The sequence below is a fragment of the Lepeophtheirus salmonis genome, chromosome 9 (assembly GCF_016086655.4).
Source record: "Lepeophtheirus salmonis chromosome 9, UVic_Lsal_1.4, whole genome shotgun sequence".
Classification (NCBI taxonomy): domain Eukaryota; kingdom Metazoa; phylum Arthropoda; class Copepoda; order Siphonostomatoida; family Caligidae; genus Lepeophtheirus; species Lepeophtheirus salmonis.
In genome coordinates this window covers 26,665,862-27,139,020 of record NC_052139.2, presented here as the reverse complement: position 1 = coordinate 27,139,020, position 473,159 = coordinate 26,665,862, and the positions used below count along the sequence as shown (strand labels likewise).

The 473,159-nt window shown below is 31.7% G+C and overlaps 2 protein-coding genes and 1 long non-coding RNA gene across 6 annotated transcripts; 1 reads left to right on the top strand and 2 right to left on the bottom strand.

Annotated features, from left to right (window-relative positions):
• Nucleotides 1–5,039: 5,039 nt before the first annotated feature.
• Nucleotides 5,040–358,225, bottom strand: LOC121124510 (band 7 protein AGAP004871). Of its 4 annotated transcripts, none has more exons than XM_071890909.1 (10): nt 357,949–358,225; nt 303,100–303,320; nt 300,160–300,316; nt 299,100–299,372; nt 77,976–78,076; nt 24,517–24,672; nt 23,240–23,337; nt 7,184–7,345; nt 6,960–7,125; nt 5,040–5,451 (listed from the first exon to the last, which is right to left on the bottom strand). In XM_071890909.1, the coding sequence occupies exons 2-10, from the start codon at nt 303,298–303,300 to the stop codon at nt 5,341–5,343; spliced, it is 1,425 nt and encodes a 474-aa protein (XP_071747010.1). In that variant the 5' UTR covers nt 303,301–303,320; nt 357,949–358,225; the 3' UTR covers nt 5,040–5,340. The 4 variants fall into 4 exon arrangements, with proteins under 4 accessions (XP_071747010.1, XP_071747011.1, XP_040575609.1 ...); XM_071890910.1 differs by lacking the exon at nt 23,240–23,337 and adding an exon at nt 22,419–22,516 and having other exon boundaries at nt 357,949–358,170; XM_040719675.2 differs by lacking the exons at nt 299,100–299,372; nt 300,160–300,316; nt 303,100–303,320; nt 357,949–358,225 and adding exons at nt 116,755–117,372; nt 189,314–189,665.
• Nucleotides 358,226–410,468: 52,243 nt separating this feature from the next.
• On the top strand, nt 410,469–416,212 carry LOC121124743 (uncharacterized). Its single transcript, XR_011781805.1, has 3 exons — nt 410,469–411,176; nt 411,245–411,393; nt 415,853–416,212. It is a non-coding gene; the product is annotated as an uncharacterized lncRNA (long non-coding RNA).
• A 15,081-nt stretch (nt 416,213–431,293) lies between these two features.
• Nucleotides 431,294–444,089, bottom strand: Phyhd1 (Phytanoyl-CoA dioxygenase domain containing 1). Its single transcript, XM_040719506.2, has 4 exons — nt 443,909–444,089; nt 433,700–433,999; nt 433,253–433,375; nt 431,294–431,806 (listed from the first exon to the last, which is right to left on the bottom strand). The coding sequence occupies exons 1-4, from the start codon at nt 443,945–443,947 to the stop codon at nt 431,402–431,404; spliced, it is 867 nt and encodes a 288-aa protein (XP_040575440.1). The 5' UTR covers nt 443,948–444,089; the 3' UTR covers nt 431,294–431,401.
• Nucleotides 444,090–473,159: the final 29,070 nt, after the last annotated feature.

Genomic DNA, 473,159 nt, shown 5'->3' with positions numbered 1-473,159 from the left:
GCCCATGCTAGAGATCTCGGGATTCAAAAAAGACTGTCAAGAAAGATATATCAAACACTGATTGAAAAAACCTTGTGAGGGCAGAGAGGCCACTTTTGACACCAGCAATGAAAGGAACCTATTTCATCCCTCGCAAGCCTCTTTTGAATGAGTCTTTGAGTTCTTTTAAACTTTTTAATACACTTCTGGCACCCCTATAGCCCTGATGCCAACCCCATCTACTACAACTTATGGATTCATGTAAAGGGGAATATCTGCAGTGTCTGTCATCCAGCCAGCACTGGGACGCCATGTTTGAGGACTTCATCTGCAGAGGGTGCCAGTCCTTCGTCTGCCACCTGGAAGTCATCATTGCCGCTAAAAGGGGATCCATTTACGATTAAGAGAGCTCAGACACACATCTATTTTTACTAGTGATTTTGTTGAAATTCTATTGTAAATTAGTAAATGATGGAATCGCTGTAACTCATGTACAACTCACTCTGTAGATGTTATTATCTTGAATTCAATGTGTGTACGTTTGCACCCAGGTGATTTATATAGAAAGAAATATACTTGATCTATATGGATTTCAGGAAAATATTCCTAGTTTAGATGGAGGTAATGTAATACATTTGTGCGCGTCTATAACTGAACACTCTGAAATTTTAAAAAATAGTAAAATAATTCTGTCATTTTTAAAGTGGTCGACGAAATAATTTATTTAACAAGAAAGATGGGAGTCTGAGACACATGTCTATTCACTATGACCACCCATGTTCTTCATTACCAACTCAGCCTGGACCAGAACTTACTGCATGACTTGGCGATGAAGCTCTGGTGGAAGTTGGCTCACACATTCTTGAGGGCAGACTTCAGCTGGAACTTGGACTTGTATTAGACTCCCGACAGCATCCCCTTTAAACACCCAAACACTGCGAAGTCAAGCGGCAAACATTCATGCAAGTGAGGCCTTTTTCTTAAGCTTGTTGAGGAGAATCTTCGATCTTGCGAGGCGTTTTTCCTTGTCTACAGCCTTGAGGGCTTGACAAGGGGTTCTCTTGTAGCCCTCAAGGCCAAGATCTTTCTTAAATAGCCGATCCATGGTTCTTCTGCTGACGTTGAACTCCCTGGAGAGGCCACTGACGGTGACCTTGCCTCTCTTGTCCTCGACGGACTTTTTCATGGCAGCAACCATTTCGTCCAACCTTCGACTTAGATCTTGTGGTTGCCTCAGGAGTCCCCTTGGCTACCACGTCGCAAACAGTGGCGCAGCTGCAGTCAGAGCCTTGGCAATTTCAGTGGGAGTTTTTCCTAGGGCGGAAAGGTCCAAAATTGCGACTCGCTGTCTCTCCATATTATCGGCTGTTGTTTCACTGTAGCTATTTAGATTTTGCTGTTTCTAACTAGTCAAAGCCCCTGCCTCGAAGTATTAACCGTTTTCAACTAAATAAAATCACGAATATGTGCATGCCGTAAAATTTAAAGGAGTTTTCAGTTTTAGACGCGCACACCTGTACTAAGATCTTTACTTATACTTAATCACTGCAACTCCATCTAACCAATTAAAGCAACATTGAAATAATAATAAAATATCTTGTTGAAGATTAAAATTCAAAGTGCTCATATTTTAATGGACTGCTCGGTACGTCATTATGAGAGCTGGAAATAAAAACTTGGTAATGCTTTGTATAAAATTTATGTGTCTTTCTGTATATACTCGTACATAATCCTTACATATAACCTAGTCAAAGTCAAAGCTTAAAACGTATGAAATTTGAAGATCGTGCTATCTTTGATATTGTTACCGTAAAATATTTTTTTATTTAGCAAAGCTTGGACTATTATTATTAAATTCTTGAAGAGCGATCACTAGTGAGTGAAGGATGAAGAGTAACCTGTGGATTTGTTGTGGATTAATAAATTTATGTCCTTGTTTGGCTCGGAGCAGAATTGAGGATCGACATTTCTCTAATCCCTGTGGAGTGGGATTTGTGTTTATTTCCGTCATCTCATAGCTGATCATAGCTAGTTTAATGAAAATTCCCGACAACAAAAATATTCTTAAATGGTCAGGGTTACCATATTCATTTTCTTTTCATTTTTCTTGTTAACATACAGGCGTTTTATATTATTTAAATCTCTGGTCCTATTAATAGAATCTTTCTGGCATTTTACATATATCAGGTAGCGTGCCGTTTTGTCCAGAAAGAAAATAAGTGTATGTAGGACAGAGTTGTATAAAATACGAGTTGAGCTCTGAAAGAAACCCATCCCTTCCATTGAAAGACTCTTTTGAATGAGTTTTGAATAAATGCTATGAACTTTTTTTTGACATTTTTATTCCCCTACAGGGGACCTCTGACGTAACCCATCTCGAAAGGAAGGCCTACAGTGTCCGTTATCCAAATACATGGTAACCATAATTGCAGCTACTGCATCTCAAAATGCAAGGGAGCTCAGGCACACATACATTTATATTATTAGTTTTATTGAAATTGGACTGTTAACAGATAGGAACAATTAGGGGAGTTTGGAAATTTTTGCACAAATGAATTAATGACAATAATCGAATTTATTTACTAAGTGCAGAATCCAAAACTCATCTCATTTTTTTCACAGTCATCTTAATTTTGAAGTCTCGTGTACTATAGTAATTCGGGACTATTATCATTGTGAATTATTTTTTTACCTTCAAAACAATCCCCAAATTAAAAATGTTTCCATGACAGTTCAGTCTCTGAGGAATAATTTGTGGACGTTGGCTAGAGAAGAAATAAAGTACCGTCCGTCAACTTCGGAACACCATTTAAAGGCTTTAAAAAGGATTATTAGCCAATATAAATTTAAATTTGAGGCTTGTTCTTAGCATTTTCAATAATTATCTTTGTTTTATTGTGAAGGCAGTATTTTTTAACCTCCGATATTTTTAATTCTATCAGTTTCATACGCGTATCTTTGGTAAATTTTAGTAACATTGCGATGTACTCTTACCCCAAAGCTCTAATTTTAAACTAAATTTATGTATAGATTTTAAGTAACTGCATAGTAAAATAAATAATACTTATGTAAAAGTGTTTTTTGTAGGATTTTAAAGTGTTCCTGTTGATTCTGTATCTTTTTCTGAACTCGATATATTTCCATTTTAAGGCTGACAAATAATGACAAATGATACACTCTTCTTTAGACCCTTATGACTTATTAATAATACATAGTGATGAGGAAATTATTTACTTATATTATAGAAAAATATTCGATGTATAATTTAAAGAAAAGATCTATTTAAAAATATGTATTTCCAAGGAATTTGGTTCCATATTGTATTTTTTAAGGGATCATTGGTTATAATACTACTTAATGCAAAAGACAAACTGTGATATTTCAATTAAATCAAAGTAATGGCATTGAAAATGGTTCATGTAAATACCTTTGGGGTTAAACTTTCAATTCAATAGATTTTAAAGGCAAATAATCATATTAAATTGATATGGAATCTTTTACGCAATAAATATCCCGACGAGTAACAATTATTATATGAGCAAATAAATGCAAAATAACAATCCTCAATTATTTCCTCTGCATAACCACATTTAACCCAACACATAATTTACAAAAATTGATTTATTGCCTAACCTCTCTTCTCCCCCCTTCCCCCTACTGAAAATGTATCGATATTCTATAAAAATAAAATCAACAAAATATTTCACGTTGTGCTTACGAATATTATGCATAGATTGAAAAATTAGGCTGTTTTTTTTTTGTTTTTTGAATAATATGATCATGGGACTGAGGTGAAAGCCAAACAGATTTCGGCCTACCTGCTTCTTGATGCTAGATGGTTATTGTAAGCCGCACAAACAGTGCCCAACCTTTGTGCACTAAATGGAGAAGCTAAAAAATACAAATGGGGAGAACGTATTTAACAAGACCTGGTGTAAAGATAGACGGATCTTGGAGGCAGATCCGATGTATCTAGGTAAAAGTAAACTTGCATTACCCAAAAAAGTTAAAGACTCAAACTGAATTTGAGTACATGAGCTTTTACAGGTGATAAAAAGGATCTGAGGGATTTCCCAGCTCTTAAATCTACTTAATTCAGAAAAAAGAAAAATATTAATATCTACTACGAATGTCAAATCTCTATTAGTGCTTGGAGCAAAATCTACATAAACAGTTGCATTGTATGATGTAGGCCCCCATACATCCCTAATGTTAACCCCTCTCCCTGAACTACTTATTTTGTGTGCATGTTCGCCATCCAAACACACAGGCCCTCAAAACCACTATTAGCCAGCATTAGGAAGCAATGATAGAGGGTAATATTTGCAGTGGGTGCCAGGATTTCCGCTGTTTCGAAGCCAACATTGGCTACATTAATGATTAAGAGAGTTCAGAGATATTTATAGTATTAATTTTGTTAATTAATGAATTATATCTTGATGAGTTAAAATGTTAAGTAGTCATATTTTAGTGGACCACTCGGTAATCAGTGTTTTGAAAATTGATTGGTTCGGCACGAATTTGTTTTTTGTTGAGCTGTGAATAATTATCAACGCTTATTATTAATAATCAATCCATAGTTAAAATAATAGACTAGCTATTAAATGTTTTTGGGTATTTCTTCTGTTTCTTTTATAATGATAATTTACAAGATCCTATAATAGTAATGATATGGACTATTCATTGTTTCGGTATCAATGATCAATTAAGATATAACCTTGGTCCAGATCCTACTTATTTTAAGTCCGAACTTTGGGTAAAATGCATATTTTGTTCAAGAGATTATCTGTCTAATTTTGGTTTTGGATCTGAATCCCATTGGTCGGGTATCCGATGTTTAATTGAATATTTACGTCTACAGTTTCGAATCTACCAGGATCCAAAAATATAGATATGTTTTTCCATTAGTTACAGCCCTTTCCTCGAAATAGTTATAACGTAGGCGGAAACATATTCCGGCTTTATGGGCCGGAGCATAAATCGTATTTATTTTTTATTTTTGCGACTTTTGAACATAAATCCTGTTTTGCTATCAAATATCAAATAAGAAACAGAGAATCTCAGTTTTAAAATAAAGGCAGTTTATTGTTTCTTTGATTTAATACAACATCATTTTTTTTCATGTTTTTCCATCATATAGCTGGGTATAAGCTTAATGTAGGTAATGAGACTATGAAACACATTTATGAGATAAACATACTATTTTGCATCCTAACAAATATCCTAAAGTATGCCTCTACTCCTTTTAAGAGAAATATTCTGCAAGAATAGTGAATTTGTTTATTTTGAAGTTATGTAATTAACGAGTTTGTGATACAATCATCAACATATGGTATGCAATTCAGTTGTCCAAGTACGTAATTAGTCAACCTTCTTATTGAGAAAATGTGAAATAACGTCCATAGGAACTGGGAAAATGATAGTGGAGTTCTTCTCTGCTGAGATGGTGTTGAGGGTCTGTAAATACCTTAGCTGAAATGAAATTTTATCATGTTAGATATATTATGTAGCTCAAAACACAGACTAAAGATACTCGTAGGAAAAAGGCGGCAAATTAGACAAAGGAATAATGAAAAATCTAGATAAATTGCGTTTATCAATCCAAGTGATATCTGATAAAATGATTGCCATAAATAAGTTAGGGGCAAAATTTTGAGGTAATATCGTTTCGTGATAAAATTGTGATTGTCAGGGTTTCCGTTGGGTTGGAGGGGCTAAAATGACCGTTGTGTGGAAAACAAATTAAATTGAAAAATAGAAGACATTTTTTTAAAACCATATCCTTTCTTTATAAAATAGTCCTTAAGTCAAATTCAGCCTGTCTTAAAATTAAAAAAAAATTAATAGCCCACTCGAACAAAAAAAAAATGTCCTTCCCATGACCACTGTTGTATCATTATTTTATATTATTAATATGGGTAATATATTTGTGAAGTAGCATGATTGTGAGTCATTTCACTGCACGAGAATATTGATGTTTGTAATTGAATTGGAAATGGAATATACATATTTGGTCAATCAAACTATAGAATCTTAAAAAAATCTTCTGCCCCCACTTTTCTGACACCTTTTAATACCACAAAGTATAGCTCGGCCCACGTATATTATGGTATAGTACCCCTTATAATATCCTAAAATACCACCCAGCCAACATCAGTTGACTTGCACAAGCGGTGGGCTGGGACTTGCTATCGGATATTAGAGTGGTTCCTTGATACTCAGAGAAGTGGCGAGAAAGAAAAAGTTAAATTTGCTTGGGTATTACATGAATTTCTCCATAATAACCTCTGTGATGTCAATCTTTTAATTGAATTAACAAGCTGAATTTTGCAATGGGTGGAAAAAATTAAATACGTCACGTACAGTAATGTAACTTTACTTGTCAAGAGAGTTTACTGAAGTTGCCTGGACGGCCTCTAAATCTCCCCATCCCAATTCAGTAGATTTTGTACGTTATGACAAAAAAAAGTATCAAGGATATAATTTTTATAATTTCAAGATTTATTTAAAAAAAAAAAAAAGATTATTTGGTTCCCTCTAATCAAATCCTACAAACGACCCGTTGTTATCCCTAAAGGAATCGCAAAAGTGACATCTTTTTTCGGGAAAGGGTTTTCATGTAGCCATTAAAATCAGCTAAAGCTGATTGAAATTGCAAAATCTCTTTTTGAGATGAATATAATTACAATTTATTCCTTTCTCAGCTGTTTTTGGTAAATCAAATTTCCCTTTTTCCTGTGTAAAAATTGAGTTAGTTAGTGACCAGAAAAAGATCATATATTGTAAGGCACGAGGAGATTCTAACTATAACTTTTATCTGCTTAAAAATACGTCATCCTTAAAAATGACGCGTGCAAAATATGAACTCAATGAGTTTAACAATTTTAAACCTGTTAGAATCGATGAATATGATCCCCACCCCCTTATTTTCCTGTCGCCACTTCTTTACAACGAGTTTCTTTACACATTAGACAGCATACCTGAAGAGCAGATGGACTTTGAGAAATAACATCCGAGGCTTCACGAAGTGCTCTTGACGCCTTTTGTTCTCCTTCTGCTGCGATCACCTTTGCTCTAGCCTCTCTTGCAGCCTCTGCTTCCGCTGCCATAGCTCTTTGTAGTTGGACAGGAAGTCGAACGTCTTTTCTGTAAATAACCAGAAAATATGAATGAATGTTTCATAAAAAAATAAAGGTGTCCCTACATTTCCACTCTCTCTACTTTTACTCCCCAGGGATCTGTTGCCTCATCCAATGTCGTTTCCATAACGTGAGATATGGTTTCTCTCTCTGACAATATCTCAGCCAAATGCTTTGTTCCCAGTACGTTACGTAGTGTCGTAGCAGCCAGCAAATGCGTTGAATGGCTGTTGGGTTATATAATTAATTAGATATTTAAAGGCACATGAAAAAAAAGACAATAGAATAATAAGTAGATCAATAAAAAGCTAAGCTTTTAATTCATGCAAAAAAACAAACATACATGCAACAGCAAGCTAACACATGCAAAAAATAGATTTATTAAAGAGTCAGACATGTATATTGAGCGCCATTTTTCCAATCCGTTCACTTCTTCGATTAGTAGAGAATATATGTTATTCTCTAAAAACATCTTTTAAAACAATCACATGATCAATTTTTATTTACATAGTCGACTTACAATGATATCTCCACCACAAATCATCAGAGTTACACTCCTTTATGAGCACAAATGACTCTTCAATCAGGGTTTGAATATTATTGACCTTATTTAGGAACGTATGTTCACTACTCAAGAATAAAACGGATATTATTTTTCTTATCGAAGTAAATTTGAACAAAAATTGATCACTTAAAAAAATGAAGTAAATTAAAATTATTCAGAAATGAAGGGATGAATGGAAAAAGGTAGAACGTACCCAAGTCTGTAAAGGGATCATCAATAAACCCCTTGATTCCTATTCAATAGCATTTCAAACCTCATTCCTACCATTTGGACTTATGTGTGTGTTTTTTGGTTTTTACCTGGTCATAAAACCATATATATATTTTTTTTGTCCTCCCATCACCAAAAAAATATATAGAAAAGAAAGTTTTTAATTAATTTAAAATTTTTTTTTAAATTGTTTGTGAACTGGGATTTTCTGTTATTAGTATTACTTTTTAATATGCTCATCAAACACCCTTTATAATACAGACAACTTTCTAGTCGTTGTAAAAATGTCGTTTCTTACATTTATTTGTAAATTTTACAACTTTTAATAAAGTTGTGATAAATTATTTTAATTTATTTGCTTGAAAGTCGTTCTTTTGATCCTCCATTTCCATTTTTTTCAATTTATTTTATTCTATATGTTACACTCAACCTCATTAAAATTAATGAGTATATTTTTTTGTATTCTAAAATTCAAAAAACGTATTAAATATAAGATTTAGTAATAAGAAATCCATTATTTTTTCTTTAATTTCAATGTTTTATGTTGTCTAATAATGATTATTCCATTTAGGTAAAATATGGACAGTTTTGTTCGATAACTTGTTGCCATTTTTAAAATAATTTCATAAGTCCTCTTTCATAGAAACCCTTATCCCATTTGACAAAAAACTGGGAGAGTCGGGTTTTCACCAAGAAAATCTTTCGCCATAGAGACAAACAGGTAGTGATCACTTGGTGCCAGGTCTGAACTATAAAGTGGATGCATAATAACCTCCCAACCAAGCTCAATATCGATGTGTGTAGGCTGGCGTTTTGCTGATGGTACATAATTCTTCCCCTATTAGACAAAGATAGTAAAGGCTTCCTTCAGACGGTCTAATTGTTGACATTGCAATTCCAAATTTAGAGCTTGGCTATGGGGAAGCAGTTCATAGTATATGATTCCCTTCTAATCCCACCAAACAGATAGAATAATCTTCATAGGCATTAATCCTGGGCTTTCCACCGTTTGCACTAGCTCATCCTTATTGGACCACGACCATTTTCTTTGATGTAATTGAAAGTGCCTTCTTTTTATTTCCAGTAACAATTCCCTTAAGAAATGGATCGATTTTGTTGCAATTATGTAAGGATTTGCAGATGGAAATTCGTTTCATGGGATTGTTTGAGTTAGCTCGTGTGGCACCCATAGATTAAGCTTCTTTTTGAATCCAGCTTTATTTAAGTGGTTCCAAGGGCGTTGGCCATAGACAGGAACAGGTGGTTGCCACTTGATGTCAGGTCCGGACTATAAGGAGGATGTATAATAACCTCCCAACCAATCTCTTGGAGCTTCCCGCGAGTTAATATCGATGTATATGGCATGGCGTAGTCCAGATGGAACTCAATTCCACTCAAATTGGCTTCAAGCATTTTGAACATCAAAATTACTGAAACAGAATCTACGAAACCCAAATTGCGCTTGATTAGCTGTTGACAGTATACTCACCATAAGCATCAATTACATTTTAGACGCCAGGCTTTCATTTTTGCCTTTATCAAAGAAAAACTAGGATTTTTCCGTATGATTCTGTCCATCTTCGATGCTCGATTAAACAATACTGAGAAATCATTAATAAAATTGTGTTAGAAATACTTTCAATTCGAAGTCTTATCTTTCTAAAGTGATAATTTATTCGGCTCATACAACGTGAGATCAAGATTACTAAAGCTATCTATCAGAAAAGTAATGGATTCCTTTTAAAATACCTATTATTTCGGAAAAAACTTTATAGTAAAATGAATTTTAATGTTTTAACTTTAGTAATAACAAATACTATCTTCTTGATACACCAATTTAAACTTGTTCAGATTCATTTTGAGTGAAAAGGTTTTTTAACATATCAAATACGATCTTTACGTATTTCAAAATGCATGAAATTTAAAAAAAAGTATTACAGTCTGAATACCGTTAATTTTGAGTATAAATGGACGGTGTATCATGTAGTGATGGGAAGATTAATCGGAATTTTTCTGGAGTCGTGATCAGCATCATGAAAATAATGTGCAATTTGCGATTCCCATTCTTATTTATTACATTTTTAAGTTATGAGGAAAATAAATTGCCCCTCCCCCAAATTAAGGTATTTTTACTTTTACTAGAAAATTTAATACTAGTAATATACTTTTTCAAATTTCTTTTTACAAAAAATTCCAAAAAAAAAGCCCTTCCTATTTTTAATCTTGTGGACTCTCCTGACAGCAAAATGGTATTATTTAAACTTTCAAAGAATTGTCATCGTGAATCTTGAATATAATTGTATCGGGATCGGCACCAGGATTATTAATTGTCCCATCAATACTAATTAAACATTATAATATTACAATTACTCCTTCTCTTTGACGTCACTATGTATAAATTAAGTTTCTTTCTTTTTCTAGACCAAGTATACAACCTACACAAATTGAGTTGAATAGAATAATTTATCCCGAGCGCGTTTTCTATAGAGCTAGACGTCTTTACATTTTTAAATCATGACATATTATTCAGATCTATGTAGTTTTAAATTTACTCCCCTCTCCCCAACAAAGATAGCTGTGGTTTAAGGCCTTACATCCCCTCCTCCGAAGTGCCCACATGGTTTGTGAATGTCCCCAAAGAACATCATGCAAGGATTTCAATGAGTGGAAATGTTTTACCTGTACTGCGACTATTTACATAGAAGCAAGCAAATATGTATAGAAAATGAAAAAAAAACCAAAAAGACATAACTTATTAATGAGGTATTCTAAATAGAAATTGGAAAAACAAGAGCTTATAAATATTACAGTAGGTAAACTACCAAAGTAACAACACATTTAAAATGGATAAGATTCTTTACAATTATTTGTTTTTATGTACATATGCTAGATGTAAGGTATATATTGTTACAATATTATGAGCTGGAGTAAATTACACTGTTGCAACTAGGTCCTCTCCTAATTTAAAAAAAATCTCTTGAGACTAAACTGTAATCTTACTCCGATTTTTTTCTAGAACGATTTTGAAGGATATTTGATTGGTTCAGACCAAAATCTGTAGGTCCTAGACCTACTTTTAGGTCTTAATATTTAAATCGATTTTTTCCTGTCTGAATCTATAAATCGATTTTCTCTAGTATATATATATTAAATGTGAATGTCTGTCTGTATTTGGTTGTCCTTCAATCACGGCCAAACCAATCAATGGATTTTGTTAATTTTTTTTATGAAGCTTCTTATAGTTGCAGAAACAGTTCTAGTAACATGATTTTGGTCTTCAAGATCATGGGGAGCTTAAAATAACATTTTTTACTATTTCACCTTTACCCGGAAAGATGAGGTATATTTAAGATATTAGAAAGGTTCTTTGATGATCAGGAAAGTGGAGGTGGAAGAATTTAACTTGAATCAGGGACCAGCAAGTCATATACACAACCTGTGTGATGGGCTGTATTCTAGTATATTAGAAGGAGTACTTGGTGCTTAAAAATATGGTAAAAAATAAAGTTCTGCCTTTTGGTACATTACTTCCCATGTACAACCGGAGAGCCGGGGTGTATTTTGGTAGATAAAAAGGGTTCCTTCATTATCAAGGAAGGGGTGGCAGAGAAATTGAAATTGCGTTTGGCCCAACACTTCACCTGAAAAGCCCATAGGCTGGAGTATACTATTGATTATTGAAGGGTTCCTACGTGCCAAGGAACACGGCGGTGTCGGAGTGTAAACAGTATTTTGACACAGCACTGAACATGTACAACGTGAGAACCAGGGTGTGTTTTTGGAAATTATGAAGGTTTTTTTGGTGCTCAGGGAAACGGGGGTGAATAAATTTAACTTGGCTTGGGCACATCTGCACAACCCTGGGGATGAGTTGTATTATAGATTATGTATATATGTGTATTATAGACTAAGTTCAGACATTCAGAAATGAAAGAAAAAGAGAGACCATAAAATTTTAAAAATTATTATACGATGTGGATCTATTTTCTCTGGTATCCATTTGATATATGAGTTGTACTAATATGTTTAGTGCGACACGTTCAACTTGATATGACGTCATTGTAAGTCGATGCTCACAATTTAAAAACATAACTGACATCCTCAACAGTTCATTTACAGAATTGTTCCAAAACAAATTTTAAATAAGACCAATCCCGACCGATTTGACGGATTTCTTCTTTGGGACCAATCTAGACTGATTTTTCTTTGAGACCAGTACGTAGAGAACTTAGGTAACAAGCAGAAATTTGTAACGTTCTTTAAAAGTCAAAATGTTCTCAGACTGATGACCAAAAATTTAATCGTTTTCAAATCGGTATTTTCCGTCTCAATCTATGTACAGGTATTCTCCTCACTCCTGATTTATGACAAATATGATTTTTGTTATATATTTAACTTTGTATGACGTTTTTTTTTTCATAGTATCACATAATCTTTCATTTGGAAAGTCCCAGAATAAGTGGCTCAAAAAGTTTGTAGACAATTGGAATTGCACTTTTATTTCTAACTACTTATGACTTTATCATCAGATATAGGCTATTAAAATGAAGAAAAAATAAGGTTTAATATGGGTATACACACTTATTTGTTAAATCTCAAAGTATCTTTGTTTAAAATTTAGCCTTATCAAAAAAATCCTTCTTTTGAAGCTATAACTGTTTTACAGACTTTTGGCATTCTTGAAATTATTTTTCCAACCAGAGACCGACCCAAAACATAAATCCAATCTCAGCAAAAACTTATTAGAAAAGAAAGAAACCTGTCACATCTTAACAATGGCCAGCTCTATCTCCTGATTTGAGCACAATAGAGCTATTGTGGGAACACTTAGACAGAAAAGTTCGGGAAAAGTGCCCTATAAGTAAAAATGAGTTGTGGAACATTTTAAAGAATGTTTGGAATCCCTGTCTATCTAGAAAAACTAACAGCAAGAAAGTTAAAAGTCTATAAAACACTAGCGCCAAGGGGGAAGATTTTTCGATGAATCTAAAATTTAAAAGAAAAAACTTTAATTTGGTACAAATAAATGTTTAAATCCATATTGAGCCTTAATTTTCCTACATTTTAATAGCCTAATTACTATGTTACCTGATCATAAAGTCATTGGCAGATAGATTTGTAAAATTAATTTTTTACAGACCTTTTCTTGCCAGTGTTTAGTAAATATGATAGTTTGTACATAATTTATTAATAAGTTGAAGTATTGTTGTACAGAAACGAACTTTCACTCGGATCAAGAAGGGATTACAGGATTTGCATAGGAACCAAGTAGAAAAGGCCTACTCGTATCGGAAGAAAATTGACGATGGAGGTGGTTTTAATGAATAAAAAAATCTGAATCTGTTAGTCTAACTATATTTTTTTAAATATAATAAATTATTTGTCAACTTGACCGTCATTTGTAGCAATAACAACCTTCAAGCAAGGTTGCACACATTTGAGGTATAGCTGCGGCTCATAATCCTTCACTTCTTATTTTTGCAGAATACAAGGTCTGCAATGTTGGACTGCTGAACTCGTTAGGCTTTTGACTCTACTGTCTATATGTTGTAGTCCTACGGGTAGAGATACTGTTATTGGAAGGGCAAAAAATAACTAAGACGACTCCTACAACACCAATACAGATTTGTTAATGCTTTTGTGTCAAGAATGACCCTATCTCAAAGATTTTTGACATTTCAGCAGTCTTGATTACTATTAATACAATAGACGGGTCAAAGGATTTCTTTTTTGAGAATTCAGCCATGGACAAATCTGGGTTGGACTCAAAAGAGTATTTGACTGCCTTGGGGGTTAATTTGACTGGTCTACTGCTTGAGGACCCATCTTCCAAGCATTTGGAAACGTGGCAGATGGTGTGGCAGTTAAACATGAGATACTTTATTATGCCCCAGGTGTTATGGGCGGCATGGATCAAAGTTTCAATCTACAACCCTTTTTATTCAGAAATTATATATATTTATTTGCAATATTTCATTTAAAAGGTGACAACAACAGCTTTATCTTAATGTGTCCAACTTTATGAATAAAACTCTCTGCACCTCTCAATAATAGAATGAAAAGAGGTGCTGCAAGATTTATTTGCTACCCAGTACTCGTTAAATTGTCATTCAAAAAGGTTGCTTCTTTTACAAAATTAAAAGCTACCACTTTAGAATCTCAGTTTACAGTTAGAGTTTTGTAGAATAGTAAAATATATTTAAGAGAGAATTGGTACTGTATATCTTTCCTTTTATTCATACAAAAAAAAACGTTCTGAGTGGTTTTTTTTTCAATTTATTTTGACAATAAAATTAACATAGTTGATCATTTGCTTCAATTTGGTCAGTTGTTTACAATATAAGTCCACATTGAGTGTCTTGCCTGAGAGGAGCACCCTATAGTGAATGATTCCTTTTCAATCCAACCAAACGCAAAGGATAACCTTCTAAGCCGCTTCAACCACGATCCTTTGCTGTTACTGCTCTCTTATGTGACCCATTTTTTCATTACCAGCCACAAATTGCTTCAAAAATGGATTGATTTTGTTGCGTTTCAGCAAAGAGTTGCAAACACCATTTCAATCCAAAAGGTTCTTTTGCGTCAATTCGTGTGGTATACATCCATTGAGCTTCTTTTTAAGAACAGCCTTATGAAAATGGTTCCAAACGGTTTTATTCTATTAAATTCAGTTCCTGGCAATTCAATAAATGATCACGTGCCGGTACAACTCGATTATTTTGCAGGATTTTATCGACATTTTTGATCATATGCCTTCCAGAGATGTCCTCATCCTTGACTTCTATATTACCAAAATAAAATTGTTGGTACAACCACTTTACTTTTGGATTTTATATTGGGATCGTAGAACATTGTAATATATAACTGGTTTCACCAAAACACAAAACTGTAAATGCAGTTTTTTAAGCTGTACGCTTAAACTTTAAGCATAATATCAGATACTTTTTTGATGCAATGAATTAATCGTGACATATAGCACATTTAAGATATCTAGTAAAAAACGCTAGTTTATACTTAAACTAATATTTAGAAATGAATCAGTTTGATACGCCAAAGTTTTGTAAAAGACTGAATGAATTCCGTTCGGAGTTTTGAAGCCAAACCCTACGCTGATAGGTTCACAAAATGGGTGATACTCTCAAATTCTTTTATGATGGTTAGATATTAAAATAAGCCATAATTTAATTCATTTTTTTAAATTCCATTTTTGTATGAATTATTATTCTTAGGCTTTATACATACATATATAGCCCAAAAATAATACTATATACAAAATACATACACATGTTATGATGATCAAAAAATTATAATAATTTTTCAAACTCCTTCAAGAAGTGTTTGCACAAAATAACGATTAAACGCTTTTTCGTAAAGAAAATTGATGAATTTGGGTTTCTATGCTAGGGTAGACGTTATAGTTAAAAAAAGAATATTAAAGGCAAATACGATGGAGGTTGAATCACTCAAACTGGTAGAAACTTTCTTTAAATGGACAGATGTATTTGCACTGAGTAAGTTTACGTAAGAATTATTCAGAATGCCCAATTCTGTTTCCAGCATGACTAAATTACAAAAAAACTTGATTTTAATTCTGTCAAGAACCAGAGCTCAGAATCATCTTATGACTTTTTTCAATGCCAATTTTTAGATATATTTTTTATCCAGTATTTCCTACTTTACAAGAAATAACAGCCTCCACTGGTAGGCAAATAAGTTGGGAGCTCTTGATGATGAAAGCAGTTTCCATGGTATACCATACTGCCTCAATGGCAGCTCGGAGCGAATCCAAATTTGGATGAGAGGCGTAGCAAACATTTTTGTCCAAGATGTACCAAACTGCTAAGTTTAGGGGGTTGAGGTCAGGATTGGGGGAGAGTCACATAGAGGCAGGCCAGACGACCACCATATTGTTGCAGCATAAGTTTGGATTCTTTTACACTACATGTGGTTAAAATGGACATTTTTATGCTGAAGGCAGTTGGGATAGAGATGCAAACGGTCTCTGTGTACTTTTTTGGCACAAACACAGGTGTGGAGGAGATCGCACAGCGTGTTGCCTTTTTGTTGTTGCTCCGACGTTTTTACCAAATAGAGATACGGAACTTGTTTATTTTTGTTTCTACTGTCGTTTAGTGGCGTAAGGAAACCTTGTAATTAAATACAAGGGTGATGAAGTGTTAAATAAAGGATATTGCAAGGTTTGGGTACACACTCTGTTGGATGTTAAGTCCTTCATTTGGTCTTTAATTGTCTTTGAAGTCAATGTACATTTCCCTCTCCAGAACAGTACCAAAAAACAATTGATAGATAAACAATTCTTCCTAACTGCGTAATTATTTTGCAATAACAGTTGTGAATAATTCATAAATAACAAAAGGAAATTATAATTACACCAATCAACGTTCAGAACATCCATAATAGTACCTAATAACCATTGATTTATAAGATATGTCCTCCTGGAATGTAAAAACAAAAGAAACCAGACATGAAGGAGGTAAAAAACTGCCATTACTTTTTATTAGATCAGCTACAAGCAGCTTTGAGCGGAAGGAAACAAACAAAATCCCGCTCCGTTTACAGCTTGAATATGGGCAGGAAATACTTTTATGTCGATCCTCAATTATACTCCTTCTTTAACAAGGACTTACAGGGACAATCAGGACAAGGAGCTCATCGAAACTTGTTTACTTCGAGACCAACAACCTTTCCCAAACAATCCTTAGTATTATTGTTCGTCTTTCACGCACTTGTACTTATACATGGCCAACCCTAACTATTTACCCATTTTAACACACAAAGTATTGAAGTCCATGGCAAGACCTTGTTCCAATTGGGAAACAAGCTTATTTATAATAATTGAAAGCCAAAGAACATGTTTTAGTCAATGCATTCACCCTCAGAATTGATGGTGAGCTCCGGAGGGATGAAGGGAGCTGCTGTAGACCCACTGGATGTACTTGGCACTCATGGATACCCAGTCCTAGTTGAAGGAGGTTTTCAGGGCCCGCATCATATTGTGGAGTCTCCTGGATACCTTGGATTCCACGTGGGCTCTGGGGTCCCCAGAATTAATTCGTTCAAAAGTACATGTTGATCTGGAGCCACAGATGGGATTTCTATGCGGTGTACAGAGGTGCTCCATCTTGTCAATGATGGATTTGATCTATTAGATAACTTTGGTATCCAGAACTTTGACATACTCCACATCTTTCAATCTGTTTCGTAAAGGGAACCTCACGGGTTTCATGACCTTCCTGTTGGATGCAAAAAGGCTTAACATCAGAACTGATGCAGGGTGGAGGCATTTCGGTCCTCCTCTGCTACTTCCCCAAATGTGAGTAATCGATTATTCTTCCTATTGAAAACAAGGCCAACAGTAAAGGTATTCTCATTAGAAAACATCACAATGAGTTCACAGGTTCCTTTGAGATGGCTCAGTATTTCTTTTGCGCTCAATCCTCTTCTCGTAGTGTGTACTCCTGGTTGTAACTAAGACCCTGTTTTTCTTAGCAATCAACAGTTAATTTTATGTTCTACAAAATTTTTCATTTGCATAATGGAGATGAGTAGATAATAACAGTTGCTTCCGTAACACTGACCGCACGGCCTTTTATTCCGAGACAAGGAAGTGAATTTTCATTTTATTATTTTGACCGAAGAACATAAATCGTATTCAGTTTGTTAATGGAGGTTTTACAGTATTTAAACTATTATTTTCTTCCATCTATCTATTTTCATTTTTTTTCTCTAGCTTTTCTTAAAAAACATTCTAGCCTATGAATAATATATACGGTTAAATTATAAAAAAATATTATAGTTACGAGCTGTGCTTTCTCCTTCCTCCTTAGAGAGTGTTGTTTTTTTACTACAAAAATAATATTATGATAATGAAAAAAATATCTTATTATTGTAATCCTCAGAGATTGTTCGATTACTACTACACCAGGATCTGGCGCCTAAATTAAGTATATACTTTATTCAAGATAGAAAAAAGTAAATATCTGATTAATGGAAATAGGAAAATTGGCCGTGGGTGATTGCCATGGAGGAAAATTGCCCGTATTTTGTTCTAACTTCAAATAAATAATGACACATAATAAATTCGCTTGATATTATTTGCGACAAACAGGAGGGGAGTAAATAGCTTAGGGCCTCCTCAAATTGGCCAGGGAGTATTGTGGGACTGCTGAAAACCACCACCATTGCATCTAAGGAACACCTCTAATAGCAAAATTAGTACCCGTAGGTATCCTTGTATCCTTAAAAACCACCAACAATTAATCCAATATTCCAAAGAACCCCTCCAATGACAAAAAAATAGTTTCAAGTACTCAGATTGTGCGTTGGTACATGGGGTGAACCACTGTAAATGCATCTAGCATTAAATCATATCTTTAAAAACCCTAAGCTATTATTCACCCCTCTCCTCCTCCTAAATTACAATAATATTACTCAAACTTGAAAGTACTTTCTTGAGGGATAGAACAAACAAATATGAATCATATAGCGTTTGTCATATCAAGCAAATTTTTAGTGTGTTATTACTCATCGTGAGGTTTGAAAAAAAAAGTATGTGCAATTTTCTACCGAGCATTCTTCCACAAGCTATTTTCTCCTGGGCAGTTTTCCGCCCACGCTGATTAATATTCCTTTAAAAGTCGTTTTTTCTTAACTTTATACGAATAATAACGGCATTGCCAAGGGACCAAATCTACTTCCAGCAGGATTGAGTGCTAGCTCATTCCTATTGTAACAAAAATTTGATCACTTTACCTCAAATGAAATGTGCATCCCTTTTTCTCTTGATCTCAACCACCTAAACTTTGCAATTTAGAGTATGATGGGGAGGGAAGTTAATGTCACTTCCAAGCAGAACAAAGACTATATGACGGCTACTATTTGTCAAAGTATGCATCAATTCAATTCAAGATGACAATGTTACAGCCCACTATGAGGCAGTATCAGTTTGTTTTCAATGACTCCATCATATTTCTTTGTTCCCCAGACAATTCCTCCTTAAAACACTAGGTCCACATAAGAAATATATCCAGAGTAAGTGGTTATTAACTTACAGACAAATTTTGCTTTCACAGTGTAGAAAATAACTCCCAAAGAAATTTTCAGTGATACTCTCCATATAAACCCACTTCGACCTAGTTACTACTTGGATGTACATTGAAATCTAAGCACATAATAATTCAATCATTAATGTAGTTGAAGTGGTTGAAAAAAATTCATATTTGAATATATTTAAGTATAAACAATTAGTTACAAAACAAACCAAACGTGAGTCGAGTAAATTACACTTGAACATAATCGACAAATTTCCATTTGTGTAATCCTAGCATTCTCCAAGATCACTGTCTACTCCATCAGCAATTCCAATTCCTTAGAAAAAGGGCTTTGTCAAAAATGCCAAACTGGATCTAGAGGATTAACGAAAACAGCCCAGACATATCCCCTCAAGTCCATGAGTGTCCATGCAAGAGATATCTGAGAAATGAATGAAAAAAGTTGGTAGGGGGTTCACACAAGACTATATTTTAGTTTTTAGCCCTGATGCTATCTGTATCAGCCGGATCTGTATCTACTCGTTGGGAAGGAGAAATGACCTCCCAATTTGTCTCAAGGCGTCAAGCTCCTAATTAAATGGACAATTTGCGTACGTCAAATTAGAATACCATACCAAAAGTCTTCCTCATACCTCTGAGGCCTCTCTGGAAAACTTAATCAAGGAAGAGATTGAAAAATGGACAGAATTCTAGTAAAGAAGGTCCTTGAGAAGCAGATTTGATATGGTATTTGAGATTGTACAACAATTATTTAGAATAACGGGCTGTGGGGTATACGCTTGGGACAACGAGGCAGATTTAATACAAATACTGCCAGTTTAAAAACCATAAAGGATCCCTCTTAACTTCTCAAATTGTGACTAAAGCACTAGGGATATAAGTAAGATAACCGTAGGACCTCGAGACAGGCTAAAAATCACCATCTCAAGTAATCTGCTATAGAGTCGTAATTTCTCCAGGTCAACGGGTTGTGCAGATAAAACTTTTTTTGCAATAGACAGCTGCTACTTATGTTCAAGAGTTTGTTTGCAGATAGGAAAACTATTTACAGATTCTCAGACCTGTCAGTTCCATCTGTAGATGGGAGAGATTGGTAAATGAGTCATTCGATGTATGGTTAAAAATGCAGGGAATTTTTTTTTTGATGGTAGTTTTTTGGATGACAATATTCCTGCAGACAATTTTTTTATAAACATTTGTACATATTATTAAAAATATTTGGCATATTTACATAATATAAAAAATGACAATGCTTTTTTCATTTTTATTTTTTAACTTCAGGAGAATTTAATGTTCTTTTTTTATGATTATATATTTTAACTCTCATCAAAACTATAGTAGCAAAATAGTGATGTTGTTATAATAATTAAAATACAAAGAAAAAATACTGACAATAAATATCCACAAAAGAAAGCAGTCCTAATTTATGCTTTTTTACTTCATACAAAAAAAAATATTTCATAGTCATATTTGAGTTAATTATACACTTATTATTTGGATTTCTGGGATAAATTCCAATAGCCAAGAATTTTGGCTATAGTTGTTTATTTTTATTTCATAAATAATACTTATATTAGCCTCGATATGGCTTTTTTTCAAATGTAACGTCTCAATTTCTTATTCTTTTATTCTGAATATCAGTTTTGGCTACTTTAAGTACAATTAGCGGAAAATACAACAAGTTAATAGTAAAAATTAGAGGGGAAAAATTGAAGATAATTCTGAGAAAAATCCTTCTAGCTTGCTTTTGTGTTTTCCTTTGGTATACATACAGCTCAATATTTCATGGACATATTTGAGTCAACTACAAGCCTGTTATTCAAAAAAAAATAGGGTGAGTTGAGATAGCCAAAAAAAAAAATAGCTACATTTCAGAAACTCCCTTTGATTTATGATACTTATATTGATCCCAATATTGCCTCTTTTAAAAAGAAAGATACATATATCAAATTCACATTCTTTTAATGTGATAATCCATTTCAGCGTATTTTAGTGCAATTTGCGGGTAAATAAAATTTATTTGTAGATATAATTTGAGGATTTGCGTAAACTCATGTAAATTTTTTATGTCAACATAAAACCAATCTTTAATAAAAAACAGGAGAAAATCTTGATTTATATTTTTTTATTTCATATCGAAAACATTAAGACCAATATTTCATAGGCCTATTTGAGTCAATAATAGACCTTTTATTTTCAAATCACTGGAATCAGATAAGATAACCAAGAATTTTTGTTATAGTTTTTAACTTTTATTCTATTCAAAATACTTATATTGACCTCGATATGACCCTTTTGATATAAGTATGTCAATTTCTTAATTTTTTTATTGTGACGATCAGTTTCGCCAATTAAAATAAAAAAAAAAAAAATCTTTTCAACACACCAAAAATAATTTATCCTTCTAAATTGAAGATAAAGAGGTCAGAGAATACAAATGTAATCCACACTGAATTTTGACAAAAATCATTTTGGCTTATTTTGTGTACTCTTAATAACAAAGATTTTAAAAAATAATGTTCATTTATTTGCAAATAAAACCTTATTCCAATAGCATCACTGTGGTATAAAGTTTATATAAAATATTGCAAAATACTGATAGGGTATGTTTTAAACAAAGTGGTCTTTGTGGTATATAAATATTTTTAAAGCAATTTATATCCTAAGAACACTAAACATTTAATATTTAGAAAGTTCGTTTTCTTCGATTTCTTATAATATTGGGCCACATGTTGGCCACAAGATTGAAGTATGTATGTAGGAATGCCCCAATTTCAGAATAGTATTTATTTTCCTTGTACTTACGATACAATTCTACAGAGGAGAATCAAAAACCTAATTTAACAAAGTTACATAATTCTCAGGGCATTTTTTACTAATTAAAAAAAAAAGGAGCTTATGTGTCGAAATTGGCCAATGTTAGTATTCTACGATTGAATAACTGCACTTTTTTTTTTTTTGTATTCAATTTATCGAAAAAAATAAATAATTGTTTTTTATAATATAAAGGGTCTTACAGAACCACAATGATTTTTGGTTTCCTGTTTTATCAAAGATAATGTCCTTTTTTTTAAAAACAATTATCAATTTACTTTGTAACTAATTTTCCAATCATATGACAAATTTTGACCACAAAAGTTACATTAACAAAGGGGGACTAAGAATAATTTGTCGATAGAAGTTGACAATAATTCGTCGAAAAATACAAATGCAATCCAGGCTCAATTTTTAAATGAATAATTTTCTGTTGATAGGTCACATATAAGAATTGTTTTTCTTTAATGATTTTTAACCCAGAATATAAGATATGCTTTGACTAAAAGTCCAGTCGCAACTTGGAGTAGTCTTTTTCAAAAATCTCTTTCTCTTGAGAGAATTGTATTTTTTAAATAAAAATGAATGGATGGATGAACTTTTTTTGGTAATAAATTTAGTGAGAAATAAATTCAAAACCTATGGTTCTCCAATTTGTTAACAACTGCTGAAGCATCACTGATTCGATAATATATGACAGCTTCCACGGAAACCGTGACTGCATCCTTCGTAAGAATCTATAAAAATATAAACGTGATAAAATAAAACAAACTTAGTGCAAAACACTAATTTCCAAATATTATAAATTTACAACAAACACGTTTAGGCTAAATTAGGGAGGCTACAGCGGCAGTGGTGCTATGGCAGAGATTCAAAGAAAAGGCGGTATTTTGAACATTTGTCGTAAAATAATGATAAAAAATGGTTGTTACAATTGTTTAAAAGTATAATATTTATCTCTTTTTGATTAATGATATATAAATTTTTTTTGTAAGATAAAATTTAGAATAAGGAAAATTCCTACATTCACAGTTCTGCCAATAGAAAACGGGCCTTAAACAATTTTTCCCCCACAAATTTGAGACAATCAAAATGCCTTATAATATTTAATCATGACCACCTGTGAAAGTTAAGCCAGTACACTACTCCCGCTGTAGAAGAACCATACAATATAAATAGTTATGCTTATATACAAATAATTTTGTGGTGGATTGAAGACTCTTCATGCAGTACCTAGGTTCATATGTAGAATGACATGTAGGTTCATAGATGGGGCATTGTACGAGGACAACAGAACCTTCATTAAATTAATTTACATATATATACATTATGTAGTTATCACTTTGTACAAAAAATCAAATAGAGAGGGAAAGAAACGCACATCTATTTATTACAAAAGTAAGCCAGAAGAGGACTCTGCTGTGAAAGAAGAAGGGGAAAAATGCCGGATGTGCCTTTACCTAAAATCCTCGACATTATTCGTAGCCATTGTTGGATTTGAGACTCTGTAGTATACCACTGCGTCTACGGTCACGGTTACAGAGTCACGTGACAGCACCTGGGATGATGGATGAGTAAGGATGTAAATGAGGAAGCACACACGTCATATATAATGAGTAGAGATGGGGAAAAATAATGAATAAGTGTGTGTGTGTGTAAAATAAAAGAATGGATATCAATTGACAATCTCCTTATTCCTCAGAATAATTATATTACTTTCTTGTTCTTATTTGCCGTTCCTCTCATATTATTGGGCTACTTTCAGCCAATCAATAAAGAAAAATATTGAAAAAAATGTTATAGTAGGAGTAAGAATGGGCATTTTGTAGAGTAGAAAGATGGAGAAGACATAAAGTACTATTAAATTGAGACTCTTGTTAGCATTAGTTAGACAGGGCTGTCCGCAAGGGATGGGGCAAGGGGTGTGCTAGAGGCGGTACACCCCCTCCTCTAATTAAGGAACTTTTGCTTTTTATTAGAAAATTTTAACATTTGATATTTAATTGAAATTTTCAAAAAAAAAAATTACGAAAAATTTAATTTTTTGAAAAACATCTTTGAAATATTTTTATAAAAAATGTAGTACTATAAATTTTTTTGCACAAAATTTTTTGTCAACAGCAGAGGACAAGTAAAATTTTCCATCGTATTAAAATTAGTGGAGAAATAATTTGAGAGTGATAGTCTGGGAGTTAATAAGATATCAATGGCAGTTGGTGTGTTTCACTTATTTGGCTAACTACCATTTGGCCCTTTTTTACTTTTCTTTTTTTGAGGAAAGATTGCAATAGAGTCACGGGTTTTATTATGGTGAAATAAATTACTTATGATAAGAAGATCTTGTTGGTCAACTCATATAAACATTGTAGAAATATATTTTATATCAACATTGCAAAATTACCAGCAGGAAAAATGTATGGTGCAAAATTACCCCCAAAATTATAATATATTCTTGCCAGGATTTTGACACTTTACAAACAATAGTAGCATAAGTTTTCTCTCTCGTCTTTTACTCGCGCTCTAGTAGCATAAGTTTTCTCTCTTGTCTTTTACTCACACTCTACAAAAGATGCACTCCTAAGTATGGAGATTGTCAATTCAAAGTGTTGTATTTATTTTACACGCACATTTATCTATAATTTTTACAACTCCAATAATAAGCTTATATAATGGTTGACAAGAATAACTTTTTTTTTTCATCAAACGTATATAAAGAAAAAAAGAGGGCACTACTCACCTCTTGAGGGGGGACGTCGAAAGAAACGGTCCGCAAGTCTACTTTTCGATACGTGTCAATACATGGTATGACAAAGAATATTCCAGGGCCTTTTGCTCCACCTTTTCGCAGTCGGCCAAGTCGAAATATGACGGAGCGCTCATACTCTTGAACTACCTGTAATGAAAAAAAGGTTTTTACACAGCTGTCTCGGTAAAAATGTGGCAAATATAAATATTGGTATACATGAAATTTATGGTGTAAAATTATTTTTTTACTTTGAATTGTATCGCCCTTCCATTTACTCCCTTCATAATAAAACTTGTCTCTCCGAAATAACTTAAGTTACTTTAAACTAATATTAGCCCTCAATCCTGAATTAGCCAAAAAAAAGCATATCTCCAATTTTTTAAACCCATAAAATTAAAATCATATTAATAAAACAAAGTTTATCGGCCTGTTTGAATGAATGTAGGAAAATCAATCACAGGTTGCACTGTATATAGATCCCTGATGTAAATCATAAACATATTTTTACCATAGAAATAGTAATGTAGTCGTATGAATTAGTGAAGATACGATTAATCGGAATCAGATTCGGTTATTTTTTCTGAAATCGTCATCGGGAAAATAATATTTCATTTACGATTCCAATTCCTATTTATTACTTTTCTAAGTTATTAAAAATAATTATTAAATATATCCGTCAAGATATAAAAAAACGACCGTCTGAATTTGTTACTTGAGTCTATTAATTTTAAAAATATTAAAATAAATGATAAATAATTTTTGAGTAATGATGAAATGGTTGATAATAATTACTGACTTAGCTTGTATCTCCGAGTATGGGGAGGTATTTTGAATAAGAAAATAGAAAACATGTAAAATTCTTGATAACGCAGAAGAAATAAATTAAATACAAACTGAACATGAACAAAAGTGTTCTTAACATATGCTGTGGGTACAAATATTGTTATTCTTAGAAATTTATAGCAAAAGGGTATTTTTTTAAATATTAAAGAATCAGTGCATCGAACGAGTATACAGGGTAAACTGGATATATCTCTCTTGGATGTAAATGGTATAGCATATTTTTGCTTTAAAAAATAACAATCTAGTCTTGAATAAAATATTGCAGGCGTATGGTATATAAAGATAACTGTTGTGTATTGTTAAAAGTCTCGTAAGGATATCATAATATATCCATTTTCCGTATATGTTGAGATTTGAATAAAATATAAACTCTACTTTGTAAAAATGAATAAATCTAGCGCGTGTTTTTGTTTGTAGCATACGGGAAGGAGTGGTTTGTATGTTTTTGTTACTGAGTGTTCTAAATGCTAAAGCACTCATCAGTCCTTCAGTAGTTAAGTGTGTGCTCAAGAGAAACGGAGAGTAATCCTGAGGATTTCTAGAGGGAGATATCTTGTATATTATTAAAGAAAAATGTGTCTTTCAGTCGATGGGTAATTACTCAAGGGCCTACTTATTGGTCCTTCGGATATACGGATAAATATATAAAAAAACTGGACCAATTAGAAAAAAAAAAAACTTAAGGGGGAAAAAAAAATATTCAATGGGAATGTAGATCTAGGCCCGATACAAGACTTATTTCATTGTAAAAATGGTGGTCCAGATAAATGTGGGAAATCTTTTAAAGTTTATAACGAAGAAGTAACCCCATATTTTTAATTATTTGATAGCTACATTAAATGAAATTCAAATATTCCTAATGAGATTCGCCTGTCTTGATAACATCGGCCACAAGAGACACTGGAAGGTTTAGCAGGGCAATGTGACCTCCTGAGGATCCATCTTTGCATTTGTTCAGATAATGGACTCCTACCAGCCCCTCCGCAGACGAAAAAACCTTGAAATAGGCCTCGTGCTCGAACCTACCCATGCGATATAAAAATCAGGTCTGTACTGTTTGCAAGGCAAAAATACAGGCTGCAAAAGTGATAACATTTTGTGGATGAGACATTCTGCACTTTTTTGGCCTATTGGGCCGGTGCACTTATGAAGGTATAATTTATTGCTTGGGCTGCTCCATCCATCCAGGTAATGTAAATTAAAAGGGGAACACAAGAACCAAGACAATGGCAATACTAAATCTGCATTAGATCGCCCGGGTTGCCAAATCTTCTGGTGCTGTTTGGTTGAGTTTATTAAGAGTGGCGGATCTCATTATGAATAATTGAATTTCATTTAATATAGCTTTCAAATAATTAAAAAAAATATGGTTATACTTCATTTAGTTAGTTCAAATATGCCTTTAAGGATTGTTTCCCATTTTATCTGGAGCACCCTTTACATGATTTGAAAAGACCAAATTTGGGATTTTTTTTTCTACATTTAAAAAAAAAAATTGCTAAGTGCCACACCAATATATTTAAGTACTTTATGCGAAGACTAAGTATGATGAATGGAATACGGCTAGGAAGACGGGAAGGACATTCTACTATAAATATTTACTTATATAAGAGAATAAAGTGCCTTGTTTGAATAAACGATTTGATTGATCAATGATTATAAATGGGTATTTTTAGTGGGGGTACAATGAACAAATAACAATTTACGTCATAAATAGATCCCAAAATTTCAATATTATTTCTTATATCCCCTCCTCACAATTTATCTTCAATGTAAATAAAAAAGAAAATAAAAGATTTATCATCTCCACACTGAATGGTTCCCAAAGTTATTCATGCCTAAAGCACCCGCTCAATTAGAATTAGAAAAAAAAAACTAAGACTAGAATTGAGTATGCATTGTGTTAGTAGTGATTTCTAAATAATGCAAAAAAAGTGAGCAAAGGATATAGTAAGAATCGGGGATACCAATAAATATGCGGAAAAATGTTCGATAGCCAATACCAAAAACTGTATACTTCAACAAAGAATTTTTTACAATTGAACACATACATAATAATGATGATTCTAGAACCCTTTGACGAAAACTTTCTGCTGTATGCTGCTTTTAGCCAATTTTAATCAAATAGGTGTATTAAAAATATATTCATTATTTTTCCAATTGCTAGCTTTAATAGTATGTATCTCCTGTATAGGGGAAATTGGTTTAACTTAGATAATGTTATAAAGATAAGATTCCGTATTAAAAAAAACTTTTTGCAATGTTTTTTTTTGTATCATATTCTTTTCCGATTGAAATAACTTCCAATCAAAAGTAACTATAAAATAAAGGATCATATCAACGCTAATACTTCAATAATATCAATGGTATTGAACAATAATGTATAAAATATGTCATGTGGCTATCTAGAAATAAAATAAATCAAAATGAACATTATGTCAAGAAATTGATGTTCTCTTTTTTAAGCACAAATAAATGAAAGTAAATTTAGTAGATATCCCCTCATAAGTTTTATTTATTTTTTAATGCGTTTTGGTATACGAGCAATTAAATAATTCAAAGTCTCATCTGAAATTTGCGATCAGGGAAATTATACATTTTGGACAAGAGTTTCTTCATTGGTTGCAGGCCGTAACTTATTGATCTTATTTTGTGACAATGACTCATAGATTGTTTATTAGAGACAAGTCGGAACTGTTGCCAAGCTATTTTACCCTTTGCCCCAAATGAGTCCAAGTTAGCCTGAAGCCAGGCGTGGGCCCCGTGAGAGCTATGAGAAGAAGCACCGCCTTGCTGGAAAATGGTGCTTGACATGTCTGGTAATATTTTCTGTGTCAGAAGCGATCTTTTTTTCTTGGCTTATTTTCACTTCTTTAGTATGGTCTCAACATATTATGAAGACGTCACAGTTTGTTCTCGAGGTAAAAAATGAAACTAACCAAGAGTCTGGTAGTTAATAAGACCCCAAACGGGGAATTTTCAAGGGAAACTTTGCACAATATCTCCCTTCTTGCGAGTCCAAACACAATCAGTTTGACGATTACGATGGCGATAGTTAAGAAGTGGACTTCTCAAAGAAAAGAACTCTTCTCCAGTCATTTATTGGCCAATTTTTCCCCTCACAACAAAAAATAAGTTGGTTTTTCTTCTGAATATCCGTGAGTTTCGGCTGCATTTCAGACCTGTACGGCAAGACCGTCAGCAATTTCTTCATGTGCTTGCAGACAGTCTCGTGTGAAGCTGGACTACCATTTGACGTCAATTTGTTATTCATTTTTGATAAATGTTTTTGCAACTCTCGAAAGTATTTTTTTTCCTTCATGTCCACCCTTGTTCCCGAGGCTCTCCCCGAAAAAGTGGCAGTTACACCACCTTTAAATGGTTTGGAACTGTGCACCAAGCTTCCAATCAACATTAACCAGCCTTTTCTGGCCTCAACTGTGTCTACGGCCCTGCTTCGGTTGCTTAAGGAGTGCTCTTTCACCATTCTGTGGCGACCTATTTTTTAACAGTCATGTGTAAATTTCAATTGGGGAAAAAATACATAAAGGTTGCTTTTCTACCTTAAATTTGAGTCAATACAGATTTTTAAGAGTCTCTAATCCTAAATGTTTCCCCCTCCCCTTTCATTTAGGAATTTCTTTTTGAGAAGCTGAAAATTAAAAAAGAGGACATCAATATCTTAACATACTGTAGTAATCCTGACAATTTGAAGAAAGTTTGGAAGGAGGGTAGCGTAGCTTAGCTTTGGGGACCTTGGTGTGTGAATGACAGACACTGTAGGCCTTTTTATGGACATGCAACCAAAAGGTGCATGTCGAGGAGGGTTGACATCAATACTGTAGAAGGACCAATATTGTCAAAATAGTGTTGAAAAGAACTCAAAAGACTCATTCAAAAGATTTTTGCAATGGAGGAAATGTTTTTTTTTTTTCATTGTTGGCGTCAAAAGTGACCTCCCCACCCGAAAAAGGCTCTTTCCAATCAATTTTTTGATATTTCTTTAGACATTCTGGTGTGAAACCCTGATATCTCTTGTACGTTAGCCAGATAGCTCAGTTTTGTTTTATGCGGTAGTAATTCATTAATTATTGAATAAGTAATGTTTATATTTCAATGGACCACCCCGTAACTCTGAGCAAATCCTTAAACCGACAAATGGGACCACAATGAACTGGACACGTTCCTGAATAAGGACCTACACTAAACTATTTTGGAGTACTTGAGAATTAAATAGAGTTATTTGGCTAACTACAAAATAATTTTGGGAGTTTTTATTTATGGAAGTAAGGTTGTGTGATACAATAAAGGTAAAGAATGAAAATGTGCACCCATAAATTTACGAATCAAACAATAGTTGAATCAGGAAAGAGATAATAACGGTGTTTTTTTGATCATACCTCATATATAAATAGACAATAAAACAAACTTGAAAACTCATGAAAAAATAAACCCAAATAACGATATATAAATATTTATTACTTAAAGTATAATAAACATAAATTTCCTTGTAAATAAAGAAAGTAACAGAGACTTTTATTTTACAAAAATAAAATAATAACCCAGTCTCATTGTATATGATATACATAAAATTATGTATGAAATATTAATACATGCTTGAAACACACACGAACCACCAACAAACATTATCATGATTTCAATTTTTATATTTGTATTTCTAAATAATATATAGTCAACTGTCAAAAAATTCCATAGACTATATCAAAATAAGTAGAATATATATTTAATTATCAAACTTATCTCGTAAAGTTTTAAATTAAAAACAAATCATTTGTTATTTAAGGATAATAAAAATGGAGTATATTATTAGTCTTGGATCATAGGGATGTAAACAAGGGGCCTTGGTAATGTTGCCTCCGAACATTTTTGCCACTAGTAATTTTGCATCCTGGAGATTTTACCGCATGACATATTTGCTACCTATTATTTTTTAAGGGATCTCATTTTCTAAAGGGGGATGTACTAACAAATAATCAAGATGATCCTATCTTTTTTTACTTCTTAAATGTCAAATTTATGACATCATTTGTGTATCTATCAGACCTCGAAAGGGAGTCGAGGGGACTCTTCCCTTCAGAATGAGATACCAGGATTGTAAAAGTAAAACGATCCATTCACGATGAGTAAATATTTTTAATATTTTAAAACGGGATCACTTAAAAAACAAAAAATGGAACAAAAATCATTGAAGACGTTTTTTTTTTTTAAATTACACTTATGAATATCATAGATTATATTAAAAAAAATATTCAAACTCTATGTATTATGATTAAATTATAAGGTTTTAAAGAAGAGTGTCGTTTTTTTTAATTCTAAAAATGGAAATATATTGAGTTCAGAACGAGATACAAAATCAATAAAAATACTTTTCCATAAATTTTATTAATCCTACTTTTAATTTGGGGATTGTTTGATGGGTAGAAAAGGACTCTGACGAGAATATTCCCAGACATTTCAGAATTTGGAAGACTCTGAGAAAAACAGAGTTTTGGATTCTGCGCTCAAAAATAATTTCATTTTTTGGTTGGAATTCAATTTTACAAAATGAATTTTACTCTGTGCTATCAGTGATGTAAATCCTGTGTATTTTGTAGCTTGCTCTTTTTTTTAAATTGGTAATCTGAAGAAAGAATTTTCTTTTCCTTAGCAGTTATCATTATTTTTTCATTCTTGAGTAGTGAACTCCCTTTTTTACTATATTCAATAATATTAGATTAAGTAAAAAGTTCTCAGCATTTTTTGCTAGATGTCTTTAGTAAGCTAATTCCCAAGATTAATACATTGCATAAACAGAAAAGATTGAAGTATGATGAAAGGTTAAGTGTACACTTAAAAAAAGTTTATTTATGGTTTTGTGTTTCGTGAAGGGAGTTTGTTTACAGCAACAAGTTGATGCATTTTAATTATCACTACGAACAAGATAAAAAGGTGGAGAATGCAGCCATTTTTTTTGTTTTTTTGTTTTGTACCGAATGCAACAGTAAATCCAACGATTACGTTCTGGTATGAGGCATGATTTGGTAGGCAAATAATTAAAAATGTAAATGAAACAATGAAAATTGTTTATTTGGAGTGGTTGGTTAATTTTATTGTCATAACAAAGCGAAAAATGTTTAGATCTTTCTACTTCACCTATTATTCAAAACCTAATAGAACATTCGCGTGTGGTCATATAAGACATAGAATAATCTTGAGGAATAACTCCACAGATAATAATGTTGTTGGAATCGCCAAAAACTGTTTTTTAATAAATTTTTTTCAAATGATGAAATTTAACAAAAAAAAAAAAAAATTTTTATTACTTATAAATTGAAGCAAGTCACGGGCTTACATAAATTGCACAAATAAAAACCCAAGAATATATTTACAATTTGTTATACTTTCTAACCAATTTTTCGCCATTATATATTTTCGACGGCAATATCAGTTCCTCACTACTGTAGTACCATTTCTATTCTGATACTACTTTATGCAACATGAAGAAATTATTTATTTTGAAACACCTAGTACCTCAATATTTGCAACAACTTCTATTGATTAGTTTACAAAGGGATGCAATATTGAATTTGGTTTTGTTTTAAATTTGAAAACTTAAAAATCAAGATAAATATATATTGTTTCTTTGTTTGATACTAACACAAAGGACATCATACTCTTTAATGTATTTTGGATGCAATTGGAATATAAGCGTCTAAACATTAATATGAGCTTAATTGGCATATACACTCACTAGAAAAAGTTTGGAAAAAAAAAACAAACTTTTTGTCATTTTCATTAATAATTGTGACTTTATCAATGTTTTTTTATTTTATTTGTATGAAACACAATTACTCTCTTGTTCAAACATGCAGGACACTTTTGTTCGATCACCAGCTTCAAACAGTCATTTTGTTCACAGTAGAGCGCTGAAATGTTGCAAAAATGTATTTTTAAATGTGTTATAAAATTCAAAAGCTCTGTTCTGCAACACGAAGTAAAAAAGTCCTGTATACATCGCAAATTTTCTTTTTCATTTTTGACGTGTTAAATCCAATTCAATTATAAAAAATGCAAAATATGGAACATTTATTCCTGTGAAACTTTCATACTCAACGCATGATAATTCCAGACTCAACTAGTCAAGCGCAATACTGTCCAAAAAGCGTTTGTTGTATACACTCGAACCTTTATGGTGCAACGCCTTATCATCGTATGATCCAATGTAAACAATCATGAACTTAAATACGAAATTACTTTTTCCCCCAAAACCTAAAATTTTAAATAACGCCATTTCAAACATTGTTATCGATATTTGAATCATCTATATAAACGTTGAAAAATGTTGAACTGAGCGATATGAGTGTTAATTTGTAAACGTTGAAAATTGTTGAACTGAGCGTTCCACTTTGAGATATGAGTCTTAATTGGCCTTTGTTTTTCTTTAATATTGCAATATATATCCTACATATATCAAACTCGATTAGTCCTTTGATTATAAATGAATCAAATAAATGCTTGACGAGATACTCTCTAGAGATATTAGGCAAAACATTTGTATGTATCTAGAGATGATAATGAATCCAACATTCATTAAGGGCTTACCTTATTAATATAGTTATTTTATCCCATATGCAGTACGTCAATATATAATCAATCTTGAGCAAAAATTTTAAAAAAGGAGAAAATCACAATTAATTTTTTTATTACCTATACAGGTTGCCAATATATATATATTTTTTTAATTGTTCTGAAAAGTATTTTTTCCATACGTACAATCAGCATTATTAATTTATGTTAAGAATAAAAAAGTTCTGAGCGTTTTTTGCCAGAAGTATTAAAGCTTTTTTTAATACAATGCATTGATTGTGATATATAGCTCACTAAAGTATGATTAAAGGTTTCATTTACATTTTTGCAGCCAGGCATGTAATGAAATTCACACGCATTCATTCTAGCTTCCTCTTGTGTTTATGGCCAACATATAATAGAGGCTTAAATATTTTATATAATTATTTAAGTAAAATTTTAGCACATCCAATATTATTTTTTTCCTTAAAAAAACATTAAAATTCAAATTGAAATATGAAATTTGATGAAAATAATTTGACAAATCCACAGTTATCTACAAAAAGTTAAATTTTTTGAAAAACATTTTTCAAATATTAAATTAAATGTATAGATTTTTACAGAAAATTAATTCTTTTGAAAACATTTCGAAATAGCAATTTCAAATATTAAATTTTTTGGAAATAAAAAATGTAAAAATTCAAAATAACTTAAAAAAAAAAAAATTTAATTTTTTGTAATTTTTTGGATAAAAAATTACCAATATTGAATGTTAAATTTTTATTTTTAAATCCACATCTATTCAGAAAGAAATTAAATTTTCTGGAAAAAAAATTTAGTTATAAATTTTTTTATTCTGCTGCATAATTTGTCCATTGACGTTATTTGAAAAAAACGAAATTTTTCAAAAAAACTTATTTTGGCGTAAAATTTTTTCATCCTGTTCAAAAAAAATTCTAGTAATAAGCAAAAATTCCTTTTTTTGGGAGGTTTCTAAAGCCTACCCCTTAAACACGCCCTCGTGAATTAGTCTACGAACTGTAATTCATTCTTAGTGAGGATTCTTTTCTAATATTTGTTCGATATTGTTTGTATGTTAATTTACCACAAATGTCAAATTATTTAAACATATGTTAGACATTAGTAACACAGCAACAACAATTAATTTCTTAGATACAAAAGTACATAACAATATTATATAAAAATGCAATTTTGAATCGTGATGTACAACTATGCAGAAACATTATTTATTTATTTAGATAAGTAATGCAGCTACAGGGTGTAAACTAAAAATTTATGCAGCCCAACGGTTCAAAATGAGTAGGTTGTGTGTGACTGAATCTCTAATATTTATGAAATTTGAGCTGTGAGTAAATATTTTTTTTTGATAATTGAGCTAAAGAATGGTTATTGGACTCTTTGGAGAAAAACTTATTGGCAAATCAGCAATTATTTAATATAATTATTTAAAATAATTAGAGCACCCAGGAAGACAAATAATAATTTTAAAAAGCAGGCCAAAGTAGAGGAAAAGGGGGATAGTTGTGGCATTAAACTCATTTACATGCTGTTAATCTCAAAAACTTTGTGAGATAAATCCAATCGTAGTGAAATCACAATAAACATTTAGTAGTCCCTCACACTCCAGTCAACAAAACAGTCACAATGTATGCTTATAATTGTTTAAACTGCATAAAACAAACGCACCTTCAACATTACTCATAACTCATGAAGTATTCTTAAATTTGCAAGAAATGGAAGAGTAATCCTTTTTGCAGAAGAAAAAACATTGTATATTCACCCCGTTTCTAGTTGCATGTTGAGAACATCATGACGTTGTAAAGTAAATTAAGGCAGGCGGTATGGAAACAGATACAGACTACATCCGTCAGTCCGACATCCCTTTCCGTGACATAATAAATGTCATTGTAGACGCTGATTGTGACATAATTGATTAGAGAAAATGTCGTGAGTATTTAGAGCATCAATGATATTTTTTCAACATAATAGATGACTTTAGTAATGTGTGTCTAAGAGTTGTATCAGTGAAATAAGTTAACGTTAATTGTCGTCAAAAAGATAAGATTTTATATTATAAACACTTTTCAGATAGTTTTTGACTATTATACTCAGATTTGTTTGAGTGGTCGTCAAAATACGACATATTTCATATTTTTTCTTCGATAAAGGCGAACACAAAAGCCACATGGATGAAAATGTGAGTAGTGTTAATGGTTTTGATACTGTTACAGCCAATCATGCAGTATTTTTGTTTGGTGGATTCCATTTCGGCAATTTTTATGTTTAAGGGCACCACGCTCTAGAAGGCGATTTGTCAAAAATGTGGATAAAATACTTAAGGAGAAAAAAATTAATAAATTGAGGAAAAAGTAATTTCGGATTTCCCGCTCTTTTTTTTAACAAAGTATAACTGGTTCATTATTGGTGCCATGGATCATTCGATAAGGAGTTGTAAAGGTGTGAGGGTATACTACAAACGCTTTTTGCACAGTATATCGCTTGGCTGGTTCAGGTGTGAATTGCCGTGCGTCAAGTATGGAGGTCTCAAAGGAAGAAATTTGCAATATTTTATGTGCTGATACTCTTTTGCGTTATGTTGCACACAAGTGGTTCAATCGATATTTTTTTTATTTTTTTTCACGCTTACCTCTGACCTGTGAACAAATCGGTCCTTTAAAACCGGCGTTTGAACATAAGTGGCCAGCATTGGTGGAACGGAGACAATAAGAAATCATCAAGACAACGGTAGGTGTTTCAAAAGCTCGATTGGGTTCCTATGCATCTATTGTTCGGTCCTTACCTTGCACCAAGTGACTACCACCTGTTCCATCTATGACCAACGCCCTTGGTGATACACATTTGGCCTCAATAGAAGCCTGTGAAAATTGGTTGTCCGAGTTTTTTGTGAATAGAGACAAGGGCTTCGATGAGAAGGGCATTATGAAGTTGAATTCTCATTGTCAACAATTTTTTTTAATTTTTTTTTTTAATTGCTTTGATAGAGTTGTGCAGATTAAGTATAAGCAAACATTATAGCAATACATTTACTCAATCTAACCAAGGAATCTTTTGGTGAAATCCATATACGTATAGTTTATTTCTTTCTCTAGGAATCACCTGGGTGCGAACGTACACCCATAAGTTCAAGAGAATAACTTCTCCCGAGAGCGTTATCCATGATCTACGGCAAGTTATGGAACAGAACGGGGTATATTTGGCTTAAATTGGATGATTATACCTCATCTTAATAAGCATTGAAATAAAGAGAAAAAAGAAATTATATTTTCTTCAAATTATTATTTTGGTATATAAATTGAGTATTCAAGAACAGCGTAATTATTTAGTATCCACCTGGTATATACATTCGACTGCCTATAGTACTTAGTGTACATAGTTTCCTTGTAATATTCTTATCGTTTTTGCACCGTATCAATGGTATTGGAGTAAGGGGTAGACAGAATCTAAATTATGCATTATTACATATTGCAAAAACTTCGTCCTTCAAACAAAGAACAAAAAAAAACTTTCTAATCAGATGGTCTACATATATTTCAGTCCTTTGCATTCATTTAATAAAGGAACACCTACATTTTTCTTTAGAAATATATATAAGCCAATTTGATCAATTTGCCCACTGATGAAGATTTGCTATGGGAGTAACGTCCAAAGACTGGATATAATCTGTTTTTCTTAAGTCACTCCCTTTTTTTTATGATATATATTTTGGTCCATGGTCGTGCTAAATATTCCATTAGACAACACATGTTCAATGCCCCAAAAACTAGGGCTGTAGAGGTAGGGAATAAAATGCCCGACTCCAACACATAATTTTTTGATTATATATTTGAAAGCCTATCAAAGTGCTATGAATCATTTGAGACTAGGAACTATAAATTATATAAATCTAGTTTATAGCTATAGATATTAGTATATATAATACATAATTGTGTCTGGTATATATAAAATGTTTGGAATATAAGATATTTAACTAGATGAACAAGAAATATAAACGATCAAAATCTATCTATTGCTAATACATTCATAAGTTTTTGAGCATAATTTATATACTCATAATCGAGAAACAAGAGTACTTACAACCTCTACTTCAACGTTACACTTTACTCTGATATTATTAACTATTCACAAGACTATAAGTAATGCTCTAACATGTTTAATGGCTATGCTCTTCCCACCATAATAATTTAGACTTTAGAAATATTGGAGAACTGTTATTGTATTGATTTTAAAGCACGTTTTGAAATTTTTAAAAGTAAACTTATAAATGAGTCAATTTTCAAGTTTAATAAATCAATAGTACTTAAGACCTATAATTTATTACCATTCATTGAGGAAACAACTTTAGTAAAACTCGATGTAAGCCAAAGATATCAATAAGTTAATTTACATAAATTATAACAATTTTTTGTAAAAGGAGTCGGAATTGGTACAAATTTTACAACTTTGTAGTTCTGTCCAAAACCTAATGCTTGAGGGTGGGAAAGTTGTTCTTGGAAGTGATAAATATATCATTTTTCTTCTTCCAAACACTTTTTAAATCTTTCTATGGTGCATCTTACTCTTTATGTGAGTTGATGTGTTTTTTTTTGTAAAATAAAAATTCAGAATTTTTATTTTATTTTTCAAAATAGTGTCCTTGAACTCTACTTACTTCTTCCAGGAATGATCTCATCTCTATAACCTGTCCCGTCTGTAATTTTGCTAATTTGAGTGTGTAAAGTTACAAAGGGACTCTTTTGAAAAAATAAAAATTCTGATTTAAAAAAATAATAATACTCGCACGAACTCACTCAAATGATTCTTGAATAATAATTGCCCTTTCCAAAATGGCCGAAACTATGGTGAGTAACTCTCAAGAGATGCTATAAGGATGCAACTAGCTTAGATTCACGAATGATTCCATGTTCACATTCAGGTCGGTAATATTGTTGCTCAAGTACAATTGGCAGAATTATATTTCGCCCAAGGGCAAATTGCCAAACAGATATTTGGCTAAATGGTCATTTGGGATATTTTGCCGAAAATGATATACAATTTCATATATTTAAATTCAATTTAAAAGATAATATGATGAATTAGTTTAATTACGAAAGTAACAATTGTCAAAAAATATATACGACACTTCATGTAGTCATCTTATATGGTTTATCGGGGTACTTATGATTGAAGATAACTCTATGAGAAGGACATTGTTTCTTTCGAATATTAGGCTTGTTCGTCAATCCATTAGTATTTTCCAATATGAACAATTCATCATGTGAAATGATTAATAGTTGATAGCGGAGAAGTGATGACCATTTCTTCCAATGGAATCGCTGTTGTATTTTTTTATTATTTAATTTATTTAAAATATTACAACCTTAAAGATCCATCTACATTCAACCACATAATACTGTGGGTGAATATCATTACTAAAACAATTCTTTTTTTGCTAACAAAAACTCATTCATTTATCTAGGTGACATAGATATTTAGCATATGAAAAATACCTATTTGTCATACCTTCATTTTAAATTGAATATAAAATATTTATGTATCATTAAGTTAAATATCATTTTTTGGCCAAATGTCCTAATTGATCCTTTGGCAAAATAGCCTATCGGCAAATTGTCCTTCAGTAAAATATATATTCGGACAATAGTCCTTCGGGATAATGGCCGTTTGGAAAATTGTTCTGTGGTAAAATATAGATTAGGCAATATTTGCAAAAATGAAATAGTATACACATTTTTCTACATAACTTTTTTTTTTTTGCAAATACGAAAAAAAAGTATAAGTAGGTTTGTATTTCTCTTTACAATGCAAATAAATACTATTTACTACTCTTTTCTCAAAATTATTGCAAATCCGATTTTTGCAATTTTTTAACAAAATTGGATTTGCTATGTTTTTGTCAAAAAAAAAAAAAAAAAAATATGGGCTTACCATCTTAACAATTTTTAAATGCCTTTATTTTGGCATCCTACTTGAGGCTAAAATCATAACTCTTTTTCTAAATTCATAACAATTTATTTCATTTAGTATGCAGGTGCTATATTATAATGCTCGCCCGTACCAAAGAGGTCTATACATGAATAATAAATAAGATTCTCATTGTGATTTCTGGCTTCATCCTTGGATCGAGCAACACGGGGTAATCCTTTGCCAGTAATTTATATTTCCTTCTTTGTAAAAAACTGTGAATCAAATCTGCACACATTGAGTTCTAAAGAGGTAATTCTCCGACGCCATATACACTAAACTTCTTTTTTCCATGAACAGTATGCAGGATAAGGACTCAAAAAATAGGATGTCTAATTTCATTTCTAGAAGTCTGAAAATTTTGTACCAGGTGCCATTCGAAAGAACGGACAAAGAGCTACTATTTGATGTTTTTTTTTTTGGTTTTGTGCTTTGAAACATGTCCGACCAACCAGCAAAATGGCAGAGTGTGTGCAATCATACGGACAAGTGGATGCTGTTCAGAACTAAAAAATGACCAGTTCTTGGCTGAATCAAAAGCAACGTTTGAGGGAACCTTCCGGACCAAACATCCAGCCTAGGTCATGGTACTCGACGTCGTGCTGTCCGACAACAGTAAGATGCTTCCCTACTTTTCCAAGACCAACGAGAATGTCAACACGGAAGTCTACTACAAAGTCCTCAAGTACCATGTCTAGGCATGGTTGAAAAGCACGTTCCCAAGGGACAATTAAGTGTTTATACAAGACAACGGCCCAGCTCGTATGTCCAATAAGGTACAGCATTTCTGCAGGGAGAGCATTACTGCCTTCTGGCCCGCAGATTCCTGGCCTTCGTCCTCCTCACCCGACGTTAACCCCTGGACTTTGCTGTTTGGTGTGTCTTTGAGTGTAAGACGAACCAGATTTCTCACCCCAATGTCGATGCCCTGAAGGCTGTGATCACAGACGAATAGAACAACTTCTCCTCAGACTTCATCAAGGCCAGCTAAGCTTCTGTTCGACCCCGTATTGAAGACATGGCACAAAATAAAAATATGGTTTGAACTCTCAAAATTTAATGTGAGTTATATATATGGTTCAAAAGTCATTTTTTACATGTTTTAAGGCCTTCAACTCTCAACATTCAATGGCCTCTTAGGGTTAACATTTATAATTTTAATATTAGTTATATATACATATCTCCATTAGTTCGGAAATTATGCCAATTTTGTATTTTTTACTTATCTATGAACTTGACCTTTGGCATTGACCTCTCAATAATTCAATGGCCTGTTACTTTTTTCTTATATAATCTTCCTACAAAGTTCCTACTGAAGTTGTAAGCCCGTTATAAAAATAAGTTTGTGTGTGACCCTAAATTTGGTCCATGACCTTTCAAAATTAAATGGTATGGTAATGCTCACAAATATTAGTTTGCAACAATGTTTCATCAAAATCCACTAGTAACTTAATAGGCTTTAGAAAAACACACAAATAAGAAATGAGTAACGTTGACCTCTCAAAATTTAATGGTTTAATATTTAACTTTCCTACAAAGTTTCACCAAATTTTATCTCAGTTTATTCAGTAATATTGTGATATTGAACAAACTCATGTTATTCAATTATATTCCGTTCAACTTTTTAAAAAACTTGTTAATTCCTTTTTTACTCCTCTAATATTGAATCATTTATTGTTACAATTTATTGTATAAATTTCCTATTTATTTCGACAAATTGATTACATTTCAGTCTGTTTTTCCCTTTCAAGAAAAAAAAAGTACCTTGAATGACCATACATTCTATTTATTTTCCTTTTTTGTATATACCAGTACATACTCGTGTATCTATTTTTAAGCAGAGCGTGCTTAAAATCTTTCCCAGTAGTTTTCTGTATATTTACATAAGAAAATTAATTAAAAATACAAGAAGTGTACAAACAAGTAACATATACCTGGTGAACACCAAGAAATTAAACACTAAATCAATCAGAAATTCTTAGGCTGCTAGCAGAGGCATTCACAAGAGGTGGTCTAGAAAAAAAAATTAAATTTTCTATAAATAAGTATCGATTTTTCGAATTTTTTTTCCCGAAAAAATTAAAATTATTATGAGCATATTTGGATTTTGTTATTTTTTTTTTCCAAAAAAATTCAATTTTTGGTAAATAGCTATACATTTTTGGAAACTTTTTTCTGAAATTTTAATATTTGAAATTTTTATTATTGAAATTTATTTCCAAAAAAGTGTCATACTTATTTGTTTTAGGAATAAAATTATAATTTGAAATTTTATTCTGAAATTTCAAAATGAAATAAATTTATAATTTGAAATGTATTTCCAAAAAGTGTCACATTTTTTTAGGAAATAACTTAAAATTTGAAATTTCATTTATAATTTTTTTTCCCAAAATAGTTACGGTTTGAAATTTTTTGTGAGCAGCTTTGGATTTTTGAAATTTTATTCTACAAAAATCAAATCTTTTGTAAATAGATTTTTTGATTTTTTTTCAAAAAAATGTAATTTTTAAATTTTTTTTGCAAATAGCAGTGGATTTTTCATTTTCTTTTCAAAATTTCAATTTTTAAATTTAAAAAAAAATCCAAGCCTCTGGTTAATGACCGGTCTCTGGACTTATGCTTTTAATAATTTTGCCTTAAACCAATGAATGTTTCATTTGAATTGTTTATTATTATATAATACAATAAATGTTGGTCTTCTGTTGGAACAATGATGGAACTATTTCGCTTATTATTCTTGTTTGTCAATCCATAAGTAATTTACAATATGAATCATTCATCACTTTATATGATAATAACTAATGGAGAAGTAATTTGCACATATTCTCTTTGCACTTATTTTGTCCATGGTTCGAATTCACAACATATATAGAGATTTGGTTGGTGTATGCATTAAAATTTCGGGACATGGTTCCATCATTTTTTCAAGCAGAAAACAACCATTTAATGCGGTTTTATATTCATACACCTTACACTCTTTGATTTTATAATTCAATAGGAACATCAATTTTAACAGAAAATTAACAATTAAGACTATAATATATATTAGAAAGTATGGGAGACGGAGGGTGTCTCTGACAAACACTCATGTCGCTCGAAAAATATTCAGTGTACAAATACGCACTAAGTGGATAATACAATTTCCAATCTTTTTCCACTACAAGATTTTTTAATAATCTCAATTGAGAGAGTATCAAAGACCTTGGTCAAAGATTTATAAAATAAATCTTTAAAGTATAAAAGTAAAGCTATGTTCTCGAAAGAATATTATTTATCCCACTCTCGAAAAATTCTCCTTGAAATGCTCAAAAATACCAAAGCCCAGAGGGAACAGATGGGGCTGAATGGAGGCTGAGCATCTTGCTTTAAATCTTATTCAGGAGGATTTGGAGTCACACACTTTACTCTAACCAAAGGCTTCAAACCCTGACAAGGAGTTCTCTTGTAGATATTTAGGCTTAAATCTCACTTCACCAAGCGGTGAACCGTGGGTTGGTTGCTCTCAATTTCACAAACAAGGGCATTGAATGTATTTTTGACACTTTTGCCTTCAATGGTGCCAATTATTTTAGCCTTTATCTGTATCTTGTGGAAGCTTATAGTGTTCCTCTTCCAGTCACCCAGTACACAGTGGAGTAGTTACATCCAAGCACTTCAGAGATTTCTAATTGGTATTTCCCACTAGCTGATAACTACAGAATTGCAACTCTACGTTGCTCCATACTTTTGGTTATGACGTTTTTATTTCTTGGTTGAATTTGTTTACTTTTTGTAGATAGTTTCTTTTAAAAAATTGCATACAATAAATTATATGGATTAAACATCGAAATATAAAGGACAAAAGGTACACCATTTAAGAAAACTATTGCATTTACTAGATTTGTTTGAAAAATCTGTGCAGAGTCCAAGAGATCACTTATAGTGTAAGGTGAATCAATGTGTAACAGGGAAAATTTTCTCTTCTTATTTTATTAATATATAATTAAGGTTTTAGGTGATATCTGAAGTAGTAATTTGATTTATGAGTTGTTTTTCTGCGCATTATTTTGATTTGATGAAAATTGAACAAAAAATGAGTCAACAAGAATAAAAAAGGCAAAGCCTTTTGGATCTTCTCAACGGGGATCCAGAAAGAATTTTTGATATTGTCCGTGTGACCGTGCAGACATTCTGGAACATTAGGATGGGCAAGAAGAATTGGAAATGAGTCAAAAGGAAGGCAAGAAGTGGAAGAAATGGTTTCAAGCAAGGTGAAACATTTCTCAAGTCCCTGAAGGCCAAGATACAGTAGAAGTTCCAACTGCATCAATGCACCACTTGGCTGACGAGTTCAACGTGGATTAAATCACGATCAGGTGGGCAGTTCATGATGATCTTGGTCTTGAAAGCTTTGGCAGGACTCCAAGACATCCCTCACAGACAAGATGAATGCTTAAAGGCTTAATGGTAAAAAGTCTTTAATTACTTAAAGAGTGTCCGGTCGAGTGTAGATATCTTCTTAAGCAAAAATATCTTCATATAATGCAGCATCACCCGAGGAAGTCCAGGGCACCTTCAGGACAAAACAATGTGTTTGGGAGTCGTGGCCTCTGATGGGAAGAAAATGGTCTCTTGTTCTTCAAGCCCATTGAGAAAATCGGGCAGAGTTATATTATTAGGTCCTCAGGTGGAAAATTTTGGCTTGGCTCAAGGCTAACTTTCCTGAGAACAACTATAAGTGGACCCAAGACTGTGCCCCCAGCCATACAGTCATGAAGACACAACACTTCTGCTGGAGCGCTTTCCTGACTTCTGGGACAGGACCATTTGTCCCCCTTCCAGTCCTGATCTCAATCCCCTCGACATTGGTGAGTGGAACGTCTTAGAGACCAAATTTGTGAAAACATCACACATAAATGTGCAGCTACTCAAGGTCAGTATCAAGAAGCAATGGGCCAACATGTCACCGATTATATTATGACAATCTGCACCAAGTTCCAACCTCGCATGATGAAGGTTATGATAAATGCTGGAGGAGGCAATACTGAATAATTTTGCCCAAGATTGATTGCTAACAGTTTTTTTTTTTTCAATAACGTATTTCATTATATTTTGCTAATAAAAAGTCATTAAGGGTTAGGTTTTGCTTCATGATCACGGAAAATTTCCATGTCGCACTCTGTATTTGGTTTGTAGTATTTCTTGAAAGAAAACCCTTCAACTTTGAGTCAGATCGGTCTATTTTATTCTGTTAAACATTACTTAATGAAAGCCAAGACGCCTCAAGATTAAAAATAAGGTTTATAAACATTATGGGGACCTTCGATTAGAACAGTCTATGAGTGATTTCAAAGTTTTCGAATGGGACATATGGGCACAAATGACGCTGAAAGTTCTGGACGCCATGTTGAGGCTACTACTCTAGAAATCATTGATAAAATCTATGATATCGTAATGGAGGTATAAAGAATGAATGGGTGTGAGATTGATAATGCTCTTGGCATCTCGAGTAGGAACACTTTTTTCCATAAATTTTGCAACCACAGATTCTGAAGTGGTTTATTTTGATTATTATGATGGAAAATGACTTTTTTTTGTTTGATGAATAATATACTGTTGTAATAGTATTACCCATTTCTAGATAGTCAATGGGATTATTCCTTACAAATCCAAAAGACAGTCTCCATAATCTTTCAGACCGTGTTTTCGATTCAAACGAATGTCAAACAGAAATAAATAAACAGATCTGGCTTAAAGTTGGTGTGTGTTCTTTCAAGAGATGCTACTAACTAAACATAGCCTCGATACACACCAGTAGGGACATCTCTCCGACTTTGCACATAATTTGCAAAAAACCATCGTAAACATCGAATAATAACAAATAAGACAAAGGCATGTTATTTTTCAAAATGCTGTATTTTAGACTTTTGTGACTGTATAAACACAAGAAATGTGGATACCTCAAATCCGTAATCTCATATTATTCGTCTAGGCCCTATTCATATTTGCTAAAGATTGAATGCTCTTGCAATATGATGCATAAACAAAGAATAATCATAACAATAAAAATATTCTACATACATTCATATTATTTTCTTTCATGTAGGAATTAATATATGTATATTCTACATATTTTTAATATCATCTATGTAATATTTACAACTCCTTTGAATAAATGCTTGTACGTTAGGGTGAAGCTGATGTCAAAAGGTGCTTTAAATATATCCTAGAAAGCGGGATCTACTGTTTTTTAACGTAATTTTATATTTTCTAAATCTGTTATAATCAGAGCAGCTCAAGAAATCCTGAGATCGCTCTCTCTATGTAATATTCCCTCCTCGTAATTAGTTTTGTAAGCGCTCTCTCGCTCATTTTTTTTTTAAAGGAAGGAGCCTGGCTTCACCTCAATTAAAAATGAGAGGCTCATTTTTTCGCTCGTATATGTGTAATTAAATTTGGCAACTCTTTATGATTGCACATCAATTCAATATGTTTCAAGTTCAAGTGTACTCAGGCTGGAGGGGCTGTACCCCCCCCCCCAAAAAAAAAAAAAAAAAAATCCAAATTTTCAGTAAATTTATATTTGATTTTTTTTTCAAGAAATTTAATTTTAAAATTTATTTTGAATAGCTATAGATTTTTGAAATTTTTTCCACAAGTAAACCAATATTTCTTATATTTTTCGTCAAACATCGTGAAACCACGAGGTGAGCAATTGAATTTAATTTTGATATAATTGGAATGTATGGACCTAATATTGATGAATCAATTTTGTCTGCGAGGAGATTTTAACATCAACTCAAATTAGGCCGTGATTCCAAAAATAACTCAGCTATTTCCAAGTCTCGAGCTATAATAGCTCTTTTCTCTATTATGCCCTCCTTTAAATTTATTGATTCTTGGGAAGCAGAAGGATATTTTTCTTGTTTGTTCACAAATAAATTAGACCTGTATCTTCAAGGATCGATCCGGGTCTGGCCAAAGGAGTTCATAAAGAGCTACTCTAGCTTTACAAAGTAACAGACAATAGGATATCAGACTACCCAGGCCTGATTGTATATCCGAAATCCAAATCAAAAGTACCAGTATATAAATCATCTTGGAAACTCAACCCCACCTTAATTGATGATCCCGAGGTTAATATTAGGATCATTTCAGTTATTGAGACTGCAATATCTGAAAAAAAAATGGTGATGACGTTATTGCTTGTGTTAAGAAGATATTGAAGTCAATCAAAAAAGTTTATCGTAGAGCTTGATTAAGAAAAGCCAAAATTAGACGTAAACGTCTTAGTCAAATTGGAAACAACAATGAAGATGTCCTCAAAAAATATTACAAAATAGATCAAATGTGTTGTGAATCTGATCTTCTTCCTCGTGGTAAGCTCAAAATAGACCATATTGATAAACTATCCAACTTCAAGTTTCATTGTTAAAAACAAACGATTTAAAGAAACTAAAACAATAATTTTTTTTTTACAGACGGAATATGCTGTAAGATCCAGTACTCCAGTATTGAGAATATTACTCTCTACATATGATGTGAAATGCCCAATACCGATGCACAAATCTGCAAAATAATTATTTAACGAGGCTTGTCAATAAAAAAACAAAAAAATCTTGCAAACATTCTGCAATCTCATAAAAAATAATTTTTCGGATAGCTTATATCAGTTACGAGCTATATCAATTTAAAAAAGTGCCAAGCTATGTTTATTAGGTATACAGGGTGATCCGAATAAATTGGATTTTTTTAAAATGCTTATAACGAGCAAACTAAATGGAGTAAACTATAACTATTTATTAATTGAAAGCTACATTTAACGACATTCAATTATTTATTATGAAATTGCCTGAACCTTTGTCTGACCTGGACGATCCAGCATTGCCATTCTACTGGTTCTGGTTTTGTAGTTTTATTTTGTAATCCCTAGATGGATGGATAGATGAAAAAGCCAAATTGAGAAATATCACCTTCCACCAAGACAATGGACTAGGCCAAAAAAGTGTAGGATGTCTTAGCCACAAAATTACCTCACATTTGGAGACTCAATTTTTGGCCTGCAAATAGCACAAATCTGAATCTATACGATTTCCATCTCTGTGGGAGGGTCAATCATGAGGCTATACCAAGTATCATTCGTTTGTTGAGGCCCTGGTAAAAGTCCAATACCTGTAAAATCGCAAAGCTGGATTTGCACGAGGTCGCACGGGCCTGTCAAAGCTTTTGGTGCCGTGTGGCCAAGGTTATCAAGACAAGCAGATCTAATTATGAATTATTGAAAGTCATTAAATGTAGCTATCAAATATATAAAAATATGGTTTTACCCCAAAGCTTTCAAAGATTTCCCCCAATTTATCTGGACCACCAAGTATATATTGAGCTAGTCTTGTATCGGTCCTAGAACTACATACCCGTTGAATATTTTTTTCTCCCTTAAGTCTTTTTTTCTAATTAGTCCAGTCTTTTTTACCCTTTATCTGTCCTAAGGTACGATAAATCAGTCCTTCAGTCTTGAATCTAGTTGAAGCTGGTTCGCCACCCACCCTAATGTATATCATGCATATATATATATATATATCAAAATAATTGTAAATGTCTGCCTGTGTATTAAATACTTAAATTATTGTTATGATTTGGCATTGATTGAACATTGTATTTTTTACGTAGATCTCTAAATTATACTGTTTGCAAATTGAACTACATTACTACAAAATTGTTTCGATCCTAACTTATGACCTACTATGATTCACTCCGGTCCAGACCATTTCCGTCCCGTATATCAGTCCTAGAAACTTATTAAGCTTGGTCCTTGATGACAGCACTCAACTATATTTATATATAAACTCTGAAAGACCAACACTCTAAGGCATAGTTTACTAAACATCTATTTAACATCTACAAGACAAACAAATATTAAATTGTATATATAAACGCTCATTAGATATTAGCAGAATAAATAAACAGTATTTTTTACTAGAATTATCTAATAAATTTGTTTTAGCTGATTTTGATTTATTAAAAATTGCCATGTTGATGTTGGGAGTTTATGCAGATAAGTTAATATTTTGTTATGTTTGAGCTTTCGACCAGGTAATTTACTTATGCGGTAACAAGGAATTATGTAAGTTAAAGGCATATTTTACGTCCACAAAGAATACTCCCTTTCTATACAAATTATATATTTATTTTTAACTAATTGACGATACAATAGTATAATTTATTGAATCAAATCGGTAATGCTTATTATAAAGAAGTTGCGTGATTTTACAAATGAATGGCATGTCCAGATATTAAGTAAACTATGTGTAGGGTGCTTTCTATTTCCGTTTTTTTTTAAATACAGCAAATGAAAGCCCTTAAGTTTGAGGAAAAATTGTATTCAAATGTCATAAGTGATCTCATTTTTTAAATATATAAAAAGCTTAACCCCGTTTCTCAAGATTTTTAAAATTATTTTTCATAAAATAGTTATATTAGTTGCCAAGGCGGTGTTTGTATGTACTATAGTACTTAATTTAGACTTTTAAAAGAGACCAAATAGTTTTGTGAAGAATGATTCAAGAATGATAATAACAGCTAAATAATTATTTTTTTAAATATTAAGCGCAGAGCGTCATAAATATACGTGTTTTTTTTAGAGTCTTACTCAGACAGATAACTTTTTTCTTTAAATATAAAAGTATAAACTATTAACAACTTATTTAATATAAAGTCTCTTTAACAAATTTATATTCTCTAACGATGTATTTAGTGATTATTTAAAATGAACTTGGCCGAATGACGCAACCTTGCCATTGTTTTGAAATTAACCATTAAAAAAAGCTATGATGCAAGAATGAATTTTATTTATTTTTTTAAATTTTCAATGTGTACAATGAGTAGAGGTTATAAAAATATTAGCATTGTGTAACCTGTGAAATTTCAACCTGAAAATATTATGTCAAGCATTTTCTATGTCCGTATACAGGGTGCACAACATCACTCCCATTTTTAAAATGGGCGGAAATCAGGCTGTAGAAGTAGAATTTTTTTTAAATAACTCTGAGTATCATATTCACTGGAGAATTATAAGTGTAAGTTCTTGATGGACTCGGAATATAATTGACATCAGGGTCTGTCCTGCTCTGAATCCTTGTCTGATAAGGAGTGGGGATTTGTATCATTTCCCTTTATCTTATAGCTGTTTGCATCTAAATTAATGAAACGTCATCTCGGCTGATATCCTTCCAAGCCTTCTTCATATTGTCAGGATACCATGTTAAATTTTGGAAGCCTATTTTAACATACCGACATCAAATATTACTTGAATCTCAGATAATATATACACTGTTAGATGCAAAGCGTGGACTTTCAAGTCTCCGGGCATTCATGACCTCTTCTAAAAGTTAGCGTGGGGTCCTTATGTATGAAGAAAATACCAAGACGTCCTTCACAGCCCTCCTGATGGAAAATCATTTGAATGGCAATTCATCGATTTGATGGGGGTACTCCTTGATATTATTTTCCAAGCTGAACAGGACTTCTGGATCCCTATTTAGATGTTGCTCTCCAATTCGTTCGTTCCTGGAGAGGTCTTTTCCATCATTCTTTATCTTGGCTAACTTGAAAAACAGGTTACTGGAGTACTTTACAATGTACATACATAATCCTTGCTACATCAACCTCAGCATGTATGGGATCTGAAATACGCTGCCTTTTGGTATTTTTCCTCACTCATGATGAGGAGATGAGAAAATGTTTAGGCAAACATTATCATTGTACCAGAAAGTCCAAAAATATCACTATACGCTCCTACATTAAATAGAAAATTAACGTTTACATTTTTCTGCCAAAGCAAATGTCATTTCGTAATAGTAATAAAAAGAGCTGCTCAGGTGATTCACTAGCTTACTTTTTCAAAATCTGGATTTATATCGTCACTATATGAATAAATAAAGAGACAAAAAGTAAGTACCTATCTTTGAAAAATATACAAAAGCTCTTTATTTTAAGCACTTTGTGCTTAAAATAAAGAGCTTTGCCTGTTTATTTTATTCTCCTCAACTTTCGCATTTAAATTGAATAGGGATTCACTTTATTCCTTTCGTTCTTTCTTGGATGAATGAACGAAAGTTTAATAAGATTATAAATAATTTCTTATTCAAACTGCTCCTTTAATAAAAGCTGAGGAAATGTGTAAATCAATGTTCACAAAAATAATAAGAAGAGAAAAAGATAAAAATCAAATTTTCTATGTACTTTTTTCTTCTTCCAAAATACATCTTACTCATATTCTACATCCATGTAACTAAATTTTGGCCAAAATGAGCATGACTTTCCTCAGAAGTTCTTTAGAAAGCTTGGCTCTAGTTTAGATCAAACAGTGAGGATGGAAGACTTCAGTTGGTCCTTTGATGTGTGTCAGACTCCACAAAGCTTCCACTTGAGGTGTCTAAAAATGCCAAAGACCAGCCGGAAACAGTTGGGGGTGTGTGGGGAGGTCACGAGTCTTCTTTTTCACCTTGTTGAGGAGGATTTTGTACTAGATCACATGATTTACTCGATCCAAAAGTTTCAAAAGTGGGCGAGGAGTTCTCTTGTCGGTATTAAGGTTTATGTCTCACTGCACCATACGGTGCATGGTGGTACGGCGGATTTCACATTCAAGGCCATTGACTACCTATAACACAAAACGCCTGAAACGCATAATTGACGGTCACTTTGATGTGTGGCATAGAGTGTATCTTCCCGTAAGAACTTGTGAATGTTTTTGTATTGAATGCTATCCATTTTGCCATTGATGTTATACTGTTTTTCATCAATTATGATTGGAAATTACTCCTAACTGTATGCTCACTAAGGTACTTTTACCTTCTCATACATCTGGTACATGGAAACACATCCTTGTGATTTCTGGTCAAGTACCTGCTGCTCCAGAAATTGCTCACGGAGTCGACAGTAAATATTTTATAAAAATAATAAACAGTATTAATCTGCGCGTAGACTTTCTTCTGTAGCCCAGTCATTTTGAGAACAACTTGGACGTTTATTGACATTGGATAACAGTTAAAGGAAATTATTAAGGTTCTTGAGTCAACAAAAAATCATCAAACGTTTTATTCAAAATAAATGATTAAACAATAATAAAGTTACATTTGCTTCAAAAAGTCTCCGAGTGATATTGGGACATGCTTTATCAGTTATATTATCTAGGAAATAAAATACATATATATAACATTGATTCCCCTCCCCCCTTCCACTTTTTACTCAAAATCCCGGGGGAGGGATCATGTATAGCAATGCTAATTGGTAGTATTTTGGGCATGTTAATAACTAAAACCCAAAATCAACATGGTAAATCGACAATAATAATAATGTTTGACAGGTGAACAGCTTAGCTCTCATAACATTTTATTAGATCAGATGCCAGAGCCTTAAAAGGAAGGAAATAAACAGAAATCACATTCCGAATTAAGCAAGGTCATAATTAATCAAATGTTTATTTAGAATTATAAAGAATAAAGATGACAACTTTGGAAAATAAAAGAAACACTTTTTTGGTTGCTGAGAAAAATCCTCATGACTACTCTTCGTTTTTCATGTTCTGGTCATTACTTCACACTTATATGTTCTCTCCTCTAGAATAAAAAAGTAATCCTAATACCCTTGAAAAATAAAAATATAACCTGTTCAGATTGTCGACTAGAAAAATTATCTTGCTCGTCTAACTTAATATTTTATAACAATCTAGTTATATCTTAAAAAAATAAGATCTTAGACGAGTTCTAAAACTTTTGTAGATGCAACCTACACATAGTTTTTTTTTTTCAAAGCTGTTATCGTTGTTCTTTTATTCTTAAAGTAAGGCATATTAGCATTACATCTGCTTCTTTAGATTTCATTGCATGGGTTGTTCATCCATGGTGGTAAGATTATATTTTATACATCACCAAACTTGGTTTTAAATGATAAGCAAACAACATTTAAATATTATACGAAATAATGCTTCCGATTATTGTGGAAAAAAAGTTAGGTCTTGTATGAACAGCTGAACCTATCCTGTTCGATTGTCATATATTATTTTATTAGACAGATTAAAAATAAAATTTTAATTATATCAAATTTGTTTAAATAAAATAATTTAATTATTTTGTATGATTGGTTTATAATTTTTACTGATGCTTATCCAACATAGACCACTTTATGTACAGCATAAAAAACCTCAAAATAAGTGTTTTCCAAGGTTAATTGAAATACCAAGTTAGACTATCATGTAATTGGTAGTTGCTAGAATTTTCAATTTGATGTATTGGACCGACTGTTGGGCAAGACACACAGATTCCGAAACAACACGCTACCAATCATAGTCTATGATATTACTATTGCAAAAAACTAATACACTATTATGTCAATATTAAAAAGCGTTGTGGAAGTCAAATATCAGTCGTACACGCGTTATGGTATAACTCTGTATTTCAATTAACCTTGGTATTTTTCCATAAATATTGACTTTATAGACGCCCTGACAATTAAAAGATTATAATTATTTAATACTATAGACTGGACAACTTTTTATCATATTAAAATCCTTCATACTGCTCTGTTTTTACCTTGAATACGTAACGCAAAAAGGACAGAGTATATATAGTCTCTTCCGAGAGAGTTATTTTATTTTCTAAACTATTCATTTCAAGTATAGGACAGGGCTTATGCTATAAAAACTATTTAATAGACTTTTACAAATGTTGCAAAGTTGAAAATTTTATTTATTTAACCATGCCCCAAATACTCCTTTGCACCTATGTTCAGTGCAATGTCGTAAGGTGTTGGATATCAAAAATCAATTTAGTTTTTTTTGGTTCTAAAGAATAAAAATCGATAGAAGTCTTCAAATATAAATAAGATGTTATACTGATTGTGAATTTAATTAGTACTCATATAAGATATAAATAAGTATATTTTTGTCCTTATTTCTTGTTAAATATTGATTACTAGGACCTTAATACAAGCCCTACATGTGGTTAGACAACACAAAAACAAGGTAAAATGATTTTTCACAAAATTGAGGTTTTACTATATTTGTATTCTTTGGCGAATTTTCCCTCATTTTCAACAACTGATAATTCTTAATAACCCACTCATAGTACACAAAATTGAAGGTCAAAATAGAAGAAGGAGATAGAATTGACATATTTAATTTGTATTTAGGTCATATCCACGTTAATACAAGTCTCTTAAATTGAATAAAAGTTCTAAACTAATTTAATTAATTAAAAAATTAGGTATCAACAGTTTTACTTACAAAAAAACAAACATATCGGGTCGGTAATATAAGTCCCTTAAATTAAACAAAGGTTCCTAACCTTAACTAAAATTCTCAAGTCTTTTAGCTCATACCAGTTATTTGAATACAAAGTCTATAATTGGATCTAATAGTTTTATAGAATATTTAGCTGTATGTATTTACCAAGTGGTCCATTAAAATCGGAACTCTTTGAATTTTAAAATTTAATGTACGTTAATTCAGTGATTAACAATATAATTTAACAAAATATATGGATGTGTGTCTGAGCTCTCTTAATCATTTATGTAGCTATCCTTAACGGCAATGATGGCTTCCAGGTAGAAGTCATCATGGCGTCCAAGTGATGGCTGGGTGTGGCTTTGAGGGCCTTGGTGTTTTGGACACTGCAAGCCTTCCCCTCGGCAAGCTGACAATAGGTGTAGTCGAGTGTGGTGGCATCAGGGCTGTAGTGGGGACAAACGTGTCAACAAATGAACACACAGGGCTGTAGTGGGGACAAACGTGTCAACAAATGATTCTAAGAACACACAAGACTCATTCAAAAGAGTCTGGCAATGGAAGAGAAAGGTATATTCATTGCATGTGTCAAAAATGGCCTCTTTGCCCTTATAAGGCTCTTTCCACCCACTTTTTTTTGACAGCTTTCTGGTTATTTTGGTGTGAACCCCCCAGATCTCTTGCATAGGCACTCATTGACTGGAGGGGATTGGGCTTGGCTATTTTCTTTAACTCCTCCGTATATACTTTGGATATTTAACGGAGATTTTCTTTCTCTCCAACGTTTCAGACTTGCTGACGGTGTAGATAGTGGCCTTGAAGAGGACCACCTGCTTGGAGTCGATCCCGTTCAAGAGTAATTTTTGCGTCTTAACGTAAACAAGAGAGCTGAAGTGTGTTGTTCTATTGTGTAAAAAATTGTTTATGCGTTAATATATCAGAATATATGTATATTAATTGCAATAACTCAACCTCTTTTTTGTTCAATATTGATTTATGTTGACATACCACATACTATATCCAAACTTAGATGTTAAGCGGGGGAAAAAGTGCTTTACATACTTTTATGCAATTTTGAGAGCCTGAACGGGGAAAAATAAAAAAATTAATGGGACAACTCTTTGAAAGGTGTTGATTTTTCTCTCAAGTCTACATTTTTTACTCTTGGGATTTTCTAAGCCCAAGTGGAGAAACAAAGACTATTTTTATCATATTAAATACATTAATAGTTATGTTCACCCAAACTGTATCATTTCATATTCCATCTCTTACTTTAAGAGGGTCACTGCATTGAATATTATGACTTATTACGCATATTGTATCCATTATAACTGACTAAGACGTGACAATAAGAGTTTATTTGATAGATCATGCAGAAGTATTTCCATATGTTTATATTCTAGGGACATAAAAACTTCCCTCCCTCCTTCACTCAAATCCCCTATAAAGATAGCAACTACATCAACAATAAAAAACAAAAAAAAGCAGAGACACTCCATGATTGCTCACATATCAAGAGCAGATACAAATAATTTATGGATATCTTATAAAATAACAATATCCAATCAAATGTACAGGGTGCAGCAGAACACTTGTACTCCTACAACAGCAGAGTGAACTAGATATGTTATGGTCTAGGCCCGAGCCCAAAATCCCACCATCCGAAACTAATTTTGCCAAGCCCGAAAGCCCCGTGGCCTGAACCTTCCAGCCCGAGATTTATTTCTAAATTAAAACAACTTTTTTTACACGTAATCAATGACGTAATCTGCAATTGGATACCTTATGAAAATAAGCAGAAGATGACGTGTTACACTTACAAAATGAATTAAAAAATTCTTTACTGTCCTACAGAAATGACTAAGAATTATAAAGATAAAAAATGGTAAAGCAGTATCCTAAATTATATATAGTACAATGGATCTAGAGGACTCTTATTCTCTTCTGGACGTCACAAATTATACAGAAATTTCATCTAAGAGTAAAAATTTGGAAAATTCTATAGAACTGGCTGGATTTCAAAAAAATAAGTGAACTCTCCTCATCATCGAAAAATAAAAATTAGTTATTACATGCTCATGCTTTAAAAATATTTGGTACACATGAGCATATATAATGGATTACCTATATTGTATAAATTATCATATTTTGGCACAAATTCCCTCAGGTTAGCCCAAACCCCACAACTCTAAATTAGATACAAGATTAATAACCCATCACATCATTTTTTTATGTATGCAGGTTGAAATAAATACATATCATAGTACGCCATGACGGCTATGCTTCAAATTGATTTTTGGTTTAAATTGATGAGGGACATTGCCATTGTCTTCAACTGTTCTAAAATGCTGATCAAGATGTGTGTTGTAGATTATTTGCAATTTAAATCATATAAGAACCGAAGAGCTTAATGTTGACCTGGTTGTCATAATTTTTGTGGACTCTTCTGGACCCAATGTTTGACCTCGAAGCTCACCTGACCACAGCTCCATGTACTTCTTTTTGCGGGAAGACAGCTGAGCAACACACCCATGGATCCTTCTGCAATACAAAATCCGAATTGTCCAGAATTCGGATACAATTGAGAATCTGTCAATGTAGACTGTCATCAAGACTTTATTTAATTATAGTTTTTTATTCAGCTTTCCTTTAGCATTAATTTTATACAAATTGGATATTTAGTTAAGAAGGATTTTTTTCAAATTCTGGCTATGAATAGTCGAAATATATGTTCTTCAAGATAACCAAAATGATATCTGCAGCACCCAGTAGTTGTGATTATAGAGGGAGATGTAGAATCCTTCATCTCTGAAAATACTCTCAAATATGGTTACATACTTTCTTATTTTTCTTCTTTTGGCTATGAAGATGAATAAATTATGAATGATGCATGATATTCAATCGGCAGAGACATATATGTTTGGGGAGTTTGCCAGTTCAATAACAATATCAATAATATTGTCATAATACAACTACAACAACATATGAAGGCTATGAACTATAGCAACTGTATCAATATAATCATGATTCATTAACCACATAATAATTATTCTCAAAGGCAGCAAAGTATTGTCACACACGACCGACATTCAAATGAACAATACGATCAGAATTAATAGATGAATGTAGTTTTGTATGTCGAGGGTTTTGATCTGAAAATCACTGACCACTCGAAGACTGCCATCATTTTTAGTGAATCAAACTAATTCGGGTCTTTACAAAAGTTCAATTTTGACCTGGGATGTCTTATCCTTGTCCCACGGACCACATTATGGGTCCTAATCCTTAGATACAACCCAAAACTCATTTCCACTTCAAGTATTATTTTTGAGCAAATTTGTCACAAGACATCTCTATATATTTTTTTAAACAACACTTGCATGCTTAATTTAAATAAGGTTAACGACACAACCAGAAATAAAAAGAAAAGAAAAACAACCAAATGAAGAGCAAGAATCTCAAGTCAGTTCCGACAAATAATCGTTAATAAACCCTCAATTTTTTTTATTTACAAAATTGGGATTTTATTATCAAAACGCGAAGAATGTTCATCCAATATTTAAAGTCATTTTTTATTTTCTAAGACTCTGTCGTTGTTGCAAGATTTACCTTTGTTGTAGAAGTTTACCATGATAAATTATATTAAGACTTTTTTTATATTTGACCTAAAGCTTAAATAAATTTATATTTAGTAGTTTTGCTTTATGCAGCCATTTTTCATGAAATTTAATATAATAGGTTCTGCAACTAATCAAAATATTGCAAAAAAATTGGTTCTGATCGGTTTTCATGTAAAATGTATTACAAGCCGATTCTATGTAGAGTGGATACCCAAAACTTGGTGAGGGATTTATCTACAGTTTTATCTTCGCTAATTTTTTACTATGAAGTTTACCTACGCAACTAAATGACAGCTGAAACCAGAATAAACTAGTTTAGTCTGTATTCCATGTTTCTAAGTGTAAGAATGTCGAAGCAACAACACAACATGTCTGTGATCTCTTCCCCAATGGTGTCAGAGCCGAGAAGGCTGCAGAGGTTGTTTGTAGCTCCAACTGGACTTCTTACAATATCAAGAAGTCCATTGTAGCCACATATACAAAAAAAACAACCAACACTTTTGCATGAACAATATGCCTGACTTCTGCCCTGCTTCCAACTGGCTCTCCTCCAGCCCTTACCTCAAGCCCCTGCACTTTGTAGTTTGAGGCGTTTTTGAGTATAATATCTGTTGCACCTTTCATCCAAATTTGGATTGTCTTCGTGATGCCATTATGACGGAGTGGTACGCCATTGTCACGCTTTCTAAGACATATTTTATAAACTTCAAATCATTCTTCAAATTGTCATAATCACTTTGTTGATATGTGATTTATTTGTATACATTCCGAAAATGCTAACGATTTACAACATTATACAGAATGATTATTGGATACCCAAAACTTGTCAAAGTGTTCTTAGATTAAAAAAAAATACAATCTGCAGTATAAATTTATCTAGGAAAACAATTTACGATCTAGGCCATAATTATTTGATCAATAATGTAAACTTTTTCTTTCCACTCAACAGATTGGCAAATATCCATCCACTTCCATGGCATATAAGAATTAATTTTCCCTCTAAATCTGAAGAAGAGATGGATAAAATTTGTGATGGATATATAAATTTGTTGGATTTACCTAGAAGATAGAGGAAGAGGATCATGAGTTCCATATTCAAAAATAAGGATGGGAAGAGATTTACTGTCGATAAAAAAAAAAAAAAAAAAGTGTGAAGTTTACTTATAACTGTAAAAGCAGACAAGTTATCTGTAGTGGAGCTTATCAGAGCGTAAGAAGTCAGAGGCTGTTATGGTCATACTCGGAGCAACAGCTATATTCTGCCTCTTCCGTTAAGATTCCACGGGTGTATCAGTTTTTGTGGAACTATACTGGGAACAATATATATTATTTTGGAAAAAAACTTTAAATTCTTGTGCCAATTATTACAAATTTAAAGCTATTTCGGATCTAAAGAATAATTATCGTCTTTTATTTATAGTTTTATTTAAATATTATGAAACTAATGCTTACTTTCTTTTTTTGTTGCTAATTTTGCCTTTGTTTTGTTTATTAAATTATCTGTCGATTGTATAGGAAGGAAAGTTTTATAAGGAATGAATTGATAAATACCATCATCATCTTTAGAAAGCTATTTTTAGATGTTTTACTTTTGTTAAGATTCTTTTTTCTTGGCCAGTAAGTGGATCCATATTTCAAATTTTAAAATCAGAGCTTCACAAACAGCCACAATAAAAATATTTAACAAGAGTTGCACTGCCAAATAATTCCATTTTTAACTAGGGTCACACATAAACAGATTTATACTTATAGAAGAGTGTAAAAAGAAAAAGAAAATATTGTCATATAAAAATCCGTTCAACAAAAATATAAAAGCAAATACAAAGGCTAGAAATACCTTTAAATAAAAGCAAATAAAAACACAATATAATTTTTAAAATATTTAATACAGATAATACCCCAGAAAAATAATTGCTTGAAAAGCTCCGCTTTTACGTATAAAATCTGATGAACCTTAATGATTAATGCGTTAAAAAGTTTTTTTTTTTTCATTTTTACTGTTAAATGCTATAAAATAGTTTGTTTTCAAATTATAAGTGTTGTAATGTTCATCTACAAGATTTTCAACGGCTTTGTAAAAAGGTCCATGTTTGATGCAATCAAATAAAAAAAATGGTTACTTGATTCATCATTCATTTGACATAAATAATTTTTTTGTTTTTCACCAAAAAAAATGTGCCTTTCACCTCTAGGGTACCAGAATGAATCTGTTACTTAGGCCATTTCTCTGCTGAACACTAAATAGCTGATGAAATGTGTCAACGTTGGTATCTCATTGTTTTTCTTCAGTGCAGAAGCAGTTGTAGAAGTTAATTGCAATCGATAAGGCACTGCAGTTCTGGGAACCTGTACAAACTTTGTTAAAAATTACTCTAGAACTTTTAAAAACCATTTTTTTAGTTAGGCTACTTGAGCCACAAGTTTCAGTTGAAAAAATCGACACCAATGGTCGCACCTTCGATGTCGCAAATGTAATCTTTGGTTGGACATTCTTACTTCAGAGTCTTTTTTGATGTGATATAAATATTTCCCAAACACTCTTAGGCAGTGCTTGCATCATATCTGAATATTTGTACAACTTATGGGGTGCTACTTTGAGCCAGCTGTGAGGTCATCACAGTCTTTCCTTCCATGGAATCCTAAAAGTTGGTCGTTCCATTAATAATTTTCCGTCTCAGAATTCAAGTACTTAAATAGGTCACAGAAAAATATAAAATATTTTTGCTTAATACGGCATTACTCATAATATATGGGAACTCTAATGATAATATAGATATTCCAATGCTTGAATTTTATCCCACATATTCAGTTTGAAATATGAAAGGAACTCGCAAGCTCCTTTAATATTGAAAGTTAGATCTTCAAAGCTTTTTGACAAAAGTAATTTCCTATCCATGCCCCCGATACCCTTATTTTTTTCGCTGTGTGAAAAGCTGGCCTTATTTATTAATAAGGCTATCATATTGGCCGAGCTCATCATTCTTTTCTTGGTTCATCTGGAGGCCAGATTGGTTCAAAAATCATCTTATAACTAATGACAGGGACTTTATTGTTTGCAGTCGTCTGCCTGTAAAAGTCGTCAGGCTCAAAAAAGACATTTTTGATGAGATAGAAGGTAAGAGAAACCAACAATATTATCTTCCGTGTGTATTTTTCGAATTAAAAAGTCAACACATATGTATAATGAAATGTAAGACTGACGATGGGTCTCCTTGGCGAACACCTCTTTTGTTGGGCAGCTTTGAACTTTGACTTCGATATAGAATTATCGTCTGAGAGTTTGCTAGCAGAATTCCAACCATTCGAACAATGTACCCGTCAAAGCCTTTTCGATATTATGTTTGGATTATAAATTTGTGGCATAGCTTAATATACGCTATGGTAAAATCAACTGGCATCAAGGAAACATCAAAACACGATTTTAAAACGGTATGTAACATAAAAGGAACGCCATCCAGGCACTAGTCCTTTATAAAACCATACTGAGTCGGGTAAATAATTTATTTTAAAACTCCAAAAAGTCGATTGGCTGAAACATATGAAGATATTTTATAAATATAGTTCTGCATGATCAAGGGCCTTTAATTTTTGAAGAAAACAAAGATCATTTTGGGCTTCTGTTAAAGTACAAAACGTCCATTCGATAAAAAGTCAGGAAAATGGCCATAAAGATAACTTATTCGTAAAAATGAAGTACAATAGGTTTTAAAAGGTAAGCATATTTTTTATCAAACTCAAAGTAAAACTCAATGGCTCAGGACTTTTGTTCAATTTTTATATTTTGGTCTATAGCGATTTTTATCTCACCTTCGCTGATATGCCACTCTTGTAAATTATTTTCACCGTCATTTACTTTTATGTCTTCAGCTCTTAAATCTTCACAGAAGTATTTTCCAATATTCTTACGTCTTACACATATGGACTTTTCTTCACAGCCAAAACAGTTGTAAAATTGGTGTAGTATTTTTTTACTTTTATTTAGATAATAAATTTTAAACTATAATGTTTATATATATATGTATATTTGGTATTTTATTTCTCTAAATGAATAAAGTCAGTAAAAAAAAATCGCTGTTCACTGCTTCTAGAAGAACAAGGTTATACCATAACTCTTTTCCCATTGATACTTGACTTCCATCACGCTTTTTTATAGTGATATTGATGAGTATAACTATTAGCCTGAGTAGCTATATATCGCCTTCCTTAACTATTACTTTTAGAGAAACGCTATTATCCTCAATGACGTCAAAATCATCTAACAATTGGTCTACTAAAAAGAAATCCATAATTTTTCCAATAGATAGCTTTAGTTATCTTGTATATGTCAGATTGGATTAAGCTAGATGTCATTAGAAAGATAAGATTGTGCATTAAAAATACTTCTTACATAATTTTATTAGTGCCGTACTCCGTATTGTTTAATCGTGCATCAAGGATAAACACAAGCTATGTTTTACAGTTTTTCTTTTATTAATGCGAAAACATAAGCCAGGCGTCTACAAATGTGAATGATGTTCATGGTCCATATACAGAATCAGTCAATCATGGACAATTTTGTTTTTTTTCAATTACGCTCCTGGTTATTTTTATGTCAAAAATACAACACGCTCTTTCAATAAAATTTTGGAAATAGTCGAAGCTGACTGTCATGTAAGCACTGTTTCAATTGACCAAGAGCTAAACTTTGCATAAAAACCGTTTGGAACCCCTTAAATAAATCGATTCATTTATAAAGTGGATGGTTATTAGTGGTGAAAAGTGGATCATTTACGACAACATCAATCCAAAAGGGTCGTGTTCCCATCACGTTGAGCAGGCACAAACTATGTCCAAGGCGAAATTAACCACCAAGGAGATTTTGCTGTGTATTTGGCAGGGAAACATCAGCTATGAGTTGCGCCCATATCGCCAAACTCTTACTTTGGAGTTGTACTTTCATTAATTGGACCGTCTGAAGGAAGCCATCGCCCAAAAGTGACAATCTTCCATTTTTCCCCTGATGGGACAAGGGCTTCTATGAAATAGGCGTCATGAACTAAACTTCAAAATGGCAACAAGTTATAGAGCAGAACAGTGAATATTTTACCTAAATCAGATAATTCATAGTTTGACATTATAAACATTGAAGGAAATATGATGGATTACTTTTTACAAGACCGTTGATAATTTTTGGGGGTAAGGTTCCACCCCAATGATGATCTCCCTTGTTAATAACATTATTTATTTACCAAAATCCTTCCAAGTGTCTTTTGAAGGAATAACTTTTCTAAAGTCTTCCCCTAGTTAAATACACAATATTTAAGAAGGGTCGGTTTTTTTAAATGGAGGAAAACAGTGCACAATATATGTGAGAGTTTTTTTGTTTTTTTAAGCCTTAATTCTTCTTTTTCTCTATAAAATATACCATGATATGTTTTCTGCTGTTTTGTTTCTATATACATACATTATATAGATTCGTGCTTGTAGTCCCTTACTTCTCTTCTATCAAAAGAACCATACAACTTTTTTTCCTTTTCCCCACTTACCAAACGAAATTTCCTTTCATTTTCAATAAAAATTAATTATTTTCTACTTCCTCTGTATATATTACAACTTACCAGCTTTAATGAACTACGCGTTATGGACAAGTTATTCTCTTGAACTTAATTTGCGTAGGCTTGCACCTCGGTTGTTCCTTAGAGAAGTCCATATACACTATGTACATGAACTTCTAAGATGATTCCTCTGTCAGATAGAATAAAGAAGGGAACCATGTAAAGAATAAAGCTAAGTATAGCGTTCAGAAAGGAAAACCAGTTATTGCATGTACTTTTTCTTCTTGTTATTGAATCAGTCGTGTGGATGTGAACTTTTTCCTCGAAAGTAAGAATTTTTGCCCAACTTTAGTGTAAATTGATTTAAAAATTTATATACATGAGTTTAAATATAATTATAATATTGTCCCTGGACTAATCCTATTTTAAATGTAGGAGATTCTCCTTTTTATACTAGTAGTTCATTGTCTCCCACAAAAAAATATATCAGACACGTATGTAAGGAAAGGCCTTAACGCCTTAAGTCTTAAAAAAGAGTAGCTCACGAAACTTTTCCTTTTTGATATTGCTATAAAAAAAAACAAATGAATATTTTCTAATAGTTTTTATTTTATTTGAAAGCCTTGACATTCCGGTTAATAATGAAACACCATTTTATTCATATGGCCGCCGTCGCTGGCCTTATAGTAGCCCATTCTGTCGACCCAATTTTTCATTACATTTTCGATTGTGTGAGCTTCAATAGCTGCAATGGCGACTCCAATTTCGTGTTTCAAATCGGCAATTGTCTCTGGATGGTTGGCGTAACATTTATCCTTCACGGTTTCCCACAAAAAAATAGTCTGACGGAGTCAAATCGCAGCTATGAAGTGGCCAGTTGACGTTGCCGTTTCGGCTTATGATGCGATTGTCGAAGACAGTGTGCAAAATATCAACTGTAAGTTTGGCTGTGTGGCACGTTGCGCCATCTTGTTGGAATCAAATGTTGTCGATGTCTTCCTTTTCCATTTGAGGAGACAAAAAATCTTCCAACATGGCCGGATAGCGCTCACCATAGACTGTAACGGCAGCTCCTTGCTCGTTTTTTCGCTTTCGGTAACAGCAGCAATGTTTTCGATTGAGCGCACTGGAAGAACACGGGAACGCGTTGTTTTATCCATTAACAAACCAGTTTCCCGCACACGCTTCACCAATTTGTCCACAGCCTGCTTGGAAGGCGCTTTATTTCGACCGACGTAATTTTCTTGCAGTTTCGTTTGAAGACTCTCCATTTTGGAAGACTGTCTTCAGTATTTCCCACTTTTGTTCGAGCGTAAACTTAACTATTTCATACACCGGAGACCTTTTACAGAATATTAAACACAATGAGAATGTTACTACGTCAAAAAAGTGGTAGTTCATAATGCAACCGCCAGATGGGCCACCCGTTATATTAAGAAACTTAAACTTAATATGTCTCCCTTCCCCCTTCTTCTTGCGCTCTTACAGAAATCCCGTCTTGAGTATAACTATACAGTTTAATTACCACGTGGTCCATTCAAATCGGAACACTTTGAATTTTAAACTTCAAGAGGATATAATTTATTAATTACCAATAGAATTTCAACAAAATTAAATCTATAAGTAGATGTGTCTCTGAGCTCTCTTAATGATTAATTGGACCACTTTTGCGGCAGTGATGGCTTCCAGGCGTTGGTGGAAGGCCTGGCACTCTATGCAGATGTATTCCACTGGCATGACGTCCCAATGCTGGCTGACAGTCGCTTTTAGGGCCTAGGTGTTTGGATGACGGACACTCCAGGTCTATCTAATGACATCTAGCTGAATCTAATTGGACATATACAAGATAACTAAAGCTATCTATTAGAAAAATGAAGGATTTCTTTTTACTAGACAATTTATTAGAATATATTTACGTCGACTTTGCCTTTTTGGGTGCCTGTCGAGGGGTGGCATCAGGGCTGTATGGGGCAAAAGTATTACAAAAAATTTAAGAGAACTCAAAAGACTCATTCAAAAGAATATTGCTTGCTGGGTTTCTGACGTTGCTGGTGCCAAAAGTTACCTTTCCAACCCCACAAAGCTCTTTACGCCTACATGTTCTCTGGACAATCTGGTATGAAAGCCCGAGATCTCTTGCTTGACCCTTATGGACTCGAGAGGATTGCCCTGGGATGTATCCTTTAACTTTTCCGGCTCCAGTTTTTGTTAGAGCCCTTCTTCTTCTCCAACGTTTTGGACTTGATAACGGGGTAGATGGGGATACTGGAGATGCCCAAACACTAGCAGTCCATCCCGTTCAAGTGCCATTTTCACGTAAGCTAGAGAGCTCAAGTTTATTTTCTTTACAACTAATTGTTTATACTTTAATATATCAGTATATGAATTAATTTCAATCACTCAAACATAATTAATTATTGAATTAGTAAATATTCAGATTTCAATAGACAACTAGGTATACTTCATGACCGGGCTGTAAGTGAGTAATAAAGGCATATATTTGGTATGTTCCATATTTATGCAATCAAAGAAAGTGTTACTAATATTAAAACATTTGTTTGTTTGTGATTTAAGTCATGGTTAAGACTTTAAATAGGGGTTTAAGATGAAGACAGTTTATCTGAAATGCAGAGTGTATAACTAAGAATAAATTGCTTTTTACCTAAAAATAAAGTCATTGCGTGACAAATAAATAAATACATTTTCATTTACACTTACATAAATTTATATCTAAAGAGCCACCCAAAAGAAGTATTTAAATAAATAATGGATCTTCAATAATAAAAGGGAAAGCGATTTGGATTTCTCCTTTTCTTTAGTCTTAACATATCTAAACTCATATTGAAGATAATTTCTTTTGAAATTTTACAAAGTTTACCAAAGGGAACTTGTTTCTATTAATATATTGTGTATATCTTTTTAATGTATAGTATAGCGATCTATAGGTACTCATAGATTAAAAATCATTTCAAAAGTAATGAGCGTAAATATGCAGGTATGTAATGGAAGAAAACATATCCCCGTTTTCTTGATACGCTATATCAGTGGTTCTCAAACTGCATACTGTTTAGGACCTTTACAATACTACAGGTCAGGTGAATGGCTAGCTTTTATCATTTTATTATAAACAATGGTATATATTCTTTTTTTTTTTTTGAAATAGCTTTATTTTTTGAAATATATATATACTACGAGAGGGTACCCGCGTTGTAGAAGGGAATAGAAACAAAGAATGAAGGTGGAAGAAAAGAGAGAGATTCAGACTCAGTATGATTGGAGGAGAAGAGAAGAGGGCAGAAAAGGAGATATATATTTATAGAAAAATGAAAAGAAGGTCTTATATCGGTCAATAACAGACTGATAATGACTTTGGAGGACCAAAAATATATCATACGAACATATTTGATTATTTTATACCTCTACTCGCTAAATTTTAGACTCATTTGTTCCACCATTTTGGATTCCAGTTCTGATAACGCCAAAAACAGACTTATAAATATATTTAAGATATAATAAAAAAGGGGAGGGGCCTCATAAACTTTTAAGGGGACCTCAAACCGCCGTAATTGCTACATATAATTGCCAGGGCACTGTATACAAAAGAGATTAATATCTATAGCACATACTTAATGATACAACAACATCCGGCTTATATAAGGACGTTTAGAGAGGTTTTGAAAAATTCAATTCAAATTTTTCCATTTATATCAGTTGAAACTGGATTTCAAGGCTAACAAAAAAGTGGTGTAACCTTTTCATAGGCTAATAATTAATAAAAATGGAAACAAAAGGGTTGAACATTGTCACATTCGTCCATGCACATTCTAACAAGGTAAACAGGCTGAAGAATAATCTTCAGATTGTTTACACAGTGAGAAAACTTGTGGAGTATAGATGAAACCAAAAAACGTGGAATATAATTTGTTTGTTTTCATTGTAGGCACCTAGAGGTTGGTGCTATTGTATTGGAAATGATACTAAATAAACAAAATAAAATTCTCTAGAATTTGAATTAAAACAAATCAATATTTAGTGAATTTTTAATAACAAATCTGATGGCACAAATATAGAATATTTAGTGAAATTTTGTAACTGGTAATTAGATTGCAAATATAAATAAATATTTTTTTTAAACAGCAACTTATCAGATAGTATGTCACTAACTATATATTGTCACTTGTTCAATTTGGCCCTTTTTAGACAGTCAAATTTGTTCCTGTGGTACTCTAAAAGTTTAGTAAGCCACTTATCTGCTCTAGCACAGCTGTGATTCGAGTCACAAAGTCACTCACCAGTTTCATACCCCTCTCAGCAATATCTTTGGTAACTTTTCATATCTTACAATGTATGTACATTCCTGTAGTTGTCATTATCATCCCAGGTATCAGTAGGAGTAGTGAGTCGGTCACATTTTCCTCACAGTCCAGCAAACAGAAAGTGATACTTTAGTCTTACAAGGATTGGGATAACCAGACCTGCGTTAATGAAGGAAATACTGGCTTTCTTTTCTGTTGATCTTGTCATTTATAGACTTGTTCATGCCGTCATCTAAAATGAACAAGATGAAGTGCACCAATTTTTTGTTCATATACCCGCGGTTGTTATTTATTTTCTTGAGAACAGAGGTTGCTAGTTTGAAGACATACTCCTTGACTTATGGCATGTTGTTTATAAGCTGGAGGTCATGTATACGTGCATTTGCAGCAGATGTAGGGCTCACTAAATAAGGGAATGAACTTGTTCATCCTTTCCAGCTTGAATGTCACTACCTTCAAGCTGGAAAGGATGAACAAGGCCTTGCTGTATTTTGATTTCTTGGAAAACATGATCCTCTTAATGCAGTAAATGTTCATCCTACGTTCTTGTTGAATGTCATCTGGTGTGGCTCAATGAATACTTTGAAGGTTTTCCTCAACAAGTAGAATCATACATGATTCTGCCATCTCTTTGTAATATACCTTTAGGAATTGTTTTCTCAAGGAAATTGGTTACGTTGCAATTGTGCTTCATATTTTCTATTTTATGTATTTATGAATTTGGTTGAGAACCTTTGGTGAGTAATTATTCAATTTGTCCAACATTACATTGAAATTTCTGAACATTGGATTGTCAGGACTATCAAATATGCAAAAAAAAAAAAAAAAGAAGCCTGCCATGCTATTGCCTCCGAATTCTGATATGTGATGACGATAATTGAACATGACACCTTTCCCTTTATTTTTTCTCCGTAGCTTCGTTACACCAATATGGATGACGCTGTTGTTTGCTGTGATATCAAATACTATGACCACAATGTTGTCTGTGATATCCTATATTTCTATCAGCTTTAATTTAGCATTGTACTGTTGGGTTCTAGTATAATTTTCTATGAAGAGTACACGAGAAAATTGGAAAATATGGAGAGTGTTTATTATATTTTGTATTCTAGCGGAGTCTAATATAACAAAATCATTAACATCTGTGCCTCCTTTTTTCAACAAAGGAGACATCTTGACTGTAGCCTGGTTGTCAAAGAGTGACAAGTCCTACAAATATTTTCACTTGTAAAAACGGATCGTAGAAACTGGGTGCCGACAGGTACTCTGATCACCTGTTTGACGTTGAATGAAATCTGAGACTAATAGTCTTGAGTTCCTGTTTCAAAAAACTCGGCCCCCTCTTACAAGACCCAAAACTTATTAAAAGAAGAGAAGATTCTTTTTTTGGATCCATAGACTTGGCTCTCTAACTTCCCCCTATATGGATCACATAGAATACTTCTTTATGGGGAGTTAAAGAATAAGGTGTTTGCCTATTCCCATAACAGCATTGACTCCTTGAAGGTTTCCTTCATCAAGTACTGGAACAAAGTCTCCCGTTGGGACGTTGTCAATGTCTGCTAATCCTTTAGGCCTCGTGTCGATAGAATGATTGGGGAAAATGGCAAACGCGCTCAATAAATATTTTATTTCGTATTATTAGAACTGTAATTAAAATTTCAAGCCTTCACTTGCTTACTTTCCTGATGAGGATGCAGTTAAAGTTAGTTTGGATTTACCTGAACGACTCTGTAACTCAAATAAAATGATCATAGAGTATTTAATTTTTAGGATTATATTAAACAATTCAGTTTAAATTCTATGGTTCTAATATTTTTGAAGTTAATTAAAAGAGTCATAAAGCTAATGTACCGGGCCACCCTAACTTTATATATATTAAAAAAAATCGAATTTATATTTAATTCCCTTTATTCGAAAGGTATGCAATGATTAGAAGAATATTTCAAAGGTATGTGAGGACAATTTACACATATAAATGTATATTTTAAATAGTTTAAAAAAAAAGAAGCAAAACACAATCCCAATGAGGGTATTTGTAAATTGGCTCAATACACATTAAACACCGTTACTATCATTAAATATGACTTCACACATGTGAAACCCGTCACAAGATAGGGTGGGTCATGGAACCGGATTCGAAGTACCCGGGTAAAAAATTTGTAAACTTGTATTATCCCAAAAGATCCGAAAAGACTTTGGGTACTCCAACTTTTAAGTGTCTGAACAAGATGATAATATTTCTAAATATGATTAGACAGGTCTTGTATCCGGATCCAGTGTACACAAGTGCGATATAAGTAAACTTGTATTATACGATAGGATCCGAGAAGGCTTTGGGCGCTCGAACTTTTAAGGATCTGGAAAAAGATCCAAGCTATTTTTAGATCTTAAAAGCTTTATAGTATTCATTAATATAGATTGGATATTTTACAGATTTTAAAAAAGATATGAGGGATTTGTAGGACCTTAAAAAGATTATGGTATTCCTAAATGGTCAATCCTAGTTTAACAAAAAAAAAAATAGATTTTTTCTCTATCAAATAATAAAGCCAACTGAAGCAGCAAAATGAATCATATATATATATACAAAACGGTGAGTAAACCTGCAGCAGGTTTATTTATAATAAATAAAAAAAACTACACCATCTGCTTCTAGTGAATGTATCATCAGGCTTGCCGAACAATCAAAGAGGTAGACAAAAATTGAATTCTCTTTCTTTTCACTATATACTACATATACATATTTTTTTAAATAGTTTATTGTGTGTATTACACAATATTTTATTTTATATAACATTAGTTAGGATTACACCTTTGTATATCATCCTTTTATGCACTGAATAATTATAGGTCATCACTGAAATTGTCTACCGGGTGAGCAATTGAATCCGTACTTACATTTAAATACTTAATTGGAGAAGAGGAAATAAGTTACTTTGCTAATATAAAAGTACCCTATATATGTTGTTAGCAGTTGTCAATTCCCTTGTCTCATTTGATATACCCATGGACCGTGACTCATGGCTATTTTATAACTTATTCTTTTTGATGAATAAAGGATGTAATATGTTATAAACAGTAATGTAAATCCCATGAATTTTTAGCTGGCCTGTTCTTTTGGAATTGATAATGAATCTGAAGATTGAATTTTATTTTGCTAGCAGTTGTCATGGTTATTTAATTCCTGAGTAGTCAACTTCCTTTTTTAACCCCAAGAATACCATCCTTACTAGTGATGTTTTGGTCATTATTAGTGATATGCCATGAGCAAAACTCGTAAATTGGTATTCGAGTTTTACAAAGTAATTAAAAAGATACAAAAAACTCGGCTGTTGGGCATAAAAGGCAGAGTATTACTCCAAATTTGTCAAAACTTGGGATTATTTTTTTTTTTCTTTTTCGAGCCCATTATAAGTTGTAAATCTTTTTATAGTTACTTCCTTTCTATGCAAAATTAAGAATTTATGTTTTCCCACAAGTAGAAATGTATTAATTTTTTTTTGGAATGTGTACACATACTCCCAGTTCGTTTTAAAAATAATTTTTGTTTAATTTTCTACAGACTAGCGGAGTAATTGTGATTGGAATTACTTAGCCGTCTAAAAATATCAATTTTTCTATACAGGGAGCGGGGATCAAATTGTCGCCAAAATATTTTTTACAAAAAACAACACAAAATATACATTTTTTAACTTTTTTATTGAAAATCAAAACTATGACGAGTATATAGGTATAGAGTAGCCATTCATTTGATGGTATCACCGTTGGCATCAATAACGGCCTCAATACGGCCTCTGAACCGGCCGCAGGATCTTCTGACCATCTCATTGTCCATGTTGCCGAATACCTCCTTGATGGAGTCCATCAGGCTGGCCTTGGTGCTATGGGGATATCTGTTGGTATGTCTCTCGACATAGCCCCAGACAAAATAGTACAAAGGATTAAGGTCGGGAGAGTTAGGAGGCCACAAATCCTTGGTTACGACGTCATAACAGCTCTCGGTTAACCACTGCATGGAGATTTTGGACACATGGCAGGGTGCTGAGTTCTGTTTCCACACCCAGGGCCTGCCTCCAGCCTTCATGGACCTGGTAGGGTCATTCTCAACCACCTTCTTCACCTTGTCGACAAAGTCGGTGTCCCTGACCTTCCTGTCGGCTTCCTCCTCCTTGGGTGCCCTCTTTATGGTGGCATCAACATCCCAGGTGTCCTCTAGCTTCTTACGGATACGCTGAACAGTCCGTAAATTTACTCCTAAGGTTGAAACAATCGTTGAATTGGAGATTTCACCTCCATTATTAACCAATGGCATGACTACGGCGGACCTCCAAAGCTGCTCGTTCCACTTATAGCTCTTTATCTCCTCATATGATGACGGCATGATGCTAACTGAACTACATATCGTCAGATGACGAGAATAGCTTTCCTATTTGGTAACCGGTTTTTTATTTGATAATGTCGTCTTCATGTTATCAAGGTTTAAAGTAGGCGACAATCTGATCCCCGCTCATTAATACTCATTCATATTAATTAGTATCGTTGCCACTAGAACATATTTGTTACAAGTTATAGCTAGACTATAGTAAATATTGATTTATTGACTATATAAACTCAATGCTGAATTAAACTTATTACTATGATTCAAATAACGCTCGTTCAAGGGAATATCTTTGATGCTCCGACCCATTACCCTGTTATTGTGAATACTGTAGGCCAGCTCGACGGGGAAGATCTTATCGTCAGTCCTAATGATTGAAACGTGGGTACAACAAATTGAGGAATTTCCAAGGTACCTTCCTTCTTTTTCCTGGACCGCTCCTTTTAGGATAGATCTTCGACTTTGTTGCCTCGATCAACCTAAGTGGCCTCATGAGCCTCGGATGACTACACCTGGGCCTGCCATCGACACTCCCAGTCTCCATGTACTGCTTGATACGGTAGTGGACTGATGACTTAGATAAATTTAGCTCTTTCAGGCCCTTGGTAATGCCATACAGCTCTTCCCTTCCAAATGATACGAGATGACGGGGTACATCGGGTTAATAATATCGTTGTAAGAGGCTCAAGAATATTTAGGGGATAAAAACGCTTAATAACTAACAAAGAGAGAGGTTGCATGAAACATATGCAACACACATAATTAAAAAAAGCTGTCTTAGAGTAATTTTAAGTTGAAGTTGCGTCACTCTGTATAATATTAGATCTGTAAAAGTTGAACGAAAAAAATGAGAAGTCAAATTTTTTTCACAAAAATGTTTGACAAAAGTTTTTTGTCTTTACTAAACATGAAATTTATTTGTCATTTTTCTATAATTATATTTCTTAAATTTGGTTTTTCTATAAAAAAAGACAACAACATTCTATTAAAAGTTTCTCAAAAAACCTCTTCTCAAATAAAAATCCTATTCACGGTCCTAATTGTCGATGTTTCTTCTCATTTTTGCCTTATCAGTATTTTGAACGTTGATTGGTGGGGTTAGAAATGGGTTTTGTTAGGCTGCGAATAATTTATTATACAAGTGTCAAGGTTGAGAAGAATTGCCTTAATACTAACTGATTTGCAGCCTTTTTTTATTAGTCAGAACAATTTGTGGGTATAAATGGATCCTACTAATTGCAATAGATTTATTTTGTTTGAACGAGCTACTCATGTATTAATTCCATTGTTGTTAGTGTAACTATTATAGATTTATTGTTGAAGTCTTCTTTTTTAGAAGCAAGAGAGATTAATCTCTTCTATTCAATAAAAAAGATTTAAACGAATATAAATCCCCATTCAAAGTTACATATTACGTTATATAATATTCAATCATAAGTTAGTTATTCTAATAGCAAATATGTATCATTTGAATAACAAATTCGAACTCTTTCAAAATATCAAAATATATTTATAAAGGACCATTTAAGTCAATATTGCATATTAAATGAGAAAAATATTATACGGGTACATTATGCTTTATTTCAAAAGGAATGTTTTATATTCAAATTGTAATACATTCTTGAAATAATGTGACAATCCAGAAAGAATTAAGGAGATTCAACTACGCACTTGTAAAGGGTGCAATTTCTAATAACGTAAGTAAAAAAGAAAGATGACCGGGCGGTCCATTGAAATCGGAACATTTATTAATTCAATAAATAATGAATGTGGAGGGCTTGAAATTAATTCATATTTCGATATATTAAGGCATGCAAAATTTGCTACAAATAGCTTTTGTGCAAGTGGAGAAAATGACACTTGAACGAGATCGATGAATTTCCATTCGCGTACTCCAAGTAACTGGGTGTCTTCAGGACCAGCGTCAACGCCGTATGCAAGCTCTAAACGTTGGAGATTTCACCTCCATTATTAACCAATGCCATGACTACAGCGGACCTCGAAAGCTCCTCGTTCCACTTATAGCTCTTTATCTCCTCATATGATGACGGCATGATGCTAACTGAACTACGTATCGTCAGCTGATAAGAATAGCTTTCCTATTTGGTAACCGGTTTTTTATTTGATAATGTCGTCTTCAAGTTATCAAGGTTTAAAGTAGGCGAAAATTTGATCCCCGCTCTCTGTATCATACAATTAATATATTTTTTTATTGTGTAGAATGAAAGTCAATTCAGCGTTTAACTGCTTAGTTACGTGTGGCAATAATTAAATATACGAATTGAGCAAGTAATCTGGTCTGCGAATAGTAATATTTTTAATTGCTATTTTCTCTCCAACCAACAATCAGATTCAGAAAATTAAAACCAGATTCTGAAAGCTGCATGGATTCCGATTTGTTTTATTCAATAAAATCACATCCAGCCTCCATTAAAGTTTCTAAACGAATATAAAAGATGCTGCAACGTCAACTACTATACACACATGGAATAAAAATGCAATTATGTTTTAATGGGACTAGATTGGATCTCTCAATTCGCTTATCATCATACAGTTGATTCTCTTTCAACAAGGTATGTTCCAAAATATGATATTTTTTTTTCAAAGGGTTAGATAAAGAAATACATCCAGAAATACGTAGATTTCGTTTGGCAGTTTCACATAGTAAGGCAGTTGTAGATTAAAATCCTTATTCTGAAGTAAAGCATTTGAATAAAGTAACGAAAATGCCACTTTTAGCTTGAGGAGATACAATGGTGTAGCGTTTTAACATTTTTTCACAAGATGTCGCTTATCATATGGTGTCACTTTATTTGAGTATTTATCTCAGTGACTGGGACTGGGATAAAGGAGGTATGATCAAAAAGTAAAGGGACTTTTCAAATTTTGTGGGCAACGTACATTTGATATGCTCAATATTTTTATGTTAGTATATTTACCACGAAAATATACCTACTGATTCAGCTTTATAATATGTTTAGTTTGTTTGTGAGAGGCATAACGGCTAGAATATTTTGCGGGTTGGCATTTTTTATATATTGAAAAACATGATCAGAGATTTTGTATGAAATTATGTATTTCAAATCAAATTATGTACTCCAAAACACTTGAAATGTTTACAATGGCATAATGTAAAGCTGTTTTTATATAAAGATGGCCAACAAGATTTGATTAAATATCAAAGTATTGTTCACTCCTTTTTTTTCGACTACCGTGGCTATGTGCATCAAGAGTTCTAACCACATTGTCGTACGATCATTAACGAGTATTATTTTGAAGTTATGGACCGCTTGTAAGAAAAAAAAAACGAAGAAAAACGTTCAAAATGGTCAAAAAAAATTCCTAGCTGTAAAAAAACTAAAAATATTTTATCCTTGATCCGTCTGTTCAGTTCCTACTTGCTGTAGCAGGGGTTTCTCTTGCCTTTGAGGCCGAAAATCCGGTGTGATAAATTCGTCAAAATTGTTTTGGAGCCATTTGATACTTTTTTTTCCGAGTTGTAGCTGAGAGCCTTGTCCTCCTTCCACAGATAAGGTATTACCTTGACAATCATGTCGATCCAGAGCTCACCTCGGTCTCCTACATGTCTAGGTAGGCATCAGTTTTGTTTTTGATGCATTGCAAGGAACATGTGAGGATACATGATGTGGCCTTTGGAGATAACCAGATCTCAACCCGTATTTCTGTTCTGAAATGAACATTCACTGAGATCGAGGAGTTGTTACGTTGTTACTCCCGGCAGTGGTTCCAGGAGGGCTCCGTGCCTTTTCCAAATATCTGGTAGAATTAATTCTATTTTCCCCAACTACTGGTGTTTTTACAAGAAAGCGTTCCAAAGTGGTTGTATAGATATTTTTCGCAGTATGTAAATTGCTATAAAAAGACAAATCCTTTTTATCATGATTGTTAAATATGCTTGAATGATGAAACGTCACTTATAAAGAAGATTTAAGAAAATGCTTTTAAATAAAATAAATAAATAAGAGATATCATATTGTACGCACAAAACGAAACTACTCACAATTTAACGTTAAACAAAGTTTGTGGAAAGTTATTCACTTAGTATTTTTATTTCTATTTGAGATAACTCCTTATTTGAAAAAACGTATCCATATTAGAAGAAGTATTTAAATAAACATCTTATACGTCATCTTTTTTTCTTCAAATAATTCTACCTTAAGGGAATCTGATATTTGTAGATGATGGAAGGAAGAGATAGAAGTTCTTTGTATATATATAGCTCCGAAATGAAGATATAAAACGAGATATAGAGGCAGTAAAAATAAATGAAATGAAAGGAATTATAAATTAATAATGAAAAATACTTTTGAAATTTGTTCAAAAATTATGTTTCATTAGATAAAGAATATCATATATGTTTTCTTATCCTTAGATATACTTTATATTTTCAACATCAAAACAATCATCAACAAAAATCCAGAAGAGGAGAAAATTCCTGCTTCCACAGGGGGCGTCCCCCCCCCCAAATTTCATTTTAATTCTGTACTATTTTTTTCTAAAGAATTTAATTCTTCATATTTGTCAAAAAAATGTGTTTTCTGTGTTAATTATATATTTTTTTTCCCCTCAAAATTTCCTACTTTAAATAAAAAATTTCTGAAATAACTAAATTTTACCATTCCAAAACTATAGAAGCCTCTAAATCCTAAATCGGAGGGCTAAAAAGGCTGAAATTTTGGATTTTAACTAATATTAAAATATGTGGCAAATTTGAAAAAAATGTCCTTTTTTTATTGATTTAGCTTTTTTATTATTAGTTATAACTTATTTCTATTACATTTTTTTAATGAATCTAATTGAGATATAACAGAAAAATTTGAATCAATAGTGGCACCATCTGTGAGAAGCCTCGTGACTTATTGAACGATATTAAATAATGTTATATCTTATTTATAAATATGCATATAATGTTTCCCCAATTCACCCTTTCTACACGTTTGATGCCATGTCACCAAACCATTAAAAGTTCATTAATACGACTATATTGTTATTTCTTCGATTAAAATCTGTTTATGATGCATATAAAAAACGAGGCACTAACAAATGGGCTGAAAAGTTCCCGGGCTTAACTAAGAAAACACATTATTTGTCCTTAAAATTGAGTTTTTTTAAATAATTAATTTTTCTATTCACTTAATAGAGAAGAGTCCTCATAACACTTTCAAGCCATTGTTTAGTTGAAGTGGTATTTATTACCTTCAAAAAGCAGTGTAACACATAGGTGTATAAGTTCCAGGCCTACATAGGGAAAACAACCTTTTTTTGGCCAAAGTTCATTTTTATAATTAATATAAACTTCTTTTTGAACGATACAATTATTTCGACGTTTCTGTAACTTTTTGATACCACGGGTGTCAAAATATGCTTCAGTTTTGAGAATCACATCCTCATTTGAGCCAGATCTCTTTCTACGGATCATCTTTTTGAGTTTTGAAGAGTCAGTAGTCGCTTGGGACTGATCTGGAAGATACGGTGTGTGCGGTATCAATTCGAAACACAATTTGACCAATCTTGCAGCTGTTTTATTGACTTGTGAGAGGGACTTTCTGGGTAATTTTGGCCTTCAAACGATGCAACAAACTGATAAAATACTCGCTGTTGATTGTTTTTCCATGTTCCAAGTGTTCAATGAATAAAACTCCATCTGAATCCCAAAATACAGAGGCCATGACCTTCCCCCCCGATGTTTGAGTCTTTGGACAGCTTTCTTTGTCTGCAAAACCACTCAGCAGAGTATTGTTTTGCTTCTGGAGTAAAGTAGTGAATCCATGTTTAATTCATTTTGATGTACCGACGCAAAAACTCCTTCTTATTTCGCGTGAACATATACAAACAGCTCTTTTAATCATATTCTCGTTGTTGGTTTTGCTCTTGTGCGAGCAAACGCGGCACCCATTTGAAAAACAGCTTTTTCATACCCAAATGTTCATGAATGATGGTGTAGACACTACCTTTTGATAACTTCAGAGTGGCAGCTATCTCTTGCAACTTCGCTTTGCGATTGCCCATGATTATTTGATGGGTTTTTTCAATGTTTTCTGGAATAACCACCTCATTTGGCCGACCAGGGCATTCAGCATCATGGGTGTCCCTGCGACCACGTTTGAAATAGGTAAACCCTCGTTTGATGGTTATTTTCGATCGGGCAGAGTCTGGATAACATTTTTCAAATCAAGCCTGGGCTGGAACAGTTTATTTTTTGTCAACGAAAAACAATGATAAATCAACACACGAAATTGCTTTGATACCATCCTTTTAAGAAGTACAAAAGAAGTATCACTTAAGGCATAGTAACTCGATAAACAATAAACCAAACGTCATAAAATCTTGACAGTAATCTTTTGAATGCTTATACTTACAATTTTGTTTGTCATTCTGTCTGTGGCGTCATCTGGTAGTCTGACCCAGAACTTATTGACCGAAACTTAGCAAAAAAATCACAAATTAAAAAATTGATTGTCATTAAATTTTGACAGCTGTCTTTTGAACGTTGGTTGTGACTAAAAATGAGATGAATATAAAAAAATAGCTATGTGTGAAGCACAGGACTTTTGTCCCCTTGTGTTAAATACACTATACTGTGAACCCCGACACTATTTTTCGTACAGACAGACAAACATATGACATTCTCTTTATTAATATAAATTATACATTCCGTTTCTGTTCAAAAATAAAAATGTCATCAGGAAATGTCAATTTTATTCATAAGTAAATGAGTTTTGAATGAGTCTCCAATGCTACAATTTTAGTATAGGAAGACATTTTTACATTAAGAACCATTTGAGAGTTTGATAGTATGAAAATAGAAATGTTGATTTTCTAAGTACAGAATTAGAGCCACCCTTATATGTATTGAATAGAATGGAATGCAATGAACATGTGGATTAAAATTAGGGAAGAGCTTACCTTAATACACATACACAGGGACAATGGTAATGTGGCTATGATGAGAAGAACGGAGACTAGGGCCAAGAGAAGAGCACAACATCCTGGGCCTTCAGGATCCGCTGTAAAAAGAAAATTACATCATTAATTATTTATTATTAGGTAATAAATAATGTTTTTAATAGTAATAAAATGAAAAAAAAATGTATCTCATGAGTATAAAAAAGATGTTATGAAAGAGTCTTAACAACTCCAAGGTCGTTTGACTCAGACCTCCCAAAATGTAACTCAGTATATAAATAAATTCAATGAGGAGAGATGTATAAAATATGTCCACCCGGTATGCGATAAAAAAAATCAACGGGAAATTGATCGGAGTTACACAGTCATTGATGATAAATAAAGAGTTGAGCGAAACATGGAATTGCGTGTGTATAAATGCAGAAAATTACCTACCCACGAAAATTGGGCAATTTATACCTAATATAAAGGCGTTAATTAGATCTTTCAAATTATATCAATTGGGATGGGGACCTTTCAGTTGGCTTTCAAGATCAGAATTAAACTGATATGTTATCATAAACAGGTCCAAAATTCACTTGCATACTGTGACCAGGGATGTCCGCAGGATAATATCTTAAGGGCTTGATTGTTGGAATTTTTAAAAATTAAAATCCAAAAATTATTATTTTTTTCTAAAAAAAAATACAAAAATTTTTTGGAAAAAAATTGAAAATAAATTTTTCAAATATTAAATTTTTTGGTACCAATTTCAAAAATCGACAGCTATAGATAAAAAAATTAAATTTGATTTATTAATTCTCCTTTCCAAAAAATTGGCAGCTATTAAAAAAAAATCCAAATATTATTTTTTTCTCTGCTTCATAATTTTCCCAAGTGATGAAAATATAAAATCCTTTTGTTTTTTTGGGGGTTCAGGGTCTTCAAAACGACAACGACAATGTGTTTCTTAGCAATCCAGAGCTAATTATGCTTTTTACCACATTACTTAAAGGAAAGTTGTGGTCCTGTACTTATGGCCTCGATAAAACCTATAATGACTTTGTGTTTTAAGAGCATGCTATAATTTGAATATGGCTGCGATTTTCATTACTTCTCTGTTCAATGTGGTGATCCACAGTGATTTCTTCCGTGATTTGTAGCTCATAAAATTTTATTTGTATGCAGAATGGTTAATGTCAGATAAATGTACTAACAAACAAAGGGTAATATTCGTCTAAAAATACTAACGTAGGTAATCTCAAATTGCTTTTGTGTCGACAGGCCACATATTAACATGAACAACTTATAATATTTATATATATATATATATTCAAGGGCTTAAAAGTCATTGTACTTCATGTTTCTACGTGAATTTCTAACGTTACACATATAATATAATGAACCCATAATCCACACTTTCAAGAAAACAATTTGATTTTCGTATTTATTCCTGTACATTAACTCCTTCAAGGCAGTAAGTAACAACAAATATTACTTAGACTGTCGGTGGTAAAAGGTACTACCAGTAAGTAGATTATGCAAAAAAACAACAACAAAAAACTAAAGGCTGTTAAGTGACATGTTTTTGTCAATTAGTGCTGAGACCCAATCATAGACCGATTTTTTTTCCGTCCGTTTTTTTATGTTTTTTCTTTAATTTCGGTCCAGACAATGATTTCAAACCGCAAGGCTTTGCATTCACAGTAGTCCAATCGTCCAAGATATGCATATCGTTCTGTCGGACAAGCTAATACTGTATATGTATGGCGATAACATTAAAGCAACTTGGAATTTTTTTGATGAATCACAGAAAAGCAAATTTTAAGTTTGTTACTTCAATGGAAAATCAAACAGGATATTTAAAGAATCAAGTACAATATTAAACCACTGAAAAAATGTTCAAAATTTTATAGATATGATTAATATTTGTTTAAATTTTTACAAGAACATATTATTTACAAGTTATTTACATTTTGATCGTGCGGTATTTGAACTGAAAATCCCATTTTGAAATCATCAATGTAATCAAATTCAGTTGATAAGGCATGTTTTTGACCAGATAATTTATTTCTTCCTTTCGTTATTCTTGCAATGTGAATACTTATGTACTTGTCTTTAAAGATAAGTTTCACAGCATGACGGGTTAGTATCTTTTATGATCAGTCTTACCAAATAACAAATTATTATGAGGTTATGTTAGACTTAAAAACCAAGGCTCCATAGGACTTCACTTAACATATCACTTTTTTGAATTAGTATAATTTAGAGTACTTATATCGATGGATACGTTTATAATATAGTTGTAATATTGAAATAATGTAACTAAGCTTGATTTTATGTTATCACCACAAATATATGCTTTTCAAAGGGACATGTGGTCCCTATTCATACAAAGTAAGCTTGTTTTGTCATGTGATACACTTTTATTATCGTAAAAGGATTGGATTTGGACTAATTTTAGCAAATTTACATCGACATCCACTATTACCTACTTACAACTCTGGTGAAAAAAAAATGCAGGAAAACATGAACTTGAGACATGGATTTCGAAATTCATGAATAATTTTATACTTTTAATAATAGGGAAAAAAATAATACAAACAAAACATGTAGACTAGGTTTTTGCAAAACTTTTTTTACTCAATATGGCCCCCTTTCATTATCTATCATTTCCTTTATACGTTGCCTGAAGGCCATGAAGGAGTCGATGAAAAACACTCATCTAACAAGTTATCCCATAGAGGTACTACTTCTGTGGGTCGACATTTGGATTTGAGGTCCTGTCAGTTTCCCTCTCGAAAGTGACCCATATAAAAAAAGTTCAGTGGGTTATAATCTGTTGATTAAGGGAGCCATATCCCTTTGGACCAGAATAAAGCGATGTTGTTTGCAAATAACTTTTGCCACTTGGCAGATGTTGGAAAGGGGACATAGTCCTGAGTCCACACGTAGTTATTGTTCGGGTAGTTGGTCTTCAACTATAGTAAGATGGTGTACCTAAACACATTAGGATAGGAACATTGTTTTGGGCAGATATTTGGCGAGGTACACCCCTTGGACCTCATATTTTTTTTTCTGTCAGCCAGCGGTCGTTCTGGCAGTTATTGAATTTATAATGTAAAATTTCCACAAATGACCCATTTCTCATGATCCATGTGAGGTTTTTTCTTTTGCACCTCTCGAGCCTCGTGGCTTTCATGCCTTCTTTCAGATGGGAAAGTGGAGTCCTTGGAAGGAAACTAAATCCAAGTTGTACCCTCCTTATTGCCTTAGGATCCACAGAGAAGTCGTTGGCGTGGCGATTCATCGACTTAGTGGGATCCTTCGTTATACTCTTCTCAAAACTAAATAAGAACTTTGTATTCCTCATTCAATTATGCCCTCCACTTTTTGACATTCTGGGGAGGTCTTGTCCATTTTTTCCGTCTTGGCCATCTTAAAAACCAGGCTCCTACAACACTTAACAATGTCCGTCATCTTCATTACATCAATTCCATGATGAAATGACTTAAGGATTAGTTTAGTTTGTTTATTCAAAAAAAGACAGTGGAAAGAGACTATCAAAAAATAATCACTAAACCTTTTTATTGTAATGAGAAAATAAGCATAAACTTACATACCACACTTTCTTTCCCTACCCTCTACATCCTGCTCATTTCCAAGCTCAACAGAAGTGTATTCAAATTAATGTAAATCCCTGTTTGTAGATCGACACTGAATCGTTTCCAAATTGTGGGCCGATTTTTTCTGTCTCAATCTATGGATTACAAACCACATATAGAACGATATCTTCCCTATCTGCCAAATTAGTTAGCTGTACAAATATGATGCAACACATTTTTACTTCATACGACGCTTTTGTAGCTCAATCTTCACAATTTCCAAACGCAACTGACGTCTTGAATAATTCGTCTATAGAATCGGTCTGTACTGAATTTTACATTCGTTCATTCGGATTATTTTATTGTATGACTGATCCAGAGAGAATGTATCTTTGAAATGTTCCATACCAAACTTCTTAATAATTTCAAGGATCAATAACAGGGCCAAGACAGGACTGACTGCCCGTTTTTTAAGTCCCATTTATAGGATTTTTCCAACTCAAACAAATACGTTATATAAAAAAAATAAAAGGTTTATTTTTCCTACAACTTTTTTTTAATGTTCCTTTAATTCGTTAGACTGAGTTCTGCTGATTAAGTATGACTAACCATTATAGTATTACATTTACACCATCTAAACTAGAAATCTCGTGTGAAGTTAATATACATAAAGTAGATTTCTTTTTCTAGGAATGACAAGGGCGCAAACCTTTATACATTAACTTCAAGAGAATAATATCTCCCAAGGGCATTGTTCATGAGCTACGTCGATTACTTTGATTTTTTTTTTCTGTTAGGGATTAAATGATTTTTCTAGCCCGACTTGGACCGACACTTTAGTCCAAATCGCAATTGAAGACTGTTGATTTAAATTTAATTATTTACAAATCATAGATCTTTTCTAAAAATGTCTCCATGCCAAAATTGAGCTACGTCAACTATTCCCAGATCTTCCATCATCAGTTTCAAAACCTTTCTAGATTTTAAGTTATATTCACCTTCCTAATTAAATGAATCTGTTGTTTTGTCAAAGATTCTTCATTTAATTCCGCTCTATCTGCATTTGGTCCATAAGTGTTAACTACCATAACTTTCCAAGCTTGTAGCTTAATTTCAATCATGTCATACAAACCATCAAACTAAATTTTTCGTTGGAGTCTTTTAGTTTGGATTACAGGCCATTTTCTGATCAACGTCCACGTCCCTTTTTTGTTATCCAGGCTGTTCCGATAATTAATGAATTCTTTAGGGTCACATTTTGTACAGTCTTCTCTACAATTATGATTTTCTTCATCGATTTTATGGTCTTGACTACAAAAAAATGTATTCCTTTCTAGAGGGAAGGTAGTTAATATAATCGTCTCTTCTTTGATAAGCTTTAATGGATCGTACATTTGGTGAAAAGTTTCTCAAATTGGATTTTTTATTAAATAGGTTATAATCTCTTGATATGATTGAGGTTTTTTTGTTTTTGCAGAGCATCCTTACTCCTATTATTCTTATTTGTATTCGTCAATTTAAATTTCAATTAACAGGCTGGAAAATCTTTTGATGTTTCTATATCTATTTATTATTTTTCTCCCTCTTTCCCTTGAGATCTTATCTTCCAGGACTTGTCAATAATCTTTTGTGTATGCCATTAGTCTTTTTCCAATCTCGGGATTCTTTTTGCTTGTTTCTTAAGAACATTTGCTAGTCTTCTCTATATCCTTTGCCTTGGTTCGATTTTTACTATTGTCCCGCGGGTTATTCTTCGCTACATCCTCAACGAGCACTCCAACTCTCGTTCTATCCTCATTATTATTCATCAAACGTTCCTCGGCTTCCTCCCGTGAACCTATTACATCTTTCATTGTGACATATTCCTCTTGAATAAAAGATTAGCCATGTGTGATGAAACAACAACCTCTTCCAATGGCACTGCATCCTCAATTAGTTTTGTATCGTCTTGTCCATTGTTTGGATTATAACCATGTATTATAGACTCCTCTTCTATATCGTCAAGTTCTTCCTCCACAAAGTTTGATGTTGATAATTGTCCCCCTCTAGCGATAGGTGCCAATTTTTTTCCTTTCTATTATAAACCTTTTTGAGGTTGTCTAAATATTTTTCAAGGGAAACTCCAGGGAGTCCATCTTTTTTACATCTGTATTCATTAAAATTATGGTCAATTTCTGTACAATAAGAGCATTGCTTTTTAATTAGACTACGTTCTACCTTCGCTAATTGGCAGAAATTGAGGAATTTCAATTATAGTTTTAATTTCGCAATTATGTTCATCGATCTAACCGGCTCTTTAAATACTTTTGTTGCGAATTCCCCTTCATACTGTTCGCGTCTCGGTGTTTGATAATATGTCTTAACCTCTTCACTTAAACAGTCCACCATTGCTTTGACCTCTTCTGGGTTTGTGACCCTGGCTGCATTCGGAGTTATAAAAGTATTTTTCTTCAATCCTGTCCTAGATTTAATAAGCTCATAATCTTTCACTCTGGCCACCACAAGTGCCTTTCATTCTTTCTCTTGTCAAAACATTTAATCTTGAAGCCTCTTCCCTTGTCATCCATCTATTCAATTGTTTCTTTTATATTTTTAACTTCAATTGCAATTTCTCCATAATTCCAAAATTTAGAATATCATATCATATCTTCTGATTCTATCTTGATGAGGATTTGAGCTATTATCTGCATATTCATAGAACTATTATGTCTCCTATTTTTATCTCTGAACTCAACAACAAAAATGCCTTAACTCAATCGCTCTTTCACTTCTCTTGCCCGCGTATTAATCCGTCTTCTTCTCCATTCCTGATTATTCTTTTTCGTAAAAGTATCTTGATCCTTCTTTGTTACCTAAGCTTTTGATGACTTCTTATCATTTCGGTCGTTTTCCATGTCCAAAAAATCGATTTAGGGCCACCATTTTGACACTAGATATTCAATGCATGGTATGCACTATTATTGCCAACCTTCAGGGCAAATTAACTGTTGTAAAACCACTTAAATTGAAATAAGGAATCAACTTCTCTTTGACTGAAGGATCAACTTATTTGTGAACAAAGAAGTTTAACAAAATCCTTTTGTTTTGGAGTGAATGAATTATTTTTTTATTCAAAAACATTCTTAGATCAATATTGCTGATTATATCTTCTCTACTTTTATTTTATTTTTTGGTTATAAGATTAGTTACCACTGTTTCATAATTGGAAGAACTATTAGGACCATAAGGAATGTGGGATGAGGTTCAAGTTAGACTGATCTATTTGTTGGATTAAATCAAAACCTCCTTGTTCATATTGATATAATGTGTTTTTTTTCCATAATATAAATTGCATTTTCTTTTTTTTTAAGGGTTAAATATATTTGTTTTTTTTTAAACAATTCATTTATAAAACAATTGAAACAATATTATGATATTCTGAGTTTAAAAAAAAAAACATAAAAAGAAGAAACGACAACTACATGTTTAATTAATATTAGGTCAACGACACAAGGATAAAAAAAAAAGACTGGCAGAGGTCAGACCTGTGTTAATATAAAATATATCCTTCTTATTAATCTTTCCATACAATTCAAAGTTTTGTTGGATTTGAAATGAGGGATAATTCCATTCAATTTAGTTAACCTTATAGTTACTCTCTGTCTTTCTTGAGCATGCACACGAGTTATTACTTGGTGCGTTATAGAGGTTAATTCGTAATAAACTTATCCTTTAATAGTGAAAACTGCGTGACATCATTTTTAACAGGAAATAATCAATGTATTTTCTTGGCTGTTCAATACACAACGCTTTTTAATATTGACGCCATAGTGTGTGAGTGGTTGTATTTTTTTTTTCTTCAAAACTGTTTTTCTTCCCCAGCAGTCCATATGACACATTAGATCGAAAATTCTAGCAATAGTGACGTCATAGACTATTAGTAGTTGTTAAATTTGTCAAAATCTGCCTATCTTCCCCAGCAGTTGGTACGATACATGAAATTAAAAATTCTAGCAAGCCCAAATAAATGATAATTTAACCTTGTATTACTATTAACCTTGCCTGTCCTGAAGTTTGATTTTATCAGCTGAAAGAAGCTATTCAATGAACCATCATTTTCAAAAGTTTAAAACCACCTCTTATATTTCAACTGATGCAATAATAATCGTTTTCTTGACCTGTATGAATGCCTATTATAAAAGTGATAAAACGTATTATGGTCCACTGGGTCAAGTGAGTGTATTTATCAACTTGTTGTCTAATGGCGTTCGTAGGGGAAGGTTTTCCTCGCATATGAGCTGTACTTAATATTCTTCAAAAATGGGCAAAAATAGTGACATTACTCGGGAAAGGATATTCCGAGTGCAAATTGCCGTAAATATGCTCTGTATCAAGGCCGTGGGTCACATTACCGTCAGTAATTTTGCAAAATTTGGGATTTACACGGACAAAAAGAGCTCTCGAAGACAATATCCACCCAGAGATGATACCATGATAAAGTTAACTGTTTCAAGAACTCCCACCAATAGTTTCTTTAAAAAAGAATCAGTCTAATTTGATTCAAAAAGGCTATAAAGTCAGTCTGATCACTATTTCTTGCCGTTATAGCAAATTTTAAACTTAAAAACATATTTATTCTGCTAAAAATACAAAAATATCCCAGGTTCTGTAAAACTTTTGCAAATGATAGTAAATGACTAAAGGAAAAAATTTATTAGCAAATCATAAAAAAAAATTAATTTACTTTCATAGTCAATAAGTTTTACGAGGCGTCCTTCCCTTCATTCCCAAAGTTGCCAAAAAAAAAAAAAAAAAAAATGAATCACATCTTTGACAAGGAAAAGGGTAAATTAAAAAAGTCGTAAAAATCTTTCTAAAAAAATTGCAAGGTTGGTATAAAAAAAAATGAATACACCAATCAGTATTATTTGAGAAAATATATAATAGAGATTTCCTTTATAAAGTTGACATATTTCCCATAAATTATTCTCATACATAATCAGATATTGAATCTTGTCAAAATGAGATGGTATGCGTTAGTAGATTCCTTCATCTTTAGGATTATAATAAAGTAATGATTAGTAATGGTTTTTGTTTTAAAAAGCAGCACATAGATAGGAAGGTCCACTGATGTCTATCCTTTATTCAACTCTCTGAGTCCCACAAGGACTTTTATTTATAACTAACAGACAAATCTTTAGTCCTACTCTTCATCTTTCATGACACACACACACTAGTGGTTACTGTATACTTAAATGCTCCCTATTTAATAATTAGATAGTAATATAGCTTTGAAAAATAAAAAAAACTGTTCAGATTGCAAATTAAAAAAATAGTTTTGTTCCAAGAATTCTAAACAGGTCCGAGACTCCGGGTACTTATAAAAGTCCATTATGATAGTTTGGTTTTTAAGAAAAATTCGGTCTAAGTCGGTCTCAAAATATTTTTTCCATGAATAATGGTTGGAAATAGAAGCCACAACGCCTTCATAACGTTGTATTTGATTAGCTCCAAGAATGGAGAATAGATGGATGAAAAATACACAAATCCTACTCCCTATCTAGAAAGGACATTAACAGGATTTACCCCGAGGTCGACCCTCAATTTTAGTCTGAGACCAACAAGGACTTGAATTTAAAACTTGCGACAAATCTTCATTGCTTGTCTTCCATGCAGTAGTGAATACTTTTTAAAGCTGACCCATTTTTGTACCTACTAGAAGCCCTAATAAATAATGACTGATGATTTAAAATTCTTGAAGGAGGGAGTTATGCAGAATGCCAACTGAAATTAATACTATCATATAAGGTGCACCATCATTTAATTATTATTTACAGCTTTAGACATTATAATCCCGAGTGATTTATAATAAAAATAAGTTCCGCCAGCATTTAAAAATAAAAGAAACAAAAAATGAACCTATTAATTTTGACATTTTAACAATATTTGAGAGGTAATAAACTTAGCTGTCATAACGTTAAATTAGATCACCAACAAGTACCCCTGACCACCATATGTATCTTGTTGAAGCAAGACTTAAGGCTTAATGCTTACAAAATAGCTCTTTGTCAGAGTTTGAAGCCGTCAGAACGAGTGAAGGATGTGACCCAGAATAAAGTCTCAAGAAGTAACCTATTGGCCTCCCTACAATCCCGACTATTCCCCCCTGGACCTTAATATTTTTAACCACCTCAAGGGGAAGCTTTGGGAAGTCCGATACCTAACAAAGGGCTAACTAAAGCTTGGCATCATTACTGCCTGAGCCACCCTAGAGACGAGCTTTGTAAATCAGTACTTAGAACCTTTTATCAAGGCAAAAGGTAGGTAGTAGGTATATTGATTCCAAATATAAATAACCCATCTTTTGATCTGAGTTCAATTTTCCGAATTTGATGATATTTTTTTGATATATAACAATTTTTGTAATTTTCCAAAAGTGTTGCATTTGAGACGAAGGAGTCTGTACACGGAGTAAAAAACAAAATTTCAAGCCTGAGATTTATTGTATTTTTCCAGCATGTGATGAAGAAATTTGGCAAGGATTATTTGTTGAGAAATATACATATGAATGTTTGACTTATTAGGCAAATAGCTATTGTGATGATTTTGGTGAGCATTAATCTATGTCAGTGGTTCTCAAATGGGGGTACGCGTACCCCTTGGAGTACTTGAAGGTACTCCAGGGGGTATTTAAGATATTTAAATAATATTTCTACAAGTGGTAAATAACTCAAGGGCGTGCACAGAGGGTAGGCTGGAGGGGATGTAGCCCCTCAAATAAAGGCTTTTTTTTTCAATTGAATATTAGAAATATTTTGAAGAAAAATTTAATATTTTCAAACAGCTATGGAGTTTGATTTTTTTTCTAAAGTTATTGAGATTTAATATCAATGTTTCAAATTTTTTGAGAATACGTAGGACTGTTTCAACTTTTTGAGAATAGTTATAGATTTTTGAATTTTTTTTTTTGAAAATTGTAGTATTTTTTTTATTTTTGAACTTCAAAAAATTTAATTTTTGAAATTTTTTCGAAAAATTTTAAATTTTTGGATTTTTGAAAAAGATTCCAAAAACCAAGACCCCTCCCCCCAAAAAAAAAGTTCCTTTGTTTAAAAATATATTAATTTAGGTCGATAGTCTGAGATCGTCGTTTAAGGCTGAAATATTTTTTCAAATTGATCAAGAAAAGATCATTAAAAACAAAGAACTTTGCCCACAATTTAAATGCGTTGATTCCTGGTCCATTGTGATCTCTACCAAAATATAGGTCTAAATAAATCTAGATAAAATCAATAAAGTCCGAACTGAAAGATAAACTCCGAAAAAGGCTGTGTCTCAAAACTAGTAGGCACCTAGTTTAAGGATAATACATTGAGTGTATTCATACATTAATTCAACTAAATATTACATTATAAATATATAGATTTTCGCATCCCTTTACAAAATAAATAAATAATAAAACGAAAAAAAAAAAAAAAAATGTGTTAAAATAAGAGGTCTCAGTGTGTCTAAAAGATTTATTTATTATTTTTATGGTTGAACAATGCCATTTCTTCCTTTTTTTTGTTTTTATATATTTTATATTTGGCTTTCTTATTAGTTAATGGATTTGTACGTTTGTATATCCTTATATATAAGTTGTCAAAGTCGAAGATAGTTTTCCGAATTCAAGACAAATTAAGCAAGAAATTCACTTTTATTTTCATTGTAAAAAAGAAAAAAACAACTAGAGTTTGAATTCGGGGAGCGCAAAACTCTTTTTAAAATTATTTCCCCTAAAAATTTATTACAAGGAGCACTAATTTGTGTAATGATTCTTAATATAGTTTGTCTGACCTTAACCTCTCATAATACGGTTTGAGATATGTATCTAAATTTATGCAACAGTCACGGTTAATTTTGCATTTTTAACATTTTGTGAAATCTTCACCTCTCAAAAATTAAGGGCATCTTACTATAAGCATATATAACTTTCCCTACAAATTTAGGCTAAATTTGAGTAGTATTTTGTATGTAATCCTTTTTTCAAAATAACGTTATGTGTGACTAGGGCCCTTGACTTCTCAAAGATTAAATGCCTCTTACTGTAATAATATTTAATCTTCCTACAAAGATTCACAAAACAGTTTCGACTACGAATAACATCAAAACCATACGAGAGACGATTCAATGAGATCCAACGAGGTGCCTCCGTAAATGACCATAGACCTAAAGATATTCCCTTACTGTTTTATCAATAGTAAATAGAGTCAACAAAAGCAAGAAACTCCTCAGTAGAAACCGGGAGTGGGCCCAAACATTATGTTTAGTGATGATAATATTTTTTATTGTAAGGCTAAATGGAGCATTCAAAATGATCATTTTTTGGCAATAAAATGATTTAATACGCCTGGAGAATCGATTAGACACAAAAATCACGGTCCTTGATGGTCTGAGGAACCGTCAGCAGATTTTTAAAGGCCCCTCTAGTCTTTGTACACTTTGGAGTTAAAATTGACAGCTTTATGTGCGTATACACCATCCAGAAGAAAGGTTTTCTTCTATGAGAAAATGACACATTAAGAAGATACTTAGACTTTCAACAAGAGGGTACTCACATATACGCAAGAGTAGTGCAAGCCTCATCTGCCTGGCTGTTAGTGACAAGTTGACCTGTTGGATTTCGATCGAAATCTGGTCCAATTTGGAGGAAAATGCCTCTAAAAAACTTTATCCAAATTTTGACATACTGATAGCCTCACTTATCCGAGAATGGGACAACCTTTCCCTGGAGAGTTTCTGTTCCTGCAGCCTTCCCTAATCAATGTTGTAATTTTGACAAAGTAACTAAGTTTTGATTAATATTTTGTAACTTATTTTTAAGATAGTCAGTAATACTCGTATACAATTTTAGATGTATAGTAGTATAGTAGTTTAATAACAATTATTCCTATTACCGTCTTAAAAGGCCACTTTGTCAACATATATGTATATTATGTAGAGAAAAAGAGACAAAATCCTTTTATCTACATAGTATAAATACACAGATCGACATACACATCATTGACAATCATTTAATGAAAAAAATTGAAGCGTAAAAAGTCAAATTAAATTCACAATGGAGTCATATAATAATAATTTATTCATATTAAATATGTTTTTTGGCAAATTTAATCAGTATATTAAAATAAGTACGTGCATAAAAGGAGCAAATTCATATATCTATACCAAGTTAAATAGAAATACAAGGTTAGACCGTCATGTAATTGCCCTTACTAGAATTTTGAATCTGATGTATTGTACCGACTGTTGGGTAAAACAGGGAGATTATTGACAAAATATTCAATCACTCATCGTGTATGACGTCATTATTGCTAGAATTTTCAATTTGATGCACCATACCGACTGTTGGACAAGAAAAACAGATTTTGACAAAACATGCAACCATTGGTACACCATGACGTCACTAATAAAAGAGTGGTAGAAGTCAAACATCGGTCCTGCACGTATAATTGTATGACCTTGCATTTCTACTAACCTTGATCTATACTACATATGTACGTCAAGTGAGGTGATGGGACAATTAATCGGGAATCGACATTTTTTATTATATTGATATTTAATAATCATCGTCCATTTACATTTAAAGAAATATTCTTATCAACGTCTTTGGGTTTACCACAAATTGAACTAAGAATATTTAAAATTCATCGTCAAAATAAAATAATGAGATATTGATATGTATTTGATTTTGAAACAGCCTATATCGGAGAACAAAAATTTGAGAAGTTAATATTTTAAATTTTTTTCAAAAAATATAATTTTGTGAATAGCTGTGAATTTTTGAATTTTTTTTTAAAACTTTTATTTTTAGATTTGATTTTTTTAAATTCAAAAACCATATATTAATTATAACTTAATAAAAATAGCAAGTATACTTTTTAAATTTAAAAGTACGAGGACCCCCTTTTCAAGTGCCATTTTAGATTTTGTTTAGAAGGCCTACAATTAACTGGTCTTTAAAAAGTTAATACATTAATATAAGAAGAATTAAGTTGTTATTTTGCAAAAGATATATTGTTTTTATGTTGACACGGCATTTAGATCATAAATAAACGCTAACACAAAAATCAGTGATTCGTATACTTTTATGAAAAAATATGTATTTAAATTGAATATATGTACGTAAAGATAAAAAACTAACAAGGTATGACGAAGCATGAATACAAACCTAAATGATAATTAAATAAGGCATGAATACTACAATTTGATTGAATAGATTATACATTCAAAGAGTAAGCGATTGAGCATCTATTGAAAGAACAAAGTTAGACACCCGTTCACGGACTGAAAGAGATCCCTAGAGTTGTGTCAAATATGACTTGCTGGTATGAAAAAAAGAAATTTTAAATCAATATGGTAATCCTGACAATTTGAAAAATCTTTCAAGAGGTGATCAGGTTATGACGTTTTACTAGATATGCTGAAAGCAGCCGTCAACAAAAGGAAATTAACACAAATCCCTCTCCAAATACCGGGTGGTAAATTAAAATCTGAAGACTTATTATCTCAATAATTAATGAAAGTTGAGTGATTTACATTAATTCATACTTGAATTTATTAAAGCATAAGCAATTATTTTCAAAATAATACAAACATGCGTTCTCTACATTACGTAATCATCGAGAAAATGCAAATTTCTTTTAATTTAATCGATTACATTATTCCATCTTATAATTAGTTATCGACAACTGATATTGTTTTAACATACCCCATCAATTTATTTGCGTTCGTCTTATTATTGCACTCTTCATTTGATGTAGTTTGGAGTGTACTCTTAAAAATAAATGATTGCTCAGATAAATATATTAGAATATGGTCAAAGTTCAGCAGTTTACTAGTATACTAATACTGATTGACAATTCCAGCTATGTTCCACCTGTACATACAGAGTGAGCAAGGTATCTATGCTGGCACTTTGGCACACACTTAAGGGGCAACACTGGGACTTATGCAACTGATAATTCATGCTGCAATACTATGTAATTATAATTCCCCTTCATGTTACATCAATACAAGAGGTTTGATTTATTTCCATTAATTGTAATAACTAAGTGTTCATTAATTACAGAGTTCACCAGCAATCTAAGCCGATATTTTTTTGTGCTCTTTAGGGAAAACACGTGTATATTGAGGAAGTTGTTTTTTTTCGTTATGTTTTGATAGATAGCTTCCTCAAACCTGCACCAGTTACAAAAATGAATCAATTGACGAATTCGTTGTCCCAAATATTTGGAAAAGGCAAGGAGCCCTCCTTGGAATCTGTGCCAGGTGCGACGGCCTAACAAGTTATCCGACTCCCATACTCAGTTAGGTGTTTGTTCACAAGGGTAGGAGGGGATTCAAGGCCTCTGCTCCCTGTCACACCTCAATAAAAAAATTAAAAGAAGTCTCAAATGGCTCCTAAACAATTTTTACGCCTTAATTTTACTGAATTATAGCCTCCAAACTTACCTTATCTTAATTTGATGGGTTTTTTTTATGTGTGTGGTGCGATCGAATAGCAAATCACCGAACCCTCTGCGACATAAAAGACAAACTTAACAGTCGGATCAATAAATAATTCTAGGATTTGCTAAGGGACCGAGTGGAGAAGCAATCTCTGTAAGAGACTGTAATTTAGGCTGAATTTAATAATTCAAAATCACATAGATAGCTTGTGTTCCCTCTATGTAAAATAAATTTATACCAATTTATATCTCCCCACTCGAAAAGATCCATGAGAAAGGCCTTTCTACTACACCTGTCTTACATATATATAATATATTCATATTTTATTTAAGAATTAGCCAAATGCATTCCTTCAATCAATTTTTAATCAGTTGATTACTCTAAAGAAGAAGAAAAAAATCCTTGGGAAGAAAAGGTAGCAAGAGTTATTAACAATTAATCAAAGAATGAAAAATACAAACATGTAAGAAGGATGAATTATTTATGAGCACTTAAAGAAAGAACTAAGTTGCTAACTTTATCCAATGTTTTGTCGCTTTAGAAAAAGTATAAAGAAAAATATATATGGAAGTGGCTCGTCAACACAAACGCAAATTAGAATTATATTTTCTCAAAATTGACTGTGCTTTCTTTATATTTGTATTTTTCGACAAATTACCCTTCATTACTAAGAGCAAATTCTTCTAAGTAAGCCCTTGGGTGTGCACCAAATTGCTCATAAATCAGTCAAAATGGATGTTGAAAGGAATGAAAAACGACCAAACTTTATTTGAAATAGCATATCGGGGCCAATAAGGGTCATATAAATTATTTTAAGGTTTTAAACTAAAGCTATTAGCTTTGAATATTTGAACTCATCCCAGAAATTGAAATACAGAATCTTTAGTTATCGCTTTTTTTTTCAACCAACAATTAATTTAAAGTAGAAATACATATATAAATAGTCAATGCGCTTTTATAATATATATATGTTTTCCAATCATCCATTGATCATTTTCTATACACATCCGTCCGTCCATTCTCCCGATCCTAGATAGGATCCCCTATCTATGAAGTATCAAAGAATACGGATCGATTGTTACATACATTTCTTGAAAACAACTGGGATCCCCATCCCTCTGAACTGGATTGTATAGAAGATTAAGAGGACTCTCACAACCAAACTCTCTATTTTTCTGCAGTTGGCTGCCGGTTGACAACGTTATGATCCAGTCTAGGATATCTAGCTTAACTCCGTACTCTTCAAGAATATTCCTCTCTACGGACTTCCTTATACCTTGAATCCTGAGGACTTGTTGAACATGTATCTGCTTTTCTTGGTTTCTAATCCCCCAATAATGAGGAGGCTGACATTCGATAGCAGGAACATTTTAAGGTGGAGTCCATGAATGGATTCATCATAGTTATCCTGAGTGCGTATTTTCCTAGAAGATTTGACAAGTTTTTGTTTATTTGCAGCGCAACTATCGTGTGAGAGCTTGTAGATTTTGTCCTTGAAAAAATGGAATGGAAAAAGATAATGCTGGAAAAAACAAATGGATCGTATGGGAGTGGTTGTATTGTTTTAGACTGTGATAATACTCTTCTGAGAGTTAGAAACTCTCTCGCACTAGGGGTGAAATCCCTGCTCCATAGCTGTCTCAATGAGGTCAATCTGGTGAATTTATAGATGTCTTCGGCACTGATGAAACGTGTGTTATAGAAAGCGTTTAGTTGAAACATATATGTCTGTGAAATATTAGGCTTTGTGTAAAGAGTGGTCCCCATAAATGGGGAACAATTTCAAACGCTTATATCTTGGCTTTTAAATTGCTGTAGTTCCAAATAGCCATGTGGAATGTTAGCAAACAAACTTATTGGGAAAAAATCAGACGACAGTTAAAAATGGAGTCGAAAAAAAAGATCTGCCATGCAAATAGTGTTGCTCGGGATTTACTCTGCATGATCATTAAGTATCTCAAGTACTCGAAAAGTAAAGATTCCAGGATTTGTCATGTATAAAGGAGTAGCCCAAGACAGAAATTACACCTTCCAACCAGACATTGTTCTACCCCAAAAGATTAAAAAAGTGCAGAATGTCTTGGCTGCAAAATGTACTCACTATGAGAGCCCGGAATTTTGGCCTGCAAATACCCAGGACCTAAACCCATGCGATGTATATCTCCGGAGAGCGTGGAACATGAGACCAGTTCCAAATATTATTCGTCGATGGAGGTCCTGAATTAGTCCATTACCCGTACAATATCAAAGTTGGATCTGCACGATATTTCCTAGCCTGGCAAGGCTACTGGCACTGTGTGGCAGCTGTTATTAAGAGAGACAGATTTAATTATAAATAATTTAATATCACTAAATGAAGCTTTCAAATAATAAGTAATGTATGGTTTGACCCAGTTTATTTCATTCGTTGTAAGCCTTTAAAGATTTTCTCAAATTATCCGAACCACCCTCTCTATATTTGAAGTTAAACATAACATGGGGTTTTCTACTTTTCTTGATTTTTTAGATTCTTGATTTATTTTAAATCATCTTAGTAATTCGCATGTAAATCCAAAAATAGAACAAATATATCCATTAAACATTACACTCTATATATGTAGGGATAAAAAATATAAATTTGGAATAATTATGAAGCGTCTTAACTCAAAAGGTAACCCAATATAGAGAAATTACTCTTTTGAACTGAATATGTGTTGGTTCAATTCATAGTCGCAGACAAAACAATTCCCAGATCAGATGGTGAAATTGTAATACTGTAATATTTAGTTATTTTCAGTGCCTTCTTTTTTTTTTTTTTTTTGGGGGTAGGGAGGGGGATGAAGCATTTTTATCATATATATATATATAATAAAGCAATTTACAAAAATGATTGCATTACAGAGTCTACTTATAATGAATCGGTGCAATTCCATCTGATCTATTGAAGGAACAATTAACAAATTTGGACTTTTTTCTTTTTCGTATTTTATGCTCAAGACGGTATTTTTATTGACGCTACACATGGATTATATAATCAGAGTAGATACGTATTCATATCCCCTTTTCAATTTTTTATATGTGAATAAAGCAGGGTGGAAAAGGATGCCAAAATAAATACCAAAAAAGATTGGACTACATTAATGAAAAGAATCATATTGAGGATTTGGATGTAAACTTATCAAAGGAGCCTTTAACGAATAAGTAGGTTATTTGCATAGATAAAAATAATATTATCCACTGTTATGTAGAAATAAATGAAAAGCAAAATATATGTACTAATCCCAACAATTTGAAGAACCTTTTGAAGGATAATAATGTAGCTGTAATGAGGTTTCATTAAATTAGCTCAAAGCAGCCCTGATATAAAGGAAATAAATACAAATCAAACTGCGTTTCAAGCAATGATATGGCCAGTAATTAATACGATTAGGCATGTTAAAAAAAGAAATCGAAAATCAACAGGGTAATCATAAAAATTTGAACAATGATTTGAAGAAGAATAAATTAGCTGCTATGACGTTATAAGCTGTATATATAAGCTGCAAGGAGCCTTGATATGAAATAAATAAATAATAATCTCACTTCCTATCCTTCTCCGATAGGGCATGCAATAAAAACCAAATCAAACATGATAATCCTGACAATTTCAATAATTTTTTGGAAAAGAACACATTATCTGTCATGACATTATCTTAAAAAAACTGCATACAGCTATTATGATATTTGTGAAATTTACTCAAATCCCACTTCCTATCTTGAAATGATATTGGAAGGAATGACTCAGATTCAATAGAATAATCCATCAAATTTTCAACATTGTTTTGGAAAAGACCAGCTTAGCTGTACCGACATTTGATTAGATAAGGTGCAAGATTAAGAAAATAAACACTAACCCATCACCCTTCCCTAATCCCAACTGATGTTGAGCCTGAATTCTACTCCGAGTCAGGACTTTCATTTATACCCTGCAGTAAATCCTCAATCTTATTTTGCGCCTTTTATGCAATACTGATTACTTTATATTTATTCTCTCTTTTACAATAACAAATATGGATAACAGCTTTGGAAAATAAATGAAACATAAATTCAGGCAACTACTACAAAAAGCCTCTCTTATGACAATATTCTTTATGTTCATAAGTTTGAATTCGTACTTAGAAATAGTGTTAGTTTTTGATCTGACAATGATCAGCTGATCTAAAATCCTTTTAATTGTTGCAGAATCCCCAAAAATATTTCTTTTACCCTATGACGCTTACAAAAGACGTGCAAGGCTATACTTTTTTCTTAGATATGGAAAGCAATTTGAAAATTCTTTTTCATTTCATGTTATTATATTGTTTTTTTAAATCGGTCAAAATAAAAGTCTTTTGATTTTTAACCTTTCCTTTGGGATGAAAGATTTTTTGTTTTGCAAAACAACTGACGTACAAAAAGAATCTGAAACACAAATAAAGCAAATGAGAAATAGTGTAGCATTGGTATTTTTTAAATCAATTGTTATATATAGTGTGTCAACATAAAAACCATCTTGACCAAAACCCTATTAAGAAAAAAATTTCAATTTAATATATTCGTTCATACGAGGTGCTTCAAGTAAATCAGTACAATCTTTAACTACATCCTGGACAATAAGGACATACTTATTTCAAATTTTAAAGTGAGAAGTTGATCGTTAGCTTACAGAGAGTTGCACAATTTTTAATTCAGAACAAGTATTTAATATGGCGAAGACTCGGAGATGCACCATTATCAAGTTGGCTTACGCGGGACACAGCCCAGTGTACATCAAGAAGATATTTGGGTATCCAAAGAGCACAGTCTATGACATCCTCAACTACACTGGATGAAGGAAGGCATATGGATAAAAAGTCTACAAGTCACGATGGGATAAAAAATCAATCCACGATTCCTCGTAGGCCTGAGACGATATATGAAGGCATCTCCGAGGACTCCACTTAACAGTCTTACCAAAAAGTGCTAAGTAACCCGTTCCACAATCTCCAGGGCCATCAACTATGAACTGAGGATGAAGTCATACTCCCAATACAAAATATCCTTACAGTTAAGGCAACCTTGGCTACCAACGGAAGAAAATTGCTGAACGATTTGTAGTCACATGGTTCATCTTTTATTTGATTGAGAAATAATGGACTGTCAACAGATCCCACAGCATCCAGAACAACCAATGGATATCCAGAGAGATATCTAATGCTCGCCACGTCTTTCAAACCAAATATCCGGTCAGCAACGACTTCTTAAAGGCATTCATCATCAAGTACTCTGCCAAAATATTTCCCGTAGATGTGGTCATGGCCTCCAAATCCTTTAGGCCCTGTATCGAGCGAATGATTGGAAAAAATGGCATACAGATTCAATGAATAATTTCTTTTGTATTATTAGAACTTAATAATAATATTCCAAAACTTTACTTTCTTCTCATATTGATAAGAATGTCTCAATTTATAACTAAAACTTATAAAGTTTTCAAAATATCATTATACAAATTTCCGTTGTAAGTAAATGATAAATTGTCATAAAAGTTTGTCAGAAACATTTGATATACGGGTATTGAAGGGAAAAGGGAAGCTGTTGTCAAGCTTCACTTTTTGGGGAAGATCAATCTAGAGTTTGTTAAGGGTTTAAGGTCATGCAGATTAACAGAACCCTCGTTTAACGCACCGTAGATCTAATCTTGGTCCACAAAATAATGAACAAACTTATGAGTAAGGAATTGAAGATGTTCCCTTACTGTTATCTGAAGGTTAAGGGTTCAGTCAAAGCCATTAAAAAAGGAGTAACTAATGCAAGAAACTCCTCAGTCTGTTGAAGTCCGACATGGCTTCTAACGTAATTTTTATCGATAAGAAAGTTTTTTATGTTGAGATTAAATGGAACCCTCAAACTTATAGGATATTGGCCATAGAATGATCTTATACGCATATAGAGTCTATCAGACTAAAAAATCAACAAACACTGATAGTCTGGGGTGCCGTCAGCTGATCAAGTAAGCTACCCCTAAACTTTCAATTATCTGTAGTTAAAATAAAACAGATTGGAGTATGTAAGCATCATCCTGGAGAAAGGCTCTCTTCCATGGGCAAATTCTCACTTCAAACAAGATTTTTAATCCTTTTTGACAAGATGGTGCTCCTTTCATACGCCTAATATGAAATCGAACTGTAGATTTAGCCTTTGCCCCACCTCTAATAGGTATATGCACATATATAAATGATATTCGGAGAGGAATTGCTCCCAGGAAAAACTTTTAATCAACTAACAAAAGTTAATTTAACTATAGGTCCATTAAAAATAAATCTTTTTTTTTCAATAGATTCTTTAGTAATCTGGATCTCGCGTTGTATAAGTCTGATCTAGTTAAGCTAGATGACATTAGAAGGATAAGATTTGGTATTAAAAGTACTTTTTAATAAAATTTTATTATTGCTTGATTCATTAATAATTTAATCGAGCATCAAAGATGGATACAAGCAAAGTGAAAATCTCCTAAATATCATAATTTTTCTTTGATAAAGGTGAAAACGCAAGCCAGGCGTCTAAAAATGTAAATGTATAGTTTGTAGACTTTAACAGCCAATCATACTCAATTTTGATTTAATCCATTCTGTTCTGTTAATTTTGATCTCAAAGATGCACCACGCATTGGATGACCAATTATCGAAAACATGGATAAAATTATGGAAATAGCTGGCATTTACCATCATGTAGGGACTGTTTCAATTTCTGAGGAGCTAAACTTTGTTCAAAAACTGTTTGAAATCATTTAAATAGAGCTGGAATCAGAAAGAAGTTCAATGTCCCAGCGAATCCATGCTTAATAGCAACAAAATCGATCCATTTCTGAAGCGGATAGTTACTCGTGATGAAAAGTAGTTCATGCACGAAACCATAAGGAAAAATAGCGCAAGTCCCATCGCAGTAAGCCAGTGTTAACGTTGGTCAAGTCAGGATTGACAGCCAGGAAAATTTTTCTATGTGTTTGGTGGGATTCGTAGCGAATCATGTACTATGAGCTGCTCCCCATATGCCAAACACTTAATTCGAAGTTCAACAATTAATATGAACAATTTGAGAATAGAAATTGAGGATAAATTGTCAAATGTTATCCAGGCTCTATTTTTATGCAAGCTGTTCTAGCTTGAATATGTGTTGAAGAACCACATGTAAGGAAATGCTAATCGTGACTGCATAGAAAAGAGAGAATAAAAAAATAAGATATAATTAACATAATTTAATTTAATTTAATTCTTTTTAGTTAAATCAAATAATAATGTATAGCTGTATACTTTATTAATGATAATCTAATTAAGAAAGAGAGAGAAGTTGTATGTTGAATAATGGATATAGGTACATATATTATTAATATTACATATATTGCAGAGAAGATGTTAATGAAGTTAGAACGGTAGACATAAATATATTCAAGATGGAACAGAATCAAATTTGTACGCATCTATATTTATGTTTGTAGCTGTAAAAATATTAACTGTGGGTATGCGGGGGCGTCGAAAAGGGGTGGGATGAAGGGGTTGTAGCCCCCTCAAGCCACAAAAAAAAGGACACTTTCTTTTTTATTAAACAAATTAATATTTGAAATTTAAGTTTTGAAACTTTTAATTTTTTTGTAAACAGATATAGATTTTTGAATTTGTTTTCCAAAATAAATAAATGAAAATTTTCAGACCGCTCTCGTATATATTAATATGCATAGGTCTACGCATAACGTGCTTTCATACACAGCCGATTTTGCAAAAACGCAGTGTTTGGAATTATTTTGATTCCCGGTATAGTGCAATATATTCTATTTTTTTATATAATGATATTAAATTATAAAAAACTGAGTATATATTGAAGAAAATGATAATTTATGTAGTTGATGATAAAAATTTGTAAAGGGGAGGGTTTTGTAGCTGCAACTGTTAACAAAAAATGAAACAAAAAAAAATCAAAAATCGATAGCTATTCTTAAAAAATTAAACTTCTTGGAAAAAATTGCAAAAGTCCAAAGCTGTTGACAAAATTAATTTGTTGGAAAAAAATTTCAAAAATATACAGGTATTATCAAAAAATTTAATCTTGTGGAAAAAAAAAACTTAGAAATCGACAGTTGTCAACAAAATTAAAATTTATTTCAAAAAAAATTTCAAAATCTACATCTCTTCAAATAAAAATTAGTATTTAAAATATAATTTTTGAAATTTTGGACCACAAAATTAAAATTAATAGATATTTTTTCAAAAAAAATTCCAAATATCAAAACAAAATAAAAAAATCCATGACAGTCCAATATATATTCATTAAGAATATACAATTTGATGAGTAACAGTAAGTCTGACTTCTGCCTTCCTTCCATGTGTCGCCCCTGCAGCCCTAACCTAAGCCCCCTGGACTTGATAGTTTAATGTGTCGTGGGCAAGAATAAAACTTTTTCCTCTCATACCAATTTAGGTTCTCTCCGAGCTGTCTTCATAATGGCGTGGTACACCATTGACATAGCTTTCTTTGTAAAAAGCTGCCAATCTGTGAACCGGTGTATTTGGGTTGTTATTGCTTGTTAAGGAGGTTATTGAATGATAAATATGGATAAATAAAGTAATCCATTTTGGTACTGAGTTGTATTCTTTTCATTGAATAAAAATCATGTTTTTGTAACTTAGTGATGCTATTGCAAATTTTGAGTCTCCAATTTGTATCATAAATAAAGAATTAGAATAATATCAAGATTGTTTTTATTTTGGGGCCACTATATTTCTTTACTCAATGTGAGCCTAAAGTTAATGGTCCTTTATTTTCCCACCCAAAATAGTATATATATGTATATACAAATACGTATATAGCTTTCCACAATAGTTGTTGGCTACAAAACTAGAGTAACGAAGCAGCCTACACTTAAAGCCATGAGGGAATACATTATTTTGACAAATGTGTCAATTTGTATCCTATTTATATTTAATTGATAAAAGCTCAATTTATCATAATCCTATATGAGAATATGTTCATAGAATCCCATTTTCTTCCTTTCTAAAAACAGAATAAAACAAACTAATTGGAAGAATATAATGTGAATTGTCAATAAAAACGATCTCCTATTGTGATGAAAATCGAATCATAAAAATATTTCCTCAAAATTAACCAAAGAAAACTTCTATGAAAAAGTTTGTAGAGAGGAGGAGAGTAGGATTATTTACAGGTTTGATTTAATTTGGTGCTACACATTTTATTAGTTTCAATCCAGAATGACATTGATACAAAATCATGGAGGAGGACCACAAGAAGTCTTATCTTTGATCAACGAAAGCTGAGATGGATGGATTGGCCAACAAAAAATCATGAACAGTTTTGCTCATTTCAATTTAAAAAAATTCACCCCTGATGCCAGAAGCAGAACAGAACAGACACTACATCATATTTAAACCTTCTGACAAAATCTTTGCTTTAGTGAGACATGCTATCTAAGACCAGAGAAAAATTTATTGTCAATTTTTTTTTCACTCGAGACGGAGCTCCGTGTCATCGTACCACAAAGACCCATATCAGACACTTCTTTTGTTAGCTAATTATGTGGCTGTCCTCCTCTCCAGACTCGAACTCATGGGCTTCTCTAACTAGGTGCATCTGGAGAAGAGAGGGTGTGCTACTCCTTACAGGAATTTACAGTCTCTTAAGGCTTCTATCAATAAGAAGTAGACCGAGATCGAGTCTGACTACATGTCAAGGTCTGCAGGGGATATAAGCGATTAATTAAAGCTAAGGGGTCACATGTTGAATAAAAGTTGTGCCGATCACTATTTCTAGATGATTTTGTCTAAATTATCCATTCAATCAAGTTTTAATATTCATGCCTTATTAAATTATAACTTCAACGTGACTATTTATGGATTTACAGTTGCTTTTTTGGGCTTATTTATAGGTAATATTTGAATGAGTAAATGTATAAGTAAGTTTGCTTAATCAATGGGCACTCAATCTTTGACTCTTTGATTGTATAATGATAATTTAAACGTGACCACGTCGATTTCACTTTAACAACTACATATATTCAGATTTGATTATGTTCAGTTACCATGCCACTATTGGTCATTAGGATTGTCAGTTCTTGAGACCAGTTCTTGGATTTTTTGCAAAAACTGTCGATCTTTAATTAAATAAGCCAAATAGGAGATATTAAATCTGAATAATATGATCATTTGGCATATCTAACAAAATATATTCATGTTCTACTTATAATGGAATTAGAGGCGTGCACAGTATTATATTTTGAGAGAGTGAGGTTTTTGGAATTAAAAAAAAAGTACAAAAATTTATTTTCCAAATAAATTTTTTGAAAAAACATGTCTTAAATCTACAGTTATTCAGAAAAAAATCAATTTAAAAAAAAAAAAGTTTCAAAAATCTACAGCTGTTCACAAAAAATTAAATTTTTGGGGGAAAAAGTCCTAAACCCAAAGGTATTTACAAAAAATTAAAAAGTTTTTGCTGTTTACAAAAAATTTAATTGAAAAAAAAAAAAAAATAATGTTTTAAATATGAAATATTTCCAACAAATTGAATTTTTCAATTTGTTGGAAAAAAAAATTGAACAATTAAATTAAATGTCAAATATTAAACATTGTAGTACAAACAGAAATTCCTTAATTTCAGGGAAGGAAGGGAACTACAACCCCCCTACCCACCTATTGCGACACCCTTGACAATATCAAACGAACCAATATTATTTTTATATGGTGAAATCATATATTTTATTTCATAACAGAATAATTAAAAAAAAACTCTTTCATTGACGTCACGAGGGATCAATTCTACCTTCTTTAAGGACTGACAATCGAGACTAAACTGGATATTTTTATTTAAACTATATACAACGGATCCTAAAGTCCATTCAGTCCTTCCTTCCTACAACACTTTATTGAGACGTGAATTTGATTTTTTTTTTCCAAAGTTACAAATAGTATAGAATTCTGCTTCTTATATGTTTTTTTTTTTTTTTTTGTTCTTAACTTCCCTCATCGATGCAGAAGGGGAGTTATAATATTAGCAAGTGTCGATTCCTAATTAAATTTAAGAGTATAGGGTTTTCTATTTATTTGAAAGAACATTGCATTTTACCAAAAAATACATATTTATTGGTTTATAAAATGATAGATTTTGTGGACGAAACGGTTTTGACTAAAATTTGACATGCGGTATGTATTGACAATAGTCATACTCAGAAATGAAATATTGGATATGCAACTCAATCCAACCCTAAGTTTTTAGAAGCTGTTAAACATGAAGAAATCCGCATTTTGGGATTAGAATGAGTGATACATCTTACATCAAAGCAATGAACAAGAAGTATGAACATTCTTAAAATAAATTAATTCATTATTTATGTAATAGTAATAATATCCAATCATACTGTTTATTAGTTAACTCCCAAATTGTTAAATTTTTTTTCTACTAAATTAAAATATATTCTACATCTAATTGAACATTTCTGTGTACTGATAAAAGACAGAGATCCCCCTGATGATTTGCTACAGAGTTTTTAATTGTTGTAAGAGCTTGTTGGAGTCAGAGCTCATTAGAGTAATATGCAATTGTCTTTATTTATTTCCTCTTCCTTTACCACAGCTATTTATAGCTGATTTAATGAAACGTCAAGTTTTACAATAAAACAATCTTTAAATTTTAATGATATATTATTTTTGTCTATCATTTGTTTGCTTTAAAATTGTATCAAAAATCAAAATCCTAACTTTTTCATCGTCATGCTCTGGAAGAGAAGCAGACTACTTTTGATTTATAAATATAGAATATTTATTCAGCTCTTATTTGTTAAAACTTAATTAGTTATATGTTTAGTTTGAATGCCAAAAGATATATTATAAAAAAAATTATATATCTGGGGAGAAATAATATTTAGAAATTTATTTTTTGAAGGGAAATCAACAATAAGTATATATTAATTAAGGGAAATATAGCAAATATACCCACAAAAAATATACAAACACAAAGCCTTTATTTGGATGAGGTGCTTTGATTATTTACTTGAGACTTTTTTTTCATATAATCTAGTGAGCTGTCCATTAAAAATGGAAAACTAATTAACTCAATTATTAATGAAAGTTAAGTGATTGAAATTAATTCATATTTCGATATATAAAAGCTTGAAAAATTAAATACCAAAAAGAAAAAAAACAAAACCAAAGCCTTCTAGCTTACTTACAAGTCGAGAAAATACCACTATAATGTGATCAGCAAATTTCCATCAGCAAGCCGGAAATATTGAAGAGTGTTTCTGTCTAAAAGGCCAAACTAGACCTTGGAGGAGTTAAAGAAAACAGCCCAGGCCAATCTCCTGACGTCTATGAAGGTACATACAAGAGATCAGTCACCAGACAGGTCAAGAGTTATCAAAAAAGTTTGTGGAAAGAGCTTTGTGAGGCTGGAGAAGCCACTTCTGAAAAAAAAAAAATAATAACAACCATTTCCTTTGTTGCAAGACCCTTTTGAATGAGTTTAGAATGAGTCTTTGAGTTCTTTTGTATCATTTTTTGCCTGTTTTAGACCACTATAGCCCTGATTTCAACCCTCTGGACTACCCCTTTCGGGTGCATGTATACGGGAATGCCTACAATATCCTTACACCAAGGTCCTCAAAGTCACTGTCAGCCAGCACTGGGACGCCATAACATGCCACGGGTGCCGGGCCTGTCACCATTGCCTGAAAGTCATCCTTTCCTTTAAGGACAGCTACATTAATAGTACTAATTTTATTGAAATTTTTTCTTAATTAATAAATTATATCTTTTTGAAGTTAAAATTCAAAGTGTTCAGATTTTAATGGAACACTCGGTAATGTAAAATATACTGACTTATACAGTGTGTAAGATCAAAACTTTTTTATATCAGACTTTGTGTATACACCGAACTTTGGTATTTGAATACACGCTGAATTTTTCACATTTAATTCTTTTTCAATTACTTTTCATTGAGATGTTTTAGTGAAGGGATGTCCAACTTTTAATATAATGGGCTCCATTGCCACTTGAAATATCCTGATGGCCACAAATCTTATTAGGTTAAACTAAATGAAAGATGGCTTCATAAAACAAAACTATAATATACAAATTTATTTCAAATTTAGGGCACATATAAAAAAAGGCCGAATCAAATTTTTATGGGCCTATCTGCGGGGAGGGGTGTTGGTTTTTTTACTCCGCTGCGTAATTTTATCGAATGATCTATTTGTAGATTTTTCTTCTTCCCGGTTTTAATTAAAGTTTATCCCTATAGAGTGAGATTTTTTTAAAAACTCCTTTATTTAGGAAATACTTTTAATATTTATACGTGTTGTGAGCGTTTTTATGATATTGTGACAATTTTAGTAAAAAAATAAAATAACTTCAAGTCTGAATGAGTGGTGGACCCCAGTTAACTATAAATAAGACTCCAATGTGTCCCTTGGGCCATGAGTTGAAAATCCCTGTTTTTGAAGGATAGTTATCTATACAAAAATATATATATAATTTATCGGGTTATAGATTGTATTCATTATCGATATGTATAATTAGTTGTTGACGATTCGATAAAGGTCTTAAAAATATAGTTTTTATAAATAAATAAATGGATACATTGGTTCCAATTACCCGATTGAAACAAACAACACTAACTTAGAATCCTTGCACGACACCAAAAGTAGTTTTAAAAGATTTCTCAAGGTATTTGTTTGTAATATACACATAAATAATATTTTCAATGTACTTTTATCCTTAAAAATACTGCCAATTCATCCATTACATCCAAGTACCGCGCGCATCCCCAGGTGATTGAAACTATTTTTTGGTATTACAGGGATTCCTTGGATGTATTAGGCGAATTAGCGGTTGTTTTTAGCCAGCCCACTCTACCCCCGAGGCGATCCGGAAGAAGAGATTAGAAGAGAGGATTGAATTTAAAAAAATACAAGGAAATTGTAGTGCAATGATATGACTCACACTTGAATATACTCAATTTTTTCTTAGTCTAGAATATACTTTTACGTCAATATTAATATTAAAAAAATATTGCAAAAAGCAAGAACGGTAAAAAATTCCTATTCTTTACTTTTCTTCATAATATAGGACATACAACCAAAAATATTTCATAGACACATTTTGTTCATTATAGGCTTATTATTCAGACTACTGGGATGAGTTAAGATACCTTATAATTTTAAGTATAGTTTAGGATCATTAATAGATTTAAGAGAGTTAAATTGGTCCTGATACGACGCTTTTCCAATAAAATATATAAATTTATCATTAGTTGATTGTGACGATGAATTTTGGACGCTATAAGTGCTATTTGCAACACACCCAATGGGTAAAAAAGAATAATTTGTCACTAGACATTTATGATAAATGTCACTTTATGTGAATAGACAAAAAAAAAAAAGTATGTCTATTGTTGAACTTTTCAACGTCAAAAAAGAAGCTGTGCAAAAAATTATTTTAAAGAAACAAAATTCGAAATTAAATTGAAATTTAGTACAAGGAAAGGAATTACGTCTGGTGAAGTTTGTCAAATAATCTTCTACAAAGATGTTTTCAATCCTATATTTATTTCAGAATTGTACATTCGGACAACATTTATACGAAGAGATAACATAGGCGCACTCAACAGTGGTTTATATGTATACTGGATGACCAATTGCTGTCTGAACACATACTAATTTAATAATTCATTAAAGTTGGGGGACTGAAATTAATTCATATTCTGATATTTTAAATCATAAGCAATTAATTACAAAAAAACAACAACTTAGCTCTCTACCTTACATACAGTTGGGCGTCTCTAGGATCCCCATTTACTCCGTCAGCAAGTCCGAAAAGTTGGACAGGAAAAAGGGCTCTGTCAATAAGGTTCAACTGGACCAATAGGGCCAATACAATAAATCTTGGGGATTCAATTCAGAATGTCCAGAGAGCTACCAAAAAGTTTGTAGAATGAGCTTTGTAAGAATGGAAATACCACTTTCCATTACAAGACTCTTTTGAATGAATTTGGAATGAGTCTCTGAGTTCTTTGGAACTCTTTTTTTTTCTCACTTTTGGCCACCTCACAGCCCTAATGCCAACCCTCTCGAGTACACCTTTTGGGTGCATTTTGAAGGAAATCTCTCCAGTACATTGTCTGTCGCCCAAATACTGAGGCTCTCAAAGCTATTATCATCTAGTACTTGGACGCCATGACAAAAACACTACATCTGCAGTAGGTGCCACGTCTTCTGACGTTGCCTAAAAGTCATCATTGCCGCTAAGGGCGGCCCCATTAATGATTACGAGAGCTCAAACACACATCTATTTATAGTATTAATTTTGTTGGTATTTTATTGTTAGTTAATCAAATCTGAAAATGTGTTATTTTTTTATATATTAACGATCGAGTTTCATTACTTTAAGTTGAATACATCCAAGTTGTTAATAAGAATAGTTTGTTGATAGAAATTGACGATTATTCGTCGAAGAATAAAGAATATAATCCATACTTAATTTTGAGAAACATCATTGCAGCTTGCTTCTGTGTTGAGGAGCCAAATATATAAAAAGACTTTTAAAATAATATATATATGTTCCTTAATATAAATTTGCTCTATTTTCGATATATAATATCAAGATATATTTTTTAATTAAATTTCCTTTTAGGGACACTTTTTATTTGATATATTTCATGTTGTGATTAATATTTAGTTAAGTGTTTCTCATCACCATTTTGAAAAATAAAATAAAAATAGTTTGACATTGATGTCTAAGCAAATAGAACAATAACCTTTTTATGAATCTGATTTTTACTGTATATTTAATACATATATGTACAGTAAAAACCATATATATAGGACGTACCATGGACAATTGCAACCCTGCGAGGATGGTTGTCCTCTAGAAAATTGCCCTCCAGAATATTGCCATCAACATAGACCACAATTATGCTCCATTTGTAGTAATTTATTTAACCGATCTGGTCCATTTGAGGTTCCATGGGTAATTTCCAATCTTCCTTATTCCCTAAATCGCACCCTAGGGCTACATAATTAGTATAGGATAACCGCAGGACCTCAAGTTGGGGTTAAAAATCACAACCATCACTTTAAAGAATGCTCCAGGTCAATAATAGGTTGTGAAGTATAAACTTTGGACAGCCTTGAAGCAGATTAAAAATCCGCACCACAGCACGACAGATGATTGGCTACAGAGAGAGCAAATGAACCCATGGTCTTTAAAACCAAGTTTTTGGTCAGCATACTGCCCATTGGGAGCGGCAGCGGTGCCATGCCTCCATTTCCTTTGAGCCTAAAGAGAGGGGGGGGTACTAATAGGTACTCTGAACTCCTGTCTGAATAAAAGATACCTTTGATGAAAGCTAGGGCCAATGGGGTCGACTTCCTGTTTCAACAAAACTTGTCTTCCTCTCACAAGGCCCACAATACCCAAGAATAAGATGCCTTTTGGACACCAACACTCCCCTGATATAAATGCTATGGATTACTTGTTTTAGGGGGGGAGTTAGAATGGAAGTTGTCTGAAAATTCACAGATCAACATCAACTCTTTGAAGGTCTCCATCATCAAGTAATGGAACAACGTCTCCCCCGGGGACGTGGTCAAGGCCTGCAAATACTATCGGCCTGTTATCGAGGGAACAATTGGCGAATATGGCAGACACATTGAATGAATTTTTTATTTTATATTATTAGAACTTGTAAATAAAATTTCAAACCTCTACTTGCTTCATTCATTGATCAGGATACAGATAAATGTGGTCCAAATTTACCTGAGCAACTATGTATTTTTAAATTCTTGGACGTGCCAGTCTTATCTCTTGGTTAAAAAAAATTACATCTACTTCAAGCAACTACCTATAGAATCAACTATGCTCCATGTGAATTGGTTGCGTACTAAAAACTGTTACCTCGAGTAAAACTAAAAATTCCAATCAAGGCCACTTCTACACAATTAAGGACCCCTTTTAATTTCCTAATATTTTTTTTAAATGGTAGCTTAGACGGGGGTCTATATATGTTAAACTGTTATTCAGCATACATGAAACAATATAAAAGGATAATAAGTTGAGCCACTCTATTGGTTAAAAAATACCCAATACACTTCAAATAACAGTGGTCCGGGAACAGGGGTAAATGGGTGATTTAGACATTTTGTTGGTAATTGGAGTACTTTTACCTACTTTTATATGAAATACAAAAAAAATAAATAACATCCCACTAAAGGAGAATCCACAGGTGGAAAATTTAATATTTTAAAATTCAAAAATGAATTTAAAAATATTAAATTTTCCGAAAAATATTTCAGAAATCCAAAGCTTTTCACAAAAACATAGATTTTTTGAGAGAAAAATATTTAAATTTTAAATATTAATTATTTTTTGAAAAAATTTCAAAATCTATAATTATTACAGAAAATAGAATTAAAAACATTTCAAAAATGTAATTTAAAATATTATTTTTTTGGAAACATTTCAAAAAGTCATAGCAATTTACAAAAAAACATAATTTTTAGGGAAAAAAATGAAACTGAAATAACTAACTTTTTGGAATTTTTTTTCCAAAATCCATAGCTATTCAGAAGAAATAAAAATTTTTGAGAAAAAAGCTTCAAAAATGCGATTCTAAATATCAAACTTTTATGAAGTTTTATCAAAAAAAAATCTTTGAGATAAAAATGTCTAATGTTTATTTCAAATTATTAAATTTCTTTTCAAAAATCCACAACTGTTTGAACAATTGTAGATTTTTTAAATTTCAGTGTAATTCCATGCAAATGTTACAAATTATAACATTTATAAAACTGTGCATTTTGTCACTTCTCTCAACATTCAAAGGGTAAACATATTTAACATTTCACACTTATCTTTATCCTAGTCAATGTAACTAAATATGTATATTCAATCTTTGTAATACAAATCCATGCCTTGTTAATATAAGCTTAGTTTTCTGGCTTAGTTTTGAATGTAACGTCCGTAATGATGGCATTGCCATCACAAAAATTGATTTTTTTTGAGAAAAAAAATTCAAAAGGAACAATTAAATTATTTTAAAAATCACATTCAAAAACTATTAAAGACCCCTTCTAATTTTCCAATACTAGAAAAATAACATTTCTTATTAAAATTGCAGCCGGAATATTACCATCAGCGGGAATTTACACTTCAGATAATTAATAGTGATCCATCTACTACTTTGTCGCATCAACAAATGGGTCTTACCTAGTGGTGCCGTTTAATAGGCGCCAAGGTGTCAATGGCCCCTCCACTTTCAAGGATTTTTTATGGTTATAAGTAAAAAAATAAACCATCTTACCTAAAAAATAATAAAAGTATTCATTTTTCGTAAAAATAAATCAATTTGTCATCAAAAAATAGTCTTATTCTTTACAATATTATCACTTCAAAAAAATTCAACATTGAATTATTACAAAATGTCTTGTTACTCTTTCAATTTTTGTCTTTGACCAACAATTTGAACTCTAAAATGTATATGGATTAACTCTTCTTAAATGGCTTCTTGTCAGATTAGGCATTTATAAATAAACAGAAACATTCTCTCAAAATTGGTATAAAAGTCTAGCGGCACTACCGCCCCTGATAAAGCCACCATAATATGAATTGACCCCTTTACTTGAAAATACATACTGGCCCTGGTGGTCATACCTAAAGAGACTAAAATCGAAAGGAGATACAAGATGGTTGAAATATAAAGAAAGCAAAAACTGTGTATATCAATTATGTTCAGGATTCATGTAACCTCGCTCAAAAAAGTATGAAATATAAAGAGACTTTGTACATGATTTGGGGTATGCACTTTTGTTTTAATATAGCTGTTATAATTTATTAGAACATAATTATCATTCAAATACTATGAACTATGGTTTGGTTTATTTGAAAGAAAAATTCATAACACTGTCTGAAACGTTGACGTCTATTAAATTACATTGACGTGATGTAACAATGAACTGCACAATGAAGAAAAAACGCATATACAGAACTTTAGTTGTAGAATCAGAATTAAAGATAAGAAAAAAATATTCTCCATATATGTACATGACGCCCTTTCTCTGATAGTCTCTTTAGATTTACCCATCTAAGGGTATGTTGATTGCTTTCCCATCTTCTCATGAGCGACAATAAAATATCCTTTAGCATTTTTTTTAATGTTTCCCCAGGAACACGGTATTTGTGAAGTGTAGACTGAGTAACTAAAGATAGTTTAAAAACCCTTACTTCACACATACTCCAAAAAAATGGATCCTGCTGAATAGATTGTACAGTGAGTATTTGGTGCACGAGACAGATGGAAAACCACATCCATAGATCCTAAAGTGGGAAAACATGACAAAATAATTCTCAAGCTTTCTTATGTAATAATTCCTCGGCCCAAAAACTTTAAATTTTTGCAATGAACTAAGAACCATCCTCCCCCTTCCCACCCAAAAAATCCCGCTGATTCCCTTGCAAAGGGCTATGCAGTCTATAATTGGCTATTTATAGCAGATTAAAGACCACCGCTGCTGCATTACAAACCATTACAGACCCATCTTGATATCCCAAAAATTTTTTTTTTGCATTGGCTGCTTCTACGGCCGCTATCTATGTTCAACTGTTTTTCTGTGGACAGGAAAACTATCTACGGATCTGTAAATGGTACTGAGCTGTAAATGGATCACTACATCCACGGTATCATTCGAGGGTTTTTTGGATCATAAAACATGTTAAAAAGTATTTCTGAATACTTCATCCTAGTTATAAAAAAAAAGATATTATTCATATCAAACGTACACTCCATTTATCTTGATTAGTGATTGGGGCGATATCTATCTTTCATACGGCGTTAATGAGCTTTTGCACATATTGAGTAGACTATATTTAGTTAATAGCTGTCGAAGTTTCTGTTTCTTTTCCTATAACCAATGTTCTTAAGATTGATTGATAGGATACGAATTAGTTCTTGTTTTGTTGTGAACAGTTGTTAATTATTTTGAATAATAATTCCACAAGTGGAAGAAATGGCCAATTATCAACTGACTTTGGGCGTTTTTTTCTTTTTTTTAATTATTTTATTTACGGAAGAGGTTCTGAGATACAATAAAGGTAACGTTGTGTTCATTTTTTTACAATAATAATTCTTGAAATAATTAATAATTATGTTTGGATAGAAATAACATTGGGACATTTATTGTTTCGGCATCAATAAGCAACAAAAATGTTACTTTCATGACAATCCTATTCTATTTATATCCAAACTTTGGGTAAAATGCTTTTAAACTCGTAAGAAATATATGTCTTATTTTGGTTTCAGATCTGGATCCGAAAGTTGAGATACCTGCATTTTATTCGAATAGTTACCACTCAAGATCCGAACCACCCTAAATTGCTGGACTATTGTTACTAATGGATCTTTAATTAGCTTTAAAAAATTAAATAATTTTATATTTTTCTTATTCCGGATATAAATTTGGGTGTTTTTTTTTAATATTTATTCTCTTAAAAAAAGGTCATTCGGTAAAATTATGAAGCAGAGTATTAAGCTTATATTTTAGTGGAATAAATTTAATTAGTTTTAATTTTTATCCAATAAATATAATTTTTTTGTGAATAGCTAAAGATTTTTATTTAATTATTTTGTTGCAAAAGTTTAATATTTTAAATTGTTTTCCGAAACATGTAATATTTTGTGAACAACTGCGGTTATTATCATATTTTCTATTAAATTGAATAATATTTTGATGTTTTCCTTCCAAAAACAAAAATAATAATAATTTTTGAAATTCTATGGATTTTTAAATTTTTTTGAAAAAAAATTAATTATTGAAACTACGAATGTTTGAATTTTTTTTCCAAGAAATTTAATTTTAATTTTCCAAATCCATTATGATCAACGTGTCTGATGTTAACGGTCCAAAGAATTTTTTAAATGACCTTGGTATGAAACCTTAAACATAGGGGGAAAAAAACATTAGTCGTATACAACCAAGATCAAAAGGACGGAAAGATGTTGAGCTCTGTTCAAGTGCTAAGCAGCTCATGTTGAAGCTTTGGTTTGTGATGCATCGGTCCTTGTTTAGGACTGTATACTCCATTCCAGTCCAGCTCAGATCTACATATCAGTCATTTAAACTTTATAAAGTTCAGTCCTTGATTAAGTCACTCAACTTTGTTTATTTGTTTTTAAATATCTTATACTTATAGACGTATAGGAACGGTTCGAAGACTAGACTGGAATATCAAAATAAATACCTGTGGTTATTTAAAAATAAAAAAACATTTGAAGCCAACAAATAGTACAACCCTCAAAATGACCAGAAGGAATTTAATGAGGTTTCCATTTGCTTTTCAGCAGCAGATAATGCCTCCAATACACATAGCTAACATAATTCAATTGTGGTGTTCAGCCAATTTTTTATTGCTTCTACATAAATGACTCTTGGCCTCTTTCCTCGCCATACTGCAATCCTTTGGATTTTGCAATGTAGATCAAGGTGCAAAGGGATACGAATACCATTATTAGAGACAATGATGATCTGTTGAAGATTGCTGTATTTTGAAAGGATATCCCGGAAGAAACGTTGAGTGGCTAATAAGAGGATTTAGAAGTATAAGTGGTTCAGGACTACAGTTTGGGCAAAACACGGTAATATTTAATATTTTAAAATTTCTACAGTATAGGGTATATTTTATTAATTCCATGATTCATTAATTTAACAGCACCTTGTAATATTGATTCTCTAGTCATTTTGATTTAACCTTCCGTTACTTAACTTCAAATAATTAAGGGAGTATATCCTTGGTGTGTAAAGTTACCCTGAAAATAAAGTGGATATTCTTGCAATTATATTGCAACCCTACTTATTTTCAAAACGATAGAATAAATTTTTCTTCATTAACATAATTGATCAATTATGAAGTTATTCAAATTTAAAAATTTCATTGTTTCTTACAATCTAATGTTTATATATTGAGGATTTAAGTGTCAGTTCTTGAAATTTTGCTTCGAAAGTTCGACTGTATATTAAGCCAAACTAGATATCTGAGAGATGTATTTAAAAACTTTGCATATGTGCATAAAAAAATATTCATATTGCAATAAAAGACGAACATACATTATATAAATATACTTGTATAATTTATTATATTATCAACATAATAATTAAATGAAGAAAAAACCTTTTCATTGACGTCACGAACGATCGATTTAACCTTTTTTAAGGACTGACAAGTAGGACTGAATCACAGTACTTGGTTCTAAATAAGGAATAAGACGACACTATCAATTACTACAAAAGATAGAAAGGATACACATTTTCTCGGATCCGGGTCAGTTAAATCTTTAGACGTACATATTTGATGTAATTGTGGTTACCCTAACTTTGGATCCAGTTACAAAAACGGATACTTGGTTCGAAGTATGTTAATATTTTACAAAAAGTTCGGACCTAAACACTAAAGGATGAGGATTAAAGTTATATTTTTACTGATTATTGATTCCAAAACTATGTTTATTTAGTTGTGTGTCTGTTCTTATTTAGAACCGAGGATCGCGGTCCAGTCCAGTCCCACTTGTCAGTCATTAAAAAAAGGTAAATCGATCCCTTGTGACGCCAATGAGGATGTTTTTCCTCCTTTTAATTATTCTGTTATATAATAAAATAAATTATGCAATCAAGTAACAATATAATATGTTCTTATTATATTTTATAATAATGAAAAATATAATTTTTTTTGTAAGATATGTATCTTAATACATATTTCATATATTAGGCTCAATAAACCATCCACATTTTTATGAAAAATTCCAAGAACTGACAGTTCAGAACCGGTCTATAGGACCAATGGTCTTAAGGAGGTCCTGAGGACCAATAGAACCGGTTCTAATACCTTTTCTTTTCGTAAAAAAAGTAAGGACAAATTAAGTAACGTTATGCAACTGTATATGAAGATGTCGCTTCATGCACTACTCAAGTGTACGTTCGCGAATGATTATATCTTTTTTTTTACTACGATAAAGTATTTAGCAATATTATGAGCTTTATGTAATCCAGAAAATCCCTTGAATCTTTTTATATGATTCGTAATAGTTTAAGTACCCAAAGCTGGTTTGGGTCTCAGATCTTTTTTGCATAACACAAGTTCAATATTTCCCAGACCCATCCTGTTTCTAATTACTACTTATCTGATCTGAATCGTAAAGGATTCATAATGGATTAGCAAATAAATTATTGAGTGAACTATGAAGGATAAAACATTGAAACTAAAATAATTAATGAACATTCTCATTATTGGTTGAGGTTGAGCGATTATAAATGATGGAAATACGTAGTTGAATGAACAACGTGCACTGGTGATTATTTTTTCTTCAACTCAGTGTATTTGAGGTCGTACCTTGGTCGTTGTTAGAGAAAGAAATATACATTATGAATATGGAACACAAAGAAGATTCTTTGGTCACATGTAGTAAATATAATGTTTACTTATACATAAATAGTGTAACTGCATTTGACCAAATTAAGTAAGGATATAACAGAAAAAAATATGGATCGATGTAAAAAATTAGAGTCGAAAAAGGGTATTCTTAAAATAATAAAAAGAGACTCACAATTTAATTCGGGTTGAAAAACTAAATGCTCAAGTTTAGTTGACCAGAGTAGATAATTTCTCAAAACGATTAAACACTATATAGTATCGTAAAATAATTACCGTTTTCCGCAAATTCCAATGTGTTCCTCACCCTTTCTCGAAGAGCCAAATACCGTTTCTTAATATCAGACCAATAACATATCTGGGGTCTATTACAACGACAACAATGAGTCCTTTTCCCATTGACCCCAGATCCACTTCCACCTGTTGAATCATCATCGTCCTCTGTCTCGAAAGAGGACTCAGAGAGAGATCCCTCTTCCAATGATTTATTTTTCCGTTTCTTTCTCTTCCGGGATAAAGATCCTTCTTCACCAATATCATCCGAATGATCAGACCGTGGATACTCCCCATCTTCTTCCTCCTCCTCTTCGGAGTACCAGGACTCGGAATTATCCGTGATTGTTAGAGATGAAGATGAGGATGGGCTATTTGTGCAGGCTGTTCTTTGAACATAACAATATGTGCTATTAATACTACTAATATTACGAGGTTGTGTGGATGGCTGTATATCGTCCCGGAGTTCACCGGGGAAAAAGAGAGATGGAGTCTCTTCCTCGAATGTATATTGTGACTGATAGGATTTGGCAATTGAGACACGAAAGGAAGCTCGTGGTCGTTCTATTTCTTCCGTGGAGCTTGTGCCGGAAGAGGATCGTGTTTCCATTTGGAAAGTGACTGAGAAAAATGAAAGAGTTGTTACATCGCATAAAGCATTCCTGTTTATATATTTATATTGTTGTAGTGTACAAAATTAGGATTTTGTACAAGATCTAACAATTAAAGTCTATTTTATTCTTGACACGACCTGTATAAGTCTTCAAATTTATGTATATCAACAAGTCTTAATATAATTTGTATTTTTAACATGTCATAACTGTCCATTCTATTAATATGAAGTTATCATTTAAATACTATGAGACAATTAAAGTTGTATTTAAATGTTGCATAAATTCCCGGTCATACTTAAAAATTTAGGGAGAAAAATGGCTCCCTGTGAAGAAAAAACTTCCTCCTTAAATCATTTCCCTTAACAATTAACAGCCATTTCTGCTCTTTTTTATTAGTAAAATGTCTTCAATTTAAATTTTTTTATGACGTTGATCTTGTTTATATAAAAAAAAGAAGATATTTAGTGGCTCTACAACATCTACAAAATATGGCTGGGACAGCATGAACCGCAACGGTACGCGGTTCAGGTGAGTAGAAACCAAAAAATGTTGGTTTTTTTTAGTAGTTTTCAATATTATTTTATATGATAATTATTCTTTAATAATTTTCTTATTGTCCAAATAATGATTATTAAATATTTAAATTATAAATTGGTGTTATACTATATGATACAATTATTCATTAATTTATAAGTTTTTTGCAAAATAATATAATAACATAAGCCGATAAGCAGTTCGCTGTCTGTCAAAAAAAATATTTTGCTTGATACATTTGTTCTTCTGGTTGCAAGTTATTTTGAAGCTAACTTGGAAACATTAGTAAATTTGTCTAATCTATCCCTCTACCCCTGTTTTTTTATTGTTGAAATAATTATGGAATAAAGATATTGCCTCAAATAATGTTTGTTTGTCAATCCATGAGTATTTACTTGTATGAGAAATCTATCATGTCTATTGTCATTAATAATGGGGAAGTGATTAGCAATTAACCTATTACAATCGTTCCCCCGTATATTTATTATGTTTTTTAATATAATGATTTTATTACATATTTTGAATTACATAGTTAAATTTAGTTGATGTTCTTTTTACAAGAGAAACAACCTATATTAGTAAAAACTATATTATAGTAATATGTATTACATATTTTGATTAAAGAATTCAAAATGAAGATACATTTTAACCAAAAATAACAAAAACGAAGTATGAATCTCGTTTATTTGTATATTCAGGTGAAATATTATTGTTGCAAAATGGTTTAAAGCAAAAATGCCTAAAAGTGAAATGGGTTGAGGCTCAATGTCTTTAGGCAAAATAGTTTAAAGCGAAATTACATATTACCATATGTTAGACTACTACCGATAACAGAAGATTGAAAACATAGTTTCCGATTCTTCATCCGTTTAACTAGCAAAAAATGGGAAATATCAAGTTTTGAATTCTTATCAATTTACCTGATTTCTAAACAATTATTTTGTGTAGAATTCAAATTTGAAGTCAAAAATACAAATATATGCAATAGTTTTTTTAAATATATTTATTTTGTAATGGTATGTCTAATAAAAGGGATATAAAAATAACTTAGTTGGCTTAGCCCCAACAAATTATAAACACATTTATATAATTTCTTATATAAATAGGTTTATTTTATATACATACTAGCAGAGGCTACCCGTGTTGTCAGGGTGAATAGGGGCAGTGGAATGGAAACAAAGAATGAAGGTAGAAGAAAAGAAACTGAGAGGGGGATGTAGAAAGAAACAAAGGGTGATGAAAAGATGGCAGAAAGGATATAAATATAGAAACAGAGATGGAATAGGAAGTTTTATTTTGGTTAAAAATATGGTAAAAATTTTTAGATGGATCATACTTGGTTATTTTATACGTCTGCTCGCTTATTTCAAAAATGATCTCTTTCAACATTTCTGATTCCATGTGTGATACAAGCAAATAAAGACTTATAACTATACAAAAGACTAGGACGTAGCCCTATAAAATATTTGTTTTAACTATTTTATTAATGCTTTAAATAACTCCAAAGTTTAGTAAAACTTGTCAATTAGAAATATGGTCCTTTAACCATAATGACGAAAAATTATAAGACTCACTCGCTAATCCTCCTTTTTCTTCATTTAACTAATTCCCTTCGTATTCAATATAAGTTTTTCTGTTTTTTTTCTGTTGTACAATAATTATTTTACTGGATTTTAATTCTTTTGGTGCATTTTTGAAACGACAACGCATACATTAAAAAAAACTTTGAGGTAAGTTGAATACATTTTCTCTGATGAAAAAACTTTTTGAGAAAAAACAAACTTGCCCTCCATATCCCAGTAAACTGATCTGATCAGAATATAACATGGCCTTACGTACGTATCTCCCAATTTTAAACAACTTTTACTGTATATCTAAAGCCTGTATCTGTCTCCTTTTTGTAAAAAAAATATCCAATCTTTTTTATCAGAGGACATCTTCTATAATATAATATAATAGTTTGTGTATCTATATAGGTATGTTACGAAGAATAGAAATTTAGTCTTAGTAGTATGAAATATAAAATATGGTTACATTCTATAATATTCTATTTTACTATAAGATGTATGTGTGTATACAAATAAAGAATTGAATTTTGAGGATGATTAACTACTTTGTTTGGGTATTATTAAAATAATTTAATATAAAATCGATTATACGGGTAATCTTAGTACAACTATGATATTATATTATAGTAAATATAAAATATATACACCATTAAATTTATATGAATAAAGCTAATTTGATCTGTTCGAATGTGTGTACTGTATACATTCATTTTTGAGTATAATAATGACTGCGTAGATACTTCATCTAATAGTGTGTCTTTAGCACACTCAAGAAGAAAAGAAAAACGTAAAAGAACGCTATAAAAAACAAACAAAAAAAAAACACGTGGTTTATGTCAACTCATATGTTATACAACTTTATACCCAAAACATATGAGTTGATTACTCACATTTTTAACAACAAGCATATGCAGCTTCATTTCAAATTAAAAAGAAAAGATCAGTGCATAATATATATTAGATTGTTCCGAAAGGATTAAGACTGCCTCAGTCACACAAGAAATAAGATTCAAAAGTTTAAAAATGCTCAATCATGTCACATAGTCTCCTCCGGCACGGATAATGTCGTGGCATTGGTTTTCCAACTCCCACAACTGCTTGGAGAGCTCCTCTTCGTTCACTAACTTCACCCACAGCTGAACGCTGCTTGTGAGGTGTTCATGGCTATCAAAATCATAAGCCTGTAACTGGTACTTCAGCTTACGGAAGATAAATCGGTAACAGAGATTGGTTGGATTGGGTTAATTTATATTAAATTGGTTGCGTCAATCATATTTATATAACTCATAAATCAGGCAGATAGTGGAGAAAATCCGTAAAATAGAGACCGAAAAAAGTAAGTCTAAATATTAGACCATTACTTTGCTAAAACAAAAATAGACTGTGTATTTATTTGTCAGCTATCAATGTTTCTGCTTTTTTTTTTCATAATGAGTGTTAAACATGTTGATTAGTAAAGTTAAAATTTCCTTCTTTGAAGATATAAATATTTTTGTAACCATCCTTGTTAAAAAGTTCTATAATATATGTTCTGAAGGTTGATTGGGTGAATTATAATTAACTCCTTTTAAAAATATGAACAATAATCATTAAACAATAGTTTCATAGTTTGGCCGAATACTAAGAGATTTTAGTACTTTTATCTGTTTCTTTTCGAAGGAAAAGTTACGTGATACTATATATATATATTGAGAATTTTTTCCATGATTTAAAAACGATTTTTGATATTGATATTGGTTCTGTAATCACGGTTTGGACTAAAATAAAAGTCCTAATCGGTGGTCTGGAAAAGATAACTTAAAAAAAAAAGTCGGTCCATGATTTGGAAGGGATTCATGTTTTGCATAAAAAATAACCTAAATTCGAATCAAAAACTATGTTCTTAGACTGAGAAGGTAAAAAAAAGTTATCCTAAAAAAATAATTGGAAAGTTTAGTATGCGAATTTAACTAATGCAGAAAAAAGATATGGATATGAATGACGGATGTATCAAGGAAGGATATATGAGGTACAAAAACTCATTAGTATTGCCACTTCAAAACCTATCATCAAAGGAAACATTTAGAGAAGGAAAATAAGAAAGATAACTCAAAGGCTTATTTTTTTATAGTAGGAGGGAAATATTATTTGATATTTTATGTACAGTATACTACATGGCGGTACAGATAATTTGGAAAAAACATTTAAGCCTTATAACGAACAAAGTAGATGCGGTAGAACCATAATTTTTTTATTATTTGAAAGCAACATTTAACAAGATTCAATTATTTATAATGAAATCCACCTTTCCTATTGGTGCAGGAAGCTTTAGTAGGGCCAGGGTACCTCATACATATCCTGCATTGTCATTGTACTTGTTTTGGTTATGTACTTTTAATTTATATTCCCTGGATAGATTGATTATCCCGAGGAAAAATTTTACCTAATAACAAAACAAAAAAACAACAACATATCCCTTCAAAAATTCTCCCCATCTCCGGATTCGGGTCGTGCATGAAGGTGCCCCAATTATCATTCGTCTGTGAAACCCCTGAAGAAGTGTTTAACTCATACGATGACAAAGCTGAATTGCACGAGGTTGCCTGGGCCTGTTAAACCTTCTGGTAATATGTGGCTGATGTCATCAAGAAAGGCGGATCTCATTAAAAATAATTAAATATCATTTAAAGAAGTTTTCAAATAAAAAAAAGATATGGCTTTATCACATTTAGTTCGTTCGTTATAAGACTTAAACGATTTCTCCAATTTTTCTGGACCATCCTGTACATTGTCAAATAAAAATATTTTTATAAATTTTTGATATCTTATTAATAAAGCAACTTTATATATATTTACTGAGTGCACAAGCTGTCAATTCGTCAATTTGGCGCACTCTCAGAAGCGAACACGTTGACTTGGGTAGAGGATTTTTTTTTTGTTAAGGAGTTGTTCAAATTTACATAAGAAGCCCTGCTTGGCCTGTTGGCCTCGTATTGAGTCTGTAATTGACTCATGATGCCACATGCAAGGTCTTTCTTTTGCCGCCATGTTGATTAAGGGTTTAATTTTGGCCTCTCTAACATTCAGGTTGGTGCTACCATTATGGATTTTGCACCCCACACAATAAAAAATCAATTGGATTAAGATCTGGTGAGATTGGAGGGCAAAATTATGGCAAGGTGAAGTTGTCCAAATTGTCTTGGAGCCATTTGAGACTTCCTTCGATGTGTGGCATGGAGCTGAGTGATTTAATTGAGTAAAACAAATGACAATTAGTCAAGCTTTAAGAATGTAGTTTTATTTTGTATTCAGACACCTAGTTAGAGAGATAATTTTGTGCGAAAAAAGTCATTTTAACGGCACAGTTAGCTTGCCCATTTAAATATATTTAACTAAGTGTCTATCTTTGAACCTAATTAAGTCATTCAGATCTAATACGTAACAATATAATTAATGTAAATGTTGCAGTCGTTTAGCAAATAGCACTGTTTAAAGTGCTCCCTCATGTATATCATACACATATTTTTTATCAAAGAAATAACAATGATTACAAATACATGCATTGAACATTTATACAGGGTGCTCTATATTTACAGCTCCTTGGGGTATATCAGATACAGTGTCTGCAAGCTATCTCTGCCACTAAAAATGATTTTTTTTTAAACCCAAGAAATAATTAGAAAAAAAACTCCATCTAACCAATGAAAATAACATAAAAAAAAATCAGATTTTGTTAGCTTGATAGATTCTGATTTTTTAAATCAATAGAAATACCTAGAACCTCAATTTTACCCTCTATACAAGGCCAAAAGTGCATGCAGGCCTTTGTCATGCCTAGTCCCTTCAAATATCATGAAATTCATTTTGGAGAAGACTAATAAGTTTGTCTTCGGTTTGGCAGGAGTTTGGGATGTCTTGCTACTTAAATAATAAAACAATAAACTTTTTCATCTCGTTATGAAGGGCATATTTGTTGTTTTATCACTATAATAGTCATTTTAGGAGATAATCATAGTTATTTTGACAAGGTTAATCATTCATTTAAAATAGTAATTAATAAAAAAAGATACTTTTATTTTAAATTTATATTTTCCACAAAAATTGTTAAAGTTAGAACTTCGAGGACAATGCCTGGAATCTTTAAACATTATTAAATATTGGGTTATACTTGTAATTTCTTCACTTTTTATCGAAAAGGATATTTTTGAACATTATTCCCTCCATATTTGGAAAAAAAAGTAAGAAATAATTTAATATTAGTTGTGACACTCGGTGTCAAAAGTGGGCACTCCACACTTACATGGGTCTTTCGCCAACTTTTTTGATAGCTCTCTAGACAGTCTGGTGTCAAAACACGAGATCTCAACTATTTGTCCATCATGGACTTGAATTGATTGTCTTGAGCTATTTTTTTAACACCTCCAGGTCCAGTATGGCCTCTTTGATATAACATTTTTTCCTCTCAAACATTTTAGACCGGCTGACGGTGTAGTGGATGTTCCTAGAGATCCCCAACTGGTTGGAGTGTGCGAATAGAAATTCGTGGATCACGTTCAAGAGTCATATTTTCGACTTGTTCCTAAGATAGAAAGCTAAGGTATTTTTTGTGTTTTAGCTAATAGGTTATACTTTAGTATCACAGAATGTAAATTAATTTCAATCACTCCATCTTCATTTATTATTGAACTACTAAGTGCTTAGATTTCAATAACCACCCAGTACATAGCAGGGTACTTACACATTTCAGGGAATTGTATTATTTTGCCGCAAGACGGCATCACACTCGATCGTTTTCTAAAGAAACTAAAATAAGTAGACGACGCTCATGCCCCTTGATGTAAAAAAGATTGAATATTGAAGCATCCAAAACTAGTAAATCATGTGAGGAAATTTTTTTTCTACTTTCGGAGAAAGTTCATAATAAACATCAGTTTACGTTATTAGAAAAAATTCGAGATATCTAATATTTTTTGCCTAAACTTTTAAAGGAGGCCAAAAATTAAATATTAATTAAAGTCAAAAACTTTTGTCACCGCCAAGTTTTATTATGAGAGGAACAAAATGGAGGGGGGAAGACTGGTCAAAGTAAAGGGAGCGGGGATCAAATTGTCGCCAAAATATTTTTCTACAAAAACAACACAAAATATACATTTTTTAACTTTTTTATTGAAAATCAAAACTGCGACGAGGATATAGGTATAGAGTAGCCATTCATTCAATATAATCACCGTTGGAATCAATAACGGCCTCAATACGGCCTCTGAACCGGTCGCAGGATCTTCTGACCATCTCATTGTCCATGTTGCCGAATACCTCCTTGATGGAGTCCATCAGGCTGGCCTTGGTGCTATGGGGATGTCTGTTGGTATGTCTCTCGACATAGCCCAGACAAAATAGTCCAAAGGATTAAGGTCGGGAGAGTTAGGAGGCCACAAATCCTTGGTTACGACGTCATAACAGTTCTCGGTTAACCACCGAATGGAGATTAAATCCTTAGATACACAGTCCCTTATTGTTTTCTCATGGCAGCCCAGATCATTCTCAACCATCTTCTTCACCTTGTCGACAAAGTTGGTGTCCCTGACCTTCCTGTTGGGGCCCTCCTCCTTGGGTGCCCTCTTTATGGTGGCATCACATCCCAGGTGTCCTCTAGCTTCTTATGGATACGCTGAACAGTCCGCAAATTCACTCCTAAGGTTGAAGCAATCGTTGAATTGGAGATTTCACCTCCATTATTAACCAATGCCATGACTACGGCGGACCTCGAAAGCTCCTCGTTCCACTTATATCTCTTTATCTCCTCATATGATGACGGCATGATGCTAACTGAACTACGTATCGTCAGCTGACAAGAATAGCTTTCCTATTTGGTAACCGGTTTTTATTTGATAATGTCGTCTTCAAGTTATCAAGGTTTAAAGTAGGTGACAATTTGATCCCCGCTCCCTGTATAACATCGATTTTTAAGGGCCACTCTATTATAGATCTAACTATTTTCCAATCAAGAAACCAAAGAGACTTTCCTTTATTTCTTTGATAGGAAATGAATATTTAATAACTTTGCATATCAGCCCTTAAAAGTTTTCATTCTTTCTTGTTTGTTGAATGAAAAATAATAGATGTACGAATTTAAAGCATCAGCATCAAAACAATCTTGAACAAAAATCAAGAAAAGGGGAAAATCCTAATCGATTGTTTACTTCATATATATTAGTTTGGCGAAAATGTCATTTCTTATTTTTTGCTTTATTTCGATGCTTAATAAGAAGTATTACAATCATTGCTTGTATGCACATTACATTAAAATGCGTTTGTTGTTCAATGACGTATACAAAAAAAAGATAAAAAATAAATAAATTCATTTGAGTAATGGGTGAAAATCCATATTTCTGAGTTTTCCATCAGAAAAAAATCATTTAAATCATCCATAAACCAGAACTACAAAGTATCTTAATCAAAACTTATCCCTTCCGTTACAACGTAGTATTACCCTACGAGATAACAGATAAAATTCCCTACTATTGTATTGTCAAAATTTTCATAAAAGCAAAGTTTTCTTTAATTTTTTTGTAACAAATTTCTAATTTTCTACAACAAAGTTATTAAAAAAATTATGTAAAAAATTCTCCCTTCCCCTCCGCTTCCCCCCGAAATAAGTAACACTTTGAGGATTTGTTCTAAATGGGGACACCAAAATGCAAGTTTCAAATAAATATATTTATACACCTGTAACGTTGCCTCGGTAATGTTGCCGTAATCTCTATTCCCCTCCTTAAATATTCGTAATTCCTCCTTGCTCAAAACCTCTGACCTGGACAGATTCCTTTGTAATCCCCGGTTGATTTGATACATTTTTGCATCAAAATAATTTATTTCAATAATGAACAAGATTTAGGAGCTTCAAAAAAGGAAAAGAAATAGGAAAGTGTTTCTCCAACCTATTAAATACACTCGAATATTTTGTAAGTATATTTGATTCAATTATTTGCTGAGTATTCAAATTACCAGCATAAATTAATTTACTCAAGACTTTAAACTATAGTTTAGAACTATTATTTGTTTCGAGAGACTTATATAAGCCCAAATATAACCAGTTTCCAATAAAATCTGATAGTGCATCCTTTTTTTTTCTGTGACAATCTGTTTTGGATACTTTAAGTAGTCCCATTTGTAACACACCCCAAGGGTAGATAACAATAATTTAATAAAAAAGACATAGGATCTTTCCTTGGAAAATAAAATAGGAATTCACAATCAATTTTTAGAGCATCGTTATTACTTGCTTTTGTATTGATGCATCCCAGATATGCTTCATCTTGTACAGAAAAATACATATTTTATAAATAAAGCCACAAAATAATTACTAATGAGTCTAATTATGGAGTTATTTCTTGATATTCCCGGAAAACCCAAAGGGGTAATTAGAATAATTTGTTATAATAATTTACAAATTTTCGTCTAATACTACAAATGTACTCCAACCTCATTTTTGAGTGAATGAGTTTAGCTTGGTTATGTGTTGACGAGGCACATATATACGGTATGGAAACTTGAAACTTACACACTTGGGTGGAAAAAAAGTATGCCATTGTTTAATTATACATTTAATAAAAATCTTTGTAAATCTCCAAACAAGAAAGCAATGGGAAAATTTTATTTAAGGATTTCTTTTACAAAAAGAACTGGGGTATTCACTCAAATTATGCAGTGGAACAAAAAAAAAATTAAATCACACAGACCAAGCCCACGATACCAAAAAGAATCATAATCTAACAGACGCCCCTGAACAGGGCAGGCAGATTTTTTTAAAAGCATTTTTGTATTGAAAAATTTAATTTTGCCTAAAGTTAAAATAAATATGTAATTAATGGTTTTGTATGAAGCCATTTTTCTTGAAATTTAATTTAAAAGATTATGTGGCCCATTTAAATATTTCAATTGTCAATGCATCCCATAATGTTAAAAGGTTGGGCATCCCTGTTTTACACCAAACTTAAAAAGTTATGAGATCACAGTCTCACCTATGCAATATTATTGAACAGTTATTTTAGAGGTTTTTTGGTAATTTTGAAATTATTTTATGACTCAATTTAATTTATCTTTTAGAAAACTGTAAAAAAATAAAAAGTCTATAAATGCCCAACTATTTCATTTCAGAAGTAGTAAGCGTTCATTTATTTTCTTTACATTACTAAAGATAAGTAAATATAGATACTACCTATATCAATTGTAAATCAATGGAGAAACAGCTACTAGAGACAGAAAAGGCAGAAATCAACGTCAACGAATAAATTGGATTTAAATTGGATGGATTTCATTTTTTTTTTATATCATTTATAGATTCCATTCTATGGAGAATAAAATTATTGGGAGTTGTGATAAATAATAATTGATTTCTTTCATTTGAGGTGGAGGAGATGAATATACTTTTCAATTTGAGAGGGAAGAGAAAGTTGGCCCGTCAACACAGAAGCAAGCTAGAATTATTTGTCTCAAACAATAATCAAAATTAAGTTTGTATTCTTTGACGAACTATGTTTATATTAAGAAAAAAGTATTATTATCAACCCTCTGGTGGCCAAAATATACAAAATAAAGTTGGTGTACGTGTGTCCTTTGTTATTACCAGAAACTAAAGCCTTTTTAACCTGGCAATTCAAATTTTTTTGGGGAAAAATTATTTTCCGCTTTGCACTTTATTTGAATGTTTTATAAGAAGTGAAATAATTAGTCAATTGAAATCAAAAAACATATCAGTCTATAATTCCCGAGCCTAACTACCAGATGGCGCCACTAACAAACAAAAATTGGAAGTACAAACATTCAAAAGGTTACTGTCAAAAATTCATGATGTATGGTTTTATTTATCGAGTTACAGTGGTTTAAGTGACCCTATTGTTGTGATTCTTAAGAACAATTGATTCAAATAAATTTCGTTGTTGAATTATCATTGCTTTTTGATGGGACAAAACACAATTCAAGCCCAAGCTTGGCTTGAAAAATGCTATCCAGACTATGCCCATCAAAAGCAACCATCGAAAAATGGTTTGCCGATTTCAAACGTGGTCGTACGGAGACTGATGATGCTGAACACCCTGGTCGGCCAAATGAGGCGGTAATTCCGGAAAACATTCATACAGCCCTGAAAGTCATCATGGTTAATTGGCAAAGTAAAGTTGCAAGAGATAGCTGACGCACAAAAGGTAATTTTTTGACACTATCATACACGAACATTTGGGTGTGAAAAAGCTGTTTTCCAAACCAGAGCAAAAGCAACAACGAGAAGCGTCGGTGCATCCCAATGGAGGAAACTGGGATTCACCACTTCACTCAAAAATCAATACAACATTCTGCTGATTGGTCTGCAGACGGAGAAAGCCGTCCAAAGACTTAAACATTGGTTGGGAAGGTCATGGCCTCTATATTTTGGATTCGGATGGAATTTTATTCATTGACAACTTGAAACATACAAAAACAATCAACGGTGAGTATTATATCGGTTTTTTGGATTGTTTGAAGGCCGAAATTCCCAGAAAATACCTCGTTTGAAGAAGAAAAATGTGTTCCTTTACTAAGACAATGCACCATGTCACAAGTCATAAAACAGCCGCCAAATTGGTCAAATTGGGGTTCGAATTGCTACTACACCCACCTTATTCTCCAGATCTGAGCCCATGCGACAATTGGCTATTCGCAGAACTCAAAAAGTTGCTCCGTGGAAAGAGATTTGGCTCAGATGAGGAAGTTATTGTCGAAACTGAAGCATATTTTGAAGGTTTCGATAAAATGTTCTACCCCATGGCATCGAAAAGCTAGAAAAATGTTGGAATGATTACATTGTTCTAAAAGAAGATCATATTGATCAATAAAAATGAATTTTTTTGGCAAGAAAATGTTTTTTTCAAATCTAGGCCCGAGTCTTATGTGTTATACCCCTTTCTGTTTGATAACTTGTTGCCAAGGAGAATCCCATTTCATAATGATCTCCTTGTGTTATCCCTTGTCATTTGCAAAAAAAAAATCAGACAAACTATGTTCAAAGTACTCTATTAAGGCCAAATTTGTAACCCTGTGCACGTTGGCTATAGACAATAATAAGTGGTAGTTACATGGTGCCAGATCCAGACCGTGGGTTAATGCATAAGACCTTTCTATCCAAGCTCCCAGAGCTTCTAGTGCGTCATCAAAGATGTGTTCGGCCTAGTGTTGTCTTGGTAATGTCTTGTCGTCTTCAATTCTCAATACTGGCTGCTTCTCTTCGATCACCAGCTTCAAAAAGTTAAGATGGTCGCATTATTAGGAAGAATTGAGTGGGGGGGCAGAGCAAATTTCATCTTTTGAGACCTCCATACTTGATGCACCATAATTAACGACTGAACTGGCTAGGCTCAATGCTGCCCTGAAAGCAAGTGTAGTATACACGCACACCTTTGCAACACCTTGTCGTATGATACGATGGTCTCATGATCAATAGTAAATACCATGGTCTCATGACCAATAGTAAACACCATCTACTCATGAAAAAAAGGGGGCGGAAAATAGAAATTTTCTTTTTCAACAACTTAATATATTAAAAAAATAGCATACATATGAATAGGCAAGTCAGAGCAAATTATTTTCAAGGGTTCTCTGTTTCCCCTATACAAGTCGTCTGTATATATAGTACTTATTGATTAAATAAGTTCATTAATTTCCCTTTTAAAAAAATAATATATATACGCGTATATTTATATAAAACGACAGCCTCTAAGGGTCTCTAAATTATAATGAACACTGGTGTAATTATGTCAATTTTTTTAATCAATAGTTTTTTCCTTCCCATTCAGTAATTTATGGGTCTTTTCTATTTATTTATCAATTAATTTGATGATATGGCTTATGCGTCTATGTACGTAAAGGAAAATAACTTGCTGTTGTTTTTTATGTTCCTTCATTTGTATAACAAGAAATGAAGTTATTTATGTTATTTTCATGATGCTTGTTTAGTTTGTGTACAAGATGCAGCAATAAAACTCTTGGACTCGAAAAGTTGCTTTATATATACTTAAATATTTTCAATATAAAAATACAAATTAAAACTTGTAAACAAGGCCTTTCTAATTTGGTCACTCAACATGACCACCTTTCGCATCCATCACAGCCTTTACCCGTCGTCTGATGGCCTTGTAGGAGTTGTAGCAAATTGCTCTCCCTTATAACTATCGAGTATTCTGCCCTACAGGATCTATTCAGAAGGTAGATAGGAGTCATTGTGTATCGTAAGTCGCCTTTAACAGCGCTCCTGATTATACTACTAACCACCAAAAAGTTCTTGGCGATTCAATCCATCAACTTGGTGGTCTCCTCCTGAATTTTCTTCTTCTACTTGAACAGGAACTCCAAATCCCTCTTTAAATTGTATCTTCCTTTACCTTTTTTTCCGCAGAGGCCTCTTCCATCATTCTTCAATTTGAACATCTAGAAAACCAGGCTCCTATAGCATTTCACCTTAATAATATCCCTTCCCACCTCAATTTCAGGAGGAATAAAATAAAGATTACAAAACAATGGTCGGGTTGCATGGGCATGGGCATGGGCATGGGAGCATGGGGAAGGAGTAAAAAGACAGCAGGAAGTGAAAGAAATGGTTTGAAGCGAGATCAAACACTTTTGAAGCCCCTGGAGGCCAAGATCAAGGAAGATCCAACAGCGTCAATGTACCCACTTGTCTGACGAGTATAACGTGGATGAGATCACTATAAGGAGGCCAGTTCATAATGACCTCGGTCATAAGAGCTTTTTCAGCAATCCAAGACATCTCCTTGCCAACAGGATGAGGGGTTTAAGGCTCTAGAGATGCAAAAATGTCCTTAATTACTTCCAAATTCATCGGTCGAGTGTAGAGATCTTATCAAACAAGAAGATCTTAACAGCCAACCAGGTTTTGAACTGTTTATTTATTTATTTGTAGCTTTAACTGAGGAAGTCCAGTGTACCTTGCGGATAAAACATTTGGCCCAAACAATGTGCTTGGGAGTCGAGGCCTCTAATGGGATGAAAATGGATCCATTCTTCTTAAATTGCAAATTGGAGCTAATACGTACCATAAGGTTCTGAGTTGGAAAATCTTGTCGTGGTAGAAGGCTAACTATCTTGAGAGCAACTTTGTTTCGACCTGAGACTCTTTGCGCTTTACTGACTTTTGGGACAAGATTTCCTAGCCTTCTTCTATTTTAATTAGTCGAAAATAGAAATGGCAATGAGTTGTACAGCATAAACTTAAGACCTAAAGTTAGATGAAAAAATATAATATAATAACCTTTGTTCAATCTCAAGCTCATTCAATGGTTTAACTGGCTTAAAGTGTAGAAAACCTAGTATATGCATGCCCTCTATAATAGTAGATCCCAAACTTTTTGTTCCCAAGTCGCACTAAAAGCCAGATAAAATTTTTGTTTCACACCGATTTTAATCAAACCAATCATTTAGATTAATATAAGCTATTGCAAATATTGTATGGTTGTTATATATTCTACGGCACTGTTTAAACTTGCAATATGTGTAATTTAAATGCAATCATACCTACAGAGTTGTCAAGTTCAAATACACCTATACGAGTGACAAAATGAACACCTCTCATTTTTAATTGAGTAAAAGGGTGATCATTCCTTAAAAAACACGTGGGAGTGGTCTCAGGATTTCTTGACATGAATTGGTCCAATCTGTCCAAACTGAAGAGTTTTTCCTAGACATAAACAAATAGTGTAGTAGACAGGGTTGACATCAAGTCTGTAGGGGAGACAAAAGTGTAAAGAAAGAGTTTAAAAGATTCTTGCAAAGAAGGAGATGGGTTAATTTTATTTCTGTCAAATTTAAACTCTCCATACCGCCAAAACTCTTTCCACCCCCTTTTTTAATAACTTTCTCAACAATATAGTGTGAAACTCTGAGATCTTTTGTATGGGCCCTCATGGACTTGAGGGTATTGGTCCCAGCCATTTAGTTGAATTCTTCCAGGCCCAGTTTGATCTTTTTATATGAGCTCTTCTTTTTCTCCAAGGTTCCAGACTTGCTGACTGTTAGATGATGGTCCTGGAGACAACCAACTCCTTGGATCGCCCGAACGGGAATTCGTTGATCACTTTCCATTTTCTCGACTTATACGTTAGCTAGAGGGCTCAGGTTTTTTTCGTTTTTTTGTAACTAATTATTACGCTTTCATATATCAAAATATGATTTAATTTCGATTATGAAAACTTCATTTATTATTGAATTAGTAAGGGTTCAAATTTCAATTAAAGAACCGGTACATTGCAAAAGTAGTAACACAGTTCTTTAATCTGAATAAAAAATGTTTTTTTATTATTTTAATAAAGTTTGATTGTTTTGGCTTCCAAGATTTCTGGCAGTAATAATGCTGACGTTACATGAAAACGCTATAATAATATCAAACAGTTAACAAACGTTTTAGTCTTTTGATTTGCTTTTTTATTCTACCTCTCGCTTTTTTTCGTTTTGATGAAAGTTGCTAAGAATTTAGTCTTCTTGATGAATATATAGTTACAATACTTCTTTCTTATTCTCTAATTTATTCCTCTTCTTTTTATATACCTTAGACTCTAGTTCAGATTTGAAAATCCGTAAAATGTCAAAACAAAAAAATAAAATAAAATATGATGTTGTTTCTTCAAAATTATGGATTCAACTCAAGTTACAGAATTTTAGAATTTTTAGTCTAGCTATTCATAGGATGTACCCGTATTTTACAATTGATTACAAATTATTTTATTTATTATTCACATACTAAGAATATTAAGACCAATTCACTTATCGCGTCTTTCCTTCTAATATGAATAATTTTAAATACAATATTTTAGCTACCTGTATTCAACTTGTGCCATGGTATGAGATTTTTTAGTTCCAAAGGTACTGCCAATTAATGATTATTTTAGATAAAATAAGTGTTAATGGGCGTTTTATTTGGCATACATGAACAATGAAAGTATATTTGATGATCATTTATTTAAAATTATGAATAAAAAAACGAGATATAAGTTGTAAAAATGAAGAAATATACATCAAAATGAATGCACGAATTACGCGGTACCTAAAGAGGACATTTATGTTTTGGTAGCATTTTTTGAACTAAAATGCCATGAAACATGTTATAAAAATAACATTTTGTACAAGGATATATTCCGTGTTTTTTTTAACCAGGTTAGGCTCAGATGGAGGTGACAATTTTTTTTCATTTTTGAGGGCGTTTAATATAATGGCCCAAAACATGCCCAAATGCCCAAAACACCAAAAAAAAATTGAACCTCAAGGAAATTAAGAAAGTGATTGTGTTATAAAGCAAAAGCGACTGCTTTCTAAAAAACAACAATAAAACAATGTACGTTGTCTAAATTTATACAAAATTAAAAAAAATATAGGCAAAAATGAAATCAGTGAATATTGCAGTTTTTTTAATTTTTACAAAACCAAAAAAATGCTAGAAGACGACAGAATATGGACTTGCCAATAAAATAAAGTTTCAGATAATTTGTTTGGAGATTTGTTTGCATATATATTTAACAAAATATTAATTGATGTTGAACTGAAATATATGTCATTTTATGAATAATTATTTTTTTTTTGCCTTTTTTTTCATCAAACATTTCCTTTCAATTTTTATGAAGAAATGCCACAAAATAAAAATTTTGGTGAACAAACTATAGACCTTTTCAAAATAACATGAAATTATTTCAATTCCAGAAAATTCATTTTATATTTTTTGCAATGTTTGCAAAAATGAGCCAGTTATCGAGAGAATTTGTTCAACAACATTTTTCTACATAAGTTTGTTTTTGTTTTGTAAGTAAGAAAACCATGTCAATAAATGCTTTTATCTACGTATTTTTGAAATAATAATGCAAAACAGTTTTTTGTAATTTTCTTCTCGAATTTTGATTTGTCTATTTTTTGAAAAAATAAGGAATTGACTTTTCATGTACACATTTTCTGTATGCATTGGAATGTTATTTGAAGTATATTACACAATTTCAGTTTTTTTCAAATTCATAATAATACAAAAATAATTTTATAATGTATACAGACACTATATTATAATGTTTGCCCGCACCAAAGAAGTATAAACATTTAAGAATAAATAGTATTGACTATTAAAAATATGATTTCTTGCTCTCTCCTGGGCCCTAACAACACCGGGTAACCCAAAGGAAGTTCTTCATAAAACAAAATCCTGTAACTTGATCAAAAACTATAGTTGTAATGAAACACCATCAAAATTTTATATCTTACGACATTTGAAAGATATATTTTTTTACATTTGATGGTTGTTTTTTTGTTTAGAGGAATAAAAATGCAAAATAAAATATACTTTGCGATACCAAATTTCCAACTTTTGTTATTTTGCTACACTCTACTAAAAAAAATATATATATTTCTTCCTCCTTAAATAGAAGAAAAGAAAGAACAAAGTAAACTCATAATCATACAAACCAATGAGAGAAGAGGCCAAATACCCTGGGAAAAATCCCTTTTTTTTCTTTAAAAACTTTCCAATCAGAAACATACTAAAAAGTTATCATCGCTCCAACAATCATACTTTTCCATTTAGAAATGGAAAAAAATTAAACTTTCCACATAATATCTCAACTCAAATTAGTGGAGTGCAAACATAATAACAATTTTGAACAGCAATCAAGAATAGGACGAAATTCCATTACACATTTTTCACTTTATATGTACCGGGTGGTCCATTAGATTCTGAACACTTACTTATTGAATAATTAGTGAATTTTGAGTGATTCAAAATAATGAATATTTCGATATGTTAAAGCATAAGCATAAAAGTCGAACAAATGTAACTTGAACGTGATCCTCGAATTTTCATTCGAGCACTCCGAGTAGCTAGGCGTCTCCAAGATCACCGTCTTCACTGTCAGCAAGCCCTAAACGTTTTGGAGGAAGAAGGTGTCTATCACAAAAGCAAAAGTGGACCTAGGATAGTTATCGAAATACCCCTTGGTAACCATGAGGGGCCATGTAAATGTAATAGATCTCGGGGTTCCACATATCACTTTCTAGAGAGTTATTAAAAAATTCGATGGAAATAGCCTTGTCAGATTTTTTCAAATGAGTCTTTTCAACTTTTTTTTTAACCCCCTCCCCTCCCCCAAACCCTTCAACTCCTTCATTAAAACTGTTAGGTGCGTGTCGAGGGGAAGGTCTGCAGTCTGCATCATCCATACATCGAAACCCTCAAAGCCACTGTCAGCCAGTACTCGGACGTCATGGCAGAGGTCTCTGCAGTGACCTTCCTCCAGTGAGAAGCTATCATTGCAGTTAAGGACCCTTTTTTTGCCCATTTTTGTAGGTAAATTACTCATTTTTCTAGTCCGGTATGAAAAAAAAAAAAAAAAAAAATTGGATTCTAGTTCGATTACACAACTGCTTGGGTGATCTCTCTGATGATATTTTTGAAGGAAAAATCCAGTTGCAAAAATCCTCTCTGTTTATGGAGGGAAAACTATGTATATGATACAATCAGCTTTATGATTAAAAGATCGAATATGTGAGGAAGCCCGAATCTGGCAACATCTAATTTGGTGAAAAATTACTATTGAATAATCCCCTTTGCATCTTGCAAAAAATGAAAATACTACGTTTACACCAAATTTTTTCTATTAGGAGTCATGGTTCAATGCTACCATGGACTACCCAAAGTATTCTGAAGAATAAAATAAAATTGTATGTGAGTTGAATTAAAAAGATGTACTCGCCTTTGAAAATTGCCATCAAGTTCTTGAAGATCCAGCCCTTGATAGCCTCTCATCAAAGCTAATTTGGCATGTTTACCGGATAACAAATATTGAAACAAAAGTAAAACATATATAAGGTTCTCTGAATATATTTTCTGAATACGCAAAAAAACAAAAAAACTATACAATTTATGAAAAAAAAAGGAAAACACTTTAGGGAAAAATAATTTCATTCATTCACAGAAATTCTGATCATCCATTAAGGCATAAGTTTGGATGTATAATCAGGGGTTGTCATGATAAAATGCCTCCCTTTAATAAGATTCTTGAATATCTAACCAACTTTAAATTTGCTCATTGTACTATTATGGACATTAATGGTCTTCTAATATGTTTATAACTACCATTACGGAAGGAATACAAAAACTAAAAGAAGGAAATCTTTCTCAAATATCGATTTATCGATATAATATCGCGAAATAAGTTAGGGTAAATTTAAAACGATATTAATAACTTAAAGTTATTCCAATGAAATTAAATTTTTCTCTAAATACAATTTGCTCAATTTTGATATTTTCGGTGCTCATTTTGGCAAAAAAATAAAGAAAATCGCACTAAAATCCAAAGTCCAATTATTACCACATCAATGATACGACTCGATCATCAAATAAAAAAAAAGGAAATAATTTTATTTCCATAAAATAAGCTGATATTTTTAATATAGTTTTATAGCCACCCCTAGAAAGTTTTTTTTTTTTTTTTGTAGTAATAGAGATAGATAAATAAATATATAGAGATGACAAGTTGATAATAAGTTTGACCTAAATAGCAGCTGTTAACTAAAAGTTTGAGGAAAAGACCAGATCATTCTAAAAAGGTATTATTTTTTTCTTTCTTTTAGGATAATATTCTATCCAATCATTTAGTCAATTCAATTAACTCAGCTCATGTAAAGGAAACTAACAATCGTTGAATATCCATTCCAAATCTCTTTTTTAACCAGATGCATTTCTCAGAGGAACACTTATTTTGTACAAATGAATACAAGCCAAGAAAGGTGTAGAATCCAAAACTGATCTCAGTTTTTCTCCAGGTCATCTGAATTCTGAAATAGCTGGAGTTGTAGTCATTTTTAGATACCTTTTGTACCCTTAAAACAATCTACAAATTAAAAGTAGGATTACTATCATTTATTTAATTGTTCTTTTTATGATGATTTTGTGTTTTTATTAACTCTGTGTCTTTTTCTGAACTTGATGTATTTCCACTTTTAGGTTGAAAAATGATGAAAAACGACACTTTTTTTTTTTTTTTTTTTTTTACTCCAATAACTTATTCATTAGAAGGAGGAATATCATAGCTATTATTATAGAAAAATATTTAATGGGTATTTTAAAATAATCTATTCCATCTTCAAGGATTTTTGTTCATTCTATAATTTTTTTAAATACCCGTTTAAATATTACAATTATCTATTCATTGTAAATGCTTAAATATTTTATTTCGATCCTGGTATCTCATTCCTAGGAAAGTAGTCTACCCTACTCCTTGATGAGGTCTGAAAGTTTTCCTCTTATGCATTCTCCCCCCTCCCCCAATCGTCTCTCATGGAATTCAGAATCTGAATTCGAACATCTTTTGAGATGGATGATCAAGTTAGAAGTATCTTCCTTCGATTGCCTCAATTTTCCTACTATTAGGTATGATGCCTTGAAATTGGCAAAATAATGCGAATAAAACATGATGATATTGTTTACTATGGGCTAGTGCACCCCCATAAAAATTGGATCACTACAAAATGGAACAAAAATCATTTAAGATGCATATTTTTTATGTTGATCTTTTTTTTAATTTTGATGAATCTTTAACTTCAACTGAGGAGTCACTCTATAGGTTTAAATCATATATATATAAAAATCAAATGATTGGAGATATAAATTTATTGAAAATAAAGTATTTTTTTAGTTATTAAATATCATGCATTGATGATAAATGATTATAAAATACATTCATATTTATTATTATTATTATTTGATTTTATGAATGTTTTGATTTTGACTCCTTTAGTATCAACGATATATGTAGGCCGTCAATTCGAAAGCAACCATGAATTATTTTTGAGTGTGCATTAAATTTGTATTCTTTGACGAATTACTGCCAATTTCTAGCAACAAATTATTCATATGAACCCTTTGGCTATTTTGAAATTTCACATAAAGTAGCCCAAATTCTTCTTTACAAATAAAGGATGGTAAATTGAAGGATTTTTTAAAGAACATCAGACAAATGATACCTGGCATAGGCTTCATGCTTGATCCTCCTCCGGAGATAAAAATTACATGGGCTCATGTCCGGATTCCGAAAGGGATCACATTTAGTGAAAAAGAGGGTGTGCACTTTTTTACCCTTGTTGGCCGTTGTACTGTCATTTTGGAAGGATACATTTCTTCCTTGGGCTAATTCATTCATCCAGAGAAAATAAATATATAGTGAAAAACAGAAAAAAACCTGTGCCAAGTATCATTCGTCTAAAACTGGAAATACCTGAGCTAGCCCAGGCCTGCCAAAGCTTCCAGCTCCTTGTGGCTAAGGTTATCAAGAGAGGAGGATATCTATATGAATAAGTAAATGTCAGTAAATGTAGTTTTTAAATAGATAAAAATTATGGCTCTACTTCATCTAGTCCGTTCGTTATAAGCCTTTAAAGATTTTCCCAACTTATTGGACCACCCTGTACAGTAGAAAAAATTAGTATTACATTCCTATTCTTATTTCGCAAATTTGCCCACCGACAAACATAAGAACAGTCTATAGTCTTAATCGTAGGTTTATTCTAACAGATAGGAAATATTTCTAAAAATGCAAAGTATAACCCAAAGAACCCCATCCAACCCACATACTTTGGGATGGAAACATTCTTTTCAAAGGGGTACTTTTCTAATAAGGAGAAAGGGGGACTTCAACCCAGCAAAGAAAAGATAAACGGGGCCATGTACCCTTGAAATCTTGGGCGACAACTCCCTTCACAGGGTACTAAAGGTGGGTAGTCGTATGTGTCTTCCTGTACGACAATGATCCAAAACAGCCGGCAATGGCAGCAACAGAGTTGATCCAGAATAAGGAATTTATGGTCATGGGGTGGCAAATCAAATCTCCAGATCTCAGACCCATAGAAAGTTTTAATCAGGAGGCAAATATAGAAAAAGCGGATTTTTTATTTTTTTGTTCACGATTGCTTTTATGTTGATGCATCACACATACTTTTATATATAACAGTATTTATGCTCCTCGAACAAACATATATTTGTAAGCAAGTATTTTCCTGTTCACCACCCATGCAATCAATTACAAAGTGCATAGGTATGGCTGTGACATGGTATATGCGTTTTTGAGTAATTTTACAAATATCTCCAGAATTACATTCCAAGAAATTACTTCCTTTCAGTACATCCTTGAATAGATACATGTATAAATGAATTGAACTTCTAAGTTAGGTACTTCTTCTAATGTTCATTGGATCGGAAAGAACAATCATAATAAAAATCATATCGCTCTCAAGGTTATCTCTTTTTGTTTACAGGGTGTAGTTATTAATTTCCCCCCTTTAATGATCAAACAACTAATTGAAATTGATGTAATGAAATAGCTGAAACTTTAGGCTTTTAATGAAGGTTTAAATTGCTTTTTTCGCCTCGAGATGAAGAGATAAAACTTTTCTACGAATAAACATTGACATACAGGGTGCACAAGCTTTTTGTGCCACGAAAATGATTTTTTTAAACACAGTTTTCTCTCCTACCAATTATCCAAATCCAAAAATAGATTTAATTTTATAAAATCCCGCCCAGTCTCAATTAAAGTCCCCATATCAGACCGAATGCACGTGCATGACTTCGTCACTTGGCCCCTTGGAATATCCTCCAAACTCGCCAGATCTGACTCCAATGAATTTTCTTAGGTGTTGCATGGGGTTTGGTTGGTTTGTAGTTTGATCGTGCCTCACACAAAAAAATCCATTGGAGCCAGATCGGGCGAGTTTGGAGGCCAAAGTGTCTTTCGAGATAATGTCGTCAAAATTGTATTAGTGCCATTTGAGATTCTTTTTATTATATTCAAAGTTGTGGTAGAAAGCCGAGTACGGAGGCCACATGTAAGTCCTCTCATTGGCAACCATGTTGATCGACTCCCTACTCTTGGTATTCTAGAACGTCCTGTAGAGTGAGTCTAATGAAATCAATTTTTACCAATCCAAAATCTGTTTCCACTATGAGTTGAGTTTTATTATGGGCTAAGAATTTCTTGTCATATTGTTTAAAATGCATCGAACGGGAGATTGCGTTGACATCCAAATAAAAAGTGCTCTTGAATTCTTCTGGTTCCTGAAGCCACGCTGATCTTTGTTTGTAGCTCGATAACTTATAGAATAAAAAGATTGATTTTATCAAACAACGAATATGGTCATAACTATCCAATGCGTAGTTATGTTCTTTGTTCTTCGAAGCATGCAGAAATTAATGATGATACTGGCAAGACTAAATAGTCCTCAGTGCAATAACTTTCTTTAAAGTTAACGCTGCAATGATTTCAAAAGCAATACACATTTAACACCAATGCCCATTTCGAGTGCCTAAGAAACGCAAATTCTGTTGTGTCTTACCCAATGCCATGGCATCAACTACAAGCACAAATTGATATTTGTTAAAAAACAAAGCGTTTCTAAATTTTCACAAATTAGACTCCCCAATACCTAACTTACCATAATTTATAATCATTTTTTTTTCTATATGAAAATAGTTTAATGTACTATGAAGAAGTATAAAATGTATATAACAAATGTTCATATATGTGTATTGTACATAGTTTAGTTTACTATTATTGTTAAAAATAAGTTAACGAAGAAAGAAAAATTGCAAGGTACTTTATATTACTCTACACTATGTTTCTTTAATAAGGTCCACCAGTATAATGAAAAAACTGTTTTTTGATACACAATTCAATTTTTGCACAAAATAAAAAATATTTTTTAACCCATATAAAATGAGCAAAAAAAATAATTATGCATGTTAAATCAATTCTGGAGAATTTTTATAATTAACAGGAAGTATGGACCAGAAGTAGCCCCTTTAATTTTTTGCTGCAGGAAATTCTTATCCATACTAAACCTCAAATTATGGTAAAAAACGGATTTTTGATTAATTAGTTTCATAATACATACTCTAACATCCAGGTTCTTGCTCAAATTGTAGCTTCCTATGAGGGCTCCGTGCCTCTACCAAATGTTTGGGACGAATAATGCATGATTTGAACAGGCTTGATAACAAAGAAAGCAGCTGTCTAAGTTCCCTTGTTTATTTGAGAGAGAGAGTTTTTTAAGAGGCAACATGGATAGCTTGTGCACCCTTTATCCATTTGCCAAAATTCGATTCGAGTATTGAGTTTCAATGCAATACCAAATCTACAATGGATTATCCGAAAGAGTTGGCAGATATTATATGGGAGGTCCCTGGGTGAAAAGAAAGGTTTGGAATCTTCTGGACGGGATTATGTAAATGAAATAATTGCTGAAACGGTGGATGTGCTAAAAGTTTATTCAGATTTCTACATTAAGTCCTCCTGGAAGATGTCTTAAACTGGATTAAACAAAATGATCCAAATGCAGGGTATTCTTGGCAGCTGTAAGACATCTGCCCACATTCCAGAAAAGACAAAATTCTCATTTGAAAACTTTCAAAAATAATGGGACAAATAGATTTTGCCGATGTCATTGCATGATCTAAATTTTTTCTTTTATTAGCTTTGGGTAGTGTTGGATCGGGTTAAAAACATGAAAAGACAGCAGTCCTTTCAGTTTGGTCTGAAAAGAAATTGTTAGTCCTAGAACATGTCCGTATCGGTCTTGTAAAAAAAATCTTTATCATTGGACGGAAAGTGAAATATGAGCTCACAGTATGCTAAAAAACATTTTTTATAAGATTAACACTTATTACAATACAAAATTGCGCGTGTTTTTCAATCTTTTTCATGAAAAAAAATTTGTCTCTGATACAACTTATCTCTAGATATCTTGATTTACTGATGGGTAGAACTTATTTTTATAGCCTATGCACACACACCTACAATATTTTATTAATAGGACGACTATATTATCACTTCTTGGATCAAAATAGGCTCTTTGATTTACAATATCGAGCCTATATGTAGTGTACCTTCTGACTCATTTACCTATATTCATACATTTATGCAGACAAACTTTGTTTCATTAATATAGATTCTGATATTTTGATTATATGGACCGAGTAAATTGACTATTTCTTATAAATGAAATGGGACAATTTCGAAGCATTACCCTGTATGTGAAATACATATTATACCTTTTACGCACTTGTGTGCTTCAAGAAACCTCAAGTATACAATTTGCCTCAAGACATATACAAACAAATATATGTCAAAAGAACAAAAAGTTTTTTCATTTTTAATAATAATAAAAAATCATTATGCCCCCAAACAAGAAAAACTAAAAACTCTAGTAGGATGCGTATTTTTTCATTTATTGTACTGGTCTTGTTAAATATACATACAATATATGGTTGAGATACGGTTAGAGATCAAATGAGTCTTGGACCCGGATCCGAAGTACTTGGGTACGTTAATAGATTTTCCGGATCTTAAAAAGCAATTTACAAGTATTGCTTAGTACTTATTCCTAGTTATAAAAAAAAAGACTTTGTCGATAATGAAAATACACAATAGTTATCTTGATTAGTGGTTAGAGCTACATCAAAAACAACATTTGCATCATATGGTTATCTCATACGTCATTGCTTTTATTGCATCACACAACTTTTCCCCGAAAAAGAAACAGAAAAATTAGTTCAAAGTATGTCGGTAGTTGTCTAATTTTTCTTAACTATTGAGCTATTCTTCAATTATTGTTCAGAGTTGTACACAGTTTAAAATAATATATTAATATTCAACCAATCAACGTTCTGAACACTGACTAAAAGAAAGCAAAAACATCGACTGCTGACGACAAAACAAACACTACATTTTTGTGTTAGCAAGATAACGCCATGAGCATAAATACTAAAAAGTACAAAGTATTTGGTTGTCAACTGTCGAAGTTTCTCCATCTTTTCTTGTAATCACTATTCTTAATATTGATTATTTGGATGCAAATTAGTTCTTATTAAGCTGTGACAAATTATAAACTATTATTAATTAATTGTTCCATTGTTTGAATTGGCCAACTACCAAGTAATATTACTCCTTTTTCTGTGTCTTTTCGAACGAAAGGTTGTGTGAAACAATATTATTTTATAAAAGTTGCGATAATAATGACTAATAAGTATTTTCTAGTATCATTTGTTTTTTTTGTTTCGTCATTTCTATTTTATTTAAGTCTGAACTTTGGATAAAATGTTTATTAGATTCGAGATAAGCATTTGTTTAATTTTAAATCCAGATTTAGAACTAAACTTTTGGTTACCCAAAATTTGCCCAAGTATCTAGGCCCAAAATCCAAACCGACCCGGATCAAAAAAAAAAACGAGAATTTGTTCTATTTTTATAATCTGTCCAAGACTAACTTTATTTCGGTTGCGTCTAAAGTGATTTTTCTAGACAGATTTGGACAGATATTTTGGTCCAGACCTCACTCTCTGACTGTAGATTAGAATTTAATCATTTTTCAATCGTGGACAGATTTTTTATTTGTCCCTATATATTGACCGATTTCTCGGTCTCTATCTACGAACCAATTTTCTCCCATATCTGCCTGACTTATGAGTTGTAAATATATGATTTATGTAACACATTTCCCTTCATATGAGGTTATTGTGTCCAATATCCTTAGAAACAAGGTTTATCACAAATATTTATTCCACTCCAGGACATGGAAGAAAAACACTTGAACTTTATTTTTTCATCAATTTCCTGGAGTAGAATATGTCTTTGGCTACATCCCTCATCATTTTTTCAAACATGCAAGACATAATTCACGTAAGGAAGATAAATAACATTATCGTTATCCTTGCACAGGAAGTGAAATGTGACCTTAAAGTATGCTAACGAAACTTTACTTGTAAGATTTACACTTATTACGATATAAAATAGGGCGAGTTTTTCAATCTTTTTCATGATGAAAGTATCTCTATTAAAACTTATCTCAGGATATCTTGATTTGCTCATATTTATAATTTTTAAAAACAACTCATTTCATCAACAATTCCCACATAAAATCGGCATATAGTAAATTTAAAATGAGGCTGTTTCTTTTGGTTAGACCGATTCATACCGACTTTATCATTGGCACCAATCTAGGCCTAATTATACATCAGGCCGAATTAGTTTGGTCTACTAAATATAAAGGTCTCAGACCAGCTTAGGATTTTGGAGACAAACCACAACACTAAAACAACACACAGGACACACCTGTTGTCTCTTATTAATTGAATTTGTATGAAACACATATTAAATAAGACAATAAATTTAATTTCGACGGATCCAGTCCAAATTTCCGTTTGGGACCAATCTAGCCCTAATTTATCTCTGAGACTTGTCCAGACGGAACAAGTTCGATCCACTAAAAGTCATTACGGTCTTAAACTAGTCTAGTCATAGCTAACACAAATAAATGCTGAGAAAAGGGTTGTATGAAAATTCCTATTAGCTCTTATAAATCAAAGTTATATGGACCCATTTTAACTTGTGGAATTGCGTCAGTAATAGTGGATATTTATGTTGTTTTACTGCATCGTCATTCCCTCTCAAGAAAGAGAGTTTTGGATCAATATTTCTAAGCTTCGCCGTGCGGCAATAACACTCAAGGAGATGTATCACGAGCTGAAGGTATCCAGGAATAAAGTCTACCTGGTAGAGCATCGGCTTGTCAGTACTGAGAATGAAAACGAAACTCTCCGACGCTAAGCTAAGTACTTTCAATATAAATTAATTATTACCAAAATCTATTAATTCCAGGTTCTTATATGATCAGATTCAATACTTTATTGTAGAAGGAATATTCACCAGAAAGTTTGGGCAAAGTTGGGAACAAACTATAAGAAGAAAGGCCAGGATTATGTGACGAAAACTTTGTAGAAAAATCCAGAGGAAGGAAGAAAAAACATCTTATTTGGACAGCCAGGAAGGAAAGGAATTTGTCTTGAGGTAAGCTTCTTTTGAATGTGTTCAAGAAATTGTGACCTTCCAGCTCCTCTGAGGCAAAGGTCGATGGAGCTACAAGCATCAAGCCTAAGAGGTCTGTGAGGTATTTGGAGTTAGCCATGAAGGCTGCATGGGCTGACTTGTCATAAAATTTACCCTGTAATGTTTGTCCATTCTTCAGTAAAAGAGTGGAGACCGTCAATGAGGATAAGTAAGCCATATTAAATAAATAAAAAATGTGGAATTCAGTGTTAACTCAATGAAAATAAACTTAATTGTGTTTTCACTGTCTGCACAAAAGTAGGGGAAATAATCTTCATAGTATATTAAAACATGACGCAGGGAGTAGATGTCTGTGTGAAATCATAGTTGAAATGTGGTTTAATTTCAATGTATCACCCGGTATATATGTAAAGTCCTTCCATCTCTGCTTTATATATACATAGGTACAACATTTTCCTAAAGGAATTATTAAATTTTTTGATGTTTTTACTTTGTTTGTGTAAATATTACATATTTTATTATTCAAGGCCTAAAACAAAGGGTTGAGGTATATTATTAATTACAATAAAAATAATAAGAAAAACAAAACCATTTGTTTGTTGTTCTCATATTTTTGTTTTTTTATTCATCTTCTTCAAGTATACTTTTTTTACCTTACTTTACCATCCTTTTCTTGTTCCTTCAAACCACATCATTGATTATGTATGTACGTTAGGGGGGTTTGTTTTTCAACATTTGTAGAATTTCAATTACAGTAAGTTTGGAAAAGTTGGGATTTGAAAAATAAATAGCCTTTACAAAATGTCATTTTCCTAGAATAACATCTTTAGGTAACACATTTACTTCATAGTTTGAAAGGGGGGGGGGGAATGTCTTTATTTGCCCACAAAATGATTAAAGTACAGAATCCATAATTATTTTGCATAAATTAATTATGAGAGACATGATTCTAACCTATAAAAAATATTAATTATGTTTTTTTCTAAAGCTATCCACGGAGTAAAAGAAGAAAATAATATAAGAAAAGTTATGGTTTACATAAATTTTATATGATAAAATAATTCCTTTAGAGAATTTTAAAATAAAACTTTTTAAACACTTTTTATAGATTAAAAATGCCTATTAAAATGTTTTAATGCAAAATATCTAAAAACATCTTTTTAGTATTTATTTTTGCAAAGTAAAGAGTTTGTTTATTTTTTCATAATTTGATCGAGATGTGCTTCCTAAAGGTGACGATGCAATTTTTGTCTAGGTCATTTTCAAACCATATGAATACTTTTCTGCATAATCGAAATTTGAAAATAATTGAAAATCTAACCTCTCTAATGTCACACATATGTGGTACGTCTAAATTAAAACGACCTTGCACAAAAATGGTATTATATTTTTCTACATCGTGTATACCGGGTCGTACACTACAGTTAGAAGAAGCTTTTAACTTATCGAAATCCTGCACTAATGCATTGTGACGAATTTTTAATGCTTATTTACTGGTATCGATACTACTTTCAATATGATCTTCATTGGCCTCAACCAACATATCAAATATCCCACAGAATGTTCGACAGGCTTTGATGGTGTCCAAGGAGGGGAATATTGCAATCACGCACTGGATGACGACCTTAAGATACTTTACACTGTTGTGTAAAGTTGTGCAGGAGTGCCTCTCAAAACTCCCCCAGACATAAAAGTCTAAGGGGTTCAGGTCAGGTGGAGGGCTACGTCTGGGGGTCCCAAAAGGCTGCCACATTGTCCTTCAGCCAGGCTTGCACCTTCTTTGCCTTATAAGAAGTGCATAATTATGTTGGAGCAGTAAGGCCTTTTTGTCCATCCAGGGCTTCACCACCGACCTCATGGCCTCCAAATATACCTCAGTGTTCACTTTCTTCCCATGGCTCAAGAATTTCATAAGGGTGTCGGTCTTGCTGGTAATGTTGCACAATGCCATGATGGTTGTCGTTTTTCATTTTGAAGGTGGCTATAACGTCTGCCTTCTTCTTGACTAGCAAATAGCCATAGCTGTATCGATGAAGAACATAGAAATTTTCTCATCAGAGAAGAATATGAGGACTGGCATTGACATGGACTTCAATCTTTTCAAGATCTTATAGGAACTATCCAATCTAAACTCGTTCATGGCAGATATAAATAGTTGGGTCTTGACACATCTATGTTTTTGTCAGGGATGGTGATTATGGAGGGATGCACGAAACATTAGTTTAGAAATTGGAGTCAATGAATTTGCCTTGATTGTTTTCTTCGGACTTGCATATAAGATATAAGTCACCTTCTTCACCTGAGACATGTCCAGAACTTTCTTTGAGATGATACTGGAGGTCTTCAGTTTCTTAATGACCCCCTGGCTATTTGCTTAGGTAGCCAATGAGTTAGAGGCTTGCTTTTGTTTTGTGGCCCGTTTGAAATTAAGCTGCTCCATCTCAACAACTGACTCAAACAAAGTACAAATGTAAGTTAATTTTATTAGCTACCTTACCTCTAGTATGAACAAGAACAACATGGTCGTGATGTACTCATATAAATTCTGGGCGAGTTAAAGGATTGTTAGAATTGTAGTGTACAGGCCTGCGCAGGTTATTATTTTATATACATATTCATATCTGTGCAATGAATTAAGATACCTTAGAATTTTAGATATGGTTTCAAACCTTTATTTGATTATAGAAACAACATTGGCTTTCAAATGTAATCTATTAATTTATCTTTTTTTTTGTGGTGATCAATTTTTTTGTGCCTTTAAGTGCCAAAAAAGATTGATCAGAAGTAGTTCTACCATATGGAACTGAGTTCCACTTAAGTCCTAATTGATATGGTTCTAAGGGCATAAAAAATAAATCCAAGTCTATACTCTACTCATATATTTTTTTACTTTATGATTACGGTCCCATCTAGTTCAGTCTCTGTTCTGTTCCTAGGACTGGGCTGTACCCAAGAAATAAATACTGTCTCAACACTAGACCTACTTGAGTAAATTATAGAAAAATTCTCCTAATTTGTAGGATGAAAGGCATTTTTGTCATATTCATGGAATATTAGTCAAAGATAGCTTTTATTGGTCCAACAATATCCTCCTCGATTGTAGTTTATTGAATGGGTAGAATCCTAAGAACTTTCTTGTGCATAGATGAGCTATCCACGTCTAAAAAACCAACAAATACTGCCAGTTATGGTATGATCTAATTATTCACAGATTTAAGTCCGGACTCGAGTTATTATTATAAAAAATAACTTTGCTGGAAAAAGTATCAAAATATGGCTAATAAATTTAGAATACTAACTGGTAAAAAATATAGGTAATGTTAAAATATATATATATACAATTAGGGAGTGATCTCTCTTTTTGACAGGTCTAAATTAATTAATACAAAAAGGAAAAGGAACTTCTATTGTCAAAATTGTGTAAAAAAGAAACAAGTTTGTCTTAATTTCTAGGAAAAAGGTGTATAAATATAGCTAAACCCGTCATATTGAAAAAGAAGAGAAAGGATGAGTAGACATGGAAATCAAAAATAATGAATATGAGTTTATACGAGGGTTAGCAGCGATTCTGAGTAGCTATAGCTCAGCCCGTTACATTAAAGAGGAAAAGAAAAGGTGAGTACCAAATCAAAATTATTTAGTAATAAATGTGTTTTAGATGATGTTTATCTACGAGTGTGTGGAACGAAGACTCAGGGTTTCATTAAAAAAGAAAGTGGAGCACATAATTAGATATCTATAATGATATAAATCTTGTGTGGCTTATAGCTTGCCCATTGTTTTAGAATTGGTAATCTGAAGAATCAATTCTCTTTTCCGTAGCAGTTGTCTATATTATTTAATTCCTGAGTAGTGAACTGCCTTTCCTGAATAGATTCAATTATATTCCATACCTGATTGAACGTTCTTTTGTGCTCATAAATGACTGAGAGTAACCCTGAGGAGTTGTTGCGGATTTATAATTTGTAAGTCCTTTTTTATCTGAATGATCCATGTTCACAATTCTAAAACACAGCGGACGTTCTGTCAATAGGTTAATATAGTCTTTTTGAACATGTTATTATATGAAATATTTTAATATTTAACTCCTGAATTGTCAACTTCCTTTTCTATTAGATTCAATTATCCTTAACCCCTGATTGACCATTCTTGTGTGATACAAAAAAAAAAGAGAGTAACCACATACATTTGTGTGGAGTTATAGTCGTAAATCCTTGTTAGACTTGGAGTATAATTAAGGATTGACATTGGACTAATTCTTACCTATGTCTTAGTTTATTTCCTTTTCCCCTCCTCCCTTATCACAGCTGATTTACAAAATCTCCTCTAAATATCCTTTCAATTGTCAGGGTTGTCATGTTGTTGTTTTTTTAACATGGCCATTATACACAAGATTTTCATCACTAGATATTTACATTATTAAAGCAACGTTCCTTTGTTGTTGACACCTAAAAACTCCGATCCATGCCGGGTACTCGGTATATTTTAATATCAAAAAATATTGTGCTAGGCCTAGATTTTATTGGGTAATCTATATTTAAAACTTTACGAAATACAGCTTGTTGTAAATGATTAAGTTTGAAAAATGAGCTTCTCATTTTCCCTTTGAAAGAAGAAAATAGAATGAAGGTAAATTATTTAAATTTAAATAAATATTGAAATGCTTTATTTCCTTTCTTAAAAAAAATCAAAATCTAATCAGGGAATTTGTTGAGGATATTTCTTGAATATATATTATTTAAATATTAATGTTAAACTGGGTATAAAGTATAAACTGATTCATGGAGGGATTTGTTTTAATCTTAACCACGAGGCATTCAGATATATGGATTTATATCCACCCATGTTCATTTTCCTAAGACAGGGGCGTCTGCAGGATAACATGTATAAATGTTGGTTTTTTTTGTTTTTTTTGGGGGGGAGGAGGCTGTGTTTTTGGAATTTTTAAAAAATAATCTACAAATTTTTTTTGTTTATTCTTAAAATATTGAAAATTAAATGCTATTGAAAAAAAAAAAAATTAATTTGAAATTTTTTCAGAAATTTTTTAAAATCTACAGTTTTTAAGAAATTATTACATTTTTTTTTCATTTTTTTTTTAAATATACAGTTTTTAAGAAAAAATTAAATTTTTTTGAATAAAACTTCCATATATCTGAATTTATTCTCAAAAATTGGCAATTTTGGAAATAAAAGAAGTTCATAGTTTTTTTCAAAAAAATCAATTGTTTAGGAAACAATTTTCCATAATTCAATTTTAAATATTAATATTTCTGAAAAAAAGTTAAAAAATCCACAGTTATTTACAAAAAATTTAATGTCCCAGAGAAAAAAAATCAAAAATCTATAGCTATTCCCAAAAAAAAAAAATTTTTTTTGAAACATTATTAAAAAACCAGAGCTGTTGAAATAGAAACTTAATTTTTTTGGAAAAACATTTCTAAAATTAAATTTTTTGAAGAAAACTTTCAAAAATATTTAGCTATTCAATTTTTTTTTAAAAGTCCTTATTCATTAAAAAAAGGTGTATGTTTAACTGTGTAGAAAGTATAAACTGATTTTTTGTACGATTTTCTTAAAACTTAAACACGAAGCTTTTATATATTAGTATCTGCATCCACACATACTTCATGGTCCTAAGAGTTTATATTTTTTCCAATTGGATATCATATCCATACGACGTTTCATTTCCCTTCTACTTCATGTTCTGTTCATGGGATCTCGTCTCTTTTTACCGCAGTCCTAGGATCTCAATTTGTTTAATAAAAAGATTCTACATCATGGTCTGGGTTAGTGACTTCTAATCTCGTCAATCTTTCACTTTGCCACTTGAGAAAACGGGCAAGCTACAAAATGCTAGTGATTGTCATCACTAATTAATGCACATGCTTTCAACAATCTGTTTTACTTTAAGTAACTATACAGCAAGGTAGGTTTGTTTATAATTAAAATATTATATTTACAAATTTTAAGAAAATGAAAGAAAAAAATTATCAAAGAAACAATGACGACAAAAAATGTTGCAATGCTTTTATCTCAAATTGAATTAAGATGTTTGCAAATGATTCAAGAGTCTTTCATTATAATTTTTTTATACACAATTCAGCAGTAGGTACTTTATCTTGAGATAATAATGCTTTAGAATAATAGAGATGATTATAATCTATATGTAAGTATAGATAAAGAAAATGAAGATCTTATTCTGAAGGATAAGGCATAATCATATATATATATATATATTTAACAAAGGAGATTCTTAAATCCCAAGATCTTTTGTGTTTTGACTCATTAAATGGTCTACAAAATAGGACATAACCATTTTTCAGATAATATTTAATCCTCTTTGTGTCAACAAATTTTTTGTAACGTAGTTAGGGAATTGAGGTAAAATATTGTCAAGAGAATTCGTCTTCTGACGTTTGGGCATGGAGTAATAATGGAGTTAATTATAAAATATTGGAAGATGTAGATGAAGTGTGGATCTACAAATTTTATTAAAGGACTTATAAATGCAAATCCTTATTTCTACTTCAAAATTTGTTTAAAAAATGCCAAATAAAAAGTGACTAAAAAAATTACAAAAATACTAAATTTTGACCTTTTTTTTACATTCAAACTTTGAAGAAATGGTTCAAATGTGAAAATTTTGCAAATCAACTTTAGATGGAAAAATTTAGCAAAGACATAGGGTTAACTTTTTATATTTTTTCAAATTTTCGAATTGATTTCTATACTTTTGGATTTTTTATTATTATAAGTTGTTTTTTTATTTTTAAAGGTGTCTCGGTAACCGCTAAAACAGGGATCCAGGATACAATATTTTGCAAAAAGTATTTAGTAAAAAGTGCCGGACTAAATATTCAACCAAAAAGACGCAAGAAAATTATATAATTTTTTTAAATCAGAAAATTTTAATTTTGCTTCATACTGATGGTAAAAGTTTTAGTATTTTGTTTACTCTTTCAAAAACTTTTGATAGTGATGTTCTAAGAAATTACTTAAATATTATAATAAGATTCAAAATTATATGAGCCTCATATCTTTTTAGTACAATTTTGGAAGATTTGTTCAAAAAATAATTTCATAATTATTGGACAATTTTGCAAAGGTTATAAAAATGTTAGTTTTCCAATATAAACCAAGTTTTAATTACTTAATTGGATTATATTGTCTTACATAACACCAGATCAGATGGCATCAATTTTAAATCTTTAGCACTATTAACTGTGGAGTTATTTGCATTTAAATAATTTTGCTAATTCTTCAAATATCAAATTAAATAAATAAAATATTTTTTTATATATAAAAATTAACTGATTTTCATAAAATACAGCCATACAAGCTTTGGTGCTAAATTTTAATTTGTTTAATTTGATAAAATATTCTATAAAACCTCTTTTTGTCAATATTTATTTTTGACGGCGAACTCACATTTTCCACTATTTGAATGTGTAATAGCGATTAACTATATTGTAAAAAAAAAAAAAAGAAATACCTTGAAAAAATGTTTCACAAATAAAAATATTTAAAAAAAAATTTCTTTTTTTAAAATTTTTTGAAAGGAGATTATGACGGTAAATATATATTTATATATTTTTTAATTTTTGGTTTATTTATTGGGTTGCGTACTTCTGGGATTGTTCCAATTTTAAATATCACTAATAAAGAATGGATTCGTCTTAGAATTTAAATCTTAGAGCTGTAGTATTAGAGTATTGCCTTGGACATATATGTACTCTAGTACACATCTTGGTTTTGAAAACATTAAAAGAGAATTATTATTCTTATATGGAACAAACAATTTTCTGGAAATTTTTACAATTATGTTATTAGAATGAAAATTGGTCATTTGGTATATAACTGGAAGAATATTAAAAAAAAAAAAAAGTTAATCAATTTATATTAAAATGCAACATATATGTACCGATTTGTGAAAAGATGATTAAAACAATCATTTCAAATCTATCATACATGCACCAATTAGTAGCTTAAGGTAAAGAGGTTAAATTCTATTCGACATTATAATATTTTCGCTTTTGAAGTGTTTTTTCCTTTCAAACAGTAAAAATGTAAAATATGACAAATTTATTCCTTTGCCACCTCCATACGCAACGCATGATAATTCATGACTGAATTTACCAAGCGCAATACTGCCCAAAAAGTGTTTGAAGTATACAATGCCACCTTTATAACACTATATCCTATGATTAAATTTGACGAATAATGAACACGAAATACTGACTTTAAAAAGAGGAAGGATAATACGTAAGAACATTTTCCAAAATCTTTGTTGTTCAATCGAAGGCCTTTTAAGGTTTGAACATTACATTCTATATGAAGATAATGTTCACTTGACATACAATAAGTTATATTTCTTATTTTTTGTACGTAGTTGTGACATCTCAAAGTGTTGAGTGAAGAAAAGAAATAGAGTTTTTGAGAAGGAAACGGGAGAAAAAAAGAAAAGAAAAAAGATCCATTAAAGACCATGATAGACATTTAATTAATTGAATCAAAAAGGGGAATAAAGCGGGAGGTTTTTTGTAGTGTTTTGAAGAATGTATTTTTCAGCTATGTGGAAGAGCCTAATTCGCTCCTTTAAAGAAGTTGAGTCGTGACCGGTCTCAAAGAAGAAATCAGTCTGTAGCGATCTAATTTAAAATTCGGTCTTTACCGATTCCATGATTGAATTATTGAGGACGTAAATTACATTCCTAAATTGGAAACATCGGCACAATAACATCCTATGACACAGTGTTACCTCTCGAACATAAAAATGCAGAGTATATTTTGTGATCAGCTGTTGTTGCTTCTTTTCTTCTAATCAATGTTCTAAACGTTGATTGTTTTAAACAGAATTAGCATTGGTTAAGTTGAATAATATTTGTATTGTAAATATAGCTACAAACTGGGTTTGGACCTATTTCTCTGATTCTTTCCAAGTGAAAAGTTGTGTAATACAATTTACAATGGTCATTTGAAAAGTCCTTGCAAAGACCAAGAGATACTACTATTTGCATGTATCAAGATTATGCTTAGTTAGTAGCATCTCTTGGAAGAACACACACCAGCTTATTGCCAGATTGGTCGATTTCTTTCTGTTTGGCATTTGTTTGAATCGAAGAATTGGCTGGGAAGATTATGGCAACTGTATTATAAATTTAGGTGGAATAATACTATCGATTATCTGGAAAAGGGTAAACATATTACAGGTCCATATTATTTATCGTTCTTAGACTATTAGATGCCAGAAAAACGCTCACGATTGGCCCACAAAAATTTGTTTTTCAATCACTACAATACACAAGCTTTTGCCTCAGCAGTTGTGATCATAAAATTAATGAAAATAAGGTCCTACTCGAGATGCCCACAAAACTAGCCATCTCATGCACCTCCCCTTCTCTGTTATCCATCACCATATCATGGATTTCATCAATTATTTCAATAGTAGTAATCTCAACTGGGTGTCGATAACGTTTAGTGTTATTGTGCCCATATGACCACTCTGAAAATTTAAAAACCATTTATAAACTGTTTTAATCGAAGATGCAAGTTCCCATCATATTTATCAAGCTTCTTTATAGGCGCCTTAGGTGTTTTTCTGTATATAAAGTAATGTTTCAATTCCCACAGGAAATTCTTGTATGTAAATTTTATTGAAAATAACCCCATATCCTCGATTCAAACGAATGCCAAAAAGGAAGAAATTGACAAATCACGCTGGAAGGTTATAATTCAAGTCTTGGACCTAGTTTTAATATTAGTATTTATGTTTGACGAGAAATAATCAATAGTTTTAGTGGAATTAAAATAATTATTTTTTTGTAAGAACAAAAAGCTATTTAGTAGGTGAAAATTATTAGCTGCTCTTTTGAAGTTGAAATAGAGAAATGGATACAAAGAGGGGTGAAATAAACAAACAAACATTGTCCCTGTTAAATTTCTTAAATAACAACATACTATAAAATAGGATCCAAAAAAAGAAAAAAAAAGCGCAAAGTTAGACTTCAAAGGAGAAACAGTTATAAAAAGATCATAATTCATTTTGGAATAACTTATGAATGTACATTAGATCGTCTCTAATTTGTATAAATCCATGTTATTTATTTTCTATTTTGCCACCTTCTTAATTGGTTCATATTATAAAAGTACATTCAAAGGAGGTTGGCACTTCAACTTTTGTGTAAAATGGTTAATTTATCATTATTTAAACACAAATGATACGTAGAATAAATTAAAACTGATCTACGTTCGAAAACAGAAGAGTTTATCAAATTCGTTTTGTATGTAGATAATGTGCTTTTTAATAAAAGCAATATTAAATATTCTCTTTGATATTAAAAATAATTGAATATTGAAAATACAAAACTAATAAAAATAATAATTCTTATAATGTAATACTATATCCGAGTTTTAGTTCATTTTTTCACTATTAAGACTAAAATCCAAGTAAAATTTGAAGTAACAACAACTATATGAGAGTTGAAAGACTGGAACATTAAATTCCTGAATCAAAGTAAAATTATCTCCCACAAAATATCATTCTCACTTCAAATTCCAATAAAATCCATATTTTTAAAACTGCCATCTAAAAATTTGAAATACTTTTGTAGTATTAATTAAGTAATTGATATTTTAAATTGATGAGTACTGATGTGTATGCATGCCTAAAAATGTGTGACACCACTTTTTACATGCAAACTTTGGCAATATTGTGACTGTATTAGCTAAGAAAAAAAATTGAAGCTATCCGTTTTTTTAAATAGAGCAATACATTAAAAAAACTCATGTATCATTTTTAAACTACTCAAGGTTTTACTATTGGTAAAATAAATATTTGAGTCTAAGTTTGAATAGTACATAAATTAGTAATTAAAGAAAAATAGAGTTACATAATAATTTTTTTTGCAAGTTTTTCAATATAGGCAAAAACATTATCAATCAATTTCTTTTAGGAATTTGACAGAGTGATATCTGTTTGAGAAATCGAGGAAGGAAAATTATGGGTTAACTTGGAATATAAATAAAAAAGATTATTGGTTTGTGGCAATCACATCAAATACTTGGGCCTGCTTTAAAGCAGGCGCACTCATAATACATGATACGAAGTTTATGTATGATTATATTGAAAAACCATTAAATTTTGAGAGGTCAAGTTTTCATAAAACGTTAATTAAAAAGAATTATCAACCATAACTCTTGAACATATTAAAGTATAGAACTTAAATTGCTTTCCTTATGTAGGTTTCATCAAAATGTTTCATATACCATCAAGTCTAAGGTCAAGAATAAAAGTCAAAGGTGCATAAAAGATCAAACAAAAAATATCACCCGTCACTTGAAAAAAATTTGAGATACCGATCTGAAATCATCTCTTGAATATAAAAATAGTGCAGACTTAGCATTTCTAGAGCGAACAATTTTTTTAACAAAGGGAAAAACTTCTTCATATAAGAAAGACTTTATTTTCCCATGCATGTTGGCATTTATATTTGCACACTTTTTATCTAAAGTAGATAAAAAGGTCAAGATAAGAAAAAAAAAAAAAAAGATAATTTGATAAAAGATTTTTGACCCTAACATGACAATTGAGCAAACAAATATTCTACAATATCCGCTCAACTGATCACAATTTTGATATTCAAAAGTTTCATTTTATAAATATTTTACTTTAGAAAATTTGTTACATCGTTTATGAAGAAAAACATATGATAAGGCAAAGTATTATTAACTCCCGTTCAATTAATTAAACTCCAAAGTAATAATAAAAAGGGAATGTCCAAATAAAACTTTTTTTTGAAAAGAAGTTTAATTAATTAATTAATAGATTCACAATACATATATTCCCCGGGATCTTGGGATTTATGAAAGCTTTAGACTCTTATGAAATCCTGCATTTAATTATTTTATTACTAACGACAGTATCTGACCTTTTACGGAGTTATTAGGCTTATTTAGAAGTTATTTACTGCTTTAATAATAAAGTAAGATAACACCCCAAATAGTCATTGGTGTTACTCTCAATTATTCATGAGCTGACTCAATACTTGGAACTTCTCTCTTTCAAGAATTAAAAAAAAAAATTACAGGATTGAGACAATTATTTTTAAAGGGATTTGATAGACCAGGATGACTCCAGCTCGTTTTAAAACCTTTTTTAAAGTCACTTTCTTTTTTTTTTTTCAATTTTAGATTGTATAATGTACTTCCTGTTTTCTTTTCTTTTTTAATATGGGTTGAGCTAAACCCCTGCAAGATTTCATACATTTTATACAGTCTATTATACTCTTGTTTCTTCTTCTTTATACTGTATTGCTACATGGATCAGGCAGCAATATATACAGTACACCCAGTGACGTGTTTAAATATATTAATAAATTATATATCTTGCTAGATACCTCTCAAGTGGAATCAATTAATCTTTTTAAAGACTTTAATTAGCAGGATAAAAAAGCCAATAAACCAGATACTTTGATCAATTAAGTCAAATTGTAGCAACTCATTGAATACTCAACTTGTATCTAGTGATTACGTAATGAAATGGCCTGATTTTCTTAATGGAATACTCTTCCTTATTGTAAGAGTAAGAGTTGATGTTATTATATATATATTCTGGAGTGCAACTTTTGTTAATGAATAGAGAAATTACAATGAAATTAGACGAACAAAAATAAAGGGTGAGATAAGTAAAACATTGGTTTTTAAGGGCCACCCTAACGTTGGTATGTGTGCCTTGATGGTATTTAATCAAATCCTTGCTGGGAGATAGAGGGAGAGTTGAGATATTTGTTTGGGCGGATCTCTTACTTTTATTTTGTCAAAGTATATAAAATACATTATAGGTATGTATATTGTCAACGTAAATTAAAAAGGGTTTTTTTCATGCCAAAACTTTCTAATACAAAACATATCCAATACAAAAAATTGTCAGAAAGAAACTTTTGATAAAGGAATCTCAAAATAAGGACTTTTTTGTGTGTTTCTATTTACATACCAGGGTGTACATTTATTGTTGGACCTTTATCAAGGACAAAATAACATACGTCATATATTAATTATCCTTTAGTTCCTCGCCTATAAGTACTGTTTTTTGTTTCCTTCAGTTGACAGGACGTGGACTGGAAAGAACAAAGAGCTGGTTTGGAATGAAGGCTCGTTATTAGGAATAAGGGAATGAGTTCTTGGATTCTTCAGTAAGATTGTTCGTTTTTGGATTTTAGTTTAGATAATATATATTATCAAGGTCAATTATTCTTTCACAAGCTCTTGTGAAAATATGAATATATTCTGGAAAATTCCAACGAGATACAATTTACAACCAAACAATGAGTTACGAAAATAATTTAAAAAAAAGAAACTGAAAATCAACATATACACCCTAACAATTTTAGGAATGTTTTAAAGAAGAGAAGCTTAGTTATCATGGCGTTACATTAAATCAGCTACAATTAACAGTGACGAGGGAGAAAAGGAAATAAAGAAAGACACTGGCAAGAATTACTCCAATGTGGTTCCTCAAATATAACTCTGTCTTTTATGATGAACGAACGCAATTTTCAATCAGGTTCTGAATATAATTGAATGTTATTTAAAAGGAAGTTAACTACTCAGGAGTTAAATAATAATGAAAACAGCTTAGGAAAAGAATATTCATTATTTAAATTACCTATTCTAAATAAAAGGGTGAGCTTTAAAATATAAGATGGTCTATTGAAATCTGAGCACTTTGTAAATAAATGATTAATGTAGGTTGAGTGATGAAAATCAATTCATATTTTGATATATACAATTATATCAAATAGTTACAAAACAGAACAAACCTAAGCTCTCTATTTTAAGGACTAGTCGAGAAAATGACACATGAGCATGATTGAGGAAATCCATTCGTGCTCTCCAAGCAGTTTGGCGTCTCCATAACCACTCTTCACGCCTTTTTTCAAGTCCAAAACGTTGTAAAGGAAGATGGACTTTATCAAAAAGGCCAAACTGGTCCCAGAGAAGTTCTAGAACATAGCTCAGGTCAGTCCCCTCAAATCCATGAGGGCCCATGCAAGTGATGTTGGGGTGTGAGACCCAGCTTTCTCTACAGAGCTTTTAAAAAAGGATGGAAAGACCCAAGTGAGGGTGGATAGGCTACTTTTGACACCAGCAATGAAATAAGCCCATCTTCTCCGTTGAAAGACTCTTTTAAATTAGCCTTTTGAATTCTTTTTTGACACTTTTGGTCCCCTAAAGCCCTGATGTCAAACCTCTCGACTACACCTTTTGGTGTCAGGGGGAAGGCCTGCCATGCCCTTTAACCCCATAAAGCAACTATTAGCCAGTACAGATACCCCATGAAAGAAGACTATATGTACAGTGGATGCAAGACCTTCCACCGATGCCTGAAAGCAACCATTGCCGCTGAGGACGGCTACAATAATGATTAAGCGCAGACGAACAGACAAATTTGGTTAAACGAAGATGATAGATAATTCCCTAACAAGGCATTTGTGTTAATTTCCTTTTCCATGAGCACACAGACAGGCACTTAGCTACTCAATACTTCAATAAAATAATAGTCAGAGAATAAAAATATTTTCTTCAAGTTAGCAACAACAACATACACTTGCGCGATAATAAATGCTTGGGATTTACAACTATAAATATACGTACTTTCATATATATATACATATGTTTTCTTTTTTATTATGACGCCCTTAGCTTTAACTATATATGTTCGTTGCAAATCCTCATATAAATTGACAGGTTTTAATGTTCTTTCTTTCAATGACCGAAATAATTTAGTCCCTTTTTTAAAATACGTTTATTTAAAGTTTGTTCTTGACTAAATCTGTTGATTAATTATTATGTAAGTTGTTTTTTAAAATTGTGAACATCGAGTTATAATAACGTTATTTGAAATTAAAAGTGTAGTTTAAACTATATTTGCACTACATATATATAATTAACCGAAAACCAGACGAAAGATTGAGACCAAAAATACTTTATTTGTGCTTATCAAAGTAATGAAATAACAAAGCATTGATTTGAAAGGCCATCAATAAAAAAATGATATGAAATTTAAAAGACAGAAAACTCTTAATATATATACAATCTTTATTAAATTACGTATTTATAAATATCAGTCAGTAACGTCATAATTCAAAATCTTGACCTTATGTTTATTGGACTTTTATTAAACCTCTGATAGTGTACTAAGTAGAAAGATACACCAAGAACTAAAACATATTTAGTTACATGATAAACAGATAAAGAATTACAATATATACGTCATTTTAAGTCTGTATCATATTTTCAACTATTAGATATATTAGACTCACGTAAGTATCAATTAATATGCTTTAAATATAAAATACCTAGAAAAAGTAACTCTTTATTTTAAAATAATCTTCAGACTATTAGTTTAGGGTTTAAAAAAGAATATATATATATATATTTAAATTTCTTTTAATTGTTTAGATGGAGTTGCACATATTAAGTATACGTAAACATATCTGACCCAGGAATCTTTTGGTCAAAGAAATATACATAAAGTATATTTCTTTTTCTAGGAATACCCTGGCCGCAAACACACATTGAACTCAAGAGCGCATTGTCGATAAGCCACGGAGATTCAATTATATTTTTATTCTAATAGTAAAAAATAAAATGTTCACCTATGATATAAAGTATTCATAACTCAATGCTATTTTTGAGAATCAAAGACATATTTTTTTGATTAGGCTGCGTGTATTATATAAAGTGATCACTAGGATATTAATAGTCTTTAGATACCGTTAAATGTTTCAGCCCTCACATTAACAAAAAAGAAGAAGCCATGGAATCAAAAGGAGGAACAATAGAACTACTTGTAAGCGAAATAATTTCACTAAAGCTTGATTTAATCATTTGAAAATATACGAATACATCTTAAAGAATACATGTTTCTGATAGATTTTGTCAAGAGTACAATGAAAATTATTGGTGACAAGTTGTAGATTCAAAGGAATAAGACGCATTTTTTATAAATTTTGGGGTGTATAATATCCCAGTTCACCAATAGAGGGATAAATGCGTTAATTATTCCCAAATTAAGAATAATTCCAAAATATTTCACGAGTTTAATAGATACTTTTAGTTTTGTTCAACTAATTCAATTGGATACCATAGATAAGTTACTTTTATAATATTAGGGAATATGATGCTTTGTAGAGGGCGCTTTAAACTGTTAGTCGTTTTTCAAGGAACAATAAAAAGGACAAGATATTTTATGCCCTATATTAAGGACTCATACAACGCTAGTATTGAGATATGCGAAGAAAAGAAAGAAAAAAAAACACACCCATAAACAAGCAGTAAAAAGTGAAAATTTAAGATACAAGATATAATGCCTATGAACGAACAAGGGAAAAACTTGTTTTCCCGACTTTACATATAAATAAATAAATTCCCTTTTGCTTATCTATTGATCTTAGTACATTATTATATTAAGTAAATAATGAGAGACGGAACGAAGGAAAGAAACTATGTATAAGAAACAACCATGAATAGGCCTATTTACTAGTGTTGAGTTTAGGTCCGACAAACTCTAGACCGGTCCGAATCGTTATAATTTTTATTAGATGAAATAGGACCTTTAGATAAGTTTTATCTATACTAGTCTCAAAGAAAAAGTCCGTCTAGATCGGGCTAATTTAAAATTCAGTCTAAACCGGTTATGTATATGAACTGAGAGAAGGATTTTTAGCGGACATAACTAATTCCGTCCTCTAAATAAATTTGTTCTGGACTATTCTCAAAGGAAAAATGGGTGAAGATCGTTCCCAAATAACAATTTAGTGTGGATTAGTCTACATAAAAATCGATTTGGATCGGTAAAATTTGGTATTCAAATATTCTATACTAATATAACTGAATGAATGATTTATATTGAACCGAACTAATTTGGTCCTTTGAATGAAATCTGTTTGGACGGAACTCAAAGAAAAAGTCGCAATATATAGGTACCAAAGAACAATTTGGTTTGGAATAGTATTTAAAAAATCTTAATCGTCCTAATTTAATATTTGGTATAGACGGATTGAATACCTATATGAACTAAATTTAATATTTTTTGTGGACTGAAATAATTTGGTCCTTTGAAAAATCTGGATTGCTCTCAAACATAATATCTATCTTAATTAGTGCTGACGAACTATTTCATTTGGATGGGTCTTATTCAAAATTAGGTAAAGAATGATTCTATAGATGTTATGAACTGAGTGAATGAATATTAGTGGGCCAAACTAGTTTTGGTCCTTTAAATAAGTTGTGTCCATATTGGGTTCATTGAAAAATTTGGTCAGGATCGATTTTACAAGAAAATCTGTATGGATCGTTTTTATGAAAAATTCAATCTGAATCGGTCTCAATTACATATTGAGCTTGAATGAACTCTTTATATACACCGAAATGAAGCTTTTTTGTGGACCAAAATCATTTGATCCTTTAAAGAAGCTCAACCACAACCGCTCTCATGCATTAATTTGGCTTGAATCGGTTTTGTTTCAACTTTGGTATATACCGATTCTATATATGAAGTGTAGGAATTGTTTTAAGTAGACCGAACTAATTCTGTACTTTGGTCGGGACTGGTCTCAAATAAAAAATCGTTCTGATCATAATTTTTATTTACAGTGCTGCTACTCGTAGGGAATTGTAGTTTTTGCGCCATTTTGTAGGGTGTTGTAAAAATAAATGAAAATAATTACCATGGCTTATCAATAGTGACGGATTTTTGTATGTTAATTTTTTTTCTTTTGGACCTATGAACGTAAATCACGACCAAACATCGTTGGGTAAAATACGTTATTCCCATAGGTGAGAAGATTATGAATTGTATTGCTCAGAAATTCTAGTTTACCAGCTTATTTTATTATCATTAATCTATCAATGTAAAATTTAAATATATTTTTCGTTATAAGTGTAGGGAAATGTAGGAATATTTTGTTGGATATATTTTTGCAGACGTTAAAACGCCTGCGGGGAGACTTTTGGTATTTGCATCGGCAAAGACCTTCCTTATTAACTTCCTCTAAAAGTATGGCCTTTATTTTGTCTGTAAGGATCTTTGTTTTGTATCAGCGGCATGCATTCATCCTGAGGTTAATGTTTATGACCCAGGAGACTGTTGAACGGCTTACTTGGCGCTTTTTTGTCAAGAAGGTTAATCAAAGAGCCAGGAGATGCCTTATATATATATATATGATTGGCGAAGATGGCGGATATCTTTAATGAATTTCGTCTTTTGAATGATTAGAACTTGTAAATAAAATTTCAAACCTCTACTTACTTCCCTTATTGATCAGGATGTAGTTAAAGGTGGTCCGGATTTACCTGAACGACACTGAAGATCGATTCAATATATGAACTGAATAAATTTTACATATTGAACTTTAATAATTCGGTAATTTAATGAAGTTTAGTCAGGGGACTACTCTCAAACAAAAATTCAATTCAGATCAGTCTTGTTTAAAATAAAGTTTCAACCGATTGTATATGCCGATGAACTGAGTCCCAGAGTCTTGGAACAAGTGGTTAAATCAGTTTGCCATAAGCCAATCTCAGGTACAAAATCAGTCTGGATCGGTCCCAAATAATAATTTGGCATGGATCGGCCTCACAAAAATATATGAAAAAAATCGGTCGCGGACCGAGTTGCAACACTATTTTTTATATATAAACATACGTTATTTATTAAAATTATTTGCTTTTCTTGTATGTATAAGAAAAAAAGAAAAACGGCATTTTAATCGTTGCCTTGACTCAATAATAAAATCTTATACAGAACCAATATAGTATGAAGGAATGGCGAAGCTAATTAAGCTAGTGCTTCTCAAACTTTCAAAGTTATACTACTCTAAATCATTTCCTAGTTTGTAGCTGAGACCACTGACATAAAAAACAACAACAAACAAGTCTATAATTTGATTAATAGGTTTATTTTAATTGTAGGAGACACTATAGCGAGCGAGTGGTCTATGGCTATAAATAGATGTGTGTCTGAGCTCTCTTAGTCATGAATGTAATCGCCCTTAGCAGCAATGATGCCTTCCAGACGGCGATGGAAGTCCTGGCACTCACTGCAGATGTAGTACTCTGTCATGGCGTCACTTTACTGCCTGAGAGTGGCTTTGAGAGCCTTGTTGCTTGGAAAACGGAAAATGCAGACCTACATTAAGGAGTAGTCGAGGGGCTTGGCATCAGGGATGTAGTTTGGCCAAACGTGCTAAAAAGGAGTTCAAAATAGTCTGGCAACGAAGGAGATGGGCTTAGTTGATTGCACGTAACCTCTACGCCTTCTTAAGGCTCCTTCCATCACCTTTTTGATAGCTCTCTGGACAGTCTGATGTATAACCCCAAGCCTCGTGCATGGTCCCTGATGGACTTGTGAAGATTGGCCTGGACTAATTTCTTTAACTCACCAGGATAAGGCTTGTACCCATAAACAGAACCCTTCTTTCACTTCTACGTTTCAGACTTGCTGACGGCGTAGACGGTGTCTTTGAGACCCTCAGCTGCTTAATAGCACCTCTTTCAATTAAAATACTAATTATGACGTCTCTGAAAATCTTCTATATAAATATGGTCCATATTAATGTACTTATAATGCTAAAAACTGTCGTAAAAAAAATAATGGAAGAATAATTTAGGGTTATTGTTCTACAATTTTTTCTGTATTATTTTTGCTAATTATAATAATTAGAAACCCTCTTTGTATAGAGGTACTCCAAGTCTATATTTAAATGGTCCTTTCCTAACAGTTTGAGAAACACTGCCTTGTGTCATAATAAATACACAAATCCGAGGATAAAAACAAAATGAAACTTCTAATAATATATTTATTTTGAGTTCTGTTTTTACGAGAGGATTCGATCCTTTGTGTCAATTGATGATTCTGTATGAATATATGAAAGAAAAATAAATGAAATACAATGGAATAAAAGTTGTTATGGAGGAGCTGTTATCCGTTTTTTTATAGACTATACATATGTATAATACAGTCTATATATTATCTCGTAGCTCAGGCTCTGGTCTTCTTATCAAAATACCTACACCCTTGAAATATATGTATTGAATTTGTTGTGTATAAGTTCTAACTTGTATACGCAAACTAGACAAGTTGCAATAAAAAATGATGAATGATTTTAATTGAAAAAATATTTGTTAAATTGATACTACAATATTTGTATATTAATATTGGAATTTTTGGCTATTTTAATACAATTTACAAAATATAAGTATTATATTGCTCATTATTAAGTTGGAATGTCCACTGCTATGTTACTAATTAATATATAATCACTAAACTAGGATAATTTGAGCGATACTCAATCGCTCAAAACATTGATCACTTTGACAAAAATTGCATATTTTTTAATCCATTGTGTGAAAATTACTCTTTTTTCTAAAGTGGAGTAAAATATATAAAGAACATTTGGACTCTAGTTAGATTACAAAACCGACTTTCACGATATTTTTAGATGGAAAATTTATCTCTGATAGCCCTCCTTTATTAGGCAGTCTTATTGGAGATAAAACTAGGTATAAAGTTTAGTATGGGTTGTCATTGCATGATTGGATATGTGAAGATGACAGATTCTAACAAGAGTTAATTAGAGGATTGGAAAATTTGGCGCTAAATTAAAAATCTTGCAGCGATCGAGAAATGCATTTGTGTCAAATTGTGACATCCTTATCTTCCATTTATGCAAAAGATTTCACTTATAACCAGTGGTGGTGATTGATGAGATGTTTCTATCTAACAAGACTCCTAAAGATCTCAAAAATTCTCCAATGTTATTCTCCATTTAATATTACAAAATTTATGAATAAATTAGGATAAGTATAAAACAACACTTATTGATTTGTACTATCCTTATAAAACTGTATTGTTCTCAAAATACAATGCTTTATGATATATTAGGTGCACACTTTTCAAAATTTTAGGGCTCCTACTTTTCTCATTTTGACCATAAACATCTCTTAAAAACCCTTAGTCTAATATTAACCAACAAACTTTAAAAGATCAAAATAAAATGATAGTTTCAACTAATTGTTTGACATTTGAATAAACAATTTTGTAATCAAAAAGTAATTTTTAATGCAAAGAAATTGTAACTTGACTAGTTTTCTTATACAAATCGCAACTTATATAGAATATAAATAAAATATTTATAGGACTGGCTGTTTAAAAGGAAAAAAAAGATAGGTTGAATGGAAATAGTTTCTCATAAAAGTCGAGTTTCTTAGGATTTATGTTATGTATAAAAATATCTATATAAAAAAATACATGATCTCAAAAACATGTCTAAGACGAATCTAATAGTCACAACTTTATTAAGACTGGAAAGAGAAGAAAGAACTTATTTTTCTTGAAAATTGTTTACAGGGTTGTTCTAATTTAGTGAAATAGTTATTTCAATGCATTCTAAATCATTTGCCTCATGCACAATATTTCAGTTTACACTGAAATAAATGCTCATAGATGGAGTTTTACTAAGAACTTTTACAAAAGTAAGGTTGCGTTATGTTCTAATTATGTTTTACAATTTTTTTTTTTGTTTAAGTAAGTTATTTATAAGCCTTGTATTGAAAGACAACAAAATGGTACCCAAACATGCTCCTGTTATGTCAATGCTTTTGGACCAGAAACCCCCTAACCGAGATAGCGAAAGAACCGTCTTTGAAAAGCCTGGGCAAGATTGGAAACAGTAAAAACAATGGCCATGATTACGCTTATTAACACGTTCCTTGTGATGTAGGTAATCCCCTTGTGCGCATATTATGTTTTACTAGTCTGCCATGTGCATCCTATGTGGGCCACAGTTAATTCTTTATTAGTTTCAAAAATTGAATGTTTTTGGTGCAATGTGAGTCTAAACATACATATATGTGAACCTAACGATGTAAACCTAAGCTTTTTTATTACGTCATATTATAGAGAAAATCAATGCACCTGGTCTTACAAGATAACTTAAGGCTAACTGAAGATATGCACAAAACAATGAGTCGCAATACAGGAACATACGAGTCTGATCCTATTGAATGTGAGCAAGGTTACGCTCCGCAAGTGCAAAATCGAGATCAAGGAGGAAGAAATATCTCACTACGACATGCACAAAGGAGAATAGGTTGTCTAGAACCATGCTTATTTTTATTTAAAAAACATTTGGCCTCATTTTTATAATTAGAAATTTAAAAAATTGGAAGTAAAAAACTCCACAATGATTATGACAGATTGGTACAGTTTATTCAAATTGGTACTAATCCTCCAGCTATTTTGGAGAAGAGTTTTAATGTAGTTCCACATGTATTGATAGAATTAATTTGAATTTTATTTGAGTCATAAATAGAAACACTACATTCTAGACTTTTTTACTGTTCTAAATCACTATGGCCTTTATTGGGTGAAAATGATGATCATTCTAACAACACAAAACACAAGTTCATGGCAAAAACACATCAATAATAATATGTTTCATAGTTTTATAATACAACTTCCCTTATAATTTACCTCTTAATATACTCGTACTAGAAAACGAAATGATGGCTTAAGACCTGAAATCCATTCGCTGTACTTTCTATTCTTTTTGTGTATGAACAAACATACCAGCATATGCATGACAACATCACATTCCATACTTATGAATCCTATAGGTTTATATAATACTAAGGATCCAACATACAAATATATAGTATGTATTTACTTATGGGAAAAATGTAAAATGAAGAAAATCTAGGATTGATTAATGACCTTTTGAACAAAAGGTCGGTGAATATCAGGGATTATTCTATAATCAAATGATCATGTTCTTCTCTTTCGATCAAATATCAAGTAGGTATGAGTGCAGGTCGATAAAAGTAGGATAATTAGAGAGAAAAAATATCTTATTCCTTCACTCTAATAATTAGTTTTTATCTACAATATGGAATTAAGATTGTATAACGATGTAATAACATATTCTTAGTCAAACTAGGCAATGGAGAAATATATTTTTTAATAAAGAGTAAGGTTGGAAGTCCTTTTATTTGTGTGTCCCACTTGGACATCCAATAGTTCCCTTATTCATTGTTATAAAACTTTGTGGGTTAAGTTCCAATTTGGCAGACATTAATAATGCTCACGTAACATAAAAAATTATTTAGTTTTTTATGTTCAAGAACAAGGACCTGTGTTATAACCGTCTCTGGTCTCTCTACTATTTTGTATTTTAATAACAGTCTATATTATATTGTTAAAAAAAACAGATGTGGTAAAAATATTTTTGTATAGATATTTTCTTCAAGAAAACAAATCAATGGACAACTGTCTTGAATGAAATGAAAGCAAGTGTGTATTCAATCTATAATTAGGTTTTTTTTTTCAATAAAGCTTTAAAAGTGGTGAAAAGGGATGATCACACGAACAGAGGGGGACAGGGTTTAGAAAAAGCAATATAACTTTCTTGTAGAGCTTTACTGGGTGTGCAGTTGAAAATTATACACTTTGAATCAGAAAGTTTAAGAAGTTTTATATAGGAAACTTGAAGAGATACATTAAAAAAACTTCGTCTAGATTTTGGAACATGTGTTGAACGCGTTTGTAATCTTTAATGTAGCCTCCGGTGACTTAATAAAGGATTCCATGCACCGTTGGAATCTATGACAGGCATAAATGATATAATTGGGGCTCCTGGAGTTCCGAATCTGATCAACATCAGCCTTGAGAGCTTTGATATTCGGTGCTTTTGATCCTGGCCTCGACATGCAGTCTGTAGGGAAAGTTGAGAAGATTGGTATTTGGTGAGTATTTCGTTCACATTGTTTTCGACCGGAATGTAATATTTGTGTTCAAAAAGGACTGCTACTTTTGCTCTGTGCTAACAATTGGGGCATTATCTTATTCAACCAACAAAATTCCCGTCCAGGGACTTCTCTCCGATCCAGGGAATCAACTTAGTCTTCAACACACCTTCTTCACGGGATTGCAGATAGTTCCTTCAAAAACGTATTAGTTGATTGACTTCATCCGGATTTACTTTGGGTTGGGCAACACTTTCAGGGTTCCTCCTGATGACAATACCGTCCTTAATGGTAGACATGGGCTGATATATCCGGTTGAATACAGAAAATTGACATCTCGTGCAAATAAGCAAAATATGTATATTATCGGTAAAGGAAAAATTTCATAAAAATCTCTATATTTTCCCAATATTTTAAAGGGTGTAATTAAACTAATGGAAAAATCGTAAAAAAATTGTTGTTTAATTACAGTAGGTTAAAAAAGATCCAAGATAAATTGTAAATCTCTTTTTTTAAACGGATATTGCAAATATTACTAAACCAGGATCGAATTTATAAATTTGTACTTAATAACTAAAATATTTTTATTCAAATAAACTTGTTTGTCACAAGTCAGCATTTTGATCAAATAAAGCATTAACACACAAGGTTTAAAGGAACATAAATAGGCTTAATGTTTTTAAATTATTACTACTCCAAAATGACTGTTCAGATTTCTGCGACTAACGAAAGTCTTGTTACTGAAAAACTACTTATGAATATTTAATTTTGATTTTGTGTCCTTATTATATGAGTCTCTTTCTAATAGACACAAAAAAAAAAAAAAAAAAATTTTAGGAATGAGGTACACCGAATCAGTTTAAAACATCGGATCAGATCGAAATATCTGATTAAAGTAATTTTTTATTACATCAGATCGGAAAAAGTTTCGACAACAGGGCATGTCAAACTAATAGCTTAAATGAGGTACAAAAAAGTTTGGCTGATTGTCTTAGTCAAGTTTCTAATCTCTGTTGTCTGTGAGTTCCACGCAAAGTAGATCAGCAATCCCTTCATCTATCGCAAGGCGAAGGCTCGAACAGCTTGTTCTTAGCGATATAATTGAACATGCGGATCTCAACGTCATTTAAAAAAATCTTTTCACTGATACACGTCAAAAATGGTTGAGTTATAGATTAGGAACATCTTGTATTTTTATAAAAGAGTCATAGGAAGATCTTTTAGGGAGAAATTGTTATTTTGGGGCAGGAGTTGGAGACATAAATTCATCTTTTCTACGAATGTGAAAAAATTACCGCGATCTTGAAGATGTTGGTGTAAGAGATCCGGATGAACTTTGAGACAGAACTGATCCCTTTAGATTGGCTCATTGTAACTTCCTCAAAATATAAGAATAGGTAGAAGATTGAGTGTCTCATCTCCAAAATAAAAATCATAATATACGCACTGAAACACAAGAACCAAGAACTTTCTCTATAAGTGGCTCTAATATCACATCTCTTAGGCAATTATAATTATCCATTCCCTCACTATCAATGGGAAATACCAATGCACAGTATAAAATATTTACAAATAATTATTTTTCTGACCTAGCTGAAGATTCTCTCTTTATGATATGATTCACTTATCAGATCACTGGATTAGCCCGTTTTTCTGGTTTGTTTTTATCCTTGTGTTGTTGACCTAATATTAATTGAACATGCAAATTTCGTTAGTTCCTTGTTTTGTTTTGTTTTAACTAGAAGATGATAAAAATGTTTCATTTGTTATATAAATATATTTTCTCGAATGAATAAATTTATTGAAAAAAAATACAATATCGATTATTTTGTTTCTTTGTGAGGCCGATTTTTGATTAATACTGTTATTTTTTTGTCTGAGTCGTGTATATACAATCAGTTTATCAGCTGATGGAAAGAGTTATCAGGTTTTTTTCTAATTATTTTCTATTATAAGTGATCGGATTTGAACTACACTCTCCGTATATGAACTGTTTTCTAAGAAAATAGGGGAACTGGGGTTCAAATCAGGATTGGTGTCATATTTTGTGTGGTTTTTATTAATAATTAAATTATAAATCTCCCTCTCGATATCACGACATGAGTTCAGTTGTATTCAATTTTCTTTTAAATACAACACTGAGTGTAAAAATTGTTCACAAACAATTATACATATATATATATCAATATATGTCGAATTGGAAAAACTTTGTAAACAATGTTTCCTTACACATGAAATTATAGACTTATGGAGCAAATGTTATTTTAATATTTTTCCCTTCAAACAATCATAGATTGTCTTAAATAGTAAACAAATAAATATATGTTGAATCAGACATGAGAAACTAAAAACTATATATTGTATAAATTGAAATGAAGGTGACGGGAAAAAAACTAAGTCTACAATCTAAGTAAAGTGATATTTGATATTTTAGAATATAAATAAAAAATTACCTAATATAAGTACTATAAAAAACACAACAGAACATAAAAATATTTTTGTTCCTATTCTATCAACGTCCATGGTTGAGAAAGTTTTTGTAAAAGATACAAAAAGCTAAACTAAATTTTTCATATATTAGGTGGAACAACAAAATGTTAACTGTTTATTTTCCTATTACTCTAGGAAGGTTTATTTTTATTGACATTCCGGTTCAACCATCCTTTGTGTATCAACATATTAAAATAAACATTTCGTCATCTCGGCATCATGAGTGCTCAAACCCCAAAAAGCAGCGCATTTCACATCTCCAAGATACTGAAGTTACGGTGGAAAGGATTAAGTAAATTATAAAGTGCTCCAGGAGCCTGGTTTTGACCACGGCCAAGATGAAAAATGATGAATAAGGCCTCTCCAGCAAAACAGGAATCGGAGGGCACAATTTTCAGAGGTAAACTGAGGTCTTGTCCAGCTTGGGGATGAGGATAAAGGAGGAACCCATCGAACCGATGAATGACCTTTCCAACGAATTTTTCGAGGCTGCTAGGACCATTTGAAGGGCCAAAAGGACGACTCGTGATTTTCCTTGTACACAAGGACCCTGCGCCACCTTCTGACGGATCCCATGAAAAGAAGGAGTCTGGAAAGGTAAAGAGATGTAGCCCCTTCCCTTCCAGATTTGATCTTTGTTGAGTGTGGCACCAGAGGCAGTAGAACTGTCATGAATTTTCAATTGATACACAGCCCTGGTTATAACTGTCCATATTAGATACAAAACAGGATATGTCTTAATTTACTTCCTCTCACAGAAGCTTATCTACTAAAACATCGTGAACGCTATGCTTCTTTCTTCCAAGACATTCTTTGAATGATCAGGATTGCCATGTTCATTTTGAGTTTTTTTTGTTGTTTACATAACAGTAAGAAATGTTTATACATCATTAGGAAATGCAATGGTCCCATTTAAATGGTGACCGTGGCTGGCAGAAAATAATGATAATAATAAACGTGAATCCAGTATGTCTTGATCTTTAAGTGGCGAAGCAATTTCGAAGGGATTGCCTTATTTGAGAGCCAGTCGCTGCATATTTTGCAAAGCAGGATTGGTGCGTAGTGATCAATCCATCCTTCAAGTAGAACAACTGTTCCTTTGTTCTAAAAACGTTCTTGTTCTTAGAAGTCGTAGACCAGACTTCTCTAGCGTCATTGTGATTTTTCCCTCTTTTGCAAATAAACTTATTTTGCTTGCTGTGTTAAATTTTGGGACGCAAGTGAGGAGAATACGGTCATTTCTAAATCAAAGACCATTTGACTTAAACTATAATTCCAGATGGTCCATTGTATTTTGAGCCCTTACTAATGCAATAATTAATTAATGCTGAGTGATTGAAAATAGTCCATATTTCCATATATTAAAGGTAAGTATTTGTTTACTAAACTGAACAACGAAAAATTATCTAGCTTACGTACAAGTCTAGAAAATGACTCTTGAACGTGATCGACGAATTTCCATTCACGCACTACTTGTCGTTGGGTGTCTCCAGGACCACTGTTAGTAAGTCCGAAACGTTGGAGAGGTAGAAGGGCACCTTCAAAAATGCCAAAATGGACACAGGGAGGGGGGTTAAGCATATAGCCCTTGACCAATCCTCTCAAGTCTATGAGGCCCATCCAAGAGATCTCGGGGTTTCACATCAGACTGTCCAGAATGCATTCAAAAAATGAGCGCAAAGAGTCTTGGGAGAGTGGAGAGGCCACTCTTGACGCCAGCAATGAGAGAACCCCATATCCTTCTTGTAAGACTCTTTTGAGTTCTTTAAAACTCTTGTTGTGACATTTTTGACCCCCCTCCCTGCAGCCTGTGGCCAACTCCTTCGACTACACCTTTTGGGTACATGTGGAGGGGAAGGCCTGCTGTGTCCATCATCCAAACAGCCAGCACTGGGACTCCATGAAGGAAAATACATCTGCAGTGGGTGCCATGCCTTCTGCCTCGGCATGGAAGCCATCATTGCCGCAATGGGTGCTACATAAATGATTAAGAGAGCTCAGATACAAATTTATTTATGGTATTAATATTGTTAAAATTATCTTTCCAATTAATGAAATATATCTTATTGAAGTTTTAAATTCAAAACATTTATATTTTAATGGACTCTTCGGTGGAGAGGGACTTACTATTTTATTTAGAGTTTGTAATTAAAGAAAAAAAATTAAGTATGTAAAACAAATAACGAAAAAGGCGTGGGAAACATGTTATACGCATTCAAACTTGTTTATCAAGCCAGAAATATCTAAAAAAAAAACTCACACAGTCACTTATCTTTTGTTTGGACTTAATATTTCCTTCTTCTCCTATTAACTGTCAATGAAGTAGTGAATCCTTCTTTATTATCGACTTAGATAATAACTAACGAATTAATTATTTTGCAACCCAGGGCCTGGGGGCCACCAGTCTATATGATATATCTTATAGATATTTACAAAAAATTACGTTAATTTGTAAAATAATATACATTTACTTTAGACATAATAGCTTATTATTGTGATATTGTCTAATATTTTTAGATATATGATGAAAATACTTCAAATATCAAGGTTTTCTGCCTCTCAGATGAGTAATTTATAAGCTTCAACAAAAAATAATAGTTTTTCATCATTTTGGAGGCGATGTTTGAAGTTTAGAATATGATATGATATAAAAAAGAAAATATTTTTTAAAACTGCAAACTTTTTTGTTATGATTTATAACAAATAACAAAGATTTTTTACGATATTATTTTTTTTTGTTGTTGAAAGGTTCTCAGTTACAAAATAGGCCAAGCAATTCATTTTCAAATATGTAGCTGAGATATGGGTGGGGGGGATATAATTTATTAATTATTTTGATGCATAAAAAAACATTTATTTATATATTTTTGTGTCACTGGAAGATTAGCCTAAGGATTTTTAGGCCTGGTTTACTTTAGCCGTCTTATATAAATTATTTCGTGTGCAGACTTTTAGCTAAAATTATTTTTGTGAAGGTCAATTTTCTGAATGAACATTTTGGAACATTTAGTAGAAAACTTTTAAGATATTGTCAAGATTCCTTTGTCTTATTCTCTTCCTTTTCTTTTTCTTTACCTATGTAAACCTAACAATCTTCATTTAATAAAAAACTACATAAAAAAATTCAGCAAATTTGCAGAAAGACATTTTTCTGCATGTATGTTTAGTGAAAGGTCAATAAATACTTAAATACCATTTGGGACGTCGTAGCAAAAAATGATATTTAATTTATTGATGTATACAATTGTATAGTTTTATTCAATTTAAAATGATAGAATGATAATATTTAGGTATATTACAGATTGTTCCTTTGCAGAAACATTTTTTTTTTTATTAATTTTTTTTTTTATTAACGAAGGACTTTAAAATACTTTTTCATTCAATCATTTGCATAATGTAAACTTCCATCTACAGGTTTGATCTAATTAACAAGAGTGTTCATATTTAAATGGACCACTCAAAAATAATAAAAATTAGTAGAAGGGTTTTAAACATTTTGGGGGCTGACTTCCGGCCTTCCTGCAAATTTGGCTATGACTCATGGTATAATTGAGTATCTAGGACGTAGTTGGGAAAAGTTTGCTAACTACCAGCTGATTTTGAGGTTAATTTCTGTTTTTTTTTTAAAGTAAAGTTTGCTTCATACAATCCATGTAATTAAGGACGCGAATGCTAAAAACACACAGATCATGTCCTCAAATTACACATTTGACAGTTTTCGAGCCTAAATCATCATTATGAATTAATATCTGAGGCCAAAAAGGTTCTTTGTACAATAGATTGAATGACAAGTCATTTCTGGAGGATTTATATTTTCTTTTTTTGCTCCTAAATTTGCATTAAATGTTTAACGATTAAGTTCACGTCCTTTTTTTTGTAAAAATACATTCAGACATACATCATTAATCAAAACATTTATTTGCAAAATAATAACCTTGACGTAAAATCCCTTAAAGCCCCCGTCATTTGTCATCATTCTCAAAAAAATCACGGGTCAAAACATGTAAATAAATAATTTATAGTCTATAATTTCATATATTTTATAGAAATTATACTACATTTTATTTATTTGAAAGAATTTAACAATATTTTAAAGTAATTACTAAGAATTTATGACTGTATGCCATACCTTTGAGCTCAGACCTGTTTTTAAAATAGTGTTTCCGAACCCTGCGATTTTTATTTTGGCGACCATATTATTGTTTTAAATAAAACAAATGGAAATTCCGTTTGAGTATCAGAACGACCAAGGGGAAGAAAGGGAGCAGTTTTTTTTTTGTGCAAAATTGCACTTATTAGAAAAGGAGAGAGGAAAAAAAAGAAAAGAATGAAACTACCATTGTAATGATTTAAATTTTCTTGATTTTTATACACGTTTAAAAGCTTCCCAAGTGAAAATATAAATGAATTTGTAAAAACCCCTTTCCATTATAATTTAATTTCTATGTGTATTTTATTATATATATTGACTTATTTCTTTTTAATATTTATGTTTGCCTGTTTTGTTTCAGAATAATTAATAGAAGATGAATAAATACCCAGAGACATGGCTTGAAAAGTCCAAACCTTTAGAAAGAAAATTTATTTATTTTTCGTTCAAAATTGTTTTGTTTTTTAAAATTATTATTATTAAATTATTCACTTAATGGAGTAAAGTCCCCATTCACATATTAAGGCATTGTTTAGCTTGAATTGTATTTTTGTATGGTCAAAAATTAGTGCAAAATTAAAACATGAAATGGTTTTTATCCATTATTTTGGAAAAAAAAAAGTAGAGTCAGACTTTGCAAAATAACTTACTAACAAAACAACAAATCGTTATAAAATTATACTAATTTTTGAATGTTGGTACTATCTGAAAATTGGGTGAATTAAAAAATAAATTTAGAGGGGGGAAATACATGCTCTATATAGCCCTTTTTAAAAGCATAAAAAATATATATATTTCATTATTTTATTGTGGCTTCTTTAGCACTCTGTTAGTGATCATCATTTTTTTTGGAGAACTGCTGAATTTTGAATTAATGACAGCAAAATATTAAAAAAGAATATTTTTTTAAACAAGTCAGTATAACTATTTAGTTTTTGAGATTGGCCTTGGATCCAGCAACAAAGACTCAGAACCTTGTCATGCCTCCAACTGGTGCCTGAAGTGGCTGAGTGAGCACTGCATTCCCTTTATTAGGAAGGTGATAATGACGAACGTGCCATTTTTTATATTGTATACGCTTGTTCCTCCCTCCGGGCCCAGATCCAGACTTTCATTGATGGTGGACACTAAAAACTTTGAATAAACTCATTTTGAACATTTGTATGTAGAATTTAAGGTAATTTTTTAATTTAATTTCCCTAAAAATGTGGCCTCAGTTACAATTTAAATATTTTTGAAAAAAGTACCGATTTTATTTTAACACCTCTGTGCGTACAGTCAAACATTTAAATACATATTTAAGTAAAATAAAGGGTTGTTATTCAAATTTAGTGGATGAGTTAAGATATCCTATAACTTTGAATATGATTTAGAATCTTGATTTGATTTAGGAAACTTATTATGCCCGATATGGCCTTTCAAATAAGTCTATTAATTTTTCTCTATTTGATTGGGACATTCAAATCTGGCAAATTTTATGTGCGCACTCTCTAATGGTTAATAATTTGTTGATAGAAATTGAGGATACATATTTGAAGACTTAATTTTACAAAGAATTATATTTCCTTGATTTTGTATTGACGGATCACATATGTAAATAAAAATGCATACATAATAATTTAAAAAAATAAGCAAAGCAAATTGGTCTCTCATTTCCTTTCTCAATGTCATTTTGACTTATTCACGCCCTCTCTCAAAACATATAAGCAAGTAGGTAATTTGCATATATACTTAGAGGTATATATATAAGGAAACTTTGGCCTTCTCTATCTCATTATCATCTTACATTTTATTAATTTAAAACATTACTTGGAGTCGTTAGTTAAATTATAACACAAAGTCTTTCCGCTACTTTTTTTAAAATCTTAAAATAATTATGCCCATTTTCTTATTTTAAACAATTATCATGTATTTAAAAAAAAAAATCATATAAAGTTCTAGAAATATTCAAAATTGGAAATACAGCCTTCCTTTTATCCAATAATTTAAGTACTTCTTTCTTGCGTTAAGAAGTATAAAACCCTTTTTTATTATCAACTCTTGATATCCAAGGGATAATTCACCCTGCTTTTTTATTGCGCTGATCTTTAGCTAAACACGCTTGTTGCTACAGTGTGTCCCTGTAGAGCATTTCCAATTTTTCATACTTCAACTTTATCCTGATTCTCAAAAAGTACAATAGAGTAAGAGATATTATGGAAACAGTTAAATCTGAAAGTGAACACCTATGGATTCTGTCATGTCCTCGATCCTAGCCTTTCAGATATTCTTCATGTATTGCCCTGACATGTCCGTCCACTCTTTCCATACAGCCGTCTTTGGGGAGTCCATATTGGAGGTGGCACATACCTTTCCCTCGATGGCATGCCAGATCGAATAGTTAAGAGGCTTCTAGTATTGTGAGGACCGTTGCCACATTAATCAAGCCATAAATTCGAAAAGTCGTCTTCAATAACGTTGTGGGAGTCCTCATTTATTTGTCCAGTCAATTCTAAGGACCAATCCTTATGATTGTCATTACTATAACTGATAAAAGAATAAAATTGATTGACAGCATCAAGGATATAACATTATCAGTTTTAGTATTTATATACAGGACAGAGCATCTACCAAACTGAGACTGTAATCTTCAGTTCTAAGTCAGAATCGACTCAAAACTAGTCTTTCTACCACTTTTGAGGTTTTTTTTTGTGGCTCAAGTATTTTATTGACGTGCTTCAGCTTTTTGTTTCGAGGACACTGTTTATAATTGTGTTAGGTGGTATTGATGGGAGGCAGGAAACGGTCATTCCTAACGTCCCTGGCTTGGTCCATTGTCCGGAGTTCCTTGTAAGAAAAGATCACGTTGAACCCTTTAGAAGAGGTACTGATGCTGGTTGAGGTTGGCTTCTCAATAGCCATGAGGATGTCACCCAAATCTGCTATCTTGTTCCCTTTTTTTCTCAACAGTAAAAGCTTTGTTTAAAAGCTGTTATTGTCGTCCTTCAGCTTTCTATAATACTGGATAATGGGACCATTGGACCGGGGAACTTTTTCTGGAGGCTCTCGTCTCAGCTTTCCTTCGAAAAATGAAAAACTTTGTTTCATAATAATTGTTTGTTTTTACTATACTTCCAGTTGGTTTGCCCAATAAAATTTGTAAATTATTTAGTAAGTCAATTAAACCTTTAAAATTTGCATTTGCGTTTGGCCGGGACAAGTTGTACATTGTGTTTCTTAGATCGAGTAGTCAAGCAGTTCTAGAATATAAAGTATACACTAAATGTTAAGTTATCTTAGACAGACAGACAAATTGGCTTTATAATAAATAAATAAATTATTTGAGGTACAACAGTATTGTTCAAACATAGTTTTATTGTAGAAATGTACTTGAAAGTCAAGAAGATCATTAGTTAGATTACTTTCTCTTTTATCAAAAAATATTAGTGATATTACAATACCCAAACATCTGATAGTAATTGTCAAGACATTATTTCTAAGCCCTATTATAATTAGAATCATTATTTCCAATGACCTAGAAGAACCCATTTGTATCTTACAGTGTGAAAGGTAAAATCATGGACGTGATTGTAAATAATTCCTTAGGGAGAACATCATTTAAAGTACGAAGATCCGTTAATAAAAGTAAAGATTATTTTGGTTAATAAACAATAATAAAAATGATTTGATTTGCTTCACGCCCAAACGAGTGTCGAGGAGGTCATGAAGGTAGTAGAGCATTCCTGGAGTATTTTTTATAAGATTAAAAGCATGGCAGTTTCAGATCCAAGTCTTGAAATGTTCTTTGGCAGTGGTAGACGCCGGGTAAACGGGATCATGGTGGACGTGACCATGCTACCATTTTGAGATGGCAGCATGGTAAGTCTCTGAATGTTAGTGATTGAACTGTGAGGAGATATGTTAAGAAATCCTTCTGACGTGGGACCACATCATCAACTGCTTTCAACAGCAACAAAGACCAACAGGGTCCCATTGACTCTTACATCTGTGGATGGGACTAAATTTTCCTACCTTCAGACGGGAGACAATAAATTATAATAATTTTTTTTTAAATTGCACCTTAGATACATGGGATATGGAAAATGTAACCGTAAGATTGGTTAAAAACGACTGAAGTACTTATATCATCACATATTTAGCCATTTCTTATAGTTAATGTAGCCTCCATTGACTTTAATGATAGACTTGGTGCACTGTTGGAGGAACTGACAGGTCGTAATAATGTAATTGGATTGTTCTAATGCGCATTAACATAATCCTTGATGATAAGAAAAAGTATAGCACGTTAGCATCTAGATAGTATGGTGGCCATATTGTTTTCGGAAGGAATTGAATGTTTTTTTCCGAAAGAAACTGTGTTCTTTTGCTGTTTGAAGGTCGGTACACCCTCATCTTTAAGCTGAACTCAATGCTGTTATTAATAAATAATCTGCATGTTTGCCTAAATCAAGTTTTGGATCTTTTTCGGCGTGTGGTCCACGTGGAGTAGAACTGATATATCAATTCTTTTGTCTCATTGTGAGGCCATTTTTAGATTGATTGTTTTAATTTTGTATAAGTTGGTTTCAATTTGTGAATTCCTTTCATATTTCTATCCGGTATTGATTGCAACGTTCCTGAGGGCAGTTATCAGTAGCCCAATATTCCTGCAGGCAATCTTCTTAGAGATGTTTAAAAAGCAAGCACTAAATCTAGGTTTGAATGTATACGTTTTTTCCTGATACGAATGTTTCTCGTCATTTGAAAATCTACTGTTTATATTATTTGATATTAAATGGTTTGCTCATATTGTATGTACACCCTTTTCTGATTGTAATATAAGCATAATATCTAGAAAATGTCATTATGAAACTAAGAAGAAATGCGAGAGAGGACAAGTACAAGGTTAGGACTATTTATTTAAGCATATCTATGTACTTTTTGCAAGTATTCATAAATACTCACATAAGTTCTTTTTTGGATGACATTGTACAGAAACGTTTTTATTGGTTAAAAATGAAGAAATATAAGGCATGATCCGTATATTATAGTTTTTAGAGCTGGCACAGGGGCTTTGATGTTGTTAATTTCGCAATTTTATATAAATATCAATCTTTTACAAAGAAATAAGTAAATTTATGTTGCAAAAGGAGCAAATTGTTCATGACAAAAAATCCAGCCTCCATCATAGACCGGGTAAGATATTCAAACAGGGGATGAAATGGAATACAGCACTCTACCTGGAGGTCCTGAAGGTCGTGGTGAAGTTTGGATGGACAAGAAGGCAAACAGAAGGCCCTATTTGTTCCAACAGGGGTTTGCACCCCTCACTAGGCCAATAAGATGCAAACATGGCTGAGGGACAATGTGGCAGCCTTTTGGGAACCCCAGACGTGGGCTTTCAACTCAAAGTACTGGAACTGCTTGGACTTCTAAGCCTATGGGTATTTGGGGCGGCACGCCTGTGTCATCACATGGATGCAAAGTTTTCCTTTGCAGACATAATCAAAGCTTGCAGAGCATTCTTTTGGAAAATGGAAGCAGTGATTGAGGCCCATGTAGATCATGTTGAAAATTTATATTTGATTAAAATATTTGTTACTAAATATAACTAAAAAAGGTCTCAATTCAGTAATGCCCAAGTCCCGCCCTCACCTTCTCCTTACCAAAAATCCCATACCTAGCTATAATTAAGATTACTATTTATATGTAATTTATGATTTTGTCCCCTTTCAAGCAAATCATATACAATTCTTTATTGACAGCAGGAAAAAGAATTTTTGTGGATTTCCTTATTAGGTATATTAATAAAAATATATCTATTTTTATGTATGTATGGTTTATATAATAATCAGTAGAGTCATTTCTGATCTAAAAAATAAATATGGAATCATACTTATGAAAATCACGAGGCATTTGGAATGTACCCTCAAACATGCACCACAAAATTCAAAAAGAAAAGCAGTACATTATATCAAATAAAAACTAATGAATTTGACTTTAGATGAGATTAGCAAGGAACATTTCTAGCTAAAACTCAACCAGGTAGCGTTCCTAAGTGCTTCTAGGCTAATGCCATTTAATTTTTGAAGAGATAACATCTAAGAATGAAGGCACTATGTATGAGTTAAAGTTATTCTGAAAAGTTATTGGAGAGTTATTTTCTATAATATCAAATAAAAGTATGTCTGTTTATGTACGCCTAATCACTCTGCACAATGCCGGATACAACAGCTAGTATAAAATAACTCACGGAAATTCTATATTATATTATTCGACATTTAGATTAAATAATTGATTTTTTGGGCTATTGAATAAAACATGGTTTTTTAGGCCGTCAGTAAGTCCAAAACGTTGATAATGGAGATGGGATTTGTTAAAAAGGCTTAACCGAACCCAGATGACTTCAAGAAAACAGCCATCGCCCAACTGTTCAAGTTAATGTGTGCCATGCAAGAGATCTAGGACTTCACACAAGAGTGTTCAGTCTTTTGAGTTCTTTCGAGCTTTTTTTTTACACTTTTGGCCCCGTACAGTCCCGATTCCAATTCCAATACCTCACTTTTTAGGTGCATGTCAAGGGGAAGGCCTGCAGTGTCCGTCAAACAAACACCAAGACCTTCAAAGCAATCGAGCGGATCTAATTACAGTATTAATTTTGTTGAAATTCTAATGTTCATGAGTAAGCTATATCTTGTTGAAGTTTAAATTTTTCAAGTGTTCAGATTTTGATGGATCACTCAGCATATCAAGTGCAGAGACTTAAGTATCATTCTAAAGTCTTGTCTGTAGCATATTTTGCTCCATCTCGGTTCTAATTTCTAAATTCATTCGTTGCTTCGTATGTTTACTTTTTGGAGGGAGGATATAATTTCATTAGTTTCCATGTGACTAACACATTCTATTGGGATTTAAAAAAATGTCTTGTATGGGGTTTGTATCTGCCCCAACGATGAATATAAAAAACGGATATGGAATGGGGGAGGTTTTAATCCATATCAAACATGTTATGTTTGATAATCATTAGTTGACCTCAAATTAATCTATCCTCTACCAAGCCTAATATTTATTTTCTTCAACTACTATTTAATGTTATATAATACAGCTTATTGTGTGTGTGTGTCTTTTATTTGTTTCCACACCGTACGTCCTAGAAGGCTGAAAATTTCCTTGTGTGCCTCTTTTAAACCAGGTCAAGTTAAGACGTGATTGCCAATTTTCGGGAGGGTCGGGGTCATTAAAGGAGGGCTTATACTTAAAACACACAAAATAAAAAAATATAAAATAGGAGATCAAGGAGATAGGAAAGGAGGTTGAGTTATAATGAAAAAAGTGAGTGGTGTCTCAAAAAAATAGCCATAAGAATAAATACGTTTCTAAATTTATTTAAATTATTAAGTAACGGGTAGAAAAAGAAATCGGTTATTTTTTCATTTTTTTCCATGTACAAAAAAAAAAGAAAAAAGAAAGACGATTGTCAATGGAATTTGAGATTTGTAGATAAAATAGAGTTGGTCGTATTTTGTCTAGAGATTTGTTTGTATATAAATTTTATATGTAAAAATGACTTTTAACTCAGATATCTGTTATTTTACGAACAATTATTTTTAATATAATTCTTTTTTTTTCTATCTTCTTTTCATCATACGTCCATTTTCAATTTCGTAGAAGAAATGCAACAAAAAAATGTTTTTTTGAACATAAATTTGTATACTTTCAGATTACATTATCGAGCATTTTACATTTCTAGAAAATGATATTACATTATTTTTGTAATATTTGCCCAAAAAATAATTATCGAGGGTCTTTTTTTCGACATCACTATTCTCTATAACTTTTTTGATTTTGCGAGTATAAAAAAAAATCTTGGTATGTTTCTTCTCTTGTTTAAAATGCCAATATTACTATTACCTACTTTTATCTACTTTTTTGGCAAAATTAGGGAAAAAAAGTTATATCCACTTTTCTTCAAAAATTTCAATTAGGGATTTTTTTTTCATACATAAATGTTATTTGAAGTTAATAAAACAATTGTTTTTTTTTCTTCATAATAATGCATTTTATATAACGTAAACGTGATTTATTATAATTTATTACACATTGCAAAATACTGTAACGCTTATTAGCACCAAAGTCCTCTAAAAAATAACAAAATTACATTGATCACGATAACGCCAGCTAAACTTTTTCCAGTTAATATATACATATAAAATATCAGTACTATATTATTTTTCCTCAAAATTGAATGTGGATTACATTCGTATTCTTAAACAAATTGTCGTGCATTTGAGTCAATAAATTATTTAAATAACTATTCGATTTTACTTCAAATTACACTTGAAGGAGCCGAAATTGACTGTCACCATAAAAAAAAAGATAAATTGACGGATTTTATTTAAAGGGAACATATTGGGATCAATATAAGTGCCTCATATCAAATAAAGATTTTAAACTATAAGAACAATTAACTGAATCCCCAAATTTTTAATACAAACCTTTTAATTGACTCAAAAATGCTTTTAAAATATTGGGCTATATGTATATGAAGTATAAAAATGAATGGGCATTAAAACGGACCATATCAGGACCAATATAAATCTCTTAAACTCATTAAAGTTTATAACTTCAAGCCTTACGTATCTTAACATATCACATATAATTTTGAATAATATGTTATTAATTGACTAAAATATGCCTATGAACTTTCAGGATTTTAATTTTTTTATAAGGATAAGCCCATGAGGGTCATCGTCTTTCTCGTTTAATATTTGCTCAAATATTTTATAAGGAGGGAATGGAAAATAAACTGTTGTTCAAGAATGCTTAATAAACAGATTTTCACACTTAGATGTATTAATCAATTAATGCATCTGTTATGACTTAAATACTTCTCAAAAAATTGTACGACACAAACTTTAATTCCCTAGTTATTACATTAGGTAAAAAATCAAAAAAAGAAGACTTTTTTATTACAGAGCCTTGTCAAGTTTGTCCTTCAAAAAGTTTGCTCTCATTTTTTTTTTAAACAGTCATATTACTAAATCGGGATCAAATGAATTTACTTTATAACATAAATATTTTATGTTTAAAGGAATTTGTCTCTCACACGCTATAAACTTTTTGTTAGTGAAATGGGATTTACTAAACCATAGATTCCTGATAGGTATAGTTCGTATCAGGAATTTCGGAATGACTGCAAATGTAATATAACTTGTTATCTATGACACCAAATCTTATCAAAACCCACAAGTACTTATTGTGTACTAAAAAAAATAAAATAATTAATATTTCATAAATTTATATGCCAATATTTTATTTAAATATTAGATTCCATACGTAACTCATAATTCTGAACAACTTTTATTTTATGTTTAAAGTCGGTATCCGTCTCCGTTTTTGAAATAAATGCGTTTTCATAATTGTTTTTCTAAGCGAGACGTAAATCAAACGCACATCCACATAAATTATTTTAATACCATTTATGATTATGATAATTCTTTCATTCTTGAGGAGATAATACGTCATATGAATTAATATATGTATTATTGTATTACGTAGTTACGTTGGAGTGTACTTATCTAAAACAGAGGAAAAACTGGGGATTTATTGGAGAGTTATTTTCTATAGACTTAAAGAAAAATTGCTCGTTTATCCGGTGCCTAAATACTCCGGGCCATGCCGGGTACTAATACTTGTACCATATAAAAGAAGTTTTAATTTTGATAAACACACCTTTGCTCCTAATTCCACGAATTTTTCACTCTACAGTATTTAAATAAATAAAAAAGTCAAAATCTAAGGTCATAATTTACTTTTTTTTTCCATTACAAAAATCAAAAAAGTTATAACATAACCTTTGTTAAGCCTCGGTTAGGACACAAGTGTCTTTTATTACAGTTAGTGAACTGGAATAAAAGGATGCAGAAAAATAAAAATCAATTTTTCTTACTCTATACACATTAAATTTAAGATTCAAATTAAACTATTCAAAGTATTTATATTTTTTGGAAATTATTTTATCAATTTTGTGTCAGTAAAATCAGTGCAATGTACTTAAAATACTTGTATGAGCCTTGTAAGGACTTTCTAAAAATAATATATTATTGGTTTCCTATGTTAATCCAAACAGTCTACGTTTGGTATTTCAACAATATATTTTTGTTTATATTACCGTCTAAATATTACAATTTCCTTTTCGGTAAAAATTTCTAGGAAAAGCTCCAAATTTGTAAGGAATTTTTGCAATTTTGAATTAAATAAAGATTATTTTATAATATATGAGATTTAAAAAAATCCAAGTTCATTAATGAGGGGTTATGATGTAATAAACATGGCTATCATTAAATATTTATTAAAATATTAATTTATTCTTAAGGGCTCAAAACTCAAAGTTGTATTGAGATTGAGGGACAAAATGTCACTACGGAGCTGGTCTACTGTCAAAAATACCACTTTGTACATTTTAGACAAATCTGTTTCGTTGTGAAAAATTATCATGGAATATATATAAACTCATATTTAAAATAAAAAAAACCTAGTTAGAAAGCTTTAGAACCAACTTTCCCCTCATTTGGATACCGTATGATTGCATCAAAGTTGATGTTTTCCAGTTTATATAAGGTGCTGCGTGACTAATGAACTAAATTTGGAGAAATACAATTATCTTTTAAATAGTTTTTTGGCTAATTTGAAATTTGTTATGAATATTGAATTTGTTGAACGAAAAAATAATCCAGGATGTATTCTGCTAGAGAATTATTGCCATCATATTGTTTTTACCATTCAAAAATACAGAAATGGTGCAATTGATTCAGATCAAGTAATTGGAATCAACTCCAGACAGTTTATGGAATCTTATTTTTTTAAATGGTTATAATCGTTGTTACAACACATTTTTTCATCCGAAATTCAATAAAATTTATATGGATGTCGATCCTTAATTCGAATAAAAGTCCAAGAAGGACTTACAATTAGGTATAAGTCTACAAAAAACACCAAGGTTATCCTCCATTTTTTATGAGTACACACGAATGTTCATTCAGATTTTGAAGATTTATCAAAGCTGTACATATTCGCAAATTTATAATTATATTTAAAGGAACATGATGGATCTTCTCCAACATTAAATTGTTTTCTCAATAGTTTTTTTATTATTTTTTATACTTGCTCACTCTTCGAACCCAATAATGAGATAATTAATATTTTACGTGCCAACTATTTAAAAAAGGCACTAACTACCCAATAGTCATAACCATTTAGAAAAAAAAACACACAAACATAAAAAACACAACGTTCTTCCACTTTTTTGCAAATCTATTCATCAAAGATTCTACATATATATTTAGAGAGCTTTGTTGCTAATTCAACATGTATTTTGTATATGATATGCTTAGAGATGTGAGGAATGTCGAAATCTCCATGAGTGGAAAAAAAACCATTAAAAGTATTTTTTTAACTGTACAGGGTGGACCCGAAATACCGTAAAAATCCACTTGAAATTAGACTCATAGATGCAAAGTTCGTGATAAGTTATTGATTAATTGTTAACAAATTTTGATTAAATATTTATTGCTCACTTTTCAAATAAATGAGACAAAGAAAGTTCAGAAATGCAAGAAATTTCTCAGTTTTTTAAAGTTTGGCATTCCTCCTAAAATTGTTTTAGTGATGCATAGGGTTTTTATTGATGCTCTATTCAACCTTACAAAATCATAGGGGTTTGGTGTATAAAAGGTCTGATTCACCTTATAGGAAATAATGCATGCAAAAACCAAAGTCAGTAATAGTATTTGTGGCCATCAGCCGTTCCGCTAGGTACACATTTTCTTTGTTCCCTTGGGGAAAAAAATTAAGAGCATTGAGCACGTGTGAACCATCTTGGAGATAAATCTTTAGTTATGTCCCAATTCCCACTTAAAGTAAAATATGTTTACCTTCCAACTAGATTATATTTTCACTCTTAGACCTTAATATGTCAAATAGTTGTTTATAAATGTTAATATTAAAAAGTAAATTACTCTCCCTGCTCAAGAGTCAATTAATTTCTGGTTGTCTCATACAAGAGAGTTTGACACCCTCCTTTGTTTAATATTTAAGTCAACCTCTTTACCCCTTGGCCTCTGATCAAATTTCAACTAACTCACAGCTACAAAAACAAATAAAAAAATACTTGCAACACAAACAAAGGGCTATGCTCTATTATATTACTGGTTTGGCCCACATGAGATGAAATGGTTTTGAACTGTCTCCCGATCCTAACTGAGTTTCATATGCCTGCCATAGGCATTTCAATATTTATAAAACAGTGCTTGAGTCCGGACTTGTGCACTTTTTAATTTACCCGGGACAAATAGTGATGAATCGAGCTTGACTCATAAATTATGGTCTTGACTTCAGGTACCTATGTTATAAATCATATTGTTCAACAAACATACACACAATAATTCTTTTGTGAAAAAGTTACTGAATGCTCCACTGTTCCACCCAAATTCCTACAGTTACAGATTTTTTGAATGATTCATGATACAATTTAAAGGTAGGGGGGGTGGAACTGAAAATGTGCTTACTATTAAATTGTTACTTTCAAGTAAATTTCTTGTACAAACCTATAAATTTGTAAAATATTTATAAGTCCTCCCCTTCTGCAGTTTTTTCTTTCCTTTTTTTGAATTTCTCTAAACCACATTTCCAGCTATTGTATTGATTTGTAACCATAATTTTGTCCCCAAAAATGAGCTCAAGGTATCAGAGGATTTGGGATTATTTTAGAAGATTTTGATACTGCAAAAAAAAGACCAATTTTCGCCGTTTCCGAACCATTGGTACAGTCTATTTAGTTCTTTCGTTATAAGCCCTTTAAGATTGATCTGGATCATCTTGTATATGACAGGGGTCATATTGGGATCAATATAAGCTACAAAAATAACTTATATATCCCTTCAACTATAATTAAAGTTCTTGGTTATCTTAAAGCATCCCAAAAATTGTAAGGTAAAGTGTAGAATCGACTAAAATATGTTTATGAAATAATTAGAAATAATAATTGTATATTTGAGAATTTTTCTTTTCGATTTTCTCCTCTAATTGATTTTTCTTCAAGATTGTTGGAGCACCACATGTCTCAAAATATCAAGTACCTAGTAATAGATATTTAAGAGATAAGTATATAGAATAATGTTTCATTAATCTCAAGTATGTCAGAATTAACCTTAAGCCCCTTGCTTTGTAGTTAAACTACTGCTCTTGAGGATTTAAGCACTTTTCACATCTTTAATAAGTAAATAATGTTCAATTGTTTGCTCTTAATATATAGAATTGTTTTTGCTTGGAAGTTTATGGTTATATTTATATATTAGGATCTCAAAAGAAACAGCGTTTCCTTTTGAGCAATCAAATTCTTCATCAAGGAAAATAACAGAAAAAACAACACAAAATGCCCCTAGTAATAAAAGGACTTATTTTAGGAGAACGTATGACAATATAAATATTAGGAATGCTTTATGCAATTTGGCTCTATGCTCTTATTTGATTGACCTCCTTTTGGAGCATTGGATCTCGTTTTGGATGTAAATGAAGAGGAAGGAACACCAATCATATTTCATTATTGCATATATATGATATAATAGAACGACTCACTTTGACTATGATGATATTATAATCATTGGAAGGGTATCCTTGATTGTTCTTGGCACATAATTAATTTGTAAAATCATATATATAAATATAAAACAAGGATTTTACATATTTTTAGGATTTTTAAAAGGAAGTACAACTTTGAGTGTCACAAAAACTACTTTTGTTCTATAACTACTTCACAACAAAATTAATTCCAATACTGATACAACACAATTCATGCTATTTTGAGAGATAAATTACTACTGCTTGTTAAGTATGAAATAATATATATATTTAGAAAGGGAAAAAGTGTAAGCATGTACGATGAAAAAAAAAATCGCGTAGTAAAAGGGAAAAAAAAAAAAGAGAGCACAAACGTCCTCAATCGTTATAAGCATATTCAGTGGTTAAAAAATGTTAAATTGGAAGATTGCGCTCTCCTTGATTTTGCTACCTGAAAAGAATGATTTATTTACGAGTTTGTCATCAATAATCTCATAATTCTGGCCGTGAGTAAAATCCCGGATGTTCCATTCAAATATGAACACTTACTAATTCAATAATACATAAATGAAGTTTGAATGATTGAAATAATTCATATTTCGATATATTAAAGCATAAGCTATTAGTTATAAGTCCAGTCATATATAAATGCTTTTCTTCCGAAAAGACCAAATTTGTATCATGTTCATTCTGCAATGCTTCTGTTTCAGATAATCACATCTTGGAACATCCTCGAAGCAATGTATTCAAAGAAGTTAGGAAGGTGGTATAACTAAAATAGTCACTATTTTTCCATTAACACCACCAATCTTCCCGTGTAGCAAGGTTAATAGAACTACAAGGTTATACCATAATGCATATATGACATATATTGGACTTCTGCCACGCTTCTAATATTGAGGTCATAGTAGATGAGATGCTGGGCGTTTTGTCTAAATATGTTTTTCTTTCCCAGTAGTTGGTACTATATATCAAATTGAAAATTCTGGCAATAGTTACGTCATATACTTTGAGTGGTTGCGTTTTTGTCAAAATCTCCCTATTTTCCCGAGCAGTTGGTTAAATACATCAGATTGAAAATTCTAGCATGCCCGATTACATATTGGTCTAACCTTGTATTTCTATTATCCTTGCTGTGTAGTATGAGTAGAAAAAATATTTGTTCTCCTCTTAAAAAGTTGACTATAACGTCATTTCTATTGAAATTAAAGCGGGCTCCCTTTGTATTCTTTCAAAAATACTTTAGTAAATCATTAAGATGATTAATTAACCATGCCAAACATCTGTGTTGTACCTGGTTGTGTTTTGGGTCGACTGAGGAAGAAAATCCCGCCTCCATTTTCCAGCCACCGGGTCCCGGCCAATCCCATGCTAAGACAAAAGTGGATTCCTGCCATCAAAGAAGTTTGAAACAATTAGGACTATCAAAAAGATTCAAATGCTTACTTCATTTGTCGCCCGATTGTTTCACTTATGAGTCAAAGGATAGGAATCCCACACAAAGAAAAAGCAAATACCAGATGGAAAAGTTAAGAAGGCTTGCTTAAAAGAAGATGCTGTTCCTTGTGTTTACCCCAAATTACCTAGTATGTATCCACTCCTTCAATACCAAGAAGATCATTTGCGGTCACTTAGATTTCTTGTTTATAGAAAGAAAAAGAAAGGACAAATTCAGTGTCTTAAGCTTTTTTTGAAGCTGAGAAATCCTTACATTTGAAACTGTCACCTTCTTATTGAAAGTTAATTTATGAATCTGGTTACCATCTTTGTTTTTTTTGTTTAAAATCACTTATTTATTGAAGAAAGGACAAGTTAAAAGTAACGGTTTCTATTTCCTCATTTGATAAGGGAGCATTTCTCTACTCCGTGGATTTCAAAATTACTCGGCTACTAATAGAAAAATGTATCGAACCTCCATCATTGGAGAGAACGCTTGTGCAATTGACAAATTTGGTATTCCATGACAGTCTATTTGCTGGGGTGGGTACCCTCATTTTCGACAGACCGGTCCTTTTCTGCGCCTTATTGAGAAATGGTAGAACCCTTTGAATGTGAAAGAGTTAAGTGCTGCTACAAGACTTCAAGATCCTAAGAAAGAACCAATATATGGAAATAATTCTACACGGATAATTTTTCTTAAAGATTTTTTCTACTTTCTTAAGTGATTGGGAAGAAATAGCCAAGAAAAGAGAGAAAAAGAAGGATTCATATAAATTTTCTTTGACACATCAAACTTTCTTCTCGGTGTGCCATGCAAGTAAATGAATTCTTTCCTTAGCGTTATATTTTAATAACACCTAGGGATTTGAGTCTGTACTTACTGGGAAATTCCTATCTGAACCTATAGAATAGAGATTAGGACAATATCAAATGATGGCAGAGGCAAACTTTTTCATATCAGTTAGACAATTTCTTCAAGCAGAAAAAGTACTTTGCTTGAGAATTTTTTGTTTTAAATATACCAAAGTTCCAATAACCAAGCTTTACGGAATATTTCAAGACACCAATGAATTTGAATATGAAAAAGACTTTGATTTGGCGTTTAACATCAGCATCGAACTCTGTAACACGGAAATTGGCTTTACCAATGAAAATCCACCCCTTAAAGCTACTCTTTACTAGATCAGGGGGTTCATTGCAAGGTCGGTCTCTCAAAAAATGTATTGTTGCAGCTGGAGAAATCTTTTAATTAAAGAGGGTTCCTTCGATAATATTCGAGCTACCACTGATGAAGAAGCTGAGAAAAATAGTTGAGTTGATTTTTTAAAATGGAGGATGACTTATGACCCCTTCAAATTTGATCTTTTTGTCAATTTGCTACATACTCAACTTAGTAAGAAGAACCCATATTTAATCAAAAAGTTGTTCAACACTTCATCTGCTACTAATATTTGTAGTTGTGATGCGATCCAAAGAATTAATGCCGATGAAAGTGCAACCTCACTTATAGATAAAAATGTGAATCTAAACTATATCAGGATTTATTCAGAAAGATTTCAAAGTCAATATCATGAACTTTGTAAGGTCTAGAAATTTTAGAATTCGTTCGAGTCTAAAAAAGAAAAAAGAATCAACATCGTGTCAAGAAAGAAAAGTTGCTAAATTATCCTCGGTGTATTAAAAAAAATATATTTGAATATTTGAGATAACCCCCCTTAAATCCTGGATATACATTCCACATTTTGATAAAAATTAATATTTGTTATTCATTTTTTTAATAATTGATATTGCAGAATTATATCTTATAATGTAAAAAAAAAGTCTAATTTAAGGGAATATATAAAAAAATTCTGCTCAAATATATTATACTTCATTATACATAAATTTTTGATGATATTTCCGCACGATTGAATTTATTAATCTTTTTTATTTGTGTACTACACATGAACAGGTAAAAAATTTAATTGATCACTATTGCGTGTGATCATGTGAGATTGAGATTAACACTAAGAATTAGTTTGGGAGTTGGACTTGGAGCAGAGTTGAGTGTAAACATCGGAATAATCCTTTCTTATACGTCCTAGCTATATACAAAACGGTATTTGTTAAAGAGTTATAAGGTTAAATCCTTGTTCAACTAACTAAAAAGAAGAATTGCATATAGACATCCGAGTAATTCCTGCTTAAACTCTGGCAAAATATAAAATGGGATGTGTGTGTATTTATTTCTTTTCAACTGATCTTATAGAACGAAATGTCAGATAAGCTTTTCTGTTCCAAAATATTTATAAAATTTGTAGGAATACTACATTTATTTTCATGTACTTTTTCATTCTTGAAAAACATTTTTCATTCATCAGTGATCATCAATCCTTATCTATCGTCCTTGAAGACAGATAACGTAACATCACCGTTAGCCTTATTGTATCACCCAATCTTTAATTTAAAAAGAATCAGATGGGAAGCAAAAAATCAGTTGACAATACTTCCAACTATGGGATCATTATTCAATAGTTGTTGAATAATAATCAATGCTGAAAAAGAGCTTATTTTTAAATTCAATCAATCAGCGTTTGGGACAAGGATTACTACTCAGTTTAAATAAATAACTAGTACATTTGCTCATGAAAGACGAAAATAAAATTTAAAGGTTGCTCGGGAATTCTATCTGTATGTCCTTTATGGACTTATAGTAGAATTAAGAATCGACATCGGAGAAATTCATTCGGAAATGTCCGTACTTTAAACGATGTGGTGTTTGGGAGATGTTTTTTTAAGATTTAGAAAAAGATTTATTTCTTTCACCTGCAAGATTATATTTTGGAAAGGGCTATGTTTTTTGGAAATTTTTTGATAATCCGTTCTATTCCAAGAAATTTAATTTTATTTGAATTTTAGTTTGAAAAAACTAATGCCATTAACACATAATTTAATCTTTTTTAGTAAGAAATTAAAAAAAATTAATTTAAAAGTTCATAGCTTCTCAAAGAAAATTACATTTCTGGGATACCAATTTGAAAAAATCTTAGGATTGCTTGCATTTAATTGAATAAAACGTCATTAAAGCTGAGTTGCACTCCTCCAAAATACTCCTGGAGTTGTCAAAAGGTCCACCTACACTTTCATTTCTTTTTTACATACCAGGCCCACATATTCCAAAAAGCTGTAATTAGATATCCCCAATTATTGAGCAAACGCACGAGGGACTACTTGATAGTTAAATATTATCATATTTAGAATTAATCAAAAATATTAACAGTTTTTCAAAGTTATAAATAATATACAGACTTCAAACTACGTATGTAGAAAAATAATACTCTGATTGAGTCATATTTTATACAACTGTAGTAGTATTTTGTTAACAAATCATAATGATAATTTGAATGGACGAATTCTACAGTTTCTAAATAATGATGAGGTTTTGTACCTGATGAAGCATCGACATGCAACTGGCCTAATAATGATTCATTGGCATGAAGTTAAAATATTGTAACATGGTAATTATATCAATTATACCTATGTATATGCATTAATAATTACAACTTGTGTCCTTGGGTAGTTTTTGCATAAAACAACACGTTAAAAAAATCACAGCACATTTTCTTAAAGACAAAATAAAAATCAATTAATTATTTCTTTCTGCTGTAGCATTTTTTGCAACTTAAAAACGTTATTTAAATAATAGTAGAGACGCTTCACTTTGAAGATACAATCTAATGATTATGTAAGTACATTATAGTCAAAAGTTTTAGTTGACACTCTCTTTTCTGCATAGAACTTAGCAACCACATAAAAATCCTTCGACAAGAAAGAAAATGCGACACGTCAACATAATATCATATATTGTGGAACTGATGTCAACTTCTACATTTGGAAATTTGTAGTTTTTTCAAACATTTTTTTTTAATTATGAGGAAAATATACAGGGTGGTTCAGATAAAATGATAAAAATCATTAAATGCTTTTTAACAAACAAACTAGATGGAGTAGAACCATAGTTGTTTTTTTATTATTTGAAAGCTACATTTAAAATTCAATTATTTGTTATTAAACCCACTTTTTTTAATAACCTTGGCCACACGGCACCAGTAGATTTGGCAGCCCTGGATGACCTCATTCTGTTCCATCGATGCCTTTGTACTGGTCCTGGTTTTGCACTTTTAATTAACATTCCCAGATGGTTAGAGTAGTCCAAGGAAGAATTGACACCTTCCAACAACGGCCCACAAGTCTGAAAAAGTACAAGATGTCTTGCATAAAAAATATTATCACTTTTGGTACCTAGTTTTTTGGTTTGCATACAACTTGAACCTACCTATGCAATTTCTATAATTGGGGAGGGTAAAGTATTTGGCCTGTTCCAGTTATCATCCATCTGTATAGGACTTGAAGAAGTCCACTTGCCGTACAATGGTAAAGCTGAAACCGTATGATATAATTGTGTTCCCAGAATTTTCAATTTGATGTACCGTACCGACTACTGGATAAGAAAAAAAGATTTTGACGTCATATAGTATAATAGCAGTACTCTAACAATAGCAGACAAAGAAGACGATATATAGCTACTTTGGTTAGTAGTTATACTCTTTGACGTCACGATTAAAAAGCGTTGTGGAAGTTAAACATCAGTCAGAAAAGCTTTACGGAATCAGAGAATCGTTTGTTTTTCTGGAATCGGTATCGGGGGAAATAATGTTTAATTTGCCATCCCAATTGTTATTTATTACTGGTATGTAACTACTTTCTACTTTTCTAAGCTATGCCCCCCCCACCAAAATAAAGGAATTTCTACTTTTTACTAGATAATTCAATATTTATATACAAAATTCCATGTTTTTTTTACAAAAAATTTAATTTTTTAAATTTTTTTTAGATTAACCATGAGTTTGTGAAATTATTTTCACTAATAGAAAAGTTAAACTTTTAACTATTATTTGAAATAATGAAAAATCAGATTTTGTATCGGGAATTTACTAGAATTTTATTGAAATTGGTATTTTTTTAATTTGAAATCGGCCTATAACTACTATAATCCTTTATTCAGACCACCAATAATAACAAAACTCGTGTACAAAAAGTGCTTAGGATTTGCAACCTTAATATTATGTATATAATAGTAAAAACACTATCCTGGTTACAAAAAAAACATAGCAGACTAAAAATGCTAAGGATTTACAACCAAACTGATATATATGTAATAAATTAGGGTGTTTTATATATATTAATATGACTAGCAAATCTAAGGCCTTGGTTTTCCCTCTCCAACAAAATGATGATGATGATTGATGGTCATGTAGCTTTAGCTTATTTTAAAGCAAGAAATACATTTGCATTTATCAATCCATAATAACCATTAAAAAATAGAATTCAAGTAAAAACTGTAGCACTCTATTGGCAATAAATTACTCAAAAATGATGGATTGTTTTCAATCGATAAAATCGATAAGAAACTTTGATTGCACTCTATTCAACATCTTTCTCTGTATTGTATGTATATTGTATACACATAGTGAGTGTAAGTTTAACTTTGACACCATTTAGATCAATGAAACATTTGTACGATGATCGTTTGAAAAGACCGCACAAGGTCTAAAAGATGACACTACTGGGGCGTATTAAGGTTATGTTTAGTTTGTAATATCTCTTGGAAAAACACAAACCATCTTTCCGCCCGATTGGTCGATTTCGTTCTGTTTGGTATTTGTTTGAATCGATGAATCGGTTGTAAAGATTACGGTGACTGTCTCTTTGATTCACTAGGATTAATCCTCATCGACTATGTGAAAAAGGATAAAAATATTACAGGTGCATATTGTTCATCGTTCTTGGACTATTTGAAACCCGAGATGCAAAACAAACACTTTCGATTGGCCCACAAAAAAACCATTTTCCATCACAACAATACACCAGCTTTTGCTTCAGCCGTTGTGATCACAAAATTAATAGAAATAGGGTTAATTTTGTGATGCCAACAGCACTAGCCATCTCACGCACCTTCACTCTTTTGTTATCCATCAACATATCAAGGATTTCATCAACGATTTCTAGAGTAGTAATCTCAGTTGGGTGTCGAAAATGTTTAGCGTTATTGGCCCATATGGCCACATTGAAAATTTTGAGACCACTTATAAACTATTAAAATCGAAGGTGCAGAGTCGCAATAAAGTTTATCAACATTCTTTTTAGTTTATTGAGGTGTTTTGCTTTCATTAAGTAATGTTTCATAAACGAAATAAATTCTTTTTCATCCATTTCTTTGAAAATCACTTTACTTCTCTGATTCAAACTAATGCCGAGCAGAAAGCAATAGACTAATTTTGCTAAAAATTGGTGTTTTTCTTCCAAGATATGCGGCTAACTAAGCAAGTAGTGCCCTCTATTGGCCTTTCTACGAACTTTTCGAACGGCTTTCGTATTTCTAGGTAAATAACATTCATATTTTATTCATAATGGCTCCTCCAATAGTTAAAAAAACATTTTTTTAAACTTAATAACACAGTATACGACATTTAACAATTTCATTGTTTCCCCCATCTACAGAAAGCTCGGAGTCTTCTCTTTTCAATTCAAAGCAACGAGTTATTATGTTTCAAGAACTAAAAAGGCAAAATATTGCAACTTTAATTGCCTCCAAAATGTTGCTAAAATGAGTAATTGCGGCCAAATATGGATATTTTATTCCAGGTATATATACAAAGGGTCTGGATTTGCTTTGAACGAGATGGAAACCCCTACACAGACGGTCAAGATTGTTCTTGAATGTTTGGAATACAATTGGGAGTTCTAGGACAATAAAAGTAGCTTTTCCGTTCAAATATGGCTCATAGGCAACCGGATACCATGTCAAAGAGTGCATATATAATTGTGAAGATTTTTGAGAAGACCCCAGGAAGGATCACCAACGAAAGTTTAATAGTAAAGTCGTAGTAAAATCCTTTCATCATTGTGATAAATTATGTACTTATTTTTTAGGGATATTATATATAGATATTTATAAATATAGATAATTCCAAGGTCTTTATAACCAAGTTTCTGGTCAGCATCATGATCCATTGAGTCATTGGGAGCAACGACAGTGCGATGTCCCATCTTATTTCATCCAGAAAAGGGGAGGGGGGGGGTGCACACAGGTACTATAAACTCCTGTCTAACCAAGTGATACCTTGGATGAAAGCTAATATCAATGGTGTCAAGTTCTTTTTTCAGCAAGACTCAGCCCTTCTCACAAAGCCTGCAAGTCCCAAAACTTATTGAAAGAAGAAAAGTTACCATTTTGGAACCCACAGACCTGACCCTCTAACTCCTCTGTATGAATCTTATGGATTCATAAGGAGGAGTTAGAGAGGAAGGTCTTTGACAATTCACACAACAGTATCGACTCTTTGAAGACCTTCATCATCAAGTACAGCAAAAAAGACTGAGTGGCAAACCATTGAGGAAATTTACTTCTATTAATTTAGGAAAACTTAGATTTTCAAGCCAAATTAAGGACAATTAACGTTGATACAGACTCCATACCAGTGGACTCTGGGTATAAACATTTGCCACAGCATTACTTCACTTAACAAAAGTATACATTGTATTTTGTTCTGCGTTGCTTCTTTTTTCCTAATTAGTCTTTTGTAGGTTGTTGGGTTGTATAACAATAACCTCATTCTATGTCGTGAACAACTCCCAACAGTTATATTTTTAAAGCAAGTGTGTCCTCCTTTCTTTCTGTATGAAATCCGTACATATATTTTTTGTCCAAAAAATTACAATAAGAAATATTTTTTTGAAAAACTGTAGCTTTTTGTCTTTTTCTTTTTTTTAAATAATCATATTTTAGTTAAATGTGTTTTTTAAAATTAAATTTCAGTTTTTAATAATTAATTATCCTATAAATTTAATTATTTGTACTAATATTCCCCTGAAATTCTTATCTTATATTAAAGGTTGTACCCTTAGCAGTCTTGTGGTTTAAGAACTTGAACCGACAAAGGCGAACCAAGATCGGAACCAAGACCACTATAAATTACTTGTTAGTCTCAATTTTTGTGTTTTTATTCCTATATAGAATATATACAGAAAAAATTAGATATATCATTAAAAATCCATTAGTATTAATAGACAAATCAATTTTATGAGTTTTTGATATGCAATTTCAACGTTTTCCAATGCTTTGTTTACGGCACCAGGGGGATACAGCTTTATCTGAGTTACAAAAGGCTTAGGGCTTCTTATGGATTTGGAAAAGTGGCTTTAGGGACAAAACAATTTAAATACGAGAGGGAAGGGGGTGAGGTAGATTATGTATCCAGGCCTCCTACTAAACTTGTCGGTCCCCTATAATATGATATCTATAATATTTCTAAAGCCACGGTTTCCCAAGCTTCACTATGCTCAGCTCCCCCTACACTTATACATTTTAAACTACAGCCCTCTTTATATGAGTTTTCAGGGCCTCTGCTGGAGCTTGGGCACTATGCACTCAGTGGAGAAGGTAACTACGGCCCTCGTATTTAATATCATTTATGAGGCCAAAATTTTCTAGCTTCAGCTTTTGTTTTGAGCGCTTGTGAACAAACTGAGCCTGTATGAAAAAGAATCGGGACCAAAAACTGGAACCAAGAGTGATAAAGCCGTACCAAGACTGTTGAAATAAAAAAAACTTAGACCGGGACCGATGGAACCACTAAACTTGAATCGGGCGCAACTTGCTAAGATAGTCAAAAAAAGTCCTTTAAAAAAATGTCAGACAAAGTCCTGAACTGTTGTCTAAATTTGATCAAATCTCCTTATATTCAAACAATATTTTTAAAATATTTAGAAATTGATCTACAGAGTGCCGGCTCAAATTTTTTGTAGCATTACTGTTTTACAAAAAAGTGATTTTTATTGAATCAGGAAGAGACAACTCAAAACCGATTTGTGATATGTTTAATTACTATTTTTAGCTATGTTTTTTTATTCAACATTCCTTCCCTCACAAACGATAACAACTTCGACATGCCACTGATCATATATGCAGCTCTTAACGATGATGATCATGTCCATGCAATACCATGCTGTCGTTATGAGTTAATCCAAACATGGATGAAAGGTATGGAAGATATTCATCTCTAAAACCCCCAAAACAACTAAGAAAAGAAGGTTGAAGTCAGGGATGGAAGAAGGCCACATATAGGCAAGCCAGAAGACCACACATTGTTGCTATAAAAGTTATATATACATATATCCTAAAAAAAGAAAATGATTAATTTTCTTCTGATGTTATCATTTTTATAACTGAAGGCTATTAAATCTTTGTTTTTGTGCGTTGGCGCTAATAAAATACGCTAGGGCCCGCTGACGGGGATAGGAATAATTTTCATTATTCTTCAAATAAATATAAAGATAGTAGAAGGTTATCAGCGAACAGTGTGGCTAATATTCTAGGGCTACGACTAAATTAGACTACTTTTTTGTAAATGTTGGATTTTTTGAAAATTTAGAATAAATGTTCCTTTAATTGGTCAGGTAGAATTGCTCTGATTAAGTATAAGTAGAAATTATATTATTCCATTTACTCAATCAGACCAAGTAATCTTCTTTGAAGTCCAAATGGGTGATTTATATTTCCTTCTATAGGAATCACGTGGGCGCGAACCTACGGACATTGAGTAGAAAAGAAAATTAACTCCAGAGTACGTTGTTCATTGAGCTATATCGTTCCATCAACAAAATCATTTTATACCTCATTTCTAAATGTTACATTTTTTTATATTTTGTAGTTTAATATATTTTTGTATGTACAAATATGGTGAAAAAAAAAAAATTACATATGTTATTTCTGTTTCCAGCCCCCAACATTGAAAATTTGCATTGATTCCCCCAATTCCCTTAAATTGCAATATAAAGTTTCCATGTTTGAAAATTCCCGAAATTTTGCAACCCTACTTGTCACAAATTTACGTATAAATCATGAACATAATTCCTTAAATATGAGCGCATTTTCACATCTCTAGTCACAAAAAAATAACGTTTTTAGAAGCTCTGTTTTGAACAAAATCTAATCAATTCCTTGATATCTAAATACTAATTATATCATCATCAGCATCGTTAGCAGATAAAAATTAAATAAAAGAAATGTTTTTTTGTGATATTTAATGTTAATTTTTTATTTATCATTAAAATACGTGTTAATGAATGTCTAAAGGAGTATAAATATTTATGTTTAAATTCTTTATTATCAGAATAATAAAGAATCATTCACCATAAGAGTATTGAGACTTACAGGAGTTAACTACAGAGAGTGACTCAAATTTCATACTTATTGCAGTAATAAAAGTGTAGATGATGTAACCTTTAGTTCAGAGGTTTTGAACCTGTGAGGAATTTCCCACTGGTGTTGAATGGCGGAGTTTCCAAGTCCAGAACCACCGGTTGGACCAGATCATAAAAATTTCACCAATTTCAACTATTATTTCCAAATTACAAATCACTACCCATTACATTTACTTCGCAGCTAAGGCTGTTATTGCAGATAAAATCTTAAAGGCGTCCTGGTTCCTATTCTCTAGACCATATGTCGGTGCTCAGACTACTGGTGTCATTTCCCCTCCACGTACTTTTAAGAGTTGGCGTTTCGAACATGCTTGAAATCAAAAAGCAAAAACGCCTGGGCTGAGCCATTTCAAAATTGGAGAGGAACATTCAAGCACTCGTCAAGCAAAATAAATTACAAAAGCCTCATTACCCTGTGTGCGTCAAGTGTTGCATTTTTTTATAGGCTAAATAAAATAAGTAATCTTTTATATGTATTTTATTTTCATGTAATAATTGCTAGAAATAAAAATATAATATATGCAAACAAAAATTAAGGCCAGAAAATGGCGTAAAAAAACAAAGTATACATGAGTTAAAATTGAATTTGTCAAAGACGGATGCTCGGGTCGAAAGTGTAGCGCTGGCTCACAGAGAAGAGGAAAATAGAGAAAAAAGATTAAGAACCCCTGCTCTAGTTGTTCAAAAAATATAACTGAAATAATTAAATCTTTTGACTAACCAAAAATAAATTGTAATTAAGGATGGAATAGATCATCATATCCAGCTCGGTTAAGATCTTTGGACGTATCAACTTCAGTAAATTTTAGGTACTTGAACGTGTGTATAGAGATCCTAAAACAATTGTCCTGAATTTTATAAACACTTTAATTAAGCTTTTGACCTTAATAAAATAGAATCCGGATTACGGGTACATTTGACTAATTCCTTATTCCAAAACAATAAATAATCCAATATTATTATTATTATTACATATCTATATGTTATTACATTAAAGATTGTTTCGATGAAACATTGAACACGTCGTAATCTATATTGTATCTCACAACCTATCATCATTAAAGGAAGCATAAAAAAGGTCAAATGGAACGACGTTGCCCAATGACAACTCCCTTGTGATATATTATTCTCTTAAACTAATTGTGCACAAGATTAATAATAATAAAAGTACAAGGTATCTCATAACGCGTGTACAACTGATGCTTGACTTCTACTACACTTCGTCCTAGACTATGATTGGTTGTATTTTGTCAAAATCCCTCTGGTATACTTCCCTACAATGTTTTAACCCTTGCGGTACATTGAATGCCTGCAATGGAATCTTGTTCTAGTAATCGGATGGTTAATAGAACCCAATCTTCAAGCTGCAGTGGAAATGGTTTTAGAGCAGCACACTACTATACTGCCAGAAGGGGCAGCAGTTAAGGAAAAAATACTTCTTGCCCATCGGTTAAACATAGTCAGTACAATTTCATCTGACAAATTAAAGGAATATAAAAATCTGTTTCTATCAGTTTCCAGTTCTTCCAACTAGGGAACTATTAATGAATAGTACTTGGTAATTCTTCACATCTTAATAAGAAATAGTCTAATCAATGTTAAGAACACTGATTAGAGGCAAACAAAATATAGAGTCAGCTATCGGTGTTTGTCCTTCTTTTCTACTAATCAGTGTTCTGAAGGTTGATTTGTTGAACCATAGTATGTAACTTTTAAGGTGTTACACAATTCTTAGTGTTCAATAGTTTAGAAGAATTTAATAACTACCAACTGATAATGGCCCTTTTTTCTGCTTCTTTTTTGAAAAAATGAGTTATATAAGAAAGGTAAAAATGTACGTGATACAGGTGTGCAGGTTTACAACTGAACACCCCTTTAAATTTTACGCCATGCACATATTTCTGATTTCATTGAGTTGAAACCGATTAATACTTCGAGGGTAGGGTCTTGACTAGTTATAAACAAAACTTCAGCAAAATCTAAATAGCAACGGTGAAAAACACCCGATAATATGGAGATACGTCGAGTCGCAATTTTGGAACTTTCTGCGCAGGGAAAAACTCCACTGAAATTGCCAAGGTTCTGAACTTCAGCCGCACCACCGTTTACAGCGTGGTAGCGCAAGGGACTCCTGAGGCGACCACAAGATCTAAGTCCAGGCCTCGAAGGTCGGACAGAATGGTTGCTGCCATGAAAAAGTCTGCCGAGGACAAGAAAGGGAAGATCACCGTCAGCGGCCTCTCCATGAAGTTCATCGTCAGCAGAAGAACCATGGACCTGATAGTTAAGAAAGATCTTGGCCTTATGGTCTACAAGATAACCCCTTGTCAAGCCCTCAAGCCGTAAAATTTAAAGGAGTGTTCAGTTTTAGACTTGCACACCTGTATAACTGTTTATGTAGATGCTACTTCAACCTCTAATCTAGATAAATTAAGATGCTACGTTTTATATAGATAATATCAATTTCTTAAACCTAGGATTCAGCTAAACTATCATCTTTGTAAGATTCTAAAAATGTCTCGGATATTTTTTCAGATCCGTTATAAATTTGAATACCCAATTCCGGTTCGGGTCTCGGATCTTTTCTGTAATACAAGTTTATTTATACTTTACCTGGGATTTGGTTCAACGACCCGTCTTATCTCTAATTATAAGGTTAATATTGGTGATTAGATTATGATTAAGACTTACCTGAAACGAGCAAAATAACAAAATTAAGTTACATTAAAATATTTCGTATTCAAAATATGAAAATCAATAGAGAAATCACGTTTTCATTTTATGTTCTCATAATATCTGGGTACCCATAAACTACAAGGGAATTATTATTTTTTTAATGCGTTGAAAAGGTGTTGGATATTATATTAATTAGTAAATAGTTCTATATTATGGGGCCCTTCAACACATATCTGACGCGTCAACACAAAATAGTTTTTAATAAAATACCATAAACTACCTTCATTTAATAGGATGATATAAACATTGTCCGGCCTAACAAATATAAAAGAAATTTCCTGAATTTTTATTTCTCAACAAAGTATCATTTAACATGACCATCTCTTTAACCCGTTCAAATAGTACTCGGCGTTTGTCTCTGCATAATAATTGTTCAATAGAGACTTTGGTTTTTGGGGCATGAGGTCGTTCTGGCCTGGCAAAAACTTCCAACACTGTGTGAATAGTCAAATGTCATGAAATGTAGCTTCCAAATAATAAAAAATGTGGTTTTATCCCCCATCTAGTTTGTTTGTTATCAGTCTTTAAATCCAATTTATCTAACCACCATATATGTTCAATTCCGTTTGCTTTTTCTAACATGACCAAAATGCGCACAATTTTAATCACTTATAACTCCCTAACCAATGCATTTTCTATTATTCACAAGCTCACATACATCATACATAGATGTTCTGTCCTCAATAGTCAAAAAATAATGATAACAACATTGATAAGTAAAAATAAATGTTTGAGGTTGCAACTATGGGAAGCTATGCACACGTCTAGGGTCCTTTTTTTTTTTACAACTGTGGATTCAGTCTTATGTATTCAGTATATAACTGCATATATATACATCTATAAGGTCCTGAATGCCGAGGCTTGGAACATTATAATGTCAAACATGAAAGCCTTACATCTGATGAATAATTTATTATGCATTGAATATTGTACAATACATATTAATTTGTGATCCAAAAATGACTACAACTAATTCTTGATTAGGGTCGTAGTTCACTTTGTTCTAGGGATAAAGTCACTTAAGTTGTAACATGATCCGAGTTGCATGTTACTGCCTATTAATAAATATATGTTATATCCTACTTCACAAAAAACAAAACACTCATTAATTTATAAGAAAATGACAAAAAAAAGTATTATTTTGCAAATTAATATATAAACAAAGGAAAAACAGTAGAAAGATATAATTTTTAACTGCATTAAAATATGTATATATGTGACTCGTTAACACAAAAGCCAGATATAATAATTTTTCTTAAAATTCAGTAAGGAGTACGTTTAATTTCTTTGACGAAAATTCATCCATTTCCATGAACAAAAAATTCTTATTAATCTTTTGGGTGTACTGCAAATTGCGATATTTAAAGTAGCCCCAGATCATCATATTGCCCGAGTGATCATTTAAAATCTAAACATATTGAATTGTAAAATTCAACGAGATATAATTTATTAATCAACAAAAGAATTTAAATAAAATTAATGCCACAAATAGATAGTTGTCTGGGCTCTCTTAATCATCAATGTAGCCTCTTAGCGTAAATAATGGCATCCAGGTGGCTGTGGAACGCCTGGCACCAACTGTAGATGTACTTATCTGTTATAGCGCCCTAGTTCTGACTAACAGTGGATTTAAGGTCCTCGGTGTTAGATGTTGAAAACTGCAGGCTTTCTCTTTAGGAAACTCAATTATGTATTTGTAAATACATAATAAAAAATTAATTGTGATTGTTTCCATTTATTGGATGTTTGTTAAGGATTGTTTTGATTGCTTTTCGTCACGTCTCCTTCATATGATGAGTTTTTTTAAAACAGATTATACTTTCTTGAAGGCCCAAGAGGTGCTCTACGTGTCGAAACATACAAGTGGAATTCTTCTTCTAGAATCCAAAGCTGCATGTCCAGTGTACACCTTTTTGATGAAAATCATTTTTACAAGGACATGATAAAAAAATTAATTTACATATCAAAATGGTAACCCCGACAATTTGAAGAAATTTTTGAAGGACAGAAAGAATAATGTTCATGACGTTTCATTAGATCAGCTACAAACAACTGTGATATAGGAGGAAGAAGAAAATAAAATAAACAAGGGCATTTGCTAGAACTTCTCAGATGTCGATCCCTAAGTCTAGTCGAACAAGGACTTATGATTATAAATCTACAACAAATCATCAGGGCTATGCTCTGTCTTTTATGAGCGCACCCGAAGGTTCAATAAGGTTTTTAATATAATTGAATCTATTTAGGAAACGATTTTGATACTTGGAAATTAAATAATAATAACAAGTGCTAATTTATTTTTTAGATTACCAATTCAAAAGGAATGGGATAGCTAAAAAATTCAAAATAATTACTTCGCAGATTATGGACTCCTTCTCCGAAGCACAGCAATCGTCTCATAATAATCATTAATTGTCAAATAATATCCAAAAACTTGTTTGTCAGTCTTGAACTGCTTCTCTTTTTCTGATAATTTCGGAACAAAAATTACTTGTTTTTAATCCCCTATGATTGGGTGCGATTAGAGGAAAACTAATCTGAACTTTAAAAAAAAAAGAAAAACAAGTCGTCATTGACTTTTTGTTCTAAAATCTACAAAATTATAAGTATTAATAAATGATACTAGTATGAATTTATGAAATCTAAACAGTTAATGTTTTTTATATATTCAGTATATAACTTATAACTATTACTTTTTTTTAATCCCAAATGATCAACCGGTAATACCATCCCATTTTTCAAATTTACGTGTTCGACCAAAATTCTGCAAGTAAAATAATAAATTTGGAAGTTTTTCCTTCTCCAGATTTATGATCATGATTGCTGTTATGTTGACGCAGTGGACATGCTGAAAATCTTAGAGTCATAAAAAGGTTATCGGAAAGAAGGAGTTTGAGAGAATCCATTACATAATTAGCCTATTTATAATTAGTATACTTAGAAATGATGGAAGCAAAAATTATTGTGAAAGTATAAAAATGTGCCATATGAATGTATAGATTAATTTATCATTTTCTTAATAGATCATTCACACTAATTCTAGGCTTTCACATCTTGTTTTATCTCTCATACTCAACGATCAGTAGGAATAATTATTTATTTTGCTCCAACCTTTATAACTTCAAAGTGAATAAAAGATGAATGTCTTTTTAAAAATGTAATTTATCATTTCTTTGACGTGCCACTTTTTTCACAAATTACAAATGAAGCAAGTGGAACACACGTCTGTATGTACAGTTAGATATGTTGTACATCAATCATCGAACTTGATCATTAGGCAATTATTATGCCGTATATTGGGTGCTTCATCAGTCTTTGAACCCATTTATGATAATTAATGATGTGTAAAAAATACTCATTCCACTAACGTAGTTCGTAATTGATTCGTTTGATTAAATATTCATTAGTTTCAGGGAATTAAAAAATGTTGTGTGCATTTTATTAATGGATATTACATTTTGTAGCTATTTTTGTAGGTCTCAGGGTTTATATTGAAAAAAAACAACAACAAAAAAACTTGAATAATCCAAGAAATCAAAAGTAAAAAGGAACAGAATGACTCTATATTCGGTAGTTAATTAAATTTACTAAACCTTGAATAAAAATGGCTAATTATTCGAATAAATCTGAAGCAAGGATTAAACAAAATATATTTGAGAATCGTATAAACTCACAGGTGGATACTAATGTCAACAGGTTGGTTTCCGTGGGTTCTACTTTATAAAATTGTGGCTTTATTGTTTATTTTTTTGGAAACCATTACTTAAATTTTTTTTTTTTTTTGTAAAAATTGTCGTGAAGGATTATCTGCAGGAAAATTGCGCTCCTGAAAATTGCCTTTACTCTAAAGTTACCCAAAACAATACTTTATTTAAAGCTATTCATCTACCAATTTGTCCCATCTACAAATGAGTTTGACCCGTCTAGGATCTACTGATAGTTTTTCAAAGTGCAAGGTGGCTAAAATAAAGTAAATCACATAATTTCTTCACATTATTTTTGTTTCATTACCGTGGACATTGAGAAAGGTTAAAAAACCTGAGTGCCTCATATTAAAAAAGACAGAAAAATGGAAAAACATATTTTCTATATTAATAAAATATTATTAAGGGAGACTTAATAACTTCGAGAAATGCCAGGCAGTGTAAATAATTTTTTACAGATGAAAATTTTCCTGCATGCCAAATTTGTACGTGAAATATTTCTAGAAACATTCAAAGTATGTCGAAATAATTTATATTCAAGACACATAACATATCAAGAAGTGTGACAATCCAATGTGTAATGGGCATATGGAATAAGAAGAAAAAAAAATCAAAATGGTAACCATAACATTTTGAAGAAAGTTTTGGACGAGAGAAAAAATACTGCTCATAACGTTTCATTAGATCAGCTACAATCAGCAATGACAAGAGAAGACGGAGAAAAGGATATTAACATAGACATTTGCTAGAATTACTCAAATGTCAAGGACTTACAATTATAGCTCCACAACGAATCTTCAGGGCTACACTCCTTCCTTTAGTGAGAAACCAGGAACGTTCAAACAGGTTTTGAATATATTTATGAAAGGATGTTCTCTACTTGGGAATTAAATAATAATGACAACTGCTAAGGAAAAGAAAATTCCTACTTCATACCTCCAATTATAAATTAATGAGCAAACTAAAAAATACATTTGATGGTCATCATTACATCTCAAGCACCTATAAAGAGTGTGTATGCTCTTTTAACATATGCATAATTACTCCGAATACTACAGCCTCTTTTTTACAGGTTAAAAGAAGGAAATTTAAAAATGGCACTCATTTTTAATATCTACCTGAATTTTTATTTATTCTTGGAGTTCTTAACACATTTACCACATTTGAAAAAAGAGCCTACGGCTGAATCAAAAATATCTATGAAATTTTTGACCTGAGAGGAATCCAAAACTTGGCTTAGCATGATTTGGCCGAATCAAGAAAGGCCGACTCAAAACTAATAAACTCTTTCACAAACAGTAACAGCCTAACCATGCCACCAACTATTCTGACTGCACTTGACGATGAAGGCCGTATCCATGACGTAGCATGCTGTCATCATGACATCTTGGAGATAATCCAAATTTGTAGAAGAGATGCAACAGACATTGTTCTCCAAGACACCCCAAATTGCAAAGTTAAGGTGGATGAGATAAATGCAGAAGGAAGTCCATACAGAAGATGGGCATAAATCTGCCATGTTGTTTCTGCAAAAGTGTTGGTTCTTCTAGACTGCATGGGAGAGTGCACTTCTTAATGAACTTCTTGATGAAGTAGGCAGTCTGGATGGATATGGCAGCGTTCACTTCAGCCTTCTCAACACTGACGTAGGAGATTGACAATTTTTTTTTTGTTGTTGCACCGTCATTTTTATACTTAGGGACATAAGATATATATATATATATATATTTGTTTCAGTTGTAGTTGGATTGACATTTGAAACCTTGTAATTAAAAATAACGCGGACAAAATCCTAATTAAATGTTTTTGCAAGTTTTGAGATCCTTCTCTGAATAGCCATAACTTGTTATTTAAAAGTTGTCTACGACCTATGACGCACCCTGCATATATTTGTAGATTAAGTAAGAAATGTTTGAATGTTTATATAATATGTTAAGTAGATACCTGGCCATTGGCCAATGGGCAGATAATATCCATTACTCAATTCAAACAACTTTCTTTGCATAATATCTCCTCACTACAAAATCAATTAAATATTAATGTATGTATTGAAGCTTAAATAATATAAAATCTGGCAATAAATTATATAAACGTACGAGATAGTTTAACTGTTTGTACAAATGAACATCATTTAGGTATAACATGGATGTAAGTGCATTAAAAGTCAATTTTATTTTGCTGTTACAATATAAAATTACGCGTTCTAATAAGTGCTCTCAACAAAGATGATTGATGAACTTCCATTATCAAATTATTTGCATCTATAAATGTGACTTTAGATTATGTTTACAAAGGGGTGTGGTTATAGCAGAACCATTGAGTTCTCTAAAGAAAAATATACTCATCGAATCATAGGTAAAACACATCGCCAGTATCCAACAAGATTGACCATTGTATAGAATCCTTTTTTTTCATTTTTAGAGTTAAATTTGAACAAATGATATTCAAAAAACAAAATTTTTTTTCTAGAGAGTAGACAAGGAAAAATGCTAATTATACAAATTCCGCATTAAATGGAAGGCTGATGTATCTCTGTCCTAAAAATGTATTAATTGATGACATAACTCAACTTTAATTCTCCTTTGTTTAATCAGTTCTAGTACTGACAGTCAGAAGGACTGGCACCAAAGACCAATAATATCTTTCCTAAGACTGGAATTTACCTCAGAAATAAGGAACTACACAATATCAGCAAGGAATCCCTGGGTGGGTTTGGCACACCTGTTAAGATTGCAATTACAAAAGTATAGCACTTGGCCAATGTCATATTCCTTTTTTTCCACTTTTTGTGACCAAGCTGTCAATCAAATAAGAGGGGAAACAAAAGCTTTTTAGCACTCTATTTGTAAAAACAATGTATATAATTTTACTACCCAAAAAACTATGCATTTTTTCTAGTAGTCAAAAAATATTTTTACCGGGTGGTCCATTGAAATCTGAACACCCACTAATTCAATAATAAATTAAGGTAGAGTGATTGAAGTTAATTCATTTAACGATATATTGAAGCATAAACAATTAGTCACAAAACAGAACAAATTTGAGCTCTCTAGCCTTTATACAACTCAAGAAAATGAGATTTTAACGTGATCAACGATTTTTCATGCGTAACAAGCAGTTGGGTGTCTGTAGGACCACCGTCTACGGCGTCAGCAAGTCCGAAACCTTGTGCAGGAAGAAGGCTTTTGGCAAAAGGCTTAACTGGATCCGGAGGAGTTAAAGAAAACACCTCAGGCCAATGCCCTCAAGTTCATAGGGGACCATGCAAGAGATCAGGGGGTTTAACACAAGACTGTTTGGAGAGCTATCAAAAAAATTAGGGTGAAAGAACCTTGTTAGGGTAGAGAGTCTACTTTCGACAACAGCAATTAAAGAAACCCATCTTCTCCGTTGCTAGACTCTTTATTTTGAACTATTCTTTGACAATTTTGCCCCCCCACTCATCACTGGGAAGACATAAAAGAGAATTATATCCGCAAAGGATGCCAGCAGGACTTTGACGCCACCTAAAAGCATTTAGTGCAACTATGGGAGTCTATATTAATGATTAAGAGATCTGAGTCACACATCTATTAATAATAATAATTTTGCAGAATTGAAAGTGTTCAGATTTTAATGCACCACTTGGTAAAAATATGTTTGTATATTCATTACACCAAGAAAAACTTGGTGTCAAAACGTCTTAGAAATTTATAAAAACGAACTTTTGATGGATTGACATAGATTTACTAAGCAAGGTACCTTATAGGTGCATGCATTATATTCATATCTTAATATATCAATAAGCCACTCTCAATGTCTATTAATATTAATAGACATTAAGTGTTTCCCCTCTCCTTTTGATGTATTAGAAAGAATGTAATTGACTGTTTATTTTGCTACAATAAAACAAAGTTCAAAATATAATATAACTAGGATTGTAGAAAATATGACCTGTTCCCATGCTACTAGGATTTTCCTGTAAGCGATTATATAACAAAAATTAAGATGCAACCCTTGTCAAATTAAAAAATGCTTGGGAAGAGAGTTGCTTAGTTGTAAGGACGTTTTATTAGATTAACTAATAGAAGAAAAACATTTACCTAAATCACACTCCGTATATAGCAAGAACAAAGGAAAGAAATACTCGAACTTCGATGTCGATCTTCAATAATACTCTGACTCCCAACAGAGACCAATATGCATCATTGATTACAATATACGAGGAGGAACATGGATTTTTTCGAAGGACATTTTAACATAAGAATGAGTCTTCATGCTTTGTTGTTGTTACTGATCTTGTTATACCAAATTGTTTGTCCGAAAAGGCAAACTTTGTATCATGTTAATGCACCTATGGTTTTATTTTCAGATAATTATATTTCGAAATATCTACGAAGCAAGGCATCAATAAAAATATTATTTCCATCCAAATCAAGATCAAGTCCATCCAAAAGGAAGGAAGTGATAATTCTATTGAAAACAGTAATCAAGGACGAAAACCTATGCAACTTGTTGACTCTCACCACCTACTTGAAGCATCTGAATTGACTCACTAAGTAGTCCTTAGTCCACTTTGTCTAGAAAGTGTTACTCCTAAAAATATTTTTTTCAAAGGAGATTTTCTATAAAAATAAACAGATTTACTATTTAAAAAAATATATGTATGTATACTTATATACTGGGTTGTCCATTGAAATCAACCATAACAAACCTGAGCTCTTTAGCTTATGTACAAGTCCTGAATATGGCACTTTAACGTCAACAACTAATTTCCATTCTCACACTCTAAGCAGTTGGGTGTCTTCAGGACTCTATAAGCTATCATTGCCGATAAGGCAGCCACATTAATTTATAGTCTTTATTTTGTAGAAATTCTATTTGTATTTGATTAATTATATCTTTTTGACGTTTAAAATTCAAAGTATTCAGATTTTAATGAACAAACTTGGTTGTGTATACTTCAATATTTTATCTTTAATAATGAAAAAAATTAAAAACAGCTTTGAATAATAAAAAAAACAGTGTGTAACTACAAGAAAGAATTTGAATCGTGAATCCTTGTATTTTTAACAACTTTAAGTACTGTTGGTAACTTATGTAATTATAATTTCAATTAGTTAATGCAAAAATAATTAGATTAAGTTTTATTTTAAATAAAAGGCATAGATTATATTTGTTTGACAAAAACTGCGAATATAACAATGTTTATTGTCAAAAGGAGTACATTTGGAATGATAAAAAAAGAAACTGAAAATTCACACGAGTAACTGTAGTCTAAAACTATTTTACCTCAGGACATTTTGCCTTAAATCATTTTGGGTTATCATTTTGCCTCAAACTTATTTTGCTTTAAGGAAAGTTTGTCTCAATATATAAATAAAAGAGGTTCACTCCGTTATGATTTATTTTTAATATTCCCTTACTTGGTTAGATGGAGTTGTATTGAAGTATCAGTAAACAATATAGTATAACATTTACTCGATATAACCTAGGAATTTTGTGTGAGGTTCATATAGTTCTTGGGACACGAACTTCGAGACACGAGGAATCAATCTTGTTTCTATGCTTAATTATAAGCACCCACTCTATAAATGAGTCATTTATAGATTGTGGGAGGTAGAAATTAGTTGGGCAGGCAAATTTTGAATTAAGTTGAACTATTTATTTTTCAGGACTTTTAATAAAATTATTTTGGATACTGAGAGGTGTGGTACAGAATTATTTTTCATTCAATATAATATCTACTGGTCTACATAACAGCCTCAATTATGGCTAATAAGCTGATGCAAACCTTCTTGATGTTAGGTTTAAAATAGTATGACCATTCATAATCGATGGCAGCTTTGAGGAAGTCCACATTGAGATCTAAGGAACAGGTCGGATTTTCTTGTACCTCACTAGTATCTTCTTCTATAATTCTTTACATAGGATTTTGCCTTGGTCTTCGGACAGAGAAACTGAGCCATAAATCTTTATAGATAACAACCCTGATGGTCTTGGGTTCAGCGCTGATATCTTTGGCTAGCCTCCTCATGCTGGTTATTGGATCGGCAAGTACCTGGTTCTTTAGGGTGTTGATGGAGGCATACTCTCTCTTCTTGGTTTAGTCACCACATCCGGGAGACGTCTCAGTGCCCAACCCGGCATTTTAGTATGTTGGAGACAGTGGGCTGTGTTGACATTGACGCCAAATATCCTTGGGATATTCTTTTAGCTTACTTGGACATCCTGGAGTTCTTTACCCCTTTGGCGTTTGGCCTGTTGCTCGTTCATTTTTTGTTGTAATGAGAGGTATAAAAAAAACTAATCAATTCTCTTTCAAAAGAGATCAATTTTCACAACAACTCTTAACCAAATGAATTGCATGCCCAAACGTTTAAAAATAATAACCCGCTCATCATGGACAGCCCTGATCTGTCTACTAAGTGGATTCGTACATGGAACACATAATTTAGCTAGAGTTGCATCTTAAATATCTAATAAATACTTTTAATTCACTGGAATCTGTGACAACTCTAACTTCTACTTCCTAAGTATATTTTTACGGAATTATCTGTTTTGATTTAAGAAAGCAACATTATTTCGTCTATCTACGTATGTGATCCAGTAAATCTACCAAAATCGATATCCAATATCCAATTTATTTTTCATTAATCAAGAAACAATCATTTTTACATCAAATCAGTCTTGTGTAAACTACTACAAAATGAAATTTCAATGTTAAATATAGCCATTTACATAATAAACCATAGTGTGGTAACTAATAGGTTGAGCGTTAAAGAGTGTACCATGTACAAGGGTCGTTTTGAAAAGTACATGAAGATAACAAAAATTACTTAATTTTTGGGGAAAACCTTTTCTGCATTGCACCATAGTCTTCTTTTAGGCTTATATACTTCGTCCAATGCTGTTCTAGTTCCTTCCTACAAATAAGATTTATGCTTGTCTGTAAAATAGCCATTTCTTTGTGTAATCACCTCCTTGTTTGAATAAAATCCTCCCCCCCCCCTCTCCCCACCTAGCCATTTCTCATATTGGGGAACAAATAATAGCCCGAGGCAGCCAAGTCTGGAGAATACGGGGGTTGTGAAATGAGTCAAAACCTTATTTCCATTAATTTTGCAACTACAACTCCCGAGGTGTGAAGTGGTACATTGTCCGGAATGAAAAGGACTCTTTTGTGGGCTAATTGTGCAATTATTTTCTTTGCAGCTCGGTTTTCTAAGAGGCCAATACATATGAATAATTTACACTCTTCTCTCATCCATCTCCATATAATGACTCTTATAAATAATTTATGGAATAGTCATTTCAACAGGGTGTTCTGAACCTTCAGCATACCTTGTACCAATACGGCACCTCCAAAAATTATGAAACAACTTAAAAACTGTTGTAGCCGAAGGTGCAGAGTCCCTGCAATGTCTAGCACGTTTCTTTTTGGTCTTCCGATGTGTTTCGTCTTTCATAAAGTAATGTTTAATCAACGTACGAAATTCTTCATATCCATTCTTTTTAAATCACTCTACTTCTTAGATTCAAACGAATTCCATACAGAAAGAAATATAATTATCTGGAGGAAAGTTAGTGTATTTTCTTCCAAGAGATGCTACTAACTAAATATAACCTCAGTACGCACCAATATTGTCAAATCTCGGACTTTTCAAACGACTCTCTTACATATGGTTGGGTCTAAATTGTCATCACTCAAATAGGTATAATTAAGCTGAGAAACAAGATTGATTCCTTGTGTCTGAAGTGTTTTTAAAGTAATGAGTCGTCAATTCGAAACAACATCAAATAAATAAATTATTTAACTAGTGGAACAAGGGAGAATGTCTATTCAATAATAATTGAAAAAAGGGCGACCAAGATTAGCGAGTTAGTCCTCTGATGGTGGAATGAAGAACATATTTGGAATTATAATGACCAAAGGGATGACAAAACATCTAATGTTGTCTATCGACAAGTTTCACTAAATTCTGCAATTATCTAAATAAAAAAAGAATATATAAGCCTAATTAAAATACTAATTATTTCGAACAAGTGTCTCATGAATATGACAGACCCAAAAACTTGTTTCACCAGAATACATTTTTTTCAAGGCAAATTAATAAATTTTTTGAAGGAACGGAACAATAGGATATGAAATAGTCATGCAACCTATACAAGTATAACAGAACCAAAAATGTTTTTTACCTGAAAAGATTTTATTCATAAGCAAAACAAAACATTTTTTAATTAACGGAACAATACACTATTAAATAGTCACGCAACCTTTACAAGTATTATTCATTTTGTGTGGAGTCCTTTCTCCAAGACTGTTTTTAAATAAGTATGGTAGACAGTAGGTCAAAGCCATTATTCTCTATAAATAATTTCGAGTAGCAGAGACATAAAACTTACATTTTTGTGTTACAATGATCTTTTATCCGAAAAAGAGGAATGTTATTTTCACGAGTCATTGAATCTTTTTATTGAATCAACAGAGTCTTTTTTTTCCCCTTTCAAAGAAGCAAAATGAAAATTAAAAAGTTTAAGAGCACTCGAGTCAATGGGTCCTTCAGAAATTATTATCAACATAATATTAGTGGGATTATTTTATTTAATTGCATGATTATATCATATGTATTTTGTCATGTGGTAAGTAAAGACAGAAGGCACACTTTTGATTCACAAAAAAACATTTATGAGGTATACCTTCTTAAACAAATGAATAAAAAATCTAACATGATCATACAACAAATCATCAACTTTGTTGTAAATATCTCAATGATTTATTCAACTTTACCATCGCTCCCGTATTTTAGTTTCCTTCAATAGGCTTTGGTTTGCAGCAGCTGGGATCTTAACTTGGTATGGTTTTATCTGTTCAATCTGTTCTTATAAAATTTCATGATAATCTGTTCTTCAATTTGTGACTTATTCTGGTAATGGAGCCCTTCAGGGCCACGATGCTCTTGTGGGTGACCTTGCACACCTCCCTCTCCAACTTCCCCTACCAGTAGTAATCACACAGATTGAGGTCGGGTGAGCTGGAGGGCTAGGTATTGCGATCCCAGAAAGTGATGTCGTGGGAGTTGAAGAAGTTAGTGGTCCTCATGGTGATGTGTGCGGGCTGTGAGTCTTGTTGGAATATGAGCTCCCTCCCAGCGGCCGTATCCTTCATCCAGGGGATGACGAACTCCTCCATGACTTCGCAGTAACTTATCGCATTAACCCTTCCCTTGGGATTGAAGAAGAAAGGAGTCATCACCTCACTGGTGCTGCAAATGATACCCAGGGTCATCAAGGAGGCCGGTAACTTTGTGGTGAAGACCGCAGGGACCTTTTCTCTCTCCTTGGCAAGTCACCAGTCATTCTGGTTGTTGTAGCTTCTGTCGACAGTCCAGTTCTTCTCGTTGGAGAAGAAGATGATTCTTCCTCCATGGCTCTTCAGGTCATTGAGGAGACGCTTACCGTTGGTGAGCCTGGTGGCCTTCATGGATGCCGTGAGGATGTGTTGTTTGGCCATTCGGTATGACCTGTATCCGAGGTCCTCATTCACAGCCTTGGAGACCAGCTGCTTGCTCACTCCACGGTTCTTGGCCAACATGGACAAGGAAGTCCCCGGTGAAGCCTTGATGAACTTCTGGAGGCCTTCAAGGAAGCGGGGAGTGCGAGTTTGGTCACTTGTCATGTTGTGGGCCTTGCAGCAGACCTTACCCTCAAACTCCCAGGCATTGAAGACCCGGTACACCGTGGTCTTGGGGTAGTTAGGAAGCTTGTAGATACCAGAGGGCTTGTGTCCCGCGTGAGCCAATTCGAGGATGGTGTCTCTCCTTGCTTGTTCCATGATGACTATTGTTTGTTGTAAAAACAATTGTGGTGGAAGTTATAGTTTTGTACAAGCAACCTTCTATATTAGTATGATTTGAAGCTTACTTGGGTCTTTTTGCCATTAACGTAATATGAGTACCTGAAGATGCCTTCATGGATCGTTTCAAGCTACGATAAATCTGGGATTACGCTTTTATCACTTTCAGACTTGTGGCCTTTTCTCTTATATGCCTCTTCATTCTTGTAGCGGTTAAAGACGTCGAAGACCATATTTTATGGATACTTGATATACCATGGGCTGCGTTCCGTACATGTTAATTTGATGAGGGTTGTCCTCTGTATCTTGTCTAAACTAATACTTGTTTTGAATTTAAAGTAGCACATCAAACTTAAGGCTAACGCCCATTATCTCATATTAAAATAAAAATAACAGAGATAAATATTTTCCTTATTTTTCAGGATGTAGTAAAGGTAATATGAATTAACCTCAACTCCCCTGTATATTCATCATTTTATTATGAAGAAATTTTGGCTATCTTTACAAATACAATTTGATAGAACTACTCTTTGAATAAAATATGACTAAGGAATATTATTACACAGTATTTAAGAGTATCAAACACACATGTAAATGTAACTACATTTAAAAATTGTTGAGAAATAATATGACAATGATAGTCTGGGAGTATTTAGAAAAATAAATAGCCCATTTGGCTAACTACGACATGGCTTTGTGTACTTTTTTATGATTCTTTTCTGAAGAAAGGTTACGTGATAAAATAAAGGTAAAAAATTGTCGTATGTTTGAATCTGGAAGGAAAAAATCAACCAACTAAATTGATCAGATTGTCGACAAAGCAAACGTTTTTTCTGTTTCTAATATATTTTTGAATTCATTAATGCCAAGTTATGATGATTTTTATTCTATTAGTAGTTTTAATATAGTGAATGAGAATCACAATTGCATGGAATTTCTACCATTAATAATCATCAAGTAATAGGTTAGAGACAAATTGGTTTTGTATTATTCGCTTTATTTTAATGCTTAATAAAAAGTGTTACAATCATCTGATTTAAGCTACATCAGCCGGTTCTGTTCGATAATTTGTTGCCAACGAGAATCCAATGCCCTTACCGTAGAAGTCCTTGTTTATTAAGGTTAGAAAACTTGGTCAACCAATTTTCTAAGCGCACTGTTGACACCATATTTGTACCTCCATGTGCATTGGCCATCGACAGGAACAGGTGAAACTCCCTCGATGTAGTCTGGATGTATAGAAACTTCCCCTCCAAGCTCCAGGAGCATCTGGCGCGTCATCAAAGATGTGTTGGGCTATGCAGTGTATTGATGATGCCTTGTTATCTCCTACAAACCAATGCCGGCCGCTTCTGTTCGATTGTCAGCTACAAACAATGGAATTGTCCATAGTAGAGGTAAGAATTTAGCATTTGGGTATACAAAATCAGCTCATAGCATATGATTCCCTTCAAATCCCACCAAACACACAACAACATCCTATTGGCAGTCAATCCTGGCTTGGACACAGTATAGGCAGCTTCGTTGGCATTCAATCACAATCTATGTTTATTGAGATGAACGTGAGTGATCCATTTTTCATTGCCAGTCACAGTTCACTTCAGAAATGACACGTTTCTCCTTTTTGATAGTTAAAAAAAATGGCCAATTTCTTCCGTTGAGACCTACATACATTGACACAAGATAATTCATGACTGAACCACATAACTGTACAAAAAAACAACTTTTTGCTTTATAAACTCCCACATAATAATTCCTTATTGCACCATCCGATGCAAAAAATAAAGATCAATATAGACTTAATTTAAAAAAATGGCGTAAAAAGAAACCACGTATGAACTTTTCTAATCCACGTTGCATAGTCCACAAACTGTTTATACAGCTTATTTTTAGTCGTCAACTTATGTTTTGCGTTTCATAAAGTATTGTTTAATCAACACACGAAATTGTTTTACCTCCTTTTTTTGAAAATCCCTCCCTTTCCCCCATTCAAACGAATACCAGACAAAAAGAAATATACTAATCTGGCTGAAACTTGGTTTTTGTTCTTCCAAGAGATTCTACTAACTAAAAATAGCCGGGAAATGCGTCAATAGTGTCATCTCCCGGAATTTACATGGAATTTTAAAACGACCTTCGTATTTCCACACATGGATTACATTAGAGAAGGATGAGAACAAATACTTTTCTGCGTGCTAGTGTACATTAGTCGTAATAACGAACCTTTCTTCTTTTCTTTTACTCAATACATTTACTCACTTGAATGAATAAGTTAATAAAGGGCCAATCATCAGAAATTGGATTAAAGCTTGCCCAAATCTAGATCCCAAAATTATGTATCGTAAGGATTTTTTTTTTGTTGTATTTAATCGCAAAGATGATAAAAGAATATTAATGTTCAATATCATCTCCATTGGCCTCAATTCTATCACGAAGTAACATCAATTTCAATTCCGAAGGAAAAATATTAATCTTTTATAAACCGTCCCAGGGTGGTTGATATTTATTTTTCCAATCAAATTATGATTTTAGCAGTAGGATATCTTTTGATCATTCATAGTTTTGATTTAAAAATGGTTTGCATTATCTTGCCTACCTTATAATTTTTCTCGGTGTTGCATTTTTCAAGGAATATGTGAAAATTTTGATTTCAAATGGTATTAAAAATGCGAACGTACAATACCATTTGAAACCGTTAGTATTAATGACACTTTTTCATTATTATAACTCTTACACGTCAATATTTGCATTTATATGAATTGATAAAGTAAAAACGATCGCCAAAAGTCCGGCGAGATGTGCCCGTCAAAATCTTTCTTGAAACATTCGAAACTGTGTTTCGAGGTATGAAAGGGTGCCGAGTTCTGCTTCTACAATTAAGATCTCCCATTGGGAACAATGTCGATTCAGGGATTCACCTTGGTCTCTAGCACATCTAGGTAGTGATCTTGACCCTGAGCCTTTTTTGGGAACACATGAGGAGGCACGACATGGCCGTCGGAGCTAACCAACCTCAACACCATGATGTGGGCTGGGAACTTTGTATGCATGGAGATATGCACCTCCTTGGGGTAGAAAGCTAAACACTTGTTGCTTTGTTTGTTGAGCTTCTGGTTTTGGCAAGAGTTTTCTTGTCTGTGAGAAACCAGCTTTGAATAGCTTTGAGCACATTTCCCAGACATTTTTAGTCAAGATCTGACCCTTTCTTTTCGTGAATGATTAGTAACGAAGGGTTACGTGAATGCAAAGCAGGATCAACGACATTGACCGGCCAACTTCTCGATCAATTACCATAAAGGACTTCCCTTAGTCCTCAATATCTTTAGAGGCTCAAAATTCCCTCCTAACTTTACCAACAAACGTTTCACTGAGTTCCAGAGTTCAAGTCATTGTCATATTGTAGCTCTAGGCATGGATTCCAAGGTGGAATTTGGGCCTTTTCCCAAAAATTTAGAATAAGGACATCGTCAATTCATTATATAGGTATTTTCCAACTTTTTTACAAATTTGAACAAGCTATCAGCTGCGTAAGTGCCCATGTTTGCCGAAGAGACCGTGCCAAAGTGGGGGCATAAATTGCTTGTGCACCTCGTACATAAATAGAGTATAATTAAAACCAAATAGCAATAAGAACAACAATAATAAAAATAAAATGGTTCCTTGCTTATATCTATTTTGTTTTGTTTTCCTTGCTTTTAACATCAACAACAAAAATAAAATTAGGGGTAAAAAAAAAAAAGCTTAAAAGAGTGTAAGAAAAAAAAGTAATTATCTTTTTTTTATTTTTCAAAAAAGAATGTTCATTTTGCAGGTATCCCTTATGAAAAGTAAACAGTGATGGAGTAAGGTTTGAGCATAGCTTAGCATAGTCTACATCAGTAAATAAAACATATTGTGTGAATTGTCAACATAAAAACAATCCAACTAACAAAATTAGAAGATATTTACAAATCAATATTTTGTAAATATATACAAATAAGTCAATTATTGTTGGGACTAATAGTTTTTATTAATAATAATAAAACTGATAATTTAGATGTAAGGGGATTAAAACAGGTTTATAGATGCGTCATATTCAAAATAATTAATTAATTGATAGATATAAATGCATAAAAGATTCAATTTTCCCATTTATATTCACGCAACCTAAGTAGCTTATAAATTTAAAATTCCTTAATAAATATTAAAAACTAAATTGATAAAAAATAATACAAAATCGACCTTTTTTGTAAAGCATTTTTTTTTAATTGAAACGTAAAGTCTATTCTATAACTTCAGGTAGGATATAAATCACTTGTAAAATAAATAAATATATATTTTATGCGATGTAAGGTCCTTTATTTTACCCAATTTTTGGTAGTTATTTATATTTTTATTAATTGTAATCAAGATAAACTAATAAATATTTCATTTTTCAAATGTTGAAACGACTATATCAATTAATTACTCACTTTGATTTTCATTTATATAGTTCTTTCATATCAAAATATGGTATTGAATCGTAGTTATGCAATAGATACTTGACTTTTGTGGAAAAGCTTTAAAGGCTAAACCTTTAGTGGTTTAAAGTTTTATTGGTCATTTTCGTATTCTACGTTTTAAATAACAATATATAATTAGGTTTGAGACTGTGGACCAAAATGTTGTTGCATGGTGTGAAACGTAAGTCAATCAAACATACACATCACCTCCAGCTTTAACCACAGCCTTTAACCATACTCTGAATCTGGCAAAATGAGAAAGTTAATGTCCATATTGACCAGTGCCTCAAGAATGGAAGCCTGAAAGAAGACAACATCGTCAGTTGCACTTTTATTGAACCCTCTCTATTTACTATGCTCAAAACTAAAAGGCCTTAAAAACCTTGATTTTTTCAGAATAAATCTTGTTCCAATTATCCGGTCAGATCTGAGCATAACACCAGATCTGTTACTATTAGTTAAAGCTCTCAAACATAATTTTTTATGGAATCATTAGCAACCACCACGGATGGAGACAATAGTGCCCACACGGACTCGTATTTGGAAGATATATACAGGATTTTGTACTTTTTCTAATAGAGTGTTATATGCTAAATTCGATTTATACACTTATATACATATAGATCTGAGGGTTGCTAAGATATTGAAGTCTGAGGTTATTCTTCTGCTTGTATTACCTCTATTTTGTACTATCAAAACTGATCTTTTTAATAACAAAAAGTACACCTATATTTTGTTCCAAAAAAATTAAAATTAATTTGCTTTTAAAACACTTTATTTTTATTAAAGTTTGAATTTTTTGATGTCAAAAAATTTATTTTTTCAATAAAGTTTGGAATTTTTTTTCCTACAAATTAAAAATGTGTAAGCAATGCTGAATTGTAATATTTTTTTTGTATTAATTGAATTTTTGAAAAAATTTCGGAAAAAAAAAAGTTATATTTAATGAGTCTTACGAAAAAATTATTTTTATTTGAATAACTATTGATTTTTGAAATTTTATTCTAAGGAATTTAATATTCAAAATAATCTTTTTGATAAAAAAAAAAAAAAAAATTGGAACTTTTTTTAAAATTCCAATAACCAAGCCTCCTGCTCTAACAAATATATTTATAATCATCCAGACGCTCTTGTTAACGTTCTATTTTATGACATTTTGTGTGCATTCTTCAAACTGTAATGGTACCTACATTATTTTTTTCCCAGTTTCTTCTATATTTAAATACCGGGGTTACTTACAATTTACAACTCCAGCAATGTTGCCATGTAAGTTGATTCACAATCAGAAATACCTTAAAAGGAATCATATTATTTTTTGTTAAATAATTTTTTTAATCAGTTTATATTGCTTCCTCATTATTTGGAACACCCCGTACATGTAGACACTCTAAGGAAATCCTCTTTCAAAAAAGCAAAACATAATATATATATATAAGGGGGGAGAAGGAGAAATGGAGAAAATTGAAAACCACTGCAGGTTTATGTGTTACATGCTTGATTTTTTTTATAAATCAGCATTTTTTTAATAAGAGCTAATAGACTTAAGGGCAAGATAACGAGGTGCCATGAAGTCTTGAAGGTAAATTATGACTTTATAAAACTAATTACTATTAATTATTATGAAGTATTTGTAGAGTTGTCTAAAATATGACTTTCGAGTATGTAATCAGTAATAAATTGGGTAATCCTGACAATTTGAAGTAGAATATTTGTAAGTCGTGAAATAAAGGAAATTATCAAAATCTTACTCATTATACAACAAGGATATATAAGCAGCGATGAAAATCCAGAGTAGAATGGGCCTGTTGAAAAAAAAAATAGAAACTGAAAATCAAAATATAGTAACCATGAAAATTTGAATAATATTTTGTAGAAAGAATAATTCTCATGACGTTTCAGCTGTTTTAGTGTCCAAAATCTCCATGCAGTGGTTAACTGAGAACTGTTATGACGTCGTAACCAAGTATTTGTGGCCTCCTAACTCTCCAGACCTTAATCCTTTGGACTATTTTGTCTGGGGCTATGTCTCTCGACATAGCCCCAGACATCCCCATAGCACCAAGGCCAGCCTGATGGACTCCATCAAGGAGGTATTCCGCAACATGGACAATGAGATGGTCAGAAGAGACTGCGACCGGTTCAGAGGCCGTATTGAGACCAATATTGATGCCAACGGTGATTATATCGAATGAATGGCTACTCTATACCTATATGCTCGTCATAGTTTTGATTTTCAATAAAAACGTTAAAAAATATATATTTTGTATTGTTTTTTGTAGAAAAATAGTTTGGTGACAATGTGATCCCCGCTCCCTGTATACTCGAAATCCAAATTACAATTATAACTGCGCTACAAATCCTCAATGATACGTTCCTGCTTCTTTGAGCACACACTAATATTTAATCAGGGTTTGAAGTTAGTTGAATCTATTTAGAAAAGAAATAACACTTTTAACTTGTTTCAAAATTATGCGTATATTGGGCATATGAAATAAACAACACAAAAATCATCAAAGTAACTCTTACAGTTTGAAGAAAGTTTTGGAGGAGATCAGCTTAGATGAAAAGACATTTTTATGAGATTATCTGTAAGTCGTCGTAAGAGAAAATAAATAAATACAAACTCAAATTGGTATCTTGTAATGATTTGTAGACAGGAGGTTCTTCGCATGTTCACTACACAGGAATTAAATAATGATGACTACTACTACGAAATAAAAAAATATTTTTCTGATTAGTAATTCCAAATTAGCAGTCCTATTAAAAAATATCACTGTACTTACATCAGAGCATATAAACTGTTTATACTCCGATGTGGATTCTTAATTCTACTCTCAGTACAAGAAGGATGTAAACTTATCACTTTTATTCTTGCTTTCCACAAGAAATGTTCGGTTTTCAAAAATTATATAATAATGATAATAGTATTGAAAAAAAAAAAAAAACTGTTCAGATTGTCAAAAAAAAAAAAAAAAAAATTGCTCTCACGTTCTAGGACAATCACCTTTACTCATACCTCTCTTAAGCTATCCTAAAAGTTTATTTTTGTTTTTATTGTGAACATATACCTGTGTTGACATTTTAAGCTTCGATATTATCTCCTTAAAAATGAATGAATTATGATATTGTTTTGGTTGCCAACAAAAAAAAAATGCTCTCTAAAAAATGTTAAGGATATAATGCCTAGATATAATAATATTTTTAGTAATTCACACAAAAATGCACTAAAAATTGGTTAAAAATTGAATATATTTTGGGCATATTAAAAAACTTCTAAACTCAACATGGTTAACCTGGTGTTTGAAGAATATTTTGTTGGAAAACCGCTTAGCTGTCATGATGTTTCATCAAATTAGCTGCAAGTAGCTGAGAAGTTAAAGAAATAAGCACAAACGCCACGCTGTATCTTGGCGTTTGTGCAGTAAGAATGACTCCTTCGTCAATTTTCAATTATACTTGAAATTCCAACAAAAAATTACACTTATAATTCCAACGAAAAATTTAATTTTTACTTTGCCTCTTACAATAGAACACTTACTCTTTATTAACTTATATGTTCTCTTCTTAATAATTAATTAATTTTGAAAACGTAGTGGAAAAAATAATATATACCTGCTCAGACTGCCATCCAGAAATAGCCGTTCCCGCTTTCTAAGATATATTTTAGGCAACCGTATAAATTCATTCGGTTGGTTGCGTTGAAAAAACGTCAAACGACAGAACGTCGACTGTAAAGGGAGCGGGGATTAATTTGTTGCCAAAATATTTTTCTACAAAAAACAACAGAAAATATACATTTTTTAACTTTTTTATTGAAAATCAAAACTATGATGAGCATATAGGTATAGAGTAGCCATTCATTTGATATAGTAACTGTTGGCATCAATAACGGCCTCAATACGGCCTCTGAACCGGCCGCAGGCTCTTCTGACCATCTCATTGTCCATGTTACCGAATACCTCCTTAATTGAGTCCATCAAGCTGGCCTTTTTTGCTATGGGAATGTCTGTTGGTAAGTCTCTCGACATAGCCCTAGACAAAATAGTCCAAATGATTAAGGTCGGGAGAGTTAGGAGGCCACAAATCCTTGGTTACGACGTCATAACAGTTCTCGGTTAAACACTGCATGGAGATTTGGGACACATGGCAGGTGCTGAGTCCTGTTGCCACACCCAGGGCTGTCTCCGGCCTTCATGGACCTGGTAGGGTCATCCTCAACAATCTTCTTCACCTTGTCGACAAAGTCAGTGTCCCTGACCTTCCTGTCGGCGCCCTCCTCCTTGGGTGCCCTCTTTATGGTGGCATTCACATGCCAGGTGTCCTCTAGCTTCTTACCGATACGCTGAACAGTCCATAAATTCACTCTTAAGGTTGAAACAATCGTTGAATTGGAGATTTCACCTCCATTATTAACCAATGCCATGACTACGGCGGACCTCGAAAGCTCCTCGTTCCACTGATATCTCTTTATCTCCTCATATGATGACGGCATGATGCTAACTGAACTACGTATCGTCAGCTGATGAGAATAGCTTTCCTATTTGGTAACCGGTTTTTTATTTGATAATGTCGTCTTTAAGTTTTCCCGGTTTAAAGTAGGCGACAATTTGATCCCCGCTCAATGTAGAATATGAAATAAGGGGTTCCTCCAAATGGTATTGCTATATATCCCAATCAGACATTTCCCACCTGAAAGATACTACCACTACCAATCCTATATAAATTACAAGTAAGGGTCTCTCCCAACCCCCTTATACAACTCAAATATTAGGGTTGTTTTCGGTATAGCCTGGCCCAAAAACAGGATGAATTTAAGCAACCACTAAGAGCCCTTCACAACCCAAAATTTACACCCCAATTGTTGGGACTGTTTTGGCAGCCACCAGGCCCTCAAAATGGAATGAAAACTACCGCACTATTTACGTTTATCCCCCGAAGGAGTCTTGAAATTTGAGGTTGTTTCAGATTTCCTTTTGTTTTAGGAACCGGCGGCTAAATAGCAGCAGTGGGTTTCATCTCATTTTGCTGCCTGGTGGTACCCAAAATTTCACAAAATTTTGGAGGATAAATGAGGGGTTGTGATGGTTTATTACTGTTAGTTTATGTAGGGTCGTAGGGTAAATATCTGGGGCTGGAAATGTATGGAGTGAAATGTCACTATTTTTCATATGTTGAAAAAAAATAACAGGTCGACGTTTTGTCTGTTTTGATATTTTGGCCAACTACCGTCCGTTGTTAAATTCCGCAATGTTCTGTTATGTGTATCGTAGAGCTATTTGATTTAAGGATAAAGTTTCATGAAAGCTCTGAGTTTTATTTTTCCTGATTGCAACATATTTAACCCAAATCCCACTCTGTATCTTGCAATGCCATCAAGATATAATTACACTATTGTCAATCCACAATTATATTATGAGGCCTATCAAAATGCAAATCAAAAACTTTTAAGTCCGGCGCAAATTCTTATTGTTACGCTCCGTATTTCATGAACAAATGCACTAGTTATTATTTTATCCTTGGATGTCCTCTTCTCAAGAGGTTTTATAGGTCAGCTGCATGTAGCCGTAAGAGGAAGCAAATAAACACAAATCCCACTTTTCATGAAGAAAATACAAGCGTAGGAACTACTCAAGTGTTCATCTTCAATTCTTCTCTGAATCAAACAAGGATTATATTTTGTGCCAATAAAAAAAATGTACACTTGACTTGGTAACCCTGACAATTTCAAAAATATTTGTGAGAAGAACAGTTATTCTATCATGAACATAATTTATAAACTTGTGCCTATCAAGCACATCTTCATGAGCGTAATAAAAAACGATGAAGTTTATCCTTAGAGTTGCAAGCAATTTTCAGTGTTTGGCTACAGTGTTTTTTGTACATTTTTCAAGGCTGTTATTTTAATTATTGTAGAGGCCACATTAAAAAGTTTAAAGTGAGTAAGGTTGTTGTTACTTTCTATCTTTTATGAGAATGGGTGAATAATCGATATTCTTTGTATTGTTTAACTTGCAAATTTTTTCATATAAATGTCATGTTTGGTATCAAAAGAGTGTTGGGAAGCTTCTGGGGTATATTTGACTGGCATATCGGTTCGAAAACGATCCTTGAGGGACTTGCAAACGCAGTATATGGTATGGCAGTTGATTTTAAGCTGCTTGACGATGTCCAAAGTGTTATGGGCGTCATCGATCAAAGTTACAATCTTTGTTTAGAAGTTTGCAAGATCCTGTTGAAAGATACAAACAACATCTTTTCATTAATATGCGGAACTTTATGATTGAAAACTCTCTATACCTTTTAAAAATATAGTTCAGGAGATGATGTAATAATTATTCATTATCCGAAAAATTAATTTTTCATAAATCTTGCCCTGAAGTGTCCGGCATTGTCCGAGTTATATGATAAATTATAGCACAAATTTATTTTTGTTTTTCTAATTTTTTTTTTAATATAATTTCCTTCTTTTTTTAATATGACGCAATGTCTTCACTTATGCTCGTAGCTAGTTTGTGATTTTGTAGATCAAGTAGTCATGCAGTTCTAAGATATTAAGTGCACACTCAAAAATTAATCTTCCACTGACAAAATTTGCTTTATTCATAGATATAATATCATTTTAAATGGAATAAAAGCATATTATCAAATTTTGACATAAATATTTGTAACTTTTTGAAGGCATACTGTATATTTATGGTTTTTACTACTCTTAAGATAGTCAGGAAATATATGTTCAAATTTTAAGGCATATAGATCATTAAGAAAATATCCTTTTTATGGTTATAACATTTAAAAGTTTCGTCAGGCTATAAATCAACTACTTTTCCCTCTTTAAAATTACCATTTCCACACTTATACACTTAAAAGACTCAATGACTTATTCTACAAACTTGAGAATGAATCAAGAAAAAACATTCATATCTGTCCGTGCAGTCATTAATTAGCAAAATAGAGATGATACCAAAATAGCCCCCACGCCATGAAAACCTCTGTCAACAAGGTCTGGGTCTCTATGAACGCAGGGTATATCTAGAGTGTCTGCAGCAACTTCTGTGAGTGGAGCTCACCATCAGTTCTGAGATGGATACATTGACGACTAAACCATGTTCTTTGGTGTTCAATTAATGATTAATAGTAAATAAACTTGTTTTCGGATGAACCAAGGATCCTGCAATGTATAAATTGGCGAATAATAACAGTTGGCCTGGTACTGTGTACGTCCTAGATGGACTCAGATGATAATTGAGGATCCACCTCGAGAAACTTGAGAAGCTGCTTGTAGCTGATCTTATGAAACGTGATGAGAGCTAAGCGCCTCTCTTCTAAACATTACTCTAATTGTCCGGATTACCCTTGTGACTTTTGGTTGTATTTTGACAACAGTTTCAAAATGCCACCAATTAGTATAACCTATAATGATAACAGATTAAAAGAAAGAGATTCTTGCACGCGCTCTATTAGTACTATTTTATGCTTTAAGCTCTATGCTGACGGTGCCTGGTTTTGATTTATTTTTGCTTTGCAACCTTTAAAATAATTGATAAGGGAATTGTCAAAAGACTTTTGTTAATCTACTTGGGTATTTTTTCTTCTGCTTACAAAGTGAAGCATTTATGATTTATAACATGAATCCCCTCAATCTTCTTCTCTCCTTAAAATATGTCAATTAAAAATATCTCATATGGAAATAACTATAATTTTTCTTTGTGAAATCTCAGAGAACTTTTACTTCTCCACTGGTATTTGTTCTTTTTTTTTTTTTTGCAACTATATATTTACAAAAAGTGTTGAGTGTTACAAAAATAACGTTTCTTTGTTGCTTAGAATTTATAAAGCTATGACCCTCAAGATAAAAGCAAGTCAAATTAATTTAATTGTTTTTTTCACAAAATTGAGCCTTCTTTACTTTTGTTCTCTTCGACAAATGGTACAAAATATTTATCAAGAGACAAAACGAGTTATACTCAATTTCTATCAACAAATAATTTTTATTAAACCTTTTGGTGTGTTGCTATTTGCACTATTTGAAGTAACACAAAGATCATCATCCCCTGAATGAAAAAGAAATATATATATTTTAATATGAAAATGGCCATAGGAAGGATGTAAACACAAATCAAACTCTTTATCAAGCAAGGACATTGACCATATAGGTAGAAATTACTCTGATGCCAATCTGCAATTCTACTAATAGTTAGTCCAACAAAGCCTCAGTGTTACTAACAGCAGAGATCAGTTTAGTTGTCATACCATTTTAGTTGATCAGCTGCAAACAGTCGTTAAAAGAATAATATTATAAAGAATTTACAATATTTTATTTGTATTTCAATTCGTAGAATTGAAATGGCTAGAAAATTAGTTGATGCAAATGTAATGTAAATTATTAGAAAGAGGCCGAAAAAATAGTTTCTTACATAATAACTCCAGGTACTACCTCTAGTAATTACAATAAAGTAAGAAGTCATTCAAATATAAAATTCAGGAATGATGTGCTTGTCAGCAGGTCCATTTAACATCCACTTGTTGCTTCCTTTTCCTCCCTTTCCATATCTCAGAGAGTTTTTTAAAATACACTACTGAATATAATTCATCTTTTTTTTACAGTTAGTATATTTTTTTACAATGACTTTCTCCTAGTCAAAGGTACATTTAACCCCCGTTTCGACCGACACAGTTTTTGAGGAACAAACAATGTACTTATCCATTTTGAGATTGTATCTACGCAAATCCGTTCACATAAACGACAGTTATTTTTAAACTGCTTCTAGAGTAAAATAATTTAACAACGCCATTTTTCTATAATAGCCTTTGCTACATTCTGCTTGTACAAGCTCCAACTTGTACAAATACCTAGACTGTACAAATGCAGAGGAGTAATTTACTTATACACTCCGATTGCTCTTATTTTTCCCTTCTCTAATCATAAAATTTCCATCCCTATTTGAAACACGCTTTTTTATCTTGTAGACGCAAAACTTTTTGAATCCGAATATAGGAAATACAGTATCTTTAAAAAAATACATAACTATGTGGCGAGGGCATTAGATAAACAATTCGATTATTAGAAGACATGGGATTTTTGTAGAGAGAAAGGACAAAAAGGGAGTCACACATCTGTTAACACTGAATGAAGCCCTTTTCACCATAATAATTTGAATAATTTATGGAATAACAGCAGTTTATATAAGAAATAAGTAGAATTGTAAACAGTAACATAATTGCAGTCAGCACAAATTTAATGAAAAAATACGTGTATGAATGTAATCACGACTAGTTTTACCCAAAAATGAATCGCATATTAAAATTAAAATATGAAATATGTACAAACATACATATTTTTAGACTTACATATAATTTTCAATATAACTGCAGGCTAGAATTGTTTCCATGAAAATCGATCAATATGATAAAACAATCGATTAAGTTCTGTTTTTAATTATATTACCAATATTTTTTTTTATTCCCATGGCTTCTTGATTATCAATTAAGTAATATATACATATGTATTGGTAAATAATGGATTTTTTATATAAAATTTTATTAATCTGTTATTGATTTTTCCTCAATATTATTACAAATTAACACAATTGAATTAAACCTTCTAAACAAGGATTGCAACTAGAAATATTTTAATTAGCCAAAAAACCTACTAAAATAGATTTCATGAAAAACATAAAACAAAATTATTAATTACATATTTATTTCAAATTTAGGAAAGATCTAAATATCTAAAGTTTCTAAAGAGGCCAATCCGTGAACCCATTTCAGGGAGGATTTTATCTAGAAAAAAATGAAAAATTCTTTATTTTTCATTTTTTTTTTCAAGAGCAGTAATAGTTTAAAAAAATTGAAGTGAAACGGATTAGTGAACCACACTTAAAAATGAAGCAAGCCGCAATGTGGCCCAAGGCCCATGGGTTTGAGATCCCTATTCTATAACTATATACTCTTTTGTAAATTAAACCCTATAAATAAATCTTTTTATAGAATAGAAAAATGTCTATGAAAAATATTGAATACAAAATAACAAAAAATATACTCTAAGTATTATTTACAAACTGAGGGTATTTTTTCCCCTTCATAATTGGATATGTAAAGGTTTGTGACGTAAAGAAAATGCAGCTTGGTATTTGTTTACCCGCAAGGCAACATTTCTGTTTTGCCCATAATCGAAATTCGAAAATAAGTGAAAAATCAAACTGGTCTGATGTACTGGATGGTTTATTAAATTCTGAACAATGAATTTAAAACTTTCACAAGATGTAATTTATTTATGAACAATTAAATTTCAATAAACTTGATACTATAAATAAATGTGTGCCCGTGCTATCTTATTAATTAATTTAGCTGTCCTCAGGGGCAATGATGGGTTCCAGGGGGCGGCAGAAGGTATGGCAGCCATTGCAGATGTAGTCCTCTGACATTGGATCTGATAGTTGCATTTATGGCCTCGGTGTTTGGATGACAGACACCACAGGCCTTCCCCTGGACATGCACCCCAAAGGTCTACTCAAGGGAATTGGCATCTGGGCATTCAAAAGATTCTTGCAACAAAAAAATGGGTTTCTTTTATTGGTGGTATCAAAAGTGGCCTTTCCATCATCAAAAGGCCATTTCCACCCACTTTTTATAGCTCTGTGGAGACTCTGGTGTGAACCCCAGTGGGCCCTCATGGACTTGAGGGGATTGGCCTGGGCTGCTTTCTTAAACTTCTACGGTTTCAGATTGGTCTTTTTGAAAGAGTCTTTCTTACTCTCCAACGTTTCAGACTTTTGTACGGCGTAGTAAGTAGTCCCACAGACGCCCAACTGCTTGGAATTCAAGAAGTCGATCAAGGTCAAGTAACATTTACTAGAGTTGAACGTGGGCTAAAGAGCTCATGTTTTTATTCATAACTAATTGTTAATCCTTTAACATGTATACATGAAGTAAGATAATAAAATAGACTTTTTTTCTTGACTTTTTGTACAAAATTACTTTTCTGCATACAAACTATGTAAGTGAAATGCATCATCTCCTTAATTCATAAAGTTCTTTATACTTTTAATAAATGTTAAGATATTATGTATTGAATATAATTCTAATATTAAAAGTTTTATTAATAAAGAATACTTTGTATTCAATAGGTTTCATTGACACATTCAAATGCTCCTATATAAATTTAAAATACGTCAAAATGTTTACATTTATCATAAAGAAGCAAATAGTATACCACTTACTTAATGCCTCTGCTATATTACCACAATTTGATTTTTTCTTTCCTTTAGAGTGAGCTGAACGTACCCTATTTTTTTTTTAAGCTAAATTATATATATTAGAATTTATTATCATGTCGTGAGAACAATTAAGGTAAAACAAATCTCCTGGATTATAGTAAGTAGGGGCCCGAACTCTATAGAATCAGCCACAGCAAATATATTGACTTTAAGGGGCTCTGTCAATGAGCAAAAGCTCAAGTCAGCCCGCTACAAATGGTGTAACAAATATAAGTTTCCACGCGGTATATTGATATGTAAAATAGTGAGAAATGATGTCACTAAGCAAGTCCTTTGTGTGTATAAGCTATTAAATATTGTTTCACAATGATTATATGATATTTATTTGACTTGAATAAAAGTCCAGCATGTTTTATGTATGTGGGTTCATATGTATATGTGGTCCCTCAACATAAAAAAACCCTAAACACAACTCAACAAACGAGGAAAATATATTAAAACATTTCTTTAATATTAAACGGTGATGTCAAAGGAAGTCTATTAATTTTCCAATAATTTATGTGTATCTTGTGTTGAATATGTGCAATTGGTTTACGCTAGATGATGTTAGAAAGATCAGTTTTTGTACTGAAAAGCTCGTTAGACAGTTTTGTAATTGTTTGACTCAGTACTGTTTGATCACATGTCAAGGATGGACAACAGCAAAGAGAAAATATGCCATATTTTTCAGTTTTTCTTCAAGCAGGGATAAAAAGCAAGTAAATAGTGTTTACGGTCCTGATATTGTATAGGCCAATCATGCCCAATTTTGGTTTTGTCAATTCTGTTCCAGTAATATTGATGTCAAAGATACACTACGATATGGAAAGTCAATTTTATATGAAAGTTTGAATAAAATTATGGAAACCCTCGAGTCTGACATTTATGTAAGAATTGCTTTGATTTCCAAGAAGATAAATGAAAAAAAATCAATTTAAAACAATGGATTTCTTTTTACTAAACCAATTTTATGTTATTTCAAGTTTATAACTAGACTTGGAATTTGCTGAGGACTGATAAATTGCTCAAAAGATTGCTTACTTTCACCTATTTGGAAAAACTTTCTTAATCAATTTCAATTTTGCTTTTTTTGTGTGTATAAAAATGGTTCATTCTTCTAAACTGGTAAATAGGGAACATCTGGATTCTACATCCAAAATCCCTCCTTAATCAAGTTATCTTATAAGATGTAAAGCTATGTATATGATTATGATTACATAATCGTACATCAAAGGTGTCCGTAGGATTATATTTATATATATATATATATTCTTTTTTAGGGGGATGCGGTTTGAATTTTTTGATAAATAAATTCAAAAATCTAAAGCTATTCACAAAAAATTTCAACTTTTTTTTTAAAAACCCATATTGGTAAAAACGGAAAGTTGATTTTTTTGGAAGAAAATGTTAAAAAATTAAATTTTTTTGCATTTATGATATAGCACATTAAGTTTTTAAAAATTTAAAATTAATAGTAATTTACAGAAAATTGCTATAAAAATTTCAAAAATTTATAATTAAAGTGAAAAGATTAAACTTAAAAAATAACTACAAATATTGCATTTTTTTGTAAAAAATATATTTCTAAAAAACAAAAATCACTTTATTTGGAAGGGGGTAGAACCCATCCAATTCACACCCTGCGGACGCCCCTGAATATATGTGGGAGCCATATTCTCACAACAACTACAGGAAGTGGAAATTTGGTTCAAAATTGACTCTTGAATAATTCCCATTGAATCTTGAAACAAATAATAAATTCTCTTGTACGGCATTGTGAAATCCTGATCTTCCATCTAAGCAAAAGGTTGTAGGTATAATCAGGAGTTGATAAGATGCGCCCGTCTAACAAGACATTTGAACATTTTACCGACTTCAAATTTGCTCCAACTTGTAATGTAAATGTAGAATGAAATTTCTGTATTTTTAATACTAATAATACTTATTGAAGGCCAAAATTAATAGAAAAAAGAGGATACGTAGTAACAAAATTTAACAATGTATTTTGATAAATTAAGAACACCACAAATTACATGAAATTATTTTTATAAAACTGTATTTTTCTTTAAATAAATATTGCTCAGTATTGTTATTTTGAGATCTCATTTTTTTTAAATTTTAGTGCTTTTTGGCAATAAAAACTATTAAAAATGGGGAAAATATATGTAATCCATTTTTTTATACATTTGCAAATATGCAGGTGCTAAATTATACTGTATTGTAGAATACCTTAACTCAAATGCACCGAGGGTATCTAAAAAAAAATAATCTGTGTCGTTATCACTGTGTCTTCCTGGTCCCATTTTGTCACGAGCAACACCCTGTAACCTATTGTTAGTAATTTATAATTCATAATCCCTATATATAGCAGTTTCGTTATAAACAAAATGCAATTATATGATTTTTTAAGAATGGGGTCGTTTCTTGACTGCTTCTTCTAAAAAGGGGCAGTTTTGTCTGAAAGGTTGGAAACCACAGCTCTAGAATATACCTGTACGACCTGAAATACATAAATTATAATTTTGTATACAGTACCTTCGATTTGATAATGACTAATTCTTCGTGTGAAATTTTTACGACTCAGACTATCTAAAGTCTTTGGTAAAATGGAGTCTCTACGTGACTCTCTCTTAACCATATCCGTCAGATGAGGACCCTTGGACGTAGAAGAATATGAGGTGTTAGGTCCCATGGATGGAGGTCCACCCACATTGCTCGTTTCAGTCATTCCGCTACTTAATGAGCGAAGCAACCTTTGGTTTCTCATTCTATCTCTTTTAAAGAGTACGTTTACTACTTAAACTTGATAAGTTAATACATACTTTCAACGCTAGGGTATGAAGGTAACTGATGAGGATTTCAAAGTCAGGAGGAAAGGAAGAAAATTAATTTAGTTTTAGAATTGGATTTTTTCAAGAAATTCAATGAATTGGGTGAGATTGGGAGAAAAAGTGAGTGATACTTCTTCATTTACTTTACTTTCTTCATCTCAAAGTCAACATTATGCCACATATATATTCTTTGAATGCAGTCATATTTAATTTGACAATAAAAAACTTTTCTTTAAAGAAAAAATGAAGGCCTCACTCCGCCCTTGTGTTTATTTTTTTAATAGTTTTTAATAATTGACTAATGTGTTTGACTTTCATATGTGAAAAGACATTAAACAAACAAATCATAGAAAACTCTTTCAAACCCTTTCTCAGGTCTTTTTTTACAAAGTAGATTTATTATAATTTATCACGATTATTTTTAAAATATCTGGACTTTTTATACAATATTCTAGGGGTTATTCTTTATTAGAATTGTTATGGGTATTCGCTGATTGAAATATTCTGAAAAATTTAGGGAGTAATGCAGTACCATGGAGCATTAGCCTTGTTTACATATAAGAGTTTGTTTATAATACGATCATAAGGGGTGTCATCTTTTGGAAAAATTATACAACTTCACGTATTTTCACCTTAAACCTTTTTGAATCAGGACATTTTTCCTTAAAACGTTTTGCCTTAAGATGTTTTGTCTTAAGGATATATATATAAATGGGCTTTATACATCTTTATTGCATTTTTACCTCTGTTAACGAGGGTGAACAGAGGTTAGGTTTTTGTCACTTTGTTTGTTAGTTACCAGGATTATGACAAAGATTATATATGGTCACTAGTAAGGGCATTACATTTTTAAGGACAATGTCAAAGGTCAAGGTAACATATAATATAAAAAATGCATGATTAACCATTACTTTGAAACATATTACGATACATCATTTGGACTCTACCAAGTACCCATTCCAGTTGTGGTTTTTTTCTTAAGTTAGGATCAATTATGTATTTTTTACGTTTTGTGTTAACTTAACATTGGCATTGATATATCTACATATAATAGCTTTTTACTAAGAGCATATATAATTTTTGTACCAAGTTTGATGAATATTGATTTTTAACTTTTGCCGTAATCCTGCTGAGTAACAATTAAACGGATGCAAAAACGTATATTCCGTTTAACTACGTTGGCAGAGGTCATAAGAAAAAAAAACCAACAAGACGAATGATTTGAATAGAAAATAAATGATAATCATTCCTCCGTTATCAATTATCATTAGACATAATGAATTATTCATATGGTAATAACTCATGGATTGACAAACAAGAATAATTGTATAAAAGAGCAAAATCCTATTATTACTCAAATAGATTACAACGATTTAATGTGTTTTATAGTAGCAAATATTAATGATTTTGATTTAAAAATTCAAAGGATACATCCATTTCAACCAAAATAAACAATAAGGACGTATACGATGAGGAGGAGGGGGGAATTGTTTAATTCAAATGAAAGCTTTTGAAATACTGAAACATTATTTTAAGATTGAAACAACTTCTGAATCCCTTTATAAATAGAGTACGCCGTAAAAAAAGTCATTTTAAAATGACTATTGAGGTCAAAATTTCTCTTTGAAGGCTGAAAATTTACAAACATAACTTTTTAATTAAATACAGCAAAAGATTGAATTCACATGTCTCCTTAAAGGATAAAAACTCTTAAATAATATAAATACTAAAATAAAAAATTAGAAATGGATTGCCTTCTTTGTGACATTTTATATGAACTTTAAACTTTACTTTATATACTTTAATTGTTTTATAACTATTATTTTAAGAATAAAAAGGCTTTGACATTTCGTTAGTGACCTGAAATTGTCTGCACCTCAATTTTGATAAAAATACTTTAAATCTGTTTAAAGTTGATTTTAATGCTGGAAAGAGCATTAATATGCTGTAGAAATATCTTTAAGAATAAATGAAACATTTTTTTTGTTGCAATATTGTATTTTCTTGGAATTATTTGCAAATCTAGCTAATTTTTAATCAAAGGTTGAAAAATTTGTTCACTCACTCATACGTTGTTTTTTTTTGGTTTGTCTATTTAACTTCTTTCAATTTCAGGTATACCCATGGCTACAAACATAATATCAGTTCTTACCCCATAGAACAAACTCTATCTCATCAAAGTTAATAAATATATTTTAACTACAAAAGTTCATTAAAAGTAATTAATATTTCATATCATTTTTTATCAAAAATGAAATTATAATATTTTAACTATACTAATCACAAATGATATGTTGTTGAAGTCCAAATCTAATGTTGTTATGCTTAATGAGCTTATTTTTTAGTCATTGTCAACTGTGTATAAAAGAATCCAAATTTGTATTTGGAGTAATATGGGAGATTTGACAAATTATTACCAGATTACTTTATTTATTATTTGAGGTAAAATGATGCAAAACTTCAGCAAAAAAACTGTTAAGGGGGTAGGCGGTTTTTTAAGCTCTAGTTTAAAAAAATGCAAGCCTGCATACAAAAATTGGGCATTTATTGAAAACCCCAAGACCTAAATGAATAATTTGTTCATATTTGTCCAGATAAATTGGAAAAATAATTACAAACTACAAAATAACGGGGGTTTTACGACAATTTTTGATCAAATTCATCATACAAGAAAAGAGGTCAGAACTCAGAGCTGGATCAAGTTGTAGGTTTGAAATTTATTTCCAATTACATTTGACAGCCAAAATTTTTTTTTTACAAAAAATGTAAACTAATAAGAAAAAGTCTAAATTTTCCATAGAATGATGGTTCTATCAAGTAAATGATAAACTTAAAACTGTCTTCTTTTCTTGAAATATTTACACAATTTATTTTATGCTACACCAATACCAATTGAATTTGTTCTGTTGAGTTTGCAAGTGAGACATTAATTTTTTTATCTTTTTGCAATGGACTTTGTCCTGTTAAGGTTCAGTCTTAGATAGTAATTTTTTTCAACTTTTTGAAAATGTCTTTAACCTTGTGAGTTTAACAATTTCTCAAATATATAATCAATGATTGATTTTTTTTAAATTTCGGTAGTAAATGATTTATTTTCCACCAATATGGAACAATATCTCAGTTCAGACAGCGTTGATTTATTTTTTATCATTTTTTCAATGTCCTTTTTTTAGTTTTGTAGAATAGATCAAGAGCCATTTGGTTTGTTTATAGAAATGAAAATAGAATTCCTATCAATAAATTATTTTTATTAAACCTTCATGTGTGCCTCAAGTTCCAATCACAATAATAATTAAAATGATACATTTATTGGCTTAATTTGACACTGGCTATATTGGGGGCCATAATGAGTATTCTAAATGAAATTAAGGTTTTAAACTATAGTTAAAACTCTTGATTTAAAAAAAAAGAAGGATAATGTAATCGTTTATAAACCTATTTTCTCAACCACAACTTGTAATGTTATTTGTTTGTGATTCATATTTTTGACTTTATTTATATCAGAAAATAGAATTTATAATAAAACAAAATGAACCCAACTTATACGTATATCGCTGATTTTAAATTTACAATTGTAAAGAAGATGAACTTAACTCAACCAACACAATAAAGCATAGATTTTGAGTGGACCAGTAATCTTTAATCAATTTCGTCTCCATTGGAGACCTTTTCATCAATAATAATATGAAATTTAAATGTCAACTTCCTATTTATTCGATTAATTCGTATTCAATACATATATTAAAAACATATATTTAGAATTAAATTCTATCAAAATAATAAAATATCGTATAATATAAGCATCTGGGCTTAACTTTGTAGGGTTGATATGGCTTCAAAGTCATATATCGACATAAAATACAATCAAAATTATAAATTAATCTCTCATAGAGAAAATTAGAGATCCTACTCAATAAAATTTTAGGAACCCGTACTCTAGAGTATCAAAAAACCAGGGATTTGAATACAAAGCATCAAGTTGGCTCAAATATATCTACAAAACAGTGGTATTAAATTATATATAAGGTAAAAAGTATAAATATGGATTTTCTTCTTCTAATTTTTCCCCGTAAGGGTAAATTAGAAAAAAAAATCTTCTTCTCGTATTTTTATTCCATAATGTTTTTATCTTGACACACCAAATATATGAGAGTAATAAAAAAAGAAAACATTGATTTTATGTATAGTTTTTAATTTACATTTTCCTTTTCTATTTAGATGCAATCCCCTTTAATGTCTACGGTCATGACTATATAAATGCAAAAATGCACAATTACAGGGTGTACAAGGGGAAAAAGAACAAGTCTTTGCAAATACATGAATAGATTTGAATTGAGCTTTTGTATATAAATATTTTTAAAAGTCAGTACAAACTAAAATATTCTTATGTGAAAGCTGTCTCTAATCTCTTTTAAAGAAGTGAATTTGTTCTTTAAGACAAATTTAGGAAAACATTGTACCTGTCCTACGGTTTGAGGATGCCCTAGACACTTTTGTAAGGCTTTAAAAATGTACAGCTTGTAAAGGTGATACTTTACGCAGGTGCAACACTTAAAAAGGTTCTCAATGTAAATTTGTTATACGACAACACAACTATATCCTATATCAAAACGAACTTAGTTTGGAGGGATGGGGACAACTGTCTTTTCAGCAGCATATACACTATATTAACCGGTATAAGTTGTCTTTCCCGGATGACAGGACTAGTGTTAATGTAAATACGTGTCAATTCCTTGCAAATTTTTGATATAGGGTTCGGACCTAATGGCGTATTGCTCATACAGGGCATCAATATTTGGGTAAAAAATTATAAGGATTTGTTCTGTATTTCTAGTCTAAAGGCATCACCCAATGGGTAAAGATCCGGGTTGTAGGGTGGTAAAATTGCGTCATATCAATTAAAAGTCCCGTGACACCTGATAAGGGCTTTCTCACTTTAGTTTTTCCTGTAAAGTCCTTGATGATAGTCTTGACATAGGCATCAAATATGTATAATGGAACATTGCTCATTGAACGTGGAGCACAGGGCATCAATATTTGGGTAACATAGGTATCAGGCTTTCTAACGTATTTGTATTAATAAGTGATACAGCAGAGATTTGAAATCCAGGCCGTAGGCATCAAAATTACTTCTCATCAATTAGAAGTCACTTGACACTTTGGAGATGGTTCAATTACATTTTTTTTATTTATTAAAGAGGGGTCTTCAAACCTGACAAAGGATTTTCAAGATAATTGTTATATTGTCCATGATATGGTCATCTTCGATTCAATGAATTCAACTGCAAGGGGATTTGAGTGAGCTGTTTTATTCAAATCCACCGGGTCCAGTTTGGCTTCTTTTGAAAGAGTTCTTATTCCTCTCCAACGTTACGGACTGACTGACGGCGTAGCCATAGTGAAGAAGGAACTCAACTACTTGGAATGCACGAATGAACTTTTTCAATCATATTGATATGCTATTTGCTCGACTTGTACATATGGTAAAGGGCTCAAATTTGTCCATAAAAGATGCCCTTAACTTTGGAACAATCATCTTTAGCAAATGGTCAATTTTTCTGTTACACCTGATAGATAACTATCTCTATCATTGTTAAAATATATTCACAAAAAAAAAAAAAAAGGGAACAAAAGTAAAAAAAAAAATAGAAAAGAGAGGTGGAACGAAACAACGAATGAACCACGCTTCCTTTTTTGTTTTTTTATTGATGAAGAATAAAATATCAAATTTAATTTGAGAAATATAATAAAAATCCGCAGTCTGATATCATAAAATAGTATTATTAGGGAAACCTATGTTGTTTCAATATTTAATAACTAAACATACATATATTAAGAGTATAGTACATATGTGACCCGTCAACACAAAAACAAGCTACAATGATGTTTTGCAAAGTACTAAATGAGTTAAATACATTAGTTTCCTATTAAAAAATTATTATCCCTTTTGGTGTGCAGCAAATTCGACGAGGAGTCGACAAAATTCCTACTTGCAATAAATGAATGACAATCTAATATATTTTATTTGAAAAGGGGTCATATTGGGGGCAATATAAGGTCCTTAGTTCAAATAAACATTTTAGATTATATTCAAATTCCTCGTGTATCTTTACTCATTCCAGCAATTTGAATAGTAAGCCCTTATCTTATCTATCCTATATTATCGATCGTTTTTATGTTGATACATCATATATGTTAAAAACAAAATAAGAAATAAACAAATCAAATACGTTGGTATTCCTGCAGTCAAATGAAACTCCTTTTGCCCCTCCCCTAATAATGGAATACAAATCCCTCCCACCTACATCCATGGAGTTATTATTTGTGAGGGCCTGGTGAGTCCAAAGCTTGCTGCAGCCAACATTGATAGGGATAAAGCCGCTTCAGTTCGCAAGAAGTTCAATAACAAGATTGAAAAATGTGTGAGCACATTGAATATAAATTATGTCTGATTTTTCTCCGATTTAATTCTATAGCAAAATCCAACTCCCTTTTATTAATCATTTTATTGAAGTGGAGAAATGTCTCAAATCATCGCATTGATCCTGTATATATGAGTTAAAAAAATATAGGAAGGTTTTCTCGGTTTCTGGATTTAAGTTCAAGTTTGTTTTTACATTGATACTCCGCATATGTGGTGAATCAACACAAAAACAGTCTCGAAAAAACGTCTAATATATATATTTTTTTTTTACAGCTCTAAATTTCAAAGACATTTTCGACGAGTCAGAAGTATTGTATTTAAGTTTCCTGGAATATGTTTAAGTACCAATGAAAAATATTAACTGTACTCTATGCTAACTAGAAGTGAGTGTGTGTGTGCAAAAGGTGTGCTACAATCCCCTCCCCTCCCCCCTTCCTAGACTTAAATTTGTAGAAAAGAAAAAGTTTTATATATATTATTTTTGTTTTGGTTGCAAATTTGAAATTAGCAGGTTCTGGCATTCAAAATTGTGTTTTTCTTAGAAGCTTTTGTTTATTATCTTTGACAACGGACTCAATAGAAATTTTATTCTTAAACCTATTTTGTGTTGTTTCTATATTCCGTTGTTCCTAGCGAAGTCCATATACTTAATGCATAGTGACTTCAAAGACGTTGATCAGATGGAGTAAATGTACTTTTATAGTTTTAATTTTTAATTAATTAGTGCAACTCCATTGAACAAATTAAAAGATCATTAAAAAAACCGGAAATAAAAGCGGTTTATAATGTTTGGGGAATTGAAAATTCCGGTTTACTTACAAATAGTTAAAAAAAAATTGGTTTTTGGTGTCAAGGCCACGGTATTAATTTTTGACTTTTAATGCTCAAAATCTTAACTATAATAAAGGCTTAACAGTATGTGGCTAGTAAAAACCAGTCTGTTTAATACAGGGTGACCTATATCCAACCTGTTGCCTACGTAATACCACATATATACACCGGCAATTTTGTGTTCAAATAATACGTATTAATTTGTCTCAACGCTTACAACGTCAAGTTGACATACGAAAAACAAATATTATGGATAATTTTTAAGTCAAAAATATTCTTGCTAGACATATTTTGCAATATTTCACTTTTAGTGGTGCTCAAATATGGGGTTTCTTACCAAATTTACATTTATAATTGTAAAACTCTCAGTATATTTCAATTCTAGACTTTTTAGATACATAGAAATATTAGGTTGGGCCAAAAAGTACTTAAGGTTTTTCCCATCCAATTTTCTTTCATTAAGTCTATATTGTTTGTTTTTAATGACATCGGATCATACAGTAAGGCGTGCAAAGGTGTGAGTGAATACTACAAACACTTTTTGGATGGTCCACTATATGTTACAGTCGATGGGGAACGCACTTGAGGATACAAATTAGCCCTCAATAGTGGCCTGCGAAATTGGTTGTCGGATTTTTTCCAATAGGGTTAATAGTTTTAGATTAGTGAGGTAAAAAATGACTCGTCCAATTAAATATGAAATGGTGATTAAACGAGTAATTCTTGAATCACAATTATTTTTAAGGATATGTGCAAAAAATATTAAAAACTTGTTAAACTTTTTATGTATACCTTTGTAATAATATTTTTCATTCAAAAATATAGACCTGCATGTCAAATATACAGTTAACAGATGAGACCAAATATAATACTGGGTGCAGTCAATTTTGGTAACACTTTCTTAAGCATGAAAAGAGACATGATTTACGCTAATCCACACAATTTTATTCGATTAAATAAATTAGATATTATAATAGGTACAGTGAAGATCAACCCATTATTTTAATTAATATAACATATGGGCTGAAAAGTACAGCGCATAATTCTTTTATTTTGAAATAAAAAAGTCCAAATTATCAGCTAACAATTCTACCCAAAAGAAAAATCAGACAGTTGCCATCGCATTAACAAAGGCTCAAGTATTTCTTAGAGTAAATATGTACTTGATGAAAAACATTACGGTTCTGATGCTAACTCATTAGAGTATGTCAAGGCCAGATATTGAAAGCAAGGATTACCGTGTATGACATACTTCACTTTTGTTCATCCTTTTTATAATACATTTAGTTATTGAGGTAAAAAAAAATCCCCATAAATAAAACATAATTAATTACATCATAAGTAGTTGAACAGTTATAATAATTACGTGATTAAAACTTTTTTAATTTCTTTAAATATTCCATACAGTTTTTCCTTCTAAATATTAATTAAACTCATAAGAGTATTTATAAGAGGATAAGGCATTGAAGAAAAACAAATCCTTATTGTAAAATAATCCTTAACAACATGTGTTTTGGATTTCAACAAGGTCATACTTATTATTCTTAAAGTAAAAATATTCTATTTTGCTTATTCATAGAAAATTGTATGAAATATGTATTACTTAAGCAAATTCAGGGAATCAAATTGGTAGACATAAGTTTTGACGAGGTTGCGTGTGTTATATGAAATAATAGCTCTAAACCTCCATCTTTTTAGCTACGGTTCAAGACTTGAGCCCTCACATTCAAAAAAAAAAAAAAAAATCCAAGATATCAAAAGCAACGATTTTTCATCTAAATAGTAAATTTAATTCACTAAAAATTCGATTTAAAATGTCCAAATCTATGAGTAAATTAAAATAGGACATTAAGGAAATACATAAATCATAGCATCTAATCAGATTAAGCGGTTTAAGACCATCCTTTAAATTATTTGTGATAAATTATGGGTTTGAAGGAAAAATGAGTAATTTTACCAATTTTGGGGGTGTAATATAAAGGTTTGCTAAGGGAGGGTTAATATCAACTATGTGATCCATTAAAATCTGAATACTTAGTAATGCAATAATGAGTGAAGTTGGGGTGAGAGAAATTGATTTATATTCTGAGAAATGATAGCAAACATTGAGCTTTCTAGCTTATGTAAAAGGTGAGAAAATGACACTTGAACGTACTCCGGGAATTTCCATTCGAGCACTCCTTAACACTGGATGTCTCTAGGAGCACTGTCTACGTCGTTAGCAAGTCCGAAACGTTAGAGAGGAAGAAGGGTTCTGTCAAAAAGGCCACACTGGAAACGGAAGAGTTTAAGAAAATAGCCCAAAACTCAAGTCCATGAGGGTCTATGCAAGAGATTTCATACAAGAGAGCTATCTAATATGATTTTCAAAATTGTTCGAAACAAAGGATTAAATGTGTACTATTAAAATGATACCAATAAAAAAAATTTGTTTGATTGTATTTAGAAAAATTAATTTATGCTGATGTACTATAAAGAAACTTCAAAAAAATACAGGTTGAGATAATATTTGATAAAGTTAATATCATTTCAATCTCGCTTCTTAGTCTTTATTTGAACGATTTATACAAAATTAGTTTTTTACATCAATTTTAAATATAACAAAAATGATATTTTTCATATCATTTTATCATTTAGAATATTCATAACTCTTTGAGCGCGAATAACTTTATTTATTAAAATGCAGGAGAGCCAAAATTATTGCCGTAAAGTTTCTTGACATGCAAGCATTATAAATAAGTACAATTTGTAAAGTAATTGGAACCGGATTGATTCCAGAAAAACAACGATTTTTAGGATTTTTTTCAAAATCGTCATTTACTATCTATTTACAAGTAAAAAATGAGATATTTGTGGCAATAACATAAAAACAAGCTGGGATACTTTTTTCAATATTGCAACACTAAAATAAAAGTATTCGTTGATATGAGTACTATAATTTATATGTATTCAAAAAAGTGATTAAGTCCTTAGGAGCCGCATTTTTGGAGGTCAACTGAATCTGATAACGATAAGGTATTTGGAAACACTGATCATAAGAGATACTAAGACGTCATGGTGTGAAAATTATTAATAAAGAAGAGTGTATAAGTATTCATATTACAAAGATAACTAAAAGATGAAAGGGATTAGTTGGTTAAGAACATGCCTCACGAACTGAAATTGATTAAATGATATCAAAATTCAATTTAAAGTTCAAATACCCCACAATCAAATTGACTGAACTTTTATATAATATAAAGGCTTACTTAAACAAGTATCAATCATATTTATAACTTGTTGGACAGTTTTTCAGTTGTATAATATTGTATTTGATTCGTTTAAGTATCCTTTTCGGGGTTTCATTGAAGTAAAAAACTTAAAACGCGTTTTTCTCTGTTTCATCACAAAAATACCAGCTTGCCTTAATGTTATCACCACACATATGTTACAAATTAACTTTAACCTATTTTTGTAACATATAACTATCAGCCTAAAAAAGTTATTTTAAAAGAAAAAAAAAGGATAAAAAAGTCACTTCGTATTAAAATATTTGGATTATTCAGTGTTTGGACTTTGGGAGATAGTTTTGAAAACTATGTAAAAAAAAGGATCTAAATTGTATAATTATAATAAAACAAATATATAATTTAGCTGATTGTCTTTTAAAAAGGGAAGCAATGTCCCTAGTGATGTGTCCGTTCAAATTTATTCTTTCCAGCCTAGTTTTACGACCGATCTTATTAGTCCTTGAGACCATTCCTTCAGACAGTCAGTAATAGTAATTATGGGAAAAAGTTGAGTGACGTAATCTAGCAACAAACTTGATAAGTTTTAAGCACTGAACATACCCGAACTGAAAGGGAACTGACCCGGACTGCAGTCTTCAGATATTAATAAGAACTGACGCAACACTTGTATTTTTCTGAACCCTTAATATATTTGAGCAGAATTCATTTTTTTTTTACAAAATCCCACGTCCATCTCAATTCTTCCCTCCAAACTATTAAGTATGATTAATTAGGTATGGATAAAAATATCTAAGGAACCAGGAGTATGAGGTGAACTTATCAAGTTTAAGAGTAAGAGTCAAGACTATAAATGATAAATGAAGTACTTTACATACATACGAGCTATCTGTTTATCGTTCGTAATAACTATAATTTGACTATGCAATATTCTTTCGAAAACGGCAGAAATTAAATGAACAAAGCACAAATTCACTAGATATCCTTCTTGCTATCGAAAAAGAATACTAAACACAGCATATAATTAAGTTAACTTATAATATTCAAGGAGTATAATGTTCTTTGGAAGTGAACGCGTCGACTATATAGATGAACCCAAATTTATTACTAAAGTAAAAGGTGTATAAACCTTCTTTTTTTTCTTCCTTTTTTTTCCTCCTCACAAAAAGGAAGAGAAGATTCGTTGATGAGAGGGGGGAGTGAGGGAAATCCTCTTCCCATATTTTTCCTAACAGAGTACGATTCAATTATCATGAGAGTTAAATATACTGATGATCTTGATTAAATTGACACATCAAGCGAGCAACAAATGAATATATAGCATAGGTTAATTAATGCTCATTGAGTGGAATTAGGGAAATATAATTATAAGTAATTACAAATAAAAGGTAGAAACGTATTTGAAGGGGGATGTATATATTAGGACACACGGATAAAAACAATTAAGATCCCTCTACTCAATTTATTTGTTTATTTATGGTTCATTAAAGATTTCCTGGAATTTTGAAAGATGCAGGAAGGTCCTTTTAAACCTTTTGTAATATTCTCTGGCATCATACCATTCCTCAACAAGCCGGGGTTAATAGAAACACGTACTAGTGGAGAGTAAGTCTCCTAAAAATGTCACAGTACCACATGAGTAGTATCTCATTATGGTTCCTTCCAATAACATCCCCTCTCCCCTCTTTTTAATACAGATCAAAAACGTTGTACAATTTTATGCTGTTTTGTTTTTTTGCTTTTTAAATGGTAAAATAATCAATGTTTTTTTCTCTTAAGGTTTTAAGTGCACTACTACGTTAGTCTAAACGTTGGAAAAACGGTTTGGCAGGATGGCAAGGAGAACCTGATGATGATTTTCTTGGATCCTTCACTTCTGAAAGTGGTCTAAATCCTCCAAAGATCTAATTTGATTAAAAAAATGAACAAAAATAATCATTGTCAAATGATGAATGTAGACGTGATTGTATTGACGTAGCGTCAAGCTCAACTCTTGATCATGCCATTAAATAAGACCAACTTACAGCCCTGTTAAACACAGCGATAGTAAGAACCACCTGAAGCCTTGACACCCGAAAGCGGCCTTCATCTTCCAAAGATTTACTTTGTTAAAGAAAATGAACAAAAATAATTGTTGGCAATCGATGAATGTGGTTGTTGACTGCATTGACGTAGGGTCACGCTCAATTGTCCATCATGTCATCCAAGAAGACCAACTTATAACCTGGGTCAAACATGGAGATTTCGCCCAAACCAAAGCTTCCATCAAGCTAAAATTGAAACCTCCTTTGAAAGATCGTGTCTGATTCGTATCACATTCCATTTTCAAGCAGGGCTCGAAGGTTAACAACAAGGTCCACATCAGTGTTCTGCATACAAAAGCCTTTGAATGGATCTGCACCATCATAAATAGAGACCTTGGATTAGGCAGGAAGAAAGGCATTCTCTCACATCTGCAAGAGAATACTCGATTTTTTTTTTAATTATGAGAATTTGATGTACGTCCTGCCAAGATTTTGGCCTTCAACCTCGTCAGAACTAAAGCTATTTGAAGTTTTGTTAAGGAAAATTGAAAACAGGTTTACAATGAAGGTCCATACATCAACACAGTATTCCTGAGAGATGAGATAAGAAAGGGATTCTAACCTTTAATCAATGGGACATTCAAGAAGGGAGTGAGACGCTTGAAGGAACGTTTTAATCGTGTAGTCAACGCTAACTGCGATTTCATATATTTCATGTTGAACTTATGTTATTATTAGGGTTCTTGGGAAAATTTTAATGAAATCAGAATAGAAATAAAGTTGCAGTAGTGCTTTACTTTTTTCCTTGGCTTGGGTACGCTTAGATAAAACACCCTTAACAATGTGGAGAATATAGGTATTTGATTCCTTGCGGATTTTGTAAGTTTGCAACAGGATAGTGATTTTCTATGGGGTGGAAGTCTAGAGATTATATAGGGACACCATAAACTTCATGAACTACGTCTATGACTCTTCCCACCCGAATTTTGATAACTTTCTGGACAGTCTTGTAGGAAACCACGAGATCTCCTATTTTGGCCCCATGGACTTAAGGGGATTAGCCTGGACTGTTTTCTTTAACTCCTCCGTGTCCAGATTGACTTTTTTGATAGACCCCTTCTTCTTCTCCAATGTGTGGGACATGCTGCAGGCATAGGCAGTGGTCTTAGAGATGCACAGCTGCTTAGAGTGCGCGAATGGAAATTCGCTGATCACGTTCAATTGTCATTTTCTCGACTTGTATATCAGCTTGACAGCTCAAATTTGTTTAGTTTAATAACTAATTGCTTATGCTTTAATATATCGAAATATGAAATAATTTCAATCGCTCAACCTTCATTAATTATTGAATTAGTCAATTTTCCAAGTTCATTGGACTACCCAGTAAAAGTACAAAGTCAGCAATGTGTCAGAGTTAGTTTTTTTTCTCTACTCTAAGTAGTGAGTCATCTACTGAGCAGTCACACTCGCAAGTGATAATCCCCCATTCTCAACCTCCATAGATAGTTTTTCCATGTGTAGAATATCAGTTGAATATACCAGATTCTCAAAAAGTATTTGAATGTTATTAAAACGAAGGCTTAATTTATTTCGTAGGATTTTTTTTTTTTGTATAATTCCTGTTCAAACCTTTGATTACGTCAGGTTTAGAACTGAGGTTAGATGAAATACGTTAAAGGGGAGTATGGAAGGCAAAAGAAAGGAGGTTGCCCTTATAGTCGCCGCTGGTTCCACTTCCATTATAAACATGCTCTCACTCAACAACCAGAAGGCCTGGAGAGTCAGGAAACGACTTGGAGCTGGATATAACTTACAAGACATCCTCAAAAGTGTTTGACTTCCCAAAGTAACTCAAGAACAAGTCCAAGAGAACTTTGAAGTAACAGGAACGCTTATTACTTAGCTGAGCAAGAAAAACACCCATTAGTTCGTCCACAGTCGCCAGAGGCATAAAAAATGATGGTAGAAAGATATAAAGTAACCCATATATGGGGCCTTTTATAGAAAATCGATATATTTGCCCTACTTTAAGACTTTGCAGTCCCTAATGTCTTCAAAATATAAATTCAAATAGTTTAGTTATGTAGGTCAACAATAATTTTTGAAACAACTTTTTACTTTTTTTATATTATTACAAAGTTAAACTTAAGATAAGAACTACACTTTAGGATTAAGACTGGTTATTACATTGTGAGTAAAAGTCATAATATACAGTAAAATGAATAAAAAATCTGTTAAAAAGAGATTTTATTATTTTGCATTCTATTTTATGAAATCTCTCCATCATTAACAGTTTCAACTCTTGTCCTTTTTGCTTTTGCTGCATACATGAATATATCCGTATTTTTGATATCAAAGTTTTTATTTTGAAGTTGACGCTGTTAACCCTAGCCCATCACTTTTTGTGATTTTGACGTTGCATTGATACTGTCCCACTCTGTTCAGTAACTGTTTTGGGGACGGACAAAGGAAGAAGATGTGTTCTAAATCTTCAATCCCCCGACTACAAAGAGTGCAGTATTTATTTTCATCTGATTACTTGTTTGTGTTCTCTAGTGAAGATGTAACCATTCGATATTGGAATCACTTTTGTTCGTAGGAAGTAAACGAGAACCCCTATTAAAACTCCACTATAAAACTTCTCAAGAGTGGATGCACAAACTGAATACTTTAAATAATGGTAATCAATCCGTTAGTGATCGTTGATAATAGTGTTCTTACCTCCAAAACAATTATTTTTAACCAGGACTAACATCAGAGGGCTGACTCGCAGTCAGAGGCCACATAACCCACGAAAAAGGTAGAAACAGGGGGATTTGTGGTACTAAATGTCCTCGTTGTTTCATCAATTTCTCCAAAGTTTAAGTACCTGTCATTTTGCCTGTTCCTCACACGGTCAATGGTCTAGATAAAATAATTGTAAAGTACTAAAAATTTTGTAGTGAATTTTGCATTATTTCGTTATAATTTTTCTTTTAATTTTTTGTATCTTAAACATATTGAGTGACCCACTATAGTGGACAAAACCTTGTAAGAAATTATTCTCTTGCATTGGATATGTTTTAACTTAATTCATGGTCTTTCTTCAGGGTGTTGCTTAACTAACAAACAAAAGATACCACGTATTTCAATATTGAGTGAGGATATAGTTTTTAGAAGTTTACTTCAGAACAATTCGTCGAAAATGGTCAAGTACCGAGTATGCGGAAATTTCGCAGATGTTAATTGACAGACGACTACTCATAGCTCAATTTTGAGTATGACTTGAAGCTTTGAAGTAAGTTATGTGAATGCATTTCAAATCTTACCCCGTTGAAAATTTGTCTTTATATTAATGTTAACATAGATTACCAGCCATTTGTTGAAACGAATGAAAATTGAGGCTCTTCACACGAAAATGGCAGAGTGGATTGAAGGTGGTCATAAGTTCAAAAACATTCTGGAGACGTACAGTGTGAAGACCAAATACAAGCTTAGGGTCATGTCGAGAGAGAAGGATATAAGTTTCAGAAATAAAGAGGGATCAGGAGGCCAAGAATAACCAGAACACAAGCCAAGGTCCAAACAGCCCTAGCTCTGGTTGAAGACCACCCTTTAACGCCAACCAAGAGGCTTTCGAGGTACTTGTAAGTTCCTGGGAAAACAATGGAGGAGTTTTTCTGGAAGAGAACTTATGTACCCAGATCAGCGTCTTGAGCCACAAGCTAATTTCTTGAGAAAAAAAAAAAATAGCAGAATTTACAAGAAAATGCTAAGGTATCCCTTTTTTATTTTCTTGAAAAATCTTTATAGCTTGATTTTCTGTTGACGGACCACCACAAGTATTCCATGTAAGACTATTTTTGTATTGAATAAATTTTTTAATTTGTAAGAAATTATTCTCTTACCTAGAGTGTATATGATAAAATATGTATGTAATTATAATCAGGTGTAACTCTACCTCTTTAGTAAGTTTTATTGGTGTTTGTAGAAAAGCACATAATGCGACTCATATTTAATATTAATAATGTGGTATTCTTATGCCTTTGTTTTGTTGTATATGCATCAAAGCTGATTTAGGACTACAAGTAAAAGGGCGTGTCGTCTAAAAAGTTTACAAACGGAGGAAAAGAAGGACACATTCAGCCTTTGCTTGAACATGAAGTGTGGCATACACTACTACACTTACTTCAAACAACGCCAAGAACCATAACTGTTCATCTATTATCAATCCAAATTTCAGCATACTTTATACTAAGGTCATAATTATTTCAGTTGAATTAATTTGATTTTTTCTGTTTACTACAAAGTCTGCTTTGATATAATTGAACGATGTTAGGTGCTTGTCCTTCATGATCCTAAGGACGTTATAAGGAATTTTTGCAGACCATTTATTATTCCTTGAGTTATGCTTCTGAGTTTGACATATTTTTTTCTCGTCTGAGAAAAGAGAGACACGATCTTTCACGGGAGGCTTTAGTTATAGTTTGATAAAAGCATTTGTTTGACCCTACTGTCCTTGATTGAGAGGATTAGAAGCTATCCCTTTTGACGTACTTAGGTCTGGTACCGTGGGTCTTCATTGATGACAGGATGAAGAGTTGTATGGGACACACTGTTGATGTTGTAAGCGATTGTATACATCGATTGTTTGGTATTTTTCTCAATTTTTCTCTTATTTTTCTAAACAAAGCAGGACTATGGACCATTGTGGTCGCTGCCAGGCAACAAGGTTTCTTGCAATAAATCGTCAATTAATTCTCACTATCCATCTCGACACTTTGTCCGAATTTTTGGGCGAATCAACTAGTGTACATAACCATTTTTTTCAAAAATGCGTTCTCTATTTTACCATTTAAATTCCACAAAATGCACAAAAGTCCACAATGAGTTTGTTCCTGTTTAAAAAAAACGGGTTATGCGGTCGTGAGGAAGTATAATGAGCAACTGACGTTGTAGAGTTAGTTTCTACCAGAAGTACTCTCTGTTGGTGTGTAATTCAATTGAAAGGGTTTAATGGGGGGATGGAATGAGCCTAGAGAATACTTCGAACGGGTAAAAGAGCTACTAACTAAGAAGGGATTCTCTGATAGAAATTTGGTCCATGAGGTTTTTTTAGTCAACTCGTCTTGCATCCATATATCAAGATTCTTTTTAAATCCTCCCTTATTTAAGTGGTTCCAAACAGTATTTTGTATAAGAATTAGTGTTACATGATATTCGGCTTCGACTATTTCCATAATTTCACAAAATGTTTTCGATAATTGGTCTTCCAGAGTGTAGTAGTACCTCTTTGACATCAAAATTACAGGAGAAAAATCGACAAACCAAAATTGCACTTGATTGGTCGTCACAGTTTTAGCCACGAGGTTGTGTTCTTTTTTTCGTCTTTATCAAAGAATAACTGTAATTTATAGCTAATTTTCTCTTTGCTTGTGCCCGTCGTTGATACTCAATGAAAACAATTCTGGGTCAAAATAGTATAAAATTGTTAAAAAGTGTTTTGAATACGAAATTTTGGATCAAGGCAAATAAGTTAGTTATAAAAAAATTCTTAAACTAGAAGATTTTCATAGTTGATCTATACCACACCCACGGGAACGACTGGTAGCTTCCAGAAACAAAAAAAAGATCCAAATATCCACCCAAACAATGGTCCTCTCCGTTTTTTTGTTAAGCCAGACAGAAAATTCTAGTACTGACTATCCGAAAGACCAACAGGTTTATGGAAAGGGTTCAATGACTAGTAAGATTTTTAGGAAGAAGTTCAAAGATTGGCAATTACAGATTGTACCCAGAACTGAGAGTCCTAAGTCTAGTTTTGAAGCTTATAGTTCCCAAGGATAGATAGAACCAGTCCGAACACTTAAATTGTCTGAAAAATAAGGATCGACACAACACTACCAACAACTATTGTTTTACTTTTTATCTAGGATCACTCTACTATCTATCTAAATATGAGCGTTCATGGATCATTTGACTAAAAGCTGAGTACCTATACATACTCATTGAAATTCATTCACTTTCATCTTTTTGATCCATATATAAATTCCAGCTATATCTACATAAAAAACACTCATGCCATTTCGTATAAAATATCTAAATGTATGTTTACACATATCTAAATAAGGTTTTATTACATTATCATAAGTGATACTCCTGAATATTTAATGCGACTTTGAATCCCTAACCAATTCATAAACTTCCTTGATAGATTTTTTTTCTACGCCTTAAAAGCCTGTCACCTTTGACATCCCCATAATTGAAAGTAATTATTTTAAGAGGAAGTCAAAGAAGAAGATGGAAAGATAAGCGGGGAAAACTAAGTTTTGTTCTTTCCTTCTGTTTAAAAAAAAAATATGTATAGTGATGACATTATAACAAGGATATGATTACACCTCCATATCTTAGCATCCCTGAGACTTATGTTTATGCAAGTGTGATCATCGTATTTAGCCCTTGAAACTGTAAAAGATTAGAGAGTAAAACTTGGACTCTCAAGCCTTCTTGTCTTCATAACCTCCGTTAGAAGGTGGCATCGGATCCTTGTATGTTATGATAATCCCGAGTAGTCCTGGACGGACCTCTTGAGGGTCTTAGCATCTGCAGATAAGTCATTGGTGAGGCGATTCATCGATTTCGTGGGATCTTCCTTGATCTCTTCACCATGATGGACAAGAACTCCGAATCACTCTTTAAGTTGTAACCTTCATTTCTTGCTTTATTGAAGAGTGTTTCTCTATCATACTTCATCTTGACACCTCGAAAAACAGGCTCCTGGAGCACTTTACAATGTCTGTAATCCTCGTTAACTGAACTTCAGCATCTAAAAAATCTGAAATGCGCTGCCTTTGGGATTTATTACTCATTCGTGAGATGCATATAATAGTTTTTTTATGTACAGAGATTGGTGAAGGATCAAGGTAAAAAGGCAGATCAGCAGAACAATTTTGTTTTTCTTTGATGGACCCAGTACAGTATGGAATGTAATTGCAAAGTGGGGGCTCCAACTATTCTGTTCTGTTAATATGAACGTCGAAAATGTGGATAGAACATCGTCGAGTTGGATCAGTATGTGAACACTTATTAAGATAGCTAAAAAAGCCAGGAAACTGTTTGGTGCTATACAAATCGGAAAATCCTAACTATGTATATTAATTTTATTGTCAAACTAAAGTCAAAAACGGTGAGTGCTTTTTTCTTCACCAAGTATGACCTGCTGCTATGTAACAATAAAAAGTGTAATATGACAATCCCAACGATATTAAGAATTCTTAGGAGGTAAGCAATGTTAAAATCTTGCATTAGAATAAGACTAGAACTCCAACGGCCACAGAATAGAATTTATCTGTGAAGAAATATAACTTTATGTCCACATATTTTGGGGGAATATTTTTATAGATGAAATATTTATATTGAAGGTACAAAAACCAAGTATTAGTGAGGTAGCTGCAGGTTCGTCTACAAAAATATTTGTAATTTCATCAATTAAATTAAGATATAAAAACTGTCATTTATCAACAAAAAAAGAGAATTAAAGAACTCTCCTGTGAATGAATAAATGATTATTCTTATTTTATTGTTCGTTATACATAATGCACCAATTCAAAGGAAAATACCAATAATGCAACCACTTGAAGTAAAAAAAAAAGTACCCTCTTAGACCCTTTATCAACAAATATTTATACTGACATAACAAAAGTCTTGTTGCAGTAACAATGGAGTTCAGCAAAAATAGGGGAGACTGATGTAATTTACGACAATCCCTTTGTCTCAAATATTAAAAAAAAGTTAAATCCATAATAAATTTCACGCGTAACATTTAAAAATAAATTTTTGGTAGGACACTTATTTTACAAATCATCAAAAAATAGTGTTTGTCACAACTTTTATTCAATATGTGAGCCTTCAACTCTAAAAATTGCCTCAATACATGGCCTAAATCAATTGCTGACCTGGAATATCTAGTCAGACTCGACAGTGGCACAAACCCGTCCTCCAAACACGTTTAGATAGAGTCTTACATGGAGTTTCCATAAGGAGAGAAGGGTGGCCACATATTCAGGTCCCAAAAATTAGTAAAGTTGCCTCTTAGGAGGACCTGGGGCATAGTGGCACGGTGAAACAGAGCTCTGTCTTGAGTAAAAAATAAATAATCTTTGAACTTTTTGAAGTTTGATGCGATCATCTGCATGGAATCGATTCTTCCTCTCCACAAAAGCAGGAGGTCAGGAATCACCTGTTCTGGTCACAGGATTCTTTGTTCGTAAGACATGTCCCAGTAAAGCTAAAGTATTGTCTGGATTTTTGGTGTATGAGTTGTACTGTTAATTAAAAGTGGCATGAACGGTGAAAAAATTGTCATCACAAAAGAGCGAAACTCAGCCCTACTTTTGTTGGCATTGGAAAAAATTAAAACCTTCTTTGCTCTTTTCATTGATAAGATATCTTGTTTTCCTCTTTCATGATTTTGCACAAATGTGATTCCGGATCAAATCTGACAACTAAGATCAACACTGTACAGGTTACTGGATCTAACAGTTAGATCTGAGTATAGTTTCACGTAATCAATATAAATCACAAGGCCATTGCTGTTGAGTTAACGCTCACATTTGAAAGTTTCAAAGACTAAGCAACCATTTGCTTCTCATTTTGACTCTAATAAGACCTCTTCTTTGAAAACACTTTATGTAAACCCATCTCCAATTAAGTATTCTAAAAAGCTTAGCAATTATCCCTGACTTCCTTACAAAAAGTAACAATGGAAAATGTTTTGTAAAAGGCATTTGCATTCCTTACTGTATTCATAAAACATAATGAATTTTTAGTTCAATATAATACATAATATACATAGGTAAACGATTATTACAGTTGTAATAAATATGACTTTAACGTGTGTGAGGTTTTTTTCTTCTTATTGCACTGGTGAGTGTAATTGGAGTTATTACTTTAACTCCTGGTTGGACCCGGAGACGTAGTTAGAATTGACATACAAGAAATCCCAGGTTATACGTCCTTGTTTTTTAAGAAATGAGATTTATTTTTACTACTGTTAGCAGCTGATTTAATACAATGTCATGACAACAAAGCTGTTCCTCTCCTAAATACTCTTCAAATTATTGGAATTACCCTGTTCATTTCGGTTAGTTATATTTTTAAATAGGATAATGGAAGAGGTTACGTTTTCGTAGTTGCAGGATTTTGTGTCCATGTAGGAGATTTATCATTTCGTCTAACAATGACGACGGTGTACCCCCACCCAATTCCCCAATATCCCACAAAGCCTCGAACTTCTTCCTAATTGAAGGCTTATATATCTCAAGAAGACGCCCTTTGAAGTTAAAATATTGATCTTTGATGGGATTTTCTACCATTTCGTGACAAGCAAACATAGTCATATTATGTCTCCTCTTGGGTGTATATCCTTCACCAAATCTGGAATTTAGTTTGGACAAACCAAAAGCAAGGTACTTTGGTATCGAATGTGTTAAGTTTAACAGATGATTAACATACCCATTCTTGGCTAAGGTATAGATAAGTAACTCCAAAAAAGGCTGGGTATAGAAAGGGATCCTCTAGACTGGGAGACCGTTCATGGAAGTTCAAATCCTCTTTCACAAAGCATATAAACTTAGCATCCAATGGGATGCTTGAATCCACTTGTAGTCGTGCAACACACCCTCCATCCCACATTTCTTTCTCTTGGGAAAAAAATAAAAATACTAATCTGTTCCTGAGCGCACTCAACACTCCCACTTCAAACCATCAAATTCTCCAAACACAGATTTCCTTACAGGGGAAATGAATGTCACGGATGTATTCATGGGACTCAATGTTGTAAATGGCGATGCCTATGTCAAGATGAAAGACTAAAAGATCCTTTTCAATCAAAAGGTTATCCCGGAAAAATTTCAATTTCAAAATAGAGACTTTGTATGAGGAACCTCCGTCCCTTAATCCAACAACAGGGTCAGTTTAATTACATAAACTATTAATATTGCTTTATTTAGTTTTCTTATAATAATTGTAAAGACAAATTAATATATGTTCCCAAAATTTCGTATAAACATATAAAATTAATCTTCTACAGTCCCCCAAAAAGGTCAACGTCCCTCCTGATGAAATCAACCCTACTTGTGGATAGGGGTTGCCCTTTGCACCTTGCTGCATACATCATGGAGATGGCATTGGAGAGAATGGAGTCCGCTTTTAAGAAGTGGAGACCTCTATGTGACATAGCAGTCATCCAGTCTCCCTTCGTTAGAGTTAGACCAAACACCTTTAGGATAACTTCCTCGACTTTGCTTCTCTATGGCGTTGTATTGATTTATTGCCGATATCCATGTGCAATATTCTAACGTTTGGAGTAACTAATTTAGGGTTATCCTTTTCTGCTCAAAAACCATATTCTTATAACTTTTATAATTAACATGTTCTTCATATTATATATGTATCTGTTTGATAATTCTTTATCGGTATAGAGGGCCTTCTACGTAAAGAGTTTGCAACAATAACAGCTTTGGAAACTAAAATAGTATAAGTAATTTTATAATTTTGATAGAAAGTTCTTTAAAACAATCTCAATAGTTCCTTCCCCTTGATAAAAAATCATTTAGCACTTTCAAAAATTAAGATTTTGAAGTCCACATAAGTAAGATGACATCATTTTAGAACCAAATTATTTTAACATATATTAAAAACGAGTGGAAATCCCACGATAACCCTGATAGTTTGAAGAATGTTTGGAAATAGAGCAAATTAGCTGTCATGACGTTTTATTTGATTAGTTGAAGAATCTGTGTGATGAGCAAAACAATCACAATTATCACTTTGTAACTAGTAATGATTTAGGCAGGAATGACAAGGATTTCAATCTTCAATTCTACTCTGAGTCCAACAAGGACTTAAAATTAAAACTCTTTTGCAGCTCCCTAGTGGTACACTTTGTTTTTGAAGCTTGAGTGACTACTTGAAGTAATTTTTTTTACTTAAAACTAAAAATAAAGATAGCAACTCTGGAAAGTAAAATAATAAGAATAAATTAATATCTGAAATCCATCTCAATATGTTCTTCCCCTGCATAAAAACCCCTTCAGCCCTTTCAAAAATCAAGGTTTTGAACTGTCACTAAAGTATGATGACATCATTGAAGAAACGAATCATATTAGCGTATGTTAAAAACAACCGAAAAACACAGAATAATCATGATAATTTGATTAATGTTTGAGGGAGAGAAGCTTTGTTGTCATGAGGGTTTTATTAGATTAGGGGAAAGCAGCTATGAGTTCAGAGAAAATAAAAACAAATACCATTCCGTATCTAGGAATTACTTTGATTTCGATCCTCAATTCTACTTTGCAACAAATTTTCAGTGTTATACTTCAGATTTTACGCCTTAGTGTCTACTTAAAATATATATTTGTTCTCTTTTCAAGAAAAAAAGATAATGATAATATCTCCACTATTTGGAGTTACAAAAAGACCGGGAACTTCCATTGTACTATAGTTTTAATCTATTTCTAGCAGTACTCAATTTTTTTCCCCGAGTTTTCCTTAGAGTCTCTTTAAGTGATACGAGATAAGTCTAGGTTAATTCTTACAAAAAGAAAGATAATTAAAATGATCAAACTAATAAATTTCAAATTTCTGTGTATCTAGGTTTATCCTATAATCAATATACAGTCTTTAATAAACTGCAAGGAAGAGATTGAAGCCTTTTGATAGGGATTCATAATTAATTATATGTAGTAATACATTTAATTAATAATCTACAATCAATATGTACAAAGTAGAAAAATGTATATTGGGTATGAAGCCCAGATACATATTAATATACCTACATCCTAACTTTTATTTTTGAACACATTATATTCAAATCAATCTTAAAACCCTGGTTCATTAACTGTGATAACTAGGAATGGGATTTGTGTAAGAGTATAAGGAGAAGGCAGATGTTTTACTGAATGAAAACCTAGTTAATTTCATTTGTTTGTTATATCATTTTGGTCAGTAAAAATGACTTACTGCTATAAAAAGGAAAATCTTCTACATTTAAAATACTATTAGTACAGGTATTATATTATAATTAAATTTGAATTTATATACAAGGCTCGAAGATGAAACCCGCATCTTCTCTTGTAAACAACCGGATTTTTTTGTTTTTTATCTCAAATACAAGCAAAGTAATTGTAGGTCATACCAAGGTTAATAGCAATACAAGGTTAGAACATCATGTAATCGGGCCTGCTAGAATTTTCAATCTGTTATATTGTACCGACTCTGAGCAAGACAGACAGATTTTGACAAAACACGCAACCACTTTTAGTCTATGACGTCACTATTATTAGATTTTTCAATTTAATGTATCGACTGCTGGGCAAGAAAAACAGATTTTGACAAAACACCTAAACCACTCATCTACAATGAAGTCAATATTAAAAGCGTGATGGTAGTCCAACATATGTCGTACACATGTTATGGTATAACCTTGTATTTCTATTAACCTTGGGGCATATGTCTTCAGGTATATTTTATTAATTGCCCTCAGTCTCGATCATGGTCTTGATATAGACTCTGAAGTGGGAGAAGGCCTTTATGCTGGGGTACCTGGCATTGGAGACGAAGTGATCCTTGATGGCTGCCACCAAAATTGCCTTATTTGTCAGGGGATGTCCATTAGTTTGTGAGTTAAGGTAGAACCAGACAAGAGAATCCAATGAATTAAAATGGGTGTAACTGGGAGACCACTTGTCCTTCGTCAAGATATCGTAGCTGTTCTCTTTATTGCAGGCAAGATAATTTTTAGGCACATGATAGGGTGCAAAGTATCGGTACATGACCATCAGTTAATTATGGTGTACATCTTCTAGATGGACTCCCCATCCCTGACCTTCCAGGAGTTCCTTTGACTTCTGTGACCTCAAAATAGTACTCTGGGTTTTTTTTATATCCTTTACTTTTTTTCTGGTTTTCTGGATTTAACCTACCATGTGGTGTTACACATGTCAAGATTGGTGATTTGGTCTTTATTATTAATTATTCATACAACATCTCTGTTCCTCCTCTGAGAACTCAAGCCCCAGATGCTCCAAATATAATTCTCCCATTGTGAAGAAATTTGACTGATCTGTATGTTATGAGGGATTTAAAAAAATATAAATGACTACGACATTTGGTTCCATGATGACCCATAGAGTGTATAGATTCATCTTTGATCCATGTATATTATTTTTTTTATCATTTTTAAAATAATTTAAACAACAAATCTGGGTATATTCAATATATTAGAGGGAGATGTTAACAACTCCACGATTTATTAAAAAACGAACAAAAGAGATTAATGAATAGACACATAAACCGTTCTTCTTTTTCTAATTGTTATACTGAGTTTTTTCTTTACAAAATTCCCTTTTTTAGTAATATCTATAGTCAAATTCGTAAAATATGAATTGACTGTATGTTAAAAGCAAGTAATTGAAAATTTATATGGCAATCCTGACAATATAAAGGATAATAAGGAGCTTATACGGAAAGTCCATCTGACTTTTTTCACCCAAGACAAGTTCATACCATGAAAAGTCAATTCAAGGGTGTCCACAGGCGGGGAGGGGGTACTCCAGCTGCTGACGCTATCCAAATTAAAGTATTTTGCTAGTAACTACAAAATGTTATATTCGGGATTTAAAAAAATAAATTAAATATTAAATATTTGGAACCAATTTTACAAGGCCAGACAAACCTAAGCTATGGAGCTACCATACAAATTGAAATAATCACACTGGAACAAGATCGACGAATATGCATTTTTTATGAGGTAGGCGTCTCCAGTACCACTTTATACGCCGTCAGCAAGTCCGAAACGTTGGAGTGGAAGAAGGGGTCCGTCAAAAAGGCCAAACTCGTATTTGATGAATTAATTAAAACAGGCCAAGTCAATCCACTCAAGTATATTAGGGCCCGTGGAAGAGTTATCAGACTTTCAATAGATCTATAAAAAATGGTTTAAAAGAACCTATGAGGGCGGAGAGACAGCATTTGACACCGGGAATGAAAGAAACCGATCTCCTCCGTTCTAAGTCTCTTTTGAATGAGTCTTGTAAGATTTTTTGAAACCTTTTTATAACACTTTTGCTCCTCCCACTACTGCACTGATCTCAACGCTTTCCATTATACCTTTAGGGTGCCCATCGAAGCCAAGGCTGGCATTTTCCATCATATGAACACGGAGGCCCTCAAAGTCGCTGTCAGCCGCCAATAGGGGATTTGTGACAGAGGGCTACATTTGCAGTGGGAGCCACGTATTCTGCTACTCCCTGGATTCCATTTTAGTCCTAAGGACGACTACAAATGATTAAGATAGCTCAGACACATATTTATTTATACTATTAATTTTGTGGAAATTCCATTATTAATAAATAAATTGTTTCTTTTTGAATGTCCAAATTATATCTGCTAATCTACTAAAACAAATTAATCGAAAATTAAAGTGGTCCCCCTGATGATTTAAAGAGCAAACAACGTCCTACCTACCTAACTACGCTAAAATTTCGTTATTAAATAACTGTTGCATACGGAAAATGTTTTTAAATTTCTCTACAAGATAGTAAATAAATTTAATAAGACGGAATATAAAATTATGCAAAAAGGCAATTTTTTTTTTTAGGATATTGAAAAGTTGTGTTTATTTTCGATCAATCCGCAAGGAAATTGTGGAAAAATTACAAGAACATATTTTATTCAAGAAAAATAAGACATGTGACTTGTTCCCACGAAAAAAAAAAAACAAAATTCCATCAAATCAATGTTTATCTTTCAAATAGTACATAACTATCCTTTAAATATTATATTTTTTCAATTCTTCATTAGAGTCGTCACAAATATATATATTTCTTTAAAGTTAGACTCTAAATTTATACAACTTTTAAATAAAAGCATATAATGACATTTTGGTCTGATTAATCACAAAATACCACAGCTTTTTGCCCGTCAGCTCAAGCCCATATTCAATAACTTTATTTAAGCCGTAAAATACAAAAGTGACCATATAAATCTTCAACCGAAATACATTTTACATAACCCCTTTATTTAAACTTTTATAAATTATTCATAATTGATAGTGATGAGGAATATTAAAACTTCTATTATAGAAGATATTCTATGTATAATTTTATAATAAAGATATTATTTAAAATGATGCATCTCCAAGGATTTTTGTATTTTTTAAGTCATCCCATTTTTTATGGGGGTGAACAAGCAAACATTCAAACTTAGCATAATATTTTTTGTTTAATTTGTATGCCAATTTCCTGACGTCGTGCCCTGTAAAAGGAAGATTACGGCAATCCATCTCAAGTGATATTCGAATTTCGACTTTAAATTCCGCGAGGAACGATGAGAGAAAATTCATACGAAGAAAGTTAACGAAATCTTATTAGGAAATAGAGTAGACTCCTTCCTTGAGAATGATATACCAGGATTGAAACAATAGAGGGATTTATTAGTGATGATTAGATAATTTTAATATTTCAAAATGGGATCACTTAAAAATACAAAATTAAGCAAAATTGTATATTTTTTAAATAAATATTTTTGTAACTTATACAATGAATATTTTTCTTTAATATAAAGTATGATATTTCTCATCACTATACAGGTGTGCGTGTCTAAAACTGAACACTCCTTTAAATTTTACGCCATGAACACATTTACCTCAATTCTAAACGTATGGTTTCCATTTTGAGCGGCGTAAGTATTTGTTTCCTTATTAATGTGGGCAATGAGTTCGTCTGTCATAAAAAGTTCAAATAAAGATTTATGAGACTCATTTAAACTATCAACTGGTTTAGGAAGAGACCAAGAATTGAAATTATCTTCATTTTGAATATCTTTATGCTGCCAATTGTTCACATGGGTTTCTTTAACTATTTTTGTTTTTTATTTGTCGGATTGTTTTGATTTTCCAAATTTTTTAAAGCTCTTCACTTCTTTGACAATAAGCTTGACAAATTGTACTGAGCGATATTTTTTTGATGATCTTGCTCAATATCAATGTCTCCTTTTCTTACTCCTTTCACTATTAAGGATGCGGGGACTAGGAGCTGATATCCACTTAGGCTAACAGCACTTGAATCTTCCTCATCACCAGAATGAACGTCACTGTTACATTTATTGGAGGTTCAATATAAACTTTGGTTATTTTCTGATTTTGACATCCAAATCTTCCTCATCTGATAACTCATCCAAATTCAATTTTTTCTATTAAAACTAATTTTAATTTTTTTGTATACTGAAAACAGTCTTCTTTTTTCAAGCTATATCTAAACTTAATACGATATCACGTTACTATACTTATTATTGATAAAGTACTCTTCATTTACGTTTCTTAGATGAAGGATGAACAAGAAAAGTCGGAGTTAATCATTTGTCATTTCAATTACACAAACACCTACCCCCCTGTTCCCAGCGTCAGTTTAAACTGACGTTCAAAAATTTGGATTTTTATGGAAATGTAATATGAAAATTGATATTTTTTCGTTTAATACTGATGGAATATAGTGAATTAAATGAACTTTTGGCACTATTTATAAAATATATCAACTTACAAGAGTTCTGTGGCTGTTGAAACATAGACTAAGGCACAATTCAATAAAGGATTATATAATTAGTAATTTTTAGTTATTTTTTAGATTAATTTTTGTTTTTTAATAAAAACATACATTCATATATGTTAATAGATTACATCTATCGACTAAAACAATTGATTGTACATGAAAGTTGGCCATACCACTCATAAAAAGGGATGTCAGTTTAAACTGACGTCGGGAAGATATGGGGTAATGAGGCAGAAAATTTCCTTGTCGCACTCTGTAGGAAAATTAAATTTTGCATAGGTTATTTCCTTACCAAATCCTAACTTATCTGGAATAGCTGTAATCGATATTCCAAAAAAAAGTTTTAAAAAAACTGGTCTAATTATCATATAAAGCCTATGATTAAGGATGTTTCATCTGGAAGGTCATTGATTTACAATTAATGGAGAAGTGTTTTTTGTTCTGTGGCAGCATAGAATGAATGTTCTTCTTATCACAATAGTAAATGCAATCAATTTCTTAGCCAAAATATTTTCAATCAAAGTATACTAAAACCTAAAGCATAGTATTTGTGTTTGGAAACTAAAAAGAGTTTTACAAAGAGATTAACGACACTGATATTATATGGGTACTTTTTTGAACAAAAAATAAACATGTGCCAATAACATAGATTAATAAAAAAAAGGATAGGAAATATCTAGTCATCAAAACCATAAAGAACGTTATCAAAATCTTTCAACTGTTTGTAATGTTTAATGCTTTAAGCTTTCTAAAATGACATGTAATATTAAAAGAGAGATAGTTTTTCTTTTTTTCCTTTCTATAAATTTTTGACACAATTGTGTACAAAACCAACGGACATAAAAACTTTTTTTTAATAATAACAATTATTATTTTTTTTTATCAGCAAATAATGAAAATGTCACGTTAAACATGTTTCAAATATTGTTTTTTTTTAACTATGTAGCAATAAAAATTTAGATAATAAAGCAGGATCTTGAAACAAATATATTATTTTCTTACAAAACATATAAATCTTTTTATTTTGTCACCTTCTGATTGTTCATTAGATAAATTCCAAATAGTTCTTGTTAATCTATGTTTAAACTTTCTTTGCCACACCTTCATTTTCTTGGGGTCTTTTGTCTGTTTAAAAATACCACTTGTGGTACATAATAATCAAAACGTACATCTAATATTTTAATTTACACATTTTAGATATAGTTTATAATCTTAATTAAGTTTAAGAGACATAGATATTGACCCAAAAAAGGATCCTCTTAAATAAGATATGTGCCATATATCAAAGTTGCGATTTTGGTTACCATAAGCGCGGGTAGTGACTAACGCAAATTGTGTATAAATATAATTTGTTTATAGTTAATAACAATAATTCATCCAAGAATACAAATGTAGCCATTCTAGCCTGCTTTTGTGTTGACAAGCGACATTTTTACATTAGTCTTGAAAATCCAGTAGGATATTATTGTGTTGGGGTGTTGTTAAATATTATAAATTGGCAAGTAAATTTGACAGCCACTTATATTTGTACTGAACGACATATTATATGATCATAAGATTATAATACGAACCTTTCAGTCAAGGAACATATCATAGAAACATTTGTGCGCAAATTTGCATCATCTTTTCAATACTTTTATCCTTCTACTATCATGCATTACTGAGAAAATAACCCAAAAACCTTGTCTATGGGCAAAATATGGTACATAGGAACTTTACTTACATAGTGATGAAGAAGAAGTTTATTTAAGTTCTATAAAATGCATATTCAACAAGCAAAAAAACTGCTAAAACAATCCTGACATTTTTTGATTTATTTTTGGTTAATTGACATTCAATGCGGATTATTGTTGGAGGCTGAATAGGCATCTTCCCAGACTTCAATACAGACAAAAGTACAGTCATATAAATAATATTCATGTAAATTATACTAAATATATATTAGAATTATATAGATATACAAATATTTATACACATCTAATTGAATTTCTTCAGTTTGTAAAAAATTTCATCCTAGAACTTATGCGCAATAACTTATGAGAGGGCATTCACATGACGTCAACATTGTTAATGTTAGCAATTTGGTGAGCTTAAATAACCAAGTTTTATGATTAATAATTTCATATATAATTGAAACTTTTGATTTTTAAAGCCATTTGATGAGGTTCATCGAGGTTTATTGAACAAAAATCATTATATTTAGTAAAAAGAAGTTGATATCGTAGGCTTACGTATAAGTATGAACCGTTATTAGGAAAAGAACCAACTTTACATTCAGAAAATAGATATATCATCTTACATCAGCTCAAAAACAGTGGTTTGAGCGTTTTTTTACTTCCCCCTTAATTCAGTCTTTAACTGTGAACAACTCGACTGTTTAAAGCTGGCGATCGAAAAGATGCGGCTAGTATATGTGGAATTGTGGCATCATCAAGACAACACCAGGCTTCACACTCCTTCGATGACGCTCCAGGAGCTCCGAGAGCTCGGATGGGAAGTTATTATCTATCTATCCCAGAGTCCGGACCTGACACCAATTGACTATCACCACCTCCTATCTATCGCCAACGAGATTGGGGGTACAAATTTGCCTTCATTGGAGGCCTGTGAAAATTAGACGTCCGAGCTCTCTACCAATATCGACAAGGACTTTCTACGAGAAGAGTATTATGAAGTAAGATTCTCATTGGTAATAATTAATCAAACAGAACAGGGCATATTTGGCTTATATTGGATGATTGTAACACTTCTTATAAGCATTGAAATACAGCAAAAAATACGAAAATACTTATTTTCCATCTTATTATTTGGTTAAAGTAAGAAACCATTCAATTTTGAAAGGAAAGGGTAACTTAAGCACGATTTTTAAGGCTGGACTACCAACAAGATATTTTAGTAAAACTTTGTATTCAGATTATACCTGTTATAAATATGAGACCATTAAATTTTGTAAGGTCACAGTTTCATGAAACAAGTTTTTATTTCAAGCAAAACTACCGAGAAAGTTACAAATTGATTTTCGTGAAATAATAAGTGGCCATCACATTTTGAGAGATCATTGTCAAAGTTGAAAGTCACACATAATGTTAATAATGCATCATCAACCATAGCTTTTGGAAAAATTTGAGACATCACTCAAATGATTGTTTATCTTTAGGGGAAAATATATTTTATTAGGAGATTTTGCACTCTATTCAGGCCTTATTTCAATTTATTATTTATTTTGGGGATCAAATATTGAAATACTCAATCAATAAAGGACTTGATAATTAAAATTAAAAAATATATGTATTAATTTATTTTTATATTTGTCAAATAAAGAGACAATATTTGAAAGGAAGGAAATGTACTCATTAAATTGTCAAGGAAAAAAATTGTTTATGAATAGTAATGCACTTGATTTAAGGACATATTTAGAGAAAAATGCATTGAAAAAATAAAATAATGAATTGTAAATACAATGTAATTTCATACAACATCCCATTATTGTTGAATAAAAGTTCAAAGAGAAGCTATGATTTCAAAAACACAATCAAATCATTTCTGATTGAATCAACATTCGTCGTACAATGAGTGCTGTAATGTTTATTTACGTATAATATACTAATTTGTAATAGTGTTTAAATAAACTGGGGTTGAGTACTCTATATATACGTTTGCCCACAGCACGTCACACTTTTTCCTACAACCTCAAAATTGGAACTGCGATAGTGGAAAGTTGAAATCCAATTATTGCAATCTTTAAATATTAAGGAAATAAATTTGTGAAGCGAAGAATATATTCCAGGTATTGAATTTGAAGGTGAGGGACCTCGACTTTTTCGAGATTCTGACACTTAGCACTTTGGAGGATTATGAAAGTAGAATGAATGTCTCATTTCATGTGGAGACGGTTATTGTTTCCTCTCTTATCGGGAAGGGAAAAGAAGGACTCGGAGTCGATCCATAAATATAGGAACGAGGCCAGAGGAGATCACATCCTAGAAATAGTCGTAGTACTTTACTTAAATTGATTGGATTTCTCGATCTTCATCCTCAGTCCATGGCTCAACACCGAGTCTCCCTCTTCCTACTCGAATAATATAGTTTTCGCGTTGCTTTATTTTACAAAATTATTTATTTATTACTAAAAGGTTTTGATGATTGAATTTCAGTTTCCTGCTATCACTGTCTACAAGTTTGAGATAGAAATAGAAAGTTTAACATGCGGGCAAACTTTTACAGTGTACCCCTGGGTATGAGGCGGTTTTATTTATAATTTGTCAAATAAGCTCTTTTTTATTTTAATACAATTATAACAAATCATTTGAACATAAACACAAAAAAAAAAAAAAACCTTCAAATAATTTTCAAGATGGAGAAGCGTCTACACAAAAGACAGCAAGATTATTTTTCTAAAAATTGACTGTAGATTATATTTTCTTTCTACGACAAATTATGGTCCAATTATATCAACAAGTTATTCTTATAAGCCCGCTGGTTGTTTAGCAAATTACAGTTAAAGTATCCATAATTCATCGTCAGAGTTCAAAATTGAGAAATGGATAGGTTTAATTTGAAAGGGACCCTATTGGGCTAATATACATCTCTTAAATTCAATAAAGGTTCAAAACTATAACTAAAATTCTGGAATATCTAAAAATGTTTTAAAAATGTGATTATTAAGCCGATAATTGACTCAAATATGTTTATGAAACTTACAAATAAATGGGTTAACATTGGGCATGCTTAAAAAATTTTTATCGTTAGAAAAAAACTACGACATATGTATTTTCGACGTTTGACGTTTAGAAACTTGATTAGAAAACATTTATTCCTGGAGCGATATACACTTGATCATCAATTTCAAATTATCAAAATTTATCGCAAAGCCATCTTCAGCAATGAAGCTCATTTTTGGCTCAATGACTCTCTTAATACGCAAAATTTGCGTTATCGATCAGGCAGTATGCCACAAGTGATTCAAAAGACATCAAAAAAAAAAAAATACTGTGGAGTATGAACTTCATACTGAAGGATCATTGGCCATATTTTTTTGTTGATGATGATAATCGCCACATTACCGTAAATGGAAATCCCTATCGCCCATGAGAACTATTTGTTTTACTAAATTTAAATGTCTCTACATGACAAACATGTGGTTTCGAAGACAGGCACTTGCCACATAGCAAGCGTAACAATCGATTTAATTGAAAACAAACTAGGTGAGCACGTAGTTTCTTGATTGTGGGATTTTACACGTTTGGAATATTTTTTTGTGGTAATGTGAAGTCATGGGTCTACACAAATAAGCCGGCGACGTTAGAAGATCTCTGAGCAAACGCAAAATTGTTCCAATATGGCCAAATTAATTGCAATAAGTAGTTGAAAATTTGGATCAATGGTTGATGTATTTTTTAAATCCTAAATTATTTGTTCGGTATCATTTTAACTTAAAAAACAATTAATTAGGTTATATTAATTATTATATAAAATGTATTTCAGGTAATACGTGTTTAGTCCATCTTGTGTGAAGGGATGTATTTTCTTCCCTTTGCAATTGCCCCTAGTACAGAACAAATCAAGGGGTAGAGTGTTTACAGTGATCTAAGATGTACATAATAAACAAATTTTGATTCAAAAAATGACAGTGTAGTCGTATTTATGAAATTTTTCAGGGAAATATGCAGACGCCTGCAATAATTCCGTTATTTTTTGTTATACTATATTATATGATAAATTGATGTAGCATCCAACGTGTACCTGGTGATCCATTGAAATCGGAAAAGTTACTATTTCAGTCATTATTGAAAGTTGTAATCAATTCATATTTCCATATATTAAAGCATGAATAATTAACTACAAAACCAAACAATTCTGAGCTCTCTAGTTTTTATAAAAGTCGAAAAAATGGCACTTGAATGTAATAAACTATTTCCCATTAGGGCTCTTTAAGCAGTACAGGACAACTGTCTTCGCTTCAGCAAGTCCAAAACGTTGAAAAGGAAGAAGGGATATGTCACAAATGCAAAACTGGACCTGGAGGAGAACAAAAAAACAGCCAAACTCTCTTCAAGTACTACATGAGGAACCATGCAAGATATCTTCGGGGTTTAGCATCTGACTGTCCACAGAGCTATCAAACAGTGGGTTAAAAGAGCGTTTTGAGGGTGGAGTGGCCACTTTTGATACTAGCAATGAAATAAGCCCAATTCTTTCCATGCCAGAATCTTTTCAATTTAGTTTTGAATGAGTCTTTTGATTTATTTAAACACTTTTATGACACTTTTGACCCTATTTATCCTTGATCCATCGACTGCACTGTACATCGTCCAAACACCAAAGCCCTTAAACCCACTGTCAGCAAGCAATGGGGTACAATGACAAAGGACTACATCTGCAGCGGGTACCATACCTACAACTGCTGCCTAGAAGCCAACATTGCCGATAATAATTAAGGGAGCTCAGTCACACATCTATTTATAATTTCTTCTTTTATTAATAAATAAATTACATCCTACTGAAGTTTAAAATTGAAAGTATTCAGATTTTAATTGACTACTCGTTACTTTAAATATTCTGAATTCAAAAATTAAATAATAATGATAACAGCTTCAGAAAATTAAAGCCTCTGCTCAGATTACCAAATAGTAAAATCCAATCCCGCTTTATTAGACAAATTTTATACATCTCTAGTACTAAACATTTCCAATTTCTAGAACGCAAGAGTATTATAAACTAAGAACTCGAGTCTTAGATAGTTTCAAAGTTTGGCTCTGGAAAAATAATGAACAGATTTTGAACGGTATAGATTTCAAAATTCATTTTAAAGGCACATTTCATGTTTGCAATCATGACAACTTAATTATGCATATTGTCTAGTAAGGGGGAAATGACGAAAAAACATCATCCTTCATGTATCAAACAATACAAAAACTTAATAATATATCCAATGCCAAGGAATAATTGAAACCAAATACATGTTGGCAACGTAAAGAACATACTTTTGAGGTTGTAGAATTGATACTACAGCAATCAGTAATTTTTTTGTAAATGGATATCTCATTCCTGATAAATTATACATTTTAGAATAATGAGTATTACTTTGACTTACATAAAGAAATCTCCTTTATTATACTGAATATGAGACCAGAATTGAAATTACTAATCCCAAGTACTGTAAATCCTTCATTGAAAATGATTCATCTCACAAAAAAGATAATAAATACATTTTTATATCTAATTTCATTACATGTCCTAAGACGTTCCATTACATTAGATGTAAGCATCTGTGAGAGGAACGAAATGAAGACAAATCCCTTTCCGTATCTAGCAAGGATATAGGCATAAAATGCCCTTATGTACACCATCAGTTCTACTTTGAGTTCAACAAGAACATACACTCGTAACTGCCCAATAAATAATCAGTAATACTCTTCATGTTTCATTCACTACAGGGTCATTCAAGTAAATTATGACCATCTTTTACTAGACCCTGAACAATAAGGAAATCATTTAACTCTGTTATTTTAATTGTAATGTGAGAGAAATGACTTGAATTAGCTTGAATTTAATTGCTTCTCTTTTAATTCAAAACTCCACGAGCGTGGTCAGGGCTGCAAGTACTTTAGGCCTCGTATAGAGCGAATTAAGCGATTTTTTTTTGATTATTTTACACTAAGATGTTCTCTATTCAATAACAAAATAATAATTATAATATTTTTATAAAGCTAATTTTTAGGCTGGAGGAGACCTGGACGAACACAGCGCAGTGTATATCAAGAAGGCATTCGGGTAATGAAAATCATTTGATTGCTAAAGCTGTATTGATTATTTTCTCATCCCAAACAGTCTTAAAATTGTAAGGATTATGGAGTTTAATTTTCAATTTATTTAGTTCAATTATATTTATGACTCAGTGGGCGTTGTAGATCAAAATAAAACAATCAGAATAAGTAGCTATACATTTGAGTCATCAGTTTCCATATTTTGTAAAATAATCATACATGGACTAATAAGTCCTTGGCTACACACATAGATGGCTTTATTATATTTTATTCATCTTATTTTCAGCTAGTGCCAACCTTCAAAATACGCCCATTAAAACTCCACGACTATCTCTTCTTTAGTTTAGTAGTTATTGTGATAAGTATGACACTACTCTTGTTATTTCTAAAACAATGGATCAAAAAAATTATGAGGAGAATGCTCCTTAGAAACGAATGAAAAAATAAGAAGAAAAATGAATAAAAACAAATTGATTTGGGGAAAAAAATCGGTTTTTATTTTTTTTGTGAAGACCGTAACTTTTTCACCAAATGTTTACATACTTTTAAAAAAACTCATGAGTTGACTTAGGATTTTGTGACATATAGCTCAATCCTTCAAAAATTGCTCGTTTTGACACCTTTTTTGTTTAAAAACTGCTCATTCTTTGGATTGGATTATGTTAGTTTACCCAACAGTTTTAATAATATATATATATATATTTTTCTAACTATAAAATCTCTCCTTCGTTAGGAGAGAAAACAATAGAGAAAAAAAAAATAATTGGATACAATCAAGGTTATGACTAAAGTATTGGATATTTGAGGAAGCCAGATTCCGACAACAGTTAATGAGTATTGCCAGGTTTATTTAAGTAAAATTGGCTAAATGTACTTTTAAAATTAGATATAAATCCCCTGGTTTCAACAATAAACGGCTATGAAATTCGATTTATAGCTACATGGGTTTAATTTTTTAGGGCCCATTTATATTCCATTGTTCAAAGTTTAGCAGGTCAAATGAAGCTACTCTTAGAAAAAATGTATTATCACTTAACAATATTAAAAATCTATTAGGCTGGCTACAAAAAAAAAAAAATTTTTTTGATACATTTTGTATCTGAAAAAATGGGTTATATTGTACATTCAGTTTGATTATTATAACTAAAATATATTCAAATCTAGGGGAAATTTTGATAATATAAAATTAAGAGATCAACATCATATACATCTTGAGACATTCATTAAACGTTTTTTGTATTTCACAACTAGTCTACTCTATAAATATCCCTTAGTTGGTAATCTTTGTTCACGTATGTAGCCTAGATAAGCCTTCTATAAGATTTATCTGAATCTGGCTGTACTATGAGCTATCATTTTGAAACCTTTAATTTAAATATAAAAAATTCAAACGCTGAAAATAGAATCTATAATTTTTATTAACTAACATACATAAAAATCCGCCAAAAATCATATAGTGCCGTAACACTGCGGCTAATGAAAGCAACAGGAACTTTGGGATCAAATTAACTATTGAATATTTCAACTATGGAAGAATAATTTTGTACCATATTGTAAAAAACTGATCCTTCATTTATGCTAAAGTTTAGATTGTATTACTAGTGGTGATGATGATGAGAAACCACCGTCTAACAAGATTCCTGATGATCACACCCACTTCAAATTGGCATCAACTACTAATGTGGACGTTGAAAGGTATTTTAGTACGTTTAAAATTACTGATATTGATTGAAGGTAGAAATTAATAAGAGAAAATTGTTCGAAAATCTTTATTTGTCTATATCATATATTTTTTCAAAATTTTAGAGCTCCTTTTTCCTGTAAAAATTCGCTCAATATCAAGCGTAATTGATACTTGGATACATTGCCAAAACATCACTAATTAAATAGTAGAACAGCAAAATAAAATGACTCTTTCAATTCGACGTATACGTAAGGCTAATTGAAACCCCTATTTTATTAATGAAATATTGAAATTTTGTTGTGACCATTTTTGCAATGATTTATCTTAGTTCCATACGTATGTTTATCTTTTAATTTATGACTGCAGAGCAACTCATTTCCTAAAATCTATTCAAATATGATGAAAAGATTTATTTTTAGTCTTTAATAAGTCTTTTCATTGAATGAATAGACTACTTTATAGTTGAATGCAAAAAGTATTAGAAAAAAAAAATCGCAGATACCTCTTTGAAATACAAACTTACATTTTATAAAAATTATTAGTTACTAGCGGCAGTTTCCGGCACTGTCCGGACTTATTAGGAGTGGAAGAACATATAAATTTTCTTTTAATAATCTATAAGATAACACCTAAACAAAATCTTGGTCTCAATCCTCGTGTGTCATTAAGACACTCACACGTAGCTACTCACGAAATAATTAGACATTATTTCTTCAAAAATAAATTAAGATAATATAAAAGTTTTTGAATTTTTTTATTACGATTTGACGAGCCAAGAAGTACTTTAATTCATTGCTAATCCTCATTTAAAGTCATATCATTTCCTTAAATTTTATATACTGAACATCAACTTTTTTTTTTCTTTTTTAATATGAGTAAAAACTAAATTAAACTCAAGCAAGATTTCATTCATTTTATACAGTGATTCCTGAATATTATACTCTCTTTTTTTACAATGTTACTTTTTGAATACTTTTTCATGACAATTAGGAAGATTTTTTTCCAATCAATTAAGTCATATTGTATCATTCACTAAATTCATATTATAGTCACATAATGTAATACCAATTTTTCTTAATGGTACATCCTTTTAAATTGAAGGAAGTCGCAGTTGATAATATTATAAATACCCAGGATTGTAACTTTGTTGTATTCATTACAAAGAAAGGGTTACTCGAGCAAAGAAAGAAGCAGTAAATAACGTTGACGATGATCAATTTTATTTATTAACAATATTTAAAGCCCTTCGGTACAAACTATCATTATAATAAACACCTGTTTATTATATGAAATGTAATATAATGATTATTTTTAAAGGGTTTTGAAACTTCAAATAATAAACTAACATATATGAATATAAAAATTTGCCTAGATGATATTCTGATCATTTATTTTTGTGAAGACATTGACAAGTCAAAATTTACGAAAAAGTTCCAATAAACTGTTTTGAATGAATTTGGAACAATAATTGTTGAATATAATTTATCGGCATTCTAAAGAGGACGACAAAACTACCGAGATTCTTTTGGAACTTGCAAAAGGGAGAATAATGTAGTCGATTAAGTAACCCTCAAAACCTTGTTTAATTTTGTTAATATTGCAAAAAGTATTTTTTGAAATGTTTTGCAAAATTCACAATGCTATTTTTGGAAAGTTTAAACTTTTAAGTCAAAATGCATCGCTTTGGGGCATTTCTTCTTAAACATTTGTATTTGATGTACGAAAATTTAAATATCATTCAGAGAAGGATAGATGTAACAATTAAAAATCAATATTTATGTATTTCATTTGTATGCAAACGAATTTTGAGATAAATTTCTACAAACTTCATTTTTTCGACGAATCAAATATTTCATTAAATCCCTTTTTTTTTTTACCTGAAAAAACAAAACTGCAATTTTAATCAAATTTCTACATTGCCACTAACTTTTTGATTTTTAGTAAATTTTTGAAAAAAATTTCATTTTGAATGACCGGGGGTTTTTGAAATTTAATGTAAGCAACTGTACATTTTTTAATTTTTTTCCAAAAGAAAATGAATTCTTTTGTTACAACTATAGATTTTTGAATGTTTTTTTCTATAAAAAATTATATTTTAATTTTTTGTAAATGGTTATGAACTTTTGAAATTGTTTTCTAGAAAATTAAATATTGAAATATTTCAAAAAAAAAATTATTTTTGAAATTGAATTAAATAAAGATTCTAAACTACAGCTAAGAATCTTGTGTATTTTAACTCATGCCACAATTTTGAATAAACCCCAATAATTATTTCCAATATGTCGATGCTTTATTGGTGTGCATTATCACTTGGTCAACGGATCGACTCCTCATCCCCCTGAAATACTTCCAACGGCGTCCATAGGATAATATTTGGGGGAGATACAGCCTCTCAGGCCTACTCCCTTAGGACTTTTCTGACTTAATATAAGACAAACTTACAACATCCTCCATATAATGAACTCTTACATTTAATTTTATGATCCTTCAAACTACTAAATGTCCGAATATCTCGAAAACGTGGAAATACTCCTACTAAATCAATGTATTCTTTACTTCACATAGCAAAGTTATTTTCTTCTAATATAAAGATTCTGATAATTGAATTTTCACACTTTATCTCCCTTTAATTTCGAGATAGAAAGAAAAAGTATTACTTGCTGACAAAATCCTACAATTTATATTATTCTTGTTCAAGATTTTTTTTATGTTAACGTACTACAGTATGTTCTTAAAGTTTCTTATCTCATATTTTTTTAAATATTCTCTGCGCCTGATCTTTAGTAACAAAGAGCATGAATTAAACTTACTTAGATAAAAATAATTATATGAACTATATTAATAATAATTAAAATAAAAAAAATCAAATTTTACGATCTATAAATATTCTATGAGTAATTGTAATATAATAAATTTTCAATCAAGTTCCTTGTAACCTAATTCAAAAGTAAATTACATCATTATTTGAAGTAAAATTTAATCAGTTATTAAATGATTTAGCCTTTTTGATAATAATACTTAAAAAAAGCTCACTAGGTTCTCATTTTTTTTTATTTACTTAATGACATTCAAGCAAGAAAAAAACAGATGTAACTAATCTTTTATAGTTTATTCAAAACTAAGTGTTAGCATAAACAAAAGTTCATACATACCGAAGTTGTAAAAAGTTTTAAATATCAAATGTGAAGTCACCCTTTTTACGGAAAAATATAAACATTCAAACTAAAAAAAACTTCAAAGAACTCTTTATTTAGACTTAAGGTTAATTTGTATTGTTAAACATTCAAATGAATATTAGTAGTTCATAATAATGGGCTCAATTTAATTCTACGGAACTTTGTTCCTCATATATAAACTACGAAACCTTTCCTTACCGTCATCGACATCTAATATCTGCGACACAACACCTGAGACATTTGGAGGAGGTTGATGCTTTTGTCGACGTTGATCCTCCGCATCAATTCGTATGGATACAGAGGATCCTTGGATATCCAAATTCCTCATGGCGTTCACCTCTATATATAGTATAATACACACGAAATGCTTAACTTATTTGAATAACTAAATAAATACCTTAACAAATCTTTAAAAAGTGTGTTAAAAAGCCGGACACTCCTTTTTTGTGAGCGTTTATACATTTATTATATTGAAAAGTATGAAAATAAAGCTAATTATGCTTCAATGCCTAATAATATAAGTATGTAGTCCACACAATTTATTTCTTCCCTTCATCAGAATGTTATATTCTTATTAGACTTTGACAAATATTTGTCCGTCAATATTTTCTATGTCCATGACTAGAAAATTATGAAAAAGTCAATGATGTTTCTATAATTCTTTAATTAAATATTCATAAGGGTAGGGGGACTGGGAAAAGTTACAACACGAGATAATTGCAACTACAGGGTTTCATGTGTACACATTTGATTATTTTCAATTTTTCAGAAGTAAAATTTAAATAAGAGGTTATTTTAGAACATTTATTTTACATAATTAAATTAAAACCGTGCTCAACACAACTGTATTTCATTATGTGAGCCCTCAGCTCCAATAACTGCCTGAATACAGGGCCTAAATAGACTAATTAAGACTTATCCTCCAAGGGTATCTTCACAGAAGAAGGACCTGGTGGTATATCTGGGGGAGCCTAAAACCGAGTCCTCTTAGAATGGGCAGCTACATAAGAAGCAAATTGTCAACTGAAAACACCATTTAGTCACCTATAAATCATGCTAAAGTATATTCTAGCTTATCTTGAGATAACACTTCAACTGTCCTTTCTTGAAATTTTTAAAATTAATCCTTGTCTCTCGAATTATTCGATAGTATTTCATAAGAGGTTTAAACAAATAAATGAATTCAAACTTATTTAAATCAGTACTTCGTCAAATCTTTCTCGATGGAAGACTCAGAGACTGGAAACTCCTCTGAAAATTAGCACCTACTCTCTCCTCCATATGCACCAACATATAGTAGTCCAAGGTGTTCGTGTCAGGAGAGGAGGGGGTCATATGTTGAGGTCCAAAGAGTCAACAAAGTTATCTGTCAGGAAGGCCTGGGCCTTAGTTGCGCAATCACACGAAGCACCATCTTGAGCTATGAGTAAGTTATCCCCGAACTTTTATCTGGTCCTAGGTAGCACTTTTTATCTAGAAGTTCGATGTAAGCATCTGTATTGAACCTCTCCTTCCTTTCTACAAAAATGGAAGGACAGACGTCACCTGTGCTGACCACCATATTTTTTGTTCTGAAGACATGTTTCACTGACGCTGATACATTGTCTGGATGTTCAGTTGTGATGTAATGGCTGCTCGGATCATTGTCTGTGGCATCAAGGAGGATTTAAATCATCAGGAAAGAGAAAAACTTTACCCAAATTTTTGTTGGCCTTGAGAAAATCTAAAATCTTCTTTGTTCTTTTCAAACATCTCAGCTTGCTCTGGTCAGAGATAAGATATAATTTTTTCCTCCTTTCTGATTTTGGTCCCATATAATTCCGGATTGAAAATAATAAATTGGGAAGCACTCGATAAAATTAACCATGTAGTGTTGTGTCAGTTCTTATTTAAGACTGAATATTTCAGTCCCATCTATTGTAGCCCACCTATCAGTTTTAAAACAAATAAAGTTTGGCCTTGATGATGTTACTCATATTTATTTTTTAATCAGTTCTAGTACTGTCAGTCTTAAGGACTGGTTGCAAAGTCTGATAGGACCACTCCTAAGACTACACTAGTCCCAATAAAAAAGGACTCACACTACACAATTTAAAACATATTCATATACACAAATAAAGTGAGGTTTTGATCACATTCCCGCTCAGTTACTAAATTTGTGAGCCCGTTCCCCCTCATTTATTAAAGAAATGAGCACACGTCAAATCAGTTCTCGATGATTGGCACTTTTGAATTTGAATTTTTTCAACTCTTTATGATTATAATTAAATTGAATATGTTACAAGTTAGGATTTTGGGTAAACGTAGATTATTTGCAATAACATATAATAATCCAAATTATGAAGTTAATTAAAATAGGTGTGTCAAGAGATTTCTATATATTTTTTGGTTTGCCTCTGCTACAAAAATTTTGGGATCAACTGTCTTAGGGCGTGTACATTTACAAAGTCAATTCACTACATAAAAATATATGAAAATCAGTTTTCAGTTGGGAAAAATTGTATACAAACAATAAAGATTTATCTTCTAACGGTATATCTACGGAAGAAGGACACGGCGGTATCTCTGGGGAGCCTATAACCGAGTCCTCTCAGAGTGGCCGGCTACATAAAAAGCAAACTTGTCAACTGGAAACACCATTTAGTGACAGATAAGTCATGCAAAAATAGATTCTAGCTTATCTTAAGATAAAACTTCAACCGTCCTTTCTTCCAATTTTTTAAATCATTCCTTGTCTCTCAAATTATTTGATATTGTTTCATAAGAGGTCTAAACAAATAAATGAATTCAAATTTATTTAAATCAGCGAAAATTCTCACTCGTTATCTAAAACAATGAACACACTTTAGCTAAAGAATTTTGAGTGGACCTCACAAATGCCTTGAAAACAGTTGCAGAACAAATCAATAATTCTCATGAAAAAATAGAGTTTAATGAAGATTAGAAAGGCAAAGGTATCATATTTGACATTATCCCAATTTTTAGTGTTAATTTCCTACTCAAACTCGAATCTTAAACTTGTTGCAACCATCCATGACTTCAAGGATAGTGACAACATTGGACATCCCATTCAATTGCAATTCGTAAGAAACTTCCTGACTTGTAAAATCTCTAAATAAATTATGTAGATAAACCACATATGTAGAAATCTTGTAAATCAGATGGACTTTTCCTTCTAATGGTCAATCTTTAAACCTTTTTTTATTAGTACAGCCACCAATATTTCCTTTTAAAATCTAGATCAGTTCTTCCTCCACCTTGTACTTAAGAAGATGTCTAATATAACCCACATTTACTCCTTTCATTGCAATTTAAGCCATTGCAAAATCCCAAGAACTTCTCAGTAATGCATCAAAGCTTTTAAAAATATGTATCGAACCGCTCCTGAGAAATGGTATAAATACAAAGTACTCATGGTTACTCTTAAAACGACGTAGAAATACTATAAAAACGAGCGAGCAGATTTCGAGTTTCTGCGGGTTAACAAGAGAAATAACCGACCATATCATTTGATAATGCAGCAGATTGGCGGAAGGGTCATGCAGCTGGTGTTTGGTGATTGAAAAGTAAATCTGCATTGTAATATATGATTGCTAATGTTGATTAGCATGGTCGTGGAGTGTTTGTTGTAAATGTTAATTGCTCCAATATTATATTAATGTAATCTATATTAGAAAATTGTTGAATAAAACGAAATGTTCCATTGGCCGACAAAAACAAAACATAGTGGGGCATAATTTGTGTCAAATTTTCGTGTGTCGAAGTCAAACTACATCAGAGTAATCCCAGTAATTTGGAAAAAAACAACAACAATATATATGTACAATGTACCCGGTCTCCCCTACAATTTACGTCTGCTATATATTGTACTTATAATAGCCAAAATTAAAGAATGAGAAATGGAACAACATTAATTGAAAGAGGGTACATCTGGGGAAAATACAAAGCTATTAAATTATATGAAGTTACCTAAAAATAATGAAAATTCATCGATAGTTTTGTAAAAAAGAAAACAAAAAAAAAACCAGAAGTAATTGACTTCATGAAATATTTGCTTATTATTAATGGGTGGTCCATTCAAATCTGAACACTTACTCGATCCTGGAGGAATTATAGAATCTTCAAAAAGAGACTGTCTTCAAGATCTTCTCCTTTTTCCAAAGTAGAGTCGAGGCCGATAATTTTAAGCTAAAGTAGAATATATAATATAATAATAACTTTTATATTCAGCTTTCATTTCATATATTTGCTTTCATACAAGTCGAATGAGCAGTTTAGGAGAGAATGTTTATTGTCGTTAAAAATTGTTTTTCTGCTGAAAAATTACATATGTTTGATTTTTTTGAAAATGATTTTGTTTGAATACGTCAAATTTAATTTTGTACGTATGGAGGGTTTTTTAAATAGCAAAAGTGTCAGATATGATGAATGTCGCATTTTTTAGACGTACTAAATAAATGTTCACTATAGATATATTCAGTTTATTAAATTAATTTATTTTAAATGCTTTCATTTATCCGGGGATTTTAATAGTAATTTTGCATTTTAAATATCACCTAAATCCTAATACAAATATTAGCTTGAGATAATCTCTGCCATTATTATCTATTTAAATTGTTTTAGGGATCTTACCACCTATTTGAATCTATTTGATCTGTGTAAGCTATCCAAATACTTAAAGGGTATAACAAAATTCCGTACGAAATAAAAGCAAGTATAAAGAGAAAGTCATGTATTTAATTTTTTTTAAATGACTACCTTTAGTTTTTTCAATTGTTCCTGTAGGAATTTTTCTCGAAAATTCCTCCCATTGGAGGAGTACAACCTTAATATGTTACATAAAATTGTTGCAACACGTACTTCACTATGGCTTCGGGCATGATGTTCCACTCTTTGGCCACACAGACCTTTAAGGCATCAACATGAGGGTGGTAGGCTGCACGGCCTTAAACTACACGATGAATTACATCAAGTAATCCAAGGGATTCAGGTTTAATGAATAAAGTGGTTAGTGTTTAGTTTATTAAAAAAAAATTCTGGAATTTCTCAAGTTTTTACTCGCGTTCTTTAACTGTCAGTTCTTCAACTTTGTTTACAGGGTCACTATTTGAGGTCTAGTTCCTGCCTCCCATTGCAGCTGGCTGCATTTTTATCATTTTTTCACTCCCTGGTAATCTGACGGATGTTACTAAGGGGAGCTGTTTCTATTTTGGTCATAACTGCACTGATGTTGGTTTATGTACGTGCTTAACATAGCTTCCTATTCCAATTATGAGTATAAAACTTATTTGTGGCATTGTAATTGTTCTTGGTTTGGTACACCGGCCTCATGGAGGCATAGAGAATACAGGAATGTCTTTGATTTGGTCTCCAGCGTGAATGTGGACAGCAATTTTCATGTTTCATTTCATCTCCTCCATGCTTACACAGTTTATTAGATGGGTTCACATAAGTTCTTCCCTTTGTATTATTATTGTTATTGTTTAGTCAATTTGTACAGCAATAGTTTCTTCATCTTTTGAGAACCTTTTGACAAAACCTCTTCTTTTACAATAAATTCCAGTATTTTTTTTCTGATTTCAATAAATAAAAGAAAACCATATGGTAATGAGAAAATAGAGGAGGTACAGATGAAATTGGAAATCGATAAAACTATTCCAATTTCATTCACACCTCTCTTGTCTTCTAATTTCCATAGACTTATCTTTTTATGCCTTGCTCCACCAAAAGCTCAAGGACACAAATCCTTTTATGCATTTTGCCATATTCTGTACGAACAAATGGATCTTTCAGAACCGGAGTTGAGTGAATTTGTCTTAATATTTATGAATGAATTTTGAGTTTTCTAATGAGTCATTTCTTTATGCTTCGAACTCAAATGTAGTACTGCCCAATAATACTTAAGTCCTCAATGGTTTACTAGCTGTAGTTCTCAACAATAATGCTAAAAAAGTATAGGAAGATGTATCCTGGAGGAAAAGTCCCAGAGTGCAACTGTCTGCTATCTCCTCTGCGACAGTCCCTCAGTGCCAAGAAGACTGCGGAGACAGTTGGTAACTCCATACCTACTCACGACAACATTAACGATTTTATTAAATCCCGATACAGCCAAGAATAACCAAAAACATGAGCAGGAACAATATGGATTACTTCTGGTCGTCCTAAAACGGTCCTCCTCCAGCCCTGACCTAAAACCTCTGGAATTATTCATTTTAAATGGCTTTGGAGAAAAATGTCTACCGCACCTGCAGAACTAATCGCATCAATCTAATTTTTTTGTAAATCAAACTTTTCTAAAATATATCATGAGATTCATTTTTTTCAAATCAGAAATAAAACAAAAATTGTTTTTATAAAATTGGCTTCAACGTTCTGGTGGTGGGGGTGGGGGAGGTGGGGGTTATCCAATAAAAATCTGCAACCTCTCTAACATTTACAAAAGAGCTAATAAAATACAAAAAAATTAATATTTATATTTCAAATAAGAAAAAAGGCATTCTAAGTCATATGTCCTGATGGATAATTGATGTTATTGCCCTCAGCGTCGATGTAGCATTACATCCAGGAGTATGTCTGGATGATATGGTCCCTGGGCATGGATGGGAATTACTCCTGTACGGCAGCCTCCAGATTCGTCTTAGTTGTGCGTGGACATCTATTAGTATGTGCCTGAGGGTATCTGTATATAAATTAATCCTCAGATTAATATTGAGGTTTCTTGAGGGTCATTTGTCCTTGGTCACGAGGTTGTATTAGTTTCGTCAAGCTAGGCAAGATACGTGTAGGACACATGACAAGGCGAAGAGTCACAATCAGATATTTCCCCTGGTCCATGGTGCGCACCTTCTTGATGACCTCCACGTTCCTGACATTCCTGGAGTCCTCCACTGAACTCTGCGACCTCAAAATATTTCTCCGAGAGGTTATTCGTATACTCCAGTTTCCTAATTGATTCCTATATGCAACAAATTACCATCTAGTGATGTTACATATATAGAGCAGTTACTGATTTAAACTTGTTTATTTATTAGACATACATCTTTGGCGGTTTCTTTTCTTTCTCTGTAAAATGAATCTCAAGTAGATCCCAGTATAGCTCTTCCATTGTGATGAAATAAAAGTGAATAAATGTGTTTTTTGTCTTTATATTAGAGAGGATTTTTAAAGAAAATTATATAACGACTATAGTTGGTTTCAGGGCAACCCAAAGAGGGTATCGAGGCCTGTATCTAGAGAGGAATAAATATGAATATGTTTTTCTTGTTGAACATTTGTAGAGTATATTTGAATTTTCCCAAGCTGTTACTTGGTTTTCCTTTTTTTTAATCTAGAAGATAGCCATTTGCTTTAATCAGGTCATAGTTATTATGAAATAACATATCTTTGTATGTTCCTACCATTTCAAAAAATAAATTTAAAATGGTATAATAATAAGATTCACGACTCTATAGAGTTCATGAATGGTACAATCATCTCTTCCTGTCTAACTAGAACGGTAATTTCTTTATTTCTGCCCGTGTAGATTAGTCAAAGAATCTTATCAAATCTTATCTCCAGGTTATATTCAACCTTTCCTACATTAGAGGGCGAGACTAGCCAGACTGAAGGTGAGAGTTCTTTTCTATACTTGTCTGAGATGAGATGATTAACCATTTCTATAATCTATTTCCCTTTTTGAAAATTGTAATATAGAAGATGAAATGATGTTCCTACTGGGATCTTACAAATGCGGCAGATAACGTTTTATTTTGTAGATTTGTTTGTATATACGGAGGAGTTTGCGAGTCTACATTGGAACCAATTTTGGGGTCAAGTTGTGTAGGGGTCGATAAGCAGCAATAGTTTAGAAAATATATATATTTCTTCGAATGAAGAAATCCAGTTTTTATAACTCTCCAATTAACATAAAGATAACATCTATGTATAAAGTATGTGCTCCTTTTCGACCTTCAACCGTATGGATAAATTATAAATCGTCATCCTCAATCCCCATTCTGCTCCCTCATGGCCTTCTTTGACAATCCCGCACGGAAAAGCACTGGGATTCAATCCTCCTCTCGTTCTGTTTGTTCATGGCGGAAACTAGGAGAATCTTCTTCTTAGCAATCAAATGCTAATTATGTGTTCAACGAAATTCCTCTTCAGACTCTTATTCTATCAAAATTTGCATAATAAAAATGAGTAAGTAATCACGATTGGTCCGGTATAATGGAACATTAAAAAGCTATTAGTTAGTTAATAAAAAGTATGGTATACATTTTTTGATTCTATGAAAAAAAAAAAAAAAAAGTAAATCATTACCCTAGTTTTAGACATTAAATTAGTTTTTGTTTATGGCCGTTGATTTTTTTTTTTTAATTTAACCATATAAAAGTCAATAACTTTTAATTTCAGAAAAAAAATTGTAGTATGGAAAATGTCTGGAATCAGGAGTAATTGTGTAACAATTTATAGGAAGCATCATAAAAACATTGTTAAAGTTAAAAAAAAGTTTTATTGAGGACGCACTTTTATTTAAAAATATACAAAAACTATGAGGTATCAGCTGTTAGAAGAAATTGTGAGATGTCCCAATTTGTGTGCGAAATTGTCAGTAAAAACATATTTAAAGAAAGAAACAATAAACTTTGACTCACATCATCAAAGACCAATCCGTAAAAGTCTTTAGTACTGATAACCATAACTTCAATTTCTCTTCAAAATGTCAATAGTTTATTAATTCAAATTAGATATATGAGATATTACATATAAAGAACATTGCAAATATCTTGCAAAAAATATTTATTTTTCTTTTATAATGCAATATCATACATACATATTTTGTCTTTCTTAGTCATATATTTTATTCGTTTATATATTCTGTCAAAAAATGCTAGGAATTTTTAATTTAAATTGCCTGCAGTGACGGGACTTCTAAGCTTTTTTCTTTTTTTGTACGTCTGGAGCACTGTGCTTCATAATAATGCCAAGTTCGAACGGGATTTGTAGACCAGTTTACTTGTCCCAGTTGGATATATCAGTCTACTTCACAAGTAGTGCACTATTCTTACAATAAACGAAATTGTTTAACAAAGAGGAAGCCTCATTCTTATATTTGATATCTATGGTTTGGTGCATGATGGAGTTCTAATGAGACAAACTGTCCATAAGTAGAACTACTTGGCCGTACTAAGACATTTGGGTGAGAAAATACGTCAAATTGGCTAAAATTATGGAAAAACAACTCGTGGGTTTTACACGACAATAACGCACCATCACACAAGGCCACGACAGAAAAATATAAATTGTCATATTTGTATTGCACCCAATGGAGATTATTTTCAAGGCCACAAAATCTACTTTAATATTTAAATGTGAAATTTGTATTTTATTTAACAATTCCTCGTAATTGTTTGACAGAATGTATAACACTATAGTAAAAAAAAAAAAGGAAAAACCCTTTCGAGGATTACATTTATTTCTTGATGGGCCAATAATTGGGACTGGAATAGAACATTGTCCTTGATATGGACAGACATAATTATAGTTATCTTCATTTAATTTACGACCATCAAACTGTTTCAAGTCTTTCCGTTTTTTTTATGCCATGGAGGAACCATACACAAAAACATCAGGCCTTAGCAAATGTTTAAATTAGTTAGTTAAACAATGTTTTTAGCTTAAGTAAAGATTAACAAACTCTATGTATATATTGTTAGTCAAATACATGAAAAAAGTTATTTACATAAAATTCTATAAAAAGGAATTTTATATAACGACATTATATATCACGTTATTTACCCTTTGACCTTCTTTTGTAATTGTAGTTTTTATTGACTTATTGCACATTTTATGCATGTTTGCAACCTTTTTCTATTTAAAACACAATATTTATAAAATGACATAGTGTTGTGTCGATCCGGTTCAATTCAAATATTTTCCCATAAGTGGAGTACCATTTTCATTTAAGAATGGTATAAAAACACAATATTGAGTCCTTTCAATTGTAAGTGTGTTTGTTGGGTGTACCTATAGATAAAAAACATACCTGAATATTTTTAATGCCTCAAAGCCGTTAGAGTTATTATTTTATTCTTGAAATGAGAACATTTAAGTATAAAGTAATCATGAGTACGTTACAGAAGAAGAGTTTGCTTTTATTAGTGAGCGCTCGGGAGACTAAAGTACGCATCCGTCATCACAACATTTTTTTTTCTCAAAACTATCATTATTATTATTATTTCATTCTCAAGGAGAGAACATTTCAGTATTGAGTAACTACGTGTGAGCGTTCTCATGAAAAATGAAGAATAACATTGGTAATTTGTTCAACTGAGTTATCTTGTATATTTATACAGCAAAGTATGTCTGTTCATCGACACCTAATTACTCTAGGTAATAACTGGTAGAAGCATAGATAAGTTCTAGATAAATTGGGAAATTTATTTGAAGGATAAAAACGAACAAACTAGAGTTGGGTAAACTATTATTTATTTTTAATTTGAAAGTATCATTTAATGTCATTCAATAATTCAAAATGAGATTTGCCTTTCTTCTTAGGCCAAACACCACCAGAAGCATTGGCAGGTGGGTGACCTCATGCAGATCCAGGTTTGTCATTGTATAGATTATGAACTTCCTCAAGGCCACCAGGGAAAAATGATATTTGACACAACCCATATGTTCGAACCTCCCCCAGAGATAAATATCATAGTGGTTTAGGTCAAGGCTGTTTGTGGACCAAAAAACCGGGCTCCAAAAGTGAGGATATTTTATGTTTAAGACATCCTGCACTTTTTGACCTTGTGGGGTGGTGCACTGTCTTGTTGTAAGGTGTAATTTCTACCTTGGGCTACTCCATTCATCCGGGAATGTAAATTAAAAGTACAAAACCAGAACCAGTGTAGTGGCAAAATGGATCCACACAAGGTTTTATGAAAAAATAGGATAATGAGAGACTTTTTGTAGTTGCAACCTGAATAGTAGATCTTTTTGATAATCTTTTTTTTTCAAACTTTGATTACAGATATGTCTGAAAAATTGCTTTTTTGTATGAAAATATAGTGTTCAAAATTCCACTATTCCACGATTTCATCTTCAAGTATCACATTGTGTTCAAAGCTTCTGAAAAAATTGTAATTTTCCCTTTTTGGACATGTTCTTGATTAACGTATACATCAGATTTTTTTTCATGAACAATTGTTAGTTGTTAGCAAAGTCTAAAAATACTGTTTACTAAACTTTTTCATAGAATTATAATTTATCCCATAAATAGGGAAAATTAATTTCAATTTTTTGACTACTCGCGTATAACCCACCCATTTTTAAATGCATTCCCATAAATAATTTAAATAATTATTCATTCAAAAGTTAATTTCCTTATATTCACTCATAAAATTCGAATAGAAAAATAGCAAAGTATATCATTTTTGTATATATATATTAAAGGACTAATACGTAATATGTAATAAATTTCATATAAACATGAGTTTTTATCATAATATGTAAAACAATTTAGGAACAGACAAATTGATTTAAATACTCGCTATGTAAATAAAAAATGAACATAGTTTTTAAAAAATTCAAAAATCCACTATTATACGAAAAATTTAAAAAATCTCAAAAATTCTCAAAAAGTTAAATTTTATCTAAAAAAAAAATTATAGTATAATATCAATTTATATTCTAAGATGTAAATAATCTAATCACAAGGAAATATCTGTATATTATCTATTTAAACACTACATGTTAATAATTGAATCCCTTTGTTACGTGTATACTGACGTAAACCGTCAGCATGGCAAATAGGAATAATTTATAAACTAACGTCAATACAGGTACACAATAGAACTTAATTTTTTCTCCAAAAGGAAAAAGACAAAAATTTTATAAATCAGTTAAAAAGTAAGGCCCTAAGATGGCATGTGGATCCTAAGTCTGGATATGTATAACCTCACACACACAAATTATAACCTAAGAATCAACATTCAATTCAGTGAAGGTATCTGAATTTGTTCAAAAGATATGGTCGATATAGCGTTTTTTAGCATGAAAAACATTTTGAAATTTTTTTGAAAATGGTGAAATTAATTGAGAAAATTAAAGGAAATTCTGAAAATACTTCTATATACTAATAAATATGATTTTAATTCTTCGTTGTTGTCGTAAAATATCTTGATAACTCTGATTCCATTTCTCATAGATTCTTCCGACTATATCAATCCGGTTAAGTAAGGTAATTTACAACGTCTCATCATAGCAATTTATTTTTTTGTCCATAACTTTTTTAATTTTGAACAAATTTAGAAAACGGAGTTATTCGTAGAGTTCTTATTTGAAACGCCAATGAATTTTTGATAAATATCTCAAATCCCTATCTAGTCTCCATGAGCTGAAAAAACAGTTTTTGTGTTTTGGGTATAGCATAACACCCCCAAAAATCGATACCCCCATCTTAGCACGTTCAAGCTCAAAAGAGGGAACCATGTAAAATTTCAGCCCCCTAGATTGAACGGTGTGGGAACGTATAAAGGACATCTACACACACAATTTTTCATATATAGAGAGAGATATATATATATAGATAATCATATTTCGATCTAAGAAACTACAATGTAATTGTATTAATGAACTATTGAAGGCGTTTGTAGATGGAATAAAATGTGTATTCCGTATTTATTGAGCCCTGATTTATATTATATCAATATTTTTATCTAAGAATTAACAAAGTAGTCTAATAGATGAAATATTGCAAGGGTGTGTCCGTAGATAGGGTGGTCTGGTTCAATTTGGAAAAATCTTTAAAAGCATATTTGAACGAACTAAATGAGGTATAGCCATATTTTTTATTATTATTTGAAAGCTACATCTAATAACATTCAATTATTCATAGTAAAAACCACCTCTCCTCATAACCTTGGCCACACTGTGGTGGAAGGTTTGTCTGGCCCGGGTGATTTCGTGAGATTCAACTTCGCCATTATACGGGTAACAAACTTCGTCAGGGCCTCCGAAGACGAATAATAATTTAGGCATGCCTCTTTTGCGAGTCTCTCCCAGAGATAGAAATTTCATTGGTTCAGGTCTGGACTGTACCCAGACCCACAAATCCAGACTCCAAAATCTTGCAGGGATTTAGTATTTTAAATACTGGTAGCACTGGTTTTTATTTTGTTAGAATTATTAATATTCAAATACTGACCAGTCATCATACTATTTTTTTTTCTGAGACTATTATTATTTTATTCTTGAAGAGAGAATATATATGTATTACGTAAATGTATTTTAAACAGTGCCTAATTATTGCCAGGTACTATCGCTAGTATTATAATATATATAACTAGTTTTCTATCAGTTGTTATTTATTTTCTCTAGCCAAAAAACTTAGAACCAGTCTTATCAGTCCATGAGACTAGTTTTTAAGACTCTGTATTAAAGGTCTTTCAGATCCATAAGGCTTTAAGGTCATTAAGGCTGTAAGAGGGAGACAAATTTGTCAAAAAGTAGTTCTAAAGAACTGAAAATACTTATTCCAAACTCATTCAAAAGTGGCTTTCAACGGAGGAGATGGGTTTCTTTCATTGCTGGTGTCAAAAGTGTCCTCTCTGCCCCCACAAGACCCACTTTTTTGACAGCTCTATGGACAGTCTGCTGAAAAACCCCGAGATCTCTTGCATGGTCCATCATGGGCTGTTTTATTTAACTCCTGCGGGTTGAGTGTGACCTCTTTTAAGATAGCCCATTTTCGTCTCCAACGGTTTGGAATGTCTAATGGCTGATAGTGTGTTCCTGGAGACGCCGAATTGCCAATTTGCTAGAAAGCTCAGATTTGATGTGTTTTTTAACTAATTGTTTATAGTTGAATATATCGAAATATGAATTAATTGCAATCGCTCAGCCTTCATTAATTAATGAATTCGTTAGTGTTCAGATTTCAATGGACCACCTGGTATATGTCTATAATAGATGAAAAAAATGTATGCTTGTATTATGTTCCAAGTGATAAGTACATGTTATTAAGTTAGAAAATATTTTTTACAAATAATTCCTACTTTTCTTCTATTTTTAATTTCTGATAAATTATCACAAAATTTGATTAATTCATCAAAAAAAATAATTCAAAAAAAGTTTTTATCAAACTAATTTGTCTTAAAATTTATAAATGATTTAGACAAACTATTTGTGAATATATATTAAAATAGAGTGATAGTAATTACTTCAAGTAGCTTTCCTTTTCCGTAGTTTTAGATAGCAACAGAAGCTGACTCAGTGGAGCCCTTCTCTTTAGTTAACGTAAAACAATCTAAGTTACACTTTAAAACGGGTTTCTCTCCAACAAACGGAACTACCCCCCATTTGATAGAAATGCCATATTAAAATCTCAGTTCGAATTTAAGAAATCAACATTTACAACATTATAAGTGTCAGCCAATTTATCTCTCCAATTATTAATTAATTATTCAAGTAGTGTTATTCAACTTGTTTATGGTCCAAAGTATTTAGGCGGCAACGATAATCATACGCTACTTTATTACACTCTAGATAATAACTCAAACGTGGTAACTTAATACTTTTTTTTCTTTCTATATTCAATCAGATCTAATTCTAATAATTTATAGTTTTATAAATAAAAAAAATTCATATTTGTAATTTTAAGTCGTTAAAATATTTCTTTTTTTTAAAGTACTAATGTACATATATCTAATATATACAAAAATAAACTTTTGAATCTTCCTCCTCCTCCCCGTTTTTTTTCCCTGCCTAGCAACAGTTTTTATTCTTCATTCTACTATTAAAAATTAGAAGGAAAGGGGAGATTACATTAGCCAGTTAATTCATCTTGGATGAACACTTATGAGAATTCAATCTGTTCAATAACTTTTCCGGGAGTAACATGAAGGGGAGATTGCACTAACCAGTTCATTTGTCTTGAGTATTGCAATTCAAATGAACACCTATGATAATTTAATCTGTTCAATAAAGGCAAATGGTGACATTGTACAACTAATTTGACAAATTACTTAGGTAATATTTTGATGTACCAATGGCCCATAATCATTCTATTGAAGCATTGGATATTATGTAAGATAGCAATTTGTTTGGAGGTACAGTATTTTTAAAGTTGACATGTAGTTGGTGCATGCATTATGAATAACATTTTTGACGATGAAAGAAGAGGAAACAAAGTCAGAGAGGTTTTTACTACAACTATAAATATCTTAAAATTGCCATAAATTAACAAACTTTTGAATTGGAGAAATTTAGTTTTTTTGGAAATGTATTTGATATCTTAAGGCTTAATTCACAATATTAAGCTGATTATTGCTTTATTTTTTTACTCTTATGAATAACGTTTGATTAAAAAAAAAAGGAATATTCATATTTTTTAAAACCTTTAACAAAAGCAAGCTTTATTTTGAATTCCCAAATTTATAAAGGAGACAATTTTTAGCATTATATTTTGTAACCTTCAAAGAATATGTTGAATGGCATAAAAAAAATACGTTGAATTTTCTGTTTTTCAAAAAATTTGTGAAACTATTTATTTTCATTGTTCCTCAGAACATATAGATTGAAACAAAAGGAATGCGGGCTCTTAAAACTATACCAAACTGAAAACATTTTGGGGTAGAGCAGCCCATGACGTTTCATTAGATCACATACAGGTAGCTTTGACGATTGGGAGATGGAAATAAAGAAGGTCACGGGCAAAAATTACTCCAATGTCAATCATGATTCTACTCAGAGTCGGACTTACAGTTATTTCTCCACATGAGCAAGTGCATATGTTGAATCAAGTTTGGATTATTATTGAATGTTGCAGAAAACGAAGTTCACTCTACAAAGAGCTTAGGAAAAGAAAATTTACTCTTAAGTTCCCCAACTCCAAAAAAATGAGCTGCTAAAAATGCCCCCGATCTTCATCACTACTGGTCTTACTCCATATATATATATTTCTTGATGCTTGAAGAAGTATAAACACTCCATCGAGTGAAAAAAGGAATTATTTAAGAGTACAGTTAGTTATGTATGAATTAAAGGACAATTTAAAATAAAAAGGGTTTTTGAACTTATATGGTCTATAAAAGCATCAAAAGGCGGCAAATATGTGGCTAAATCTTCAAGAGACCAAAATGTTGGCAACAACAAAATAACCTAAAAATGTTTTATTCTCAACTACTAAGTCTTCTTTGATTTTTTAAGATCTTTAATGACATTTCTTCGATATTCTTTGGAAAAATCTATTTTCTTTTATAGACACCCAATTGTCAACTATGAATCTTCAAGATGGTATCGCTTTCAGATATAATGTAAATTGTGAAGTCGACAGAAATGTTCCATATGTTCAATAATATATATGTTTTACGTCAATATAAAAGTAATCTTGAACAACAATCAAGAAAAAGAGACAAAAACCGATTTATTTTTTTAACTTCATAGATATACTAAAAATACACTCTAATATTGTATGACATTTTTCAGTATTTTTATAAGCGTTATATATTGTAATCCAATATCAATGATTTGAATTTAAAAAGAAAATGTAACAATTAGTTTACTATTTATTACAAACAACAAAATCTTTAAAGTTACTTGAAATAAATAGAAACTACATAAGAAATAATAAAATAGTGAACGAAGATAAATTTAAAAGGTTAGAGGTTACGTTGATTTTATAAAATTGTTCCGAGAGATTATGCCATTGTATGTCTATGTACATACCATGACTACTTATTGAAGGACTGTTGTCCTTGACTTATTATTTTGTGAGTGGTATTAAAAGGAAAGCAAAGTGATATAACGATTTATTTTCATTGACCCTTTGTGGTCCAACCTCCTCATTAAATTTAAACTCTGTTGGATAACAAATTCGAAGCCCATAGTAAGGCCTCCTTCTTTGCATTGAACAGAGTACACTATGTTCAAAACACATGTAATTAACAAGTCAATTTTAAAATGGGATGTATTTTGAATTGAGTTAGCGATCATCCAGTCCTGTACGGTTACATCCAAACCGTATATACCTCTAATTTCTTCTTCTAGAATTGTGCAGACCCCAAAGATCATCAAACAGTCGTAGAAAAGGTACGCTTTTCCTTCCTTACAAAGAGAACAAGTATGTCTATCCTTAACTGGATTCGATTTATTCATGAAGAGGCTCAAAGTCGCTATCCTATAGCGAAATCATTTTAGTATTGCGTTTGAAAAAGGGGTTCCACAACACAGTCCATGGATTATTTTCACTGACGTCCTCCCTGGACCCGCTGTACTGTAAGAGTCTTCTCTGAACTATTTTTTCCAATTCTATTCGGAGTACTTGCCGACAATTTTTATCAGTTTATTAGGGATTGCCGCCAGTCCCATGATTGAGGGAGCAAAGGGTCGGAATCAATTGTAATTTCTAGGTTCATTATGACTTTTTTCAGAACAGTCGTGACTTCACTTGGACCCATACATATTCTATCATAAAATGAATGATTCGTTATTACTATAAAATACATTAAATGTTTGTTGTCCGCTGGACGAATTATAAAATTATGTTCTTGCCTCATATTATGCTTTTGTGTCAATTTATGAGACTTTGCCATTATGAATAATCCATCATGTCTAATGATAATTTCTACGGAGGAGTGATTAACAATTCTTAGTTTCGAAATGATGTAGTGTTAATAATTTTTTTTTTTTATTTCACTAATTTTATAAGCTATTTTGTCTTTGTTTCGAATTCATTCATAATGAGATTTTTGTTAGTGTATGTATTGAGATTTTGGGATGTGATTCTATCATTTTTCCAACAAAAATAACATTTAATGCATTTTATAGTAAAACAAATTACATATTTTCATATCAAAATATATATATTTAGAAAGGGCAAATTATATTGCAAAGTAATTGAATTTACACATAAATGTATTTGATATTATAAAACAATTATCTTGGAATAGTTTTAATAGTATTTTCACTTTATAGCCTTGTACTGAGTCATGTTTTGTAGAAATAGCCTTCATACTCATTAGTCTTGCACTTAATTGACTTTGTTCATATCTTTTATTATTTCCTCATATTGTGTAACCAAATTATCACTGATACCAAAACGTACATTTTTTTTTGTTACTACCCATCATAGAAAAAAATAGGATTTTCTAAATTAAATGGTCTGTATTTAATTTTAATGTGATTGAGTTTTCCGTCAAAATAAAAGCAAGTTTGAATGATTTGTTACTTATTTGTTGTTGGTTCAATCCTAGAACTGATTTCCAAATCCGTCTCCCCCTCCCCTTGCATTCCTTTTGTTATCTCTCAGATTTTTTTTTTACCTTTCAACTCTTCTAAGGACCGACACATCGGTCCTTCATTCCTACGGACAAAGCTATCTTTATAGATATTCTTCATTCTTAGCTAAGATTGAATTATAAAAAAATGAAGAAAATAATAAATGATCGCTAAAACGTTTAATGATAAATTCTAGCCAAACATTTCCTACTTTAACTTTCAGGTGTCTTGCCTCATTGAAAGGTCTTATGTTAAACAGCATACAGAACATAGTTAGTAACTACGTCATTACAGCTCTTGTAGTTACCATAAATGACTGACAAGGATTGGTCCTAGGACTGACAAAAATTATTAGGACTCGACTGCAAACTTTTTAGTTTTTTAAACCGATTCAATTTTTATTTTTATGTGAATTATTCTTATTCACCTTTTAGAGTGTGCTGGAAATTGCTCTTAAAGTAGTCAAATAGTTCGTTACAATTCAAGAATGAGAAATGTATATCTTTGTTTAAAGGGGTTACGTTGGGGGCCTATATAAGTTTCTTAAATGAAATAAAGGTTTTAATGGATAGATAATATTCTTGGGTATCTTAGTTAATACTATAAATTTGAAAAACAAATCTTTAATTGATTCAAATATGTCTATTGAATATTGAACTGTATTTACCCTATATGAAGTAAAAAAAAATATATTTGAGCCTGAACATATGCCGCTAATTATACTAACAGTAGCCAAAGTTTATTGTTAAAACATAAGAACGATAAATTGATGGAGTACTCTATGCAACAAAATTAAAGTATTGGAACTCCCCCGAATAAAAATCATGTTCATTGTTGTTATTTAAGGTAAAAAAAAACATGAAAATGACTTTTAAAATTTTAATTTCTATATTTCACCCAAAAAAAAATATATAGATTATGCAGTTTTGTGTGATTAGTCTGGAAATCTGAAGCGACAGATTTCGTTTTTATACTCAGTATTCGAGGTAAAAAAATAGGATTGTATCTTTTTTTTAATTTCTGCTCAAGAATGTTTTTATGTTGAGACACCATATATATGTACAAGTAGACTTTAATAAATAAAAAGGTTTTTGTGTGAATAGTTACTCCTAGATATTTTTGTAAGCATATTTGTTTTTTTATTAATGTCAATTTTATAAAAGAGGGTGTTTCCAATGTTCATTGTGTTTACTGCTTGATGGGAGGCTTCCTGCTTTCATTGACGAGAAGAAAAGCAAATTATAATCTATAATAAACGCCACTTTGATCATATTTCAACACTTCATTGATCTTTATTGAGTCAATAATAGCTACAAAATCCTTTGTCTCATTTGTCTTCATGGCATAGTACATTTGTTAAAGGATTTGGGTACTTTTCTTCAAGAATATACTATATAAACATTTTTTTTGAGAAAGGAAGAAAGTTGATTGAGTTTTGAGAAGCTACACAGGGGCGTCCGACGGAATGTATATGTCATTATATATATATATATATTGTTGATACCATTAAAAATAGGACGCTTTTTAAGGTCCAAAAAATCCCTTGGATAATATTGTTCGAAATTCTTTCAAAATTTGAAGAAATTAGACCCATAAAACAAACAAACAAATATAAATGACTTTTAAAAAAATATAAGCATAACAACATCCGTAGGAAATATTTACTTCCTTATAATTAAACTTATTTGTAATATACTAAGTGGTCTATTCAATACTGATGTTTTTCTTTAATAAGTAGTATAACCATTGTAACCAAAGTTTTTCAACTTTTATTTGCCAAACAATATAGCTATTTTCTAAAAGAAAATTGCTCATAAACACAGAGAGCATGATATTTGTTTTGTTACAGATATCTGCATCCAAGTTCGATATGTCAGAATGTGTACCCAACATAGTGGACTCAGTTAATTACACATTTATCCATGCTATTTTTAATTGTGAGGTTTCATGACGCAATCAAACGAGACCTGAAACCAAAATATTATATGTCTTTATGTTTAAAAATATGGACGTTACAACAAATAACACATAAGGGAACGTGTGTCAGCTTCTCTATCCAGATTGCTACAACTTCCTTCATGTTGCCCTCCTGTAGCCTAGACCTCAAACCCCTCAACTTTGCAATTTGGGTAGAGAATGACTCCTCAAAATCTGGATTCGCTCTGAGCTGTCAACACTACACCCTGATACGCCATGGACACGTAAGTCATAGTCACAATCTGTGTTTGGAGCGTGTGTAGGCAGTTAATGCTTGAGAAGGAGGACATATGACATATAAAATAAAGATGAAAATAGTTTTTAACATATCATCAATTTGTTTTGAGTTATATATTTTCTTGATTCCGATGAAACACCCGTTTTTGGTAATATAATAATCCTGCTGCAAGTTTTGGGATCCTACATCGTATAATAATTACCGGACCAGTTGTTAGACTCTGGCTTATTTTTTACAAAATGTTCGGATGTCTTAGTCGCCTCTAAAAGCAAACAGAATGATAAGAGCATTGAGTTTGTCGTGCTGCTCTCTGCGGGATTATCCCAGAAGACGTTCTGGCAAAGAGACTTGAGCCTTAAGGAAGACGATCAACAATTAACTTATGGGGTTGAAGGTCGGGGAGACTACAAACACGCTCAAAAAGTACGCAGTATGTAGGCTCTTAGTGTCTGCCAGCTGTCTGAAGTCGGCCCTTGAGAAAAAGACAAATACCAAAATTGTTGTCATGGCCAGGAAGATGAAGAAGTTTCCATCAGCGGTATCCAGGGTTCTTATGGAACCTGTAGAAACCTGAGGAACCATTAGACGCATTGTGATCTTTTTTGATGAGGATACCTTTACTGTTTACTCTATCTCTAACAGCTCAAATGATGGAGTAGTCTATCTCATACTTATGTTGTTGTTTCAAAGAAATATTAGTAAATATATTTTTTGGCCTCAACTATAGCTATAATAAATGAAAACGGTTCATTTATTTAAAAAACAAATTTATCCTCCCATTCCAAATTGTATAATAAGTAGTTGACATTAAGAAGGGTCTATATTAAGTGCTACCTTACATTCTGATCCCTCCTTTTCTTCATGCTTAAGAAAAATCCTATCCTTGCCAAACATATATTGTAAAAAAAAGAAGATAAATACACTTACCTGATAAATGACGTATGGGCTGTAAATATCCCGAGTGACGCCTCATACCTGGTCGATCAGAATCTGATCCACCATCAGTATAGCCCCATCCACTGGACGCATCTAAATATGCTGGAAAGGATTTAAGTGGAGGGTTAAATGACCCTCGACGGAAATATGATATTTGTTCATCCAGATCTTTGGGCTTGGACGACGATTCAGTCAGGACAGAGATTTGTGGTACAGTAAAAGTTGAAAGAGATGGATAGGCCTCTTCAGATAATTGAAGATTTCCTGTAGGGTTAAAAAAAAAAGGACTGATAACAAAATCTTATTATCATTTATGACCTAATAAAAACCAGAGGAGTTTTACTTTTAGACCGATCAACGAGGGTGGTCTGAAAAGTTTGTCCACCTCAATTTGAAGATGTCATCACTCGTAAATAAAAACTAAACACGTGTATCTTGCATTTGTTGACAGTGACTAGCCAAAGATTCAACCGTTTCTGGACACACAGTCATTATGTTACAGTTCTTTTGAGTAAGTTGATGTTAGTTTTTGTCTGTAAATTTGTGTTGCTTGTAATTCTTAATACCTCTCCCAGAGATGCTCCCACCTATTCAACCCTGTAATTACTCCGACTTTGATTGACTTTGACATGTGCAATTTCAATTTCCCTTTGTACCTGCCATTTTTTAAATTTATTTAAAGGTTACACTTACAAACGTAATTATTCAATGACAGCCTGAACTTTGATTTTGTTCATTTTTAAACAAAACTTACATCAATTCACTCAAACGACCATTAAATAACAACTGCACGTCCAAAATGCCTGAAATTTTTATGAGTAACTTTCAACTGATGCTAGAAGGCTGTGACTACCTTTTTTTTTTTTACAAGTGCAGCCATATTCACGTTGATGTTGCAAAGTTTTCAGACCACACTTTTGGACCAAATATTTATATAAGACCGGTATAGATCCAACTTTTTGTTGGACCGAATTAATTTGGTGCAACAGAAATCATAACGGTTTCAGACCGGTCTAGGATCTTCAAACCAAAACTCAGCACTACTAAATACCTTTTGTATTTTCCACTTCCGTATTTTTAGGATCGGTTTTGGTGTTGTTGGGTGAGGAGTTGTCCTTTTCGTTACCCCCACAACCATCCTCAGCATTGGACTTTGTTACTCTTTCACTTCCTTCTAAGTCTTCAATGGGTTTTTTGCTTGACTCAGTCTAATGAAAAACAAAGGAGATATAGATATTATAATGAAATTATAAGACAACGGCACTTTTATATAATTAAGGTATGATCAATCTTATTTAAGTATATTTTATACAAAAGATGGAGAGATAGTATATAGTTTAGGACACAAAATGTATAGATTTATAATGTTATTTCTTTTTTAATTGATTTTTTGGACGTCCCAATATACAAATTTGAATAAAAATTTAAAAATATGAAATAACTAGGGGTAATATCGCTTAATTCCTTGACTTATTAGGCGTCGTCGATGAAACAAGCTTTTCATAATAATGCAGTATAAAACGAATAGATACTGAGTGATCCCTTAACATCCGAACACTTTGAATTTAAAACTTGAACAATATATAACTTATTAATTAACAATAGCATTTCAACAAAATTAATACTATAATTACATGAGTGTGTATCTGAGCTCTCTTATCCATTAATGAAGCTACCCTCAGCAGTAATTATGGCTTCCAAGTGGAAGGCCTGGCACTCACATTAGATGTAATTTTCTGTCATAGCGTCTCAATAATATCTTACAGTGGTTTTGAAGACCTCAGTGTGTGAATTACATTTGTATTCTTAGACGATTAATAATCATTGTCAGTTTATATCATCAATCTTTTCTTTTTAACGTTTTGTGTGCGTTGAAAATTACACTACTTAAAGTAGCCAAAATTGATAATTGAACGATTTTATCTGCTACGCCCAAAAATTGTAACTACAGTTTTATTTGTTGATATTGATTGAACTCATGAAATACATATGTTTATTATGTTTGTAAAAATACATTTATTCAATGAAACTGCAACTCCAAAACCGCCTGGATACGGCTGTAGAAACAGGTGCATGTATTTTTAACTTGCGCTGGCCGAAAACAGGCGAATGTACGGCAGATAGCAGGAATAAGGCTTCATTAGTTATAAGGGGGCCAATTTGTTGTTATTCTTGACGAAGGACCACACCCAGTAGGCAAGGGGGCTCAAATAAGGTGAGTAGGGGGCCAATGAAATTAATCTTATTCAGCAATCTCACAGATTTCACTAACCTGAGGCCTTTGGTTATTTTCAGTGATTGCTGGTCAGTCTGACAGTTTTAGAACATAAAAAAACGACGGATGAATTGGTTTATCCTTAGAGTTCTAATTTTAAAGTAAAACGTTTATTTGTATCATTATAATGTAATTCCTCTAGGTATTTTATTTAATTATTAAATATAATAAAAATGTAATAGTTAATCAAAAATGATCGCAAAAAAAAAACCAAAAAAACTATATATATATTAATATTGAGCTCAATTTTCGATTCACACTCACTCCTACAGAAGGAAATTCATACATTATATTAAATAATTATATGAATAATTGGCCAAAAATTAGTCAAATACCCTCCCCCATATCTCTTCCCTTCTCCTCTTTCGTACAAACTACAGTGTTGAGTTTCTTTTGCAAGGTATCATAGAAGCCACCGGTTATCATCTTGGAAATGTATCCCATTGCTTAATAGCAAAGGCTTTCGTTGTATCCAAATTAGGATCTGCCTCTTTGCATACCCTGTCTTCCAAAGTAATCCAGATTTTAAAATCCATCAGAATAAAATTCTGACCAGATAGAGTCTAAATTTCTTGCCTAAAAGCTAGGGAAATGAGTCACTTTTGCATCATATTAGAACAGAGTGAGTGAGTACCATACTGTTAAAACGAGCGTGTGTAACTCACGCTTATATTTAAAAATAAAATAAAAAGGGGGAACATTACATACAGATTTAGATGAGGCTTTTGTAGCTAAACCTCAGCGTTAAACTAGCTTAGTCTGAATACTCAATTACTCAATGGGTCATCACGACATATTAAAAATGTGTATATATATATATATTTAGCCGCTATTTTTGTTGTTTTATTCTTGAGGAGAGAACATTTAAATATTGAGTATCTGCCTGTGAGTGTGCTCATGAAAAATTGAAAGTAAAATCAGGATTTCTTACCATGTTAAATTCCTTTACAATAAAGCTATGTTTGTCTTTTTGTCGACGCTTAATAACTCTGGACAACAGGAGTGACCAGAGAGGGGGTATATTAAAGGGGCTGTAGCCCCCTCCTTATTAAGGAATTTTTGCTTTTGACTAGAAAATGGAATATTTAAAAAAAATTCCGGAAAATTACATTTTTTAAATTAAATTAAAAAATTTAATTTTTTTGAACAACTGAGGATTTTTGATTTCTTTTTTTCAAAAAAGTTATTTTTTTATGAATACCTGTGGTTTTTTGAAATTCTTTTCGAAAAAATTAATATTTTTATTTTAATTATTTAAATTTCTTTCCCAAAAAATCTAGTTTGTTGAACAACTGAGAATTTTTAAAGTATTTTGTAAAAAAAAGTTAAACATTTGTGATGCAATCGTTGTAGCTCATCGACAACGCGCTTGGGAGAGGTTATTCCCTTGAATTCAATGTGCTTTCGCGCCCAGGCGATTCCTGAAGAAAGAAATATACTTCACATATATGGATTTTACCAAAACGATTCTAGGGTCAGATGAAGTAAATGTTTACTTATACTTAATCAGTACAACTCCATCTAACAAACTAAATGAACATTAAAAAGTATATATTTTGTGAATAGTTGTGGTGTATGGACAATGACGTGAACCACCCCTAGTACTAAATAAATGCAGCTCTGACCAATTAAAAAACATATAAAATTTTATTTTAAGCTTACTTTTCTGTTGGAAGCCTAAATATATTATATCTTATCTCATAGATAATTACTCACCTCGGATAAATGAGGGGATCTGGTGCCCCGATTCTGCGTGTGCTTCCGTGTTGAGAGTTGCTTAAATCTTGAAAAAGAGGATCCTTTTGGTGGAATGGGTACAAATGGATTTTGGCATCCAGTTGTGGATTGGGATTTGATGGAGGAAGCGGAGGTTGAGTAGGGTCGGGACTCGTCCTCTTTCCTTGGCGACTCAGACATTTCGTGTCTCTATGTTGGCACTTCGGTTGTCAGAAAAAGAAACAAAAAAAAAAGATAGTGTCAATATATTATAATCAATGTATTATATAAATTCATCTATCAATAAGGATTATTTATAAATAACACGCATGATGGTTGGATTTGGATCTCTGAAATTGAATTAGAAGATGATAGATGGATTAAATATGTCGTATCCTTCTCAATGTATTTATTTTTTGAACAAGTTGTTCCTGTATTTAATTTTTATAATGTTAAATAGTATTTATTTCTTATTGAACCAGTAGCGAGAGTTAACGCTAATAACTGTCGACTTTTAAGATATTATATAAAGTAAAAGTGATATTATGAACCCTAAGTTATGGCGCTAAGTAATTTGGCCTTCAAATATTTTTCTAAAGACATTTTTCATTAAACCCTTTTGCCTCACGGATATTTCATTTTAATATAAAAATAAATTAGATTTATTTGGCATTTTTGTACTTTTTGGTTAAAATTGATGTTCTCTCGGAACTTTTTAAATAAAATATGTAATGTATATTACTTTAACAAAAAAAATTTAATTGTTCTTTTTGTTGGAAAAATTATGGAATCATTCATCAAAATGAAAAGTTTGGTACTTTCAAACTAATGACAAACATGGTTGTATATATATGTTCATAGAAAAATATACAGTATGGGATTTTGAAGACCGGAAAATTTAAAGATATAGTATTTTCAATTATTTTCCCTAAATTAATTCGGCAATTCGAAATTATTTTGCTCATACATGACGGGTTTTAAAATAAAGCCAATTACTTAAACCAACCCCTCCAGCTTCAACCAAAGTTTTCAATTATGCCCTGATCATGGCAAATGCCATGATCATGAATTATATGTCTGTTTCGGGCACTGCCTCGCATATGGAATCTGTAAGGAGTCAGCAGAATATTTGCTTGTTTATTGGAATATCTTTCTTCAAGACACGCCACATAATGTAGTCCAAGGGTTTCAGATCCGGGTAGTTAAGAGCCCACATTTCCTTTGCCCAAAACATGTCCAAATTGTCGGAACGTCAATTTGGACAAGATAGGATGCATTGGTCCGAATCTCATCTTGATGAACGTAATATGGCCAGACATTCAAGACGTACCTCTTGAACCTCAAGTCACAGTGGACAGCAGTCTTGATTGTGTGGGGCCCAGTTACTTCTGCCAGCCATGCTTTTCGTGTAGATGCTGGATTATCGTCAATTACTTCCTATAGGACCTTTAGGAATTCTTGAATGCGTTATTGCACTCAAAACGATCAAGAGTCTTACTTGCAGGTGTTCCGACCCATTAACTTTGTTTACATCGTTAACAGTTATTTGGGATGTTTTTTTAAAATTAATTAATCTCCTTGGGTGTGCGCTTGGTATGGAGGCAAACAATAATGGTACATACATTCGTTTTCGAAGGATATCTATAGGATTTTGTATTTTTTTCTCATACAATTTTGTCAGCTTAATCAGATCAACTTACTTCCATACACATAGATCTCCTAGGGTTGCCAAGATATGGAGGTCTAAACTTCTTCTTTATTTAAAATTCTACCGTGTATTATATTTATAATTTGTATGCATATAATTATTTTTAAAATACGAACAAAAATTTGAATAAAACTACAATTAAAACTAATAAAAATATTTTGTGTCTGTTACATTAATAATATTGGAGTGGGTTTCATTATGAATTCATTCATATAAAATATATAAATATATATGCCATTTATTATAAATTCATATGAACGGATGTGTCCTCATCAATGAATGAGCTATGTTATATTTTTCATCAATGTGAGTGTTGTCTTCCTTTCTGAACTTTCCATACCTTTGTCTTTTTGAAGATAATATTTTCTTGTAAATGAAAGAAGGAAGTAAGAAGTTAATCAAATATCTTCATAAAAAATGAAGAAAACTGTAAATATTAAATAAGTGTTGAGTAAACTCGGTCCTAAACCGATTTATTTTCTGTTCGGTGTTATTTTTTCTAAACTGATTAAATATGTTAGTACTAGCAATGTGTTACCCATGTCTGTAAATTATAAGAAATGTGTGATTATGATTTTTTTTTAAATACTGTGTTATAAACTTCAAATAATATAATAACATATAATTTTTTTGAAGGTTCATCTTTTATTACTGTCAAAAAATTCCAAATCGAAATTAGCAGAAAAAATTGTAAAAACTATTTTACTCTAATTTTGGAAAAAAAAAAAAAAAAAATAATATTAATTTGCAGTGTTAAAAAGACACAAATACATAAGCTAGGGTAGTAAATTTATGCCCCAAAAAGCATGCATTATGATATATTTTCTTATAAATTGATGTTTGAGGAAAAAAACCCAGATAAAAATGGTATAATAGTTCAAAAACAAGACAGATATTTGATTTATAAATCAATATTTAAGTGTCATATTTATATGCAAATGAATACATAGACAAATTTTTACAAACTTTATGTCATCTACAAATCCAATATTCCATTGAAAGTCCATTTTTTGCATTTGTAAATTTCACCGATTTTCTTATTTTGCCATTTTTTTTTTTTTTTTTGATTTTAGATAAATTTAGAAAATATTGTTATTAGCATAGTTGTTTTTGAGACGACAGTCACTTTTAGATTCATAATTCAACTCCCTATCTCGCCTCTTTGAGCTCAAAAAACAATTTTATGTATGGGCAACCCCTCTCCCCACAGTTTAAAATAGGCACCCTTAAAAATTTTCATCCCCCAAGGCCCAAAGGTGTGGGCATCCATAAAATACACAGACAAGCTATAATATATATACACCGATTATACGAGTTCATTCGTTTAAAATGACAAAAATGGCTATATTCCAAAAAAATCCTCAAATTTGGAATATTTAAATTAAAAGTATAATCAAGGGAGACTTTATTTACATTCTCAATCATTATAACTTCCTTTTCCTTTAATGACCAGTTCCACCCTGGTACGGAACATTGCACAGAAGTTTCTTCCAAAGCTCGTCTATAGGTCGGCTGAAGCAGTGATCATAGCGACCTTCAGTCGGTTCTTTGTTCTTTATCAGCCTCCTAAAAGCTTCTCCTTTAGGTCTAAAATAACAATGTACAGGGTGGAACAGTTGGGGCTGTGGGGAGGCCAAGAGTTTTGCTTTTCAAGCTTGATGAGGAGGATTTTACTCTGGGTCATATACTTGCTCTATCCAACGGCTTCAAACACGGACAAAGTATTCTCTTGTTGGTATTAAGGTGTAATCATTCATGCATTTGTGATTAATAAACGGATAAACTTCATTTGAGAAAACATAAAATAATTACTTTCTTCCTTTAAAAATCTAGTATATATTTTTTTGAAACATCAAAAATTTCTTAATATATAATATAAGAAAACTTTTCTTGTCAAAAGAGTGACGGGAATAGAAACCTCATTTTTTTTTTAAATCATCATCTTCATTAAATAATCCCCTATAATGGCCTTGCTCTACACTAATGCAGGCCAAGTAACAACTGCATTTATTTATATATGACTATTATAATACCTACATAAAATATCAATTTTCAGTGATAGAGTAGCAATTCAAAATGCAACATGCCTCATTTTAATAGCCCATAATTATGCACATAAAGCTTCATTTATATGGATGAAAATAAATAATGGAAACTTGATTTTTTTAATCACATCTACTAAATGTGCAATAATATAAAATTTATTTTTTGTGAAAATATATTAAACTGAAAACTTTTAGTAACATTAAAATACCATTTCATCTCACGTTATTTGTGGTTACAAAGTGTTTTGATGTAGGCAAACGAGAGCAAAAACAAAATCATCAAGTTTTTTTTGTAATCCAGGTCTTTAAGTGTCAAAAAATACATCAAAATCGATAGCACCTATGAGATCTCCTCCGTGACAGTGTCATTGACGAAAAACCTTATCGAGACTCTTTGCATCTCCATAGGGACTTCCCACAAGATCAAAAAAAACCTTAAAAGCCACAAGCTGCCAATAAGAACCAAAATTTATCCAGTAAAAATCTGGCTGAATTCTGACCAGCCTCCATGTGGTCTGCCTCCAACCATGACCTATAACCTATGAACTTTGTAGTTTGTAGTGTCTTAGATAAGAATGTCTGCCACACTTCTCATCCAAATTTGGATTTTATCCAAGCTACCATCACAACAACGTGGTAGCCATAGACACATCCCTCATTGTTAAGAGCTTCCAAACTGAGCTCTAGCGTGTCGAGGCTGTTATCGTTTGTGAAAGAGGAGAAAGTAAATAAAAAATTTAGTCAAATATGGTACTTAAATTGATTTTGAGTTGTTTATTCTTTTCTTAATAATAAAATACTAAAAATACTGTTACTAAAAAAAAGGAAACATATCAAGAGTGCGTCCAGGGACGTCCACAAGGATTTTTTTTAAGCTGAACCTTAAATGGATTACGAGGGGGGGAGAGGGCTACAGTAGTTGTACTTCTTTTAATGAGTGTAGCCTACTCTTTTTCTTCGAACCTTTGGACTTAACAAACATTTATTTATAATAATAAAAATAATCTATTAAATAACACATACATATTAAGGTGTTTGAAATGTAAGGAAACAGACCGTTTAAAATGTCGTAAATATTTGCAAAATATAAAATGCAAATAATGATTTAGTAGTATAAACATATACAATATAAATGTTCACATTTGGTGTTTATTGATTTGAGTATATGTATTATAGTTAATGGAACTGCTCAAATATTCATGCATTAATTATAATATTATTTAACTAGAGGGAGTATTCTTTCTCATTTCAGTAAACCCTCCAAAATGAGGACTCCAAAAACAAATCTTGCTTTCTTTTGTACTTAGTAGGGGTCTACCAATGCATTTAGATAGGCAAGAATTGGTCTTTTTTGAAGTATCGGAGCCAGTTTTTGGAATCGGATCCATACTACCGATTCTACCAATACTTATGTATAATCAGGGTTTGACAAACTTTGAGTACATGGATGTTTACTGTTTTGTTGACTAGCCAGAAGTGTGTTATGTCTCTTGAAGAAATTTGAAATGATCAACAAAGTATGAGTGTTATGATCTGCGTCAGACGCAGTAATATTGAGATTGTAAATTTGGTAAACCTCAAAAAATAATTTGTTTCGAAAGTCAAGAAGAGGCTGGAAGAGTCTACAGATAATTGCAAAACTCTCCTCCATGCCCCATGCAAATATAACTGTCTGTCACAAAAAGTGTCCAAATTTTTTGTTATTGAGTGTTTTGCATTTAAGTTCATGGTACAGAAACCTCATTTACTTGATAGTTGGAGTGCAGTTGAGTGATACGCCAACAGATCCTCCTACAATACCCAATTGTAGCTGATGTCAAGGATTTAGGAGGAATTCTGGAATCTGCCTAAGAGGACTGTCATCAAGACTTGCTCCCGTTTTCGAAGTTGAGTCGAAGTTCTTATTGACGCCAATGGCAATTAATTATATTTAATCATAATATTTGTTTTTATTTAGGTTTCATTCAGTGTCGTTTTTTTATTTATCAAAATCGGATGATTAGTTTAAGAGAATGTTTGTTTAAAAAAAGAAAGAAAACCCAAGTTGGTTGTCAAATACAGATTGTACCATATAATTGTAAGTCCTTGTTGAACTAAAGAATGATTCAGAATCGACATCTGAGTAGGTCCTGTCTATATATTTTCTAGATACGGAGTCGGGATTAGTGTACTTCCTTTAAATTATGGGTGCTTGCAGCTAATTTAATGAAACAGCATGAAAGCTAAACTGTTCTTCTCTCAAACATTCTTCAAATTGTCAGAGTGACCACGTTAATTTTAGTTTTACATTTTTGACTATATCCGTTGATTATATTATTTTTAGCTTTGTTCATAGCTATTCTATTCCAAAATAGCTTAAAGTCGCTCAAAAAAGAGCAGGAAGAAAACAAAAGAATTCAAGTGCCATGCTCATTATTAAAAAAAAACAATCCAACAAATCTTCTGTGTTACTTTTTGTATTCACACACTAATGATTATTTCTACTGATATGAAAAGTTGAGCATTTTCTATTCAAAAAAATTACCTCAAAAAATTTGAAAAGGCAAAAGAAGCTGTTGTGTCTCCTCTTTTTTGTTTGTTTGTTTGTTCTTAATTTAAAGGGCTGTTGAGGTGGGTGCTCGGTAATTTTACCTCTGGACATTTTACATTATACCATTTCGTTTCAAGGATATTTCGCCTAATATAAAAATAAATGAAGTGTATTTTTGGTTGAAAGTGATATTCCATTGCTATTTTGTAAATCAAAATAGCAATATGTATTTCTATAAAATGCATTAAATGTTTGTTTTCTGTTGGAACTATGATAAAATTATGCCCCGGCCTCAAGTTATGCTTTTTTGTCAATCCATGAGTATTTTCTAGTATGAATAATCTATTATGCCTGACGATATTTACTTATAGAGGAGTGAGTAGCCGTTTTTTTTATAAAATATATTTTAATTTTATAACCGATTTTCTCTCAGGTTCGAATTCATTATATACTGAAATTTTGTTGGTGTATTTATTGAAATTTTGCACATGCTTCTATCATTTTTTCAGCAGAAATTATGTTCCACATATTTTGATTAAAAACTCAATGGGTACATCAATCTTAACATCATCAATCATCATTTACTCATATATTAAGGCAAAATACCGCAAGGTGAAATTGTTTAATGAAAAAATAACTAGCAGGATCGAGGTGTCTGCATCTCCCTCTGAAATAAGAATTCTTCTCGTCTATTATCGGTGTACGTTGTTTTAAAAAGGTAAAATAAAATAATTAAATATACAAATACTAATACTAATTTTGATTTAGAAGCTGATATTAATAGCAGACTAAATTGAGTGGTACCATATGTCTTGCTCCTAAATTCTGACTGTGCTCTTTTTTCCTTGTAAAATTATCAACTCTATCAACAAAAAAAATATCAATAGTTATTAATAATATGTTGCTTCTGACAAACGAACACAAATAACTTTCAACCTAAGCCTACTACCAACAGTACGCAATCCAAGCCACCTTTAGGATGATTTCTTCCAAAATTAGCTCTGGATTATGTCCTATTTGTAAAACAGACTCTGCCGGCTTGGATGATATAGAGGGAGAGGAAAAGATTTTAAACATTTACAGGTCTTCAAAAATGTTGGAAATGAAGTATGTAGAAATTTGCAAACTCAACAACAAGGCTTTAATGTGCAACTATTTTATAGGGAAAACACTGGGAGGAACATTTTCCTCCTTGAAATGTGGAAAAATATATACAAACCATTGCATATTTTTACGGATTGTGTGCGAATTTTAGAAAGATTTGGAAGGATCTGTTGAGTCAAGTAAAAAAAAAATCATGATTTGCAAAATAGATAGGCAAATAAAGGCTATCGATTTTCTGAGGAGTTGTCGTATGTTTTGTCTGTTATTCATCAATTATTTTAATGAAGAACTGTATTTTTTAATGGACTCAACAATTTTACAAAGCTTTTTAATTTGCCAGTAGCATGTGGCATAAAAAGTCTCACAGTGTGATGATCATTCAAATGAGGAAGTGCAAAAGCCTTAATGAATGTATTTTCTCTGTTAATTCCTTATATCTATATTATATTTTTATTGTTTTGTTTGAAGATCATTTACATCGGGATGAAATAAAATGAACATAAAATGATAGCCTTCGTCATCCACTAAATTATTAGCCGGTTAAGACAATCTGAAACATTGTAAATGTTTTTAGAGAAGAACAGTAGCCACTTAGTAAAAATTATTTTTTATGTTCTTCAAAGTACGTCAGGCAGTAATGGGTTAAGATCAACATGAGGCCTTGTAATTTCTAGCCCTGAATAGAGAAGTATAAAGATTGCAACATACGTTTGTTTTCGCCATGGTGGACAAGAATTACGAGGTGGAAGGTTATCTTTAAGACCAGCTATGGAGGTGGCAAATTACCTACATGAAGCGCTAAAACAGAATCCAGAAGGAAAAAAGGGTTGCACTCCAAAATGGAGGTCCTGAGCTCACTTAATCATTAATGTAGTCGTCCTGAGTGGCAATTAAGGTGTTTCCAGGTGGTAGGAGGTGGTCTAGGACCCACTGCAGGTATAGTACTCTGTCATGGCGTCCCAGTGCTGAATGACATGAGCTTTGATGGAGTCCGTGCTTAGAATATAGATATAAAATGGCTTCCTTTTGACATAGACCCAAAAGGCGTAATCGAGGGTTTCGGCATCAGGACTGTAGGGGCCAAAAAGTGTTCCAAACATTAATTCAAAAGAACCTCTCATCGGAAGAGATGGAGTTCTTTCATTGATGGGGTCAAAAGTGGCCTCTCCACCATCACAAGGCTCTTTCTATCTACTTTTTTGATAGCCTTTTGGATAATCTGGTGTGAAAACACGAGATCTCTTGCGTGTACCCTCGTAGATTTAAAGGGATTGACTTATGTTGTTTTCTCTCACTTCTTTGGGTCAAGTTTGGCCTCTTTGACGGAGCTTTTCTTCCTTTCCACGTTTCTGACTTTCCAATGGCGTAGATGATGGTCCTAGAATCACCAAACTGCTTGGAGTACACGAACAGAAATTCATGGATCACGTTCATGTATCATTTTCTCTCCTTGTATGTTATCAAAAGAGTTCAAGTTTCTTTTGTTTATGCTTGAATATATCGAAATTTGAATATATTCATTAATTATTGAATTAGCAAGTGTTCAGATTTCAATGGATCACCTGGAAAGTGTATTTTGCAGCACTAACAAAAGGCTTAATATTAATAATTTGTTAATAGAAATTGACCAATATTCGTTGAAGAATACAAAGATCATTCAGACATTATCTTGATACATTATGGATATGGTCTTCCATAGTTAAACGATATAATTATTATTCTATAATGTTTACTTATACATTGATAGTGCAGCGCCATTTTATCAATTAAAAGAACATTAAAAAAAAGAAAAAGACAATTCTTCAAAGAATATAATTGTTAATTCACGCTCAATTTTGAAAAAAAATCATTCAATTTTGATTTTGTGTTGACGGACCATATATTATATATAAACTATCCAAATTAATTAAAATTTGATTTTGTCTATTAAACGAAAATCATTATTCAATAAGATTATAAAATATGCCTGTTGTAGTTTAATTTCTTATTTGTCTTATTATGGTATACACACCCTCTAGATGAACTCCACATCTGTGAATTTCCTGTAGTCCTTCTGCAAACCCAACATAGACCTCCTGGGGTTATTGGAATCCTCCAGCTTCTTCCTGGTTTCCTGGATGTAACAAATTGTCAGCACAATGGTATTACAGATCTAACAGTTCCTAATTTGTCCTTGATTATTATTTAGATACATAACTACTGTGCATCTCTAATCCTTCTCTGTGAAGTGAATCTCCGGATATAGTTCTTGTATTGTGACGGCATGTGACTGAATGAATGTATTTTGTCTGTATATTATGCGCAATTTAATAACTAAATTCATATAACCTCAACATTTGGTTCGAATAGGACTCAAAGAGACGTAGATTTCATCTTCGAGCTCTGTATAGTTATGAAAATCCCATGTATTTTGGGCATGTAAAAAAGAAAGAAACCGAAAATCAACTTGGTAGCCTGGAGAGCAGCTTCACTGTCAGGATGTTTCATTACATCACCTAAAAGCAGCCGGGACAAGGCAGGAGAGGAGAAGGAAAGGAACATGGTCTACCTCAATCAATAAATGTAATTCATTTATAAAAATTGTAGATAAATAATATGAACATGATTGTATTGGCGTAAATAAGAAGTAAGCTGTTGCTATCTTTGACTTATTTGTCAAACTACCAACTGATTTAAGGGATTTTTTCTGTTACTTTTTTGGGACAAAGGAACGTTGTACAACATTTACATATTACTTAGATAAATAGTAGTTGGTATGTCTGATTTATTTGGCTAATTGAGACCTGATAGTGGAACTTTTTTCCGTTTCTTCTTGGGGAAAGGTTAAATGATACAATTAAGAAAACAACGTAGTACAACAGTGACATATTATTTTAGGCGTATACACAGGGGCGTCTTCGTTTTTGATTATTTTTGAAAAAAATTGAGAAATTAAATTTTTTGTCGAAAAAATTTCAAAAGTTAAGCTTTGACTATTATATTTTTAAGGAGTTCATTTTTATATATTTATAAATGAAGACGTACGAGTCCTTAATGGTGTATAAATAAATCTAAAAAGTGAGGTTAGAGATTGTTTACATACTTGAAAAGTAAAAATTTGGAATTATGAAGTTTTAAGTGTTTAAATTAGTATTCAGAGATAGTGTTTATTGCTATTTGAGGCCTTTTAAAAACAGGTTTTTAACCTCTCATAAGTTTCTACTCTCTAGAAGCCTTATTCTTTCACGTATTGTCTGGAAAAGATAGTCGCCATCTTTTATGAAATCGTGTTTCTATTGTTTCATTTCAACTACTCTTCATATTTTGTTGGACTTACTAAGTTGTCTTGTAATGCAAAAAGAGTTTCGGCTTTTGCATATGAGAGTATTTTTCATGAAAAAATTGAAAAAAGTATTTTGTCAATTAATAGGCAACCTCAGGCAGAAAATTGTTAAATCACCACTAATCAATAATTATCTAGGAAGCGTTGTCAACAAAAAGCTTTCTACTGGAGATGAAGTATGCACTGTAGGTTCTACTCCCTTAAATGTTCCTCAAGAAGTAGTATTAGGAAGGACGGAAGAAGCATTAAAAAACAGTCCCCTCTCCAATGTTGTAGGGATAATACCATCAAACAAGAGTAGAAATTAAAATGGCGAAAAGACACCGTTGAGGATGTAAATGCTAAAAAAATGGAGATGATGTAAATCAAAGTGCTAAGGAAATGTCAAGTAAAGCCGACAAATCAGGGATCAGCTTGAATAAAAATCTTTGAGATGAATCAAAGAATGGAAGTCAATGGACGATTGAAACTATATGAAGAAAGAATGTTATTATATCTCCAGAACAAAAAAAGGGTAATGACCCTTTTTCTCAAAAAAGAGAACCCGATCAGTTAGTTTATTAAGGCACTCATCACCAAAGTCTCCTGGTGGAATATCAATGGGGAAGAAAAGTAAACCTGTTGGTACTAAGTATCAGCAATATACAGGATATGTGTTTTCGCTTGTTTTCTCATATTCATTCAGTTTGTATGACATTATTTATCTGTTCTTTGAATATAAATTCTCTGACGGGAGAGCCAAGGAAAAAAGAGCTGATGAAGTACTTGATATTTCTAGATTGGCCAGATATGATTGTTTTGGTGGATACGAGAAAAAGTATCAAAAGTTTTATGGAATTCCTAACTTTTATGATATCTTCGAATCGATTTCAAATGAAAATAATCGAGGAGTATCCATATTAACAAAACAACGTCCTGTTTTATAATATTATCCCTCCAGCGGTAGTTTATATTACATTCATATAAAACAAGTTGGTGCTTTTGTCGACATTTTTGAGATTTATAGACAAAATGAGGATAATCCTGTTTTTTTTAATGAACTGTATCCATTAATTGTTAATTGTTGTACTAAAGTAATCCGGGATCTGAATCTAATACTGAAAAAGTAATATTCTACTGCAACAGGAAAGGGTAATTAGAAAGCCTATAGGAGTCTGAGGATAATTATGGAGAAAAAAAATGTTGACTGTGATGAACTGTTAGGAAAGGACTCATATACCTTCTCTACTAAAACAAGGAACAATGCGGTTGTATCTTCACGTCTGGACATTTGCTTGTTTAAAACAGGGAATGCATTAATGCCTATTGAATTTACCGTAATTACAAATTACATTTCGGACCCTCAGTCTATTCTAGCTAAGTTCGAACCAATATATAACCTAAAACGGAAAGGAGATGGATATTCAATTCATCCATTCTAAACGATGAAGAATGCTCTGAAAAAATGAGAGCAATTATCTCCAATGCCAGATTTCCAAAGATTTGAGATTTTGAGAACTTTCCAGATTTCCAAAAATCCAAAGTAGTTCACAAAAAAATAATTTTTTATACTAATTTTTTGAGAAAAATTTCAAAAATAAATAGTTATTTAGAGAAAGTTATTATTTTTTTTTAAATTTCCTAAAATTAAATTTCAAATATCATTTTTTTTGGAAAAACAATTCAAAATTTACTGTGTAAACCAAAAATTACATTAAATGTGTACCTAAAGCTCCGGAAAGAGTGAAGCTCAATTAATATAAACTGCAAATGCAAAGGATAGCATGCATTTGGTAATAATTGAATCATTAATACCCATAACAAATGTGTATTAAATAATAATCCCTTCATTTCTTTTTGATTACGAAGTTTGTAAGAAGACGTATTTAATTGCAAATAATAATATTTATTACATATATATGTTTTAATCGTATTATAACAAGGACCTTTCCTTTCTTGCCTCAAGCCACGGAGTATCTATATTTACATATATCAAATGCATTAATGCCAAAACATACTATGCATTATTTATATACTTCAAATGTAAAGGGTGATTCATCTAAACGCTTGCAAGTCCAGAAAATAGAATTAAAACCTGCTGTGCTTTTAATTCTTAGAAAAAATTATTGAAATTTTCACAAAAATCAACAATATAAGAAAAATTAGACGTTAAATGAATACAATCACCGTTAGCTCGGCCACAAGTTCACAAAGTCCCTGAAATCGTTCCCCGGTTAAAGTTTGGAATGCCTTATTTTCCTTAGCTTTCAGAAATCTTGTTATGCTCTGGAATAAATTCTTTATTAGGAACTAAATATTGAAATAACGCATTCATCATTATTGTACTATTATTAATTATTGGAGACGATATTCATATCAATTAACAAATATTTTTAAAGTTTATTTCTGAGGTACCATATGGAGCAATAAGAGAAAATAATAAATGACATTTTTGATCTCTTCTTTCTGAAAGTGCGCAATAAAGGGTGCGCGCTATACGCGTATCATCAAAATTCCCTGATTTTTTTGATCACTAAGATAATTTTAGAAAAAAACTTGTATCATGCTTTTTATAGGTTAGAAAAATGCCTATCCAATTTTTTTAGACGTTTATGCTAATTTTGTCAGATAATATTCGTTAATTTGGACTTTTTGGTGCTTGTATAACGAAAAAAAAAATGAAAAAAGCAGGGATTTTTATGTCGTTTTCCTTGTTATTGTTTTTTCTTTAACCCATATCAAATATGTGAAAGAACTGTGTTGTATTCAGGTATAATTTTTGTTTGTATGAATAATAAATTAAGATATGCCAAATGGTCTTTAAAAATAAGAAAAAAAAGAAAAAGAGTTTTAGCTCTTTTCATAATTTGATCAAGATGTGCGACCTACAGATGACAATAATCGAATTTGAAAAACGTTGAAAATCAAACCGGTCTTATATACAGTATTTTATAAAAAAGGCAAATCGGAACAAGGACTCATTTTACAAAGTTTGAAAACCCATAACCCTTCCTTCGTGGTGAAACTTTATGGCCTCCCCATATTAATGTACGGATCTGGAATCTTTCCAGAAACTATTAATTTACGTCCATAGAAAAGGTACAAGTATGGTTTGTGTTGAAGTTTCTTTCATTGAGAGATATCCATAGAAACTCTACAGCTTTGGCCTCATCAGTCTATAGCATAGACGTGGCATTAAATATTTTATGAAGCTCTATAAAATTTTATGCAATAGGATAAACCATTTTTTCCCGCCATGGATACTAAACAAAGACTAGAAGTTTTAGAAAATAATTTGAAAAGAAGAAGAAATAAATCTTATCAATTGTATCATTATAAATAGAGGGAGTACTTGAGTACTAGGGTGCGCATTATTTTTGCACACCCTAATTTACAACAAGTTGTGCTACAATTTTTCAGTAGGTATAAATAATAAAACTATTTCATTTCTGTGATTATAATTCTTAATTCATTGTTTGTTTATGATAATTTAAAAAAAATCAATGACAACCTCTTCTACGAAACGAGACACTCCGATCACAATATCATCAGGGGTGTTCCGGGGGGTTGTAGAGGATGTAGATCCCCCCCAATATCCATTTTTCCAAAAAAAAAAAAAAATCTATTAAAAGGTATTCATTATTTAGATTTTTTCCTCCAAAAAGTGTAAATTATTTTGAAAAAAAAATTCCCAAAAACTAAAATTTTAGTGAACAGCTTCAGATTTTCAATTAATAAAATGTTTTTTGAACAACTGTAAATTTAAAAAAAAAAAATTTAAGTTATTTTTAAACAGCTGTGGATGCAAAAACCAATTCTTAAAGTTTTTAAAAAACAATACAAAAAAACAAGCCCCCCCAAAAAAAAAAAAAAAAAAAATCCATGTATATATTTATTTATTCCTGCTGATGGCCCAATAAAGATATTTTCAAGCACATATTTATTGAAGTCTTTGTAATTCTATAGCTCTGTACTTTGTTCTGGATGTAAGACTGATCCCCCAAAATTTCTACTCAATTATTTTTATATGACATATTTATATACGTATTATCAAATTATATATAGAAGTGGCCATTTTTTGAACAATATTAGTATTTGAAATCAAATAAAGGTTCAAAACTATAAATAAAATACTTAGGTTTTGTACCTTATCCAATAAGTTTTCATAATTAGACTATAATTTACTCAAATATGTTTTTGAAATAATGTACATTATGTATCAGAAGTAAAAAAAAATATCAATAAAAAAATTTCTTTTTATTTTGAATTTTGTTCAAGATTAGTTTTTATTTCCCATATTTCTAAATTTACAAACTGATATTGGTCAGTTACAAAAAGTATCACTCTTGTTTTAGATCATATTTTATGCAACTCTAATAGTAGAACAATTTGTTGTTTGATGATAATGGAAATTCAAATAAAAAATATGAAACGAATAAGAGATGTCGAATATCAACTCATAAACAACATATTTTAAGGCCAATAGTTATTTATTGTATCAATTTCCAAAAAATATTCCATTATTTTTTTTAATCGGAATATTTACAAATTATGTACACTTTACTCACGCAACTAATTTTCGATATATTTTTTTTCTACTAATCATTATTCTGATTCAATAAATAAATGGAGAAGCCTTTAAAAACGACAATAGTATTATGCGTATTAGTGAGCAAAGATTACTATAGTTTTTAAAGTAATTTCTGTCAGCTGATATGTCGTCTATCAAACTTGCCAATATATAGTTTTCCTTTTGGTAAATACTATCGAGGATTTAGACCATTTTTACAGCTCTTAATAGTTGCCAATTCATTTTCATAACAATAGAAATATCATTTAATTAAAATTACATGAATTATTCATTCACACATGAGCTCCTTCTAGTTCAACTAACCAAATTTTAAGAAAATTGATGAGAGAGGAAATTGCCAGTTGACACCAAAATGCAATGTTTTTTTTCTTCATAAGTTTGGGCATAGCTTAGGCTGGGGAGCAATATATATTGAAAACGTGGACTCGAAAGGTTGCTTAAATATATATTCCTGTAGATACCCCTGACATTGTACTTTTGAAATCAGAATATGATATACATCAGGGAGCACTATATCTTTATATATATAAATTGTATGTACATTCTTCAAGGCAATTTTGCTTAATTAATATTCATAAATATTCTTTACTTTTTTTCACCAAAATTTATTTCAAAGATTTTGAAATACTAATGCTACAGGATACCAACGACACTATGTTATATAAGCATTTAAAAACATTTATAAGAATATTCAAGACATAAGCTGAATGTATTTAAAATGCACATATACCTTCTTAAAATATCGATGACGCCACTATTAAGCTTGGAGATGGATCCTTTCATTGTGGTGATGCATAATTGAATTTTCACGATCACTGCGTGATGATATATTTTGTCATTGGAAGACTTTGTTACGCCAAATATGGAGGGGTTCAAAAAAATATTTATCTACGTTCATTTCCATTGTCAAGACGTAAAATTTAGCCACGGTTAAATCCTTGCTATCTCAATTTTTGTATTAAATACTCAAGATTGTTCAATCATACAGTCACTATCAAGCAAGATCCTTTTTTTTTGGAAAAATGTGTATATATGATAAGTTTTTGTTATTCTATACTCTATATTAATGATGTATCTAACTAACTTCATTAATTTTTTTTACTGCACACTTGGTTTTTCTATTCTAAAACACTTGGCATATTAATACTTTTATGTATTTAAATAATAAAAATAGTAACATTTTCATAAATTCACATATTTTTATTTAAAATTGTGTTAGAAGCTCTAAATAGCCTTTACGTTTTCATTCGATTATTATATGCTTTTGTTATATTCTGATTAGTATTACTCTTCATTATTTTTTTATGCCTGAATGATAAAATATAAACACATTTTTAAAAAATGTATACAAAAAAAATATAATTCGACAAAATTAATAATAAGGGGTTTTTGTCCGTTCTATTATCTAAATAAAGCACTGTGGGAAGGCCTTGTAGCTCCATTATATAGCTTTGATTTGTTTCTTTTCGATAAGTCAAATATTTTCTCTACATTTGTACAAATTAAAATGTCATACTCAATTTAGTATATTTGCTCAAATGGTTACAATCAATTTTAAGTGCGCAATATTAAACACTTAGTGGAGTCAATATAATACATTAATTAGATTTACTGTTGTCAAACAGTAAAGTGATCAACGTTTAATATTGTTATATTAATTGTTGTTAGATAATACCTTGTTGCCTACACAACAAAAATGTTTTCCTTCTTTTGATCTAACCTTTCAAAATTAGTTAGCAGTTAGCTTTATTATCTTATATTATTTTTTTTCAAATACTAGCCGGAGTGCAGATAGAAAAACGTTTTCTTTATTGATCTAGATATATACTACCCTTTTATTTTGTTTTTCAATATGACACACTGAGCTTTAGTTATACATACTCGTCGCTACATTGATATTTCATAAATAGTGATTTATGATATACATATATACTGCTAATATATGGGAGAAAAAAATGTAATTGGTAGTCCTGACAATTAGAAGAATGTTTGTGAGCAGAGTAAATTAGTTTGCAATGAAAAGTTGTTGATGCATGTGCTCTTTTTTTTTTTGGTTGAAGTGTTCAAAATTATCCATCTGAAGCAAGTAGTATCGTCTATATTTGACGTGAATTGTTTAATAAGACACAATAAAATAAATATATGCATAAATTTAAATATAACCAATATATTTTCAATGCATTTTTACGTTACTTTAATGTAGAAATTTATTTTTCCCCAAAATAATATAATAGGCAACTGATATCAACCAACTGTTTAAGTTTGCACGCACGTCATACTTTTTCTTTATATCTCAAAATTGGAGACAGCGACAGCTGAAAGTTGAAATTCAATTAATGAAAGTTTTTGAAGCCAAATGAAGGAACGCGAATACTTTGTTATTGGAATAGAAGGAAAGGGACTTGGATTCGATCCGTGGACTGAAGATGAGGGTGGATGAGATGACATCTCAACATGTAAAGTACTGGGACTATTTCTACTATGTGATCTCCTCCAGCCTGTTTCCTCAGTCTATGTAACAACTCCAAGGCTCCCTTTCCCCTCCCACGGCATACTCCATAAGAGACAAACTCATAATCTTCTTCACATAATGAGACCTTCCATCTACTTTCATGATCCTCCAAAGTGCTAATTGTACAAATATCTCGAAAAAGTCGAGGTCCCTCTCCTCCAAATCCAATGTCAATAATATATTATTCGCATAACAAAGTTATTTCCTTAGTATTTAAAGGTTGCAATAATTGAATTGAATGTACCCTTAACAAAAGTCTTAGTTCAGGAGTATGCCTTCTCAGTACACTCTTCCTTTTTTATTACAAACTCTAGTCATGGCGTTTAATTAAATCAGCTGCGAGTAGCAGATAGAAGAAGGAAATAAACACAAATCTCACCCCGTATATAACAAACACATATAGTCTGCAATTACTCGGATGTGGATCTTCAATTCTACTCCAAGCTCGAAAAGGATTTACACTTATAATTCCCTAGGATACATTATTATTCTCCGTCATTTGTGAGCACACATAGTAGTTAGCACACTATAATATTGTGTTCATTATTGAATCAGGTGTCGTGGGTTAACTTCTCCCACTGAAGTAAGTATGATATGCTATCTTACTGATAAACTTACTTGATAAAATAAAAATATATGAATATAGATTCAAAAATTACGATGGAAAAAAATAAATAGTGAAAGGGATTTATAGAAATACAGAGGCAGAAGAAAAGATGGAAAATACACAAAGAAAGATAGAGGCATGGAAAGATGCAAGAAATATTAGATAGGACCTGTAAAACAATTGGTGGCTATTGATTTGTCAGAAAAAAGTATAATTAAGGCTAATTGTACCAAAATCAATTCAACTTTATATTTTGTCAATTTTTTAGCTAACTCATTTAAATTTCATATATGACATAATATAGGGACCGTATAAAATGCAGACGCTGGCGAAACTTAGCTCTCAAGCCACAATTTGATAATGTTTTTATTAGAACAAATATATATAATAGTTGGAGGCCATTTTCTATAGAATGGAAATATTCAAGGTAATAACATTCTTGCGAGCAATCTTTCTAATCGTTTTTTGTAATTAATATTATGTAAAGGATAACAGGAAGAGTTTTTCAGCTCCATTACTTGGAGCTGGTTTAACTTACACATGCCAAAATTTAACAAAATATACCAACATATATTTGCAACTGTTTTATTATTCCACTATGTAGTTTTTAACGAGTTTAAATTCGAATATGACTCTTAAAATGTTACAAATTTGATCCATTTATCGATGAATATGACAGATCTAACGAATGATTTACGTAAAAAAATTGACTAATCTGGTTGAAAGTTGGTGCGTGTTCTTCCAAGAGATGCTACTAACTAAAAAATAAGCTGAATATGTACCAGTAGTGCCATCTCTGGGACTTTGCAACTAATTTTCAAACGACCCTCGAAGCTAAAATATTTAATTTAAGTTATATTTAAATCGTATATATTATTTAACGGACAAATATTGGCCCCCTTATAGACCTTTCAAACATAATAATTACTTGGCTTCTTTAAACAATGAAATTCGCGGCATACCCAAAGGGTTAATAAAAATAATTTGTTTATAGAAATTGAAGAATATTTGTCGATACTAAATTTTAAAAATATAATTCTAGTTTGCTTATTTGTTGACAGGGCACATATCTCTATTATTAAAGCATTCATCTGTTCACCGATCGGTAATCTCTTCTAGTGAAATCATTTTTCAGTCTTAATCTAAAGAGTAGTTAACACCCCACTCCGTATTTATGAAATGTACAAATATTATTTACGCTACACATTTAACTTTCTACGACGTCATTTTTGTGGAATTTGAAGCCTACCCAAAAGGTTTATAACAATAATTTGTTGATGAAAATGGACGATTGTTCTTTGAGGCATCCAAGTATAATCCGCACTCAATTTGGAGAAAAATCATTCGAACTTGATTATTATTATTATTTTTTTGAAGGACCAAAGATAAGGCGTAAGTACACAAAAATGCCTCCTTCTTTAACTCATGGTTGTAAAAAGATATACTATCCATTTTAAATACTTATTTTAAGTACATTTTTATAGACGCTAATCACCTACAATTAAAACGATAATGACATTGAGTCCAATTGCTTCTGTTCACATATTCAAAATATACTTTATTTTTATAGGGATTTTGGTTTATATAGTTTTTGTTTTTTTTCAGTTTCTTTTCATTTAATCAAACTTGATAAATCCAATGTGCAACCCTCTCCCTGTTCTAAAATACCTCCAATGCCTTCATCAGAAGCATCGACACAAATTATTAATTTTTTTCAGGTATGTAATTTGTTAATGTTATTACGTCATCTTTCCTTATCTTGAAATCTTTAGACGTATGATTTAATTTAGTAGATCAGTAAATGGGATCATTTTTTTGTATTAATAGCTTTGTAAAAAGGATATTGTAATGATCCGAGATGTGGTATGAAACGTCAATAATAATTTGCCATTCTGAGTACCTTATTCATTCTTCAAACATTCAAAGGTCTTTCAAATTGTCTTAATTCGGACATTTTTTTGTAAAATGGCTTGATCCCTTTTTTGACTTATAGTAAATAAGTCAAAAATAAATCACCTTTAAACAGAACTGGATTTTACCTATATTGTAGCTAAGACCATTTTTTTAACTGTTTTAGCATTTATGAGATGAAATTATGGTGCTCCTTCTCTGTTTTTGAAAACAATATGATGTCGTCTATATATGCAAAACAGCCATTGATATGTCCTAATACTCTATCAATCATTCGTTGAAATGAGCTGGTCGCATTCTTTAGTCCAAACGGCATGCAAATATATTGATAAAAACCACAAGGTGTGAGTATTGCAGTTTTTTCTTTGTCTTCAGACAACATTGGAATTTGATAATAAGCTTTCAACAAGTCAAGTTTACTACAATAACAGGATTTATTAATCGATTGATTGAAATATTGTACGACTGGCATAGGATATTTTTGGGCTTGGTAAAGTTGTTAAGCAATCTGTAATCACCGACTAATCGCCAATCACCATTTTGTGTTTTTACCAAGTGTATTGGAGAGGACCAACAAGATTTAGACTCTAGATTTAGATTTAATAACTGGCATGCCGATCGCCCCTATAGCATGGTGTACTCTGTGTAAGCAATGACCTTTAAAATAATTATCATGCAACGCGGGAAAATTATGAAATATTTTGTCTACTTTTGAAAATGAAAAAAATCTCGTTCATTTAATTGATCGCACTACCATTTTTAATCAATCTTTTATTTGCAACATCAACTACAATTTCGTATTTTTGAAGGAAATCGAAATCAATCACTCCTAAACTCATATCCATAACAATAAATTCCAAGATATTGGGTCCATTTCAGGTAATTGAACCTTTTGAGTTGAGCATCCAAAAAATTTCAATGCTTCGTTCTTTGCAGCCAATAACCTAACACCTGACTCCCGTAGGGATAAAAATTAATAAATAGGAAGCAATGACCGTTCTGCTCCCGTATCAATCAAACAAGTAAAAGTCTTTTAATATGATTTGTAGGATCAGTAATATGGGCTTGTACTCTAAACAAATTTGAGTTTTTTTTAATAATCGATAAATATTCTTATATAAATAGAACATGGAAATAGAAGATATATTTTTTGAGCCTTTACATTTAATATTAATATTTTTACATTGGGCGTCGGGTATCCCCGACGTCTAATTAGTTTTTTGCACTTTTATATAAAATTTCAAAGCAAACATGAGTGTACAAACCATGATAAGAATTACTTCCATATTTATAATCAAATTGACATAGGGTTTTTTGTAATGATTATAAATATTATTAGGTGTGTACTTTTGAGCAGGTAAAAATTATCTACGCTTAAAAGGCTGGCACACACTATTGTCTTTTTTATTGATATGATTAATTGCTTCGTGCGAGTGCTCCTTCTCCTCCACTAACGGATGAATATGCAAATTGTTCAACTTACACGCAATCTCTTCCGTCTTCGTACAATGAATATACTCTTCATACGGCATTCTCTCAAAACGTTGATTAAGGTGTTGACAAGAGGATAAAGGAAGGCATTCATTAACCATGTAATTGATCAATGTCTCTTTAATATCAGTTTTATCCTTACAAATCTCGTTAATCAAATCTCAACTTTTAGATTCAATTTCACTTACTTCTACATATATTATCACTGTCTCTAACTAATTTAACAAAATCACTAGTCAATTGTTTTTTAGAATCAAAACACTATTTTAAAAGTAAATATTTTAATTTTGTATAAGAAACGTCAGATTCAAGGCACTTACTCAATGAAAAATCAGGAAACTTATCTAATATATCTTCGGATATAGCACCGAGGAGATAGTTATATTTTGTTCTTTCTTGAGTTATCATTGCTAGCTTAAATTGAGTCTCCGTAAAAGAAAATATCCAGACAGAAAAAAGCCCGTGAACCTTGATAACTTGACCGAAACGTAGTTTATGTATACACTTCTATTTTTTATAACTTCGGTACAGTTGATTCTTTCTATCTGGGTCACCATTGTAGAATCCAATTTTGGATTAGACTTTAATTCAGATGTAAACATTTGTATTTATTGAAATACGTGCTTATTCTAAGAATCTAAATATCGAACGGACTCACAATATAACAATAAGGCAAACAAAAGAAGACTATATATACTCAACAACATGATCTCAACTAGTATGTTTAAATAGTTATAATTACAAGCACCACAGTCAAAGTTAATATAAGTTTTCTATGGTTAACAAATTAGTCAACATTTTTTGAATCATAGTTTTCTTTATTTTTTATTATAAGTATAGTAAATTAAAATTGAAAGTACTGAAAGTTAATTTTAAAAATCCATCCCTGCGGGAATATCTTATTTTTAAATATTCAGGAGCCTAACTTCACAATTGATATTGACAATTTGGCTTGTATTCCTAATGGAATTGCAATACCAATAAAAAGGTGTCGTTAATTGATTTATAACCAAATGTGTATATTATATACACACGCTCAAAAACATATTCGGACAGTGACATAATTTCGTACTGTGAAAGTAAATGTAACAGTATCCGAAGTCACTGAACACAATTATGAGCCAATATTGAGTATGTTTTTTTTTTTTTTTTGGTCGTGCCACCATTTAACCAGTTTTTTTTCAAATTAGCGATTTCCGGCTATAAATTGCCCAATTTGACAGCATTTAGTAGATTTTGTTTCGTTTAGGTGTTTGACTTTTTGTCAAAAAAAAAAAAATACCGCATCAATAGTAGCTAATTCTACTAGGAGGATATTAAAAAGGGTTGAGGAGAGACCATTCTTGACTCAAACCCATCAAAAATTCCGTAAAAGCGATGTACAGTCATATACAAAAGTTTTTACAACACTGGGGATATTTTCTTATTTTAAGGAATATGTTTTAAAAAATTTTTTTATGTTGAATTCTTTGCTTATCACCGTTTTCGAATACAATAAGAATGATTGTTTTTGCAGGAACTAGCGGGAGATCTTAAAGCATCAATTACATTTTCTCTTATTGTCCGTCTAGATCCCAAATTTTACAAACAAAATTGATGTCAGTGTGAACAACTGTTTGACTACAGCATATTTTTTACGGGAACTCCACGTTCATAATTGTTTTTTCATGTAACGTAACTATTTCAGTCCTTTGAATATCAGAAAAGTAAGCTTCTTTGCCCATTTTTGAAGAATATCAAGTACAGCTAATATGCTAGAACAACTTTAACCTTCAATGATAATTAGGCAACAGGCATATAAATACACTGGCCGGACCGAGTGAAACATGACACGTACCATACTTGTACAGAAGGCATTAATAAATGTCAAAAAAACGATTATTATTGTATGAGGTGCGTCTTAAACTTTTGCAAATGACCACAAACATCATAGCGACCAGATCATTTTCTTCTCCAATGAAGAATTTTTAGTTACTTCATAAATACATAATCGCAATATACGGCAGTTTTGTACAAAAAATCAAATGTATACCTTTGATATTTTAAGAATTTGAGTCGTTTCCTGATTGCTTGCTCTTAAATGGATCACCACCATATTTGTAAGGTTGGAAACCGCTGATATAGATAAACAATGATTATTTTTTCTAGTGGAGTACTATGAATTGCCAAACTCTGCGTTGTCGAAATATTTTCAAATTTAACATATAAAATGTTTAACTAAGATGGTTTTATTTGATTATGGTGATCAGAGTCCAAATCTTAAGTCCGTTTTGACTGACATTTTCTCGAATGTTTTTTTTATCTTGAGAGGTATTGAGTAGTTAGTACCTTTACATTATGGAACATCTTTAAGCATCGTCGGACGTACGAAATTGTTGGACACTTAACGTTTAAGTCGCAACTATTCTTTAGTACTTCGACCTAGGATATCTAAATTGATAATTATACCATCTTCACACATTTCTAAATAATTTTGTACATTTCAAATTCATTGGTGCTATAGTTAATGAGAAATTTGTGGAAATAACATCAAAGAAAGTTGGAATTTTATAGATACAACAGAGAAAACACAATTTAAGGATTTTACTTGAATGAAAACCCGAAGAAGAATTTTTAAAGAGTCAAATACAATATTACACCACTGAAAAACTGTCCAAAAACTTATTATTATGAATGGTATTTGTATAAATTTTTACATGAACATATTCTTTACAAATTCAGTCAATTTTGATCTTGCCGTATTTGAACTTTAAATGGAATTTTGATACCATCAATATAATCAATTTCAGTTGGTGAGACATGCTCTTAACCAGCTAATCTCTTTCTTCTTTTCATTATTATTTTCGCAACGTTAATACTTATACACTCATTTTTAAAAATAAGTTTCACGACATGACCTCTCAGTACCATTTAGAATCAGTGTTACCAAATAACTTATTTTTATGAGATGAAGTTAAACTGAAAAATAGGGGCTCTTGAGGACTTCATTACTTTTTTGAAATAGTACAAATTATAGTACTTATATCAATGGATACGCTTATCATACTGTCGCAATATTGAGAAAAAGTCACCCAGCTTGCTATTACATTATCGCCACACCAATATAAGTTTAAAGTTGGATGGTCGATGCTTCTTTATTTAATGATGCTAATTATTGATGATTTGACATGCCACCTCAAGTGGTAGCCCATCCTGCACCTGTGTTGCCTTTTTCATCTTTAGATCCGTTTGTATATTTAATTGTATCTGGGTGTTCAACATTACGGTTGCCGACCCAGATACGATTATAGGTGACATAGACATATCTTTATTCAATTCATATTGGTAAAGTATTTCATTAATATGGAAACGATGCCCACAATGCCTACTAATTATAAGAATCAAGGAATATTTTGAAGACAGTCAATGTTTAGAAATTAATAAAAGATAAATAAAAATCAAATACATGTTGTGTAAGCTCTCCGTGCCATGAAAATCAGTTTTGTTCAATGCAGTTTTCTCACCAACCTGTTATCAAATTAAAAAAAAAAAAACCAGATTATGAAAGCTTGGGGATTTTATTCAATTTATTTTTAAAATCACCTCAAGTCTTAATTAAAATCTATTTTATAGACCAAAAGGCGAGCAGGGCTTCACCACATGGTCCCTTAGCAAATACTGGAATTACTTCTAGATCTGACTTATAAGTTCGTCCTTGGTGTTGCTCAGGATTCGGTTGATTTGTTGTTTGATAGCCCCTCCCTCACAAAATCCATTAGATTCAGATCCAGTGAGTTTGGAGGCCAAAAGTTTGACAAGAAGAAGTCGTCTAACTTATTTTGGAGCCTTTAAAACTCTTTTTTTTTGTAGTATTGGAGGGAGTCGAATCTTGCTACCACATGTAATGCTTTTTTTTTGGCAACCATATAGGTCCAAAGATTCAAATTGATCTCTAATACATCCAGGTAGGCATCAGTGTTGATCCTGAGGCCTTGAGGGAAAACATAAGGAGACTTTATGTGGCCTTTAGACAAGCCACTCCAAACAACATGACTTTTAGATATTTTAAATTCCCCCTGTCGTTGCAATGGAACGTATCACTGAGTCCCAGACTTCGAGCAATCGTTATGTTGTCGCTCTTGGTGTGGAATTTCATGGAGAGCTCCTGTTTTTTCCAAAATTCGGGACACCAAATTCGTCAATTAATTTCATTTTTTTCCTACTGCTGTAGGTTTGAAAAACATAGATAGCTTTTTCATCTTGCACATTGGATACGAAGCATATTTAAAGTGGAATTAATCTTCCTGCCTTTAAAATATTTAATCGTGGTTCCATTGTTTAAAAACTTCTTTTGATTTTCTGTTTTTATATGTATATGACTATAAAAAAAAAGTCATATCCTAATAAAAAGATATTATAAGGGTATAAATCAATTTTAAGAGAAAGAAATTTAAATATGTGTATACGAGTATAAAAGTTGATTATGAAATTTTGTTGAAACTTGCGAAAGGAAATATTTAATTAATTAATCAACTTGAAATGTTATTCTTTCTGAATAAATAGGCATATATTTTGAAGTGATTAACACTCATATTCTATCTAACAATACAAAGATGTACAGATATATATATAAGAAAATATATATCCTTATATATCTCAGTTTTATATTTATAAAAACGTACCGAGTGTGAACTCAAAATTTACATAACTGGTATTTATATTCTTGAATGCTTTACGAGTGTGGTCTGAACTATTACCAAACTATCAAAGATATAAGACATTTTTTCTAAATTTTTATTTAACAACATAGTGTCTTTGTAACGCTACACACTTTTCCCATGGATTTCTAAGGTTCCAAATCAGTTGTTGAATTGTATAAATAAGTAATTTTTTAGTTTACACCTGCTACTTTTGAAAAAATAATTAAGAATATATTCATATGAGAAAAAGTTTTACAAAGAGTTCTATAAAACACTGTGTATCAAGAATATTAAGGATCTTTAGTATGAAGTAACTATGACAAGTAGGTATTTCACGCAGGAACATAGGTAAATATTTGTTTATTAGGGATAACATTAAGCTTGAAATCATTTTTTTTTTTTTTTGGTAGCTCGTTAGTGATTTTTTTTTCTACCGATTCTGACTAATATTTTGATCTAGATAGTAATTTCAGACCATATTTCGGTCTCAATTAGTATTATTCCATTCCCTATATAAGATTAACGACTGCAGGTTAATCCCACTTGTCGATTCTTAAAGAAGGTAAAATTGATCCCTTGTGAAGTCAATGACAACGTTTTCTTTTTTTATTATTATTTTGTTATACAATTTTATAAAATGTATTACAAGGTAATAGATTTAATTATGCTTCACAACAGACTGTCCGGAGAGCTATCAAAAAAGTGGGTTGAAAGAGCCTTGTGAGGTCGAAGAGGTCACTTTTGACAGCTCTTCTATTGCAAGACTCTTGAATGAGTCTTCTGAAATATTTTTTGACACTTTTGCCCCCCTACAGCCCTAATATTAACCCCCTCGCCTATATCTTTTGGATGCACGTTTAGGAGAAAGCCTGCAGTGTCTGCAGGATACCACTGCCCAGCAATGGGATGACATGACTGAAGATTATATCCACAGCAAGTGTCAGGCCTTCCGCTGCCGCCTGGAAGCCATCATTGCAGCAATAGGTGGTTAAATTAGAGATTAGGAGAGCTCATTCACACATCTATTTATGGTATAATTTTCCTTGAAATGATATTATTTAATAATAAAATAAATCTGGGTGAAGTTTAAATTGAAAGTGTTTAGATTTTAATGAACCATTTGGTATTTTTTGAGTAATATAAATCTACATGTTTTATTAGATAATATTATTATTCAGGTAGTTATATTATTGTATTGCAAGGGGACGCCACTCTCTGAAGTTTTGTTTACCAACTAATGTAAACAACGCTCATACCCTTTAGATTTTGTGCTTTTTTCTGTTTCTTTTGTGTGGGAAAGTTGAGCTATACATTAAGGTCAACTTAAAGAATACAAAATGGAACAAAAAATCCTTTGAGATTTTTTAAAACTATTTATTCAATATTTTTCTATAATATAAGTTATAAAATTCCTCATTACTTTGTATTATGAATAAGTTATAAGGATTTAATGAAATGTATCTTTTTTCATTATCTTTCAGGCTAAAAATGGCAATATATCGGGTTCAGAAAAAGATACAGAATCAATTAAAATACTTTTTAATCATAAAATATCCTTTTACATCAGTTTATTATATCTAATTTTAATTTGGGATTGTTTTAAGGGTAAAAATGAATCTGAACAAACATAGTACCGAATTACTATAATCTCATATGTTTCAAAATTCAGATGACTACGATAAAAATTTAGATTAGTTTTAGATTCAGCACTCAAAGATAAGTTCATTTTCTGACTTGAATTCATTTTTATAATTATTTGTATGATGTTAGGTTATATAAATATTGCCTAACACGGAATCATAGTTATAAAAAAAAATATTTTATCTCTAGCATACACACACTTTATTTAGATTAGTGAGTAGAGCGACATCTACATAAATAGTTACATTGCTTGTTTATTCTACACGGCGCTATCTCAGACATCGTTTCCTTCATTGACTCATGCAACTTTATACCGGAGGAGAAACAGAAATGAAGATTAAAAATCAGTTGGTAATTAGTTAATTCTTTCAAAATATGGAAATTTTGCTCAATGATTGTTCATATTTGTGCACAGTTAAAAAGAATCTAATTATAGTTACAACCATTCAACGTTCAGAAAACTGATTAGAAGAAAAGCTGACAACAAAAATCATCTATATATTTTGTGTTAGCGAGGTAATACCGTGCTCACAGACACTAAAATTTACAATTTATTTGGTTGTCAGTTTCTTCTTCTTTTTCTCTGATCAGTGTTGTTAAGATTATTTGATTATTTGTATACAAATTAGCTATTATTTAGCTGTGAAAAATAATCAACTGTTACTTAGTCATTAATCCATAGTTGGAAGAATTGTTCACCTACCAAACAATTTTGAGTATTTTTATGTTTCTTGTAAGACGAGTAACACGAGATACATTAAAGATCTTTCATTGTGACAACAATTCTAAAAGTTATATTCGAATAATATGAAAATTGGCTTATCCATTTTTTGACATGAGTGATCAGTAAAAATGTAACCTTAATCATAAACCTATTTTATTTAAGTATAAACTTCAGGTAAAATGCTTATAAACTTCAATACTTGTATCCCTGTAATTTTGGTTCGGATATGTATTCAAAAAGTTGAGGTACCCCAAATTTAGCCGAGTATATAGATTTAAAGATCCGAACCGATCTGTTACTCTCTGTTTTGTTTATTGAGCAGACTCACAATCAGATACTCACTCAATACTATGGGGTTCTTTCCTCAAAAGGAAACAGCTTATAAAAAAAATTAATATGATTGGATGAGGCAGAGAGTACTTTAGGGGCACAGTATATAAATTTCCCAAAAGATAATACCCTCTCTCTTTCTATCTCGAGACAGCAAAAGTGGATTGTTGAAATTAAATTATTAAAAGCTTTTAGTAATAATGAAATAAATTTTCTATGTCGAACGAAACGACGTTTCTCAAAACGAAAAGTATATTATTGGAATAGGAAGTGAGGGATCTCGACTTTATCGATTACAATTGACCGAATAAGTTTCCACGTAGGATGATAAAATCATTGCAGTTTGTACGGTATATTTTTATATATGTATGTATGTTTATGTAATTTTCTTTTTTAGGAGTTAATGGATTTGATAACATAGAAGTTCATCTCCATGATACCTATTACGTTCATCCTGTGATTACACTGTAATGGTTTATGGAAGATACAAGAAAAAGTCTGAGTGCTTTACTTAATTAGATGTGATCTCCTATGGAGTCATTCCTCAGAGTCCACAGATAGACTCCAAGTCTCCATCTACCCCTGGTATACTTCATAAAAATTGACAACCTCCACTACGTAATGAGACAGTCCATTTACTTTCATAAAAGTATCTATTATCTGAATATCAAGAAAAAGTTGAGATCACACTCCTTCTAATCCAACTTTATATTCTTATTGTATTGCAAATTTATTTCAAAGTTGAAAGGCTTGCAATAATTGAATTTCTAATATCTGCTGAATTTGTCTCCATTTTTGAGATAGAAAGATAAATATAACGTGCAAAAAATTTATAAAAAGTAAATAATAGTAGGGTTTTTGGGAGTCAAAATGAGTCAAATATTTAGGTATTTTATAAAAAGAAGCTATAATTTTGATTAAAAGAGCATATTTTGGGATTAAATTAAGGGAGATAACACCCTTAGGCGTTATCGCCCCTTAAACTATTAGTTGAATAATTTTTAGAGGTAGCTCAACGGCCTCCAATGACATCTTCCTCAATTTTTGGGTAAAATGTTTAGACTACAGCTTTTTTGTTAATGTTTTTATTTTATATTTGAGTTAATTTATTCTAAATATAGTCATGCAGTTCTGAGGAAAAAAATTGGCGTTTGATCACACCCCATCAGATTCAGATCCAGTGAGTTTGAAGGCCAGGCAAGATGAAGTCGTCAAAATTTTCATTAATACATTAGATACTTTTTTTTGAGATGTGGCATGGAACTCAGTCCTGCTTTCATAGTAATACTTCCAATTGTCAACCATTCGATCCAAGGCTTCACCTTGGTCAGTAGCACGCTTAGGTAGGCATCAGTGTTTATCCTGAGGCATTACGGGAACATACGAAGATTCTGGCCATGTACTCTGGTGTTCTGACACAGTCACTTCAACTTTGGATCCCTGCCTGCATTGTTGTTGCCTCGAAATCACATTTAGAAGCCTCAAATTCACTCCTAAACTTACAAAAAAACGTCTCACTGAGTCCCAGATTTCGAATAATTCTTAAAATGCCTCTCCTGGTGCGGATTCCAAGAAGGGGTCCGTGCTTTAAAAAAAAAATTGAGACAACGAATTCGTCAAGTGATTTTATTTTCTTACCAACATTTGCAGGTTTAAACAAGCTATTTAACAAAAAAAGATCAACTGCTTATTTGCTTAGGTTGTCCGAAGAAAGTTCGTCAAAGTAGCTGCATAGATAAAATACAAACTCTGTACTTATTTAATCTAAAAAATAATAATGTAGTCGTATCAACCAGTAAACCTCTTGCTCGAACGTTTGGTAGAGCACATTTGAGTCACCATATATTTGATCCATACATAAAAATATATTTTCTTTAGTTCAGTGCGTAAAAATCATGCATGTTCTTTAAAATACAATTTTATCATGAACTGACTGGTCAAAAGTTTGCTAGAGGCTTTTAAAACACCTTTGGGGTTTATTAATTTTTTTTTTTTGTGACGACGTTATTGGTTTAATGTACCTGAAGAAAAATATCTCTTATGTATATCAGGAGCATTTTAAGTATATGTACAGATTTGAATTATACATAAACGCTGAAATGTTAAAAATAATTTCGTTTGTTTTTCTTAATGAGAGCTATTAAGACTAAAGTACTCATCAGTCATCCAAAAATATTACTTTTTTTTACTCTCAAACCCTAATAATTAGTCTTTCGTATATGAAGAGAGAACACGGATGAATTGATATATAAGAGTTATGTTTGCTCTTGAAAAACGGAAAGTAACACTAAGAATCTATTGTGGAGGTTATTTACTATAATATAACATTATAGTTCTATGTTATTCAGCCAATAAAAACACATAACTTGGATTGATTTTCTTTCAAAAACAGAGACTGATACAGGCCATAGTCATAAAATCAAAGTTGTTCAGAATTTTAAGTTACGTACCTAAGGCTATGTTTCATTCTGATCAGACCAAATTTCTGGGCTGTGGAGGAAATATTTGTTTTTCACTAATAATTTGAGAAAAAGGTTTTATATTTACCAAATTCAGTATTTCCATGCAGTCAATTATACTGTGCATTTTCAAGAGTGTCAAAAGAAAGTGCTGGTTTGAGTACATTTACATTAAATGGACAGAAACAACGAAAATATTGTATAGAAGGAGGTTTTACTAAGTAAATTTACCTATTACATAATTATAGTTCATAGTAAATCGTTTTAGTTTATAACTTTAACATAAATAAGCTAGATATAAATCAAATCTTTTTCATTTTTTATAGGATCTCTTTAAGATAACGTTTTCGTGCTACTGTTGATATAGAAATAATAGGTAGAACCCCCAAAAAATAATTAATATTTTAATTTCTTATGATATTTATTAACCGATTGTTTGACTCCAATTCCCTGTTTTATTCTATAAATATTCTACTATAATAAAGAGCTCTTAGTAGGTCACAAAAGAGAAAAACTGTTCATGTGACATCAGCATGGTTGCTGTCGGCCATTTTGGGTATCTAATCAACCAAGTTTTATTACTATAAAATCCCTTTTTTCATTTATATTAAGGAAAATAGGGAACTGTTCAATGTCAAAATGAGACCAATAAATATTAGAAGGACTAAAGTCCTACTGTCCATCAAAAATCTATATCTCTATTGCAGATGTTCTTTACCTTGTCTCAATTCCTATTCCCGACATTTTAATGACCTGACTCACCAACCTGACTATGTTTTTTTTCTCGCATTCACATATCTTAACCCAGAATATACAATATCATCCCCCACATTAAATAAAATAACCAGAAGAATATACACAATTATGAATAATTACTTAATTATGGGAGCTCTGTTGTCCACCACTTACACAAAGAAGAGACAAGCAAGAGTGAGTTTGAAGGAGCCACTGATGAGATTTCTAACCTAATAGTCTCATTACTTTTAGCTATACATAACTTACAATATCTCATATATTAGATGTTAATGTTATTCAAATAGTCTGTCAATGGTGGACATTTGAAATTTGGTAGCAAAATTAGAAAAATGGGTGGAAATTGGTGAAATTTTGAAGCAAAAGTTCTCCTTACATTCCAATTTAAAAAAAAAAAAAACTTTCTTAAAAATTCAAAATTTATGATATCCAGCAAACTACATTTTTACTATCACAAAGAGTTCCTCTTGTTCCAACGGCTGTTTCATGAGTATACTAATCATTTAATTAAAACAAATACAAAACAATTTAATATAATATGGTCCCAGTTCATTAAAGTAGTGTTAATTTTGATACCAGTAGAAATCTAACAATTTTAAAGAAATTTTCAGCACTTATTGACTTGATAATATTCAAATATAACTACTTATTATTGACATCAAGTAGTATTCAATGGAGTTTTGAAGTCTGTTTTTATTCTTAAAGCTATTGAATGAAGTTTCATTTAGAATTATTGTAAATTTGTCCATTTTATGTTGTAAAAGTATCAAATTTGAGGGCCCCAAATGGTATCTACTTCAATTATGATGTAATATTGATTAAATCCGTAGCCTTGTTTTAATAAAATATTCCTTGTTAATAGTACAATTGACTATTAAATGCATAAAATACAATGTAGGATTTAAAAATTATGAAATAATATTTATTATATATTTTAAAAAATGAGGATAAATAATGTGATAATCATATTCAAAGAGTATTTAAAAGGTAAATGACAGTTACTATGACAAACTAGTATATGCTGAGACAAAATAAAGAATCGACAATAAAGTTGTTTCATACGACGTGAGCATGTTGCTCATTTTGGGGCCCCAAACCACAACTTTGTATAACAATAAAACCTTTTTTCAATAAATATTAAGATATATAAATCGCTATTGTATGTAAAAATGGGTCTAACCAATAAAAGGACTTAAACCTTACTCTTTACCTATCTTTTGCTAAGTTTTATTTTACATTTGACGCTAAAATGTGTTAAAAATATGTTATAAAGGTTAACTATTGCAATAGAAAGAATAAGATATTTTTTAATACTCTTCTTTTTTTTTGTTCTTTATCCCTCAAAAAAATAGTTTAATTGTACAAATTTAGACATTGAAACTTCATCATGACTCATCGGATGTTCCAGCCTTTATCATTACTGACACGGAGTTGGGGTTTGTGTTTATTTCACTTACATAATAGTTGCTCTCAGGTAATTTAATAAAACATCATAACAGCAAAGCAAACTCTTTTCCCAAACGTTATTCAAATTGTCAGGGTGACTACGTTAATGCCTCCAGGCTGAAACCCAGAATTATTATTATTTTTTACGTTCCTTTTATTGGTTAGATGGAGTTGCAGTGATTAAGTATAAGTAAACATTATAGTATTACAATTACTACATCTAAATTAGGAATCATTTCTTGAATCCATATACATTAAGTATATTTATTTCTCTAGAAATCACCTGGGCGCAAACATACCTACAACCATTGAATGCAAGAAAATAACTTCTCCCGAGCTTGTTGTCGAAAATGACCATGAAAACTTTCAACCTGTTAAGGTTTGGCCTTTAAAGCCTTTTCAAATTTCAAGTTTTAAGGGTATAGCTAGAATTTAGTGTCATATTTGTCCATTAAGGAACTATATATGTGAAAATCAAAGTAAATTACAAATTAATACAAACATTTAGTTTTTGAAAGGTTCATTACTTATTAGTTTATCTTGATTACAATTAATGAAAATGTATATAATGACTAAAAAATAGAGTAAAATGAAGGATCTTACTTCGAAGCGAATATCTTTTTTCTTCAATTGATTTATATACTAGCTGAAGCTATAAAATAAACGTAACATTTTAATTTTATTTAAATTGCCCTTAAAAAAGATTTGATTTCATTGATTTTTTGTGAATTTTCAACATTTATTAAGAATATTTAATTAAATATGATAATTAGGTTGTGAAAAACAATTACATTGGTTATTTCTATGAGTTAATCAGTTATTTTGAATATGAATCATCTATAAACTTGCATAAATTACTTTTTTTTTAATTAATATGTATTACTTCTTAAAAACTCAAAGAGGGTTATACTTTTTTCCCCCCGGAATATTTTTTTAATCTGTATTCAACACAACCTAACCAGCTTATTTCATGAAAAATCCTTAATAAATATTTTTTAATATTAATAATTAATATATATTTTTTGTACTAAGCTAGGTGTTTTCAGCTTAAAATCGTGTTGTGTCATCAATGTAGAATAAAGAAGATTAATTGTGAATATTATTTTTCCTCACAACGTGTTAAAAAACTTTTATTTACATATATATTATTTAAGGGCTACAAATGATACAAATACATATATTTAAAAAAAAAAAAAAACTATTCCTGTTTTTTTTTCAAATGGACTATTAAAAGGAATGACTCAAAGAAAATGCCAAGGAATGTGTGGAATTAGGGCATTCTGTTTGGACCCCTAATCATTATATACATATGTATTTAAATGATTTTAATTGGAGAAATAGAAAACACATCTTCTAGGTGGTCCAACAATTTCCCTGCATAGGTGAACACGGAAGTGTATTTATAAAATTATTAGGACGAATTTGTAGTCCATACAGAACAATAAGGCTGAATTATTAATAATTTTTGCTGACTGTTGTACTGTGGAACACTCTACAAATTACAACCAATGTCAAATTTTTATGAGTATTTGTAATTGAAGAAAGATTTAAAAACTAATTACCTCCTCTGACGAAATTGAGGTTGCTTATTATCTTAGTTTGTTTGTCTATGAATAAGCAGGATTGGAGAAAAGTTGGAGATCGATTTTGCAGAAATTTTTTAGAGCAGATAAAATCTATTAATAGTAAAACCCTTATAATTTTTTAGGAGGTCAAGATCAAAGGTCATTCAAAATATTAATATATATTCAAATATATATATATACAAAGAAGGGTAATATTTGCTTCAATCTTCAATCATCCTTGCCTCTTAAGATTGAAGCAATCATCTCAAAGTGTTTTTTCTAACGTATGGAGCAAGGTCTTCTGTGTCAGCTAGCCATAGAGGTTTGCAAGAGCTAGTGAAGATGAACATAATAATTTTTAGTATTATCACAAAAGAGGAATTTTATAGAAGAGACAATGTTTATAAGAATTCTTTTTTTAGAACTGGGTTGAGATTCTCTCTGCATCTAAAGGTTCTTTTTTTTCAATTATTTTATTTTTAATTTTAAGGTTGGTGAGGTTTGTTGAGTATTAAAAGAAGAGTTATATTTGTTTACAGTAAAAGGGCTATTTATTTTCAGAGGTCAAAGTAACCATAAAGATTACAAATTCATAATCATCTATATAACTTTAGGTAGAGTTTTCAAATGCACGTTATAACTTGTTTGGATATTAAAAATACTTTTTAAAATCAAGCATATGGAAAGATAGGTAGATATGAAAACAGAAGTCAAATTAAGCTTTTTTGTGGTTGAATAGTTGTCAATTAAAAGAAAAATAGTTAGTAATTTGATGTAAGGTGTAAATATGATAAAAAGTAAACCTGAGCAACTCATAATGTGCTTTTAAAAATTACCATAAAAATTTCCATTCATTTGAGTTATATATTTCAATTTCTTCAAAAATAATGGTCGATTATGAGTTTGTAATATTTTAGTGACCTTGACCTTTAACCTCGACCTAAAAAAAATTAATTTATTCACTGTATCCTAATTTGTTGAAAAATCATGGTCGATTTTTGTATTTGTAACATATTGATTGACCTTAACCTCTGCAAATATAATTCGATTTGTAAATATTTCTGTAATACTGCTATTCAAAAGTCAAAAAAATTAACCATTGGGAAAACAGAAACAATGGTCAATTATGGTTCCAGATGTTTTAATTATGAATTAACTTTTGGAAAGAAATCACAGCAGTTGATGCGACTGTCTCATCTGTCCTGAGCGTTAAAATATCAATATTTTTTTGAAATGATTAAAAACAAAACAATACAAAATCTTTGGAAAAAATATTACTCCTTCAAAAAATATCTATGTATACGAATGATACTTGATACAAATCTCATGTTCCATCCTACCCCAGAGATATAAATCACATTAGTTTAGATCCAAACTGTTTCCAGGCCAAAAATTGAATCCCAAAGGGAGGACATTTTGTAGCCAAGACATTTTGCACTTTTTTGGGCTGGTGGATTGTCTTGTTGGAAGTTTTAATCTCTTCTATGGATTACTCCATCCATCCAGGGAATATTAATAAAATGCAAATAAAACTAAACCAGACCAATGCCAATGCTGGATATGCGCAAGGTCGCCCTGTCCTGCCAAAACTTCTGGCGTTGTAAAACCAAGGTTATAAAGAGAGACAGATCTTATTTTAAACAATAAAACGTCTGCTAAGCAGCTTTAAAATAAAACAAAAAATATAACTAATCCCATCTAGTTCGTTTGTGACAAGCAAAGATGAAAATCGAGTGTGGAAAGATTATGTTAAAAAAAAGGAAAGCAAAAATCAAAATTGTGACGTTGACAATGTGAAAAATGTTTACAAAGAGAGAAATAATAATGCTATTGACTTTTCATTAGATCAGCTACAATCAGCTGTGACAGGGGAGGAAGGAGAAAAGGATATAAACAATGGCATTTGCTAAAATTACTCCGATATCGATTCCCAATTCTACTGTGTGTCCAACAAGGACTTACAGTTATATTTATGTAACCAACTCTCAGGATTATGCTCCGTCTTTTAAGAGCACAGACGAACGTTTAAACAGTTTTGAAAATAATTGAATCTATTTAGGAATGAAATTATAATGATAACTGCGAAGGAAAAGAAAATTCCTTCATTATATTACCAATTACAAATGAACGGGCCACTAAAAAACACAGTTGATTTACAAATATGGTTATTAGCCTTTATAGCCTTATTTCAAAATCATTTTTTTTTTGCAAATATTTTTTAAATTACATTATATTGTAGCTACAATTAAATAATAAAGTTTATCTTACAACTTAGAAAAATTTCCAGTCATAAAAAAGTTCAATTTTGGTTGATTTTTTTTTTGTTAAACTTTTTATTCTCTAATTGATTATTTAATAAATGTGGTGGAATGATAGGTTCTTGAGGTTGTGGAGTAAGAAATCTGTATAAACTTTGATGTGACACTAAGTCATTCTATATCCATTGATGGGAAATACTAATGTCCACCCCCCCCCACCCCCCGTTCCCATTATAGAATGCTTACATAAGATCATTTATCAGAACTAGCTAAAAATTCATTTTTCTTGAAATAATTTTCCATATCAAAATTCTGGATCTGCCGTTTTTTTATTGAATTTTTCATCTGTGTGTCGTTACCCATATTTTAATTAAAAATACAAGTGTCATTACCTTGTTTTTTACGACAATAACTGTATGTAGTTAAGTTAAAAGTTTATTTTGTTTAGAAATGTATTGTTTAGAATTAAGATTTGCCTTTTGGCTTTTAAAATAAGTTGGGATTATCTACTATTCTTCATTTTTGATCTTATTTTTATGTGGACGCATCACATTTTATTCCCATCTCGTTTTCATCCGGGAAAATGATCGTGGGGTGTGTCAAGTCCTTTGTATGTATGTTTTGGTTAATTTTTTTTTTTTTTTTACAATTTTTTTATGAATATCCTTCACGTTACTCTTCAAAAAATAAGAATAAAAACAATAAAAAAGGAGTTTTTCTTGATCTACGGAGGCGTAGTAGTTATTCATTAAATATAATTTTAATAGGATATCTTCAAAATTAAAGTATATTTTTAAACAATGCATATATAGCCTCTATATTATTTTGATAAAATAGATCTGAGCTATACAAATATGAGTGGAAAAAACAACCTACTTGAGAAACAGTTTATATTAGGTAGGGCAAATGTAATTTCATATTTCCCGCTCTATTTTTTAACTATGTATATCTTGTGCATGATTGGTCATATCGTATCATACGATACGATATGCTACAAACACTCTTTTTGGACGTATTCCTTCTGGGCGGTTCAGTTGTGTATGGAGGTCTCAATGGAAGAAATTCGTCATATTTTGAATTTTACTAAGCCCTTCCAAAGGGACCAAAAAAATTTACAATGTATACTGTGCAAAATAAAATCCCTTACTCATTCTTGAATAGGGTACAATCCATTTTGGCTACTTTAATTTCAATTTACAGCAAATCTAAAAGTTAATAGGAATTATCAGTAGACGATAATTCATATACTGAGTGGGGTATTCAAATCTAATCACTTTGAATTTTAAAATTCAACCAGATATGTTTTATTAATTAAAGGGGTTAATTTCAACAAAATAAATTGAATAAATAGATGTGTGTCTGAGTTCTATTAATGATTAATGTAGCTGCCCTTAGCGTCAATGATGGTTACCAGTAGGTGGATGAACTGACATTCGCTATGAATGTAGTTATTTGTTCGGGCGTCTCATTCCTGGTTTGGTTACTTTCATTGCTGCTATCAATAGTGACCTCTCAACCCTCACAAGGATCTTTCACGAATTTTATTTATAGCTCTATAGACAGTCAAGTGTAAAACGCAGTCATATTTTGCATGGACCCTAATGGATTAGAGAGTTTTTGCCTGGGATGTTTTTTAACTCCTCCGGATGTAATTAGGCATTTTTGATACAACCCTTCTTCTTTTCTAACGTTTCAGACTTGCTGACGGCCAGGAGGGTGATCCTTGAGATGCCTAAATGCTTGGAGTGTGCGTATAGACATTCTTCAATCACGTTCAAGTGCTATTTTCTCACATTGAAAGTTAGCTAGAGAGCTCAAATTTGTTCTGTTTTGTAATTAATTGTTTATACTATAATATATCGAAATATGAACGAATTTCAATGACTCACCATTAATTAGTTTTTCAGAATTGGTAAGGTTTCAGAGTTGAATATATCAACCGGTAAGAATAAAAGTATAATACAGGCTTATAAATAATTCTACCTTGTTTTTGTGTTGATGGATCACAAAAGAGTTATGTCTACTTTTATGATTTCTTTTCTCAAGGAAGTATTTTTTCTCTCTATTTTTGTTCCTACCTGAGATTAAAACGCAGTGACATCTCATTAGGTGAAAGGTAAAGAAAAACACAACTCAATGGATTCTGAGTAGTTTGAACCATCACGCTCCGTTTATCACAAACTAATAACCAAGGTAGTTATTTTCTCTACCTCATTAAGTATTTATTTATTATTTTTGGTTCCAATTAAGGGAGAGAGGACATGAGTAAAAGACGCTGGACAGTTCATTCTTACCTTCCATTTATTTATTTTTTGGACATGTTTTGAATATTTATATTAAATTCCATTGATTTTAATAGCAACTCAATATTTGATCTCTTCAATTTAAATATACAGACGTTAGCGTTGAAACTAAAGGTAGACTCGGTTAAGTCCTGATCTCAAAAGCCGTTCATCCAAAGCTCATTTTTTCAATCCCAAAGAGCCATTGTCTAATTCTTCCAGTCTCACATTTATTTATAATGAAAAATAGTTCACTACCATTAAATTGAGGACGTCATTTTAGATTTGACACCATATGAAACATATGCTGAAATTGATGTTTTTGATTATTTGTAAGTTTCACATATAAAAATATCGCTTTCAAATCGTATTTTTATAATTGATTTCGTACAAACATTCATAAAAGACTTGGAAAATTTTATCAACCAAATTTCCATATTACAAAGTGAAAAAATATGTGTTAAAATTGAATCTTAAAAATAAGTTTATCAATATATTAAGCTAGAAAGTGTATTACTTTTATTAAATGATAGGGATTCGATTGTGTAGGGGCATCTGCTGGAGGGGATTAGGGGAATACAGCCCTCTCTTACAAAAAAATCGAGAAATTTTATTTTTGTATTTGAATATTTCTTTGTTGGGAAATATAAAATTAATCAGAAATTAAAATTTATTTTAAGGACAAATTATGCCCCTATTTTGCAGTATTTGACATCATCAATTTGTTATTACATTCTGACATTTTAAATATAGTAGTTGAGAAAGGGAAGGCATTTTGAAGGTTAGTTAAATTTTGATTTACATATGTAGCTCGTCAACACAAAAACAGCTATTATGCTTTTTGAAAAATTTAGTATGAATATCAAATGTATTTTGTCACAAAGTATCATCAATTTTTATCTTTTTTTTGTTTATATCCCATTTGGAGGCACCGTTAGTTGCACTAAAAATATTCAAAATTGATTGAAAACAGAACAAAAGCGTTCACTATATTTTGGAAAAGGCTTGGTTTTCAGATTTTTTGTGAGCCATAATTCGAAATTTCAATATTATGATTTTTAATTTAAAAAAAAATTTGATTTTTTTTAATTCTACAAATATTAAATTTTTTTTATTTTTTTTAAAAATATTAAATTTGTTTGAAAAAATTTTAAAAATATTAAAAAAATTTTTAAAAATCCCCGACTGTCCTCAAAAAATTATTTTTTGGGGAAAAAAAAGTTGAATTATCAAATTTAAAAAAAAAATTACTTCAAATATTAAACTTTTAATTTAAAATTAAAAATTCCTAAATTTAAGATGAAAAATTGATACATTGTATATAAAAAAGGCCATATGTGGCCTAATATAAGTCTTTCCATTCAAAAAAAACTTTTTAACTATATTTAAAAGTCTTGGGTATATTAATTCATTTAAACAAAAAATGTGAATATTAATCCGTTAATTAACAGTTATTAAATATTGGGATTTATATAATGTGTACATATTACATGGTTGATCTTATCTACTCGTAAACATTTATCTATTACCAATTCCGCAATGAAATTGGTGCAAAATTAAGAAGGAGGACAATAAGATATTATATCTCTGAACAGAGAAGGCTGAGGTGGATCGAAAGATCAAAGAAGATTCTTAATTTTCTCAAGATCAACATAAATTTGCATAAAAATTTCACGTTTCACTATATATAGGCCACGATGAATAAGCCGAAGAACCGCTACATCACAACCAAATATCTAGATGATGTCTTAGCTTCTGTGAGACATGTCTTCAGAACAAAATCTTTGATGTTGTGGAATCAACCTACCCACTTTTATGGAGGGGAAAGAGTGGCTCCGGGCGGGTGTTTACAACAAACTTAAAAAAAGTAAGTGCACCCATAGGTCAGAGAAAACTATGGGGAGAACATTGTTTTCACTGAAGACGGAGCTCCGAGTCATTGCACCGCTATGGTGCAGTCGTTCATGAAAGACAACTTTCTTGACTTTTGGGACCTCAAAATATAGGTGCCCTCCTCTCCAGACTCGAACCCCTTGGACCAATCTATCCGGGGACGTCTGGAGGGGAGGATGTGTGCCACTTCTCATGAGAGTGTCCAGTATCTACAGGCTTCTATCAAAAAGGAGTGCACTAAGCCTGAAACTGACTACATAGTCAAGGTATACAAGGGACTTTGACTCAATATTAAGGGATTTATTAGATCTGAGGGCTCACATTTTGAATAAAATTGCGCCACGGACTATTTTCAGATGATTTTGATATATACACGTTTCCTCACAAAGCCTCGTGATTATATTTATATGAAGTTAAATAATATATTGATATTTTCTCTTCAAGGTGGTTTTTATGTTAACTCACCATATGTATATATGAATACATTATATATTATCATAAAACATGTATCATATTTGTATCTTCTTTTGGTATGAGTGAAAGGTTTCGAATTAACCCATTATTTGTTTCATAAACATACTAAGACATGATAAATCATGTGCAGTTACCAGGGGGTTATAACGTCTTGAGGGGTTGAAATCCTGAGATTTTGTATATAAACAGGAATGACTATAGATTTACATACGTCATACATAAACAATAATAAAAAGTGAAAGATTTAACGCTAAAGAAAAATGAATAGTTTAACGAATTGAACTCACGTCTGTTTATATCAAAAACATTTATTTATATTTAAAGAATACAAAAATTGTCACTGAGGGAACAGAAATTCGTTATATTCTCCTTTAAAATAATCTAATAAAAGCATATGTTGTATATACTTGGTCTATGAGTTACTTGGACTATATATAGTTGTTTTCATGTGAAGTCTGAAATTTTTGTATCCACCATGTTGGTGGCCTAAACAACCAAATTTTAAAACAAGGAAAAACTTTTTTTATTAATATTAAGATAAATGATGAACTATGAGCTATGAAAGTGGGACTAAAATATAAAATTGTTTAAATATTTACCCTCTTTCAAAAATATATCCTTCTTATGGGCAATTTTACTATATACGTGTTGATGACTTGTAATCTAGGTGGTATGAAGCAGTTTGTTAATCCTTGAGATCTACTCCATGATGTCTTTTTTGTTGAGCAGTACCATTGTAGGACAAAGCATTTGTTGACCATATGTTCAGATGGCTGCCTTACTTTATTTGCTTTGTCAATCTCGTCATCTTTGAGATGATACTTCAAAATGAAAATTTCGAAGTATCATATATAACAACTTGATGTTGGCTTCAGGGATCAACAAACCATCATATCTCTTTATCAGCTCAATATTAAGTATCAGAGTCCTTTGATAGATTGTGAATGTTTTTTTGAACAGCACAGTGTACTTTTTCGAAATGATGTAAATTTGGTGACAAAAAGTTATTTTTAAAAAGGTTAAAATATCAAGTTCTTTGATTTCCTTCCAACAAAAACAACTCTACATTCAATAAAACGTATTCATAAAAAATATATCAGATGTATGTTAATCTTTCCACTAATAAGGAGTACCAAAAGATATGTGTATAATCCTGAACAAATTTTTAAATCTCATAACTACTATTTCAACCCAGAGGGACAACAGAACCCCAATAATTTTTAAACTGCCATTACATTTCCATTTTCATCAAGTCATAGCAAAATTTAGAACATTTATATTATACTAGACAAACATTAAATAAGCAATAACAAATGTAAATTACCCATGCATGAAAAACATATGATAGGTAAAACATTATTTTATCGAATTCCAAAAAAATATATAGTTTTAAAACTTATTTAGGATGAATATAAAGTCCTATTATTAAATGTTTTTTATTAATTTTAGAAATCTACTATTACTCCTCTAATAATTTAAAAATATCTTAAATATCCTAAAAATATTGTAATGACGAATGAATGAATATATGGGTCTTGTCAATGCACAAAGAGTTTCAAAATATGTTAATACTCTTTTTGCAATCTTATGTCTATATTATCAGAAAAAATTAACTATATTGTTGATTATATCTGGTTGTACACTTAATTCAAATTTTAACAAATAGGAAATTTATTTGTCAATTGTCTTCAAACTCCATGAAAGATAGGTTATGTGACTAAAAATTCCTTATGTAATGTTTCGACTCCATTCCATACAAAACAAACAAGAATGCAGATGCTTACAACGAACTGATGTAAAAGTAAGTGATACCATATGTCAGAAAAAATATCAGGGTACAACTTTGTTTTTATTGAAAACAGTGTTCCATCTTCGTGTCACAAGATCAAGGCCTTCCTCGGAGACATATTTACGGACTTTTGGAACTCAAAATTTAGCCACCTTCCACTCCAAACACAAACCCCATGGAATACTCTATCTAAGTTCGTCTGGAGGAGAGGGTGTTCACTACTCCAGACAGGAGTGTCCAGCCTCCTGAGGCTTCCATTCAGAAGGAGTGAACCAAGTCTGAATCTGACTAGATAGTCAAGGGCTGCAAGACTGGCATTTAAGCCTTCTATTGAGGCAATTATTTGAGCTTAGGGTTCACATATTGAATAAAAGTTTTGCTGAGCACTTTTTTCAGCAGATTTTGATAAATAAATGTCATCACAAAACCTCTCGTTCAAATTTTACTCTTGAAATAATAAAAAATGTGTACTTCTAGATAATAACAATCATGTAATACAATCAAAAATATGATATATCTGTCATACTTTTCACATTTCGGATCGATCAAGAAAAATGATTAAATTGTACATATCTTTTAAGTTCATATAACAATTATTATGTTCAAATAGATCTGTTTTTTATCGGCCTCAAATAGTATTCAATGCAGATGTTAAATCTTTTTTTATTCTTTAAGTCATTAGATGGAGTTTAATCAAGTACTGATTGAAATGGATCCATTTTATATGGTCAAAATATCAACTGGAATACCCCGAAAAAATGACTTCTTTAATTATGTTGCAATTTATGACGTAAGTGAAAACTATCATAAGTGGCATTTCTATATTTTAATGCTTTCTTAAAACAGCTTAATTAAAAGTATATGTCTTTTGATGTGAATTCTTTTTTGATTAAAAGCCAACATTTTAACAAATTATCTTTTTTTTTACCCGTTTTCTTTTTTGAATTTGTTTAATAAAGAGAGACAATTTTTGATGGTAAAGACAAAAATTAATTGGGTTCGAAAGGCAATTTTGAACAAAAACCTAGAAAAAAAGAAAAATTATTTACTTGATATATTATATATATTAGGTAAGGGAAATGTAATTTCGTATTTTTCACTTTACATTAATGTTTAATAAGAAGTGTTAATGTCATCTGATATAAGCCAAGTATGCCCCATTCTGTTCGACAACATGTTGCCAACGAGTATCCAACTTCATAATGCCCTTCTCGAAAATCCCTAGTCCCAATTGGAAAAAAATTTGGGGAACTGATTATCATATACCCGTATTGAGACTAAATTTGTAGCCCCAAGCGCATTGGTCATAGACCACTACAGGTAGTATTCACTTATGACAGGTCCAGATTGTAGGATGGATACATAAGAGATTCCCTTCCGAGTTCCTGGGATATGTGGCGTGTCATAAAAGATATGTGCTGTATGGCTTTGTCTATTTGATGTCTTGTTGTCACTTATTCGGCGATGCTGACTGCATCTGTTCAATTTCCAGCTTCAAAAGGCAGAGTTGTTCAGAGTACAGGGGGAAATTAAGCGTTTGGTCACAAGGGAACAGCTCATAGGAAATTACTTCCTCCTATTTTCACAAAACATACAGCAACAACTTCCTGGCAGTCAAAACTGGCTTGGTCACTGTCTGAGCCACTTTGTTGGCTTAAGTGATGATTTGTTATTGCCAATCATAGTCCCCTTCACAAATGGATGCATTTTCTTTGAATTCAGGCGGGATTTGGAGATGGAAGTTTGGTCCGTGATATTTTTTTGTGTCTGCTCATGTGGCACCCAAAAATCAAGTTTATTTTTGTATCTGTATGTGTATTTCTATTTTTCCGCCTATGAAATGAAACTTTCGGCTATTTGTCCCTAGGTGTCGCCAGTTAGACATTATCAGCTGGCCCAAAAATGTAATTGCTTATTTGGAGATGTGTCAACAATACTTAATTCCTTGTTTATATAGTTTTTTCAACAATGCACTTTTTTCTCTCATAAAAAAGTCTAATTTTGTGCCTACAAACTACGATGTGCGGCCATCATTGACTTTCTGTTACCAATTGAAGAAAAACGCTTTTCAAGCCCATCAAATAGTTTTGGAAGCTTCAGTGGACATGTTTTAAGCAGAGCACAGTGCTTCCGGTGGGTTGAAAAATTTCAATGTGGCGATTTTGACGTGAGAAATGACGTTTCTGAAAGAAGTCAATGTTGTGTGTGTGGCAAGCTATTAATGGCGAACGCTATTAACAACAATTGACCGATTTGAACAATGCTATACGGGAAAAACGGCCAAAATATGAAGCAAGGCAACACAAGGTAATTTTCCTTGATGACAACGCACCACCGCATCGCTCAATAGTCACCCTACAGCTTGTTGTATCGTACAACTGGGAACCTCTTGCTCATGCAGCTTACTCACTGGACCTGGTGCCTTCCGAGTATTACTTGTTTGGATTGATCGCCCACGCACTCAATGATTTACACTTCGATTCTCACGCTGAATCCAAAAAATGGATCGATGGCTGGTTTGTAGCCAAAGACGAACAATAAAAATTATAGTTTTCAACCATTTGTTCCCAATAACTGTTCATTTTTTTTTAAAGTCTCATTTCATAGGCACATACCTGATAGCCTTACTATTTGTAGGATGAATTGATACACCAAGGATTTATTCCTGTAGTTGATAATTTATATTTTATTGAAGAGACCTATATATTAAGCTCTATATAAAATTCGTAAAGGAATACAAATATTATTTAGATTCACTATTAAGAAAAAAATATTCTTTTGTGTTGATGGGTAAGATATGTTACACAAAAAACATCTATTATTTTTTTTTATGAATATCAGCAAAATCAATTAACAAGTTATTTTAAATACGATAAAAAATATTTTTTCTAAAATTACAACTTAAAAAAAATCGAAAATATTTTAACAATTTTGTTGTATTTTCAGAAAAATCAGATACATTTTGTTTAAAGAAATTAATAAGGGTTATTAATGAAAAAAAAACACATGCATTTTAGTAAACGGATAAACTCCAGGTATGAAGTTTTTAATTATCATTTTTCAAATAACAATAACATATTTTCTTTGTATTAGTTGAAAACAAAAAAAAGTGTCTGTCATTTGGGAGACAAAAGATAAAAAGTTGTCAAAATATAGTTTTAAAATTTGGTAAAAATTTTAAAAAATAACTATATTATAACAAAAGCTATAGCCAATTTTTTAATTATTTTAAATAATTTAGTTTTTTGATTGAGGGAGGGTGGAAAGATTCATAAACACTACATATCTCACAAGATAGATTGACAGTTTTAAATTTTTCATTAACACTTCTTTCAACAAGGTGCTGCAACATAACTTATTTTTTACCACAGTTTTAAAAATCAAAAAAGTTTTATTTTAGTTTCATCCTAATAGTAAAAATTTATAGTTTTGATATAACAGTTTTGAAAGTTCTTTCAAATAGGTTTTAAAGGGGTAGCAATCTTATACAAAAAGATGCAACGTTTAATTAACAACATATTTTATTTTATGGGTATGGATGATTAGTTGATTAGAGAAGCAGTTATTGGCAATTAAGTAAAGGTCTTCAAAATGTTTTATTATTTTTTTTTTTTTAAATAAATCCAGTTTCTATTAGAAGGATTATTTGTGGAAAATGAAAAAAAAAAATTTAGCCCAACTTTTCGGATGCCAAAGGATCTTTCAAGTACACTGGATGAAAAGAAAAACTGGTCAAAAGTATTTTGCTGGACTAAAATTTTCTTTCTTCAAAAGGAAAAATAAGGAATATATTTTTATGCATCACTTGAGAAAAAGAACTTTAATGAAACTTTTGAAATTCAACAACATATATTTTAAATTGAAATTTTGGAATTTCTTTTCATATAGAGAATTTTGTGAAAAAAAGTCATTTTCAATTGCCTATAGAGATCAAAAACGTACTTTGAAGACTGAAACTTTACAAACATAACTTTTTCATTAAAATACACAGCCAATGATTGAATTCACAGTCAGTCCTAAAAATTGGACATACTAGTACACACTTTAATTTTTTAGATGACCTGCCTAATTTTATGTGACTTCAAAACTGTACTTTATAACTTAACATTTTGATTAACTATTGCATAAAATGGATTTAATGATCTTTACATGTGCAAGTTTGTTCTTATTACATTGTAAATCGATTAAAAAATTAATTTTCGGGGTAAGAGGGTGGGGTCTGGCTTTGTTTTATGGAGTGCTTAAAATATGTTTTTCCCTTTAAACTTTTGGGCTAAAATTAAGTTTTATTTAAAGACCTTATTTATTCACCTAATATTACTTGATTCGAAATCATTGCACCAATTTAGAATTCCTGTATGATATCAAGTCTGATTGGTAGTTCACAAAAATCAATATTAGTGGAGTTACATGTGTTCAAATAATCTTACAAATTTCAAATTATAAGAAGGAATTGAAAAACAAAAAGAATAATGGTCATTAGTTAAATCTCATTAAATATTATGTCAAATCAATTTTTATATAAATATTTTTTCGTCGGCAAACGTGCGTTCCTTACTACTCCAAAACATGGTAGTAATTGACTGTATTCCCAAAAAGCAATTAGAATCTTTGTTGTAGAATGAAACTACGCCAACCCCACCATTACTTTTAGAACCTGATTATCTACATACATTTTAAGAAAGGAAGTTATGTTGTCAAGTCCTGTAATAATTTACAATTTACTAGGTTTGTAAGCAAGTTTTGGCTTCAACATGGCTTTGTTTATGAAGGATCTTTTTGTTTTGTTTTTAATCTTCAATAACTTGGGATTTGTATTTAAGACCTAAAGGCTCGAGATTTCCAAATATTAGCTTAATTTTGAATAATGTTATTGAATAGTTATGCAACAAGGCGTGACTGTACGTGTCTCTGGAAGTATCCTCAATTTTACTGTCATGGCCAGGGCGCTAGGTCATTTTATTCTTAGTATATGCATTCTTTGTCTTTTCATTCCATGTAAATTAATTCCATTCAAAATTAATCCCTGGATATTTCATTCCCACATTGAAGAGAGATATTTAGTAACGTCATCCAGTTAGAAGAAGAAGAAGACTAATACCGGGATTTACTTCTATTTCCCAAGATATAAAGAGTATCCACGGATTGGGATTCCATATCTACTCTCTATTAAGATTTATCATAACGTTATTTCTAATCCAAAAACTCCATAAATCATTCATTTACAGGAGGTACTGTTAGTTAGATGCTTGATTTTTGGATTTTTTTGATAAAAAAAAATCCCCAAATTAAAATCTTTAGGAAAAAAGTAAAAAAGAATTCAAATAATACATTTTTTGGAAAAAAAATTCACATCTATTCAGAAAAAAAATTAAATTTTTGATACTAAAACTCAAATGTAAAATTTTATGAAAAAAACAAAACATCAATTATTAAATTTTCTTTTAGAAAGCTAAGTTTCTTAACTTGAGGAGGGCTACAACCCGCTTCAAACGGAGGCTCCTGTTATTTATCTCCCATGGTCACTAGTCATCATTCATCTCCATTCCGGGCTGGAGTGGCCTCCCTCTACAGCCCTATACAAAAAAATACTAGCTAGTTTAGAAGGATAAAACGTATGCTGTCAGTAAATATCCCTCTTTAATGTGTAAATGAAATATACGGAGATAAACTGCACACAGAATGTATTTACTAGGAATTAAATTTATAGGAACGAAAAGACAGGAAATGGATTTTCTGAGAATGAAATTATAGATAACGACTGGACAGACTTATTGATAATTCTTTTAGATAAATAACACATAATACATTAAAAATTCTTGATAGTAGTGAGTATTTATCTCTAAAACTAGTTCCGCTCTTAAGGTGAGTTAACATCTTTCATGTATGTACACGTATATAAAGGTATAAATATATATATATATAGGTATAAAGGTTACGGGGAGAAGAGTTCATCTTACAAAAACATATTTTATTTCTGTTACAGTCAATGGATTAAATCAGGCATATTACAAAATGCCCGGGCAACCTATAAAATTTCTAATAGAGTAGTCAATGATCATTTAAACTTCATTTTTATTGTCCAGAAAAATAATTGAGAGCCATTTGGTTAATAAACAATTCATTGCAAGCAAATTGATCATTAAATATTTGATTAAGATACAATTTCATTGCAAGAAATTTGATCACTACGGACTTGATTAAGATATAATTTCATTGCTAGCAATTTGATAATCTAGTGTTGGGATGTCCAATTTGTAGATCCTAGACGACATTATAGCCCATTGAATGCTTAGGTGTGGCCCGCTACTCATTCTAACTTAAAGTGGTATTTTTTAGCAAAATTATCGCAATATCATCAAAACGAGTAGAACGCTCATCATGCGTACTAACATGGAAAAATATTTAACAGCATCTCGAGTGTTCTGAGACTCTAAGAGGTTTGCTGATTGGAGCTCTTTTAAGCAGTTTCGCCTTGGAAAATTAAATATGGCTTTTATTTATATTTCCTCTAAAATTGAAATAAACTTGTTTATAATAGTTTTGCTTTACTTTTATAACCATTTTTCAAGAAATTTATATTAATATGTTCTGCACCCCATTAAAATATTTCAAGTGGCAATGCAGCCCATTAAATTAAAAGGCTTGGCATCTCTGATCTAGTACATTTTTATTAAAAGATATAATTGTATTTAGACAATCAAACTATAGTATGATAAGAAATAGTCACTAGAGAGTCTATTTTATTTTGTAAAATATACCTCGGCCAACAGGCATTGTAGGCGGATCAAAACTTATTGCTACCACTATCCTGATTATAAAAGACCCCGGCCTTCCAATATACTATAACACATCCAGGCCCTTGGGTTACGCTAGTTAACCACATGTCCACAAGGGTGATCAAAATCCATCACCACCACTGAGTATCATGGATCTGTTCTAATATCCTATAATACACCAAGGCCCACAGGTTTTGCAAGTGAACTCAATGGATGGAACTTTTTTTGGTATCATACATAGTAGGCTCTGTAAAGATATGTGTAACTTATTTGGCTAAGTATAACTTATTAACTTAATGTGAGTTATTTGAATGGACGTATTTAAATGTGTGTATATCAGAATGCCAACAGCAACAACTCAAGGTCTAATAAAAATTTACAAAAGAATTGTTGATTCTATTTACGAATATTTGAACTAATTGATTTTATATTTCGTATTAATTTCTTAAAAATAAACATAACATAAAAACTTATACTAATATACTTTTAAACATCAAATAAAATATTTCAAAAAATGATCTTTTGAAAACATACGTAAAATATCTGATATTGTCTAAATATTATTACTTAATATATCATAAGAATAAACACATAAACAAAATAAGCAAATTTTACTGCATGTTGTTCATTTCCATCCGACTGAATTGATGCGGTCAGTCACAATGTAGCTTCCTTTTTCCTAGAAACATCATCGAAACTGAGAAATGACTTTTTGCGAAGATCTGACTGCTTTCTTATATTAAGCTGTTTTAAGACATCATTTTTTGTTCCTAATCTATATTATCAGTTTTCTGCAACATGGATCACAACAGCCAAGACGTAGTGGGGATCTGTTTTTCCACGGTCGATAGTTGGAACTTTGACATTGACGCACTGTCCTAACTGTATCTCCTTAAACTGCCATGAGGAGAGTTGTATTATACTGTTTGCTTATTCTTATTGCTTGTGATTAGGCTCTTCCCTTATGCACTTGACCGACCTGAGCAGCAGATTGTCAATTTTAGCATTCTAGATATGTTTTTTCCTCTTCATTTCCCCCATGGCAACACTAGAAGGTTCTGAAGCGTAGCATTTAAGGACGCCAGTTTGAACAATTTTTATTCTCCGGATACAGATTGTTGACAGAATACCCATTTGTGTTGATCAACCGGTGTTATCACTATGCCCATCATTTCCGGCCTTTCATAGCCTATATTTCCACACATGTATATTACTCAGTGGTTATATAATATTCTGTGGATAAATTTAACCCCTCAAGTCCGACCTTTATTAAATGGTCATAATTTGCATGGTATGAAGTTACTCCGATACTAAGTAAAAAACAAGATTCTTGACATACTGAAGGAACCACTGTCCAGCAGCAAACTTACTTGTCCTGTTATCACTCTTTGTGCAATTCCTATCTAAAAAGAATGTTTAATCATCCAAAGCTGTCATCCAATAGCTTCAAATTTACTTAGAATCATGTAAAACACTTTTTCATTAGTTTATGAACTATTTTTTGACACTTTTTACAAACATCATCGAATAAACATTTTAGGTGTAAGTCGATGGGAATGTTTGCATTGTTCATCATCCGAACACAGAGGCCTTTAATACCACAGGTAGCCAGCACTTGGACGCCATACTAAAGGACTACATCTGCAGTGGGCCTTGTTCCCTACTGGTAGCCATCATAGCCTCTACGGATAGCTTCATTAAAGATTCAGAGAGCTGAGATACAGATTTATTTATAGTATTAACTTTGTTGAAATTCCATTATTAATCAATAAATTATAAAAGGCTCACAAAATTATTGACCAAAAATTGTAAAACTTTACAATGAAGGGACTTGGGAAAGGGCCAGTCGATCTCAGTGATCCAATAAGCTTTAGCTTTTAGATATGGCGTTTGTAAATAGCTGTATCGTTTATAACTTCATAAATGAAAATAAATTCTAATTTAACTCGGTTGATCCTTAAGAAGAAAAAAAATCATTTTTTTTATTTTTTTGGGAGGGGGGTGATAAATTTATAAAAATGAAAGAAATTCAGTTTTAAACCAAACTTTTTAGTCACTACATATCTTGTTAGTAATTTGATCGGCGAAAAAAACCGTTTTTGATAAATTTAAAGAAAATCAACTCTTTCAAATGACAATGCAATCAAAACTTATTCGGTCACGAAAAATGATCAAATATAACGATAAAGGTCAAAAAACAAAATCAAAACACAAAAGACAACCCCCAGCCCCCACTATTACCTATTACTCTTATTTATATGAATTGATTTCATGATTTATAATTCAAATCAGTACTAAAATATTGGTGATAAATAATTATACTGTCTTTGTTTGCTATAGTGTTGAGTCATGGCGGTTGTCAGGAACGCGATGTATATATATGTATATACATGTTGAACCCAAAATTACCCTCACAGAAATACCACAAGTTATAATTACATGTTCATTTTGGATCAACAAACACATTTAGAGTATCCCTAGTCAATCAAAAACTACTCTTAATTATAAAATTATAATATTTTATTCATTTTTTAAAGTAAATTAACATAATTCAGCCTGGTCTTTATGTACCTACTCTTGACGAGTGGAGTCTTTTTATGAATAAATCCCTGGAACCCATTCTTGTGAAAACCCCTTTGTACAGTTGATCGTCCAACCAAAGTTTATGTGGCTTTCAACCCTTGCTGGATGTATTGGAGAGTTGTTGTTGTATTATTGTCAACCTCTCGGTCTGCATATCTCACTAACGTTGAGCTCAGCTCGGACTTCCTACCATGTCCGGGAAGATTCTTGACATGGAGAGTTCTTTTGAACTTGGTGATGATGCGTTGGACAGAGGATTTGATGGAAATGTGCTTGTAGCTGTCATCTTGATTATGAAAAATTACTACGAGCTGGCAGATATTCTCATTGTACTCCTTGATCTTAGTCAATTTGAGTATTTCATAGAATAAAACTTCCAAGATAGTTCAAAGAAATTCTTGATCTCTCGAGTACTTAAGTCTCTTAATCTTTCCAGACTTCACCATGATAACAAAAAAACAACAGAAAATGCGTTTGTTATTTTTACCTTTTTGGATATGTATGAATACTTATAAAACAAGCAAAATAGAGTTCGAGGCATAAAAATATTATTTATATAAGAAGTTGGTATGTTTAGTCAAGAAATGGTAATTAGTAAAAAAACATTACTTTAAAGAAAATTAAAAACAAAGGACATCCGATATAGATATAGCAAATATTGACGGGTACGAATGCTTTTTTTTCTGTATATATATTTGGAGCCTATATCTAAGCCGAAAAATAATTAATACAATACTAATTTATGAAGTAATAATTTCTGCAAGTTTTTTAATTTATTTTGACAAATGATTAAAATAGTGAAGATAATGTGTTTTAGATGATTCCAAACGGATTAATGGCTACTGTTTAGTTCCTGAGTAATAAAATAAGTGCAACAATACTGGTCCAACTGGACAATACTTCATTTCATTGACATTTTCGAAGTTCATGCTATCGGAATGATATTTTTGAAACTATCCATTTACTGTTGCATTCGATACTATATTGGGTCAATCAACAACACAGTCTGTTTTGGCCGCCTGCTCTGCCTCTTTACCTTGTACGTAGTAATACTAAAAAATGTATCAAATTTCACTTTTTTACTTCCATTTTGAAACGCTGTAGTACACAACTGACTTCCCCAAACACAAAAACTCTATTTGAACTTTTTGAAGTGTACATTTACCCTATAAGCATACTTTAAACTTTTTTTTGATGCAGGGTATTAATCGGTAGATTTAGCTCATTAAAGACATCAAGAGAAAAATGTTCAGCACTAAAAATCATTATGGACTTTGATGAGTCTATGACTATTAGTCTGACCCTCAATAATAATATATAATGGTAATTTCAATTCGAATATTTTTTATTAATTAGTGTGGTTTATTTTATAAAATCTATTGACACTTTCTTACCCTTTGTTGATTTTTGAAGAAAAAACTTGTCAAAACAAAACACAAACACACAAAACGGTCAACAAAAAATTGTAACTTTCAACAAGAACCAAAAACTACTAAAATAACTTTAATCACAAAAGTGTAGAAAGTGTCCTTTGAAATAAATAAGAATTTGTAAAGAGTTGAATGAGATTATGCTCTAATGATTATCCTTCTCATTTCAACTTTACACAGTTTAATGAATCATGAATTTATTTCCTTCCTTTCCAGCTGCCGTGCTTTTACTTTTTTAAATGATCATAAATACAAATAAAGCGCGGAAGAGCAACAAGAAAGCGTCAGAACCGTCGGGATTCTCTTTCTTTTCCAATCATCCTTTACTAAAAATTACTTGTAATTGAATATTTGGGAGAAGGATATTTTATTTATTAATAGCACATTAATTGAGAGGGAAGAAGAAAGAAAGTGTTGTACCATGTTTACTAATTAGGACCGTCGCTACGGGTAAGAAGGTGTTAGTTATTAGTAGTGTTACGTCCCTCCTTATTTGTTCGGTCCAGTCCAATCTTGAGACTGGTCCTATCGATCCTTAAAATTTTGGAATTTTTCATCAAAATATCGATTAATATTAAAAGGAGTGTCTAAATCCAATTCAGTATTAGCCCAACTTTTTGGATGCAAAATGATTTTTTTAAATAAGGTCATAAAAAGGTCAAAGGTCACAAAAAAAATATCTTTTTCTATTTTTTTTTTGTTTTAGTAGGTTTAATTGGGTGTCGGATTTTTAGGTGATCCATTAATTCGATCTTTTATTGTATTATAACAAAAAAAAATATCTTTTGGAAGTTTCTTTCTTCAAAGGAAGTTTTCTACTTGTATAACCATTTTGAAAATGACTTTCTTTAACGACATTTTCTATTTTTAAAGGTACTCAGAAGTTTCAATTTTAAAGTAATGTGAATGAAACTTTCAATGTTTGACTTTTAAAGTTATGTAGTTGAATTTCAAAAGCTTTATTAAAGTTCCTTATTTTTAATTTTGAAGAAAAACGAATTCTAGCCTAATGGAATACTTTAGAATACTCAAACGATCAAAACTACTGTACTTTCCACCAATTAGCAACATTTACGAATGTTTGATAGAAAAAATTATCATTTAAAATCAATTTCCTATATATTTCCCAACCAGCCAGACTTTTAATTTATTCAAACATACTTGTATAAGTAAATTACTCTTCTCAAACTAACGAAATGATTCCATCGACAGAGAATATATGTCTTTGACTTTGAAGATTTTTATATGATCTGAAAGTTGTATCATATCTTACCAAAAACAGTTCAAAATTGTATTAATTGATTTCTGAGGAAAAGTAATCAGATCATTAATAAATACCCCTTTCAAAAGTGATCGCCATACGAAGTTGAAACGGTAATGAAACGGTAACTTTTGCTTGACATTATTATCTTTCTCCTGGAAATTGAAAGATGACTAAAAATCAACTGGAAGCAATCAATCAATCTGAATCATGCCCGCAGTGTTATATTTTATTAAATTGTTAATATTGAGCTATTAAACTCTAAAGGTAAATATGTCTTCTTTTAAATGAAAGATATGGATTAAATAAGTCCTTATTAATTGTATTGTACTATGAAATTGGGATTTTTAGCGTATTGTATTTGTACATTGCACATTTTCACTCATAATTAATCTGGATGCAATTTGAAAAATAAATTCATATATAGATACATCAATCAAAAAATATCAAAATATACATTACGAATATTAAAAATACTCGTAATGGTATTTGCATGAAAGTTTAATATCCTTTAACAATATTGAATTATTTTTCTATGACATTAATTTTTTATTTCTTCTCTTACTTGATAAACAGTTCAGCTTATTATCCGTTGTCCTACTATCTGTACATTTGGTTTTGGCTCTCCACTTAAGAGAAGTTTAATTGTCTTTAGTCACTTAGAATGAAATTTTGCAGTGAGATCTGATATTGATTCGATTTGGAGATGAGTAAAAAGGTTTTGATTAGTTCAGTATCCAAAGTATTTTGTTCTGTCTCTAATTTTTCCCACTCAAAATGAAAAATAAGAATTATATTTTTATAGATCACTTGTAAAAATGAACTCGAATGAAACTTTTGAAATTCAACAACATAAACTTAAAAATGAAACTTATGAATCCCTTTACAAATAGAGAATGTCGTTAAAAAAAAGTCATTTTCAGATAGCTATAGAGGTCAAAAAATGCACTTTGAAGACTAAAATTTTATAATTTTTTCGTTATAATACAACAGAAAATTGTATTAACAGGTCACACTAGAAATTGGACACCCTTGTACACACGATATAATAAAACTTTAGAAGAAGTTGACCTTTATCCTTTTTTATGACTGTAAATTTACTTAAAAGATCATTTTGCATCCGAAAAGTTAAGCTAAAATTGAGTTTGCTCATTTGCATGAATTATAACCCCCCTACTATTAAGTCTAATTAGTTGTATCGCATATGTAGTAAGATTATTGCACATATCATGCAAAAAAAATTATTTTTATAAAATACAAACATTGTTACATTGTTATTAATTTTTATAATTTATTTTTTTAGATAACAGATCAGTTACAAAAAAAAGAAAATAACAACCTCATTTGTGTCAGGAGGGATCGATTTACCTTATTTAAGGACAAATAAGTGGATTGGAATGGACTAGAATCCTGTTCTCGGTCCTAAATAAGGACCGACACAACACAACTAGTAATGAAAATCATGTGTATTTTGGGCATGCTAATATAAAGAATACGATAATCAACACATTTTTATCCTGACATTTCTAATAATGTTTTGAAGGAAGGCAGTTTAGCTGTCACGACGTTTCTTTAGATCAGCTAAAATCAGTTGTTGCAAGAGGGGGGTGATAAAGACTTAAACAAGAGCACTACCAATCCTCAATAGTATTTTGAGTTCAACAAGGACATACAAATATAAGTCTTCAACAAAGACATCAAGATTCCTCTTTGTCTTTTACGCGCACACACGAATGTTCAATCAGGTTTTGGATACATTGGGAGGTAGTAGGAAAGGATGTTCACGTCTATGGAATTAAATAATACTGACAACAGCCTAGAAAAAGAAAATTTATTCATCGGATTATCAATTCTGAAAAAAAAAAAAAATAGGCAAGCTAAAAAATACATGGTATTTCCATCACTTTGTGCTACCCTCTACGAACATAGGCTTCTAAATCCAATGTTTTTGATACCCGGCGATTTTTTATCTTTTAAGCAATCTAAACAATGTTTTTATTTTATTTTCTATAGCTGCAAGGAATATTCTTAAATTATTGAGGAGATAGGTCTAAGTATAAAGTGAATGTGGTAATGAATAATAGAGGCGTATAAATGGAGTGATACATTTTAATCGGGAATAACATTGTTGCAAAATTAAGAAAGAGGACAATAAGACGTCTTTTTACTGAACAGAGCAAGCTGAGGCGGTTGGAAAGAGATAAAAAAATTCTAATTTTCTCAAGCCACAAAAATTCAGGTAAAACTATCACATTGTCACCATTGATGTCACTAAACATTTAGACCATGTATCGGCTTCAGTGAGACATGTCTTGAGGGGAAAAGAATCAAGTGCTCAGCATAATGAAAGTCTGCCTTCCCAATTTTTGTGGTGGGAAAGGAGTGGCTCAAAGTAGATACTTATATCGAATTTTTGGATAATAAAGTGCCAACTGGGGCTACAAAAAAAAATCGGGTACAACTTTGCTTTCACTGAAGATGGAGCTCTGTGTTATTGAACCTCTTCGAACCAGGCCTTCCAAGTTCAGAAAGTTGTGAGCCCTAATCCAGACGCAAACCTCTTGGACTACTCTATCTAGGAACGTCTGAAGGAAAGTGTGTGTGCTACTTCTGGAAGGAGTGTCCAGCCTCTAGTGCAGCTACAGTGAGACATATTTTCAGAACAAAAAATCTAGTCGAAACACAGATCTTGGGTGTTATGGCCAGCTCAGGCAAAGTTTGCCCTCAAAATTTTGTTGGAAGGAGTGGCTGAACGCAGATGCTTACATTAAACTTCGGTAAAAGAAAGCACTAACTTAGGCAAGAAAAAAGTTTGGAGACTACTTTGCTTACACTCGAAACGGAGCTCCGTGTCATGGCGCCACTAAAGACAGATTTTCCTGAGAGGCAACTTTCGTTCCCACAGGTAATAAGTTGCATTGATCCAACATTGAATTTCCTTTCGAACTAATATAAAAAAGCAAAAAATAGAATGAAAAAATATATTTCTTTTCCCTTTTGAGGAAAATTTAAAAGTTTTCTTACATTTCTCATAGACTTAGATCATAAACGTCGGTGAAATTGAATGCATATTTATTATATTCAATCATATTAATTAAATATTTTTAATTAAAAAATATTGCCAATTTGAAGAAACTTAGCAATGTTGCTAATAAAGTAAAATATAACTTTCTGTTGCGTAACATAAGACTCATTCAGGGGTGTATAAAGTACCTCTTAAAAGTAGGAGTGGCTTTATTTAGTAGGCAATCTGAAAAGACTGTTAATTTTCAAAAGCTGTTTTTATTATTATTTAATTTTTGAAGACAAAACATCCAAGTATTAAGTAATAACTAGTGCGAGTACTCATGAATGACGGATAGTAACAATAAGGGTAGGTGCCAAAAGTTATGCTTAGATAACATGGCTCGATTCTGTTCCAAAGAGATATGGCCCTTCCTCACAAGAATTGAACCCACTGCTGTGAATTTTAAGAAACTTTTAAAAAAATTGACGCTCAGGAGTTGAAGGTATACATCTTTGTTGGACTCGGTCTAGAATTGCTGCATCTGGGTAATTCCATCTTATATATCCTTCCTATATTAAGAATTGGATATGTGTTTTTTACTTACTATCACGGCTGTTTCGAGCTCATTTAATAAAACGTCATGAGGGTTAAACCACTAACCTTCCAAAAATTATTCAACTTGTCAAAATAACCAAGTTCATTAATTGTTTTTTTAACATTTATACATACCGGCAGGATATATTTTTGTATCACTGGAAAGAAATAACAAAATCAAAAAAGTGTACTTAGCATAGGTTTATAAACTATGTCAAATAAAGCGGGAGCAGCTTTTTTCTGTTGGTAGTCAAACCCAGCTACCGGAACGTGCCGAATTATTGACTGATATTTGTTCAGAGCATATCGCAGACAATAATGACATTTCGAATGACTTGAGAAACAATTTATTCATACATTTTTAGAATAATAAAATAGTTTGTGATCAAACTTAATCAATATAGCCACCATTTGACTCAATGACACTGGTCAGGCGACGTCTGAAGCTGCCACAGACTTGTTGGATGTCATCGGCGTCCATGGAGGCCCAGGCCTTGTTGACAGCAATATTTAAGGCATTTATGTTCTGGTGTCGTTTTTTTGCAGGCCTTGGTCTCCACGTGCGCCTAGATAGGGAAGTCTAGTGGGTTCAAATCTGGGCTCTGAGGGGGCCAGTAGTCCTTGGCCAAAAGTTCATGTTGTCCTTGAGCCACTCCTGAGCTTTCTTGGAAGCGTGGGCGGGTGCTCCATCTTGTTGAAACCCCCAAGGAGAGTTGCCGACTATGGATTTCATCCACAGAAGGACCTTCCTTCATGGCCTTCCCGTTGGAGGCCACGAGACCCAACATCATCACCGAACCAGGGTGCTTTTTTGTTGCCACATAGCAGTGCTTATCTTGCACATCTCCAAAGCTCACAACACGGTCATTTTGCCTGGTGAAAACAGGATCGACCGTAAAAGTTTTCTCATCTGAAAAAATGATGATGCGTCCAGATAAGCTCTTGATATCATTCAAGATTTTCTGGCACACTCAAGTCTGACTTCTCGCTGATGTTCAGTAAGCAGAGGGCGATCAGTACGCCTCAGGGACTTTCCTCCAGCCCTTTTCAATGCCCTTGAAACAGTTGATCTCGACGTTCCCATCTTTCTGGCCATGTCGGCAATGGACCTGTTCAGAGTCCTCTTGAACACTGCCTTTACTTGCCTTGTTGAGACAGTGGGCTTCCTGCCAGCCAAAGGGAATGCTTGAGGTCAGCCCCAGCCTCCAAGCGCTTGGAAACGTTGTAAATTGTCTTCAACGAGGCCCCAACCGGTTCCTTAATGTTGTTATGAGGGACTCCCGCTCGGAGTAGGGCTGCAATTTCGATCCTCTTTGTTTCCTGATTGGACATGGTCTCACGTGTGGAAGTTGTTACGCTCTCACAGGAAGGATTTTTGTTTATTTTAACAGTAAAAATACGAAACAATCAGATTGGACCAGGAGTTGAATTGAGGATCGTCATCACAGTTATTCCTACCAATTGTTTCTATTTTAGATACGGAATGGGGATATGGGTTTTTTTCCTTCAGCTCATAGCAGCTTTTATTTAATTTAATAACACAACATCGGTTTTCCTCTCTAACACTTTTCTCCCAAAATTATATAACAGGCAACTGATAAAAGCAAGTGTCTTAATTCAGTTGTACCGTATGTTTATGTAAAACATTTTTTCATATTTTTTTTTTTTTTTTTTACTAGCATAGTCTTCTTGTAACCCTACAAATTTCTGCCAGCGATGCTCTGTAACCTGTGCAAGTAGGACTTGGAGTTTTTCTCTACGAAATAGTGGTTGATGTAGGTGATTGCCTCTTCATTTGATGAAAATCTTTGCAGTCCACTGATTGGGCACTAAATTTTTTTGGATGGATATTTGTGTATCCAAGTTTCTTCTAAACTAATTGGCGCCAAAACTTAGATCTATTGTATCTTAACTGTGTCAAGAGAGATATCCTCGATTTTGACCATTTTCAAAAGAACATATACAGTTTTTTACTCAAACCACTGTTACATAACTTACAGTATGCCCAAAAGGGCTTGAACATTGGTGAATAACTGTCAACAGATGCTGTATATAAGTGCGTTGAGGTCTGAAACTTTTCAAACCAATCTCATATTTAAAAATCAATGATGGTATTCTCATTCTCTTAATCGATTCTAATAATCATTATATATTCTACGACAAAAAATTGTAACAGTTGAATGACAGTCGGTCGTAGGTTACAGCCCTTGGTTTTTAATTTTTGACTACAATCATACATTTATCATTATTACCTTTATATAACGTGCTAAAGTTTATATTATCTTTAAACAAAAACTAAACGTCTAATGAATTGAAATGTGCTCACGTCCAAGGAGAGAGGCACGGAAAAAATAATGGTCCGTTTTGTAGCCTTTGTAAATCAAACAATATTTAATTTTCTAATTTATATTAAAAAGATTAACTTTTGAAACTACAAAATCTAGTAAAGTTATTGTCATGAAGTGTATTTATGTTTATGGATAAAGTTTTATAGATTGAAACTTTATAAGTTTAGAAAAAGTATAGATTAATAGAAAATAGTAGTTATTTGATGAAACGTCATAGCTCAATGGACACCTCAATTAACTTTTGTTCATTGTTTGATTATTTGTGGGGGTGTTAACATCTCCCTCTAAAAGAAGAATTATCGTTCATTTTTGGTGTAAATTAATGGATAATAATAAAAATATCTATGACTTAACATATATAATTATAATATTTTCCCTATATTAATCCTATTTTAAATGTAAAAGGTTTACTTCTTTTTAGCAGTAATTCATTTTCTTATCACAAAAAAATATACTTATATATATTTAAATAAGCTGATATTACCAAAGGTTTTAATTCAGCAAACGTTTTAGAAACTTGTAAAGTTGCTTCGTGATGAAGTTTGATATAAAGTATTGACTTGAAACTTGGTTTTGTAGGTACAATAATTCATTACGTTTCTTGTGTTGTGTTGATTGGTCCTTTAGATGGTGATTTTTTGTGTTGTTCTTATCTCATTAATTTGGAAAATGTTATCGATATTAAGTGATTTTTTTTTTTAAAAGCGTAAACACTCCTATTGTTAACTGTGATTGTGAAAGAGTTTTCATTGTGATGTCAGACATAGATATATCTAAAAGACGGAGGGGCATGTCAAGAATATATGATAGTGAAATGGAACATTGATTTATGAGGATAGGTAAATGCTATTATAAATCATACACGTATTATTATTTACTTAGTTTTTATATAATTATTTTTTTACATTTTTAGAGTGTAAATTTTTATAAACTTAACGAAATTTGGAGGATTAACGATATGGAGTAGAATAATTCAGGAAACACACATTTTGGTTATATCTTAGGTAAAATGGAACGTTCATAATTGGAATTAATTATATGACTTGCATTCAGTTTCAAATTCCTTTTGTGAATTTGGTGTTACTCTGTTGTTTACTTTGAACATCTTCTGGATTATAGTTCTATAGTTAAAATGATGACTTACCAAAAATTTAGAATCCTCGTCGTATCTCCATATATTTTAACATAAATTATCAGCGATCAAATAATATTTCTCAATTAATTTACCCTTTAAAAGCTATAATATTAATATTAAATAAAATTGAAATACAATACATATATTTTTTTTTTTATATTTATGAAAATGAATAAGTATATACATGATAATTCATTCTAAATTTGAGTCAATTAAAAAATTAAATTAAAAAGATGGACCAATTGAAATAATTTTGATTTGAACATATTTGTCCAAGTATTTGAAAGTCATAGAAAATTAAAACACAAACATGTGTATCTTCAGGACAGTAGAATGGATTACACTATATATCATAAATTCTGGGAGTTCCTAAATTTTTGAGTTTAATTAAAATCATAAATGTGTATGTTCTATCAAAATGACCAATTCATGTAAATAATATGATTTTCAAAGATTTCTTGAAAAACAAAAATGACATCAGATCCAATTAAAGCTCAAAAACGTTTATTAATGTTCAATAAAGTTTCATTTTTTGTTTTAAGGCAGTCAAGCATATTTTCAAGTTTCTTGATATGCAATTCAATTTGAAAAATTTTATTTGGAAGCATTAGGACTTCATCTTCTCTTATTAGAATAAACTTAAAACCAAATAAAAAGGATCTTCTTGAGCCGAGTCAAATTCATGAGAATTATAGCTTTCGAATGAGTATTTTCAAATTAATAGTCTTTCTCGTACAACGGGGGACGTATTGAGTTGTGAACCCCAAACACAACGGCGTACCTTCTATAACTTTAATGGCGAGTTGCTATTAAAAAGCTATCTCACTATCCAGATAAAAATCCCAGAACAGAAGGGCCAAAGAAAAAAAAATACTTCAGAAAATAAACTAAATTAATACAAAAACCAATAGTGAGCTTCCTTCACTCAAAATATATAAAATGAGAAGGGCGAATAAAAAATTATTTAAATTGAATCGGAGTCTATTAAGAGACCTCTCTAATAAGAGTAGACTGAAGAAAAAATCTTCAAAAGCACACCCTCCATTTAGACGAAAATGATCCAAAGAGATTGACTGCCTCTTAACATCTAACGATATTTAAAAAAAAAAGAATATTTATTAAGTTTTTTTCATTCCATTTTCAACAAATTATAATTATAATTTTATTTTTTTAATAGTTATTTAAAAAATACTTAAATACATGATATTAGAAAGGATATTTAAGAAGACTTATTTTTAAGGAGATCAAATCTCTCTCTATATATATGATTTAATAGGTACGCATTGGCCATTGCATATATAGGTATGTACAATATACAAACCTATAGGCGTATCTCCATCCATGTACTACTTACTACTAATCCAAACACATACTCTTAATGTTTATCAACAAATTAAATGAGTTCATTTCAAATAATAGAATTTAATAATGGCATGTAGTATTGAGACTTAAATTTTTTTTTCTAGTCCATAATCTATTACTATGAGATCATTTCGAGTAAAATAGGGACTCCATTGCAAGTAAAGTATCGAGTCTAGGTCCCCAAATCTGGATGTTAGTATGAATCGTTTATTGTACAATATCACTCTATCCCATGCTAATTCAGCAGCATCAGATCATCAAGGTGAAGTCTCATGGTTCTCTAAATCGATCTTTTACCACAACAGACATAATTTTAAATGAGAAGTAAAGTTTTCAAATAAAAAAAATAAAAAAAGGCCTGAATTAACTACTTAAACAAATGGGTTATACAAACATTTCCTGTAACATTCTTCTTCCAGAAAATATCAAAAAAATGACATAAATTTATGCTTGTATGTAAAATTTTATAACCGGATTTCCTCAATAATGATTTTTGATTGTTTATGGCATGTCTGAGAATATTATTTTTGAAACAAGTCTAAACATTGAAGGCTAATATTTATAGTGAATCAACGAAAGTTCAAATAAAAATTCTAAACAGTTCAATGAAGAACCTTGCTTCTTTTTCATTTTTTTTATTTCATAGTAATATTAAAAGCTATACGTAAAACTTTTTTGAAAGTTTAAGTAATTATGTTTTTTTTCGGGAGTATATATAATTTTAAGTCTTTTTTGCATATTGTTAGTTCAGATAATTTAAAATCACAAACCCGACATAAAAATGATTTAGAAATATCTGAACTCTTAAGTATTTGTTCATTAAAACTTCTTATATAAATAAATTTCTTAGTGATCCATTTTATATAATGTCAAAATAGTATCATTTTAGTTTTGCAAAATATCTTCAACAAATACATCTATACGTAAGTGCTCAAACAACTGATTTATATGTCGAAGGAGTGATAAAAATTATTTAACTCAGAACGCTAACTTGGCCTATTTTAAAATGCCGATGGGGAATCAAGATAAATCGTGTAATTTTTCTAAATTTTTTTGATGTCAATAGACAATGGGAAAACAAAATAAGTCTTCGTTTGGTGAGAACTAATAGATATTGTATAAAATAAAAAAAATTAATGCATATGAATTTAAGCATTCAAACTTCAATATATATATATGTGTTTAATAAAGAAAAACAATGAAATTGAGAACCCAGATAAAGTATTTTATTTACTAGAAAGTCAAAAAATTTGAAATTAGAAAACAAATATTCAGAAATCGGTAAAAAATGTCCAATTGAGACTGTGCTTTGTGCAAAAATGAACTGATCAAAACATTTTGGCATTCGTCTCTACATCATCAAATGGTGTTCCACAAAAAGTTAGCATACATTATTAAATCTTCATGGAACTTATAATCGTGAACAGATTTCATCTGTTCATTATAAAGATGAAATCATACCAAAAAGTATTATATGAGTAGAAAAGTAAAATAGGTCCTGGTTGGTCTTTTATATATAAATATATGGAATCTGTCAGATTTATACATATTTACATATTGTGTTAGGGGAAGTTAATAAGAAACAACCTCTCACTCCGAAGTTATACTTTACACTGATAACATTGACTATACACAAGACTAAGTAATGAACTAGAGACAAAATAGGTAATCAAATTAGTAAAATAAGAAAAATAAAAAGATGGCAGCAATTCGAATACAAGAATTGTCACTTCTTCGTTAGTAATTGTCATTTAACATGAAAGATTATTCATACTTGATAAGGTTCACGGATTGACAAACAAGCATAATATGAGGTAAGAGTCCAATTTTATTGGCGAAGAAGTGACCTTTAATGCATTTTATAGTAATAAATATTACATATTCTGATTTAGAAAATTCAAAGGGAACATCAATTTCAACAAAAAAAAACAAGGGCGACATAAAAAACCTCATTTATTTATATATTAAGGTAAAATACCCCCAAGGCAAAATGGTTTAGAGGCAAAATGACCGGGCGACAATATTTATATATTTAAGATAAATACTAATTAAATGTGAGTCCCACTATATACCTATTGAATTATTTTTTGAAAAACATTTGTGAAGCACTCAAATATATTTTAAATATTAAGATACACATACCTAAAAAGTGAATTCAATAGGAGGACCTCTTTGCTCGTGAATCAATACTTTTTTGATCAAAATCAACAAATCAAAAAAAGTGAAGATTCCATTTGAAATTCCAATGGGTAGAGTTAACAATGTTAACTAGTGGGCCTCCTGAATTAGGGAATGTAATTACAGTATCTTTTTGAATATATTCAGAGCCACTTTATTCTATGTACAAGCTCAATTTTTATTTCAAGGTACTAACGAGATAATTATTATAGTAGTAAAAATACAGGTGAATAAAATTGAAGTTCCAAGAACCAAGAAAGGAAATCTTGGTTCTTGTGGTTCACAGCGTTTATTATACCTTGCTCTTTATCGATTAGCCACTCAATTTCCCGCCTATCCTTATACCGTGAGGATGTTATAATGAGCGAATCCGAGTGTCTCACTCTTACATTAAAGTTTTCCCAGATTTCTTCCTCCATCATCCTGAGAATCGGGATAATTCTTTTACAATGCTTAGCAATGGAAAAAGATCTCCAATTCTTTTTGGCAAAAATAACCAATATCTATTTAAGAGATACCTGGGACTTATTTATAAAAATACAAAAGGTCCCAAGTCTGTATCTCAGCCGTTTTTGACGTTTTTCATTGAATGGGTTCTTCATAATGACGTTTGGAACTGCATGTTCCATGACATTCCCAATACCAAGATGTTCTAAATTTCACCTTGTAATTGATGAAGGGTCCTTCTCTTCATGACCAATACTAACAGTCGAAGATTGCTCTATCATTTTTTTAGGAAGAATTTCAAAAGTTATTAATGCAGGGATCGGAGGACTGAGATAAATACTTTTAAAATATTATATAATAATAGTTAATAACTTTTCACAGCTTAATAAGAACTCATTTGTATCCAACCAATCAATTTTAAGAACATTGATTAGGGGAAAAGAAGAATACACTTTTGACTCTGTACTTCACTGCCACATAAAGAGATCTGTTGAAAGGTTTGTTTAATCCTATCAAAGCTTTACTTGCTAACTGCTCTTCGATAATTTCGTTGGATGGTAGAATGAGTTCACCTATTCTATTAAGAAAAAGCTGATGACAAGGATGTCCAGTCGCTACCTTGCTATTTATATCCGCAATTGATTATCTAATAAGGACCATTGCAAAAAAGTACTTTGTATTGGGAGTTGATTTATGTGGGACTCCACATCTAATTGAACTATAGGCTCATGATGTAACATTAATGATTGAAACCCATTCAGAAAGTCAACTTTGGCATGGGATCAAAGTTTTTAATGACATTTTTCAACAAATTTAAAGTCAAATCAGGATTCGAAATGAAAAGAACGAAAACCACCATCCTTCCCTTGATCTTGGAACCAGGATAGTTTTATCGTAATCGAAACATGTAGAATTGTACAGAATGTTAACATCTTAGGTATCGAATTGACAACCAATGGATTCTCAAGAGCTAATTGGGTCTGATTAAATATGATAGTCTGCCAAAAGATCAAGAATGGTGTAACCTATCTCTTCAAAATCGTATTCTTGTATTATTCATAGCTATCTCCATTTCTTGTCTAATAGAATCTGCAATGATACAAGAAGATGCATAGTATAAGGGTATTTTTCATAAAAATTATATTTCTGCTTTAAAGCGTTCAATGCATAAATTATGCAAAGGGCTCTGCTTTTTATCTTATATATCCTAAAATAAGGTTGTGGAGGAATTAAGTGATCATCTAAATTTATTGCTCCAAGTCCACCTTTATATTTTTCTCTAAATATTTGGTCGTTTTTTGTACGTTTTTAGGACGCCCTATGTATTCATTTCCACATATTCCCGACCTATCGTAGGGTTGTAGTTTTTTACTCTGAACCAATGGTTCAGTGAGGGAATTAATATTTGATTTAACACTCTTATTCTGTCTATTAGTTTCAAATTGTGCTTTTTTGCCAGATATTATCCGTTTTCGAAGAACATTTTCCATATCAGTTTTTTCCCTTTTGTATAAACTCTTTTCTTCAAAATTCTTCCTAAAAGATCCAATCCTTCTTTGTTTTTATTTTCAAGTTATTTAAAAATATTTTTTCAATTTGTTTGCAGTCCAAATAGGCATATGTATTGACTCCTCTAATATGCTTATAAAATTATTAATAATTTTATCAATGTTAATTTTGTCAAATAGGAACGTGGCGTCGTGTGCATAAAAAAAGCTTATATACTTTATCCCATTTATGTTTGCATCATCTAGTAGGTCCTCAGTTCTTGGTTGTAGTGGTCTTATTGCCAAGTTAAATAGTACTGGGCTTAGGGGGTCTCGTTGTGGGCATCCTCTTCCGACATATATTTTTACTCCTCCAACGAGGGCAATTTCTCTTGTTGAACCTTTTAAGATAGATGTCATAAGATATATACCTATTTCCTAGTGATCCATCCGAAGTATGGAGATGATGAATTATATGATCATGCATTATTATAACCCATCCTGTTGTAAAGTCAATAAAAACTGTAGCCATTTTAAGAGTACTATAATTCCTTCCTTCATTTCTTCAGGAAGAGATTTTCGTTGTAAGATTTCGTTGAAGTAGTTTGTTTAAATAGGGATTGTATGAGGAAACATTTATTCGAGATGGGTCAGGTGATTTTCCATCCTTTAGTGTTTTGTTCATGTACTCATTTACTTCTTTAATTCCTTTTGTTAGTTATTTTTCTTTCTTTTACAAAAATTAAACTTGAAAGCAAATTTTGAATATTTAGTACAATTTTCAGATCCATCAATATTTTGTTTTAATAAGCTTGTATAATCTTCTGTATCGTATCTTCATCCTCTTTCAGTTCTTCTTCATCATCATAAAGGGATAACTTGCACTTATATCTTCCTCCGCACATTTTGATTACGTGGATATTTTTTCATTCATATTTCGATTAATTTTGCTTTCTTTTATAAATGCCTATTTTGCTTCTTTCTTTGTTATATCTCGTATTTCGATTACTGAGCTTTCATTTTCTGACTGTAGTTGTTGCATATTTTTTTCTTGTTCTATTGCCCTTCTTATTCCTTTATCCGTTAGTATATGTTATATTTGTAAGTGGATTTTTTAAATGACAATGAATATTTCATTGCCTTCATTCATTTCCTCACGTATTTCTTTCAAAACTTGCTCTATTTTTTAAAAAGACATCTCCTGATTTTAACAATGCGTTATTCATTTTCCAGTTTCACCGTTATTTTTTCACACTCGGTTCTGCAATATTTGTGAGTAGAAATTTGTGATAAGATATACCACCACTATTAATTAATTTTAAGTCTTCTATCATGAAGGATATTTCTCTGTAGCTTAGCTTGTAATCTATTTGTTCTGATGATTTTTTTTTTTTTTAGTTTCTATAGTGTAAATAAGTATGGTCTAAATAGCTTTTAACTTTTGCAATCCCGATATAAAATTGTTTTGTATCAGGGTATCAATATTTGCATGGGTTTGTTATAGCTTTTTGTTTCCTCTTTTCTCACTCTGGAATCATTAAAGTGTCCAGTAATTAAATATTTAGGAGTTAATTTTCAAAACATTTTTTAATGATTTTCCCGAGGCTGCATATATTGACTTCACAACAGTACTGCAATCAAAGATATCAATCTTAGCCTCTATCATATTTCCGTTTTCTGTTTCTTCCAACTTCCATGAAGTCAACCTTTTGTGTACGTGTAGGGTAACTCCTCGAATTGCGTGCTTCCCCATGCCTTGACATGCTTTAGTAAAATAAATATTATGTACTTGGTCACGTATGTCATAGTCTGAATTATTCATAATCCTGGTATCACAGCAGCGAGTTATATCAGGATAGTTAAGGACACTAAAATTGACATAAAATCTTTTTGGCTTACTGTAATCCAAATTTTCAAAAACCTTTGAATTCAATTTTCTTAAATTATTCACCATGAAATTTATAATTGGTGGCGCTACGATCACTACCTACTTCGGTGCAAACATTCCCCAAAGATGTTCACAGACTGTAATATTTCACCTCGTTCATCCCCTATTTGCTTTCCTTCTTACCCACAACTCTACAGCTCATTCCCTATGTTTAGTGAGGGATTGAGTTGAATCAAGTCTCCACCATTCACAGGAAGTTGCTATTCCGTTTTGTGCATCGGAGATTTCCTAATACTTGCATGTTGAAATCTCGATATTTCGTCTGATTTCCGTTTATCTTCTTCTCTGGTTATGTTTTCTATGTGTAGTTGGGCTTGTTTAATGTTTAATTACATTTTTTAATGCTGTTCTCATTTTTTGTACAAAAGTAATATCGGATTAATCCTCTTCCAGAGCATCCAAATCTTCTTTTACTTATTTCTGTTCTACACTAACAGTGTTATTTTCCTTCAAAATTACAACATCATCTGTCGTATGTGCTGTTTTCTTTGTAGCAACTGGTCGGCTTCCATCTTCATTAATTATTTGTCATCTTAGTTCCAAGCCAGCCTCTATAATATTTTGTGTTCACTTTTTGATTCTTGTAATCTCTTTTAATATGTCCAAACTGAAAGCATTTTCTGGTTGTAGGATTCCAGTGTTATATCATATTATCAAGTGGCATATTTGTTGGAAGGCTTGAAAGCTTTCCTTCAGATGTTTTTTTTTATATCCAACTTTTTACAGTAAGAAATTCTTTGTTCACAAATCTCGGAAGATCTTTATCTTCATTTATAAGTTTTTGTAAGTATTGTGATCTTGGAGTTCAATCGATTTCGATTACTTTTTCGACAATTTTTCTGGATGTATTTTGAATACTTGAAGATTAAGGAAACTAACAGCATTTTTTATTTTACTATTAAATTCTATCTATATTCTTGGTACTAGTAAACTTCTGCAATTTATGATGGGGTTTTATTTTTTACCGTTACATTCTTACAGTTTTATTTCCTTTTGTAAAGTAAATCTCTCATGTATTTTCGCTAAACTATGTGGGGTGTGTTGTTGTGAATTAGGGTCTAAATGGTATATTTTCTCCAGAGTAATTTACTTCAGACGTATCGATTCCAAATCCTTGCCGGGATATATAAAATATATTAATGGGCCGGTGCATTTTGCTTCTTTTGACTCTTCCCTTTGTCTTCTCTAATGACGTAGGGGTTAAATCTTATCCTGGGTCCGCTGGTGTTCTTTTTTTCGGATATTGTGTTAACAATCATGTTTTTTTCTCCTTGTTCCCTTTTCTTGTCCTCCTGTCTAGACCTTCGAGTACTGACTGCAGAGTTTGAGCAAATTTCCGGCTTTCTCCCCCGATATCTTCACCCCTAGAATTCCTTTAAAGTTTTTGAAAGTTCACGGTATTATCTCCTATTTCTTTAATCCTTCTTCTCACAGTTGGGTACTCTGGAGGTGACATCTAACCAATTAAAGGAACATGATGACCGGGTATAGGGTGCTTCCTTTTTTTTACATGGTCAAAAAGCAAGGATCAAAATTTTCCAATGTCATTTTCTCATTTTGGTTACATGGATAAGCTTTAGAAAAAAAACCTCAAATAATGTTTTTTAATGGTTATAATAATGCAAAATAATGGTTTATGCTATATTTTAATTATTACTGGTGAAATAAATAACTTTGTCACCTTTCAATCCAAAATCAAGATGTGCAACCTAACGATGATGACATCGTAAAAAATGAAATTTTCCAATGGGCTTTTTCTCATAGTATAACAACTTTTACATCTACTTGTAATCAAAATTCGAAAAAAGTTAAAAAACAAACCACCCTACTGAATAGTATTAATTCCTTGTAGCCAGTCTTGGGATGTAATTAAATAACTTGTCATCGATTAGGATATTACTAACCCTGCAGCAAGATTCTTGAGTACCCTTCAGAAATTATTTTCTAATAATAGTCAGCTTATTTACAAAACTTGAAAAAGATCTTCAATTATTAAAGATGGAAAACAGGGAAAGAAAAAAAAAATAGATTTTTAATCTTGGTTTTCTTGTTTTTCAATTTTGTTCATTAACCATAATTTATAATTTAGTCATTGTGTTGTATCTATATATTAAATGTGAATGTATGTTGGTGTGTGAGTATGTCCTTTCACCACGGACGAACCAATGAATGAATTTTGCTGATATTTTTCATGTAGGTTTTTATTGCTCCAGAAATGGTTCTGGTAACATTTGTTTGGGTCTTTGGGGCCATGGCGGCATTTAAATAGCATTTTTAGTACTTTGCCTATACAACCTGAGGGATGGGTTTAATTTTAGATACTAAACTGGTTCTTTGATGCTCTGGGAAGCGGCAGTGAAAGAAATTAACCTATTTCAGGGAACATCAGCCCACAGCCCATGGGCGGGGGTGTATTTTATCATATTTGAAGGGTTTTTTTGCGAGCTTATCAATGGTATGCCAGTACTGTTTAAACTGTCTTAAGGTCCATTAATTCAACTACACGACTTGAGTACCAGGGTGTATTTTGCATATTAAGAGGGGATCTTGATGCTTGAGGAAGTGTTGGTGGAGAAATTTAACTTACCTTGGGCCCAGCACTTCGTCTGCACAATGTGATGGCAGTGGTGTAGTATATATATTCAAAGGGGTTCTTGGTGGTTAGAAATGGGGTGGTGTTGCAGTTTAAACTGCCTTGATCCCCCGGTACTTCACCTGTATAGTCTGAGGGTCGGGGTATGTTTTGTAATAAAAGGAAATTCATCTGTACTCATGGAAGTGCCGGCGGAGAAATTTAACCTTCCTCAGGGACCAGCAACTCATATACAAAACTCGTAGGTGGGGTGAATTATACAATACTAGAAAGGTTCCGTAATACCTAGAAACACATTGGCGGTACATAAAGTTTAAAGGGGTATGTTTTAGCATATTTGTAGAGAATCTTGGTGTTTAGAAATGTGGCAATGATGGAATTTAAACTAACTTGAGGCCCAGTGCTTCAACCATACAACATGAAAGTTTTTTGGGATATTAGAAGTTGAATTGATGTTCAGAGAAGGGACTGGAAGGCAGTAAGTTTGGCGTACGACTCAGAATAAAGCAACTAATTATTCATTCCGTGAAAGACCAGTGCCTAAGTATTAGTATACTTATACTCATAAAAAAAATGACAATACTTTTTTTAATTTTGACAGTCTATATTTTTTGTTTTTTATCAAGCAGAATATTTCTGAATTAATTTTAATTTTGTAATGTCCCAGGCAATGCCTGGCAAACCTACTCTTGTTAAGTTGAATTTTAGTTTTATTATTGCAGAAATTTTGTTTGTTTTTGTCATGATTTAGAATCAAAATATGCATATTATGCTTTAAAAAAATTCACAAAGTATCTGTGAGAGGAAATAAATAAACATAAATACAGTTATGTATATAGTAAGGACATATAAGGTTGAATTAATGCAATGTGGATCCTCAATTCAACTCCCAATACAACATGGATGGAAACCCCTAATTGTTAAATTTCTTTCATGAGCAGCTGCACTAGTAATTATATTATACTTTGATGCTCCCTTCTCAAAAATTAAATAATTATATTAACAGCTTGACAGCTTGAGAAATCAAAAAACATACTATTCAAATGGATATTCAGAAAAAACCACTCCTTATTCATAACATTCGAAAAAACATTGAACGTGGTCACCCAAACAACTTGAAGAATGTTTAAAAGTAAAGCAGCTTAGATAACACAAATCCACCTCCTTACACCATATAGCAATGTATTCATTCCAGTCTTTGAGGGTGCTCTGAAAAGTTCCGTACCAAACCTTGATAAACGACATTTTTTCTGATTTTTTTATTATTTTTTTTTCAACATTGTCACCTTATAACACTTATAACACTTTTTTCAGCGATGTTTCAATCTCTGTAACCTGTCGAAATAGTACTCCGCGTTTTTCTTTGCAAAATAATTGTTCATGGGACACTTTTTGTTTTGGCTCAACTAATCGGAGTTGGATTGACTTGATGAATAAAATTCAAACTCAGCAAGGATTTATATGTTTACTTTTGTTTAAATCTAGTGAAATGGGAGATGATTATAAAAAAAAATTTATGATAGTTTAATAATCCATTTTTGAAAGACCATTCACATCAACTCAAAAACTCTTACGTAACAACTGCTCGTCCAAAATGGTTGAAATTTTGGCGAGTAACTGTCAGAGAAAGCTAGATAGATGTAACTAACCTTTATTTACAAGAACTGGTATCTTCACGTTGATGTCGGAAGCTTTTCAAAACACCCCTATAGACTAACATTACTCAAATGTCTATCCTCAACTCCACTTTGGGATAAAAAAAAAGAACTGACACTTATAAGCCCCAAGCAAATCCTTACTGTTACTTCTCGTCACTTATGAGCAGACACACGAGCTACATTGGTATACTGAAATGATATCCAATATCCATCCTAAATTATATTTGATTAAGCATGTACTCGAAAAAAAAATACATGCTACACATTTACAAAGCCATAGTATGAAATATAATAATTTCATAGGGACATTCCTTAGTAAGAATGATAACTACGAAAGATATTAATAATTACCAATGAATCTGAGAGGCTGATAACAAAGGTATGTCTTATTAAATTGATGTATAAAAAATGTGCCTATATTTTGTAGTGTATTACATATTAATTAATATTAATGTTAGATGTAGTAAATAGAAATCCATTATTTTCCCAACAGATGGTTTTAGTCATGTATATCTCACTTTGTATAAATGCAATCAGTTTACCTTGGATGGAATTAGAAAAATAAGATTTTGTACTAAAAGAACCATATTTTATCATTATGTAATTGTTTGACTTAGTATTGTTTAAGTTCGTGTCAAAAATGGGCACAAGCAAAGAGAAACTATGCTATATTTTACTGGTTCTCTTCAAACAATGCAAAAAGGTCAGGCAGTCGGCTGAAAATGTATATTGTGTGGATGGTTTGGATACTGTTTAAGCAAATGATGTGCAATTTTGGTTTCGTGGATTCTATTGCTGTAATTTAGGTGTCAAAGATGAACTATCGCTCTGGAAGGACAATTTATCGTAAATGTTGAAAAGATAATAGATATTTTCAAGTCCAACTTTCATGTAAGCAGTCTTTTGAAGGTCAAAAAAATTAAACATATCTGGAAATTTTGTTTTTATAAATTTATAAAAAATAATGGTTTATATTTAACTACAGCATGATACATTACTAAAATGAAATTATCGATATTGAAAGCAATAACTTACCATTTCAAAAGGTTTGGTTATTTAACCTAATTTTCCAAGCCTTCTATTAGAGAACTGGGGCATTGCATAGCCCAAGTTTGATAAAAAATTATATTGCTAATACTTTTTAGTAAGCTCCGAAAACATTTGGTTCGATTGTAGATATGTCTATAATTTGCACACCAGTGCCTTTTTTAGGATTTTTCCCGTAGATTTAGCAGTTTTCAAATTAGGTTTAGTTAATTTTATTATGTTTTTCTTTTTGATTTCTTGGAATTTTTTTGTTTTTTCAATGTGAAGCGTACTATAAATACCAAACAATAAATAGATGTGTGCCTGAGCTCTGTCAAAGATTAATCTAGACATCCTTAGCGGCAATTATGGCTTTCAGGCGTCGGTGGAATGCCTTACAACAATTACAGTCTACTGTCATTTCGTAACAGTGATGGCTGACTGTCGCCTAGAGGGCTTCTGTATTTGAATGACGGAAACAAAAGTCCTTCTCCTGAAGATGCATACAAAAGTTGTAGTCAAGGGATTGACATCAAGGCTTTATAAAGGTAAAAACGTCAAAAAAAGTTCAAAAGAGTTTTGTCACGGAAGAGATGGGTTTCTTTCAATGCTGGTATCCTGAAATTGGAACCCGAAATAACGGTTATTATTGCACTGTCGACATTGAGCATCAGTATAGTCCAAAGATCATTTTTTGGAAGAGTCTTGGAGAATAACCCAAGATATTTAATATAAAGACATGTGGATCAGTTAGGTATATCCCCTGACCACCCTATTCTAAATAATGCAGGATGCACTCTTCAAAATCTCTACACAAACTTAAAACAAAAGTGGTTTCACTATAAGTTAGCTACGTGGTCATTATTTACAAATAATAAGACTTCGAATCGAATTGCGAAATATTGTAAATTCTGTAAGCGTGAAATATAGTCCTCTCGCAATCTATTTATAGTCGCCCTAGGGTGGTCCCCTTCCGTAAGTTAGCAGACAGTTTAGTGTTATGTGCTTTTGGAGGGATGATTTCTGAGAGCGACTGGCTCATAATAATGGATCCGGTGTTGGAGGAAAATATGAAGCTGGAGTGCATCCTAACAGACTTCCTACATTTAATGTATGAATATAAACAGATAAGTAGCTTTCTCACGCCATTTAAACATGCACTAGCCTTCTAGTGTGCTACCTGTGTTATTTATGGTGGTGCTTGCTGTATCTTTGAGTTTTTTGTTAAGATAATTATGTATAAAATTATGATTCTGTTTCCAATCTTAATGTAATTAGAATTGTTCTATTCGTCCTTATGTTTTTTATTTTCCTTTATAACTGTTTTATATCAAATTAAGGAAGTACCTAAATAAATGGTACTTACCTAAAAATAAATAAATAATAATGCTGGTATCCAATGTGGCCTCTCCACTCTCACAAGTCTCTTTCCACCCATCTTTTTTAGCTCTCTAGGCAGTCTGGATGAAACCCCCGAGGTATCTTGCATAGGCCCACATGGACTTCAGGGGATTGTCCTGGGCTGTTTTCCTTAATTCCTCCCAGTCCAAGTGGACTTTTTCTCTTAGCCCTTCGTTCTCTCCATTATTTAGGTCTTGCTGACGGCATAAACGATGTTCCTGGAGAAGCCACACTGCTGTGAGTGTGACAATGAAAATTGATCGCTCACGTTCACTTGTCTTTTTCTCAACTTGTACGCCTGTTAGAAAGTTCAGGTTTGTTTTTTTTGTAACTAATTTTGTATGCTTATATATATCGAAATATGAATTATTTTCAATCAATCAGCCTTCATTAAGTATTGAATAAGTAAGTGTTTAGATTTTCATGGACCACCCCTTATAACAGCGGCTAGATTATCATAATATAGTAGCTATTATTTTATATAATACATGTAACCACATTAAAAAAAAGTTATGTTTACTAATTTGATTCACAAAATTCGCATTAGGCAATGAATATTTAATAGAAATTTTTATTAAACAAATTAATTGAATGTTTTTACTGTAAGAATAACAAATGATATGTTATTAAGTTTATTTAATATCAAATTTTTATTTTTGTTAATGTTTTATACTCATACTAGTGTTCTAAACATTTTAATTGATATTTACGAGTACAAATTAGATGGAATAGTTAAAAAAATGAACAACACATTTTAATATTTAATAATTAGTTAACTTTTTTTCATGTTTCATGTTTCATATTTTATAAAAAGTAGTCAAATAACGAATGTGAAATTAAATAAGGTTAAATAAGGAGCATTTCCAGATAAGGTTTTAGATACTGAATTACTCGATTGGTCATAACGTCATATTGACAACACCATATCCAGCAGTAATTCTTCTTCTTAGAGTCTTGGGAAGAGAACATCTAAGTATTAAGTAACTACGTATGAGTGTGTTCACAAGAAAGAGATAGTAACAATGAGGATATCTGCAGAGTTATCTTCTATATTTTTAACCCACTCTTAATGAACAAGGATTTTTTTTGTACCCAACTACTTGTAATGTTGCTTCAAATCTGTTTGAAAAAGATTTATCCAGGGGACTTTTTAGTATGCTCTCGAAACATCCTTAAAAACAGTTTTTTCCTATGGTAAAAATGTATCTATTTAGAATTGTTAGTAAATATTTCAATTTTCCTAAAGGGTTGGGTGATTTTGATTAATTTATTGTTTCTTACGTCGTTTTTTTTTTTACTATTTCAAGGCGTCGTTTCTTTTGCAATAAGATACTTGATCAAGTTGAATTGAACACAGTAGTTTTCTATATCACAGACAGTCGAATCAGGGTTGACAACCGTCAAACACCCAGATCAAATTATATATATGGACGGCCCCAAACGATGAGAAAGGCAACACAGGTACAGGAGTGGCCTTCACTCGAGGTGACATGTCCATTCATCAGCATCATTCAATAAAGAAGCATCAGTCTTCCAAGTTGACATCATTGTCATTGCAGAATCACTGGCAGCTCTTGTTAACCAAGACAAGTAATTAACAAACGTAATAATTCGATAGGAATCTCAGTTTGTAATTGTTGCTATTCTAAATCCGTTTACAAAAAGTGCTATAAGTAAGAAGTGCTACGAAATATTAAACAACAAAAAATGTGAAATAAACATATAAAGGGAGCGGGGATAAAATTGTCGCCAAAATATTTTTCTACAAAAAACAACACAAAATATACATTTTTTAACTTTTTTATTGAAAATTAAAACTATGACGAGGATATAGGTATAGAGTAGCCATTCATTCGATATCATCACTGTTGGCAGCAATAAAGGCCTCAATACGGCCTCTGAACCGGCCGCAGGCTCTTCTGACCATCTCATTGTCCATGTTGTCGAATACCTCCTTGAGGGAGTCCATCATATGGGGATGTATGTTGGTATATCTCTCGACATAACCCCAGACAAAATAGTCCAAAGGATTAAGGTCGGGAGAGTTAGGAGGCCACAAATCCTTGGTTACGACGTCATAACAGTTCTCGGTTAACCACTGCATGGAGATTTTGGACACATGGCAGGGCACTGAGATACACAGTCCCTTATTTTTTCTCATGGCAGCTCAGATCCCTCGCCATGGCCTTCATGGACCTGGTAGGGTCATCCTCAACCATCTTCTTCACCTTGTCGACAAAGTCGGTGTCCCTGACATTCCTGTCGGCACCCTCCTCCTTGGGTGCCCTCTTCATGGTGGCATCAACATCCCAGGTGTCCTCTAGCTTCTTACGGATACGCTGAACAGTCCGTAAATTCACTCCTAAGGTTGAAGCAATCGTTGAATTGGAGGTTTCACCTCCATTATTAACCAATGCCATGACTACGGCGGACCTCGAAAGCTCCTCGTTCCACTTATAGCTCTTTATCTCCTCATAGGATGACGGCATGATGCTAACTGAACTACGTATCGTCAGCTGACGAGAATAGCTTTCCTATTTGGTAACCGGTTTTTTATTTGATAATGTCCCCTTCAAGTTATCAAGGTTTAAAGTAGGCGACAATTTGATCCCATGTATCTCGATTAGTTCAATTAAGATTTTTAATATCTTCTGAAAACTATATTATTTTTTAAGTTATTTTGTGTAATTTTAAACATATTTTTGCATTTGGTTGATTGAGTTATGCAAATAGAAAGTAATGTTAATACTAATATATATATAAGGAGGTGTTGGGTCATGTTTGAGAGAAAAGCATCTTAGCTGACTTGACTTAACAAAGGCTAAAAAATATAATTATAGGTTAAAAAAGCTGTTATCCTTATTTATGAAGACATTACATCTAAATATAGTTCATTAACTAGTGCGTAAAATACTAAGAGTAGAATTGATAATATGACGGAAAATTATAAGGGTAGGTCCTTTTGGGCTTGGACTAACATTGAGGATTGACATCAGAGTAATTAATTCCTGCCTATATCAAAGAAAAGGTTCTAGATAAATTGTTGTGGAGAACATCACTACTGGAAAAATTCTATAGGGTAATTGTCAAACTGGTTACAATCATTGAAAAAGTTTTTAATTAAATTTTTCTTTCAGGTAACGTACCAGACTTTATAAGCTCTGGATCTATGCATAATATTGATTCTTAAAAAAAATAAAGTGGCAAAGTTATTAAAAATTATCTTTCCTTAATACAACTTATAAGACTTTTTACGGGCATAATTAACAAGAAAGTAGTTAGATCCTCCCTCATATTATAATATTATATCCCTATTACGGAAATACTTGCTAAAGTTACAGCAAATAGTGGATATTCGTCACTCGCTTCAGGACGCAACAGATAATGCAAAATGCACTGAAACAAAATACACAGCACTATGAGTCGATTTTGAAAAAGTATTTGACACATTATATCATAAGTTTTTACATGCAACTTTTCAGGTAGGGCTTTCCTATGGTTCTTGTAAAAATTGCCCTATAGAAAAATTGCCAGTGGAAAATCGCCATCGGGTAAATTTTGTATCATTTAATAGCAAAATCACAATATCTTGACCAAAAAATTATATTTTTTCAATGACAGGGCCCCCAAGCAGGTTAAAAACCACGGCCAGTATTTAACAATGCACTTAATCCCCTTACTTTAAATAAAACTCAGACGCATGGGTTGATTAAGAATATGGAAAATACTTAAAAAGAAGCTAAAAACCCCAATTAAATTCCTTTAATACTGGGATAACTAAATCAAAATATGGGAGAATAATTGAGAAAGTGGATAGGATTTTAGATAGCAAACTTATGGTGGGGGTTCCTTTTGTATTAAGGAAGCACCTTAAGAATCAAACTAAACATAACGACTATAGGGGCAATAGTAATTATGGCTTTATTAATAATAATATGACAAGTCCCTGAAAAAAAAAAAATATGATTCATGCTTTTACGAATATTAAACATGAGGCGAACCCGTGGGCAAAAAAATTAGTTATAGCTCTAGGAGAGGGGCACAATTATAGGGGATGCATTTGATATGTGGCCGATTCAGGAGCAAAGAATAGTATTTTTGATATCGACTTGAGTCACACAGAATATCATTGCCAATGTTGCTCCGATTGCTCAAAAACTATTGTTACAACAAATACCCTTAAAACTGGGATATATATTTTCATCTATTTAAACCACATATGTTACTACAAGAATTTAGAAAACCAAAACAAGGCCCAGAAATAGTCTTTAAAATAATACCACCGAGTTTAAAACATTATACATTATAATGGCCAGTGTTCTTAACAGCTTCCTTGAAATGTAAGAGTTGTTTTTTATACAACCATGTTTTCATTATTTCCCTTTTCAAACTCTTCAGCCTTCTCGGCGGGGTTTGAACTGCATGGCGTCCCTGCCGTATTCTTAAACGAGCCATGGCCTTAAGGTTCATTTTGAAGTATTCGGAGGTGGATTAAATACCTTGTCAAGTGGTGGTAGATGTTTCTTTACCTGCTTTTTTGCAATGTCATTGAACAAAATAAGTAAATGACAGAAAAATTTATCCAATAGTAATTTTCTGGCTACGAATTGCTAGATGCAGAATGAAATTTGCACTTAGGGTTCTCCTTTCACAAAATGTAAAATACAGAACCTTTATTTCCTTTCAATGCTTAAAAAAGATGACTTAAATAAAGATGTCATTTTTTTTCAATGTAATTTGCAATAAGTAATTTTCATTCCATATGGCAACTAAAAGCAAATTCCGAAGGAGCTTTAATCAAAATTCTTAAAAGGACAAGTATTATTTCCTTTGTAAAAGAAAGAATTAACAGACTAATTGCTGACTCCTTGGCCTATGAAAATAGGTTCATTTAAAAAAATATGTACTGAAGCCATCTCTGCTTATATATAATATCTCTGTATTCTAAATGCATCAAGCTACATGGCTTTCGATATAGTATGGATATTTTTAGGAAAACTCTATAAAATACATTCAAATTTTAGATCAAATTATCAAGATTTTCAATACTCATAAAAATAGGGAAATCCTAGTTAATTCGTTTTATATTTCTGAGTATTTTAAACTTTTTCTTTGTCGTTGGTATTTTTTTTTTTTTTACCAATTTCATGTTTATACAGTATTGTTTAGATTTTTGAGGTACTTTTATCACCAAAGAGGTCTTTATCTTTGTAATTTTAAAATCTTATGGTTATTTATATTCTTACTAAATGTAATTACCCGATTTATTATGATGTATTTTCTATTCTATATATTGTAATATAAAGACGTTTAAAAAAATATTAAATAACCCCCAACCTACTTAACATACAGTCCACCTATAATGTATGTAGGTCACTCTTACATTTAAAAAAAACATACTTACATTCATTATTATATATTATAATTCCCTTGTGGAGATCGGATGCCTTTTAGTTATTTTAATAACATACAACACTTCATATCAAATATGTGTTCTCTAGTCAGTCTGTCCCTTGATAATACTTATTACATTCTATCACGACTCTGTATTTATTATGCGTGATACTTCATTTAATTAATCCTAGTTTTATATTAAAGAAAATAGAGATAGGACTAAATGTAAAGAGATATTTCCACGTTGAAGCTTCCTTGTAGTGCTAAGAAACAATGCCTTCCTTGAAAGACGACATAATTATTGTATCCGGCTACACAAAATATAAATTTATTATTTCCTTCGTCGGGGAAGATGGGATTTATTTTGATATATCCAATAGTTGTATTTAAAGGGAAAGATTTAAATGAAAGTATAACGGGAAATATTTTTTGGTTCAACGTTAATTTCATTATAAAGCGAATTTTATTATTTGATATATAGTTAAAATAGACTAAAACTGACGTTAATTAATCATACCAGCATTAGATTTGAACATCAACAAGAAAACATTTGTGATTATTCTATTCGGAATATGTATTGTTTCATAATGATAGAACACATTTCAAGTTTTGTTTTAGACAGTTTTGGAAAATAAGTGACGTTCCTCTTATTCCAGAAACAAATTTAACTGAATTTGGGTCTTTATGTAACAGGTATTATTTTTTTCTTTATATGACTTTTCATTAATAGGTTTTAGAAAAAAAATTACTTTATACATGGAGATGCAAAATTTATTGAATAATATACCTTATGTTACAGATATGGAACGTTAATTGATGAGATACATAGTAGTAAGCAATTTTGTAGAAAACTTAAGATTGTTTTTTTCTAAATAAATCCGGTTCAAATTAAATGATTTAGACAGATTGCATCAATTTAAAATTCAAGTGTGATACCGAATTAAATATATAATTTTAACTCTCTATCCTATTCATCTTTATTTTCGTTTCACAATTTTTCAGATTTCAAATTATGAAAATTATTTGAAAGAATCGTTTTTTGTATATTCGAAATTAAAACAAGAAAATGATTTTCATTAATTCCGCCAATAAAACTTAGGAGCTAAATTTATGTAATTAGTTTAATTGAATAAAATTTTGTACTACCATTTTTCTAAATATACATTTGACAGGCAACATCGTTTTTCACTATTCCAAACCATATCAGGAGCAGATATATCGACTATCAAGCTTGCCAACATATATTTATCTTATTTATTTACACTCCCCATAATTTAAACCATTTTTACATCCCTACAAATAATACAAGCATAAGCGAGTACTCAAACTTTTATACATATGGCCATATATATATTTATTTTTTTAATTTAAGATCGGATATTGATTTGTAGTTGTCTTCTTGACGAATTCGGTGCAGTTTTCTTTTTGTTTTGTTTTTGAAATATAATGTCAAACCATTTTGTGTCAATATATATTTTCAACGGCAAACGCAGGTTCATCATAATTTTAATTCATAATAGCAACTGACTATATTTGTAAGAACACTTTAGAATATCATCTATTGAAAGGAACCATGCTTATTACGTTTCTACACCCTGTATTATAATCCTATATCTTCTACTTGAATATAATGTCGCATAAAATTATCACTTTGAAATTGCAAGCCCATATATTATGAACACAAGGAATTGCATACTTTTAGGTGGAGAATGTAATTAACAAGGTAATAATGTCTACATAATTAGCATAACTAAAGAGGATTAAGGATTAATTCACTTAGCCTATAGTTTCATTAACAAATGAAAGTATTTCGTAAGTCATAACTTATACCAACCTTGTATCGTATATAGAAGAATAAAAATACTAGTGATTCTATTGGTGCTTTAATCTAATTGACTTCACCAATCATGTATATCATTGTAGCAATAATATACACTACAACTCACTTTTTGTATTAAACAAGTATGACACAAACATTTTAAATTTTAAATGAGTAAAAGATTCAGTTCAATGGACTTGTAAATCATTCACGAGCCTTTTTTCTTCGTTGCAAACAAAAAATGTTGTGCGCACAAGTTCATTTCAATCAAAACAATACTAAAAAAAAGATGGGGGTTGAAAGTAAGCATGCGACCGTTTTATAAATGTTGGAAAAAGGCTCCTCCAAAAAAAAACCATCATCAACACCTTCAATGTGAACTAAACGTTAATCTGTAGAACTAAATAACAATTCAGACTGTCTGCATGAAAAGGCCAACCAAGTCTACAGAGGCAAAGATGAGGGAAAATCCAGAACAAGCCATGAACCAGGTGTCCAGAAGTATGTTCATGTGGGTAGTCATAGAGAACCTTTGTATAAAGCCTTACAAGCACAAAAACAGACTCTTTCCAAGGGAACTAAGGTCAAAAGGAAGGTCGTATCGAAAAATATTTTTGATTGGTTCAGAACACATGCGGACGTTATTGGCATATTCTCAGATAAGAAATTATATGAGACTGACTATGAAAAAAATCAACTCTTAATAATACAGTATCTGGGCCAGACATCCCTCCAGAAACTAGGAACGTGTACCCCGACTACAAAACCAGCCTCAAATATGTGAGTTGTAAATGGGACAAGATAACTTTTTTTCTGTGTCCAAAAATACATATCAAATTTGTGAAATAAATTTAAGAACATATTTGGACTTTTTAAAGAGGAAGGTATTCCCATGGGTCCAATAAGATTTTTATGATACCTTATCCGCCTCCAATATGATAAGTTGCCTTTCCATACTTTCAAAATTGTTCAGGAATGGGGTACCTCCAATTTTGAGGATTTTGGCCCCCTTTCTCATCTGATTGAATTACTCTAAACATTCTCATGTAGGGGATCGTGCAGAAGAGGGCCAATGCTTTCTCAAAGAACAATAAGATCCCCCTGAAATCTGCACGTAATCTTTTGTGGAAGGATATCTCGTTGGACATGGTGTGTCAAGAGTTCTCGGACTGTGTTTGAGCAAATGCCAGTCATTTTGAATATATTTATAATATGTTCCACAATTAAATATATCATATTCTTTTTTTTTGTCTTTTTTCAAGCCAAAATATAAAAATGAGCAATGTCTTATTGTAAATTATGTGTTTCACTATTTCAGAACAACTCTGAGTATGTCGACCTCGACTCACAAAAAGGAAAGGAAAAACTTGAAATAAAACTTGAAACATGTGACCAAGTTTTAATTATTATTTAAATAACAGTTATTAATTATTAAATACATTGAATGGATTTTCTTATCAGTGAATGAGTATGAAGAAACAGAAATATCAATAGTAAATGTTATTGATTTATATAAATTAATATAAAAATCATAATTATATATAATTCCCTTGTTTGAGTTCATAATACGCAAGGTCAGGTGCTTTTAATCATACAAAATAAAACTTATAAAAACTAATGGCAAACGTTTATTTTAAAATACTGATTGTGGAATTTTTTGTGAGGAGGTATTTTTATTATTGAATTCTAGAAGAGCATATTTGAAATTATTATATTTTTGCTTCAGAAAGCATTAGTCTTCTTTTGGACCATTCCAAAGTCTTGTGTAGATTTAGACTATGAAGAAAATCAACAGTTAATAAAAAAATCCAATTTTGTTTTTACAAAATGATTCCGAGAAAAAGAAATACATTTACTGTATATAGATTTCACCAAAAAGATTATAGATGGAGTAATTGTAATGCTATAAAATATACTTATACTTAATCAGTGCAACTCCTTCTAAACAACTAAAAAGAACATTTTTTCTTTTTACAAAATTTCCGGGAAGACCACTCAGAGCCCACTAATCACGGATATTCAAAAGTGAGGAATGATAATATAAAAAATACTGTGTTATTGAAGGAAAGAAAAGAAAAGAAGATGTTGGTTTTACAATTAGAAGCCAAAAGGGACTAAGAGAAATTCAAACCTCTCTAGAAGTCATTGTAAATAATGCCTCAGAAACGAATGTTGGGATTCTTAAAGAAATCTTGAGCAGATTTGGGGATTTGATTGGAGAAATAGAAAGTATCAACCATAGAAGGGAGTCTGATGATGAAAAGGGAAATAAAGTTCTTGAAAATTTTAACAAATTGCTATTTGAAAAACTGAGTATATAAATTAGAGGAAATAAAAAAACTCCCTGCATTAATTCATGTGAATCGCAGAAAAGTTGAGTTATCTTCAAAAATGCAAACGTAGAGTCCTTCCATAATTTTCTGTTAAATTAAGTATAAAGTTAATGTTAATTTCAGCAAATGTTAATTCTATTTCGGAGAAAAGTAAATGTAAAAAAAACAATTGACCATCTCTTGTTGTGTGATCCAGATGTATTGTCTGTATGCGACACTAGAATGTAGGAAATTAATTCAAGAGATTGTTTTACGCATATAATTAATATAATGGACCAAGTGATTGAGGTTTTTTTTTTTAAATTTCATCTCGTACATAAAGATTTTTCTTATTCTTATACAAGCCCATATCAAGAGGAAATTAATTACATAACTGCAACTTTTGATTTATAAATTTAGATCCACAAAAACACCATTGCCTCAGGATTTTACTGTAATATTAATGAATATCTTATTTTTTAATATTTAAGAAAATGAAAATTAATATTTAAAAAAATAATAAGTGAAAATATAATTGTACTAACGTACAAAAAAAACAAATTTATTATCAAAGTTAATGAAAACATTTTTAGTACCAAAATATGGTTGTTAAACATAATTACAATTTCAAAAACTTTTACACAAGTATGAAATTGTGGTATTTTAATTATAATAATAATAATAAAGTATATCCTGTTGATACCCAAATCTAATATTGTTAAGATTAATTAGCTTCATTTTAAGTCTATGTCAACTATGCATCACGAAATAAAATTTACTTCATATTTGGATTAACTTTGGATCCAAGTTCATTAACTACAATTGTGTATTAATTATTAAAACTCGTTGCTGTTTTGTAAACTCAATTTTGACAATTTCTTTTATTATTAAATTAGTATGTAATATGTGAAAAAATTACTATTAAATTCCATATAATAAAAAAGTTATGACCAATTGTCGATTTCTAATACTTTGATTGCAAAAAAATACCATTTTATTGACATGTGATAACTCAGTTATATTTAGCAAATATATATCGCAGGGAATGGATGTTTCACATAAGTGGTCAAATTTTTTGTAATTATAGTGAATACAAAAACAGTTTAAAAGTTATTAGAAATTTAAAAAGTCCAAATTCTTAATTTTATCTCTACTGAGGATTAAAGAGAAAATAAGTTATTACAAATCTACAAGGAAGTGACGAATATCTATAGTATAGAGAAGGAGCCTAAAATCTTATTTTTATTGATGTTAATTGCCGTATTATAACTGGAACTTTTTAGTAGTTTTACTTATGAAAGACTTAGTGTATTATTATAATTGTATATTGAACTTAAAATATTTTTGTAGCTGTAAAATTTTGATTAATGTAGATGGATGAAGGATCGTCTTTTTGCAGTTGTTTTTATCATTGTTCGATTATTCTTCAAGAGAGTACAATAGGTATAAAGTAATCACTCATGTGTGAAAAATGAAAGGTATTTATTGTATAGTTATTTGTGTAAGTCCTTGTTTGACTTGGAATAGAATTGAGGATCGACATCCCTATGATTCCAACCTTATAATTACTAGATACGGTATGGGATTGAGATTTATTTCTTTTATCTCAAAGCTGTTTGTTGCAAATATAATGAAAAGTCATGACAGCTAACCTGCTCTATTCCCAAACATTATTCAAATCGTCATGGGGGGGGGGGGAGATCTTCAAAGGTGGTTAATTTTTCTATTCTCCCTCCCCATTAATCTTCTCTCCTCTCGGCCAACCTTGTCCATCGGAACTCATTTAGTGCAGTCAATGCTAAACGACTCATGGGAAAAACCTTATGGTATTTTCCTACAGAATACAAACACTGTCATTTGATGACAGATTTTGAGACCACTCGCTCCCCCAAAACCATACAAAAGTTTGTGGTTGGATGTCTTCCTACCCAATTAGGACTCCACATCATAGCTAATTTTTTATTTTATATAATTCAGGGCACTGCAATCCCTGAAATTTAGTGTTTTTGTCATTTTTTACGATATTCCGTGCAGATTGCCCGGTCGTCCTTGAAGAGCCCTTCTGTCAAAATGATCCGAGACGAGATATGCTATTTCAAGTACATCCCTTTTGTTGTAAGGTTAGGATGTTAAACAAAGTTACAATATTTTCCTTGGTATTTAATGCTATTTTAAATGTAGAAGGTTCTTCCCTTAATAGTAGTAATTTATATTCTCCTACAAAATAATCGTATCAACAATGTTTTTAATTCAGGTGTACCATATGTATGTCTTGATCTCCCTTTCTCCTCACCGTTTTACTCAAATCCCATCTTTACTGATAGTTGCAGCAATTAATTTAATGGAATATCATGACAGCTACACTTCCCTTCTCACAAACAAATTTTTCGAATTTTCAGCATGACCAAGTTATTTTTCGATTTCTTTTTTTTTAAACATACAGGGAGGTCATTTTCTATTATAATAATCAATGTATTATGACATGCTGTAGCCAAAAATAACATTCAATCTGCAGAAAATAAGAATCAATATTAAAAGAAAAAATATCACTTTCCCATTATCAAATTTATGGCTATATTTATAAAACAATGCAATCTCATCTAAGCTATATACATATATATTGAATTGTATATGTCCCAGTAATAAATTATTTTGTAGACCTGATTGAATCTGCATCTCCTTTTCCTTCAATTTTGATACAAAGTTAGTCAGCCCATTTGCCCTTCATTTTTACTTCCCACTCAGTAGTTATTAGAAGTGGAAGAGTCATCCCAATTTGTCAAGGATTTCGGGAATGGGAGATAGGAAAATCCTTCATGGAACATATTTAACATAGTTTTATTCAAGATAAATGTGGTACGTCTACATTAAATCAATCTTGAAAAGAAATCAAAAATTTAGACAATCCCTAATTATTTTTTAACATCAATTATACAAACACTCCCAATATTTTATAACATTTCTGAGTCAATTAATAGATTATATTTCATACTACTGGGATGAGTTAAGATATTCAAAAAATTAACTCTACTTAGGCTCTTAAATGTGGCTTAAAAGACTTGTATTATATTTTAAATGCCAAATTGGGGCCAAAATATAAATTTCTTTACTTTTTTTATCGTACCCATGAATTTATCTACTTCAAGTGCAATTTCAAAAAAAAATCCCTTTTTTGAGTGTTAGTTATATTATATGAGCGTTTGGGACATACCCTGAAGACTGTTGGTATTATAGCCGATTAAGCAAATTGAAAATAAAGTTGAGTGATGTCATCAAGAAACAAGCTTTATTAAATATATAGACTGAACTGGACAGGATCCTATAGTTTAAAATCTTTATTTGATTTAAGAGACTATTATGAACCCCGATATGATCCATTTCCCATTAATTTATTGGAACAATCAAATTTAGTTGCTTTAATTAGTGCAATTTGTGACATACCCAGAGGATTAATAAAAATAATTGATTGATTGAAATTGTCAAATATAAAAAGCATTGGAATCTTCGAACAAATAACATATTCCAGTATTTTGGAGCTGGATTTTTTTTTCTGCAGTTAAACGATAGCATTTTATATAATTATTGAATTGATTTGCGATCCTTACAAAATTTGGGAGTTCAAATTTCTACCAACTCAAACACATAGGCTTGTTTGACCTTGTTTAAACACAGCTTGTATACATCACTAGGTGTAAATCTCTTCATGAAGTCTAGTCAACTGAAAAATAATATTAAAATTGATAGAGTCATTAGTGATAGAAAAAGGGGATAGAGAAAAATTATAAATTTATTTTAGAATCAACAAGAAAAACCTTTAACAGTATAATAATAGTTTTTGTATCTATGCTTGTAGCGTACCTACTATCTGAGAATGGATATATGGAGTTAGAGTGGCAAGGACTTTTAGTTAAGGGGGTGGGTCAACTGTTCTCTTCTCCCTGTACATGTTCCCTCTTCATATAATGGTTGGTTTTTTTTAATATTTATAAATGTGTGATATGTTCGGTTATAAGTGGCGCATAATGAAAATTAAATTAAACAAACATTAAATTTTACATTTAAAGTTGGATAAAAATACAAAATGGTGTGCTTATTCCACAATTAGTAAATAGAGAAAGTGTCGTTGTTGCAATCTGCCCTGGACAACACAATGTTAAAATTACAAACTTCTTAAATCTTGACAGTCCCTTTGTCTGGATTCAGGAAAATGCAGCTGGAAAGTCATTTGATTACAGCAAGACTCTTCTCCATACCAAACTGCATACCAAACGTTTGCCTGGTGGACAACATTGTTTTTATTTTCTTCGTTGTTTTGAATATATATTGACACTCTAACAAATTCTCTTTCTACACAAATTCCGATCTGATTCCCAGGATCCGGGATGAATTTTGAATATGTCAAAAGAGACTGTCCGAAAGACCTACTTCCATTTTTGATGTCGATTTGAGGGCATTATTAACGCCAAAGGCTACTCTATTGAAGAACCATATTATTTTTTTTACTATTCAGCTTTTATTCGGTAAAGGAGAATATTCATTTAAAAAAACTGTGTTTGTTGTTAAATAGAGGTCCCCGTTTATATATATGTATATATATAGAATAAACTTCAATGTCATTCTAATTGATTAAATGAATCTTTTGGGATGTTTATCTATATAGGCCATAGAATAAATGGATTTCTTATTTCAATGTCATGTACCCCTGTTTTTCTATATACAGATAAATTCATGTAACTGGTTTTTATATAACATACTGTGTGTCTCAACATCGCTTGGACACATTTATTCACTAAGTAAAAAAAGTTAATAACATTTAAAAACTCATTTTAAGTAATGGTTTATTCCTAATAAGATAAGTTACATATATGAAGCTATTAATAGTATATTTTGGACATGTTTAAAAAAATATGAATTCGAAAATCAATATGATAACTTGCTCATTTGTAAAATATTTTTGAGGAGAGGAGTTAAGCTATCATTACGTTTAATTAGACCAGCTGTGACAAGGGTGGAAGTGGAATTCTACTTTGAGGGTTATAAAGCTTTACAATTATTTAAGATATAAAGATACATTTTACATAAAAACCACATATAATATATATTTTCAATACCTATTTGACGTTGCCACAAGGTAATACTCATAATTTGAACCCAAAATTCCCTGTGTATATGTGGTATTTAAGGTACGGCATTATGTAGCCAAATGGGCTAGATACAGACCGCCTTGCACTACCGATTTTTTCCTAGCCATGATCTAGTTTGTCTGTCGAGTCCTGCATATATGTACAGTGATAAAAATCCTGTGTATAATGGACATCTTAAAAATAGAACAGACAAATCTTCATGGAACCCAAAGAATTTAAGGAATATTTTGGAGGAGATCAGCTACAATCAGCTGTTACGAAGAAGGAGGGGGAGAATGAAATAATCGAGCAACACATATAAAAGGTCATGTGGTCCCAAAATATCCTTTCCTAGATTCAGGGCAAATATGGTGAAAATTTCAGGATTTTTTTTGGAAAAAGATTATATGGCCTTCCAGGAAACCTGATGTGAATCCTATGGACTTTCAAATGTGATCTATCCCTCAGGCCAGGGCTTGTACTAACCACCACCATACCAACTCCGGAATGGGTCTTTATCCAGGAGTGGACCCATATCTCTGAGAAAACTATCCGTCCTACCTCTTCTCCATATGCCCCTTTTGTCTTCACCCTGTAAGCCGAGGAAAGGATGACTATTTGAAAAAAAAAGTATAAAAAATATATAAATTTATACTAAACTTTGATATTTTTTACTGACAGTTTATGTTCATAAATAAATTTATATTGTATTTATAAACATATCTTCTCTAACTTATTTGTGTACATTAATTATGGCAATCTATACTTATAAAGTTGGGCTTGGCCGTATGTCGATGCAAGTCGGACAATGTCTGTACTTACCACTAGTTATTGAAAGAATAAAGCAGTTTTTATTGCTGAATTAGTGCTTGAGGGATATTGATACATACTGTAGGAATAATTAATAATAGAACTGTTTTCAATGTATAAAATGTGCATTAGTTTCTAACATGCCCCATAAACTTGTTTGCCTTATCTTTCTGTTGTCTTTAAAAAATAATAGATTATAAGTAGGTATAAGAACTAACCCTGAAAGAAAAAAAAAGTTGATATTGTATACCCCACCTGAGTTTGATTCTATCAGAAGATATCCTTCAAGTCTAAAATAAAAATACATATATTGGATCCAAGTTATGGAATTTTTACTAGTTCATAAAATGTAATGGTGTTATTCTGAGGCTTTTAACCCTCCATTAGTGAAGGTCCTTTTTTATAAGACTGTTAGTGAACTGAATAAAAAAGAAACCCTAAAAATAGACGCATTTAGTTACATGATAAACACAGATAAACGATAGTACAGAGTGGTAGATTAAAATATGAACACTTTGAATTTTAAAATTCAATAACATATAATTTATTAATTAAAAATAGAATTTCAACAAAATTAGTAGACGTGTATCAGAGCTCTCTTAATCATTAACAGTACCTCATTCAGCGACAATGATGGCTTCCAGATGGCGGTCGAAGGCCTAGTATCTACTTCCATTGCGTCTCAGTGCTGCCAGTGGATTTGAGGACATTGGTGTTTGGATGACGTACAGTTTAGGCCCTCTCCTAAAGGCGTAGTCGAGAGCGTTGGCTGTAGAATTGGGGGGGGGATGACAAAAGTGTAAAAAAAGGGTTCAAAAGAACCCAAAAGAGTCTTGCAACGAAGGAGATGTGGTTTTTTCTTATTGGGTATCAAAAGTGGCCTCTCTACCTTCACAAGGCTCTTTCCACCCAATTTTTTTGGTAGAGCTCTAGACAATCTGGTGTACAACCCCTTGATTTCTTGCATTAGCCCTCATGGACTTGAGAGGATTGCTATGGGCTGTTTTCATTTTCTCCTCCTGGTACAGTTTGGTGTTTTTGATGTAGCCTTCTGTATTATTCAATACTTTCTTTTCTGTACTAATTATATAGATCCTAAATTGACATAGCTTGTCTAAAAAAAAACAAAGTTGATATAAAATAAACATGGGGTAAATATTATAATACTATTATTATTTACGAATTGATAATTGCTTTCTGCATAAAAAATTAGATTTTTTTCCTTTTCTGGTAATCTACAAGATTAATGAGGGGTCACAATATGGTTAGCTATAGAAGAAATTATTTTGCATGATACAAATGTACATGTGGAAGCAAGGTATCGTGAAGCTACCTTGGAAACATTGGGAAATTTATCAAAATATTCTCTCCCCCATACTCAGGGTTTTCGTGAAATTGAATATATTTTATCATTTTGTAAGTCATTGCCTCTTTTTCTGTGAGCAAATTGTATGCATAAATTATTTCTTACATAAAAAGAGTGCTTTTTGATTAAAATCTTTACTAAATAAATAAATCTATTTATTTAAAAAAATGTAACTAAAATTTTATACCATCAAAATATTCACTATGTGGTTATATGTATATAACTATAATTACAGCACCAAAATAAAATATACCGAACAGAAATTCAGTGCAACTCTATATTGCACCAGTCTTAATACCTAAATAAAAAAATTAGCCCTTTTTTATTCATAAATCACAATTTTAATGAATTTATTTAATTCCAATATCAAGCCTATCACAGTCCTCTTTTTAGACATGGGCTATTTGAATATAATGAAATAAAAAATGATTGACAAATGAACTTTTGAATTTATGATATGTCTTTTTAGTAATTTTCATTTCTTCTATTTTTTTTTGTGCGGACGTTCTTAAGCCTTCACTTACAGGTTTTTGACACGCCGGCGAACAGATTTGTAGCTATTGACGATGAAATCCGTTTCCATCTGGAGCATCATTGTCATTATGGCAGCTCGAAGCCAAACCAAATTTGCATGGGAGATGACGCAGAAATTATCCTCAAAGCCCCTCCAAAATACAAAGTCTAGAGGGTTGAGGTCAAGGCTGGAGGAGGGGCACATGTAGGCAAGGCAAATGTGTTATACCACGCTGTTATGCTGGTAGATATGAGAGAATATAAATTTGTATGGGAGACGCAGCAGATGTTTTTATTCAAGACACACCAAAATGTAAAGTCCAGGTGGTTGAGCTCAGGGCTCTAAGTGGATCAGACCCAAAAGTTAGCCATATTGTGAATGCAGAAGTTTTGGTTCTTCTTGGCTGTATGGGGCTACAATGGACTTCTTGATATTTTAGAGAGCCGGGTGGAGATGCTAACGGCACTGACATGAACCTGAGGAGATCGCACACGAGTTACCTTTTTGTGTTTACTCTGATATTTTTAGACATACAATATAAACATTTTTAAATTTTCGTCTCAGTTGTCAATTTATTCCGTGAAGAAACTTCGTTAAAAATACAACTAAAATAATTGGGGGTCAGTCAATAATATTTAGCTAATTTAGATTTTGTATCAATTTTTTTTTTCCAATCATTTTACGCTTGTAAATATAATTAAAAATGCTCAAAATATTTATTTAAATATAAGACATCTTGGTTAAATATCCTTGTTTTACAATAATCATAACAATAGGAGTTTGGTGTTTCAACAAAATATAATTTGTTATTCTTATACTGGGTGGTCCATTGAAATCTGACCACTTATTAAAAAAACACAAGCTAAGGTTGAGTGATTGAAATTTACCCAAATTCCTGTATATTAAAGCATGTAGAATTAGTTATCAAATAGAACAAAACATAGCTCTTTATTTTACGTACAAGTTGAGAAAATGACACTTGACCGTGATCGACTAATTTCAATTAACGTACTCTAAGAAATTGGGGTTCGCCAGGACCACAGTCTACACTGTCAGCAAGGACGAAACGTTGAAGAGAAATAAGTCTTCTTCCAATCAGCTCAAAATGGACTCGTAGGAGTTAAATAAAACAGGCCAGGTCAATCCGTTTAAGTCTAAGAGGGTCCATTCAAGAGATATTGGTGGTTCACAACAGCTATCTAAATAGTGTGTTGAAAATCCTTGTACATCATGAATGTTTTTAAAAGGTATGAACAACAGTTTATCCTCGAGTTTATACAACAGATGCGTCTATTGTATGGATTTTGAGCCGTTTTGGAACAGAATCTCAGAAAATTTGTTTTTAGGCTTCTTGAATTCACTTTCTATTCCTAAGGCAAATACCAATGTGGGGTGCTTCTTAGAGCCGATAAAGAAGGTGGCTCACGTTCCCCCACGAGTAACCAAGAGAGAAACGCTTAACAATCGGATGAGAAAGGCTGACTACGTTTTTGTCAAAATAAGCGAATCAGCGAATATTTTTATCCCACCTTCTTGGGTCCTTTTAAAATCCTGGAAAAATATGTGCTTAACTTTAAATTGGACTTGGCTCAAAAGTTGACGATTTCTAAAGAGAGGAAACGTAATACTTTTGAAAACACAAGCCTTATACACATACCTTCCAGAAACTTCAAATGTACGTAGTGAAAGATTCATTTAATAATTATCGTTGTTTATATTAATTAATTATCTTTGTTTATTTTCTTTTGTATAAGCCACAAGACAAGATAAAGGAGAAATTTTATTTTATTTTTCCCTCGTCCAGAGTAAGTAATTTTGAAGTTTCATTTGATCAAGTTGATCATTTCTACTTTTTCTTATTAATAATGTTAATTTGAAATAAAGCAAGTAATATTTGAACATCCAATAATTTAAATGTACAATTAAGTCCTCGGTTTAACACATATAAGTGAACATTGTTGATGTACTCACTTAATTTTCTGTTAGTACTAACCTTCAAACAGTCGGGGTAAAAAATTCAAAACAGTCTGACAGTTACCTTAAAAGTTACTTTTGATTTAGCTATCATAGTTTTGTAATTTTCACGACAATGGATATAAAAAGTTCCTTTGTTGAATAAATACTGTTTTTCGATTAAGAAAAATACTTTAAAATCCAAACATTGGCTTAATATGCATTATAAAGGAATTTTTACTACATAAAACAACAATTATTCGTTGGTATAATGGTTCTTTTGGAAAACATAAAAAATGTTCATGGAGTAATTTTAAAAAACTGGAGGAATGAAGTTACGTAAGATAGGTGCAATCTGAAAGATTTGAAATGGTAGTGATTTTTCATAAAAAATATGCACATGTACAAGTTGATTTCGAAGTGGATGTCTCGTTTGCTCACACCAGACCAGAATTATAAATGCATTGGCTATTCAGATCGTTGTTTGGGGCTGCTTATGGAAAAATAAAAGTAATTTTTGCGTCCTCGTGTGACAATGGATGAAACATGGATCGATCAATATCCGCTTGAATCAATAAGATCGTCTGCTGCATAGACAGCAGACGGTGAACGACGTTCAACAGAACCAAATCTCAAAAATTGTCAGATAAGATTATGGAATCTGTCTATTGAAATATGTGTAGTATTTTGTTCAAGGACTATCTTGAAAAAAAACAAACTTTCAATAGTGAATACATACATGATATTATTATATAGATTCAGTGCAGAAATTAAGAAAAACAAGCTTATATGGAAAATAGAAAAATAGTGTTGTTTCACAATGATAATTCCCCGGTGTGGCGAGTCGATGAAAACAATGGTTAAGTTAGATAAATTACTCTTTAAATAGATGTCCTTCCATCGAGAAAGTAGTGCAATTTTAAGTGGAAGGAGGGGAATAACTGTGTAAGGGTAACGTCATCAGGGGCGTTTGCAGAATTTTTTTATTGGCAGACTAGGAAGTAGAGCTTTGTTGACAACTTTGACCGAAAAGTTTTTTTTTATTTGTCAAATATTTTTCTTTTAAGGAGACAAAATAAATTTCCTTCAAATTTCAAACATTAAATTTTTCCTAAGAGAGTCAATTTGAACCCGCAATAACTTTTTGTAAGTGCTAGAACTATAAAAACCAGGGAATAACACACAAATATTTCTCTCCTAATCTCGAATAAAAAAACCCGACCAAATTGAAAGTCCTTTGAGCATTTAATATCCCTTATGACAGAAAGACAGAGTAGAGCCTTGAATACAAAAGATAACACACGCAGCATGATATCTCCTCATTAGGTTCACTAATTATTAATGAGTATTACATTGATCTAGTTCGTTTATGCAGGGATTTTAATAATGCCTAAATATGTTATAAGTGATTCGTCAACATAAAAATAATCTTGAAAAAAAAATCCCAATTTATCTTTTTTCCCTAGATATATATACCCAATCAATATAATCTTCAAAACTGTTGGATGGCCTTTTACAATTGGTGTGTGTGTGTGTATTAAAAGTTTTCTATGATTTGTCGAATAGCAGATGATGCCAGTATTATATCGTGCAGCATCCATATCTGAAAAAAAAGAAACATTCCTTCGCCACTGCTCTGTTCCAACAAGCAAGCTTGTGCCATTGAACATACTTAAATGAACAAAACACTGAAAGGGGTTCTTGCCTATGTCAAAAAGTGCGCTGACCAATATTTGTTGGTTACGTTCAGATGACATTCTCTCAGTTTCCAAGACATTGAGGAAGATTTTGTTTATTACTAAAAATTATATGATTTATAGTAATAGTATAAATTCTTTGACGTCACTTTTAAAAAGCGAGGTGGAAGTCAAACATCAGTGGGAAAAGCGTACAACCATGTATTTCTAATAACCTTGGAATATTCTTACAAGACAATTTACGTATTTATATCAAGGAACAAGAAAAAAAAATATATATATTTGATTACTTTAGACAAGGCGCATACTTTAAGAATTAAATTTGTAACCATTATTTCATAATAAATGTTCAAATTTTTTTTTTAAGTTTCATTTCATAGGAAGATACCTGGTATATTTAAAAACTAAAGTTCGTCTGTCTCTATGAATGTATGAATATATGAAAACGAGTCAGAAAGTGCACTGTATACAATGCTCCATGATGTATATCATAAATCTATTTTTATCTAAGAAATATAAATTTAGTCTTTTTAATAAAATCAATTTATGAATCTAAATTTTTGTACTTCTAACTCTAATAAGGTTTTTGTTTCCTTTTGTTCTTGTTTGATATGTATGTCATAATTAATGTGCATTTTTCAGTAAGTGTTATGATTTGAACTATTTATAAATTCTGCTATATTATTTAATGATCAGATGAAAATGAGCAGAGGCGTCATGAGCTTACAAAAAAATTCACTCTATATTGTTGTGTAGGCGAAATGACATTTTAAAGATATTATACTTCATATAGTGCTCCATATTGTATTTTAATAAAATATTTTGATCTAAGAAATAATAATATAGTCGTATAAATGAAATATCGCAAAGGCGTGGATTCATAAAATGAGCATTGTTTTTTTATTGGTCCCTTCTGTACAAAGTTGTTCATGTAAATCTGGATTATCTTTTAACCACATCCTGAAACCTAAGGAATTGATTTAACTAGGTTATTTTAATTTTAAGTGGGAGGTTAAGCATTGGCTTTTAGTTGGTTGAGCAATTTTTACTTCAGAACAAATATACCCATAGGATCACCATCATCGAATTGCCTTGTATGAAACACAGCCCAGCGTACATCTTGAAGATGCATGGATATCCTTTAAGGAAAGTCTACGACGTCTACAACCACTGGAAGGAGGAAAGGCATATAGGAGAAAAGCCCACAAGTCACGTAGTGATATAAAACACATTCCCGGATTCTACGTAGGGCTGAAACTGTCTTTGAATGCATCTCCTTGGACTATAAATTGATGTTCTTCCCTAAAAGATCCAAGTAAGCGGGTTTATACTATAGCCACAACACTGACCTGATGATGTAGTCATAACGCGTCTACAAAAGAAATATTTTAACAGACGAAATGAAGGCCACCCGGGCAACAAAATTGCTGAAGGATTGGATGAAAGCTGAGGCCAATGGCGTTGAGTTACTGTTTCCACAAAACTTGGCCTCTGCTCACAAGTCCTGTAAGACCCAAAAACTTGTTAAAAGAAGAGAAAGGGCCATTTTGGGACCCCCAGACCTGACACATAATCTCCCTGATATGCTTCCCACGGATTACTTCTTTTAATGGGAATTCGAGAGGAAGTTTTTTACCAAAATTCACATCAAAATTCATCATCAAGTCCTGGGACAAAGTCTCCTGTGCAGGCGTGAATCAATGCCTGCAATTCCTTAGGAATTCTATCAAGCGAATGATTGGCGAAGATGGTAGACACAATGAATTTTTTTTTTTTTTGTATAGTTAGAACTAGTAAATAAAATTTCAAACCTGTACTTGCTTCACTTATTGATCAATTTGTAGTTAAAGGTGGTCCGAATTTACCTCGACGATCTTGTATATCATAATTTATATGCGCTTTCAGTATATATGAATGTTTGAATAAAATATAAAGGGAACGGGGATCCAATTGTCGCCAAAATATTTTTCTACCAAAAAACAACACAAAATATACATTTTTTAACTTTTTTATTGAAAATCAAAAGTATGACGAGTATATAGATATAGAGTAGCCATTCATTCGATATAATCACCGTTGGCATCAATAACGGCCTCAATACGGCCTCTGAACCGGCCCTAGGCTCTTCTGACCATCTTATTGTCCATGTTGCCGAATACCTCCTTGATGGAGTCCATCAGGCTGGCCTTGGTACTATGGGGGTGTTTGTTGGTATGTCTCTCGAGATAGCCCGATACAAAATAATCCAAGGGATTAAGGTCGGGAGAGTTAGGAGGCAACAAATCCTTGGTTAGACGTCATAACTGTTCTCGGTTAACCACTGCATGGAGATTTTGGACACATGGCAGGGTGCTGAGTCCTGTGGCCACACCCAGGGCCTGTCTCCGGCCTTCATGGACCTGGTAGGGTCATCCTCAACCACCTTCTTCACCTTATCGACAAAGTCGGTGTCCCTGACCTTCCTGTCGGCGCCCTCCTCCTTGGGTGCCCTCTTTATGGTGGCATCCACATCCCAGGTGTCCTCTAGCTTCTTACGGATACGCTGAACAGTCCGTAAATTCACTCTTAAGGTTGAAGCAATCGTTGAATTGGAGATTTCACCTCCAGTATTAACCAATGCCATGACTACGGCGGACCTAGAAAGCTCCTCGTTCCACTTATAGCTCTTTATATCTTCATATGATGACGGCATGATGCTAACTGAACTACGTATCGTCAGCTGACAAGAATAGCTTTCCTATTTGGTAACTGGTTTTTTTATTTGATAATGTCGTCTTCAAGTTATCAAGGGTTAAAGTAGGCGACAATTTGATCCTCGTTCCCTATAAAAGGTTGAATGATTTTTATTTCTTAGTGCGTACTCTAGAGATTAAAATACTCATGAGTCATACCAATATACTATTTCTTGTCAGAAATTCTGAACATTTTTATTTCATTCTTGGGGAGGGGTTCAGTCATGTGAATTTATAAAAGTATGGAGTAGTTAAATGTGAATGTGTTCTTAAAAACGAAGCATAATACTCTGAAGACATGTTTGGGAGTTATCTTCTATTTTATTAAAAGAAAATTGGTGTTAAGTTGTCACCTAATTACGACCGGCAATACCGGGTACTAACTCTAGTAATCAATCATTCAAAGGAAATTATTTACATCAAACACAAAAAAATTTTAATAAATATTACTTCTCCAAAATTGTAATTTTGACTCATTGAAATCAGTTTTTATCTAATACATCAAACAAAAAATAGCTTAGTTTGATATTCAATAAAATACATTTTTTACAAATGTCCCCACTTCCTATAAATATAAAATGAAGCAACTACTGGAATAATAATTAGATATTGATTTGTAATAACAACAAAAATTATAATTATTGTAGGTACCTAATTTGCTACTATATAATTAATCATTCATGTTGTGTATTATAGAAGAGACATGGATAGATCTAAAAGTTCCTTACAACCAGACAAAAATAGACAACTTTTTACTCAAAAAGAAAACAGATAAATAGGCCCACTCTTAGTTTGCAGTTAGATAATTATTCCAAACTATATAACTTTTACACAATAATTGTTGAAAAATTATTCACAGCGTAACAAACGCTCATTATACTTCAACCCATCAACCTTTAGAACACTGATTTGACACAGTATATTTTTGTGTTAGTGTATGTATGTCCCTCATAAATATGCCATTATCCATTCATCACTAGCTGGGCTCTAAAACTCATTTTGGTTAGGTAGCCGAATCTAGGTTAATCTGATTTAAAGACAGTATAATCATTGTAAAATGATAAAAAAACTAATATTAAGTCTACTCTTTTGCCTTGTACTGAGGGTTTTATTAATTTCTAAACACTTTGAATTTTAAACTTTATCAAGATATAATCTATTAATTAAAGATAGAATTTCATCAAAATTAGTATAATAAATGGATGTGTGTCTCTCTTAATCATTAATGTAGCCACCCTTAGCAGCAATGACGGTTCTGGGTGGTGATGGAAGGTCTAGCACCCGCTGCAGATGTAGTCCTTTGTCATTGCATCCCAGTGCTGATTGACAGTAGCTTTGAGGACCTCGGTGTTAGGACTACGGAGACTGCAGGACTTCCTATGCACACAATATTTAGTCAAAGGGTTTGAGATCAGGGATATAAGGGGTCAAAAGTGTTTGGGCCAGGAAGGAATGTTGTTGGCAAATCAATCGTGTCCCTTTTTTTAGGTTTATATAGGCAAAACACCCTTCAGGAAAACTATATTTCTATCAGAATAGTTTGGCTGCACCCACGACAAAAGGTTCTCCTTCAAGACAGTCACATAGTCGGGCTCTGTGAGCCTGACCAGGAAACACCCCAGAGGTGCTGTCTTGTATTCAGAGCCCACAAAATCTAAGCACATGGCGGATATAGGATGCTTTGTGGTACTAATTGTCCCCATTGATTCATCAATCTCTCAGAAGCTATTTACCTGGCATTCTGACCGTCCCTCCAGGTCTTCTGGTTGCTGAAAATGATTAATCGTTTGGTTTTGGCCTTATTGACGTCATTTGAAGGAGTCTTGCAACAGATGAGATGGTATATTTTCATTGTTGGTGCTAAAAGTGGCTTTTTGTTTTATTTTCTCCACCCTCACAAGGCTCATTCTACTTACTTTTTTGACAGCTTGCTGACAATTTTTGTGTGAAACACCGAGATCATCTTGCATGATCTCTCATTGACTTGAGGGAATTGGCCTAGGCTATTTTATTAAACTCTCCCAGGTCCAGTTTGACCTTTTTGCAAGATCTCTTTCTTCTCTTCAAAGTTTCAGACTTGCTAACGGCACAGACTGTGGTCCATGCATGCTTGGAGTTGCTTGTAGTGCACGATTTGAAACTCGTAGATTATGTTCAGGTGCCATTTTCTCGACTTGTACGTAAGCCAGATATCTCGTGATTGTTATGCCATGCAACTAATTGTCTATACTTTAATATATACAAATATGAACTAATTTCTTATTATTGATTTATTAAGTGTTCAGGTTTTAAACCGGTTTTCAATAATTAAAAATATTACTTATTCTAATTAACAAGAAGCAAAGAAATGCAATGTAATTTGTGGAAAAACTGTTGAGTTTTGAAACCCTTTATTTACATTCAAACACACCACAATTATATATTTTGTCATAAAATATGGCGAGTCCAAGTCAAAACAACTTTGAGAAATTGAGCCTAAAGTAATGAAATGTTGAAACTGTACCTTGTCTTGTCTGCTTAATTACTTTGGAATAATGACTAACTATTAAGTCCCTTTTTATTACAATCCATCATTATATTCATGAAAATTAATATATCTAAATTATTACTGGATAAATATAAAACTAAGCTTTTCTTCGTATTAAAGTTTGACTATTAAATGCATGTCGACTAGTGATATGCTGCAAGCTGAACTTTACTCCTCAAGTATTTGCGAGTTTCATAAAAATAAAAAACATTGGAGGAATTACGAAATATACTCGTTACTCACTCTTGTATTTTTTGCAGGCTAAGAAACTTCTCGATTTAAAAAAATCAAACAAGGTGTAGTAAACAGATAATCCGTTAATTTATGGATTTATTTATCATAAATGTGTATCTCCTAGTCGATTTCCATTATTTTATTCACATTTTCGACTATAAGCTTTGCCTCTTTGACAGCAAAATTACCGGAACGTAAGCGAATTTGATGTAAAATTGTATGTGAATGGCTGTTACAGGACAATAAACTTGTTTTCACCCGCCTATATTGAAGAAAAACCTGTAAAATATAGTGTCTTTACTGGTGTTCATCTTTTGACATGCACTCAAAACAATACTGCATCAAATAATCACAAATCTCTTAATCATATATATTGTAGCATGGAACTTTATCTTTTAACACAAGCCTGTGAAAGCTGATTCCAATTAAAGAGTATTGTAAAAAAAGTTATATGTAACATAATATTAGTTTTGAGATCAATAGTTTTGAAGTTTCTGAAAATACACACAAATGATCTATGATGTCGTATAAAGTTTATTTTTTGAATGTTGAATGTTTGAATTAATTACAGTATTATTATTATATTAATAATCAGGGCATAGGAATTTTTAATTTTACAGCTCTAGCATAGAAACTTCCAATTAGACAAATACATCAACATGAAAACACAAGCATTTATTGCATTTTTAGAAGGTAAACTATCTTTAATCATGGTTATACTCCTCACAAATTTATTTAATTGCGACTAAAGATAATATGGTGTTTTAATTTAAGAATAAGTAAAAATGAAATATATAAATTTAATTTTTTTGCTTTCTAGTAGAATATTTAGTATTTTAAATTATTTAAAAACAAATTATTTGTTGCAAAAAACTATAAATTTTTGAAGTTTATCTCCAAAAAAATGGAATTTAAATACAAAAATTCAAAAAGTATTATAATCTTAATTTTTGTACACATGTATGAATTTTAGAGAAAATTTAATAATTAAATTTTAGATTAACAAATGTGTATTTTTGATTTTCTTTTTCAAAACTAAAATATTTGACATTTTTTGAAATTTTCTGTAGATTTTTGATTTTTTTTTTTGCAAATAATTTAATATTTGAAATTTTTTCTGAACAGATGTGGAATTTTGAATTTTCTTTTTAAAAAATTTAATTAGAAATATTGATTTTTTTAATTTTTGTGAATACTACGGATCGCTTAAATTTTTTTCAATTTTTTTTACATTTTTGGAGTTTTTTTTAATTTCAAAAGCCAAGCACCCTCCAAGCGCCCCCAAAAAAAAAAAAGAAGTTATATATACTCCTGTGGACGCCTCTGAAAGTATTGACTATATATATACTGTAGATTCAAACTAATAAGAGGCTCTTTTAAGGAAGGTTAAAAAGGGATGAAAAAAGTAATTGAAGAACCACTCTGTCGTACATTTTACAAATTATATTATGTATTCCTTATTTATCCTGAAAACAAAATATGAGTTTTTTTTCAGTTGTACGTCATAATTAATAAATATTGAGATGTTTTTGTTTTTTTCTTTTCATTTCTTGGACTTGTCAAACTTGTATCTTTATAAACTTGTAGTATGTTTGTGTACATGAAAACACCATTATCACACAAAAATAAGTATCTTGTTAAGATATTCATGCTGTCTTGAATAATAATAATACAATGTAATACAATATTAATTTTTTATTTAGTTATGAAGTTTTTTCGAAGGGATCAATTTTACCTTCTTTAAGGAGGGACAGTTGAAAGTGGACTGATCCGCAGTTCCTGGTCAAACAAAGGAAAAAAACCATACAACATTAAATTGGTAATATTGTGTTAAAATCAAAATTAATTTTTGCCAAACTTTTCGGAAGCAAAAAGATCTTTAAAACACTCAGGAAAAAATATTTGTATATTATTTAAGTATTTTGTTAGGTTACAATTTGTTTTCTTCTTAATAAAAATAAGGATTATAATTTTATGTATAACAAGTCGTCGACGCTGTGCTAGGAAATCACACTAACCTCCCTCTCCAGAATGAAAATTATGGAGGAGTCCATTATGTTGAAATTTGAGGAAGAAGAGGACCACATGTCCTTGCTCAGAAAAGTGCCTGGGTCTATCATCGGCACTCTGGTCTCCTTGTACAGCTTCATAGTGTAGTGGAACACATTGTAGTATTTCAGAGCCTTTTGAATGGCCCTACAGCTAATCTGTCGAAAGGAAGCAAAATGATTGCTCGCTTCGTCCTTATGATGTCGTCTTTAGAGGCTAAAAAAACGTTTTAGAAAAGAGTTTATTTTATAACAAACAAAAATGGAGCTTGCTTAAATCATATTCACCAAACACAATCCAAAACTATGTACCCTTCTTTGAGGAATATTAATTAAAAGTTGCTGTTCTAAAACTTATGGGTCGCCTAGTATATTAGAACCAATATTCCATTGTTAATTAAATACCTTCACACTTCCAAAATATACATTTTAGGTTAAAATTAGTTAAAAAATCGAGGTGTTACTCAATTTCAAAGAAATTTATATCTTAAAGTATACAAATATATTTATTTATTTTTGATCTTTAAGTTGTAGGATTAAAGGTCCCGTATGAAATCAAAGGACAACTTTGGAGATATCGGGTTTATTTGCATGATAATCAATTACTTTTTTACAAAAATTGAAATGCAAAATTATTTAAAATCAGATTAGATAAATAACATGAAACATTTACAGATTCGTTATTATCGTGTCAAATACAAGTAAAATTATATTTCTGGTGTGTCAGCATAGACAAAAGCAATTTTGAACAAAAATAAAGATAAGAAAACATCCCAATTGTTTATATATATATATAGGAATATACACACAAGCTAATATTTCATTGACATATTAGAAGTCAACTATAGACATGTATTCAAACTTACGGAATGAGTTAATATACTCAATAATTTAAGTCATAATTTAAATCCTTTATTTGATTTAAACAACTTATGTTGACCCTTATATGAACCCTTGAAATAAAGTCAATACATTTTGACTACTTTAATTGAAATTTATGGAAACTCCATTGAAATCTGAACACTTCCTCATTCAATAATTAATAAAGGTTAAGTAATTGAAATTATTTTACTTTTTGATATATTAAATCATAAGTTCGTGCTTATGTTTCATGAAACCGTATCAACATCTGTATCAAAATATGGGGACTCGGCTTGACAAGCGTAGAAGTCATGTGAAAGGCACTGAATCTGTCATGGCTCAAAAGATTAAAAAAATGCAACAGTTTTTTGGCTGAGATAATTCGAAATGTTTTACACATTACAACAGATCACAATTTTAATGAGAGGATCTTTGCAGGCCCACTGGAAGAGGATAAAAAGCGTACAAGGCCTCCAAATCCGGCATATATTGCACTCAAAACTGTCTCTAGTGAAAAAAAAGAGTAAATAATTTTTTTATAATTATGATTGGTTTGATAATTGTTCCGAATTTTAGAATACAAAAACATTTTTTGAAATTATTTTCATACTTTGAAAATTGAAAAGCTAGAATGCTAAAATATATGCTATGAAATCCTATGTCTAGCAAGGATTTTACAATGCTGTAGTTTCTTCAAATCAAGTATTTAAAACTCGACTATTCCGGAAAAAACAGAAAGTTTAACACTTTTGCAAAATTGCCAACTTATAATTATATAATCAACTAATCATCTCCAAAAAAAAATGATTACATCTTGCATTTTATGCACAAAAAATAATCCCTTTATAACCTCTGAATGAAAAGTTATTTAAAAGAAAAAATTACCGAGTATTAAAATATAGAAGTTGGATTGTGTATGGATAATGAGGACGTCACCTATGTATCTGACATTATAAATAGTAAAATAAATTAATCTTAAAAAACTTTTGCTCAAATAAACACCCTTTGCCAGGATTAAATGGAAAAGACAAAGAGGTAGAAGAAGCACATACAAAGTTGTTTACTGTTGACGCCATTTTCAACGTCCAAAATGACTGTGTTTTAGACAAGACTAAGGCAGCATCCCAGAGGAGCACCTCATAATTGCCATATGCCGCCAAACCCCACCCAGTTTCATGGGCTGGTGTTACGTCAGACGAAAGAAAATGGCCCTCATATTCATTGATTAGGGTGTGAGTATCAACCAAACGTCTACAAGGACATGTTGGTCCACAAAACCCTACCCTGGCTCCAGGAAAACATATTATGATGCTCCTTACCTCTTCAGCCGAAAAAACCTTTCATATTTCAAAAAAGTGTGAGTAGGAGTGGTTGAAATCAACTTTCAAATTTTTTGCAAAAATAATAATTTGTGCCTTCTTGCAGCCTTGATGTGAATCCCATGGAATTTTCTAAGTGATACAACCTTCAGCCCAGCGATTGTAGCAAGCGCCCAACCCCCACATCCAGATACACTTTGAAACAAATCTTCATCCAGGAATGGGTCAATATATTCAACGAAACTGTCCGTGCAGGTTGGTATTTCGAACAAAATGATTTAATTTTACAATTTCATCTTGTACACAAAAGTTTTTGCTCATAAATACATTTATATTGAATTAATATACTTAAACATACATATAGATTCTCTTTTCAATTTATTAACTTAGTGCAATCCCTGTATTCTTGTTCTGTTATAAGGGATTTGCCGAGTAAATCATATGGCAAAAATAAAAATAAAAATTGTTTTTTATAGTAGATATAAAGTTGATATGCATTTTATTGCTTGGATTGACTTTTTCTTCATCGTAACAGAGCTGATACATTCATGCAATATGCATACCATTATGCCAATAAGTTTTTGTTTATGTACACTTGTATGCATATAAATATACTTTAATATTTGTTTTATTTATACAAAATCAAATTGACTCTTAAAACATACTTGGAAACATTTTTGAAGTAGATACAGATTTTTTTAATTTGCAACATACAAATGGTTATATCTAAAAAATATCATATATTTGTTTGGCAGCTGGGGTTTTGTATAAAATGTTCTTCAAAAAGGATTTCATACAAATATGTCGTATTCTATAAAAAAACAACTTAATTAAGTTATATATTGACGAACTTAAGAAAAGCTGACCTAAAAACATATATCGATTAAAAATAAAACTTATTAAAATATGTTTTTATTAAGTTTTACGGAAAAATGGAAAATAAAATCACCTCCTATTAGATTCAGAAAAAGGAGATTACAGGCGGAAAATTATAAAATTTATTTAATTTTTACTTGACATTGCCTGGAGTTATTAGGAGAAAAAAAAACGACATGCTTAAACATGCTTAAAAGGTATGAAAAAACCTCCCGAACCAATCCTCAGTGTTACTCTCAGTTTTTCATGAGACCATTCATATTTAAAGTAAGGATTTTTTTAAAAAGAAAAAAGTAAGTTCACCGATGAAACAGAATATAAGTTTGATGGGTGGGCTCTTTACTCTTTTTTCTTCAAAATTTAATCTCCCATTAAAAGAAGAATTATCGACAATCTTTGGTGTAAATTGATTTAAAAATGTATAATAAAATAGATATTAATAAATTTTAACAATATCATTACAATAGGTTCCCTGCATTTATTCTATTTTAAATGTAGAAAGTTTTCCTATTAATAGCAGTAACTCATTTTCTCCATCTTTCTCCATGTGGTCTTACACAAATCCCATATCTACACGAAATATACATTTGTGTAATGTTAAAAATCTTGTGCATTTTGGGTATGTAAAGAAAAGAAACCAAAAAACATGGTAACTCTGACCCTTTGAAAAATATTTTAGAACAGAGTAGCTATAAACAGCTGTTACAACGGAAGAAGGGGGAAAGAAAAAAAATATAGACATAGGGGAAATTACTTTGACGTCGATCCTGAATTATATTCCGAGTCGATCAAGGACTTACAATTTCAACTCTACTTCAAATCCTTAAGGTTATTCTATGTCTTTACAAGCACACACAAATACGACAAGAGGTTTTGATTATATTTGAGTCTAGTTCGAATAAAGATTTCACTCCTTGAGAATTAAAAAAGAATGACAATAGTCAACGAAAATTAACTCTTCAGTTTCCAAATTCAAAGAAAGAAAAGAAAAAAGGAGTGAACTAAATAATGGACACGATTTTTATTAGTAGATATATGAAAATCAAGTATATCTTATCATTGATTTGGCTTATGATTATGTAGGGAAAGTTCACCGCTCTTTTTTCACCCTGGAATGCCCCCCTCTTTTTACTCCTACGCAAGTTAATCCCAAGACAAGCTCATTGTTGAGAACGTTCATCATGAAACAAGTTCATTGCAGAGCAATTTTATCAAGAGGAAAGTTTATCCCCAGACAAGTTTCTCCCTAGAAAAATTCAACTCCAACAAAACATATTTTTGAAATATATCTTTATGAAAGTAGTCAACTTTGATGTAGTATACTATTCAACTTATAATTCAAAAAATTATTCATGAACATAATCATTATCTTAGTAAAGAAGTTTCTAATTGAAATACAAACTTTAATTTCCTAAGTTGAAAGATATACAAAATTTAGCTCTGAACCACCGATTGCAACAAATTTGCTACGTAACTTTATACTATTTTTATTTTCCTAAAGTGAATATAGATATATTACTAATGTCGAGTACAGGCCACTCATTTTACCTTCTTTAATAATTGTAATTTTTGATTATATGAAAATTTGTTAGTTCCTGGAGATGAACTGCCATGGAATGAGTTTTCCGCGGGATGAACTTGTCTTGGGATGAACTTTCCTCCCATTGAACATGTCGGAGCATGAACTTTCCGAGGGTGAAAGAGCAAGGTGAATTTTCTTGTAACCATTCGTGATATATGTAGTGATGAATATGGGAACCATTTTTTAACTACCCTGTTTCTTTGGAGTTGACAAACTGAAGACTAAATGTTCATGACCTTAGATGTTGTCATTATTAATCAATGTCTGAGGAGTGAACTTCCTTTTCTTCCAAAACCGAAATTTGAAACCGGATTGACATTTAAAATTGCTCATAATAGACAGAGATTAATCTTAAAGCTTTGTTTAAGATTTTTATTTGAAAGTCCTAGTTGAGGATAATTGAGGATTGTCATTCGGGTAATTATTCAAAATGGCATCGTTTATTTCCTTCTCCCCTCCTCTTCCCTTGCCACAGCTGAATGTAATTGATTTAATGAAACATTAGTACAGCTAAGCTGCTCTCCCCAAAAACATTATTCAAATTACCACAAGAATTACGGATTTGGTTTAAATTTGTAATGAGCTATTATTGAGAATGAAACATTTTTGTAATGAAATATTGCATTTTGTAACTCAATCTAAATGGGAGTGATGAAGTCTTATAGATGATAAACAATTTCATTTTGATGAATACTTGATTAGTGATACATTATAAACAAAAGCCATGAAAGGCAAATAATATAATACAGTTTAAAAAGCTAACACTTAGATTAGCAAAATATTTGCTATTATTCTTATTTTTGGATTTTTGTTATATAAAACTTATTTTAGGCTTTTAAACTTAAATTATTGAAAGTATATATTCTTTGAGTATATTTTAGACATATATTGGTTGAACCCTATAATAATTTAAAAAAAGCAATAAATTGTAAAAATCAAATAATTAGGAGTAAAGGTTTGAATATAACAATCATATTTATATTCATAGTTAAAAATAGAAAATAAGGTTTTATCAAAACTCCTTTTTTTGGAAAATATTGAATAAATTTACAAAAAAATATATATATATCAAGCTAAAATTTTTATAAATCATACAATTTATTTTACATTAGGTAATTTTGTATAAACATTTTGTCACGAGATATTTTGCCATATAACAATCTTGCCTCCAGGATATTTTGTTTTAAAATATAAAAAATAATGATGAGGACGATACCCAAAATTTCAATACATACATACTATCAAAAATGTACTATTTAATGAGGTGGATCCTGAGATAAAATGGTTAATAAAATTAGTATAATAAGAATACTTAAAATATAAAAACAGGGCAACAATTCGAGCCGAAGAACTGCTTATTACTACTCTGTGATTAAGTATGCTAGATAACACTCATAGATGACAGACAATCTTAATACGAGAGTATAGCATAATTCTATCATTAGTCTATTTGTCCAACAAAAACAAAAATCATTCAATGCGTTTTACAGTAATACACATTACAGATGTTGATTAAAAAATCATTATCGATAAAATAAACAAGAATAATGTATAAAACTTATTGATTTATATTTTATGGAAAAATATCCTTTAGGAAAAAATTGAATTATGGAAAATTGTCTGGTGGCAAAATAGTTTAAATCAAAGTACTAACTCCCATTAATCAACCACTAATCAACATGAGCAAACTTTTGTTCCTCCTGAGTCTCAATAAAGTCAGACGTGATAGATTAGATAAAGCACACAATGACATATATATTTTCTGATGAATTTGACCTTCATTGCTCTCAATGACGGCCTTCAAGGAGCCACTCTAGCAATGTAGTCCCTTCTCATAAGCCTCCACTCTATCTTCACAGAGGACTCCAGATCCGTGATATTGCTGTGGCGTGATTTGAAGGCCTTGGACTTGACTTGACGCCAGATAGAGTAATCCAGAGTATTCAGATAGGGGCTCTGCGGAGGCTAGAAGTTTTTGAAGTAGAACTCCACGTTCACTTTTACCCAGGCTTGCAATACATTGGCTGTGAGGGGGCTCGAGATCTCTCAAATTATTCACTAATTATTCATTTCATTAAGTCTATTTTTTTTTTAAATTTATCAGTTGACTTTGGTTGCAATCCTAGGGAGTTACCACAGGGAAATAATCATTTTCATTTTTTATACTCAAGTTTTTTTAAATCATATCATATTCATAGTTCATATTGTCTAATAGTGTTATATATTATTAAAATATATTATCTTTGTTATTTCAAGACTACTCTCATCTCCAAAAAATGAAAGAAAATGAACATGTTAATCCTTACCTTGTGACGATTTATGGAAGGAGAGCAACTTAGAGCTGTCATAATATTTAGTTAGATCAGCTGCATCTAGCCGTGAGATTAAGGATATATACACATATTCTACTCCGTGTCCGTATACAATTGTATAGGGAGAAATTACGTCGATGTTGATCCTCAATTCTACTCCGAGTCCAACAAGGAATTAAATTTATAACTCCTGAGCCAACTTTCTTTGTTACTCGCTCTCTTTCATGAGTACACCCACTAGTTATTACTTTATATTTAGATGTTTTGTCTTCATGTATTAACTAATAATGATAACTTCTGTAAAAAATAAACCTCTTGAGACTGCTAACAAGAAAAACCTCTCCCACATTCTAGGACATATTTTATACACCTCTGCTCATCTCTCAATTCATTTACATAATAATTATGAACATGATGAAAATATTCAAGGACTCAATGTTAGACTCGTTGAATATATTTAAAAAAACTTGGATTTATGCATAAAGACGTGATATTAGACTTGGACTAGATTTATAATGACCCTTTCCAACTTTTTGCACTAATAATGCATCCATATATTATATGTGCCCCGTCAACATAATAGCAAGCTTGAACAAAAAATCTAAAAGTGAAGTGTGATTACATTTGTAGTCCTGTACGAATTGTCGTCTATTTCTACTAAAAAATTATGAGTATTAAACTTTTAGTTGTTGTGTCATAAATTGCAGAATTGTCAGAAATTGTTTGATTGAATTTGAAAAGGGCATATTAGGGCCAATAAGAGCTGTTTAAATAAATAAAAAAGTTTCTAAACTATAGCTTGAGTTCTTTTGCATCTTGATTCATGGCACAAATTTGAATAGTAAGTTTTTATGAGCTCAAATATGCTTGGAAAATATTGGGCTGAATGTATACATGAAGGAAATAAGTAGTGATGTGCTACAAGGAAAGCTCGAAAAAAGGTCTAGTTTTACTAAGTAAATAAAAAAGACACCCAAAACTCGGATCGTGTTCCTGTGATGTGAGAAATTACTCATATGAAATAATATTTCTCTCCGTTTTCTTTTTCAGACTATCAAAGCAAATAAATCCTCGAACAGTATTTTTTTATTCGGATCCAAAAAGTTTGGCGGCTACAAGAAGAAGAAAACTGCTTTATCTCAACATGTTAAGATGTAAATCTCATTATTACAAATTAGAGAAAGGAAAAACTATTTTTAAAAAACAAATTTTCAATAATCCTTTATATCAAAAAATATGATTTTTTGACTGACAAATTTTTTAACATGGAAAAAGTGTGTTAGAAAGTACCTTGGGGATCTTCAAAGGGTTGACTGGAGTGTCTGTAGTCCTCTTAAAACAATGAATATGTGTCTTTATCACTCAAAAATTATCAATTAGCCAAAAATTGTGAGTCAAATTTTCTATAATCCTATATAAAATATGACTTTTTGACTGACGAATTCATTAACTTACAAAAAGTCTTGTAACAAGTGTCTTGGACGTCTTCAAAGGGTAGACTGGAGGGTCTGTAGTCCCCTTAAATCAATGAATATTGGTCTTTATCACCCTAAAATTATCAGTTAGGCAAAAATTGTATGTTTAATGCGCAAGAGAGTAAGGCTTTTGAAAGAAGTAACAAGTATGCCAGCGAGTAACAAGTATAGAGGGTATTAATTTTTATATTTTTTAATTCCTCGAGAGTTGCTTTTTTTTATAAACTCGAAAATACTCGAGCAGCAGTATTCAGCTTGCGGCACATCACTATAAAAAAGTTTAAATTGGGATTTTATCTTTTTCTTTATTTTGGTTAGGAATTGTTTTATTGTGGAGGGACCAGATTTGTATTCTTAGAAGAACCATCGTCAATGTCTAACAACAAAATATTCTGAACAAAACTTTGGGTAATTTGGAAATGACACTCAAGTTACACAAAATTGACCACCAGAATAAAAGAATTTGTTTATTTAGTTGAAGGATTGAAGCTATAATTAAACTTCTTCTGTATCTCATTTCTTTTTCTGTCCAAAAACAATAATAATAAGCCTATAATTGAGTCAAATATATCTATATTTATATGAAGTAAAAATATTGTTAGATGTTCTACTGCTTTTGATTTATGTTCAAAATTGTTTTCATGCTGACGCACTCTATATGTACTTATCTATGTAGGAGGAACCAAAATGTTTCCTTTATTGACTAAAAAAATATACCCAAGTGAGAAGTATTAAATCATGAACCAGCTCTCATTTGAAGAATAAATAAAAAAATAATTAATTCTTTCACATACATCTGTCTGTAAACTTTATCATGAAATAGATATTTTTTTATTATATACTTCCATTTGAAGTCTCTATTCAATTATATTTCATCAAGGGCAGAATTATATTGTATCCTTTTTTTTTTTTTTTTTTTTGACAAATTATTTTTCCCCTATCATATCAATTCAAGGTACAGATTTGACCCGCAGGCTGATAATTAAAGTGGCTGGTTGTAAATATCTGTTGTGTACAAGTTTTGATTTACTTACTACAAGCTATAAGCTGTAAAGGGTGCTCAAGATATATATGCAACCACTTTGGCATGCAATCAATCGAAGAAGTTAATTGATCCAAATATTTGGAAAAGGCACGGATCCCCAATTGGAATTTGTTATACAATAGACACTACATATAACAATTGTTCGAACTGTGAGACTCAGTGAGACGTTCGATCGCAAGTTTAGAAGATAGTTTGAGGCCTCTAAAAGTTTATTTGAGGCAAAAAAAGAAATGCAGGCTGAGGTTAAAAGTCAAAGTGACTGTGTCCAGACACTTAAATTTGTAGCCAGAATTCAGCAAATTGTCAACGGGGGCCCAGTGAATTCCATAACTGCAATTGCTTGATAAATTGGTCGGTAAAAGTCACAGATTGGGCTTTGTATTAACGAAACCCTTCGTTACTGCCCATGTAAAAACAAAAAAGGCCAGATTTTGAAAAAAAAAAAAAAAAAAGCTAAAGAGAAGCGCTTTATCCCTTTTAAAAGTTCCTCAATTGCCTTTAGCACCCACTTCAACGAAACATGCTCTAGTTTTTCTCGTACGAGAAAAAGTTTTACTACAACCAGATGGTCAACGATCAGAATAACGGGTGGTTTGCCTTCTGCCCCAGGAATATGCCCGTAGTCATGCAGACAAAATTTCAAGCAAACTTTATGATGTTTGGGGTTGTAATATCCGAAGCACATCATGTCCCTCATGTACTTTAGGAACAATAATAAATTCAAAGCGACCAAATGATGAAAGCTGGATCGCACTTTGGCCTCGTTTATAGACTGATATTCTGTCTAGAGGTGATTTTGTTTAATGGAATAATTCAGAATCCATCAAACATTCATAATATAATTTTATTTTTTTAATCTCATACTGGTTGGAGTGGAAATTGCTTCTTGAAAAATAAATCATTTTCGCGGTACTGATAGCTTGCACACACTCTATTAGTAAATTGTACTAGTTGAAACCATAAAAAATGAGATGAACACCTGAAAGATTTACAGTAATTGGGATGTGAATCATATTATAATTGAATATTCCATGGAAGATCGATATATTAATGTTGTAATTTTTGTTCATTTTAATAAAAATTACAAAAGAAGAAAAAGAATGTTCAAATACCCAGGGACAAAAAACATACACTCTAAAAAAGGTTTAATCTTTACATCTCTCTTATACATATATTGAGTTATGCTTCTCTACGTTGTCAGTGAATGAATTATATTCTTATTATATTGTAAAGTAAAGTGATTTTCACCGTATTCTTTTCCTTTGAGTTCTTTGAAGAGATAAAGACGTTTTGAAATTTAAAAAAAAAACCTTTAATGTGTTTATAGGTAGATACATGATAACACATGAACAATGTGTTATTAAAATACTTTCCAAGGGTGTGGCCTCACCCTCTCCTATAACTTAAGGAGTTCCTTCCTGCTATTACTTTTCTCCTATATTGAAGTCAAGTGGTGCCTTAAGATACAAGTTAATTTGTTTCGGAACCAGCAAGCTCACAATATACACATATATTTACTATGTAAACATAATTAATCAATGTTCCCTCTTCTTTTGTTTTTAATGTTGTCTCTCGATACAAAAGAACCCTCCAATGTTGTTGTTTTTTTTGTTATATCCTCAATTTCTATCAATAAATTATACTTATTAACCCATTTGGGTGTGCCCCAAGTTGCACTTAAAGTAGCCAAAAAATAATAAAAAATCTTTTTTACACATAATGGGATGGTATGAAAATTTCCCAACTTTACAAGGGTACAAAACAATTTTTGCTAAATTCGTTTTTCAACATAGTCTCTTTGTAAATCTCCGCACTACTCCCAGCGATGGTTCAAACTCTGTAGCCCCATGTTTGCCTCTGCAAAATAATTGTTCACGAGACATTTTTTCTTTTTGGCTCAATTACTCCGAGTTGGATTGACTTAGACGCATCAAATTTAACTACGATAAAGCTTTCTATGTCTGCTATTTTATTAAATATATTTTAAGGCTACATCTACAAAAATAAATATTTAATGACAGCTCAATACTCCATTTTTTCAATTTTTACAAAAAAAACTTTGGTCATGTCACTCAAACCACTGTTACATAACAACTGTGCGTACAAAATGTCTGTAATTTTTGGGAGTAACGGTCAACAGTTGCTAGAGTGGGGCAAATTAACACAATCTAATTAAACTTTGATAAGTTAATTAACTTTTAACTTATATTGTTAATTATTCAAATAACATTACTTTAAATTTTACTTAATTACTTAATAATTTTTTATCCAAATTAACTTTTAACTAATTTTTTTTTCAATTGTATTATCTTAATTTTAACTTAACTTGATTAGGCTCATTAGTTCATGTTAAATTTATTATTAAATTCTCAGTTGAAAAACTAAAAAAAAAACACTTTTTCGAAATAACTGTTAGTTCTCCGATAACTTAGTTAAACACTGTGTCGACTCATTCTGTTTTACTAAACTTTGGACCTAGGTAACTCCAAACAAACTCGTTTTTATATTATCTCCGATATTTTTATAATTTTACATATATCATGTTTCTTTTACCTTCATTTAATTAGTTAATTTATCTTGCATTGCTTTTTTGCTTTGAAAAAGAAGGTGATGGGAGTTTGAATCTTTTTTTTTTTCTCTATTGTTCAATTGGGAGCAGATAAAATCCCAGCCTTAGAGACCGACAGAATAATCTTTATTATAAAGCCTTAATAAATCTCTCAGTGGACTAACTGAAATTCTTAATATCAAAATTAATTTTAATTTAACTAAGGTTGGGTGGGTTAATATAAATTGAAGTACTCTAAAGTTAAATAACTTAAACTGAACAATTTAATAAAATTAAACTCGAAATTAAATTTAACTTAATTAGTTAATTTTCATAGAAATCGACATTAACTTGAACTCTACTACCTTCACCAAAATGTTAGATATGCTTTAATCCAATGGATTCAGATCTGGTAATGATGTGGGCTACATGTACGCAGGCCATAAGTTACATAAATTGGACTCAAGCCAAACATGCGTCGAATCTTTCCCTAGCTGCATACACAGTGGTGTGGAAACACCCCAAAAGATTGACAATGCCCCTGGGATATATTTCTGCATAGAGCATAAAAGTCGTTAGATATTTGAAACTTGTTATTCTACTAGTTAGTCTCCATTTTAAACTTTTTATACTTTTTCAGATTTCAGTTACTTGTACTCTATTTTTTTATTTTTCTTTATTTATCTAGAAATGTTGTATCTTAATGATACGCCATATTTAAGTTTACACTAGAGATGTTTCTACAATATTTATTATGGAAAGACTTTCATACTAATAATAACACTTGAAGACACTAAGGTATAAGAAACCGTATAAAGTAACATTAATAAAGCTACAACCACTAAATTTAATTTGGCATATACCGGGAGTCCGGAAAGTCCTGACTGATTTCTAACTTCCAATTTCATTAAGATCTACCAGGACTAAAAGTAGAGATACAGAGAAATTTTTTTATAAAAAAACTTCGCTTGGTTATAATCTATAATATGTTTTTAACAATTTGGCCTTTAGCTTCCATAACAGCCACAACACGGGGACGGAAGGAGGAGCAGGTGTTCTTGATGTAGGTGGGGTCCATCTTGGCCCAGGCCTTGGTGATACTGGCTTTGAGAGCTTTGGCACTTCTGTGGCGTTTTTTGCAAGCCTGCCTCTCAATGTGCGCCCAAATGCTGAAATCCAAGGGGTTCAGGTCGGGGGAGGAGGGGGCCAGAAGTCCTTAGACCATAATTCCATATTCTCCTTCAACCACTTCTGGGTGTTCTTGGCTGTGTGTGCGGGTGCCACATCCTGCTGGAAACACACCCTCTTGCCAGGATACTTCTTCCTGATCCATGGGACCGTCTTGGTCTTGAGCACCTTGATGTAGTCCTCCGAGGTGAGCCTGTATCCCTCTTGGAAGAAGACTGGATGCATGGTTTTACCATCTGATCCAACAGCTCCAAGCATCATGATGCTGGCTGGGTGCTTGGTCATGGACACACAATGTTCAGATCCCACATAACCATTAAGGCTAATGTAGCGATCATTGGAAAAAATGAGAATTTTGTCCCCATTGCTTTTCCTGTTGTTCAAAATCTTCTTGTATCGGATGTATCTGGTCTCCATATTGACCATAAACAACATGGGACGGGTGGTGCGGACCAAGGACTTGCCCCTAATGTCCTTGACAATGTTGGCAGCAGTAGTCGTACCCATGCTGTTCTTCTTGGCAATTGTTCTGATGCTCAGAAGAGGATTTATCTTGATCTGGGCCCTGATCTTCTTCTTAGTGGCCTTGGTGGCCTTTAAGACAGATTTCCCACTTCGAAGCTTGTCTTCCAGACCTTCCCCCTTTTCCAACCTCCTCTTGATCCTGCCAATGGTGCTGGAGGACATGCTGGTGGCCTCAAAGAGTTCCATGTGGCTGATTCCTGCACGAAGCAGAGCAGCTACTTCATGTCTTTTAGCCTCCATGTCAAAACAATTATGAGTTTCGAAATGTTATTGAAACAAAACTTGTGAATCTGAAGACGGTCTTTAACTTTTATTCAAGCAACATTTACTTAAACAGTCTCTGAAACCTCGAAAAAAGCCATCGAAGGTACCGGTCAAGACTTTCGGGACACTCCGTATTTAAATAACTTTTGTTTGTTATACCGGTACTTTAATGGTACTGGGGTATCGGTAAGTTTATAAACTATACAAAAATACCTAAATGCTGATCTATACTACTTTAAAATAGAAAACTGCAGTAGCTGGCATTTTGGAATAGCAGATATATTATAGTAAACGCAACTTGCAACTGCAATCATGTGGATTTTCGAAGAATGCACTTTCGCTTTCTTAAGAACAGGAATTTGAATGGACTTGCAGGCCTTCCTGTCCCATCGTTTGGTCTTTTGCATTGGATGAGAACAGAGTTTGTGAAGACCAACGTTTATAACTCTGTTGTCCACAAAATGATTCATCCATCAGGAGATTTCTTATCCATAATCTTCCTGGATTCCAAAGTTGTTTTTCCAAGACGATCATCTCTCAACATAGAGGTACACGCTATTGATATGATATGGTGATGGAATATAGAGCTCATTCTTTCGGAAGGGCAATAGATCCAAAGTAGTCATAGAAAATCACATGCTGTCCTGCCACAAGATTTGTTTTTTGGACCATTTCCATAACAATTTTAGGACAATGACTTAGCCCATAGTCAAAAACTTTTGTATATGAGCCGCAATACCGTTCAACATAAAGTAAAGTTCTATCGGATTTAGTGGCAGTCCATAGTTTCAATTGGAATCTGACAGGTTTGCTGCGCCTACACCTTTTATCTCTGTGCCTATCGTAGTATGGAAGCATCACTTCGTCAAGTGTTCAAAGATAGGCCTTACTCTATATAATTGATCTTCACGAATGATCATACTGTTCCAAAAATGAAGCAATTGCAAGATTTGGTTAAAGCCTCTCTTCTCATTGAATTGTTGACATCAGGCTTTTGTGTCCAGTAGAGCCTTCTATTTGACAATTTATTATATCTAAAATGGATGAGAATAGCAAATAAAACTCTTAAATTATCCCAAGAAACACTATCATGCAGCCAAGACTTTTGCTCAGCGTAAAGTTAGCTTTGTTCACAGACCAATATAGTCATTCATCGGTCTAGTAATGTCCAATCAGTTTCAAAATTTCATCCAAATCCACTTCTTGTAGAGTTATTTATAACTTCATAATCCCTCAAACAATCAATAACTTGAGAACTCCCTTTACGCCAGACAAATGTTCTCTTTCGATGTATCTTTCTTGATGGCTTAGAAGGCTGATTTATTAATATACCCGGCATACATTTTTTGGACTTAGGAATAATATTTACAAGCAAGATTCTTCTCCTGATGGGATCAGGATCGCCCAAAACCTCATCATCAGACTAATCAGAGTCGTAATCAGTATTTACGTTTGCATCTTCTGGTGAAGGCTCAATTATATGAATCTCTGGTTCGTCTTCCTATTTTTCTCCAAAAATATCAAGAATTTTGTCTACTGTCAATCTGTAGGAATTAAAATAGCATACAAATAATTGTTCACCTTTTCCTACGTAAAACACTGAAAAATATTAAAAATAAATATAAGATAAAATATGCTTATTACGTACGTACACTCTACTGCCAAATGGTAATTACAGTTACAATAATTTTTATAATTATATAAATCAATATAAAAACTGGAATTTTTTACTACATAGAAGATGAAACTTACGATTTTCTGAGCGAAATTCGAGGCATGATGCAACTGGTCTATTCTTGATTATGTTTAAAATTAAATTGTGCCATATTTACAAACAAAAAACAAGAATACTCCTTTTGAACATTTACAGACCTTTTATAAAACTACTCCCACGTTAAAATTTGCAATCGATGTATGATATCGTTTTTAGAAAACTTAATTTCATATGGCAACTGTAGTTACCGATCGGCCGAAATGAGTTAATAAATTGTTAAATTATAAAGTTCCAAGTGTTCAGATTTTAATTGACCACTTGGTATTAGACACTTCCATTTAAAAAAGTCACATCAAAAGTTTGCAAGAGTTCTTTTCTTAGACGATATATTTCGACAATTTATTAAAAAAATATCAAAAAAAACAATAAGAATATGGAATTTCATAGACTTGCAAAAATAACGCAAAATTTTATTCCCACATAAGATGAATATAAAATGACTTGAAAAAAAAAAGTCAATCTCATGTTTTACTCAATTTTGTCAAGTGAGGAAACAAATGAAAATGAGCTAAGTTGCATAAGTGATTATTCGATCCATCTAGAATTCCATGAATAGGAATGTTCTTTTGTCATCTGAAAGGTGTTATTTTTTTCTCTTCATTTAGCATATAACTAAACATTTGCAAGCATGACACAAAAGTGCATAATGTTGTGTATGTACATATATATTAGAAACACAATAGTTTCAAATATTACAAACCATTGTTTGTAAATGAGCTCTTTTTTTTTGAATGGATGGCAGAATGCATGATAGTGAGGATAATAATGTCTCCATGCATATGTACTCATTCCTACTTAGGCGTGTATAGAATGTATTCCATTATATCAAGTATAAAATATTTTACTACTTTTACTTTTATGCAAAAAATGCAAATCATATTTCATCTTACTCAAGGTCAATAGAAATACAAGGTTATAACATAACATGTATACGACTGATATTTGACTTTCACCAAGGTTTTAATATTGACGTCATAGTCGATGAGGGGTTGCATGTTTTGTACAAATCTGTTTTTCCTGCCCAGCAGTTGGTAAGATACATTAAATTAAAAATTATAGCAATAACGACGTCATTAACTATGAGTTGTGTTTTTGTCAAAATCTGTCTGTCTTCCCCAAGCGTCGTTACAGTACATCAAATTGAAAATTATAGCAAGCCCGATTACATGATGGTCTAACCTCGTATTCCTATTACCCTTGATCTTGCGCATCTTTTGAAGTTGTCATATATCTAAAGCAGTGGTTCGTGACCCCTAACTGGGGTCGCCTAAATTTTAATTTTCGTTAATTTTCGTGTTAATATTATAATTCTCGGACTATAATTGTCAACTAAACAAAGAGAAGATTTGTAAATTTTCGGATTGCCTATTATGAATCTAGAGACAACTGTATTAAGGAGCAAAAATTTACCAAATCTACCAAAATGAAACGCCATTTAACGCTAAACACCCTTACTTTGTGGCAAGTATGTTCAGTATTTTAATAACAATGCTGATGGAGTTAAAAACAAAAACAGACTTCATTTTGACAGCAAATATGAACAGTAAAATATGGCACCCAGGTAAAGTTAATATTTTGTAGCGGTAGAATTGCCAAAAGTCTAAAAAAACTCACACCATTACCGAAGATTTGCTGCTGCCAGCAACCAAAGATATTGTTCGAATTATGCTTGGAGCTGGATTAACTCCGATGTACTTTTTGAAGTAGAAAAATTAAGAATAAATTAAGGACTTAGCATTCAATCGCTCAAAAAATTATTACTTTGAACTTTTGGGGGAAAATTGTTCATTTTTTTAAACTGGTATGAAATAAATATAGAAACATTTGGGTTATACGTTGATTACACAATTGCTTTTGATGGTATTTTTTGAGGGGACGCAAACCTAAAAAACCTCTCTCTTTAGGTTATCTTTTTTGTATGTCGAATTAAGTTTATGATCCAATTACATGATCTGACATTTGAGGGAGCCAGATTCGGACAACAGGCATTTAGAGAAAGGGGAAAATTGGAGCTAAATGAAATGTTGAATAATCCCCCTTAAATCTTGTAACAAAGGAGAAATACTTTTGATCAAAATTACAAAATACGGATCTTCAATGTATGTAAAAGGATGATCTTATAAACAGTGGCGTTGATGATGAGATACTCCCTTTTCACAAGGTTTATGATGATCTCCCCAACTCTAAATTTGCTTCAACTACGATTGTAAACATTGACATGTATTTTAGTATGATTAAAACACCAATATTGGTCTAATGCAAAAATTTAAGGGAAAAAATCTGTTTAAAATTTTGATTTGTTAATATAATATTTGCAAAATTTACCACTAAATTATAATATATGTAGAACATCGCTAGTTACTTTAAATTATTTTGAGAAAACTGTATTTTTAAAAAAATACAAATTGCTCAATTTTAAATATCTCTTGACTAGTATGAAGGTACTTTTGTTTTAAATCAAGTAAGTTTTGGGAGTGGAATAAGTAAGGTATATATTTTCTGTGAAACCCAATTAAGACTTTAAAAAAAGTACAACTAAAAATCTTTTTTTACGAGTCATAGACTGGCATGGTTGTCGTGCCCTGATTTTATTATTTATCGGACGCTAAAATGGTTATTGAATCGTTATATAATTTTATTTCCATACGGTAGAAAATAAATTAACTATTGCAACGGAAATAATCAAATATTCCCTTGAATTTTCCACTTGTCTCGACTTTAATTGATCAAATAAAATAAATATAACTTCAGAAGATTTTTACTACATATTACTTTGATTTAATTCAAACATCGCTATTGATCATATACATCAAGCAGTGTTAAATGCTGCTGATAATCTTTTTTTATTCTTAGAGCCATATAATGAAGTTTTTCGAAAATGTATTGGAAATTTGTCCATTTTACACGGTAAAAATATTAATTTTGAGCCCCAAAAATTATGTCTCCTTCATTATTTATAACGTCAGTGCAAATTCTCTATCTATAGCGTTACAAATTTGATGTCATCCATTTTGAGGGTCTTAACAACTAAATTTAAATCAATGAGATCCCTTTTTTTTCATTTATATGAAGGAAAGTAGTGAACTATTGGATATCAATATTGGACCAACAAATAAAATAACTTTACCTTATCATAAATCAAAATTTTATCGCTTAATTATATTATACGAGGTGTATTTAAAAATTAAGGTGACTTTTCAAATTTCATGGGCAATGTACAGTAGATTTACTAGATTTTATTATTTTGTCATGTTAATACACTCGTCACAAACATATATTTAGTACTTTACCTACATAAAATGTTTAGTTTTGTCTTTGAAAGACGGAACTAATACAAGTATTTTGTGTGTTTGGCGATTTTTTGCCATTGAAAAAAAAGGGATCAAATATTATATACAAAATGAAATTAATTGCACCAAAACACTTGAAATATTGACAAGGGTAACAACATTCCCGAGATTACCGGAAATATATTAATTACGAGCTTCGCTTTTGGACGTTTTGATCAATGTTTTTTTCGACTATCAGGGCTTAGTACATCATTAAAATATGGTGATACGGTCAATAAATAATATTATTTTAAAGTGATGTTCCACTTACAAGAACCAATACGAAGACAACGTCCAGGTGGTCAAACAATTCATGGCTTTTGCAACACGATAAGGCCTATGTCCACTCATTTTTACTTTTGAGATATTTTTTTTGGCCAAAAACAAGACCAGAGTTATATATTTAGCCCTACGTGAATTTTTCTTGTTCCTTAAGCTGAATAGATCTATGAAAAGACGAATATTTGTAATGATAAAGGAGATACAGAGTGTATCGCTAGAATAGCTCAAGGCTATACCGAAAAGTGTTTGTGGGAAGTGGTTCGAGGATTAAAAAATCGTTGGAACAAGTGTATTGTATCTGATGGAGATTATTTGTAATGAAAAACGTAAATACCGATAAATATTTTTCCCTAAAAAATTACAAAGTCCTCTTACTTTTTGAACACACCTCGCTTATATGATTCTAAAACGTATTATTAAAATGCTTGTTATTACAACGATAAATAATCTTATTTTCGTGATGTATATAAAAGTTAACTATTATAATGCAAAGAATCAGGTTTTTTTCTTTAAATATCCTACTTATTACGTCCCAAATTGATCTAAAAATTAAAATGAACAAATATACCCATTTTTAGGGATTTTAGGTACATATTACTTCCATGATTTTCAAATATTATCAGTGGAATCAAGTAGTATTTAAAATAGGGGTTCATTCTTTTTACAGCCATAAAGCCATTTGATGAAGTTTTGTTCTGGTTTATGTTGTAAATTAGCTATGGTTATGGAAGGAATAAGATATTTTTCTCAAATTGTCGTCCTTTTCTTGTTCTTAATAGATGCAAGACTAAATTTTTATGTTAGTTACTGTTCAGATCTACAAATTTTAATGACCCTCATGAAAAAACAATGAAATAAAGAAAACCGCTTCTTTCAATGTAATTATTATTAACCCATTAAGGTGATGATGTGTTTAAACGCCTCAGTATATTGTAATTTAAGGTGACGTCTTTTTTTTTTTTTGAAGTCGGCCATTTTGGAAAGAGAGGTATAAACTATCCATGTTTTATAACAATGAAAATTATTTTTCATTAATATGAAGGAAAATATTGTACCATTGGTTGTCAAAATGGGATCATCAAATAAAATAAATTAAATCATACTCATTATCAGATATCCATCCGTCCATTACTTATTTTGTTATAAATTTGGACTTAAAATGTATAAAAATATATTTTTGCATCGTATTACAATCTTATTTCTGGTGTCAGGGAAAAATGTCATGGAAAAATGGCAAGGTAGAAAAAAAAAGGGACAAACTGAAATAAATACCAAATTCTTTTAAGCTGATATAATATATAAAATTATAATTTTTTGAAATAAAAAACAACCTAGCCTCACCTTCCCCACAAAAATTTTTTTGTATAAACCTGCAGACGCCCACAATTACGAGCGCAATTGATTATAGAATGGTGAACATATTACCCTATTACATTGACACACGCTCTATTTTGCGTTTGTAATTTATCTATAATATAAGATCTTAACTCTTTTTGAAAAACTATTTTTCAAAGTGAAAGAGTTCATATATTAAATTATTATTATTATTTCTTAAACTTCTTGTCTTTATACGAATATAATATAATACAATTTGATCGATGACATACAATAAGAGGGGATGATTGGTGTTTGAGTACTACTTCTCACTATCTTGGGTAATGCTCCACCACAAAAAAATACACCTTAGTCAGCTTAGAGTAATGCACTATGCCAAGTGGATATCATATGGGATACATTTAATGATTATATTCACTTTTTCACTTTGAAAAACGGATTTGATGTTTATTGATTTGTGCTCAAGGCTGTTTTTACGTTGACATATGCACAATGTAACTTTTTTTTTAGTTACAACACCCCTAGAATTAATTATAAATCAGAAGCCGTTACTTTTTATACTGTTTTGAGATCGGCAGTGTGGGGTTGTTTATCGTTTATTTTCAAAGGTATAGGGTCGATTAAACCTTATGCACTTATTTGTCTTATGACATCGTTCGCTTTATTTTAGCTGGCAACCTTTTCTCCATAAATAAACATGAAAAAGGGTTAAAGTCAGATGGTAGTTAGCCAAATAAATCAATCTTGCCAACTGCTATTTATCTCTTAACTACTCCTAGAGAAATGATATGAATTTGACATTAGTCTAGGAATAGTTAATTTTATCAATTCATTTTGACCTATTAAAATTACATGGTTACTATGTATTTAATCAACCAAAAATTGAATTCCTATTAGTGGTGTATCGATCCTTATTTATTTGGTCCAGTCCAGTCTTAGGAAGGGTTTTGTGGGTTCATAGGACTGTGGATCATTGGGGTCGTTCCTTAAGACCGTCGGATCCTGAGACCGGCACTTACTTGTGAGTACTTGGAATTTTTTCAGAAAATATAGATGATTTATCCACCCAAAATAAAATATATAAAAGAACCATATGACTGACCTTGAATCCGATTTCACCAGCGCTATTTCAAAAGGGGAACAAAAATTGAGGCACTTGTTGAGGTAAAACAAAACTATCTTTTCATATTTATTATATTTCCGTGTGATACTTTTTAATTAAAAAATATAATATTTACAAACAAAAATTAAAGAGCGTAGAATGGTACAAAAAAAAAAGTGTATATTTACTTACAAAACACTGTAGGGGATAAATTTGAATATGTCACAGACATATGCTGCGCTGGAAAAAGGAGAGTTGGCTCCCTAATAAGTGGGGAATTAAAAATGGTGGAAAAATATATTAATCTTCATAATGATTAAATTATAAAGTATATTTGAGATTTTCCTGTAGAACCTCGTTCTGATCTGTTATGCATGGATATTTGTTACACAACTAAACTGGTCGAATTCGAAAACCTGGTATCTTGTATCTTCCCAAGCTATCAGGCAAGGGCTTTACTATATTTAAAACTTTAAATCAACTTACTTCTACACAACAATATTAATTTTGTAAACATATTAGGTTTTCAATCAGTAATTTTATTTATTAAACCACTAATGATTAATAGTAATATTAATGTATCGGACTAATTATAAATTAATAGAGCAATTACTTCATTTTATTTGCTAATAGAGTTTTGGAAAGGAGTAGGTGGACGTGGGTTGGAGCCAGTTGAGAGGTGAGTAAGTACAGCCTTCAGACTCTACCACGTGAAATGTATATGCATGACGTGGAAGGGATGAATGATTGTGTTCACTCTTATGCATGACTTGTCCATGTATAAGGACAAGAGATCCGCTCTGGACGGGTGCTGGAACCCAGTTCTTATACTCTGGGTATTTCTCTCCACGATATACGAACCTTGGGACGGAGAGTTCTCCATTGACATAATTTCGTTCGTAGGTGTATTTGACTGGGTCTTTGTGTGAGCCGGGTACATACCAAAGACATCCATTCTCGAGGGTGGCGTCGTGTAAAGGGATCCAGAATCCAATTAATTTGAGTGGATCGTTTCTAAGAAAGGTCGAGTCCTGCAGAAGAAGGTAATATATTTAGTTTTCAACTATGATAAGTAAATATTTGTTAGGGCTGGGATAGGACACATGCCTTCTGAGATGTAACAGGACTCTCTGTCTGAAACGCATCAGTTGTTGTAAATTATAAAAATTCTTATTGTTTAAAAAATGTTAGTAAATTTGGAAAATTTAATGCATAGGTACATTCAAGGCATCCCTTATTGACATTATCAATCAATATAGCCTCCATTTGCCTTAATGAACAGTTCCAGCCCGCTACAGAAATTTGTACAAGAGTTCTTTAAATACTCGTCACTACGTTTGCTCAGTTATTTATGACGGCAGCCTTTAGTTGGTCCTCTGTTGGGTATAAGACTCACAAAAGCTTCCTCTTGATGTGACCAAAAATATCAAATAGGAGGCCAAAAATCTTGTTTTTCAAGCATGTTGAGAAGGATTTTGATCCGGGTCAAGTCAATTTCAAAAATCTATATTCTGAAGACGCTAAAGAAGCATTAGATAAAGTAATTATAAATGCCAAATTTAATCACTCAAGAGAATAATCAAGAATGAACACCATTATCTGTCATTGTTGCTTATGTTGATCATATTTCAGATTCATTAACCTGACTATAATTATTAATAAAGTATAGTTTCCAGGCGTTGCCACGAGAGATTAAGAAATTAAAATTAATTAAGGGCTCTTTTGCTTAATATAAGACACAAAATAATATTTTTGTGTTGGTTTTATGAGTATGAATATACTAACATATAGGCAAAATATAGGAACTTTTCTTTCACGCAAAAACAGTTGCTATATTGTGTATTCTGCAGCTTAAACAACACTGCTACTGCATTTGTAAGCACCAAGAACTAATATGCTAGAATACACCCCCATTCAGGGGTTGCTTATATGATCTCCTGGTCCGTGAGGCTGGTTCAATTATTATACTGCCCTTACCTCAGCATCAAAGAACCCTTCTAATATTCTAAATGCACCTTGGCCTTGAAGTTGTACAAGTAAAGTGTTAAAATGGTCAACATGGCAATTAAGGCCAACAAAGTTGTTGTTACCCGAACCGTTTCTGGGGCGTTAAGAACCTACATGGAAAAATTCAGGGAAATAAATCTATTAGTTTGGTCATGATTAAATGACCAAACAACACTTAGACATAAACATTTATTATATAGATAAATTATCCAAACAAAATTGTTTGGATAATAAATGTATGCAAAATTATACATTGGTTTTTAGTTGTTCATTTTTATACTAAGAACTTTTGCAAGACTCGGTAGATGAGAAGGATTGAAAGATGAATTATTATAAGTATAGTATAATTGCGCATAATTTTCCGGCAGAAAATCCTCTTTGGACTTTGTTATATAGTTAGTATTCAAAAAATAGCAAAAAAAAAGTACCTTCTATTAGTCTAACAAAGTAGAAAAAGTAAATGGTTATACCTGATGAGGAATGACTTCTGTACCTACATGAGGCTGTTTAAATATGTACATGCTTTGAGGGATAATGGGAGAAGAGTAGGCAAAGGCCTTTGCAATTGATTTAACTTTCTCACTGAATGTATGCTGGAATAATAAATTAATTATAAGAAAGTATACAATATATTTTTTAAGAATAAATAGTGCAATATTAGGGTGTCCACAGGGGGTGGGCTGGAGAGGCTGCACTGTAGCACCCCCCCCCCCTTCCAAAATAAGTAAATTTTTTTTTCGTTATTTGAGCAAATTAGGCAGCAGACGAAGAAAAAAATTTCAAACATAATTATATATTTTTAAAATTTTCCATAACTACTTTTAAAAACATTTTTCAATTTTTTAAAAAAATACACAAAACCAAAAAGAAAAAAATATATAATCCTGTAGACACCCCTGGATATAAACTCAAATTACTTTTTGAAATGTAGGACTTAGAACGTGGAGAGCATGCCCGATTTTGTTCAGACATTCCTCTTTCTTCTTCAATAACTTTTGATCCTCGTCAAAGGAGTCCTTTTCGAAGAAGAATCGAATCTTATCGTTTGAGTTTGCAAAGTAATCATCCTTGGCTTGTGAATTGTCAAGGGTGCTAAATACACCACAATGTTCGTCAGGGTCCATTTGCTCTACAAGGTCATGGCATGTTGTCATTAATTCTTGAACGTCTTGCTTCGTCAAGAAGTTGGGAATCACGGTGAGTCCCTCTTTTTCATACTAAGATAATAGGAAAAATAAATATTAGATATATATTTAGGTACATTATATCAAGTAAAGATACTCGAAGATAAGAGGGAGTGAAAAACAAAGTTATGGGTATTAGGAAATGTACCCCAGAGAAACTTTCCCGTGCAAGATGACACTGGAGAAAATGGCCCAACAGGTCAATTTCCTTTTAGTAGAATTAACCGTATTTTGTTGAAACTCATAATGAATAATAACACATTATAAATTCGCTGAATATTATTTATAACAAATATCCAAATATATCTAAGTGTTCCATCCCTCAAGGGAGTACCTTCAAGTGTGAGTAATATTATTGCAATATAGGAGGAGGGGAAATAAATAGCTTAGGGTCTCTAAAAATATGGTTGAATACTCTCCTCCCTCAAATTGACCACTGTCCCAGTGGTATTGTGAGATTGTCAAAAACCACCGTCAATTCTTTCAATAAATCCAAGAACCCCTCTAATATTACAAACTAGTTCAATGCCCTCGTGTCGGCTGAGGTCCGGGGGTAGTGTGGGATAGTTAAAAACTGGCTTCAAAGCATTACATACATCCAAGGAACCCCTCAAGTTTTAAAAATATTTCCAAGTCCTTGGGTTGCGTGCGGTACTTGAGGATACCCCTGAATCCTTAAATACCACCGTCAAAGCATCTCAAACATCAATTTTACAGGATTAGATAAACTATTTCCAGCAGAAGTCAGTTCGATACTCTAACCCTTCCAGAGAGAAAAAAAGGTAAGTTATAATTGAGTGTACCCCTTACAAAATTAAAGAAGAAACAAATTTTGATATGAGTATTAAGCTAAAAATAATATTATTTGGATGTAACGTAGCATCCATAAAAAAGTAGAGTTAAATGACGTAAAAACACAGAAAAAATGCGGGTTTCAATAAGCAAACCCAGGTCTTAAATTATTTTTGGATGTTAGGGGTTTTTTTCAGATATTTTGGATGAATTGGGGGTGGTATTTAGCAATCTCACACTATCCTGGGCCAATCTGAGGGCAGTAAGTATTCAACCACATTTTAAGTGTCCCTAAGCTATTAGCTATTAATCCCCCCCCCCCTCCTTGCCAATTGTCTTGATCCATTTCATTAGAAGATAGGATTTAATTTCAAAGTTGCAAGGAAATTGTATTGCAATAATATTACTCACACTTTAAGGTTCTCCCTCTGGGGGATGGAACAGACAAATTCCTAAGTTATCTATTTTAACTACTGATATACTTGTTATTAGAAAAGGTGAAAATCCATTGTGGAATAGCTATGTTAAAACAAAAGAAACAGAAAATCAACATGGTAACCCTGATAATTTGAAGACTGTTTAGGATGAGAGAAGGAATAATGCTCTTGACTTTTTATTAGATCAGCTACGATCGGCCCTGACAAAAGAAGTTGTGGCCCCCTACCAATAAAAACAAATATTTCCTTTAACTAGAAAATGTAATGTTTCAAATTTTGTCGCACAAATGTAATAATTGAAACTTAATATTTTGGAAAGAAATTATTTTTCTGTAAATAGGTATAAATTATGAAAAAGTCTCCTGAAATTTAGTATTTGAAATTATTTTAGAAAATTTAATTTTAGAAAACAGCTGTGGATTTTTGAATTTTTATTCAAAAAATTTAATATTTGGAATTTAATTTTTGAACTTTTTTCCAAAAATTTTATTTTCGAAATGTTTTTCAGAAAAAAAAATATTATTTTAGGAAACAGCTGTGGGGTTCTAAAAATGTTTTCATAAAAATAATTTGTAATATTTTTTCCCCTAATATTTTAACTTTTTTTTTTCCCAAACAATTCCATAACTCCCCTGGAGTATTGGTGGAAAAATACAAGTGTAATATGCACTCAATTTTGGGGAAAATAATTCCATCTTACTTTTGTGTTGATAGGTCACACACATGAAATAATACATTATAAAAAAAATAAGTTCAGAAATGATTCATTCATCTTAAGTGTGTCGTATTTAAATTGACAGCCAGTGTACTCAAAGTGCACGTATTATATATTTTATTGCGAATTTTTTTATTATTGCTTTAAACAACTACGGAATTTAGTAAAAATTATCGACATAAGGATTAGAAATACGTACTTCCTACAACCATAATGAAGATACCTACTAAGACTAACTCGCTAATCCTCTTTCTAATTCCCTTTTTTAGTTCGTATTATTCAACACATGTTCATCCCTTTTTCGGTTAGTGCAACAATTCGTCCTAATTATTTTTGGTGCATTTTCTAAGCATCAATACATACCTTAATCAAAATGTTGAGACACGGGAAATGTTGTTTTATAAATAAAAAAATAAGTTGTTTGCAAAAAATCAAACTTGCCCTCCAGTGACCAAGAATTTGATCTGATCAAAATAAAACATGGCCTTAGGTACGTAACTTAGAACTTTGATCTACTTATATTTATTACTAAAGTATATGTATGTCTCCCTTTTTAAAATAAATACCCTACACTTTTCATAAGCGTATATCTACTATAATATAATATTATGATAAGTGTATGTTTGCCTGAATAAAAAACGTATAACCGGGGTATTTATTTCACAAACGGAGACAGATTCATACTTTAGAAATAAAATTAAAGTTGTTCAGAATTTGGAGATACGTACGTAAGGCCATATTTAATTATGATCTCACCCAATTTCTAGGGGATTTGGAGGGTAAGTTTATTTCTTCGCACATAAGTTAATTTGTTCTTAAAACAAGATCGATTCCCCGTGCCCCATAGTTTTTTAAGGTTTGCGTTATAGATTCAAAAATGCAGAAAAAAAAAAGAAAAACAAACAAAAAGGGTAAACGTAACTATATATTAAATACAAATTAAAGAAGGGAATGAGGAATAGGACTGGCGAGTTTGTATTAGTACGAGGTATGGGCTTATTAAATGTGACTTTTTTTTTTCAATAGAACCTTTATAGTAAAAAATAATTACAAATGTAATCCTCAAAGTGTGCACCTTTGCTAGACACACGTTTCCCCCATGTTTCAGGCAATTTATGAATCCCTAGTATCCTAATAATAAAGCTAGAGGTGGTTGGACTGTTCGATTGACTTCCCTATGAACCACGTCTTTTTATAATTTTTAAAAGATTAGTGAACTCATTTTGGGAAATAAATTGTAATATCCTTAAAATTTTCAAGATTTAAAATCTTCCCCTGTATTCTGGTAGTAACTACAAAAAGCCAAAAGCTCGTCCATTACCATATTTTTTAAATATAAAGATTGTACAAAAACTATAGTGATCCTTTCTCACTAATTCATTTGGATTTTTGAAATGGGGATAAATAATTAAAAAGGTAGAAAATTTGAAACTTACACACTTTAAATGTGGCCAAATAGCTATAAACTTTGCCGCATCGAACCACGACAAGGCACACCAAAAGCTGGGATTTTTCACTTGTTGTTACATATAGTTCATAAAAAACTTGACAAAAAGTAATTAGTTTCATCACAAAATTGAAAAATTACAAGAATTATCAGGGGGTATGAATAATTTTTGAGGGCAAGTGTATGTATACATATATGATCGTGAAACTATTTAATTGGTTTAAGAAAAGGATGAAGAGAAAAATTGATTTTTATCTTATACATTCACAAAACTTTTTCTTCCTTTTTTTTTTTGAAAAAGTAAGATTGAAGGACACATCTAATGATGTTTTTTTTTTTAACAAGTCTTTTAAAACATAACAGATTCGTATAAAGTATTTTATACAAATAAAAAACAATCCTTGAATTATCTATTAGCAGTAACATCTTCATGTCCTCACCAAATCTTCCATAATAGGCAATACTTTCTTTCCCTTGTTCTTACCACACATTCACTAAGTGGTTTTTTATAAAGATAAAACCAGTTCACGCAAGTATATCGTCAGCATATTATAATTAATATGAAGGATAGGGAACGTGGGGTGGATATTCATTAAAACATAGTATAAGGATGTGTATCGTTCGAAGAATTGTATAATTTCACTCGTAGGCGTGGGAGATGACAATATTTGTGACACCAAATTAGGCATTTTTTATTAAATATATGGCTCTTTAAACTTAAAGCCAATCTGAATGATTTTTCCAAAAATAATTATGAAGTATATCTATTAAAGATAATCAATATTCATTAACAAATCATTCTTATTAATCATTTGGAAGTTCAGCAAATTCACAATAATTTATAATATATGTTAATTGAGGGCGATTCAAAAATATGTCAATCAAATAACAATTTCGAACTATTGGGTATCTTAATTCATCTCATCAATTTGAATAATTACCTTATAATTGATTCAAATTGACCCATTTCATTTCTGTAAATTGGGAGTTTCTCCTTTTCTTTATTTGTACTCAAGGTTATTTTTATGTTGACTCAGTTCATTCAGTAAGCTACATTAATTTTTCTCAAAATTATTTATGTATTTTATTGATTAAGTATCGTCAAGTGTTATCCATAAATGGTTAATATTAACCGTTACGCTTTTTCGCATGTACTCTTAAAGTAGTCAAAATTGATCGGACAATAAAATTTATATATATTGATATATTTTAAATTTCAAATCGGAGTCAATATACATTTTTTAAACCGAACAGAGGTATTCTGGTACAAGAAATATTGTCAATTTATATCCACAAATTGTTCCTCTTAACCATTAGGCTGTTTTTCAAATTGCACAATAGGTAGTCAAAATTGAACACATAATAAAATAATTATATATTAATATTTTTGATTTATATGAGCACATATCGGCCCAAATATACATTCCTTTAATCAAAGAAAACATCTATACTATAGCTAAAAAGTTTTGGTACATAAACTTCTAAAGATCATTTGAATAATTATCCAGCAATTGATTAGAATATGTCTATGAAATATTGGGTATTATTTATATATAAAGTATGGAAATATATTAGGATTTTCTCATCTACTTTAATTTTTGTTCAAGATTTCTTTTTATGTTGACAATTATAATTATAGTTATTCAAAATCAAGTTAATTATGCATCAATATCAGTGTTGGGCGTCTGTTTAGACATCCTTCATTGGTATAATAAAGTTATGAATATTTTTCTATTGGGTCGAAGAAACTCTGTCTTTTAAAATATTCGTCCTATATCGGCCCATCTTTTAAAATTGATGTTAATCGATGAATATCAAACTTTTCCCTCAACAAATAATTCTTTTTAACCCTTGAGTTGAAATGCAAATTGTACTTAGAATCACCAAAATTGATTTTTACAATAAAATAATGATAAATAGATAGATTTTATATGAAACGAATTATATCCGGGACAATATATGTAAATTAAATCAAATAATGATTCCCAAGAATATTTACAATTCTGGAGTATATTAAAGCATCCAAGAAAATGGAATAAATAGACTCCAATTGAGTGAAATATGTCTAGGAATTATGGGGTTTTTTGTTCAGTGTGGTCCAGATAAATAGGAAAATTTGTAAAGGCTTATAATGAACAAGTTGGATGGAGTATAACCATAATTTTGTTATCATTTGAAAGTTAAATTGAATGATATTCAATTATGTATAATAAGCCCCACCTTCATTATTACCTCGGCCACATGACGTCAGAAGCTTTTCAGGACTGCCGACTTCGTGTGTATTTTTTTACATTCTACTGATTTTACACTTATAATTTGCATTCCCTGAATGAATGGAGTAGCCCAAGGAAGTAAGTAGATCTTTTTAGTAGGCCAAAAAAGTTTAGGAAGTCATAGACACAATACGTTTTTATTTTTAGGGCTCGGATTTTTCGCCAGCAAACAGCCCGCACCTGAATCCATGCAATTTATATCAATGGGGAAGGGTCGACCTTTCAGCCTGTGTCAGGTATTACTTGTCTGAGGAGCTCCAAATGAAGACCATTACCTGCACAATTGCAAAGCGTTATCTGCACGCGGTCCCCCGGGACTGGCAATGTTTCTGCGCCGTGTTACCGAGGTTATCAAGAGAAGTTGATATTATAATAAATAATTGAATTTATTATATGTAACTATCGAATCATAAAATAAGCATGGTTCTACTCCATCTTGTGCCTTCGCTATAAGCCTTTAACAATCTTCCTAATTTATCTGGATTACTCTGTATATGAAGTAGAAAAAAATGGAATTTTCACCTCTTCTGTATTTTATTGATTGTTTCAGGATTATTTTTATGTTGACGCAACAATTTTGTAAATAAAGCAGGTACTATGTTTTGTTTTGTTTTTCTTAAGTGGGAATTTTTATATATTTTTCAAATTTCTGTCACACATTTCCTTTTTTGGAAATCTTGTACACAATGAAGACCCTACCTTTGGACGCTATATGTAAAACCTTGTAAACAATTAATTTTTGTCAAAATTGATTGATGTTTTCATTACATTCTTTCACAAATTAATCATTGTTCATTTTTATCAACATTTTATTGCCATAAACCATTAGGAGACTACTCCAATTGCACTTTAAATTGTCGAACGAAAGCTCCAATTCCGAGTTATTATAACACATCCCTGAAATTTGAGTACAATAAATGAAGCCAAATATATTTGGATGTATGTATAAATTTATACAATATCAAAAATAAATTAGGATCTACTCCTTTTCTTGATTGCTTTTCAAGATTTTTTTAATGTTGACAGAGCATTTTTTTAATGTCCTTTTAATTGGTGGGATAGTGTTTCACGGATTAAGTATAAACAAACATTATATTACTCTATCCGACCTAGGAATCGTCTTTCAAGTCCATGTACATTAAGTATATTCCTTCTCATGGAACAATGCTGTATCGAACCTACGCAGGCTAAGATCAAGAGTATAATTTATCATGTTCTCCATTCAGCTACTTAGGGTTGTTTCCGTTCTTATTTAGGATTCCTCCATTAAGTCTACCTCCGGTCCAGATCAGACCAGCATATCAGCCCTAAAAACTTGTAAAGTTTGGTACTTTTTGACGTGACTGAAATGTCAGCCCTAAACTAATTAAACAAAGAATAAATAAAATTCAAAGAATTGGTTTTAAGACTTTGCTGTACCAGACGAAACAAATAAAAACCGTAACATCACAATTTTTTTAAGATTTCTCTTGATAATTCTGTTTTTGTTTTTATATCAATTTTTTCCCAAAATTTCTTACTTTTTTGGGAGGGGTGGGGTGGGGGGGTAACTACAGCCTCTCTTTACTGACACCCTGCTAATTACAATTACTTTATGTGACCTAGGAATTGTCTTTGAAGTCTGTCTATATCCATAATGTACACTGTCTATCGGGAGAATACTTTTTCCACAGACAATTTACCACCGGATAATTTGCCAAAAGACATTTCCTGAATTTACATTTTGTCGCAGAACAATTTTCCCAACATACATTTTGCCGAAGTAACAAGAATTTTTGTAGTAGTTCATGACTTTGTCTATAATATGTCTATATATTCATATATAGTGTGTCCTGTAAGTATTTGATTTGATTCCTAGACTTAAAACATTTTGTGATTACTTACTATATAAGCATGCAATTAAAAAAGTTCTTGAATATATTTTGGTTAATTTTCTGATAATTTAAATTTTACAGTTTTGAAACGACCGGATTAAAAATTGACTAAAACATTATTAAAATTAAAACTTACAATAATTTTATAAGTATTTTTTCTGGTATACGTTATTTTCAATAATGTATGATGAATGAAATGTTTTCATTTTCCTAATTAAACTAAATAACAATAAAAAATAGTAAAAATCCGACTTCAAAAAATAATTTATTCCATTTTACAAGTTTTGCTACAAAAATATCATATAATGGGGATGTTTCTTTTTCTCAAAAACTGCAATAGTTGATATATACAATTATATATTTTTATTAAATTTAAAATTATTTATTTGATTATTTAATCATAATTTTTTAAACACATCACAGTGGTTCGAATCTTAACCGTTGTAGTACTTTAAGTAAATCAAAAAACTGTTATAACAGCTATTCTAATGTAAGAATGGCTAATCACTTCTTCATTAATAATTAGCAATCATTCGACATGATGGACTATTCATATAAGAAAAAAATCATGGATTTACGAACTACCTTAAAAATTTCCACCATTTCAGTTATGGTCGTCTTTTTTATTATTTAATTTACTTAAAGTACGATAACAGTAAAAAGTCGAACCTCATACTAATGAGTTGTACTTATATAATGATCATTAATGAGTATTATTAACAAAATAAAAATTCTACAAAATTACATATACTAATTTACCTGTGTCTATAATAATTTACCTATATGACATTTACAGTACATGAACAATACTTATTAATCCAATTATCATTTTAAATTAAATTAGAACATGTATTCCATTAATGGATATTATGTATATTATATTTGGACAAAATGTACGTTCGACAAAGTTGTCATTCAACAAAATTTACATTTTACAAATTGTCCTTCGGCAAAAATGTTTTTGGCAATTACCCAAGAACCAATGTATACTACTCCAGGAACAACCGATCATTTAGCTTACGCACAATCAGTTAAAGAAAATAGTTTTTCCTGAAGGCGTTGTCCATTGAGTTACTTCCTTATTTAATTATAATTTTTTAACAACTCAAAGTGGTTCGAATCTTAACCGTTGTAGCCTTTTAAGTAAATCAAATAACTACTATTAAAATTGATATCTTTTTGACTCAAGTGTTTTCACTAGTGTTGAATAAATAATAGGACTGATTGACTAATCAGTCTTTTTTGTCGATCCGATCTGTTTTACCATTCAACGTTCCTTATAACTGATACCTCGTTCTTAGCTATTTGTATAGCTAGTCTAAACTGATAGCTAAGATTGAATAATATAAAAACGAAGAAAATAATAAATGATTGCAAAAATGTATAATTATAAGTTCCACCTGTTTACTTCCTACTTTAAACTTCGCTAAGGACAAATACCTTCGTCCCTATCTATCTTCATCCCTACTCGTGACTCATATCAAAGATTGTAGTTTATTAAATCGAAGAAAATAATAAAATTAGGTAGAACGTATAACAATAAGTTCTAGCCACATAATCCAACCTTAAAACTTCAACTATCCCATTTTTCGCTGAAAGAGGTTATTTAGAACAGCTGAAACGACATAGTAACGACACATTTTATAGTAAGAAACTACGTCATTTCAATTGTTATACTTAAATACTGATAAAGACCATTGTAAGACAGAAAATTTTTATTAGGACCAGACTGATAGGATTACAGTTTTGTTTTTAGACAGACCCAACATTACTTCTCATTAAAACATTGGGATTATATTACATCGCAAAGATATTAAAATAATTGATGAAATATTACAAATAAGCCTCAAATTTAGTTTTTAGAGTGTTTTTAAGTTAGGAATGAACCAACGCATCAAAATCGGCAAGAATTGGCTTTTTTTGAAGTATCGCAATGGGCTCCATAATACTGATTTCACAAAAAACAATTTACTTACTAAATTATTCAAATCATTAAGTAAAAAAACCCTATAATTTTGTTATTTCAAATGGTCAGACAATAAAAGGAAGTGAGGACCATAATTTAGACTAACCTAGGCTTAGGTAATAATCCTGACAATTTGAAATATGTTTTGGGGGAGAGAAGGAATAATGTTTTTGACGGTTCATTAAATAAGCAACAATCAGTTCTAACAAGGGAGGAAGAAGAAAAGGATAAAAACAAGGCCATTGATACATGTCAATCCGCTATCCTACTAAGAGTCAACAAAGACAACAAATCCTCAAAAAAATGGGGGAAACATTTGTTTTTTAAATCCCAAATAAATATGAATTATGTATTAATATTCGGAAAAAATGATGATAGTTTTCTCTCAAAAATATTTTTTTACCCTAAATAACGTCTATAATCTTAACAAACCCTTACCCGATCCCTTTGCTCTTGAGTAATGATGACGGACGACATGTTTATTTTGTTGTTCCAGTAAGACACTTTATGTATATTTCTCTTTTGAACTTGAAACACCAACTATTTTTTCTCTCTATACAATAGTAGTAAGCGAATGCGAAATGTTAATATACATTCCTCTGTTTGTATACTTGATAACAAAACCAGTTCTTTATGTCGACATATCATATTTTCCAACTTGTTTTGTAAATGTTCATTTCATAAAGAATATACTCATAAACAGATAATTTGGAAACATTTTGAAAGGCTTATAACGAACAAATTAGACGGGATCAAAGCATAAGGGAATTATTATTTGAACGCTATATTATACTGTCCTCTTCTACAGACGGAAATTGATACTTGTGGCACCTTATGTCTTCTTCAGACCCTCCCTACTTGGCACCTTATGCTCGATAGAAATAGCTCTAGTCTGGGCTGTTTGCAGACAAAAAATCCCATTTCCAAAAGTAAGGATATTATGTAGCACTTCCGACATTTTTTTGTCCTTGTTGGGCGGTGCACAGTCTTGTTGGAAGCTTTAATTTCTTTCTTTGGCTACTCCCTTCATCCAGAGAGTGTAAATTAAAGGTACAAAACCAGAACCAATACAGATCCAAAACTGGATCCACACAAAGTCGCCTGGGCTTGTCTAAGCTTCCGGTGCCGTGTGGCTGTGGTCATCAAAAGAGGCCGAGTTTAATATGAATAATTAGACGTCATTAAATGTAGTTTTCAAGTAATAAAAAAAATATGGTTTTACTTTATTTAGTTCGTTCGTTTTTAATCCTTTAAAGATTATCCCAAAATATATAAACAACCCTTTACATGATGTGTGCTTGAATTCTTTACTGTGTTTGCACACTGAAGGTTGATTATAATGATAGTTAATATATGGTTCTGTAGCACAAAAGTAAGGCAGAAAGATCTTTCTGAAAATTGAAAATAAAATACTTACATTTGATTTCTTATCAATGCACTGCGTGTATCCCAAATTCTACTAATAATAGCCAAAATTCATAGTCATAATAAAATTATGACAACTAGATCAAATATATATGAAAGAAGTCATATTGGGGCCAACTAAGCTTCTTAAATAAATTAAAAGTGCTAAACTAAAGTTGTAATACTTTAGTTTAGTTTAGTTGAAATATTTTATCTGAACTCTTCCTAGTACTTAAAAGAATAATAAGTCTATAATTGTCTTTTATATTTCTATATAATATTTCTTCTGTACAAGTTTTAACTTGTAATAGACCAATGAGATTTACAACTTTTTTTCAAATTTAGATTATGTACTTTGCAAAAAAGGTGTGATATAGTGAAAAAATGACTATATGCCAAATTGAATTGTCCGACAAGGACATTTTTAGGTCACACTCCTCGTTTAAAATATCAAAAACATGACAGGAATTAACAAAAATATTGAAAAAATTGACAGAAATACTAAAAAAAGCATTAAAAGTAATAATGAAAATTACAGTTATAAAAAAATTCACAGCTACAGCTTATCTGAGAGAATATGTTACTTTCAAAATATTCATAATTTCTTTTAAATTTTTAAGGAGACGTTCTGATTGAGAGGGTATGATGAACCTCACTATGTCATAAGCAAAGTCCCATAAATTTCCATTGACTCCTGGTATTTGATAGTAAAAGTATAAAAATACCTCTAAAATCTTTTAGTCTGATCGGCTGCCTCAAAATGAGTTTTTTGGCAATACATGACATAGAATTTAAAAGTTCACAATATAATGCCTTATTTGTTTGGAGACAAATTCCTTCTCACAGATAATCCAAGAATAATAATGGTCAAAAGATAACTTGATTTTGTATTTATGAGACCCTTTATATTTACAAATACAAATAGTCTAAGTATTTCCAGCAAATGCATGGAGTACTGAGTTATACATTTTCCCTAAGTCTTTACACGGTTCATAGAAGGAGATACTTCCTGCCCAGATCTTTAATTGTGCTGTAAATTTACGACTCTCCCAGATTCCACAAGTGGATTTTAGTATTCTTTTGATCCAGATTAGGGGGAGTTTTAGTAATCTTATGTATTCTTTGGCCACCCTAATTGATTCGTCTAACGTAATTTCTCTATAATTAAGTTTCACTGGGCAAGGTACAGGGGCTTGGTTCCGCCTTAAGCTTCTTATTAACGGATATACTAACTTCCCCTTTGAGAAACTATTTTCAACGAAAATCGTCATAGACTGAGATAATGTTTTTCTCCACTGCTCTCCACTCCAAAACTGCTGGGTCTTGTTGTTGCTTGAAGAAGTACTTCTTTTTATTAGTTTGGTGGCTTGTGGAATTCGAGTCGTACACTTGAGAACCTTTCCACAGAATTCTACCCGCTATGGACAATGATTCTGATAAATCGAATATGAAATTAGCTCCGCTTTAAACAAATACTTTGATATATCACTAATATGATTGTTTGATAAATTTGTACAAAACAAAATCCACTTAAGACTTCCTTTTGAAAAGACATCTCCTTTTTATTCAGCATTTTGACTTTTTGTGTGTGATGAATGATTATATTTTTAAGCATATTTGACACATCTGTTCCCTACAAGACTTGGCCTCAACCTAAATACCTCTTCAGTTGTTTGAGAGCGGGGATATACCCACGGTGAATAAGTTTGTTAACCAATACTTTTCTTCATGTAAAATAAATTCGCCCTATTTTGGATTTGATTGTCCCTACATAAAACTAAAGGAACTATCGGGATATTGTAAAGGTTAATACGTTTTTGCAGTCTTAAATGCCTCAAATCATGCATTTTTTATCAAAATGTGTACAGTCACAAATTTTTGGTTCCATTTGAATCCAAGTATTATAGTTCCTTCATTGGGTTAACCGGAAATTACACCCTTTGCAGTTTCACCCAGGGAAGTTCTGCCCTGCAGAAGTTTCACCCTCAAACATATAAAATAGGCACAATTGCATTTGAGTATTTAGTATGAAAGAATTGTTCTTTCTTATTATTACGAATTCGAAGCGTTTGATATTTTCTGTTTTAAAATATATTAAAATTGCAATCATTTTACACTATTGAATGCCAAAATGTAAAACAAATGAGTTCAATTGCAGGGAGACTAATCTTAAATTATATGTAGAAGGTACATTTATGCTATAATATGTATATGTATGAGGGTGAAACTTCCGCAGGGCGAAACTGCCAGGGGCATAACATCCTAGAACCAACAAAACAGTTCTTCTATAAAACAAACAATAGAAAAAAGTTAGTAAAATTTGATCACCTCCGTAAGTGCATTCTCAAAAAGGAAAAGAAAAACAAAAAACCCTCAACAAGGAAGCTTTTAAAAAGAAAAACAAGAAACAAAAAAAACTTTAATTATATTTTAGTTAGTTAGAATAATTCCTATCATAATACATAGACGCAAAAAAAATCATTAATGTTGCATTTAATAATTATTGACAAAATAACGAACTTTAGTCTTCAATCAATATTTGATCTAAATGTGCTAGTTTTCAAATGATTTTTTCCTTCTATGTTATAAAATTTTCGAAGTAGCGGTAATCGAATTTCAAAAAAAAGTTGAAAACAATCCACCCTATTGTACAAGTTGCAAACGGAAAATTAGATAAATAATTTTAAAATACGGATTCACGGTATATGCAGTGGAGTCCACAAGGGTAGGCTAGAGGAACTGTATCCCCCCCCAAAAAAAAAAAATAATGAATTATCACTTTTTACTAGATTTGACACATGAATTTTATTCTTTAAATATTTAATTTTTCATTTTTTTTCCCAAAAAAAACTATTTTACTGTGAATATCTAAAAAACTTAGAAAATTTTTCCCAAAAATTTATTATTTAAAATTTAATTTGGAAATTTTTGTCAATCAATTGGATATTTTGTCGAAACCTCTAAATTTTTAATTTTTTTGCCCAAAAAAATTAGTTTATTATTAAAAGTTAAAAAAAATTCGAAAAAAAAATCATATATTCATATTTGTAATTTTTATGGAATTTTAATTTTTTAAATTTTATCAAAACAAGTTAATATTTCGAGAAAAGCGTTGTTATTTAGACTAAATTATCTACTGTAAGTTTTTTAACAAAAATTCCTAGATATTTATTTTTTAAACAATATTTTGGGATTTTTAAACTTTTTTTTTTTAAGTTTTAATTTTTCTTTTTCCAATAAAATGCAAGAACTAAGCCCCCAGCAATATATAATCTTGCAGACACCCTTGATTTAGGAAGAGGATATTGCAATTACTAAATGCTCCATGAAAGATCCATATATTAATATTTTAAATATTTTGTCTATTTTAATACAAATGACTAAAATGTTAGCCTTATGAGGCACAATATCAAGTTAAAAAACCCACAGTTATAATTAAAATAAATAAATAATAACAACGCAATTTGAATAAATCGAAATAAAATGGTAGAATCGTTGTATTCTTAGTTATTAAGAATAACCAATTTTGTAAATTAAATAATACATTTTATAATTAATAATTTGCAAATCTGTAAATTGTACAAAATTTCAACTTGTACATGTAGAAGTATAAAATTATTTGGGATTTTCTTATTCTTTTTTTTTTTTTTTTAATATTTTTATAAAGAAGCACTACATGTGTTGATTATGAACTCATTTTTTAGTGTGTTATATTTCTAACATTAACGATAACAAAAATAATTTAATAAGGAAAGCTAAACATCTTAAGCAATAAGACTAACAATTTATTTATAAAATAAATAGGAAGAAAGAAATTCAGGTAAAACTTCATGTTCTTTTGTATCCATGTGTTTTTGGAAGACACAAAAAATTAAATAAAAAATAAGTTATATTAAAATATAAGAAGGTTGTTTAAGAAAAAGTCATCAAAGTAAAGACAAGGATATATTCCTCTACCATGATGTGAATGATGAACGTGTCCTGGATACCCATGCGGTACCATGCTCTGAGCATGATTACCTGGTGAACTAGAAAATGACTTTTGAGAAGTAGATTGAAGGCGGCTTCCCAATGAAGAATCTTTGTATCTTGTCATGGGAGATGAATTTCCTTTATTATAAGAGTTATCCTGGTTATCAGATGAGCCATCAAACAAAGGTAACTTTTTGCGGGATTCAGAGTCAATATTTAAGATATACGTGGGTAAGAATGATGCTGGATCATCAGAGGATGAAGAAGAGGACAATTGGATTTGAAAATCACTATTAGACTGAGAATCTGTGTTGACAATATTTTTTGGGAGATCGGGTAGGGTAGACGATTTAGATGAAGGTAATTCGTCATTTGAAGGGGAGCTTTCAGATGATATGGAAGACCCAGAATTTTGGACGTAAACATATGAAGGAAAAACTGGGGAATCATTATTAGTAGATGTCGAAAAACTTTGAGAATTTGATTTAAGATACTCTGGCATGGGTTGATTTTGACCTTTTTGAGAATCTATTGTCGTTGAAAATTCATCCAAGAGACCATACTGAGACAATTCATCTACTACTTGGTCGGGTCTTAAAACTTGGTTTTGAAAAGATCCAGAAGATTCTGAGTACAAGTTAACATCTCTTGATTTAGTTTGTCCATTACCTTGTCGATTTACTACATCATCCAACAAACCATACTGAGCTAATTCATCCACAACTTGATCAGGTCTTAAAACTTGGTTTTGAAAAGATCCAAAAGATTGTTGTTGAGTATTACCATTTTGTGATTGACTTGGTCCATTGCCTTGTTGGTTTAGCACATCGTCTAACAAACCATACTGAGCTAATTCATCCACAACTTGATCCGGTCTTAAAACTTGGTTTTGGGAAGATCCAAAAGATTGTTGTTGAGTATTAACTCTTTGTGATTGACTTGGTCCATTATGTTGTTCGTTTACCAAATCATCTAACAAACCATACTTAGATAATTCATCCACAACTTGATCAGGTCTTAAAACTTGGTTTTGGGAAGATCCAAAAGATTGGTGTTGAATATTACCACTTTGTGATTGACTTGGTCCATTATCTTGTTGGTTTAGCACATCGTCTAACAAACCATACTGAGCTAATTCATCCACAACTTGATCAGGTCTTAAAACTTGGTTTTGAGAAGATCCAAAAGATTGTTGTTGAGTATTATCACCTTGTGATTGACTTTGTCCATTATCTTGTTCGTTTACCACATCTTCTAACAAACCATACTGAGATAATTCATCCACAACTTGATCAGGTCTTAAAACTTGGTTTTGAGAAGATCCAAAAGATTGTTGTTGAGTATTACCACTTTGTGATTGACTTGGTCCATTATCTTGTTGGTTTAGCACATCTTCTAACAAACCATACTTAGATAATTCATCCACAACTTGATCAGGTCTTAAAACTTGGTTTTGAGAAGATCCAAAAGATTGTTGTTGAGTATTACCACTTTGTGATTGACTTCGTCCATTATGTTGTTCGTTTACCAAATCATCTAACAAACCATACTGAGATAATTCATCCACAACTTGATCAGGTCTTAAAACTTGGTTTTGAAAAGATCCAAAAGATTGTTGTTGAGTATTACCATTTTGTGATTGACTTGGTCCATTGCCTTGTTGGTTTAGCACATCGTCTAACAAACCATACTTAGATAATTCATCCACAACTTGATCCGGGCTTAAAACTTGGTTTTGAGAGGATCCTAAAGATTCTTGTTGAGTAATACTGCTCTGTGATTTACTTGGTCCATTACTTTGTTGGTTTACCCCTTCATTCAATAAACTATATTTAGATAGTTCATCTACAACTTGATTAGGTCTTAAAACTTGGTTTTGAGAATAAGATAGTTGATTAGTATTACCCCTATGTGATTGACTTTGTTCATTGCCTTGTTGGCTAACTACTTCATTCAAAAGACCATATTTCGATAATTCATCTATAACTTCATCAGGTCTTAGAACTTGACGTTGAGATGATCTCGATAATTGCTGAGGAGTATTCTCCATTTTAGATTGTATTGGCCCATTGCTTTGATGATTTACTACCTCATCTAACAAACCATACTGTGCTAATTCATTCACAACTTCATCAGGTCTTAAGACATGGTTTTTGGAAGATTCTAAAGATTGTTGTTGAGTATTACTGCTTTGTGATTGACTTAGTACACTACTTTGTTGATTTACCACTTCATTCAATAGACCATATTGAGACTGTTCATCTACAGGTTGATCTGGTCTTAAAACTTGGTTTCTGGATGGTGCTTTTTGGTTTAGCGGTACTTTGTTATTATATGAAGATAACGGCCTTGACTGACTTTGGGCATGATTATTCGGAGAATTGATAAAATCTTTCAATAAGCCATACTTTTCTAACTCATCGATCACTTCTTGTGGTGTAAGGACTTGACTTTTCATTTTATTCATTAACTTATTCATATTTGAAAAATTGTTTCTGTTTGATGGATTTTGCTCATTTCCTACTGAATCTTCTAACAATCCATATTTTGTTAATTCATTGATGACCATTTGAGGTTGAAGTATTTGATTTTGTTGTGAAAAATAGGATTGTTGCTGATTTACTGATGTTTTTTGAATTGCTGAGTTTAAATTTCGTGGGGAAGGGCGTGAATGACTATTAACAAACCCTCGTGGTCTTACTACATCTTGTAAAAGCCCATTTTGAGCTAGTTCATCAATTACTTGTTCAGGGGGTAAAATTTGACTCTGAGAAGGACTAAAATATTGTTGGTGATTAGTTATGGGCCTTGATGGGCTAGGTGTATTAACTTGAGGAGAAGAAGAGAATTCATTTAACAGACCATATTGAGCTAATTCATCCACAACTTGATCAGGTAGTAAAACTTGGTGAGGTAAATTTCTTATATTTTTTTGCTGATTAACCAATAGTCCTTGCGAGAATTGATTTGATACTGGAGTGGATGTATGAAATTGTTGTTCATTACTTTCTGGATGATTTATCACATCTTCTAACAAACCATATTTAGCTAATTCGGAAACAATTTCATTAGGTCGCAAAACTTGACTTTGTGATGGGTTTTCTAAATATTGTTGCTGGTGATTAAATTGTACTTGGGGAAGTAGAAAAGATGACTGAGGTATTGGTCTGAATTGTGGTTGTACCTTAGATGTAGGACGTAATATTCCATCCAACAAATTATATTTAGTCAATTCATTTACAGCTTGGTCAGGTATTAAAATTTGGCTTTGAGAAGAATCTCGATTATAAACGGATGATGTAAATTGGGGTTGTACATTGTCATGTTGGTTTTTTACATCATCTAATAAACCATATTTTGCTAACTCATCTACTACTTGATCAGGTCTTAAAACTTGGTTTTGAGAAGATTCAAAAGATTGATGTTGAATATTTCCCCTTTGTGTTTGACTTGGTCGATTGCCATGGTTGCTTACCACATCTTCTAACAAACCATACTTAGATAATTCATCCACAACTTGATCAGGTCTTAAAACTTGGTTTAGAGAAGATCCAAAAGATTGTTGTTGAGAATTAACTCTGTGTGATTGATTGACATTTGGTCATCGACATTGTCCTTGGTTTGCAAAAGATTGTTGTTAGTATTAACTCACATTGGTTCTAATCGTCAAACCATACTTAGATAATTCATCCACAACTTGATCAGGTCTTAAAACTTGGTTTTGAGAAGATCCAAAAGATTGTTGTTGAGTATTAACCCTTTGTGATTGACTTGGTCCATTGCCTTGGTTGCTTACCACATCTTCTAATAAACCATACTTAGATAATTCATCCACAACTTGATCAGGTCTTAAAACTTGGTTTTGAGAAGATCCAAAAGATTTTTGTTGAGAATTATCCCTTTGTGATTGACTTGGTCCATTATCTTGTTGGTTTACCACATCTTCTAACAAACCATACTTAGATAATTCATCCACGACTTGGTCAGGTCTTAAAACTTGGTTTTGAGAGGATCCTAAAGATTGTTGTTGAGTATTAATCCTTTGTGGTTGACTTGGTTCATTGCCTTGGTTGCTTAGCACATCGTCTAACAAGCCATACTTAGATAATTCATCCACAACTTGATCAGGTCTTAAAACTAGGTTTTGAGAAGATCCATAAGATTGTTGTTGAGTATTAACTCTTTGTGATTGACTTGGTCCATTGCCTTGGTTGCTTACCACATCTTCTAATAAACCATACTTAGATAATTCATCCACAACTTGATCAGGTCTTAAAACTTGGTTTTGGGAAGATCCAAAAGATTGGTGTTGAATTTTAACCCTTTGTGATTGACTTGGTCCATTATCTTGTTGGTTTAGCACATCGTCTAACAAACCATACTGAGATAATTCATCCACAATTTGACCAGGTCTTAAAACTTGGTTTTGGGAAGATCCAAAAGATTGGTGTTGAATATTACCACTTTGGGATTGACTTGGTCCATTGCCTTGGTTGCTTACCACATCTTCTAACAAACCATACTGAGCTAATTCATCCACAACTTGATCAGGTATTAAAACTTGGTTTTGGTAATATCCAAAAGATTCTTGTTGAGTATTACCGTTTTGTGATTGACTTGGTCCATTATCTTGTTGGTTTAGCACATCGTCTAACAAACCATACTGAGATAATTCACCCACAACTTGGTCAGGTCTTAAAACTTGGTTTTGAGAAGATCCAAAAGATTGTTGATGAGTATTACCACTTTGTGATTGATTTGGTCCATTATCATGTTCGTTTACCACATCATCTAATAAACCATACTGAGCTAATTCATCCAGAACTTGATCAGGTTTTAAAACTTGGTTTTGAGAAGAGCCGGAAGATTCTTCTTGAGTATTTCCGCTTTGTAATTGACTTGGTCCATTGCCTTGGTTGCTTACCACATCTTCTAACAAACCGTACTGAGCTAATTCATCCACAACTTGATCAGGTCTTAAAACTTGGTTTTGAGAAGATCGAAAAGATTCTTGTCGTGTATTACCGTTTTGTGATTGACTTGGTTCATTATCTTGTTGGTTTAGCACATCGTCTAACAAACCATACTGAGATAATTCATCCACAACTTGATCAGGTCTTAAAACTTGGTTTTGGGAAGATCCAAAAGATTGGTGTTGAATATTACCACTTTGTGATTGACTTGGTCCATTGCCTTGGTTGGTTTACCACATCGTCTAACAAACCATACTGAGATAATTCATCCACAACTTGATCAGGTCTTAAAACTTGGTTTTGAGAAGATCCAAAAGATTCTTGTCGTGTATTACCGTTTTGTGATTGACTTGGTTCATTATCTTGTTGGTAATTCTAACAAACCATACTGAGATAATTCATCCACAACTTGATCAGGTCTTAAAACTTGGTTTTCGGAAGATCCAAAAGATTCTTGTTGATTATTACCGCTTTGTGATTGACTTTTTCCAATATTTGGTTGGTTTACCACTCCATTCGAACGACCATATTTCGATAATTCATCAACAACTTGATTAGGTCTGAAAACTTGATTTTGAGAAGTAACTGAAGATTGTTGTTGAGTGTTACTGATTTGTGATCGACTTAGTTCATTATCTTGTTCATTTACCAAATCATCTAACAAACCATATTGAGATAATTCATTAACAGCTTGATCAGGTCTTAAGACTTGGCTTTGAAATGATTCAAAAGATTGTTGTTGAGTATTACTGCTCTGATGTTGACTTTGGTCAATATCTTTTTGGCTTACCACTTCATGTTGTTGATCAGGTCTTAAAATTTGATTTTGTGATGACGCAAATGATTGTTGTTGATTGCTCGATTGTTGAGACGCTTTGTTAAATTTTTGTGATACATTTTCATACTTTGAATAAATTATGTTTTCTTTTTGATTTGTTTGCTCATGATTTGACCCAGTCTTTTGTAAATGGTATGTTTGAAAATTTGATGGACGATTTTCCTTAGAATTGATCTCAGTGTTGATTTGATCGGTTCTCACATCATCATGTTTACCATATTGGGGTAATTCATCGACAACTTCGGCTATAAATAAATTTTTATCCTCCTTCGAGTCAAGTCTTGGAGAATTTCCATTGTTGGGCATTCCACTATTTCTCTGTCCATACTGTGGTAGATCATTCACAAATTCTTCAGATTTTAAAGCCTGATTTGAATTTTTATACTCTCTAGTAATTGGAGGAGGTAAGTAACCTAATGAGGAAGCATCAGAGTCCTCGTTAGTAGATTGAGAATTGAATGTAGCAAATAAGGAGTTTGTGGATGGGACTTCTAATTCTTTTGATATCCCATATTTTGAGAGTTCAGCAGGCGAAGAGATTTTCCTTGAATTATGTATTCTGATTCGTTTTACAGTTTGAGGTATATTACTTTGTGTATTTATAACATTTTGGATCCTAAATTGCTGAATACCACCATCCTCATCATTTCCGTCCAAATTTATGATTAAATTTTTTAATAAAATATTGTTAGAGGATTCTCCATCTGAGACTTGATGTAACTCTCGTTCATTTTCAAATTTGATGGAAGGATTATTTCTTGACTCCACGTTTCTAAATCTTGAGGGTCCATGTTGGAGGCTTGGTCGAGAATCACAGCTAACACATTTTTGTAGAATAAAAACGTACAATAGGGTCTGTAAAGGAGAAAATAAATAAAAAACTGGAATAATATTTATTATGGAAAAAATTGGATTTCTCTTTTAAAAAAAACCACATTTTTTAAGAATATTTTTACCAATATTAAAAAACATTTATTTTTCATTACCTTGTATATCATTACACAAGTTAATCTTATCCTTTTTTATATTTATATTATTATTATTTTTTCGATAGTGCTTTAATATGAATAGCCAAGTCCTTAATGATGTCTTACTTCTTTGGGTCAACCCTTTATATACTCAAAGACGGGGAAAAACTGTTTTACACTTTGTCAAGTTGGGCGTATGTTTATTTTCTCCGACATCTACTTGCATTGCTACTCAAAGAAAGTAGTCGAGCTCCATTTAATTCACGGTCATCATTAACTCAGGGCTTGCCCGTTTTTGTTTTTTTAGGTATATATTTATAAAATATTATATTAAATAAATATGGTCTGCGTCAACAAAAAAGCAATATTTAAAACAAAGGAAAACATCCCAAAATATTGTTTTACTTTGTATTATCAAATGGTACAATTTACAATTCCTTCGTCTTTGATCATTTCTCATTATACATTAAGGTGACCGTTGTAATTTAATCTATTAAAACTACATTGTTTTGTGTGTATTTATGAAAATGTAAATGTGGGCATTTGAACTTTATCATCTGCCATACAATTCTTAAATTTTTGTCATTTAAATTAAAATAACCAAGAATGGAGGCGAAACTGATAGAAGTATTTTGCGTGTTTGACAATTTTTTTCTATTGAAAAAATATAGATCAAAGCATTCGCATCAAATTTTGTTTAAAAAATGTGCTTCAAAACACTCGAAATATTGATACATGCATACAGTAAATCTAGTTTGAGTAAAAATGAATGTTTACAAGACGTTGCATGAGTTGAGAGATGTCAGTTATTATTGTGATATACTCAAAGGGTTATAACTCATGACTAATCATGGATATATGTTATAATTTCAAAACCAAAGCCCAATCGTCCCAATATCGTCCCTAGGTTTTTTTTTTTCTTTACTTCATATGCTTTTAGAAATTGCAATTTTACTATAGGTAAACGCTGACGAAATTTGATAATATTTTGTATTTGTGTTCTACTTACCTAGCTGTATTACCCCAAATTGGGTCCACTGATTCTGATAATGTTAGAGCAATTGCATAACCCTTTTTGTAAAAAAACCTTCCTTCTTTATATACATGGAGACAAACATTTTATAGACATACTTCATAACATTATTTGGTTGGAGATCTTTAATTTGGGCCCAATATAACCCCTCTTAACCATAACATCCTTTAATTTCCCATACTTTTTATTGTAAATATCAATTTGGGGTACTTTAAGTGTAGCTTCCAACACACCGTAAGGGTTTAAAAGGATTATTCGTTCATAGAAATTGACAATATTTTGTCAAAGAAGACACATTTAATTCAGACTATATTATGAGAAAAAAAATTCTAGCTCAATTTTCTATTTAAGGGCCAGAAACAGATATGTGAAGAATTAACGTTAATTTCCTCATTCATACACGAAGGTTCTGTGATTATTTTTAGGGAGTCTAGTTCAGCCGTCCTATGTGCATAAACAAACAAAAGTAAACACTTTGTCATCATGAGTGAGCAAAAAGCAAAAAGGCAGTGCGTCTACGATCTCCTAGATCCTGAAGTTGAGTTAGAGAGGATTATGGACCTTGTGAAGGTATCCAGGACCCTGGCTTTCGATGTAGCCAAAATATAGAATGATGGAGAAAACCACTCCAAGAAATTTCAAAGTGGAGGGCTCAATTTAAAGTTATTGTCCTACATGGAAAAGAAGATCAAGGAAGAACTAACCAAATGGATGAATGGTCTCAACAGCTACTTATCCGTGGCTGCTCTGACCATTAGGAGGGACATGAAGAGATAATTAGTGTTGCCCTCATACACATGGACTTGGGTCATGAAGGTCAGGAGGCCTATGAGTCCACGTTTTTCTGCCCCACCTTGTATATAAATATACTTATTATATACTTATATACGTATTACTGTAAAAAGTATAATTAAAAATGCAGTCAATATTTTTTTTAATAATTAATCAATTATGCAGATTAATTTGACAATGAAGTGTAGATGAATGTGTATCAATACAGAAGAATATCCGGTCTGCCATTATTTTTTTCCTATGCTCCAGTTACCTATATATTTTTTACCCACTTAGTTATGACCTTCTTTTACTACTCTTACGGAACCAGTTGTAATCAAGTTTATATATATTTTAAAAAAACCATTTTTATTTGTTTGTAACAGTTAAAAGAAATTGTTGAAGATTTGTTTATTTTGAATCACAATGATATGTATGATGCATATATTGTTTTGTGGCCTGTCAAAACAAAAGTAATTTAAAATTATTTCCTCAAAAGTGATTTTTTTACCTTTGTTGATTGCCGAAAATTGTACTTCTTTAAGTATCAAAAATTGACTGTCAACCATGGTCTGAAAAGTCCAAGGCTTCACACAAAGATGGCGCTTTTTTAATTGACTTTAAATTTAGCAAGTATAGACCATCAAAAGACAGCTGTCAAAATTGATTTTGAAGGAACCAAGGGATGGCATGGAGTTAAGAGGCCTCCTTATTGCGTTGGCGTCAAGATAAAGCTAATAGAATAAAACATTTGAGGAAATAATGTCTAAATTATGGGCAATAACCCTATAACCATCACATAAATTGACTAGTCAGCTTATAATTGACTCAAATATGTCTATGAAATATTGGATTGTATCATATGTATATACGAGGGTGGACTAAACAAAGATGCCCATCATTTTTTCTGGATTTTTTATTTTATTTTTCTACATAGTCTCCTTCATACATCTCCAGCGATGATCTGATCTCTGTACTCTCTTCAATTAGTACACGGCATTTTTCTCGGCAAAATATTTGTTCAATTTTGTGATTGATTGCCTCTTCATTTAACGAAAACCTTTGCAGTCAATACTGTTTGGACTTTATTTTTGTTTCGTGTGTATAATGGTGTATCCAAGTTTCATCATGAGTAATTAATCGGTACTAAAAATTGGATTGTTTGCACCAAAAGCTCGCCAAAAAAGCAATACTCAATATTGTCCATTTTCATAAAAACACTCACATCAAATAAACTCAAACGACTCTTACATAACAACCGTACATCCGAAATTACTAAAACTTTGGTAAGTAACTATTATAAGATACAGAGAGATGTGAGTAGCTTTTATTTACAAGTGCTGCTGTCTTACTATTGAGGTTGGAAACTTTTCAGAACCCCTTCGTAAGTAGTAGAAAATTAAATTGTGATTTTCTTATTTTCTTGATTTATCTTCAAGATTATGTCTATGTTGATGCATCACCTTTTTTCTATACATACTTCATGTTTTGTTAAACATTTACCGCTTTACCCTCCCAAAAATAAAATTTTCCTTTGGAGTGTTGTTTCTTTATACCTTTAACATATATATAGACAAGCCATTACTTTAAAATCAAAATAATAGTAATGGGCTTCCGATTTGGATATCTTTGATCGGTGTGAGCACATTACGATTATTTTTTTTGGACCGAACAAACTCTGTCCTTTCAATATGTTTGGCTTTGGTAAGTCAGTCTAACAAACTCAATCAGGAGAATAATAAGAATTATTCTTTTTAACTCATTTAGTATGCCACAAAGTGCAATTCAATTAGACAAGATTGATCATCACAATAAAAACGGGGATGTTGACAAATTTTCTTTAAAATGGCCCATATGGGGGGAATACAGACATTGCAATAGCTTACTATTCTGCCAATTTGGCAAACTTTCTGTGCAAACGCAGACAATTAGGTAGCTGATTTATTTTTGTTAGATACCTGAAATAAATTGACGAATTTGTTGTCCCAAATATTTGGAAAAGGCAAGACACCCTTATTGGAATCTGTGGTGGTAGAACAACATAACATAACAAGGGGTTGTCCTTCTTAACCGAGAATGTGGCCATCGTCATGCAAACAATCTTCCAAGATCCGATATAGTTATGAGCCAAATTATTAGTTGAGGACAAATTAGAAACCCTGAATGTGTTAGATACTGGAAACCAGGAAGAACACTCTGTACCCTGCCATGTGTCCAACAAGTATCATGCCTGGCTTGAGGAAAAATGCTACAACCTTGTGATATAGGGGCTGCGGTCCCAAAAGCCTTATCTTAACCTGATTAATTATTTTGTCAGGGGCTACCTTGAGCAACACACAAATAGTAAAAAAATTAGTATTGTAGCCGCTATTAATAAATACTTCAAATCCTTTCCTTAATACTTTGTTATTAAAGTCCCTGCTTAGAGGCCGTATCGAGGGTAGTTAAACCGATTAAGCCTCAAGACATGCCCTATCATGGCTTTGTTTTTTTAATTTGCAATAAAATATTAAAAATTACGGATTTAAGTTTGTTTTTTTGTAAATATGAAAAATATTTCATCTTCAAGCCCTCTTAAATATGTGGCTGTTCAAACGAAAGCAAGCTGGAATCATTATTCTTGAAAGTGAGTGTGGATTACCTTTGTACTCTTCAACAAATCTTTGTGTGCACCGCAAACTCCATTACTTAAAGAACCCAAAACTGATGGTCACAATCAAATAAGGACAAATTAATAGTTTGAAAAGGACAACTATATCGGGGACAGTATATGTCTCTTAAATCAAATAAAGATTCCCAACTGTAGCTTGAACTCTTGGTTATCAGAACTCATCCAAGTAATTTTAGTACAAAGACTATAATTTACTCAAATGTGTCTTTGAAATATTTAGCTGTCTTATGAAGTAAAAATATAAACTGAAATTATCTCCCCTTCTTAATTTTTGTTCTAGATTGTTTTTATGTTTAATGGCACCTGAATTTCAATTTGCAAACATATTCTCTGACTATTTCTTAACAATTAATAAACAAAAGGTATACGTAACTTTTTTTTACGAAGCGACAGATTTAATTGTTTTTCAAACAAGAAAAAGATTGATAAAACCTCCCTGATATGGATATGATATTTTCAGATTAAAAATGATTTTACGAGTCTTTAAGTTTGACATATATCCGTCCCTCTCTCACTTTTTAATATATCGTAAAAAATAAAAAAGTAGTTATACTACTTTTAAAATATGAGGCGTGCCATTTTTGAACTTGCTCTTATGAATAAAGCTATAAATATTAATATTGAAAGTACTTCATATCTAAAAGAATATAAAAATAAAGTATTAACTACATTGGTGGTACTTAACCTGTGTGGAATGGCGGAGTTGTAAATTGGGAATGACCTGTTGATTTAAAGAATTACTGCTTCAAAATGTCATCTATTTCAATAAATTTCACATTACAGCCATTTATAGACTTTTTCAACGAGCAAAACTAACCAAATTTAAGGTAATGTAAGTCTAATTTTCAGAAAAGGTGACAATACTATTTGCTTAGAAATGTCAATGGCCCCAAACTCACTCCTCTTCAACTGTTTTTTTTTTTTTTTTTTGTATAACAAGAGGATAAAAAGAGCTCCCCTTATTAAGTAATTACTCGTACGTGTATTTATTCTTAAGGTAACTTTGTTTTATTTAGTGTGTGTTGTGATGATATTGTATGTTAAGGCTTAAGATTTGTAAATGAGCAAGAAAAAAGCAAGGCAAGTTTGAGACTGACAGCAGCGCAACGTCTTTTTCAATGTTGGCATGATTCAGCAAAACTACTTGTGTCGTCAGAGACATTCTCAAAAACCAGGCCCACGGGCTGCTAGACGAGTTTCAACCTTATTTCCTGGACTTGAATAGCAACAAGATTGACCTCATGGGGGATCCCTTCAGATTTTGAGATTATAACTTCTTGATGATAGCTAGATGACAAGGTTCTTGGCCTGCAGAGTCACTCTGCAGTAATAGACTGTTTTGCAGAGAATAAGTCGAATGCATTCTGAGCCACTATGCATGGTTCGTATCCTCATGTTGCTGGGGCGGCAAGTCCCTCAAATAAACTATAGTTAATATTTTTACTTCCTTCGCTCTATTTTAACTCCAAATTTAGTATGATTCCAAATTAAAATATCGATGCTTTAAAGAAAACTAAATTTACTTCAAATTAGCTCAATTTATACTTGCTCTCCTTCACTAATCATTTTTTCAAAGACCAGCAATCGAAAGTAAAAAATATATTATTGTTTCTCCCTGTTAACATTCGATATTTTTTTTATCAAAACTTTTTTTCTAGTAGTTCAATTATTTGTAGGTGACTTTTATTATTTACAAATGCATGTGCGCCTCGTCAGCAGAAAAACAAGTTAAAATGATTTTTCCCAAAAAAAATTATAAATTACATTTACTTTTCTTGAACGAATAGTCATCCTCATATTTTATCAAGAAATTGTTCTAATTAAACCATTTGTTGATCGTTACAATAAAAAAATAATGATAAATTGATAGATTATATATGAAAGAGGACATTTTGGGGCTAACATGAGTTTCTTAAATTTAATAAAGATTCTAAGCTATATAAAAAATCTAAGGTGTCTTAACTCATCCCACAAATTTGAATAATAAATTGACTCTAATATGTCTATGAAGTATTGGATATATTTTAAGTATCTTTGACATTTCTCAATTTTGTACAGATTGGTTTTATATTGAAATTAATATTTAATAAAAGTTATTCTTATTAACTTTCGGCTGTGTTACTAAAATTGCCAAAAAATACTAGTTACAATAAAAAAATGAAAAGGAGATTGATTTTGTTTGAAAGGGAACCTTATCGTGTTCAAAATAAGTCCCTTAATTCAAGTCAAGGATCTTAACAATAGTTAAAACTCGTGGGGATCTTAACTCATACCGCAAATTTGAAAAACAAGACCCTAAAATCGGGTTCTATATGTCTATGAAAAATGGGCTCTATTTTTATGAGAAGTAAATAAAAAAAATAATTGATATTTTCTCCTTTTCTTCATTTTTTTTTTGTTCATGATTGTTTTTATGTAGACACAAATATTATTTATAACATGTAAATAATTGGCTTGCGTACATTTATCTGGGTCGTGTTATAACATCATGCATTTGCAACGTACTTCATACGAAGGTAGTTAAAATGTTTGCAACCTAGCAAAGAAACCAGTCTTTTTTTTTTTAATTTTTATATTTCGACATTGGTTCATTATAAATCTACACACTTCTCCCAGCGATGGTTCAATCTCTGTAACCTGTCCAAATAGTAATTGGCAACTTTCTCCGCAAGATGTGACAAGCTTTTACTTACGAGTGCTGCCATTTTTATGTTGATGTCGGACACTCTTCAGAAGACTTTATTATGTTGTATTCAAAACGTTTACACTTTCTTCTTACTGAAGGCCCAATTACTTGAAGGATCCATAAATCCACACACAATAAAGTTAAACGATGTACCGATAACTCCTATCAAAATTCAATTCCTCACTTTTCTAATTTAATTTTTGACGAACAACTATTATATACAGCGGAGGGATTTTAAATCGGGAACAAGTGAATGCCCTTAAAATCCCTGAGATCTAAATTTGTTTAAGGAAGTATGTTATTTACATTCAGCTGAACAAGTTGCATAACAAAAAGTACAAAATTCTTGGGATATCCTCCGAATATTACGCCGTGCGACCATTATTGTGTGCTTCCGTACTAAATGCACGCCCAAGGAGATTATTTAGTTTTGGTGCAAGGAAGACTCATGATCGTTTTGGGCTGATAAATAATAACTATAGAAGATTATTGTGAATAAATATGTTGTCTTTTAGCTACGCATATCCAAACCCCATGGACTACTATAGGTTTGTCGTCGTGGGGAGTGAGTCAAATAAACGTACGGATAACCCTATTGACTTCTTGCAGGCCTCATTTCTCTAGGCAGTGGCAAACATAGAGATAAGTTCCTCATCAAGACATGTGGCATTATCATAGCCAGGTTGGAGGCTGTGGTTGCAGCTGGAACAACTGGTTAGTTTGAGTGATATACTTCATATAGACCCTGTCATATAAGAAAAAAAGATTGGTTGATGTCTGAATTATTTTTTGGGAAATAAATAGTAATATTTACTATCCTTGAATTTTCTGAAATTATTTTACCCTGCCTTGTATTATATAATGTAATAAAATAAGTTTGGATTTGATTATATTGTGGATTTATGTGTAAAATTGTTTTTTTTAACCCGTTGAATAGTATGAACTTTTAAATGATTTATAGTCATTCTTTTTTGTTTTATGAGGGTTTTTACTATCGTCTAAATTGCATCATCATCAACAGAACACCATCTTGGATGCTCAAAGTGAATATTTTTACTACGTACAATTGAAAAATTTTCAATTAATCTTTATTAAACTCAAATGGCTTTATGAATATAAAGAGACTTGACACCTGCATTGAAAACTACATGATTCAATTAATAAATAGCGATAATTGATTACAATCAAAGTAATAAGTTTTGAAAAATGCAATGTATGTCTAAATTTGTACAAATATTATTTTTATAATCGATTAGCATGGTGCGTGTATTATATCGCAAAACATTTCTTCTGAAGAAAAACTCGGGGAACATTGTTTTATTGTTTGTAGTTACTTAGTTAATAAATAGTGTTGGATTGGTCCTTGGACTGATTGCCTATTTAATCTTCAATTTTTTCCCCTTTCAGTCTATTATTGGTTCGATCTTTTATTTATGCAAAGGTCCTAAGGACCGATACATTGGTCTTATGGCCGGCCTTAGCTATATTTATACCTATTTTTCACTCAGGGCTAGGAATGAATAATATAAAACGAAGAAAATAGTAAATGATAGTTAGAACGAATAAAAATAAGTTCTAGCCATACACATCCAAGTTTAAACTTCACCTATTTTGTCTCTAGAAAAGAGAATATGTCGGACAACTGAAAGGAAATAGTCATTTCAGGTGTTGTAGTGGCAATAAAAGACGGATAAGGTACGGTCATAGGATTGACAGATTTTATTATGATTGGACTGCAGACTTTTTAGTTTCTTTAGACTGATAATATGTAGAAAATTTATGAGTGTTTTGTTCTCTACTCATTTTCATATGGTCTAACAAATAATGCTATAAACAATTTACTAGAAGGTAATCACAAGTATCTGAAAGACTAAGGATTTTTGGGATGTTGTACACGTACACTGTACAGGCTCCTCCGTTGAAAATGTAACACTTTTTTAAAGTTCAAAAAATTGTTATATTTAAAAAATATCATCAATTTTAGAAAATTCATTTGTAAATAAAATCTAGGGAAATCGTATTTACATTATCATTAAATATAACCGGATTTTGCCTTAAAGACCATTTCCAGTCTTGCGCGGGACTAGGCACAGATGTTCATTACAAACCTCCTCTCTAGGTGGCTCAAGGTGTGATGATGGGGACCTTTAATTCGTATTTTGTTGTGTAGAGGACTTCTAAAAGCTACACCAGGTGCTTAAAAATATTAAAAGGCATAGGGATTTGGCCCTATGGGAAGGACAAGAGTCTTGTTTGTCAAGTTTTTGCTCCGGGTCGCATGCTTTACTCGATCTTAAGGCTTTAACCTCATATCAGGAATAATTTTTAAGCGTTCAAGTGAAAGTTTTCCTCACCAAGCGGTGCATGGTGGTCTGTCTACAGTGTTGCAGTCCCGCACTTTATAGATCTCTGAGAGTGATTTCCATGTAAGGATAGCTTTAGAATTATAGCTTTTGCGTTGCTGTATGTTTTTTGTTATGCCACAGTTATTCCTCGGTTGACTTTGATTATTTTTTGTAAACAGTTTTTCTAGATAGTTACTTACAGTAATTTATCAGGGCTAAATATTGAAATATATTATATAGGTTGCAAAGTTGCAGCATTTAAAAAAGGATTGGATTTCAGACGAAGGGATCTGTAAATCCTTGTTGCATTCGAAGTAGAATGGAGGATAGGCATAGCGGTAATTCATGGCTATATCATTTCTACATATGGAATGGGATTGGTTTTTGTTTCTTACTTCTTATAGCACCTTGTGATTCTAATGAATTATCTTCTCCGTCAAGAAAGTGGCTAACAGTGGCAAGTATATAACAAAAAGTTACAGATCGATTTAGATCTAACTTGGTACGAAGACTAAATCTGACCGTTGTATGAAGTCAGTAAATTATGAGAAGTCAATGTATCACAAAATATAAGAAACCCATAATCGACTATAACTTGAGAACAAATGGATGTCCTGAAATTCATTTAGCAATTCACAAATCTTTTTCTATTACATGACAGGGTCTAGAGTGAAGTCAATCACTCAAACCAACCACAATCTCCAACTTGTCCCAAAACCTGACACTCTTGAACCTCCTTGTCAATTTTGGCCAGTGTCTCGAGAATGGAAGTCCACAAAGAGTCGACACTCTTATATCTACATTTGTTGGACTCTCTCTCTTGGACGTCCAATAATCACAATTTCAGATCCAACCCCTTGGGGGCCACATTTCTTTTTACCAAGAAATATAGTTTTTAAAAATTATCAGTAGAACCAGAATACATCCGGTTCCAAATTGATTCCGATTTGGACAAACTGCACCAATTTAAAATTCTACCATGATACCGGGTCTATAAAAAATTAGGTTAAGCTCTCGAACATAATACTCAATGCAGTTATTGGCGTACTTGGGCGTGCTCCCAGTACAGAGCCACACAATAATTGTTGCAGGAAGTTCGTATTTGGAGTACATCTCAAGGATTTTGTGTTCTTTCTCAAACAGCTTTATAAACACGTTCATAAACATTGATTTTAAGGTTGCCAAAATATTGATGTCTGAACTTATTGAAATTAAAAACTCATACGTTGTAATGAAACACAATATTTCATAGACATATTTGACTCAATTATAGGTTTTTCATTTAAATTTGTGGGGTGAGTTAAGATACGAAAGAAGTTTAGGCATAGTTTAGAATCTTTATTTTATTTATAAGAGTTATATTACCCCCGCTATTGTGACAATGAATTTTGGTTAGTTTAAGTGCAATTTGCGAGACAGCCAAAGGTTCATAAAAAGTGTTTTCACATAAATTAAAATTATTATGTTGCAGATACACACATAATTTTGAGAAAAATCATTCTAACTTGCTTTTTTGTAGACAAATTACATATTTAAAAATCGAGTGTTTAGTAATAAATGTTTAACCAGAAATGAATACAAAAAAGTTTCATTTATCGTAAGTGCTTAATTTAATTTACAAGCAGTATAATACTATACTATTTAATTGGTAAACTTTTATAATTATATTACGTGTAAATTATAAAACAGATATATGGTTTTAATTTATTTTCTCAGTAATTGCACTTACCGAGTGACTCATTGTTATTATCTGAACCCTTTGAATTTTAAAATTTAAATAAATATAATTTATTAACAACGGTATAATTTCAACAAATTAGTAAGTGTTCAGATTTCTATGGCCCACCTGGTAATATTGTTTACCATTTTTATCCCAAAACCAATTTATGTACCTGCTGGGAAGTAGTTTTTTCGCTTTTTAGAGAAAAAAGGTCTAACTACCTCCACAGCACACTAAATGACGCTTTGCAATACACAACTGTGCACAGCACACTGGTTGAGAACCCCTGCTTTATAAAATGACTTTTTATTGAAGTGGACTTTACTAAATTGGTATTCAAATCCATAATTACAGCACGATTATATAACAAAAAATTACTGATGACGTAATTTTAACTCTTACCCCACCTTTTAAACAAAACAATTTATTTGCCTTTATTTTCTCTTTCATTAAAAAAAAAGTATCAAATTTCTGAGCTAACCAATCACCTTACTCCTTTAATCTAAAGCACCCTTTGAAAGTAAATACGAATTGCCCTTAACAATTTTTTTGCAAGGATCTTTAGAGGGGCGTCTGTATTAAGAATTAAGTAATTTTGGCTTTTTACTAGAAAATGTAATCTTCAAATTTATTTTCCAAAAAGTTTAATATGCAAAATTTAATATAGTTTATCAGCTTTTTTTTCCCAAAAAAAGATTTCATTATTTTTTTACAAAAATTTAATTTACATATATAGCTATGGATTTTTTAAATTTCTTTCGGAAAATTTAACACCTCAAATTTAATTTTTTAAATTTTTGATTTTTCTTTACAAAATATGTTATTTTCCTTGAATAACTATAGATTTTGGAATTCTTTTTAAAAAGAAATCGAAAACCCAAACAATAATAATAATCCTACTTTAATCCATAAAGTATACACTGGCGTTAAAATATTGGTATCGTGACAGCATTAGCAGAAACACTGTTCCAGGGATACAATTCTAAATTCCTACAATTCCCTACGCTCATAATTAGCATAGATTACGTCATAACCCTAGATGGTACTCCTGGGGATATTGATGTTATATTAGCACACCCCTACAGAGATGGTATTGAGCCACATAATTGTTCCCAAGAAGTGATTTATTCCATTTAAAAGGCATTATTACTAAGATATTTCAGAAATAATACGAATGAAAAATATTTAACCGCAAACTTTTACGTTATTATGAATTGTGTCGCTGGCTACTGTTAGAAAAGGGTTAAGCCCTTCTTAAAGTTTCTGAACTCCCCAATTTTCTTAAATATTATATACTTAGATGTGCCCATGTTATGGATTAATTGTTATTAAATATACACATACACTTAGAAATTATTGTACTAGTTTTATAAAAGAAAAACATGCTAATCCGCAAGACGGACAGATATACAACTATAATGTTATATTTTTATAATCTTCTTTTGCTTTAATCAAAAGGCTGTGCCATTATTAATCTAGTGGTTCAAGCACTTCCGTTTTTTGTTTTATTAAGCATAAGGGCAATTTTTGGTAGAGTAAAGGGCAAAATACAACTGTGCCTCATTGCTCTATGGAGCGTTCCCCATTGCATGTATCGTTTACTGTCGAGGCTTTAGGTGGATTTTGGAGGAGAACTGGGCAAAGAGTCAAAGTAGATCCATGAAATCATACTTTATAAATCCACAATCAACGATACGGAGAATAGGGAATAAGACATAGTTACTTTGCCCGTTCTTCCACCAAAAATCGAGCTAATTCATTCTTGTAACTGAATAAAAGTCATCTAAATATTTCTCCCAGTGAAGTTGCAGATGTTCGGGGTCCCACAAATGGAAGCATTGCTGGTAGAAATGGTAAAAGTTACAAGGAGACCATGTTGAAAAAAAAAATCATAATTTTTTTTCCAAGAACACTTACATCAAGTCACTTAAATGACCGTTTCATAACAAATTCTTTGGTGAGTAACTGTCCACAGATGCTAGAGAGATGTGACTAGCTTTTTTTTTTAGGAATATTGACATTTTACCACTCGTGTGGATTGACTAGGCATAGCTTAACATACAGTACTTTTGTAGGATTTTCTTCAAAATGAGTATACAAATTACACATTGGATCTTTATTACAGCTTTAATATTTTCTAAGATTGATTATTTTTAGGGATTTGTAGATACCAAAATTTTAGCTGATTTTGATAGGATCTTTATGAACAATTTTGGTGTATTATATATATTAAGAATAAAGGAATTACATAAACAAAAACCAAAATGATTTATTTTTTTAAATGTTTAACTTTTTTTTAATAAGGGCTTGACGATAAAAGACATAAATATATTAATCATAAATATAATTAGGTGCAAATAATTGGAAATTAAAATTTCTTAAAAAGGGAGAAACTTTCATTTTGAATGGATGGACCTGAATTTTTTTATAGAGATCAATTATTATTGCAATTATGAAATGTTAATAATCATAAAATTATAAACCTAGAATAGTCTATTTATGTAATAATCCTCACTTCTTTTTATTGGTTGATTTTATAAAATTAATTAGTTTTTTTTCCTTTGTAATGTATATAATTAAGTAAGCATATTAAGCCGATTCCGATACTTAAAAAAACCGATTCTTTTCGATTCAGATGCATCAGTACACTTCTAATTATACACTCGTTACCCGTGCGCAGAAACCTGCCCTAGAGAAAATTTCCCGTATTATGTTCAAAATTCATGAAGAATTATAACACAATATAAATTTGCGTAATATTATTTATGTCAAATATCTCAACACATTTTTTTGATCCGTCCCCAAGGGAGTAACCTCAAGTGTAGGTAATATTATTGCAATATCAATTCCTGCCAATTTTTTAAATTTAGTCAAATGTTCTAAGAATTGGATCGAGAGGATTGGTAAGGAGGAAGGGGGGGATACATAGTTTAAGGCCTCATAAAATCGGATCGGCCCAGAGGGGGGGGGGATTGCTGAAAACCAACAGAGGCCCGTGGGTTAAAACTATTTTTTTGGTATTAGCGTTTGTTTTTTGGATATATGGCATGCTTTGGCAGTGGTTATTAAGGATCCTCTCATGTACTCTGCCCAACCCGAGGGATTGGAACTATTCTTTGATATGAAATGGGCTCCTTGGATGTATTCACGGTAGCTTTTAGCAATTCCACATAAACCCCGGTAAAATCTGAGGGTGGAGGGTATGCAACCACTTGTTAGGAGGCCCTAAGCTATTTATACCCACTCCCCTCTCTCCTTACCAATCCTCTCGATCCATTTCATAGAAAGTTGGATTGATTTAAAAAAATGATATTTATCATGAATAATATTAAGAGATTTTATAATAAGTTATTATTGATCTTGAAGTTTGAACCAAATACGGGCAATTTTATCCAGGGAGTTTTCCAAACTGGCAATTTTCTCCAGGGTAATTTTCCCCAAGGCAGTTTTCCTAGTACCCTCGTTACCCAATGCTAACATCTGTTTCGGTTTCCTGGCAAATTTTGAATAAAACTTATAGTTCTTTGAATATGAATATGGTCACTTTAGAGAAGTCGTTTTGCATGTCCCAATTGAAACAAGGACATAAACTTGCATTTGTACTAGTTCTTTGGTAGATATTTTCTACCAGGATAAATAATACATATATAATAATCTACATAATTAACTTCATTTCATTCTGATTCTAGTTCTTTTTTAAACTTTTCAAGGCCCAATAAATCAAACAGCGTTTTTATGTTGTGGTAAGGTTCAATAACTGTCTCTACTAACATCAAAATTGGTAATCAATTAATAGTAACCTCATTGAATTAATTTCCACATTTTCTTTCACAATTCTAAAGAAAAAGTACAGGTGCTACAGGAACGCATCACCAGCCCTCACTTTTCCCGAGAAAAAAAATTAAACAAGAAGTTTTGGGAAGACATTTATTCAACAAAATAATCATCCAAAAAGTGCTCAACACAACTTTTATTCAATATATATGCACCCTCAGCTTTAATAATTGCCTCAATATGAGGCATAAATTCCTTGCAGATCTTTATTAAGTAGTCAGACTTAAGCTTGGTCCCCTCCTTCCTGATGTAAGCATCTGCATTCAGCTTTTCTTTCCTCTCCTCAAAAATGGGTGGGTATACTTTGCCTATGCTGCTCACTGTATTTTTTGCTTTGAAGACATTTCTCACTGAAGCAGCTGAAACATTGTCTGGATGTTCGGTTGTGACGTAGCAGCTTTTCTGCTTATTCACAAAATCATCATTGGAGAAATACTTTTCATCAGAAAAGATCAATTTTAGAATATTAATCGTTCTATCCAACCGTCTCCGCTTGCTCTGTTCAGAGATAAGATGTCTTGATGTCCCCTCCGTAATTTTGCAACAATGTCATTCCGGATTGAAAATAATAAAATATATACCACTAGATAAGATCAACCCTATACATAAAGCCCAATATTTGAGTCAATTATGAACCTATTATTTAAATTTGTGGCATGAGTTCAGATACTAAAGAATGTTAACTATAGTTTATAACTTTCATTAAGTTAAAGTAACCGATATGGGATCTTTTAAAACCAATTTGATATCAATTAATTATTTAACTGTGACAATTAATTTTGGTTATTTTATGAAGAATTTGCAGCAGAGCCAAAATAGTAGACGAATAGTTTTTTGATAGAATAAAATGAGTATTCGTCGAAACATACAAATGTAATTCACACTCAGTTTTAAGAAACTTCAAAATTGTTTATATGTATTTTTTTACTAACCCACAAACTGTCCATTACTTCATTGACATATTAGAATCAATTAATTATAAGTTTTATTTGGTTTAATATAATCATATTGACTCCGTTATATCCCCATTTATATCAAATCCATCAATTTCTCATTTTTTTTATTGTAATGATCTATTTTGGCTTCTGTATTTGCAAATTTGTGGCACTTTTAATAGATTAATATTAAAAATTTCTTCGATTGAAATAGACGTTCACTATTTGACAAATAAATTCACACTCAACATTGAGAAAAAAATAAAATGTTGGAGCAATATTAAATAGAAATCAAGAAAAAGAGAAAATCTGATTGTATTTTCCAGTTCATATACATATTTCAATCAATTATTGGCTTTTATTCTAATTTCTTGGATATGATTATATATTATAGAAATTATTTAGCTATAGCTTCGAAACTTTATTTAATTTCAGGGACTTGTCTCATTTTTGAAGATCAATTTTGGTGACTTGAAGTGGAATTTGCAACACAAACAAAAGATTAAAAAAAATAATTTGTTGATATAAATTGAAGATCATTTGTTGCAGAAGAACACACTTTTTAATCCACACTCAATTTTGAGAAAAAAATCATTCCATCTTACTTTTGGGTTGACGTTCCATAACTGATATTTATTTTTACGAATTTTAACATACTCTATATTTGATATCCCTTCCAAGGTAAAATCTAGTTAACCTAGTATCTAGGTTATAAAATGCACAATGCCTTTGACAAGGAATATTATATTTTAGGAATATAAAATGTAAGTAACTACTCTGCAGAGAGGGTTATTATTTGAAGATTGCATGAACCGGTTGCCTATTTTGAGTCAATAGTTAAAGTATCATTAGTATTGCGGGGTTAATATTGATCACGTGAGTCCTTTTGTCAAGGCTATGGTGTGTGTTATTACATATTATGTTGAGTATAACGGAATGCAGAATCACATGCATCAAAAATATCCTTGATTTAGTAGATAAACTTTTATCCATGGGAAAATATGATATATGTGTCCTGTCAACTCAAAAACAAGCTGGAAGGAACTTTATCACAATTGAGTCCCTACTACATTTGTGTTTGTCAATTTCTATCAAAACAAATTATTCTTGTTAACTCTATGAAGGTGCTACATGTTACACTAGGTAAATGAGGCAAAATTGATTTTTTGGAAGCGTCATAGTGGGCCATAATAGTCTCATAAATACCTAATATAAAGTTTTCAAACTATAAATATAACTTTAGAGAATGTACGTTAAACCAGAAATTTAAATGCAAAGAATATGGTTGACTCAAATATGTCTATAAAATATTGGGTTGTCAGGACAGGGTAGGGATTCTAAATCCGGGACAAATTTAGACACCAATATCTTGGCAACCTGAGATCTATGCTTTTAAAAAAACATGCTGGCAGAACCCTTTAATTAATAATCCTGTACTGGCCTTTGTGTCAGAGATGTCAATAAAAATAATTTTAATTATGCTGGAGGGATTTTCAATGACTCCTTTAGTTCGAACTATCTCCAGGAATTGGAGATAAA

Coding starts and splice junctions, on each gene's coding strand:
- LOC121124510 (XM_040719675.2), bottom strand. CDS start 189,374: ATGATTGGTGTTCCTTCCTCTTCATTTACATCCAAAACGAGATCCAAT. Junction 117,373..189,313: donor ATCCAATGCTCCAAAAGGAG/GTCAATCAAATA, acceptor CATTTTTCTCAG/TCACTTTCCAAATGGAAACA. Junction 5,452..6,959: donor AAAGTCCATCTGCTCTTCAG/GTATGCTGTCTA, acceptor ATTTCATTTCAG/CTAAGGTATTTACAGACCCT.
- Phyhd1 (XM_040719506.2), bottom strand. CDS start 443,947: ATGTCGTCCGTCATCATTACTCAAGAGCAAAGGGATCGG. Junction 433,376..433,699: donor TAAGTCCTACATTTCAAAAA/GTAATTTGAGTT, acceptor TTATTATTCCAG/CATACATTCAGTGAGAAAGT. Junction 431,807..433,252: donor CAGAAGTCATTCCTCATCAG/GTATAACCATTT, acceptor CTTCTTCTGCAG/GACTCGACCTTTCTTAGAAA.